Source organism: Saimiri boliviensis, chromosome 16, assembly GCF_048565385.1.
Source record: "Saimiri boliviensis isolate mSaiBol1 chromosome 16, mSaiBol1.pri, whole genome shotgun sequence".
Taxonomy (NCBI): Eukaryota; Metazoa; Chordata; class Mammalia; order Primates; family Cebidae; genus Saimiri; species Saimiri boliviensis.
This window is the reverse complement of record NC_133464.1, coordinates 18,109,819-18,686,534: the sequence shown is the minus strand read 5'-3', so window position 1 is coordinate 18,686,534 and position 576,716 is coordinate 18,109,819. Positions and strand designations below refer to the sequence as shown.

Genomic DNA, 576,716 nt, shown 5'->3' with positions numbered 1-576,716 from the left:
CATACTCTATGTTGATTTTATGGCAAGACTATTTCATAGGCAGCGGTGTGTACTTTCTTTGGGAGGCTTGTAATGCCTGGTCTCTCTCTTTTTGTGATATTATCAACCACTGATGACTATTGCCTAGATGCACCAATTCATTAGGCATTCAAAAATTTTAATATTCAAATTCAATCCTTTATCTTCATATATTAGTTGAAATTCTTCTATAAACAGAAATTCTCATATCAGTTATTTGGTTATCATGAGGCACATGAAGTACACATACAAAGGCAGGAAAAAAATGACCCTTTCCCTTTATTTTTTCACATTTCAAAGAAAGACATAAACTTTGAATAAGTAGCCTTAAAAGCAAATCGTACTTTTATTTTTAATTATTATTATTTTTTTGAGACAGAGTCTCTCTGTCACCCAGGCTGGAATCCAGTGGCACAATCTCAGCTCACTGCAACCTCCACCTCCTGATTGTCCTGCCTCAGCCTTCCAAGCAGCTGGGACTACAGGCACGCACCACCGTGCCTGGCTAATTTTTGTAGTTTTAGTAGAGACAAAGTTTCACCATGTTGGTCAGGCTGGTCTCACACTCCTGACCTCAGGCGATCTGCCAGTCTTGGCCTCCCAAAGTACTGAGATTACAGGCATGAGCCACTGCACCTGACCTGTAAATCATCTTTTTACTCAAAAGATATTTCACATTGATTAAAACTGTTCATGTAAATCTCTTCTTTTGAATTCATAGTTCATAAAAATCATGTGTGTCACTTTAAGCATCGGTTTTTATTCTCTCCTAATAAGAGAGGATGTATTACACTGGTCACCTATTTACTTACATAATTCTGTATGAGTTTTGATATTTCCCCCAAATCAAACACATTGTCCAAAAATGACATTTTTCATATAATCAATGAAACCTTTCAACATGATGTGCAGAAAATTCTAGTTTCTCCATTTTCTCAAACTCCTCTTCGATCTACCCATTTATTTGTCTATCTATCCACCTATGGATCTATCATCTATCTGTCTAATCTATCTCTCTTCTACCCACTTTATGCTCATATGCTGATATGATCAGTACATATCACTTCATCTGGCATGACTTGAACAAAATAGGCCCGCTGATTTCTGGTGTGGTAAGTTTGTCAAGGTCACAGGGGAACCCAGTTGAAAACAGGTGCTCTCCACACATGTTGAGATGACTCACTCCTTGCAGCAATGGCTCCTCAGGAAACCTTTTCCCACCAGGGATGCTTACCTGTACTTACACTTTGCCACATAAGGCCTCAGCAAAAGGCAAAATCTATCTTTAATCTAGCTTGGAATCTAAAACTCCTTAATTCACACCCACTCTTTCAGCTGCTGCCGCCAAAATATGCACAATGTGCTGGGGGTACGGCCTCCAGACTCAATCCTCTGCTTTGTTAGAACAAATCTTCCCCACAAAGCCATCAAGGTCCTGGCAAATATGTCCAGACCTTTTTTGCCACCTTTATGAAAAGGCACATTGAAAGAGGTATGCTTTGTCCACATCCAAAAAAAAAAAAAAAAAGTCCTATAGTATCTTTCTTTCCAGGGCATCAGTGTCTACTTGGCTTGTATTTACATAACTAAGAAGGGTCATTAAAGTGATTCTTCCTGGAATAAATAATATCTCCCATGTGCTTTTAAATCCAAGTCTAGATTTAAAAGCAGGTGGCAACTTTTAAATTGAGTCTTTCGGTAGGTAGTAGTTTTTTTTCTTTGAAGCTATATGTTGAGGCCTTTCGACTAAAACATTAAGTTCTTTAGAGTTGTACATTCTTTGCACATAGTAAGTGCTCAACAAATAGTTACATGAGTGGAGAAAGATTATTCAAGATTAAGAAGGGTGGGTAAATGGATAGATCTACCTTATCAAAATCTCTTCTCTGTCATAGGAGGCAGTGGGTAGCCCAGATCAGATGAAATGGACACAGGGATGAAGAGCACCACTACTCAGTGTGGTCCCTAAACCAGCACTGTAAGCACAGTCAGGGAAATTGTGACAAATGGAAATTCACCAGCCCCACCTCAGGCCTACTGAATCAGAATCTGTTTTCACAAATTCTCTGGGTGATTCTTATAGACAATAAGGTTTGAGACCCATTGGTTTACAGTATTCCAGTGTGAACTAGTATTAACATGAGATGACATGGGAACCACTTCCACCCAATAGTTGCCCCACCATGCTAGTTTTAGGCCAGAGCAGCAAGACGGAAGGTGGTAATCATTATTCTGCCCTGAGAAATCCTGAAAGGGACAAATATTTTTATAGAAATAGAAACACTGGTAGATGGGATTGCCTACCAGTGACTAGAGTTACTGATTATGTCTTTCCATCATTGATTAGAAATATATTTATAGGACTCCAGGCTTAATCTAGTTTTTCTTCATAAGTAAAAGCAAAAAAGAATTAGGAAAACATGGCTGGGCACAGTGGCTCATGCCTGTAATCCCAGCACTTTGGGAGGCTGAGGAGGGTGGATCACGAGGTCAGGAGTTCGAGGCCAGCCTGGCCAAGATGGTGAAACCCTGTCTCTACTAAAAATACAGGTGGCGGGCACCTATAATCCCAGCTACTCAGGAGGCTGATGCAGGAGAATTGCTTGAACCAGGGAGTTGGAGGTTGTAGTGAGCCAAGATCGCACCACTGTGCTCTAGCCTGGCAGACAGAGCAAGACCCTGTCTCAAAAAAAAAAAAAAAAAAAAAAAAAAAGAATTAGGAAACACAACAGATAGCCAAAGACAGTCCGCAAAAGGCATTCTTTATATATAGAGCCTAGAGATTGCTCCAGAAAACAGCAGACATATCTGAAACTCAGACCTCTGATGTGCTAGACTAGGGGACAAACATTTTCTGTACAGAACCAAAAAGTAAATATTTTTGGCTTTGCAGGTTATACATGACTGCTCATCTCACTGTAGTGTGACAGCAGTCGTAGACAATACAGATATAAATGAGTGTGGCTATGTTCCAATAGACTGTATTTATGGACTCTGAAATTTTAAATTTATGTAATTTTCATGTCATGAAATATAATTTTTCCAATAATTCAAAAATTCTCAGCTTGGAGCTGTACAAAAATAGATGATGGCCAGATTTGGCCCCAAGTCCATCGTTTTCCAACTCCTGCTCTAGACTAGAGGCTGCTAAAGGTATTCCCTTGCCAGACCACAAGAAATATTTCGCATGTGCCCAGTATGTAGAGACGAGTAAGGTAGGAACCAGAGAATTAATATAAAGTCTGGAAAGAAAACCGTCTTCACCACCTATACCCCAAAAAGGAAACCTAAGAGTTCACAATCATTAATGACTGCCAGTCCCTCTGCATTCCACAGTAAGCAGCATCAAACTTCGGGTGCCCCCTCTGATGTACAAAGTACTAACATCGCTAAGGTTATTAAGTCTGAAGTTTCTTCTTCTGATGGTGATGATGGCAGCAACGAATTAGAAAGGAAAAATTGAAGAATCTATCAATGAGAATCCAAAGCATGAATGTACAGCCCTATTTCCTCCTCCTTTCCTTTTACTTTTAGAGACAGAGTCTCACTCTGTTGCCCAGTCTGAAGTACAGTGGCACAATCGCACTGCACCCTTGAACTCCTGGGCTCAAGCCGTCTTCCCACCTCAGCGCCCCAAATAGCAGGGATCCTTCTACCTTTTTATCCTCCAGTTCTGCCCATTTTTGTCTCTCTATTGCTTAAAAATATATAAATATGCATATGAAATGCTAGCCCTTTCTTCTTTGATAAATAGCACATTTTTCTCCACCTTGCCTTTTCTTCTCAAGAATAATTTCTAGAGATCCCTCCATAGCAGTATATGGAAATGTTCTTTATGCATTTTAAAGCTGCATGATGCTCAATCATTTTGGTGTGGATTGTCCATAGCTTAATTAACCAGTCCATCACCAGTGAACATTGCAATTTTTTTTTTTTTTTTGCTATTATAAATATAGCCCACAAATAACAGTCATGGACAACATTGATTCTATACTTGTATGTGCCAGTGCTGTGCATTTTACACATAGCGATCTTATCTACCCTTTACAGGTGAGGAAGGTGAGATCTAGGGAGGTTAAATAAAGTGTCAAGTATTAAGCAGCTGTAAGTAGCAGAGTAAGAGTTCCAGCATCATGACTGTTCCTAGTCACTCAACCTATTTCATCCTCCTGATTCAGGTTCATGTAGAGGAGCAGAGGAGACCAAGTTCCTCCTCCCTGACCCCCAGAAGCCTTGCTGGCACCAGCTCACATTCTTTTGCAAACTCAACAAAGCCCCTTCCAACCGGCTTACAGCCCTCAGCTGGGAGCAGATTTGTTAAACAGATGCCCAAGGTTTGGAAAACTGCCCAGGGTGTCCCCATACTGACAAAACAAGAGTCCTGTGGGACCAAAAAGAGATACTGCCTCATCTGCATTCTCTCTGGCTCTCCAAGGATTGCCTTCAATGCCTCAGGCTAATGTGTGTGTCCAGAAGCATTTGTTTGGTAGGGAAAGGAGAAGAATAAGAGGGAGAGTGCTGGGCAAACCTTTCCCTTTTACAGTCTGGGCACACAGGGGTTTCTAAGGCACTGCCACCTCTCCCTCATCCCTATCCTAAAATGACCTTATTCCCTTACCAGGCAACCTGGAACAGGAGGGTGAGTTTGAGGGGCATGGGAAGCAGGTTGTAGGGGTGATTGGAAGCTCTTTCCTTTGCTCTCTAGCCTGGCCTGAATCGTACCCAGCACCTCACCCCTCACCCCCAGCTCCCCCCCACCCAGAGTTCTGACAGTTGCAGGGAGTTAAAGGTGGCAGCTTCTGGGTACAAGTTACAGACATCAAGGCAGAAACCATCCAGGACATAGGAATAAGGGAGGTAGGGGGTGCACTGAGGTTGTGTCGCCTTCCTTAAACCAGTGCTATAGGCTGCAGTGCCAGGGAAGAAAGCCATAGATCTGTATTAGATGATGATGCCTAGTGGTAAACTGCAGGCAGGAGACAAGGGGAAGCTAAACATTTCAGAAGTACACGATTGTCCTTAAACATTGGGTTAAACTAACATTCTATTTTGGAAGCCAAAAAAAAAAAAAAAGTAATACTATATTTATTAAGTATTTAGGCTAAATGAGTTTACCTATATCATTTCAGTTCATCTTTGTGGTAATCCTCAAAGATATAATCCCCATTTTCAGATATGAAAATTGAGGCTCAAAGAGCTTAAGAGATTTGTCCAGATTTGAAAACCCAGTATGCAGTGGAGTCCTAATTGAAACCCAGATCTGCTGACTGCACAGTCTAGGTACCTAATCATTTTATGATGCTGCAGGCTCTTTCTTCATTCATTCATTCAAGAAATATTTATTTAACATCTATGATGAACTAAAGACATGATACTACGGGGATACAATAATGAATAAGAGAGATGTGGTTCTGACCCTCATGGAGCTCATCTTCAATGATAAATAGGTAAATAAGGAAAGAACATGATTACAGACTTTGATAAATGCTATGCTCTCATCTAATATTTGAGATTAGTTTAAAATGAAGTCTTTTAAAAAAATATCTAGTAGTTAATGAAAGGGAAGTCATCCTATATAAACTCTCCTTCCACTGAATTTGTCTATATCATGTATAATGTTTTAAGATGTTCCTTTATATTTATCCATTTTATTTAATCGGAGACCCTCCCAAGTTGAGGCAAAACCAGAGTCTCATTATTAGTATTATTTTTAATATTCTGAACTTAATGTCTCCAAAAGTCAAAGATAGATATTAAAAAGTCTATTTCAAAGGACCTGAGGTTATATGAGCCATCCCTGCAAAATGTTTAGGGAAGTTGAAGTTATGCCCTAGTAGGCATGGCTGAAGAAACTACCTGAGGTTTCTCAGCAGAAGAGCTTGGCTTTACTGCCACCTTTACTTCCACATGTGGGAGCTGTGTGAAAATCTCCCATGGAAGAAGACAGGATATGAATTCAACCCATAATTTGAAAAACAAGTATATCAGATGACAAGTGATCTAAGCAGTATTATTATATTCTACTATTATCATTGTTCTTCCATGTAGTTAGAAGATTTCAATCTGAGCTATCTTTTTCCTTTATGTTCACAAATACCTAGGGGGAAGGGAGGTGGAAGATATTACTATTCCCATCACTTCCTAAACAGCTTCTGAATTGAAAATACCTGCCTCCTACCTGTCTGACTGGGCTCTGGAGTTTAATTAGTTAGCCTCTCTAAAGAACTCAGGTTTCCCTGAGATAGGCATTATGTAAACATAAGGTATTATTATCATTATCATAGTATCATTATGTTATTGTAATTGTGTGGATTCTCCCATAAAGCTGCACAGAATGGGATCCTAGCCCAGATTATTATTATTATTTGTCTAGTGCTTTGAGCTTAGATGAAAGGCACGCATATGTCTTATGTTGTTACATGATTACAGTCATTATTGTTGCATTTTTGATTATTGAAGAATGAACCAATTTTCAAATTCATCTCAACGTCTCTCCAATTTTTAAAAGATGTTTCCTGTGTGAAGAGCAATGGTGTGCCCTTCCACACTGGTTTAAAGGCCTGGGGCAAGATAGCACCTTGAGCTTTTCTCTCTCTCTCTTTTTTTTTTTTTTTTTTTTTTTTTGTAGAGACGGGGTTTCACCATGTTGGCCAGGATGGTCTCGATCTCCTGACCTCGTGATTCACTTGCCTCGGCCTCCCAAAGTGCTGGGATTACAGGCATGAGCTGCACCCGGCCAAGCACCTTGAGCTTCTGATATCACCTGGGGCAAAAGGCAGACAGGCAGGGTCTTTTAGGATGGCGTTTTTTTGTTTGTTTGTTTTTTTAACCTCTGTTCTACCAGAGCCTGGTAGAGGTGACAGAGCCCCAGATCTGTTGACAGCCACACTCGGGTAAATTATTCTGCTTAAAGCCAACTTTGAGTGACTCTTCTGTCTCATTTGCTACATTTAGGAACCATAAACAGCTATTCTCAAAAAGATTAAGATGGGATTCATCTCAAAAAGAGGAAAGAAGACGAGATACAGGGCCAAACAGCACACCAGAGAATAATTTTATGAGATTAAAGTAGTTGATTCATCACCAGTTGATTCGTCACTAAATATACCAGCTGGTAAAGTTGTACAGTTTATTTTAGGATGGTATTCATAAATCCAAAGATTCATGTTTTCAGTGATGAAAATGTTATTTTGGAGTTTGTGAGTTTGGAACCTGCTTTATTTGATCTTCCTGTATTCTGACAATGTTATCTTCAAAGGTCATTTTTATTCCATTGTATTTTATTTTCTCCAGTGAATTTTACTATTACTAATCTTCTCTTGGCTGTGTTTACAGATATGACTATAATTATTTACATTAAAGCTTCACACTTAAGGTTTGCATTTCCTCTACTAAAAGTCCAATGTTTTATACTACTGGAGAATCTGAAAACTGCATAATTTAGAAATGTAAGATGATGGGTCCTTTTAGATTCTTTCCATTGCGTAGATGTATTTCTTTACAGGGCTGAATATCATCACATTTAAACGAAGGAAAAGCCTCTCAATTGATGAGCCAGCTGTTCACTGAAATTTTTTTATATCTATTCAGGCTTCAGACTAACATGTCTTTGCATGATTTATTAAACGTGCTTGTAATAAGAGAGTTATCATCACTCTCTTCACTCTCTTACTGTCCGATGATTGGTTATTGGGCTGGTATTGCACGTGGTGCTGAAACTGTCACGGCAGAGAAAGTGTTTTGTTCTTCTGATAAGTAATTTCCACCTGGTTCCGTCTGTGGAAAGGCAAGGCTATGAGGGTGCCGAAGAGGCTTGGGGGGTGGTTAACCGCCCTGCAGACATTGACTTTGGATGCAAATTATCCAACAAAAAAGTGACTGCGACTTGAACTGCTGTTTCTCATCGAATTTGTGGGAGCATTTCTTGTGCAGCTACAGGTTGCAGCTGGTCTGGCCACGGTTTTGTGTGGCTGAGTGCTTAGGCCGGCACTTTATTATCAGAACAGAACAAATCTAAGCTAATGTGCGTGGTAGAAAGAATCCCAGGGTGCCTCAGTGCCTCATTCTCCAGCCATTCTTTCCAGTTTTTCTGCTGTTGCACTCTGGATAATTGCAGTTTAATTGGGTGACATGAAATGAAAACTGTGTCCACATTATCCAGGATTATCTCTTTTTCCTGAAGCCTGCCACCCGTTGAAAGGAGCCCATTTATCAGACCAAAGAGCTGCACTCGGTTGCTTTTACAAGCGGGGAAGAGTATGAGAACAGGCTGGGAAAAGGAGAAAGGGAGCTGACAGCTAAGAAAAATTATTTCAGTTGTTTATCATGAGGAAAGTTTATCTGATTCTTTACAAAATGATATGGGGGCTGGCATGTCGAGCCATGAGTAATGAACATTGACCAACTTTGCTTCCTCCACTGGCTGGACCCAGTGCGGCCTCTTTTGTGTGGGCACAGATCAACTTTAAAAGCTTCTTTCAGGCAGCATGAATGCACTTCATTTTACCAAAAAGAACTTTGTATTGATAGCTAGGAAAAAGGAAGGTTGTTTAAAAAGGAAGGGTAGACAATCGGGACAAAATGCGGAGCTTTCAGTTTCTATTATGAGCATGTCTCTCCTTTCTTCTCATCTGTTTATACATTCCCTGCACAATAATGTCTCTTTGCAGTAATATGTTTCTCCTTTTACACTATTCATATTGAAAAAGCCCTCACATCATGACCATGGTAATAAATACCATAGAAATGTGGATATAATGTCAATTTGCATTCTGTGAGGAGATCAAGGTAAACCTAAGGGCCAAAAGAATATTCTGCTAATGCTCATTCATCATTCTGCAGATCCAGGTGAAAGAAGGACCTTGTCACTACATCGCAAACCCCTTCTGTAGCTGCTGCATTTGTGTGAACATTTTAGCCTAATGCACCAATTGTTAAGTAGAAAGAGCAGTCTTTGAAATTGTCTATTGCACTCAAATCCCTAGCTGCACAAGGTCTGGGCAGGAGGCGTTTCTATTCAGAAGGAAATAGAAGGCTTTAGTTCAGTAAGCACAGTGTGGTTGAAGGTTACGGAGGATATTGTGTGTTTTTTAAATAAAAGTTTTCGAATGGGGGAAAAGCTCATTATCTATAATGGCAACAGTGAATATGGAGTCAACATCTGGTGAAACTGTATGTTATGTTGCTGCAGTCCTCACATTTGGAGATATCCATCAATGGCTGGTTGACATCAGCATGTCCTAAATGTGCAAGGTCGAAAGTTTTTTGTATTATGGAAGTAAACAGTCACGTGTTAGTTTTAGATATATGTTGTTATCACACACATGAATTTAGTATTCTCTGTAAAGTCAGTTATTCAATTTAACACAGATCTTCAAAAATAAGAAGGGAAAGGCTGTAAGTTCATAGGAAAAAATCAAAATCAGTTATTCTATACATATTATGAATAGATTACTAGTTCTACTCATTGAACACAATCACTGAGGTTGGATAACTCAGCTACCTCTAGAACACTACCCTTTCCTGTCTCTTTTTTTGAAGCAGATATTCAAATGTCAGAAATGTTTTTAAAGCAATGACTTTCTGTACTTTCTGTTTTCATTGTATTTTCCACACTTACTAGAGGATACAGAAATTTAGAGAAGCAGGCACTTGAGAATTGCTGAAGTTCCCTTAAATTTACCTTTTGATCCATTAGCAAACAACGGTTTGCAAAAATCTTGAATAAAGAGTTTGATTTTTAAAAATTGTATTACAATGCCCATAATCCTAGCACTTTGGGAGGGCAAGGCTGGAGGGTCGCTTGAGCTCTGGAGTTTGAGAGCAGCCTGCGCAACATGGCAAAAACCTGCCTATACAAAAAATACAAAAAATTATCTGGTCATGGTGGTGTATGACTGTAGTCTCAGATACTTGAGAGGCTGAGGTGGGAGGACTGCTTGAGCCCAGGAGCCAGAGGATGCAGTGAGCTGTGAGCAGGCCACTGCACTCCAGCCTGGGCAACAAAGCAAGACTAAAAAAAAAAAAAAAAAAATTGTGTTACAATTTGTTAGCCTCACTCCATCCCACCCTTATTAAAGAGATTTTAACTTCTTTGAAGAAATTTAAAATCAAATCTTTTTTTCTTGTGATTTGTTTCTGTTTAACCTGCATCTATGCTGAATGTAACTAAATGTATTCTCAGAGGCTCTCTACTTTCACTGCCTTTTCTTTCCATTTGAATGATTTTCCTTTACATTTATTTTAAATCATGTGTGATTTATTCAGAAAGAAAAAGAGTCAAAAAGGAAATTAATTAATTAATTTATTTATTTTGCCATAAGATGGGCACAAAACTAACTTGAAATCTCTGAATCTTACCATGTGTACAAAACTCAAGTAAAATGTGAATTTGGCAGAGCCTCTTCATGTCTTAAATTGGCCCTAGGACATACTGTCATCTCAATTTTAAAATTTTGTTTATAACCTTGCTCTTAAGAAAGAGCTACTAGCTGTATGCACATTTGCAGCCAAAACTCAGATTGAGAAAGTTTGTCAGTAGATTCTTTTATAAAGGGTCCATTCACTTATTTCCAAATGTAGAAAAAATTATGTCTGCTAGACTCATCTTTGCTCCTCTAGCATCAATGACAAACTCACACATAGACAGGCAGACCCCCATGCCAGATTGATTTGTAAAAGCCTACAGATGAGTGTTTCAGGATTGAAACCTATTTGTCAAATAGCTACACCGATTTATGCTGTCTTCTTTCCAGGCAGCAAGGAAGATATTGTGGATTAGGCTTATAACAAATACTGGAATGTTTTGCTTTATGTTAGGTATCAGGACTCTGGATGTGTGTTCAAATATATTTGTCCTCTGAAAAAGAGGTGGGTAAAAATTCACAATGAGTGAGGAGGTCACTCACAGATCGACAGGGTATGTATTTAGTGTTCATCAAAGGCAGTCAAAAGAATCACACAGATTCAGAGCACAGACCTGGATTACAGACTTCCTGTATGCAAGGACATGGAATGGATTTCAAAAAAGGAAAAAGAAAGAAAAGAAATCACAATGAAACAAAGCAAAGCACACAAACTCAGAAGTTCCAGAAAACTCAAAAGCCTGAGTGAATGCATGGTCTGGAGGCCTATCTACTTACTATGTATGGACTTTAGCCAAAGACTAAATTGTTTTTGATTTACTATTGTCACTCAGCTATCTATTCAAAGCTCTACTGGGAATAGAGCGCAAATATCATTTGATGAGTCTGGATTAGGAGTCAGCTAAACAACTATTATAGTATGTGTGTTTTCCTGCAACTACAAGTTTGTCACTATAGAAAGTCACTATAGAAGGTTCCCCAGGGAAATGGACAACATCCACAACTGCAATCAAACAATACCAAGTGGGATTCTTTGAAAGAAGTACTGAAAACAAAACCAAAGCACGTTCATTCGAATAGCTAACGTACTGAATGTTCACTGTGCCAAACATTGTACTTGCCTTTTTATCTCACAACAACTCTAAGTTGTAGATATTAGAAATTAAGGTATAGGGAGGTCAAATAATTTGTCCAAGCCAAGAAAAGATTATGGGTTGAATTGTGTTTACACTCATCCCATAATTCATATGTTGAAGTTCTAACCCCCAGGACTTTAGAATGTCACTTCTTCTGGAAATCAGGTTGTTGAGATGTAGTTAGTTACTGTGAGGTCAGACTGGCCCCTTTATGTAAATGGAGAATTTGGACCTAGACATAGACACACACACACACACACACACACACACACACACGCAGAAAGATGACCATGAGAAGATGAAGATGGAGATCAGATACTTCTACAAGCCAAAAGACAACAAAAACTGCCAGCTAACCCACCAAAAGCAAGGGGAGAGGCATGGAACAGATTCTCCCTTGCAGCCCTTAGAAGAAACCAACCCTGCCAACACTTGGACATAAGATTTCTGGTCTCCAGAATGGTGAGACAAGACATTTCTGTTGCTTTAGGCACTCAGCTATGTGGCCACTCAGTTGTTTAGATACCTCGACTTCCTGGAGGGGGTTGCTCACCCAGCACCTTCCCTCACATCCACAGAAGGAAAATAGTGACCCTGAGATGGACATTCACTTATGCATAGGCTTAGATTCTAGACATGGCCCTGCTCAAAACCCAGATAGAAGCACTTTATATAATGAGGCTCTTTCTGTCTGGCTACTTGTGGGCTCTCTTGATATTTAAGAGTTGCTTTTTGATTCAATTATCCCAGAGAGTCAGGGAAAATTGGTAATACACAGATTGCCAATATGCAAGAGGAACAATAAGTGATGTCTGGAAAGAATCTTCTTTCAAGCCTCAGATCCCACATGTGACCTAAAGTGACACCGTCTTCTCTCAGAATCTATTTCATTTACTGATTTACATGGGACAAAGTGGGCTCCTTTGGGGACGGGGACACTTGAGTTCCAGAATCAGTGGTCTGACATACTGACACGATTGGATTGAAGGAGGGAGAGGTGACAGAAACAAGCTCCTATACAAAGGGAAGGAGAGGGCAGAGTCAGCCAGACCAAGCAGTCCATCTTGGACAGGGGCTATAGTTTCCTGGGTACTGTTGCTGCCTCAAACAAACTGGAGTTCATGTGAAGTGGAAGAACTGCTTCATGAAATCCTTTAGTGTGTTGGGCCCAAGCTTTCCACAATAAAATTATCACCCTGCCATCCCATTCTTCCTCTTCAGTCAGCAGAGATGAGCTGAATGAGCAGGGTATGCCTCTCCTTTCCTAGAGCCTGCCCAGTAGCACCAGCCTCACCAGGGTCAGAGCATCATCAGTCACTCAGTGAATCTCAGAGGGAATTTGCACCAAGACAGCCACTCGCACCCAAGTAGCAGTGCCATGGTTAGCTCACGTTAAAGAACAGAGCTGTTCCTGATTTAATTCCTTTGTATGCTGGGGCTAAAGCAACCTTGCTGTGAGACCTTTCCTAACGGAGAATAACAGAGAAAGAAGGAATGTTAGCTTTCCAACTCCACAAGGTCCACCTGGCTGGCAGGCAAGGAGGCAGGAAAATGCTGGCTATGACTAGCACCAGGAAGGCAGTGGCTAAGTCAGGAGGTGCCAAATTCCAACTCTAATAAGCCCAGGGATATTATTACTTGGTCAGAGCCTCAGTGACAGGAGAAAGGAAGATACTGATTCAAGAAAACATGTAAAGTACCTCTTGCGAGTTAGCAGAAATGTTTGGTGGGAGGTGGTCCTCAAGAAAGTGGGCTTCCTGAATGTTCGGATTAGGGATCAGAGCCATGGGAACTTGGGTACTCCTGTTGAGGTGACTGTGTTGTGTGTACAGGCCAGCGGGGTGTGGGGCATTTGGGTGGTTGCTTACTGTTACTTTCTAATGGGGGTGATTAGAGAACAACTTGTTCCTTAAAAACTCATTCCCAAGACCTCAGTGAGAAGAGTGAAATTCTGATTCCTTCTCCCTATAAAGTCTCTGTATCTCAAAAAGTGAGTTCTGCCTAATAATTCAAGATGGCGGGCTAAACACAGATGTTGGCTCTCCTGTCCACCAAAACACCATTTGGAAGACAATAAAGAAGAACCAAAGGGAGTAAGTGAGCTTGAGAGGTGGGGGAAAGGCAACATCAGTGGAGCAGAGAGGCCGATGGGTTTCCAGCAGATGGGAAGGAGAAGGAATGATATTGAGGGATTCCTAGAGTGGGATGTGCTGGCTCCTGGAGGAGTGGGGATGGGGACATTCCTTTGCAGGGTGAGCCAGAGAGAGGCTCCAAGCACAGGGGTGGCACATAGAGCAGGAGTGAGCCACACATAGGCAGAAATGGAAATGGTTCATTGAAAGGTAGTTTCTGGAACACTTACCCAAATGGGCTCTTTTCCCCCATCCCTATCCCCTACAAGTATGAGCAGGATCTTTACTCTTAGATTAAACTCAGGTGGTTGCTCTGTAAAGAAACAAATGGTTAGAGAGATTTAGGGAATAGAGTGTGACTGTGGGTACTCAGAGCTAAGACTTCTTTATTTTGGCATAAAAAAGAGATGTTCTACCAGCTCCCTGCCAACAGACACTAAAGTTGACATGCTCTATAGGCACACATATTTCTGACAGTCAGTGCCTTTTAGGAGAAGGCCTGGAAAGAAAACAGGACTACCCACATCTAGGATTAGATAATATACTGTGGTTTCAGCTACATGGGAGGCTAAGGCAGGAGGATCATTTGCACTAAGTATGTCTAGGCTGCAGTGAGCTGTGTTTGCACCACCGCACTCCAGTGAGAACCTGTCTCAAAAGAAAAAAAAAAAGGTGCTGTAACAAGATACCTAACAATTATTCAGTAGCTTAAGAAATATGAAAGTCCATTTTCCTATCCAGCAGCCATCCAATCAGCAGATGGATCTTCTCATGCAATTATTCTGGAATGCAGCTCAGCCATCGTCAACCATGGTGTCCAGGGTCATTTCAGTCTGCAGAAAGAGGGGATGAGATCGTGAAGAGGTCATGCTCATGCTCTTAACATCCACCTGGAAGAGGTTCATTACCTTGGCTAGAACACTTAACTGCAAGTATGTCTAGAAAATGTAGTCTATCCATGACTCATGAACAAGAGGAGCAGATTTTGATGGACACATTGCAGCCTCTGCACAGACACAACAAAAGACAGCCAGGAATTCAGTGACAAACTGTGGCACCAGAGAGAAGGAACCAGACTGAAAAAAAGAACAACCAACCTCAGAGCTTATGCAGTGAACAAAAGAGAGGTTTCAAAAATTCTATTTGGCATTTGGAGAAGATATTGCATTCATTAAAAAAAAAAAAAAAAAAAAAGTTGGACAAACTGACATTCTAAGGCCACACCTCAAGGAATTAGAGAAACAAGAACAAACCAAACCCAAACCCAGCAGAAGAAGGAAATAACCAAGATCAGAGCAGAACTAAATGAAATGGAAAGAACAACAACAAAAATACAAAAGATAAATGAAACAAAAAGCTGGTTCTTTGAAAAGATAAAGTAAATTGATAGACCATTAGTAAGATTAACCAAGAAAAGAAGAGAGAAAATCCAAATAACCTCACTAAGACAAGAAACAGGAGATACTACAACTGACACCACTGAAATACAAAAGATCAGTCTACGCTACTATGAACACCTTTACACACATAAACTAGAAAACCTAGAAGAGATGAACAAACTCCTGGAAAAATACACTCTCCTAGCTTAAATCAGGAAGAATTAGATATCCTGAACACATCAATAACAAGTAGCGAGACTGAAATGGTAATCTAAAAATTACCAACAGAAAAAAGTTCAGGACCAGATGGATTCACAGCAGAATTCTACCAGACATTCAAAGAAGAATTGGTACCAATCCTTTTGACACTATTTCACAAGATAGTGAAGGAAGGAACCATCCCTAATTCGTTCTGTGAAGACAGTATCACCTAATACCAACACCAGGAAAGGACATAACCAAAAAAGGAAACTGCAGACTGATATCCTTAACGAACATAGATGCTAAAATCCTTAACAAAATGCTAGTTAACCAAATCTAACAACATATCAAAAAGACAATCCACCATGATCAAGTGGGTTTTATATCAGGGATTCAGGTATGCTTTAACATATACAAGTCAAACAGAATTTAAAAAAAAATCTCATGATTATCTCAATAGATGCAGAAAAAGCATTTGACAACATCCAGCATTCCCTTTAGGATAAAAACTCTCAGCAAAATTGCCATACAAGGGACATATGTTAATGTAATTAAAGCCACCTATGACAGACTGACAGCCAACATAATGCGGAATGGTGAAAAGTCGAAAGTATTCCCTCTGAGAACTGGAACAAGTTAAGGATGCCCACTCTCACCACTCCTCTTCAACACGGTCCTGGAAGTCCTGGACAGAGCAATCAGACAAGAGAAAGAAATCAAGGGCTTCCAAATTGATAAAGAGCAAGTCAAACTGTCACTGTTTGCTGATGATATGAGTGTCTACCTTGAAAACCCTAAAGACACCTCCAGGAAGCTCCTAGAACTGATTTTTAAAAATCCAGCCAAGTTTCCAGATATACGATTAACGTACACAAATCAGTAGCTCTTCTATATATCAACAGCAACCAAGCAGAGAATCAAATCAAGAACTCAACCCCTTTGACAATAGCCGCAAAAACAAACAAACAAACAAACAAGCAAACAAAAAACTTAGGAATATGCCTAACAAAGGAGTTGAGATACCTGTACAAGGAAACTACAAAAGACTACTGAAAGAAGCTGTAGATGATACAAACAAATGGGAACACATCCCATGCTCATGGATGGGTAGAATCAATTTTGTGAAAATGACCATACTGCTAAAAGCAATCTACAAATTTGATGCAGTCCCCATCAAAATACCACCATCATTCTTCACAGAATTAGAAAAAGCAATTCTAAAATTCATATGGAACCAAAAAAGAGCCCACATAGACAAAGCAAGACTAAGTGAAAAGAACGAATCTGGAGGCATCACGCTATCTGATTTCAAACTATACTATAAGGTCATCGTCACCAAAACAATGTGGTACTTACATAAAAACAGGCACATAGACCAGTGGAACAAATAGAGAACCCAGAAATAAACCCAAATACTTAGAGCCAACTGATCTTTGACAAAGCAAACAAAATCACAAAGCGGGGAAAGGACATCCTTTTCAACAAGTGGTGCTGGGATAATTGGCTAGCCACACATAGGGGAACGAAACTGGGTCTCATTTCTCACTTTATACAAAAATCAACTTAAGATGGATTAAGGACTTAAACCTAAGACCCGAAACTATAAAAATTCCAGAAGATAACATTGGAAAAAAGCTCTTCAGACATTGGCTCAGGCAAGGATTTCATGACCAAGAACCCAAAAGAAAATTCAATAAAAACGAAGATAAATAGTTGAGACTTAATTAAACAAAAGAGCTTTTGCACAGCCAAAGGAATTGTCAGCAGAGCAAACAGACAACCCACAGAGTGGGAGAAAATCTTCACAATCCATACATCTGAGAAAGGACTAACATACAGAATCTACAATGAACTCAAATAAATCAGTAAGAAAAAAAATCAAACAATCCCATCAAAAAGTGGGATAAGAACATGAATAGACAATTCTCAAAACAAGATATACAAATGGCCAACAAACCTATGAAAAAATGCTCAACATCACTAATGATCAGGGAAATGCAAATCAAAACCACAATGCGATACCACCTCACTCCTGCAAGAATGGCCATAATAAAAAAAAAAAAAATTAAAAAACAGTAGATGTTGGTGTGGATGCAGTGATAGGGAACACTTCTACACTGCTGGTGGGAATGTAAACTAGACAGCTAGTATGGAAAACAGTGTGAAGATTCCTTAAAGAACTAAAAGTAGAACTACCATTTGATCCAGCAATCCCACTACCCAGAGTGAAAAAAGTCATTATATGCAAAAGATACTTGCACATACATGTTTATAGCAGCACAATTCACAATTGCAAAATCATGGAACCAGCCCAAATTGCCCATCAATCAACAAGTGGACAAAGAAACTTGTGAGATATATATATATATAGATAGATATCGGTTTATAGAGATACATGATATATCTCTGATATATATATCATAGATATTATATATATCTCTGATATATATATCATGAGATATATGTGTGTGTGTGTGTGTGTGTGTGTATATATATATATATATATATATATATATATATATATATACATATACATATATATGATGGAATACTATTCAGTCATAAAAAGGAATGAATTAACAGCATTTGCAGTGACCTGGATGAGACTGGAGACTATTATTCCAAGTAAAGTAACTCTGGAAAACCAAATATATGTTCTCACTGATATGTGGGAGATAAGCTATGAGGATGCAAAGGCTTAAGAATGATGCAATGGACAGTGGGTATTTGGGGGGAAAGTGGGGGGTGGCGAGGGATAAAAGACTTTGAATATGATGCAGTGTGTATACTGCTCAGGTGATGGGTGCACCAGAATCTCACAAATCACCACTAAAGAACTTAGTCATGTAACCAAATACTACCTGTACCCCAATAACTTATGGGAAAAATAGATTTAATTTAAAAAATTGGCTACTCTGAAAAGGAAAACCCAAAAAACAGGGAAGAGTCATAAAATATGACAACTGAAATTTTAAAATTCAGTGAAATGGAAGGTAATAAAGTTGGCCACTTGTTTTCTTTCTTTTCTTTTTTTGAGACAGGGTCTCACTCTGTTGTGTAGGCTGAAGTTCAGTGGCATGATAATGGCTCACTGCAGCCTGTCCTCCTGGGCTCAAGCAATCATCCCAGCTAAGCCTCCCAAAGTGCTGAGATTAAATGTGTGAGCCACTGTGCCCAGCCCTGGTTTTCAATTTTTAAAATAAATTTACAAAAATCACAGATTTAATTATGAATAAAGAACAGTATAAAAGTCATGGAAGTTGTAGGTAGGAAGGCAGAAAAGGATAGGGATAGGTAGAGAGCTCCAATTTCCTCAAATTACATGCTAGGAGATCAAGGCACACGGTCTAAAGCTAGTGGCTCAAAAAATGGAGGATTTATAGTATTCTTGTAATTGATAAAATCAACCACTAGAACTGAAAATAAATATGTGAGGCTGGGAGGAGGTGGAGAGAGAAGTAATTCAGGTAAGCTCTCAGTTCTCGGTCCATTGATACAGCTTAAAGTTGACATGTCAAGAAAGAAAGGTTGAGGCAAAATGCTAGATGTATGGAAGTAACCCCTAGAAGAAATAAAAGAGAAGTGGTTACCTTTGGCAAGTGGGAATGAAATACCAAGGGGGTGAAATGTTTTTTGTTTAATTTCCCTGGATATTGTAATTTTCATTGTTATCTATTTCTTGCATTGAATGAGATCTGAAAGGACAGAAACTGTTAATAATGGCTATTCTGCTGAATTAAAATGTAATGTGGGGCCAGGGGGCACAGGGAAGGGAAGGAAATTTTAGCATTTTTTTCATTCTGTACCTGCCTCAATTGTATTTTTGTGATAATAATTATCAACTTTGTGTTAAAAAAGCTATTACAGTTTTAAATATCACCCTCCCCATATTTTAAGCAGTTTACAGGGGAATAGACCCTTCTGGGCTGTAAAGGTCATCAGTGTACAAATACAAGGCTGCAGGTATTCTGTCTAAAATTCTGTCCTGGGGACTCTGAACTTCAACTTGACCAGGAACTGCATCCATTTTCATAAAGAATAGGTTCTCAAAGAATACTGGATCTAACTTCCTGTAGGCACATTTTACAACTTTAATGTATTATTTTTGCCAGTATAGCTTATTACATTATTATGTCTTATAAAGGCTCTCTAGGTGTATGCTGTTCCTTTCAGGGACTGTCACCTAAGGACATTCAGTGTTAAGATTTTTAAAGAATTATATTTAAAGCACAACATGACTAATATTTTCAACGTTGTTAACTTTTAACAATTTATTTCAAGCTGTGATGTATATGAACAAAACTGAATGCCAGAGGGCTAGCTTTTATGGTTCTTGTGTTAATAATCATATGGTAATGTTTTTATTAATACCATCTTTGTAACTGAAACTGTGGCTTTGACTGATTTGCTTTAATGACTGTACAACTTCCACAGATACCAGGATCTACCTTAGGCCAGAAAAAGATTGCAGAATTCAGAACTGAAAAATTCAGAAGCTGCGGGAAGCACCAACACATTTTGTTTGCCTAAAAATGTTCCTTGCTTGTTGGCAAATAAATATTATTTCAATTTTGTAGGTGTCAGAAGTTGATGAGGTCATGAGATTCTCTACTCTGCTATACTGGAAGTCTTCTGAGGGTAAGGGGTGGGGGATGTTTGCTCATCTCCCTGGTGCTGGCACCCTGAATAGTCAATAAGTATTTGATATTTGTTGATTGAATGCATGTGTATATGAATGAATGGATAAATGAATGGGCCATTAGACAGATGTCAGATTCCCTGTGCAGAAGCTCAAACCACCCCTCCTAGCGCAGCTGCAAGATTACCAAAGTGGAATCTTAAAAGTTTAAGGCCTCCAAAGGCAAAAACTGAGCCCAGAAGACTTATTTTCCAGTTTTGATCAAATGAAACCACAGGGATGGCCTCCCTCCTTCATGAGTGGCATTTATGCCAAACAGATTTCATAAGCTAGACAGCCCATTCTTAAGTGTGTGAATTTATTTCAAAGTTCAGGCTGTAAATAGGCACCATGGAATCCATAAAAATGAAGATACTGTGATTTACAGGAGGCTGTATATTTAAATCAGAATATCTCCTTAGGTGAAAACATATCACCCATCAAACAGATTTTATCAAGGGGCAGATTCCTTAGTAATGATGAGGTGACTGGTGGGAGAGATAAACCTGAGAAATGTCTGGCAGATCTATTGAAGTTGGACATTCATGAGGATTTCCTTCCAGCAATTCCTTCTAGGACATGCCCCAAAGGGAAAACTGCTCTACTAGTGTGCTGTCTGTGAACCTCTGCAGCTTTGCACTGAAGTTTTTAAAAGAGCAGCACTAAATACGCTCAGCTCCTCTTCATTCCCCATATCCTCAGAGGCAGCAGCATAGACCTCTCCTGTCGCAAATGGAAAATTTCTCCCAGGGACTCTGAAAGCCATGACAAAACTGGAGACCTCTTGTTCCACTGCTTGGAGGTGAGGGAGGATGTCCTGGGGCTTTATTTAGGAATCTCAGACTTTCCACTGGACCCCTTCTTTAGGTCTCCAGTGAGAATATGGTGACATGGCCTTGTCTTGCCAGGGACTCCCTGGTTTGCCTTTCATAATTCATGAGCCTGTTGATGGTAGGTGTTGGAGAGAACCCTGGATCTGTGATCTGCGTTTTGAGTTGTATTCCAAGGTTACATCCCTTCCTCGCCCTCTCATCTCCCATGACTGTAATTTGTTAGGGGTAACCTGACAAGTTGGCTTCTACACAGAGGCTTCTTGGCATGGCTCCAAAAGATGCTCAGAGAGGGCACACCCTTAAATGTAACTGGTCGAAGTGCTATTACGTTAATTACAACATTTATTTTAGAGCTATTTACAAGGTAAAGTCCTGCAACATAAAACATGAAAGAAACATAATTACACAGAAATGGAAGGGAGACAGTAAGTTATCAAATACAAGGCACTAGATTAACGAGTTGGCTCTGAGAATAGGTTAGTGAGGCTTATCCATATGACACAGAGATGAAGCCTGCTTCCTTGGGAGATGGCAAGTGTCTTGGAATCCGAGTGATCAGTGCCACCATTTTAGTTCTTCATTTTCTATTTCAGCCGTAAATACAAATACATACTTTTCCTCTAATGGGATGGAGCCTTCACATGGAATCATCGCAATTGTCAATCATTTGTATCTCTCCAAACCAAGGGATATTTCTTGTGTTAGCAATTCTGATGATATCTTAGTACACAGAATAGATACCAATCTTGTTATCCTTCAATTGAAAGGAATTATACTGGCTGCACTGTATACAATGTCCCACAAACTGCAGAGTTTGTTTAGAACGTGAGGACTTTTGTTGTACCATTTACTCTATCTTATTCATGTCTTCAAAACACTCAAGACATTTTGATTTTATTCATTTAGTTCACTCACAAAGGAACTATTGTCCCCTTTAGTCTTTAAGTCGTTTCGTGTATGTCTCCAGTTTGATATTTGCTTCCTATTTTGATCCCATTCAGTCATTCAAAGAACAGCAACTCCATTCTTCCAGTAGCTCAAGCCAAAAAAAAAAGAGGTCATTCTTAACTTATTTATTTATTTTTTTTTAATATCTCACATCAAATTCATCAAGCGGTCCTCTTGAGTCTACCTTCAAAATATATTCTGAAATGTATGGGTAAGTTACTTAATTTCTGGGAGCTTCAGTTTTCCTATCTGTACTATTGGGATAATAGTTACACCTGCCCTCAAAGATCTGTTCAGAAGATTAAACAATATTGAAATACTGCAAGGTGGCCGAAGGCAGTGGTTCACGCCTGTAATCCCAGCATTTTGGGAGGCCAAGGTGGGCAGATCACTGAAGTTTGAGATCAGCCTGGGCAACATGGTGAAACCCTGTCTTTACTAAAAAATACAAAAAATTAGCCAGATGTGGTGGTGCGTGCCTGTAATCCCAGCTACTTGAGGCTGAGGTGGGAGAATCCCTTGAACCTGGGAGAGGTTGCAATGAGCCAAGATCACAACACTGCACTCCAGCCTGGGCAACAGAGTGGAACCCTTTAAGAAAGAGAAAGAGAGAGAGAGAGAGAGAGAGAGAGAGAGAGAGAGAGAGAGGAGAGAGAGAGAGAGAGAGATACAGAGAAAGAGAGAGAGAGACAGGGGGAGGGAGGCAGAAGGAGAGAAAGAAAGGGGAAGAGAGAGAAAGAGACAGGAAGGAATGAAGGAAGGAAGAAAGAAAGAGGTAAGAAGGAAAGAAAGAGAAAGAGAAAGAAAGGAAGGAATGAAGGAAGAAAGAAAAGAAAGAAAAAGAAAGAAAGAAAGAAAGAAAAAAGAGGGAGGGAGGAAGGAGACTGCAAGGTATCAGGTAAATGCTCCTTAAGTGTTAATACCTATCCTATCACCATAATTTGGTGATATAACATGGCAGCTAAAACTATATTATGTGTGTCCTACTTTTATAGAATGCTGAAAAATTCAGAGATGTGACAAGAAAAGCTGTTAATATGTTAATAAAACATCAACTGATGAAAGAAAGGTTAGTTGGTAAAGAACATGAAGACAAACGCAATGCTATTCTAAAGCTTGGAAAACATGAGAAATTACTCAAGAGAAGTACATAAATAGTCTTAAAAATAAAAATGAACAACTTGTTTAAAAATAATGTCAACCGGGTATTTACAGGCCCTAGCCAGGGGCATTCACAGAAAAGTCAAACAATTTATGAATATTAGTAGACTATTATTCTTTAAAAGAATATGCCTAAACTCTGAGTACCTCTCATCACCTGAGTTTATGAATTATTCTTGGAAAATTCTACTTCTCCACATTTTCTGAATTTGCTATAGAGAATGCATGTAACCTCTACAATAAAAAAGTATTATTAAAAAGATTTGCTTTAATGAAAAGGTAATGGAAACTCTATATTCTTAGCTAACACATATTCTAATAAAATAAAGCTTCATTTTCAATCTAATTTGCATTTATTAAGGTATGGCATTTTCAAGGGTTAAAAGTTGAGCCAGTTGCTACCCAAGAAAATAAGAATCAAATTTAAATTTATTTGTAATTTGAAGGTAAGTAGAAAATATCAGCCTTTAGAAATTAGTAAGTTTTACTTATTTTTTTAAATGAAATTTATCCATACACAGACACAATATTGTATAGGTTTCTGTTGGGGGGGCTACTTTTATGCAGTGTTTAGTTGTTTGGTTTCGGCTTGTAAGTTATATTATTAAAATGTTTATAAAAGTTTGTGGTCTATAAAACTAATAAAAATTATCCTCAGTGTGGCTTTTCCCATAGATTTGCCTTTGAAGTACAGTGCTGTGGTTTAGGTAGTTTCAAAGCTATATTTATTCTATCATTTTAAAGTATAAAAGTTAATAACTTAATGGTAGCAACTTGAGCTATAATTTTCATTGTGAAACTGTTCTTTCTCTTGACATCACAATCCAGTGTAGTCAAGGTTTGAAAATCAGGCCACAGAAAAATGGCAGGCACACTCAGATTCTTTTTTTTTTTTTTTTTTTCTCCAAGATACTATTTATCGCAAATGATTTTCGTTCTCTTTAAAGCTCCCATTAGGCATATTGGTAGCCCAAACTTGTTGGGAAATACCCCAATGAAGTGACACCAATCCGATGTATATACTACCTTGGATGCTGGCAGCTGTGTAAGGATGAGAGGAGAAATATTAATTCTCCAAGTTGTTCTTTTAAATACATTTATTGAGCACCTACTCTGTGCCAGGGGCTGTGCTGGTTGTTTCTACCCACATCACATCATTTATTACCTACGGTCCCATTGGGAGTGAGGAGTGAAGGCCGCCATATTCCACAGAAGGGCAGTAAGGAGCAATGCAGGACTTGAACCCCAGTCATCAAATTCTCAGCCTGCTGCACACCATTCAAAAGTCTGAAGAAAAATAAATTTGAGAAACAGGAGAGAGCGAGACCAAAGTAGAAACCACACTCCAAAAAAACACGCAGCAGAACGATGTATGCTGATGGTGTGGAAGACAGCAAAGCAAAATAAACTGAGGTCTTACAGGCTTTGCTGTAGGGACACTGGTGTGTTAGGCCATTAAACTGCTCAGCTCTCAGCTCTCTTGGTTATGGACAGGGCAATAAGAAGAAAGAACCAGAGAACAGAACACTCTTCTGTGGACAGCGGGCCATGCCATCACAGGACCCCTGCTGAGAAGGGAAGGGTTAGGGTGGGAGGGATGGGGGAGCCCCTGGCCTCAGCGGCCCAGCTGGCTGGGTAGGATCATGTGCAGGATCAGGCTGTAGGGAGCAGATACTTGAAGCCCAAACTTTGAATGTTAGGACAAATTTGGTTTTTGGTGATGTTATTCTTTTCTAACAAGAATCTTGGTGCAGCCAGTAGGCATTTTCTTGGCTAAATTGTGAACAGCAGAAAATGGCTTTTAATTCAGTTATTTATTTATTTATTTATGAGTCTGTCACCCAGACTGCAGAGTAGTGGCACCATCATAGCTCACTCACTGCAGCCTCCATCTCCCAGGCTCAAGTGACCCTCCTGCCTCAGCCTCCTGAGTAGCTGGGACTACAGGCACATGTCATCACGCTTGGCTATATTTTTATTTTTTTATAGACACGGTGTCTCACTTTGTTGCCCAGGCCTATCTCCAACTCCTGGCTCAAGGGATCCTCCTCCCTTGGCCTCTCAAAATATTGGGATTACAAGTGTAAGTCACTGCGCCCAGTTAATTCAGTCACTGATTAAAAGATCCTAATGAGGCTCATTGCTGTGTCTACTATGAGACTACTGCTGGGGATAGTGTCCATCATCCTGCACAGAAAACAATTTCCCTATGTAGAATTTCTCCCCATGGTCTTAATATCAGAAAGAGTTGATTGGTTTTTACCATGGATGCTGTGAATCATGTATTAATAACTGGGCAAGCTTCCCATTTCATATTGGAACTGAAAGATTCGAGGAATCTTTAGCTCCTACGTTAAGAAGGATACAGAACTTTAAAATAAGTGTTTTTATATTAGCCTCATTCCTAACTTTTTTTTTCCTATTAATCATCAAAATACCTTTTCTTTTATTTTGTTGTATTTTTAGAATCTTCTTAAGTTGCCTAGGCTCCCTTTGGAAACAGAACCGGATATAAGGCACACATGTAGGTGTCCATGCAAACCTGCCGATGGTCAGAGGAGGTGCATGGGGGTGAGTGAGGTTGATCCCAGGGTCCAATCTCTCCTTGCTAGTGTTTCTCCTGAACTGCCTTCTACAGGAGGCCGGGGCACTTTCAATTCCCTTCCAGCCCCTCAGAGGAAGTCATCAAGCTGATGATCAAGTGAGACAGTCACATTTCATAGCATCACAGCATTGGATTTGAAGGCCACTGGCGGGGGCAGGGGGTGGGGAGGGACGTACTGAAATCACAGAGTGAGTACAAGGGGCATCCTTCTTTGCTGTCACTGATCTGGTTTGAATCTTGGCTCTGCCACCTCCCATGAGTGTGTCCTTGGAGAAGTTCTCCAACCTTTACTAGTTGCAGCATCCTCATCTCTAAAAGAGACAAAAGGCCAGGCACAGTGACCCAAGCCTGTAATCCCAGCACTGTAGGAAGCAGAGGCAGGAGCACAGCTTGCACCCAGGAGTTCCAGACCAGCCTGGGCAACATGGCAAAACCTCATCTCTACCAAAGAACACAAAAAATTAGCCAGACATGGTAATGCACACCTGTAGTCCCAGCTATTTGGGAAGCTGAGGCAGGAGGATCGTCTGAGCCCGAGAGGTGATCTCAGTTCACTGAGATTGCAGCACTGCACTCCTGCCTAGGTGACCCCATCTCAAAAGAAAAGAAATAAATAAAAACAGTACCCTACATCATAGGGTTGAGATAAATGAGATCACATTTATAAAATAGCCACCCAGTGTCTGGTTCATAGAAAGCAATATGCATATGTTAACATTATAATCATCACACCATTCCAGATAAGAAAAATTGGCTTGTAATTTAAGCAACTTCATTTTATTTTATTTTATTATTTTTTTTGAGTCAGAGTCTCGCTTTGTCACCCAGGCTGGAGTGCAGTGGTGTGATCTTGGCTCACTGCAACCCCTAACTCTTGGGTCTCAGCAATTCTTCTGCCTCAGCCTCCCAAGTAGCTGAGACTTCAGGTGTATACCACCATGCCCGGCTAATTTTTCTTTTTTTTTTTTGGTAGAAACAGGGTTTTTCCATGTAGGCCAGGCTGGTCTCGAACTCCTGATCTCAAGTGATCCACCCATCCCGGCCTCCCAAACTGCTGGGATTATAGGCATGAGCCACCGCACCCAGCAGGCAGCAACTTCACCTTATATGTGTATGTGTATACACACGTGCACGCACACATCGAACATCTGCTAAGCTGTCTATTACAACAGGAAGACCCACCCCTGTTCTCCAGGGTCTCCCAGTGATGAATTATCTGTGGAACAGGAACATTGTTATGGGGGAACTATGAACAAGTGTGCTGGCAAAATAGTGAAGGCAGCCAGTCTAGGGTACCAGGGCCAGCACAAGCAGCTGAGTTAGAAACAGAGAGAAAACAGGCTAAGTGGACTCTCCTACTTCCTGCTTCTACGCAAGGCCTGGCCCAAGTGAGACAGGAGCCATCTTCCTCCAGCAGGCTCTGCCAGTGTCCTTCACACCGAACCCTACGGATGGACATGATGTTGCAGCCACATGGAGACCTCAAGGCAGCTGTCCTGGTTGTCCTCCTCAGTCTTCCCAGGGGGAGCCTCCAACAGAGGCCTGGTTCTCTGAGGGCTCTATCATGCACCGCTGTAGTTCTCCAAGGAGGGAAAGCAACTGAAATGCATTTTCAGTTAGCAAAGTGAGAAAGTATCTCTTGGGATCAGGGGCACATCTTCCAGAACTTTCTTCCTATGCATCCTGCCATGCAACCCTCCTCTCCCCTCATGTGTCCCCAATTCCTCCCATCTCTCACACACGATATGATTACTGTGCAGTGTTTCATCCTTGTAGGACCTCACTCCCTCCATTCCATTAAAATGAGTTAACCACTTTCTTTCTCTTTTTTGAGACGGAGGCTGGAGTGCAGTGGCATGATCTCAGCTCACTGCAATCTCCGCCTCCTGGGTTGAAGCTATTCTCCTGTCTCAGCCTCCCAAGTAGCACCACCAAAAATTTTTGGTATTTTTAGTAGAGATGGGGTTTCACCATGTTGGCCAGGCTGGTCTCAAACTCCTGACCTCAGGTGATCCACCTACCTCAGCCTCCCAGAGTGCTGGGATTACAAGCATGAGCCACCACGCCTGGTCGAGTTAACCAATTTTGGACAAGCTCAAGAAATTCCTTCTGTTGCTAATAGTCTAAATCCTAAATACGTATTTTTCTATTTTATGATGATCAGAAATAAAGAACAGTTTGTCATTTTCTTTCAACGAAGAGCTCTTTGAATATGGCCACACTTATTTTAACAGGATTTGTTGGTCCTTGGAGTTCTTTGAAGGAAAAGTTACTACTTAACACAAGATATTGTAAACGTACTTATGTATGTATTTGTAAGTGTACTTACAAATACAGACTGGTTTGAAATATCTGATGAGTCTCTGTTTTAGACAACATTTTTACCTCCCTCCTTAGCCTAGAAGAAATAGTCACACACTCTTGTCATATGTAGAGGAAAACCAATGATGTAAAAGTCATTGGAAGAGAGGTAATTAGGAGTGTTATTATGCATACATGGTAATAAAACAATATTTGCTTTGGTGACTCATAATAACACTGGTCATTTGACCTGAAACCAATGAAATATTATGTAATGGAGAAACAATTTATCTTAGTTTTTATGTGCACAATCTCACTGCCTGGAGTTTCTTCTTGTTAAGGTTCTTTATACCTTTTAAATAGTTTGTGTTTCATCTTTAGAAATTAATAGTTAAAATAATTATTTCCATCACAAACTTAACCTGGCTGTACTGAACAGTTCCATGCAGCATTAGCCATAATAATTAACACAAAATAGAATAACATAAGAAGAATTATGTAGGCATAAGCATATTTTCTGGGATTTTTGAACTATGTTAAACTTGCAAAATTAATTTGCATTAGAATAATTTTCTTCTCTTTTCCCAGGGTGTTGTTTGAACAACTCTCAACTCTGTTAGATTTTATTCTATTGAGCTCAAATTAGTTTTCACCATTTATTAGAAGTAATTGAATATTGTGGTTCTAGGCCTTCATAATAATGATGTGAGAACTGAGGCTAGGTTTGCTTAAAGACTAGAAACCACATCTTCCTCTAGCAACTGATTGCATAGAATAAAAACTCTTGACTGTGGCTTATTAAATGTTTTTAAAAATCTGTATTATGAATTTGCTGTAGAATGCTAGTTAATAGTAGGAAAGATCAAAGTAATATACTTAGCAACAATTTGAGAAAAGACACACTGCTTCTGCATTCTAATGTGTGTATGTGAGAATACTATTGCAATACAGTTTTGGGTGATTTACTATAATTGGTAGCTAATAATTGATCAGAACTAACTTTTATAGACCAATACTTATTTTTTATATTTACAAAATATGATTTACTTAAATGCTGATTATGACCTTGGGTTTCGGCCCTAAGTCTGGTTGTCCAAAAAACTGATGTCTGATACGGAATACTTTCACTCGGTCAGCCACAACTTACTGAGAGGGTAGAAAAAACAAATTGTTCTAGAAACTGGCTAAGTGTGATGGACCACATTTCTGTAGTCAAAGGAAAAGGAAAAGTTAGGTAATTTTTCCAAGCAATTTAAGCAAAAGTGATTTGGATCAGGCAGAAAGAGGGCACAAGAGAGAAAAGTAGAGTGCTGAGAGAAGAAGGTAAAGTAATCCAAGTGATTTATTCCACTCTTCGTGGTGCTTTAGCTTTGGAAGCCTGGCTCTAATATGGCAAACGGGCAGCGTGTTAAATATCCTTTCGGACTCTAGGTCCGATATGGTTTCCATCAAATTCCACAGCCTTCGGGGAAGGCCCATTCATTCAGGGGATTCAACCAATCTATTTAGTGGGCACCATTATCAAAGCACATTCATTCCAGATTCATAAGCAGGAGATATTCAGTCAATATTTGCTCAGGGTTCTTTCAGTTATACTGTGAGAACTAGACACTGTAAAATCTTTAGGCCAGACACAGTTTATCTTAGGCCATTTTCATAGCAGTTCTTACTATCTGCCACTTTATTAACATAGGCCCCATGAAGGCAAATACATTCTGACCTGATGAGTGTATTGATGGTGGATGAATACCAATTAACTCTCAGTCAGTCCCATGGAAGGAGCTGGACACATGTTTGTTAAAGGAAAGAATGAATGTCACACACATGCCTCTCTTTTCTTCCTCCTCCCCTTCAGTCCTTGCAAGGCAGCAGCAAGGGGAACATCTTGTGCAGTGTGACTTATACATGTCTTTAGACTGGACACCCAGTGATATGGTTTGCTATGTCCCCACCCAAATGTCATCTTGAATTGTAGCTCCCATAATTCCTACATGTCATGGGAGGGACCTGGTGGGAGGTAATTGAATTATGGGGGCAGGTCTTTCCCATTCTGTTCTCATGATAGTGACTCTCACAAAAAGGGAAGTTCCCCTGCATGTGCTCTCTTGCCTGCTGCCATGTAAGACATAACTTTGCTCCTCCTTTAAGTTCCACTATGATTGTGGAGCCTCCCCACCTATGTGGAACTGTGAGTCCATTAAACCTCTTTCCTTTATAAATTACCAGGTCTTTGGTATGTCTTTATTAGCAGCATGAGAACAGACTAATACCCCCATCTTGAACTCCTGCCTCAGGGCCATGAGTCTATGATTTTAGCTCTTTGCTCAATCACCTGGACCCATGTTTACTTATTAATGGGTTGTAATGTGTTACTATATTTCCCCCATCAGTCATACCATGCTAATGACAGTGACTTAATTCAAGGTGACATTGAGAAGCCACTTGGAGCTGGTTCCTCTCTCGACTGAGTACACTGAATCATCATTATTCTTTTGCACAACCGCCTTTGCCATCTAAATTGAGAGCCCCAGAAGAGAACACTACTTTTTTATATTTTAGTCATCTGTGGAAACCTCTAACACAGCTCTTGGCCCATCAGGAAATAATCTTAAGAAACCACTTACTGAAAAATTGCGATTGTCCCTGGCACTCACATTCACTCTCAATTGAGGCTGCAGTACTCCAGGGACACAATAGAACTCTTGTTTCCAGATAAGGCAACTGAGACTCAGAGAGTTTAAGTAACTTGCCCAGGGTCAAGCAGATGCAGGAGCTGGAGTTAAAACCCAGATCTGTTCAACTGCAAAGCTCCTTGTTTTTCCACTGCATGCTGCAGCCACCCCTATGTAACAAATGCCTCCCCATCAAGTGTTTTTAAGACATGGTACATTCTAGACACTTAGGGAACAAAATAAAGTTACAGTGTGGTATCCTCAGAGAGCTTGTATCTTGGCCATCCTGGACATGCAATGGGATTGGATGCTTAATATATGAGTCAGTACTTACTACAGTATAAGAACTTAATAAATATTAATCTGCAGAATGAAATCCTTGTTCCAGTTGTGTCAGGAACCTGAGCATTATCAGGACTACCTGGATAGGAATAATATTTTGATAAGTCAGCTGCAGGCCATGGTTGAAGTAGACCTCAAACCCAGGACCATTGCAGGAAGAGCCTAAGCTTATTGGCTTTGTGCTACTATTATCAAACCCCATGGGATCTCTTAATTACCACTGCTGAATGGGTATCATGATGGTGATTATGCAACATAGTGAGAATGTTGTCCTGAGTTTACGATTCTGTGAGTCCAGTGGCTTAAGGCTGACCATAAATTAGCTTCAAAGAGTCTGTGTAGAGAAATAAAATACTGAATATTTACCTTCTGCTTTGTGAATAAGCCTTCTTCAAGGAAGAAAGCAAACCTTAAAAATAGATGCATATCCAACTTTAAGGTTTCAATGAATACAAAAATTCAATAAATACAAAAATCAAGGACAAACTTGTACCTGGATGCTGACTTGATTTTTTGCATTTCTTTTAGAGAAGCAGAATTTCTTTAATGAACTTTTAATTTTAGGCTAGTTCTAGATTTACAGAAAAGTTGCAGAGATAGTACAGAGAATTCCCATCTACTCCTCATCCAGCTTCCCCTAGTATTACATTTCTATGATTCATTTATCATAACTATGGAAAAACTACCCACTTGGTAGCAAATATCTTTCAAAAGAGATATTGTATCCAGGAGCAGTGATTAATATCCTCAGGCAGAGAGTCTTGTAGGGAGTGTAAATGCAAAGCAGAGAGAAAATAGTTGAAAATCAACATAGGAGTGTGACTGAGAAGCAAAGAAAACTGGCAGTAAAAGCCACAAAGCAAACAAGTCAAGAATAAGCATAATGCAAGTCAACTGAATATCAGTATGGAAAAATGGAAGCTTCACCCCTACCTCACACCTTACACACACAATTCAATTCCAGTTGATTTTGGATAAAAATGGGAAAATTAAAGCAATAATAGTGTTAGAAGATAACAAAGAAAAATATCTTACTTATGGAGAGAGATGTTTCTTAAATGGAAGTAAAGAAAAAGAAAAACCTGGACTTTATTAAAATTAAGAACTATTGTTCATCTGAAGGCACCATTCTAAGAATGGAGAAAAAATATTTGCGATCAATATAATTGACAGAAGACTTATATTCAGAATACATTTAGAGCTCTTGCAAAGCTATAAGAAAAAAAGACAACACTTTTTTTTTTTATAATGGGCAAAAGACTTGAATAAGCACTTCACAAAATTAAGAAAACCAAATTACAAGTAAATATGTAAGGTGCTCAACCTCATCATTCATCAGGGAAATACAAATTCAAACCACAATGTGAAACTTAGCAATGACAAATTGTTTTCAATTTGTGACAGATTGTTTTCAAACAGAGAATTTTGAATGTGGAGCAACTGAAGCTCTCAAACACTTCTCAGGGAAAAGTAACCTGGTTTACCACTTTAGAAAATGGTTAGAACATATCTACCAAAGTTGGTCATATATATAATCTATAATTCAGCGATTCTATTATGAGGATATACCCAACAGAAATATTTATCCATGTACACAAAAATAATGCCTAGAATGTCCATAACAACACTATGCAAAAAGTTGAAAATAACCTAAAGTTGGAAATAACCCAAATGTGCATCAATAGTAACATGGATAAATTGTAGTTTATTAATGTAATAAACAAATGAAAATAAATCACGGCTATGTATCACAATATAAATGTATCTCACAAATGTAGTGCTAAGATAAATAAGCCTAGCAACAAAAAAAGAGTATATATTGTATGATTCCATTTACATTAGTTCAAAAACATGCAAAACCAATTTAGGCTAGCAGCTGTCAGAATGTCAGGGTAATGACTAAGGGGGGCATGAGGGAGACTCTGAGATTGTAGTAACGTTCAATTTTTTTAATCTAGTGGTTACATGGGTGTTTCCATTTTGTAAAACTTCACCAAGCTGGACACATATGATTTGTGTACTTTTCTGTAGAACCTGAATGCTAGAGTCAGAATATGACACTCATTGTGGTAAAACTTCAAACTGAAAGCTTTTAAAATTCAACCTAGGTTTTTCTAGATTGATCCAGAAAGTATAATTTATCAGTTATACCCTTTAATAACAGAATAAAGAAGATAAACAATAGTTCGCAGATCTCTTTATTGGGAAACACATAGGCTCTAAAAACCTGGCACAGTCAGCTCTAATGAACGACTCTGCAGTTCTGTCAAGCAGACTTGAGAGAAGCAAAGCAGATGACCTCTTGGGTGAGATAGCTCTCATTCACCTGAGCCCAGCGGATCTCAGTGACTCCCATTTCTGGCGCTATATCACTTGCTTAGGGAATAAAATCTGGCTCTTGGGTTACAAAACAGAAAAGGTGAGGGGAATTCATGAAGCAGAGGGAATACCAAAGACTCAGAAAAGATAGTCACCCTAGACTCAGGGACAAAGAGAAGTGAGTCACAAGGACAGTAGTTTCCTATTGTTACCCTTAGCTAGAGCTAATCTTTGTCTCCTGAGCTATCTGTTCCTGGTGCTTCTTTTGTTGTTGTTGTTTGTTTGTTTGTTTTTATAGGCATTGCCTATCACCATAGTGACCTTGGAACATTATTTCCTGAAATCTTAGAGAGCCTCACTAAAACAGAAAGTGATTGTAGTTAGAATAAGGAAGAGCCTTCTGAATCACATTCTATGAAGAATGAGTCTAGAAGCCTGTCATTTAAATCATCATCCTGGTTACCACAGCTCTAATCAACTTTCTCTCCTAAATAATCTGAAGAAGTTTTATTGCTCTGAAAGCCATAGGATTCTAAAAGGGACTTAGATTATCCGTTTCTTCATTGTTTAAAAATAATGCTCCAATAAACAGTATTGAACATTACCTTTAATCAACCTTGATTATTTTCTTAGGACAGATTCTTAAATGAGATACCAGTGCAAAAGGGATGACCATTTGCTTTATTAACGGTTTAAAAATAAGTATTATTTCTATATTTTTCTACTTTAAAAAGTTGAACTAATTCATAGACACACAAGTATTTAATAAGTGTTCCCACTTCACAGTATCTTCACCAACAATGAGTGATAACATTTTAAATCGTTGCTTATTTGATACCTCAAATAATGGCCTATCATTTAAATTTGAATTTGATTGTGAGTTAGGTCAAACACTTTAAGAAACATTTTTGATGTTATTTAAGAACATGATTGCAGCATCATTATATGATATTCTCATAAGAAATATGTTAGAATTGATAACCTAACAAGGATAAAATGGAAGGAGAGACTCATTTCTGCAACATTTGTAATTCCAGAGAGAAGACAAGATGACTTTATTCATCTTGCCTGGACAATGACCTCCAGCATCTCTTAGATGGCATTGCAATGAATCTTTTAAATATTTCACTGGAAATCTTTTTAAGTGGTTTGCTTAAGTTCTAGTGGATATTTTAAAATTAGCCTTACAGGGAAAAGTAGATTCATGCTATTTTCTACTTCCCCATAATTTCAGGGCTTTGCAATTTATCTAAGAACTCAGAGGACTAGCAGAAATACAAGAAAATGTTGCCTCAAATTGCCAAGTGCAATTTACTTGTCCACAGAATGCTCCCTTCACAAATCCGATTGCTTTTGCATTTCTGACAGAGAATACAGAAAGCTGTTTCTTCTCAGAAATTTAATAAAACAAGCCTAAAGAGAAACTTGCAGTTTCCTAAGTAACTTACCCATATAATGTACTTCTAACAGAAATGCTTGCAAGCCCACTTTTAGAGTAATTTCCCCAAGACTGGCTGACCAAAGTACTAAGTTGTAGGAAAAGGGCACAGGCATTTGAGATCATGACAGTCTATTTGATAGTAAGAAGTGGGCTCTGGTGCTGTAGGTGGACAGAGAGGAAGGGTGGCTGCTTTTCTAACCACAAACTCCACGACTCTGCAGGTCAGTGTGTTGTCTGGCCTGATCCCATGCTCAAAGCCCCCAGAGCACCCTGACTCTGGTGGTAAAATGGAGAAACAGGTTGGGGAAAGAAGCAAGTCCCAGCAAACAGGGTTTGGTGCTTCTTCTGCCCTGTTTATCTGGAGGAAATAGCCACTTATGCCTGAAGTTCTTCTCTTCCAACCACCTTGCCCACAGCAGGACCACAGTGTAGACGGTGATTGCAACATTGCATATGTATATGGTGGAAGATCCAGAAGGTTCTTTTCCTAGCTCCAAGAGGAGTGGAAATCCCATCAAAGCCTTGGAGATGATGATCACTCCACAAGCAGGGTTTTTTAAATTGTGTTTTTTGTTCAAGGGTACATGTGCAGGTTTGTTATAAAAGTAAACCTGTGTCACAGGGGTTTGTTGTACAGATTATTTCCTTACCTGGGTATTAAGCCTACTACTCAATAGTTATTTTTTCTGATCCTCTCCTTCCTCTCACCCTTCACCCTCAAGTAGGCCCCAGAGTCAATTGTTCCCCTCTTTGTGTCCATGAATTCTCATCATTTAGCTCCCACTTATAAGTAAGAAAGTACAGTATTTGGTTTTCTGGTCCTGCATTAGTTTGCTAAGGATATGGTTTCCAGCTCCATCCATGTTCCTGCAAAAGACATGAGTTCCTTCTTTTTTATGAACAAGTAGGATTTGTTAAATCAAAACTTTATCAGTTATATCCTTCCAACACACACATACACACACACACACACACACACACACACACAATCAAACATCACCAAAGTGACAAATTTGCTGCATACAGGGTTGTCCTTGTGCACTGAAGAATTTGCAGCTTTCTTTACGGTGTGATTTGAAGCTGCAGAAGGTTATCCAGGCACTGTCCTGGAAATCACCCCCACTGGAATAGTTTCTTCTAGTGAGAACATTGGCTCCAGAGAATCTTCTCAAGGTATACGTGTGTTGGCCAGAAGAAGGAGGTAGCACATTTCCTTGTCAGCATCCTGCTATTACTACCTTACACATTAACACAATCAGTGTCTCAGCCAAGTCTGCCACCAGGCAGGAGGAAGTACAGGAAGCTAGAATTGGAGAAGACCCTGTTGGGGGACTGGGCACCTGGGATGCCAGTAGAAAAGCTCTGTAGGACAAAATTCTTCTTAATGTTTTTTTCTGGGCCAATTCTACATATTCATTTTAAGTCCATTGAGAAAATAAGGGGTAATCTTGAAAAGAGTCTTAGGAAAAGTAGAAATGAACTTTCTGGAAGCCTTTGAAATCTTCTCATGCAATGAACACAGCAGGGCTCTGTCCCTAGCTGGTTTATAGGATTTGGGGATGGTTCTGCTTTTCCTGTTTTATTTTCCCACCTCCATCTGATAGAGACCACACATCTCCTTCTACAATATACTATGTGCAAAGCCTGTGTACACCATTATATTATCATACAAACACACAAATAGAGCCCAATCCCTGTTCCCCATTTCCAACCGCAGCCAATCAAACTGGTCCCCTGCCAAACCAGTTCTCGCTCTTGGTGGAGAAGGGAGACAAGCTGCACAATGGAAGACCAGGGGACTTTGCCCACTGATTTGGCTACCTCATTTGCTCTGTACACAGCTATTATTTGAAAGGAACTACTGAACTAAGTTCAGAACCTTTAGCAAATGCAGCTAAGATTGTGCAATTCCCCAGTCCACCCACATTCATTCTTCTTCTTCTTAATCCCGCATTGCCTTTACCCAGTTGTCAGGAAGCCTCTCTGTTACCATTGCCTGCTGTCCTAGCCATTCTCATTAGAGAGAAATGCCATACTCACTGAAAAATAGTGTGATTCTAAAAAAAACCCAATCTATCACAATAGTAAACACTTGAAAGCCAGTTACAATCTTCTTTGGTTGTGTCATTTTGCTTGATGACCCATCAACATCAATTTCTAAAAAGAACTAAGAACAGGTTCTACTTAAGCCAGTGGATTTACAAGTTTTCCACTTCAAGCCTTATTTTATTTAGATTTTTCCAGTGGATCAGCCAATACCAAAATATGGTAGTTTGCCTATATTGTAGGCAGGTAAAAAAGTAATCTGTAGCCATTCATTCAAAAATTATTTATATCCTTTCTACTGTAGTGCACATGGAGAACAGAGGCCAAGCTTGCCTGGTGACCCTGCCTGCCTTGGCATATAGCACCATGTCTAGCCTTTAGGGTAGGCTCAATAAATTGTTTTTGAATAAACAATAGAGTGTAATTGGTCTTCTGCTAGTGTTAGGGACTACGAGGTAGGAGATGGGTTTCTCTAGAGATTCTGCATCTAGTGGAAAAGAAATATGCTTTGAGTTAATGGTCTAAGCTTTCATCCGGAAACCCAGCCTGCAATAAACACATCACAGGGGTCAGGAGATGTGGATGCCAGATGTGTTTCTTCCACAAACCAGTATTGTGACTTCTAACCCAGACAGTTAACAGGGCCCTGTTTTCCCTTTCTAAAAGTAAGAGTGCTTGCTTAGATAAACCCAAAGAACCCTTCTCAACTTTTTTGATGGCATGAAAATGAGTTAAGTTGGACCAATGCTCTGCAGTTGCTTTTCCATGTTCTACAGGCTTTGGATGGGTTTGTGGGATGTGAGCCAGTGGATGAAACGCTGGCCTGTGAGCAGAGGCACGTGTGTTCTCTTGGCTGGGCGATCCAGGGAAGAGAGGGCTGCTGCTGTGTCCTGAGGAAGCCACTGGCAGGAAGGGGTTATGTAAGCACTTTGCGGAAATGTTGGTGAGGCTGGATGTTTTCAGGCCTTCTGCAGCTCCGCGTTGCTGGGCAGCAGTTGGCTGGCTTTCACGGCCATTATCACACAGGACAAGCACGAGACTGTCCACCCCCAACTGCAGCTGCAGAGCTCTGGGGGGACCGGCCATAGCACCTCTCTCAGCCATTGGAGGAAGCCCAGGACTGTTCCAATGGGAGATGCATTTCCACACCTGCTTCTTGTCCTTAGCAACTTCTCTTTGTTGCTCCTCCCACAGAGAGGAGACCCTGTTACACACACAAAATGCTACTAGAGAAGGGTGGCAGAGCAGGCTGTCCTGAGCACAGCCTGCAGCAGGATGAGGCCAGTACTCTCACTCATCAGCATCACATCACACCAATCTAATTTAAAATAAAAGGCTTACAGTTTGCCATTATTATACTTCTGCCTGAACAAATGTCCTCATAAAGCTGTATACAAGGCACAGTCCAAAATAGATGGCACCGTGCTCATTATGAATTCAGCCCCTAAATTTTAAGTCCAATGCTGTGTGAGCCACCTCATCTGGTGCCTGTCACCTCACTTCAAATATTGAATTTTGTCCCAGCTCGCCAAACGGGCCCATTAGTCACAATATCAGGAAGTCCTGAAATTTCCTGGTTACTAAAGAAGGTCCATTAAACAAACAGAACAAATCAGGATGATGTTTGGCTTTGGTTCCTGGCATGGCTTTTGACACCTCAGTTTCCCCATTGGTAAGATAATGACCAGAGGGTTTGGAAAACCTGCATAGAAACCTACCACAGATGCAGTTCATACTGTTAATATGCCATTCCAGGAGGCGTCAAAGCCACAGAGGGACACCGAATTTTCACTCAGACAAGAGTGGGGTTTAGCAATGTCATCATTCAGGGACATTACTTTGTAATGGATTCACAAAGTTTCTACAGCAGCATTAAAATGAGATGGCTGCAAAAATATCAAAAAGAGCTACCAACTTCCAGCTAAACACACAAACGCATTCGTAACATACATACGCACAACTCGATGTGTTAAAGTGAGGGCAGAGCATTCCAGAAACAGGAAAGATGGCAAAGAAAAAGCCACATGGAAAACCTCAAGTTCAAGCTCAGCATCGCATATCGGGGTTAAATGTGAAGGCAAGGATTGGTAAAGTCATTTCCAAAAAGCCTTCCATTTTTAAGGAGCTGAGCGTAATTTCAGTGGTTCTGCATCACTGACATTTAACAACATGTTATACAAAGTTCCATAGCACAGAGCCTCTTTTGTTTTTAAGACAAGAGAAAACACCTGCGATACCCGGCTTGAACAGCCACTGTCACAAGTACTATGCAGTGGAAGTCAGAAAATGTGAGTTTGAATTTCTGGACCAGTTAAGTGTTTGTGTTCTGGGGTCCCTCCATGCTGTCCCTATAACGTGGATGGAAAAGCTTTGTAAAAACGGCTACTGGAACCCTGTATACTTCCTAAGTCTCTGACACTAAGCACTTTTGTCTGAACCTCCCTAGTCCTCCTGTTTCTTTTCCTTTTTGTTCCTTTCATCTGCTGTTTCACAAAATAGGTGGGCCTGTTTTGTTTTTTGTAAAGCAGACATAAGGCATCCAGGTAGGGAGGGGGAACACAGGAAGGAGGAAGGAAGAGGAAGAGACAGAGACCAAAAGATAAAGAATGAGAGAGACAGAGACAGAGACAGAGAGACAGAGTGGGGGTGGGGCAGGAAACATGTCCCTCCGTTTTGTTTTGTTTTGTTTGCAGCACGCCTGCCTACATTTATTCATTGATGAATCAGCATCAGGAACTCTCAAGGTACTAGGAATAAAAACTAAACTTCCTGTATAATTGAAAACTACTTCAAAAACAATTTATGTTTGTCTGGCATCAACGGCAGAGAAGCCAGGTTTATCTGCAAAGTAACCTAATGTATTGAGAGGTGCTGAGCTGGGTAAATTCTGCATCCTTTTTGGAGCTCGCAAGGAATCTTGTGAAAGTTTGTGTTCAGTGAATGCTGTTGCACCATCAAGTTCAAGGGCAGGCAGAGAGGAGCTGCAATGTGAAAAGTGATAGCTGTCACTTCAGTAGCATTCCGATGATTATATTAGAATACCACTGAAGGGGAAAGACCGTGGGCACTGATTATGATTTTATAATTTGTGTAACATGGCTCGCAGCTTTGTGTGTTTTCAAAATAATTCATCTTTTAATTCAGTAATTATTTTTAAAAGTTTAATGAGGGGTAGCTATCTTCCAATGGCAACATGTAAATCACTGCAATGGTTGAGACCTCTGATCTGTTTTCTTTGCAGGATGGCATGAAAAGTCAGAAAACTAGGCACTATGAATATGTATGTCCTCCCCCAAATCAGTGATTTTTAAGATATTTGAATGCAAGCATTTATACGTTGGAAATAATACATATGCTTCTTATTTTATACATGGCACCACAAAATTAGCCAGTCAGCACACTGTAAAAATGCGTAACATAAAAACGGGAGACCTTGGGGACCCGGGGCAGAAGTGGAAACAGACTCTGCCCTTTATAGTCAATGTGAAAATATTTCATTTGTGCCAACAAAGCATTATTCATAAGACAGCTTCAGAGCTGTCACATCTGAGATAAATTTCACGTCTTGCCTCAACCTTGCATTTTTCCCTGAAGGTGGGATAATTTAAGAATAAATGTACAGGAAACATTCTGTATTTTGGGAGCGCCTCCGAAACGAGTTGTTAGCAATCACGTCCCCTGCATTATCCCTGATGCACGTTCGTTTCCTTCACCTGCTCTTCCAAATTAGCGTCCTCTTTATTCTGACATTTTCACCTTAGCAAAAGTTACGGGTACTAAGAGTGTCACAGAAAGAAAACCTGGCCATGCCAAGAAGGCTGCTGGTGAGATGAGAACAGGGAGGAGAGAGACGCTGTCTGTCTAGCAGTCTGAGTGTGAGCGCTCCTTCCCTCTCCTCTGTTCTCGTGCCTCTGTGCTGGTTCCCTGTACAGCTGCTGAGTTCCCTGCCAAGCTACGTGGGAACGGATGCCTGCTCATTTCAGCAGGATGGCTGCTCTGCAAGCTCCATCCCTCCAAGGCTCATGACAGGACCAAATGAGAGGCAAGCATCAGATACCGTCTGCTGATACTGGCTCATAAGGGCGGGCTCATCTTCTATTTCTCCCTGAGAGATTAGACGCCTAGAGCCTCCCAACTCTGCTGCTCTGCTGTGCTTCTTGACATAAGACGAGCTTGACGTAGTCACTTGGGATTACAATCCTAGTTTATAATAATGACTGGTAGGGGAGGCAACCAGCGTCTTTTTTCACCTGAGGGGGCCGAGGTTTGTACGTGCAGATGTAATTGCAGCAAGGGTTGTGGTCCTAGCTGCTCAGGTGTGTCCTGTTCTCTTTCCTGTGTGTTCTGTGTGTCAGAACCCAAAGCAAATGGGCACAGATGATGGCTTGATGTTAGGGCTGTTTGTTGACTTATTTTCATTGTTGTTTCTAAAATCTATAGGCAGAATCTATTTCCTTAGTGGAGTCTTAGTATGTTCTTTCAGTTTATTTTAATTTCACTGTTTTTCCCCCCCCTCAGTGTTTCTAAAAGTGTTGCTTTTGTAACAACAAAAGAAAGAAACAAGGATTTTATAATGGCTTTTAGTAGACCTAATATCTATCTAATGAATTTTTGCTATAAGAGGAAATGGTTAAAAAGCAAAAAAAAACAAACAAACAAAAGCAAGGCGATGTTTTTTGTTATCCGTTTTCTGACTTGCAACTGTTAATATAAACCCGGCCATCATGTATGCACACGAACTCACACATCATTTGGGAAGAGGCAAATTCAGTTCTACTGTATTGTACGTTTTGTCTCCAAAATGTTTTCCGACCCCTAGAAAGAAAAGAATGCACACCTCAGCTTCTGAAGCTTTGAGTTCAAGTGTCTTGGATCATTTCCCACACATTTTGTGTACTGTAAATTCCAATGAAAAATCAGCAATGTGGCTAAAAATTACATTGGTTTTGTTACCCGGAAGCTTCCTGACCTTGAGAAATATAAAGTTTTTTCTGGCATAGAGAAAATACAAAAAGTTGTTCCCTCTTCCAATCTGCACAAACTTCAGATGTCACTGCTATACCATTTACACGTAATAAAAAAAAATGCTATACAAAGAATTTATCTCAACATGGCTCCTTTGGTTTCATGCCATCTGCATCTTTTTAAATCACTTAGAAATACTCTAAGTGAAATATTCTAGCAGAATTAACCTCTGCTCTCATGACATTTCTCAATTATCTAGCTGAAGCCTGGGAACATATTTACAGAGTATGTATGGTTTTTAAAGGGTTAAGACAGAAAACATCCAAAGAAAATCAGCTTAAGTATGTTTTACAGCAAAACATGTTATTGTGAGTATTGGAGTTAGGTTAAGATAATGAATTTCAGACTCAAATGTTTTCTTTGATTGCCACAAAAATACGTAAGGAGCCATGGGTTTGCTCCACCTTCAGCACGGAGTTAGTTGTGTTTCATTACCAGAGGCTAATTGTATGAGAACTGCTTTCATATCCAGAAATCTTGATATGGTAAAGGGAACTGGGGGGTGGGGGAACTCAAAACACCCCATGTGGATAATTATTTAAAAGAGGAAGGATTAACAGTGACTGTGGATATTTAAATACTTTTTGAAAGGTGGCTCAGTGATTGATACTGGTACCCATACACCAACCCATCTGAGGTTAAAGCCACTTGTTTCTAAGTACCTCCACAGACCTTTCCAAGTGGATAGGGAAATTTCTTTGGCAGTGCATAAGAGTTCTCCATTAGATCATTAAGCGAGTTCAATAATGTTGAACAATCAGACCGGAAGAAAATTTGCTATTAATCCGCTTCTTCCAGAGTGCTTATTTATTGTAATCATTCGTCGCTACAAGCCTGAGAGGCTACTTATAGTTTGTTGTTGTTGTTTTAAATTAGGTTGAGATGCTATGTGTTGGTTAAATATCATGCAGAACGGGAAAGAGACAAACCTAGGAGAAAGATGGGCATATTGCCTGATAAAGGATTACAGTGGAAGTGAAAGGCTGACCTACAGTCAGGAAATGTTAATCATTTTTACACCAAAGTGAGTGTAACGTTTCTATAGGGAAATTACTTCAATCTGGTCAGTGCAAGGAGCAGTTTGTATAATCGGATTGCAAATAAGGTTTGATCACATTCCAGCTTAATCTACTCTCTGAGCACCATTTACGGCACTAAATCAAACCCGGGGAAGCTGCCGGCACGGTTTTACAGTCATTACACCCAAGGGGCAGGGACTTGGTAATAAACAGCAAATAAATTGAAGCACTGACTTGCCTGCTACAGGGCATTTCTAATTATCCTCTAGTTTAGCTGGAAATTGTCATGCTCTCATCACAGCCTATTTTAACTGCTGCTGAATAAGAGTGATACTTTTAGGCTGAATTAATTGGGAATATGGGGAAATGTAGATTATACCTCCATCTCTCCTCTTCCCTTTCCTGCCCTTTCCCTCTCTTCTCTCCTCCCTCCAACCCACTTCATCAACTTATTGTAGGCATTTATAAAGACCTGAGCAAATTATTTATTCTGTGTTCATCTGTCTCCCTCCTCTTGTGAGGGAATCAGAAATGTAACAACAGCATGCCTCGTTTATTTCAATTATGGCCCAAAGAAGCACCAGAATGGACTGCTCTAATAAAGACACTTGCGAATCCTCCCAAATGGCCTGGTAAAGTAATGATGGCTTGTTCCATCCCCAAGTTTATGGGATAGGAGAGTTACCAATCTGTAGCATCAAACGATAGAAACTGATTAAGTCAGATACAGTAACTTGGCTAGTGGGGCTCAGCAGTGGCCTTCAGATCCACCTTTGCCACTGACTCACCAGAATGTCATAGAAGCACCATCCAAAATGCTGTGGTCCTGGGGATCTTACCAAAATGAACCAGCTCACGATCAGATTTTGAGCAACTTGAGAAATACCTGCTTGGGTGCATTTGATCTAGAGGTAAGGATTAGGAAGGGCTCCTATTCTGTAATTCATCTGAAATGAAAGTAAGGTATTGAGACCATCCTTTATGCAAAATGAGCACAAGGACAGAAATATTAAGGTATAGGATAATCATTTCTCTTTAAAGTTCAAGGATAGTGTCTCTGAGGTAAATAACTGTTCATTGAAACGGATGTTCTTGGTATCCAGGCATCAGGGAGAGTGGGTAGTTTGGAGGTTGTCTTTTAAGTGGGAGGAGACTTATTATTTGATCTCACTTAGCTTTTAAAGTGAAGCAGATAAGAGGAACTGACCTCTCCAGAAAAGCAGAAGAATCTAAGCTGCCCTGGTCTGCTTCCAGCTTCTATTCTCTCACCAACTTCTGCCCACCTTTCCACCCTAAAAAATGGATCTTTAAAAATGATTGTTTTTCTACCCTGGAAATCTCAGGATAAAGAATCACTAACGCTCTATATTTGTGAAGCGCTCTGACTTCACTTCATATCATACAACACAGTATTCTAGCGGAGCCCACTCCTAATCCATCAGAGCAACTGTACAACCAATTAGTAAGGGGCAATTTCTCTCTCCACTCAAACACCAGCATCACTTCGGATTTGGAAAGACTTCTCTTCTGCCACCCACACAAGCCAAGGCAGGATTTTCCACAGCAGTCATCTTGCCTTATTAAATCTTCTTTTGCTAATGGATTTTGAAATAACTTTCATTATGTTTGTATGTTTTTCAGAATGTGAAAATACAAAGTAGATGGGTATTTTATTATCTATACTTGCAACTGCAAAGAATTTACCCATGGAGGCATTCATCCCTCCATGCAAGTAGTAGGAAAGCAAAGCACCTCACAGATGCCATCCTCGGGAATTCAAAGGAGCATCCTGACTGCAACCATCCTTCCCTCCAAGCTCTCCCTTGCCTGCCCTTGCGGTGGGAGGTAAGAGGATTGTCATGGGAAGGAAAGTCCAGCACTGAAGTGTCAGTCACTAAGGGGTACCGGTTATCACCTCGCCTCCTCCAGGGCTGGAAGAGTCAACTATGAGTCTCTGGACAAAGACGAGTCCACATCAGAGGGAAGCTTGCAGGCTTGTCTCTGGGAGCCCAGTCATGAAAGGGAGGTGAGTCCTGATTTCTAAGAACCTTACAGGCTGTCGTGGTGGTCCTCAGTAATAATTTTTGGTCAGCCAGGCATGATGGCTGATGCTTGTAATCCTAACACCTTGGGAGGCCAAGGTAGGAGGATTGCTTGAGCCCAGGGGTTCAAGGCCAGCCTTGGCAACAAAGTGAGATACCCCCCCCCCACCATCTCTATGAAACATTTAAAAATTAGCTGGGGCCGGGCGCGGTGGCTCAAGCCTGTAATCCCAGCACTTTGGGAGGCCGAGGTGGGTGGATCACAAGGTCGAGAGATCGAGACCATCCTGGTCAACATGGTGAAACCCCGTCTCTACTAAAAATACAAAAAGTTAGCTGGGCGTGGTGGTGCATGCCTGTAATCCCAGCTACTCAGGAGGCTGAGGCAGGAGAATTGCCTGAACCCAGGAGGCGGAGGTTGCGGTGAGCCGAGATCGTGCCATTGCACTCCAGGCTGGGTAACAAGAGCGAAACTCCGTCTCAAAAAAAAAAAAAAAATTAGCTGGGCATGGTGGTGAGCACCTGCTGTCCCATCTACTTGGGAGGCTCAGGTGGGAGTATCTCTTGAGGCTGCAATGAGTCATGTTCACACCACTGCACTCCAGCCCAAGCAACAGAGCAAGACCCTGTCTTAATAATAATAGTAATTGGTCAAATGCGGGAAAAAATACAATAATTCTGGATGCTCGTGGAAACCAGGGTGCTACCATATTTTGAGAAAGGCTACAAAAATGTAAGGCCCATGGCTGATGCTAAGCAAGCTAAACTTAATGTAAGCAGATTAGGACCATCTGGACTTAGAAAGAAGATGAAAGGGTCTTGTCTACTTAACAGAAGGATTTTGTACTTTAGAAAGGTTGTCCACAGGATTTCTTTAAACAGACACCTGGTACATATCTACAGATGACACAGCTTCTCATCCTGGCACTGCCACTGCACTGTCTATGCCACCTTGGACAGGTTCCTTGACTCCATTTTTTTTTCTCTCTAAAGTCAGGAGCTAATAATTCCCTCCTCACAGGGTTATTGTGAGCAAGAATACCAACTAGATGATACAAATGAAAACCACGAGGAGATACCATTTTACACCTATTAGGATGGCTACACATATAAAAAATAAAGCAAGCAAGCAAGCAGGCTGGGGACAGTGGCTCATGCCTGTAACCCCTTCTTGGAGAGGCTGAGGCTGGAGAATTGCTTGAGCCCAGGAGTTTGAGGTCAGCCTTGTGGGGAAAGATCTCACTTTGTTCCCAAGGCTGGTCTTGAACCTCTGGGTTCAAGTAACCCTCCCACCTTGGCCTCTGAAAGTTTGAGGATTACAAGTGTCAGCCATTGTGCTGGGCTGATCAAAAATTATTACTGAGGACCATCATGGCAGCCCATAGGGATTTTAGAAACAGGGACTCACCTCACTTTCACGGCTGGGCTCCAGGAGATAAGCCTGCAAGCTTCCCTTTGATGTGGACTTGTCTTTTCCCAGAGATTCATGAAAAAAACTCATCTCTACAAAAAAATACACTACAGGTGACATGCAGACTTTCTTCTGTTAATAAAGAAAGTACTCCATAGCATACATGCACCTGTAGTCTCAACTACTCTGGAGGCTGAGGTGGGATGATTATTTGAGCTCAAGGAGGTCGAAGCTGCAGTGAACCATGACCACACCACTGTACTCCAGCCTGGATGGCAAAATGAGGCACTATCTCAAAAGAAAGAAAATTAATAAAGGAAAAGGGAAAGAACAAGTGCCGACAAGGATTTGTAGAAATTGAAACCCTCGTGCATTGCTGGTGGGAATGTAACATGGTGCACTCACTGTAAAAAAGACAGTTTAACAATTCCTCAAAAAATTAAACATAGAACTACCAAATGATCCAACAATTTCACTCCTGAGTATGTACCCAAAAGAAAGCAGGTACTCAAACAGATAGTTGTACACTCATGTTCATAGCAGCACAGACAAAAGGTGGAAACAACCCAAATGTGTATCAACAAATGGACAGATAAGCAAAATGTGGTATTTATATACAAGGAATATCGTCCTGCCCTAAAAAGGAATGGAATTCTGACACATGCTACAACACAGACGAACCTGGAAAGCATTTTGCTAAGTACACTATGCCAGACATAAAAGAATGTCACATAAGTGAGTGTCACCGTTTGAATGTTTGTGCCCCCTCAAATTCACATGTTGAAATACTAACCCCCAGTGTAAGTGTTTTTGGAAGTGGGACTTTTGGGAGGTAATTAGGTCACAAGAATGGAGTGCTTATGTATGGGATATGTGTTCTTACATGAAAGACCCCAGAGAGCTCTCTCTGCCTCTTTCTACCATGAGAGGATACCACAGGAAGCGGACTGTCTACAGCCCAGAAGAGGGCCCTCACCAGAACTTGACCATACTAGCACCCTGATCTCAGACATCCAGCCTCCAGAACTACAAGAAATAAAGGTCTGCTGTTTAAGACACCCAATCTATGGTAATTTGTTATAGCAGCCTGAACTAACTAAGACAGTAAGGTACCTGGAGTAGTCAGATTTATCAAGACTGAATGGTGGTTACCAGGGCTAGGAGGAAGGAGAAATGGGGAGTTACTATTTAATGAGCATAGAGCTTCTGTTTGTGATGATGAAAAAGTTCTGGGAATAAATGGTGGCAGGTAGTTGCATAAAATTGGGAATGTATTTAATGCTATTGAATTGTACACTTAAAAATTGTTAAAATGGTAAACGCAATGTATATTTTACCATAATAAAAATTACTTTAAAAGTACCAAATAGATAAAAAAAATAATCTCTGGGACAGTTCTTCCATTTATGTTATTGAATCCGAGTAATTTGATTCTTACAAAATAGTGGTTTGCCCAAATTTTCAAGGGGCAGGCACTGCAAATTAGCAACACATCAGAATCCCCTGGGCACTTTAAAAATATACCAATGCCTAGGCCAAGCCCTGGCCCTGGAGCCTCAGCATCTGCGTTTCTTATTTGTTTTTTTGGACAAGCTCCCAAATGACAAGCCGTGGGATTGATAAACACAACCAAGTGGTCCTGAGACACTGATCTAGCTCTTGGTCCAACCAGGTGGGACTTGGGGTAGCCTGTAAGGATGCTGTCTGTTGGCTCCAGGGTACTGCACAAGTCTTATCCTTTCCTATATGTGCCATGATGTAAAAATGTTTGCCAGGTAGCACTGTTCTGACAGTCTATCTCTGTAAGGAGCAAGAAAGGGTTAGCAGCTACAAGACAGCTGGTGAACTGGACCTCAGCCCTGATGAATATCAAGGGTCAAACTTGGGAACTAGTATTTCCGGGGCAATTGCAGTCTGCTTGGCACGTCACCCATTCCATCTCCCAGTGTCCCTAAGACCCCAGGGAAGACTGTGCTATGAATCCCATTTTAAGGATGAAGAAATTGAGGCTCAGAGTTTATTGAGTAGCCTGCCCAGGTTACCTGATACATAGCAAATATGTGGCCCAGTCTGAATTCAAGTCTGGGTCTGACTCCAAATCAGGCGTCCCAAAACTACGGCCCGGCCCGCGGGCCGCATGCGGCCCCCTGAGGCCATTTATCTGCCCCCCGCCGCACTTCAGGAAGGGGCATCTCTTTCACTGGTGGTCAGTGAGAGGAGCACAGTATGTGGCGGCCCTCCAACGGTCTGAGGGACAGTGAACTAGCCCCCTGTGTAAAAAGTTTGGGGACCCCTGCTCCAAATGCTTTATTTTTTTCATTGAAGTCTGTTTCAGCTTTTTTCTCTCTCAGCTCTAGCACTTTGATGGCACAACCTGAACTTCAAAGTGGACTAGAGCCAAATTTCAAATGATGGCATGAGCAGTAACCTGGAAAATGGAGCTCCTGCACCTCTGGGAGAAGCCAGTACCCACCCCCCAAATCCCACACTTCCTCTTTCTGGGCCCAAATATGCTGTTTCTTGTGTCTGAATCACAGGACCAAGACTCCATCCCAAACGCAATGCCGTGCTCACCCTGGTGCCCTTTTATTTTATAAAATAATGATAACTGGGTCACCCTGAAAAGTGAACCTTCGAATACCCCAAGACCCTTTGACCTCTAAACTGCTAGTTTATCTGATAAATCCCACTTGGCTCCTCTTACTGCCCATCTAGCCAATGAGTAAATTTACTTGGCTCCAATATTAATTATCATTTCTTTCTAGCTAACAACATATATAATGGCCAAGAATTTAGCTAAGAGTTAGAAATATGCACTCCTGGGGCAGACTATACAAAGATGTGCCCTTTATTTAGGTCACAGGTAGAGGGAAGTTTCTCCAATGTATTGCTTATGCAGGATGACAGACATAACTATACAACAGAACTAACCCCATGTCTGCCTCCGTTTAGTGGTGTTCTTTTCTAGGAGTATATTTTCAACATGTTTTGTAGAAACCTAGAGTGAGGTTTGAAACAGGGTATTTTGTGCCCATGGGTCAAAACTAGAGGTGATGAGGGCATCAGCATCAAACTCCTCTACCCATGCGGTATCCCACTCTGTTACCCAGGCTGAGTGCAGTGGCACGATCATAGCTCACTGCAGCCTCCAACTCCCGGGCTTAAGAAATCCTCCTGCCTCAGCCTCCTGGGTAGCTGGGACTACAGGTGTGTGCCACCACTCCAGACAAATTTTTAAAATTTTTTCATAGAGATGGGGTCTCACTATGTTGCCCAGACTGGTCTTGAGTTCCTGGGTTCAAATGATTCTCCTGCCTCAGCTTCCCAAGTAGCAAGGCACTACACTCAGCTCATAATGATCACTTTCACGTGCTGAAGACAACTTTAAACAAAGTCAGCGTTCAGAGTTAATGTTTCTGGTGTGCTCATAAAGTATTTGATTAAAGTTCCACAAACACTTGAGTCTGACTAGGTCATTGTCCTCTTAGACTGCTGTGTTCATTTTCACATCTCCAGTTATATTATAAAGTCACATTATTGACTATAAGATGCTATGACAGTGACTCATGCCTATAATCCCAGCACTTTGGGAGACCAAGGTGCGTGGATCATGAGGTCAGGAGTTCAAGACCAGCCTGGCCAACATGGTGAAACCTCATCTCTACTGAAAATACAGATTAGCTGGGCGTGGTGGCACATGCCTGTGATCCCAGCTACTCAGGAGGCTGAGGCAGGAGAATCATTTGAACCTGGGAGGCGGAGGTTGCAGTGAGCTGAGACCAAGCCACTGCACTCCAGCCTGTGCAACAAGAGCAAAACTCTGTCTCAAAAAAAAAAAAATGCTCTCAGAGAACTCCAGAGTGCTCTCTCTTCGACTGCACAGGCAGCAATGACTACTGTTGCCACCTGGACAGAATGGGATCATTCAGAATTGGCACGAGTACCAACTTTATTCTTTACATGGAAATGCATAATTTCCCCTTACTGATTGCCTTGTAGGGGGACCAAAAACATATATTGAAGTCCCAACCTTTGGTACCAGTGAATGTGACTTCATTAGGAAATAGAGTCCTTGTAGATAGAATGAAGTTAGGATAAGATCATTAAGATGGGCCCTACTCCAATATGACTGGTATTCTTATAAGAGGGGGAAAACACCAGGTAAAGACGGAGACCCATACGGACACACCAGGTGAAGATGGAGGCAGAGACTGAAGGGATGCAGCTACAAGCCAAGGAAAGCCGGGGATGGATGGCCACCACCAGAAGCTAGAAAGAGTCAAGGAAGGATTTTACCTTGCAGAGGAAGCATGGCCCTGCTGACACCTTGATTTCTAGCCTCCAGAACTGCCAGAAAATACATTTTTGTTGTTTTAAGCCACCCAGTTTGGAGGACTTTGTTATGGCAGCCCTAGGAAACGACTCCACTGCCCTTTTTTTAGGAGTCCATTTGGTGCAGTGTCTGCATTTAAAGTGTCTACATGTTGTAGATGAGCTCTGCTGCTCTACATTGTGTTCTTTCTTTTGGTTTTGAGGCAAATTAATTAACATGATACAGAAATGAGAGAATACAAATGCTGAAGCCCTCACTTTAAGCCCTCATACTCTTTTGTTCTCCATTATTGCACCAAATTATTTAATTGGGTCTCTCTGATTGTGCTCAGACACAGAAAAGAACACAGTCTATTGTGAGACTCCCTGCAACCATAATGCAATATCAAATTCAATTCCCATCAAAAGTGCTCGCTGCTAAAAGCCTGTTCTGTGACTGCAGATTAATGAAGATCTGCATTGAGCAAAGTGGTGGCTGTAGAGACATTATTTTCCTCCAATAGAAGGCCTATTCTTGAAGAACAATAAAAGCACACAGAAGCGTTAGTCTGCTTACGGATAGAAATAAATCAAAATGAGTAAGAGGGTTGATGGAAACAGTCTGAAAGCAGCAGAGTGAATTTTGAAAATACTGTTTTTGTTTTGTGAGGACATTTTCTTTCCTTTTTTTTTTTTCCTGTCATCTCCCCACACCCCCATGCTAGTCCTTCATAAAATGCTACTGGGTGTAGGATCAAAAGCTATGGAGTGAAGGACAAATCTGAAAAGTGAAAACTCGGTTATAGACAATCAACATTCTATCAATGCACTCAGCTCGGCCCAGCTTATATTCACAGTGGGGAGGAAAGTGAGAGGACTCTGGATCATGGTATAATCTGGGGAAGCCACACGCAAAGAGATAACAGCCGTAAAGATGGAGGGGAATAATTACACTGCTTTCAGCTAATTAGACACTTAGATGGTCTCTTGACTTTCTCTGCTCTCTTTATTCTGGGATGGTTGAACTGTCTATTTTTTCTACTTTCTCCACTCCCAGTATCTCCAAAGCCTTTTTTCTTGGGAATGGCCTATTCTCACCTCTTTTCCACCCATTTTATTTTGAAACTCCATCATAAATTCCATGAAGAATTTCTCAGCCTAAGAAATTCAGCCTTCTTTCAATGCTTCCTCTTCCTAATTCCCCCAGACACATATTATCTGAACTGGGTTCAGACACAGGTGTATATTAAATGATATACCTGAGCTCTCCAACATGGTAGCCATCAGCCAGATGCAACTACTGAGCACTTGCAATGTGGCTAGACCAAATTGAGAGGCACTGTAAATGTAAAACATATACTGCACTTCAAAGACTTAGTTAAAAAAAAGAAAAAGAAGAAATATTTCAATAACTTTCAGAATCTGATTACATGTTGAAATAGCCATTCCAAGGAAGAAGGGCTTTGGGGACATTTGGGTGTATTGGGTTAAATAATGTATATTATTTAAATTACTTTCCTCCATTTTATTTTACTTTTCAAAATGTACGCACCAGAAAATTTAAAACAGCATCTGTGGCTCACAAATGTAACTTGCATTATATTTCTGTTGGAGGGTGCTGCTGCATACAATTCAAGATGTAGACCATCTATGGCCATCTAAAATGGCAGCAGTTTCAAGCTAGTATTGTACATATAAGAGGTCTGACTCCAGTATTCAAACATGATATCAAGCTCTTTAAATGAAAGTGAAATCCCAAGGATCTTTGCGCAGTTCTATGAAGCCTGCTGTTTTAAGCCCTGCCAGGTCTGCTCTTCCAGGCCAGGAGGATGACACCTTCAGCCTTTCCCTTTGCTCCTCGGAGGCATTAGTACCCTACATCCTTTGATGCTCAGTGTTCTCCTGCCCTATCTCCATTGTGTCCTATCAAAGATCCATTCACACATCAGCGGGAATGATTGATTATGCTTAATGTATGGCCTCTCCAGGGCATTGTCCTTTTAGCAAAGGCAGAAAACCTCTGAGTTAACTTAAACCAAGTGAAGCTTAACTGAGTGACCCCATACATCAAGAAGCCACATGAAGCAGGCATTCTTAAACATCTAATCTCGGTGAAGCCTGTGAAGCCACACTGCCTTATGAATGCCTACTCTTCATTTCCTAATTGCCTTATGAACAGAATAGAGTTATTCACAAAGGATGCCTGTAGGAGGGTCATGGCAGGACTCTGCCATCTGACCAGAGGGTGTTCAACCATGGGCTTTTAAAACTATCACTGCTCATCTATGTCTTCTCTGTGGCTACTCTCCACAATAACCTGACCTTTTATTCAATGTTCCATCTCTTTGATGATCTCCATCAGCCCCAGCCCATCCTCATCTTGTCCTGTGCTCTACTCATCATTGGTGACATCCTCCTTCTCACTGAGAACTCTTCTTTCTAACACACTGGCACCAAGGCTGTTTCATACAGAGATCTTCATCTCCAGTGATTTTCTGATTCTTAGGGCATTACCAACAGAGAACCTCAATCCATTCCGTTTTGTTTGCTCTCCAAGACTTTGGAACTCAGATCTTCCCCTTCATAACGGCCACCTGGTTCCTTTGTCTTGTCCACAGGAGCTTCCTAGTCCTTTAGTTCCTCTCTGTTCTGCCAGAACATCTGCCTTCCTTAGTGTATCCGTCTGTTTTGCATTGTTATATAGGAATACCTGAGACTGGGCAATTTATAAAGAAAAGAGATTTATGTGGTTCATGGTTCTATAGGCTGTACAAGCATGTCACTAGCATCTGCTCAGCTTCTGGTGAGGTTCAGGAAGGTTTACTCATGGCAGAAAGTGGAGGCATGTTACACGGTGAGAGAAAGAGCAAGAGAGAGAGGAGGAGGCACCAGACTCCTTTAAACTAGCTCTCAGCCAAACCAACCGAGGGAAAAGTCCCACATTACCATCGGGAGTGAGGGCACTAAGCCATTCATAAAGGATCCTCCCCCATGACTTAAAGGCCTCCCACCCACCGGTCCCCACCTCCAATTGGGGATCACATTTCAACATGAGATTTGGAGGAGACAGATATCGAAATGGCTTCACCGCTAATCCATACCCTGCTTAACTTAGGATGTCTCTGCAATGGACACTCCTTTTTTTCACTTTCTGAAACCTCCTTTTCCTTTGATCTTTTACTGGGCCACTTTGCCTATTTCTAGCCCGATATTGCCAGTTCTCCTACTCTCATGCAAATGATTCCTTCCACCAAAGTTTTTAGATGAAACAATGCAATCTGCAGAACATCATCTACCACTAATAATTCTACTCTTAAAATTAATTACTGATTTAGAGTTAACAAAACGCTAACTCGATTTTATCCTTGCTTGGTAGCTGATAACCCCTTTGAGATGTCTCTTAGTAAGCCTCTAACTGCATTCCTACCCAAGCCTTTTTCTTTCTGAAATTACAATTTGATACTCACCTTATGACTCTTTCCACATGAATTCACCGTGTATAGAGGAAATCAAGAACACTCAGTTACAATTTCTTTAATTTCCCATCTCTACCTCAACTTTTCTGTCTAGACCATCACAAATGTTTCCTTCACTCTTCTTTTTCTGGGGAAGAAGTGTCTTTTCTCCTGTAGAACATGACATACCTCCTACTTCCTTTGGAAATTTGCTTTACCAATTTTGTTTTCGCTTTTCAGTGTCTTCGATCTCTCCCTTTTCCCTGCCCTTTCCTCTCTGCCTGCTTATTAATAATTCTGAAAATCTCTCTTCTGACAATTCCATTCTATTTCAACTCTACCATAGCTGCTAAATGTCTTTAAAAGATATCCTACATGCATATCTATTTTTCCTTGCTACTCTTTAGATATGCCGTTGGGCTCTAGAAACTTTTATGATATTGCCTTCTTTTCAAATCCAGTGACTTCTAAGAATTCACGTTACTCCACCCTCAGTGCAGCCTTAACTGAAGGCATAACTGACTTCTTACATAACTCTTTCCTGAAACTAAATTGTTTCTAGGTTTTACCTAAGGTACACTTTATTGGGTATCCTCTTACCTTCCCAAAGTTTCTCCTCTCTGTTTTTATGACTCCACTTTCTTCTCCTACCCACCAAACATAAGTTCCCAAGATTCTGTCTTAAGCTCTCTGTTCACACAGAATTTACTCCTGTTATTTACCTGTCCATTTAGTATGGATGACTCCTAAGCACACACCTCCCACCACACACACACACACACACACACACATGCATTAGCTGGATCTCACTCACAAGCTCTAGACATAATAGTTTTATGGTCCCTGCATGTCTCCCAGACTTTTAATGTCCAAAAATAAATAAATCTGTCATCACCACCTGCAAATCATCTCCCCCTTCTGACTTCCCATATCTCTTCTCTAGTCACTGGTGCTTGAAATCTCAGACTTACCTTAACTCTTGCAATCAGATCTATTCCTACTCTGCTGGCTTTGCCCTAGCACTGTTTTCTCTTGCTATCCCCTTTATTTTCATAATGTCACCTCCATTAAGGCACCATTAATGCCTTCCTAAGATTTACTGTGAAGGTCTTCTGTGTGCCACTCTACCACCAGTCTCACCCCTCCAATTTATTATGCAGTCATTTAACAGATCAGATTTGTCTTGCCAAGGCACATGTCTAGAAAAATCTGGTTCAAAACCCTTCGGAGACTATACATTTCTATTGAACAAAGTCTAAGCCTATAGTCTAATATTCTAGGTTAAGTTCCACATAATTTTTGCAGCTCTGTTTCCTATTACTTCTCTTACATTTTCCTATATTTCAACCAAACCATACTATTTGTCAATTCTGTCTTTTTTCCACACCTTTGCACTTACCATGAAGGTCTTTACCTTAGTCCTCTCTGTGTTGGACTCCTTTATGACATGAAGCCATTTTTCAAGGCTCATACCAATATGATCTCTTCCTTGAGCCCAACTTTCCCTCTTCCAATTTTCTAGGTGCAATGATTCTTTTGCTCTTAATCTCAAAAGTTTCTGATTGGATTACTGGCTCACACCTGTAATCCCAGCACTTTGAGAGTCTGAGGCAGGTGGATCACCTGAGGTCAGGAGTTCAAGACCAGCCTGGCCAATGTGGTGAAATCCCATCTCTACTAAAAATACAAAAATTAACCAGGTATGGTGGCAGATGCCTGTAATCCCAGCTACTTGGGAGGCTGAAGCAGGAGAATCACTTGAACCTGGGAGGCAGAAGTTGCAGTGAGCTGAGATTGTACCATTGCACTCCAGCCTGGGTGATAAGAGTGAGATTCTGTCTCAAAAACAAAAAAAGTTTCTGATTGTGTCTTCTTTCAGCAGATAATGATCATGTCTTTTTTGTACTTGGTACCAATTTGCCAAGTATTTTTACATATTACAGTAATTCATTATATGTCCTTTCATCACTGTGAAGTGACCAGGGCTCAGTATTTCCATTTCTGGAAACTGAAATCTGGAAGTGTTCACTGACTGACCAAAGATCACACAGCAGCAATTTTTTTTTTAATTGCATTTTAGGTTTTGGGGTACATGTGATGAACATGCAAGATTGTTGCATAGGTACACACATGGCAGTGTGCTTTGCTGCATTCCGTCCCCTCACCTGTATCTGTCATTTCTCCCCATGCTATCTCTTCCCACCTCCCCATCCCCCCGCCCCTCCCCCATTTCCCCCCAACGGACCTCAGTGTGTAGTGCTCCCCACCCTGTGTCCATGTGTTCTCATTGTTCAACACCCGCCTATGAGCGAGAATATATGGTGTTTGATTTTCTGCTCTTGTGTCAGTTTGCTGAGAATGATGGTTTCCAGGTTCATCCATGTCCCTACAAAGGACGTGAACTCATCATTTTTGATGGCTGCATAATATTCCATGGTGTATATGTACCACATTTTCCCTATCCAGTCTATCATCGTTGGGCATTTGAGTTGGTTCCAGGTCTTTGCTATTGTAAACAGTGCTGCAATGAACATTCGTGTGCACGTGTCCTTGTAGTAGAATGATTTATAATCCTTTGGATATATACCCAGTAATAGGATTGCTGGGTCAAATGGGATTTCTATTTTTAGGTCCTTGAGGAATCGCCACACTGTCTTCCACAATGGTTGAATTAATTTACATTCCCACCAACAGTGTAAAAGTGTTCCTATTTCTCCACATCCTCTCCAGCATCTGTTGTTTCCCGATTTTTAATGATCGCCATTCTAACTGGTATGAGATGGTATCTCAATGTGGTTTTGATTTGCATTTCTCTGATGACCAGTGATGATGAGCATTTTTTCATATGTTTGTTGGCCTCCTGTATGTCTTCTTTTGTAAAGTATCTGTTCATATCCTTCGCCCATTTTTGAATGGGCTTGTTTGTTTTTTTCTTGTAGATCTGCTTTAGTTCTTTGTAAATTCTGGATATCAGCCCCTTGTCAGATGGGTAGGCTGCAAAAATTTTTTCCCATTCTGTTGGTTGCCGATTCACTCTACTGACTGTTTCTTTTGCCATGCAGAAGCTGTGGAGTTTGATTAGGTCCCATTTGTCTATTTTGGCTTTTGTTGCCATTGCTTTTGGCGTTTTGGTCATGAAGTCCTTGCCTACACCTATGTCCTGAATGGTTTTGCCTAGATTTTCTTGTAAGGTTTTTATGGTATTAGGTCTGATGTTTAAGTCTTTAATCCATCTGGAGTTAATTTTGGTGTAAGGTGTCAGGAAGGGGTCCTGTTTCTGCTTTCTGCACATGGCTAGCCAGTTTTCCCAACACCATTTATTAAACAGGGACTCCTTTCCCCATTGCTTGTTTTTGTCAGGTTTGTCGAAGATCAGATGGCTGTGGGTATGTTGTATTTCCTCTGAGGCCTCTGTTCTGTTCCATTGGTCTATATCTCTGTTTTGGTACCAGTACCATGCTGTTTTGATTACTGTAGCCTTGTAGTATAGTTTGAAGTCCGGTAGTGTGATGCCTCCTGCTTTGTTCTTTTTGCTTAGAATTGACTTGGCTATGCAGGCTCTCTTTTGGTTCCATATGAAGTTTAAGGTGTTTTTTTCCCAGTTCTGTGAAGAAGGTCATTGGTAGCTTGATGGGAATAGCGTTGAATCTGTAAATTACTTTGGGCAGTATGGCCATTTTCACGATGTTGATTCTTCCTAACCATGAACATGGAATGTTTCTCCATCTGTTTGTATCCTCTCTTATTTTGTTGAGCAATAGCTTGTAGTTCTCCTTGAAGAGGTCCTTTACGTTCCTTGTTAGTTGTATTCCTAGGTACTTTATTCCCTTTGTAGCAATTGTGAATGGCAGTTCGTTCTTGATTTGGCTCTCTTGAAGTCTATTACTGGTGTATAGGAATGCTTGTGATTTTTGCACGTTGATTTTGTATCCTGAGACTTTGCTGAAGTTGTTTATCAGTTTCAGGAGATTTTGGGCTGAGATGATGGGGTCTTCCAGATATACAATCATGTCATCTGCAAATAGAGACAATTTGATTTCCTCCTTTCCAATTTGGATACTCTTTATTTCTTTTTCTTGCCTGATTGCTCTGGCTAGAACTTCCAGTACTATATTGAATAGGAGTGGTGAGAGAGGGCATCCTTGTCTAGTGCCAGATTTCAAAGGGAATGCTTCCAGTTTTTGCCCATTCAGTATGATATTGGCTGTTGGTCTGTCGTAAATAGCTTTTATTGTTTTGAGATACGTTCCGTCAATACCTAGTTTATTGAGGGTTTTTAGCATAAAGGGCTGTTGAATTTTGTCAAAAGCCTTCTCTGCATCAATCGAGATAATCATGTGGTTTTTGTCTTTGGTTCTGTTTATGTGGTGAATTACGTTTATGGACTTGCGTATGTTGAACCAGCCTTGCATCCCCCCGGATGAATCCCACTTGATCATGGTGGATGAGCTTTTTGATATGCTGTTGCAATCGGTTTGCCAGTATTTTATTGAAGATTTTTGCATCTATGTTCATCATGGATATTGGCCTGAAATTTTCTTTTCTTGTTGAGTCTCTGCCGGGTTTTGGTATCAGGATGATGTTTGTCTCGTAAAATGATTTGGGAAGGATTCCCTCTTTTTGGATTGTCTGGAATAGTTTCAGAAGGAATGGTATCAGCTCCTCCTTGTATGTCTGGTAGAATTCAGCTGTGAACCCATCTGGACCTGGGCTTTTTTTGGGTGGTAGGCTCTTTATTGCTGCCTCGACTTCAGACCATGTTATTGGTCTATTCAGGGTTTCGGCTTCTTCCAGGTTTAGGCTTGGGAGGATGCAGGTGTCCAGGAAATTATCCATTTCTTCCAGGTTTACTAGTTTATGTGCATAGAGTTGTTTGTAATAATCTCTGATGATGGTTTGGATTTCTGTGGAATCTGTGGTGATATCCCCTTTATCGTTTTTTATTGCATCAATTTGGTTATTCTCTCTTTTCTTTTTTATTAATCTGGCTAGTGGTCTGTCTATTTTGTTGATCTTTTCAAAAAACCAGCTCCTGGATTTATTGATTTTTTGAAGAGTTTTTTGTGTCTCTATTTCCTTCAGTTCTGCTCTGATCTTAGTTATTTCCTGTCTTCTGCTAGGTTTTGAGTTTTTTTGATCTTGCTCCTCTAACTCTTTCAATTTTGATGATAGGGTGTCAATTTTAGATCTTTCCTTTCTTCTCATGTGGGCACTCATTGCTATATATTTTCCTCTAGAGACTGCTTTAAATGTGTCCCAGAGATTCTGGTATGTTGTGTCTTCGTTCTCATTGGTTTCGAAGAACATCTTTATTTCTGCCTTCATTTCATTGTTTATCCAGTCAACATTCAAGAGCAAGTTGTTCAGTTTCCATGAAGCTGTGCGGTTCTGAGTTAGTTTCTGCATTCTGAGTTCTAACTCGATTGCACTGTGGTCTGAGAGACTGTTTGTTATGATTTCTGTTCTTTTGCATTTGCTGAGGAGTGATTTATTGCCAATTATGTGGTCAATTTTAGAGTAGGTGTGATGTGGTGCTGAGAAGAATGTATATTCTGTGGATTTGGGGTGGAGAGTTCTGTAAATGTCTATTAGGTTTGCTTGTTCCAGGTCTGTATTCAGGTCCTGGATATCCTTGTTGATTTTCTGTCTGGTTGATCTGTCTAATATTGACAATGGGGTGTTAAAGTCTCCCACTATTATTGTGTGGGAGTCTAAGTCTCTTTGTAAGTCATTAAGAACTTGCCTTATGTATCTGGGTGCTCCTGTGCGTATATATTTAGGATCGTTAGCTCTTCTTGTTGCATTGATCCTTTTACCATTATGTAATGTCCTTCTTTGTCTCTTTTGATCTTTGTTGCTTTAAAGTCTATTTTATGAGAGATGAGAATTGCAACTCTTGCCTTTTTTTGCTCTCCATTTGCTTGGTAGATCTTCCTCCATCCCTTTATTTTGAGCCTTTGTGTATCCTTGCATGTAAGATGGGTTTCCTGGATACAGCACACTGATGGGTTTTGGCTTTTTATCCAATTTGCCAGTCTGTGTCTTTTGATTGGGGCATTTAGTCCATTGACATTTAGGGATAGTATTGTTATGTGTGAATTTGATGCTGTCATTTTGATGCTACCTGGCTGTTTTGCTGGTTAGTTGATGCAGATTCTTGATTGTGTTGATGCTCTTTTACCATTTCGTGTGTTTTTGGAGTGGCTGGTACTGGTTGTTCCTTTATATGTGTAGAGCCTCTTTCAGGAGTTCTTGTAGAGCAGGTTTGGTGGTGATGAAATCTCTGAGTGCTTGCTTGTTCACAAAGGATTTTATTTTTCCTTCACTTATGAAGCTTAGTTTGGCTGGATAGGAGATTCTGGGTTGAAAGTTCTTTTCTTTAAGGATGTTGAATATTGGCCCCCAATCTCTTCTGGCTTGTAGGGTTTCTGCTGAGAGATCTGCTGTGAGTCTAATGGGCTTCCCTTTGTGGGTAACCCGACCTTTCTCTCTGGCTGCCCTTAGCATTTTCTCTTTCATTTCAACCCTGATGAATCTGACGATTATGTGCCTTGGGGTTGCTCTTCTTGAGGAATATCTTTGTGGTGTTCTCTGTATTTCCTGGATTTGAATATTGGTCTGCCTTGCTAGGTTGGGGAAGTTTTCCTGGATAATATCCTGAAGAGTATTTTCCAGCTTGGATTCATTCTCTTCATCACATTCAGGTACACCTATCAGACGTAGATTAGGTCTTTTCACATAGTCCCACATTTCTTGAAGATTTTGTTCATTCCTTTTTGCGCTTTTTTCTCTGTTCTTGCCTTCTCTTTTTATTTCATTGAGTTGATCTTCGACCTCTGATATCCTTTCTTCTGCTTGGTCAATTCGGCTGCTGAAGCTTGTGCATGCTTCACGAAGTTCTCGTGTTGCGTTTTTCAGCTCCATCAATTCATTTATACTCCTCTCTATGCTGTCCATTCTTGTCAGCAGTTCGTCCAATCTTTTTTCAAGGTTCCTATTTTCTTTGCGATGGGTTAGAGCATGTTCTTTTAGTTCATTGTAGTTTCTTACTACCCACCTTCTGAAGTCTGATTCTGTCATTTCATCACCCTCCTTCTCCATCCGGTCTGGTTCCCTTGCTGGTGAGGAGTTGTGATCCCTTTTAGGAGGAGAGGTGTTCTGGTTTCGGGAGTTTTCATCCTTTTTGCACTGGGTTCTTCCCATTTTTGTGGGTTTATCCACCTGTTGTCTGTCTCTGTCCCAGGGAGTTGGAGCTTTATGAGTTTCCCTTGCACTACTGCCTTTTTTGATTTTTCTTTCAGGTCTGACCCGCCCAGCTAGCAGCACGCCTAGCCACTGCCTGCCCGCAGGGGCTTTGCTGAGCTGCTGTGGGCTCCGCCCAGCTGCCCTGAGCTCTTCCCTGTAGTCCTTTTTATATGGGCGTAGTTAGAACTGTCTCCGCAATGGTGGCCCCGCCTCTGTTATGGCGGACTCTCTCTGTTGTGGCAGGTTGCCTCGGCAACGGCGGGTTGCCTCGGCAACGGCAGCCTGCCTCCGTAGGGGTGGAGAGTCTCAGTAATGGCGGAAGCCCCTCCCCCAGGGAGCCGGACCGTCCCGGTTCAGCTGTGCTTGGTTTGGAGGGCTCAACCCAGAGGGTTTCCAATTACTGATTTTGTTTTCGTTGTTGTTGGGGGTGGAGGGGTGGGACCAACCGAGCCTGATCACCTGTCTCCCTGACTCAGAGTCTTTTCTTTTAAGTTGAAGGACCCCGCGTTCCGGTTGCTTGTTGAAAAGGCGCCGGGATCTCCCGTGCTGCGACTCACGGAGTCGGCTCGAACTGCGGCGCCGGCTCCTGGCGGATTTTTTGCCTAGGAATCTCCTGGCCTGACTCGCTATTTCAGCTGAATCGGCAGCTCTGCCATCTCAGGGCTCTGCTCGCCAGCTAAGAGGGCTCCCAGACCAGTGGCTTTTGTACGGAGAACCGCAGCAACAGGGCGTGGTCACAGCAGCCGCGCGGGCGGAATCAGCCCCACGGGGGCCAAAACAGCCGCACGGGCTGGGACTGCGACGCTGGCGACCCCTCTGCCTGGGTATCTCCTGGTCTGTGGGCAATAAGAGTTCATCTGGAAATGCGGCGTCCACTCACCCTCTGCACCTTCACTGGGAGCTGAAGTCCTGAGCTGTTCTTCGGCGGCCATCTTCCCAGCATTGACACAGCAGCAATTTAAACTGAGATCTCTGGACTTCCGTTTCAGCATTCATTAAAGATGCTTTACTTTGTATGGCAGCTACTTGTATACCTGCCTTATTCCCTTTACTACACTATAGGCTCCTTGAAGGCAGTATTTTAAAAATAAAAGTTTCTCTCTTTGTGGAAAAGCATTGATTGTTCTTTGGCTAAAGAAGCAAATAAACATAAGAACTGGGTTTGTACATGTCCTAATTGGTTGCTGACAATTTTGCATCAGTAAAGTTTCTCTGAAAGTCAGCCAAGGGCCGGGTGGAGTGGTTCATGCCTGCAATCTCAGCACTCTGGGGGGCCGAGGTGGGCAGATCATGAGATCAAGAGTTCGAGATCAGCCTGGCCAATATGGTGAAACCCTGTCTCTACTAAAAATACAAAAAGTAGTGGGGCGTGGTGGCACACACCTGTAGTCCCAGCTACTCAGGAGGCTGAGGAAGAAGAATCACTTGAACCCAGGAGGCAGAAGTCGTAGTGAGCTGAGATCACGCCACTGCACTCCAGCCCGGGAGACAGAGTGAGATTTCATCTCTAAGTAACTAAATCAATTAATTTAATTAATTTAATTAAATAAACACAAAGTCGGTCCATCAGTAACCGCTTCACCCTAATGAGCTCATTTCATATCAACCAATCAGTAAGTCTTGCTGGAGTATCCATACTTCTACAGATAAAGGTCAAGCACTTTCTGAGCATTCCCACTTTGGGAAAAATCCACCAAAACCTTAGCATCTGCATTCTTCCCCAAAAGTCTATGTCAGACAAAGTCTGGGTCTTATATTTAGTTCATTAACAGATTTTCTCAGAAAAATCACAAAGTGATTATGATTTGTCATTTTTACCCAGCGTATTTACAGTTTTTGCTTCAAAATGGTTCAAGATCATTCCATGTTTTGGTGTATTGTACTTATAACATATGAAACATTCCTCTTTGTTCCACTCTGTTTTTGCATTTAATTCAATTTTGTCTGATATACTGCTAGGCCACTTTACTTTTCTTCCCGTTTGCTGTGTATATATCTATTTTCACCTTCTCTGTGTGGTGTTTTAAAAGATATATTTCTTACAAATAACAGAATTTTTTTAACTCCAAAATTTAGTTTTGATTAAAACAAAAATTTAATTCATTCATATTTATTGCAATTTCTGATATATTTGGGTTTACCTGTGCCATCTTATTTTATACTTTCTTTTAGGTATATTACTTGCTTCCTCCTCTCGCATTTTTTGCTGTTCATTTTTTCATTGTATTAAGTCTCGTTTTGCTTTTGTTCTTTTTTCCTTTCAGTCCCAGTAGTGGTTTGGGAGTTCTTCAGAGAGCAGGGAAAGAAGACTGGCTGGAGGTTTTTATAGCAGTTAGAAGTTGAGACCAGGGTCAAGATTCCATTTGGTTTAAACTTTTCACCAGCACCCAAATAAAGTTCACCCCTACTTTCTTATCAGCTTTCCCAGGTATGAGACAGAGAGAAACAAGAAGGATTGAGAAGTCCCTTTTTGTAGCTGTTGTTTGAGATAGGGTCTCATGTTGTCACCCAGGCTGAAGTGCAGTGTATGATCACAGCTCACTGCAGCCTCCACTTCCTGGGCTCAAGCAATCCTCTCATCTCAGCCCCTTTGAGTAGCTAGGACTACAGGCATGTGTTACCACACCTAATTTTTTTTTTTTTTTTTTTTTTTTTTTTTTTGTAGAGATGGGGTCTCATTATGTTGGCCAGGCTGGTCTCAAACTCCTGGGCTTAAGCAATTCTTCTACCTTGGCCTCCCAAAATGCTGGAATTACAGGCATGAGCCAGTATGCCTGGCATGGATTGGGAAATCTATCAGGCAGCCAAGCAAAAGATGGAGTCAGTTCCATTATATTGATATTGCTCATTCCTGGATATGCTCCTTGGAATCAATGCATTTAATGTTATCAGCAAACTCTAGAAGGGTTTAACATTTACGTTATTCTTTTCATCTACTAACTGCACTGTCTAACCAGAGATTTTAAAGCTTCCTTGGTTTTCCTGCAAACTCAGTCTAAAAACTGTTCACTGAAAGCAAGTTCCAAGAGTCCACATCTTTTTTGCTCTCCAATTTTTCTTCGCTACAGGGCTACTGCTCAAATGACTTAGCTCTAATCCTAGGATTTGTAGTCAGTCTGCAGTACAGATGGCTGCAATACTGCAAAGGGATCCTCAGCAATTCCAGATGACCCCCCCACCCCATCACCATGAATTAGGATGAATGAATCCACAAAATTAGGAATGCAACATATTTAATTTTATTTTCTTTAGCAACTCGATTTCTATTTTAAGCCCATGAAAAAGAGAGAAAAGTTTAATGGACCTGAATTAGGCCTCTACCAATCCCATAGAATGGACACTTAAAATAGAAAGCTTTGGGAGGCATATATTGTGCTCAGGCATTAGATCCATCATGCATACTTCAGTATACTCAGCAAAGTCACCATTGAAACATTACTTAGTAATAGCTGACATTTATTTGTACTTCCATGTCATATACATTCTCTCACTTAATCTTGATGTATGTGTCTAAGAGGAATATAGTGTCTTTCCTGAAATATTTTATCACACATAACGAAAACAACTGATCCTAAAGTGTTTGCTCTTTTCTTTGCATTTTCAAATCTCAGAAGCTAATTTACTGTTCAATTAGAGAAACAATTTTATTCCACTATAATCTAATCTCCACATGAGCAGGGTCATATCACCTTTTCATCCTTGATGCCAAGCACATTGCCTGGCACATAGGGGATCCATAATTATAAAACAGAAGAACACCTTTCCTGAGTGGGCTACAACTGTCTTACCACTTATGCTCTTTCTGATACACACTGGCATATGTTTTATTATGTGTCACTCAGATCCTTTATTTTGGAATTAGGAGGGAAATAAAATAACAGAGGGAAGGAAATAGAAAATGGAAGTATAATGTGAAAATAGTCTCTATGCTACTCCAATAGTCAACAATTTAACGTTTCTCTTTTCTTTCCACTTTAAAAAAAACTATCATTTTGCATATGCTTTTCTGCTAATCTTTTTTTAAAATGAACCAACACATTTAATATATGCAAAATAAACCAAAAACAGATCTAGGCAGGACAGATGCATCTATTCATCTAAATTCATACGGCTGCTATCTGGTGACAGGCCTTGTGCTAGACACTAGAAGATACAAAGCTGGAGATGAAGCACCTGTTTCTACTTCCAGGTGGGGGTAAACATATAAACAATGCAATGACAGATGTACTTGTAGGGTACAAGTGAGAACACAAGGGGATTATGACATTGAGAAGATTATGTGAGTTGAGTCCCAAAATATGACTGGAGCTTGCCAGGTGGTAAGGTTGGAGAGCTGCTAGGAAGATAATTCTGGGGACAAGTCTGTCTCTTTCCACATTCTTTCAAAGCAAAGAGCTTTTGGAAGTTTTAAACTCACAGACATGACTGATTGCCTTAAAATAATAATTACTTAAATATAATTTAGTTCTGTGTTACTTAAAAGTATATTTATATTTTTATGAGACCAATCTTTTGGTCAACAGATTTGCCCTGGAAACATTATGTCTACAAGGCCCAAATATCTAGAGAAATGGTTTCCTTTCGAAAATTCTCCAAATTGCACTCTGAGTGCTTTGAATTCAACTAACCATGAAAAATCTCCTTTTTAAAATAAAGCAATTAAAAATTGGATATTGTTGCAATTGAAAAATATTCTTTATGAAGAGTTGATTTCTTTGATATAATATTCATTTCCCTTGGGGAAACACCCTCAATAAATGAAAATATTTTTACAGCAAATAATCTATTGCTTTAAGTTCACTTAAATTGATTTGATAATCTGTTTCAACTCCTGTGGCAAATTTCTATGTGGAAAGGATTTTAATTAAAAGTAATATATGTATGTGACTTTTAAAATCAAATAGTACAAAGAACTTATAATGGAAAGAACAGTTCCTTGCCCAACCCTTCCCATCCACAGCCACCTCCCTAGAGATAACTATTTTAAACAATATCTTAGCACTTCTGGTGGCTATGTCAATAACCCTAAATAAAACACGTCACCTCCATTTCATTATTTCTCAAGGAGATTTGGCTTCATTTATACCCCTCATCTTCATATGTTTATACCACTAGACTTTACTTCTATTAGTATACCTTTGTAAGTTACTGAATATGCTTAAACATCTATTGCTCATTCTGTCAGCTGGATACAGTACATCTTAACCCCCAACTTTGTAAAGTAAGGATACTGGATCCTTTATTCTTCTCTCCAATACCGTGTTGTTATGTTTAAGTTAGCATGTTAACATTATTTACTGCAGGTTTAAGTGTCATGATAGAACATGTTTCACATTATATTTTCTTCTCTCTAGATCTAAGGTAATGTCCCCAATTCCACTTAACGAGTGTTGTTACAATGGAATTGTCTTGATAACATTCCAACAGTGATAGAAAATTCTGCCACATTTCTGTTTGCTTTGGAGTCACAGCATGCTTTCTTTCTACAGCTTTTTGATTTTCCATGAGATTCTCATTGACTCTCTTATCTGGCTAACGAAGAATCAGGTGCCTTCTTATAATAGCCTCTAAACCTTTCAGCATTTTTCTCATTCTGCTTGTTACTTGGAATCCCTTTCATTCTTTTTCAGGAAGTCTACAGCTAATTAGAACCATTTACTTCATATTTAGATCATCACTTGTTTGTATGTTTTTTATTCTCCTGTAAAGTTTTTATTCCCCATTTTATCTCAAGCACTTCATATCTTTAGTAAAACATCATTTTTTCCTAGCATCTTACTTTTTCTGCTCATTTATAGGCATCCCTTAACTCCTGGAGACTATCCACTTGCTTAAGTTTGAACTGATTATTTTCTAGGTCTTTTGCAGAATTGTCTTCCTAGAACTTCCCTTCTTGGCTTTTCTGGATTGAATCTACAGTTTCCTGAATTCCATGTCTTGCCTCTTTAAGTTTACTTCTTCATTTAACCAAAACATAACATCAAATAATTACCCAAAGAAGAGTATATGAAAAGTAAACCTTACAATCTTTCATACATCTTTAAGTACATTTATTTTGCTATCATGACTGATGAATACTCCAACTGCATAGAAATCCGTCAAAATGCATTCCTCTTCAGAGTTTTGCAGGTGCGGCCCATTGCCTGTTAGCATACAGAATTGCTGATGAGAAGTCTGATGATAGTTTAATTCTTTTGTAAGTGATCTATTTTTTCTCACTAAATATTTTGAATATAGGCCATTCTTTCTGTCATTCTACAATTTTGTAATGATTGTGTAGGTGTGGGCATTTGTTTTTTTTTTTTTTTGAGACAGAGTCTTGCTCTGTCGCCAGATGCCTGGCTGGAATGCAATGGCCCAATCTCGGCTCACTGCAACCTCCGCCTCCCGGGTTCAAGCAATTCTCCTGCCTCAGCCTCCTGAGTAGCTGGGACTACATGCATACGCCACCATGCTCAGCTAATTTTTGTGTTTTTTTAGTAGATATGGGGTTTCACCATGTTGGCCAGGATGGTCTTGACCTCTCAATCTTGTGATCTGCCCGCCTCAGCCTCCCAAAGTGCTGGGATTACAGGTGTGAGCCACCGTGCCCAGCCACGTGTGGACATTTTTTATGCAACTTATTTGGTACTCAGTGATCTCCTTCAATTTGAAGATTTGTCTCCCTTCAGCTCTGGGAAACTTCCTTATGTTTTTGTTGTTACTGTTGTTGTTTTGCTAATTTTCTTATTTCCAATTTATCCATACTTTCATCTTTGGAACTTTTATTAACTGTTTATTGGCTCACTTGAACTGATTCTCTATGTTCTTATTATTTCTTTTGTATGTATTTATTTCTTTTGTTGTTGTTTGAGATAGGGTTTCACTCTGTTACTCAGGCTGAGTGCAGTGGTATGATCACAGCTCACTGCAGTCTCAGCCTCCTCAGCTCAAACATTCTCCCATGTCAGCCTCTGGAATAGTTGGGACTACAGGTGTGCACCACCATGCCTAGCTAATTTTTTACTTTTTGTAGAGACAGGGTCTCACTATATTTCCCAGGCTGGTCTTGACTTCCTAGACTCAAGTGATCCTCCTACATTGGCCTTCCAAAGTGCTGCGATTACAGGCACGAGCCACCACACCTGGCCTCATATTTCTTGCCTCAGGATTTGTGTTCTTCTGGCTTTTCTTCAATTTTTTATTTTTGAAATATTCAAGTATCCTATTAATATTTCTACTTAAATAATCAAGTGTTTAATTTTCAGGAGTTCTCTAATTATTCACTTTCATGATATATTACTTCAACTTTCTGGATATAGTACCTTCTTCAGTCTTTCCAAGAATTCCCCCAGAGGATTTGTTTCTCAGGATTTTTTTTTTTCCTTCTATTCCTAGGATTATCTCTGCTTTTTTCCAAATCAGTTTTTCTGTTTGCTTATCTTTGTTAGGCTTTCTTCAAATACTTGGTGATTCTTGATTCATAGTTCAGAATGAGGACACGGGAAGGCTGGCTAGGAGCTTGTATAGACAGGCAGTGCTTGTCAGCCAGGTGTGATCTACACAGCTTGCTTTGTGCGTCCACCTTTGCTTTGTGCCTTGGTCAATAATCTTCCACTCTCTGCCTTTCATCCAGAAATGTTTCTCAATTCCCTCACCTGCTTATGAACCTCTTCAATTTCTCTTCATTGCATATGATCAAACCTTTTTAACAAAAATTCTTTACATTGATTTTATGGATCCTGGGGTGGCAGTAGAAAAACATGCCAAGTTCAAAATCTTTTACAAAAATCATCAAAATTTTCCTCCTTGAACATACAGAGTGTGGAGTAATTAAGAAAGGAATTTTGGGGTTTATTTGCTTGGGACTATAGCACTTAGGAATGTCTTTGACTGCAAGTAACAAAAACCCAACTAACATTGGCTTAAACAAGTAAAGGGCTGTTTTTATCGATGAAAAGAAGGTGGAGGTAGGTAACTGAGAGTGTTCCTTCATCTCCTCAATGATGGTATCAGAAAACCAGGCTCTTTCTGCCTTTCAGCTCCACCTCGCTAGCCTGTGAGCTTTTGTCCTGCTGCCCATCACCTCAGGCAAATGGCTCCTGTAGCTCCAACCACCAAGTTAACATCTAAGGCAGGATCAGTCACATCTGTCTTATTTTTTTCAGGAAAGCAAAAGATTTCCTGCCCCTCCCCATCAGGCACAGACTTGCTTCTAATTGGGCAACCCTGTGTGCCATGGCTACCCTTATCTTCATTGACCTGGGAAAGTTGAATACTACTCGACTTAACAGAATCTACTGTCCTGAACAAAACTGGAGCTCACAAGGAAGGAAATGGAATGAGTGTTGGGTAAGCAGTCAACAATGTCTGTAGCTAGAAGCAAAACCTGATCTTTGTAAACAATAACATTCTGAAAAAAGCTATACAATCACATGTAAAATGTAAGACATGTAACTGATCAGCAGTAAAATCCCAATAGTATAAAATAAATCATATATGATAAAATAGAAAACATGCTTACATTTTTAAATCAAGTTTGTCTGGTGTATTTATTGGAACTGGTAAAAAGTTTAGCCTCAAGCTGCCTCCTTACATATTTTAAGCTCAGCCTAAGTGTTTCTTCATACATAGTGATCTGCAGTGTAACTGGATGTGTAAACAGACTGTAACCTTCTCTTGTGCCAATCACTGAGTTTCAGCCAATCAAAGTGACCAACCGTTTAAACCATCTTCAAAGAAGGAAAACACTGAGCTGTAACCAGTCAGCTGTTTCTGTACCTGGCTTCCATTTTCTGTACTCACTTTTCTGTTTCCATCCATAAACCTTCTACCACATGACTGCACTGAAGTCTCTCTGAACCTATCCTGGTTTAGAGGGCTGCCCAATTTGTGAATCATTTGTCACTCAATTAAACTCTGTTAAATTTAATTTCATAAGGATTTTTTCTTTAACAGAATCATCTGGTACATCACACAACAAAAATTTGTGATTAAAATGTATCTGGGTGATAATCAAATTGCATAAGGTCATTTACAAACCATAGACTTCTACCTCTTTACACATTTAAGAATGATATTTTCTGGGGTGGAAGTTGTCTCAATTTTTCTAGAAGGCTGCTATCCCTTTCTGCTTGGCACTCATTTTACCCAGAGTTAGGATCACTCCCAGGTGGTTTGCAAGGCCCATGGCCATCATTTTTTTTTTTTTAAAGGAAGAAAGGTTAAAATGAAACCCAAGGCTTTTTCTTGACGTATAAATATCTGACATGTTAAATATTTGCTATATGTCATATATTAGTGTCTGTCTCAGCCATCGCCTTATCTTCTTGAGATGTCTGCCATAGCAGGTATGCCTGGGACTCCAGCGCTCTCTTCAGCAAGCCTTTTTTTTTTCCACTTACAAAAAATTTAGGGGGCATTTAATTTCAAAAGGGATATGTCCTTTAGGATTGAAGTTTGCTGCAAGTAAGGAAAACCTAAAATAACAGTAGCTTAAACCAAATAGAAATGTATTTCTCCAATATGAAAGAACTCCCAAGATGGAACTCCAGGCTAGTAAGACAGTTTGGTCCCAGGCTCTGCCTACGCTCTGCTTTGTTCAGCATGTAGCTAAGGGTCCAAAATAGCTGCTTGAGCTCCAGCCATTGCAGCCACATTCTATACAACAGGAAGAAGTAAGGAACACTGTAAGAATACTTCCTGGAAGCTGCACACAACACTTTCTGTTGTTCTCACACATGGCCACACCTAGCTGCAAAGGAGGCTGGGAAAGTAGTTCTGATTCCATGTGGCCATGAGGCTGGCTGAAAATCAGGTATTCTATTACTAAGAATGAAGAGTTATTGGGGTCAAAGAGCCATCTTTGTCATGTGTTATGAGTGTAGGAAACTAAAGACACTTAACAAGGCTTTTTACCCTATCCTGAGTGCTCTGCAGGTATTAACTTAGTTCACTCTCAGAACAATCCTGTGAAGTAATGCCATCTCCATTTGTCAGCTGAGAATATGTGAACAGAAATTATTCTATTTGCTTAATACCCAGTACACAGCCTAAGACAGCACCTCTTGCCCTCCAAGTATTTAATTAATGCTTAGTGGTGACCTTGACTGACTGAAAATGCACACAGGTCTGTGGGAGGTTGATTTAAGCATTCTGCTTTGGGTAATTATGTTTGCAAAGGGTTTTAAATTATTGATGTTTGTTTTCTAATATTCTGTACTGGGAAGCATGCTTTTCAAGGCTGTGTGCTCTAATGAAGAGCCCTCATGATTCGACTTGTTGGCTAAATATCCCAAGGGGGACTGGAATCACCAGTGGATGATTTCAAATTGCTGCTTCTTAGGGCACAGCCAGGCCCAACTTTGTGTGATGTGGAACTGCGATAGGTCTCAAAGATCTTAGGAAATGAATCTACAACAGGAACAATCAGAATTCGGCTGTGGGCTGGAGGACCTGCTAAGGACAATACACACCCAACTATGGTGGTGGAAGGCTTGTTACTTTTCTAGGTTAGTATTTTCCTGGCACTTCCTGGGCATCCTTTTAAAGTTCTGGAAATGTAAGGCAAATGGCCTTTTATCACTAGGACAGTTTGGCCAAGAAAAATGTAAGCAAAATTACATTTTCAAAAAGCAATATCATGTATGTTTATTCATTTTTTTTTCCTCTTCCTGCTGCCACATTAATGTCAGAGTGCTCCGTGACAGTGACAGGTCATGAGACCTCTTAGGTTATTTTGCTGTGAATTTAAAAAATATTTTACATAAACCATAGACTGACCATAATGTTTATTGTAGTTTTCTCATCCCCTGGTCCTTTGCTAAATAAAATACCAGGAAGGAAAGTCTGAGAGATTTTTATATGTGGATTTTTTTTATCATTCCTCAAAATATATTTCCCCTCTTATCAACAAAGAAACTTTAACTCTAGAAAGCCTTGTACTATGTTATAACTTTCATATTACCCTTTCCACAGCCATTTCTCTTTGGGTGCGTGGTGTATGTCATTCATTGCAAGTTTACTTCATTCCCCTGGATTCATAGCTGATGCTCTGTGGACCATAAAATTTCAGCTGCAAAACCAGAACATCTCATTATTTCTGAAATATCAAGCTTGTATCTTCTTGATAAATAATTCCTACTAGTATAATGTATCAGACTAAAACATATTTTCTGAGGCCAGTGAGGTTAAAGCGGCAATCTCACCTTTTTTAATTTTTTTGCCCTGAAGACAGTGATTTCCATATATAGAGTGACCCCGGTTTGTGTTGAACATGGGGAATGAGGATGAAGCATGAAACGGCACATATTGCTGTCAGAGATTTGAAATGAGGCCTGCTAACCTGTAGGCAGCCTTCCAGACTAATCAGTCCCTCTCATTACCAATATATTCAGATAGCTGCACACCTTAGCTTACAGTGGGCTGGGAAGTTTTTCCTTTCTTCCTGCTTCTTCTTTTCCTTTTTAATATATTTTTAAAACTTAAAGTCATTGACAAATATTACATTTTTAATGCAATTGTTCCTTCCCTCTCCTACTCCACTGCAGAAAAAAAAAAAAAAAAGGAGAGAGAGAGAAAGAGAAAGAAAAAGTTTCCATTGATACCACATATCTGAGATGCTGTTTGGATTTGCTTTTGAATTACATCAGTCAGCAGTGCTTAAACAGGTGATAACATTTTTACTCTTTCAGTTGACAACAGTCAATGCTCTGGAATTAAGCCAGTCGCTAAAATTGGCTGCCCAATTTTCTAGCACCTGGAGTTTTTTTTTTTTTTTTTTTTTTTTCTTTTTTAAGAAAGTCGTGTCACCACTCTGAGTTTTGTTTGTTGTACATTGCAAGGTAGCAACGTTGGGAAGAGGAAGAGGTTTTAAAAAATGAATAATTTGTTTTCTGCTTCCTGAAGTCCTCTCTTTTAGGGTCTATTTCATAAACAAGAAAATCTGCCAAAGTCATGCCAAAAATTTCTCTGTGTCAGGCCTGCAAATGAATGGTAGAATCTGTGTGTGTGTGTGTGTGTGTGTGTGTGTGTGTGTATTAATTGAACATATGTATATATCTGATATACATGTATCTAATATATGTATACATATATATCAGCCTATATAGCATATACATCTGACATATATATGTACATACACACACATACACACATACATGTAAGCACAATTCAGGTGACTTAATGTAAGTCATTTCCATATCATTTATCCCACTATCTGATGGTGCTGCCCTTCTTGTAGCTGTTACTGATGTCAAGAAGCACCATGGTGATTGTCTGCCTTGAAGGGAATTTGTTTTCTATGCTGACATTATAAACAGCTACACTGTAAGTGTTACAGTGACATTGTAAACAGCTACAACAGCAATTTCAACTTGTGGGTCTTGGACTCTTGGTGGGCCATGAGTTATTTCAAGTGACCTTTCCATCCATATGTAGAGCAAGCCTTCTCAGGAGACAGAATGAGCAATATTCATTGAATTCATGGTATTTTTGTTATCCTACATTTTCTCCACTGAAAGTACAGTGATCTTTTGATGGGGGGGTCTAATATTTTTACCTCAAAGAAAAGACCTCATGTACAGATCGGAAACCACTGAGCTGAGGAAGACAGGAAATTAGGATAGACCATAGTGATGAAGATGCTGCCTGTGGAAAGCAGGGAGATGGAGCCACAGAGCACCCAGAAAGAGCTGCCAAATGTTACATTGGCTTTTTACTCCTGGGTTCTCCCAGGAGTGAAGACCCTACAACATGGATCCCTTAATAGATCACAGCATCATGTGACCAAATCATCCAGTAAGTAGTCCCTTCTAGAATTTAGATAGTTAGGTTTTCTTTCTTTTTTAACCACTTTACCGATTGTTACACAAAGAGCTGTACATATTGAATGCATACATCTTGAGTGTGGAGATGAGTACATACCCATGAAACCAACATTTCAATATATGCCATAAATTTATTCATTACCTCCAAAAGGTGCCCCTGGCCCTCTCTGTTTGTGATGATTACTTTGTGTGTGTGGTAAGAACATGTAACATAAGAATTACCCTCCTAGCAAACTTGAAGTATGTAATACAGTATTGTTCACTCTAGTCACTAAGTCATTCAGTAGATCTCTAGCACTTAATTGATCTTGCATAACAGAAACTTTGTACACTGGGACCAATACCTCTCACTCTCCCTCCCCCCAGCCACAGCAACCAACCATTCTACTCTCTGCTACTATGAGTTCCAATGCTATGGATTCCTCATATGTGTATTAGCATGTAGTATTTGTCCTTCTGTGTCTGGCTTATTTCACTCAACATAAGGTCCTCTAAATATATCCATGTTGCCACAAATGGCAAGATATTCCTCTTTTCTTTCTCTCTGTCTCTTTCTTTCTTTCTTTCCTTTCTCTCTTTCTTTCTTGAGACGGAATCTCACTCCGTCACCCAGGTTGGAGTGCAGTGGCACAGTCTTGGCTCACTACAACCTCAGCCTCCCCAGTTCAAGTGATTCTCCTGCTTCAGCCTCTCAAGTAGCTGGGACTACAGGCACCCACCATCATGCCTGGCTAATTTTTATATTTTTGTAGAAACGGGGTTTCACCATGCTGGCTAGGGTGGTCTTTAACTTCTGACCTCAGGTGATCCACCTGCCTCAGCCTCCCAAAGTGCTGGGATTACAGGCATGAGCCACCGTGCCCAGCCAACATTCTTCTTTTCAAAGGCTGAATAATATTCCATTATATGTATGTACCACATTTTCTTTAACCATTCATCTATTGAAGGACATTTCAATTGTTTCTGTATCTTGGCTACTGTGAGTGAGGCTGCAGTGAATATGCAGGTGCAGACATTTCTTCAAGATCTTAACTTCAATTCTTTTGGACATATACACAAAAGTGGGATTGCTGGATCATATGGTAGTTCTTTTCCATTTTTTTGAGAAACCTCCATAGCAGGCATACTTTTTGACTAACTATCATTGTACACTTCAACAGAAAATACATCAGCTTGTTGAAGAAAATTTAGATTAGTACTTTCAAGCTTAGATATGTAGAGGCTTCTTTTAAAAGGAAAACAGTATTATGAAAGGTTGATATATAATCTTGTTTATTGTTACTTAACATATGCAAACATAAAACCAAGTATATTTCTTAATTCCTATGGTCTTCTTATAAATCAAGTATAATACAAAATAATGAAATTTCAATTAATAACATTAAAGTATGATGTAATTTTGCTGAAATACCATTGCAAACTTGTAATATGAAAATATGCTGATTGCCAGCCAGGCACGCTGGCTCACACTTGTAATCCAGCACTTTGAGAGCCCGAGGCTGAGTTTGAGACCAGCTTGGCCAACATGGCAAAATCTAGTCTCTATTAAAAATACAAAAATTAGCCAGGCATGGTGGCAGGTGTCTGTAGTCCCAGCTACTCGGGAGGCTGAGGCAGGAGAATCACTTGAACCCAGGAGGCAGAGGCTGCAGTGAGCCAAGATCCCACCATTGCACTCCACCCTGGGCGACAGAGCAAGACTCTGTCTCAAAAAAAAAAAAAATCATAGAAAGAAAAGAAAATATGCTGATTGCCACAACAGATTTTTTTGTTTCATGTTTGGCCTACAATGCCTACCATGCGCTATGTGATAATACAATTCTTCCACCATTTTTCTCTTTTTAATACTGTTTTAATTTTACAGTACATTCGATTATCATCAGAATAAAAACTGAAAACAATATTGTTATAGAGTTCTCCTAGACCTGAAAGAATACGTCTTCAAGCATCCAAGGACCTCAGATGGAGAAATACTGCTTTAGATAAAGAACATCCAATGACAATGAAGGAAACTTTAGAAGCAACATCCTGAGTAAATGTCTTATGTGGAACGGAGTCCAAATACCAACATTCTTGTTAATTCACTGTTAGTAATACAGTGGTAGGGACAGAGTTCAGCAAACATGCAGAAATAAGTAAGTAAAAGCAAACCACTTTTTAAAGAAGCCAAGGAGACCTCTATTCCAGGATAGGAGACAGGAATTGAGATAATGTGATGAAACTGTCCTAACTTCTCCTATCCCAGAAAACTTGCTCAGTCTATTTTGCATTTTTTAATTTACAAATTAGAAAACGCAAATTTCATGAGAGAGGGTCTTATACTTGCTTCTTTTCCTACCTATGAACTATTTCCTTACTCTATTGTGAAAAGCTTGTGGCAAAGCATCTGTCCTTGTTCAACCCATCTAACATCATGTTCTGTAACACGCATGATTCGCTGCCAGTGTGTTATGCAGTCACCAGCTCGCCTGCTGGCAGCTTCACCATTTTATGTACAAAGCTCAGGATGACTGGGCTTGAATGAGACCTACAAACTGCCAAGGATTTCTGTGCTCACTCTTCTACATTCCCAGAGAATTTCCAGCGAAATCCTGCTAACTGTATTGCTCCATATTAAATTAATCGATTTTTACTTATTGACAGCCTTTCATTTTATTTGCTTTTCACCTGGAAAATTTTTATTGGATGGTTTCAGTAACAATCTCTAATTCAAGGACACCAGTCCTCAAGGAATTTGTGTGTTTTCTGCTTTAAAAGTTTAAATTTTTTCCTCCCTTGAAATTTTCTATGGTGTTTTTCTTTTTTTTTGGGTGGGGGGGTTTGTAAGATCATTCTGTCTTTATTTATTTATTTATTTATTTATTTATTTATTTTCCCTATGGTATTTTTCTAATATTAATTCCACAAGGAAGAAGATCTCTCAGGGATCCACAACTGCATCCATAAAAGATGTATAATTTTTTTTTCTCATTTGGAGTTGCAATTTAAGAGCATGCTCATATTTGTATTTTATTCCAACAAGTTAAGTCATTCTATTATCTAGAAGGCATTATGAACATGAGAGTGAACTAACACTGAACGTGTATTTAAGATATCTGGGTGAACTTTGTGAAATTTGTGCTCTTACAATTGTTCCTACAATATGTTTAGCTTTTTCATATATGTTATTTCTAATTCCTTTCTTTGAGACAGTCTCACTCTGTTGCCCAGGCTGGAGTACGGTGATACGATCTGAGCTAACTGCAACCTCTGCCTCCTGGGTTCAGGCAATTCTCGTGCCTCAGCCTCCCAAGTAGCTGGGATTACAGGCATGCACCACCACACCTGGCTAATTTTTATATCTTTAGTAGAGATGGGGTGTCACCATGTTGGCTAGGCTGGTCTCGAACTTCTGGCCTCAAGTGATCCACCCACCTCCGCCTCCCAAAGTTCTGGGATTACCAGTGTGAGCCACGACACCCGTCTTGTGATTGTAATTCTAACCTCCCAGAAATATTTTTGTAAACATTTTTAAGAAGAGAAAGTAGGCTTGGAGAAATACATTTCTTCAACTTATGTATGATATTTCATAAGTTGCTGAGCCAGAATTGAAACTAAAGCCAAATTTTAAGTGTTCCCACTATACCTCATTGTTTCAGTCTGTTCAGACTGCTATAACAAAATATCTTTGACTGGATAGTTTATAAATAACAGAATTACTGGTCACAGATCTGGAGGCCGAGAAGTCCAAGATCAAGGCACCAGCAGATGCAACATAGTCTCTGTAAGTGCATAGTCTCTGCTTAGCAGATGGCATCTTGTTTCATTTTCACATGTTGGAAGTGAGAAGGTAACTTCCTTCAACCTCTTTTATCAAGACACCATTTTCTTTTATTTAAAAATTAGAGTGGGCCGGGCGCGGTGGCTCAAGCCTGTAATCCCAGCACTTTGGGAGGCCGAGGTGGGTGGATCACGAGGTCAAGACATCAAGACCATCCTGGTCAACATGGTGAAACCCCATCTCTACTAAAAATACAAAAAATTAGCTGGGCATGGTGGCGCGTGCCTGTAATCCCAGCTACTCAGGAGGCTGAGGCAGGAGAATTGCCTGAACCCAGGAGGTGGAGGTTGCAGTGAGCCGAGATCACGCCATTGCACTCCAGCTTGGTCACAAGAGCGAAACTCCGTATCAAAAAAAAAAAAAAAAAAAAAATAGAAACACAAATTTCATGAGAGAGAATCTTCACATGGTGGGATCTTCCCATTCACAAGAGTGGAGTCCTCGTGACTTAAATACTTCCCAAAGAGCCCCACCTTTTAATATTATCATATTGGGTATTGGGTTTCAACATGTGAATCTGTGGGACATATCAGCATTCAGACCATAGCACTAATGGATTATGAGCAGTTATCCCAGTGGATTCTGGTGTTCTGAGCAAACGCACAGAGAAAAGGCCCAAATAGAAGAGCATCTTCCTCCAAGGCTCTAAGAGACACATATGTCACGAAATGCTTCTCAGAATGTATTACTCTCCCATTATTGAAATGGACTGCTGTACATGTGGATTAGTATAACATGCAAAGGGAACATGAATCCATCTCTCTGATGCCTTAGGAGCCCTTCTTACAAGGAATGCACATTAACTTTAGCATCAGGACCAATTTTCTTACTAGCTATATCACTTCTTAAGGGAAAGGAGAGGGCAGAAGTCATAAAGGTTCCCTCACTTTGCTCTCCCCTCCACTAGCCCGCCACATACCCTACTTACAGCTATCAAAGGTTTTCGAAAGCAGCAGATCAAGTGAATTCTATGATGCCAGGATATCAGGCAGGCTTTGGTGGTGGGGTAAATGCATGGAAGGCATGTTTTGTAGTAACTATAAGGATTATGGTGTGTGCTTATCTTTAAATCTTCTTTGGTGCAAGTCCTTTTCTTCCCATTATAATCATATTTTTCTGATACCAGAATCAAGGTGCACAGCATGGGAAAGGAGGCTTTGTGATTGTGAACTTATATGATTAGCTTGTGTAAAAACGGATAAGCATCAAGAATGGCCTCACATTCTAGCAATGAAGGTTGATGCGCTGCTTGCCTTATGACAGTAAAGAAACCCAAATAACATCAGCATTTTTGATTAGTAGGTATTATCATTGCTCCAGAGCATAATGAGGAGACTGAATAAACTAGTTTTCACTATGCTCTCCTAAGGTGGTTTTGGACTTTCAATAAGCTTTCCCCTGAGAATGTGAGAGATTGCTTGCAACATTAACATTTTTCTTCCATAACTTCAAAATGAGGCTGAGACAGGTAGCTAACTAGTGAAGTAGCCCTCTGTAAAATTCATCTTTTCCATCTTTTTGTGGCTTTAGAGGGGGCATAAATACAATTAGCAACGTTTCTTTAGATGCAATAAGAAGACTGCACAACATCAGGATGTACCTGGTTAAACCTGACTTCCTATTTGAATATTCCATTATTTTAAAGTCTTTTGTGCAATTTTAAAAATTGAATACTGTCTGAAACTTGCTGCAAATGAGAAACAACTCTTCTACAATATTCCAGATACTCTTCTCTAGTGGTTAACACCACATTCAATTTGGTGACACTCATTCTGGCCCCAAGCGTTCTCTGCCCAACACTGAAGAAATGAAACCCAGTGCTACTTGTCAAACTGAGTGGCAAGCTCCAGCTATTGGCCAGCACTATCACTCTGCATTTCTCCAAGGGAGTACTTTAGCCCTAGGCAATCCCTGGCCCAACTTCAACTCTGGTCCTCATAAGAGGAGGTGGTGGCAGAGAGAGACATGGCATATGCCCATTGTATAACACAAGACTCAAACAGCATGGTCCTTTAGTCTCACTTGCACCTGTCTTAACCTTGTTAACCTACACTATCTATTTCCTCTTGCTTCTTGCCATATGTTTTAAGAAGTGTAATTTGAATGTCCTAATTTGGTTTTCAAGCTTTTTCAGTGAATGGCCTCTGGGATCATTCACCCACCAGAGTACTGGAAGGCTATCATTGCATTAGAGTAATTTTCAACACAGTAATAATGCTCTACCTTACAGTGAATTACATCAGCCATATTTGTTTTTATTTCAAAATGCTAAGGAATGTTTATACAGTTGATCTCACTTATTCATTAAATGTCAAATTCACTTAAAAATTAAGTACTAGAAATATAAACACCAAAAAAAAAGCCAAAAAATAGTTAAAGACAACAAATACCAAATACCACCTAAAATGAAGAAGTGTTAATGTTTTGTCATCTTTGCTGCAGATTTTAAAATTTTATTACTTGTCTTATTAAAAAACAACATCCTGGGAAAAGATGTTTCAGAGATCATGATTTTGAGTGTTTGGATTATTTCCACAGCTAGTTACTGAGCTACTATAATATAAAGAATATCCAGATCTAAATGATGCAATTAGTCATTTATGCTGAGCAAATTCATCCCAGTAAATTTCAAATAGTTGAAATCACACATAGTATGTTCTCTGACAACAGCTAAATAAAGCTAAAACTCACAAGAAGTTAAATACACGATCCTGAGATATTTGGAAATTAAGAAGTAGACTTCAACTGGATATTCAGGCTTTTCAGTAAATTGCTTGATTATATCGTTGGCCTAGTTTTAAAAATTGAGTTTATTATCAATGTGCATGGGTTCTTTATGTATGCAGAACACTAATTATTTGCTTTATACATATTTTGAAAATAATTTATCTCTATTTTTGGCTTTTAACTTTTTTTTCTTTTGTGATTCAGAAGGTTCTAACTTTTATATAGTCAATTTTGCCAATTTTTCACATGATTCCTGGGGTTTTAAAAATATCTTACTTAACAAATTTTTTGTTTACTTGAGGTCACAAATGTATCCCTCTATAATTTAATATTTAATATTTTTTCACATTTAGATTATGACATATCCGGGTTCATAATGTAAGGTATGAATTAGGAACAGGCTTTTATAATTTTTATATGGAAATCCAATTGTCCTAGCACCTTTAAATTGCAAATTCCTATATTTATTTATCTCCCTTTGTGAATTCTCCATGATTTTGACTGATTCATTTCTCTGTCTCTACACTAATACTATACCTTCTTAATTTCTACGGTTTTATAATAAGACCTAACAACTAGTGTCATGAGTCTAGCTCTGCATCAGAATTACCTTGTACTCTTGGGCATCCATTTACTTATTTCACAAATATTTACTGAGCAACTAGAATATGTCATGTACTTCTTTTCATGAGCTTGGAGTTAAATCAGTGAATAAAACAGTTATTAACCCCTGTGCTCTTAACGTTGGATTTATTTATTCAGCTACTTTTTGTGCCCTTCAATTAGATTTTGTGATTTTCTACATAAAATTTCTTACACCTTATTAAATTATCTCTGGGTACTCAGTAGTTTAGTTATTATTGAGAATGGCCTCTTTTTTATTACATTTTATAATTGGTTACCGCTGCTCTATGGAAACATTTAATTTCTGTATGATGATTGTATCTACCAATCTCTTTAAACTCTAATTCTAATCATTTTTTTCTGAAGATTTCCTTAAATTTTTTCATGTGGATAGTCATACAATATGCAAATAAAGACAATTTTTGTCTCTTCCTTTCCAATCTTTATACCTTTTATTTATCTTTCTGTTCTTTTCTTTTGGCATTGACTGAGATCTCTAAAACAATGATAGAAGTCATGTGCACAGCAGAACAATACTGCCAAATTCCTGACTTTTATGGGACCACTCAATTTTATCATTAAGATGTTTGGTCTATGTTTTTGGAAAATATCATTTCATATAAGGGAGATTTCTTTCTATTCCTACTTTGCCAATAATTTCATATTTCATAAATATAATTACATCATATGTTCTTTATGTATGAATAGAGATCATTATGATTCTAATACATTTATGTATAAATCACATTGTGAGATTTTCTTAGGTTGAACCAATTTTATATTTTCAAGATAAATTTTACTTGATCATAATGAATGGCCATTTGTTGCATTTGGCTTATTTATACTTTATACAAATTTTTATATTGGTTATAACTTATTTAGAAATATTGTATGTTTATTTATAAGCAAAACAGGTATATCATTTTTAAAACTATACAATTCTTCATCTGGTTTGCGTGTGTAGCTTATAACCATCTCACAAAATGATGCTCTTTTTCTGTACTCTCAGGTTTTAAGGTAACAAATATTTTTATCTAAAATATTGGTTCTTTTCTTTGAAAAAGTTTTCTGGCCTGGGTCCCTTTTACAGGAGAGTATTCTTTTCAACCACAGATTAATTTTTAAATTGCTCTTGGTTTGTACAGTTTTTCTATGCTTTTATTCAATGTTTTTTAGAATATTTTCCATTTCAGCTAAGTGTTCAATTTTAGTGCCATGAAGCAACTTACAAATAGTCTCTTATAATTTTTAAAATCTCTACTCACTGTAGTTGTGGACCATTTCTTTGTTCCTAGAATTATTTGTTTCTTTATGCCTGTCTTTTCTCTGTCTCTCTCTCTCTTTTTTTTTTTTTAATCTTGACTAAGTTGGCTAATAGTTTCTTTTAATTTAGCAGATCTTCCAAACAAAACATATTTTCTCTTGATGGCATCTATGCTTTATTTTCTATGTAATCAATTTCTCCTCATATCCTTATTGTTTGTTTTCTTTTTTGAGGGAGTTACTATTTTCTGTATTCTTGAGCTGAATTCTTACTTTTTTTAGATAACGACAATAACCACTAACATTTATGGAGTACCCACAATGTATAATGTGCCAGAAATTTTTACTTGCTTTTTCCCCCCAACTTTTATTTTAGAATTAGGAGGTATATATGTAGGTTTGTTACAATGGTATACTGCATGGTGCTGAGGTTGGGAGTATGAATTAATGTGCCACCCAGATGGTGAACATACCTACTTATTTTTAATGTCATGGTTTTTAGTGAAGATTACAGATTTTCTACAACATACCAGAATCTCTGGAACACATTTAAAGCAATATCTAGAGGGAAATAAATGCCCACATGAGAAACAAACAAACAAAAAAATCAAAAATTGACACCCTATCATCAAAATTAACTCAAAAGCTAGCAGAAGATAAAAAAATAACTAAGATCAGAGAAGAACTGAAGGATATAGAGACCCAAAAAAACCCTTCAAAAAAAATCAGTAAATCCAGGAGCTGGGTTTTTGAAGAGATCAACAAAATAGACAGACTGCTTGCCAGATTAATAAAAAAGAAAAGAGAGAAGAATCAAATAGATGCAGTAAAAAACGATAAAGGGGATATCACCACCGACTCCACAGAAATATAAACTACCATCAGAGATTCCTACAAACAACTCTATGCATATAAACCAGTAAACCTGGAAGAAATGGATAAATTCCTGGACACTTGCATCCTCCCAAGCCTAAACCAGAAAGAAGTTAAAACCCTGAATAGACCAATAACAAGGGCTGAAGCTGAGGCAGCAATCAATAACCTACCAACCAAAAAAAGCCCAGGTCCAGATGGGTTCACAGCTGAATTCTACCAGATGTACAAAAAGGAGCTGGTACCACTCCTTCTCAAACTACTCCAAACAATCCAAAAAGAGGGAATCCTTTCCAAAGCATTTTATGAGACCAACATCATCCTGATATCAAAACCCAGCAGAGACTCAAAAAAAAAAAAAAAAAAAAAAAGAAAAGAAAAAAAAAAGAAAACTTCAGGCCAATATCCATGATGAACATAGATGCAAAAATCTTCAACAAAATACTGGCAAACCGATTACAACAGCACATCAAAAAGCTTATGCATCACGATCAAGTAGGCTTCATCCTGGGGATGCAAGGCTGGTTCAACATTGACAGGCCTATAAACATAACATAAACAGAACCAAAGACAAAAACCAGATGATTATCTCAATAGATGCAGAGAAGGCCTTTAACAAAATTCAACAGCACTTTATGCTAAAAACTCTCAATAAACCAGGTATAAATGAAATGTATCTCAAAATAGTAAAAGCTATTTACGACAAACCCACAGCCAATATCATATTGAATAGGCAAAAACTGGAAGTATTCCCTTTGAAATCTGGCACTAGACAAGGATGCCCTCTCTCACCACTCCTATTCAGTATAGTATTGGAAGTTCTAGTCACAGCAATTAGGCAAGAAAAAGAAATAAAGGGTATTCAGTTAGGTAAGGAGGAAGTCAAATTGTCTCTATTTGCAGACGACATGATTGTATATTTAGAAGACCCCATCATCTCAGCCCCAAATTTTCTGAAACTGATAAGCAACTTCAGCAAAGTCTCAGGATACAAAATCAATGTGCAGAAATCATAAGCATTCCTATACACCAATAACAGACAAGCAGAGAGCCAAATCAAGAGCAAATTCCCACTCATAGTTGCTACAAAGAGAATAAAATACTTAGGAATACAACTAGCAAAGTATGTAAAGGACTTCTTCAAGGAGAACTATAAACAACTGCTCAAGGAAATCGGATGGATTAAGACCTAACACCATAAAAACCATAGAAGAAAGCCTAAGCAAAACCATTCAGGACATAGACACAGGCAAGGACTTCATGACTAAAACACCAAAAGCATTGGCAACAAAAGCCAAAATAGACAAATGGGAGCTGATTATACCCCAGAGCTTCTGTACAGCAAAAGAAACAGTCATTAGAGTGAACTGGCAACCAACAGAATGGGAAAAAAGTTTTGCAATCTGCCCATCTGACAAAGGGCCAATATACAGAATCTACAAAGAACTAAAACAGATTTACAAGAAAAAAGCAAACAAGCCCATTTAAAAGTGGGTGAAGGATATGAACAGACACTTTTCAAAAGAAGACATATATGAGGCCAACAAACTCATGAAAAAATCGTCATCATCCCTGGTCATTAGAGAAATGCAAATCAAAACCACATTGAGATACAATCTCATATCAGTTAGAATGGTGATCATTAAAAAATCTGGAGACAACAGATGCTGGAGAGGATGTGGAGAAACAGGAACACTTTTACACTGTTGGTGGGAGGGTAAATTAGTTCAACCATTGTGGAAGACAGTGTGGCAATTCCTCAAGGACCTAGAAATAGAAATTCCATTTGACCCAGCAATCCCATTACTGGGTATATAGCCAAAGGATTATAAATTGTTCTATTATAAAGACACATGCACACATATATTCATAGTGGCACTGTTTGCAATAGCAAAGACATGGAACCAACCCAAACGCCCACTGACAGTAGACTGGACAAGGAAAATGTGGCACATATACACCATGGAATACTATGCAGCCATAAAAAATGATCAGTTTGTGCCCTTTGTAGGGACATGGATAAATCTGGAAACTATCGTTCTCAGCAAACTGACACAAGAACAGAAAATCAAACACCACATGTTCTCACTCATAGGGGGGTGTTGAACAAGGAGAACACATGGACACAGGGAGGGGAGCATCACACACGGGGGTCTGTTGGGGGGCCTTGGGGAGGGGCAGTGGGAGGTAGGGAGGTTGGGAGGGAATAACATGGAGAAATGCCAGATACAGGTGATGGAGGGGTGGAGGCAGCAAACCACACGGCCTTGTATGTACCTATGCAACAATCCTGCATGTTCTTTACATGTACCCCAAAACCTAAAATGCAATTTAAAAAAATAATAAAACAAAATAAAGACAAATAAATTTGATTGTATGCCCAGGCAAGACAATATTTATAAAATGATTATTTTATCTTATTTAAAAAAAAGACATTCATATAGGAAAATAAGCCAAACTACTTCTCTTTTCTGACAATATGATTCTATGCTTAGAAAACCCTAAAGTCTCTGCCAAAAGGCTCCTAAAACTGATAAATGACTTCAGTAAAGTTTCAGGATACAAAATAGAAGTACAAAAATCAGCAGCATTTCTATATACCAATAATGTTCAAGCTGAGAGTTAAATCAAGAACACAATTCCGTTTACAATAATCACACACACACAAATGAAATATTATAGGAATACCGCTAAGGAAGTGAAAAACCTCTACAGAGAGAACTAAAAAACACTGCTGAAAGAAATCCCAGATCACACAGACAACTGAAAAGCATCCCATGCTCATGGACTGAAAGAATCAATACTGTTAAAATGGCCATGCTGTCTAAAGCAATGTACAGATTCAATGCTATTCCTATGAAACTACCAATGTCAGTTTTCACAGAATTAGAAAAACTATTTTAAAATTCATATGGAACCAAAACAGAGCCCAAGTAGCCAAAGCAATATTCAGTAAAAAGAACAAAGCTGGAGGCATCATACTATCTGACTTCAAACTATACTATAAGACTATATAGTAGCCAAAAAAGCATAGTACTGATTTAAGAAAAAAATAGACACACATACCAGTGGAACAGAACAGAGAACCCCAAAATAAAGCTGCACCCTACACCCATCTGGTCTTTGACAAAGCTGACAAAAACAAGCAATGGGGAAAGGATTCCCTATTCAATAAATCGTTTGGGGATAGCTGGCTAGTCATATGCAGAAGAATGAAACTAGAGCCCTATCTTTCACCACATACAAAAAGTAACTCAAGATGGATTAAAGATTTAAATGATAGATCTCAAACTATTAAAATCATAGAAGAAAACCTTGGAAATACCCCCCTCAATATTGGCATTGGAAAATAATTTGATTCTTTCAAAAATGTTTGGCTTTCTTTCAAAAGCAACTGCAAAAACAAAAGCATAAATTGACAAATGGGACCTAATTAAACTTAAGAGCTTTTGCACACAAAAGAAACTATCAACAGAATAAACAGACAACCTATAGAATTGGAGAAAATATTTGCAAACTATGTTATGAAAGGTCTAATGTCCAGAATCTATAAGGAACTTAAATTATAAGCAAAATACAAATAACTTAATTTAAAAATGGGTAAAGGACACGAACAGACACTTTCCAAAAGATGATGTATAAGTGGTCAGCAGCATTAGAAAAAAAAAAAATCTTCAACGTGAGATACCCTCTCACACCGGTCAGAATGGTTAGCAATGAAACATCAAAAAATAACAGATGCTGATGATGCTGCAGAGAAAAGGAAATGTTTATACACTATTGATGGGAATGTAAATTATTTCAGCCACTGTGGAAAGCAGTTTGGAGATCTCTCAAAGAATATAAAACAGAGCTACCATTTGACTCAGCAATTCCATTACTGGGTATATACCCAAAGGAAAATATATCATTCTACCAAAAAGACACATGCACTCATATGCTCATTACAGCACTATCCAAAATAACAAAGACATAAAATCAATCTAGGTGCCCATCAATGGTGGACTGGATAAAGAAGATGTGGTACATATAAACCATGGAATACTATGTAGCCATAAAAAAAGAACAAAATTATGTCCTTTGCAGCAACATGAATGCAACTGGAGGCCATAGGCCATATCCTAAGCAAATTAATGCAGGAACAGAAAAGAAAATACCACATGTTCTCACTTAAATGTGAGCTAAACATTGAGTATGTATAGACATAAAGATGGGAACAATAGATACTGTGGACTACTAGAGTGGGGAGAGAGTGGGATATGAGTTGAAAAACTACCTATTGGGTACTATGCTCACTATCTGAATGATGGGATCCATACCCTAAACCTCAGCATTATGCAACATACTCATGTAATAAACCTGCATATGTACCCCCAAATGTAAAATAAAAGTTCGAAATTATAAAAACAAAACAATAAATAAATAAATAATGCTCCAGTGTAGTGTAATAAGAGTTCCAGGAGAAAAAAGTTTTCAAATTGGAGAAAGTAATGAGTCTTTTCATTGGAAGAACTCCCTATGGATTCAGAAGCAATCCCGATAACATGAAGTTTGAAACAGTGAAAAGAAATAAACTCTCTGAAAGATATGCAGAGATAAAAGAATAACAAGACAATGAAGGCCTGAGAAATAGGAAACATCAATGATTGGTGCAGAGAGTAAGAAGACAATCCAGCCAAGAAGAGCTGAAGAGTCAAAGGTACTAAGAAATAAAATATCATAGAAGCCTAATGAGCACAAAGTTTTACAATGAAGTGAACTAAGTGTCAAGTGCCACAGATAACATGAGAAGACACTTGGAACTGAGTAAAGACCGTGGCATTTGCCAAGAAGTAGATCACTGGTGATTTTAGAGACAGTTGTTTACATAAAATGATGATAACAGAGGGCATAATGTGTAATGTGAAAGAAATGAGTAGAAAGAAATCTGAGAATTCTAACCACAGGCTAGAGAGATCCTAAGAGCACAATTATAACTCAACTTCTACTCTGTTCATGTGAAATAAAGTTGTTTTAATCTATGAATTTACTTATGCTTATGAATACACATATGCAGTCTTTTCTGTAAAGAACTACTGAATTCACTTGAGGCAGAAATAGGCTAATACAATGGAAAGGACACTGGCCTGAGCATTGTATCTGAATTCCAGTTCTGATTTACCAGATAGTAAGACCTAAGGCAAGACTATGTCTATTAAAGGAATGTTTATACTAATATGGTGGTTCTCAGCTATTGGTAGGGGCACCCTAGTGTGCTGCCAAACTTCAAGTAATGTTAAATTTCAACTTTGGTGACAATTTACATTTCATATTTTCAAAGTGAATCTTTTACATGTCATGTAGTGCCGAATGGGTCACGTGAAAAAATAGACAGTGATGCACAACTTGTGGCCAATGGCAAGTAAACGCATTCTATCACATCAGGCCATCATTTAAAAAAGTCATGTTTCTAGGATCGTGATGATATTGTCTCATGAGTATATAAGACATCTCAGGACAGTGAACAGCTCTTGTCAATCAAAAACACAAGAACCAAGGGTGACCTTCTGTGTGGATTTCTGTATATACCCTCTAAGATGCTGATATTCTGTAGCTGGGATGACTTATTTAGTGGTATTTAACTACCTTAAATATAATAACCACAATCCTATATTTGAAAGTGTGTTGTGAACAAAAAATATGCACAACTACTGAATTTAATCATTAGTGAGATCCCCTCCAGTCATAATATTCTATCATTTTAAGACAACGAGTTCTAGTGTTGATGTCCATTAAAAATCAGCCCTTTATTTCTAAGGCCTGATCTTCTAAAAAAACTTATCCTTACTCAATTTAGAGCATTAAAAAATCCAGTTCCCTCAATATATTCTGGCTCAATGTCTATATAACATTTTTCATTTGATTTAGAAAACATTATTTTTTTCACTTTTTACTCTTGGCTTGTTTCTGTTCTTCGGAGACATATTAACACATGGCAATAGCTGTATTAGACTACTAATATTATTACCCATTTTTTTAAAAAAACAATCGAGTATTTGAAGAGACACTTCACTAAAGAAGATGTATGCATATTAAAAATCAAATGAAATACCACTACACACATATTAGAATAACTAAAATATTTTTTTAAGTAATCATACTAGTGTCATCAATAATGTGGAGGAACTAAAACTCCCAAATGCTGCCAGTAAGAGTGTAATATGCTGCAACCACTTTGGAAAACATATAGGAATTTTCTTAAAAAGTTATACATGTTCCGTCACATGATCCAGCCATGCTATTCTAGAGCATGTACCTAAGAGAAATAAAAACATATGTCTATAGAAAAGCTTTCACACAAGTGGTCATAGCAGCTTTATTTGCAATAATTAAAAACCAGGAAAAAACTCAAAAATTCATGAACCAATAGATGAACAAACAAATTGTGGGACATCCATACAATGGACTAATCCTCAGCAATCAATAAGAATGAACTATTGATTCACAGTATCCCAAAATAATTACGCTGAGCACAAAAAGCCAGATTAAAAGTATAAGAAGTGTGATTCCATTTGTAGAAAACTGTAGAAAATGCAAATTAATGTAGAATGACAGAAAGCAGGCCATTTGTTGGATGTCTGCACAGGGGCAGAAAGGAACAGGAATGAGGACAGAAGGCTCAAGGCAGCTTTTGGAGGTGATGAATACGTTCACTATCTTGATAGTCATGATGGTTTCACAGATGTATAGCTACACCCAAACTTATCAAATTATACATTTTATTGTATGTAGTTTATTATGTGCCAATTATACCTCAATAATGCAGAAAAGAAAGAAGAGGGAGGGAGGGAGGGAAAAAGAAAGAGAATCATCACCTCGAAGGGCTGTTAAGATTAAATGAATTAATACTAGTAAAATATCTTAAACATTGCCTGACGTATAGTAAAGCCCTCAGTAAATATTAACTATCACTAATATTATTACTATCAGCCATGTGGAGACCATGATAGATCCTACCCCATTGGACCAGGGGCAGAACTGAATGAGCCCATACATGGTAAATGCATTTGCCCCCATGCTATGTACTTCACGAGGGCTCAAAAGGTGTAAGAATGTGCAGTCAGCAGGAATGGTGGGTTTGTTGCTATTGTCGTTTGCTTATTTATAAGATTTAAATAGTCCATGTGCTTGGATGAATATTAGTTCTTTTTAGTTTTACACTAGCCCAGTGGAGTAGATACAGACAGGTAAAGATGTTGCAGCTAGTCTACAGTAGGTGCACCACTGGCAATTTTTGATCCCAAGCTCTGGCTTCTTTTTATAATGAAAGAGGCAATGTATGCTCCTGTTGAAGTATTTATTGAAGACTTACTCTGTTTCTGGGTGCTGTAGGGCACCGAAGTACAGATTCCAATCCTGGCCTTAACACAATTTAGCCTCATTGAGGTGATATGGCACATACTTCACTAGCAATATTTATTAATAGTACTAAGAGTTTATCCCATGCCAGTCATGGCATTAAATAATTTATAAGCATTACTTATTTAATCCTCTGAACAACCCTATGGGTAGATATAAAAATCGTCATCATAATTACAATAATTTTAAAAGTATTATTACAAGTGAAAAACTTGTTGATCTCCAAACTATAATCTAAAGACCTACTAGCAGGTTGGCCCACTGGTTTCCAGATTTCTTCCCTGTAACAAGCAATTCATTTTGAGTTCCCAACCAAGCACAGCTTTGGAAGAGAGTGATTTGAGCTGCATGTTTTAGTGAAAGGCTTTGGTGGTGAGATTATTGCTTTGTGGAGCAGACTGTCAGGGAGATGGCAGAGCTCCATCATGAAGAATGGTCAGAGCAGACAGGAGGAAGCAGGCTGGGGCTCTGTAAAGAGAGGTTCTGCTCCAGCCCCTAGGGAAGAGCTGTCCAAGGTGCCTGCGTCGGTGGGTGTTAGATCTGGAAAGACTGGGACATTCAAATGAGCTGAGAAATATTGCAGGGCCCTCTTGTGAGTACCTGAGACTAGTTATATGATAAGGCTTCTGAAAGAAAAGGTAAAGAACACTTCAGCAAACTCTTTCAGATCATTTTTGTCCATGAAAGTGCCACTCTTGAAGGTGTCTGATTTTCCCCGCTATGATTTCATTTCTAATCTCTCAGTGTCTTTACCCACATCCTTATGTGGTTCTAATAATTACTAAACATTCATTTTGGTTTATAATTTCCTACTTATTATAAAATAATAAATTTTATTATAAATGAGAAATGTTTAGCATCTAATATAACGTAAGAGAAAAATAATATGGTTTACCTCTCAAAGACAATTATGACAAGCATATATCCCCCAACCCTTGACCAAAAGCTCTTGTATAACAAAGTGAAATAGAAAGTTTGGTTTTGAAACACTTAGCTGGTCAGGTTAAAATTGTTTAAAAGGCCAGAATTCTACTCAAGCTAGTTAAGGCTTCTCTTCAGACAGGAAATTGCTCACCTTTGAGAGTAGCAAAAGTATCTTTTTACCTGCACATACGAAGGCATCATTGTCTCTACTACATGGCTCTCACCTATAAAATAGGGTGAATTCTATCCACCTTACCTACTTCACAGGAATATTGTGAATACAATGAGATCATACTCATGAGAGTGCTTTGAAAAAGAGAAAATAAGACAGAAAAATTAGATGGCATTACTGTTGATGTGGAGAATGGTAGAAAAGATTATTCAGTTTTTTTTTTTAAGGCAAACTATTTGACTCACTTCCTACCTCCTGGCTAAAGACAGTCCATTATTTGAGTGTGAATCCTTTTCATTAATGCGTTTAGCTCTAATTTAAACATAATCTTGAGCAGATGGTCATACTTAACCTATTCGTAGTCATTTATGTCTCTATAAGAGATGATGTTTATGTCTGTGTAAGTATGAGATGTGGAGAGGACTCAGTCGTTCCACTTTCTCTTTCCTCTGGGTAATGGCACATAATGGGGAGAGGATGGCATGAACAGAGTTTCTCAGAACTTGGTCTTTTTTTAGATTCTGACACATCAAGTGAGATCTTCAGAAAAATCCCTTGTTCTTGTTGGGGCTCAGTTTCTTCAAATCTTGGTTTTAAGGAGAGACCAGGTGAGACTTTCTGCATCTCTAAAAATTTGAGCCTCCATGACAAGGTATGCCAGGTAATAGTTGCAACAACTGTCAGAGAAGGTTTTCCCACCTTCATTTACAAACAGTGAAACAGGTATGTGGAGCCAAGAAACTTGCTGAAAGTTGATCTAGAACTATCTGCTACCAAAGTCAAGGCTCCATCTTCTAGTTCCTCTGGAAGATGGAATTAGTCCACCATGGTAGACTAGATGTCCTCACCTACTGCATCCATAGCTTCCTCGAAGCCACGGTTCTCACTGCATTTGCACATTGGAATCACCTAATTCCAATTAGGAGATTTTTAAAAACATCGATGCCTTAAAACAATGAGACACTACCTCACACCTGTTAGGATGGCTCCTATTTGAAAAAAATGTAGAAAATAATGAGTGTTGGCAAGAACGTGGAGAAATTGGGACCCTTGTGTACCATTAGGGAAATGTAAAATGGCACCACTGAATTGAAAAACAGTATGGTAGTTCCTCAAAAACTCAAAAATAGAATTATCATATGATCCAACAATCTCACTTCTAGATACATACACAAAATAAATGAAAATGCATACTCAAAAAGATACTTGTATACTCATGTTCATAGTTGCATTTATGGAATATATAGATACAATGGAATACCACTGAGTCTTAAAAAGAAAGAAAATTCTGACTCATGCTGCAATACGGGTGAAACTTGAAGACATCATGCTGAGTGAAATAAGTCAGTGACAAAAAGACAACACCATATGATTCCAGTTATGTGAGGTATTTAGAATACTCAACCTCATAGTCAGAAAGTAGAAAGGTGATTGCCAGGGGGAGAGGGTCTGGGAAGGGGGAGTTATTTTTTGATGGGTACAGTTTTAATTTCATAAGATAAAAAGAGTTCTGGAGTTGGATGCTGGTGATTGCACAACAATGTAAATGTAATTAATGCCACTGACCTGTATACCTAAAAATGACTAGGATGGTAAACTTTATGTTATGTGTACTTTATCACAATTCAATTTTTTTTTCTTAACACTGATGCCAGGGCCAGACAAATTGAGTGAGACTATAAGGGTTAGGGCTGGAGCTTTGGCATTTTGTAAAAGTTCCTTGGCATTTTTTGTTGCACAGAAAGTGTCAAAGTTTGCTCCAGAACAACACATCCCCACTCTAGCCCTACTCCCTGGAAACACTCATCTTCAATACCAAAATGTCATTTGCTAGTTGAGTCAAAATAAGAATGAAAATCACTGGTATCACCTCCTGCGAATATTCTCTTGAGTATATTCTTCTTGGAGAAAAGAAAAGAAGATTCTGTCCTGGGTTTGCCAACAAGAAAGAGTCTTCTGTGTGCTTATTCTATTCTGAAACAAACCTCACTCTGAACTCTCTGACCCAGGAAACAACACTCTGGTATCTGGAGAAAGCAAACCAATCCCAGGCTCCAATCAACAGAAGAATGCCTGGGGAATCAGAAGAACATTACGGTGTTGTATAAATTTCTGGTGAGGTTTCAGCCTGCAGCATTGTCCTGAATTCTATGCAAAACACCAGGGATGCTGGTGAATTGGAAGGTGAGTTTGATAATCATGGGCCTGGGGCCTTACTGTGATAAAGTTAGGAAAAAAAAAAAAAGATAGGTTTACAGTCAGAGGAAGAGAGGAAATGAAGGAAGAAGAGGTTTATGGAGTGCACTAGAGGATGGAAGAGAGAATTTGTTGCAAAGCATCCGAGAGGATGATGAAACACTCTAAAACAATTAAGTGTGCATTCTCTTCCGCAAAGAAAGGTCAAGGAATGTGGTTTAGGCCTGAGAAAGGGAAGGACTGATGGGAAGATTAGGATTCTTTAAGTCTTTTATCTTTGCTGCCAATCTCAGGGGAGAAAGGAGGTATAATTTTCATTCTGGATATTTCTATTGCTGCATTGGTCAGTTTAGTGCACTGTTTAAGGCAACACTGTCCAAACTTTCTTTGATGATAAAAATGTTCCAGGAGTGTGTTGGAACTATTTTTACTAGCTCAATTGAGCTGACTGCTACATTTTTAGGAATTCTGTGAGTTGGTTTTAAGCCCCATTATTATTGAACAATTAAATTGTTTAAACTTACTATTAAATACGGTACTAAAAAAACAAATGTAGCAAATACTCAAAACTCATCACTTCTTAATTATTCTACTACATTTTACTTTTACATATGCACTGTGGTTTGCACTCTACAATATGGTAGCCGGTAACCACATGTGACCATTGAGTGCTTGCAGTTAGCTAGTGTGACTGCAGAACTGAATTTTAAATTCAATTAGATTAATTTACATGTAAATAGCCACATGTGGCTAGTGGCCAGTAGCTACTGTAACAGACAGTGCAGGTTTGGGATTTCTGTTAAAAAAACTGTTATCAGCACTGATCACTAATAACTGTTATCAAATCTGACTGCTATCAGAAGAACATTTATATATTTCAGTTGCTAAATGAATCTTTCTCTTTCACATCAGTGATTTAGGTTTTTATTATCAAATCATTTGGATCTGATTTCAAGTTACTTGGGAGGACAGTGATGGAGGAAGTAGAGAGGGCTGGAGAGAGAGAATTCATTCTAAATTGAATTCTTAGTGCTTTGTGAGGTTGCATGCTAATGCCAACAGAGAAGCTCTGAGCTTCATGTTGTGTGATCCCATGAGCTGAAACCAAAATTCAAACATGCTTGCCTGATCCAGAGCTGCCTTTGGATCCTGACGCATCATTGGCAGGCATTTGTGGGGTTCATTCAGAGTTCAGGAACATCACTAGACTCCTCAGACGAAGGGAGCCCAGGCGGAATCTCTTGGTTCAGAAGCCACCACAATTTGACTCTATTTGTAAGGGAGTGACCTCAGCTTTCCCAAACTATGGAAGGTCAGCCTGGTCAGCCAGCTGGGAGGTATTGGACAATTAGCACTTAAAGCTATTGCCTCATATATGCCCAACCTCATTTTTCTTCCCCATTCCCCCCGTAGCTCCTTGCTTTAATTTCCCTGCAGGTTTCAGAAAGGATGCATTAAATTGTAATCACTAGCTGTTTTGTGAGCAGCCTTTTGTGACCAATAATGACTGTAATGAGAGAAAAGAAAACAGGAAAATGGGATGATGGAAGCTCACTGGGATGCTTTTGCTGAGCCATTTGTAAAGCAACACAGACAGACAAATGGGGCTCTGCTTTGCCCATTAATTTGTGTCTGTGTTTTCATTTGGCACTGAAAGGTGAGCCTGTTTCTTAGGCATCTGCTAAATAGACACCACTTTACTTAACCTAAGGTGGGATCTTAGAGACACCAGGAATCACATGACTATCTCCTGCATCCTTCACAATCTTGTTTATAGTCAGCTTTGCAAGTCCTGCTACGTGATCCAACTAAAACTACAGCTGGGGATCTGCCCATTAAAGCTTTGACGTCCTAATAAACCTGCCCCTCCTTCTGAGTCCCAAAGTTCAGGCTTTTCCTGCTCATCTGGACCCTTGAAACAGCTCCCCCATATCCTCCTGAAAAGGTAAAGATCTAATAATAACACTCCCAAGGGCTAGACTCTTCAGCAGCTCCCTACTATCTGTAAGCAGCTGTAATGAACTTCAAGGACCTCTGCAGTGCTGACTTTATGTAATGATATAATTAGATGGTAAGTTCCCTGAGGGTAGGACTCTGTGTCTTGTTCAGCTTTTTATCAGACATGGCAAAGTGGCTTGTGCTTCAGAGGTCCAGAAGAGTCATCTGAACTGCATTAAATCCAAAGTAAAAAGAAAAAGAAATTCTAATGTTTTCATCAAGTGCTGTTACTTGGAGAGGTAGACATAAAAGAAATAAAAAAAGAAACACACAGAAATTTTGTACTGTTCTCTAGAGAAATTACTTTAAAATCTTTCTTAACACAGCAGAAACCTTATAAAAATGTTTCTGCTTGCTATCAAAAGTTAGATGTCAGAAATCCTATATCTTGAACCAACTCTGTCCCAGGTTCCTGGGTGTCTCAGAGACTACACAATGCCAGCCAAAGGAACTCCAGTTTGGAAATCATAATGTGGAGTAACAAAGAGAGTGGGGATGAAAGACAGGAGATCAAGGTTCTACTCATTGCTCTGCCATTAACTAGCTGTGTGATCTTGGACACACTCTATGTTCTGTAAAATGAAAATGGGGCTAAATGGTCACAAGTGTCTCTCAGCTTTAAAACTCTATGATTTTAAAAGGTAGAATAAAGTTTTCTAAAGAAATGGAGACCCCAAATCCATTTTCTTCCATTTTTCTTCTTGTGAATCTTGAAGATCAAAGATTTTAGCACAACTCCCATTGGGGTTCATTCAACAGACATCTGCCCATGACAGATCAGTAGACTTGAAAGGCTGACCCTATGTTCTTAATGATAATTCTGCAAACCTCTCTTCATCCTAGGTTTTAAAGTCCACTTTTAGAACAATACTAAGGAAGTTGCTTAGACAAGCCTTTTGTCAATTCTTTCTCTTCCCCGGATATAATCCAACGAAAACTGTACATTAGAGCTAATTCTGGAGAATACCATTCCTCCTATAGCAGATGCTGTGGTGTGTCACCAAGTCAACCTCTTCAGGACTGACACACGCAACCCCCAGCTGCTGATGGCGTACAGCTGCATTCTTCACTAGGCTTTCCCAACGTCACAGGGAATCACCTCACCCAAATTGATGCCATGTGGGAGTATTAAAGATGGCAGCAAATTCTTTGTTACTCCTCTCATTGAGAGATGGGGTTGAATCCCACCCACAAACTTTGAATTCCAGGCAGCCTCTGTGACTGCCTTGATCAATAAAATTCAGCAGAATTGATACTGTGACAGTTTTGGGGCCCAAGACATAAGAGGCTAGCAAATTCCAGGCTCTGTCTTTTGGCTGATTCTCTCTGAGCTATGCAAGAATCCCGACTACACTGCAACCACCATCCTGGAGAAGCCACATGTAGATGATACCGTTGAGAGTCTCCGATGAGCCTAACCTTCTAGTCACTCCTGCCAAAGGGCCAGACATGTAAGTGAAACTGCCTTTAACCCTCTAGACCAGACCAGTCCGTCCACCGGCTCAGTACCACCAAGCCACCTCTGCCAGCGATATATGCATAAGAAGCATCAACAGCTGAGTCCCATCCAAATTCCTCACCTGCAAATTTGCAAGATATGATAGACTGCCACTAAGTTTTGCAGTTGTTTGTTATGTGGCAAAACAACATGCCTCTTTCCTGGGGGTCCAGAGGGGGCAGTTCATAGCCAGTGAGTGGTTAATGCCGGGATATAAAGGCCAGAACCCTTGCCTCAGTGTTGGGTACTGAAAGGGACTTCCAGCTCCAGAGTTCCCTGAAGGAGTGGCTGAGGTCTCATTTGCAAATGCCTTGTGGGTCAGCTTCTTCTCGGTCAAATCCTACCTTCCTCACTCCTTTACCGGTGTATCTCCCCAGTAAAACTTGGCACACTACACTCTGTCTCTAAGTGTCTTCCCAGAGAACCCAATCTCAGATGGCTCCTCATCTTGCTTTCTTCAAGTGAATTTTCTAAGTTCCTCTTTCTCTTCCTTTGGGTATGGGTTGTGTTGACAGAATAACTCAGGAAGATTCTAACTGCTATAATATTTGGTGTCTTTAGGTTATTACTGGTGGGCCAATAATATTTGTTGAATGAATTTTTGTTGAATAGAAGAATTGAGGGCATTTGTAAGAGCAGTAAATTATTTAATTTTTAATGATCTGCATGTATGTGACAGGCTGAGGGAATTCTAAACCCCCACGATCTAAGCCATGTCCATGAATCTTATATCTTCTCTAGTAGTTGTACAAAGTTAGTTGGGAACTGTAGGAACCAGTGCCTCATTGATTGAAATAAACACAGAAAGATATGTGGGGTTTCAGTGTGGAGAGGTCCAATTAGGGTTACCAGATTTTTTTTGTCTGAGTAGAAATAAAGCATTCATTTAGCAGAGTAATTAGTAAATTTACAGACAAGCAGGTGGGCTAGCGTAGTTTGTACCTCTCTGTGCTCTGAGCTTCAGCACGTACTACCCAGAAGATACAAAATTCAGGTAACATATAAGATGCTTGCTTTTAAAAGCTTCCATCTAAATGCACAAAGCAACAAGAGAAATGATTATAAAGTAGCACATTACCCAAAGAAAGAAAATATAAAAACTCAACAGAAACTTGAAAAGCAACAGAAGGGTGTGGTTAGCATTGTATGGGTTTCTCATTAAATCTGAATGAAGAAAGTATACCTAACTGCTTTACTTTAGCCACAGTTTCAATGTCCTGAGATACTTTCCTGAATGTATTTTTTAATTATTCTCTCCTAGCCTCCCATTCACCACTGCTTAGGAAGCTCTTAGAATATGATGGGCACCATATAAATTCCTAGTGGGAGATACGGTGGAGTGAATTGCCTCAAATCAGCTCTACTGCCTTTAGGCAACAGATTCCCACCTTTTCTTCCTCTGCCACTTTACACATCCCCATAACGCCAACAACTCAAGACTAGAAAACTTTCCTAGGAATAAAAATAAAATTTAAAAGCTGATGCTCTTTCCACTTGGATATTTTCCCCCAAGGATTCTAAAAAGCATATTCAGTTCTTACACGATGGAAAATATATGTACAAAATAAATTTTCTCTTTTAAATTGAGAAAATAAATAACTGAAGAATGACCAGAAGTCAGCCCACTGGGGCCTCCCCAGCACCTGGGATAATATGGAATTACTAGCTTGGGGAGTAAAGTAGGTCTCAGCATAACCATGAAGTGCATTTGTCCTTGGAGCTAAGTCCCTGGGTAACGGCTTCCATGGCATGTTTAGGATGTGACCATCACCATTCCAGCTGCCACCACCCTTCACGTCTGTCTTATGAGACTTTTTTTTTGAGACAGAGTCTCACTCTGTCCCCCAGGCTGGAGTGCAGTGGCGTGATCTTGGCTCATTGCAACCTTTGCCACCCGGCTTCAAGCGATTCTCCTGCTTCAGCCTCCCTAGTAGCTGTGATTACAGGCGTGCGCCACTATGCCCAGCTAGTTTTTTGTATTTTTAGTAGAGTCAGGGTTTCACCGTGTTAACCAGGATGGTCTTGGTCACCTGACGTGGTTATCCGCCCACCTCGGCCTTCCAAAATGATTACAGGTCTGAGCCACCGCGCCCAGCCTGACAGTTTTTTTTAATATCAATCCTGGGTTGGAGTTTCTTCTCTCATCTTCCTTGGTTTCGGTTAGCTTTTTGTTCAGAGATGACTGGAACTAATGTCAGCCATACTCACATTTTCTTGGTGATGATGGATGAAGAGCGATCATCTGGCAGAATTCGATATGGTGCTCACATCTCTAAGGCCTCTGGATCCCTCTCTCGGGCACCCTGTTGGTCAAGGATGTCCAGTTTCCATGGCAAATGTCATGAGTTGTGACTCCCAAAGATCCTAAGCCAATGTGATACTCCCAAGGCATCCTGAGAAACCCAAAAGTACTTCTCCCAAAAACCTTCGAATTCACTGAATGCTAGTTCAGCAAAGCTCTAAGGTCAAGTTTTCCACCTCTCCTTCTGTGACCCCTCTGGGTGTGCCTCAATTTACACAAAAAGGTGCTATGTTATGTGTCAAAGCTAAGGTGATTTGTATTCTCTTGAATTTGTATAAATATGTAAATGCAATAAAGCGATTAGGGAAATGTGCGGCTTGATAAACAAAGAACAAATTTCAAAGGGGCCTGGAATTAATGCCATAGGCTTCCTCTCCTCTGTACTGACTTCCTTCATTCCTTAGCCCCATTTTCCTAAAAAATGAAGGAAGAGGCTGGAAATAAGTCTTAGAAGAGGAGAACACAAATAATGCCTGGGAGGGGACCACGTGGTTTTTCGGGAATAAGGAGTCTAGATCAACCAGAGGCAGTGAGTGACATAGCAGGCGCCTTACAATTAGATGCAGCAACACTGAGACGTGCCAGTTTACACCTATTCTCCGGAGTTATCTCTCAAGTTTCCTAGAGAACAAAGAGCTATCTGTCTAGCCTATGAACACTCCATACAGCCATGCTACTCAATCGGCAGTGTGGTACCAGGAGCAAGGGTATCACGAGGGAGCATGTTAAAAATGCACAATCTCAGTTGCCACTCCCAGTTGGCTGAATCAGAAACAAGTGCCCTGGGTGAACCTCAAGCAGACCGAAGTTTGAAAAGCACTGGCATATACGACGTCCCTCCTCACAGATCACTCCTGCAGTACTTGGAAGCCTGCAGGACCCCTCACAGTTGCCTGCATCATGGAGCACCTCCTGACCTTGCTCCCACCCTGTCTTCTCTATACAGCAATCTACACAACTCATCACAGCCTGATATCTTCATTCCATCTTCATCATTCTGGCACCTGAGACCACAGACTCTTGAGATCTGAGCCTACCTCTAGCACCAGCCTCAACTGCCATCACTCCCAGCTTGACTACAGCAGTGTAGTCCTGCACATTTCAGGGTGATCCTGGCTTTGCTCTGATTATTTCAGCCAAGAATGCTCTTCCTACTCATCCTGCTCATCCTTTAAGAAGCAGTTGAGGTCTCACTTTGGAAGTTGATTACGGCCTGTCTCCACCCAATCAGCAGGGTATACACACACACACAAACACAATCAGCAGGGTATATATACACACACACCAAGCTGGGTTAAGTACCCCTCCTCAGGGTCCACATATGGATGATGGCGTCATAATGCTCTTACACCACTTTACATTATTTTGCAGTGATCTTTCTTTGACACAGAGTCTGAAAGAATAATATGGTCTAGGGTCAGCCTGGTATAGTGGTAAGTGTAGACTCTGGAGCCAGCAGTCTGGGTTCATGTCCCAGCTCTGCTGCTACCTACTTGTGTAACCTTGGGCAAGTTACTTAACCACTCTGTGCCTGTTTCATCATCTGTTAAAAAAAGGAGGAGGGGGATAATTTGAGGTACCTACTTCATGACACTGTTGTGAAAATGAAATGAGTTGATACCTGCTATATGTATGATATACATTTTTTTATCATTTTTTAATTATTCAAGTTTGTGTTCCCAGTGACTAGCAGAGTGCTTGGCAGTCAGTAAATGTGCAATAAATAAAATATTAAATGACTGACTATATTATTGTGCTAGTTTAGATTTTATCTGTGAAGCCATAAGGTTTGGCTTATTGGCCTCATGTAATAAACAAGGAATGGAGTGAGAGAGGAATTAGGCCTTGGAGGAAGGGAATGCCGAGAGAGGTTGCCTTGCCAAAGACCTCACAACTAATTCAAGAAGGGAGCAGTGCCTGAGCTGGAACCCTTTTCAGCTTGTAGTTTGTGCAGGGTCAATACCCCTGATGTCCACTCTGCCAAATGGGAGCATAATGGATCATAAGGGTGAACATCTAGTCATGAAAACATTCCTCCTAAATTTCTTATTGCCAAAGACCAGTGATCATGCCCACTCATCCAAAGAGCAGCAGTTTATTACACCCTATCACCCTGAGGACTCTTCCACTTATTTCCATTACAATTTTCTAGTATCTGGCAGTCACAAGCATGCATTTGTCAACTCAACAATTATTTATTAAAATACTGGGATTTCAAAAAAAAAAAATCACAGACTGATGAAAACTGCTTTTTCAATGCATTTTCAATATTGCAAAAAAAAAAAAATTCTTTTCACAAGCCCAATGACCAGAATAACCCAGATCTTATTAGTTTACTCTCCTTAAATTTGTTTTTGTTCTGTGTATGAAAATGAGCACTCATATACTATGACAATGGCAGTAAACACTTTGTTTTTACTGAAAGGGAAAAAAATTGACTTTAATTTGAATACTAAACCATCCAGAATATCTAGCTGAAAACATGTTTTTATTATTTGCATTCTTGGGTTTGGCTTGTTATGCTTTGGGCATATCTGCTGATATCGCTTGCAATATTTTTTCATTTCATATATTAATATTTAATATTCTTTAAACATTGTTCAACCTTAATGGTTGTCTAATTTCTGTTTTTCATCCACGGAGAAGCTATTAATTTATGAGCGTATAGGGCAGTAAGTAATAATTTGCATGAATGCCTTGAACAGATATGCTTCCATAGGCCGCCCATAGCATAGACTCAGAAAGGGATGATACCATCTATTGGCCAAGCTCCAATGAACATTGCTTTACAAGAAGCAGGAAAAAAAAGTTTTTTAATTCATAAAGAAGTCTACTAAATGAAAAATCAACAGAGATGACAGGAACCGGTTTGTTTCTGCTCCTTTTTTCTTTTGTGTGTGCTCTGCAGTTCCCTGTTGGGAGAGATTTGTGAAACAGCAAAGCAAGAAGCTAAAGTACTTTGAAGAACTGGAGAAGAGCCCATCCTTATCTGGGTCCATAACTTCACTCTTTTCCCTCCACTAACTCTCAACAGAGATTCGTGCTCAAACGTTGCCAGCGAAGCTAGCCCAAAATAAGGCCAGATGGGATAGACAATAATCAATGCATCAGTCAAACCAGTGGCTTAGCAGTATCTAGGCGGCTGAAATCTGCTCAGTGCTCCATCCCCTTGGCATTGATATTTCACATTGTATAAATTTGACAAATGGCTTCCGGCAGCACAATACCTCCTGTGTTCCATCTTAATCTTGGAGTTGGAAGTATAACTGCACATTCAGAGGTGAGAGGATACTTTATATGTGAAAAGACATTAGGTTAATTGCCCTCAAAACAATCTCAATACTTCCCTCCTCCATAAAGTTGTGGCATTAGTTCCCCTTGGGCCAGGAAGTCAACAATGAAGGCAATCGCCATTCCCATAAATTCTGTCCCCAGTTTCTCACCCTCCCCAGTGCTTCTGTCAGCCTCCTAATATTACCTTCTCCAAAATCTAGGATTTACATTCACCTCGGGACAGATGTCACTCTGGCACACCAGACAGATAATTGAGATAGTCACCCAGACAATTTAGAAAGGACAAAATATTTTTTCCTTAATTATCTGTATGTTACAGTTAGTTCTTTCTTTTCAAGTAGCTATGTGATTGCTCTAATTCCCTTTTTAAAATTGATTTCCTATCTTGAACAATACTTAATGGGTATAGAAGTTTAATGAGATTTAGATAGAATTAGTGCCCACATTAATAAAATCTAATCTCATAATCCAGTATTTTGACATTCAGAAAATATATACAACAGAAGGAATGATTTTCCTAATTTTCCGGGAAGTTAGACTAATTTTTTTGATGCAGCGAACCCTAAGACCCTAAGTATTAAATGAGGCTCTTAAAATGAGTATCTTCCCTACTCTTTCTCATTCTTATGCTAAGTTTCTATCATGGCAGCAGACTTTCTACATGTGTTTCTTATTAAAATACCAAAATGAAATTAGTAATGTTCAAATTATGAGTATACATTTTTAAAGCTTATTTTAGATAGAGGGGTGTATTATTTTGTTTTCACACTGCTGATAAAGACATACACAAAACTGGGAACAAAAAAAAAGGTTTAATTGGACTTAGAGTTCCACATGGGAGGCTTCAGAATCATGGTGGGAGGTGAAGACTCTTCTTACATGGGAGCAGCCAGAGAAAGTGAGAAAATGAGGAAAAAGCAAAGCAGAAACCCTTGATAAACCCAACAGATCTCATGAGACTTATTAACTATCACAAGAATAGCACGGGAAAGACCAGCCCCCATGTTTCAATTACCTCCCCATGGGTCCCTCCCACAACACATGGGAATTCTGGGAGATAAAATCCAAGTTGAGATTTGGATGGGGACACAACCAAACCATATCAAGGGGGGTTTTGGTTTGTTATTTTGGGCTAAATTTTTTATGAACCAAGAAAGCATATTTGGATATACATTTATCCATGAGTGAATTGTAAGGAGCTAAATATACAATCAACTGGGGCATTACTTTTTTTTCATGGAATTTTACAGTATCTTCCAAGTTTTATTTGGAAAAATACAATTCTTCCTCTAAACAGATCTCCCTTATCAATGATCAAGCTCAAATCCCATGTATATAGAAATATCTTAGGGATGTAACATGAATAAAGCACAGTCTGGTTGAAATAAAAGTCTTGTTTTAACTTATTTTAGTTTCAGGTATATATGTGCAGGTTGGTTCTGTAGATGAATTGCATGTCACGAGGGCTTGGTGTACGTATTATTTCATCACCCACATAGTAAGCATAGTAGCCAATGGGTGTTTTTTCATCTTCATTCTCCTCCCACCCTTCACCCTCAAGTAGGCCCTGGGGTTGGTTGTTCTCGTTGTGTCCACGTGTGCTCAATGTTTAGTTCCCACGTATAAGTGAGAACATGCAGTGTTTTTCTGTTTCTGCATTAGTTCACTTAGGATAATAGTCTCCAGCTCCATCCATCTTGCTGCAAAGAAAATGATCTCATTCTTTGTTTTGGCTGCCCAGTATTCCATGGTGTATATGTACCACATTTTCTTCATCCAGTCTTTGTTGATGAGCATTTAGGTTGATTCTGTATCTTTGCTATTGTGAATAGTGCTGTAATAAACATATGCACGAATGTGTCTTTTTGGTAGAATGATTTATATGCTTTGGGTATACACCTAATAATGTGATTACTGAGTTGAATGGTTGTCCTGTTTTAAGTTTTAAAGCTACGCTACGTTCCACAGTGGCTGAACTAATTTACAATCCCACTAGCAGTGTATAAACCCTCCCTCTTCTCTGCAGCCCAACCTGCATCTGTTATTTTTTGACTGTTTAGAAATAGCCACTCAGAATGGTGTGAAACAGTATATTATTGTGGTTTTGATTTGCATTTCTCTAATGATTAGAAATGTGGACCCCATTTCTTCTGGGTTTTTTTTTTTTCCTTTTTTTGAGTCAGTGTTTTACTCCATCCCCCAGGCTGGAGTGCAGTGGCACAATCATGACTCACCACAGCCTGGACTTCCCAGGTTCAGGTGATTCTCCCACTTGAGCCTCCCGAGTAGCTGAGAACACAGGCACCCACCACCATACCTGGCTAAGTCTTCATAGAGATGGTTTTTACCATGTTGCCCAGGCTGGTCTCCAGCAATCCACCCACCTCGGCCTCTCAAAGTGCTGGGATTATAACTGTGAGTGACCGTGCTCAATCGAGCTTGTTTTCATATACTTGTTGGCAACATGCATGTCTTTGGAAAAGTGTTTGTTCATCTCCTTTGCCCACTTTTTACTGGGGTTGCTTGCTTTTTGCTTGTTAATCTGTTAAAGTTCTTTATAGATTCTGGATGAGACCTTTGTCAGATGCACAGTTTGCAAATACTTTCTCTCATTCTGTGGGTTGTCTGTTGATTCTGTTGATACATTTTTTTCCTGTGCAGAAGCTCTTTAGTTTAATTAGGTCCCACTTGTCAATTTTTGTTTTTGTTGCAGTTGCTTCTGGCATCTTAATCATAAAGTCTTTGCCAAGGCCTCTGTCTAGAATGGTATTTCCTAGGTTTTCTTTAAGGGTTTTTATAGTTTTTGGGGTTTTCCTATTTTTTTGTTTTTTGTTTTTGAGGTGGAGTTTTGCTCTTGTTGCCCAGGCTGGAGTGCAGTGATGTCATCTCAGCTCACCACAACCTCTGCCTTCCGAGTTCAAGTGATTCTCCTGCCTCAGCCTCCCAAGTAGCTGGAATTACAGGCATGTGCCACCACACTCAGCTAATTTTGTATTTTTAGTAGAAATGGGTTTCTCCATGTTGGTTAGGCTGGTCTTGAACTCCCGACCTCAGATGATCCACCCTCTTTGGCCTCCCAAAGTGCTGGGATTACAGGCCTGTGGTTTTACATTTAAGTCTTTAATCCATCTTTCTAATCAGGACCTTCTGCAACTCCAGAATCCTCAATGGCAGGAGGTTAAAAACTCACCAGTTGGACAGGGAACAAAATAGGAAAAAAGTGACTTCATACAATGTTTTCAAACCTTACAAAATCTATTTTTGTAACAAGCCCATTTTCAAATGGGAGAAAATAATCTGTGAAGATCATTCTAATAACATCCTTATCAGATGGTAGTTTAAGGCAGGATAGTGTTTCTGGAAATTTTAAGATTTCCAAATAGAATTTAAATTTTTTAAAAGTTTTTAAACCTCTTCTAAAATGAACAAATAATTTTCATGATTACATTTTTTTTCTAAATGTAATGAAACTTCACTAAATTGTACTTGCTGAAAATAAAACCCATCTAATTCATTTATTTTAAAAATGAAACCATTTTTGGAATAAAGTTAACTGTTTTCAGGTATAAACTGTGTTTTAATATGTAGAACTCACTAAATATTGCCTCAAAGGCACCAAATGTTAGGGATAGATATGTATGCCTGTTTTGGAAGCCAGAGTGAATAAAACCATTTGTTCTTTTAAATATTTTAAATACTTACTATCAAATAACAGTTATGCTATTATTTTGCATAATCTCCATTAAATGGATTTGTTCAGCAGAGAGAAATTTAAAGCTAAATTATACCAAATTCTAATTTAGTAATTTTTAAATACGTTTTTTTAGCAATCAGTCCTTCAGCCACCATCAAAAGGAAATGACACATTTCAGGAAATGTCTACTTATAGCCAGGCTTCTTTGAATTTTATAAACCAGAATTGAGATACAGTGAATAGAAAATAAAGCAGGACAGTCAATGTTCAATTTTGCCCTGCTAACATGTATCAATTCCTTCTCTCTTACTGCCAAGCCCTCCATTAGATCCTGGAGCTAAGAAGATATCAGGAACATAGTTTCCATTCTTATTCAGATGCTCCCAACTACAGTTCACACACTCTTTATATTTGTTATTTGCAGAAGGGATTTTTCCACCTCTGATTACTCTGTCCTACCTAGTTATGCCAATCACTTCCACCCACTATCACTCCACATACCTTTCCTGGTCTCCTAAGTATATAGAAAGTGCATTCTGTGACACAATAGCATATAAATCGTTGTCTATTGCCACGATATGGCTACATGACAAACAATCACAAAACCACAATAGAAAATACAGTCCACATTCAGCTTGTGAGTCAATGAGATTAAATTGATCTGGCTACAACAGCTAAGGCTAGGCTGCAAGTTGGTAGATAGATTTGCTTGTTTGAGCTGGGCTTGTTCACAAGACTGGGGGACCCAGTTGGCTATTATTGGCTGATCTAGGACAGCCCAGCTCATTAACCAGGCATGTCCTTCTCAGGAAGGTGATAGACAGCAAAAATGAGCCAGCCCAATAATGCAAGTGCTTTTCAAGCTTCTACTCATATCATGTCAGCTCAATATCCCGTTGACCAAAGTAGGTTGCATGGCTAAGCCCAGTGTTAGAATGGAAGGGTATAACAATGATATGGCCACCAGTATGAATGTAATGACAGGTAAAGGACTGGGGCCATTTTTACGAACTGTAACATATGTAGGTAGAAATATACAATGTATGAGAATCATATTATACAACACTTTCCAAACATTGTCCTGTATTGTGGAAGACTTTACCAACATGATAAACTCCATCTGCTGAACTTAGCCCTGCTCAGTCCTTTTGTGATACCTCTTGAGTTCAGGAGGTACTCAAGGAAGGTCAGGGGCATCCTGAAAGCCAATAGGGGTCCCTGGATAACAATTACTACAGGACTTGACTTAGAGAAGAGCAGAAAAGTCACTTCTCTTCAGTTGTTAGAAATAGATCAAAGGTAAATATAAATGCCTCCAATCACCAATTAAGTTAAAAAAAAAAACAACAAAAGAGGTCAACTCTATATTCACCTGCAGAAAAATACTACACTTCCATTCTCAGCAACTGAAGCATGCCCATTAAGTGTAACCAATGCCCCACCCCTAGCCCTTTATGGAAATAACTGCATTGAACTCCCAAACTCTGAGGCTGGACGTGGTGGCTCAAACCAGTAATCCCAGTACTTTGAGAGGCCAAGGTGGGAGCATTGCTTGAGCTCATGATTTCAAGATCAGCCTCAGTCACACAGCAAAACACTGTCTCTACAAAAAAATACAAAACCTAGCTGGGCATGGTGGTACCTGCCTGTAGTCCCAGCTACTTGGGAAGCCGAGGTGGGAAGATGGCTTGAGCCCCAGAAGCAGAGGTTACAGTGAGCTGAGATTGCTGCACTGCACTCCAACCTGGCGCAACTGAGCCAGACCTTGTCTCAAAACAACCAAACAAACAAACAAACTCCCATCCTCTAGATAAAGTAAATCTAGAGCAACTAAAACTATATGCTAAAGTAATCTACTTTTTTTTTTTTGAGATGAGGTCTGGCTCTATGGCCCAGGCGGGAGTGCAGTGGAGTAATCTCAGCTCACTGCAACTTCCACCTTTTGGGGCTCAAGCAGTCCTCCAACCTCAGCCTCCCCAGTAGCTAGGACTATAGGTGCATGCTATGATGCCCAGCTAATTTTTAAATTTTTTTATAGATGGGGTTTTGCTGTGTTGTCCAGGCTAGTGCCAAACTTGTGAACTCAAGCGATCCTCCTGCCTTGGCCTCCCAAAGCGCTGGGATTACAGGCATGAGCAACTGCACCCAGGCTAAAGTAATCTAGACTAAATATCTGCATATATGAATGTTGGTGGTGTTGAGGGAATACAGGAATCAAGTGCCTATGCAGCCCTTAAAGACAAGAATTGACTATGCTTGCTTGCTTGCTTTTTTATTGTGGTAAAGAATACACAGCATGAGCTCTAGGCTCTTGCTACAATTTTCAGTGTAGAGTTCATTACAATATTGTTAACTATGAGCACAAAGTTGTACAGCAGCTCTCTAGAACTTTCCCATCTCACATAACTAAAACTATACCTGATGAGCAGAATTCTTCCATTTTTCCCTCCCTTCAGTCCCTGGCAACCACCATTCTACTTTCTGCCTCTATGAGTTTAACTATTTCAGACACCTCATGTAAGTGGAATCATACAGCATTTGCTTCTCTGTGTCTGGCTTATTTCACTTAGCATAATGTTCTTGAGTTCCATCCATGTTGTAGCATATGACAGGATTTCCTTCTTTTAAGGCTGAATAGCATTCCATTGTGTATAGGTATCAGATTTTCTTTATGCATTCATCCTCTGATGGACATTTAAGTCGTTTCTACCTCTTGTCTATTTTGAATAATGCTGCAATGAACATAGGAGTGCAGATAACTTTTTGAGCTTCTGATTTCAATTCTTTTGGATAAAAAAAGCATGAGATGGTCGGCTGAGGCAGGAGAATTGCTCGAACCCAGGTGGCAGAGGTTGCAGTGAGCCGAGACTGTCACTGCACACCAGACTGAGTGACAAGAGTGATACTCCATCTCAAGGGAAAAAAAAAGGGATTGTTGACTCTTATGGTAGTTCTATTTTTAATCTTTTGAGGAAATTCCATATCATTTTCCATAATGGTTGTAATAATTTACATTCCCACCAACAGTATACAAGTGTTCCAATTTCTCCACGTTCTCACCCACACTTGTTATTTTCTGTTTGTTTTTTGTTTTCTATCTTTTTATAATGGCCATCCTAACAGGTGTGAAGAGATTCCTCACTGTGGTTTTGATTTGCATTTCTCTGATGGTTAATGATGTTGAGCATCTTTTCATAGACTATGTTTTCTTACCCATATAATGGGTAGGTACTACATTAATTTTACATGACTAAAAAAAGAATAGGTTCTCATTATGTGTTCCCAGGAGAGCCAAATACAAAAATAATTTCACTTTTTAATACTGATTAAACAGCAACCCAACAAAGCTGCATACACTGCTTAACAGAAAACTTCAAAAACTTCTATTCATTCTCCTAGAATAAAGAGCCTGTGTTTAAGGAATTTTCTATTTACTATCAGCAAAATTAATCTTCAGCATTTAATCTTTCATCACTCCTCAAAGACATGAACAGGGCTATCATGAGCATTTTCCCATTATTCTAAGAAGGAAAGGAAGGGAAACCAAAGAAATTCACACTATGGGAGACATGGTCACTCCCCACTTAGACTTTGACTTGTGCAAATGGGTTGTGCTTGTTGAATCTGCTGGATGCTTTGGCATGTGAATATATGCTTCACGCTAGCCCTCCACTCTAGACAGCCTACAGAATTTGCTGGGCCCAAGGCAACATGAAAATGCAAGGCCTCTTATTCCAAAATCATTAAGAATGTGTAGACAGCAACACAGAGCATTAAAACAAGTGCTGAGCCTTCAAAGTAAAAGGACCCTGTGTGACTGCATAGCTCATATGCCCATGAAGTCAACCGAGCCTCCATTTTTCCCCGCATGGTAAAATGAAAACATCTTTTCCTATGCTGGGCACCTATCAAATGTCAGAAAAAAATACCCACAGCCAACTCTGTGTTCACAAAGAACTGGCAGGGGTGAAAGCCAAAGCCCTTAAAATCGAATGGGGAAAGAGTCCACAAGCTGCACCTGTTGAAATCAAGGGTTTTTTTTTTTCTAGAAAATTCCAAAGGTTCACTTAGTTTTAACACCCGGACATTCACTTAGAGGCTGGAGTTTTGCAGTCAGCCACAGCCAGGCACACGGCAGAGTTAATTCTAGCTTGTCATAATTAATTTATTGGCAATCATTACCAGGAAAGAAACGTCACTGAGAATTACACAAGCACACAGTATCCCCAGTCTCTATGAAGACACAGTTCAGGAGAGACCTTGAGGAGACTCAAATCAAGCCTGGCTTTACCATGCTCTGTATAACTTATTAACCTTAAGCAATGAAATGTTTATGACAGTCAGAAAGGAATCTCAATGAAAATGAAACATCATCTTTTCTAAATGCTTCCAAGTAGCAGTAATCCTTAGAATTTCACAATATGAAAATGGATATTTTGAGAAACCTCCCTTTTCTGTGCTCATTACTTAAGTAATCAAGTTTCCTTTACCTTGTGGTGATTTATAAAGTGAGCCGCTGGCCTTTTGATCTATTATTGTTTTCACCAGATTTGTTTCCTCTAAAGATGCCTTTATTTATTTTTTAAAAAACATAGCTAGCAGTTCAGTCAGATCCTGAGTAATTTATTCTTGATTCTGCAAATTACACTAATGACATAATAACTTCAATATAAAAACTATGGCTGTCAGATGGGCACATCATCTAATCAATGGGAACAAATCATTTTCTCTTATGTTTAATGATTCCTTCAAGAAGTGAATCCAAGAAAACAGAAAAGTCAATTAATGAGGAGGCTGCATATATTGTCTCTTTTATGAGCAGAATTGAAAATGAAGGTTTTCTTTATTGTGTAAATTTCAACCATTGGAAATCAATTTTTGTACTCGGAATGAGGGAGCTATGTGGGGTAGACTTCAATGCCTGATTTTTATGTTGTGAAATCCCCATAGAACCTGAATCCACCACAGCTTTTTGTGATTGTCCAAATACTCTGAAAATAAAGATTAACTCACTTTAAGGAAAAAATCTGATTTTTTTTAAACCATGTAATACATAACAGGGAACTCAAGGAGTCTGAGATACCACCAAAGTCCCGTCCTAATGTGTAATGTGTCAGTTGGGTCCTTAGAAAGACAGGAGGTTCCCAGCCAGATGCATGGCTGGTGGTGGGGGTAAAGATGTGAGGTTTGTAGACTCAGAGTTGCTGGGTAATTTTAGAGCTCTGTCTCTGGTTTGAACTGGGCTGCCAAAGCTCTGGAGGGTTTCTTGGAATTTGAGCTGCCCAAGAAGAACATGAAACCACTAGTTAACTTGGCTTGCTCCTTTTAGACAAAGCCAGGGTATAAATGCCTTCATGCTCCCTGCACACTTACCACCAGCTTAGGGGGAGTCAAAAGAGCCAGGTGGCAACAAGACAGCAGCAATGTTAACTCATGAAAGACACGGCCTTCCTTCATAACTTTCTCTTGTCTTTAAGCCCAATTCCATCTTATACAATTATTTGATTTGGTGTGGGAATCGCTCCCTAACTTCTATCTTGATATTTTCCATTTGCAATGTCATTTGATTTTATCATTCTCTCAACATCTATATTACCCGGAGATAAGGATTTCATTGGCTCTGTGCTTGTCTCTCTGTCCCCACCCTTCTTATACCACAAAGCACATATCACATCCAGATTAATCATCCTAAAACACAGCCACCACCTGCCCTTCCCTCGCAAACACCCACAATCAGCTATTTCTCTGCATCTCCACCACCTTTTTCCTTGCGGGACATAGGTTTGAAGTTCAGGACCTTAGTTTTGCATTTTCAGAAATTCGGTTGTATTAGCTCACTCAGGTGGTATTGACACTAACCAAAGTCATGAAAGGTTGAGTTGCAAGCCAGAATAAGCTTTACTTATTTTTTTTTAACAGCTTTAGAGTTTTTTAATTCATAAACGTACCTATGAAACCATCATGCAGATCCAGATTATTGTAATATTTCAGGGCAACATTTTTCTCAAAATTTGTTTTACAATTAAATGGATCTAACATTTAGTACAAGCCTTATTTTTATTTCATTATGGAACATATACTTAAGATATCCTCTTAGATATGTGTGTACCTATCTTTTTTTTCACTGTGTACATTTTATTGTATTGTGTAATAAACTTTGATTGTAAACAATTGAGAAGTATTGAAGATGACTCAGAGAGATCATGATTCATTCCCTCTGCTCCAAATGTATAATAATGACAGATAAAACACAGAAATAAAACCCCAGAAACGTAGCCTAGCTTCAAATGCAAGGTAAGTGCTTCACTGTATCAGAAACAGGACAGAAAATAAAATTGCAAATAGGGCTGAAAATATAGGTCTATTGAGCTCTGAGTCCAGAGGTAGGAAGCAGTAAACAGAAATATGTCCTTTTCAGAGTGAAAGAAATTCACCATGCTTGTGTGCAAGGGGGACCGTAACCAGGCTCATAGGTTGAATCCAGGACTGGGGTTAGGCTTTCCATCTCCTCCAGAGAAGGAGGCTGAAGAATGCTGTGGCAGGATCACAGGTTGCTGCCATGGCATTACAGAAAGCTGCAGGCCGGTGGGGCACAGTGGCTCACACCTGTAGTCCCAGCACTTTGGGGGGCCAAGGCCAGCAGATCACGAGGTCAGGAGATTGAGACCATCCTGGCTAACATGGTGAAACCTCATCTCTACTAAAAATACAAAAAATTAGCCAGGAGTGGTGGTGTGTGCCTGTAATCCCAGCTACTTGGGAGGCTGGGGCAGGAGACTCTCTTGAACATGAGAGGCAGAGGTTGCAGTGAGCCAAGGTCATGTCACTACACTCCATCCTGGGAGACAGAGCAAGACACCATCTCAAATAAATAAATAAATAAAAATTAAAAAAAGAAGAAGGCTGCAGGCCACTTTCACGGCAGTCTTATGCAGTCGTATAAGTTTGGTAGAACAGATCTCCCTCTGTTTTGCTAGAGAGAAGCTGCTAGAGCCATTAACTCATAGGCATACTTAAATAGCAAGTTCAATAAGTTACTGAAGGCTGGGTGTTCAGAATAAGTTTTCAATGAGAAACGTTACCACCAGGTAGCTAGAATCCATCTCTAGCTGCTCAGTGTTTTCTTTAGAAAGAAACCAAAGAACATTTGTTAGCAGGATAATTAAAGCATAGCAAATGGAATGATCTTACTGACCAGTATACTCATGTGATGATACCCAGTATCAGTCAGAAGATATTGACTGCATGTCTACCAATGGTTAAGCTGCTCCAGGCCCTTGGGTTTCATCAGTAAACAAAAATGACGAAGTCTTTTTTGGGCTCAGTGTGGCTCATGCCCATAATCCCAGCACCTTGGGAGGCTGTGGCAGGCAGATTACTTGAGCTCAAGAATTTGAGACCAGCCTGGACAACATAGTGAGATCCCATCTCTACAAATAAAAAAAGTTTTTGGCTGGGTGCAGTGGCTTATGCCAGTAATCCCAGTACTTTGGGAGGCTAAGGCGGGTGGATCACCTGAGGTCAGAGTTTGAGACCACCCTGGCCAATGCAGTGAAACACCATCTCTACTAAAAATACAAAAATTAGCTGGGTGTGGTGGCATGCAGCTGTAATCTTGGCTACTCAGGAGGCTGAGGCAGGAGGTGGAGATCGCAGTGAGCTGAGATTGCACCATTGCACTCCACCCTGGGCAACAAGAGAAACACTCCGTCTCAAACAAAACAAAACAAAACAGTTTTGTAGTTGGCCAGACATGGGATCACATGACTGTGGTCCCAGCTTCTTGGGAGACTGAGGCATGGGGATGACTTGAGCCCAGGAGGTCCAGGCTGCAGTGAGCCATGATCACACCACGGCAATCCAGCCTGCGTGACAGGGTGAGACCCTGTTTCAAAAAAATAAAGAAATGTCTTATGAAGTTTATATTGTATGAAGAGAGAAAGACAATAACAGCGGTAAGTCTGATAAAATATTAAATTATATAATATGTGGTGTGAGTTGAACTGTGTCCTCCAGAAAGGTATATTGAAGTCCTAACCCCTGATACCTTAGAATATGAGCTTATTTGGAAATGGGTTCTTTGCAGATATAAAAGTTAGAATGTGGTCACACAGCAGTATGACCAATATGAGGGTTATAGCAGCAGGAGAAGGCCATGGGATGACAGGCAGAGAGCAGAGCAAGGCAGCTACAAGCCAAGGCATGGCCAAGATTGGTGGCCACACCAAAGCAAGGAAAAGGCAAAGAAAGATTCTACCCAGAGTCCAGAGTGAGCATAGCCCTACTGGCACCTTGACTTTGAGCTTTCAGCCTCCAAAACTGTGAATTAATTTCCATTGTTTAAAGCCGCCTTTTTGTGATACTTTGTCCTGTCAACCCCAGTAAACTAATAGATACATTAGAGCATGGTGTGCACTGGGGGTAGGTGTGGAATAAAGGAGAGCTTGTGGTGGAACTCTGCAGGGAGAGGTGGGTTTCAATGGTGAGAAGAGTGGTCAGTGTAAGCTTCATGGAGAAGATGAGATTTGAGCAAAACTTGAAGGTGATGGAGTTGGCCTTGTGCGTATCTGGGGAAGAGTGTTCCAGGCTGAATAATGGCAAATGCAAAAGTCCTAGGTGGGAGCTAGCCAGACATGTTAGGACACAAACCAGGAGGCTTTCAGGGCTGGAGCAGAGTGAAGAGAGAGCCTTAGGGGCCGATGTCACATGCACAGTGAGGGAGCTTGGTCCTTCTGGGCTGGTATGAACTCTGTCCTTCCAGGATGCTATAAAGATGGGGCTTTTGCTCTGAATAAGATGGAAAAACTCTGGAAGATTTTGAGCACAGGAGTGACATGATCATACATTTGAAGGATCCCTCTCTAGCTACTCTGTTGAGAATACATTTTGAGGACAAAGGCACAATTGCAGGAATCCAAGTAAGCAAGAATGGAGGCTTACTTTCCTACTGGTCATTGCAGTGATGAGAAGTGGGTGGATTCTGAATATGGTTTGAAAGTACAGCCAATGGGACTTACAGGTGGATTCGATGCAGGGTGTTTCTTACTTCCCAGTTGCCAGAATACCCTATTACTTCTTGTAGAATATTGGAGATACCCAGAGAGTCTTTCTTATTGATTTTCCCTTTCCAGCATGTTATATTGAGATGCTTACCTCTCTTTCATGAAAAAAATACCTTAGATTGCAAGATATTTTTTTAGTATGAAAGTACTCTATGTACATAATTTTTAGAATATTCAAACAGTACAGAAGGATATAATACAAAAATGAGGCCAGGTATGGTAGCTCATTCCTGTACTCACACACTTTGGAAGACAGAGATAGGTGGATGGCTTGAGCTCAGGGAGTTCAAGACCAGCCTGGGAAACACAGCAAAACTCCATCACTACAGAAAATACAAAAATTAGGAGGGTGTGGTAGTGCATGCCTATAGTCCCAGCTACTTGGAAGGCTGAAGTGAGAGGACCACCTGAGCCTGAAAGGTTGAGGCTGCAGTGAGCCATAATTGCACCACTGCAGTCCAGCCTGGGCAACAGAGTGAGGCCCTGTCTCAAAAAAAAAAAAAAAAAAAAAGGCAAATTAAAAGCCTTTCTGTCCCTCCCCAGTTTTCACAGTTCAACTACAAACTGTGAAACTACTAAAAGTCTAGTCTTACAAAAAACATAATGCACACAACCTTTTACACAAATAAGACCATATACATACTGTTCTGCTTTTTTCTCTTAAGTGTATGTATAACTTAGATATTGTTTCAAATCAACATTTACAAATCTACCTAATTCTTCGTAATTATCATATATCACATTGTATGTATATACCATGATTTAATACATTTATCTTTTATTGATGGACTTTTAAAAGGTTGAAATAGACACCTTTCTAAATAACAGTAGTAAAAAAGTAAACATACATATAGCACTTACTGTGTGCCCAGCACTGTTCTAAAGAACTCTTCTATTTCTCACAACATCCCACTATGCAGAGACCACTACTATCCCAAGTTTACAGATGAGGACACTGAGTCATAAAGGGGGCTAAGTAACTTGCCAAAGGACACATTGCTGACATGCAATAGATCCAGTCTATCCTGTGGAACTTCTCTATTTCTTTGTACCTTGTAGGACTACTACATATTTGTGGGACAAAATCCTGAAGCAAAATCGCTAGATTATAGAGTACATGTATTTTAAACTTTGACAGATAACCTCAAGTTGACTTCTCCACAGAGCTGGTGCCAATTTACAACAAATCACATGAGAAGGCTTGTTTGCATGTGCCCTTAACAACACCACATTGAATCAAATATTAAATATTCACCAAGCTGACAGAGGAAGAATGGTATCTCATCTGTATTTTAATTTCCAGCTACTTAATCGTGAGTGAGTTTGAACATTTCTTTGTTGTTAATTGGCCATTCTCGTGGGTGTGCAAACTGCCTATTCATGTCCTTTGCCCATTTTCCTTTGGGCACCTTTAAAAAAAAAAACTCATATGAGCACTCTTGATATATTAATGAAATTAGTCCTTTCTGTCTATGTTCCTGTTAGTTCTCCAGTTTTTTGGTTGCCATTTGCCTTTGAGATTCTTTTCTATACGAACATTTGACAAATTGATTTCATTTTATAGTTTCTGTTCGTCCTCATTCTCTTAGTGAAAATTTTAAAGAGCTTCTTTTCCATGTAAGAAAGTGCATTGAACTAAAATGGTAACTTCCATTTGCATTTCCAAAAGAATTTCATTCCAAATGAGTTGTGTATTTTGACTGCCAAATTATATTATTTTGAAAATATCATTCATGATATATCAATAGACAAACAGGATTCAAAATTGTTTAAAATATTTTATTATGTTAATGTTAATTAGCATCAATGCAACATAGGAGAAGATGGTCATTAGTAGCATACCACTAGTCTCTGTATTTAGTTCCACCTGCTTGATATTTTGCTTAAATATTTGGATTAAAATAAAATAGGCATGCTTACTAGATTTAGTAATGGCACAAAGATGGAAGGATTGTTGATATGCTAGATGTTGGATGCAGACTCAAATTGATTTTAACAGTTTGGAATAATCAGCAAAACTAATAAGATGGAATTTAATCAGGATAAATGTGAAGTTTTACAATGAAGTTAAAAACTGCCTGAACACTAGAGGGTGAGACACACCTAAACCATTGGTAATTCAAATAATATCGTTTCAGGGGGTTAACCTAATGAAAATTGCAATAATGGCCAATAGATAGAATTGCCAGAAGAACTAATAAGATCTTGAATTACATTAATAGAAATATTTCATCCAGAATAAAAACAGCACTAGTCCCAGATATGTACTTTGCTGGTATGCCTACACTGGAAGTACTGTTTTAGTTCTGGGTGTCATATTTTAAGGGCTATATTGACAAAATAAAGTTCTCTCAAGAATGGAAACTATATCTTGTGAGATTTAGACTAAAAAAGGAATTGTTATGAGGATAATCATTGTTAGATATTTAAAGGACTGTGAGGTAGAAGTATGCTTATATTTATCTATGTAGCCACAGAGGATGGAATTAAGACAAGTGAATTGAAGTCAGAGAAGGGAGACTTCTACTCCATTTAAAAAGAATTGTCTAATATGGAAGCTTCCCAAGAATTGAATGATTGCCTTATGAGAGAGTGAAATTTCCATCATCAGCTTCATTCAAGCTGAAGTTCAAGGGTGCTTTAAGAGGAGTCAAGCACTGGCTGAGATAAGACAGAAGATCAGTCACGGGGAATTTGCTACCTGTGATTTAATGGGGGGCCAATGTCGGCAGCTTTGGTGTTAGTCCTATACTAATGGCACTTTCAATTGCTGGCTTTAAGCATCATTTTAGTTAGAAAGAAGGGAACATGGTTTCAGCCCATCTTATTTGCTGCAACCAAATATGTGTGTGCAACACTGGTAGTGTGTCTTACAGAAAAAGATCATCTATCATGTCTGTTCATGCAGGGAAAAAAAAGTAGGGGACAAAAAGCGACTAGTCCAATGATCTTAAAAATCCCTTCAGTTCCTGAGACTTAAGATTCTGCATGTGGGGAAGCTGGCACAGCTTCAGTCAGGAGAAGTCGGTTGTAGGCAACGGTAGACGTTTAAGAATGAAGTAGATGGCATGACAGGTGAGGAGTGGTTTGGCCACACGCAAACTCTCAAGCAAGGAAGGTGGGGCCTGGGTTAGTAATCAAACCAAGGTAGAGATAAAAGTGAAGCTTGGCCACATGGAAGAAAAGCAGGAGACTAACTTTCGGAGGTGGGGTTCATTAAAACCAAAACCCCTCCTGGTCTTCTCCCGCCTACCTTCCAAGCATCATCCCCCACTCTCACCCCATCAGTACACAACTGTTCACAGTTTCCTGAACACTTGGAACACTCCCTTCACACACGCTGCCCTTCTGCCTGGAATGCCATTGCCCCCCTTGTCTATCAGGGTTGACCAGATTTTCTCAAGACAACTTACACACCAGCTCCTCTGTGGTCTCCCCAGGCCTGTCCAAGCAGAGGTAGGCATTTCGTTCTCTGTGTTCTGACAGCACTCTCTGCATAAGGATTGCATTCAGATACTCATTCCTGCTATGTCTGACCCTGCCACTTAGCTGTGAGCCCCTCAAAGCTAGAAACCATGTTCCCTTGGTTTTTCCATCACCAGAGTTTAATTGTTTCAGATACATTTTTTGGCTCAATAGATACTTGGTGAATGAACAAATGAATAGGTGAAGTGAATGAGGCAAGGAACAGCAGCACAGCAGAGCCCATCCTCTGGAAGCAGATGTTTTTTTTTTGTTTTTTTTTGTTTTTTTTTGTTTTTTTTTTTTTTTTTTTTGAGATGGAGCCTGGCTCTGTTGCCCAGGCTTGAGTGCAGTGGCACAATCTCGGCTCACTGCAGTCTCTGCTTCCGGGATTCAAGCGATTTTCTTGCCTCAGCCTCCAGAGTAGCTGGGACTACAGGCATGCACCATCACACCTGGCTGATTTTTTATATTTTTAGGAGAGACGGGGTTTCACCATGCTAGCCAGGGTGGTCTTGATCTCCTGACCTTGTGATCAACCCACCTCAGCCTCCCGAAGTGCTGGGATTACAGGTGTGAGCCACCGTACCTGGCCCCAGATATTCTTTTTTTTAGTAAACCATGAAGAGGAGTGAGCACTCGTGTAGGCCAAGTAACCCAAACCATCAAGATTAAAATATTTGGGGGATAAAGAGCCTGGCATGCTATCATAAGAATTCTCCAATTTCCCTGATATCCACAGGAGCCTCGGGCACTGTGTTTTGCCAGATAAATATGATTCACACTAAATGCATCTCAAATGAGTGAACCCATTTATGAACAAATGAATGAAAAACCATTTCATTAAGCATATTGTCTTTCTGGAGTCAAAATACCTATAATTGCCCTCCCCTGCTGGTAAGCCCTACCTCACCTGCTTCCTAAGACATCAGCCTCCTCTGGTTGGTCTGCTCAGAGGCAGGTGATTCAGTCTGGTCAGACAGGTTGAAATGCCCATCTCTCTCTGTCCCCCGTCTCACTGATCACGAGGTTCAACTCACTCATCTGACTGTTTTCATAGCTCCCCTTTCTCTTTCACTTCTTACCACTCACATTGCTCTTGGCTTTCTCATCTGGAAGGGAAGTGCTACTAAGGAAAGTAGTCTTTAGGACTCCCCTGCTCTAGGCTCAGGTTCTATCCCCTAAAGTTTATTCTTCTCCCCTGGCAATACTCACTTGTAATGACCCCATCCTTCTCTTCTCTATTTAATTTGTTGTTGTTCTTCCAGCAAGAGACCTATTGAAAGGCAGCTGCCACTCACCCAGGCCCTATAATATGGCATCTCCTGTGCTCAGGTCTGAAGACACCGGGACAAATGTGACACAGGCCTGCTCTCCAGTGGTCTGAGCTTACCCTGGGTGCCCTGTCCCGGATTTAGGCTTGTCATCACCCTGCCTTGATGGTACTTAATTATCCCCAATCTCTTTTTTTCTGAGATGGAATCTCACTCTGTAACCCAGGCTCGAGTTCAGTGGCATGATCTTGGCTCACTGCAACCTCTGCCTCACTGTTTCAAGCGATTCTTCTGCCTCAACCTCCCTGAGTAGCTGGGACCACAGGTACATATCACAACACCCGGCTAATTGTGTGTGTGTGTGTGTGTGTGTGTGTGTGTGTGTGCGTGCATGTGTGTTTAGCACAAACAGCATTTGACCATGTTGGTCAGGCTGGTCTCGAACTCCTGACCTCAAGTGATCCACCTGCTGCAGCCTCTCAAAGCACTGGGATTGCAGGTTTGAGCCACTGCACCCAGCCCTGATCTCTTTATAGTGTCACTTTTCCTCAAGATATTGCAAATTCTATTTCTTCAAAACTTACTACAGCAGCCAGCTCAATACTAGAATCACACCAGGCACAATACATATTTGTCACCTGAGTTGGAGGGGCAGCTTTTCTTGTGTTGACATGACTCATCTTGGAAAAATAACTCCCTGATCCTTTGCAAAGCAACCCTTGTGCTTTTCTTGGATTGAGGTGGAATGGGGGATTTGCCTCTTTCTCCTTGAAACTTCTCATTAAAGAACAGAACTAAATTTTCAGAATTTTAAACAGAAAGTAAAATCATCCCATTTTGTCAGTGTATGTCGATGTAACAATATTGCTTATACTCTCTCTTCTAGAAAACACTGACGCTATAACATCCTTTAGCCGTGGTTCCTGGTTTCTTTTTTCTTGTTTGTACCTGGGTTCAGTTTTACATTTGGGTTGGTTTTGATGTCAGAAAGTAGAAAGACATGAGGAAAATAAGCCTGAACCATAATTCAGAAACATGCTTTCAGTACCGAAGGAGGTGTATCATCAGCTAACAGTAAAGTTTTTTCCTTCTCTGCACCAGACTTTGTGTGGAAAGCACTTCTGTTCTCAAAGGAAAAAATAAAATAAAATAAAATGTAAGCCACCATTAGGGATATAAAAAAGATTGTAGATAGCTGAAAAACGGATTATGCAACGCAACAGGATGAAATAACCCACAGCACCAAAACCCAGGACTGCCAGGGATCAATTACCACTGAGCCCGTAACGATCTTCTTACATCAAAAGCCCTTTCAAGACATAGCAACATACCTGCCCTGCAAAGACTCTTGAACCAGAGGATAATGTAATCATCAATACAATATCCTTTCTCTTTTGTGAGCACTTTAGAAAAACCCAGCAGACTGGTGACTCGGTATTAAGTGTCATTTTAAACAATACCTCGAAACCATAATGCGATCTTACTCCTGAAATGTGAAGTATTTGCTGCCACCGTGGGTACACCTGGCACGTCTCGTTGCTAATAGAATAAATCTGTGATTTTCTTTTCACTTGCGTTCTCACTTCTTGCCTGAGTAAGTTGCAAATCAGCTGAACTTACCCTTCTTTTCTGTTTTGTTTCAGGGTCTGGTATTTGTTTGTGCTTTATCTTCTCCTACCTCTTAATAAAAAGAGTAAACCAGTCTGCCTGTGAGAGTATTGACTGTGTTAAGAATGCAGGATTGTGTTGCAAAGAAGCTCAGGCCTGTAATGTTATCACTCAGCAGGACTGGGTCCCATCAGAAGGCACATGGTGTGCCATGACGTAGCTGGTCTTCGACCACAAAAGCAGACTTTTCTCTGTGAATTAGACAAACCACACAAAAGGCAACAATAGCTAGCATAAACACCATTTAATACTATTCACAGGCTATTGAAGAGATGGGCGTTGACTAAGAATTGCTGCAAAGCCAGGACATTGTAGTCAGATGAAAAGAGGCCTAATGAACAGGAAGCATCATTTGAGCAGGCTGACAGTAACCATATAACGGCGGGATTGTGGGGCTGGCATTTACCCCAAGGGTCTTTACAGTGAGAAAAATAAAGAGAAATTAAAGCATAAGGAATCCTCTTTGTGGGCACTTAAAGCCCATGAAGCAACACAAGGAGCTATACAATTGTCTTTTCAAAACTCGTCTGTGCTTTAGATAATTATGAAAAAGAAACATTTGGGGTGTGCTTGCTGATAGGATTCTATATGACCCATTGGGAAGACTCTTCGGTAAAAACAGATGAAATGTTCACGGCAAAATGAATAGTTGTATGAGCTTTCACCTCGTTTTAATATAGGAAGAACTAACTTCAGCTGGACTAGTCAAGCTATTTCACCATTTCTGGCAGCCTGTTCCGGGTACACGAGGTATCTGTGGCAAGACATTCTCATTTTTCAACAGGTTCATAAAGAAAAGTTAAATAAATCTTTGGAAACATAATGCTTATCTTTAAAGTATTTATACCTGTCTAATAGAAGCTCATGTACATGAATATGAAGTCGAGATTTCATGAAAATAATTTTGAAGCAAATCTTTAATGATAGTCATTCTTTGATGTATACTGAGAATTTGGTTAAAAAAAAAAAGCATAGTGAGTGTAACAAAATACATTAAGGAAGGTTAGTGAGGATAGCACAAGGAGATTTTTTACAAGCTAGAAGGAACCCTAGAGTATTCTAGAATGACATTTTACTGAGGGGAAAATAAGAACCAAGATGTTAAATGACCAGCTATAGTCATGTAACTAGCAATAGCAACTCAGGTGAGACCCAGGTCTCCTGACTCCCTGTCCACTGTGCTTTGTACTATTTTGAATAAATATTTTAATTTTTTTTTGAGACAGGCATCATTATTTCATATATAAAATAAGCTTTTTGGTTGTTTATTTAGCTGTTTAAAGTCTCCTGGTTGTCTAACTTCCCTGTGCCTCAGTTTTACTCTCTGTACAATGGGATTAATCTTCCCTAAAGAAGTGTTGAAGATTAAATGAGTCAGTGTATATAAATGTTTGCTACTATTATTGTTTATAAAACAGCAGAGAGAGTTTTGAAGTTGATGGTCCCAATGAATTCTGGGGCTATCAGGGAACATCTGGATCACTCAGAAAGACTAACAGCTCTTACAGCAGGTGAGAGGTCTGAAGACCAAAGAAGTTTTGATTGACCCGAGGCACAGACACTGACTGAGCATTCTCAGGTCTTCTCACTGCAAACCAGGGCTCTTTTTCTTACACTATGATGATGATGTCTCTCAAGACCTTCAAATGGACTCTGTAAGAACAGCTAAACTGCCTGTCACCAACCATGTTGAATAAAGCTCTCAGGAGAAACTGACTGTACACACTAAATGCTCTTTTCTTTAGAGCAGTAGTTCTCAAATGTTAACGTGCATTAAAAAATAAAAGAAGTAGTTTAGCGAGGTCTTTCCCCAACACTCTCCAAGTCCATGGGTCTCACGGAGGACCCAGGAAACTGCTTTTTTTTTTTTTTTTTTTTTTTTTTTTTTGAGACGGAGTTTCGCTCGTTACCCAGGCTGGAGTGCAATGGCGCGATCTCGGCTCACCGCAACCTCCGCCTCCTGGGTTCAGGCAATTCTCCTGCCTCAGCCTCCTGAGTAGCTCGGATTACAGGCACGCGCCACCATGCCCAGCTAATTTTTTTGTATTTTTAGTAGAGACAGGGTTTCACCATGTTGACCAGGATGGTCTTGATCTCTTGACATCGTGATCCACCTACCTCGGTCTCCCAAAGTGCTGGGATTACAGGCTTGAGCCACCGCGCCCGGCCAGGAAACTGTTTTTAAAAAGCACCTCTCTTCGTGTGATTCTGATAGGTTGTCAAAAGGCTACACTTTGAGGAAAATTCCTTTAAAGTATAGATTCCTTCGTACCTCCCCACCTTCACCTCCTGGTGGGTTTGCCTTTAATTTTCTTGTTTGTACTCTGCGTCAACAGTTGCCATCTAACTTGGTTTGCTGGCAATGATGATAATCAACAAAAGGATTCTTTTATGCTAGTAAAAAATTATCTAGAAAAGAAAAAGCTAGTTCTGCTAAGGCTGAACCCATCTTGCTGTCTCAGAGCCCCAAATTATCACTAACTCCAGTCAATCATCTTGCCCATGTAAAAATAACAGATTTGTGATAGAGAACATAATAGGTCATCACTGATAGCTTATCACAATAGGAAAAGCTCTGAGAAGCACTGCTTTACTGAATGGTAGACTTATCAGTGTCAGACATTCATTTATTCATCTACCAATCATCTTTGTTGAGAACTAAGGTTCTGGAAAAGAGAGATTTAAATGAAATGAGACATCGTACCTTCAGCCCTCAGGCAGGTTGTAATCTAGTAGGAAAAGTAAAACATATACACACTTACCTTTGAACAAAAGGCATAGGATACCACCTAGGTTGTTCTGCATCTAGTTCAGCTGCTGATTTGTTTTTCTTTCTCCTCAAATTGCTTAAAGTAATATAAGGATCAGATAATGAAAGGGATGCTAAAGCAAAGCCGATAAAGCAGGAAGAGGCCATCTACTGGCAGCTTTCTTCCTGTCCACTTCGCCTGCCCTGTTTGTGTTTGCTTGACTCCTCTGCACAACCTGAAAGCTTTGTACACAAATACCTTCACTATATCACTTTGGCCCCACCCCAAAAAAGTGTACCGAGCAACTGTTCTGTGCCATGCATTGGAAACAGCCCAATAATGGGAAAGGAACAGAATGAGGTCTGGGCAGTCAAACAGGCAGAGAATACTTCTTTTTTTCCTAGACTCTACTCTTGTCACCCAGGCTGGAATACAATAACACAATCTTGGCTCACTACGACCTCTACCTCCCAGGTTCAAGTGATTCTCCTGCCTCAGCCTCCCAAGTAGCTGGGATTACAGGCATCTACCACCAAACCCGGGTAACTTTTTTGTATTTTTAGTACAGACGGGGTTTCACCATGTTGGCCTGGCTGGTCTTGAACCCCTGACTTCAAGTGGTCCGCCCGCCTCAGCGTCCCAAACTGCTGGGATAATAGGTGTGAGCCACCACACCAGCTGAGAATGCTCTTTACAGCATCGTTCATTAATATTTTCTCTCTGCCCCAAAGTGTGCATTAGAGCTTTAAAAATGACGGTGTCATTTAATCTGCACCATAACCCTGATAGCATTATTACCCCATTTTATGATGAAAACACTGAGGCTTGGGGAAATCAAATAATTTTCCAGCATCACACAGCTGGTGTTAGAAAAAAATCCTGTCTAATTCTAAAGATCACGTTCTTAACTTCTCTGCATATTTGAATTTCTATTTTCTGTGCACTCACTATATGCCAGGCCCAGTGCTAGACAGAGGTTATGTTCACACCATGTAAGGAGTTCCATAATAACACACTGACTGTAAGGCAGTGCTTCTCCAGCAGAGGCAATCGTGAGACTCCACTCACCGGGGTATTTATCAATGACTGGAGATATCTTCGGTTGCCAAACTGTAGGAGAAGGGGATGTACTGGCATCCTCCGTATCAAGGCCAGGGATGCTGTGATGTATCCAGCAGCACACAGGGGAGCTCCCACAGCAAAGAATCAACCTGCCCAAAGTGTCAGTGGGGTTGAGGCTGAGAAACCCTATGATAAAGGAACTGAGTGGAAGCCGCATTAACTCTCTGGGGAGTGTGTGGCAGAGGGTCAGAATCAAGTTGAGCTTTGAAGGGTAAGTGAAAATTTTCCATCTTGAGAGAGAAGAGTGGATCAGGAAGAGAATACAAGAAGATGTTCAGGGAACAGCAGGTGTTTTGCAGGATGTGAGGAGAGGGAGTGCATGGGAAGGGAGGGAGACAATGAGCCTGACAGGCAAACCGGGGTGCCTTTTTCTCAGCAGGGAAGAGGCACAGGCTGGGGTCAGAGTGTGGAGGGGAGTAATAGTAAAGAGACCAGTCTAATGAGGTTTGCACTCTTTAGCCTCATTCCCCTAAAGTTAGGGAATCCAGAAGGCAGGATTTGTCAGTACAAATGGGGAGAAGATGCAGATGATATCGAGGAAGTCGAATCAACTCTCATTGCCTGCTTTACTGGGATGAAGAGGGAGAAATCAAATCTCAGGTTTAGAGCCTGCAGAACTGGGAAGCGTTGAAGTGAGAGAGAAGAAACATTGTCAGAACAGGAAAGCTGATTACTCAGGATGGGTCTCACATTGGCCTCTGTATTCTTTTGTACAACCAACTATGGATTTGGTGGGTATGATACTCAGCCCTATCTTCATACATCTAGAAATCAGATCTACAAATTTATCTGCAAATAAAGTCAAGTTCCCCACTTTCTTGTGACTATAGGGGTTCATGGGAAAGGGGACTTCTGCCTTTGCTCAAGCTTGCTGTCCCCTCTACTATGCTCTCTTCTTCCTTTCTCTGCAGTTTCACCAAAGCATCATCTATAATTCTTGTTTCCAATTCCCGTAGCTCCTCGCAATGTTTTTTTTCCTCATCGCATTACTGAGACTGAATTTTCCAAAGATATTGTTGATCTTAGCACCTAAATCTAAGGGCCTTCTTCAAGCTTTATCTTCTGCAACTAATTTTCAGTGTTTCACACTGTTAACCTTATCCTTTTCCCTGAAATGCTGATTTTCTTGGGTTTCCATCCTACTGACTCTCATGATTCACTCATGACCCCTTTTTGAACTCTGCAAGTGTCCCCAAAACGGGATACCCCAAGAGGTCACTCCTGACCCTTCTTATCTATTTCTTCACTCTTTTCTCTCGGAAACCCCATACCTCCATTTACTGTCTCTCTTATACATATCCAAATACAATGTATAATTCTTGCACTGCCTTTTATCTTAATGTCTTTCCAGTTCCTTATCTCCACAGGTAGATTGCAGCAGTGCCCCCAGCTGTGAAATGCCATGGAATAGACTGAGCACTGACTCCACCATCTGTGTCTCTCTGGCCCTGGCCATGCTGCTTACCACCCCACACATCGGGTCACATATTAATTAAGTTAATGTATAGTAAATGATTGTTAGAATGGCCATAACCAAAAAAGACGGCACTGCTGAAAAACAAACACAGATGATACAAAAAGTGGACAAACATCCCCTGCTCATGGATTAGAAGACTTCATATCATTAGAATGACCATACTGCTCAAAGCAATCTGCAGATTCAACACTATTGCTATCAAACTACCAACATCATTTTTCACAGAATTAGAAAAAAAACTATTCTAAAATTCATGCGGAACCAAAAAAGAGCCTGAATAGCCAAAGCAGTCCTCATCAAAAGGAACAAAGCTGGAGAAATCACATTACCCAATTTCAAACTATACTACAAGGCCACAGTAACCAAAACAGCATGGTACTGGCAAAAAAGCAGACACATAAACCAATGGAACAGAATAGACAGCCCAGAAATAAAGCTTCACACTTGCAGCCATCCGATCTTTGACAAAGTTGACAAAAATAAGCAGTGGGGAAAGTACTCCCTATTTAATAAGTGCCGCTGGGATAACTGCCTAGCCATACGCAGAAGAATAAAATTGGATCCCTGCCTTTTACCATAAACATAAATTAACCCAAGATGGAATTAAAGACTTAAATGTAAGACCTCAAACTCTGCAAATCCTAGGAAAAAAAAAAAAACAACCTAAGAAACATCATCCTGAACATCAACCTTAGGAAAGAACTTATGACTCAGTCTTAAAAACAAATGCAACACAAATAAAAATTGACAAGTGGAACCAAATTATACTAAAGAGCTTCTACACAGCAAAATAAACTATCAACAAAGTAAACTATCAACAAAGTAAACAGACAACCTGCTGAATGGGAAAAAAGATTTTCAAACTATGCATTCAACAATAGTCTAATATCTAGAATTCATAAGGAATGCAAATCAACAAGCAAAAAACAACCCCTTTAAAAAGTGGACAAAAGACATGAACAGATACTTTTCAAAAGAAGATATACAAGCATCCAACGAACATGAAAAAAGGCTCATCATCACTAATCGTCAGATAAATGCAAATCAAAAAAACCACAGTGAGATACCATCTCACACCAGTCAGAATGGGTATTATTAAAAAGTCAAAAACAAACCAATGGATGCTGGAAAGACTGCAGAGAAATGGGACGTTTATACACCGTTGGTAAGAAGGTAAATTATTTCAGTTACCGTGGAAAGCAGTTTAGACACTTCTCAAAAAATTAAAAATATAACTACCATTTGACCCAGCAATCCCATTACTAAGTATATACCCAGAGAAAAATAAATTGCTTTACCAAAGAGACACATGCATTTGTATGTTCATCACAGCACTATTCACAGTAGCAAAGACATGGAATCCACCTAGGTGCCCATCAACAGTGAATTGGCTAAAGAAAATGTGGTGCTTGTACATCATGGAATACTACACAGCCATAAAAAGAATGAATCTATGTCTTTTGCAGCAACATGGATGCAGCTGGAGGTCATTATCCTAAGCAAATTAACACAGGAAGAGAAAGTGAAATATCACGTTTCCACTTATAAGTGGGAGCTAAACATTGGGTACTCACAGACATAAAGGTGGAAACAATAGAGATTGAAGACTACTAGAGGGAGGAGAAGGGTTAGGGGCAATGTTGAAAATGACCTATTGGATACTATGCTCACTACCTGAATGATAGGAACATTTGTACCCTAAACCTTGGCATCATGTGATATATCCACATAACCAACCTGTATATGTACTCCCATATCTAAATTAAAAGCTGAAATTATTTTAAATAATTAATAAATAAATGCATGATAGATTTCAGCAGTGGGGAAAAAAATAACAAGTTTTGGCAAAGAGAAAGAGAAACTGGGACTCTCATACATTGTTTGTGGGAATGTAAAATAATACAACCATTTGGAAAACAGTTTGATAGTTTCATTTTAAAAGTTACACATAAATCTATCATATGAGACAGCAATTACACTCCCAGTTATCTACCCAAGAGAAATGAAAGCCTACGTCCACAGCAAGGCTTGTACATGAATGTTCTTAGCCGCTTTTTCGTAATAATCAAAATGGAAACAAACTGATGATGAATGGATAAACAAGATGTGACATTCCATACAATGGAGTATTATTCAACAATTAAAAGGAAAGAAGTACTGATACATGCTACAATATCAATGAACCTCAAAAACATCGTGCTAAATGGAAAAAGCATAATGCAAAAGACTACGTGCACATTGTAGGTCTACTTTATGTCCCATAAAGAAAAATCTATAGAGACAAAAAGCAGGTTGTCAGTTGCATGGAGTTTGGGGATTGGGAGAAGTCATCGACTGCAAACAGGCTCAAGGGACCTTTTTGGAGCGATATAAATGTTCTACAAATGGATTATGGTGATATTTGCACAACTCCGTAAATTTACCAAAGTCACTCTGTACACTTAGAATGGGTTAATTGCATGGTATGTAAGTGATACCTGTTTTTAAAAATGACCATTGCAATAATAGTTTCATCTTTTCTGTTTTGCTCACAATTTGCTTCACTGTTCATGGAATCAGTCACTATCTAAAATAAGGTATCCCCAGAAATTGGACAGAAACTTATGCTTTGAGGGTGAAGACATAAGAATCTGCTTACAACGGGCTTGTCCAAGGAGGTTAAGAAACAGACAAATGGAAGAACACGACTCAGAGGCATGAATGTATCTCTATATCTGAAGCTACAGCCTTATCTCTTGGAGTTTCTGCATCAGTCTTTCATAAATCCTACTTCACTTGTCCAGCTTGGGGCCTCCTAGCAAGATTCAATGGTTTGCCAAAAATAGTTTTATAGGCTGCACAAAGGTGAACTTTGGCTCAGTTTTTGCTTACATCATTATAATTTCTCAATTATTGGTATAAAACTAATAAATCTCAATTCAACCTTAAACACATCATTATACCCAGAATTTTTAAAATTGTCAGTTACAGCTAATGACAAACAATAGTTTTTACTGTTACTTTCTATATTTTGTTCTTACTGAGAGCCCACTAAAACTCTAAATAAAGAAATAATTTGAACCTCATAAACTTTGAAATCAACTCAATGAACTTATGTAATGATATTCACATGACATAAGGGATTTATTTTAAATATAATTGAAGAACAAACATTTGTACAGATTTAGACAATATTCATGACATAGCAAATCATAAGATCTTCCAGGCAACATTTTCAGGAATCCATGTTTTAAATCGTTACTTGACTCGTTCTAGACATATAAATAATTATGGAGTGCAAAGTCTTGATTGAGTTTCTCCTCATCACTAGCATGCTTTAGACATACAAGTTTTCATTTTGTGAGCCAAATTACTCCAACTTTGGTTATAAACCATCAGAGCATCAAGGAGCAAACACTAACTGTCCAGTTGGTAAAACTGACGCTTTCATCTTTGAGTCTATGTACCAGCCAGAGGCAAAACTCTCTGGACATGGCCTGAAAAAGAGGATGTTTGCTTTGTTCCTGCCTCTGCCAAGGAAGGACTCTGTAACCTGCATAGCAGAGGCAGAAGAGCAGGGTGCCTGCTCCTATGGGGAGCTGATCATGACAGCGGCCTCCAGATGGGCAGAGCTGGCAGCTTTCTTGTGGCCTGTGTGAACTGTGTGATCTCATGTCTCTTTGAGCCCAGGGACAGCACTGAGGGGCTTTATTTGCACTGCACCTGCCCCGTAAGCAACAGCATTGATTTCTGCTGCTAGAAACCCTCAATAAGTAGAACTATTCACTGGCGATGCTGCCTGTTTATATCACCCGGGAAGAAGGGTCTGGGTGTTCTCTGTCTCTCATGCCTATAAGTGATGGAAGTTTCATCTTATCTTTATTTTCTGATGCATTTATTTTTATAAGATACTGCACAGACAAGAAAACCACACACAGCCTCTAGCTCTGGATCTGTGAGGAATCACACAACATATTTCTTTCTTTCTTTTTTTTAATTACAAGATAATGCATGACTAGCCTGTCCCTGCCCACTGACTCAGTAAACTTCTCATAAACAAAAGAAATAAGTCAAAGAAGCATCAAAATGACACTTTATCCTCTATCCTTTATTGGAAATTTTCCTTTTTTTCTTGGGTGGTTGGAATGGGGGCAGGGAAGTAGCTTCAGCTAATTAACCAAGTGTGAATCCCCTTACCCCTGACTTTTAAGTTCAGACTTCTCAGATGGATAATTTTTTATTCCCTCTGCAAAGATTGCTTATGGGAGAACCTTCCAAAATTCACTTAATACAATGTGTCACGACTGAAGCTCCCAACTGCCTCCTCTGCCCAACTGAAGTTGGATTTCTTGTGGTTCTGGACTAGCAGAACTGACTTTCAACCTCCACCTCCTACATGGCCTTTGCACATTTCAACACGGTCAATACACCTCTTTGTGGCAAAGGGATTCCAAGTTGCTGGTCTTCTGAAGAATTATTCTTTGATTATTATAAAATCACAGAACTTAAGGATGAAAAGGAACCTGAGATTATCCACTCCAACTTCTGCCCTGTGCAAGAATCTACCTACAATTCCCTCGCAGCTCCGAACCCTACTTAGATAAAGGATTGACTATGTTGGGGGATAAGATGGGCTGCACTAGGGTGGTCTATATTTTAAACAAATCTATAAACTAAAATGTTCTTCCTTGAGTAAAGTTTGCCTTACCAGTACCTTCCACTGGGTCCCAAATAGTCTTTCTAGAAAGATACAGAACAAGCGGAAGCTTTTTTCTTTTCTTTTCTTTTTGAGAAAGAGTTTCACTCTTGTTGCCCAGGCTGGAATGCAATGGTGCAGTCTTGGCTCACTGTAACCACTGCCTGCAGGGTTCAAGTGATTCTCTTGCCTCGGCCTCTGGAGTAGCTGGGATTACAGGTATCCGCCACCACACCTGGCTAATTTTTTGTATTTTTAGTAGAGATGGGGTTTCACCATGTTGGCCAGGCTGGTCTTGAACTTCTGAACTCGGGTGATCCACCTGCCTCAGTCTCCCAAAGTTCTGGGATTACAGGTGTGAGCCACCATGCCTGGCCTGGAGCCTCTTTCTTACAGAAAACCTTCAGATACTTGACAATTCTATGTCTTCCTCTCTTTACTTCCCTAACACCTTTCTCATATAACTAGATATTCTGATTTACATATGCTTAACACACTTGGCTTTTAGATCAGAAGACTGTATTACATTTCAGTCTTTCAATGTTATGGTGTTTATTTTCACACTAACATTACAATAAAGCTACACGAATATGAAAAATAACAGTTGTACATAAATGATAAAGAATAAATCTTCAAATAAAGTTAAAAAGAGAGGAAACTTCACTTGGAAAGTAGAAACTTCACAACAGTTTATATCAGTTGTCTAAAATGGGATATGTCCAAAATCAACCTTTGAGGTGGAATAAGAAAAATATAACTTCTACTGATATTTTTAAATCTATTTTTAAAATGTGAGAAAGAAACTAAGCTTTACTAGTATTTATGATATGAAATAGTACATGTGTATACTTTGTGAAGTAAACATGCTTAGGTTAGGGTGCGTGTTTAGATCTCCTTACTTACAAGTATGCACTATCGAAAATGTCTGCAACCCTCTGGTTTAAACTATTTGGATTAACTATTAATTCACTCATCTAAGTTGCAAATTTCTATAAGTAAAATAAAACATTAGCATCCTCAAACAGAGAAATATTTCATAAGGTAGTTTAAGATTATGTCAGCAAAAAAATATCAAGAATGTATTTTAAGGTGTTTTAAACTGTATTAACTGTTTTAATGACTCATACAAATAGATGCAGTTTGTCAAACTTTCCAAAAATAAGACAAAGGAAAGGGAAATTTACTTAATCTGCTTATGAAACAGAAATAATAAAAAGTGTATTCTAAAAACAGTTTAATCTAATTAGAAATCACTGATTTAATTTTTCTATTTTAGTGTTGTCAATGCTATTATAACAGTTGTCTGAGTCAAGATAATATTTTTTCCCCAGCGATTGTTGTCAATGATTATTCAGGGATCACTTTTATCCTTTCTGGAGCAAGGGTGCATAAAGCATATATAGACAGTTTTAATCTAGGTACACAGCTCAGTAAATCGGGATATTATAAACCTATGCTATGAGGTTTTTCTTTGTGATCTTGAATAAAGTGCTAATGTTTTATATCTTTCTCCATCTTTAAAATGGGGACAGTGGCATAAAAGTACAAAGAAGCATCTGGTTTAAAAGAAGAAAGCAACGAAAAACAGCAATTTAAGAAATAAGAGAATGAACCTAAGAAGTCTGACATAGAGATCCTATGGAGAAATTAGTCAGGCACAGTTATTTGAAAAACATGTATACTCTCAATTCACCAAAGATATTTATATATCACAGTGGCAGTAATATTGTAGCAAATGATCCTCAAAATGGGGCAGTTAACTTTAATAGGAAGGAAAAAGAAACACATCAGAATCACAACACTTAACTATTCAGTGAATTTGCAGCACCTCTTAAAGAATAGCGCACAAGCACACACACACACACTCACTCTCTCTCTCTCTCACACACACACACACACACACACACACACACACACACACACAATGACACAAAAACCAAAGAACTGAATCTAGGTTTTCCTGATTTTTAAAAGACAGGTTGGTACTCCTGGAATTGAAGAGTACGAGGTAACAATTGCCCCTCCTTGTTACGTATTTTAATGATGACCAGCAACTTTGTGTGTGTGTGTTTGAATCCATGAGTGGTATTATTTCTCTTTCCATTTTCCTTTGATGCCTTTCACAGTTGTGATGTATACAGAGTGGCAGGAACAGCAAGCAATGCAGTGTCCGGAAGATTCTAAGTTGCTCAAGAGTTTGGTGAGCTTTGCCACCCTCCTTTCCCCCCATTACCCTGCAGGTCTGAGTAACAAACATTACCCAGCGCCAACGTGACTGCTGCCTGGAAATTCTCTGATGAGGCTGCCTGATTTGAATCCTAACTAGCAAACCAGAGGACTCTAGCTCAGACTCCAAGGGAAGATGAATAACATAAATGGCCTTCTCGCCTGGAAAAAAAAAAAATCTAATTATATGTTTATAGATTTTTTTAAAGGTTGGCATTGAATACTCGGAAATACATTAAAATCATATTTACCCTCAATAGGAACATTGAAGAGTAAATGGTATTCTGAGACAAAAGGCCAACTCTAAACCTTGGGAGCTGGTGACGGTTACAAAATGCAGCAGGCCTGTGAAGAAAGTGTATCCATAAAATGCCACACCATCTTCTCTCTCATCAGATGGGTAGAGAGAGTCCAGAAGCTCAAAACCACCGTCATCCTCTCACTGTTCCCTTTCGAGTGTCTTCTCAGTATAAGCGGAAGCTCCTTTTCTCACCTTGAGCTTAACATAAAATCTTTTTGAAGGTGATGATTTTTTTGTTGTTGTTAGTGGTAGTTATGGATTTGCTGTAAGAATGCAGCAATTGCTCATATATCACCATTAATACAATTAATGTAAATAATAATATAGGATGACAATATAGCATATAACAGTGTGAACCTTGGATTCAGAAAAGCTTGGCTTTGAATCCTGCATCCATTATTACTAGCTGCGTGCAAATTACTGAAACCCTCTCAGCCTCAATTTTGTATCCATAAAATGGGATCATAATAACTATTATTCAAATTCAAATTCAAGAGAAGTCTTAATCATATGTGAAAATATATCTGTAACTCACATAAGAACTCAGTCAACAGTCACTATTAACATTGTCATACATTTGTAGCTGTTGTTTCATCGTCACCGTACGATGATAAGGAAAATCTCTATATTCAAACTAGAATTGATTTCTAGTTCTACATTCTGAACAAATGTGTTATATACATTCTATCAGTTGTATGTTTTACATTTGTTTGGAAATATTTGTCACATTATTTTTAGAGAATTTAAAAGGAAACATAGTGTCTTGACTAATAGCAAGGGTCCCACTTACCAGCATGTTTTCCTTTCAGCACCTCCTCTTGTCCCATATGGATCCAACCAATGTCCTGGTTTTCAAAATGTGGTAGGAAACTAGCGAACTAGTGTCAATGAATATCTCGCAGTTCATCCTGTTCTCATTCAACTTGGAAGTTCACTGGATACATGCATGATTTTTTTTAATCGGCCAGAAAGGCAGTTATTGAACTGGGTCACATCTCCATAAACGTTTATAGATATCTGTCCCAATAAAGCAGTCCTAAGGCTTAAATATCAGAGGCATAAAGGGAAGAAGGCATTTTGCCACAAGCTGTAAAAACAATTATCTTGATCATACATGCAGACTCCATATCTTAGGATGCTGTTAATTTGCACTCCACATCTTAGAACCCTTACACTCTGCCACGTACCATGGCAGGCAGAAAAGATTCATAACAATTAAAAGGTTCCTAAAGATGAGCAATTGGTATTTGCCTAATACTGAAAAAAACTCTTGATTGATGACTGTATTTTGATATCTGTGCTTGCTATATAACACATAATACCAAAATTTAGCAGCTTAAGACAACAAATATTTCTGTTTCTGTGGGTAGAAATCTAGGAGCAGCTTGGGTAGGGGATTCTGACCCAAGGTCTCTCTTGAGGTGAAGTCAGACCTGGGCTGCAGTTTCATCAGAAAGCTTGACTGGGAGAAGATCTGCTTCCAAGCTCATTCACTAGACTGGGTTATCCTGGACTGTGGCTACGGGTTCACATTCTCTGTCTTCACTTGCTGCAGGGGAAGCCAGTTGCCAGGTTGCAAACTGCCTCATGGAGAGACCCATATGGCAACTGCTGGTTGGCCTCAGGTGCTCATTGGCTGTTAGCGGGGATTTCTGTTTTCTGCTCTGTGGGCCTCTCCTAGGTTGCCTGAATGCCTTCATGACACGGCAGCTGGCTTCTCCAGTTCCTTGTGAAGCATTGTACTGAGGACTTCTGTTCTTTGCCATGTGGATCTCTCCATAAGGCAGTTTGCAACCTGGCAACTGGCTTCCCCTACGGCAAATAAAGACAGAGAATATGAGCCTGTAGCCACAGTCTAGGCTAACCTAATCTAGGAAGTTCCACTTCCGTCACCACTTCTCTGTATTCTATTGATCACAAAGAAAATCTGGTACAGTGTGGGAAGGGACAGCAAGGTTGTAAAGACAAGGAGGTGCGAGTTGTTTTGGGCCGTCATGGGGGCTGGCTACTGCAACCCCCATGGTGGTTAACAGCAGAATGGGCCTCTGCTCTAAGACTGATAGGGTGATGTGGGAGATTTTCTGGCTGAAAGAATTAGACAGGTCTTGGCTGCATGAGGTGGCTTATGCCTGTAATCCCGGCAGAGGCCGAGGCGGGAGGATTGCTTGAGCCCAGGAGTCGGAGACCAGCCTGGGCCATAAAATGAGACCTCGTCTCTACCTGGTGCAGTATAGCAAGTGTCTGTGGTCCCTACTATTCAGGAAGCCGAGATGGCAGGATCACTTGAGCCCAGGAGATGGAGGCTGTAGTGAGCTGTCATCGTGCCACTGCACTTTAAACTAGGTGACACAGTGAGAGCTTGTCTCAAAAGAAAAAGAAAATAATCAGACAGCCTCATGGTTGTGGGAAGGGTCTTAGAACAAAAATTAAATAGAAAGACTTAGGTGCAGGTATTTAAATATGAAGCCATTTTAAGTTACTATAAAGAAAACATTTATCTTATGGCTTTTCCACAAGGAACGAAAGAAGAGATTATTTGGGAAACTCTACTTTTCCCTTAGTTACTGCAGTCTCCAAAATGTTTAGTTTGTGAACAAATCCAGTCAGGTGCCACACTTTCAAGAATGTCTTCAATATATAAAATTTTGGAGCTAGAAGCCACCTAGAACCATGCCTTCATGTTACAGATGAGGTAAGAAGACTCTGAGGACACGGAGAGACAGGGAGACGGGAATGGAACTCCCAAAGGGACATCACTTAGTTGCTTTTTTAACCAGGGACAGCTTAGGATACGATTTTGCCATACAAGGCTCGTATTTTAATTCATTCAACACATTGTGATGTAACTTCTGTGCCCAGAAAAGAGAAATAAGACTTGGTTCCTGTCTCCAAGGAGCTCATCTTCTCAAACAGAGGAGAGAAAAAAAATATATATATATGAAGCAAAATGTCAAGACAACGTGGTGAGTAGAACCGAAGTGTCAGATGGGTAGCAGTGGAAACTAACAGTGCTGGAAGGTGATCATTTGTGCTTTATTGAATATCTAATCAAATGGAGAGCAAATCACTCCTCTGTGGCTCTGTCTTTTAAGTTGTTTAGGAGAATAATGGAACTTTTAGATAGAGTATAGGTAGGAAATACCAAAAGCCCTGAAAATATTGGCTTTTTACCATAACTAAAATATTCAAGGTCTGGATTTACTCCTGACATATAAAATCAAAATGATCTGATAGTTCTCAAACTTTTGCCGTATCTGTATATTCATTCATTAACCAAATAGTAATTATCTACTGTGTGCTAGGCATTGTGCTTGGCAGGAGTTACAGAGCAATCAGTAACTCAGATGTGTCTCCACGAAGGCTTTAGGAAGCTCATTTTGTATTCATTATCTCCACTCTGCAGAAATGGTCACTTCTTCCTTTGCATCATGGGTAGCTTTATTTTTTTAGTTCTTATTGCCACGATTGTCCCCAAGGCTACCGGGAAGCAAAGACTTCAAAACTCAACAACAACAACAAAAAATCTGGTCTCTAGAGGCGAAAAAATGGACAAAAGTATTTGCACTATCGTAACTGGGTCCAACAGAGCCACCATTTCTTGAGGAAACCCTTTTGGGATTTGTTTCTTTAGTGCAAAGTGTACTTGAGACATGTCTCAACCCAGCGGTGCCCCAGAATAAACTTTCATTTTCATAGTCTCAGATAAGTACATATTTCTTCTTCGGGCCATGAGAGACTGGCTTGGAAAGAAAGCTTGGGTCACCTCTAGGAAGTAACCACCACTCATTTGTGTGTGTGGTTCATTGGAACATTCAGGCTTTCCCAGGGACTGGCTTGTTAATGGTTGAACAAGCTAAATGCCAATCAGGAGCAAACCATTTGTTTTCCAAGAATACTTCCACTTCTTGTGACCTAGAGCCTTTCCCCAAATCTCATCTATTTAGGAAGAATTTGAGGACAATAGATTAATGGCATTAATATTTCCCTCTCCACCTCCTGGAGGGCTCACATTTTTCGGGGGAAGATGACATCAGTGTGAAACTTGCCCTTCTTAAGCTTTCAGAAACATGTCTCCTTATTTGAAGATTAGATTATCCTTCTCCCATTGTTTTCCATTAGATGTGTTTCCTTTCTCCTTTTTGGGGAAGTCCAGTTCACTATTTTTAAAAGGTGATGGACCATGTCAGGATTTAGAAAGTGAAAGGAAAGAGATTGGTTTGGATTTTCTCACTCTTTGTCTGCTCTAAAGCTCAATAAACTTCGAATGGTGACTGCAGGTATAAGGGTAGAGGGAGGCTTTTGTATCCTTAGAAAACCTAGGTTTCAGTTGGATTACAGAGGTAGTCAGGAGATAGAGGAAAAAGTTCCAATAGCACTTTGACTACTTTCCATGTCAAAGGATATATATCAGCCGTATTCCATTGCTATGAGAATTAGCATGCTTAAGTATTGATAAAAAAATTTTAGGGAACACAATACAAGTTATCAAAAAATTGGGTGAGTTTGTTAGAATAAAGACAGGACTGTATATAGTTTATATTCAAGTTTATGGATTCTGAATACCGAATACACTGTCAAAATGGTACTGAAACTCCATGTGAAAGACTCAGCCTAAATTCTGTTAATCTGGCTGATACATCTTTTTGTGATTTTTAAAAAAGACTCTAAGCAAAAATTTTAAGCTCATTCGAGCACCATGATAAAGATTCCTTGGACTTGATTATATTCATTTATTGCATGGATCCCATGCCCCCTGTCTTTACATTTTATAATGCACAATTTACAAAATAACACAGCATACATGGCACATCTAAAGCAGGTGGTAAACTGGAGATGTACCACTGTTGTGGTTTATATAACACATGGGAATCTCCTTAGTCTATGCTTAAAATAGGAAACTGAGCAAAAGTCATGGGTCAATATTTTTATGAGCATAGATTTCCTCTCTGGTTTCTGTATCAGTAAATACATGTGACAAGATCAGAGTAGCCTGTGGCCACTCAATGGTTAACATATTAATTTATTAAAACTTTCCCATTTCAACCAGTTGGAGAAGTTAGAGGGTTTAAGAAAGTTGGAGATTTTTTTTTTTTTTTTTTTGAGGGATGCTGCCAATTAGGAAATTGATAAACTTGAATTCATACCAAATGGTGGCGCTCATTCACATTTTTCACAAAGTGATTTTTCACTCTTTATTTCCAAGTACTTAGTCAAGGACTCCCTTTCCCTTACCTATCAGAAATAATTGAGGTTTTCACATATCAGAAATAATTGAGGAAAAAACTAAAGTTATTATATGCACTAGGAACTAAACACAATACCTCTGGCCAAGGTTAAGGAGCTACTGAGTGAGGTATGGTACCATTACTTGTGTGTTATGACTACTCTCCAATTTGGAAAAATAATCTATTATCAGATAGCCAGTGCTGCCCATCACCCATTCTTCAGACCTTTTCATTTGGATACACAGATGTATCAAGGGAGGATAAATTAATTAACTATGCATAATTACCAAATTCTATAAACACGCGGAGACTTTACACAGTGTCTTTGCTGGACAGTGCAAGTCGTTGGTATAGATGGTAGATAGCTATCATCTATTGTAAATCTATTCGTACAGCAGGGTTAAGTGCATTCAAATTCAAATGATGCATCCATAATATGTTCTCTAACATGAAGCATTGTAAATTTCCTCACTGCAAAATGCAATAATGCCTTTGATATAAGGTATTCATCCCAACTATACTAATCATCACGGTGCATTGAGATATCCAAAGATACTGTACTTTGAGCATATAGGATTTATATAACTTTAAAATTTTGTGATTCAGTATTTTTACTTGGCTAGAGGTATTAATTTGATTAAATGTACATGAAGACTTTTTCCCAATACCCAAAGAAAACTATTTGCATTTTAAAAAATTATCACAGCTTGTTATATAATTGCAGCCTCCGGGGCTAGATTTCTTTAACAATGCCCTAGTCTCCTCTCTACTGCTTCTCTAATGACAATACACTTTCCCTTCAAAGTTTCCCAACATATTGCTTTCTATAACTCACTCCTTCCTATAAAAAGCAAGTTTGTTAGCTCATTAATACAGAACGTACAGAGAGGGTTCACTACATATTGATCTAATTAAAATGTGTTTGAGTCAGGACAACAATAATAATGGGATTAATTATTGTAATTTGTGCAGCCAAAGTATATACATAAACAGGTCATCTTTATTTTTCAATATTACTGGTGGAAAATGAATTTCAGACATTAGGACCTCGGAGAGTCGGGAGCTACAGCTGCTGAGCGAGTGCCCCTCCCATGGTTCTGGCCAGCAGCCCTGACATCCCTGCACAAAGTAATCACAGATCACAGCATTTAATCACTGAAAACAAGCACTCCAGAGGACAGCGGTGTCAATATCCCACTCTCTCATTATCTGTTTGGATTGCACATCCACACTGTCAGATAAACAGAGTGGAAAATTAAGATTAAAAATATGGTAATTTCATTTCAGGCAGCAGGCACCACTCACTGCCCCTATTATGCTATTGATTACCTCTGAATTCAATTTTTCTTTCAATGCAAACTTTAATCTGTTTGCTACCCAGCAATTCAACTCCCCAAGGGCTATTTGAGAGTAAGTAACCATTTAATCTGATGCTAACTGAAAAATCACCGTCCTTAATGAATTGTGTAAATCATTCAGCTCTAAAGCACCTTTGACTTCTATTTCATTTTTTATTTTCCACTCAATATAGGAAAGGATCGGCGTGTGAATAATTACAAAGTAGCAAGTATTTTTACATAGAGCAAATATGATAAAAACCCTATTATAGTGGGGCATGTGTAATGAACAGTACTTTTTAATTTCAAAATAGCTATTCATTAAAAAAGAATGGAAGATTAAAAAGAGAGGCTCAAAGCTCAAGGTAAAAGTTGATAGACATTGTAATTACATGGTTAATTTCAAAGATTTATATGCTGTTATGATTTAAAAGGAATTTTTATGACCTGACATTTTCATTTGAGAAGATTTTTTATTTAAAATTAATCTTCGAGCTCCTAGTCTTAATTATTTCTTGGCAAGCGATAAATGGTAATACAAAAAAGTCCTATATCAAATTTTAAGCAGAATAAATGCATGCGAATTTTCGAAAAGCAATAAAGTGGTTTTTACTTTTGAATTGCTTTACATTGAAATCCCCGGTTGGAAGAATTTGTGGGCAAGAGCTGCAAATTATTGGCCCATTTAAGGCAGCAGTAATCTTACTTCAGTGCAGTGCTTATGACACTTGAAAACAGATAGGAGAGAGGGTTTTGCACTGGCGACTTGATTGTCTTTCAAGCTGGTGTTAAAAGTCTTCAACAGGTCTCCCCGGCAGGCCGGGACCCTCGGGCTCCCTCGAAGCAGGGCGGGTGGGACCGCTCGGCCTCCTCCTCTCGCCCGCACCGGCGCCGCTGCAGACCCGGAGCAGGCACCGGACAGCCGTCGCCTGGGCCGCAGCTCGGCCTCCTCCGCGGGCACCCGGCGGGGCTGCGGGGCTGAGACTCGGGGCGCACCTCCCTGGAGACTGATGACATGGCGCTTCCCAAGGTCGAGCCCCACAAAGTGTAGGGCTGCGGGGCGCACCTGGAGAGGTTAATTACCCGGCCTGCGGCGCACCCAGCAGCCGCGGAGGATGGCGCCTGGGCGCGGGGGGCCGAGGGTCCCCTTCGCCGCAGTCCCGCCCATCCCCAGCCTCCAGGGGGTCGCGGCCAGGGCGCTCTCCACACACTCAGCTACCTGCAAGGGGTCGCCGCTGCCGCCGGGCCAGAAGTTCCAGGCAGAGACCATTTCCACCTGGGCTTTTGGCGCCTCCACGCTGCACAGGGGCAGGGGCGACCCTGCAGGCCCGTTTCCCCCACATCCTCCCCGCCACCCCAGGCATCCTGCCGGTCGTGGGCGTCATCCCTAGCTCCCCCTTCTGTCCTCGCCCTAACACCGCAGGGCCTCTCCTGGGGTGCCGGATCCTGGGTGCTTTCGGGGGCTACACATAGGCGCAGGGGGTGGGGCGGGGGCCGCCGTCGGAGAGCAGAGCTAGGAGCGAGCAGCGAATTGAATCCTGGAGTCCCGGGAGGAATTAGGTTGCTGCCGTTCCCGGGGAAAAGGGTGACGCGAGCGGGAATATCCAGTGCCAGGCCCTGCAACTCCTGGGCCCTCGGGAATGGGCTGGGAGGCGCGGGATGCGCGCAGCTCCCTGTGTTGTGAAGGCGCCCGGCGGAGACTTGGGTTATTTGCTTCACGTATCCGCCCCTGCTCTCTGCCCCGAGCTCCCGGCTGCCGCTGCGGCCGCCGTGTGCCCGAGGGGCGGCTCTGTCACCTGGCTCCGGGCATTTCTTAGTCTTCCCGTCTCTGCCCTCCAAGATCCCAGGAGCGCCATCTCCACTGCCCGCAGACAGGCGTCGTTCAAACCTCGGCTCTGCTCTGCTCTGTATTCTCGGACCCCAGATCTTCACCCTAGGATTTCCATCTCAGCCTTTCACGTTCCCGGGGAAACAGTGAGAGGGAGAATGAGATAACCGTGAGCGCCTAAGCAAGGGAATCCTTGAAGCTCCATTACGGGAGATGCCCTTTCGCTCGAACTCCCTGTAACTTAAGAAGAGACTGCAAAAAGCTCTGGTCTCGGGGAGGAGTCTTGAGGTGGAAAGTACAAAAGTCAGTTGTACCGGCCAAAAACCGAGACTGAAATTGTATCCTGCACCCAGCCCTTGTTTTGAATTTCGGAACTTGAGCTAGTGAATGTTATTTCAGGTTAAGAACAGTTCTGGGAGGGCGTGGGGTGGGGAGAGGGTGGGTGCAAACTTCTTGCTTGATCCATTTCCACTCTTCAACCTTAAGGACTACCCATTTTAGCTTACAGGATGATCAAGCCCCCAAATCAAAACCCTCTCATTTACTCTCTGGATTTCCACTCGCTCAGAGGTGTAATAGCTCTGTACATGTGGTTTTATCGTTTAAGAAGAAGAAAGAAAGAAAAAGAAAAAAAGGAAGAAATCAACATTAGCAAAGACTTATTTCATTCATTAAATATTCATTGAGGACCAGACACCGTGCTAGGCAGAAGCTGGTCACGGTTCAGGCAGTTTTTTAAAACGTTTTATTTTGTTGGAAGCAATGAATGGCTGCATAACAATACTTAATGTATTTTAAATACATGCATTACTTCTCCAACTGGCTATAATAGCTTCCCTAGAACCCATCTAAACTGTCCTGTCAACGATAGTTTAAAAACTCTGAATCCTACAGATTCTCAACTACTAGGTACTGTCCAGAAAATGATCATCAGCTCAGAACTTGGGGCTCTGACTTTTTAAAATATATTCAAACCTGTAACCCTTAATGAGTCATAATGCTGGAAATTCTGATGCTTCTTATGAAATGTATATTTTGATTACTTTCATTTCTATACTGCCTGCCTACATTTTTTTAAGGTTTTTTTTTATTTGCTTGTTCCAAAATTTCCAAAGGCCACATTTTCAGTGTGTTCCACAAGGCAGCATATTTTTCAATCTTAAAATATTGAATTTATGTGCCAGCCTCAAAAGAAACAGTAAACATTTGTTCTAATCTTTGCTTTGAAAATGCCTGGGCCAATTAATTTTTTAGCTGTTGATTTTTAAAGTAACCCTTTCACCAAGAAGGAGGTGGAATGTCAAGAAGCTGAGCCCATTAGGTTTGCATTTTCTCAGTCTGAAAATGCATGCAAAACAGCGCATTTGTAAATGCAGACCTGTGACAGTATATGTAAATGGAATATTTAATAAATGCAAAGGCCCCTCTAAAATAGTAACCAATAGTCTGACCTGTCAAATGTGACAAAAATACAGGTTTATGTTTATCCTTCTGTCTTCCCTTATGTCCAGTGAATTGTCCTGAAGTCTTATAATCTTGAAGATACACTATTAGCACTGAAAAACTGAGGTAGACTTCCTACCATTACCCACTACATTCTCTTGATTTTTTTTTAATTATGTTTTTGTTGTTAAAATAATCATTTCTTCTGGTTGGAAATCGGGTGGCAGGAATCAGGGAGCAGGTTATGACAAATACTAAAACCTTCCATGGAGAGGTTGCTACTCTGGCTTAATTCCTTTAAGAGTGGGTGTTTTCTTCCCTCTGTTCCTCAATTACATGTTAAAAACAATCATGGGCAAGAGTATATATAACACATAAATATCACTTTCCTTTCATGTTTGAAATCTGACATTGGGAAATAGAGAATGGCATTAAAGAAGCTGTCCCTTCCAGTGTAACTGTTAGAATTCACTTAGAAAATGGGCCCAAATGGTTCTCCTGGTGAAACACTTCTGAATCAAAAGGCAGCTTGACTGTCAACCACTTGGACTAGGAATCACTTAGAGTCTCCATCGGGAAAGGACTCTATTGGTAGCATTGAGGGGAGAAGGAGTGACAGAAGTAGGGGGTGCATATAAGGAATCCATATGGAGAAGCTGAGGAGCTCTGCAGAGGAAATCCCGTGTGTCAAAGCTCCCAAGAGCTGAGGAGAGCAGTGACTATGTACTGAAAATTAAATGAAGAGTCTGTTCAGTGTTAGTTTAGGTGAGGGAGTTCTCTTGACCTTTTACAAGGAGATAGGAAAATCCAGGAGAAATACATGAAAAAAATATTTTAAGATATGGGTGTAAATTATATGAATGCTGGACAAAAAAGTTAGGGAAGAGAAAAGAGATCAGGTGCTGAGAGTCATTTATTCCTGCATTTGTTCTGCAAATGTTTATTGAGCACCTACTAGCTCCAGCCACTCATCAGACCTTGGGAATGCAGACCCTTCCCGAACGGAGTTACATTGCATTTATTAAAATTAATACCTGTCATCAGTTGCTATTGCTAAAGAAGAGAAAAAATAATTCATAATGTATTACTAGGTACTGAGTCAGTGCTTTCCTTAAGGACTGCAGTGTCCCTCTGGCCAATGGAATCAGAGATTCCAAATGGCATTTTGCTCATTGAGTTATTCAAATTCAGTTCCCAAAGGTGGTTCAAACTCATCAATCTTCATATAGTTGAGAGGAAAATTAACATGTTCAAGGACCACCCCCAGGCTGGGGGTATTTGAAATGTTAGTCCACTTAATCCACAAAATGATACCCACAGGCTGTTACGGTTACCTTATTACAGATGAGAAAACTGAAGCTCAGAGATATTAAATTTCTTATTCAATACAAACAAGTACTTAGTGGGAGTAGATTTTGAATCCAAGTTAGTTTTCCCAAGTCTGTCCTCTTCCAGCATGAGACCCCATCTAGCTAATGTGTAAAGTTACTTTACAAACTGCAAGGTATTATGTAAATGTAAGTTATCTCTGTTAACCTTTAACTCAACTTATTTTAAAATATGAATTCTTATAGTGGGGAAGTGACATTTCATTATTGGCAATGAAATTATTTCTAAGCATCTTCCTCATTTTTTTTCAGGTGAATTAATGTGATAGAGATTGTTCAAAATAATAATTTATCTAGTTATAGATGTCTTTCATGATGTAGGTGACCATCTCCAGGTGGTTTGTGGGAAGAATTTGTGTTTTCAACCTAATATCTCCCATCTAGTCTTTGTGCAACACGTGTTCTTTTACTATGTTAAAGATTAGGGCCGGGGAGAGGCTCATGCCTGTAATCTCAGTACTTTGGGAGGTGGAGGTGGGAAGATCGCTTGACCCCAGGAATTGGAGACCAGTCTGCACAACATAGTGAGACCTTTTGTCTACAAAAATAAAAAAACTGAGTATGGTTGTGATTGCCTGTAGTCCCAGCTACCTGAAAGGCTGAGGTAGGAGAACTGTTTGATTCCAGAGAGTTTGAGGTTACCGTTAGCTGTGGTCACGCCAGTGTACTCCATCCTAGACAACAGAGTGAGACCTCCTCTCAAAAAAAAAAAAAAAAAAAAAAAGGATTTCTTCTAATTAAATATTCTTTTTAAAAGAACTCTGTTTGAATGAAAACATCATCTGAATCACTTCCAGCTGCTTATGGATTGCACCTTCTATACAACCCTATCCAGCCCCACAGTTACAAACTAAATTTTCTTTATAATTGCTTTCAGCAACTCTCAGAATAGTAGTTAAGCCTTACCCGAATATCAAAGAGCAACCTTGGGAAAGAAGGGATTTTAACAATTTAACTGCCAAACTCTAGAAAAATACAAGCAAATCTTTGGAACCCAGGCAAATGTTACTGATGCATGATTCCTCTGCTGGGCGTTGATTGGAGGAGCATGCAGTGAGGTCACTGCCTTGAGCAAATTAATGATGAGCTCCTTGAGTAAACAAATGCTGAGCTTCTTAAAACTTATTCCATTGATACCCTTTTCTGAGGAGACTGGAATCAACCCAATTGAAAGAATCAACTATGGAGATTGCCAGTTGTGTAGAATGAAGAGTTTGTCAAGCAAGAAGAATCAAATATCTCATAGCCAGTTTGAAAGGAAGGCAGATGCCATCTTGAATGATTTGCATAAATGTGTAAGGTGTTAATGGCATGAAAATCAATTTGAAAATCTTTTTTTTCTTTTCTGAAGTTTCCTTGCTGACATTCCTCCACATGTACTTGCTATATGAAGTCGTGTCCATAGTAAAGGATACTTTGCAGGTTGGTTCTTAATCAGTATAGTTGAGCCTTAGTCTAGCAAGTCAGTCTGCTTCCAGAACCACATTAATCCTTTTCAACAACCTTCTGAAGCTAGGGGTTTTCTGTCAACTCAACAAAACAGTATGTCCTCATAAAAGCCTTTAGTTCATACAGTGTGTTGCAATTTATGAAGCACTTCCACAAACGTTCTCTTGTTTTGGCCCTTACCATGCTACTACAAAGTTTGAAGGGCTGCTGATGTGTTCTTCCATTTGCAAGTGGAGACAGAAAGCACCTAAAATTCAGAGAGATGCCATGGCTATTTCAAAGTAAGACAGCTAGGGAGTGCTGGAGCCAGTATATCTCCTTCCGATTCCAGTCATCGTTCCACTAACCATCCCACCTCTGCAAGGAAATCAGTAGCAGTCAACATTTCCACTTAAAAGTTTCAAGATCTGTGCAAACATATAAATGGTGGCATTATCAAGCTTTACTAACAGAAAGAGAAAAGTTCAACTCCCCATTTCCCCTGAGATCTTTTAAAGCAACCCTTTAGCTCTTCAAGTCATCTTTTATTTCTAGCCAGAAAGCGTAATATACAATCTGTGCCTGAAGGAGCCATGTTTATTTTCAGTCAGCTTAATCTCCTGCTTTTACTCTCTGGGATATTTCAGGGTCATGTTCAAAAGCTGCTTAGCTGTCCAGCTATTGGTCAGTGGGGGTGAGTGAATTATGCTAAAATAGTGCCAGCTTAGCAGAATTTTAAGGAGTTATTCACAGGAACAAAAATGTTTAAAGCCTGGATTCCACTGGGCATATGTATTGATGCTGGGTGCTGATTTTTTTTTTTTTTTACAGTTACTTAAAGAGATCCTCTTTTTTCCTTTTCTTAAATATGCAACTTTAGCTGGTCTGTCTCCATCAATTTAACACTTTTGAGGGATATCCTACATCCCACCATAAGATGATGGGCACTGCTGATCCTGTATCCATCTGCATCTGTAGCATCTCAGCCTCCACCTGGGGTGTTAACCAGATTATTTTTCTATCACTCTTGCCCACACTGAATATGCTGAATGCTGTATCTCTCAACTGGCTAGCCCACTCTCACAGCCTGAGTCTCTATTATCGGCAGCCACAGCATGCATATGTTTATTTAGTTTCCAGTCCTTAGGGAATCCTCTGCTCTTCCTTAAGTAACAAAATCTTTAGATTTTCCCTTTTCTGTTACATCTCCTGAAATACTCATCTTTGAATGTATATTCAGAATGGTAACAGAAAGCTTTCCCACAACACGAACATGCCCCTGCCTGCTTTGAATTCTGGCACACGACAATGCGATTATTTTATGCATGCTTGCCTTGTGTCTTCTGGCTGATTTTCGTCTCAGTGCATCTCTTGCTGCAGTTTCCATAAGCACAGCAGCTCACAAGCTGTTCTAAAATGCGCATCCTTCTTCATTCCAAATCTTGCCCTGTTAGCTTCAAACGTGCATCTTTAGAGCAATCCTTTGGTGAAGGCCATAGTTAATGATTCCTCAGCTGCCAATAATCGGGACAGTTCTGTAAACCATCCTCTATGAAGTGGCAGATTTATAATTGAATGTTGAATCCTTTAATATAGACAATAACAGAAGAGCTAAAATGCCACTGATAATTATGGTTTGGATGTTGCAGGTGGGTAGTAAACAGACTGGCTTTCCCATAAGCAGTGCATCTCATCACAGGGGCAGACTCGGGATTAAGAAAGACAGGCAGGAACTGGGGGTACCTCCTCTTAGCCCAAAATATCCCTAGAATGGTGCAATACACCTTTTCTTTCCAATGGATCTGTCAGGTTACAAATTTATTTCGTTGTTGTTTAAAAATAACTATTCTGTTATTTGTGGTGCAGTGGCTCACGCCTGTAATCTCAGCACTTTGGGAGGCTGAGGCAGGTGGATCATCTGAGGTTGGGAGTTAGAGACCAGCCTGACCAACACGGAGAAACCCCATCTCTACTAAAAATACAAAATTAGTTGGGCATGGTGGCATAGGCCTGTAATCTCAGCTACTCAGGAGGCTGAGGCAGGAGAATCCCTTGAACCTGGGAGGCGGAGGTTGTGGTGAGCCAAGATCGTGCCATTGCACTTCAGCTTGGACAACAAGAGCAAAACTCTGTCTCAAAAAAATAAAATAAATAAAATAACTATTCTCTATTCTTATTTGTTTTTTTTCAGATCCCTGTAAAATTGTAGGCCCATGCAGACTTGACTCTACTCACCCTGATGATTAGGCTCCTTTGAAAGAAAGCAGGGAATGAGGTAGAGAGCTGAGATATTATTTTGCTGACTTTCTAGCTAAAGTTTCTTTGGAGCAAGTGAGCCTTGTGCCTGCTGTGATTTACCAAAGAGAAAGCAGGACAAAAAATATCTGAAGCACAGGAAGCTTCTTCTGACTAAACACTCCAAAGAGGGAATAGGGTTGCCTTTTCCCAGCAGCAGATTTCTGCAAGGAGCTCAGTTTATTCTTTCTCTTAATTAGAGATAATTTGTATGTAGACTTGGGAAGAGACCTGTCAAAGCCTTTAACAGGTCATTATCAGGATTCCCATTTCAAAGGCAGAGCAAAGAAGGCACCAAAAGGTCAAGCAATTTGCCTAAGGTCATGGGTGAAGTGTATCTTTTCATCTGTGTTTTCACAGCACCTAGAACTGCAGGAACAATGATGTGTTTCCACAGAGCCAAGAGCAGAAGGAAAGGGTGAAAGGAAGAGATTGGTGGACTCGTTGCTAAGACCAGAGACAATTTAGCCAGCACAGCTTGATACCAGAAAAAAGAGGTTCACATAGAACCTGCCTTTAAGTAGGCAATGACTGACCAGTAACCAACCATGTTTACTCACAGAAAGGAAATAACAGAATATTCATTGAATTATTCAATATATTTTTTACCAAAGGACTGCTATGTAAATGGCATTGTCCTAGGCATCTTGTGGAGAAGTGCAAAAAAAAATATTAAATTGGTCTTCTAGGAGCTTTCCATATTAAGTGGGAAAACAAGGCATATAAGCATAACTAAGTAAGCACATAGCACCCAACCATGAAGCCCCAGTGCCTAGTGTAATTACTGGGGCATAGTAGATGCTCAATAAATGTTCCCTGAATTAATAGTTATTCACTCACTACCAAGCTTGAAATTAAACTCTGTCGAGGTGTTTGTGTGTGTGATTTGATTGCCTAAAGTTTATATAGGCAGGTTTTCAGGAGAGGTTAAGACTTGAACTGACTTTAAAAGTTTTGAGCACATTTTTTACCTTCAATTTTCAAATAATTTCTGACTTTCAAAAAAGCTGCAAATACAGTGAGAGTTCCTGTATATCTGTCGTCTTCAGCGGTTAACATGTTACATAACCACAGAACTATTATCAAAGGCAGGAAACAAACACTGTTATAATACTATTAACCTATCCACAGATCTTTTTCAAATTCCATCAGTTGTCCCACGAATAGGATACAATCCAGGTTCACATATGGCAATTAGTTGCCATGATTTCTTAGCCATTTGCAGTCTGGATTAGGCTTTCCTTGTCTTTCTTGACTTTGATACTTTGAGGACTGGCCTGCTATTTTGTAGAATGCCCCTCAGTTTGGATTTGTCTAATGTATACTCTTAAATAAATGCATTTTGTTGGCAAGAAGCCACAGAAGCAATGCTGTGCCCTTCTCAGTACATCATACCATGAGGCAAAATCTGACATCACTATGTCTCATGACAGCTTACAGTGGTATCTTCCAGGTTTCTCCACTAAAAAGTTACCATTTTTCCCTTGTAATTAATAAGTTTCCTATGGGGATATTCGTTGAGATTATTCAAATATCCTGTTGCCTATTTTACTTTTGCCCACTAATTTATTATCCACCTATATGATTCTTGTATGCAACAATTATTATTATGGTGTTTGTCTACGGTAATTATCTATTTCCTCCTACATTCATTAATCAGAATTCACTGTTAAGAAAAAAGAGCTTTTTCTTATTCCATTCATTTATTTATTGAATGGTTTTTAAAATAAACAGTGGGATTTATGAAGGCACAGTGCATGGTGGGGAGAGAGTGAGCACCATGAGAGTAATGGTGACAAGGTTGTCTGGCCGCAACAAAGAGAAGCTGGGCCGAGCACGGTGGCTCTCGCCTGTAATCTCAGCACTTTGGGAGGCTGAGGCAGGTGGATCACGAGTTAAGGAGTTCGAGACCAGCCTGGCCAACATGGGTGAAACCCCATCTCTACTAAAAGTACAAAAATTAGCCAGGTGTGGTAGTGCATGCCTGTAAGCCAAACTACTGGGGAGGCTGAGGCAGGAGAATCACTTGAACTCAGGAGGCAGAGGTTGCAGTGAGCTGAAATTGTGCCACTGCACTCCAGCATAGATGACAGAGCAAGACTCCATCTCAAAATTTAAAAAATTAAAAAAGAGAAGCTGGGCCTGGGATCACAAGTGCTATTTCTGAGAGTAGAAAATGAAAATCTTTTAACAGTTCCTGAGCATGCAGGAACACAATCAAAGCGATGGTCAAATATGGGCATCTTAGGTAACATGGGTGAGAAAAGCCTGGCAACTAGTACAAGGTACTTGAGGACAGGCGGACAGGAGAAGAATGAGTCAGTTCATAAAAGGAGGAAAGGATTATTCTTGTGGCCCAATGACAATCTGTCTAAGAAGAATGGTGCCTGGTGGTCACTAGACAGGTGAAAAAGGCTAAGGATTTTGTAGGAAAACACAAAGAACACCCCTTGAGTTAGGATTTGCTCAACCTGGAAAGCACCCATAAGATGATGTCCTGGAATCTGAGAAATGAAAGAGAGTCAGCAGAGTGTTGGCAGGCAGGGCCTCCCTAAAATCAATCTTGGGGAACACTGACTCTTTGTTTCGTAATGCTCCCTGAGCCAGAGTGAACCATGATGTCATGACCAGGTAACGTTAGGTAGGCCAAAACTGCTCCTGAGAGCATTTAGTGATTTACCTAACCTTCTGCACTGCTTTTACAGAAGAAAGAATACGTCTAGGTCTTCTGCAATATGCCGCTTCACTGACCCCACTGTCCTAATGAACCTAGCACTTGGGGCATCTGCTGTGTGTGCAACCCTCCCTTCAGTGAGCAGGGAACTTGGTGAATTGGAGGCTGATTCTCAGTCCACCTTCTTCTCTGGCCTCTCCTCAGAAATCTGGTTTGATCAGCTCTGTATCTGTCTCCCAATATCTTGGCAGGCCCAGTCCTAGTTCCCCATGAAAATGTTTTTGAAATAATGGTTTGCAGGACAAAGCAAAACAACTTTCTGTTCTTTCTTTGGTTGATGAGGGTAGTTATCACTTCATTAAATCTCTGTCTTGAGCCTCAGAATGTCACCAGAGCATTAGCCCATTTTTACCTTGAGCTAATGGGCAGTGAGTGGTGGCCAGGCGTGGCATCTCTCTCTCTCTCTAATCCTTAATCAAAGGGCTGTCCTTCATGAAGGAACCACAGGAGAACAGGCCTCTCAAACTGGCATGCTAGCAGCAGTGAGATCACCAAGAAAAACCTCCCAGAATCTTCTTTGAGTCATCCACTGTGAGGGTACCAGGGTACCGGCCTGAGACTTGAAGCAGAAGAGAGAAACAGCTGCCCAACCACCCTACAAAGATTGAATTTTCACTTTCTTACTGAGAAAAGGTACAATGTTATTGGTCAGCATCAAGGTTTCAGATTCAGCCCTGTGTTCAAATCACAGCTCCACCACGGTGAGCTCAGACAAGTTAGGTATTCTACACCCTTTTTCTATTTTCCAGCAACAAAACAGCACTTGAGTAGCACTTGATGAATGGTGGGAATGACCAATATTATTGGTGAAACCAGACATTTCGTGGCAGTATTTCGATACTCCTTGGGATATATAGTCCAGTAATCTATTTTCTTTTCTCATGATTACTCATCTAACTTCTTTTACTACTGAAACTGACTTTAATTCTGTTGTTCTCAGGAAATTGGATAATGTCTCTTAGCAAGAATATTATGCATATGGACACAGATTATTAACATGACAACTATTTAAAATGTCACGATAATGTATTTAGGTATAAGCAAATAAAAACCAAACTTCAACAAGCCAAAACCACTCTAACGGGCAAGTGAAATGGTGCTTGACTGTTGGTTTCTCATTGTATTCATTTGACCCTGGCCTAATTCACCAGTGTCCTGGGAAATCATTCTGGAGGGCCACACTACAATATGTACTTTGTTCCTTTATCCTTACAAATGTAGTTTAGTTTCAGTTGTTTGTGATAGTTCTTAATAGCATGTATTATCTAAATAATGATGAGCTGGTATGATGAGACCTTACTGAAGATATTGTTGTCTTGCTGAGAAGTAGGACATGACTGTCAAACTTTTTATAAGACTTACAGAGTTACAGGGCTAAAAGCAAGGTGTGCCAAGACTCGGTGGTTCAAGACAAATACATAAGACTGTTAGAGACAGTGGATACTGGAGGAAGATCTGAGGAAAGAAGTCAGTGGACCAAAAGTGTTGTTGAGAGAACGAGTGCTGAGAATCTCACAGAATTTTGGTGAAAAGCAGCATTGCATTAATCATGTACTGTGATTCCCTTAAACTAAGGGTAAAACGTTTTGTCTAACGCAAATATATGCCTCAATTAAATGAGTGTGTGTGTTTATGGTTATCCTAATTACAGATGGACGATCAGAGCAAACATAGAAGGTACAAAGACTGCCCCTGAGAACCTTCACCAATGAGCAAAACTTTAAAAAGCCTAACCACATACAGAGTTTGGAACCTTGCCCTGAATATTTTTCAGGATTCAATTGAAATATCCTCCTTGACAGTGGGTTTCTCTTACAGCCTAGGGAAGGAATTTATTGGCTTGGTTAATAGGGCAGTTAATATCCAGAATGGCTGTAGGTGAAGAATGAGATTGGCTCATCTCTTGAGTTTCTCCCTAAAAAATAATTTGGGGTGAGGTACTCTTGCTCAGCTTCTGAACATGTGCCCACTGAGCCGCTGGAGAGTAAAAACTTATGCCAGGCAGGTTGAAAACAATATCACTTTTACTATTTTATTACATGTAAATGTCCTGGTGGGTGGCAGAGTGATTAAAACTTTCTGTGGTCTAAATTATTTTCATAGCGATTTGCACGGCTGCTCTGCCACTTCTACATTCCTTATAATTTCGTCGTTCATTACATACTTTACAAGGCACTTGAGTAATATGAGATCAAACTTAAAAGTGGTATTGTATATACAGAAACTCTATTAATAAAAATTACTAAGTAGTGCTATTTGTTTATAGTAAAAGGAAACTAGCTTATAAGCAAGACGGAAGATTCCTCTGTGCATAATGACTTAATCAGCAATTTAGAGGTTAGTTTTTCTTGTTTAGGTATCTGAGTGACTGATTTCTACCAAATTCACTGGGCAAACTCTGCCAATTAGTAATCTGCCCTCCACTGCACCAACTCAGGTATTTTTGATTTGGACATAAGTCTCTATATAAGTTTTGTAAAACCTATATTAAGACAGGTTTTCAAATTGCTGCCCTACAGAATGTTGATCTGGTCCATGCAAATATTGTGTTGACAGTGATGCCTGTATTGCAACCATATCTCTCACTCCATTGGAAAAATAAGTGGATTAGCCAGGTGCGGTGGTTCACACCTGTAGTCCCAGCACTTTGGGAGGCCAAGGCGGGCAGATCACGGGGTCAGGAGATCAAGATCATCTGGGCCAACATGGTGAAACCCTGTCTCTACTAAAATACAAAAATTAGCCAATCATGGTGGCATGTGCCTGTAGTCCCAGCTACTTCGGGAGGCTGAGGCAGGGGGATCACTTGAACCCAGGCGGTGGAGGTTGCAGTGAGCCAAGATCGTGCCACTGCACTCCAGCCTAGTGACAGAGTGAGACTCCATCTCAAAAAAAAAAAAAAAAAAAAAAGAAAGAAACAAAGCAAACAAACAAACAAAAACCAAGTGTATTAAGCTGAGCCCCAGCTGTCTCTCTGACTGTGCACGTCTCTTAAAGCTTCATGTTCCATCAAAGTACTTTTACCATTCCTCTCAAATCCTAAACCTGAAATAACTGGAACCTAGAGTGATCTCTTCATTTGACATGACTTCACAGGCAATCAGCATTGCCATCCTTCCAATCTCATCACCTTTGCAATAACTAAATGCACAAGTAATGTTGAGTAGACACTCCCACAGCCAGTGAGGTGACTAAGAACAGATACAACCTAGGTTTGAAGTCCAGAGCCATTTATTTAATGCACCTTTCTTAAGTCCTCCTTGCAAAAGATGTAAAACAAACTGGTTCTCAAAGTGTGGTCCTCAGACCAGCAGCATCAGAACCATGTGTTAGAAATGCAAAATGCAGGCCTCATCCTGGACCTATAGAATCAGAATCCCTGGGACTGGGGCTCCACAGCCTGTATGTGATTCTCATTCACCCTGTAGTCAAACTACTAATTTAGAGTAATAATTCCCCGTAAGGTGCTGGAAGTAAATCTGTTCCTCATTCGGACCTTTTCTAATGGCTTCTCTTTTTAGGGAGTATTTTGTCATCAAGATTTATTTTTAATAGCAAACTAACCCTGAGTCCAAAAGCCAAGACCCTAGGATTTTAAAAAAATGTGAGATTTTGGTCACTTCTACATGTTTTCTTGATGCTGGGCTTATTGCACCTAATTCAAATCCATAGTGAATTCACCTCAGCCAATTTCCATTTCTACAGAAATGCTGACCTAACCCATTGTTTTTTCTTCACAGATAATTAAACATTCACCCATTAATCCTGTGACTAAGCCAATTCATTTTCTATCCTCAAAGGAAATTTAAAAAACAAAATTAAAGAAAAAATGGCAGAAAAATGTCACAGACCACATACATACTACATGCTAACAGTCTAAGAATCAGATATAATTATCTAGGATCTTTCATGGAATTTCTCATTAACCTATCAATAGTTTTACATGTTTATGTGTAATGTACAAAAACAAATAGTTATTATACAGTTCAGTCTCGATGAGAGGGTTATTTGAAGAAGCACAGAATCTTGTCAATGAGATCAGCAATCACATTTCTCAGATGAGAAAAACTGAGGCACTCTAAGGTTCTTTGGACGTAAACATTAGCCAGAATTCTTGGTTAACTCCAAATGAAAATCCCTTTAAGTCATATTTCCAACTCATGTATATGTATACATCAGATAAATTATAAGAGACTCTATCTCTAATGTTTATGAAAAACTTCAGATTATTCATGTGCATGGTTTGAGATTTGAATGTAATCATTATTATTTATCAGTATTAAGCAGCTAGACAGGTCAAAACACCTTTCATTTATGGGACTGACAAAAGAAGCAAGAATTTTGATCTGTGGTCTGAAGAATCTAGAGGGAAGGAGGGCAAATGAAATCTATATACAAAATATACATGAGAACTATATACACACATGTGATACTGCAAATAAGAATAGATGCGTAGACTTGAGTGGCAGAGAGAGATAGTGCTCACCAAATATTCTATAACTGTGATGGTTAATATTGAGTGTCAACTTGATTGAATCAAGCAAAGTATTGTTCTTGGATGTGTCTGTGAGAATGTTGCCAAAGGAGATTAACATTCGAGTCAGTGGACTGGGAGAGGCAGACCCACCTCCAATCTGGGAGGGTACCATCTAATCAGCTGCCAGCTCCACTGAAATAAAGCAGGCAGGAGAAAATGGAAGAGCAGACTTGCTGAGTCTTCTGGCCTTCATCTTTCTCCCATACTGGATGCTTCCTGCCCTTGAATATCAGACTCCAAGTTCTTCAGCTTTTGGACTCTGGGACTTACACCAGTGGTGCCAGGGGCTCTCAGGCCTTCAGCCACAGACTGAAGACTGCACTGTTAACTTTCCTACTTCCGAGATTTTGGGACTTGGACTGGCTTCCTTCTCTTCAGCTTGCTGATGGCCTATTGTGGGACTTCACCTTGTGATCACGTGAGTCAATATTCCTTAATAAACTCCCCTTTATATCTATCTATGTATCTATCTATGTATCTATGTATCTATCTATCTATCTATCTATCTATCTATCTATCTATCTATCTATCGATCTATCTATCCATCCATCCTATTAGTGCTGTCCCTCTAGCGAACCCTAATACAAGGTCCTTCCCACATTCTCCAGAATTCCTTGCAGTTACACTGGACATGTGATTCATTCTGAGTAGCTGTGGAAACGAACCAAGACAGCTAAGATCCAGGGTGGCTTCTCCATCTCCCTCTCCCCATGCTTTGGTAGCTTTGAAGGTCACATATTACACACGGTATAGCTGCAAAACAGAGGGGAGCTGCCCAACCCACCTAGGACTTGATTTGAGAGAGAAATGAAATATTATTGTGTTAAATCTGTGAGATGTGGGGATCTATTGCAGCACCTGGTGATAATTACCTTGGCTAATTCAACTGGAAGTGAGATGCATTGCTGCACATTTGTGCTTCCCTTCCAATTCACACATCCCTTATCAGGAATGCCCTCCACCTCCTCTCTTGCTCATGTAACTGAATCCTAATCTTTTAGTCAAATGCCAAGTCATTCATTCATTCAGCAAATATTTTTGCACATCTATTATGTGTCAGGTATGCATTCATTCTTGAGGATTCAACTAAGACACACAGACTTATGCCAATTTCATAGAGCTTACACTGCAGCAGGGAAGAAAGAAAATCTAACAAGTAATTCCAATTCAGCCCCAAGAAGAAGTAATTTCTTTCTTCCCTGAGCTTTGGCAGGCCATCTTACACACCCAACACGTTCTATCCCTGTTACTATTATTGTTTGTCACCAGCAGCAGCATTGTCTCTCTTTCCCACCAGATGGGAACTCTTTAATGGTAGGGGTTTTATCTTAGTTTTCTAAGACTCATCCACTGCTTTTTGAACACAACTACTGATGATATATGTGGAAGGGTATGTTACATGTATGAAAACAATTGCTAGAATTATTTCTGAGAATTAAAATTAGTTGGGGGTATATCAAAGGCGCGTTATGGTGACTTTTATGGGTGTGCTCTAACAATTCTTAATTACTTTTCTCTTGTGTACCTGGCACATAGGAAGCACTCTATAAATATGTTGAATGGATAAACTGAGTGAATGGGCTTCCTTGCTTTCTTATTGATTGATAGCTTTCCTGAGTGAATGAATTTCTACCCTAAGGTACCTTCAGTAATTGAATGATGAGACATGCCATGCATTTTTGTGGCAAATAGAGACATTTCCAAGACCACAGAACAGCAGGAATATTTGACTTTTTTCTTTTGAAATTTTGAAAAATCAACAGAGTTACATTATTTACGGTCATTTAAACCAACTCAAATGTAATTATTTTGATAAATTTGAACTCACTTGGCAAAGTTAAAAGGGATGTGGTTTAAAGTTAGTGAACTTCTATACAGTATAAATTGAAGTCTTACGATTCTGCTAACTTAAAAATCTTTTCCTAGGTTGAAAGAATGTGTGTTGACTTTCATAGTAATTTAATGAGTTCAATTTTTCAAAGCTTCTAACTTTCATAAAGAGTAAACTAAGAACTAAAAGAGAATGAGATGATTGTATTTTTATACTAAATTTAATTCCATTTCACTTTGTTAAAATGCTTTACTAAAATGATAAAAACAATTGGGAAAAATGTATTTTTACTTTGTTTCCCACCACATCTTATTTTCTGTTGAGGACAACCAAGGACATGCCATTATTCTGTATATTTCCTTATTCTGTTTTGTCATTATTGATTTAACCATGTGATATTCTATATAAAGTTTCTAACCCTTAGGTAATATCACATGGGGTATTGGTTAAATAGCCATTTACATATATTGCTTTATATTTCTAACCACTAATGTTTTTGCTTCTGAAGCATTATTTACCCTGCACCTTAAATTTCTATAAATAGTGATTATGCTATTAAGGTTGGATTTATTTTTATATAGAAATAGAGATTACCTTTATTCCCTAATAACACTATTCAATAAACATCAAATAGAAACTACTGTTTAAAAAATAAATAAAAAGCTCAGATGAGGCAGAAAGTATAACCTGGCAAGATGAAGCAAATGTAAGTTAAAGAGATAATTAAAGAGAAATAAAAGAGAATACAGACAGTATCTCACTCATCCTTCCATTAATATTTGTTTCCACGTCTTGGCTATTATGAAAAATGCTGCAATAAGCATAGAAATGCAGATATGTTTATGAAGTGGTGACTTCCTCTTCATTGGGTATGTGTCCAGAAGACGGATCATGAGTAGTATGACAATTCTATTTTTCATTTCCTTAGGAACATCCGTACTGTTTCCCATAATGGCTGCATCAACCTATGTTCCCCACAACAGTGTATTAGGGTTCCTTTTCTCCATACCCTCATCATTTATCTCTTGTCTTTTTGAGACTAGCCATCCTTATAGATGTGAAGATTTTTTAAATGTGGCATATATGCACAATGGAATATTATTCAGCCTTTAAAAAGGAGAGTCTGCCATTTGTCACCACATGGATGAATCTGAAGGACACTATGTTAAGTGAAATAAACCAGACACATAAAGGAAAATATTGCATGATCTTACTTATATGTGGAAAATGTATATATACACACACATATACACGTGTGTGTGTGTGTGTGTGTGTGTGTGTGTGTGTATACCATGAGAAAGGTGTCAGGTGGAGGCAGGAAGGAAATGAGATACATAGTTTAAAGGATGCAAAATAGCAGATACGTAAGATGAACAAGTTTAGAGGCCTAATGTACCACATCAGCACTAAAGTTAATAAAATTATATTGTATTAGGGATTTTTGTTAACTAAGTATATTTTAACATCACATTCTAAACCTCAAACATACACAATATTTGTTAAAAATAAATAAAAAGGGCTGGGCGTTGTGGCTCACACCTATAATCCTAGCACTTTGGAACATCAAGGTGGGTGGATCACCTGAGGTCAGAAGTTCAAGACCAGCCTGGCCAAAATGGTGAAACCCCCATCCCTACTAAAACTACAAAAATTAGCTGGGCATGGTGGCAGGTGCCTGTAATCACAGCTACTTGGGAGGCTGAGGCAGGAGAATGGCTAGAGCCCGGGAGGTGGAGGTTGCAGTGAGCCAAGATGGGGCCACTGCACTTCAACCTGAGTGACAGAGTGAGACTCTGTCTCAAAAAAATAACAGAATAGAATAGGAATTAATAGTAGTAATGTATGTTAATGACCTATACCTTTTAATTGATGGAGTTGTTTATCAGGCTTCTGATGGCCAGGCAGGAGTCTCTCCTATTGTTTTTGGAGGTACACTATCTTACAAATTTAGTATTAAGTGTACAACAAACCCAGTGATCTCCATGTAATTCATAGGAGCCCTTCTAAGCCTGAAGAGTCATTTTAATTGAAGATGTTAATAAGATGTATATTTTGCCAGCGTCTGTGTCTGACACCCAGACAGGAGGGCTGGAGTGCAGTGGTACAATCACAGCTCACTGCAGCCTCAATCTCCTGGGCTCAAGCAATCCTCTCATCTTAGACTCCCAAAACAAACAGCTAGGACTACAGGTGTATGCAACTACATCTAGCTTTTTTTTTTTTTTTTTTTTTTTTTTTTGAGACAGGGTGTTGCAATATTGTGCAGGCTGGTCACAACTCCTGGCCTCACGCAATCTGCCCGCTCAGCTTCCCTAAGTGCTGAGATTATAAGCATGAGGCACCCGGCCAACCTGGTCTTTGATATTGCTTGATTGCTGTGTCACTGTTAAAATTAGAACTTGTCTTGACTTTGGCCATTTTCAATGGTATGACATGGAATGAATTAGAACTATCCTGGGTGAATGTGCAGGAAAAAAGTCAGATCCTTCAAAAAGCTCACTTCTATAAATACTATAAATATAGGAATTAAATAGTTTTCCTCCAGAAAAGGTCTACTGAAAGAGGCTCAATTTAATTGATTATCTCAATTCAAATCAATATGAAATAACTTATTAGGTACCTACTATTTTTCAAGCGTTTGTGGAATGAGTGGCCTGCATGGCCAAATCAGGCACTTTAGTTTAGTAGATCATAGAATCCCAGAATTTTAAAGCTGCAAAGAACTGTAAGCAGCTAACTGGATCTATAATTTAGAGGTGAGTAAGCAGAGACCATAGTTAAGCAATAACACATGTTAAAAGTCAACAGCTAGTAAGTCAGCTTGAACCAAAATCTCAGGCCCACACCAAGTCCAGGGATCTTCCCATAGGTCAGTCCTTTTTTTATATCTTGAGTACAATCTGTCGTGTGTGAAGTCACCATCTAACTGTGTTTTAAACTCTATGCTAACAGGGCCATGATTAACACTGACGTCTCCACTCAATGGAGTATTATGCAGCCGTTAAATATGATATTTATGAAGCTTACAAAATAACATAGAAAAGTGACCAGTGAGTAATGACATGGAAAGAAGTAGGAAATAAAGCTGCATGTATAGCACAGTGATAATGCTTCTAAAAACCTTTACATAGGAACAAAAAGTGGAAAAAATTTGGAAAATTATTTGCACTTACATCTGAATGGTGAGGCTAGCAAAAAGTGTTTCCCCTATTCCTACTCTCCAATATTTTAAAACCTTTAGAGACATATATATTTTTAAGGTGGAAAAGTGAAAACAACTCTTCTGCCATGTTCAAAGATAATTAAGGCAAAGCCCTTTTGCTGTGGATCTGAAAATGTTTCTAGAGCAGAACAAACACTCAAAAACAAAAATGAGCAAACCATCCACTGGAGAAGTTAGAGTGAGGACGTGAGTGGTGCTCCCCTGAGCTTTCTTTTGCAGGGAGACCAGGAGGGGATGAGGTATTTTGGCTAATGGAGACAGGAGGGCTTTCTTCACCCATGTTCAGCCTGAGCCGTGGAAAAGTGATTAAAAGGCACAATAGAAAAGCTCTCTCTACCACCAACCAACCAACAAGGATCCTCTCCCAGCACCAGGGAGCAGACTTGAGCAACAAGCTCTATTGAGCATGCACAACACAAGAAGGCCCCTGACTCTAAGAAATGAAAGAGACTAATTAAAATGGGGAAACCCTATGCTTCATTGCACCGCTCAGCTACTCATTTAAATCATTATTACGAAACATGTATGAACTCTCGCTATTTCTCTGCAAACGCTGATCCAGAACACCTTTCCTGGATCACTACTTTCAGTCAATTCAGCAGATTCCCACTGGAATCTACCTTAACAACTATGTTGAGGCATGGTTAAATGAAATAAACTGCACATATTTAAAATATGTATTTTGAACCATGCATTTTGAAGTGTTGATGTATTTGTACACCCATGAAACCACAGCCACTATTAAGATACCAACATTTCATCACTCCTTTCCCTCCAACTCCGTCTAAACCCTTTCACCATCCCCCAGGCAACCATACATCTGCTTTCTGTCACTATAGATTCTTTTGCATTTTCTAAATATGTATACAAATGGAATTACACAGTATGTATTCTATGTCTGGTTCCTTTAACTCAGAATAATGGCTTTGATATTCATTCAAGTTGTTAAGGGTGTCAGTTGGTGGTTTCTTCTGATTAATCATTAGCGTTCTGTTGATCAGTATTCCATCAACCCATTAATCAATGGTCTCTAATATTTTGAGGGTATTACAAATTAAGCTGCTGTAAAAACTTAGTATAAGTCTTTGTGTGGACAAATGTTTTTATTTCTCTTGGGTAAACAGCTAGGAATGGAATAGCTGAGTTCCATACATGTTAGGTGTACGTTTAACTTTTTAACTAAATACCAAACTGGTTGTCCATTTTACATATTCACAGCAGTGCCTGAGAGTTCTGGTTGCTCCAGATCCCTGCCATCACTGGGTATATTCAGTCTTCAGCCACTCTGGGAGGTACCTATGGATATTTTGTTATATAGCACACCTCTACCTCCCATCCCAGTCTCCCTATAGCAGAAAGCCCAGAGGAACCCTTCTGGCACCCTCACTACAACTTCTTGAGTGGATGGTTTGCTCTTCTCTGTGTTTGAGCGTTCATTCCACCCCAGAAACATCTTTAGACCCACCACAAAAGGGCTCTGCTTCTGCCTGAAAATGATCTCTAAGCTTCCTTTCTGGATTTCCTCTTCTGTCTTGCTGATGAAGCAAGCTAGTGGTCATGGAATACTTACTGTATGAGTTTCCTAAGGCTACTGTAACAATTGATCATGAATCTGCTGGCTTGAAACAATGGAAATTAATTCTCTCACATTTCTTGATTTCAAAAGTCTGAGATCAGGGGGTCAGCAGGGTTGGCTTCTTCTGGAGGAGAATCTGCATGCCTTGTCTAGATTCTGGTGTTCCATGACTTGTGCATACATCACTCCAGTCTTGACTCTGTCTTCTCAGCGACTTCTTCTCTGTGTCTGTGTCAAATTTCCCTCTGCCTCTCTTACAAGGACAATCGTCATTGGATTTAGGGCCTACCATATAATCCAGGATTGTCTCATTTTCTCATGATCTTTAACCACGTGTGCAAAGATTCTTTTTCCAGAGTAAGGTAACATTCAGATTCCAGGAATTTGACATGGATATCTTTTGGAATGTCATTTTCAACCTACTGTGCTTGCTAAGAACTAGGTACAATGCTAGACATAGCGGCTATGTGCTTTCCTCATAAAAACTCTGGTTATTATTACTTATTCCTATTTTTTAGGTAATGCAGGCTTAAAGAAATATCTTCTCAAAGTCTAGTGCCAGTTGGGGGTGAACCCAGTAATCAAACCCAGTTTTTCCAGCTTCCTAGAGTGCTCTTTGCTTCTCTGTCTCAGAGACTTTAAAACTTCCAGAATGCAGAAAATCCCACCTGAAATGTTTATTGAGTGGATTCATAGCATAGGAGCTATCAATTTTGCCTCATTATTGGAAGCTCTGAAGTGGTCTTTGGGTCGGTGATTGTCAGTTAACACTGGCTTTGTATCAGACTCACTTGGAGAGCTTTTTTTAAAAATGCTCAGTTCACTCGTGTGCCAGTATTTTGCGGATCTCAGATTTTTATAAAACTCAAGTAAAACTTGTGTGTAGCCAGGATTGAGGAACTCAGGGATTTTCTACCCAACCTGTGGCTTCCATGTTGTTGATCATTTCCCTCAGACTTCCTTGGAAGTCCTCTGAGGTAGGTTAATTCCATTCAATGATCAGAAATGACCCTCAATATCTGGTAGTGTCAATGCCCCAGCCTTGTTCCAAACCTACCCATTAAGTCTCTGGAAACTGCAAGATGTCTTAGATTTTCTATCAGCCCATTTGTTCATCAAGTTAAATTGTATAGGTCTGAATAAATGAATGAGCTTATTTTACAGTGCTGCCCAGTCTCTGGTTCTTTTTGTCAATCACCATCCAGGTGCTTCTTGAAGAGAGATCTTCCAGACCCTAATCTGTGGAAAGTAATGTATCAAAAATACACCAGAAAAACTTCACACACAGAGACATAATGAAGGACATTGTTTCCATCAACGGGATATGGAGTCAACTGTAATTTTTCTTTTTTGTATTTAGCAGGGCACATTATGTCCTTCCTTTGCGTAATTAGAAGTGGCTAGATAGATTTCATCTGATTTTCTTTCTCTAAAAGTTGTCTAAGGATTAAAAGCAATCATGGAAAGATCTATCCCCAAATTAAATATTTGGGAGACAGTTATGGTACCTTAATCTTTGTTCCATTGAATGCAATAATTAAGGAATTTAGATACTTAACGTTAATACACTTCAATGTTCATTTAAAATATCTTAGTGTTTTGTGTCTTTCAGTGCATTTCTAACAAGCCATGTGCTATTGAATATGTCTATGGTGTTTCCTTTTCAATTTTTGTGGGTACATAGTAGGTGAATATATTTATGGGGTACACTAGATGTTTTGATACAGGCATGAAATGAGTAAATAATCACATCATGATAAATGGGGTACAGATTCCCTCAAGTATTCATCCTTTGTGTTACATACAATCCAATTATAATCATTTCATATTTTTAAATGTACAATTAAATTATTGTTGACTGTTATCACCCTGTTGTACTATCAAATTTATTGTGTTTCTTTGTACTTGATATTTAATTATTATTTCTCTTACCTGACACAATTTGGTTGAGAAATTCCCAGTTTTCAGGTTTGTCTGTGAGAAGTGTATTATGTGCAATGTTTATTGTTTTGCTTTTTTGTATTATATTAGAGTCTGTTTGCACATTTTCCATAGAGAACTAGGGGCTACTCAAAGCTGTTCTTGGAATTCACTTTTTATCTGTGTGATCTACACTCTTTAAGAAAACATAGGAAGAGATATTTGGCCCGCCTGCCAAGTAATCTCTCCCCAAAGTCTCTCAACAGACTCTCCCCAAAGTCTCTTTCACAGAATACTCAACTGAAAGTAGTAAACTGTAATCAAATCAAATGCCTGAGTTTTGGGTCCTGCCAAATGGAAGAAAGGGTTTCTGGGAGGGTCCTACTGTAGAATAATAAAAAGCCCCTGAGTTTAAGCGCCTGTCCTGAACTGATTCTATTCTTGACCTCATAGCAAAATGGGCTGAGTGGTGTTATGTGACATCATACAATCTTATTCCTTCACACAGCTCCAAAAAATGTGAGGTTTCTGGAAACAATAGCTCCCTGGGGGAACTATCATCCAAAAGCATTGTGCAACTTCTATGTTCCATAAAGGACTCAGCAGAGAAATTTTTAAGATTTCTCCTCTGGATGTGCTGAAAGAGGGCAGTCCTCACTTGTCTGAATGATTGAGTCCCAGAAACTCTGAATGGAGGCTTGCCAAGAGATTCTGCATTGTAACTCTGTCCTCAAATGCCCACCAGGTAGAGGGTGTGGCCTGGAAAAAAGTTTGCACATAATAATTTTCCATTCAGTCATCGTAAGTACAGTTCCCACAGTCTGGGGTTGTTTGGGCCATTGCAGAACTGACTGAAATGTCATGTTTCATTCACTTGACCTGATCTAGTTGTTATGAAGTCCAAAAGCAAGGGAAAGCCACTGACATTTTAGAAACCAGTTATTTGGGCCATATTTATGACCGATTCAGACGTTTGTGAAGGATTCCAAGTGACCATTAGGGCATCAGACTTTATAATGCCCAGAAGTTGCCAATCAACTGAGAATATTAATATAGTTACAGGCTTAATTAATCAAAAACTATGGATATTTTTTCCACTTTCTTTGACTTTTGAGAGTGTCAGCCAACAGCTTTTGAGCACTCATTTTGGTGAAACACATTGCTTCCAGGGAGCAAAGATTATTTGAAAAATGTGGTCTTTCCTAACGCTGTAAAAACCCTAGAAGAAAATCTAGGCAAAACCATTCAGGACATAGACACAGGCAAGGACTTCATGACTAAAACACCAAAAGCATTGGCAACAAAAGCCAAAATAGACAAATGGGCCCTAATAAAACTCCACAGCTTCTTCACAGCAAAAGAAACAGTCATTAGAGTGAATTGGCAACCAACAGAATGGGAAAACATTTTTGCAATCTACCCATCTGACAAGGGGCTGATATCCAGAATCTACAAAGAACTAAAACAGATTTACAAGAAAAAAACAAACAAGGCCATTCAAAAGTGGGCAAAGGATATGAACACTTTACAAAAGAAGACATACATGAGGCCAACAAACATATGAAAAAACGTTCATCATCACTGGTCATTAGAGAAATGCAAATCAAAACTACATTGAGATACCATCTCATGCCAGTTAGAATGGCAATCATGAAAAAATCTGGAGACAACAGATGCTGGAGAGGATGTGGAGAAATAGGAACACTTTTACACTGTTGGTGGGAGGGTAAATTAGTTCAACCATTGTGGAAGACAGTGTGGCGATTCCTCAAGGACCTAGAAATAGAAATTCCATTTGACCCAGCAATCCCATTACTGGGTATATATCCAAAGGATTATAAATCATTCTACTATAAGGACACATGCACATGAATGTTCACTGCAGCACTGTTTACAATAGCAAAGACCTGGAACCAACCCAAATACCCATTGATGATAGACTGGACAGGGGAAATGTGGCACATATACATCATAGAATACTATGCAGCCATCAAAAACAATGAGTTCGTGTCCTTTGTAGGGACATGGATGAACCTGGAAACCATCACTCTCAACAAACTGACACAAGAACAGAAAATCAAACACCGCATGTTCTGATAGGGGGGTGTTGAACAATGAGAACACATGGACACAGGGAGGGGAGCATCACACACTGGGGTCCGTTGGGGGGAAATGGGGGAGGGACAGTGGGACATGGGGAGTTGGGGAGAGATAGCATGGGGAGAAGTGCCAGATATAGGTGATGGGGAGGAAGGCAGCATATCACACTGCCATGTGTGTACCTATGCAACAATCTTGCATGTTCTTCACATGTACCCCAAAACCTAAAATGCAATTAAAAAATAATAAGAATAATAAAAAGAAAAATGAGGTCTTTGCACTAGAAGATTTCACAGCTTCCATGAGGGAAACACTATTAGCTCCCGGTGGTGCTCAAATAAAGAAGAAAATGTAAGGTAGGAAGATCTTCCTTTGAGGGTCCCAAAAGGAAGAAATTGGAGAGCAAGCCTCAGGGTTCCCAGCCTCCAGAAAGCCACGAATTGGATGTCATGGATGTATAGAGGGATCAGAGATAGAGTTAGAAAGCAGGAGGCAGGATTATGGCATATGGAAAGTACTGTCTACATGTTTTCCAGATAATCGTAATATCAAGCCATGTAGTATGACTCTTTCAGTGTCAAAACCCCCACTTAAACATATTTAAACAAAAAAAGAGGGGGAGGTAGCAAATTCATTAATATTCCTAAAAAGCTGAGAGTTGCATGCATGCTTTGCTGGATACAGGTATTCATGTGATTGACTCAGGCTGCTGTCTTTCATCCTTTAAAGTTGAATGACTTTGAGGAGCACATGTTGAATGTTCTGTGATGCAGACTCTTTAAGAGTTGAAAGAGACTGTAAAGATTACTTGGCACCCACTCCAAATTCCTCTTCACCTGTTTATCCTAAAAAGCATAAGCTAAACATAACTAACTAACAAAGGATTATAAATCATTCCACTATAAGGACACATGCACATGAATGTTCACTGCAGCACTGTTTACAATAGCAAAGACCTGGAACCAACCCAAATGCCCATTGATGATAGACTGGACAGGGGAAATGTGGCACATATACACCATGGAATACTATGCAGCCATCAAAAACGATGAGTTCGTGTCCTTTGTAGATCAACTAACTATGGGTCATGTCCCCATTTGTTTGTCAATAATGGTGAGCAGGAGAGGTAAGATATTTTGACTGGTCAGGACTGATGACATGTTATCCCCCACCCCCATACCCAGGGTGGTTATGCATAAAAAATATCATCTGTGGCCAGAAGATGAGGCAATGGATCCAAGGCCAGAATAAAAAAACAAATCTTCACCACAAATACCATGCACTATGTATTTACTATGTGTAAGGAAGTGTGCAAAAAACGTTATAAATGGTAAACCATTTTATCTGTCCAAACATACAATGAAGATGGAATGATATTTAAAATATTAACATAGGCACCTACATATCAGAATACATGTGGGAGAATCCCTGTGCACAGTGGCAGGATCCTGGAGGCCCAGAATGCGCCAGGCATTAACCCTTTATTTGCTGGATAACGGGCATTTCAAGGAAAGAGAGCTCTTATGGGAGAGGCCAGGGAAGTTGAATGGTGAAAAAGCACACAGGTGGGGAACTCAAGGCAGGGGAGCTCTGTGAACTCTTTCAGAAGTATTTCAGCATTTTCTAATAGCTGGGCGGGCCGTGCTCCTGCATATCAGCTATTAGACAGCCATAGAATTAAGGACTATCTCCAGTTTACAAGTGAGGAAACTGTATCTCATAGAGTAGTAACTTGCTCAAGGTCACATTAGTAAACCGCAGTCAGGTGTCCCCAAACTACGGCTCCGTGGGCCTCACGCGGCCCCCTGAGGCCATTTATCCGGCCCCCTGCCGCACTTCAGGAAGGGGCACCTCTTTCATTGGTAGTCAGTGAGAGGAGCACAGTATGTGGCGGCCCTCCAACGGTTTGAGGGAGAGTGAATTGGCCCCCTGTGTAAAAAGTTTGGGGATGCCTGGTAGAGATAAATTCAATGCTAGTTCTGTCTTATTCTAAAGTCTATGCCATTAAAAAAAAAATGATTCAGAGATCCTTCATTTATTTTCATGTGTTTTTGTATACCCATGCCTTGCCTTTGAATGAGAAAGAAGAAGCTTTCCTGAAGACTAGTGGGGCCGCAGTGCTTCCAGAGTGACTTTTATCAGTAAGACAGAACTTACAAAGATGCCTAGGATTCCAAATCTTCACCTTCCCATCGCTCACTCCATTACCGTAATTACTACTTCTTCAAATGCTAATGGAGTATCTAACATGTTCAATATTTGCTCCTGAGAACAACAGTAAGACATAAAAGTAATGATATAAACATGGACCTTTTCTTGCATCATTTAGATTACAACCTAAACTTTGCTGTAAAAACTCAAAGGAAAGAATTTTTTTTACTAGAAAGGTAAAATGTTCTTTGGACATATTTTAGGATTAAGAATCATTTGTGAATTCCTCAATAGCAAGTATAAGCACTGGGGAATACGGCACTAGTCTTTCTGCTGCTTTTGACATTGAGAATGATTTCATTCCTTCCCTAATAACATGGTAGTAGTCACTAGAGAAGCATAGATGAGTCGAACAATGTCCTTAGCTTATAATTGCATGGTGGAAAGAGGTACCAAAAAATCCAAGAACTGTAATAAATTGTTACTAATTGCTAAATGTAAAGAAGTTTGGCATGATGGTCTTTGAGGTCACATTGCTTGGGTTAGAATCCCAGCTCCAACTCAGGAGGCAGATCACTTGAGACAGGAGGTAGAGGCTGCCACTGCACTCAGCATGGATGACAAAATGAGACCCTGTCAAAAAAAAAAAAAAAAAAAAAAGCCCAACTCCCGCTCCACCACTAAAATACACTGAGGCTTAGTTTCCTAGTCTGTGATAAGGGGACATAAAAATATCTCCTTCATATGGCTGTTGTGAGGATTATTAAAACAACCAGGCTGGGTATGGTGGCTCACACCTATTATCCCAGCACTTTGGAAGGCCAAGGCAGGTGGATCACAAGATCAGGAGTTCGAGATCAGCCTGGCCAATATGGTGAAACCCTGTCTCTACTAAAAATACAAAGATTAACCTGGCATGGTGGCATGTGCCTGTGTCTCAGCTACTCGGGAGGCTGAGGCAGGAGAATTGCTTGAACCCAGGAGGTGGAGGTAGCAGTGAGCTGAGATAGTACCACTGCATTCCAGCCTGGGTGGCAGAGAGGCTCTGTCTCAAAAAAAGAAAGACAAAAATAAGCCAGGTTAAGTGCTTAGCATAATATCTGGTATATTCTATACCAAATGCTCTGAGAAGAATCATAGAACAGGGACATGCCAATCAGACCACTGAACTAGAGGTAGCTTCCTGGAGGAAATATTACTTTAATAAATTCTGGAGGATAAATAAAAACTGAATAGATGAAAGAAGTGGAAAAGCTATTGAGATTAGGAATGTTAGATAATAAAGCAAGGTAAGGAATGTTAAGAAGGCAGTGGACGTCATGATGTTATCAGGATGCTAGAATGAAGGGAGTGTGGAGCTAGAGAAATAGATTATGCCATGATGTATGGGCCTATGTTTGACATGTTTTGTGTACCACAGGGTCTGTAGCACAGTGTTGTGTATATGATTGAACCTGTGAGTGAATGTTTAAATGAAAACACATCTTAGGTTCCTAGAGTTCTGGAGGTGGGGAGTGGAGAAAACCTTTGCTACTGAGCCACCTAGATTTTTATCATAAAAAAGGCAGATACAACAGAGATGCTGGAGTGAAACCAGCATCTTTAATCTCATATGGGTGAAATCTAGAAACTAGCAACAGAAAGTTGTAACAACCATTGGGCTGAAGTGACAAAGAGGAGAAATGGTGTTTGTTGCCTAGTGAAAGCTCGAGTGAGAAGGCAGAGGTGTAGCAACAGGGGTGTGGAGGGGGACACAGCTGCTGCCACAGATGCTTCCCTGAAGCAGGGAAGGAAAAGAAAGCCATGCCTCCACCTCCCACTTTTCTACTCCACCAAATCTCCTGCTGATGTCTTCTATTGTGGAAGCCAGCCCTCAAAGCAGTTCAAGCTGGTTTCTTTCCTAGGAGGACAGTGAACGGAGAATGGATCAGGATGGGTCAAATGGGGAATAACCAACACAGATGTCAAGGTCATTAACACATCTTAAGATGCGCTTAGTCTGTCTTTAAGACTGCTCACTGGGACTTAACTGCATGTGACTTCTTATTGTCTGTGGCAATCCAGAGGTGTTGGGCTTTGGTTCAAAAGCGGGCAGAGATAGTCCCACGTGAGACAATGAATGGAGCCAAGCTAACTGCTTGAAACTGGGAATAAGTCAGAGCTCTTTTCGAAAAGGAAGGAAAAAAGCTAAAATGAATTGTAATCTCTGCCCAGAGTCATGACTTATAAAAAGTTGTTATCAGTGACAGGTAAAAGTTGATACATTTTCACAACCAGAATCTGGACGAACCTCACCCACAACCTGCCTTAAGTGCATGTATATACTTTCCATAGCTCCCATGTCAATGCTTACCCCAACACTGCAAAATAAGTATCCCAAGCCACGAATATATCACCTATTTATGGGTTAAGGATCTTGGGAGTAAGAGATGAAAATAACCATCATACCACTAAACAGTCATATTTAGTTCAAAAAGAGAAGAAATTTCATTGAAAATGATCCTCTCTACCACCATCCCAACATATATGAGACAAGCTCTAGTGCTCAGAAAGTCAGTCAAGGACTTCAGCAATTGGGAGAAGTCACTCCAGACAAAAAGAAAAGCATGGACCTATATAAAAATAATTTTTAAATGAGTATACTTAAGTTACCAAGGAGACAAATGTAGGAATATTATTTATTTTAAAAAATGAAATTGGCCAGGCATGGTGGCTAACACCTGTAACCTCAATACTTTGAGAGGCTGAAGTAGAATTGTTTGAGCCCAGGAGTTTGAGACCAGCCTGAGCCATACAGTGAGACCTCGCCTTTAAAAAATAAAAAGAAAAGAAACAAAAAGCAAAGACAGGAAGGAATATATTTTAAAAACCAGGAATATTGGAAATAAAAGACTAAATGTAATTCAAAAATATAGTAAACTCTAGACGGATTAAATCAACTAACTGAAAGAATTCAGGCAGAATTTAGCACAGATATAAAGAGATGAATACTATGGAAGATGCACTGGGGAGACACACATGCAAGATAGATTCAGATACTTCAATATACACTGAACAAGGGTGAAAGAAGCAGAGCACGTGTTCTAGAAAGGCAGAGCAACAATATTCAAAAGAATAATGGTTGAAAAGTTTCTAGCACTGATGAAAAATATGACTTTCTGGACTTAGGAAATATAACACTAAGCAAGGTCAAATAAAATGAATCCACATATTAAAATATTATAAGATAACATAATGGTATATAATCAAATATAAGAATCGTGAAAGCTATCATGAAGAAAAGATGAATTGCCTACAAAATAGAAACAATTAAGCTGTACTTTTCCTCAAGAATTGATGCCAGGAGACCATGAAGTAATATCTTCCAAATGATGAGGGGAAAAAAACTGCCAAACTCAAATTCTATACCCAGCTAAACTATCATTAATAGTGCTGTGGTGGTAGCAGTGGTGGTGATGGTGGTGATGAAGGTCTTTCCCCAGGTATATGACAGCTAAGGAAGTTTATTACCTGTCTTAGTCTACTCGAACTGCTATAACAAAATACTGCAGACTGGATGGCTTAAACAACAGATAATTATTTCTCACAGTTCTGGAAGCTGAGAAATCTAAGATCAAGGTGCCAGCTGATTTAGTTCCTGATGTAGGTCCTCTTCTTGGCTTGTAAACAGATATCTTCTGGATGTGTCCTCTCTTGGTGGGGCGGGGGAGGGGGGGAGGGGGAGAGAGAGAGAGAGAGAGAGCGCGCGCATGCAAGAGAGCGAGCACGAGCACATATTCTGGTCTCTTTATAAGGGCACTAATCCCACTATGATGACAACCCCATCCTGATGACCTCATCTAACCCTCCCAAAGGCCCCACCTCCTCATACCATCACACTGGGGGCTAAGTCTTCAACATATGAACTTTGGGGGACACAAACATTCAGTCCGTAACACTACCCCATGTCTGCAACAAAGTAACATAAGTACTTTACAGGAAGAAAACCAAATCCGGGATGAAGAAATGAGGCAAGAAACAGTGATGAAGTCCAGAAATTGGGTAATGCATATTGTTAAAAGTTGGTAAATATTTAGTGATAAATTTAATTTCTATAAAATAAAAAGAAACAATTGCATTGTGTTTTTCTAAAAGGTAGAATGTTTAATAATGAGACAATAATAAAGTCTTTATTTTATATCTAATTAATGCTACAATTTAATTGGCCATTGCCTGATTTTTTTTTTTCATGGTAGCTATAATTTCTTATAGCCTCAAGCTTTATAGAATATTCATTAGGTCTTGTAAATAATCTAGAGATGATTTAAAGTATATGAGAGGACTGTATAGGTTATATGCAAATACCATATTATTTTATATCAGAGACTTAAGCATCCACATGTTTTGCTATCTTCAAGGGATCCCAAAACCAGTCCCTCCACTGGATACTGAAGGGTGACTGTATCTTCTTCTAAAGCATGTTTTAAAATTACATATGTATTGCAGATCAATATTAAATATATGAATACATAGGTTATTATTAAATATATAATTAGGTCCCTTTTAAAAACGGTAGAGTACACTTGGGGAAGCCAGGAAGGAATACAGAAGGTCACCTGATGTATAACTGCATGACACCCGTGGATATGCCAGCAGCATTTGTTAGCTAATGGTGGTTCGCTGTCTATTAAATAACTACCAGCCTCTCATTTCAGCACATATTTGTAGTAGTATTCAGTATTCATTTTATATTGAAACAGGTATTCTACTCAACTTTCCACATGAAGGTATCTGAAAGATGGCAGTTTAAAATCAAAAGCCAGCTTTGTGGGTCTGAACAAGCACACAGTTGAACAGTTCAGAATGAAGATGAATAATTTCAGCCCCAGATCCTGAAAAACTGGAAGGTGAGCTATGCAAGATGAAATAATTAATGATTTTTGGAGCAGCCCATTGCAAGGGGACCCAAATATTGCAAAACACGCGATTTGTGTTATCCTTCCCTTCGCTACAACACTCTCTGTGCTCCAACGAAAACAAAATGAATGAATAGATTTGATGTTGCAGCCGATATGAAGTTCTGACTCAATCCCATTGTTCCAGACATTAATATGCAATAGCGATGTAAGATAGAGTTCACTAAATACCTATTGAATGTTTGTTTCCTAATAAAAAGCATAAACCCAAAGATTGCTTTATCTTTGATATAATTCATTCTCAATAAAATCAATCTGTTAATAATTTTCCATTATAATGTACATCAAAAGTATATAAATTATCAGTAATAAAAATTAAGCAAAAGATTTGAATAGGCCTTTCACTAAAAAAAAAAATCTACATGGCCAGGCATAGAATGACAAGTATTACATGTTCCCACTCATGTGGGAGCTAAAAAAACTGATCATACTGAGGTAAAGACTGAAGTGATAGACACCAGGGACTGAGAAAAGTGTGAGTGTGAGAGAGAGAGAGATGAAGAGAAGCCAGCTGTTGGGTACAAATATACAGTTAGATACAATAAATAACTTCTCTTTTTTTTGAGACAGTTTCCCTCTTGTTGCCCAGGCTGGAGTGCAGTGGCTCAGAGTTGGCTCACTGTAACCTCCACCTCCCAGCTTCAAGCAATTCTCCTTCCTCAGCCTCCTGAGCAGTAGCTGAGATTACAAGCATGTACCACCACACCCAGCTTTTTGTATTTTTAGTAGAGACGGGGTTTCACCATGTTGGTCAGGCTGATCTCAAACTCCTGACCTAAGGTAATCCGCCCGTCTCGGCCTCCCAAAGTGCTAGGACTGCAGGTGTGAGCCACCATGCCCAGCCAGAATAAATAAGTTCTAGTCATAGAAGAGTACTATAGTTAACAACAATGTATTTTACTTTTTAAAAAGCTAGAAAAGAGGACTTGAAATACACCCAACATGTAGAAATGACAAATATTTGAGTGACAAATACCCTAAATACAAATTCCTCACTTGGTTATTACATAGTCTATGCATGTGATGAAATTTTACATGTAGTCCATAAATATGTACAAATATAATGTATCAAAAACAAATCCTTAGCCAGTTGCAGTGGCTCATGCCTGTAATCTCAGCACTTTGGGAGGCCGAGGTGGGTGGATTACCTGAAATCAGAGTTTGAGACCAGCCTAGCCAACACAGCAAAAACTTGTCTCTACCAAAAACGCAAAAGGTAGCCAGGTATGGTGGCATATCCCTACAGTCCCAGCTACTCAAGAGGGTGAGGCCCGAGAATCACTTGAACCCGGGAGAAAGAGGTTGCAGTGAGCCGAGATCATGCCATTGCATTTCAGTCTGGGCAGCAGAGCAAGACTCTGTCTCAAAAAATAAAAAATAAATCCACCTGACAAACACATGCAGGATGTTCACCAACACTAACCATTAGGGAAATGCAAATTAAAATCAAATGAGATACCACTACACACCCATTACAATCCCTGAAACTAAAGACTGACAATAACAAGAGCTGGTGAGAATGTGAAGAAACTACAGTTGTCATGACTTGCTTTAAACAACACTTATATTCTACAGTTCTCAAGGCAGAAGTCCAAAATAGAAGTACAGACAGGGCCCTGCTTCTTGCAGAGGGTTTAGGTTGTGAACAACTCCTTGCCTCCTCCAACTTGGCTGTTGGCTTTCCTTGGCTTGTGGCTGCATCTCTCTTTCCCCCATCTTCCTGTCACCTCCTTTCTGCGTGTCTGTCTCTAATCTCTGTCTGCCTCTCTGTTATAAAGATACATGTGATGGCATATAGGGTCCACCCAGATAATCCAGGATTAAGTTCCTCCTCTTAAGATCTTTGACAGTCACACCTTTTCCTATGCCAGGAAATACTCAGTTTCTGGAGATTAGGATGTGAACCTATCTTCAGCCCAACCCAAACAGCCACCAACCGGTAAACAGATAAACAATTTGTGATAAGATCACACAGTGGAATCCCACTCGGTTGTAAACAGGAACCAACTACTGGTAAGTGCAATAATGTGGGTGCATTTCAAAAGCACTTTGCTAAAGGAGAGAAGCCAGACTCAAAAGGTTATGAACCGTATTATTCCATTTATCTGATATCCCGAGAAAGGCAACATTAGAGGGATAGAAACCTGATCAATTGCCAAAGGCTAGACGTAGAAGTGGATTGACTGCAAAGAGGCACAAGGTAGCTTCCGGTAGTATAGAAATATTGAACATCTTGATTACGAGGGTGGTACATAATTGCATACATTTCAAAGCTTATCAACCTAAACATTAAAAGGTGGTGAATTTCATTTTTTGTAACACATAATAAACCCACTTTTAAATAAGTACATTGATACAATTTTGATAATTCCATGCATTTAATCTGATAACATTTTTATTCTCTACTTAATCCACATGCATATGATTAAGAGCTCCTGAAAATGTTCTGTCAATATGTTATCATTTTCAGTATTCTATAGTTAAAAATATTTGGAGAATGCATGAAAAACTTAGCACCTAAAAAATATAACTTATTTCTTCCTTTTTTTTTTTTTTTTTTTTGGTCTCTCCTTAGAATTTGTTACAAGCCACTATAATAGGCTAAAATAATAAAATAATTCTACAGTAAGACCATATTTGTCTAACTGACATGGCAGTCCTGGTTTTGGAATGTCTGTAACTCCCCAGTCCTACAGCATGTTGTCCTCATGCCCATTGCCTCCATCTCTTAACAGGTGTCTGGCCCCCATCTCTCCCCATTTAGATCTATACATGGCAACATTATCCTTCTGAAAACCAAGTGAGATCATGTCAATTTTAGGTTTAAAAATTAAACCTTTTGCTTGATTCCCCTGTTAAAGATAAAGTTGTGTGTTGTGCCAGTTAGAATTCTTAACAAAAATTCTTAATCCTGTCTTCTAGCCTCATTGTCTGCCGCCTTCCATCACGGACCCTCTGTCTCTGGCTTCTGGAGCACTTACTGTTTTTTTTTTGTTTTGTTTTTTTTGTTTTTTGTTTTTGTTTTTGTTTTTGAGACGGAGTTTCGCTCTTGTTACCCAGGCTGGAGTGCAATGGCGCGATCTCGGCTCACCGCAACCTCCGCCTCCTGGGTTCAGGCAATTCTCCTGCCTCAGCCTCCTGAGTAGCTGGGATTACAGGCACGACACTTACTGTTTTTTAACAGTGTGCTGCCTATGTCTGGGTTTTCGATGTGTTCTTCCTCCTTTCCAGTACACCCCTCCCTGAATTCCCTTCCCATGTGCTGACTGGCTTGGGCCTCTACTGCTCCTCTTTGAGCAAGGGGAAGAGATTCCTCTGATGGTGTGGACCGGTAGTTCCCAATTCTGTGATCAGAGTCACCCCTTATTCCAGAGATATCAAGTCAATAGGTGTAGGAGTGCCTGGACATGAGGGAATCGAAGCTTCCAGCTGATTCTAATGTGCAGCCAGGTTTATGAACCACTGGCCTCAGCCAATTCAAGACAAGTGGCAGTCACTGATTGGGAGAGCAAGGGATGGATGGATGTTGGAAAGGCAGACACAGTTCCCCCTACTAGCACCAGGACGCCTGTAACCACTGTGCTTTATTAACAAGGCAAATGCCCCTGAAGGAGAGCCACCCTGAATTCATTAATACTTTAAGATGAAATTGTATTCTATGAATCCCATCTCCTACACGAATTCGAAAAACAACACTACACGTTTTCTAGACATTCCATTTGGTTTAGTCACCAGGTGATGCCTAGTGCATATCTATCGAGGGGATGCTTCGATCCCCACAGTTTTGTGGCTTTTGTCCACTGGATGGGAACCAGCCGCCTGTCTCCCTTGACCTCCTATAGAGATAAGGAGTGGACCATCAGGGCAGGTAAACGAGTGATCAGTCCGCCTTCCTTGCAGCGCCCAGAGTCCCAAAAGGTTACCTGTGATTGTGTGTGCTTACACACATGTGTACAAGCACACAGACGTGTACACACACGACTGCCCTGGGTTCCTGGCGGCTTATACGAGAGAAGGCGCTCAGGATCTCACGAACTGCGCGAGAGGGGAGTGGCGGACGGGAGGGAACCAGGCAGCATCATGCCCACTTTTGTTGGAGGACCAGATCCCTTTAAACTCTATCCAGGCCTGCCTTGCCTATTCCCTGTGCGCTTCATTTTCTTTCCTGCAGATCGGTGAACTAACAGGCTGTAGATGCCTTTAAAAAAAAAAAAGAAATTCTAGAAAATCCCACCTATGGTGCGTCCCTGGTGAGGAGGTCCAGGTGGCTGCCACGTGGCCATGGCTGGCTGTGTCCGCACCGCTCCACCGAAGCGCCTTGGCCCGGGCAAAACGCTCCTCTTCACGCCCCCTTCCCACCCACCGGTGGCGCACACCCCCTGCAGGAGAGGTGGAAGAAGTCCGACCTCCCCGTGGGAACGAGCCAGCAAGTGAGAGCTTTCCCCACCAGCGGGGCTCGTGCCCCTCCCTGCCCGCAGGGCCAGAGCCCTGGCCTGTGATCACGTTCCAGGGAGCAGGCGGGCTCCCGGGCCGGCCGCTGCGGAGTGCCGGGCGCCTGTGATCCGCGGCCAGGGAGCGCGCGCGCTGAGCGTCCGGGGGCGCCCGCCTGTGATCGCGCGCCAGGCACTCCTCTGCGGCAGGAGCCCGCGCGCTCGGCTTCCCGCCCGGCCCAGGGCCAGACGCTCCAGCGGAAAGGGGCCCGGGACAGAAGGTTGGGGAACCCGGTGCAGGCCAGTGGCTGTGGCCTAGCGAAGTCCCCTCGGAAGCCTTGCACGTCCACCTGCACCCAGCTCCTGGCCTTCCCAGCGGGGAGCTTTAATGACCACTCACTTCCCATGGAACCAGGGGGCACTGGGCCACATGCCACAGAACAGTCCCCTTGGGGCTGCCTGTCATGGGCCCCAGAAAAGAAAGACGGGTGCTGCGGTCTTTTCCTTGCTGAGCATGTGCCCCTTAGAGAGGAAGACCTCTGGCATGGGATTTTAGTTCAGCAAAGGGTGGCTTTCAAGACAGGTGTGAATAGTTTAACAGGACAGACACATTTGTCCCTTACATGGCTCCCTGTGCAATCTGAAAGCAGACAAAAGCCTCCCATTAGCATAGATTGTGCAAAGCCACCTGTTCAAATAACTCAGGCCAATAGTGAAAAGCAGCCTTGGAAAGAAGAAAAGAACTCAAAAGTAGTGCAAATAGTTGAACACAAGTTGAAGGATTAAGCTTCATCACAGAAACAGGCGGGGGATGGGGTGGGGGGGGTTGGCGGGGACCGGGGAGGTGTTTCCCCGCTGGTAATAAAAACTTGCAGGGTTTATTTTTAGCAGCTGATTTGATTCCTTTAGATAATGAAATAGCAGCTTTCATAATAGCCTTGTCAAAATAAAAATACGGGAGAAAAAAACCCAGTCTGCTCGAAACCAGCAAATATTTGTGTTTGGAAATCCTGATTTCGGGTCATGGGTGAGCAGATACAGTTCTGTTCACAAACAGTGGCAAGGCCTGGAGAGGCTGTGTCTGCGAGTGTTGTTACTGCTTGCTGACAGTCCCATAAAACACAAACAGGGTTTCATCAGCCTTCATTTTTAATATTTTTGAAATGCTACTTTACATTTGTTTTCTGGCATAAGAGAAAAGCGGGGGAAGGAGGGGGAAGAAGGCAGAGAAAGGAGCCAAGAGAAACCTGACTTGGAGAGTGGGTGGGAGGTCAAAGCCTGGCGCTGGCGCAGTGGCGGGGAGGACCCGGGTGCCGCAGTGTGGGAACACAGCGCGTTGATGCAATGAGGATGTGGGCAAAGAAGGCGCAAGAGGCCTCTGCCTGGGACCCACAGTGTAGAGAATGCCCTTCTAGCTCTCCTGGACCTTGTGGTTTCCATGAGTCTGAGCGCCAGGAGAACAGATCCAGCTGGAGCCCATCCCTCCTGGGCACTAGCTGCCAAAAGTAAGGTCCTCAAACCAGCAGCATCAGTATCACCTGGGAGCTTGTTGGAAATGCCCTGCCCCAGATTTACAGCATTTTGGTAAGATTTCCAGGTGGGTTATATGCACATTAAAGATCTAGACACAATGATCTAGACTATTCCATGTGCCCAGGATCCCAGAATGGCCTGCACAAAGGCCTCAGCCCACTTCAGGAACCTGGATGGGCCTGTGGCCCAAGTCCACCCTCAAAAGAGCGACAGCACCAGGCAACACGGTCAGTTTGAATCGCGCTGGGCCTTAGAGGGCTCGTTATTGAGGCTAGGGAGGGGTGGCAGGCTTGCTTGTACCTTCTGGATGTCTTTACTTGCATACATGAGGCTCTTCCAGGTGGGGGCTGTGGGCATAGACAGTTCTCCCCATGCCTCCACAGTTCAGCACAAAACTCTGAGAGTCCAAAAAATCTAAATCCAATTTAAGCCTGCCAGGCAATTAGGGAGGACTGTTAAGGTGGGAGACTAACACATTTTATTCAACTCTTTGTTAGCTTGGTTTATAGTTTTACCTATAGTTTATTCAGACATGTGATGTGTGGGCCTCCACTCCTGCTCTTGCCTTGGGCCAGAAAATAGTAGGTGTGGGCCCTACCTATAGTAGATACTTTCTACATTAAAGCAGAGAACAGGCAGAGAAAAAAATCAGCACACTTAGCACATAAGTGCGTAGTCTCTAATCAGTTGTCTAAAAGTTTAAACTACACCTGAATGTTTTGATGTCGAGATGTCAGTGACAGTTGTTTGCCTGAAACAAGGATTAACACCAAGAACAAACAGAATTCAACTTGTTCAGCTAACACTCAGTATGAAAGCCATTCATTTTTTTCAACCAACACTGATTATTCTTCCATTATGGTCCAGACACCATGTTTAGCCAGGCTCTGATGAATGAGACCTGGCTGCCCTCAAAAACTCCCTTAGCCACTTAAGCAGGTTACACTTCTCTTTACCGAGCAGGTCTCCTGCTTCAACTTCCTTCTCCCAAAAACGATGAACTCCAAGTCACATCTTCCAGGATCCCTCAACCAATTCTTACTTAAGGAGGACTTGAGGGATGATTTGGCTTAAAAAGCAAAACTAGTGATCAAATAGTATTAAATTTGTGTATCTGACTGCACCAAGTTGAATGGTTTAAAGGCACATTCAATGTGCTATTGTTCACCTTTTTTTTTCCTTAGGATTTGGGAGATTTACTTATTATGATTTGATATTATTATGCAACCTGATTGTCAAAATATCTTTACTGTTGAAGATTCTGTCATGTTTATTAAGGATGAATTCTTCCATTCCAAACATCAAAAACACCCACTCCCTCAAACCACGCATGGTATCATATTGCTTCTTCTGTTAGGGAGAAAGCAATTGATAAACTGACTCTCAATGAAGTGTTGGTGACTTCATGTTTTGCACCTTTATAAAAATGCACTATCTGCTGTAAACATAGAGCATAGCCAGGAAAAAAAAAAAATGCACTATCTTAAAGAGGACCTCAAGAAAAGAGCACAAGATATCTGTATGAATAAATTACAAATGCTGGCCCCTCAAACATGAATAGGGAACATATTTTGCATCAAGGATTTTCCCAGAGCTCTTTAAAGCACATTACCTGGGCAGCTGCCTACTCAAAAGCCTAGCCTTAAAGAAGAGGCTCCTGGCACTGATGAAATCAATAGTGATATTAATCATGTATTCATGACCACAATACAGAACTTGTTCTCAAAAATGTTATCTTCATTCCAAAAACCAGTAGTCAGGAAATCTATTAAGCTGGAGTCATGTTCTAGGGGTAGGAGAGAGAACAAAAGTGAGGAAGCAAGGAGGAGAACAAAAAGCTACCTACAGACAGCTCACCTGTCCTCCTCCCTGGGCTTGCAGCTTGCAGGCTGGGCTGGCTTGTTGATACAGTCTACCTACCAGTCCTCACCCTGCAGCCCAGCTGCTTGAGAAAGACTTGGAAGTCAAAATTCCACCAAAATGAGTTATTGTTTCAAACCTGAAACAATAATTGTCATCTGCATTTCTGCCCCCACACATGTAAATCAGAAGCTCAAACATCATTACAATCTGGGAAACACCAAGTGTCTCAGGAAAGTTTGCCTAACCATTTCTCATTGCCTGATAACTGATTTCAGGTGCCTCCCAAAAAAACATGTGGCAGCAAATCTAGACCCATGGTGCAATTTAGGAGCCGTAATTTTAGTAAAAGCTAGATCTGATATAGAGTAGACCTTTATTGCGGCACTTTAGAAGCTGCATTGACACAAAGTGGGTTGTATTCAACACTGCTAACTCTGTGGCAGTGACATTTATGTATTTATTTTTAAAAATTTCAAAGGTTTAGAAATGAATAATTATTTACTTGTCCTAAGAGTGTCATTCAAAAATGGTTTTTGTATGTAGAGTGCCTAACTAAATCCAGTTCGCGCATGGCCTGTCTTTTTAATGGGAATACATTGGGATTTGCCAGTTATTGCTAAAGAAGAGGAACAATGAAAAGATCATTCAAACCATGATACCAAACTTTTCTGAACAACCATTCAACTCATATACTAAAGGAGTGTCTGCAGTAAAGATACTGAAGCTTGGAGCTTCTTTGTGGACAGATAAGGCATATATTCATAAATAAAATATAAATTTACAAGTTCATTCTTAACTGAAAGAGGCACTAACTTCTCTGTAATTTCAGGACCTTATAATTAACCCAGGCTCATTACACACAATTTGGAAATTTTTTAAAACTTAAAAATCAGTGAAAATCACACTACTCAGAAATAACTATTAACATTTTGATTATTAATTTCAAAACTTTAAAGATACAAATGTGCTTACAAAATACTACGAATTTTTGGCAAGTTTTCTCACTTAATATTAAAAAATGAGTATTTACTTACCTTATGCATTAATTTGTTTTCACACTGCTATAAAGTAATACCTGAGACTAAGTAATTTATAAAGAAAAGAGGTATAATTGACTCACAGTTTCACACGGCTGCCGGCCTCAGGAATTCTACAATCATGGCGGGAGGCGAGAGACGGCGAGCGAGAGCAGGGAAAACCGCCCAGTAAAACCCTCAGCTCTCGTGAGAACTCACTCACTATCGTGAGAACTCACTCACTCTCACGAGAACAGCAAGGAGGAAACCGCCCCCGAGATCCAATCATCACCTCCCACCTGCTTCCTCCCTTGACACATGGAGATTATAGGGATTACAATTTGAGATGAGATTTAGGTGGGAAACCGCCCCGCCCCGATGAGCCAATCATCACTTCCACCTGGTTCCTCCCTCGACACGTGGGGATTATGGGGATTACAATTGGAGCTGAGCTTTGGGTGGGAACACAGACCTAAGCCATGCCACCCCACATCATTACATTATCTTTGGAAATACTGTTTCGTTGGCTATTTAATACTTTATTGAATGAATATAGCAAAATTTGACTCTGTGGAATTTAGCTTATTTCCCTTTTTTTTGAGTCTCACTCTGTCACCCAGGCTGGAGTGCAATGGCACGATCCTGGCTCACTGCAACCAGCCTCCACCTCCAGGGTTCAAGTGATTCTGATGCCTCAGCCTCCCTAGTAGCTAGGACTACAGGCAAGTGCCACCACACCTGAATAATTTTTGTATCTTTCGTAGAGATGGGGTTTCACTATGTTGGCCAGGCTGCTCTCAGATTCCTGACCTTGTGATCTATCTGCCTTGGCCAACCAAAGTGCTGGGATTACAGGCGTGAACCACCATGTCCAGCCTCCATTTTTGATATTATAATTCATATTGCAAAAATATATTTCAATATATATTTTTGTTGGAACTTATAGTTCTATCCATAGGGTAGATTCCTAGAAGATAAGTTTTTGAGCCAAAATATGGGAACATTTTAAGAACCTTGACATATGTACCAAACTTCAGAAAGTTTGTATCATTCACACTTTTACCAGCATGTTTGCCAGTGATTGTTTTGCTATATTCTTGCTAGTAGTGAGTAGTGCCCATTGGCAAGAACCCTTGAAAAGTGGAGAATACAATGTTCCCTCATTTTTACCATATTCACTATAAAATAACAAAGAAAAACAAGACACTTAGCAAATAAAATTTGCAGATTTCAGTAGAACTTTAAAGAGACTTTAACTTCTGTTTTGTCAAATCAGACCTCCCCATTTCTCAACTTGATTTCAAATTGTCAAGGTGATTTTTTTTTTTTTTTTGAAACTGTTTCCTATTTGAGGTGAAAAAGTGTAGAATCAATATCCTTCACTTGGTTGCTTGTATGTTTGGTTACTACATTTACAAACAGGAACAAGGTCAGATGCAGTAGCTCACGCCTGTAATCCCAGCACTTTGGGAGGCCGAGGCGGAAGGATGGCTAGAGCCCAAGAGTTTGACGCCAGACTGGAAAACATTGTGGAACCCTGTTTCTAAAAAAAAAAGTTGGAGGAGGGGGGATGGTAGGGGCATGCACCTGTGTGTAATCCCAGCTACTTGGGAGGCTGAGGCGGGAGAATTGCCTGAGCTTGGGAGGTCAAGGCTGCAGTGGGCCATGATTGCACCATTGCAGTCCAGTCTGGGAAAGAGTGAGACCCTATCTTATTAAAAAAAAAAAAAAAAGGTAGCAACTGTGATGTTGCTTTCTTAAAAAGTTCACTATTGGCACTCAGTTGAGTTAAGCCAGGTCTTTAAGAAAACTGATGAGGAGTTAGCCGATTTTCATGTCAGGAAAGTGCACACCAGAATAAACTTGATTGGCACACCACCAGGTGGAAACATCTGCTTATCATGAAAGAAAAAAAAAGAGCCTTCTATATAAAATGAATTTCTACCAAAACACAGACTTTGGGACCTTCTACATGGCTTCTGTTAAGCAGCAAGAGGCAGCACTTTGTGCTTCAAGTGTCGGAGGAGACACAGGCATCCACTCCTAACTGCTCTGTTATCACTCGAACAGCATCATCCAGGTCCCTTCTGTTAATAAAATTATTTTTGTTCATCTAGGTAAGATACAGCATTATGTGATTTTTCAAAGCATAGTAATGCCAAATGCAGAATCACTGATGAGCCAGATTTCCGGGACAGTATCATTCACTCCATTGTTGTTGAAGGGAGTGGCCACAAGGATCTACCTGCATTCTGGGTCCAGGTTCTGCACAGCACTTGACTCCACATGCATTCTCCACAGAGGTATGCATATTTCTGCCTAAAGCTAGATTTGAGCCCTTGGAGGGAGCTGTGCAAACCATACTCACAAAGTTAAAACTTGTCTGATGATTTTTATAACACCACATATAGTCAACGCTTGCTTATCTAGATGTGGATTCTTTTCTCTGTGGGCTGAGCTGTGGCAAGTTTTAATGTTTGTCTTTAACTTTTTATTTTGAGAAAACTTAAATCTATACAAAAGTTACAGCAATAATACAATAAACTATGGAGTTTGCATTTAGATTCACTAGACATTTTTTTCCTACATTTGCTTTCTCTCGGATAAATAGTTGGTAGTTTTCTGATCCAGGATCATATATAGGTTATATGTGTATACCTGTGTTTATAATGTGTATATCGTTACATATAATGTATGTGTATATGATGTGTGTGCATGTATACTTATATATATATACATATATAAAAAATCATTTTCACTAAACCATTTGAAAGTGAGTTGTAGACATCATAGCCCTTCTACCCTAAATACATCAATGTGTATTTCCTAAGAAAAAGGACCTTCGCTTATATAATAGAATGAGTAAATTCAGGAAATTTAACATTGATACAACTTATGATCAACTACACAGTTCTTATTCAAATTTCACCAATTGTCTCAGCACTGTCCTTATTATATCCTTTTGAATCCAGGATCACACAGTGCATTTAATTGTTATGTCTTTTAAGTTTCCATTTAATATGAAACGCTTTCTAAACTTTTAATGGTCATTGTCATGTTCAAAGAGTTCAGGCCAGTTGTTTTATAGAACGCTCTCAATTTGGACTTTTCTGTTGATTTGATCCAGGTTTGGCTTTTTTTTTTTTTTTTTTTCTTTTTTGGGTGGGGCCAGGGAGAAATAACACCGAAGTGATGTCATGGTCTTTGCCTTTTACATCAAGAGACAATGGTGTCTACTGGTCCCATTATTGATGTTAACTCCAGTCACCTGGTTAGAGTGATGTCTGCCAGATTCTTCTACTGTAAAGATACAATTTCTCTCTTTTTAATTAATACAAGAAGATACTTTCTGCCCATGCAAATATATTGTTCCCACCCATACATTCACCCATATATTCATTTAGAAGCCAATGTTGAATTTTGTCTGAATTATTTGTGACAACGATGGCTTCCACATGGTGCTTTTTCTGTCACTCTTTCTACATTTATTAGTTGGCATTCTAAAAGACCTTTCCCTTCCATTTATCCATCTATCCATCCATCTACTTAGCTACATATCTACCTGTCTACCAAATGTATCTTATCTATCTATCTATCTTATCTATCTATCTCATTAGAATCAATATGAACTCATGGGTTATTTTTAATTATGTTATAAAATGGAATTTTAAAATCCTCAATCTGGGCCAGGTGTGGTTGCATGCCTGTAATCTTACCACTTTGGGAGGCTGAAGGAGGAGGATTGCTTGATCCCAGGAGTTTGAGACCAGCTGGGCAACATACTGAGACCCTGTCTCCACAAAAAATTTAAAAATAAAATTAGCCAGTCATGGTAGCATGTGCCTGTAGTCCTATCAACTCAGGAAGCAGAGATGGGAGGATCACTTGAGCCCAGGAGGTTGAGGCTGCAGTAAGCCATGATTGTGCCCCTGCATTCCAGCCTGGACAAGAGAGTGAGACCTTGTTTTGAAAAACAAAACAAAACATAATCCTCTGCTGACTCTTCTTTTTACTGAAAATAATGTGATATAAACTGTCTCATACTCATTTTATTTATTTTATTTTTTTGAGATAGAGTCTCTCTCTGTCTCCCAGGCTAGAGTATAGTTGTGTGGTCTTGGCTTACTGCAACCTCTGCCTCCCAGGCTCAAGTGATTCTCCCACCTGAATTCAGAGTAGTAGCTGGGATTACAGGTGTGTGCTACCACACCTGGCTAAGTTTTGTATTCTTAGTAGAAACAGGGATTCACCACATTGGCCAGGCTGGTCTCAAACTCCTGATCTCAGGTGATTTGCTTGCCTCGGCCTCCCAAAGTGCTGAGATTACAGGCGTGAGCCACCGCACCCAGCTGTGACTCATTTCAATCTTTGTCTAAGTAGTCTGCAAAATTTTATTTTCAAAAGGTTTCTCGTTAATGCCCTCCAGAATCAAATGTGAGTAACTTTTGGATCAAATGTTGTTTTGCAATACCAAAGGCTTCCATCTTTGCCATGGGTAACTGTGAGTTGGCTACTTTTATAAGCATGATTGCTGAGCAAAATACTGAATTTAGCCAGAACTTTCCAATGTAAGCTTTCTGTAAAGTATTTGTAGTTTATCTAAGTTTTTACCTTGGTTCTTCTTGAAAAACCAAATAATCCCAATGTTGACCCCAGTGATAAGTTAGATAAACCTGGAGTATAAGCAAAGGTCTTTTAGGGTCAGGCTATGCTATTTTTTAAATTATTTTTTAGTTCTAAATTCAAATAAACATGTTTCACTAAGCTTTCAACCCACACTGCTGCTTTAGTATTGAAAAGATGAGGTTATTTTCCTTAGAACATTAAATTTAAAAAGCAAAACCTCAGTTAACCCACATTCTTTGTTTTTAAAGGGAAGTCAACAGCCTGTACATGAGCCCCTGTTCCCCACTTTTACAAGTGGCCTGATGTGTCCCCAGCTACCGCCTTCAACATCAAGATCACCCTGTTAATTCAAGAATAGAGTTGGTATAAACATATACATAGCATTTTGTTTTTAAAATGCCTTTAGACTTTACACATCCCTAAGTAACATTTTCTGTCTCCACAAAAAAATTTAAAAATAAAATTAGCCAGACATTTTATTTTACATTTAACATTGAACAGGATTTTAGCTTTTAATGATATTTTAAAATATTGCTAATGTATAGTAGAGATTTTTGAAAGCCTACGTAGCCTAATTTTAAACATATAAGTCATGGTATGATTTTTCCCTGATTAATAAAGAGGATTATGTTTATTGAGAACGAATTGCACACCAGGCATTGTTCTAACATGGTGCTTCTCAATTATCTGGGGTTAAGAATAGGTTTTATTTAATTATCTTAAATTTTCAACCCATTGCAAACTAGTAAGTGGTTCTACTGTGTGTGGCCAGTGTATCACACCACACATGCCTCATTATCCAAGTTCAACAAACCCCTGCCTGCTCCACAAGGAGTCCCCCAGTCATGAGTTTGGATGTCCTGGAAAAGTCAATAGCCTATAAATGTTTCTAACTGCTTTCCTGAAACTCCTGTACTTATTGTGGACTGAGGTGATGAACAGTTCTTGGCCTGGTACTAGCCCACAGACCATGCTTTGAGTGTCACTGTGGTAGAGTACACTCTTCATATTTCATCTTCCCAACAGCCCTCTGAGGAAAGTAACCCAATCTCAATTTTACAGAAAAAGAAATGGAAGCATCGTGTGCTTCCCAGCCCAAGGGCCAACAATTAACAGGTAATAGAACTTGGATTCAGACCCAGCCAGCCACTGCGCAGAGGAGCCAGCATCTGGACCCAGCAAGGCTGACTAAAGAGCTTGGGCTCCTTCTCGTGTGTGCTTGTTTCATTTTAACTCTGTGTAAAGTAAGAACAGTTCAGTTTAGGCCATGCTGAAGAGGACCTCCTGACATACACCTTCTACAGTTTACAAACCTACCTTCATCCACATTTATCTTACCCTCCTTTTGTGGTGGAAGAGGGGAACCTTCTTACTACCCAGACTCAATGCATTGTCCTCTGTTCTGCTGGATGCTCTTGGTCCACCAATCATCCCAACCAAAGCAACCGGGCAAGTTCAGGAACTACACCCATTTCACAGATGAAGCAATTGAGGTTCATAGAGACAGAAACTTATCCAAGCATGTAACCAAGGCTATATGGCTGTAGGGTGGCCGTATCCCAACTTGTCAAGAACAGTCCCAATTTATTGCCCTGGCACCTTGGCTGGTTAGTGCTTTCTTTTCACTCTCAAAAGTGTCCTACATCAGACAGCATATTCGTTGGTCACCCAACATTGCTAGGGAGTAGCAGAGACAGAATTGGTAGCCAGATGTATGTGACTGACCCCAAAACTAGGGATCTTTCTACTACCCCAGGGTACCCCTTAAACTCTCAGAATTATAGTTTAAAGGAAGGCTTCCTCCTAGTCATTATCCATTCACTCAACAAACATTTATGAGTACCCACGATGTGACAGAAATTGTGCTAGAAGATGCAGATTTTAAAATGAACAGGGCATGGTCCAAGTCCTCAGAAGCTCATGGTTTAGAGAAGAAACAGAACCACAAATACTCAGGGCAGCATGTGTAATTTACAGGCCCCAGTGCAAAATGAAAAAGCAGGGCCCTTTGTTTAAAAATTTTGAATGTCTAGATGGCTAAAACAGGGCATTAAACCAAGGGCTGGGCCCTGTATGCTGCAGACCCCATCTATGATTCACTGTAATGAGGGGTGCTCAGGGTATTACAGACATACTTAGGCATTAACCAATCTGAAGACTGCTCTTAAGATCACTTCCTAGAATAAATGAACACTGCTGATTTTAGAGAATAAGGACAACCAGGATATTTCCCCTCCATGGACCTTCTCTTTTCTTTTTCAGATCACAAGTTCTTGAAGACAATCACTTAATCAGCCATCTCTTGTCAGCTGGCATTTAATTTGGACTTAAATGCCAATCACCAGGAGTTTTCTGCCACTGAACACCCTAATAATCTCCCTCTGGAGCTGTAACATCAACTGCGGTGCCACCCATAACCCCCTTCAAGGACTTGTTCCAGGTACTGGAAACATAGTTGGTGGGCAACTTTCTGCTGTCAGCCCTTCTGGGGACAGCCCACATGCAATGACTAATCAAGGTGGAGGGGGAAAGCCCTGGCCATTGGCACACAGGACAAACCTCACGGACCATTTTAGCTCCAGGGTTCCCAGTGGGGTCTGCGGGTCTCTTTGGCTAGCTCCAGTTCGATTTCTCCCTCTGCCCAGTCCTGCTTCTTCCGTCTTGATTCCACAAGGAATAATCCCAAGGATAACTCTGTGATAAACACCCAGAACACCAGACTCCATCCAGATAATCAAACTGCAGCACAGATCAAAGAAGCTTCTGGGGCTTGAGGAAGATTTTTACTTGAAAATTGTTAGTTACACTCCTAAGACGTATTTCTTCCCAATCCCCACCCAGCTTCTGCAGAATCATAACACTTATTTTGAAATCCGGAAATAGAATATAAAATAGTGGAAACAAAGACTCTATATGTGAATGCAGTTACCCTCTGGGTTGAAAACTTCCATTTGATAAGGATTAACATGTCCATTAAAACACCTATATTTTGTGGAAACTAAACCATGAGTTTATGATAGTTTTTGAGAAAAACTATTTGTTTTTCAATCTGTATTTGGGGAATAATGTAGTCCATAAGTATATTATTTATCAAGTAGGATATAAGAATTTCATTGACACACATTTACTCTATTTTCAAAGAATGAAAATCTGATAAGTAGATCATTTGGTGAATAAGTTGGGTTGACTATAGACATGGATTTTAGAATGGGATTTAATTGTTGAACATTCTTAGTTTTCTTCATTCCAGGTGAAAGATTTCTGTCTTTGCTTTTAGTAAAATAAGTCTGTTAGTAATGTAAATCACATTTGTGGAATTATAAAGACGTTATTTTGAGTTGTAGTGGCCAGAATGTCATACAGTTTTCTAGGTAAAGGCACACCTTGAAACCACTCTAAAATAGAATTGGTTGTGGGAAGTGACTTACACATTCATTCAGGTGTAAAATCTAACACACTTCAAGGAATGAGATTCTGAACATCATTAATCTTTTGAGAACAGGATTTGAAACAAATACCGAGATTTGAGAAGACAGGCTTCTGAAATCTCCACAAATCCTCTGAAAGAAAAACACGGATTTTCATTGCAGTACATAAGGACAAGTTAATCAGCTGATAAATTAGCATTAACTCAACTCACTAAATTGTAACAATACTAAATAATAAATCTAATTCACTGACTCATTGATCAAAGTTGTTTCTTCAGAAGACACCAACCACTTATATAGTGTTACTAAAAGTATTTAGCATTATTTCTTCTGTGTGTGTGTGTGTGTATATATATATATATTTTTTTTTTTTTTTGAGGGGGAGTCTTGCTCTGTTGCCCAGGCTGGAGTGCAACAGCGTGATCTCAGTTCACTGCAACCTACGCCTCCCAGGTTCAAGCAATTCTCCTGCCTCAGCCCCAGAGTAGCTGGGATTACAGGAGCACACTACTACACCCGGCTAATTTTTTTGTATTTTTAGTAGAGATGGGGTTTCACCATGTTGACCAGGCTAGTCTTCAACTCCTGCCCTCATAATCCACCCACCTCCACCTCCCAAAGTGCTGGGATTACAGGTGTTAGCTACCACGCCCAGCCCATGGTATATATTTTTAAAATTACATATTTATGGGATACATGTATTTGCTACATGCATAGACTGTGTAATGATCAAGCCAGGGTATTTGAAGGTATCTATCACCTTCAGTATTTATCATTTCTATGTGCTGGTAACATTTCAAGTCCTCTCTTCTGGCTACTTTGAAATGTAGAATATATTGTTGCCAACTATAGCCACCCTAGGCTGCTATTAAACATTAGAACTTCTTTCTTCTACCTCTGTTCATACCCATTAACCAGCCTCCCTCTCTCACCCACACACCCTTCCCAGCCTCTGGTATCTATCACTCTATTCTCTATTTCCATGAGATCAAACATTTTAGCTCCAGTATGAGAGAACATGTGGCATTCGTCTTTCTGTTCCTGCTTTATTTCACTTAACAGAATGACCTCCAGTTCCATCCATGTTGCTGCAAATGACATGGTTCCATTCTTTTTTTTTTTAATGGCTGAATAGCATTGCATGGTGCATGCATATATATATATATATATATATATATATATATATATATATATATATATAGTAAAAAATTGTCTTTCCTTTCTTTTTTTCCCCTCCTTCCTTCCCTCCCTTTCCTTTTTTACTTTCTCTTTCCTTTCCTTCCTTTCTTCCCTCCCTCCCTCCCTTCCTTTCCTTTCCTTTCTCTTTCTCTCCTTTCCTCCCTTTCTTCCTTTACTCTCTCTCTCTCTTTTCCTTTTGACAGAATTTCACTCTTATTGCCCAGGCTGGAGTGCCATGATGTCATATTGGTTCACTGCAACCTCCACCTTCCGGATTCAAGCGATTCCCCTGCCTCACCTTCCCTAGTAGCTGAGATTACGGTATGACCTGGCTAATTTTGTATTTTTAGTATAGACAGGTTTCTCTTTGTTGGTCAGGCTGGTCTCAAATTCCCAATCTCAGGTTATCTGCCTGCCTTGGCCTCACAAAGTGCTGGGATTACACGTGTGAGCTGCTGCTCCCAGCAAAAAATTCTTTCATCTGTTGATGGACACTTAGGTTGATGCCATATTTCTGCCATTGTGAATAGTGCTATCATAAACACAAGAGGGCAGGCATCCCTTTGATATACTGATTTCCTTTGGATAAATACAATTAGTGGGGTTGCTGGTTTGTATGATACATCAATTTTTTTTTTTTTTTTAACTTTTGATATGGAGTCTCACTGTTACCCATGCTGGAGTGCAGTGGCATGATCTCAGCTCACTGCAATCTCTGTCTCCTGTGTTCAAGTGGTTTTCCTGCCTCAGCCTCCCAAGTAGTTGGGATTACAGGCACGCACCACCATGTCTGGTTAATTTTTTGTATTTTTAGTAGGGATGGGGTTTCACCATATTGGCCAGGCTGGTCTTGAACTCCTGACCTCAGCTGATCCTCCTGCCTTGGCCTCCCAAAGTGCTCAGATTACAGGCGTGAGCCACCATATCCAGCTGTATGGTACATCTATTTTTAGGTATTTTTTGTTTTGTTTTGTTTTTGTTTTTTTAGAAATCTCTATATAAGGCCAGGCATGGTGGCTCACACCTGTAATCCCAGCACTTTGGGAGACCAAGGCAGGCAAAGCACCTGAGGTCAGGAGTTCGAGATCAGCTCGGTCAACTTGGTGAAACACTGTCTCTATTAAAAATACAAAAATTAGCTGGACACCTATAATCCCAGCTACTCGGGAGCTGAGGCAGGAGAATCACTTGAACCTGGGAGATGGAGGTTGTAGTGAGTCAAGATCATGCCACTGTACTACAGCCTGGGAGACAGAAACTCCGTCTCAGAAAAAAAAATCTCCATACTGTTTTCCATAAGATTCTATTAAGTTACATGCCCACTAACAGTATATCAAAGTTCCCTCTTTTCTGCATTGTCACTAGGATCTGTTATTATCTCATTCTAATAATGGCCATTCTAACTGGGGAAAGGTGATATTTCATTGTGGCTTTGATTTGCATTTCCTGGGTGATTAGTGATGTTGAGCATTTTTCATTTATTTGTTGGACATTTGTATGTCTTCTTTTGAGAAATGTCTTCATGCCATTTCCCCACCTTTTAATGGAATTATGTGGGTTTTTACTACTGAGTTGTTGCAGTTCCTTATATATTCTAGATATTAGTCCCTTGCTGGATGAACACTTTGCAAATACTTTCTCCCATTCAACAGGCTGTCTCTTCACTCTGTTGATTGCTTCCTTTGCTGTGCAGAAGCTTTTAATAGAGTCCCATTTGTCTATTTATGTTTAAGTTGCCTGTCCTTGAAGTCTTAGCCATACGTCTTTGCCAAGACCAATTCCCTGAAGTTATTTTATTTATGTACCTCATCCCCTCTGATGGAGATTAAAAAATAGAAAACGAGCAGGTGGAAACTTTAAGGTGATGGATATGTTTATGACATAGAATGTGGTGATCGTTTCATAGGTGATACTTATCTCCAAACACAAGGCATATACATGAAATATGCATAATTTTCTGTATGTCAGTCATACTTCAATAAAGTGGTTAAAAATAGAATCCAGAAAAACCTCAGAGTTCCTTATTTTTGTACTTATCCTAAAATTGAAGAGGAAGTTGAGGTTTATTAATTGGTTACAGAAAATAGAGACTTTGGCTTCTCAGGTACCAAAACCATCAAATGCATCAGCTGCGATGGGCCACAAAAGACAACGCTCACAGAGGCTCTTATTTTAAGAACTGGGCAGAAGTAATTTCTCACATGTAAATTATTCCCTTTTAGAAGGCTGAGGCACTGAATCTGAGATTCTAAAGGAAACACAAGGCCAAGAATAACTTTTTAAATAGTTAACTCATTTGTGATGTATGACACATCAAAGTGTTCAATGAATAACAATCTAATCACCACCCAGCCAAACAAACAAGAACATTTTAAGTATCCTAGAAAATTCATGTGTATTTCTTGTATTTCCCCCAGTTACCAAAACCTTCCATCTCCCCAAAGTTATGAACTGTTCTGATGTTGCACTCCTTTGTTCAGTTGTAACATTTTTGCATTTTATATAAATGGGATCATAAATATTCTTTTGGGCTGGGCTTCTTTGGAATATATATTACGTCTGTGAAATTCATGAGTTCTTCATGTAGTTGAATTGCTCTCATTGCTGTAGAGTATTTTAACACCTCATGATTTGTTTTCCTTCTGCTGTTGATGAGTATTTGCATTACCTCCAGTTTGGGCTATTAGGAATTACAACATCCTTGACAACATGTCTTGGTGCACATATGTACACATTTGGAGTGGCAAAAATGGATCACAGGGTACACAGTTTGAGTAAATGCTGTCAAACTGTTTTCCAAAGATGGTTTTTCAATATACTTACACAGCAGTACTTGAGGATTCCTGTTGCTTCACTGGCACTTCGTTCTCAGTCTTTTACATTTTAGACATCCCAGTGGGTGTCTAGTGTGGTAGATCCCAGTGGGTATCTCAGAGTGGTTTTAATTTGCATTTCCCTGGTAACTAATAAAGAGTGACTACTTTTCCAGTTATTGGCCATTTGGATGTTCTCTTTTGTGAAATACCCATTCAAAAATCTTGTCCATTTCTCTAATTGGGCTTTCTGTTTTTCTTAATGAGTTTTAAGAGTTCTTTATAGTTTATGGTGCTCATTCTCAGACTTCAGCCTGCATCACCCTTACGGTGCTCACTTCGGCAGCACATAAAGTAAAATTGGAATGATACAGAGAAGATTACCATGACCCTTAAAAAAAAAAATCACCCTTAGGGCTTGTTAAAACACACATTAGTGGTCCCCACCACCAGAGTCTCTGATTCAGTAGATCTGGGGTGAGGCACAAAAGCGTGCATTTCTAATGAGTTCCCAGGTGATGCACTATGCTGCTGGTCCAGGGACAACACTTTGAGAATCATTATTTAATAGTGATTTAAGTGTAACAGCAATAGATGTTTCTTGTTAGTTTTGGACAAAATCACCTTAAAAAACAAAACAACAAAAACCGTAACCATTTAATACTGCTCAAGTCTGAGACATAAGCTAACACTCTTTCTTCCTGGAAGGGTGCAAATGGACTTGGTTAAAATAGCAACTGCTTCAACCTCTCTGAAACCCACTGAAATCTCCCCCTTAGAATATTTGGTACACCTAATTCACCAAGAGAACCGGTTCATTATAGAAGGTATCCTTTGATCTCGTATTTTTCAATCTCAGGAGAACTTACTGGCTTTCATCAGCAAGAACATGAGTCAGGAATCCCTCAAAGCACAGAAATACAGATCTCTGAATGGAGATGAAAACTATCATTTATTTCAATTGAATTTGGTTTCATTAAAAAATTCTATGATAACATTAAAACAAAAAAAGGTCATTTATATGACTGTCTTTAACCTCAAAAGACCAAATAAACATATAGACATTTCAAATATAGCTAACGTTTTAACAAACCTCAGTATGATCACTGCTGTCATTTTGGTCACCTAAAATATGAATCATGACTATTAATAAACATTTAATGTGTGTGGTTTATTGGACAGACCATTAACCACACATTTCAAAGTACTAGAAGTTGAACAGTCACTACAGTCAATGTATTTTGGTAGCTAGCTGCGTGTGTGCTTTTTAAGGCTTCACTCAATAAAACCTGTTTCTCTCTGCTGATGAATCAAAAAATTTGCTATATGAAGGGCACATATATGTATACACATAAATGCGCATGTGTGCATGTCTATACATATATATGCAATTTCAGGGAGGTAACGCCTTATACTGAGAGGTCATGAGAATTCACTTCAAACCATAATGGTAAAACCTTTAGTAAACTGAACTCAGCACATCACAGTCACCACCATCCAGAAAAATTAAAGGCTCATACTTCAAATAAAGTACAACAGGTCCCAGGAAGTGTTGTGGTTTGCTGATTCATTCAACAGAAAGGGCAAATAACAATGCTATTAGTGATCGGAAGTAAACTAACCTGAACAGGCTCATGAAAGTGAACCCCTGGATACATCCTGAGAATGCACTACAGAATTAAGAGTCAATGCTTGCAACAGTTCTCAGTTTGTCTCATCACATTAGCAAAGCCTGTTCATGCAATTTAGGAAGGATTTCGATAAAGCCTAACCCAAAAAGCTTATAGTCAACAGAGGGTTAGCCTTCTATACATAAGAAATCCAAAAAAGAATAATGCCGTGTATTTCAGGAATGTCAGCTAGAGGTCTGGCCTTCTTGGGAGATGTCACGTTGCTGAGTCTAAAACTGCAAGTTCCCATGTCCAAGTCATGCAACTCTAATGGTCACACTTGCGTCCTTCAGTATCAAAGCACCTTTAAGGACTCCATTTTGAGAAGGCAGTATTTTCTCTTCCTTCTCTTTCAGAGCATATGATAAAATATTGTTCTTCTATCCTTTAACCATATATCCATTTTTTTCTTTTGAGGGGAGTAGGGGGTACATTCTCCCTACTACAATGTTGCAAACTTGTTTTTGGTTGTTCCTATTGGTTTTAACTGGACTATTATCTAACAAGAAGCCTTCAGGAGAAATAATGGATCCTAATTATGTCAAAGAAAACAATGAGACAAAATGGCAACTTCACAGTCTTCAAGTAAATAGAATCCCTGATATAACTGGAAATTAACACGTAATTTTGGGGGCAGTAAAAACAACAACAACAAAAACCTATGACAACTATGTCCCATTCCTTTAAAAATGAGCTTTGACTCTGTAGTCTCTTAAGGCACAAAACCTGATAGACAGCATTTAACTGGTGGCCTACGCCTCTGATTTGGATTTTAAAAAACAACGGTTGACATTTAAATAAAAATAAAACATTTTGTTAGAGCTGGAGATCACTGGATAAGTCAGGAGAAAAATTCAAATGAACATCTTGTATGTATAAATATTTGTTGCTAAAGTAAAAAAAAGTACAACGTAGTTTACATAGTCCAAAAACTAGCGGAAAATGCTTTTGGAACACACTTGACATCTTGGTTGGATTCATAGTACAGTCTCAAAAATAGCTAAGGTCGAGGGCTGTTCATTGGAAGCGTTTGTGACCACATGGTCAGTGTGACCGATAGGTGGATAATTTCTTTTGAAGTATACCTGAAAAAAAAGAAAGTAAGCATATAAAGAACGTTTCAAAATTTTAAAGTCCTCTTCCCTAAAACAATGCACTTCTGTGTCCGCTTCTTCATGAGAAGCAAATCATATCCCTCACTGAGGCACAATTTAAGACCAGGCATGAATATACTGTACAGAGGAATCAGCCTCACTAAAACCCTCAGCAGGGCTGGGCTGAATGCGAAACAACCTGTAGATGTATTTGAGTTCTGATCACTCTGATTCATAGATATGCTTTATCTCTGTAATAAACAGACAGGCAGAATCATTTTACTGACTCAAAACCTAGAGATAAATTTAAAACAGGGTGACAAAGAGGCTGGGAAATCTAGCGTCTGCATGAGGGTTTCTCATTTTCACACATAAAATCAGCACAATAGATTTGGATGTTAATATCAAGTTGTAATCCCTGTATTTTATAAACTCTGATTGACAAGCATTGAAATGCTGGCGTATATATATGAAACATCCCGGCGTTTAATTTGTGCGGCAAAGCAGTTATAGAGCCTATAGAAATGGGGTCCGTGGAGAGTGGTCCACAATAATGAAAAGAGAAGCAAAAGCTTTAACAATGACTCAACCAAGCAACTTCTCTAAAATGTAAGGTGATACCAAATAATAGGACAGTTCTTTGCCAAGCCTTTGAGTTCCTGAATTCTACCAATTTCTAGCTGAACTAGAAGAGATACAGGTTTTCTGATAAATGTATAATCAGAACATAAAGGAAATGAAATGCTGTCAAGTTTCTCTGTTCCACAATCATCAGTTTTTAGTAGCTGTATCGTATCTTGGTTCCTTGACAGATGCGCATAACAAAATGAAATAATGTCAAGACTTGTGAGCTCTTATCTCAAAATGTGTTTGGGTAAAAAAGGACTTCAAATGTAATTTTTTTCCCCCAAAGAAGAATGTGAAAAGTTTTGTTTGAGTCTTTAAAACAGAAAATGTAGCAACTATCTGAGGCTGACACGTGTCAGCTGGGTCTTTTAGTCATACGATTCTGGATCTATTTTATAAAACCTTGTTCCGAATATATTTGTGGGTGCTATCAACAAAGTTATCACTGAAGATAATGGGTTTCACATACAAAAAAGAAAGTGTTGAGACACCTGCCTACATATTAAGTGTACTTTCTCTCTCTTTAACGGCTTGCATACTCGTTACTCCAGAAACATCATTACATATAAAACACTGTATTATTAAAATGTCACTTAAAGAGAATATAAATTGTCCAATAATGCTGGGATGCCACCAGATGAAATCTGAGGCTATTTCCATTATAATGTTAGTGTTCAAAAATAAGACTTTTCATGGGATAATTTCATATCTCCCTCTTCCACTTTTTAAAGTTAGCCAATTTTGTGTGGTTATAGATTAAGGTACTCCAAAAAAGCTATTCCTTAGTGAAATGAAAACCAGCCGAAAGAACACACAGACATTCACATCACCTTCTACTGCTTGACAGCCTTCCCCAAATAGGCTGGTTCCTTCTGCCTAACCCTCTTGATTTAATTTTTTATAAAGAAAATGTTATTCGCCATTTTAAACCCAAATGGTCTTAGCTTTATGGTTTGAACAACTTAGTTAAAAACATACTTCTTGTGCATATAATCTTTGATTTGACCTTTTGTTTTCTTTTCTGCTACCAGGTTTTATAACACACTATGGATAACCACACAGGTGAGATAAAATATCTTTTTTTTTTTTTACAATGCAGGTGATGAGGGGAGTTGAGATTCCTGAACAACTTTTAGCAAAGCCCTGTTGTTGTAAGCTATGCCTAGGATGGACCGGTTCAGTCCCAGCTCTCTCGTGGGATTCATTGCTGATCATAGAAAAATTACCTAACCACTCTCTCTACCAGCTGCCTCATCTGTAACATGAGATAATAGCTGACATCACAGGAACTGATAAATGGCTACAAACTACAGGTTGAAAACCTGCTGCATCAGTGTTGGGTATCATGATGAATGCTGCTCCAGAGAAGTATCCCCTAAGTACGCAGAACGTGGCAGTATTGCCAAGCTTGAAGGATGAAGGCAAAGCATCAAGGAGTCCCTCTGGTGTACCGTTTATCTTGACAGAACCCCAAAACTGTGGCTGAGACAACTTCAGCTGAGTGAATATGCTATCCTGGGAGGCAGAAAGGTAGAAATGAAAGATCACAGAAGTCAGAGTATGAACACTTATGAACTGGTGGCTTTGAAAAATTACTCAGGCTGGGCGCGGTGGCTCACGCCTGTAGTCCTAGCACTTTGGGAGGCCATGGCGGATGGATCACTTGAGGTCAGGAGTTCGAGACCAGCCTGGCCAACACAGTGAAACCCCATCTCTACTAAAAATACAAAAATTAGCCAGGCATGGTGGTGCACATCTATAGTCCCAGCTACTCGGGAGCCCGAGGCAGGAGAATCACTTGAACCTGGGAGGCGGAAACTGCAGTGAGCCAAGATCGCGCCACTGCACTCCAGCCTGGGTGACAGAATGAGACTCCATCTCAAAAACAAAAACAAAAACAGTTACTCAGCTTCTTTTATTTCAGTGTTTTCATTGTCAAAAAGGGATAACAGCAGATCAGAAGGACTGGGAAGCCTAAGGGAGACAATGTCATAAGCGTTCACGTTTGGGGCAAGAAGAGCATCAGGCCAGTGAGTATGGGACACCTGGTCCCCCTTTTCCTTCTTTTCTTGAGTTTGCTCCGTTACAGTTCCTCTAATGTAGGTTGAAACTAAGTTCAGTATTTTAAACTCTAGCTCATCAACGAGGCCACCATAATAGAACTAGATTTTACTGAAATGGACAGAGCAATACAAGCTTCCCAGTGAGGACAAACGAGAGCAACTGGGCTTTGACTGGCACTGCATTCCTGAGACACCATCGGATGTGCTGAATGCCGGCTCGAGACCCTGGCAGTTCATTCTTACTCATGTCTCTGGCCCTAATTCAATCACAGTAACTCTCAAGGCCTCAAGTTTTTCATTTGTATAGCCGGTGTAATTTGGTGTCCATGAATGGCAGGTATATTGTCAAAGTTAAAAAGTTATGGAGACTTAGAAAGGACTTCTGCTTTTAAGATAATGGAGTAATGAATTTTCTCTCTCCTTTTCCTTTCAGAAATCACTCTGAACAACAAAGATATTGATTAATAAAAAATAAGCTAAATCTTTGTGAAATCAGGAGAGCCTGAATGGTAAAATATCAAGGGCTGCCATATGCAACTGGATCCAGAGCAGGCCTAGCCAGTCGTAGGGGAATTAATTGTAGGAACTCTAAGGTATGTCAATAAATAATCATATAGAAACATCTTTGACTGACCTATGTACATGGGTGAGGTCCTGGGAAAAGAGAGATTGCAATTGCCCAATTCTGTAGGCTAAGGAGAAAAAAAAGCAAAACATGCATTCTCAACTTCACACACACACACACACACACACACACCCTCTCTGGGTCATAAGGTACTTCTACATTAAGCACAGAAAATTCCCTTTAGCCAGAAACAAGGCCCTAGCCACAACTATCCTGCAACTATCTGGTCTAGGAAGAGTTTGTTTTATTCACAGGTGAAGAGTAGGAATAATAATAATAGTAATAATTTTACAAGTAGTACGGGGTCTGAAAATATACAAATAAGAAAAGGAATAAGATAAATACATGACAGATGTTGATCACATAAAATTTATGAATATAATACATTCAAAGAAAGTGAAGCAGAATGATCAGGCTGTGCATAACAGAGATACGGAAAAACAGGGCAGAGCGACATAAGATGCTGAAACATGAGTTGACAGCAGTCAAAAGTGAAGCGGAAGAGAAAAGTGAAAATATCAAAGAAATGGACTGGGTGTAGTGGCTCACACCTGTAATCCCAGCACTTTGGGAGGCTGAGAAGGGAAAAATCACTTGAAGCCAGAAGTTTGAGATCAGCCTGGCCAACATAACAAAGCCTTGTCTCTACTAAAAATACAAGAATTAGCTGGGTGTGGTGGTGCACACTTGTAATCCCAGGTACTGCTTGATCCTGGGAGGTGGAGGGTGCAGTGAGCTGAGTGCACACCACTGCACTCCAGCTTGGGCAATATAGGGAGACTCTGTCTCAAAAAAAAAAGGGGGGGAGGGGGGAAATAAAACACACGAATGTCAGTTCTACAGAAGGCAGCACAAAGATGAGCCAACAGTGAAAAAACAGTATGAAGCACAGAACACGACTAAGCAAGCAAACAAAATAACCAAGCATTAGTAACTAAAAAGGATTAAGGAGAAAATAACTTTATAAAACAGATAAAGGACATAAAACATATACATGATAGATATTTGTAAAGGAGAGAATTTTAAAAATCAAATAAAAGCCTGGGCAACAAGAGCGAGACTCCATCTCAAAAAAAGAAAAGAAAATTTACTGAGAACTGCTGTGAAAGGTCAGACTTAGTGACTCAGGGAGTGACATTAAGTATTACCGTAAGGGAGTGAATGTATCTGGTGATATCACCCTTAAAAGATTAGGTGTGCAACTGTGAGGTAATAAGAGTTTAGCCAAATGGTTTTTATGTTCTGTTAGTACTGCCATGCCACACTTCACCATTTGCTGTGAGGACTACAATCTTTTCTTATTTTATTGTTGCCTATTTAAATGACTACACTTCACAATTTGAAGATTGAGTACATCTCCTATTTTAATGATTTTATTATCTTGGTCATCTGTGATGTTGGAAGAATCACACATTTTTTAACTTTCTGTCTTAGCTGTCGTTTATTCTGTTACCATGGACAACATAGTTTAACTCTGAGCCTTGATTTCCTTATCTTTGTAGTGGAGACTTAAAATTGCCGTCTTGAAGGGATGTGGTGGAAATAAAACATTGAACAAAGAAAGATAAAGCACCTCCCAACATAGTACCTGAAACAGAGTAGTCAATAATAAATAGAAGTTATTGTTTGAGGACTTACAAAAAAAAAAAAAAAAAAAAAAAAAAAAATCAAATAAAAAAATTCAAGGATATAATTCAATTAAACTTTCAGAAACAAAAGAAAATTTGAATCAAAAGTCTGAAAGACTACACAATGATGTACTAAGAAAACTAATGACCCTTTTAGCATACAAGAAAAAAGACTTGGCTGGGCATAGTGGCACTCATCTGTAATCCCAGCACTTTGGGAGGTCGGGGTGGGAGGATGGCTTGAGCCCAGGAGTTCAAGACCAGCATGGGAGACCACGCGCGGTGGTTCACACCTGTAATCCCAACACTTTGGGAGGCTGGGAGGGGCTGGGAGTTCGAGACCAGCCTGACCAATACAGAGAACCTTGTCTCTACTAAAAATACAAAATTAGCCGGGTGTGATGGTGCATGTCTGTAATCCCAGTACTGGGGAGGCTGAGGCAGGAGAATCGCTTGAACCCAGGTAGGCAGAGGTTACGGTGAGCCAAGATTGTGCCACTGCACTCCAGCTTGGGCAACAAGAATGAAATTCCGTCTTAAAAAAAAAAAAAAGAACCAGCGTGGGTGACATAGTGAGACCTCGTCTCTATGGGAGGAAAAAAAAAATTAGCTGCACATGGTGATGTGTGCCTGTAGTTCCAGCTTTAAGGGAGGCTGAGAAGGGAGCAGGTCCTGGAAGGTTGAGACTCCAGTGAGCTCTGATTGTGCCACTGCACTCCAGCCTGGGCAACAGAGCAAGACCCTGCCTCAAAAAAGAAAAAGAAAAAAGGCCGAGTTATGTCAAACATGGCCATAGATGTCTCCAGATTAACAGACAACACTAGAAGACCTTAGAGCAAAGGCTGCAACATACTAAGTGAAAGAAGGTATGATCCAACAATTTTATAACCACCACTTTTAAAAAAAATTTTTATTTTTATGTTAAGTTCCAGGATACATGTGCAGGTTTGTCACATAGGTAAATGTGTGCATGGTATAACCACCAAATTTAAATCAGAGAGGTAACACAGATTTCAGACATGCAGTAAGTCAGGGATCCTAAGCTCCAAGGAACCCTTCCCTTTAAGAGTATAGAGCATTGTTTTGCAACCTTTTTTTTTTAAACTGCCACCCACAATAATGGGTGGCATATTTCACTGTACACTGGGACTTGGCACACATCCACTATCTATATCTGTATCTATACTGAAAAGCATTTAAAAAATATTACCATTACTATACATTGTTACTTTACTTCCATTCCATTCTTTTCTATTTGATATCTTAAAAGACAGGCTAGTCATGATGTACTAAATGGATTTCACAGCACCACTAATGGGTTATAGACTGAGGTTAAAAAGTACTGAAGGATAAACTTTAGCTAATAAGAGATGAAGAAGGTATTATTTAAAGTCAAATAACAGAGGCTTAAGTATGTTTGAGGTTTGAAGGCAAACAGAAGAAAAACTAAGCTAAAATTTGATGGTAGGATGGAAAGAGAAATGTATTTACATTCTCATTGTTTATAATGGGGAGTCAATAAAGAAATAGCATTAGAGGAAACAAAAGGAACACATTCAAAACAATAAGCAAAGAAACAAAAATTACCTACTACAAATCAAATGGTAAAAAGAAAATACTAAAACTGAAAGCATAACATGACAGAACTAAGATAAAACATACTTACAATCTCAATAAATGTAAATGCACTAAAATCAGCTATTAAAAGCAAAGGCTAAGATTAAATCTCAGAGTAAAACCTAACCACGTCATACACAGCAGACACACCTTTGGATATTCAAAGACAATTCCATATTTATCAGACAAAGAAAACAAAGTAAAAGCAGGGGACCCAATCTAGTTTTGAACCAGCATGGATTTAGAACTAAAATCATTACATGAATCAAAGAAAGGCATGTTAAAATGGCAGGAAATATAACTCATAATGGAAACCCAAGTTATGAACAGCTGTGGACTGAAAACCATGGCATCAAAGTTACCAAAATAAAAATGACAGGTACTACAAAGAGAAATATGTCTAGTATTAAACTAATTCACCTCCAGATCCAAGTCACAGAAAACAGACCAATATAAATAAGGATTAATAAGAATGTAATGAACAAGGTAGAACTAGTTAAACCTTATTAAACTCTAGACCTTAAACAGGTAACATCTTCTTTTCAATGCCAAAGAACATCCAGAAAAACTACCTATAGTAAGACACAAGAAATTAAATTTTGAATGGATAGAAAGGACATGGATGACAAGCAATGAAAATGAAACTGATGAGTAAAACAGAAATGAACAGAAAAACAAACTCCTACCACCAAAACGTTTAAAAAACTTCCCTATTCAATAATTTCTGGGCCAGGGAAAATCAAAACCAAAATTGCAGAATATATAAATAAAAAATAAACTATGAATAAAAGCACTACATATCAAAACCTAAAGCACAGGAGAATTCACAGCCTTAAAATTCTAAGGAAGAAAAAAAGAATACAAATGCATTCAAGAAGAAACAACAAGAAAAACCAGAAAAGGAAGGTAATAAAGATAAAAGCAAAAACTGATCAACTGGAAAACAGAATATAAGAACTAGTAAAAAAAAAAAAAAAACAAACCAAAAAACCGGATAGGTCATTCACCAGTAAAAAAACAAAAATAGCTAACTTAATTGGAAGTTAATTGGGAAAAATAAAAAGTAAACAGTCGAAAAAGTATAAATACTAGGTTGCCATTAAAAAATGAAGTAACTGGCCAGTTGCAGTGGCTCATGCCTATAATCCCAGCACTTTGGGAGGCCAAGGTGGGTGAATCACCTGAGGTCAGGAGTTTGAGACTAGCCTGGCCAACGTGGTGAAACCCTGTCTCTACTAAAAATACAAAAAAATTAGCCTGGCGTGGTGGTAGGTGCCGGTAATCCAAGCTACTGGGGAGGCTGAGGCAGGAGAATTGCTTGAACCAGGAGATGGAGATTGCAGTGAGCTGAGATTGCATCACTGCACTCCAGTCTGGGCAACAGGAGTGAAACACACACTTTCTCTCTCTCTCTCTCTCTTTCTCTCCATATATATATATATATATATATATATATGTGTGTGTGTGTGTGTGTGTGTGTGTGTGTATTTCATAACTATATATATATATATATATATATATATTTTTTTTTTTTTTTTGAGACAGAGCTGGCTCTATCACCCAGGCTATAGTGCAGTGGCATGATCTAGGCTCACTGCAACCTCCAACTCCTGGTTCAAGCGATTTTCCAGCCTCAGCCGTCTGATTAGCTGGGATTACAAGCATGTGCCACCACGTCCAGCTAATTTTTGTATTTTTAATAGAGACAGTGTTTCAACATGTTGGCCAGGCTGGTCTCGAACTCCTGACTTGAAGTGATCCTCCAGCCTTGGCTTCCCAAAGTGCTGGGAGTACAGGTGTGAGCCACCATGCCCAGCCAGGATTTCATAACTTGTGAGCTGTATCTGGTGATTTCATGGGTGCAGAAAATGGCACCTCTGATATACACTGGGAACCTCAATTAGGTCTACTTCATCAGGGAAGACAATGATTGACATTTACCCTGTGTTATGGGCTGATTTGCATTCCCCTAAATTCCTATGTTGAAGTCCTAACCCCTAGGACATCAGAATGTGACTGTATTTGGGGAAAGTCTTTAAAAATGTAATTAAGTTAAAATGAGGTCTTTAGGGTAGACTCTGATTTAATATGACTGGTGCTCATAAGAGAAAGAGGTGATTAGGACACAGACATACATAGAGAAAAGACGCTGTGAACACACAGACATCTGCAAGCCAAGGAGTGAGATCTCAGAGGAAAGCTACCCTGCTAACACCCAGATCTCAGATGCTAGCACAGAAGTGTGAGAACATAAACTGCTGTGGGTTAAGCCACCTGGTCTGTCCTACTTCGCTATGGCAGCCTGAGCAAACTAGTGCACCCTTCAGCTTTATGTACCTGAAAAGTACCTTCTGAACATTCTGAGTCATCTGCCAAGGTCAGCCAAAAGAAAGACTCAGCTTTGCCTGCACCAGCATTTTCAGGAAAGCAACTACGTGGTCAAGAATACGTGACTTGGAAGTACCTTTTCCCAGATGTTGAGTTTTCTTTTCCAACAAATGAATTCTAATCTGTGAGAGTGAAAAGCTTGTTGATTTAGACTAATCCTCACAGCGTTACAGTTCTGAATGATGCGTTGATATTTGATGCTTGCACATTTAAAAGGTTGACACTCTGACAGCTTGTTCTCCTGAGAGGACCAAGTATATGCTGAAATGTCAAGAAGATATTCAACTTGGATGAGAATCAAGCTGTGTATTTCCTTGTGTCTTTCTGAAGAGGTGACCTGAGCCAGCGGTTAAGCAGGACTAAAATCCAGGAAGGAAGTGCTGCCACTGTGAGAATTTGGGCGACTAGCTGCATCTTGGATACCAAAGGAGACAAGGTGCAGCGTTTTCAGGCTTGACACAGAACATCACCTAGAGGGACACAACTCTCCCAGCAATCTACCTTCTGTTCTCCACGGACTAGCTCTGTGTCTACATGAGGACTCACGACCCAACCTCCTCGTCAATACAGCCAGACTTACAGACTGCTACGAGGATTAAATAGAATCATACATGTAAGAACTATGTAAACAATGTAAAATAAATTATAAAGAACTACGCAAATGTAAGTTATCATTAATATTGTTGAATTAGATGGAAGATTACTGAACCAGTAATCAAGATTTTAAATTCTAGGACCAATGGCCCTTTCTACATGTATGTTATACTTACATTAAACATTGATTAATAAAAAAGATTCCTAATTCTGTCTCTGCTATAAATTAGTCTGAACCCACTTATTTCTTGGGGCCTTAGTTTCCTCATCTGTAAAACAAAGGTGAACTATATTAGCTTATGTTAGCTGGAGTGTGCTAAAATTCTTCACCTATTTCTTATTACTCCATGCCTAATACATATTTTTTAAATAAGTACTTTGATATGTCGATAGGGACACATCTCTTTGAGGTGAAACGCCTGAGGTATTGAAGAACAAAAAGGGTTTTTGAGGTTCCTGGTTCTTTTGTGAGTAGATTATTCAGGGAATCCCAAATGACTGATCGAGTTTTATGAGGGAAGCTTTGACTGCAAGATACTCTAGAAGATAAAAGTATTCTGTAAATTTCAGGTATAAAAGAAATACAGTGCGCCAAGTACAGCTTCCCTCTTTATTCATACACAATGTGATTCTTATGAAAATTCAGAACACAGATTTTGTCGACCCTAAAGACAGGCTTGAATCCGGACTCTGCCTATAATTCTGCTAGCTATGAGACTGTGGGCCATTACCTGTCCTCTCTATGCCTCAGCCTCTTACACAGGAATAATGAGAAGTACATAGTGCACATCTGTCACATCACATCATCATCATGGCCATCAGGGCCCAGCACATCAATCAAATCTCTGCTCTGCTCTATTCTTGGGTTTATATTGTCAATGACGAGGGGCATGTTTAATGTATTTGTTAGTGTCCAGCATAACACTGTGCACACAAAGGCATTTACAGAACCATTTTGAGGATGAATGCAGGATTCAAAGAAATATCCTACAGACAGTGGGAAGGACAATTCCTCACTTCTATGGAGAATGCGATGAAACAGGGACTGAAGGGAACCTAGATTTTATTTAGATAAATCTTTAATACAGAAATACTGTTAGATACGGGAACTTATACTGTTTTTCTTTTTTTTTTTTTGAGCTGGTGTCTCGCTCTGTCGCCCAGGCTAGAGTACAGTGGAGCCATCTTGGTCACTGCAACTTCCGCCTCCCAAGTTTAAGTGATTCTCCTGCCTCAGCCTCCTGAGTAGCTGGGATTATAGGCATATGCCACCATGCCCAGGTAATTTTTGTATTTTTAGAGATGTGATTTCACCACATTGGCCTATATATTCTTATTTTGTTGTCTACAACAGATATTTAAAATATTATATACAAACAAGCAATTTTATTGTACCTACAGTGTTAAAAACCTGAAAAACATTGAAAACAATGAAGAAGGAAAATCATACCCATATTTTAATGCCTCGAGATGAACAATTTGTTGGGAGCCTCGCCATGTACTGCTGGAAGTCTCATTCCACCCTAAGCCAAGAGCAGCAGACGTTTCTTCCCTCCCTCCATCAGTACAACTCTCACTTTACAGAATTATAAGAAGGAATTACAGGTGACCGCATGACATTTGGCTAAGTCCTTAAACCAAACTGCACCTGTAGAATGAGCTACTTCCACATCACCATTGTTGGAACGAGATCATGTAGCCCGTGTGTCTTTAGTGCCGTATAAGCCTTCAAGGACTCTTCAGGCTTATAGCTTTCACGTGTTATAAATTCCCGATTTGTCCTGATGGCAACTGCATCTTATAGAAGGTAGAGGAAGCATAAAGGGCTACGTGGGCCTGATTCTAAACAACAAAAATGAGGGGGAAACCTAGCGTGACAGTGACAGTATTACGTAGGAGTTTCCTTTACAAATAATAAGACAAAAACCAAAAGCAATCCACACATTTTTCTAGGCAGATCTTTCTAGAACAATAAACAACATTCCACACTTTTTGCTCAAACTCTTAAATCTCCTGTATGTACCTCGACAGCATTTGCCTGCTGAGAATGAAATGCAGCGGGTCTATAGAATATGGGCACGATGTGCTCTATGCCTTTTTCTAAGAGAATCTGAACCCACAGAGTCTAAATGTGTAGAAAGTCCGGTCTAACATCTCTCTGCTTCTTGGGCACACCTGCATGCACATGTGTGTGCACAACTCGACCCCCAGCGTGCTTCTGCCAACTCTCTGCAGACCTGACTTCAGCCCAGGACGTGCCGTTAAGACCCAGCCATGAAGCTTTGTCTCTGCAGGCTTATAATTGAAAAGGGTACACAGTGCTTGTTACCATACCCATGGTGCCAAATTGTGTGGAGGGAGCCACTGAGACAAACTTTAATTACAACTCCTCGGAGCGCGCTCACCTGTTTTGCTGTTTCAGTGAGGGCAGCGGCTTCTGCCTTGCCCAGCTGTTGCACCATCTTGTAAAATAGGCTCTCTTTATTTTGCAGCAAAACATATGGCTCATCATATTCTTTCAGTCTTCCTGAATCTAAAACCTGTTAATCAGCAGAAAGAAACCCATTGAAACACAATGTTTTGCAGTAACATATTATAACAGAGACAATATTTCAGAAAGGGCCAGGAGAGGGAGAGAATCTGTTTGGGTGGTAGGTCTGGATGGTGTTTAAATGGTGTGATTACCCTGTTTTACGAAGCAAACAAAGGCCTAACCTGACCTTTTATTACTATAATGTTATAGGAAAGGAAGAAAATGAAAGTTCTAGACTATGATTATGGGCTCTCAGCAGTCCTGTGGCATTTTGTATTCTGCCAAAGGCATTTTGGGTTCTTATCATTACTTAGTGCTTTTAATTCTCAGACTCTCAGCATTGAGGGGTATTTAAATATATGATCAGAGTCGAGAAACTTCTTGACTTAAAAAAGTCAAACTCAATTTATCTAAAACGTAGGGTAATGGCATAAAAACCAGATGGCAGAGACCTGACAGTAAATTAATCGCAGAGCCAGTTTCAAAAAGAAGGAAATGCTCTGGAATTTCTTTAAGGTCCTAGAACACGTCAGCTGCTAAGATGGGCTAAACCCTGGATGGTGAGGTGAAGGTGCATTCTGAAATCGGCTCTGCATATACTTTATTATTCCGAGAGAGAAAGGCTGGCCAAAAAGCTGTTACCTATGCAGCTTTAGCATAATTGCTCTCTGCACAGAAGAAATCTCTAGAAATCCAATTTTCTCTCTGGATAAGACTAAAGAAGCAATTAAGAAATTGAGTTCCAAATTCCTGTGATCACAGCCCGCATGGCACTTGGGGCAGCCCAATCTGCACTGCTGAGGGCTGAATATCTGTTCTCCCAATCACCTTTCTTTGCTTCTTTCTCTTTCTTTAGCTGCTTGCCTTTTAGCTGCTTTATTGCTCATTAATATGTCCACTGGAAATTGAAAGAGAGAGGAAGGGGCTCTTAACTCTGCATTTCTACTTATTAGTGGCTTCGGTTAATGGTTTCAGAGGGAAGAAAGAGTCTGAACAATTGGCCCAAATGACACACCTAGAAAAACAGTTCTGATGTTAAGTGGCACTTAGTTCTTCATTTAGAGTAAATTTATCTTAAGAGAATATACTGAACCTCCAAGCAGGACACAGGTTGTTTTTCCACATGTAGACATTGCAGTTAATTCTGCCCCATGGTATTTAATCGGACACATTTATTAAGCCTCACAAAGGGCATTTTCTTGTTAATCTTTTGTTTACTACTGTGAATCACTGCTAAGGGCAGCTTTCTCAAAAGAGTTCAAGAATAATTGAATCTGTCACATCCACATAATAATTAAAATGTCCTATAATTTGGCATGCCAATTTAGATACCCCAAATGTGTAATTTTACTTAAGCATAACATTACAGAGCGTAACCACTCCTCCTGACGATGAAGGAAAAAAATCTGCAGTTTAAAAATACAGGTCTCTCTAATGCTAAAGGCTAAGTAAATACGTGAATCAAATATACTTTCTAAAATGATGAAGTTTTAGTCTGCAAAGCAACAAGTAAACTTTTAAACGTTATTCTCACAGAGTTGATAGTTCTCTGTAAAGACTTTATATAACGTTTAATGGAAAGGAAGTCCTACTAATATTTGGTCCTTGTCCAAATGCCTACTCAATGTATTCACATTAGAGTGAATAGTAAATCTTTTCGATTCTCTCTTATTGTCTGAAAACACAATGCCACTGAGACTAGTAGTCCTCAAAATTGATTGGAATCTAAAAAGGCAGAGCCAGAAAAAATAAATAATGTTCTCAAAAAGCATTATTATTATTAAATAAAAATGACAGAAAAATCATTTTGGTCAAAATACTTTAAGCCTTGTAAATATCAACAACTTAGCAACTGCATTTTATTTGTTAAGAGAGTTTTTGAGTTTAGGGGTGATAGAACCAATACTTTAACAATTTATTATAACTTAAATTTTTAATTTCTACAAGATCTCACAGTTAAAAAATACAAAATAAAACTGACTTCTTTAACAGTGTTTTGATATACAATAAAACAAAATTTAGGCCAGGCATGGTAACTCATGCCTACAATTCTAGTACTTGGGAGGCCAAGGCAGGCAGATCACTTGAGGCCACGAGTTTGAAACCAGCCTGGCCAACATGGCAAAACCTCATCTCTACTAAAAATACAAAAGTTAGCTGGGCATGGTGGTGTGCAACTGTAGTCCCAGCTACCAGACAGGCTGAGGCACAAGAATCACTTGAACCGGAGGCAGAAGTTGCAGTGAGCCGAGATCGAGCCACTGCATTCCAGCCTAGGCGACAGTGCAAGACTCTGTCTCAAAAACAAGAACAAAAACAAACAAAAAAATAAACCAAAAATGTAGTGTCTTAAAATGAACTGGATTATCATAGCTGCAGATGAACTCACAAGGTTTGAGACATGGCATGCCTTGGCATATAAATATAACCTAACAGAGAGTATAGCTACCATAAAATCAGTGAAAGCACCCATAACTAAAGTCTCAGTTTTTGAACTTGAAAAGGAACATAAAATGGGTTGAACATTCTCTGCTTTTACAATCACCACTGAAAACTCCCAAAATAGAATGGATCAAGTAGATAATTTCCTTCCTTCCATCCATTCATCCAATATCGAATGAATATCTATTTCCAAAGTACTGTCTTAGGAATGGCAGTTTCAAAGATGAGCAAGAAACAGTCTGTCAAGATGCTGAGAGCCAGAGATAAAGATGAAAGTACAAATAAGTTAAACAACTTGACCTAGGCTGCGTAAATCAGAAGATGGTAGAGCTGGGATCTGAACCCAGGTATAACCCTGTCTTCTTTCCTCTTCCTGTGAGTTCCCAGAGATACACTATTATTTACTTTCAGTTTATTTGTTTTCAGAAGTAAAATATTGGCAATGAGAACTGTAAACAGCTAATTTTCTAAGACATCTTTTTATTTGGATAATAACTTTGCATATTTAAGAAAAATTTGCCTATAAGTGTAAAAAATTCACCTATTCACTTCCCACTGCAATTTGAGTCCTGTTATACTCAGGACTCAAAATTCTTTACTATGTGCCTGCTATATACTCACAGAAAAAGAAGACAATTTTTTTTCTTTTTTGAGACAGAGTCTCACTCTGTCACCCAGGCTGGAGTGCAGTGGCGTGATCTTGGCTCACTGCAACCTCCACCTCCTGGGCTCAAGCAATTCTCCAGCCTCAGCCTCCTGAATAGCTGGGGCTACAGGTGCACACCACCAACGCCTGGCTAATTGTAGAACGGGGTTTCACCATGTTGCCCCGGCTGGTCTTGAACTCCTGAGCTCAAAGCGATCCTCCCACCTTGGCTTCCCAAAGTGCTGGGATTATAGGCATAAGCCACTGCACCCACCCCAAGAAAATGAATTTCATTAAAGTTTCAGGATTAATAATGAGCAAGTGACACTTGGCCAGACGCACTGGCGGAAAATAGAAGTGAACTTTCATGAATTCCTAAATTTATTCCACACACATTTATTGCACACTTATGGCATTCATGTCATTATGCCAGAGGCTGTGGAAGAGGCAAAGATGGGTAAGTCCCAGCCCCTGCTTTTGGAAGCCTACACTCAACAAACAGACAGAAGAAAACACTCAAGTCACTATAATTCCAGAAAAAAGGCAAAACAAGCAGGAGTTTAGCAGCAGCAGAAGTCAATTCTGACCAAAATTTCTGAGGAGGAGCTTCAGGGAGGATAGAATAGCAAACTGGGCTTGAGGAATGGACAGACTTGGACACACAGAAACGGAAGTGGAGGTGAAGGATGGGAGGACAGTGGTCATTCCAGATGTAAGGAATGACACAAACCCAGAGGTCTGAAGGCCCACCTATCACTTCCTCAAGGGCAGGGTTATGCGATTTCTCTTGTTCACTGTTGCATCTCCAAGGCCTGGCATTGCGCGTGACATGTGAGCAGGCACCCCATGCACACTGGCTAAAAGTTATATACAAAAGAAGTGAAATTCAGGGCACGACTGAGTGACTGACCAATGGTGCAGTCTGGTAAGACCACAGAGTGAGGTCAAGAAGAGAAAGAGTCTAGCTGGTCCTGGGACACAGATCAGGAAGGGGGCATAGGGATGCCGGGATTCAGGCTATAGCCTTGGAGGACCACATGCCTCAAGTTGACGGCGATAGACGAGAGAGAGAAAAGTGAAAGGGCAACAGAGCAGGAATGAGGGCAGAGACTTGACTCATAAAATAAATACTGGAAAAGAGAAAAGAAGGGACAATCAGGTACTCCACAGGCCAAGTTAGGATGCACATGGAAAGAAATGCTAAGAATAGAACTTGACCTGCTTAGCCTTTATACATGTTGAGTATACTTGGGAAATACTTGGGACCAGAAGTGTTTCAGATTTCAGATACTTTTGAATTTCACAATGTTTGAATTATACACACTTACAGATTCAGCATCCCTAATCCGAAAATCCAAAATCTGAAATGCCCGATGAGCATCTCGCATGAGCTTCAAATCAAAGCTCAAAAAGTTTCAGATTTCAGATTAAGGAATTAAATCTGTATTTACTGATTTGACCAAAGATCTAGATCAGGCATCCCCAAACTTTTTACACAGGGGGCCAGTTCACTGTCCCTCAGACCGTTGGAGGGCCGCCACATACTGTGCTCCTCTCACTGACCACCAATGAACGAGGTGCCCCTTCCTGAAGTGCAGCGGGGGGCCGGATAAATGGCCTCAGGGGGCCGCATGCGGCCCGCGGGCCGTAGTTTGGGGACGCCTGATCTAGATCTTTTACAACAAAATAAAGCAACCCTAAATTTTCTTTTTGTACAGAAAAAGGGTGTATAATCTTGAATTTGAATTTTTGTGTCTTTCATATCTATATGAAAACAGTCCTGAAACCTCCTGCTCAGTCCTCACCTTTCCTCTACCCAAGTAAAACTATAAACTAAGCCACTCACTGATGTTGGTCCTACGGCCCCAGGATCTCTCCAGCAATGCAAACCTCAAATCACTTGCTGTTCTCCATAAGGTCAAGGAAAAACATATTATATTGGAATACATTAGTCAGTTACTCCATTACATAAGCTCAAGGAAGATGTGTTTATCGGGCCTGCATATCTGCAGATACTCCAGGGAGCTGAGCTGTCCTAGATATAAAAATCAAATGAACCAACTGCAAAACAATTTAATCCATTTAATTGTCAGGATGGCATTGCTAATAGTGGGGTGGTGGCCTCAAGAACAGGAGAGGGGCAGGACAGGGCGAAGGATAAAGCCTGACCATAGGAAAAGAAAAGCTTTGAACAGCTTTCACTATGGTAGCAAGCAACAAAGAGAAACACACTTAGCAACAGGCAGAATGAGGATGGGAGGATTCCCATTTCGGAGGTCGGCTCTGGGCTGCCATGACGAAGGGGTGTACGGAGAGTCATCTGATGTCGGAGATTGGTCCCCTCACTGATAAAATGGGTGCCTGTGACTCTTCTCTAGGATAAGATACTATGGCACGTGGCAAAGATTGCTCAAAATCCTGCCCCAGGTCTTGAAACAGAAAATGATTCTTTCCATTGCGGAAGATAAAAGGTAGGTCCCGGTGACCCACTCAGCCACTTCCCCAAAGCTCTGCCATTGTGTGTATTTCTTCTCCCAGTTTGTGCTTTTTTTTTTTTTTTTTCGGATGGATCTCACTCTGTCACCCAGGCTGGAGTGCAGTGGTACGATCTTGGCTCACTGCAAACTTCGCCTCCTGGGTTCAAGCAATTCTCCTGCCTCAGCCTCGCAGGTAGCTGGGATTATAGGTACACGCTACCAGGCCCCGATAATTTTTCTGTATTTTTAGTAGAGATGGGGTTTCACCATGCTGGCCAGGCTGTTCTCGAACTCCTGACCTCAGGTGATCTGCCTGCCTTGGCCTCCCAAAGTGCTGGGATTACAGGTGTGAGCCACCACACCCAGCACTGGTTTGTGCTTTCTACCTTCACATTAGTTCTTTGTCCCCATGAACACGTTAATTAAATCTCTCAGCATATTTTTAAAGAAGTAATTTTTCCTCTTCTAAAATGTTCTCATTGTGGCTGTTTTCGGCTTCTTAAAGAAAAGTTCCACGAAGGTGAAACATAGAATTTAAATAAAACTCAAGTTAGCTTTGAGTTATGTTTCTCCAGCTGGGTCTGTTAGAACAATTTTTAGTTTGTTTTCTCTGAGAAAACTCTTCTAAAAAGAGATTTGCATTTAGAAAGAAAGATACACATTATAAACTCATGAGATTGCCTACAAAGAAAAGAGCTACAATCTGAATTTCTCAGTCTTGGTTTTGGTTCTCTGCAATTCACTCCCAGCAGATTCACTTACTCCTCGTTCACCCATGCTACCAGGGAGAATCCAGAGCGTTGTAAGGATGGTGTGGAGAGACTGGAGGAAAAGGCTGTGCTATCCGTTGAAAGGAAAACAGGTCACAAGAAACCAGCTAATCCAAAAACTACGAGGAGGAAGCTGTCTTTAATGTGGAGATAGTGGCACGTGTTAGAAAAAAGAGGATTTCTAATTTGTCTGTCTTGCTCTACTGTTTTGTGGCAACTGAGCAAATGAAGATTAAATTAGCTGTCATTAAGACTACACCATGTTTAATAAAGTTAACATTGAGAGAACATCTTCATAAAATAAAATTCTACGCCTAACACATTAATGGCGCTTAATGAACCAAAACTGGGTAAATCCCTTTGGAGAGTCAACACATAAACAAAGCTATTAATTAGGTCACAGTTGTTTCCCAACAAGCCTTTTGTTTGATTTATGTACAGTAAACAAAACCACATCCATCTGTCTTTGTGGAGAAGTATTCACCAATGCAACAAAGTGTAATTATTACACCTTAAGCACTTGCAATCACACGATTGCATGATGACAGTAGTGTTGGTTGTGTCCTCCATTAATATCTGTCCCTTCCCCAGCCACTCCCTGAGCCTGCCCTCCGGAGCACTGGGCTTTGCAGCTGATTCACTTGTCTCTATATCCTCACAGCTTTCAGAATAACAGAACAGAACACGTAGTTTTCTAGAAAGGTATCTCTAAAGCAAGCTAGGGGGAAAAATCACCTCCAAAATCAAAGATCTGAGAAAGAATGGTATTTATGGTGTTGCCCTGAATTGAAAGCTGGCTGATGATCAGAAGTTCTAGAATACAGAAGAACGTTTCGGCCAGGGGTTGAGGGAACATAGAGGTTCCCAATCTCTAAAGCTAAAGAATGCATGTCTCTTGGGTTCCCTGAAGCTGAATCCTGCCAATACCTATCAAGAAAAATTGGAAAATAGTTGTCACATAGAACTCAGAGCTTGTAATAAGACTCCTTGCTTAAATGTCTACCTTCTAGTAGGACTTCCTGTGGTGTCACTGATGACCCCATGGCCAGGGAGCCCTAAATGGAAGATCTCTCAATATCACTGCAGAGATCTCCATAGATGGATGCATTAATAGAGTTGGGAGTGAGAAGGAAAGGCCCATGCTGAAATGCAAGATCATCTCAACAGTCGCATCCTCCAAGAGAACACTCACGTTTCCCTTCTCCAAATTTACTTCCTCTGGGTCTTCCCCATTCATCCAGATATTCAGGTCCCAAACTGAGAAACCAGCACTGACTCCCTCTGTCTTCCCTCAAATCCCACATTCAATCCATCACATTCCAGTTGCTTTACTACACTATTTACTCCGAATGCATCCATTGCACCATCTTCACTGCTCACACCATAATAAGCCACCATTGTGCATGGTGTAGAATACTGCATTTGATGAACTGAAGTACAGTAACTAAAAGACCATGGCTTTTACTACAAAGGAAAGAGAGAGGACGGAGTGGGGAAAGGCTAGAAAGGTAGGGAGGGGCTGATTGTAAGTTGCTTTGTAGAATCATGTTGAGAGTTTAGATAAAGATACTAATCCAGAAAGAAAAAAATTAAGGTTCTCAAAATCTACCTAGAGGGATTGGTATATAAAGCAATAAACTGATGGGCACATTTCAATAATGGTAACAGTGCTGATGGGTCAAGGAAATGCTTGTGAACTTGACATTTATGTGGTCAGATGCTGACTGATCAGATTTAGGAGTGGCCAATAGACCTGTCTGTCAAGTTCTGTCCTTGCTTGCTATCTTCCTAACTAATAAGACCTTCTAGGTTAACAGCACTTGCAAGCCTTAGATAATAAAAGGAGTAGCTATCATCAATGCTGTAACACCAAATCCCAACAAGACATCCATATGATACATTTAGGAGCAAAGATTTTATTTTGAACAGGCCCCCAACTGAGCTGGCAACGAAGTCATTTTTCTGCTAATGCATCCAAAGACTGGCCAAGTATTTCAACAAGCAGGGAAACACTAGAGCACCATTTGTTTGCTGTGAAAGCAGGATGCTTTCTGGGACAGTCTGTAAAATACAATGCCTAGAGACAAGAACAACAGTGACGGGTAAAAAGCAGCGATGAATGCGCAGGACAGGTCTCATGTGGCCTTGGATTGACCCAAGTTCTTGCCTGTAGTTCTCAACACTAGATTGTGCTAGGAATGCAATTTCCTGATAGGAAGGAACTGCCTAAAACAGCCTGGGTCTTCTTTCTGTTCTTTCTGGGGAATATAACATCTACAGCCAAGGAAGAAGTGCCCCAGACAGCTCGTACTTTTGCTCTTCTCTCCCCTGGGAAGAGGATGACCCTCAAAGCTTTTCCCAGTAGGTCATGTTGCCTCTGAGATATGTAACCTGGAGCAGGCTGCCTTCTGGGATCCCTCAGCTGTGGTGCAAGTGGGACATGTGCAGTCAAGACTCCATCTGCCTTGGGCGGCTTCCTTGAACCTGGGGGGACCAGCTCCCAAAGCTCTATGCTTCTTTTGTCTCTTGGTGTCTATCTGTAAGAATAACCCTGCTTTATATAACTGCTGTATGCGAGTGTGCTCTGTCCCACTCCACTCAGGCACTGGTAACCGTGCAGCCTGGGGTGCAGTGGGTGGAAGTGTTTAGACTCCAATTCCTGGGGGTTGGCATGAGGATGACCCCTGCCATCCTCCATGCAGAGGGAGTCTCCCTCCGTGACTAGTTCTCAAAGGACCTGCTTCACAAAAAGGTGATTTCTCCATTTACCATTTAAGAACACAACTCCAGGAAGACAAACAAAGGCCTAAGGATGCTAAATGCTAAACAGTGTTTCTGGATCTAAGGAGTCACTGTTCTGCTATCTTGGGACTGTCACGTGGTCACTTACAAAAGTCAGCTCAAGCCAGGTACGGTAGATCATGCCTGTAATCCCAGCACTTTGTTGGGGCCAAGGTGGGTGGATCACCTGAGGTTGGGAGATTGAGACCAGCCTGACCAACATGGAAGAACCCCGTCTCTACTAAAAGTACAAAATTAACCTGGCATGGTGGCGTATGCCTGTAATCCCAGCTACTCAGGAGGCTGAGGCAGGAGAATCACTGGAACCCAGGAGACAGAGGCTGTGGTTAGCTGAGATCACGCCACTGTACCCCAGCCTGAGCAATGAGAGCGAAATTCCATCTCAAAAAAAAAAAAAAAAACTCAGTTCGAGTGGCCTGTTACTGCAATGCTGTAGCCCAGACCAGCCTCAGTGCTTGAAGTGTAAAACAGCCTTTAGTTTGGAACGTAGCACACCAGAGCTCATCCCTGCACACATCCAGCTCTGCGGTGTGACAAGGCTACAGGCATTGCTTCAGTGTTGACAGGGTGGTATTTTCTCAAATGTCCCAATGGTGACTAATCTGATGATGCATGTGAGGTAGGGTGAAAGAGAATATTCTAGAAACTGCCCAAGAAGTCAGAAGAGACAGCACCAGCATCACTGGGCCTAAGAAGTGTGGATATCACAGATTATTTACAAATCTGTTAGGCTTGGACCATCAATATCATGGTGTCAAGTCTGTCCGTTGCTTCTCACGCACTATGCAGGCCTTTGTTAATCTACCTCTTTCTTCATCATCAATCTGAGCATCACTGGATACAGACAGTGACAATGGTTAGGATCCACACGACAGAAGAAAATCAGTCCAATGCCACAGGCTGGAGGTTAGCCTGAAATTCATGTGAATTCCTTTGGGCTTATTTGCAGCCAAAGGTTTTTCCTTTGAAAAATGTTTCCCTTATCATTGTATAAAGCCACATGCTAAGACTGAAAATGAGCAAGACACAAAGAAAAAGGACAGAGAGAGATGGGGGTAGACAGCTAGAGAGAGAAGAAGAAAGCGAAGTAGAAAGAGAGAAAAAGATGGACGTGAGAGCAATCTGGCTGCGACATCCGTCACCGCACCGATCGCCAGGGTTGATTTGGCCGACATGGCTGGCTAGTGGGCGTCCCCTTCCTCCTTCACCACTCCTTGCGGGGCCCTCCGGAAGCTACGCGATCTGCCTAAGAGGATGATCATCCCCAACAGGGGAGGGCTGGTCTTTGGCCAATGGTATCCAAGTAGCTGTGCCCTCCTGCCAGAACCTCCAAACAAGTTATCAAGGAAGTAGGAAGAGAAAAAAAAGGGAGAGAAGGAAGGAAGGAATAAAATAAGGAAGGAAATATTGACTAAGGAAGAAACAGCCAATCAAACCTGGAAGGAATATACTAGCCAAATACCCAGAGGCCAGGCTGGGCACAGTGGCTTACGCCTGAAATCCCAGCACTTTGGGAGTCTGAAGCGGGTGGACACTTGAGGTCAGGAGTTATAAACAGACAAGCCTGACCAACATGGTGAAACTCCATCTCTACTAAAAATACAAAAATCGCTCCTAAAAATAGAAAAACTTGGGTGGCGCATGCCTGTAATCCCAGCTACTTGGGAGGCTGAGGCAGGAGAGTTGCTTGAACCCAGGAGGTGAAGGGTGCAGTGAGCTGAGATGGCATCGGTGCACTCCAGCCTGGGTGACAAGAGTGAAACTCTGTCTCAAAAAAACAAGAAAAAAAATTCAGAGACCAAAGGTTGGAGCCTGCCATGTGTACGGCCATGGGTCTGCTGTGTAAGGGACATGCTGGTTAATTATCTCGTCTCTCTGCCCCAGATCTACCCTCCTACACTCTGATCTGTGATGCTGGGGCAGTCAGTTTAGAGGCTCTGGTCAGTAGTGGACACTAGATGCAGACTGACTGTGGGATGCAAGCAAAGAGTCTTCCTTCCTGGTTTCTTCTACTCCTGCCAGCACCATCCCAGCCTCCAGGCTCCACCTCCTCTTAGCACACCTGGAACCTGCCTCATGGAGCTCTCTCACTGACATGACTAGCAGCTGCCAGGGCCCCCTCTTTGGAGGTCTGAGCATGAACTCTTTGGGGCCTCTCTTCTGGGAGACCCTGTACCAGCTGCTTCTTAAATAATTTTTTTTTTTTTTTTTTTTTTTTTGAGATAGAGTCTTGCTCTGTTGCCCAGGCTGGAGTGCAGTAGTGTGATCTCGGCTCACTGCACCCCCTGCCTCCCAGGTTGAAGCAATTCTCCTGTCTGAGCCTCTCGAGTAGTTGGGATTACAGGTGCCTGCCACCACATCCAGGTAATTTTTGTATTACTAGTAAAGATGGGGTTTCACCACGTTGGCCTGGCTGGTCTCGAACTCCTGACCTTAAGTGATCTGCCTGCCTTGGCCCTCCAAAATGCTGGGATTACAGGTGTGAGACACTGATCCTGGCCTTGCTTCCTAAAATTATCACTGTTTCCCTTCATTTTTTAAGCCCTCCAATTCCTATGTAACAAATTTCCTATGTCAAATCCCTTCTGTTGGAGTCATTTGTTTTTCTGTCTAGGCCCTCTCTGAAAATAATTTGTGATGAATCTTCTCATCTCTTCTCCCATGACACACATCTTGTGAACGTCCCAACAGCTGAGTTCTGCAACCTTATCCAACAAGCCCTTCACAGTATATGAAAACGTAAATCTCTCATTAAGGGAATCGAGCATGCTGAAACAACTACGGCAGTGTTCTATTTGATACTACTCAGTAATATAAAAGTTAGCATCACAAGCTGAATCTTAGATTTGGCATATTTTCATGGTAAACTTTCAACATAATCATATGCAAAGAGATGCAATGGATATACTGCTAGTAGCACTGAGGGTGTAGTTAAGCATAAGAATTACTATTGGGAACGAGAGCCAAAATTAACAGAAAATTAACTGACTAGGGGTTTCTATCAAGTTTTATAAGGAGGGGATAAATTGAAAAAGTGAACATAATTGGGAGCAACTGGAATTCCGCAGGCGAAGGACTCACCATTATCTTGTCGCTGTCAATAATGGTGTTCAATCTGTGTGCGATGGTTAGCACGGTGCAGTGGGCAAACTTCTCCCGGATTTTTTTTTGTATTAACTCATCAGTTCTGCAATTAAAGAAGTTAAGTTTAATTCAGTAAAGACGCAAAAAGTAGACTTAAGACTTAAAAAGGTCTACTACGCAATAGAGTTTTTTTTTTTTTTTTTTTTAAAGATCATATATATTCAAGGTTTTAAAAATAATGTTAACATGTTTTAGGGCAATCTTATTCTTTAAAAACAAGTATACAAAGTCTACACAGGCCAGGTGCAGTAGCTCACGATTATAATCCCAGCACTTTGGGAGGCCGAGGCGGGTGGATCACAAAGTCAGGAGATCAAGACCATCCTGGCCAACATGGTGAAACCCTGTCTCTACTGAAAATACAAAAATTAGCTGGGCATGGTGGCACATGCCTGTAGTCTCAGCTACTCAGGAAGCTGAGGTTGGAGGAGCTACCAAGGGAGCTATCCAGGAGGCAGAGTTTGCAGTGAGCCGAGGTCGTGCCACTGTACTCCAGCCTGGGCAACAGAGAGAGACTCCGTCTCAAAAAAAAAAAAAAAGTCTATGTAGTAATTTACTAATTTTCATAAAACAATGAAAAATATCTTCCCTCCAACTTGCTGAAAACTGACTATCAGGAGTGGAATTGAGGAATCTCAGCTCTCCTGGGATGCTGAGTAATATCACTGACACTGGAAAGCATGTTGGGGTTTCTTCCTCTGTTTTTTCAGAATGAACCATTCATGTTAAAATGTTAGCTCTGGAGCAAATGGAGCACTTCGAAATATTTCTCAGAATCATCCCATGTTTCCCATTTACACAGTAAAAATGTGGACTCAAGATGACGTGGGCCTCGGCTTTGTACCTTGGATCCACATTTGCCGTCGCTTCATCAATAATCAATATCCTATTTTTCCTGAGAATTGCCCTGGCAAGGCACACCAGTTGTCTTTGTCCAACACTAAAATTGGATCCTGATTCTGCTAATTCAGTATCCATTTTGCCAGGAAGATCTTCAATGGTTTCTTTAAGCTGTACCTGTAGATGTACAAAGAATGAGTTATCATTCAAGCTGCTATGGAAGTAGTCGAGCCTCATAGACATTAGAACTTTCAGGTTCCTTCTCTTAAAAGATATAACTTACGTGGACACCCACATGAGGCTGAGAATTACTTCTAGTTAATGTTCAATGAGAAAGATGGTAGAGTCAACACAAAACAGAAATACTCTGACTTAAGGGAACAAACAATGGGACCCAAGGCTCCTTTGACACCATCAGTGAGCAGAGTCTGTTCATGTTGGGTCATGTGTTAACACTGCCTGGGCCAACTTCATTAAGAAAAACAGAGTATGATAAGTAAAATTATTCTGTAGGTAAAATACAGAAAGATTTTTTAAAAATCCTTTTGTAATTTTTAGTTGAAAGATTACAGAAATGTATAGAGACAAAAAGAATGATGGTTGCCAAAGGGCTGGAGGATTAACTGTGAATGGATGGACACATGGAAATTTCTCGGGGTAACAGATGTTTAAAAACTGGATTCCTGCAGTGACTGCACAACTCTACAAATTTACCAAAATCACTTCTAAGGGGAGCATTTCTTGGTATGTAAATTAGGCCTCCATAAAGCTGGCAGAAAAAAATCCTATCAGTGTCCCCCAGCACCTGAACTCCCTTACCAGCAGCCAACATGATAGCCACCAAGAACCCCTCTTCCAGGGAAGGAAGGAAGTTTCTCAAAACACGAAGCTCTTGCTCCCAATGCACAGCCTGAAGGAAAGGTGAAAGGATCTTTCTAGTTGAGTCGTTTCCCAAAGTACATTCTGGAGAGGAGTGAGTATAACTCAAGGGAAAATTTAAAAAGAAAATTACTGCAGGAAGGATGGTCCTCCAAAAATATAATCTTATAGGCACTTTACCATTTTGGAAGATTTTTAATCAACTGGAAAAAAAATACAAATGCAAACAATGGGAGACCATGCCTCATTTGTTAGGAAATCAGGAGGTTATTCTTGGGCTGGTCCTTTCCCAAGTATAAGCCCCTATTGCTAAAGCTGGTCAATGCATTTTCTACAGTCTAACAAATGTTTTGCAGTGAATGAAAACTCTGGAAAAACAGGATACAATATAACATCTTGCCCCAGACGACGGGGATAGATGATGTTGATATTAATGTATCTTTATAAAGTTGTAGCTATAAGATGATCTGATACTATATTAGGTGGTGGTTCGCTTCACTGATGTCTGTTTTGGAGAAATTTTATAGAACAAGAGCCAGACTCAGGTGACATTGAAGAACAAAGTGTCAATACACCTCCAATTAAGACATCAGCAAGCAGATTGATGAGTGATGGCCAATAAGCAGGTGTACAGAATTACAGTGCCAAACACAAAAAGCCAAGGGTAAATATGGAAGGACACTTCTATGAATGTGATCTTCACGATGGAAGTCCAACTCCAAGAAACAGGCATTCTGAGTTAAGATTAAATATGGTATTGATATTTGGCATTAGCATGCAAGGTAGAAAATTAAACAAAATCCAAAGTGTAATATTTGGCTCATGGTGTAAAATGGTGCCCTGAAACTTATAGGATGGACTGTCAGCTTGGTCAAGCCCTTTCCATTACAAGGAAGACTTTGAAGAAATAATCTCATACTTGCCCTTGACTAAGGTGCCATCCCATCACTCTTCTGGCTTTTGACCCTCTTTCAAGTTATCCACATTGACTTGAAGAAGAATAGGGTTCTGAGGTGAAGAACAATGAACACAATTCCCAGAAAATAGTGTCTTCTGAAAACAGTGTCATCATGATTGAATCAGGGATGGTTATGAGAATGATATGAATATGTGGCTGAGCATGGTGGCTCACACCTGTAATCCCAGCACTTTGGGAGGCTGAGGCAGGCGGATCATCTGAGGTCAGGAGTTTGAGACCAGCCTGGCCAACATGGTGAAATCTGTCTCTACTAATAACACAAAAACATTTAGCTGGGTATGGTGGCAGGCACTTGTAATCCCATTAGGAGGCTGAGGCAGGAGAATCACTTGAACCTGGGAGGCAGAGGCTGCAGTGAGCTGAGATCATGCCACTGCACTCCAGCCTGAGTGACAGAGAGAGATGCTGTCTCAATTAAAAGAAACAAGCAAAAAGAATGATATGAATGTGAATGCCCTCGGTAGTGTTAACAGACATTCAAGTTCTGGTAAGTACTAGCACTGAGAAAAAGACAATGGAAGCAGTGGAACACAATGACTAAGAGTGACAACTGGGAACACTGGTAATATATTAGACAATGCTATTACATTGCTCTCCCATTTCTTCAGTGAGGTCAATAACTGTATTATGTTATATAGTTGAATGTCCTTGTTCTTAGGAGGTACATATACCTATTTAAGGCTGAACTGCAATTTCATGGACATGTCTGCAACTTACTGACAAGGGCTACAAGAGAGGAAGCAAATGTGGCAAAATACTGTATTAACAAATGGTGAATCCTGGAGAAGGATATGTGTATGTTCGTCATACTATTCATTTGACTGTTCTGTGATTTGGAAATTTAAAAAAAAAAAAAAAAAATGAAGTCTTGAAGACACAGAGCCTGGGTGTGAGTCCTGCCTGGCTCTGCCAACTGGGCAAGTTCCTGAACTTTATCTTAGTGTCCTAACTAACTTGTAAATAAGACCATGCTAAGATTATTATGAGGATGCTTATTTCCTAACATTGTTGGAGTATAAAATGAGTCAGTATGTGTAGCATTTACAACAGTGCTTGATACAAAATAAGAGATGTATACATACTGTCTATTCCTTCTCCTTTGTTTATTTTGCTACTTTCTGAACAATGAAATACTGCCCATACTTAACAATGCGGTCAGCTATTCCTTTTCATGCACTGCTGTGTTTTTCTTCGCTGCATTTACCAGTAACTAATATTCTATTATATACACATTTTCTTATTTATTTATTTTTTTTTTTGAGACATAGTTTCGCTCTTGTTACCCAGGCTGGAGTGCGATGGCACGATTTTGGCTCACCGCAACCTCCACCTCCTGGGTTCAGGCAATTCTCCTGCCTCAGCCTCCTGAGTAGCTGGGATTACAGGCACGCGCCACCATGCCCAGCTAATTTTTTTGTATTTTTAGTAAAGACGGGGTTTCACCATGTTGACCACAATGGTCTCGATCTCTTGGCCTCGTGATCCACCTGCCTCGGCCTCCCAAAGTGCTGGGATTACAGGCGTCAGCCACCGCACCCAGCCCATTTTGTTATTTTCTATCTTCCATACAAGAATTTGTGCTCTAAGAGGGTAGGGACTTTATCTCTCTTGATGACTGCTATAGCTCCAGAGTCTACAGTGCTTGTGTAAAAACCTCCTTACACCTCTCTGTTGAATGTATAAAAGTCACAAGGATACCTCATTTTGTGACATGTCTATTCTTACATATTAGAAGATAAATCCACACAGAAATAGAGTTTACACACAATACAATTTTCTTACTAAATGTCATTGTAAACAAAATATAGTCCTTATAAAATTAATTGGCTCAGAGATTAAAAAAAAAAGAAAAAGAAAAAAGATTAATTGGCTCCAAGATAACATTATATTTTAAAATATAAAAAACTTAATGTTTTCTAGATTTTAAAAAGGTTGTAATTTCAGGAAAACAAAATCAAATCATACTACTTGAAATTACACATCTCAAACAGAGTACATCAGATTATCTTTAAGCTTGGAAAACATAGGAAACTACAGGAAAAGTGAAAATAATGAACTGAACTTTCTAAGACAGACCATTTCTATCATCATAAATGTTTTCAAAGCCTCAAGAGTCACATGGATGTCAGCTTCTGTTTCCATGTTTTTTTTGAACTTTCTGACTTTAAATATAGGACGTCTCTGATGCCAGAGACTGAAATGTGATAAATAGCAACTCAAGAGATGGGAACAAGCTTTAACAAGAGCAGAGCCAAAGGTGAACGAAGTGAGCAGAAATCCCTTCTGGAGAATTCCTGGACCAGGAAAAATGGAGCTGCAAGGTGTGGAGAAGACAAGGCCCAAAGAAGAAGGACATTGCTGGTGTGCGGATTTCTGCCTCGTGGTGTTCCAAATACAAGACATTCTTATATTCTCACAGCAATTCTATCAGTGTTGAACATGGTTAGATGATTCCTCCACTGTTCCAACATGATATAACCTAGTCTTAATTGCAGATCGTGGTATTAAAGTCCTTTTTTGATGAACAGAAATAACATGCTGCTGCTTCATTTTCTTAGTTGCGCCTACTGTGATCTTCTGGCTTTTTTTCTCATAAACGACTTCAACTTTTCATCATTACTTATGTTATATTTATAGAGTTGCTGTTAGTTAGGTGTCCAAACTGGCACTAATTCTAGTAACCTTTCTTTCATTCACAGCTGACTATTTTTCAGTATTTATGATAACTTTCAGCATTAGAAAAAAAAAAAAAAAACCAACAAAAAAAAAAACTGGCTGGGTGTGGTGGCTCATGCCTGTAATCTCAGCACTTCGGGAGTCCCAGACAGGAAGATCACTAGATCACTTGAGGTCAGGAGTTTGGGACCAGCCTGGCCAATGTGGTGAAACCCTGTCTCTACTAAAAATACAAAAATTAGCCAGGCAAAGTGGAGCACGCCTGTAATCTCGGCAACTCGGGGGGCTGAGAAAGAAGAATTGCTTGAACCTGGGAGGAGGAGTTTGCAGTGAGCTGAGATTGCGCCACTGCACTCCAGTCTGGGCGACAGAGCAAGACTCTGTCTAAAAAACATAAATAAATACAAATAAAAATAACCAAGATGACATGACCACATCCATAGGACTGTCTCCCTCCAAATGCCAGATCTTCCTCTGCATCTCTGGTATTACCCTTTCCAAGGGAGAATGGGGAGAAAGAAATAAAAAAAACTTCAAAGAAATAAAAGGCATCTTTACTTTTTATATGAAATCGTTAAAGAGGAAGAAACTAATAGCGCTGTCCTAATTAATCTCAAGCCAATCCTATGAGTTTGGGTTCCCATTTCCAATTTGGCCTCATTTATAAACCCAGTGACTATATTTTTTGTCTACTTTAAAGGGAGTTTCCAAATAACACCAGGTTTCCTACTGAAGAACAGGATGAATTATCCGGTTCTGAACTGGGTATCAATGAAAGATGAAAGGCATGGAGACAGCTGAGAGACAGAATGTGACAGGGAAGTCCAGAGGAACTTGAATGGCACCAGAGTCACGGTGTGAATCCCCTGCGTGACATCTCTCAAGATAAACACACATATAACTTCATGTTTACAATCACCAGGAAGTGAGGTTCGGAATTCTCTATGAGAAGACCCTCAGACTCCATGGACCCCAGGGGAAGAATCCCTGACCTATCAGAATGACCCCAGCCTCTATCAACTTGCAATTATGAAACTTGCTGTGAAAAACCCACAATGCTTCATCCGTTAGGAGTGCTCAGCCTTTCCCCCAACCATCCAGAAGGTAAAAGAATAAAAGTACCCAGAAGGACATTTGGAAAGTTCAGAAAAACCAAAGAGAAAAGGAAAACCCTCCTCCAGTCTCTGTCTCATTACCCCCAAACAAGCAATGCGAATGCTCTGGTGACTTTCTTAGGTCAGGTTTCAGAATACCAGAATTATTAAAAATAGCTGGAATCACAATGAAAATACAATGTTGTACCCTAATTTTTAGAAACTCTTCCAAATCACAGAAAAACCTACAATGTCATAAAGAACTAATTCCCAGAGAAAGACAATGATGGGACAATTTCTCACTTCTGTGGGGGACCCGCCACTTCTTCCACCTCATCATTTCTAGAATTCTTGAGAGGCTACTAAGTTTTATTTTGATTTTGGCCATCACAAATGAAATAAGTATGAGTTGTAGCAAAGTTCCTTGATGGTTTTTGATAGGATTGTCTCCCAAATAACACTTCTTCACTGTTCACAGAGAAATATGTTTCTAAAAAGTAATTTTACTGAGAAAATCTGTGACAAGACATCTCAAGGTCTGAAGCAAATAGAAAAATACTTTATAAGTAATTCTTGTTATTTTAGGATGTGTCGCAATTTCACTAATAAATTCGTCCTGAGAGGTTAGGAGTAGGGGATTGCCTTATCTTTCTTTACGTTTGACAGTTAACTGTACCCACCTCTTTTCTCCTAGAATTTCACTGTATAGAGATTCACAAATTTAAATGAAACCAGAGGTCAACTGCTTATCAAGTATCTGGAGGTGAAGTAATGGACCTAATTTAGAAAAAGAAAATCCCCACAGTTGCTGGAAAGTTGGGTGGATGTGTAAGGACTCGGCAATGGCATGCCTTCAGAAACAAGAATTACTGGCAGGAAACTGTCAGGCCTCCAAGTCTACTTGCTCACAGTCAAAACCCATCTATAAATTAAAGATTTCAGAGCTATCCCTGGAAGGGCAACAATGACAAATGCACCAACTCAAATCAACAACAATAACAATGAAGAGAAATTAATCTCTGTCACCCAGGCTGGAGTGCAGTTGTGCAATCACGGCGCACTGCAGCCTCAACCTCCAGGGCTCACAAGATCCTCCCACCTCAACTCCCTGAGTAACTGGGACTATAGGTGCATGCCACCACATATGGTTAATTTTTTTTTTTTTTTTTTGAGACGGAGTTTCGCTCTTGCTACCCAGGCTGGAGTGCAATGGCGCGATCTCGGCTCACCACAACCTCCGCCACCTGGGTTCAGGCAATTCTCCTACCTCAGCCTCCTGAGTAGCTGGGATTACAGGCACGAGCCACCATGCCCAGCTAATTTTTTGTATTTTTAGTAGAGACGGGGTTTCACCATGTTGACCAGGATGGTCTCGATCTCTTGACCTCGTGATCCACCCGCCTCGGCCTCCCAAAGTGCTGGGATTACAGGCTTGAATTTTTTAAATTTTTATTGCTGGTAGAGACAAAGTCCACTATTGTTGTACAGGCTGGGATTTGTACTTAAAAAAAAAAAAAAAGCCACACTTCTTTGAAATGAAGAGATCAGACATGTTAATACATACTTGTTAAATGCTTACTTTTTAAAGTTTTAATTTGCATTTATTTATTTATTTTTGAGACGGAGTCTTGCTCTGTCACCCAGGCTGGAGTACAGTCGTGTGATCTCAGCTCACTGCAACCTCCCCCTCCCAGGTTCAAGCAATTCTCCTGTCTCAGCCTCCTGAGTAGCTGGGACTACAGGTGCACGCCATCACACCCAGCTAATTTCTGTATTTTTAGTAGAAATGTGGTTCCACCATATTAGTTAGCCTGGTCTCAAACTCCTGACTTCAGGTGATCCACCCACCTTGGACTCCCAAAGTTCTGGGATTATAGGTGTGAGCCACCATGTCCGGCCTTAAATGCTTACTTTTTAAAAGCAAAAGACTGAATTAGGTCCTATGAGGGAGTACCAGTTTTATGATATGGTTTCTGCCATTAAGTAGACTGGCACTAATTTGTAGAACTAGGCTAAACACACATAAAATCAGTGTTAAAATATACAAACCAACATCACCTTAATAGTCAAAGTCCTTTTCATGCAAAGGTGAGAAAATTTCAAGAAGTGGCCCAATGGGAACCACATAAATAATAGAAAATCCTTTAGAAATCAACATATTAGTATAAAAACAAAGCAAAGGCTACAGGGTTCTGTTACCTGCATTAAAACTACATGTTAGCCAATATAATTATTATCCCATTCCAACTGCATAATTTACCTTTATAAACACTTTCTTGTAATACTTCAAAGCATTTCATAAGTATGATCTCATTTATCTTTTAGTTAATGAAAAACTACTATGGTCTTCCCTTACTAGAAGTCCCTAAGAACAAAGCAGTAACATAAATGGTGCAGAGTAACTGAGACACTAATAGAATCTCAACTCATAAGTACAACTTCTAGTTTAATGCATTGTTAAAGACAAATAAAATAACACAAAACTGTTTTAGACTATAGGAAGAAAATTAAAATAAGAACAAGGGACATTTCATTTTTGGTTTTCATCATTATCAGTTAAATGTATAAAATGTGTATACATTTTAGCATATCCACATCCTCAATGATCTCCTGGGTGGTAAAGTTAGTTAAACCACTAAGCTCCCCTTGATTTCCTTCAGTGCTATAAAGGTACATATACACATACTGAGGCTAACAGATTAAAGATAATCACATTTCATCAATTACCTCTTGTAAGGCATTCCATAGTTCCTCATCCGTGTGCTCATTAAAGGGATCCAGGTTTTTCCTCATTGTTCCAGTGAACAAAACAGGTTCCTAAGTGCCCAAAACAGTCAAGGTCATTACCACAGCCTCTTTTCATTTTATTCCAATGCTAACATCAACAATAGAATAAAGATACAAAAAATAAAATTCATGATAATCATTAATTATAGCATTACAAATGCCTGTTTACAAAACCACAAATCTATTAATTTTCTACTGTACAAAGCAGGCTCCAAAATACCTTCCAGACCACTGAACACTAACAGAACTGTTGCAATGTGCTATCTTGAGAAGAAAACGAAAAAGACAGGCCTGATGTTTAAAACTGCTTTCCTGGTAATATTAGCTTAACATGAAATACAAGGGTATAATTATTTGAGGAAGTCTACATCAAGAGAGCCATAGAAATTAACTATCAATCATGTAATACTGGAAAATACTAATGGCATGATTAAAGTTTGTGCTTCAAAGCAAAATTATCAAGTATTTTCCAATTTGCACTAAAAAATAAATTAGGATTATTTTCTCCATTGGCAAAACAGTTTTCTAGGATTAAAATCTCTCGCCATGTGCGGTGTCTCATGCCTATAATTCCAGCATTTTGGGAGGCCAAGGCAGGTGATCACCTGAGGTCAGGAGTTCAAGACTAGCCTGACCAACATGGAGAAACCCTGTCTCTACTAAAAGTACAAAAATTAGCTGGGCATGGTTGTGCATGCCTGTAATCTCAGCTACTTGGGGGGCTGAGGCAGGTGAATTGCTTGAACTTGGGAGGCAGAGGTTGCAGTGAGCTGAGATTGCACCACTGAACTCCAGACTGGGCAACAAGAGCGAAACTCTGTCTTAAAAAGAAAAAAAGAATCTCATCAATGTCAGAATGAGACATTCCTTTTTTTTTTGTCCAAAGGAAATCTAAACTATTGGGGCCAGAGGCGCCTCTACTTATGAAGGGACTGCCTCTGATTTTGCATCAGTGAATCCCTACATTATCTCATGTGTGCATCAAGTTTACCTGGCTCACACAAGCTCATTATTAACTACAAGAACAGGGGAACCTGAAACCCATTATGAAGGAGGTCATAATAAAATTACATCAGTTTAAATAGCTGTTCCTATTCATCTGCTTCAGGAGGAGTCCACAATTAAATCACTCTTGGAATATCAATCAGCCTCTTCCTGAGCTTCAAGAGAGAATCTTGCACCTAAGCTTATGTAGGCTGTGTGAAAGTTTTCTTCTGGTAGCTGGGTGTGGTGGCGGGTGCCTGTAGTCGCAGCTATTTGGGAGGCTGAGGCAGGAGAATCCCTGGAATCCAGACAATGGAGGTTGCAGTGAGCCAAGGTCGTGCCATTGCACTTCAGCCTGAGCAACAGAGCAAGACTCCATCTTTAAAAAAAAAAAGTTTTCCTCTGGAAGGCTCTAATAAGCCAGGCCATAAGGATATAGGAGTGCAATGAACTGCTTTCAAGGATGCGGCAGAACAAGGGGATGCACGGATGTGGGAACACGAGAAGGTGGGACTCTTTCACGGGAACCACTGGGCTCAAATCTCCCCTGGCCTTGGGGCTGGACTGTTCCTCCTCACTTCTCAAAAGCCAGAGAAGTGAGATGAAGGAGGCAGACTTCTTTTTTCTCCAGCCATGAAGAAGAATGATAGGGAGGTTCTCATCCCTTTCCCTATTGTCTCTGTTTTAGGCTGGTGAGAAAGAAATGGATGTAGAAGGCAGACAGGGTACCACCAAAAACATAAGTCCTCAGCAAAATGCAAAAATGGAAAAGATGGTAAAATGGTCACTTGGTTTGTACAAAGCTGAAAAAGTGGCCAATATCCCCCCAAAAGCGCCAAAAAGCCACTGGTCACAGGATGTTTCCAAATTACAGAATGGAACCGAAAAATTTCAAGAGTCATATGTAAGGCCTTTCTTAAAAGTTCCCAACTGAAGACCATAACCTGAACAACCATCTACACAATGGTGAGACTTTCTTGTGAAGGGAATAACCATCATTCTGGTTATTTCAGATTAAAATAAAAACGTGACTTACTCTTTATAACTATCAACTCTAAGATTCTAACTAAGTTATTTCTCCTCCTTTAAATGAAGTTGACAGAAACCATGTGACCAGGACAGGGATGGCTGCAACTCATCCTTTCTTTCTCTCTTTGATGCTCTTCCTCCTCCTCACAAGGCCCTAAACGGAGGGTATGATTCTGTTCAGTGGCCAAAACCCAGAGACTCTTTGAGGATATGTGTTCGAGGAGATAAAGAGGCTAAGAGGGGAATGGGTTTGAGAAATGGGCTTGGAGCCCATTTAGAGCTGTGAGACGCAGTTCTGTGTTTACATTAACAAGTCTATTACCTTGTCTAGAACAGCATATGCTACCGGAACATTTTTTCCCTCAGGTTCCTCCCCCAGAGAAAAATCACACCTGTCACCAGGTCTAGGGTTTGACTGAGTGTCTGCCTAGGTTTTCATGGTATGCGCTAGAGAGATGATACCTAAGCTAATCTACGAACAATTTTTTTTTTTTGCATTTTAAAGACTGATCATTCCACCTCTGTTGAGGGATGAAAGGGCTCATAGTATTAGCACGTTTCGGAATAGTAGTTTTGGAGGCTCAAAAGAACAGGCATAGGAGTGTACAATTCAAGTCCGGTCATCCTGTCTTCCATTATCCAGAGCCCCTTGCCTGTCCCCTTCCTTACTGTCTTTCTCCTTTAGAAGGGAAACCTTGAAATGGATGAATTCCTCCAAAGACCCGGGGGAAGGACTGAAGTGTGATTCTTCACAGGACCTTAAGTTTCTCGATTTGAGTCAACGATGTCTGTAGCTGCTTTAGGCTGAGCTCTAAACTCTGACCTCAGATAATCTGCAGGACCTATGGAGGCTCTGCTAATTATCACCAACCATCCATTTTGGCTTTTCTTGGTGAAAAAAGCCTAAATTTGAGTTTAAGCAATTCCCACTGCCATAAGCATTTCTGTTTAAATCCACAGTCATTTTAAAGAAAAATATTAAGCAATTATTTGTGTTTCTGTGGCAGCATTACATAGAAGAAAAAAGATTTAGTAAATAAGAATATTTCTCTTTGTTATGACATGCCAAATATATATTTCATAATGAGTAAAATTTCAGTCAAAACTTGCTGAATGAGAATGATTTAATGAAACATTAACTGATTGAACCTATATTTTTCCTTAAAACCAGCAGGTAATTTGTTAACAGTGTGTTTTAATCTGCCAATGTGTTCTACACGTGCTGTTTATTTTGGTTTCTACTCATTCTACTTTCATCTACTTGCCCAATAAGAAACCATTATATTATCTTCAAAAGGTAATAAAAGTGCTCATAGTAGTCACATATTGCAAGAGCAGATAAGAGTCAAATTAATTATCATTTCTGATAGATATTGTTATTTAAAGTACCCTCCTCCATGGAATGAAGTAAATAAATTAATCTTATAAACAAGTGTTGTAAAAACATTTGCAGGTAGAACATTTCAGAGTAGGGATTTATGGTAGGACATACAATCTTCATGTAAAATATACAAGATTTATTAGCCTAAGTACATATTTTTGATGGTACATATTTTAAAATGTCACTTAATACGAGTTTTATTTTAACCTCCATAGTTAGCGAAACCAATGCTCTGTTCGAGATATTATTTTAAATAAAGCACTAAATCAAACCTGTTTCTCATTAGGGTTTAAAGTTCATACTTTTAAAAAAATCCTTGGGCCGTAGTGAGTAGTAAAATTTTGTCCTCATTACTAACATAAGACAAGTTGATAGTAAACATGTGACCAAGCTGGGCATGGTGGCTCACGCCTATAATCCCAGCACTTTGGGAGGCCGAGGCAGGTGGATCACCTGAGGTAGGAGTGCAAGACCAGCCTGATCAACATGGCGAAACCCCGTCTTTACTAAAAATAAAAAATTAGCCAGGCAGGGTGGGGTGTTCCTGTAATCCCAGCTACTCAGGAGGCTGAGACAGGAGAATCGTTTGAACCTAGGAGGCGGAGGTTACAGCGAGCCGAGATCACGCCACTGCACTCACCTGGGCGACAGAGCAAGACTCTGTCTCAAAACAGCAACGATGATGACGATGACAACAAAAAAACCACGTGGCCTAAAAATGGGCACTCTGAATCAAAGTATTTAGTGCAGTAAACTGATAATCCCTCAGCAGTACTGCAAGACTGAAAATTGCAGTCTTCCTAGACCTTTCGTACAAACTTCTGGAAGACAAGCCTCTCATTATTTCAAAAAGAAACTCTATCCACTAACCTTCAGACACTTAAAACGACCTGGGACCAAGACAAAAACTGCATGAGGAGTTACAAACCAGCAGGGCAAAGCACAATACTTTATCCTCATCTTGTCCCAAACCAGGAAACTTTCCTCTCTTAAAATATACGCTGCCCAGTAGCTGGCCACATTGCTGTTGCCTGGTGTGCTCAGAGCTACAAGTGAATTTCAAATCCTGAAGACATTGATTAAGGTCCCCCTGTGCCAAGAAAGAGGGAATCACCTGAACTCACTTTAAATCTTGGTTTCCTATTATTTTTTTAAAATCCTGCAGCCTCTGAATGAACTGATCATCATCCATTTACAGAAGAAAAGAACATTGTTCAACAACAAAGGAAAAAGAATTTAAGTCGTGTAAAGTCTTCTTTAGATACAAAAAGGTCACCAGCTCCAGGGAGCAGTTCCATGGTTTTAATGAAGACTTCAGTGTAAAGAAACAAAGGACTGACTGCATTAGGCCAGAATCCAATTGTATTTCTTTACTAGTAACTGCATACCTACCTCTCTTTTTCCCTTTGAGTTTTGTTCTCAAAAAGAAAAAAAAAAAAAAAAAAAGGAAAGAAAACCAGGTAATGAAAAAGAAGTCTTAAAGAGACACACTCTGGTTAACCTTTTCAACCTACTGAAGGAAATTCAGGAGTAGAAATATCAAGATAGCAGAAGTCTGAGCAGTGTGCTGCTTAAAAAGTATCTAGCTTTTGCTCTGATTTAAAAATAAAAAAAGTCCACCAAATACAAAAAATGAATCTGTTTAATCTTAGCAAAGATTATAGCTATTGATGTACGCCAACCCTTAGGGTGCTATCATAAATGTTGAATTTGCATGGAGTGACTCTTTAGTTGAAAACATTTCTTTGTGCCAATAAAACTGGAAGGCTCTAGGAGTAAAGAATCCATCCAAAAACCATTTTGAAATCCATTTTTCCAGATCCTTCAGTTAAGCAAACTCTTCTCTGAGTTACAGTACCACTGTGGTGTTCTCTTTGGGAAATGCACTTAACTACCTTGTGTTGTAAACACAAAGGAAGCATACATTTCAGCTAACTATTCTGTTTAAGAAAATTATTTAGGAAGTACTTTCACTGTTTGCTTCTTCCTGAAATTTTGAATACAAATTGAAGGGTACTTTCTTAAGGATTCAGTATTTGTTTGTTTGTTTATTTATTTATTTATTTATTTTGAGATGGAGTCTTGCTCTGTCACCCAGGCTGGAGTGCAGTGGCACCATCTCAGCTCACTGCAACCTCCACTTCCTGGGTTCAAGCAATTCTCCTGCCTCAGCCTCCAGAGTAGCTGGGATTAAAGGCACCCACCACCATGCCAGGCTAATTTTTGTATTTTTAGTAGAAACGACGTTTCATGATATTGGCCACGGTGGTCTAGAACTCCTGACCTTCTGATCTGCCCTCCCAATGTGCTGGATCACAGGCATGAGCCAGGGCACCTGGCCAGTATTTGTTTCTTAAAGTGACTCCAGGACTGGCCCCTGACTGTGTCTGTTACCATCTCCATGCCCCAGTTCCTTGCTGCTTACTCCCAACCACCAATCTGGGTTGCTCATGGTGTGGTCAAGAGTGACAGAGGATCCTGAACCATAAATGAAAGGGATGAGCCAGGAAGAGAGAGAACATGGTAACTCGTGCTCCACACAACCCCGGGAAGCCATGCAGGCCAGACTCGCCCAAACGTGGCTGTTCAGAGAAACAGCACTTGGTTCCACCTTTGCTGTGCGTGCTCCAAACTTCCTAGATTCCCTACATCAGGGTTTGGTGGCACAAGCAATTTGGCTTTCCACTCATTTCTGAGGAAGAGGGGTATATGCTTTCTGCACTGCCGACCAGTAACCTTCATGTAACCTCAAGTCTCTGGCCTTCACCCTCTGCGGCCACTGAGGCCTTGTAAGACGAAGGGCTCTGAGCTCCCACAAGGCAAGGTCTGGAGGATCTTCTGACACTCACTAGCTCATGACACATAAGTGAATATACTCTGTTTCCAAAATGATTTTCTTTTAGTGCTTAGTGTCACTTAAGGTTTTGGAAAAAATAAAAATAGAAAGAAACCACAATTCAGTCTTTCAAAATGACCTAACCATCCAAATGACAGACAAAGCTCAAAGAAAAGATACCTTTTGACTTTGCTCTATGTTTGCACTCTTTGGTTACTGGGAACCTTCTGTAAGTTGGGGAGACAGGAAAAAATGAGTGCTTTGGGAAGGTGAGGTGGGCAGATCATGAGGTCAGGAGATCAAGACCATCCTGGCCAACATGGTGAAACCCCATCTCTACTTAAAATACAAAAATTAGCTGGGCGTGATGGTGTATGCCTGTAATCCCAGTTACTCAGGAGGCTGAGGCAGGAGAATAGCTTGAATCCAGGAGGTGGAGATTACAGTGAGCCAGGATCGCGCCATTGCACTCCAGCCTGGCAAGAGAACGAGACTCCATCTCCAAAAAAAAGAAAGAAAGAAAGAAAGAAAAACACTGAGTAAAATATATGATGAGACATCATGCTATCCAACAAACATTTACTGAAAAAATAAACTGAGTTGGATAGTTATTAGTTCTGATTCTACTTATTAGCTGTACATCTCCAGGTAAGTCATTAATTTCCCTGAGCCTTAGTTTATTTCTGAAGAATGGGGCCAACTTGACACATGCCACCCGGCTGCAGTGACAATCACTCTGTTATGGGGCTCCTTGCACGGTGCTGCCAGGCAGCAGGAGCCCAGCTAAGCAGGGCAGGACAGTGAGGTACAGTGCTCTTCAAAAGGCAGGCGCAATCAATGGATCATGAAATCAGTTTTGTGGCTCGAGACCATCATTATGTCTTTTATATGAACCAGAACAGAATGTATGTGATAGAAAATATCAGGGCGCAGAAGCATGGAGTAATACCATGTTGAGAGGTTTTTGTTTCTGTTTCTGTGTGTGTGTGTGTGTGTGTGTGTGTGTGTGTGTGTGTGTGCATGTGCACCAGCACGAGCCCACACGAAATCATGTTGCAAAGCAGAGTTCCGATCGGGGATAGTGCTGGCCAACGTGGGTTTAAAGTCCCTAGGGGAGGGTTTAGAAACTCAGGATCTGGTGTTGGGATTCGCCCTACATTCCATTTGAATCCTGGCTCTGCTGTTTATTTGTTAAGTGGGTTAAGCAATCTGTGCCTCAGTTTGAAAACGTGTCAGATAAGGATGACACAGAATTGCTGTGAGGACAAAGTGGGAGATGGCAAGGAAAGAAGCGAACCATGCTGAGGGTTCTGCAAACGTTAGGAATTGTCACTACTTATGTAACTTGTCTGGGATGCAACGATCACGAACGCACTAGATCTAAGACAGACAGCCCCTGCTCTCATGCAGGGCTAAGAACCAGTGTCAGCTGTCTGCTCCGGAAATGCAAAGCATTAGAGGGGTACTGAGAGCAGTCAGGAATGCCGCTAAGACCAGGGTGGGGGGAACCCAGAAAACAAAGTGATAGCCTCACCTTTTGGCCCTTGTGGGAAAAACATTAGATTTCTCTCTTAGGCTTTTGCTGTGCACATGATTTTTCTGTGTTTGTTGCTGCTTCACTATTTAAATTTACATAAACAATTTGGTTCAAGAAATTCACCATGGATCACAGAAATAGGAGTTAATGAGCCAAGTCCTTCTAGAATAGTGAATAGTAATAATACCTTCAAGGCCTGCGCCCCAATCCTTAATTAGAAATAGGTACTATTTATTGAGCATTCCTCAGAACCCGGACAAGGGCCACAAACATGTTCTTATCCAGTAAAATCTTCACAACTAATCTGTAAGTTAGTAATTACTAGGCCTGGCTTAAGGATGAAGAAACTGAAGCTTAGAGGCTAAGTGACTTCATTGAGGTCACACTGGTATCAGGCAGAGCTGGAATAAAATGTGAGTTGTGCTGACGCTTAGAAGATGCTCTGAAAGATTCTGTCCCAAGCAGTCTGCTGAATGATTTCCTGGGTCACATTAAGCATTGCATAGTCACTCTAGACTACGTTTCCTTTTTTCAACCCACATTGAGCCTTGGAGACAAAGGCATAAAAAAGAAAGGTTCTATGTTTACAATGCTTGGAGATCAGGATCTACATGGATACAAAGCTTAGTGGTGTTTTGTAAGCATGCTCCCTGGACTATATACATAGCACATTTGCTCAAAAGTAGGGTGGAAACTTATGGAACTGGACCAAAACCTGGTGATGTCAAGGTATATTTAGTCTTTGCTCAGATGTGCTTCCAAAACGTTACTGGCAGAGCCAAGAATCATCTAATGTTACTTCTTTATTTAGAGTTCTTTTATGTACACAAGCACACAACTATTTCTTATTAAGAAGCACTCAAAGTAAATGCAGGGCAAGTTCCTAGATCCTTTCATCCAAGGATATAAAAGTACTTCACAGACATGCCCATTCTCTGCTAAGTAAACTGCATTTGGCCCATTTTTGAGATGGGCAGAACCAAAATACAAAATTTGAGAATGTATACCCTCATTTTCTACTATAAGCACCAAGTGATGCTTGCAATAGCCAGAGGGAATCTAATGTGCTAAACATTTCTTCCCATTTTATCCTGAAAAGGACACTTTTTTTCTTTTAAATTAAAAAAAAAATTGTGGTAAAATACACATAGCATAAAATTTACCACTTTCACTGTTTCAAAGTAAACATTTCAGTGATCTGAAGGACATTCACACTGTGCTGTAGCCATCACCACCATCCACTCATTCACAAGATGCTTTTCATCTTACGAATCTGAAGTCCTATGTGAGATACTGTAACTTCCTATCCCCCACCTTCCCTCAGCCCCCAGTGACCATCCTTCTACTCTGTGTCTCTGTGAAACTGACTAGTCTAGGCACCTCATACTAGGGGAACCATCCAGTGTTTGCCCTTCGTGACTGGCTTATTTTCACTTAGCATAATGTCTTTAGGGCATATCTGCATTATAGACTATGTCGGAATTTCCTTCCATTTTAAAGCTGAAAAATTTCCCATTGTATGGACAGACCACATTCTGTTCATCCACTCATCTGGTGATGGACAATAGGGCCATTTCTACCTTTTGGGTACTGTGATTATCATGGATGTACAAAAACCTGAGATCCTGCTTCCAATTCTTTCAGGAAGCGGAACTGCTGGGTCATATGTTAGCTCTCTTTGGAAAACTCTATACTATTTTCCAAAGTGGCTGCACCATTTCACATTCCCACCAACAGTGCACAAGGGTTCTGGTTTCTTCACATCTTCAAAATTCCTTAAGAATGATTCCAGTTGTTTTAGAGGTCAGTGCTAGGGTAGCCATAACTGTACTGGTGTAAGATAAAAATCACATTCTCCTTCCCTTCTGGTGTCATGTTCTCTATGCTTCCTAATAAATGGGCCTTTAACAGTTGTTTACATCCACATGCCCAGAAAGCACATTTCTGCCTGGGTTTTGCTCGTCTCCTCTCCGTGTTTCTCTTCTCAAGAATGTGTGAGTGTGAGTGTGTGTGGGGCTGGGGGTGTGTTCCTCAGCTCCCCTCAATGACCGTAGAGTATTTTAAAAATCCCACATTAAAAACAAACAAACAGGGCCGGGCGCGGTGGCTCAAGCCTGTAATCCCAGCACTTTGGGAGGCCGAGGCGGGTGGATCACGAGGTCAAGAGATCAAGACCGTCCTGGTCAACATGGTGAAACCCCGTCTCTACTAAAAATACGGAAAAAAAAAAAAGTAGCTGGGCATGGTGGTGCGTGCCTGTAATCTGAGCTACTCAGGAGGCTGAGGCAGGAGAATTGCCTGAACCCAGGAGGCGGAGGTTGCGGTGAGCCGAGATCGCGCCATTGCACTCCAGCCTGGGTAATAAGAGCAAAACTCCATCTCAAAATAAGCAAAAACAAAACAAACAAACAAACAAACAAAAACCCAGCCATGTCTGGAGTTGAATGTGCAGGAGTGTTAAAGTGAAGGACGGGATGGAACTGTAAGCCTGATGGAAGCCATGAGGCCCCGGCTGCAGACCCCATTCCGGTGGGACAAGGTCTATCCTGCTTATGTCTATACACCTGGAGAACAATAATTACTCAACGGATACTTCCTGAATTTATGTTAAATATGAACCAAAGCAATGACAGGAGCTCTCACTGCGCAAATAATCCAGCCTCTAGAACACTCCTTGAGAATCATAATTCTGTTAAGGAGAAGAAAAGATGATAGAATCAGAGCCCAGGAAGGCATGGCCAATTTAATCCTCTACCAAAATAGCAAACACATACTGGGTCTGTGTGAGGCATGCCACACACCCTCACGACGGCGATCCTAAGAAAGACAAAGCTGAAGTGCAGAGAGACGGAATTCCTCCTCTCGTGTTCCTCCTTGCTATTCTCTAACAACTCCCTGGTTAAAATCATTCACCAAGAGCTAGATTCTAAAACTCACGGCAAAGCAACTATAAGCTTTGTAATTCTCACAGCCCACACTTTCACAGAAAGCTCTTCATGGAGGTAATCACCTTTGAGAAGATAGCTTTAGTTCCTACAGCACAATTCCAGCATTAAAACACTTAAAATCCACGTCTCCCCTTAGAAACCTTTCCAGTGCTAAACAAACCATGCATCATTTTGTTCTTGGAATTCTGTGGTCGTCAGTGGATAAAGCTGTGGCATCGGAGTACAGAAATCTATCTGGGTAAGTTACTATTAAATATCAAACACACACACACAGAAACAAACAAAGCTGGATATCTGATGAAAATATCTGGAGAAAATATTTGCTTTTCAAAACATGCTCTATTAGGTGAAAAAAACAACAACAATTCTTTCATCCAATTAAAAAAAAGCAATAAAAATAAAAGCAATTAAACATAGTTGCTCTTCTAAAAGGAGCAGGTAAGGACGCTATGACTTGCATACCTGAGGTATGATTGACATTTTCTTCCTTAAATCGTGAAGTCCAATTTCAGTTGTCAAGATCTTATCAATCCAAATTTTACCTTCGGGTTCTGACAATCTAAAAAGGGCCGAGATGAGGGAACTTTTTCCAGCTCCAGTTCTTCCCACAATGCCAACCTACAGAGAGATCCAGGAGGCAGGATTTAAAAAAAAAAAAAAATTAATTAACAAGATAAAGCAAAAGTAGGAGAAAACTTTTGGTTTTTGAAGAAGAATTAAGGACATTCTACATGGAGTATAGTCTAAGAGTTTCCCAACCTCAGCACTGACGACCTTCTGAGCTGGATACTTCTTTTGGGGGGCTGCCCTGGGCATTATGGGGGATTTACTAGCATCCCCGGACCCTACTGCATAGATGCCAGGAGCACACTCCTAAGATACCACCAAAAATGTCACTGACAAATGTCCCCTGGGGCAAAACTGCCCCTGCTTGGGATCCACTGTTCTAAAAACAGAGTTAAAAATAACAGAATCTGTTTACTGGCACTGAAAAGTCAACAGTCTCCCAAGTGGCCCATGAAAAGGCAACTTTTAAATTAGTTTTACTTGTAGGATCTGAGTAACTTGACTTTCTGAAATAATTTCGCAGGGATATTAATTCAAGACAGAGGTGTCAGAAGTGACATAAACGAGTATTCATTTTTCAGAGTTCTGTCATTTAAGATGACATATTCTTTGGTAGAAAAACTTCCAAATATTAACTATCTGGCTATATTTTGTCTCAAACGGAAATGCTTTAAAATTCTGAAGTGAAGATTGCAGAGTCTTAAAAGACAGTAATAACTAGTAGCCAAAAAACACATAATGAGATCAACAACAACACAAATAACATTTGCTGTTTATGTAAGGCCTTTCATCTCAGCAGTTCAAAAGGCATTTTACAAACTAATTAATACTTACAATTGCCCCTTGAGAAACATTTGTGTCAAGTATCACTCCTCTATTAAAGCCAAGAGCCAGAGAAATGAAGTGCACTGCCAATACCATCAAAGAATCAACGAAATACAGGTAAAAACGTGGGGGCTATATTATACTGTAAAAACTGGCTTTCTCACGTGTGCATATAAATCTGTATGCAGAAACTGGCCTCTGTGCCAATGACCTTGCCCAACTGCAAATTTCCTGGAGGGAACTTCCCAAGAAATGACATCCTCCTTATTTAGGAATCTGGAGTCAACAAAGGCCACAAGAGATGCCTTCAATCATTTGTCAATTAATAAATTTCAAAACTCACTGCTTTAAACAGAGAGGAAGCAAACTTTACTGAGCACTGAGTATGTGTTGGGAATGTGACATTTACCTCATTTAAACACCTCCATATCTGTAAAGTCAATAATGGCATTTCCACAAGGAATTTTATCTTTAAAGAGATAAGTGTACAAAATATAAAAATGTAAATGTTTTAAAAGTGGCTTTAGCTAATTTTACTACCTTTGTAGTCATTTTCTTTCTACCTTATGGTAAATCCTAGCTTATATTTTATAGGTGGACCATTTTCTGCATATAGGTACATCCTGGTGCATGCATGAGTATGTGTGTGTGTGTGTGTGTGTGTGTGTGTGTGTGTACATGTGTGTGGCTTATGCGTGTTTCTGAGTATCTCTGGGTGTCCTTATGTGTAAATCAGCACGTATCCAGACGTAGACAAATGCTGTGTTTGTGAGAATGTGTGGACACTTATGTTATCAGCTCTGTGGGAAACTGAGCCATCTGTGCAAACCTGGACGTTTGTAGGCTATTATTGGTAGATGGCCAGTATGCGCCCCTCAAAGGTAGGGGACACGGAGGGCTGCCTACGACCATAAGACTAGGCACTCAAAACTCAGGTGAGGATATAATCAGGAAAAGGCAACCAAAGAAAACCTAGCTCTGGTTACTTCTCTTTTCAAAGTCATCAAAATTATAGTCTCCAAGTCTTTCACAAGTCACCAATGGGTTTTACCAAATCCTATGGAGAATATCACTAATATCAGTAAGTTTCATTCATAACACCAAAGAGATACTTAGTCTTATTTTAATTGTGTTACAATATCCCCTTTTTATTTTCCCAACTGGGCCAAGAGTGGTCTCCATGGCCAAACATTAGATTTGGATCTCTCTTCAGATATAAAACTCAACATGATCAATACCCAGTACCCCACTCAGAACAGCTGCTGCTTCTGACTCCTCCATTTTAATCTAATAAATTCTTCCCCATGTTCACAGGCTCAAAACACCCACCTCCCAGCTTTCCCCAACAACATACCCTAAAGATATTACTTGTTCTGTTTCTTGACTCAATACCCTCATTTTAATTTCTGCAGCCATTACCTGAGTGCAAGGCTGCATTAACATTTGAAAAACAAAACAAACCCTTTTGCTAGTTATAACCAGTGCAAGTGAATTTGAAAAATAAATAAACAACCCCAGCAATCTAACAGAATCCTTGTTATACGTTAATGCTTTTTCTTTCTGAACCTGAATGTGTTATCTGTATTCCTAAAGATAAAATCTCACATATTTAAACGAAATGAGAATATGAACAGATTATTATAATCTATTTTCATTTATTATTTAATGAAAGTATTTACTTTAGTGGCCACATAATATTACAGTATATATGATTATTTATTCAACAAATCCCCTATTTGTGGATGTTAAGGCTCCATATTTTGCTATTGTAAATAATACCATGTTAAATACCCTTGAAGCTATACCTTTGCAAACAACCTTAATTAGTTCCTTAAAATAAATTCTTAGATGTGGAATTGCTGAGGAACAGGTATGAACATTTTCAAAGGAGGCTGTTAAGTCATGCCAAACTACCCTCCAGAAATACAATACCAATTTCTACTCCCACCTGTATCCCTGCAAATTCACTAACCAGGGTGTTACAACTTTGTTTAATTAACATTAGTTTGATTCTACAAAGTGGAATCACTTGCCGCATCACAGCTTGCTCGCAGTACATGAGATCTATTGGCTTCAGGCCTCCAGCGTCTTCCCTGTGCACTCACTTCTCAGATTCGACTTCCGAAGTACAGCTCTCTGCCTGGCCCTCCACACTGAGAAACCTCCTCTACAAAATGGTCCCAACTAACCTTTCCATCCTTAGCTCCATGGCTGGCTTGAGTTTGCGGGGTGGCTGTGAAGACTAAGCGTGCACGTGTGTCATTCACCTAGTAGTTCCTGCCCCTGTACACTCAGAGGTGCCGAATGCTTCATTCACATCGAATCACGGCATCCTGCCTTGGCATATGCCATCGTGCCTTTCACAGGCATTTCGACCTGCTGAAATCCTAACCATTTTACAAAGTCTGTTTCAAATGCATCATCGCATTAAAATCCTCCACCTGTCCCCTCGTGGATTTCCCCACACTTAATGGCTGTCATACACCTTTTCTAAACAGCCATAAAATCTGTGAACTCCTGTCTTACAGAGCAGACATTTATACACTACAGGCAGTGCTCAACTTATGACCACGGTCAGGACCGCGGAACGGTCGTAACACGATTTGGTCGTTGAGTAGGCTATATGTACAGTTGAAATGGTGCACGCAGAGATGGTAGTGCTGCCAGAAGCTGGTCCGCACTGTCGTACGCCCAGCTGGGCAACGTTTGCGCTGCCAGATGTGGAGCAGACGTGGCTAGCGATTGTGGTCGTAAAATCGAATGGTCGTAAGTTGCACAGGTCGTAAGTCGATCAATACCTGTACTTTGTTTCCTCTACTAGGTGATAAGTGCTGTAGGCAGGACCTATATTAGAATTAGCTTTGTATTCTTTGTATCACCTGTGATGTCCTGCAAAAACCAGAACTCCCCCAGAGAGTTGAGCATTTAACTCAGGCTTGAAAGGCTTATGGGAACACTATTGCCATATTGCTCAGGTACACAAAAGGTGTTTTCTGCCTCTTATCTCATTTAAGTTATACAACTAAAACGGTTAGGCCCTATCAGTTGCATTTTTCAAGAGAGAAAAATCAAGCCTTAGTAAGATTGATTAAATTGTCTGAAATAACTGAGCCCCTAAGTCGCATAATGGAACTGAAACCCAGGTCTGCCAGCCTCTTGCCCATTCTGCTGATGGCCTCCCTATCACTTGGACAGCCTGGCTCTGTATTCCCTTGGTCCAGCTAGAAGGGAGACAGCAGGAGAAGTGTGGTTGTTGTAGGCACTGGCCTGCTATACTGATCCTATTGTCACACATTTAATGCATGGTATGGACATTGGTGAGTATCAGAAGGTAGCTGGAACAAGAAACTGACAACTTTGAGCCAAGAGGGTACCTGTATTAGGGTGGATTACAGCTGTTGACAGGAAGAAGTGGCACCCACAGCAGAGGCTGGGAGAGAGAACAGCAGCTACGCTGGGCATGGGGCACCTAGGAAACAGTCAGACAGACCTAGTGCACTGTTTGGGGCAGTGAGACTAATTTTGGTCCCATCCAGTAGTGAAAGGAATTCAATTACATAGCTGTGCTGAGCGGGTATGAGGACAGAGACTGCTTACAGGAAAGGGTGTATTGTGGGGTGAAAAGTGTGACAGAAGACAGAGATGACTGGAAAGGTGCAAAGGAATGCAGAAATGCAGAATCACACAGAATTAACTGTAATGTAAACTCACGATTTGTAGAAAAGTAAAAACAAAAAAATCTGTACGGTTGTATGTGGCCAGGGACTATCCAGAGTCTCATGTTTCCTTGTAAGAGAGGCTGGGGTAATCCTGAGCTCAACTTCAAGTCGTCAAAAGAAGTTTCTTGGAAATCTCAAATTATCAGTCATCAGAAGTTGCTTACTGGAGAGCGATGGCTTTACTGCAGGGTCAGGAGTCGGGCTGGTTCTTGTGCCAACGCAATTTTAATCAAAAGGGTGGGGTGGGCCTGACAGTCTGCATTTCTAGCATGTTCCCAGCAGAGGCAGGCGATGCGGATCCCAGCCCCCAAGATGAGCAAGCAGGCGGGGGAAGTGGGACAATCTGGCTGTGAGGGGAGGGGTTTCTCGGCAAACATTAATGTAAAACAGGAGAAAATACAAGAAACTAATATTTTTGCACATTATAGCAAGGTCTAATACACATCTGTAAAAATGTATCATCCAAGTAATAGCTCTGAGCAAGAAAAAAAAAATAACAAACCAAAATCAATCTACCTCTAGACCTGAAAAATGCTTTAAAATGGCCCAGTACTCTCTTAAATGATTAAATCAACCACAAAATCATCTAAATGAAAAATGCAGCCAGTGTTTGGAATCTAACCAGGAATCCTAGGGTGGTATATACCTCATTTTGGTTCATTCTTTTTTACTTGCTATTTCTTCTATTAATTAGAAACCTGCTTAGTGCCTATTACTTTTTCCTATTTATTATAACATCCAGGAATCTGAGCAGATGAAGCAATTGAAAGAGAATGAAGCCCTGTTTCTGCTGTGTGGACACATCCCTGCCGGAAAAAATGCCTCTCTCCATCAGATCCAACAGCGAAAGGGACTACTGAGATCCTGGGGCTGCCGGCAGGTGTGGAGAAGATGAACCCTGAATATACACAGGCAAAGTGGAACAATTCACCCTGATGATGCCTGGATGCCATCTCGGAATACACAAATAGAGCTAAAGGTGACACTGGGGGTGAACCAGGACACAAATCAAAGCCAAGTGGGGCTGGGTGCAGTGGCTCATGCCTGTAATCTCAGCACTTTGGGAGGTCAAAGCAGGTGGATCGCTTGAGGCCAGGAGTTCGAGACCAGCCTAGCCAACACGGTGAAACCCCAAGCTACTTGGGAGGCTGAGGCAGGAGAAATCACTTGAACCAGGGAAGCTGAGTGAGCCGAGATTGTGCCACTGCACTCCAGCGTGGATGACACAACAAGACTCGGTCTTAAAAAAAAACAAAAGCCAAGTGCTTGTAGCTCTAATTCAGTCTTCAAATTCAATTTACCCACCTGTTGAGAAATGCTGAATGTATGATTGCTGAGAAATGCTGAGTGTCTGCTAAGAATAGTGGCAAGGAAAACCTAGATGTATCCACCAAGTAGAAAACTATTTGGGGCATTCTAAAGTGGCAGGACAATATATAAATATCATACACTGGTTAAAAACAGTTCTTTAAGTCTGGGACATCTGACCCTGCCCCCGTAGTTCCCTTGTGAGGAATACTTTTTAGTTTGTGTGTGATCAGTGGTAAGTGGGCACCAGATGCCTACTTGGTATATTTTTGTGTTTGAGAAAATACCAAACATCTGTTTGCTAATAATCATCACCTGTTCAGAGAGAATCGATGTGTGGGTCAGAGTCTGCTCAGGGCCTTCAGCCTGGAATGCTGTCAGCTCCCTGAGACTCTCAGCTTGGAAGGCTGCTGGCCCCTCAGATAGTCCCACTTTGCTGTTCTATCTGAGTGTCTGGTTCTCAATTCGCTCAGTGCCGCCTGGGTGGGGGTCTCTATGGCCGAGCTAGTCTTGGTATCCTTCCACATTGTAGATCTCAGGTAATCCTATGATGTAGCGGGGTGGGGTTTAAGATGAAACAATATCAGTGTGGAGATATAGGTTGTTTTCTAACTTGTACAACAGAGATTTGTAGATAATTCATATTTCACAGCTTCAAGGGAAATTTACAACGTGACGAAACTGACTGAATGATGATGACCACAGAGGACCAATAAACACAGTGTCTGAGAGGAAGCAAACATTTCCCTGGCACCATCAGGAACAGAGTCTGAAAAACCTTGCTTTCAGCAAGAGCTACAGCTGATGTTGTCTGCAGAGTGGTCTTCATCTTCTTTACACTCACAAGGACACGGGGTAGATAATGAGGAATCAGCTTTTGCTGGTTGCCTGGGTATCATCTGGCCATGAAGCTGCATATTTATTTTTCATGGCACAATGAAAAAATTATGACTATAGTCCATTAAATGGGTCTGTGGTGGGAAGAGCTGAAAAGAGCAGTTCTGAAAGTATCTAACACTGATGCCCAGGGAATGGGCTGTTTGCAGGGGCTGTCATGTGTGTTTTGTTACTGATTTCTTCGTATGTTCGTATCTCTCACTCTCACAGGCACCCACCATATGCCCTGCAGCATGCCATTTTCCAGGGGTGCAGAGGTGAATATAAAATGCTCCCTGACTTTAAGACTCAGGGTACTGTGAGATGCTGAACCAGAATTATACATCATGCTATTGTGCTACCTTCTTTAGCAAAAAAATTGTGATAAGATACACAAAAGGCATTTAGTGTACTTTTAAAATTGTGGTAAAATAACATACAATTGATTATTGTAACCACTTTAAAATGTACAGTTCTGTTGCATTAAATACATTCATGTTGTTGGGCAACCATCACCATCATCCACCTCTAAAACTCTGTTCTTCTTGTGAAACTGAAACTCTGTACAAATTAAACACTAATGCCCACTCCCCTATCCCTGCCACCCACCATCCGACTTTGTCTCCATGGCTAACTCCTCCAGGTACCCACATGTAAGTGGAATCTTACAGCACTGTCCTTATGTGTCTGGCCTAGCTCACTCAGCATAATGTCCTCAGGGCTCATCCATGTCACAGCATTTGTCAGAATTTCCTTCTGTAATCCCAGGTGTGATATGGGAGGCTAAGGTGTGCAGATTATTTGAGCTGAGGAGTTCAAGACCAGCCATGGCCAACATGGCAAAACCCAGTCTCTACTAAAAACACAAAACTGAGTTGGGTGCAGTGGCGCACACCTGTAATCCCAGCTACTCGGGAGGTTGAGGCAGGAGAATGGCTTGAACATGGGAGGTGGAGGTAACAGTGAGCCAAGAACATGACCTTGCATGTTAGCCTGGGTGACAGAGCAAGACTCTTGTCTCAGAACAAGAATCTGTAAGATGATGTGGAGAATACAGTTTCATGGAGGCAGAGATGTCGGAACTAACTGAAAAAGTGTGCACACTAGGAGCAAGGCAGACAGGTGCTTGGGGAGAAGGACAGCACCCTGAGTGCAGGGGCTGGGTGCCCATGTTGGGAGTTCTAACGAGAGGGGTGGGAAGGGGAAGAGATTCCTACTGTCTTGTTTGTCTGTTTTAATTCTATCAAGAGGCTGTCTTAGTCCTGGCCATGGGCCCTAGGCCACATGCGAAAGGGACGTTACTGGTGGACTTAGATGCCTACAGAACCAGCTCACAAACCTCCACATAGCCTCCCAATCCCCTCCTTGCTTTCCTTTCAGTGACTTATGAGTGAGTCTCTGGTGCCTTTACTGCCTCCAGCTTGGGGCTCTGATTTCTGAGCACTGATGGGGTCATGGGATCTAGGTCTTCCCTGGAGGCTGACAGCCACGCAGCTCCTGTCAGGATGGGCCTGGAGCTCATTAGGGTTGCAGCAGCAGTTCCCCCAGGCCAGGAGCTAGCCATGTAAGGATCAGATCTGTGATCAAACTGTTTCAGAAAGAAAGAGTTTGCAGTGAGAGAGAAGGGGAGGGAAAGCAAAGCATGGGTTAAAGGAAGGCAAGAAAGACTAAGGAAAGGGCTTGATATGGTTAGCTGCGTCCCCACCCAAATTTCATTTTAAATTCCCACATGTTGCAGGAGGGACATGGTGGGAGGTAACTGAATCATGGGGGCAGGTCTTTCCTGTGCTGTACTCGAGATAGTGAATAAGTATCACAAGATCCAATGCTTTTACAAGGGGAAGTGTCCCTGTACAAGCTCCCTCTTTGCCTGTTGCCCTCCATGTAAGATGTGACTTGCTCCTCCTTGCCTGCCGCCATGATTGTGAGGCCTCCCGTTCCATGTGGAACTTTAAGTCCATTAAACCTCTCTTTCTTCTGTAAATTGCCCAGTCTCAGGTAAACCTTTATCAGCAGCATGGAAACAGACTAATACAGGGTCAAAGGATGAAGGAGGAGAAAGGCTGGAACAGAAGCTGCTGCAATTGAGAGGAAGAGAAGGACTTGAGAAACCCAACAAAGTAAAAATCGACAGAATCAGACATGGGAGTGTTGGTGACAAAAAGCCAGAGCTGACTTACTAGAAAAATGCATGAGTAATTAGATGTCAAACAGAGTATCCTGGGTCACCTGAAGCTCCAGCCCTGAGACCCAACAACCACAATGAAACCATTCACAGCATGAAGAAAGAATGTTGGTATCCACATTTCATGGTCAGTTTCCAAGACAGGTTAACCTATTTATCACTGATCCCCTTCACACATCCACAAGCAAGCCAACAAGCAGATGTAGCACTAAATCTTCTGAAATTTAGAAGAGATAAGATGCTTGAAACCAACCTTTTCTCGTGATTTAATGAGTGCTGTCAGGTGCTTCAGTACCACAGGCCCATCTAGACTGTACATAAAGTTAACATTGTCAAAGATGATCACTCCTTCATGGGGCCAGGCTGGTGGTGGGCGTTTCTGGTATTCCCAAGGTGCTTCTTTTTCAAGGTCTGTGTATTCAATCACCCTCTCTACTGAGATCATCTGAAAGAAATATGACATCCCCATGGGTTAGGAATGGAGGGTGTCATTTATGATGTTAAGAGATTGTCAATGAAATGTTCTTCTACACATGGTTGGTTAAGGAGAGAAGCAGGAGACCAATGAGGATGGTGAGGACACCTTCACTTACAGCCACTTCCTTCAACATGAGGTTAAAATAATGAGAGAAATTAATGCTTATATTTTATTTATCCACTTTTCACATCTGTATTAAAGGCAAGAAACTTTTGTAAAGGAAAAGAATACTTACATCTACTCAAGAATCTTTTGCCTATCAGGCATGGTGGTTCATGCCTGTAATCCCAACACTCTGTGAGGCCAAGGTGGGGGGCTCACCAAAGGTCAGGAGTTTGAGACCAGCCTGGCCAACATGGTGAAACTCCATTTCTACTAAAAATACAAAAATTAGCCAGGTGTGGTGGTGGGTGGCTGTAATCCCAGCTAGTTGGGAGGTTGAGACAGGAGAATTACTTAAACCCGAGAGGCAGAGGTTGCAGTGAGCCAAGATCACACCATTGCACTCCAGTCTGGGTGACAAGAGTGAAACTCTGTCCTCTGCAGCAAGAAAAAAAAAAAAAAAAAAAAATCTTTTGCTATAGAAGGGTTACCTGATATAGATTCGTTAAATTGGATGATCACGAAAACTCACTGTAATAATTCCTCAAATTTTACTCTAAGAATAATGGATAGATTTTATGTTCATTGCTTTAGGAGAAGATGCAATTATTTAAAACACTGATTAAAGCCTCCTATACCACCATAAGCTAATACCCTTTGACTAGCACATTCCAAGAGGGTGCTTGCTCTACCAAGAAGGCACACCAGCAAACCCAAGGCCTTCTTCCTGCTGTTTATCACATAAGAGAATAAAAGTAAAACTGGGAGAGGAGGACCTATTAACTAAACATAAACAACCTCAAAATATTGCAATCTTCTTTTACCAGGAATGAAGAATTACCCATTAAAAAACAAAAATAAACAGGCTTCTAAGAAATTAGCTTATATCCTCTCCAGAATTTCAGAACCTCCCTCCTACAGAGACATTTATTACATCTGAAAAAGCTTGTGATGAATATAAAACCTGCTGACATAGCAACCATAAGATTCAGAAAAAGATGTATATATTTTATTTTACATTAACATTAAACAGATGGAGGAAGGATCTGAAAAACCTCTGTTAGCAAAGATGTAAAAATAACAGTTTTAATATTTCACATAAGAATGGCTTTTATGCCATTTAATGGCAAGGAGACTTGAAAAGGCAGAGAACGTGAAGATAAACATTACCATATTCTCAACTTCGGCACTTTGTCGAACACACCACTGAAACATCCCCATGAGCGTGAGGGCATAAGACAGCGCCAAGCCAACCTGCCCGGCATCCAGAGCTATGTCAGGAGGAAGAAGAGAATAAAGTCAATCTCACTTGAAACTTAAGCCTGGCTCCTTCTGCCACTTACCAGTAATGTTAAAACAATTTGCACATAATGACATTAACAGCTACAATTTTACCATTTGTTGCTTGAGATCAAGATACAACGCGGAAAACAACACTGTATATTCAGAAAGTTTATTAGATGATTTTATGAATTTCAGCAGGATCGACATACATTTGCATATTCTATATGCAAGAAATAATGTCATTATTCAGACATTCTTTATTATGGTTTCAGAGCCCATTATGTTATTCCACTTTCTACGTGCAATTCAACCACAGCTGGAAACCACTAAAAACAAAGCAATAGGTTGTAAGTGTCAATGCTTTCGAGACTAAAATACTACTCTCCTTGTTCCAGTAAGTACTGTCATGCACGTTGTTACTGGGACGGTGAACTCATGCTATGCTTGTCTGGTACCCACGTGGCAGTGAGGATGATACTCCTTCCTGCTGAGAATTTTTCTCCACCTCATGCACCAGGCAACTACAACCAACAGTGACAAGTAGTCTGAAAGCTAACACCCTAAGTGAGACAAAATGCTTCAGAATAGACTGGTTTTCTCTTCGCAACTACCAGACACTAACAGAAAAGTTTAGAATGTCAATTGTACATACCTCAACCCATTCAAAGAAAGGTAAAAGAAACCCGTCAAGACCCAAATGACTCCCTTAAATGAGTCACACTGCTGAATCCTATCCAACCTGACACTCCATAAACGATTTAATTCACTTCATTAGGACCAAACAGTATGTAGGATTAGACAAGGTGGCAAGAGTTTAATTTAATAACTGTAAACACAGCTATAAATTGTAATCATACCATTCATAGTTATTCACATCTGTACTTACTTTTTGCCAGAATCAGGGACCCAAAGGCAACGACGGTGACAAACATGGCACAGATGGCATCCAGACGGACGGCAAGCCAGCGGGACGTTGTCAAAAACAAGAACCAAGCCTCTGGATTTGAGAACGGTAATAAGCATGATGAATACGGAGAAGAACCGAATTAACTGCATTGAACGTGAGTGTGTGTTCTGCTTAGTTGAGCTACAGAGTTTTACGTGGAGTAGGACAGCAAAGCTGCACGCCCAAGGAACCTATAGATTCCAGAAAGCTAAGTGATACAGGTAATATATGATACACATACAAAATAGTACAGTGGCTTTGAGTGAAGACGCATGTGAATACGAAACCCAGAAATACGAACCTAATAAAGAACTGAGAAAAACAGTCTCCTAAGGGCATCTCTTGCAGTGCTGAGAGGTACTTAAGTGAAGGGCATCTCATGGGAAGTCCACCCACGCACATGGTTGATTGTTACAGTTCTCAATAGCGGAGTGTAGCTCCCAATTTACTTCACCTTCCATACTTATCAGAAAGGCCATATACACTATTGCTTAGGGGCTATACGAAAATGACCTCACTACCAGGATTCGCATGTGGTTTTTAAAGTACCATTTCATCAGCAAGATGAAATAAAGCTTGGAATAATGGACCCGAATTTTGTAGATTTGATGGAAATTCTGAAATTTCCAAATCGAAAAAACTTTCACTGATTTTTCAGCAAACTATAGCATGTGAATCAGTACCTATTTTTGTAAATAAAGTTTTATTGAAACACCATCACAGCCATTTGCCAACGTATTAATGTCTGCTTTTGTGCTACAACACAAAGGTGATTAATCGCAACAGAGACGATAGTGGCACACAATGCCTAAAAGATTTACTAGGCAGCCTTTTTGCAGAAAACGTTTGCCGACAGAGTCACAGGCCATGCATGGTAAGTGAAGGACCCGCAAGACAGTCAGGGGGTACAAAGAAGGTACGTGCAGAGGGGATTCCGAGAGGAGTCCAAGCCCAGAAGAAGGGGATGGAGAAGGAGAGGAAGATGTGCAAAAAGCAGGATGTGGGGCTGGGCTCTGAGGTGCCGGCCAACAAGCTCATCCACGCAGGGAGGTTAAGCCAGAGAAATCAGATCCTGACCTTTGAAACCATTTCCTGAAATGGACAGACCTGAATGTAAATCCTGGTGTGCATCAAACAGTTCCTGACACCTTTCTTCTGCTTTGTATGCCCGAATGGTCCAGAGTCCCTGGAGAGAAGATGATAAGTGGGAAAACACCGGACTCCGAGCTGGGGAAACAGAGACAGCGAAAACACTCAGTGAGGCTGGATGCAGGGAAACCAGCGGCCTCCCAAGCTGCATCATCACGCATTCACCCAACAGCACATGCGGGCTTCCTAGGAGGCTTCGTGATTCAAGGAGAAATAAATGCTCCCAACAGCATGAGGGGACCCTGTCACTGCAATCTCAACCTCCTGCTCAAACCACACCTCGCAAAAGGGGCCTGGAAATGAGGGTCCTATCTTTGACCACATTCAAATCTAGTTACAGTTCTTTCCTGCCTAATTCAGCCTTCCAGGTCCTCCTCCTCTCCATCTTCTTCCCTGACATCTCTTTGGGCAGAAATTATATTTCTCTGATTTTTGAGCCAGTAGCATTTTTAAAAACAATTCTGTTGAGAGATCTCACCACACTGAATTACAATTAGTCATCTGTGCATCTGTTCCCACCTTAAATTGTTAATTTCTCAAGGGCCGGCAATAGCCATTGCATCCTGGTAACTGGACGGTATCTGGCACAGGAGAGGTACTCAAGAAGTAAGTTGAAGAGACTGTCACTTCCCTGCATCCTGGGGAATCTTCTGTGCCCACTCATGCTAGAAGAGTCCTTTATGATCTCCACGAACTGGGGGCTTCAGTGCCCTTGTGCCATGCCCAAGGAACCTGCCCAGCCAAGATGTCTCTGAATGGTCTTAACACTGGCTCCAGGAAGCTGATGGATGTTTCTATGACTGCCCCGTTGAAAACTCATCCTGATCTCTGGAGGTCTCTATGGTATGTGCCATTGCCCTTTTCAGAATCTGCTGTGGTCTCAGTGGGTTCATCATCTCTACAAAATTTTAAGAGGTGAATACTCTTTTGTGTGACTTCTTTTTTCTTTGGGAACTAGATATCCCATGAGGGTCACTGATCAGCACTCCTCCTCGGGCCACTGTGTTTTTGTGTGGTGGTGTTGGTTTTGTTTTGTTTTGCTTTGTTTTTCAAACACAAAGTTTGGCTCTTTGGCCCAGGCTGGAGTAAAGTGGTACGATCTCAGCTCACTGCAATCTCCTCCCCCAACCCTGGGTTCAAACAATTCTCCTGCCTCAGTCTCCCGCGTAGCTAGGATTATAGGAACCCACCACCATGCTTGGATGATTTTGGTATTTTTAGTAGAGATGGGGTTTCACCATCTTGGTCAGGCTGGTCTTGAACTCCTGACCTCAGTTGATCTGCCCGCCTCAGCCTCCCAAAGTGCTAGGATTACAGGTGTGAGCCACTGCAACTGTCTTTTTGGTTTCTTTTGAGATAGGATTTCTTGCTGCAGGGTACTGATGCTGTGTGGGACCTTCTGAAGGTTATGTTTTTAATTATCAAGGCTCTAGTGCCGTTGGTAGTCCCTGTATGTTCAAGGTTCCAGTGTCCCTTCCAAGCAGTCTCAAGCAAGTCTCATAAGAACCCAACAGGGAAAGTATTATATCCTTGATAGAGGGAAAAACAAAATTGATGCATTAAGAACACTGCCCAAGGTTGGGTGTGGTGGCTCACACCTGTAATCCCAGCACTTTGGGAGGCCAAGGCAGGCGGATCATCTGAGGTCAGGAGTTCGAGACCAGCCTGACCAATATGGTGAAACGTTGTCTCTGCTAAAAATACAAAAATTTGCCAGGTATAGTGGCATGTGCCTATAGTTCCAGCTACTCAAGAGACTGAGACAAGAGAATTGGTTGAACCCAGGAGGCTGAGATTGCAGTGAGCCAAGATCATGCCACTGCACTCCAGCCTAGTTGACAGAGTGAGACTCCGCCTCAAAAAACAAACAAACAAACAAACAAACAAACAAACAAAAACACTGCCCAAGACTAAGTAAACTAAGCCATGTAAGCATGCAAATGGTAGACTTGGGCATCGGACTCATATCTGTTTTATTTCCAAGGCTGTGCTTTTAATAGGAGGCACAGGTCTCAAAGAATAATCAGAGTTAAACATTTTCATGCATCCTGAAGGCATTTTTCTTCAGACTTTGTAGCCCACAATTGAAAAATCCCCAAATAGCCTTTCCTATTCCTGTGGCTCTTATTAATCACCTTGCATTGAACAAAGCCCCTGGGAATCTAGGGTGAGCAATCTCAAGGATCTTACGATCTAAAATCATGGAGCACCTGGGTTCACATTCATGGCAGACATTGCTAGTGGATCACAGTATCTTTACAGACAGAAATTGGATATGGCTTCACATTCCTGGCATTGCCAAATGAGTGGAGGTGGCTAGAGAAAGGCAACCAAATGCCATCCTGGTTTTTATGCACTTCTCTATGACTGACTTGCTATGGTCACTTTTGCAAAAATAAAAAAATCATGATGATCAACTGCAGATTTGTTATTAAGATTCCTTAAATGCCAACTATGGTTCCAGAGGTGGTGAGGCAGTCCAAGTCAGGCTCTGGAAATCCTTGAGGGCACAAGGATGAAGCTGGGTTATGCCTCCCTGCCATGGCAATCAGTCATCCTGCTTTTAGCCAGTGACTCCAGCAGTGGTCTCAAAAAACACGATCTACTGCTGCTTAGAAGAAACAGTGGAATTGTGATTTATGGCAGAGACCCACCACCCCAGATGGATAACAATAAACAGTTCCAACCAACTGGTCACCATAGTTGGTGATCTGAGGGCATGGAGAAAGGAACATGCATATTTAACTCACTTGTCACAGCCAACTGGGGTGCAGGGACACCAATATATGCCTCAGGGGCCATGATGAAGTTGTCTGAATTTGCCCATGAAAATGTTTTCAAGCTTTAGTGTACGTGCTGAAATTCAAGAGAGAAAATCCTACACTGCTTCCAAAAAAGCCTTCCTAAGTCCTGTTTTCTCCACACCCACGTGGATCGGATGCGGCCCTTGACACAGACAGACATCTATGTCAAGATGTTCCTTCCGGAACAGATGCTTCCTTCAACATCCCACAGACTCCCTGAAGATAAGACTGTCATATAACTTCATTTCATGAGCAGGCTCAAACCATAAAATGTCTGCACAGCCTTGCTGTCCACACGTAACACTAGCTAGGGCCAGTGATCTTCACAAGGAAGGTCTCCCAGCAACACTAGCATTTATACTCTGCCTTCCCTAGCAAGTCCTATGGGCCAAGTGTTACTCACATGTGGACTCCACTGCTCAGCCCACCCCACTGAACACCTCATAAGATGAGATCTCATGGTAGTTTAGCTGGTTTTCTTGATGACTGAAAAGCTTTTCTACAACTTTTATGGACTGTCACCCACTCTACTTTATGCAGACACTTAGGATAAACGCCTCTTAAGAATTCACTGTTAAGTCAGGTGCAGTGGCACATGCCTGTAATTCTAGCACCTTGGGAGGCTGAGGCGGGTGGGTCAGTTGAGGTCAGTTCAAGACCAGCCTGGCCAACATGGTGAAACCCCGTCTCTACTAATAATACAAAAATAGCTGGGTACGGTGGTGTTATCTGTAATCTCAGCCGCTTAGGAGGCTGAGGCATGAGAATCGCTTGAACCTCCAGCCTGGGTGACAGTGAGACTCCATTTCAAAAAAAAACAAAAAATGCAAGAGTTAAAAGAGAAACATATATATGTCACAACAAAAAACTGCTTTGTCCTGATAAACTTCTATTTCCCACTCAGTAGATACTGAAATGGTGGGACTCAATGTTTCTCTTCTAGGTGTGGCTTCCAGAGAGTGGAGTTGGCATTTATTTGCAGTTAATATCCACAGATATTTTTTGATACAAATATCTTCCTTTTTTACTTTTTGGCTATCATCCTTATACCTTTTATTAAAAAGTAGAGCAATTCTACTCTCCTTATGAGTTTTTGTTTTAACAATGATGAAATATGTTAATTTGTGCATGCATAATGAGATGAATTTCATCTCTGCGATTACTTGAGGAATAGAGTGATTAATCATAAAATGTCTTGCCCATGATTCCAAAAGTAGGAAATTGAATAGAGCAACAGACTATATGTTTTCTAAACTGATACCTCTTGTGATCTAAGGGGATTATTTTCAGTGTCCATATATATATATGAACAGCCTGGCGGGGTGGGGAACAGTCTGAACACTGTGACATTAGTTTGAGTACTGCTGGTAACAAAGGGAAAATTGAAAATAACAATGCTTATCTTTTCAAAACGATTACATCTGCAACTTACTAGCCATTTTGTGAGTTTGCAAAAGTATAAATTTCCCAAATATATTGCTTCTGACACCTCTTTTCCATTCTCCAAACTTCTCATTTCCTTGTCATTTTTAGCATCTTCAGGGAAAGAAAAATACCCTAATTATTTTCCTTCTATATTAGTTCCACCATGATCAAATTTTTATTTCTAAGAAAAATGTTTAATTAAGTGTTGGCTTTGTGTAAGGAAGTATCTCATAAACAAGAACAAATAGTCCCTGCCTTCATGGTGCTGACATTCCTGTAGAATATTATTCCCGATACGTCCTTCACTCCTTCCTTGTTCCAGATTGCGAAGTTGCATGTTGCATGCTATCAGTTCCACAAGCTCTAAGGGACACAATGATTCATGATGGCCAATACATTCGTTACGTAATGTTACAGAAATTCTGGAAGACAGAGTCTGCTGAATTTCAGGGGGTCTCCATAATCATAGCATAAATAGAAGCTAGCTAGCTTGTCTATACCAACCCGAGTTTCCACACTCACTTGTAGATTCCAGGCGCTTCACGTCTCTTGACGTTTCCAAAAAATATCGCCGAAGAAAAATGAAAATGATTCCAAGGGGAACCAAGGGTATCGCGATCCAAGGAATCACTGCCACAGCCACAGAGACCACACCAACCACTTGTAGCAATGTCTGAAACAGCAGAAGTAGATGCAGGTTTTCCTTATCAAGTATTCTTTTCAAAAATACTTTCATGAGTTATTGTTAGGATTACACTCCTTTCCTCGAAAGACTTTTGCAGTACCAGGGACTTCTTTTCCATCCAAAGGAATAGCAAAAGTATAGGTGGTCCTGATGTTATCTATTACGTGCCTGCCATGGGCCAAACACTATGATATGTACTTGCCCATTAGTTCCTTTTTTCCTTTCCTTTTTTTTTTTTTTTTTTTTTTTTGAGACAGAGTCTTGCTCTGTTGCCCGGGCTGGAGTGTAGTGGTGCCATCTCCTCTCACTGCAGCCTACTGCTCCTGTGTTCAAGTGATTCTCCTACCTCAGTTTCCTGAGGAGCCAGGATGACTGGTGCGTGCCACCATGCCCGACTAACTTTTTCTATTTTTAGTAGAGATGGAGTTTCACCATATTGGCCAGGCTGGTCTCAAACTCCTGATCTCAAGTGATCTGCCCACCCTGGGAATACAGGTGTGAGCCACCACACCAGGCCCCCATTAGTTCTTTTGATATACTCAGCAGCCCCATGAATCAGGCATTATTACTTTCCCTATTTAATGGATGAGAAAACTGAGATTCAGAGTAGGACTTGAATCCCAAACTACCATGAGTCCGTTGATGTTATCAGGGCAATGAGCAAGAAGACATCACAGACAAGGAACCCAGAAGCCTCAGCTATGCATGGGTTAAGGAAGTGACTAATAACTGCAAGTTCAGTGCTTAGAAAAAAAGGAAATAATTTAAATCTTCACCTTTAGAAGTGGAAAGTCATCTCTCTGGGTATCTAGCCTTTGTGTATCTGACCGTAGAGTAAATACACATGTATCAACTCACTTAAATCTTACAATATATCTATAAGGTAGTATTACCGCACCATTTTACAGATGGAGACACTAAGGCACAGGGAGAAACAAGCTTGATCAAGAACACGCAGCACCAGTCACAGAGCCAGGGAACATGCATCGTCAGCCCCTACATTTAAGCTTGTCCCCAGCAAATGGTCACTGTTTTATTGGTCAGGACAAAATACTTAAATTTGTCTTTAATTTTTCCTCTAAACATACTTACGTAAGAAATTAGAGTTCATTAACATGCCCAGTAAAGAACAGATAAAAGAAATGTAACACAATTTTTACATGTTTTAAGAAACCTGAGATTTCTTTCTTATTACAATATATGGAATTTTTTATTGTCAGAAACGTTTGGCTTCTATTTCTCTTATGTTTAGTAGCATTGAGGAAGAGTTTTGCTAACAAGAAAACAACTTACAATGTCTAACAGGGTTTTGTGTGTTTTTTAGCTTTAATACTTGGATGTACTTTACATTTTCCACCATTAGGAGAAATACTTCAAATGTCTATTTCAGAGGCACATGATAACAACAGCAAATGACATTTATGAGCTGTTTCTGGATGCAAGGTTCTGTGCTAATGGATCTGTGAATGTTCACTTACTCATCACTTTACCCAGCAAGGTGACTTTATCTTTGGAAATTACCTTGGTCTAAAAGGTAAAAAACAAAAAGGAAAGCAAGAAGCATAGAAACCCAAGGCATTGGATGATGCTCATTTAAGTATTCATCTTTATTAGGAAATGGGTAATATCATGGTCTGTGGCTTCAGGAAATATGAGTACAAGTCAAGTGAGTGCCTACCTACTCTGAAAGCACAATGCCTGCTTCTTGGGAACGATAGAACAGTGGGGGTGTGCAGATTCACACTACACATGGTCTGAGGCCTCCAAAGTTCATAGTCTTACATAAAAGTACATGACTTCAGCAGAAAGTACAGAGTGCTATAGAAACATAAGGAGGGACCAGGTGCAGTGGCTCAAGCCTACAATCTCAGCACTCTGGGAGGCCGAGCCAGATGGATCACCTGAGGTCAGGAGTTTGAGACCAGCCTGGTCAACATGGTGAAACCCCATCTCTACTGAAAACATAGAAAAAAAATTAGCTGGTTGTGGTGGTGCACACTTGTAATCCCAGCTATGTGGGAGGCTGAGACAGGAGAACTGCTTGAACCTGGGAGTTGGAGGCTGCAGTGAGCTAAGATGGTGCCACTGCACTCCAGCCTGGGCAAGAGAGTGAGACTCTGTCTCAAACAAACAAACAAACAAAAAAGATAGAAAGAAAGAAAGAAATATAAGGAGGAATGCATGTATACTTTGTAGAGATTTTTAAGATTTACGACTGATTTTCACAGGCGTGTTTAACAGACAACCAGAAAGTACAGCATGAATAGTCACCTGCAGGTCGCAATCACCGTTTAATTGCTGCGGGAACACAGGCGGTTCTGTGTGTGTCTTCTCAGCACCACCACGTGCATCTCGACCTGCCAGCCCACCATCTGGCTCACTAGGCCACTCACAAATTTCTGTATCAAGCTGACAACCAAAACAAGGTACAATTGCCCTGCCTCCCCAAAACCAACAAGAGGCAACATTTCACAAGGCTTCCTTATATCCACATTTCTATACTTAGGTATTTCACATCCGTTACTTAACTTCACTCTCACATCGAATCTAAATAGGAGAGATTATCGTCTCCATTTATACAGGAGGAAACTGAGTCTCAGAGAGATTCAGTAACTTCCTCAAGGTCAGAAAATTCAGTCAAACTGACCTCATGCCTGTTCTCTTAATCACTGCATGACACCATATCCTACATATATGATTCATATGTTTTTAAAAATGTAATAGCTAAATATACCTATATTTTTTATATTTTTGTTTTCTATATTTTCTAGTTGTATAGGTTTTTTTTTTGTGTGTGGTTGTATCTGGTCTCTCAATGAGGTAACCAATTCCAGGCTCCCAGCTAATTAGGAAATAATAGACTTCTCAGCTCACAAAGAAAAGCTGATCTTTAAAAGGTCTTCAAATACTTGCTAATACAACATGACAACACATATTGATGTTAAGAATTACTGTTTACATTTAAAAGTCTCATAAAAAGATGAATTCTAGACCTAGAAAACAAAATGACTTAAGAAAAAAAGAACCACATTTTGATAAATATATAAAACCTCAGGACACAAAATGAGTGTTGAATACATTTCATATTCAGTATCTATATTTGAGTGGTAGTGAAAAACACAAAATTTCCCCAGGCAGACTCTTCTAGAATTAATTTATATCCGAATATTACAGAATGGAACATATTCTTTTAACAAGCATAATTTGAACTACAATGCCTGTTTGGCATTTAACCACAAACTGCTTTGAGTCCTAGAGAAATTTTTAGGTATCTATCCACTATTTACTTTAAACTTCATTCTGTGGGATTCAGTTCCTGCTAGTCTTTGTGAAGCTTGTGCCAACGAACATGTTTTCTATAAACAGCAGTAAAAATGTATTCCTACTTTATGCTAATAAATATGCCATCCATCCTTCTGGCTCATTCTATTCCTTATTTGAACGCTCCCTCTCTCATCCTTCTATTAGGTACAAGATGAAATACGGATTCAATCATGAGGCCACTTAATCAGTAGACGGTACTTTCATGATTTGTTTATGGTATCAAAACATAAAGTCAGGATCACTAAGATTGCCAACACCTTATAGAAACAGGAAGGCTTTTAATTCTGCTGTTAGTCACTTAAGAATTGTGTTCCAAGTTGTGATAAGTACAAATTGTCCAGATTGCTGTAAACGATTGCTGACTTTGCAGAAGACAAAACTTAGGTGCAATTAACAAAGCAGGGTTCACTTCTTGGTGAGAAAGTATGGCAAGGTTTTCTTCTGATTTAGAGAGAAAAAAAAAATGCCAGCTAGTTTTTAATCAGTAAGATGTTTACTGACATGGTGGTGGAAGAAATTCTTCTACTTATTTTATTTTGGGAACTGCTCAATGAAATGACTAACCTAACAGGTTATGCTCCTGGCTAACATAGGATTTCTTGTGGAGCCACTAAAATTACAAACAGGGTATCAAACCTACAAGAATATAAAGAAATTAAAATGCAATTCTGTCAAATCATTATCATTATCTTCAATTACAGGATGAATAGAAGCAAAAGGGACAATATGAAAGACACTTAAATGTAAGCTCCTAAGCCCAAATACTGACAGCATCAGCACTAAGTCAGCAGATGTAAATCATGTGCTGCTGTGGTACCTTGCCTGCCTCAGGGAGTTCAGAGGTCAACTCTGGTTCCCACGTCTCACCTTGGGAGATCTCTACTTTATCACCTGTTTCTTTTGACCTCATCTAATCCAGTGAATGCCTTTAAATCAAAACTTTATAGAGTGTTGGTATGTCTTCTGTGTATGACAAGATCTAAACAAACATTCTCTAAGCTTTTCTAAACTTGTCCTTCCCTTGGGATACACTAATCACTCCTTTCATCCCTCATATGGCTGATCTGATCTTTTCACATCCAGTGCTGGTAACTATGTCAGACTTTGGTTAGTACTTAATCCTGAGTCACAGCTAACTCCAATGAAGAGTGAACGGTGTAAGGCATTAGAGCAATGTGGTGCACCTCTTCCTTCCTTTGTTGTCAGCATATTTCATTGATCAACGGATTCCTTTGTACACTATGTAATGGTAAAAGGCCTTGTCCAAAAAGAAAATATCACAATCCTAAACATATATGCACCTGACACTAGAGCTCTCAAATTTAGAAAACAATTACTAATAGAATTAAGAAATGAGATAGACAGCAACAAATAATAGTGGGGGATGTCAATGGCTCACTGACAGCACTAGACAGATCATCAGGACAGAAAGTCAACAAAGAAACAATGGATTTAAACTACAGCTTCGAACAAAGGGACTTAACAGACATAAACAGAACATTTCATCCAACAACTGCAGAATACACATTCTATTTGACAGCACATGGAACTCTCTCCAGGATAGACCAAATGATTTAACTCTAAAAGGAATCTTTAAAACCATGCAAATACACAAAACTTAAATAACCTCCTGAATGACAATTGGGCCAAAAATGAAATCAAGATGGAAATTTAAAAAGTCTTTGAACTCAATGACAATAATGGTACAACCTATCAAAATCTCTGGAATACAGCAAAGGCAGTGATAAGAGGAAAGTTCATAGCCCTAAACACCTACATCAAAAAGTCTGAAAGAGCACAAACTGCCACTCTGAGGTCACACCTAGAGGAACTAGAGAAATAAGGACAAACCAAACCCAAACCCAGCAGAAGAAAGGACATAACCAAGATCTGAGCCGAACTAAATGAAATGAACCAACAAAAACAAAAAACACAAGATAAATAAAACAAAAATCTGACTTTTTGAAAAGGTAAACAAAATTGATAGACTATTAGTAAGATTAACCAAGAGAAGAAGAGAGAAAATTCACTAAGAAATGCAACAGGAGATATTACAACTGACAACACTGAAATATAAAAGATCTATGAACATCTTTATGCACATAAACTAGAAAACCTAGAAGAGATGGATAAATTCCCAGAAAAATGCAACCCTCCTAGCTTAGGTCAGGAAGAATTAGATACCCTGAAAAGACCAATAAAAAGCAGTGAGACTGAAACAATAATTTTAAAATTACCAACAAAATAATGTTCGGGACCAGATGTATTCACAGCAGAATTCTACCAGACATTCAAAGAAGAGTTGGTACCAATCCTTTCGACACTATTCCACAAGGCAGAGAAAGAAAGAACACTCCTTAATTCATTCTATGAAGCAAGCATCGCCATAATACCAAAATGAGGAAAGGCCATAACCAGAAAAGAACGTTAAAGATCTGTCCCTTGTATGCTGATTTTGCTGAAAGTTTTAATAATAAAGTGATGCTGAATTTTGTCAAATGCTTTTTCTGCATCTATTGAGATAATCATGTGATTTTTGTTTTTAATTTTAGGCCAATGGAACGGAATAGAATACCCAGAAATAAACCCAAATGCTTAGAATCAACTGATTCTTCGACAAAGCAAACAAAATCATAAAGTGGGGAAAGGACACCCTTTTCAACAAATGGTGCTGGGATAACTGATGAGCCACATGTAGGAGAATGAAACTGAATCTGCAGCTCTCACCTTACACAAAAATCAACTCGAGATGGAGCAGGAACTTAAATCTAAGACCTGGACACTATAAAAATTCTACAAGATAACATAGGAAAAACTCTTCTAGACATTGGCTTAGGCAATGATTTCATGACTAAGAACCCAAAAGCAAATGTAATAAAAACAAAGATAAATAGTTCTGACTTAATTAAACTAAAGAGCTTTTGCACCACAAAAGGAACATTCCACAGAGTAAAGAGACAACATACAGAGTGAAAGAAAATCTTCACAATCTATATACATTTGACAAAGGAGTAATATCCAGAATCTACAACGAACTTCAACAAATCAGAAACAAACAAATAATCCCATCAAAAAGGGGGCTAAGGACATGAATAGAAACTTCTCAAAAAAAGATATACAAATGGCCAACAAACATATGAAAAAATGCTCAACATCACTAATGATCAGGGCAATGCAAATCAAAACCACAATGCGATATCATCTCACTCCTGTAAGAATGGCCATAATCAAAAAATCAAAAAACAGTAGATGCTGGCGTGAATGCATTCATCAGGGAACACTTCCACACTGCTGGTGGGAATGTAAACTAGTACAGCTGCTATGGAAAACACTGTGGAGATTCCTTAAAGAACTAAAAGTAGAACTACCATTTGATTCAGCAATCCCACTACTGGGTATCTACCCAGAGGAAAAGCAGTCATTATTTGAAAAAGATACTTGCACACACATGTTTATAGCAGCACAATTCACAAGTGCAAAATCATGGAACTAACTCAAATGCCCATCTATGAGTGGATAAAGAAACTGTGGGGTGTGTGTGTGTGTGTGTGTGTGTGTGTGATGGAATACTACTCAGCCATAAGAAGAAATGAATTAACAGCAATCGCAGCGACCTGGATGACACTGGAGACTATTATTTTAAGTGAAGTAACTCAGGAATGGAAAAACAAACATCATATGTTCTTACTGATATGTGGGAGCTGTGAAGACGCAGAGGCATAAGAATGATACAATGGACTTTGCGGACTTAGTGGGAAGAGTGGGAGGAGGGTAAGGGATAAAATACTACAAATATGGTGCAATGTATACTGCTTGGGTGATGGACACATCAAAATCTCACAAATCACCACTAAGGAACTTAGTCATTTAACCAAATACCTACCACCTGTACCTGAACACCTTATAGAAAAATAATAAATAAGACACTGGAATAGATACAAATTTTTTAAACAGAACACAAAAATCACTAATCATAAAGGAAAAGATTGATGTGTGTTTATGAAAACAAAGTATGATGGGATTGAAAAGATAAGCATTAGTACAGAATAAGTAACCTGTAATTCAGAATATATGAAGACGGCCGGGCACGGTGGCTCAAGCCTGTAATCCCAGCACTTTGGGAGGCCGAGGCGGGTGGATCATGAGGTCAAGAGATCGAGACCATCCTGGTCAATATGGTGAAACCCCGTCTCTACTAAAAATACAAAAAATTAGCTGGGCATGGTGGCTTGTGCCTGTAATCTCAGCTACTCAGGAGGCTGAGGCAGGAGAATTGCCTGAACCCAGGAGGCGGAGGTTGCGGTGAGCCGAGATCGCGCCATTGCACTCCAGCCTGGGTAACAAGAGCGAAACTCCGTCTCAAAAAAAAAAAAAAAAAAAAGAATATATGAAGGATTCTACAAATCAGTAAGTAACAAAAACAAACAAAAACCCAGAGTACTCAATAGAAAAACTGTTAAGACATTTAAATAGGTGCTTACCCAAATGATATTCAATTGGTCAATAAACATAACAAAGATGAAAACTGTAAGAACAAACCAAATGAAAATTCTATAAACAAAAAAATTGGATATATATGTAAAAAAAACCAACAATAAACAAAAAACCCACACATTTGGTGAGGCACAGTGGCTCACACCTGTAATCCCAGCACGGAGTTTTGCTTAAGGAGAGAAGAGGATTGCTTGAGCCTAGGGGTTTGAGACCAGCCTGGACAACATAGTGAGATCCCATCTCTTTAAAGAAAAAAAAATTAACTCATTCAATGGGCTGGCAGCAGACTGGGAGAAGAGAAAGAATCAATGACCCTAAAGACAGATCAATACAAATTATCCAAATGAAAGACAAAAATAATAAGACTGAAAGACTGGAATGCAACACCCTAGATCTGTGGAGCTACAACAAACAGTCTAACATAGTATAATTTTCAATCCCAGAAGTTAAGTAAAGAAAAGAGGAAGAAAAGAGAAATGTATCAAAAGATAGAGGCTCATAATTTTCCAAAATTAAATAAAAATATCAAACCATATATTGAAAAAGCTTATTAACCCCAAGAAGGATACTAACACATGTAGTCAAACAGCAAAAATTCAAAGACAAAGAGGAAATTGTCCTAAAAAGTAGCCATGAAAAGAGACATAATATACAGTGCAACAAGCATAATAATGATGCCTGGTTTCTCATCACAAACAATGAAGAGAGAAGATAATGATATGATATAAACACAGTGCCAAAAGAAGAAAAAGAAAAAAAAGAAAACTATCAACTTAGAATCTTCTATCTGTTGAAAAGATCATTAAAAGTGAAGGTGAAATAAAGACACATTCAGATGGGCAAAAGCCAGGAGAAGGTTTCCAGCAGACCAGCCTGAAAAGAAGTCCTTCAGGCTGAAGGAAAATGATGCCAGATGGAAGCCCAGACTTCAGAGAGAAATAAAGAGCACTGGAAAGGACAAATATGTGGATAAATATAAAACACAATTTTCTATAATATGTATGCACATAAATGCACACATATGTATACATTTCTTTAAAAGATCGTTGGTTATTTAAAGCAAAATGGACACAATATATCATGTAGTTTATAGCATATGTAGAAGTAAACAATATGACAACATCAACCCAAAGAATAAGAGAAATAAATTACATAAGAGTAAGATTATTGTTCACAAATTTGGTAGAAAATTGTTTGAAAATAGACTGTAATAAACTTAAACGCATATGTAAACTCTAGAGGAGGCGTCCCCAAACTATGACCCACGGGCCGCATGTGGTCCCCTGAGGCCATTTATCCGCCCCCCGCCCCCACCGCACTTCAGGAAGGTGGTCAGTGAGAGGAGCACAGTATGTGGCGGCCCTCCAACGGTCTGAGGGACAGTGAACTGGCCCCCTGTGTAAAAAGTTTGGGGACTCCTGCTCTAGAGCAACCATTAACATAAAGAAGTATAGCTAAAAATGTGATAGAAAAGATAAAATAAGAATATATTCTATTCACTCAAAAGCTGGAAAAGAACATATGAGACTAATAGAAGACAACTACCAAGATGATAGATTTAAAACCAGCCATATCTATATTACATTAAATGTACATGGATAAAACTTCACAGAAAATGACAGAGAATGTCAGGTGAGCATTTAAAAAGCCAGACCCAATTAGATGCTGCTTACAATAAAGACTGTAAATATATAGAGAGAGATATCATGCAAAAACAACCTCTCTTAGAAAATGATAGAACCAATGAACAAAAATTCAGTAAAGACACTGAAGATCTGGATATTATAAGCCAACTTGACCTGACATTTCAGAACTCTATACTTGACAGCTACAGAATATACATTCTTTTTTTTTAAGTGCACAGGGGACCTTTACTAAAGTAAACAAAATGCTAGGTCATAAAAGAAGTCTCAATACATTTTAAAGGATAGAAATATTACAGAATATGTTATTGAATTACAACCAGGTTAATTAGAAATCAGCAAGTTTTTTTTTTAATCCCTAAATCTTTAGAAATGAAGTTATATACTCCTTAATAACTCATTACCAAAATATTAAATCAGAAAGTCAACTCATGAGCCAGGTACAGTGGCTCATGCCTGTAATCCCAGCACTTTTAGATGCTGAGGCGGGAGGCTCACTTGAGGCCAGGAGTTCAAGACAGCAGTCTGAGCAACAAGGTGAAACCCTGTCTCTACTAAAAATATAAAAATTAGCCATGGGTAGTGACATGTGCTTGTAATCCCAGCTACTTGGGGGAGTGAAGTATGGGAATTGCTGAGGAGCTGGAGGTTGCAGTGAGCTGAGATTATACCACTGCACTCCAGCCTGGGCACCAGAGTGAGATTCTGTCTTTAAAAAAAAAAAAGCCAACTCATAAATACTCTGAACTAAAGATAATGAAAATACAACATATGAAAATCAATAGATGTAGCTAAGCAATAAATACTTAAAGAGAAGGTATAATGTTAAATGTGTATATTATGAAACAAATGAAAACCAACAGATTAATGTTCAATCTTAAAAAGCTAGAGAAAAAGATGAATTAAATCAATGTAACCAAAAAAAAAACAAAAAAAAAAACCAAGAAATTAATGAAATAGAAAATCCACCAACTAAAGAGAAAATTGAAAAATCAAACATAAATTCACTGAAAAACACATCAAAATTGATAAACTCCAAGATAAACTGATTGATAGAAATAAATTATCAACATCAGGAATAAAAGAAGAAATTTCACTACAGATTATAAAGACATTAAATGGACAAATGCAAAAGTATGAACAGTTTCATGCAGAAAGTTCTCCAATAAAGACAAAATAAGCAAATTTATTGAAAAACCACAATTTACAAAACAGGAAATATTGATAAAAGCCTATTATTAAACATGTATAAATACATTACATATATTAAAAACTCCTAAAAAACCAACAAGATTTTAAAAAAATATGTTTTAAGAAGTTGGCAGGAGATCTGAACCAATATTTCTGAAAGGAAGATGCATGAACGGCCAATTAGCCTGTGTGAAAATCACTTAATATTAATTATCAAGGCAATGCAAATGGATTGTCTATACCCCACAAAAGAATAAAAACAAAAAGAATGATAATACTAAATGCTGGCAAGCACCACTAAATGTGGAGCACCTAGAACGCTCATATACTGCTGCTGGGTATGTAAAATAGTAAAACCATTATAAAAACCTTGTCATAGTCTGATTTTTGGTTTTTAAAGTAAACTTTGTAAACCCAGCAGTTCCACTCCTATGAATTTTATCCAAAATGAATGAAAACATACATAGTATACCCATAAACACTTCTATAAGAACATTCATTGCTAAAAACTGGCAACAACTCAAATATCCATCAATCAGAGAGTAGATAGATAAATGTTGATGTCATCATACAATGAAATGGCACTCAGAAAAAGAAGAAAACAAAGAAATGAACCACGAAAACATGCATAGAACTCAAAAACTTGGGAACAAAAGAATCCAGCCACAGAAAAATTGCTGGTTCCATTTATATGCAGTTCAGGAAGAGGAAAACTAATTGATGTTGACAGAAATCTGGAAGAGGTATGGAGCGTAAAAACTGTCTACAGAGGGGCAAAGGAGACTTCCTGAGAAGACAGAAATGCTCTGCATCTTGTTTTAGGGGGTGGATGTCAGAATGTACACAATTACTAAAATCTAACCTAAAATATGTTGATTTTATTGTATATAAACCATACCTCAATAAAAATACTGATAGGGTTAAAAAAAAAAAATATGTGACATTAGAATTCCATTTCCATTCCTTTGGCCACATTCAGGCAGATGTTGGGCAGTACGTCAATACACAACCATAACGCTAAAAGATTATTTCCTCAGGCGCCTTGATGGTGGGGAAGAGGGCACAGTTGAGAACTAATGGTACCCAGCCTGTGTGCCCTAGAACAAAAACGGCTCCTGATCCATGTTTGATATGTGTCTCATAGAAGGCTGGCCCTTTGCTGAGATAATCAAGCAGCACTACTGGCTTCATGACTCAATGCAAATGACAGAGAACAGTAAGTCAATGAGCCCAGGGAAAGGGCTGAAAGAAACAAGTGAGTCATGAAACTCACAAGTAGGAGAGATTACACTTACCCATGCCCCATATCGGATGAAGTGTATATTTATATATAAAACAGTGAGTGCAAGATTTTAATAAAACTGAGGCAAGTTCTCCAGCCCAAACCTTTGTTCGTTCATCTTATCAAGAAAACTCAGTAGGTATTATAGACAAAAATGAATGTAATCAATCAAGAACAGCATAGAGAGAATTTAAAGGTCCTCAGTTAAGTAAACATTTTGCCAGTTTCCTCTCCCAGGTTATAATTGTCCATTTTATTACTAAGGATGCAAGATGACAAAAAGAGAAAGCACCATGAATGGCCACTATTGTTTTGCAATGAACATCATCCAATATGCCAGAATGGAAAGTCCTGTGCTCTGTTGAATACCACTAGACTTGATAAAAATTAGATTCTTAATTTTTTTCTTTGGGTCTTAATTAGCTTCTTGTTAAACTACAAACATTATCATTGGAGCACACATGTTGGGAAAAATTGGAACACTGGTTGCCAGCCTGGGAAGCCTGGGAGGGTCCCTGGAGATTAACTGTCACCACACTGATGGTGACAGTTCTGCTTTCTACATGTGCTATTACACTGGAAAAAAATGCCCAACTATCACATCTTTCATTTAAAAAGAAAAGGTAAAGGAATTGTCAGAGTGGGCCTGTGTGGATCCTATCATCCTGATCTCAGAAATCCAGGGGTCAAGAGTTGGCAAATAGTTCCAGTAACTCATGTCATCAACTCCCCTGTCTATTAACAAGGAAATCCACTTTAATGTGGCAGTTGGCATGAATCATTATCTCCAGGGCTGGCATTTTCACAGACTAGTCCATCCTTGTAAATGCACTGACTAAAACTCTTTTGTTGACTTTGAAAGCATGAAAACGCTGTGATTCAGTTAAAATGGATGAGTTTACTTTTAAAAGAGTCAGTAAAACAGAGATCTTTCAAATGAGGGCAAGGCGACCTAACGAACGATCTCTTTTGTCCAATGGGGATTTGAGGATAGGAGTGGGGGTAAGGGGTGAGCAAACCTCAGAAATCTCAAAATGACAAACTCATTGTTCAGTGTGCTTTCTACACACTTTCCCTGACATCTCTACACAATGCAATGCAAGGGTCAGTGGTACTGAGACAAGTCAAGGCAGTTCCACTCTTTTGCTTCCATAAAAGCGAGTGACCCAACCTATTATACTCAAGACTTAGGATGGCTTTGTTCTCAACATCCAGATGCAGCAGCTTTTTCTCCCTTCCCTCATCCTGCCCTCCCACCACCCCCAGGGAAGAAATGACTGAGGACACCTCCTTCACATTTTCTTTTTCTTGGTCATTTCACTTCATAAAGCTGCAGTCAATGTGTTTTGTTTGTGGGAGGAGGACTGGCACATTCAGTGGTGGTCTCCACTGCTGCCTGCATTGGTGGCTCAAGTAGCCCCAGGATTAATCCTTTGTGTTCCGTGAAAGGATAATGAAAAGTCAGTTATTTAAGCTCAGTCAAGCTGCTGATTTTTTTTTCTTTTTTTTTTTTTTAGATGAGGGGCATGTAGGGAAGAAAGGTTTTGCAATTCAGTGTGCCTCAATAAATTACAGTATTTTGCTGAGGGCAGCTGTGTGTGCAACTTTGCATACTCAGAGCACTCCCACATTTAAACAGTAAAAATTAAAATGCCTAAATCCAACCTCGGCATCTTACTTTCATTTTTCATTTGTTTTGATAGTAGGAAGACTTCTTAGAGGCAAAGATTTTAACTAGCAGAATTCTAGACAACTTAAGACTCCATACTCATTGTTATCAAAGACCAAGGAAGTTTTAGCAATATCATGAAAATTACATTATTATGACATTTAGTGCTCACAAGTTTATTCTGAAAACAACTGATTTTGATGCTGTGATTCCAAAAGAGAAAACAAACATTAAAACCTTCAGGGATAATAAACCTAATATTTGGAATACAAACTCATGACCTGATACTTACGGGTCTGGTAACTGTCTGACAACTACCTTAATGCAGCATAATGTCATTGTCAGACTATTTCTCCTACTTAAAAATATATGTAGTATTTTAAAAAATAACTACTTTTCATTTCGTGTGCTTAGATGTTATGCTAAGAATTTTATTGAAATGACTTCATTTTATCCTTACAATAACCCTCATGAAACAGGTATAATTTTCTCCATTTTACAGATACGTCAAGCGTGGCTTTGTGAGGAAAGAGAAAGTAAGTGGTGGAGCTAGGAGTCAAACTTAAGAATGATGATTCCAAGGCTCTCCGATTCCATTCTACACTATAACATTTTTTATTATATGATTATTTTCTTTTTTTTAAAATTGTACTTTAGGTTCTGGGGTACATGTGCAGATCATGCAGGATTGTTGCATAGGTACACATATGGCAATGTGGTTTGCTGCCTTCATTCCCCGTCACCTGTATCTGTCATTTCTCCCCATGTTATCCCTCCCCAGCCTCCCTACCCTCTGCTGTCCCTCCCCAATGCTACCCCCAATAGATCCCAGTGTGTGATGCTCCCTCCCTGTGTCCATGTATTCTCATTGTTCAACACTCGCCTATGAGTGAGAACATGCGGTGTTTGATTTTCTGTTCTTGTGTCAGTTTGCTGAGAATGATGGTTTCCAGGTTCATCCATGAACCTACAAAGGACATGGCTTCATAGTATTCCATGGTGTACACGTGCCACGCTTTCCTTGACCAGTCTATCATTGATGGGCATTTGGGTTGGTTCCAGGTCTTTGCTATTGTAAACAGTGCTGCAATGAACATTCGTGTGCATGTGTCCTTATAGTAGAATGATTTATAATCCTTTGGATATACAGCCAGTAATGGGATTGCTGGGTCAAACGGAATTTCTATTTCTAGGTCCTTGAGGAATCGCCACACTGTCTTCCACAATGGTTGAACTAATTTACACTCCCACCAGCAGTGTAATAGTGTTCCTATTTCTCCATATACTCTCCAGCATCTGTTGTCTCCAGATTTTTAATGAGTGCCATTCTAAATGGCATGAGATGGTATCTCAATGTGGTTTTGATTTGCATTTCTCTAATGACCAGTGATGAGCATTATTAATTATTTTCTGGGTTTTTTTTTTGAGTCTGGATCTTGCTCTGTTGCTCAGGCTGGAGTGCAGTGGTGCAACTATGGCTCACTGCAATCTCAAACTTCTGGGCTCAAGCGATCTTCCTAACTCAGTCTCTAGAGTAGCTGGGACTACAGGCACACACCACTACACCTAGCTAATTGTTTTATTTTTTTGTAGAGACAGGGTCTCACCATAATGCCCAGGCTGGTCTCAAACTCCTGGGTTCAACAGTTCTTTGCATCTCGGCCTCCCAAATTGCTAGGGCTACAGGCGTGAGCCACCATGCCTAGCCAAGTCTTTTGTTATTTTTATAGAGAAAGGGTCTCATTATGTTGCCAAGGCTGGTCTTGGACTCCTGACCTCGAGCAGTCCTCTCACTTAGGCCTCCCAAAGTGCTGGGATTACAGGCATGGGTCACCACACCTGGCCCCTACATTATACTTTGAAGTTATTTACTTATAAGTGATACCCAGTCACACCTTTTTTATTTTTTAATTTTAATTTTTTTTTTCTTGAGATGGAGTCTTGCTCTGTCACCCAGACTGGAGTGCAATGGCACGATCTCAGCTCACTGCAACCTCTGCCTCCCGGGTTCAAGCAATTCTCCCTGCTTCAGCTTCCCAAATAGCTGGGATTACAGGGGCCCGCCACCATGCCAGGCTAATTTTTATATATTTAGTAGAGACGGGATTTCACCATGTTGCCCAGGCTGTTCTCAAACTCCTGAACTCAAGTGATTTGCCCACCTTGGCCTCCCAATGTGCTGGGATTACAGGCGTGAGCCACCACACCCGACCCAGTCACATCTAATCTTATTCACAGTAGCACACTCAACATTCACACCTTTGAAACATGAAGCTTTTCCTAGCGAACCAAGAGCACTGCCAAAAGAAATTTTCACGGCTCTGATATTCTCAGGTAGAATCACCCTAAACAGACCGGGTAAATAATGCTGGCTTCCTTTTAATTTTGGAACTGAGAACAGCTCCAATTTTGCAAGCAACGATAATTTGACAGGACTGGCAACATATCTGGCAGCTTTAACAGTTGATCTTGTAAAGCATCCATGGCGGTGTGAAACCTAACTGGCCCTCTACTGGGACATGGCCTTGTGAATAACATATGCCTGAGGGGATCGACTATCCTGCAGGGTGGGTCCCCTATTCAGAAGCAAGGGCTTTCATTAGCCACACAATGCATTCCTACCTGGATGTCCTAAACAGAAACTTACCCAAACCAGTAACCCTTCTTGTTTTCCTGATGCCCCTACAACCCTATCTTTCTGACAGTCTCCCATTCCTCTCTGTATCCTTCTACCCCAAACTCTATAAATTCTTTTTTTTTTTTTTTGAGACAGAGTCTCGCTCTGTTGCCAGGTGCCAGGCTGGAGTGCAGTGGCGCAATCTCAGCTCACTGCAATCTCCGCCTCCTGGGTTCAAGCAATTCTCCTGCCTCAGCCTCCCAGGTAGCTGGGACTACAGACGTGCACCATCACGCCTGGCTAATTTTTGTATTTTTTAGTAGAGGCGGGGTTTCATCACATTGGCCACTATGGTCTTGATCTCTTGACCTCGTGATCTGCCTGGCTCGGCCTCCCAAAGTGCTGGGATTACAGGCATGAGCCACCGCACCTGGCCGCAAACTAAATTCTTGTGCTTAAGAAATAAGTCTGGCTGGGCGTGGTGGCTCACGCCTGTAATCCCAGCACTTTGGAAGGTAGAGGTGGGCGGATCACCTGAGGTTAGTTCGAGACCAGCCTGACCAACATGGAGAAACCCTGTCTTTACTGAAAATACAAAATTAGCCAGGTGTGGTGGTACATGCCTGTAGTCCCAGCTACTCGGCAGGCTGAGGCAGAAGAATCGCTTTAACCTGGAGGCAGATGTTGCAGTGACCCGAGATTGTGCCATTGCACTCCAGCCTGGGCAACAAGAGTGAAACTCAGTCTCAAAAAACAAAAGGAAACAAGTCTTCCTGTGATCTGGCCCTCTGCATCTCTCCATCTTATTTCCTCTAATGCCTTGCCTCCAATTTCCAGATGCAGCTATTCTAAACTGCAGTGTCCCTGCAAATATCCTAAGCTTCTGCACTTCCTGCCATATGTACCTCCTCCTCCCCTACATATGGCTCAGGAATAACCAGAAAGCCTTACCAGCTTCCCCAAGCAGGGCAACAGGGGAAGCCCTTTGCTGCTGTGATCTGAACTTGTATTTGGCCAGCGTGGAAATAAGGGATACACAACACAAAACCTTAAAGTTGGTTTTGAGTTGTGTTTTTTTTTCTTGAGATGGAGTCTCTCTCTGTTGCCCAGGCTGGAGTGCAGCGGTATGATCTTGGCTCACTGCCACCTCCACCTCCCATATTCAAGCAATTCTGCTACCTCAGCCTCCCAAGTAACCGGGATTACAGATGTGCACCACCACGCCCAGCTAATTTTTGTATTTTTAGTAGAGACAGGGTTTGGCCATGTTGGCCAGGCTAGTCTTGAACTCTTGACCTCAAGTGATCTGCCCTCCTCAGGCTCCCAAAGTGCTGAGATTACAGGCATGAAAAAACATGTCCAGGTCTGAGGTTGGATATTTTCATGGTCTTTCTTATATATATCACACACATAATGCATCATTTACGAATTTCAAGACGTGTGAAACCATGAGCACAGAATCCTATTTTCCTCCCATTCTCATCTCCACCCCATTTACTATTTTCATCCACACATAATTTGTTAACCATTTTTTTAAGTGAAGCCTTAATTCTTTCCCAAGGCTTCAATGTCAAATAAATCTTTCTTGTGGCACTCCTGTTTCATCAGTTTATCTAAGTATCGTCTTTACAAAATCACAGTAACAAGGATAAGTAGCATGAATACCTTGAGGAAGAATCACAACTGATGAAGCATAATGAGGCCAAGGACTGGAGCAGAGAGCAAGGTCCGCCAGAGCCAGCCCTGTGGTAGGCACATGGTACAGGCAGAGTGGAGGGTGCTGTGAATCCAGGAGGTGGTGAAAACAAATGAGTGGATTAGAACACAGTCCCCAACCTTTTTGGCATCAGAGACTGGTTTCATTGAAGACAATTTTTCCATGGATGGGCATGGACGTGGTTTCAGGATGATTCAAGTCCATTACATTTATTGTACACCATTTTTTTTTTTTTTGCTCTTGTTGCCCAGGCTAGAGTGCAATAGCGTGATCTTAGCTCACTGCAACCTCTGCCTTCCAGGTATAAGCGATTCTCCTGTTTCAGCTTCCCAAGTTAGCTGGGATTACAGATATGTGCCACCACGACTGACTAATGTGTATTTTTAGTAGAGATGGGGTTTCTCCATGTTGATCAGGCGGATCTTGAACTCCCCACCTCAGGTGTTCTGCCTACCTCAGCCTCCCAAAGTTCTGGGATTACAGGTGTGAACCACCACACCTGGCCTATTGGGTACTTTATTTCTATTATTACATGACAATATGTGATGAAATAATTATACAACTCACCATAATGTGGAATCAATGGGAGCCCTGAGCTTGTTTTCCTGTAACTAGGCATTTGTATCTGGGGGTGACGAGAGACAATAACCGAAATTCAGGCCTTAGATTCTCATAAGGGACGTGCAGCCTAGATCCCTAACACGCACAGTTCACAATGTTCACAGGGTTCGTGTTCCTATGAGAATCTAATGCTGCTTCTGATCTGACAGGAGGCAGAGGTCAGGCGGTCATTCGAGTGATGAGGAGCGAGCTTTGTTTGCTTGTTTACTGCCCTAACAGGCCACATGGGCTAGCACTGGTCTGTGGCCCAGGGGTCGGGGACCCTGGATTACATAACAAGAGCAGTTGTTCACTTCTTCATGCTCCCTAGAACGCTTATTAACAAGAAAATTAAAAATAAGTTTAACATTAGGCACTGGAGGTTCAAGGACAAGTTAGAAGTTAGTATCTCACCTTTCAGTTTCACTCAAATGCGCATAAAGCTCTATTTGTGCTGCTGTTCGTTTTACTAACTCCATCCACAATTCTCCTGAAAACGGAAAGCCTCATACAACAAAGCCAAACCTGAAACATCATCAGGTTTCTACCAGGCAGGTGTACGGTGACTGAGCCTTGGGGCCCCGGCACTGCTGGGCACGGAAGTGCAATGGGGTCAGTGAAGAGTCCAAAAGCCAAGGGAAGCCTCCCAACAGCATAGCATGGAACGGGGTGATCTGCTGTCCAACCCCAGGATGCACATGCAGATGCTGGTGAGAACAGCAAGGAAGAGGAGGCATCCACTGCCACGAAGACCTTTTTCAGGTGATGGCAAAGAGCAGGGAGAACTCGGAAAATGACCCTTTTCAGAAAGCAACCGGGCACAATGCAGAGGACAACATGTGTGCGCAGGGCAAGCCGGTTACCAGCCTCACTGATTTTCAGTAAAGTCTACCAACTGGGAATGATAACATCTCCAAAGGAGAGAGAGGCATATGCATGTATCACACATCCTTGTTTAACCTTCAGATTACAAGGTGAGCTGCCACTTCGCTGCTTAAAGACCTTGGATGGGTTCAACTGTCTATAGGTTCAACTATGAATTCCACAGACAAGTTTACAAGGCTGGCTAAAATGCAGACTCCAATTGCCCTAGAGCCCTATATAAATCATCTGTTATAGCCAAAAATGTTATTTTCCTCAATTCACAGTTTAAGACGTACATCAATATGCCTTAACAGAAGGATTACATTACCAATGGTTTAATTGCTTGAGGGGCATGTGTATTTGTGTGTATTTACATATATATATATATATATATATATATATATATATATATATATGTATACACACACACACACACACACAGAGGCACGTTTTAACCAAAAATTAACTAAAGCAGGTCTCAAACGATTAGAGATTTATTTAGCCAAGGTTGAGAATGCACCAGGGGCATCTGTGATCTCTGCTTTTTCCAGAGGGAGTTCTATAAACTCCAGTATTTTAAAGAAGAAAGAGCAAGCCGGAGTGGTAAAAAGAAAAAAAAGAAAAAAAAAAAAAAAAAAAAAGAAAAGGAAAAAGAGAGGGAAGGTAGGCAGTGAGGCAGATGGTCACGTTCTTGTGAGGCCCTAATTAGCCTCAGTAAATCTATGTTTTACATGTGAAAAGAGGGAGAAGAAGAAAATGTGGATTGTGCACTGTCTCACACTCAATTTGTGCTTTACACTAAGATAAAAAAGGGAGCACAGGAAATGAGGCGGTAACAGAGGGTTGCAGTGTTGTGAAATCACAGCTATCTGTTTGGGATTATTAGTACAATGTAGAATCACCAGTTGTTATAATGTTTTAATGTAAAGTTGTTTTTTAACACTAACGAGAAATGTGCATATTTGCTTTAGCCACAGTTAATACTTCTTCCTTGTTTACACACTGTTACCACAGAGCTATATATGTCACAACCTGAAAAAAACGTGTATTAAAATACTGTAGATGAAGATATAGGCTGGGTGTGGTGGCTCACACCTGTAATCCCAGCACTTTGGGATGCTGAGGTGGGCAGATCACCTGAGGTCAGGAGTTCAAGACCTGCCTGGCTAAAACCCCAGAAAATAAAATCAGCCAGGTGTGGTGGCACACACCTGTAGTCCCAGTTATAGAGGGAGGAGGCTGAGATGGGATAATTGCTTGAACCTGGAAGGCGAAGGTTGCAGCAAGCAGAGATCACGCCACTGCACTCCAGCCTGGGTGATAGAATGAGACTCTGTCTCAAAAGAAAAAAAAAAAGAAAGAAAAGAAAATCTAGTGTCCTCTCTCTCCTGAGCTTCCTGGTGCTCGTATCTAAAACACAGTCACAATTTCTAAGGTATCTGGGTTTGAGATCAGGTTTATCATAAAACCAAGAGCAAAGTTCTTTAAACGAGTAGTCTCCACAGCTGGGAATCTTACAGACTACCCAAAATGTCTAAAAGAATCTTGGGGAACAGAAACTAAGTTTGTCTATCTTTAATTCTAAAGACATCTGGGGCAAGAAAAAAAGGCTAATACCACGATTTCCAAAAGTTTTATATCTAAAATATCATAGGCTCATATTAAATAAGCATCATATGACTTTCTAGACGGAGATGGGTAGGCACTAGATGACAAATGATCTGTTATTAGAGACTCTGTGATAGATATGGGTTAGCTGTGTTCCCACCCAAATCTCATCTTGAACTGTAGCTCCCATAATCCCTATCTGTTGTGGGAGGAGCCTGGTAGTAGGTAACTGAATCATCGCAGTGAGTTTTCCCCATAGTATTCTTGTGATAGTGAATAAATCATGACACCTGATGGTTTTATAAAGGGCATTTCCCGTGAACATGCTCTCTTGCCTGCTGCCACATAAGACATGTCTTTGTTCCTCCTTTGCCTTCTACCATGTGAAGCCTCCCCAGTCATGTGGAAATGTGAGTCTGTTAAACCTCTTTTTCTTTCTTTTTTTTTGAGACTGTTGCCGAGGCTGGAGTGCACTGGTGCGATCTCAGCTCACTGCAACCCAGGTTCAAGCAATTCTCTTGCTTCAGCCTCCCAAGTAGCTGGGACCACAGGTACCCTGCTCATGCTTGGCATCTCTCTTCCTGGGGACATGCCACTTTGTTCCCTTCTGGAGACCTGGCACCTGTTTTTCCTCTGTAGACTGTGCCCCCTCCCTCAATCTGCCCCCATATCTTCTTTGCGTGGCTGTTTGCTTCTTATTTTTCAAACATCCTCCTTGGCCACACTGGTCCTGTCATTAGCAAACACTTTCCTTTGCTGAACACACTAGAAGTATACTAACTCAGATTATTTATGTTTATTGGTCTGTCTGTTTACCATCCACTGCCTGCACTAGAATGCCAATTCCTGGAAGCTGATATCCAGTTACTGTTCCCTGTGCTAGATCCTGGAAAAGTACCTGGCATACATGAAGTGTCCAACAAATACTGATTGACTCAATGCCTATGAGTGAGGTTTAAATGAGATGAGGCAAGTGAAATATGCTCAGAGCAGTGCTCGGCCTGGTGTTGTATGATCCCTTCTATTTTTATAGGACCTACAGATTGTTTTATTACAGAATGGAGTGGTAAAGAAAAGTATCACTAATGGGAAAGAGTGACTTTCACTGGTCCTTAAAGGATGAAGAATTAGGAGGGTACATTTGAGGATGAGCCAAGGGTGTGCAAACACACACACACACACACACACAGACACACACACACACACAGGCACCAACAGTCTAGCATGCATATGGTTTCTTTTCAAAAGTTAAAGAGAGATTAGATTTAAGGACCAGAAGATTTGAATTTTGCTCTCTGTATATCCTTTGTAGCCGCAAACCAAAGGCAGGCAAGCCAAAACAAGTCTATTTAGATATTTATGCTAACACAGGGCTGCACTGTGAGAAGAGGGCTCAAGTCCCCACTCTAGCATTAGGTGTTCCATGGCCAGTCTTGGAGGAAGCCATAATCTGATTGTCCCTTGGAGAGTCTCACCCTTCTACCACATCTTAAAGTATCTGGCTCAGGGGCAAAAATATAATTATGTACTGAAATCAGCAATCGTACTTGCATTATCAAGCAAAGAATAAAGGTCCTCTGGATTTCAGACCATCATGGGCAGCTTAACCAACACCCCACAGTACCTATAGGCACAGGCAAAAGAAACAAGAAGCAACAACAGGCAGGTCTTCCTTGTAACTACAAAATGCTAAATAATTTATCTGAGATTTCATTTAAAACATAAGAATTAGCTGAGAAAACGTACACTGAATCAACACCTCAGAAGGAATGAAAATTAAAATAATCTCCAGGCGAGGTGACTCACACCCATAATCCCATCACTTTGGGAGGCTGAGGGAGGTGGATCACTTGAGACCAGGAGTTCGAGACCAGCCTGGCCAACACAGCGAAGCCCCGTCTCTACTAAAAATACAAAAATTAGCTGGGTGTGGTAGCATGTGCCTGTAGTCCTGGTTACTTGGGAGGCTGAGGCAGGAGAATCACTTGAACCAGGGGGCAGAGGTTGCAGTGAGCTGAAATCACACCACTGTATGCCAGTGTGGGCGATAGAGCACGACTGTCTCTGCTCTGTCTTCTTCTAAAAAAATTTTAAACAAATAATAAAAATAATAAGTACCTTTCAAGGTTTATCAAATATGCAAAGGATGATCAGAATTAAAAAAACAAAAAAGAGAGTGAGAACTCTCTTGGTACTAGGGGCTTCCAATTACCTACAGGAACCTCCACCCAGGGATCCTATAACTTCCTCAAGATAATTGAACTTAAAGTGAAAGAGCTGGGATTAGAAAATTGTCTTGTGCTGAGACCTTACTATTCTCTCCTACAGTATCCTTTCTATTGTAAATCTTATCACACAGCATGGTAACTGCTTTCTATCTGTCCTTCCCAATAGAGTGAACTCATAGAAGAAGATAATTCAGTTTCACTTAGCCCCATATCTCCAAGCCCAGCATGGGGCCTAGTACACCTGAGATACTCAATAAATGCTTCTCAGGTGGATGAAGATAAAAGCTCTATCTTTTCTACCTCGGCATACTTAGCATATAGTAGGCGCTCAATAAAAAGCTAGTGGAAATAAATAAAAAGAAAGACATGTAATAAGAATGAGATATATTGGCTGAGCGTGGTGGCTCATGCCTATAATCCCAGCACTTTGGGAGGCCAAGATAACTTTGGGAGGGCAAGTAACCTGAAGTCAAGAGTTCAAGACCAGCTTGGATAACATGGTGAAACCCTGTCTCTATTAAAAATACAAAAATTAGGCAGTCATGGTGGCAGGAGACTGTAGTCTCAGTTACTAGGGAGGCTGAGGCAGGAGAATAGCTTGGACCCAGGAGGCGGAGGTTGTGGTGAGCCGAGATCATACCACTGCACTCCAGCCTGGGCAACAGAGCAAGACACTGTCTCAAAAAAAAGAATGATGAGAGATATTGAAAAGAATCACAAATTCTTTTCACAAGTCACAGATTTGTAATAGAAATGTTTTTCTGTTGGGAGAAACTTCGAGACATTCCCAGATACATCTAGTTGCGAATATAGTCACAAAACACCACATCTGCCCATCAAACACTACAAATAAATTTGTAGTATTAAAATTATGTAGAAAACTGCTGATTGAAAATCACTAATATTACACACTTCTAATCACTAATATTACAATTAAAATACTAATGAGATATTATTAATATAAATATTACAGAAAAGGTACCTATTAATCTAATTATTAAGAAGATGGAAGAAGAGATTCATGATGCTGGCATTAGTGCTGATATCAGGAAGTAATCAAGCACTTCTGGCTGGGCACAGTGGCTCACGCCTGTAATCCCAGCACTTTGGGAGGGCGAGGCAGGAGGATCACTTGCGGTGAGAAGTTCGAGACCAGCCTGGGCAAAACAGGAAAACCCCATCTCCACAAAAAAATACGAAACTTAGCTGAGTATGGTGGTGCACACCTGTAGTCCCAGCTACTTGAGAGGCTGAGGCATGAGAATTGCTTCAACCCTGGAGGTGGAGGCTGCAGTGAGCTGAGATAGCACCACTGCACTCCAGCCTGGGTGACAGAGTGAGACCCTGTCTCAAAAGAAAAAATAGGAAAAAAGAAAAAAAAAGAAAGAAAGTAATCAAGCACTTTAAAATGTGAATGTTAACTATCACCTCTATGTTTTTGTTTGTTGGTTTACGCAAATATACTATGTTTTAAATGCCAAATTCCTATTCAAAGAACATGAGTTCTAGATGAAGATCTTTATGCTAGTTGCATTTCAATTCTTTATGAAAACAAGGTATTCAGCGTTAACCTGTGAAGAGCTATTCTATGTTCATAAATGACTTGGCTTTAGAAATATTGTAGATGTTCAAAGCTGTTACCATTTTTGAGAAAGCAAACAAGAAAAACATGTTTGAACAACCCTTTATAAGCCAGACGTGCACTGCCAGCCTTGGCTAAATTATCTGATTAGCCCATGGCAACCCTGAGGTAACTTGCAGACTGTTCATTTCTATTCTTTAAGTTGTTTATTTCTAGTGATATATTTATATCTTATGATATATTCAAAAACTTCCCTTAATTCTGACTTTCCTTCCTTAAGGCCTAATCAAAAACCTTACCTTGCTTTATTCACTACTGTTGCACACCTGAGCCACGTTGGGTTCCAAAGTCCCAGAGACACATTACCCTAACTGTCCCTCTGGGTTTCTTCCCTTAATAAAGGACAGTAAATGAAACCCGCTTTTAAATGATTGGTGTCACTGTTCCCCATTTGCAATGAATGCCAATAGCTAACTATATAAAAAAACAAACAAATGAAAACTCAAATACAAATCTTTTGTTGAAGTCCCAAAATCAAAGTTGGGTTAATTGCCTCTAGCTAGCTGGTAAATCTGATCACATGCAAACCAGAATTTCCTTATCAAAGCAATTTCATCAGGGGAGTAATAAAATCTGTGCGTGGCTTCAAACTTGCTTCTACAGAGCCTGCATTCTAGACATCGAGCCACATGCAGAGGGCTCTACTCTCAGATTTACCCCCCCAGTCTTCAGCAAACTCAATTGGAAACAGTTCAGTTCTGACCCAATGGTCCACAGTTCCAGCCTCCTACTTACAAAACCAATAAAACGATCACCATCATACAGAAACATAATCAAACATGAATGCCCTGGATTAAAAAGGTCACATGAGGCTGGGCGTGGTTGTTTACAACTGTAATCCCACCACTTTGGGAGGCTGAGGTGGGTGGATCACCTGAGGTTTGGAGTTCGAGACCAGCCTGAGCAACATAGCAAAACATTGTCTCTACTAAAAATACAAAAAGTAGCCAGGAGTGGTGGTGGTCATCTGTAATCCCAGTTACTTTGGAGCCTGAGGCAGGAGAATTGTTTGAACTTGGGAGGTGAAGGTTGCAGTGAGCTGAGATGGCACCATTGCTCTCCAGCCTGGGTAACAGAGCCAGACCATCTCAAAAAAAAAAAAAAAAAAAGTCACATGGATAAAGGCGACTACATTATTTATTTCTATAGCTATTTAATTTTAAAGCTCAGCTTTAGTAAGAATACCAACTCGGCAGCAAATCACACTGCCATGTGTGTACCTATGCAACTATCTTGCATGTTCTTCACATGTACCCCAAAACCTAAAATGCAATTTAAAAAAAAAAGGAAAAAAAAAAGAATACCAACTCAGCAGTGTTAGTCTGAACCTTGTGATAAGTGCTAAGTTTCAACTCCCTCTTCATGAAGATACCTAACTTTTCTGTGGATTTTGATCTTCATTCTATTTGTTATTATACATCCTGCCAAAGCTCTTTCTGGCTCAAGAATACCATCTGTAGTTGGTACTGATGATACTTAGTTGCCTTGTAAATCAGTCAGCTAGATAACACCAAGGGTAACATCTTGGCAAAGAAATTCCCAGTCTTTTTAAACTCAATTGTTTCAGTCAATCTCAGCTGCTGGGTTGAGAAGGTCCCACTTTCTGTGAGTTTCTCTGGGCTTAGAAGGACCTGCTAGTCACTGTGATTATTACCCAGAGAATCTGGTGAGAACCATAAAAACCCAGGGGCCCGATGTCAGCAGCATGTTTTGCTAATGATGTTAAACACAAAGTAAAGCAGGAAATTTCCTACAATCTGAATTTTGAAAGGGCCTAAATAAACCCTGTAGAAGTGATGCGCTAGACAAGAGGCCTAAAAGTCAATTCCATTTCAGATGCCTGTGCCATGGAGAGAGCTACTATCAGCATAGATAACATCATGCTTCCTGTATAGTGCACCTGACTGATACTAGAAATAAATTTTAAAAATGTATCATAGAACTGAATCAAAGTAGACAAAATTTCCTTTGAAAAACAAAACACCTCCCTCCTTCCCCCGGAAAAGATCAACGACTGTAAGCAAAGCCTTGAGGTGAACAAAGCTAACTGTCATTTTGACCTTGCTTTGCTTTAATTCAGGAGACTACTTAGGAATGTACCAAGCAACCCCCTTCATTCGGCTCAGCTAGCAGAGCTAATAGGCTTCTAATTAATTTCCAGAAGATTGCTGTTATAACTAACAGGTTTTAAACATTTGGTTGATTGGGGAAAATGAATTGAATATAATGTATTTGATTTGGAAAATTAGTTTTCATTCTATGTGCTTACCATAATAGTGTTTGTTTTAAGTTTACATGATTCCATTAAGAGTCCCAGAACACCACTGGCTTGTTTTTATCCTTACAGAGGCCTAGGCAACTTTAAAAAAAAAAAAAATCAATTTACATTTAGATTTTTGTTGGCCTTTATTTGAGGGCACGTCAAATGCTTTTTTTTTTTTTGGGGGGGGGGGGATGGGTGTGTGGCTTTAATAAAAATTTTCACTTCCTAATATAGCAACAGGCCCAAATACTTCAAAATGATCCTGGCGATACCTCAGTCAAAAGCCCACTCATCGAATGCAAATCCCCGAGAGAAAGGCTCCACACACAAAGTAAGATGAACCAGTTACTGCATTGTTTACCACGTTTCACTTGATTCCTCCTGACAACCATTTAAACAATGAATGTTGGGAAATGTCCCTCAAAGAATCAGCAACAATGGCAGGGATCAGAGCTTTTATATTTAGTTAATACTATTTTTAAAAGGAGAAAATATTTCTTCCTGAAGGGATTATGGGAAGCCTTATTAAAGACACCTGCAAACAAAACAAGTGACAACAGATCTTTATCATAAATGATAACTGAGTTATCCTTTAGATAAAACTCCTTTCTTGGAGACAATAACATTAGGATTTAACCTTTGCTGTAGATTCAAGAAATCAACTAATTGGGGCCAGTTGTATTCCACAATGTTAAGTTTACCAAGATGATGTGAGTGGATAATAAAAGACGCCCTTGTCTCTCTGGTTAAACAGAAGTACGACGAGACTAGAATTTTCCCTCCTCACACTGCTAAGAAATGTTTTATATTGACATCAAGTAGCATCCATCTCTCTTCCTCCATGTGTGAGGCAAAGCACATGAGGGATTCTAATTATGACGGCTCACTCTGCTAAGCACATAGTGGGCCAGCCAGCTTCGGAAACTTGATCTTTGCCTAGCTTGCAGTTGCAAAGAAGTAGAACCTTTCACAAAATATTCTCGAAGTAATTAACAATCACTGTCAAAACGTGTACAGACAGTCATCTGAATTCTATGAAAACCGTGCAACTGTTTTAATGACTGCTTCTGGGGGAGAAATAATACAGCTAGACACAGCAGGGCACATTTTAAAAATAAGTTTGCAAAAGAAACAAAATCAGAGGTCCTTGTTTGATACTTCACCGGCGAGTCTCAGCTTACTTCCCCTTGGTAAACAGTGGATGCATTCGCCCATGGGCTATGCTGTTTGTTCATTTGCTGCCTTGCTGTGTAAGGAACAGGAAATTCCTGCAAGCATTTCAAGCCTATGACTGATTTTTCTGACATAGCTAATTTTCCAAATTAAGTAATTTTGGTTCCTTTTATAACAGTGGCTTCAGAGGAGATCTGAAGCATCTGAGCATTGAGAAAAAAAGGGGGTTTAGAGGGACCACAGGATCAAACCAAAATTGCAGACCCTAACTGTAGTATTTCTACTTACTGGCCTTAAATTCAGCAAATGACTAGAACTACTGTTACGCTGGCACTTATAAAAAGCCAAAGAGGTTCCAGTTTCATAAAGTGTTAGCAACAGCAGCTGAGATTTTGGAATATGTATAGCTTTTAGTAGATGCATTTCCAAAATAAATACTTGGGGAAAAAAGGTACCCCAGCTTGAACCACCGACCAGTAGACAGAATTAAACAACAGGAAAAAAACAAAATAAAACCAAACCACATGAGCAACAGTACTGAATAAGGAGATGAGAGATGAGATGACCCAACATTATTCTTTAGAGCCTCAAGTTCACAAACAAAAGAAATGCTTTACAGAAGGTATTTCTGTGGGATTGTTGTTTTTTTTTTTTTCAAAGACAGCTTAAGACTTAGAGCAATCAACGTGTGAAAACAAAAAAGACATTTTCTGAGTTGACTTTGATCCTGTACTCAAATTGGCTTAGATATCCTTGCCTTTAAAGGCTTTCTATCTGCAATAACTGCTCCCTATTGTCCTTGTTAATAAAGTATTATTTTCACATTATTACTAATCTTTTCTTTGTAAGTAACCACACCTGGTTTTATCCAAAAAAAAAAAAAAAAAGTGCTCTAAGTATTTGCCCTTTGTGGTAATACAATGCATAATTTAGTTAATCTAGTCTATCTTTCCGTGAGAGGTGATTGTTTCTATATTATGAAATGTGTTCACAGTAAAGCGAAATCCACGCCAGATACCTAGAGGCAGATAGAGAGCCACTTACCAAGCATGAAGCTACTTCAAACTAACCCTGACACGACTGTATAGCCACTCCCACACACGAGGTATTACTCACGCCAACTTAGCCTCTGAATTATAACCGCGCCTTTCTTTTACAAACATGGCCTTTTATTAAGTTAACATTACACACAGCCAGGCCGAGCGCCCCACCCCCACCCCCCATGAAAGGAGCTTGAAAAAATAGGAACTTCAGGTTTCCATTTGAGAACCTGATATTACTCTCAACGTTACCTGGATAAAATCTAAAAATGTCAGTGGCAGCAAATCATCCAAGTGTCCAATGTCTTTGGAGAAACGATTTAAAATTCTTCCTGCAAGAACAGGATATGAAAAATTACTCATTTCCCCAGATAGACCCTTTAAGAGAAACAATTCCCAAACAAATCAAAACAATATTTTAAATGCATATGTATTTAATATATTACGCATTCATATGAAATAAGCCAATGTCAGCGGTTAAGGAAAAGAAAATAGGATGATACCTAAAGAGAAACAAAAATATCATCAAATGGCAGTGGGCAGGGAGTTGAAATGTGACCCTGATTTTAAAAGAATTAAGGGGAAAAAAATCTTGTGACTGTATCAGAAAGGGTTGGCGGGTTCTAGAATGTTCCCTCTTTTTAAGACCCAATCGAGGACTTCAATCCAAATGCAAAGTAGGTAGATAAATGTACATAAATTGATCCTAATCATTTCACTAACTCTGCTTTATTTATCAGAATTTCTTTTGCTAAGTGGTGTATTTTTATATAAATATAATTGTAACTTCTGTATTTTTTCCCCCAGCCTGGTTGATTGCACCTCATATTTCTGGGGAAACTTGGGATCCTGTCATTTTCCAAGTTGTGAGTTTACTACTGGCAAACAAGGTGTCATTTTCAGATGTGCAAAAAGTGTGACAAAAACAGGCTTATTCTTATCTAAGAACACAAGAGGAAATTATGCAAGAAAACAGAAATATTATTTAATGATTGAAGATTGATGCTCAGCATCGACTTTATTTCCCCTGTCAGGTGGAATCCAAGAAAACAGTATGTCATAAAAGTGTCAGAAACAGATCAAAACTGGTTTCTAATAAATACCTATTCTTTTAAATGATTTCCTTCAAAAACATGGAAGTTGACTGGGCACGGTGGCTCACGCCTGTCAACCCAACACTTTGGGAGGCCAAGGCAGGCGGATCACGAGGTCAGGAGTTCAAGACCAGCCTGGCCAATGTGGTGGAACCCAGTAACAACTAAAAATACAAAAATTAGCTGGGCGTGGTGTCGCGTACCTGTAATCCCAGCTAGGGAGGCTGAGGCAGGAGAATCACGTGAACCCAGGAGGTGGAGGTTTTGGTGAGCAGAGATTGTGCCACTGCACTCCAGCCTGGGCAACAGAGCAAGACTCTGTCTCAGAAATGAAAACAAAAAAAATGGAAGTTATACACACACAGCCTACGTGGATGTAGGCGACCCCTGAGAATTATGGGTCTAGGCCTCTGAACTTCTTTTCTCATCAGTGCTTCTGGAAGCCCTGCTTACAGATGAGATGTGCAGCCTCCTATGGTTTAGGGTTTGTCACAATTGACCTTGTCCTGGGGCCTTCACACCAGGCCGTAAGTGCACACGAGTGGTCAGAAGCTGGGGACAAAGCTGCCAGAGCTGATGCAGCCTCTGCAGTGCTCCCAAGGGGTCCAGCTGGCCAAGAAGCACAGGGTGTGAAAGCTAGAGCTGCACCTCAATTTTCCCATCTCAGGCTTAGGACAAGCAGACTCCAGAAAGCATCACTTAGTGACACCTTTGGCAGGCCCAGTGACAACTTTTCTGAGCCTCTAATAACACCTCCTTTAGAGGATTGTCCTGGGGATTAATGGGCTCATGCCTGTTAAAAAAAAAAAAAAAAAAAAAAAAAGGCCAGGCACAGCGCCAGGTACTTTTTCATGGCTGCTAAAAAACCAAAAACAAAAAGGTGCGATGATGACTATGACCCACAGGTGCTGCAGCACACCACCAGGAGGAAGCTCGAGTGTTCTAATGCAGATCCTGATGCAGTGGCCCTGGGGAGGAGCCGGAGCCTCATTCCCAACCAGCTCCCAGAGCAGGGGGCTCCTGCTGCTGTTTGCCAGACCACGCTAGGCAGGGCGAGAGATCAGCTATTATTTTATCAGCTGTACTTAGGAAACATTAAAATTAGATGAGTATTTTTCCTACAGGTTCTTATGGATTTTGTAGTCTTTCTTGTTATTTTTTCTCACTGCAATGAATCAATACCGGATCAAGGAAAATATAAGTTAAAAAATTAAAGACAAAATTAAAACACGAATTGTTTCTTAAATGGAAACGTTAACATTTTAACATAGGCAATATTCAGAAACATTCCAAGTAGTACGGTTCAGTTTTTAAAAAGTTGAAAGCAATATTCAAATTATTTTTAAAGGATAGGCCAGGTATGGGGCTTACACCTATAATCCCAGCACATCTGGAGGCAGAGTTGGGAAGATAGCTTGAGCCCAGGAGTTCAAGACCAGCCTGAGCAACATAGTAAGACCTCATCTCTACTAAAACACAAAAAATTAGCTGGACCTGGTGGCTAATTTTGTAGCCACCTGCAATCCCAGCTACTCAGGAGGCTGAGGCAGAGAATTTCTTCAATCCAGGAGGCAGAGGTTGCAGTGAGCCAAGATCACACCATTGCTCTCCAGCCTAGGCAACAGAGTGAGACTCCATATCAAAAAAAAAATTTAAAAAAAAGAGAAATTCTGCCTTCTGTGTCAATAACCTGTAAAATAACCTTGTCATATTCACATATACAACTATTGCCCTTTTCATGTCCTTTCTATACTTCCAGAAGTTAAAGAACAGCTGGCTCCTTTCTATTCACACGCACTAAGTGGGAGCACCGGCAATCTTTACACCGGGGATTGCTGTCTGCTTGGTCCTGCGCACCTTCCCCAGTGCCTTGACCAATGCTTAGTGTATATATTGGTTTTATTTTATTTTTTTAAGGGAGAGGGTCCTGTTTGCTCTTGCCCAGGATGGAGTGCAATGGAGTGCAAGCCCTTCCGCTACAAATATTAAGTGGCCTGTTTTCAAATTTCAAGGCCCCAGTTGCAATGCTTGATTCTTGTATTCAGTCTTTCTGGCACGTCACCCTTGCCACTGTCTTTGCCCTGTTGTTGAGCCAATTTATTTGTTTGCGTTCCTTCAAAGGGCATTTGAAATACGCAGTTACAGACTGAGTTTGGGTACAGCAACAGAAGCCAACATGACAGCATGAAAGCATCACAGAAAGCAAAGTAGCCCAATATTTCAGAAAAGGAAGAGGGTAGGAGAGGGGATGGCGGGCCCCAGGTGCTGGGTTGGGGTTCGGGGTGAGGAGGGAACCTGACAGAGAAGGGACAAGGGATGGAAGGACATGGAGGAGACACAGACCACAGGACGGGTGGAGAGCAGGCAAGGAGAACAGGTAAGAAGCACAGCAGAACAGCCAGAACAGGAAACAGATCGCAGACAGAGATAACCAGGATCTCACAGGTAATCAGAAGTGGAGGAAAAGTTCTGGCCCAGCCATGGCCTCGCCTTATTTAATTCCTCTGAAGCTAGGAACTCCTCCCAGACCATAAAGGTAAAGTCATGTAAGAAGATATTTTATTTACATGGTAGATTTAAAACGGTGCATCTGGCCGAGTTCAGTGGCTCGTGCCTGTAATCCCAGTGCTTTGGGGAGCCAAGGCGAGAGGCTTGCTTGAGTTCAGGAGTTTGAGGCTGCAATGAGCTGTGATAGCACCAGCCTGGCTAAGAGCAAGCAAGATCCTCTCCCTTAAAACAAATAAAATAAAATAAAAGGTGCACACTAACCCAGACCATTTTCTCCTTCCTGCCTTCCTTGCTTTTCTCTTTCTTCCCTCTCTCCCTCCCTCCCTTTCTTACATTTCTTCGTTTCTTTCTTTTTCACTCTTGTTGCCCCATTTCACCGCAGTCGCCACCTCCTGGGTTCAAGCAATTCTCCTGCCTCAGCCTCCCGAGTAGCTAGGATTACAGGCATGTGCCAACACACCCAGCTAATTTTGTATTTTTAGTACACACGGTGTTTCTCCATGTTGGTCAGGCTGGTCTCGAATTTCCGAGCTCAGGTGATCCGCCTGCCTCGACCTCCCAAAGTGCTGGGGTTACAGACGTGAGCCACTGTGCCCGGCCGGCCACTTTCTTAAGGCACCAAATTTGTCACACAAGTCTAGAAGAGTGAACTCAGCAACGTGCTGTGGAAGAAAACTGTAGACAAACCCTCCCATAGAAAGACTCTCAAGATCACTTGTTGCTTGTCACAGCAAATGTGGGATGAAGAACCTGTAGTTGCTCATCTTTACTCTTCCTGCCTCACCTGAATGCTTACAGGCCAAAGAAAGACAGAACTGTGGTTCCAGGTAGCAGGTCCTGGAAATGACTTGTGCTCGCTCCAGTAGCAGCTGTGGGATAAAGGCAGGTAAAAGCCGTTTGATGGGGAAAGCCACAGGCAGGCTCCCCGATGCAGTGGGAGAGTGGTCCCGGGAGCAGGGCGGACACCTGACATTCTGAGAATTTTGTATCTCCTAGGAACTAAGCTAGAATCAGGACCACAGTAAATCAACTAAGGATTATAGTTACCCTATAGTGATGTGAAGGAATGCCTCTCTAGAATAATTATGTTGTATTTTCAAAGTGTAGTTGATTCTTGCCTTTTCATAGAATTACAACATATCTTTTAAAATGTAGTTTCCAGGTTTTATTACATGACAAGACAAATTGGAGAAAATGAGTTTCAGATGTATGTATGTGTTCTTTCCTTTTCTAATCAGATCCTTCCCGTTTGATTGACCCCCAGCTAGAAGGTGTTAGGTGAGACTGTCTTCACTAAATGACTCAGAAAAACCCAAATGGCCTCAAGGCAAAAGGCAACCTCATCATCTGTTATCTATATCCAGCTTCGAGATTTCCTTTCTCCAGGTATCGATAATCTCTTACTTTGCACTCATTCCTTCCCTCCTGCTCACCCATCAGGTAAAACACCTATAATCACTCATCAGAACCTGCTCACTGGAATTAAAATTTTACTTGTCTCATGACTTTAAATTGATGTTTGTTTGATGTCTCTCTCGAGGTTTTTTTGTTTTGTTTTGTTTTTGAGACAAATTCTCACTCTTTCACCCAAGCTGAAGCACACTAGCGAGATCTCAGCTCACGGCAACCTCCACCTCCCAGGTTCCAGCTATACTCCTGCCTCAGCCTCTGAGGAGGTAGCTGGAACTACAGACACACACCGCCACGCCCAGCTAATTTTTGTATTTTTAGTAGACACAGTTTTCACCATGTTGGCTGGGCTGGTCTCAAACTCCTGACCTCAGGTGATCCACCCACCTTGGCCTCCCAAAGTGCTGGGATTACAGGTGTGAGCCACCGCACCTGGCCCTCTCTGAGTGTCTTATGATCACACTGGTAGCAGATTAATCGATACATGTAAGTGAGCACAGCATGTAGAGCGACACAACACCGACTCGAGCACACACACAGGTGGGAGAAATAAGAAAGCATGGACCACACCCAAGGCGGCGGCAATCAGGAAGGCATGACGGCAGGGGGGCATCACCAGCTGGTGGGAGTTCCCCGGGTGAGGCAGGGTCAGCCCTAGTGGGAACAGGACCTGAGAATGTGGAAAGAGGGCTAAGAATGTGTTGATGAAGAAGGCAGACTTCGATCAGGTGGAAGGAATGACATCCGTCAGGACCAAGAGGTGGGAAAGAACAAAAGGATGACAAATATTTGCCTAGTTGATGGGAAGAGCATGAGCTAAGGTGTGCTAAGATAGGAGATGAGTTGGGTGTGGAATGGGAGTGGAAAGGATCAGGTGTTGAAGGCCTCTGCTGCAAATTCCCTGTACTCATGGCTCTTCCAAGCCATGTTTGTAAGCAGGAAGCATTTAGAAAGGGCACAAATGCAGTTAGGAGAGATGGATGTTTTACCCATTCGACTTTGGCTGGAGAAAGAGGTCTGCAGAAGATGGCCAAAGAGAGCCACTCAGCTTCTCTGCCTCTGTGTGCACAGACGGACCCCACACGAACACATCCCAGTGCCTTCCTCACTGAGAGCAGGGAGCTGGACAAGATTTTTTTCCATTAGGGTCATCTTGGTTCATTCACTTATGATTGGAGATGTCATCCACTGATGCCAAGCATGGTGGCTCAAGCCTATAATCCCAGCACTTGGGAAACCAAGGGGAGAGGACTGTTTGAGACCAGGAGTTTGAGGATGCAGTAAGCTATGATCGCACCACTGCAGCCCAGCCTGGGCAAAAGAGCAAAGAGACCCCCTTTCTTTAAAAAAAAAAAAAAAAAAAAAAAAAAAAAAGGGCCAGGAGCTGTGGCTCATGCCTCAGTAATCCCAGCCAGCACTTTGGGAGGCCAAGGTGGGCGGATCATGAAGTCAGGAGATGGATACCATCCTGGCCAACATGGTAAAAACCCATCTTTACTAAAAATACAAAAATTAGCTGGGTGTGGTGGCACATGCCTATAATCTCAACTACTTGGGAGGCTGAGGCAGGGGAGTTGCTGGAACCAAGGAGTCAGAGGTTGCAGTGAGCCAAGACTGTGCCACAGCACTCCAGCCTGGTGACAGAGTGAGACTCTGTCTTAAAGAAAAGGGGCTGGGCACAGTGGCTCATGCCTGTAATCCCAGCACTTTGGGAGGTAGAGGCAGGAGGATCATCTGAGGTCAGGAATTTGAGACCAGCCTGGCCAACATGGCAAAACCCCATCTCTATTAAAAATCCGGAAAAAAAAAAAGAGAGAGAGAGAGAGCGAGAGAGAGAAGAAGGCCAGGCGTGGTGGTGTGTGCCTGTAGTCCCAGCTACTCAGGAGGCTGAGAAAGAACTGCCTGAACCTGAGACGGAAGCTGCAGTGAGCCGAGATCGCGCCACCGCACTCCAGCGTGGGTGACAGAGTGAGACTTGATCTTAAAATAATAATAATATAAAGTTACATCCTAATCCAGACCATTTTCTTAAGGAAACAAATTAGGCACACAAACCTGGAAGAGTGGACTCAACGCTGTGTTTGAAGCACACCCCACAGAGCAGTAAATTGGTGTCGGAAACCGTGTTTGGCACAGGGTATACATCGTCTCAAAACTATGACACAGACACTGCTGCCATTTTACAGAAGACACAATGGAGGCTTAGAGGCAGTAATTCATTCATTCCAGGATGCCCGGCTGTCAGGCATCCAGGCTGTGACTCACACCCAGCTCCCAGAGGTTCAGAAATGGGTGCTCATGTCAACACCTCCATGACATCAAGCTACTTTACTGGACACAATTGCAAGTTCTACTAAGTGACTACTAATAAAAGTGAACCAATAAATTTCCAGGCAGGGCTGACACAAATGGTGATGGCCAAAGCAGCCGCTGACAGCCCAGGCCCCTTCTGATTGGCTACTGCCTGCCGTACTGGATGGTCAACACCTTGACTATCACTCCCGCTTAGAAGTGTTTCAGGAATTCTCTCTTGGCTAATCATAATTAAAGTAAAACATTTAAAACAACTCCACCTCAAGATTAAATTACGCAAGTTACAGAAGGCCGTAACTTGTAACAAGTAAGTAAATGAATGAATGAATGAGGACACGCCACCTAATAAAAGGCAGAATTGATTAGGAAAGTCCAGGGGCTCCAGTTCCACCTCATTCCAGGCCATAACACATTGTATGACCCAGGGCAAAGCCAAAATCACTCATTGCTAGGAAGTATTGTAGGGGACTATCCTTGAAGCCGTTGAAAACACCTGATAAACTGCCTCGGGAAACCATTTTGCTACAGCAGCTATGCATGCTTTGCTACAGAAAGTGATCATTATTTCACATTTGCCAAGTGTTAAAAAGACAAAGTCAAGAAGACAGACCAGGCCAATTCCTTTGTTACTTTTTACCCATGAATCTCAAGGATACACCAGGGAGGAGTGAACCTGGCCCAACCTAATATAGCATCAGGGAGGTACAGACCCTTGGACAGCAACAATAGAAGGATTTCGAGGACGGCTGCTCTCCGACACTGCATGGCCAACAAATGCCACAGGGTGTTTTTGCTTGGAAATGCACACGTGTGCAGTTTGCATACGATTTCAGGGGATTCCTAAACCAGGAACCACAAGACGGCAGAGCTTTCGTTAAGAACCTCTGATTCTGCCGGGTGCGGTGGCTCACGCCTGTAATCCCAGCACTTTCGGAGGCTGAGGCGGGCGGATCACGAGGTCAAGAGATCGAGACCGTCCTGGTCAACATGGTGAAACCCCGTCTCTACTAAAAATACAAAAAATTAACTGGGCATGGTGGCACGTGTCTGTAATCCTAACTACTCAGGAGGCTGAGGCGGAAGAATTGCCTGAACCCAGGAGGCGGAGGTTGCAGTGAACCGAGATCGCTCCATTGCACTCCAGCCTGGGTAACAAGAGCGAAACTCTGTATCAAAAAAAAAAAAAAAAAGAACCTCTGATTCTAAGAGAGTAAGAAAACCAGCGATCTCTTAACCTCTTCTGCTACAGGAATGCATCACTTTAATCCCTAAGACAGACTTTTTACGGGTCCAGTATCCCGTCACTATTGTTCACGGCTAAATGCTCATGGAATATCGCCAAAAGAATGAGTCATGGAAGGGTAAAAACAAGGGCCTAGAAATACCCAGCAGTCTCCAAGAATGTGTTCCCACAGAGAGGGTGGCAACAATGCCTATTTATAAAGCACTCACCTAGACAAGGAGTTTCCACTTCCACAAAGGCAAGTATCAGATTCAATAACTCAGATCACCTTGAATGGAAATTATCATTCAGTGGGCAAAATCGGCTCTATCTCTGTTCTACATACAAGTAAATGTCACACTCAAAAATAGGACAGCAAAACATTTGGTGTGAGAACGTGACTGAACTTGAAGACAATGGGCCCTCCCACTACCCACCCTATGTAAAGCATCCAAAGGTGTGCTGGAAACAGACCAACCAACACCCAAATCTGATCGCTAGTTCTATCCTCGGCTCATCATTTTAATATCTGGGAACCGCCAACAGATGATACACCAAACTAGCTACGCTGTGTTCAATAAAAATGCATGAATTTCTGTTGGAATATATATATTTAAGTACACCATTAAGAAGCAAGGAGAAAAAAAAAATTATCCACTGTATTTCTGTAAAAATTCAGATAAAATTTGAAGAACTAGAAATACTACTATAATTCTTCTAATTCTACATATGCTATCAGTTATAAAAAGCTGAAAACACACATTACCTCTTAGTCAAACCATCATCTTCATCTTAGGGGGAATCTTCACCTATCCAAATGCCCCAAAAGCCTCTGCAGTCCCATTCCTGCTCCTCTTCAGACCATGGTGTTCACCAGTCATTTAGTTTCTAAACCCAGGAGCCAGCTTTTCCCTCATTCTCATTGCTCTTGACTTTCCCTGCAGCACCTAACACTGTTAATTATCATCTTTTTGAAAATATTCATGGATGCTGGCTTTGGGGATATAAATTTATTTTATTTTATTTGAGACAGTCTCTGTTGCCCAGGCTGGAGTGCAGTAGCATGATCTTGGCTCACTGAAACATCTGGCTCACAGGTTTAAGCAGCCTCAGCCTCCCAAGCAGCTGGGATTACAGGTGTGCACCACCACGTCCAGCTAATTTTTGTGTTTTTAGAGAAGAGGTTTCCCCATGTTGGCCAGGCTGATCTTGAACTCTTCAAGGCTTCAAGTGATCCACCTGCCTCAGCCTCCCAAAGTGCTGGGATTACAGGTGTGAGCCACCGCACCTGGCCTGATTTTCTTTCTTTTAATATCTGTCTCTTTCCACCCCTGCTACCCTGCCCATCTGCTAACTATAAGTGGTGCCCCCTTATATCTGGAAACTCCACCTCTCAAACTCTATCTCCCCCGTGGTGATCTCACACCCTCATGGTGCTGTTCTCCAAGGACAGCAACGCCCAAACTAGATCGTGCAATCGCTGACTTTCTTCTACCTTACTCTTACTGTGCCATGCGTCCTGCTAGCTGACCTCTCCCCTAGATGTGGGAATGTCTAACATGTTTCGATTGTGAACTGAGAAAAACCTCAATCACTGTCACTGAACATGTTTAACATAGTCCAATCAATAACTTCAGAGGATTTCAACATGCAAAAAAAAAAAGTGTTACAAACTTATGCTATAAATTTGACTTGCCAAAACATTTTTTATAGTCTAAGTAAAGGGTAAAATCCAGATTCTGTCTCAATTTTTGATCCTCAGGGATCTTCTGTGAGCTCTGGGCAGCCACAGAAGTTGGCCTTGGTAGTAGCAGGGAGTCCTGAAGGCTGAGCTGACCTCCTCATCCCCATGCGTGTTCCTACATCAAATAACTTAATCAGAACACAAACTGTTCTTAGATTTCTGTGGAGGTAATTAAATAATTCGATGCCAATTAATCACAGTCAAATAAGAGTCTGTCAGAGAAGAACTCTATACACATTGGAGTCTATTTAATGGTCAAATACTTGGCAGGATCCTAGTTAAACAATGATTCATTAAACCTCCTGTGCCTCACAATGGCTAGGCTAAACTCAACGTGAAAGAATCGAAACTCTTTTGTTCTTCCATAAAAAGACATCAAATCTTTGTGCGTGATATTCTTTTCACCATCACTTAGCAGCCTGCTCAGTTGCATGACTGAGAATGTGTTCAGCTGCTCCTGGGCACAGGGCATCTGCAAGTCCTTGTCGGCTCTGAACACCATAGCTGTGCCTCTCTTTTCTTCCCAGCTGAAAAAGTAAAGAGCTGGACAGCTGACCACACCTACTTAAAATATTTATTCACTTTGAGCAGGGAAAAATCACAGACTCAGAACCTTCCTTCTACCCTAAAGGAGAGGCAAGCTGTGGCCATTTCCCTAGAAGCAGACAATTAACCACTTTAAAACCCCTTGATCTGCACAAGTTGTCAACCCAGCAAAAATCTGTCCAACATTTTCAGTTCCCTGAACCTACCTTATCAACTTGGTTCCTTTAAATTAAAATGTCCCTTTTTAACACAACTCCCCATGAAAACCTAGAGATCCATTTTAAGTTTGGCTGATAATTCCCAAAGACTTTTAATCATGGTTCTCAGAAGGACTCCATTACCTCCCTGGAATTTCATTTCTTCCTATGGCAAAAGAATCAAGGAAAACGACCTAGCTCTGTATTGCTGGGTGTTTTGCCTACACTAGCAATATAAGCTAGCACCTCCATAGTTTCATGAATGCTGTCATTTTTTTTAAAAGCATGCTTTTTGCACTTCATTGTAGATTCGAATCTGAATTAGAGATCACGAAGTTGGCCGAACGTGGGTTCTTTGGGTTTAGATTGCAGATGCTGTTAACAATTGCATTTACGTCTCTATTTAAAGAAGGACTCCTAGCCAGTTTGTTAAATGCATTCAAAAGTAAATTTCAAAAAACAAATGTTGTATAATTATTAAAGTATTATTTTACATATTCATTAGAATTGAATAACCCAGACTGGTGTTTAGTTTTACCTGGCACAAGTTTATTGAATAATTGCCAATCATATTGAAGCATACATGTAGCTAAAGCAATAAACATAGTGATATTTCTGATACATTCATTTTTAAAGGAAATTATCCATTTGTCTGCCTTTATGTATTATTTTTTCAGATAGATTGCAAATACAATGGATATGTTGTGGATATTCCAAATGCTCCTATGGTGTGGTACTGATTCAGGACTAAGGTTGTAGGCTTTTTGATGATATTCAATTTGCCAATATTATATCCTGCTATATGAAAAATAAGTAAAACAAAAATTTATAATGTAAATAAATAAAATTGATAGCATTTCTCTTATTTAGGGAAAAATATGTATTAGAAAACATTTGTAGAAGGAGAAAAATGTTTCATGAAAGAAATTTTTTAAAGATGATTTATATATCAGCTTCCTTCCCAAACTAAATTAATTATAATAGAGCAAAGCTAAATATTATATGACACTGCTTTCATGAAAAAGTTAAGAATCTTAACAGAAAACAGGCCAGGCACAGTGGCTCACACCTGTAATCCCAGGACTTTATGATGTCAAGGCGGGCGGATCACCTGAGGTCAGGAGTTGAGACCAGCCTGACCAACATGGTGAAACCCTGTCTCTACTAAAAATACAAAAATCAACTCATGTGGTGGCAATAATCCCAGCTACTCAAGAGGCTGAGGCAGGAGAATCACTTGAACCTGGGAAGTGGAGGGTTGCATTAAGCCAAGATCACACCATTGCATTCTAGCCTAGGTGACAAGAGTGAAACTCCATCACAAAAAAAAAAAAAAAAAAAAAAAAAAAAAAACAGAAAAAAAGAAAAGAAAGAAACTTAGCAGAAAACATATCAGCAAAATGTATTTTAACTTTGCTCATACCTTGAACAGTACGAAATAAAGACTGAATTTTATTGGGTCTTGTTGGATAATCAATATTAAATTCATATGCAGAAGACAGTAACAGTGAATGTAGGGTATACTGTATATTTACTTTTTTTTTTTTTTTGAGACGGAGTTTCACTCTTGTTACCCAGGCTGGAGTGCAATGGCGCGATCGCGGCTCACCGCAACCTCCGCCTCCTGGGTTCAGGCAATTCTCCTGACTCAGCCTCCTGAGTAGCTGGGATTACAGGCACACGCCACCATGCCCAGCTGATTTTTTGTATTTTTAGTAGAGACAGGGTTTCACCATGTTGACCAGGACAGTCTCGATCTCTTGACCTTGTGATCCATCCACCTTGGCCTCCCAAAGTGCTGGGATTACAGGCTTGAGCCACCGCGCCTGGCCACTGTTTTTAAGAGATATACACGCTATGAACCAAAAATTGCTAAGTCTTAAAACAGAAGCAAAAAATAAAGCATTAAATCAGTGACTTTAATTATGAATATTAAATCTCTTTTTTGATCCCTGTCATAAAACCCACATTTTGTTTTCTACTGCTCTGAAAATATACAATGATTACCGCAATGTGTGTATTTATTTCTCAGCTACACTGTGATACAAAACGATTTTTAGGGGGAAAAAGTCACACTGAGTCTGTATATAAACATACTGTGGCAAAACAAATTTTCCTGCAAATATAAGCAGTTTTACAGTCTATCAAAGTGGTGCCAAAAAGTAGATTTATTCGCATTAAGTGCTGACAGGAACGAAACGTTTCTGCGGTAAATAAAGTACATTGTAACCCAATGGTCAAATCAATATAAGTCATTAAAAACAGACTGTATTCTTCAAGGAAATAGTGCGTTTAAGGGGGAAAAAGAAAAATCTTTGGTTGTGATGGAGAATGTATCTCCAAACACAGCTGACAATTACCCGTCTGAACTGACTCTTCTCCCATGTCTACAAAGACGCATCTTTGGGTCCCTTATCTTTTTTCATGTGTATTTAGCCAAGTAAACTGCTATACAGCATTTCTGGCTTCCCCACAGGCATCCTATAAATACAAATAAGAAAATATGCCCTGGTTTTTTTCTTTTTCTAGGCCCCAAACTGGTAGAATATTATCACTTTTGTAGGCTTTTGCAAATCTGTGCAGCGGTGTTGGGCAGAAATGTGCTAGATTATAATATCCATTTAAACTACCAGCATGTAACAAAATTCAGGTGGGGTGCATGCCACCCAAATTAATTTGCTACTTGAAAAAAGACTGCTTAAGCCAAGCCTGTCAAAAGGCAAACAGGAAGGGAGTTAAGAAACTGTAAATAAACCTAAACACAGTTTGCGTTTGATCTAATTTTCAAGTGTAGGATTAAAAAAAGAGGAAGCATGCCAAGGAAAGGTAACAAGAGGAGACGCGAAACAAAGAGACCCGCACAGGCTCCATGGCACGGGCAGCTTGTTTCCAGGGAAGAGTTGCCTGGCTGGGCGCGGTGGCTCACGCCTGTAATCCCAGCACTTTTGGAGGCGGAGGCAGAGTTGGGCGGATCACCTGAGGTCAGGAGTTTGAGACCAGCCTGGCCAACATGGTGAAACCTTGTCTCTACTAAATATACAAAAAATTATACAGGCATGGTAGTGCATGCCTGTTAACACCAGCTATTCTGGAGACTGAGGCAGGAGAATCACCTGAACCCTGGAGGCAGAGGCTGCAGTGAGCCGAGATTGCACCACTGCACTCCAGCCTGGGCAACAGAGCGACACTCTGTCTCCAAAAAAAAAAAAACAAGTTGTCCAAAGATGTCAGGCAACCTGGCATTCCTCACAACTAGCAACCCAAAGCTACCTTGCAGGGTTTACTGACTTAAGAAAATAGAGAAAGTCACTAACTTATACCCAGGAGCATGGCTACTATCACAAAATCAGAAAATAGCAAGCATGGGCAGGAATGTGAAGGAATTAGAATTCTTGTATATAGTTGGGGGATCATAAAGATGGTGTAGGTGCAATGAAAAAAAAACCAATATGACATGTCCCCACATTATGAAACATAGAATTACTGCATGATCCAGCAAGTCTACCTCTAGATATATACCCAACGGAAGAGACAGCAGGGGTCTAGAAGAGATATCTGCACACCCATGTTCACAGCACTACGCACAACAGTCAAAGGGCAGAAGCAACCCAAGAGATCAATAACAAATGAATGGATAAACGAAAGGTGGTACAGTTGGCTGTCCCTCTGTAACTATGTGGGATTGACAATTCCACCAGTACCAATATCCGCAAATGCTCAAGTCCATTATATACAATGGTATAGTATTTGCATGTAACATACAGACATCGTTCAATAGAATTTTATTTGTTTTTTATTTTGTTTACTTTTTGAGACAGAGTCCCACTGTGTTGCCCAGACTGGAGTGCAGTGGCGTGATCTCGGCTCACTGCAACCTCCACCTCCTAGGTTCAAGTGATTCTCCTGCCTCAGCCTCCCAAGTAGCTGGAATTACAGGCATGCATGACCATGGCCAACTAATTTTTGTATTTTTAGTAGAGACAGGCTTTCACCATGCTAGCCAAGCTGGTCTCGAACTCCTGGCTTCAAGTGATCTGCCCATCTGGGTTTCCCAAAGTGCTGGGATTACAGGTGTGAGCCATCATGCCCGGCCCTCTCATTTAATTTTAAATCATTTCTAGATTACTTACAATGCCTAAATACAACATAAATCCTATGTATTTGTTATACATTATTTTTTGTTGTTGCATTATTGTTTTTACGGGATTTTTTTTCCAAATATTTTCCATTCGCAGTTGTTTGAATCTGAGCGTGCGGAACCCACAGTTACAGAGGCTGGTTGACTGTATAAACATACAATGGAGTATTATTCAGCTTTAAAATGGGAGGAGATTCTGGGCCATACAACAACATAGATGAACCATAAGGACATTGCACTAAATGAAATAAACCTGTCAGAAAAGGAAAAAGGCTGTTTAATTCCACTTATGTCTAGTATGTAGAAGAGTCAAACTCAGAGACAGAAGTAGAATGGTGAATGCCAGGGGCTGGAGGGAAGGTGTGGTTGGGGGCTTGTGTTTAATGGACCCTGGGATTCAGTTTGGGTAGATGGATAAGTTCAGGAGATGGAGGATGGTGACGGCCACACAACAATGCAAATGTACTTAATGTCACCAAACTGTATCGAGTGCTTACAATGATTAAGATGGCAAATTGTATGTTATGTGTACTTTATTAGAATTTTAAAACCTTTTTATTTTTGAGACAGAGTCTCACTCTGTCGCCCAGGCTGGAGTACAGTGGCATGATCTTGGCTCATGGCAACCTCTGCCTCCCAGGTTCTAGTGATTCTCCTGCCTCAGCCTCTGGAGTGGCTGAGATTACAGGTGCCTGCCCCCACGTCCGGCTAATTTTTATATTTTCAGTATAGACAGGGTTTCACCATGTCGGCCAGGCTGGTCTCAAACTCCTGGCCTCCCAAAATGGTGGGATTACAGGTGTGAGCCACTGCACCCAGCCCCTAAAATCATTTTTTAAAAACAACTTTACAGCCAGCCTTCTCTCAGAATCCATTCTATCCATCACATGCATCCATTCCTGAGGACACCATCAGAGTGTTCAGTTCTACATGGACACTCAGCACCCAATTTTCCCAGGTCACAGAGGAAGTACCTGCTGTCACAGCCCCTCTGTCACCAACTGGTGAGAGAGATGAGAAAGTAACAGGAGACCAGAGTCCCCACCCACGCCAACAAAGGAGAACTCTCCTTATAGATAAAGAGAGCAAAGTGAAGAACAGTAACAGTGACGTTGGAGGGGAGGAACAGAGAAGGAAGAGCCCACCTGCGCTGGCAGAGAGGGGCGCTGAAGGGATACAAGAGCCACCTTATGCTGAGAAGAAGCAAAGGAGGCTGAAGAGGACGTGGTTAAGCACTTTACTCTGCAAAGCATGGGGTGACCGTTAGAAAACACCATAGCAACTGACCTTTCTGAAAAAGATTTTACACATTCAATATTCTTGACCCCCTTCTTCCCGCCCATGCCCTAACATCTTTAAACCACATTCAGATGATGTAAATGATGAATATGAATGAAATGCCACCCTACTGGGTGATATGGCTAAGTCAACACAATGATATTCATTCACTAAAGCCTTCTATGCTCTACAATTTCAAGAGGAGCCCATCTGAAGCTGATTGTTCCTAGGTCAGTCACCAATGCACAGATACATGAATAATGGTCTTTTAGAGGCAGTAACCATCCTAGCCCTCTGTGAGCTTATACACACTAAAAACAGAAGACTAGTCAGGTGCAGTGGCTCATACCCATAATTCCAGCACTTTGGGAGGCCAAGGCGGGTGGATCATGAGGTCCAGAGTTCAAGACCAGTCTGACCAACATGGTGAAACTCTGTCTCTACTAAAAATACTAAAAGTTAGTCGGGCGTGGTGGTGTGTGCCTGTAGTCCCAGCTACTCAGGACGCTGCAGCAGAAGAATCACTTGAACCCAGGAGGCGGAGATTGCAGTGAGCTGAGATCACACCACTGCACTCCAGCCAGGTGACAGAGCAAGACTCTATCTTAAAAAAAAAAAAAAAAAAAAAAAAAAAAAAACAGAAAGGAAAAAAAAAAGAACAGAAGGCTAAAAGGAGGAGAAAATGCCAAAAAATATATGTTATTTTTTAAAAAGAGAGGATAGCAGTGACATACATTCTCTATACTTCCAGGGGATATGTTTCTAGCAATGAAAAGTAAAGATAAATATATAATGGAATCAAGGGAAGTGGAGAAGGGTGAGTCTTGAGTTTAAAGAAGGAAAATGCTGCAAACTATTCTAGAAAAGTGCTCTAAGACTATGTAGTGAAGGAAATGTGATCCCAGGAGTCATTTAAATGAAAACATGAGAGGCCAAGGTGAGCAGATCACCGAAGGTCAGGAGTTCAAGAACAGCTTGGACAACATGGCAAAACCCTGTCTCTACAAAAATACAAAAGTTAGCTGAACAAGGTGGTGCACACCTGTAATCCCAGCTACTCTGGGGGCTGAAGCAGGAGAATCGCTTGAACCCAGGAGACATAAGTTACAGTAAGCCAAGATCACGCCACTGCACTCCAGCCTGGGCGACAGAGCGAGACTCCATCTCAAATAAAAAGTTAGGAGATCCAGTCTCAAATCGAAGCTAAAAGGTTCCTCTACAAATAGCATGCTAACTCAGACAAGACAGGAAATTCCACAGCCACACATCAACTCTCCTAGTTTGAGTGGCCCTCCTTTTAACTCTCTCACCTAAGGGTGGTCAACATGCTGGGGAGGATGGGGTGAGAATCAAACATCTGATGATGCAACAAGTCCCTGGGGCGTGCCTGGGAACGTGCCTGCCGAACGCCCAGCCTGCCCAGGTGCACACAGCTCACCACCAACAGCAAGTGCTGGCATCTCAAAAAGGTTCCTATATTCACGCAAAAAGCACCACATACTTCTTAACACCCAGAGTTGGGCCAGGGATAGAACAGCAGGTTCATGCAACATTTTACTTTACATGGTTTGCTCTGCAGAGAACCCTGACAAATCACAGATGGTAGGCACAAAGGTAGACAGAGCCAGGTTCTTTTCAAGGTTGTCACTTCACACACCTACCTGCTCTGTCCCCTACCCGATCCACCACAGCTCCCAGCCAGAAGAGAAGATGTGCAACAAGCAGTAGAAGTAGGAAAATGTCTATGGACCACTTTCATAACACTTTCCAATGACGGACTAAGCCAGATCGCCAGTCTTTACAACACTCAGGTCAGAGCTCTCGCCAAGAAGGCCATGGGCATTGAGATGTTCTTACTCAGAGCACAGCATCTCTGCTTTGTCCTGCTCCAGCTCACAGGCCTTAGCCGCTACAGGCACTTCCCTTTCAGAGACATTAGTCACAGCAGCATTAATTTGTCACTACAGAAAAGTCTTGCTGTTTCCCATTTAGATGGTAGGTACTGCACATTTTTAAAATAATACAGAAAATGAAACCCATACTTTTAATGGACAGTCTAAAATTTTATGTGGTAGAATTAACATTCAACATGGGGGTGTAAATCATTAACTCCCATATTGTAAAGGAAGAAATAATAAAAACAAAAATAAAATGTGGAAATACAGAAGACGGAAGAGGTGCCTGCAGGTCAAATGCAGCCCCACTGGAAGGTTTTCCGCTGGCATCCCTTGTTTGGAAGAGGGGGGCTCCAATTTGCAGGGGTTCTTTAGGCCCATCCAGAACACTCCTTAAAGCATGATGTGGACAGGAAGAGTCCTTATTTGCTTCTTTTAAAATAAATCGTTTTAGGGACTGGCCCAAATGTTGCAAAGAGTTCACAAGACACGGATCTTTGATCTCTGTGGCTTTGCCATGTATGTTTTTAACATTTCTGGAATGCACCCAGGGAGGCAAACTGCTTGACAGAGAACACTATAAATATCTGAATAAATAAATACATACAGACATCTGGAACCCTGCTTAAGCACCAAAGTTGTATTTTCTTTGGGGAAAGTGGGTGGGGCGAGGGGGGTGCACCAATACTGAGAACAGCATTTTTATTTTTACAGAAAAAGGATCAATTCTTTCCTTATGATAAAGCCCTTTAACACTGATGAAACTTTAGAAAGCTCAAGTCTCTAAGTCTGTAGCTGCCTTTCCACACACATGCAAGTTACACTTTACCAATTAAAACTTTACTACAATTCACTTTTCTTTGAGACAGAGTTTTGTTCTTATTGCCCAAGCAGGAGTGCAATGGCGTGATTTTGACTCACCACAACCTCCGCCTCCTGGGTTCAAGCGATTCTCCTGCCTCAGCCTCCTGAGTAGCTAGGATCATAGGCATGCGCCACTATGCCTGGTTAATTTTTTTGTATTTTTAGTAGAAATGGGGTTTCGCCATGTTGCCCAGGCTAGTCTGGAACTCCCAACCTCAGGTAATCTACCCACCTTGGCCTCCCAAAGTGCTGGGATTACAGGCATGGCCTTCAATTCACTTTTTAAATGATCAGTGGTAAATGAATATTTATGAAATATCAGTCATTATTTATAAGAAAATAAATCCAGGAAATATATTCATTAGCCCTGGAGTTTCAAACTAAATGAGTCCTTATGCAATAATTTTCTGGGTTAGAGATAACAAAATATGTTGATTTACTCCTCTTTGGGAGGTGCTTGGAACAGCAATAAACAGTAAGAAGACAGACTTTGCCGCTATTATACTCGATGCGATTAAATGAAAATCAATGGAGAGGGTGTGGAGAAATAGGAATACTTTTACACTGTTGGTGGGAGTGTAAATTAGTTCAACCATTGTGGAAGACAGTGTGGCGATTCCTCAATGACCTAAAAATAGAAATCCCATTTGACCCAGCAATCGCATTACTGGGTATATATCCAAAGGATTATAAATCATTCTACTATAAGGACACATGCACACGAATGTTCATTGCAGCACTGTTTACAATAGCAAAGACCTGGAACCAACCCAAATGCTCATTGATGATAGACTGGACAGGGAAAATGTGGCACATATACACCATGGAATATTACGCAGCCATCAAAAACGATGAGTCCGTGTCCTTTGTAGGGACATGGATGAACCTGGAAACCATCATTCTCAGCAAACTGACACAAGAGCAGAAAATCAAACACCACGTGTTCTCACTCACAGGCGAGTTTTGAACAATGAGAACACATGGACACGGGGAGGGGAGCACTACACACTGGGGTCTGTTGGGGGAAAATGGAGGAGGGACGGGGGGTGGGGAGGTGGGGAGAGATAGCATGGGGAGAAATGACAGATATAGCTGAGGGGAAGGAAGGCAGCAAACCACACTGCCATGTGTGTACCTATGCAACAATCTTGCATGTTCTTCACATGTACCCCAAAACCTAAAATGCAATAAAAAAAGAAAGAAAATCAACGAATCAAAATGGCCACAAATTTTGTAACTATCTGACACTCAGTTCAAATTACACCATATGGTTTGTGGCATCCCTTGGCACAAAGCTGGCAGCCAGGCAGATGGAAGGCTTCTCGCTGATTCCATGCTGACCTCCTGATCTATAGCCTTGTTCCGATCTGATCTAGGACCCACTGCCAAGCTCAGATTCTGCGTGTTGCCTTGCTGGTCTCCATTAGCCTCATCTCTCCCTACTCTTGGGCAGATCCACTTTCTCAGCCTTGCCTTCAGCTCTGCTTCTTCCGAAAGTCTCCTCACCCATGATGTCAACCACTGAACACACGACGCATCAATGCTAGCCCAGGGCACTCCCAGCACCCACCATAATGGGTACCATTATGGGGCCCTTTGTTTCCTCAACTCTGGGGACTATCCCCAGTCTCTGCATTCCTTAGAGAGAAGGGCACCTCATGGACCTGGCACAGCATCTAAAGGAAAGACAACAAGATAGCCAAACATTTACGGATTGCCCAAGGAGTTTGCAAGTGCATTAAAACCTAACATGGCACTAAAAGTTTTCTCCAGACACAAAATGGACAGCAAACCATCTTATTAACTCACGCCATCGAAGACTGCACCAGGGTAGTGGCCCTAAGAATCACTATGGATATATTTACAGAGAGTTAAAAAGATATCAACAGAGTCATTGCCTTTTATGTGTTCTCTCAGCACAAAAATCTGGGAACTAAGGAGAGAATAGAAATTTCTGCACATGAAGAAAAGGGTTTCAAATCTATAAGGAAATCGTTTAGTTGAACTTTAAAGAAAAAAAAAAAAAAAGAAAACACCAGAAATTCTTTACGTGCAGGATCTGCAATAGCATCTGTCAGTCATTCTTGGTAAAACCCAGGTGACACGTTGGCAGTTACATTCTTGGCCTACTATTTATGGATTTCCATGGCTAATTTTTTCATACTACTTCTTCCCCTTTTTCCTTCAAATCCATATTCTGCCCGACATTTCCCATCACTCACAGGTTATGTCTGCTATTGTAACCTACAGGAACAAATATTCATCTCCTAAGAGCTATACCACACAAGCTTTTCATGCCTATTATGGGAAAATCAGGCTTCTGCAGGACATCAAAGTCCTTTCAGACCATGACCTTAACTGTGTTCTCAGCAGCATTCAAAACTTGGTTGCATGAAATAATACTGATGGAGGCTCATAATGAAATAAAACGACTACAGGATCCCAATCTCTTAGGCAGTCGTGGACTCTGTGTCCCTCAAATGAAAAGTCGTGTTGCTCATCACTGAAAGGTTTCCTTACAGCTGAACAGGTCTACTAGTTACAAATCCAAAATTGCAAATACTTTCATCAGAAAGGAGCAAAAGAGTTTTAATCCACTGACATTACAAGTCAAAGGCAAAGGCAACAGCCAGTACAGGCTGAAGGGGTCAAGATATCAAATGCCATGAGATGTAATCCAAACGTTAAATATTCTTAGACTGTTTAAGTCGATTTACTTTGCACTGAGTGTCATTTTGCTTCGCTTTTTGTCCGGATGCATTGTTTATCATCCAATTGTTTTTGGCCAAAATTTGTCCTCAAATTCAGCCAAGAAAACGAAAAGGTCCAAAAGTCAAAGAAGTTAAGAATCCTCTGAGGTACAGTATAAAGGCAGAGAACAAAGAACATACCATAAACATAAAGCTTCACATGTAATCTCTCTGACTAAATTGCAGCTTATACAAGGGGGTGTAGAGGGTGGGGGTAGGAGTGGTATCAATGAAGTTTTTAATAAACTTTAACATACCTTGGCCCATATTTGAAAAGAACCTTAGAAGTAAGACTGAGTGGAAATGGTAAAAATACAATAGTTATTCTACTTTGGGCCAAGAAAACAGAAGCTAATCTAATCATTCAAGGAGCCAGTTGCTCCCTCAACAGGAAATGGGTGTGTTATTCAGTAAACTTATTTCTGTGTATTGATTCTTTTGTAAGAGAGGGGGTCTTGCTGTGCTGACCAGGCTGGCCTCAAACTCCTGGGCTCAAGGGATCCTCCTGACCCAGTCTCCTAAGTGGCTGGGACTACAGGTATGTACCACAGTGCCCACTTCTATCTTTTTCAGAGGACCATCAATACATAAAGGAAACTGGAAATTGATTTTCCCAGAAGCAAAAGAAACAGTGATATCTCTGCGGGTGGGAATGTAAACTAGGACAACCACTATGGAAGACAGTGTGGAGATTCCTTAAAGAACTAAAAGTAGAACTACCATCTGATCCAGCATCCCACTACTGGGTATCCACTCAGAGGAAAAGAAGTCATTACACAAAAAAAGATACTTGCACATGCATGTTTATAGCAGTACAAATTGCAGTTGCAAAAACGTAGAACCAACCCAAATTCCCATCAATCAACAAGTGGATAAAGAAACTGTGGTATAGAGACATTACAGATTACTACTCAGCCATAAAAAAGAATGAATGGATGGCATTTGTAGTGATCTGGATGAGACTGGAGACTATTATTATGAAGTAACTCAGGAATGGAAAACCAAACATCGTATGTTCTAACTCATAAGTAGGAGCTAGGCTATGAGGATGCAAAGGCATAAGAATGACACAATGGACTTTAGGGACTGGGTGGGAGAGGTGGGAAAGGGAGTGAGGGATAAAAGACTACAAATATGGTACAGTGCACACTGCTGGGGTGATGGCTGCACCGAAATGTCACAAATCTCCACTGAAGAACTTACTCATGTAACCAAACACCACCTGTTCCCCAATAGCCTAGGGAAACAAAATTTTTAAAAAAATTAATAAAAGATAGTAAGTAAACCAGAAAAAAAGAAATAGTGGTATCTAAGGTATACGCCTAAGTTTTATAACAAAGAACAAATAGATGATCAAAATTAAATTGTATCCTCATACTACTTATGAAAAGAATATGAGTAAAAGTCAGTGTCTCACTATAAAATATCAAGCCTTGTGAACACTAAACTATAAGATTTATGAGACACTATTTCCTGCAAATTTCCAAATGCTGTTTGACTTCTACAGCGAACAGACAAGAAAGCAAGCAAATCTCTAAAATTACTGCCAAAAACAAACAAACAAACAAAAAAGAAAAAGAAACAAGTAATAAAATGAATGATAGAAGAATCTCTGTCTTTCCCATCACCCTAATTTGTGGGTGGAGGAGGGCCAGTAGCTAAAAAGTGGACCATGTGCTAAAAAGCCTAAATATATAAATAAAACAAGGAAAAGAAATTTTTCAACTGGAGTCTCACCTGGATTGGTACATCTGTGACTCGGGGCTTACAAGCTCTGAGCCCTGCCACGTTTGGTACTGAACCATCAACATGACTAACACGGTTTCTCCTGAGTAGACTACCAAGAGAATTCACCCACCCCTGATTTCCCACATTTCTTCAGACCTAGAGAAGAGCTGGATGGGATTCCCACAAGCCTGAAAGGCACTCGGCTGTGCTTCTTCTAACAGGAACCTCCCGAGATTCTCCTTCTGACCATGTTATTCTGTCATTCAACGTCTAACAATGACGAGTCCTATTCAAAGTTCAACTGCATTTCCAAAATGGCCTACATGAAATGTTCTAGATACGTTTATAATTAAAATTAAAATTTAGGAGAATGATCAAAGACACCTTGAAATAGTTAACAGTACTTCTAATTTGGTAGGATTTGAGAGCTTCTTTTTCTGTCTCCTTTCCCTCTCTCTCCTTTTTACTAAAATAGAAATAAAAAGTTCTCCATTGTCTCTTCGGAGAGCTAAAAAAAAAAAAAAAAAAAGGAAAAAATGTTCATACCAAAGACAGAATTATTTCCACTCCCAGATGGCACTCAAATGCCAAGGAATAGCTCTGATAGTGCCACTCCACAGTATCTCTTATGACACCAAACACCAGACATTTCAAAGCTGGCACTCACCTAACATATGACCAGTCAAATAATTACAAAGCCTTGATTTAGAAAGTCATGCCAATGTACTGCTGGAAGTCTAGAAAATGTAGGCCCATGATAACAGACAAAAATGATCATCTAGTTTTCAGAAGCAATAACCTTGACTACACGGTAAAAAACCTCTACCATTGTGGGACCAACTCAATTTCAAATGCTAAATCCTTCTGAAAATGGATAAAAGTAAGTTTATGTAAAAGCTGAGTAAACATTTCAGAAGGTGAAGAAAATAGAGGTTAAAATATTTCTTAGTTTCACACATGTAACTCAAATTAGAATTCTTGTGTCAACATCACACACACACACACACACACACACACACACACACACATTCAGACAGATACATGCATCCATTTGATACATATTGTGACACCTGTCATATGTGATGAATTTTCCAGGTCACAAAACTTTGTAAAACTTTAAAAAATATGATTAATAGGCTGAGCACGGTGGCTCACGCCTGTAATCCCAGCACTTGGAGATGTCAAGGCGGATCACTTGAGGTCAGAAGTTCAAGACCAGCCTGACCAACATGGAGAAACTCCATTTCCACTAAAAATACAAAAATTAGCCCGACGTGGTGGCACATGCCTGTAATCCCAGCTACCTGGGAGGCTGGGGCAGCAGAATCGCTTGACCCCGGGTGCGGTGAACCAAGATCGCACCATTGCACTCCAGCCTGGGCAACAAAAGTGAAACTCCATCTCAAAAAATGTTCATATACATGATTAATAAGATATTTACATTAATTAGAAAGGAAGTACTATACTAAACATAATTAAACCCTTATCTGAGGGGGTGAAGTGTGATTACAATATAAAATATTATAATGTATAGGAATGAGTGACATAACATTAGAAAACGCACAGGGACAAAGGCTGGAAGCATTCTCCTTGATAACTGGTAAGACAAGGAGGCCCACTCTCATGAGTCCTATTCAACATCAAACTGGAATTCCTAGCCAGAACCATCAAGCAAGAGAAAGAAAGAAAAGGCATCCAAATAGGAAAAATGAAGCCAAACTACCACTCTTCATAGACAACATGATTCTATACCTGGAAAACCCCATAGTCTCTGCCTAACAGCTCCCAGATCTGATAAATAACTTCAGCAAAGTTACGGGATACAAAAATCAATGCATAAAATCAGTAGCATTTCTATATACCACTAACATCCAAGCTAAGAACCAAATCAAGAATACAAACCCATTTACAACAGCCACTAAATAAATAAATAATTAATTAATTTAGAAACACAGCTAACCAAGGATGTAAAAGATCACTACATCAAGAATTATAAAACATGGCTGAAAAAAATCAGACATGTAAACCTGACACTTTGGGGCGCTGAGGTGGGTGGATCACTTGTGGGCTACACAAACAAATCGAAATATATTCCATGCTCATGCATAGGAAGAATCATTATTGGCAAAATGGCCAGACTGCCCAAAGCAATTTATAGATTCAATGCTATTCCTATCAAACTACCAAAGCCATTTTTCACAGAATTAGAAAAAACTATACTGAAATTCATATGGAATCAAAAAATAGAGGCCAAAGAGCCAAAACAATCCTAAGCAAAAGAACAAAGCTGGAAGTATCACACTATCTGACTTCAAACTACACTACAAGGCTATGGTAACCAAAACAGCATGGTACTGGTATAAAAATAGACATATAGACAAATGGAACAGACTAGAGAACACAGAAATAAAGCTGCATACCTACAACCATCTGATTTTTGACAAAGCTGACAATAACAAGCAATGGGGAAATGATTCCCTATTCGATAAATGATGCTGGAATAACTGGCTAGCCATATGTAGAAGATTGAAACTGGATCCCCTTCCTTATGCCATATATAAAAATCAACTCAAGATGGATTAAAGACTTAAAAGTGAAGCCTAAAACTACAAAAGCCCCAGAAGAAAACCTGGGAAATGTAATTCTGGAGATAGGCCCTGGTAAAAATTTCATGAGGAAGACTCCAAAAGCAATTGCAACAAAAACAAAAATGGGTAACTGGGACCTAATTAAACTGAAGAGTTTCTGTACAGCCAAAGAAACTACCAACAGAGTAAACAGTCAATCTACAGAATGAGAGAAAATATTTGCAAACTGTGCATCTGGCAAAGGTCTAATGTCCAGGATCTATAAGGGATTTAAGTTTACAACCAAAAAACAACTCCATTAAAAAAATATGGGCAAAGGACAAAAACAAATGCTTCTCAAAAGAAGACATGCACGCAGTCAACAAGCATATGAAAAAACACTCAACATCATTAAACATCAGAGAAATGCAAATCAAAACCATAATGAGATATCATCTCACACCAGTCAGAATAGCCATTATTAAAAAGTCAAAAATACATGCCAGTGAGGTTGCAGAGAAAAGGGAATACATATACACTGTTGGTGGAAATGTAAATTAGTTCAGTCACTGTGGAAAGCAGTTTGAAGATTTCTCAAAGAACTTAAAACAAAACCACCATCTGATTCAGCAATCTACTACTGGATACATAACCAAAGGAAAATAAATCATTCTACTACAAAGACACATGTGGCTGGACACAGTGGTTCATGCCTGTAAACCCGACACTTTGGGAGGCTGAGGTGGGCAGGTCACTTGACCCCAGGAGTTCAAAACCAGCCTGTCTGGCTGGTAAAACCCTGCCTGTGTAGCCAGTGTAACATGATAAAACCCCATCTCTACCTAAAAAACAAAACACACACAAAAACATCAGGTGGCACATGCCTGTAGTCCCAGACATTTGGAAAGCTAAAATGGGAGAATCACTTGAGCCAAGGAGGCAGATGTTACAGTGAGCCGAGATCTTGCCACTGCATTCAGCCTGGGCAACAGAGTGAGACCCCATCTCAAAAAAAAAAAAAAAAAAAAAGACACATGCATTTGTATGTTTATCATAGCACCATTCACAACAGCAAACACAAGAAGTCAACTTAGGTGCCCATCAATGGTGGCCTGGATAAAGAAAATGTAGGATATATACACCATGGAATACCACACAGTCATAGAAAAGAATGAGATCATGCCCTATGCAGCAACATGGATGGAGCTAGAAGCCATGGTCACAAGCAAATTAACACAGGAACAGAAAACCAAACATCAGATCTTCTCACTTATAAACAGAAGCTAAACATTGAGTGCATGTGGACTTTGAGAAGGAAACAAGCTGGACATAGTGGCTCATACCTGTAATTACAGCACTTTGGGAGGCCAAGGCAGGAGGATCACTTGAGGTCACGAGTTTGAGACCAGCCTAGCCAACACGGTGAAACCCCGTATTTACTCAAAATACAAAATCAGCCGGGCATCATGACACATGCTTGTAATCCCACCTACTCAGGAGGCTGAGGCAGGAGAATTGCTTAAACCCTGGAGGCGGAGGTTGCAGCGAGCTGAGATTGCACCACTGCACTCCAGCCTGGGCAACAGAGGGACTCCGTATCAAAAAAAAAAAAAAAAAGAAAAAGAAAAAGAAACAACAGATACTGGGACTTACTTTATAATGGGAAGAGGGCAAGGATCAAAAATTACCTATCAGGTACTATGCTCATTACCTGGGTGACAAAATAATCTGCACCCTAAACCCCACCGCATGTAATCTACCCACGTAACAAACCTGCACAAGTACCCTCTGAACCAAAAATAGAAGTTGGAAGAAAGAATAAAAGGAAAATACCCAGACAGAATTCAGAAGACAGTAACTGGCTACCTTATGCAAAATTCCCAGCACACTCCTGGCCTACCGAGATGCTTCATAAATGGTGTTATAATCTGCAGTCTGATTAATGATTTATGGCAATCATTTAATTTTCAATTACAGGCATCACATCTCTGTGGTTGCCACATAAAAACCAATAGGGACAATAACAAGAGTATTGGGCAAGAAGGCAAAGAAGAGTGTGGATCGACTGTATGGATGCTCAGAGGCAGAGAGACTGCAACAGATTTCTTGTTGCTTTGTTGCTACTGCAGATGAAACGAAACAACGGAAGCGACAGAATTTTTATATACTTAAGTTGTCAAATAAATTTATAATGTTGCTATAAAATTAGAAGACACAGGGAAAGATTCCAAATGTATCATACCTCTGGCTGATCCTCAGTTTGGTAGAGAATTAGAATGTCATTGCCAAAAGCCCAAACCTCTGTCCTGCAACAGATCTCTAAAACATTCAAGGGTGTAGTAAAACCATGATCATAAAAATCCTCTGATATCTTACAAACAGCTTATTTTTGACTTTCTTAAGCTCTTATCAAATTATTCCTAAAAGAGTTGCGCAGAATGAGAGGATCATCGCAGTTCAGAGCTGAGGGCCTTTCTGACATGACTGAGGTTGGATCCTAAGACTCTGGACTAGTTGGGTGTCTCTGCCTCAAGACACAACTACTTGGAGGTGGGTGGAAAATTAGTAGGTGTCCTGTCTTCATTTAGGTCTCTCTACCTCAGATTCTATTTTTTATATATCACAATGCTAGTATTGTATCCAGTCAGTACTTTATGGCACTTTAATTGTTAGTTTATTCATGATAATAGTGCAGTAACAGGAGTTATCTGGTATGTTTGGTGTATTATTCCTTTAAATGTCTTAAAAACATAATTTATAGTTTACAAGAACTAACCAGAAATCTCATTTTCTTTTCAGGTTGCTTTAACCACATTTTGTGGAAGAGGAAGTTTTAAAGTATCAGAATGTCCATCTGATAGAAATATAGAAAGACTGCCCAGAATTAACTAGAGTAAACACACCACATACTGTCTCTAAAAATATCCCGTGAATAGAACTTGAAGGCTCAACAATCTAAAACTGCCTTAGGTCAACTTTAACTTTTATGTGTGAAATTTGTCATTTTTCACAGTTTTTGAAAAAGGTGAATATATAGAATTTACATATTTTGACCAGCTATAGTGTTTTTAAAAAATAATGTAAATTTCTCCTAGTCCTAAGAAGTATATTCCCTTCTCTGGAATAATTCCAATATTCCATTTAAATAGAACTTATTTTATAAAATTTCAAACTGTCTTTCCTTAATTACACAATAGACTTCTGTACTAAACTTCAGCTGTATCGTTTTCAAACAAAAAGTAAACCAGATGGTTCATACTTACATGCAAAATTGAGCTCTCATTGTAAAACCAAATTAAATTTAAAATGAACTCTGGAATGAAGCTAAGCTCCATTGAAAACACAACCAAAAAGAAAACATGCAAACAAACAAAAAAAATTCTATTGATTTTGTGTTGTGGCTTGTTAGTCTTGGTCATTTATCTATTTTTCTTTGCATCCAGGAAAACAGAGATGCCCTTCCTAAACTCCCATTATTTTATCAAAACCAGCAGATTTATTTGAAATTTGTACATTTTTTTAAAAACTACTAAAATTTAATCACATCAATTAAAGTCAAAAAAATCAACTTTTAGCTATCTGCTAGGTACCATATTAAATGCTTTTCATATATTGATTCTCTTAATTCTCACTCAAAAAAAAAAAAAAAGGATTGCACTGTTAATATCATCGCCATACTACAAATAAGTTGAAGCAGAAAGAGGTTAAGTAATTTGGCAAGGTAGAGCTGAGATTCACATTCGGGCAGGCCGATTCCAAAGCCAAGCTTTTTACCAAAAGGGTACTATGGATCCCAAATCATATAGTGGTTTAAAGCCCTATTAGGAAATAAAGAAAATCATTCCATTTATTTGTGGGTGAAGTCAAAAGATATCTTATTTGTTGATTAATTTTCAAATTTTCAATTTCACATATCATTAAGAAAATCCAAAAATATAATTCTTATTGTGGTGGGCCAATCTAACTAAAAAGTCTCTCTCTCTCTCTCTCTCTCTCTCTCTCTCTCTCTCTCTCTCACACACACACACACACACACCCCACATCAATGCTTCTCAAGATAACTGTTTTGATCAAAAGGCTCTTAAATGACAACCCAAGTTCTCTCTCATTTGACATCAAATCAAAGTTGTGTATGAGAATTAAAGGGGGAGAAAAAATAAGCTGTATGAGAAAACAATACCCAATGTTTATTGAAAAATGATGAGGTACTTATTTTGCCATATAAAATTTCAAACCCTAATCTCATCTAGAACATTTAGCTACTTTGATAGAGCAATAACTAATAGAAGAAGACATACCTGAAGGCTAGGTCAATTAAGCTTTAAACTCCTACAGCTTCTGGTGTGAATGGAGATGAGAGTGGTTAGAACATCTGGCATCAAGGGAAATTAAAGCTTCTTCTGTTCAGTTTTTAAAATTCTCTAATGTATGAGCTAAATCTATTCATCTGGTCTAAAGACTTGACAATTCCTTAACAAACAGCAGCTTATCTGATTGTACGATAAAATTGCTGATGGCTGGATTACACAGGTGTTCCCTTTTATTACTCTGGCTATTTATGTCAACAACTATTTATTTAATATTAAAGTGAAGGAAGAATGCTTTTCTAGTAACGCTGATTACTCATCATCCTGAAACACATGTTGATTTTCCCTTCATTTACAGGACTAAGTCAAGACTAACTTTTCCAACTTGGCACCTCTGAGAAATACTTCTGTCTACAACACAGCTCACTGATAGAACTTATTAAACCATAATTGACTCCCTTTTCATTTTCATGCTAAGTAATAGGGAGTATATAGAGAAGATTTATATTCACATGGGATATAATTGTAAGATGTTACTACCATTTTATTCTCCAAAAACGGAAGAAAAATAAATTTATAGTTCCCCCAAAGGAAATAAATTTTATGTGCCCAGGCCGTTCTGACACCAACAGGGGGAAAAAAAATTAAAAATAAAAAGCAACCATTTCCTTCCTACTCTACTTTAAATATTTAAAGGTAATGAAAAAATTAATCCATGGTTCTAACTATGCCTCAAAGCACCACTACTGATCAAGGTATATGGAATTATATGTGGAAGAAAATAGATTTAAGGGTTACTCTACTTCGACTATATTCCCTGTTCTAATATCACTGTGTGGAACACAAAAAGACCTGGGTACACTATTTTTTCCTACAACCCTCATAATCTCTGAACTCTATTATGTGTTTCAATCAAACAGAGTGAGGAATGAGACCAGTCACTGGAGCAAATGAACACTTCTGTAAACTTCCACTTGGGGTTCAGAGAGAAGTCTGATTAGTGACTATCAGGCTGAAGATCAACCAGGGGAGATACAGTGTTTTATAGACATTGCTGCAGTTTTAGAGACAGGGTCTCATTCTGACTCCCAGACAGGAGGTGGAGGGGGGACAATACAGAAATCATAGCTCAATGCGGCTTCAAACATTTGGGCTCAAGCAATCCTCCCATCTCAGTCTCATGAGGAGCTGGTACTATAGGCACATGCCACTGAGCCCAGCTAATTTTTTTTTCAGAGCTGGGTCTTGCTGTTGTCCAAGCTGCTTTCAAACTTTCAAACTCCTGGCCTCAAGCAATCCTCCTGCCTGAGCCTCCCAAATAGCTGGGATTATATGACATGAGTCACCATCCTGGCAAGCAAATTGTATTCACGGGATGTTTATTTGGAACACTGTCTGCCTAAAGATTTCTAAACACCAGAACAAGTCTAAGACAGGCTTTCCAGGTGTTCAAGAGGTTGGAACATTTGCCCATGTGATATAATCTATTAAAATGCAAATGCAAATAAGAAATAAAAGGAAAACGTTTCCAGAACAGAGAACTTGTTTTTAATAAACTTCCTCTCAAAAATGTACTTATTTCTTCCTCCCCCCTCCCTCCCTTTCCCCACTGCCGTGGCCTCAAAATGTACTTTGAAGGGTGTCGAATCTTTATTTGAGATATAAAAGAGCTTCCATTTAAATGAGGAGGAAATTTCTCAAACATTAATCCTGGTGACCAAAATTCAGTGGATCATAGCTGATTTCATGATAACATTACTTACAGGGAAAATATCATTACTTAAGTTCTTTCTCCCATCCATACTTCTAAAAGCCCAAAGCGTGTGCAGGCACTTGTAAAGGGCAACACTGGAAGTCCCTGCCCTTTGTCTGACACACTTTCCTGAGCTGAGCTGTAGCACTTAGGCATTCCCCAGCAGTTCGGAAAAGCATCTGGACCCAGTCAAGAGTCTCGCTAGAAACTGTCACGAGTCCACTGTAAGCTTAGAGATTACGATCTGAAATAAAGAATCATTTATTTTGTTCCCTAAACACCTCTCCTACTCCCACTGGTATGATTTCATTCAAACACAATTGGTTTTGAAGTGCCAAAAGAACAGTTTTCAGAAATTTTATCAAATCAAGGCCAATAAATTATGAAGACATATACCACGGAGCTATGTTTGTGTGTGTTGTATATACCTAGGAGAGTATCTAGGCTTCCATTTGGGAGTGGTATTAATGTCAATATGCATCTTTTTGATAGGAGATCATAGATTCTGACACAGGATTGTTTTTAGAAATAATCCATTGTCCATCTGGTGTGGTGACTCACACCTGTAATCCCAGCACTTCGGGAGGCTGAAGGCAGATCACTTGAAGTCAGGAGTTCGAAACCAGCCTGGCCAACATGGTGAAACCCTGTCTCTACTGAAAATACAAAATTAGCCGAGTGTGGTGGCACATGCCTGTAGTCCCAGCTACTCAGGAGGCTCAGGCAGGAAAATTACTTGAGGCCAGAGGGCAAAGGTTGCAGTGAGCTAAGATCACACCACTGCACTCCAGCCTAGGCAACAGAGCAAGACTGTGTCACAAGAAAAAAAAAAAGGAAGAAAAGAAGGAGGAGGTGGAAAGGAAGAAAGGAAGGAAGAGAGGAAGGAGGAGGAGGAAGAGCAGGAGGAAGAAGGAAGAAAGAAAAGAAAGAAGAAAGAAGAAGGAGGAAGAGAAGAAATAATCCATTGTCTGCAACTATTTAAGTTTGCAAGTCCCTTGAAAACTGGGACTTTTTGTTCCAGTGCTTGGGACTACAGCTGACAATGAGTAGAAGACCAATAAATGCCTGATGAGGAAAAACGCATCTTTTTACCGGTTAGAAATATGCAGCTAAGAGAAGTTCCCACAAACTGTGCTCCTAGCAGAATTGGGGGATCTTAACACCTCAACTCCCTATGCAAGAACAGATTTTAAATGTCTACTGATGCTTTTAAAATGGATTAATTCATCTCCTTACTTCTTGAGGGCATGTAGTTTATGAGACAAAACTATATGGTACCAGACATTTAACCCACAGAGTGTTAAAAGTCACCTTCAATACACAACTAAACCCCAAGGAAATTTATTAGGTGTCTGAACAGTTTCATTTCTTTGACTGGTAAACAACAAGGGAACTCGGTCTAGTTCCATGAGTCACAGCTTCCAAAAAAACAATGTATGGTTTTCTTGTCAGGCCATCACATATCAGAAACCAAGTCCACCACAGGTAATCTATTACAGACTGTACTTTTGAAAAAGAAAATTAGAGGCCAGAGTTAAACTTAATATAAGTACCAGCTATAAGACAAAAAAAAACACTCTAATTTTATTTCCACACTGTAACATCCCATTGTTCTTTATGGGTGTTGCTTAGAGAGATGCAAATGCACTCTTGGAACTACTGCTTGTTCTGTCCAGCCAACAGACATTTACTAACCAGATATAGTGTGTCCAATCCTGGGGTGAGGGGATTTAGCAAGGAAACAACAGATAAGCTCCAGGAAGACAGGAAGGCAAGGCTAACACAAGATACAGGCGGTAAATAGATAATTACCTCAATTAGAATGTGACTAGCATTTTCTTTTTATTTATTTATTTTTTGTTTATTTATTTATTTTATTTTTTGAGACACAGTCTCACTCTGTCACCAGGCTGGTGTGCAGTGGCATGACCTCAGCTTGCTGCAATCTCCGCCTCCTGGGTTCAAACAATTCTCCTGCCTCAGCCTCCCGAGTAGCTGGGACAACAGGCGCATGTCACCGTGCCCGGCTAATTTTTTTTTGTATTTTTAGTAGAGACAGGGTTTCACCATGTTGGCCAGGACGGTCTCAATCTCTTGACCTGGTGATCTGCCCGCCTCGGCCTCCCAAAGTGCTGGGATTACAGGCGAGAGCCACTGCGCCCGGCCTTAACTAGCATTTTCATAAATACCGTCGAAAATTTCATAAAAGCAAAAAGGTTTTAAACTTTACGGAAAACAAAATATCACAGCCTCAATGTTTAAGTATTCTAATTTTTTTTACAGTTTCTTCATGGCAATATAAATAATCATGTTTATAATAAAGGGGGTCAGGAATAAAATAACAGAATATGAAAATTCTTTTTTTTTTTTTTTTTTTGAGACGGAGTGTCGCTCTTGTTACCCAGGCTGGAGTGCAATGGTGCGATCTCGGCTCACCGCAACCTCCGCCTCCTGGGTTCAGGCAATTCTCCTGCCTCAGCCTCCTGAGTAGCTGGGATTACAGGCACACACCACCATGCCCAGCTAATTTTTTGTATTTTTAGTAGAGACGGGGTTTCACCATGTTGACCAGGATGGTCTCGATCTCTTGACCTCGTGATCCACCCGCCTTGGCCTCCCAAAGTGCTGGGATTACAGGCGTGAGCCACCGCGCCCGGCCCCACAGAATATGAAAATTCTAATTATAAATGAAAATTCTATAAATAATAGCATATGAAAACTCCAATTATAAATAAATGCCTAATTACCTAAATTAGAATGTAACTATCATTTTGACAATTATTGTCAAAAATTTGATAAAAGCAAAAAAGTTTTAAACCTTACAGAAAACAAAATGTCACAGCCTCAATGTTGTAAATATTCTAATTTTTTTCCAGTTTCTTCATGGCAATATAAATAATCATGTTTATAATAAAGGGGGGCAGGAATAAAATAATATAATATGAAAACTCCGATTATAAGTGAAAATCAGAATTCTCATATAAAACTCAAATTTAACTCCAGTTATAAATGGAAAACTCTCAAATTAAAACTAGTTATAAATGAAAAATCAGAGTTCTCATATGAGAATTTCAAAGTCAAATCTTTGAGGGGAAGCAGTTGGCCTTACAGTGAAACAGAACAGCATTTCAAGCTAGCAAATCCCAACAACTTCCACTTGGTGTCCAAAACCTATGCTTTATACATATTAGGCTCTCTGTAATATACTTATCATTTTTGGGAGGACCGGGAAATGGAGTCTCACTCTGTCATCAGGTTGTAGTGCAGTGGCAGGATCTCCGCTCACTGCAACCTCTATCTCCAGGGTTCAAGTGATTCTCCTGCCTCAGCCTCCCGAGTAGCTGGGACTACAGGCTTGTGCCACCATGTCCAGCTAATTTCTGTATTTTTAGCAGAGATGGAGTTTCACCATGTTGGCCAGGATGGCCTCAATCTCTTGACCTTGTGATCCGCCCCCTCTGCCCCCCAAAATGCTGGCATTACAGGTGTGAGCCACCACGCACACCACTTATCAATATTTATTCATGTTGATATCGGCCACTGCAAGTAGCTAATGGTATAGTCTATATTCCATTCAGTTATTCCAGAAACAGTGTTCTATTTTCTCTTGAAATGGTTATATAACAGCTAAGAACTAGGTCACAAAAGTACTTTGATTCTTTTCTGACAATAAAGTCACAGAGAGCTATGATGTTGATCTAACAGTGGGGGACAGTTTTAAATGACAACATTTGACAATCACACATCCCAAAGGCTAATGCCAAGTTATTAAGCACACATTAACAGCAAATACTGGGATATGCTCTGAAGTCCTGAGTTCTAAGTTAGCTGATTCCAAGTTAGCTGAAGGTAAAGGTAAAGACAACATGTATCAAATCAGTTAATGGGGGCATTAAAACCATAGCCACAGACATTAGACTGAAGCGGAGAATTTACATGTATCAAGAGAAAGAAAGAGAGAGAGAGAGAGAGAAAGAGAGATACATGCATGTACAAATACATGCAGGTATCACATGATATACACTATAGGAAAACAATTTAACACAATTAAGTAAAATATCATCTTATAATTTCCTGAAATATTACATGATTATCACTTTGAACAAAGCAGATGCTTCCCTCATCTTTTATCTTTTAAACATTTTATTGGATAACCACAAACACAGTGCTTTCTCTGTTACCAACTTGTCAGTATTTCCATGTATGATTTATTATGGAGAAAAAACACGAATCAGAACATTCTAGATTAAAAATGTACGCCAAAATGATGCAATATTTACCAGCTGTAGACAAGTGCTACAGTAATCGCTTATATACAGATTACTGACAAAATAACAATAGCAATCAAATATATGTAACTATGTAACTATTTAAACTCCTAACAAAGGCTTTTATGATACTATTAGCAGTAAAGGAGCAACTCCCATAAAATATGACTTCATATCACCCCTGATAAGAGTCTAAGTACATATAACCATTGTTATGTGAAAAAACATTATTTTTAATTGGTGACAAGCCGACAGGATTTAATTACCACACCCACTTCAAACTATTAGCTGTTTCATTCAAACCTGAAAAAATAATATTTGTGTGGCTATTGAGAATCATTATGATTGATGCAATCTTTTGTGTTATTCCCTTTATAGTCACTTGCATTTGTTATTATTAACAAGAAAAAAATGAAAGGGGAAATGTGTGTTTTTGTTTTGCAACAAAGCTTTTCTGATGATGACTAACTTCTTCCTTTGAACACAAAAAGCCTCTTAAACTAACTAATGTACATATAAATATGTTCTTTACAATACGCATCAAGCAAGGGGGTGGGAGGGAAAGCCCGCAGGACTTAAGCCAGAATTAAAAGCAATATAGGCAAGATGAGTACATGAAAGCTGTCAGGATGTTTGTTATTCTCCATTTCTTACAGCTCATCTGCTCTCAAGGAAGAAAAATCATAGTTTCTTATAACCATATCCACAACAGATCTCACTTGAAAGGAAACATAGCAAGTGATTTGGCATCAATGGGCATATTACCAATTTTCAAGCCTCACTACTGAATATTTATACCAGTGATGAATGACGATACTGAGGAAATACTTTAGCACGAAGACTTGCCTTGTAAATTGTCTGAATGGTGCTGTGTCAAAACAACACCTACCATAAATCAGAGGTTTTAGGACCAGTATTTCTTGTTTCAACATGCTACCTGCTCAGCAGAATCACCTGTGTGAACAGGCATAGATTAATGTGTGCTGGGCAGAGCCATCTTACCCCCTAGCTTATAGAGCTATAATTTAACAGGCCTATTATTGTAGAGGTGATTTTGACAGTGCCGAAACATTATACTTGTGAAAAATGCACATTTAGCGCCAACTCCAGTGGTCATTTGAACTTCACAAACAGGTAAATAGGTATCCCTACAATTAAGTTTCTTTTCCACTGATGACTCTTTTTTTCTGGCAAGGCGGCTGGACATGGACATTTGATTTTATAGAGTATTGCCAGACAGTCTTTCTGATCACATAGAAAGCTCACCATGGAGGCTGCTTTCAGTTCACTTTTCAGTTCTTCACAAATTATTTAGCAACTTGCACTGGATTCCAGAGTCCCTTTCCCGGTTTGAGAAACAATACTTCAAACCACTATCACCTTCTTCCCCCGAATCCCTGTCAGATGCATATCCTAAATCAGGATAGTTTGTATTTATAAAATCATCTACAGAGCCTAACTGCCTAATTTCCCATTCAATCAAGGTGGGAATCTTTTTTTTTTTTTTTTTTTTTTTTGAGACAGGTTGGAGTACAGTGTTGCAATCACAGCTTACTGCAGTCTTGACCTCCCAGGCTCAAATGATCCTCCTGACTCAGCCTCTCAAGCTTCTAGGATTATAAGCACGCATTACCACACCCCACTAAAAGCTGGGAATCTGAATCACTGGGGGAACCCTAGATTTTTGATTAGGGAAGATAGGAGAATATGCCTGTCTTAAAATCTAGAACTAGCATTCACATTCTGCACCTCAGTGACCACAAGCACCTTCTACTGGATGAAAAAAGAAACATGGAAAGAAGTTAATGTTTCTTTTTTTCTAGTGTTTTAGCACTCATTTACCTTAATCTATAAAGAAAAAAGAATCGTATCAATCTGCTTTTTTTGTTACACTGTTGAAGGCACAAATGAACATAAATATACATACACATACATACTCGCCCTGCACATACTGGAAAAAAACCAGTTGTGTGAAACATACTGGCTATAACCCAATATTAACTTAATACTTCCCTGAGAGAGTAAAGAAACACATCTACCGACACCAGTGACTTGGTTTCTTAAAACCAAATTAACTAATTGAAAGCAAGTAAACAAACATTTATCTGGCACCCATTAGGATCAGTATACTTAGCTAAATGTTATGTCACCACAATTAGGCATGAGAAAACAGGACAACAAACCTCTCATCGTTTCTCTAAAACAAAGGGTGAAATTGTAGAGACCTAGTAAGAATAAAAAGTCTCTGCTAACTCTGTTGGCACAGAAGAAAACTAAAGGAACTAACTGTGTAGTTATCTTTCTCTGCAAACTCATGCTTACAAACAGAAACATCATACAAGCAAATCATAATGTATGCTTCAGGAATTAAAATATATCCAACCAGTCAAGATGTCAGCGTCTGCCTATTCCAGTTACTAGTCAAGAAGGTGTAATTAGGAATTCCAAAAAACCCTGTGTGAAATGCTAGGTATTCCAGGACAACATCGGGTACATGTCTTCCACAAACACTTTCACGTTTCAAACATAATACACCACAAAATCACTTTTCAAATTTCATATTAACACATATCAAAATACAAAGACCCAAGCTATAAAACTAGAATTTCCAAGAAAGCTTTAATTTAAAAATCAGGTTTTGCAATGAGGTATTCTTACATTATATCACGGAAATACTGCAGATCATGCTGCCCTCTTGTGCTGGATATCAAAAGCAAAATGAATTCTGCCCATGCCGGGAAAACAGGATCTACATTTAAAATAAAAATCCTCTCTTAATTTCTGAAGACTTACTCTTGATCTAGAATTTGTGTTACCCATTTACTATGATTGGAATGGAATGAAAACAGGGCTAAGACACACAAGAAAACTTTGACTAGGAAGAGGTAGATGCAGTGAACAGCGTCAGAAAATATCTGAAACGCTCTATTCATCTCAGGTCAGAATCAAAATATGCAGGAGGTATCTGGGGGCAGCTGAAAACGTGAGGCTTCTTGCCAGACTCACATGATCCCATTACCAACCTGCATCAAAGGAGGGAAGAATAAAAACTAGCAATGGGTGAGAGGAGGATAAAAAGACAAGAAAGGAAAACTGGCTCTTGGCCGGACACAGTGGCTCATGTCTGTAATCCCAGCACTTTGGGAGGCTAAGATGGGTGGATCACCTGAGGTCAGGAGTTCGAGACCAGCCTGGCCAGCATGGTGAAACCCTGTCTCTACTAAAAATACTAAAAATTAGCCAGGTGTGGTGGCAGATGCTATAATCCCAGCTACTTGGGAGGCTGAGACAATATAATCACTTGAACCTGGGAGCCGGAGGTTGCAGTGAACTGAGACTGCACCACTGCACTCCAACCTGGATGACAGAGTGAGACTCTACCACACACACACACACACACACACACACACACACACAATCATTTGTCCACTGGTGGGCACCCTGGGTGAATGTGTGTCCATTCTGGCGATGGGCCCAGCCCCCTCCCAACAGCAGACAGAGCATGGTTGCCCCTCAGACCCTACTCTGCATTGCTCGTCAGTACTAGGCTTTCAGGGAATGTTGCTATCTCAGTACCAGTAGAAGATAAAACTTCATCTCTACTAAAAATACAAAATATTAGCTGGTTATGGTAGGGGACACCTGTAATATCAGATACTCAGGAGACTGAGGCATGAGAATTGCTTGTTCCAGGGAAGTGGACATTGCGGTGAGCTGAGATCATGCCACTGCACTCCAGACTGGGCAAGAGAGCCAGACTCTGTGTCAAAAAGAAAAAAAAAGGAAGAAAGAAAAAGAAAAAGGAAGAAAACTGGCTCTTGTCATTCTAAGGCAGCACACTGGTTTGGCTCCCATTTTATCCTGCTAGCTTAAGATTGATCAGGTTAATGAAAGGCCAGTAGATAAAAAGGTATTGTATTATATAAACAAACTAAGATAAATTTCAAGCAACCATAGGTGGGTGCGAAATGGAGAGGAGCTTAGCGTCTTGGACTTTGGGGAAGTGTGACCGCCTTAGAAACAGAACCTTCACTACCGAGAAGAAACATGCACCTTCCAGGGTTACCTTCCTCTTTTCCCTAAATCCAAATAAGTGAACTTGGGCAGCCAAGGGAACCCTTCCAGATGGTTTGGTTCTCCGAGTCAGCAGAAAGGTCGCCCATTCATTCTGCCCGGTCGCACGGATGAGGATCTGGGCGGAAGCATGATGAGGGGACGGCATAGCTGGGGTGGGAGCAGCCATGAAATAATGGAGAAGACACTTAGATGCTGCAGATCAAAGTCACTGAGAATATTCCAGCACAAGGGCACCGGAGACAGGGATCTGGGGGATGTCCAGCCAGACCCCTGGTGTGAGTCGCCTAGAGTTTCTGTGCCAGTGGCCATCCCAAGGTGAGCTTACTGGAAGCTACATGAGGCAGAGGTCCTCCCTGTTCCCTAAGTTACCTAAAATCTGGGAGACTGTCAGGATGCTGAGCTCATGGGAAACTCCACTGGGGCTCTTCTAAGAGCTTGTTTTCAATAACTAACTATTTAGACATGCTTACCAGTCTCTCTACCCTACTCAAAGAACACTCTGCAATTTATGGGGCACAACAGTATGCCAGATACGTATACGCATTTAACATATAGATTTAAGAGTGCTAAAAAATTGAGCATGCCTACCTCACTAGCCTAGAGGGAAAGCTTTATTTATATTATAAAGCTGCTGGGTCCAGTCACTCACGCCTGTAATCTGCCAGCACTTGGGGAGGCTGAGAGGCAGGAAGGTCCCTTGAGCACAGGAGCTCATGACCAGCCTGGGCAACATAGTGAGACCCCATTTCTTCAAAATATAATAAAATAAATTTTAAAAATTAGCTGGGCATGGTGGCACAGGCCTGTGGTTCCCAACTACTTGGGAGACTGAGGTAGGAGGGTCACTTGAGCCCAGGAAGTCAAGGCTACAGTGAGCCGTGATCATGCCACTGCACTTCAGTCTAGCCAAAGGAGTGAAACTCTATCTCTGAATAAATAATTTAAATATATATATGTAAAACCATTAACGTACAATCAGTAATATGAATTCTGAGGCATAATTCACAGCTTTTGTGTATCCTTCACCATTGTAAAAGGTGCAAAAATTTTATCCAAATGAAAATTTTAATTCTACCATTAAAAAGCTTTTAATTTTTCAGTACAATTTTTTCAAAATCTACCACTAAAAAAAAGTAAATAATTCATGATCTCTAAACGTTTTAGACAAACTAGGCCTCTCTTTGGGGTACTTATTTGGGCTTCTATTTTGTTGAAGAAATAAAGTCGTGCTAATAGATACAGGAAGAAGAAGCCAGATAAACACTCGTGTCCCACTGGAAGATTAGTGACCTCCAAGATTTAGACTGGGTCCCAAATCCCTGAATAACAAATATATCAGCATGAGGAGAAGTCCACAGGTCTCGAACATGGAGAGACTGGTTAACGGTAGTCATGAGCATTCCGAGGCCCGTGATAACAGAAATGCAGTCCTACTTAATGCTCCAAAAGTTATGACTGTAGTTTCAAATTAACTGGCAAAGTGGCGTGACGTTACAGCTGTAATGCTGCAGAGGTCCTCCGGTGATTTTCTAATAACAGCTGTAATCAGGCTGCTATTTGTGTGGCCCCTGCTGTTTACAAATCCTTGCACATTGCATGGTGCTTGGACTGAAAAGTATTTGTTAAATAAATCTACACAAGATGCTTTCTAGAACAGTCTTCTTTAATCTTCACAAAACTCATGTAAAACAGAAAGGGTAGGAGTAATTTCCATCCCACAGTTAAGGTGATTCCGTTCCGAGATACCATGGCTTCACCATCACTGACATTCGTTAGGCAATGACCATGTAGCTAGACACTGTTTCGTGTACTAGGAATGTATTAACATGCTTAATTCTCATAAGATTTCAATTTGGTGGATATGCATAGTATCCCTATTTTACAGATAAGAAAACTGTGACAGAAAAATTCGGTAACTAGGACATGAATGTGAATGTAACTATAACCAGCTATAACAATTAGTAACTAGCACCAAGACTGAACCCAGGCAGTTAGCTTGAGTCCACACTTTGAACTACATTTGCTTGGAGATTTGCCTGTGTAATAGCATCTATCTGCTTTGGCCTACTCTAAATCACAGAGGTAGTCAATGGCCAGGCCAAAGCTATGCCTGTTTTCTCTCCAGGACACCTCCTTGCTTCTACGAGGACACCTCCCATTGCAGAAACAATGTCACTCAGGCCTCCCCACAAGTTCACTCAACTGACCAGGGTGTACAGGCACAACTAAGTCTCCATAGGAACCCGTCCGGGAGGCTGGCCTCAGAAGCAACACAGGTCAAAAGCCCGTAGTGCAGAGGCATCAACTACTTGGAAACTACTGAGCATACTTGGGTATACCCAGGAAACGAGCTACAGAAGATCTACATGGCAGGTTCAACCAAGTCTCTATGATAGAACCAAAAGTGTACTTTAAAACTACAGAGTCAGAAACTTTTCTTGAAGGCGAGTTTACATTTTACCAATCTTGGCTTTTAATTAACCACGTATTACCTTACAGGGAAACCTCACAGTCAGGGTATGTACAAAAACCCTGTGGTTCCAGAAATGAACGGGTTTCCCAATGAAAGAGAGAAATGCACAGCCTGTCTCAGAGCACAGCCTGTCACAGCATCTCTGCTTACAAAGATCCTTCCGAATAAATGGCATTACCTAACACTACGTAAACAAGGCCAATGTTTTAGCAACTATTCAGCTACATTTAAACATATTTACAGGGAATGCAGGATGCTTTGCTTGCCTCACAGCAAATGGATTCCTAAAGCATTCTGCAAAGTGAACATTTATTTTTCCACACACATATAAATTGGAATAAAAGATTGTATGCCCCCCCATTTTCAGATTTTCTCTGGTAGTAGAATAGTATCAGTGAAGCTTCTTGTAGAAAATTAATCAACATGCATAGTGATTTTCTTCCAAGCATGCCTTCCATTTTCAAAGACGGAAATGTAATCAGATCCTAAATGTGTTGTTAACAAGACATATTTACTGAGAACTTGGTGTCAGACTTACCTATTGGATTTCTATCAAAGAATAATACCGGAGCTTTCAGAATTGACTCAAACATTTTGTTGTGCAAAGTTTGTGAAGAATTAACAAGGACGTAGAATACCAATAGAGATCTTGCTATGCCAAAAAGAACGGTAGCTACAGTTAAACCTGAAATAAAGAAATACCACTTAGAGAACACAGCATATCTCTGCATTTTCTTCAACAGTGCTAAAGCAAGTCGGGTAGTTTATAAAAATATTACTTATTTTATTCCTAAAGCATCTGGATTCTATAAAAGTATAACATATTTACAAAATGCATTGACAAAGACGAATTAAAATAGTTTATTTTTCTCTCACTGAATAGAAACTGCCCAGAAAAGAAAAATCAGGTGTATAATACAATTTCATTCTAGGCTTTCCTAATTCAATTGCAAGTTCTATTAACAACTCAGAAGTAAGACAAATAATCATGAAATGTAGCTGATCTTCTCCATATTCCAAATCTTATTATTTACATTATGTCCCGTAATCTAAAAAAGGTGGTATGTTTTGATACCAACAGGTGATATTAACAAGGAATAGGAGAAATGATTTACCTTTTCCTTGTAGAAAATGCCCAAGTAGCTTTAAAGAATTTAAAAATACCATATTAAGTTGCATGTGGAAAACCTCCTGAATAATTGAATTGCAAGAAAACACAAATCATATTTTAACATAAGATAATTAATCTAAACAAGCAACCAATCCCCCACTACATGTTTTACATAGACAGAAGACATTTTTAAATGAATCAAATAAATTATACATTTTTATTGAGACATGAATGAGTATCCATTATTCACACAGAAATTAAAAGAGCTTTCCTAACATCTCTTAACTCACAATGCTCAGTACAGTGGGGGTTACTTCTATGACAAATATTTCCCTTTCAGATGACATGTCACTGTTATTTAACCTCTGAAAGCAGCTCAAATTCCTAACTCCATCAGCAGGCATTATCTGTAGCCTCCCATCCTACACGAACATATAATAGAACCGATTTCCTTCTTCCTTTAGTTTTCACAGAGTCTGCCAATTTGGAAGGTAAACACCTAATGGATTTAGATTTATTAGCAAGTAATCGATGAAATCAATACCAAATTTCACTGAGTAGGTTCTTACAAAGACAACTCATTCTATCTCTGAGGAAAGCTTATATGAGCATTTCCTGTGGAAATATTTAAAATTTTAGATGCGGATTTCCTTGAAACACTATGTAATGCCACATACTTTCTAAGCACTCTTGTGAAAACAGAGTACGGCGTTAATATTAGTCTGGCAAGCCAAATGTTAAATTAATCACACAGTTGGGGACGCGATAACATTGTGATCTCAAGGTAAGAAATAGAAGGCGTCCTAATTCCCAGACACTGGATTTTTCCCTGCTCAGCTTCCCTCTTAAGTAATTAGTGAAGCCCAAGAGATGAGCAGTGCTGAAGGGAGCTTTGCATACCTGGGAGGGAATAATGCTTTTATTTTGGGGGCCTTGCTGCCAGAGGATTTCATCCAAGTTCAATAAAAGCCAGGGTTTATTTAGACAGAATTGGAACAATCCGAACCACAGGGTGGGGATCCGTTTCTAATCCCCCTGCCCATCCGTATAATGATATAAGATTTAGCTAAAGCAACCTATTAGAATAGACAATAGCCACATATTTCCAGTGGCTGATTTTCTGAATGCTCAATCCTGGTTTAACTTTCAAAATCCAGTACAGAGCAAATTAAGAGTCTTCATTCAACCTCTTTCTTCTAGGTGATTTTTAAAATAATTATTCTAATTAATTCACAGAGTAAATACGACTGAGACTCCTAATCTGTTAAGACATTACTGAATTACTCCTGGAAGCCCTAGTTACTCACACAGGCTCATTGTAAGCACCTCAGCCTCTCATATAATAGACCAAATGATTAAACTTTACCTGAATAAATTCCTAAGTACCAGTTAAGATCTAGCTTCTCAGTTACATTTCCTCCTCCATTTAGAGTGTCATTTAGCATACTTTGTTTGTTTGCCCTATGGAACACGGGGAGAAAAAAAATATTAAGGTATCGATGGAATCTAAACACATTTTTTAAAAAATGAACCTCAATTTGGGAGAAATGCTTCATGCTGGAAAATGATTCTCAGCTCACATAATCCTGTGTGTACCTACCTTATAAAAATTCAATTTAAATCAAGACTTAAAGTTCCCGAAACTGTCTGTGAACATGATGCTGAGAATCAGACATGGGTGGAGACCACCACAGGTTACATTCCACCAGCAAGCACTCTAATTTTTCTTTGGGTAAACTAAGTGAGGATTAGAAGAGAAGGATCAACGAAAGCCACCCTCTCCCCCTACTCTATGGAAAACTGAGTCTTCTTAGTGATTTTTTTTTAGTATTTCATACATCAGACCAGAAATAACTTACCAGTACGAAAGCCACCAATCTTGAAGAACATAGGCAACCTAGGAGGAGAGAAACAATGATGACAAAAATCAAACTTTGGCATGATTTACCAGCTCAAAACTCTTCATCGCTAACATGGACAACGGAAAGAAAGGCTCAAAGCCGGGTGCAGTGGCCCAGGCCTGTAATCCCAGCACTTTGGGAGGCTGAGGTGGGCAGATCGACTTAAGGCCAGGAGTTCGAGGCCAGCCTGGCCAACATAGCGAAACCCCATCTCTACTAAAAATACAAAAATTAGCCTAACCTGGCACGGTGGCACATGCCTGTAATCCTGGCTACTCAAAAGGCTAAGGCAGGAGAATTGCTTGAACCTGGGAGATGGAGGTTGCAGTGAGCCAAGATCACACCACTGCACTCCAGCCTGGGCAACAGAGCAAAACTATCTCAAAAAAAAAAAGAAAAAAGAAAAAAGAAAGAAAGAAAGAAAGTCCTGAGGAAAACTTGCATAGTTCTTCCAGCTCAGGCCTGTGCCGAGCCCAAACTCCCAGATATCAAGAGCTCAAGAAAATGCATATTCCATTTTAAAATCATTGAAAGGTACCCTGTTTTCCCCAGAAGGTCTTTGTAGCGGACATGCAACACCAATAGGCAGCCCTCACTTTGTTCCCCAAAGACAGCACATTTCAATGCAGACCCCAAGGGAACTGCAAGATGCAGTCATAACAGCATAAATATACATACTGTAAATATCATTTTGAGGGCACAAAACAAATGTCATTATTTACCTGAGCTGCAGTGTTTAAGAGAACAAGGAAAATGATGACAATCCAGTGAGCACCAGCTCTGAAGTAATTCTTATAGGCCTTAAAACCAACTTTTCCTTCAGAACGGTTCTCCTCTGAGAGTGTAGCTGGGACATTCTCCGTCTGCAAAGGAAAAAAGGTGGTAAGAGACAAAACAGTACACAAAACCGTATCCAAAGATGACAATGCACTCTGTGGACAAAGCTGTGGGGAAACAGGCGGAAGTCCAAAATGATCCATCTCCCGTGGAGAAGAGCGTGGAAATATCTAGCCAAACTGTACATGCATTTATTGACAGATTGATTGAGATGAAGTTTTGTGCGTGTCGCCCAGGCTGGAGTGGAGTGGTGTAATCTTGGCTCACTGCAACCTCCGCCTCCTGAGTTCAAGTGATTCTCCTGCCTTAGCCTTCTGAGTAGCTGGTATTACAGGTGCCTGTCACCACCCTGGCTAATTTTTGTATTTTTCTAGTAGAGACGGGGTTTCACCATGTTAGCCAGGCTGGGCTGGAACTCCGGACCTCAGGTGATTTGCCCACCTTGGCTTCCCAAACTGCTGGGATTATAGGAGTGAGCCACCACGCCTAGCTACATGAATTTATCCTTGGACCCAGCCATCCCATTTTCAGGATTCTACTAGAGATAAGGAAATATCATTTGTACATTGTGGCGTGGCTACTGGGAAGGATGACATTAGGATGTCCAGCACTTACCTAGCACACCCGAATTCAAGGGTAAATGGAGAAACTTGTTCCAAAATCATATACAAAAAGACATAGAACTCTCAACTGCATCACTCAAGATGGAAACATAAAAGAGCAGAGGGTCAAAACTCAAGCTCAATACAGTAACTGGGGTCAAGCAGTGAGTCTGAGTAACCACACAGGTAGTACTCGACTTACGACCACGGTCGGGACCGCGGAACGGTCGTAACACGATTTGGTCGTAAGTTGAGTAGGCTATATGTACAGTTGAAATGGTGCACGCGGAGACGGTAGTGCTGCCAGAAGCTGGTCCACACTGTCATACGCCCAGCTGGGCAACGTTTGCGCTGCCAGACGCGGAGCAGTCGTGGCTAGCGATTGTGGTTGTGAAGTTGAATGGTCGTAAGTTGCATAGGTCGTAAGTCGATCAATACCTGTATTTGGAAAGCAAGGGATAGTATATGATCCTAATCTATTCGGTTCCTGAGTTTCGGAAATTGACTCCTGAGAATTTGGCATGTGAGGGCCTAATCTGAATATCTGCAAGGATCCTTCAGCCTCCTGGATTTGGATAGTGAGGGACTGTACGGCAAGGAATATATTTTTAAGTGAGCTCTGGAACATTTCTGCCTGGAGGGAATGAGTACATTGAGAAGGATATTCCAGGAAAGAAACCGAACACTGATAGGGAGGTAGGAACAGGCATATCTGCCTAAGTAGGAAGCACCCCACAAGCCTCCACTGGCCATGGACTTAGAATGCATGAGATTCACATATTCTGAGGACGTACTGAGCAGTTCTATGCTGACCACTGGGAATGCCAAGTCGAATATGAGACAGCTCCTACTCTTGAAAGGTAAAGAAGGAAGATGCAGGGACATGGATGAAGCTAGAAACCATCACTCTCAGCAAACCGGCACAAGAACAGAAAACAAAACACTGCATGTTCTCACTCATAAATGGGTGTTGAACAATGAGAACACAGGGAAATAGGGAGGGGAACATCACACACTGGGGCCCGTCGGGAAGTGGGAGGTATAGGGGAGGGATAACAGGGGGTCGGGGGATTGGGGAGGGATAACATTAGGAGAAATACCTAATGTTAATGATGGAGGGATGGATGCCACAAACCACCATGGCACGTGTATACCTGTGTAACAAACCTGAACGTTCTGCACATGTACCCCAGAACTTAAAGTATAATAATTTTTTTAAAAAAGTTTTAAAAAAGAAGGAAGATGGGCTGCTGTGTGTCAGGCACTGTTGGGTCACTGCATGTGCTACTTCTGCATAACATAAACCATCTGACAAAAGGGCAAAATACCTCCATCATCCACCTGCAACGTCAAAACATTTCAACATATAGGAAAAGCGGCTAATCTAGTGTGGCCAACAGCTTGACTTTTTCTAAGAGGGTCTTCAAATTATGCCTCTGGATGCAAAGAGAAGTAGGGGCCACCAGACAGAGCAGGATTTCGCTAAAGTAAATTAAAGAGTTGCAGTATCAGTGTGAGTCACATACAGCTTGGGACTTGCACCAGCATACACACCCAGCACTCATCTCCACGACATTCCCCAGCCTACACGCAAAGGGTAACTCCAACCAGGGTTATTTGCCTTGGTTCTGTTTTAATCTGCCAATATCACGAACAAGGCCTTAGAACCACAGAATCTACTTTGGGACAAAGGATGATGCTTTGAAAGGAGTAGACCAAAGATCCATGAGGCCATTAAGAGTCAACAAAACCAGGCCATGTCCTAACAGGAGTTGAACTCACATCTTGGTTCTCCAGAGCACCATCTTTCAAGGAGGGTCTAGAAGACTGTTGAGACCAAACCGAAGACTCTGAGAAGGTACGATGCCTCAGTGTGGGAGTTTCTGGAACTGGAAGCTGTTCAACTTCCTCGTTGTCCTTCTTTAAAAGGGAGCCAAAATCTAGCCCAGATTTCAGAAACTCCGTGTAAGTACCCTTCTGTACCATTTTACCCTAAAATAAAAATAAAGAATTTCAGAGAGATACATTTGCAGGTGATAATGTTAACATAATCTAATTCTAATGTAGAAAAGGTAACTGACCTTAAGTTATGATTATGCTTGGGTCTGGAATCCTAGTTGACAAATCTAATACAATTCAACTTGATACACAACTGAGTGCTCTGTGCTCAGCCAAAGCCCGTGTTAGGTGCTGGGGAATATTTTTTAAATGGGTAATAGTGCGTTGCAAATGGTGATCATTGTCACATAGATGTTGGTGACCGTATTGGGAGTCTTGTTACAGAACATGAAAACTGAGACAAGCTTTATGCAATAAGAATTGAAGGAATGAGTACATTGAGAAGGATATTCCAGGAAAGAAACCGAACACTGATAGGGAGGTAGGAACAGGCATATCTGCCTAAGTAGGAAGCACCCCACAAGCCTCCACTGGCCATGGGCCATGTGCCCTGCTCGAACAAGGTGTGCGGGAACCAGCCTTGGACACAGACCCCATAAGCTGCACCCTCAGGGTCTTTACTCTAAAATTGCCCCACAGGCCAGGTATGGTGGCTCACAACTGTAATACCAGCAGTTTGGAAGGCCAAGGTGGGTGGATCACCTGAGGTCAGGAGTTCAAGACCAGTCTGGCCAACATGATGAAACCCCACCTCTACTAAAAATACAAAAAAAATTAGCTGGGCACCTGTAATCCCAGCTACTCAGGAGACTGAGGCAGGAGAATCTCTTGAACCCAGTAGGCAGAGGTTGCAGTGAGCAGAGAGTGAGCAGCCTGGGCGACAAGAGAAAAACTCCATCTCAAAAATAAATTTAAAGCTTAAAAAAAAAAAAAAAAAAAAAAAAAAAACTGCCCCACAGATTCAGGGAGTTCCTAACTGAAAATTCGATATTCCATGGGACGCCTCCCTGTACAGTTTTCTCTCCTTACAAAGCCATAGAAATCATGTACAAATACCTTCACTGTTTGTGTACCCCATGAAACGAGACCCAACTGATTTCCTCAAACAGCAGCCAACAAAATGTTCGGCAAACTCCCAGCATACAAATTTAAAGGAGAGCAGCTCCTGGCTAAGGCAAGTCAGGTGGGGAAGGTGGCCAGGACCTTCCCTGCTACTCCACTCCTCCCACCCCCCAACAGGTGGGTCCACTGAGGAAAATCCAATGACACCTTGGACTCTGTGGATCCGTTTGATAACTGGAGAATTCAAAATGCTGCATGATACATTGTGTCTTCTGCATAGGAGGTGAATGACATACCTAGCTTGATGAAATGGCCACTTTTCACACAGCATCTAGAAGACACACAAGGAAACTCCCACTGGTACTGAGATAGCAATTTTCTTCAGACGCCAAGTACTGATGAGCAATGCAGAGTGGGTTCTGAGGGGCAACCATGCTCTGTCTGCTGTTAGGGTGGCGACTGGGTGGACAGCAAGAATGGATGCACATTTATCCTGACTGCCCACCAGTGGAAAAACTGTGTGTGTATGTGTGTGTGTAGGGGGCAGGGTCTCACTCTGTTGCTCAGGCTGGAGTGCAACGACATGATCTTGGCTCACTGCAACCTTCATCTCCTGGGTTCAAATGATTCTTCTGCCTCAGGTTCCTGAGCAGCTGGGATCACAGGCACGCACCACCACGTCCAGTTAATTTTTTTGTATTTTTGGTACAGACAGGTTTTTACCATCATGGCCAGGCTGGTCTTGAACCCCTGACCTCAAGTGATTCCCCACCCCTGGCCACCTCCACCTCCAGAATTGCTGGGATTACAGGCATGAGCCACCGCACCTGGACAATGGTTGTTTGGAGAAAGGTTATTCTACTACCCACAGATTTTATTCTAATGTACCAGCATTCAAGTTTTGCCACACTAGTCTCAGCCCTCTGCATAAGAAATGAGTTGTTTTTTAAGTTTGAGGAACGTGGGCTCCCTATCCCTGGTGGAGTGGGAAAGAGCCGGCACACGGAACTGCTTCTGAAGAGACAGCAGTGCTGCCTTCGATAATCCTCTTACGGGTGAGAATTCACTTGCTAGGACTTCAGCAGACAGATTCCTCACTGTTCTTGAAGCAGCAACGAGGGGCTTACACACACAGGAAGACTTGTAAGGGCTCTGCTATCATCATATGCCCCATTTGTGAAATTTATCTCCCTCGAAGAATGGTGCACACAGATCTTATGAAATATAATTAACACTCATTTTTATTATTTCCATCATTTAATGAAGAAATTGTGGGAAGAGAAACATTAAAACATTGGAAGACACTAAGGGGATTTCAGACCTACAATGAGGGATTCGACCACAGCCTGGAACAGACAAGGGTTAAGGACCGGGGTGCTGAGGCCGGCCATGCTAGCTCTCATGGGTTGAATGGTGACCCCCTAAAAAGACATGTTCAAGTCCTAAATCTTGTTTCCTGTAAATGTGGCCTTTTTTGAAACAGAATCTTTGCAGATGCAATCAAGACAAGCTGGAGTAGGGTGGGCCCCAGGTCCAATGACTGATGTCCTTATAGGAAGAAAGCCAGATAGACAAAGCGACAATGCCATGTGACAACAGAGGCAGAGACTGAAGGGCTGCCTGCCAGCCAAGGATCAACAGTGAGTGTCAGCAAAACCCCAGAAGGTGGAAGAGGCGAGGAAGGATTCTCCCCTGGAGCCTTCAGAGAGAGCATGGCCCTGCGGACACCTTGATTTTGGCCTTGCAACCTCAGAACAGTGAGACAACAAATTTCTGTTGTCTTAAGCTGCCACATGTGTGGTACTTTGGTCTGGCAGTCCTAGGAAACTGATACACGAGACTAAGCCCTTATGTCTGTCTTGTGAACTACTAAGACTTCAAGTTACTTCTGCTGTAGCTCCTCCGGCAAACAACAAAGGGGATTTTTTTTTTTTTTTTTTTTTTTTGAGATGGAGTTTCACTCTTGGTGCCCAGAATGGAGTTCAACAGCGTGATCTCGGCTCACCACAACCTCCACTTCCCAGGTTCAAGTGATTCTCCTGCTTCAGCCTCCCAAGTAGCTGGGATCACAGGCAGGCGCCACCACGCCCAGCTAATTTTGTATTTTTAGTAGAGATAGGGTTTCTCCATGTTGGCTAGGCTGGTCTGGAACTCCTGACCTCAGATCATCCACCCGCCTCGGCCTCCCAAAGTGCTGGGACTACAGGCGTGAGCCACCATGCCCAGTTAGGATATCTTAAAATCACAGATCAAACCATGTCCAGTAGCCTCTGTCCTAATTCTAGGGCTGATGACCACTGCTCTGAGCCCACTTTCCTCTAGGCTCTCCTTGGCTTGCTCCGCTCCAGCCATGCTGCTCCCCTTGATGTTCCTATAAACACACCAGGTAACTTCCAGCTTTAGGACCCCACTGCCAGTCCCCAGCCTCAAATGGCCCGCCCCAGGTGACTGCATGGTCAGCACCTTCACATCACTCAAGTCCCAGCAAGGCAACCTCACCCCTCCATCTTCTTCCTTGCATCTATCTCCAGGAAGAATGGCAGCCTGACAATGGTAAGCACGTTGTCTTACTTACATTTATACTGGCTCTCACACAATCAGGCACTCAAAAATTCCCGTGCAGTGACACTAGCCACTCGCTATTCCAGGAACGTGGGTGCTGTAATTAGGGGCTGCTCTGTTATCTAGCTGTGTTTCTGCTATTATTATTTTATTTTATTTATTTATTTTGAGACAGAGTCTCACTCTGTCGCCCAGGTTGGAGTGCAATGGAGTGATCTTGGCTCACTACAACCTCCACCTCCCAGGTTCAAGTGATTCTCTTCCTCAGTCTTCCCAGCAGATGGGACTACAGGCATGAGCCACCATGCCCCCAACTAATTTTTGTATTTTTAGTAGAGATGGGGTTTCACCATGTTGGACAGGCTGGTCTCGAACTCCTGACCTCAGGTGATCCACCTGCCTCAGCCTCCCCAAGTGCTGGAATTACAAGCGTGAGCCACCACGCTCAGCCATTTCTGCTATTCACAGAAGAGGATCTTTAGGCAAACTATGCATGAAAATCAGGCAAACAGGTCTTAGTATCTGTAATTTCCAAATAATATACTTTGAATTAAATCATGGAAGAAGTAAACAAAAAATTCTAAGTTAAAATAACATCACTATCTTTAAAAATGTAGTAACCGTGAGGTAGCAATTTTATATACTTTACAGTAATAAGGTTTGGCATGTAATAGTGACATTTCTACAAGTCTTTTGAGTTAATACTCAAAAACATGAATCCCAGCTCTGAGAAGAAAGGTACATGAAAAGGTACAAGAAAGGTACATGAAAGGAAAAGGTACAAGAAGAATGGGATTCAACACACCTGAGTGCAAGTTCGGGAGACCTCTAGAAACTACTTACATCTTTCAATATCAGAATCTGACTTGCAGCTTTGAGGTACTGCAACTGATGCGTCACTAAAATTGTGATCTTCTCATGCAAAGTTTGACAAATACACCTATAAATGTAAAAGGCACAGGGTGAAAAAAACACATGAATGGGGTGTTCCACATTGAAAAACATTCATTTAGAAACCATAGTCAGACAAAGACAGCATAGAAGTCAAAGATCTGGAGGTTAAACGCAAACTAAACACAAATATAAACCAATACAACCTGCTGGGTCCTCAGAACCTTGCTGTGAAGAAATCCTGAAAAGTAGTCTGGGAAGGAGGCAATGAGTGTAATTTTTTTTTTCCTAAAACTTAGTGTAACAGTTACATACTCCATGATGAAAAACGATTGAACATGGAGATTCAAAAACCTGACTTAACTAAAACACTAATTATTTTACTGCTGTGTAGAATTGCAGGGGAGAAAGAAAGATCGAGGTCATGTAACAATGTGGCATTTTTCTTTCCTTTTTTGGGGGGGTGGGGGATGGAGTCTGGCTCTGTCACCCAGGCTGGAGTGCAGTGGCACGATCTCAGCTCACTGCAACCTCTGCCTCCCGGGTTCAAGCAATTTTCCTGCCTCAACCTCCCAAGTAGCTGGGACTACAGGCGCATACCACCGTGCCCAGCTAATTTTCTGTCCTTTAGTAGAGACGGGGTTTTACCGTGTTGCCCAGGCTGGTCGCAAACTCCTGACCTCAGGCAATCCGCGCACCTCGGCCTCCCAAAGTGCTGGGATTACAGGCGTGAACCACCGCGCCCAGCCAATGATGTGGCATTTTTCTTAGATAGTTTCTTAAGTGATAATTTATAATATACATATTAACACCCCCAACCCAAAGGCTTAGATTCTTGGTAACCTTTGCCACAGTGCATTTTCCAGACTCTTCTTCCCAAATAATACTAGATAGGAAAACAAATGCTAGTGACGTGTGACTCTCCTCGGTATTCCTGGCTTCATCCAGGACGCAAAACTTCTCTCATTAGTCCTAAACAGTCCAAATAAGAAAGTGAAAGAACAGAATCCAAACAGTCCAAACCATGTGGCTCAAAAGATAAGACCCACCTCATATTCAACTGCGAAGTTTTCTGGGGTTGGTTTGTTTTCTGCAGTACCCCCTCAAAGTTCTCCTACATTGTAAACGTAGACCCCTCGGAGCTCTGTCCAGCCTCCATCCCACAAGGGTCTGCAGTGTCTCCGAGTAGCGGAGTAGCCCCGTATGGAGCCTGAGGACCACAGGCAGGGCTCCTACCATCCCTGCTTTGTTCCCAAGTCCTTGCATAGAGCAATCATCTGCAACACGGCAATGACACAACCTGCTAAGGTGGGTCAGAGCCAGAGTTCTGGAGAAACAGAGTCTGGAGTTCAAATTCCTGCTCTACCTCTTACTGGCCTGACAATGTTGGTGAGTTACCTAACCTCATTGAACTCATAAACACATTCTAAGAAATAAAAGCACGGGCTAGGCACAGTGGCTTACGCCTGCAAACCCTGAACTTCAGGAGGCCAAGGAAGGTAGATAGCTTTAGTTTAGGAGATCAAGACCAGACTGAGCAATATGGTGAAATCCCATTGCTACAAAAAAAATACAAAAAAAAAAAAAAAAAAAAAAAAATTAGCCGGGTGTGGTGGCGCACACCTGTAGTCCCAGTTACAAGGGAGGCTAAGGTGGGAAGATCACTTGAGCCCAGTAGGTTGAGGCTGCAGTGAGCTGTGATCAGGCCACTGTACTCTAGCCTGGTTGACAGAGTGACACCCTGTCTCAAAAAGGAAAAAAAAAATGAATGAATAAGTAAATAAATAAAAGCATTAAACTGTAACAATGGCCCAGAACATAACTCATGCTTAATAAGTATTAGCCCGGTTCTCCAATCTTCCCTTTAACCCACATGCAGCCATTTACTTCTAGAAATTCAGGACTGAGAAGTCAGAAGCGAGTATTTTAGAAACAGAGGCTGTGATCAGAACCACAACTCCAGACTGCAGATACGGAAACTAACACTTCATCCTTGACATCCAAAGGGATTAATTTTTCCCCTTTCACATATCTTAGTTCGGCTAATTTTTCCCCTTTCACATGTCTTAGGTTTGGCTTATTTGAAACCTATGTTTCTCAACCTGGTATGTCCCTCTTCAAGGTTTAGTACCTAAAGCTTTTAATGAAACTGTTTCCCTTTATTTCAAATTGCCTGCCATTAATCCCTTTACATACATATGTAAACGGAGATATTAACAATCAAATCTGATGGGGTGCTATATCCATCCAGTTACAGCCACCTCAAAGGTTTCAAAATGTTTTCGTCCTAACATCTTCCATTGTAGATGAGATAATATAAATGATTACACTAGCATTGTAATTGATGGCTTGAAATTTTTTCTAAATTATTCTTCTTATGCAAACCTCAAAAAATACTTTCCAAATTTTTAAAAGTAAAAATCTTCCAGTCATGTCATAAAACAAACAAATAATAAGCGATTGATTTAGCAACAAGCTATTTAACTCTTATCCCATATAAAGACTGAGGCCAGGACACGGGCTGATGCCTATAATTCCAGCACTTTGGGAGGCTGAGGCAGATGGATCGCTTGAGGCCAGGAGTTCAAGACCAGCCTGGTCAACATGGTGAAACACTGTCTCTACTAAAAATACAAAAATTAGCTGAATGTGGTGGTGCATGCCTGTAATCCCAGCTACTCGAGTGGCTAAGGCACAAGAATCACTTGAACCCAGGAGTTCTCACTTGAACACAGTGAGAAGACAGCCTGCAGTGATCTGAGATCATGCCACTGCACTCCAGCCTGGGTGACAGAGTGAGACTCTGTCTCAAAAAAAAAAAAAAAAGGGGGGCTGACATATACAATGTTGGAGGTGACACAGATGAGAAAGATACAGTCGGCTGGGTGCAGTGGCTCACACCTCTAATCCCAGTACTTTGGGAGGCCAAGGCAGGAGGACCTTTTGGGCCCAGGAGTCCAAGGCCAGTCTGAGCAACATAGAGAGACCCCATCTCTACAAAAAACATGAAACTTAGCTGGATGTGGTGGTGTGCAGTTGTAGTCCCAGCTACCTGGAAGGATCACTTGAGCCCAGGAGGTAGAAGTTGCAGTGGGCTGTGATCGTGCCATTGCATTCCAGCCTGGGTAACAGAGCAAAACTCTGTTAAGAAGGAAGGGAGGGAGGAAGAAAGAAAGAAAGAAAGGAAGAGAGGGAAGGAGGGAGGGAGGGAGAAAGAAAGGGAAGGAGGAAGGCACAGATACAGTCACTACCTTCATTCATTTGGTCAAGACACATTTGCTGAGCACTTATGACGTACCAAGGACTACTCTAAGTGCAGAGAATACATCTACTGGTCCAGCAAACGGACAACACCCTGCATCATATAGGAGACACTCAATACACAAACATAGAAAATATACTATCGGTTAGTAATATAAGCCATGAAGAGACAGCCAGGCGAAGGTTGTACTTTAGAGGGAGTGGCCAGGAAAGCCCTCTCTGCAAGGTGATGTGTGAGTCACGAGAACATCTGGGGGAGGCATTCCTGGCAGATACAGCAGGTGCAATGGTCCTGGGGCACCAACGCACTGTGCAAAGGCGCCTTTGTGCATTCACAGTCTAGTGCAAGGGCTGGGGAAGGACACAAAGGTGGATCAAGAGCAGCACTGAGGGTTGTGGGCAGACCGAGAAAGCGTCATGGCCAATGCAGAGCAGAAGAGAAAAGCAGGAGGTAAGATCTCTGTCTTTCATTTTTCTCTTTTGCCCAGGTATACTATCCCAGCAGGAACAATGCCCTTACAGACAGGCAGACCTGAGAAAGTCACGCCTCCTTCCAGGAGTCCCTCCAGTCTGCATGGCTGGAGGACCGGGCTTGCCTGGGCAAGGGCTGGAAAGGTGAATGGGGTGGACGGCAAAGGGCCATTTGCCATTCGAGGACTTAGAATGTAGCTTAAAAGTAGGGGAGTCCCAGGAGGAACTGAAACAGGGGGGTGAACTAGTGCTGTGCCTGCATGTTACTGGCCCTCCCTGAATTCCTACTGAACCCTAATCACCAATGTAATGGTATTAGGGGGTGAGGCCTATTTCATGAGAGTCTGCCAAAATGAATGGTATTAGTAAAAGGGGCCAGCCCAGGGAAGCTGCCAGACCCCTTCCACCACCTGAGGACACAGTGAGAAGACAGCCATCTATGAACTAGAGCGGGAACCCTCTCCAGACACCAAAACTGCTAGTGCCTTGATCTGGGATCTTGGCCTCCAGAAGCGCAGAAACAATTTTCTGTTGTTTATGTGGAGTATCTAGTTTATGTTATTTTGAATCAGCGGCCTGAATGGACTAAGACGACTAGGCAGGCCACGGTTTGGGAGATCTGATTAGGAGACTCAAAGAGGCAGGAGTCTGAGACTTTGAGGCTTTCTAGAATACAACCACACCTACAGCAGGCAGCAGATCAGATTAGCATCCCTTCATCTAAGTGCCCCTCACTTTTTGTATGTGATAAAATCCACTTCATGTTTGCAACATATCATGTAAAACACAACTCTTCACAACCCTCGATAGATATTCATGATTAAAGTAAAACTGTTAATGGCAAAGGGAAGTGTAATTCATTCACTTTTAATACAAAACACTTCACATTTCTAAGCTTCAACACAACCGCCATCTTTCATAGCATATTGTTCAATCCAATTTTCTAACTCGTTGAGAACATTCTCCAGTTGCTGCTGAATGATTTCCTAAATTGCATTCGTGCTCCCTGCCCTAAGTTTCCCCAAAGAATGTGATTCTGATTAGCAAACAACAATTTTAACAAGCTTGCTTCTAACAAGTGTATATCCAAAGTCATTAAACCTTAAAGGTGCAAGAGGACTTTATAAATACCTCCTGTGTTCAAAGGAAAATTTGGGGGAGCTTGTGCGATATGCACACTGATACTCGGCAATGAAAATATCTTCCTCCTTCCCCGCCGGTGACTCTAAAACAGTCCCACTGGGAATTGTTGTTTGAGTGATAAAGAACTGGTGGGGACTCACGCAGGACTCAAGCGAGTCACAGAGGCCCTTCTTGACCAAATGGAAAATTCATCAAGGCACAATGAGGTGAGAGCAGGACGCAAGGCTTCGATCAGAGTGTGGGGCCAGTGCCGAGCGCCAGCTGATCCCGTGCTCTGCATTCAGAAAGAGTCAATGCTTCCATCCACATGGTTTTGGTGGTGGAAAAACAGACATGATATAACATTTACCATTTATACTTTTTTTTTTTTTTGTAAGATAAAGTTTCGCTCTTGTTGCCCAGGTTGGAGTGCAACGGTGTAATCTCGGCTCACTGCAACCTCCACCTCCCAGATTCAAGCAATTCTCCTGCCTCAGCCTCCCAAGTAGCTGGGATTACAGGCATGAGCCATCAGCCCCAGCTAATTTTGTATTTTAGTAGAGACAGGGTTTCTCCATGTTAGTCAGGCTGGTCTCGAACCCCCAACCTAAGGTGATCCATCTGCCTCAGCCTCCCAAAGTGCTGGGATTACAGGCGTGGGCCACCGTGCCCAGCCCACTTATACCATTTTTAAGTGGATGGCTTGGTCATACTAAGTACATTCATACTGCTGTGCAACCATCATCACCATCCACATCCACTTCTTCATCATCACATACAAGACACATTTTGCATAAGTACTCTGGTGGGGAAATATGCAGGAACCCACACAGAGCCCCATGCTCAGTGGATGACTTCATGTCGAAACCCCTGGAATCCAGAGCCCGAGATGAGTTATTCTCACACAGCCAACTCCGCCCAAATCTCTCTCTACGTTGCTATCCAAGACCTGTTATGGACTGAACCATGTTCCCCTCAAAGTTCATATGTTCCAGCCATCACCACAGCACCTTAGAATTTAGACAAAGGACCTTTATTTTATTTTATTTTATTTTTTACTTTTGAGATGGAATCTCGCTTTTGTCACCCAGGCTGGAGTGCAATGGCACAATCTCGTCTCACTGCAATTCTCCCTCTCCTGGGTTCAACCGATTCTCCTGCCTCAGCCTCCTGAGTAGGGGGGGATTACAGGTGTCCCCCTCCATGCCCGGCTGACGTTTGTATTTTCAGTAGAGATGGGGTTTCACCACACTGGCCAGGCTGGTCTCAAACTCCTAACCTCAGGTGAGCTGCCTGCCTCGGTCTCCCAAAGTGCTGGCATTACAGACATGAGCCACAGTGCCAGGCCGACACAGGACCTTTAGAGAGACAATGACACTAAAATGAGGCCATGAGGGTGGGCCCTGCTCCACTCTGACTGGTGTCTTTTCAGGAAGAGGTTTGGATGCAGACACATAAGGAGGAAAGGGCGAGAGGGCGGCCATCAGCATGCCAGCAAAGCCTTCGGGAGAAGCTGCACCTGCAGACACCTTACAGCTTCCAGAACTGTGTGAAATACCCTGCTGCTGTGTAGGCTTCCCCCGCCTGTGGTGTGTTGTGAGAGCACCCCTGGCTGGCCAACACAGGACTCCCAGCGGGCAGGTCCAAACAGCTTTCTCTCACCGTACCTTCTCTATCCCCCGCCAGAGGAACGGGGGGCTGACTGCTGTCCTTCCCACAGGCTCACTCCTCCCTGTCTCCACACCTCTGCATCTACTATTTCTTTATCCTACTCTCAGCCACTACAAACCCTTACCTGCCTGCAGGACACAGGCTACTTCCAGTCAAGTGAGGCCCTCCATGACCTTTCCAACCTCAGCTGCCCACTGCTTCCATTTAAAATAATTGATTGTCCTAAGCCAGGCGCACTCACACCAGTAACCCCAGCACTCCAGGAAGCCAAGGGGGATGGATCCCTTGAGCCCAGGAGTTCAAGACCAGCCTGGACAACATGGTGAAGCCCCCTCTCTTCAAAAAACACAAAATGAGCTGGGCATGGTGATGCGAGCCTATAGTCACAGCTACCCAGCAGGTGGAGGCAGGAGAATCCCTTGAGCCCAGGAGGTCAAGGCTGCAGTGAGCTGAGATTGCACCACTGCACTCCAGCCTGGGTAATAGAGCGAGACCCTATTTCGAAAAAAAAAAAAAAATACAATAGATTGTCCTATATTGAAATCCCCTAAGCCTCGGGGTCTGCTGAACTTTTCCCATGCACTTAGTCTTGAATCCGTGCAGAGACAATTTCTTTATGGGTAAGTATGAGATCTGAACTTGTCTCTCTCTCTCACTCAGCCCAGCATGGGTGCTTATCTTCTCCAAGGCTGACTGCCCTCCTTTGCAAGCAAAGACGTTTTATGCAGTAACACCTGCAGCAGCATCTACCTCAGTGTGCCCAGAAGGGCTACAATGAGTGGGAAAAGCTCAGTGGCCTTAACAAGGCACAGAACAGGAAGCTGGCTATGGGGCGGATGTGGGTGCTGCTTTGGCAAAACCAGTTCACATTGCTTTCGAAAAGGCCAGTCCAGACTACACAGGAAGTGTCCATCGGCACACATGAGGTTACAGAAGGTACAGGAAAGATTCCAGAGTAATTCTACCTCCATGGCTCAGTGTCTACACAAAAGCCAAAGAAAGCAAATCCTAGAAACACCACATAAGAGTTGGGAGGCAAGCCAAATTCTAGGCAACTAGTTTCAAAGGCAGGCCAGGGCTACACATCTGCGGGTCTTAAGTTTTCACTCTGGTAAGAATCCATGAAGCAACAATAGATTCTTGAAACCACAGTATATGATGGAACAAATAATTCTTAAATTCCAGATTTTCCTAGTAGGTTATCTTTAAACTGATAGAGTTAACATGCAAAGAGCAACAAAGCCTTCCCAAGAAAGCCTTATGTTGGTCCCATGGACCTCACTTCTGTTTTTGTTTGTTTGTTTGAGATGGAGTCACGCTCTGTCGCCAGGCTGGAGTGCATTGGCACAATCTCGGCTCACTGCAACCTCCGCCTCCCGGGTTCAAGCAATCCCCCTGCCTCCGCCTCCCGAGTAGCTGGGACTATAGGTGCATGCCATCACATCTGGCTAGTTTTTTTGTATTTTAGTAGAGACAGCATTTCACCATGTTGGCCAGAATGGTCTCGATCTACTGACCTCGTAATTTGTCCGACTTGGCCTCCCAAAGTGCTGGGATTACAGGCGTGAGCCACCACACCCAGCCCCAAGGACCTCACTTCTAACTTGTCATAGATCAGTGATGGAGGGCAAGAGCTGAAAGACAAGGCCAGGTTGCCAAGTGCCACCCTTCCACTGAAAAATGGCACACCATCTTTCCTATATACGGGGCCTGGTCAAGCAGCAGTTTGTTGGTTATCAGATGTAACTACTAGTCGGGGAAAACTTGCAAATTTCTGTTTCTCAACTCCCTAAAACATTTTATATTTATGTATATATATAGAGAGAGTGTGTGTGTGTGTGTATATATATATATATATATATATATATATACATACACACTCTACTCACTGCAACCCACTGATAGCACCTTGTATATTTTCCTACCTTGATCTTGTATTTATGCAAAATTTCTCTAAAATGGATTTTCAGGGAAGCAGGGGACAGTGGGGGGACAACAGAGCAGGACACACAGAAAGCCATAAAGGCTTTCCTGAGCCAACTCGAAATGGCTCTGGGAAAGCAGAAATGACTTAAGACACAAACTCACAACTCGAACAAGTGCCTGCTAACTTCCGCATCTACTGCGCTGAGAGGGTCGTCCAGGAGATAGATGTCAGCGTCTTGATACACTGCTCTAGAAAATACAAAGAGATATCAGACTCTCCCGTAGGATCATGAAAACTTTCAACAACTGGATATTAATTCAAGTGCTAATGGAATAATCCAAGAAGGTGCTTCACACAGGACCCAATACACAGTAAGTGGGCCCTATGTGTTCACCACCACCAGAATTTGCACAAAAGACACCTGCATAGTGGCTGCTGAAACGCAACTTACCTTGCAAGGTTTACCCGAGCTTTCTGCCCTCCGCTCAGTGTGGTTCCCCGGTCTCCTATCACGGTCAGATCGCCATCCTCCAACAGCTGTAAATCCTATAAGGACAAAGGAAAGGAGGAGGGGCAAAGACTTAAACATGATCTCCCTCTGTTACCTTAAACTTTGCACATTAGTGCTTCAGAAATATACATGTATTTTGATCAACAGCAATGGATATATTTCATAGTAACTAAATCGTAACTTTGAACCTATCCAATTACACTGTCCGGGCAAGTTATCCATTATAATGCTGTAGTTTTTCATAGCATTTAGCACTGAGCCATTTTAACAGAAGTTTTTTGAGTACCAACTCCATGTGAATTCAGCAGTGAAAGAGTTTCCACAGTGAGTGACCTGACAATAAAAGATTGACACAAATGCAAGAGGTGATAAGTGCTAAAAAGGAAAAGGAAGCTGGCTTAGGGAGACAGAGGGAAAGTCCACTTTATATAGGGAGGTCAGCAAGGGCTCTGATCGAGGGGGTCTGAGCAGAGACGAGTCAGTGGATGGAGTGGCTGGCACAGACTGCAGGGAGAGTGCTCCACATAGAGGAATGAGCAAGTGCAAAAGCCACGAGGCAATGCATGCCTGAGGTGTTCACAGAAGAGCAGCACAGAGGCCAGCAGAACTGTGAGCACAAGATGGTGGCACGGGAGGGCAGAGACAGAGGAAAGAGGGGCCAAGGGCTCACACCCAGGGAAATAGGAGGAAGGACAAGATCAAGGCAGTAATCAAGACAAGAAACAACAGTAGCTGGGACCAAAGCGGGGAGTGGAGAAGTGAATGTAAGTGGTCACAGGCTGAGCAAATTTTGAAGGTAGCACCTGTAGGACCTGATGAGATGGGTGTGGGTTGTGATAGAAAAAGAGGCGGGCTGCATTGGTTTTGTTATAAGACAAGGGAAGAACAGGGTTAGCATTTACTGCACTGGAGGAAATGAGGGATGCAGATTTAAGAGGCAAAATCAAGAGCTTGATTATGGCCAAACTGAAATGCTGACCGGCAATCGTGACTTGCTGCTGGATAAGCGAGTCTGGAAGTCTGTGCTAGAGACCCAACTGTGAGGGCTGGCAGCATAAAGCCATGGGACTTTTAAAGGAACAACTGTGTCTTCATGGGCCATTTTGCTGACTTTTGCCTCAGCTTTCCATTCTCAGAGAAAAATGTCTTCACAGTGATGCTTAAGGTACCACAATAGGCTGACAGACAAAACTATGCAAAAAATAAGAGCAGAAAGAGCAGCCTGGCCAGGAAAAGCCAAAGGGAAAGGAGCAGGGTGCCCATGAAACACTGCACAGATTGGCTGCAATGAGTAGACTCTTGTTCCATGCAAGACGCCCCCTCCACCGCCGCCAAAAAAAAAAAAAAAAGCTAGGAAGGCTAACAAATTTTACTTGAGAATCTAGCCAAAGTTATATTTAAAAATTATTTAAGAAGTAAGTTGCCAAAGCATAGTATTTTTTTTTTTTTAATGACAAGAACATCCCTGAAAATAACAGGATAATGATCAGGTTTAAGTGACATGACATTATATTAGAAATCTTCACTTGGATGCCCTATAATTATCACTAGACAGATCCTGGCATAGACAAACAAAGTGTGGAGAAGTTTGCTGGTTGTTGATTGAACTTAATAAGCATCAGCCTAGGATGTTACAGAGATGGCCTTCTTACAGATCAAGGTATCCTTTCTTTGTCACTACTCTGACAAAGCCAGGGAGACAAAGTAAATGGCACATTGCAATCTCTATGACAAGCAAGTCCATTGACCTCCCTAACTTATCATTTTCCTTCTTTTACAAAATGTCCTGGAGAAACAAGAATTAATAAACTCATAGAATGCCAGAAGTGTATAAAGTAAGTGTATAAACTCTGTAAGTGAAAAAAGGATCTGAGTTCATTCTCATTTGCTATTGATGACCGTGACATATTTTCTGACCAAACCAACAGCAGAACCCCATTTGTAGTATGAATCCCACTAAATAAAGTACAACTCAAAATGGAGAAAAGATAGTATTGCCATTGGAACTCACGACCTGGCAGCCCACAAAGACTGGAGTATTAGGAGTCCCCTAATACTCCAATCTGAACCAGATGGAGTCAAATGACAGGTGGTAAGTGCCCCGTTATGAAAATTCGTTATTTCACATTGTCTCTTTTTTGAGCTCAGAAGTTAATACTACCTCTTCCTTTCAGTTTTCAGAAAAAGACAGTGCAGCAAGTGCACTGTAATCCCAGCACTTTGGGAGGCCGAAGCAGGTAGATTACCTGAGGTCAAGAGTACAAGACCAGCCTGGCCAACATGGTGAACCCCCATCTCCCATCTCTAGTAAAAACACAAAATTCGCCAGATGTGGTGGCGCATGCCTGTAATCCTAGCTACTTGAGAAGCTGAGGCAGAAGAACCGCTTGAACCCAAGAGACGAAGGTTGCAGCGAGCCAAGATGGTGCCATTGCACTCCAGCCTCAGCAACAAGAGCAAAACTCCAACTCAAAAAAAGAAAAAAAAAAAAGACAATGCACCAGTTAACACCATCTCTTACTTTCGATTTTCATAAAAAGACAATGCACCATTTTAAGATTGGGTCCCAGCCTTCCATACAAACACAAACACACACTGTTTACTTGGCCTCATTTCATTGCTGATGGTCCTTAGAGAATGCGTTAAGTTTCTGTGCCTTGATTTAACATTGCTTTGTTCTCGTTCTCAAAACAGCATCAAGTTGTAGCACCACAATCTTAGCCATTTTCTAGAAAAGGCACTTAAAATACCTGTCTCGCCGGGTGCGGTGGCTCAAGCCTGTAATCCCAGCACTTTGGGAGGCCAAGGCGGGTGGATCACGAGGTCGAGAGATCGAGACCATCCTGGTCAACATGGTGAAACCCCGTCTCTACTAAAAATACAAAAAATTAGCTGGGCATGGTGGCGCACGCCTGTAATCCCAGCTACTCAGGAGGCTGAGGCAGGAGAATTGCCTGAAGCCAGGAGGCGGAGGTTGCGGTGAGCCTAGATCGCGCCATTGCACTCCAGCCTGGGTAACAAGAGCGAAACTCCGTCTCAAAAAAAAAAAAAAAAAAAAAATACCTGTCTCATTAAGTGCAGATAGGGAAGAGGAAATGAGAGAGGAAATGAGCTCTCTCTGTGTCTGTAGTAGCAGTTTGAGTACCACAACGACCTTGAGTGTTGCTGACTGAGCAAACTATTTATGGACGAACCTTAGATAGGGAAAACATTTCAAAGGATCTGAAGTGCAAACTGAGTCAGGCTGATTTCCTAACCATGATTTTCTGGTTTGGTTAAAGGGAAAGAGTTGAGCGGAAAGCAGAAGGGCTCCCAGTGGGAGGAAGGTATCTTATGCACATTAGGTACCTCAGTAAAATTAACCAATTATTTAATCTACCACCACCTGCACTGACACAGACACAGAAACTAGAGAAAAACCATGACATGGCTATGCTGGTTTGACACCATCTAATCAAAATCCTAGCATGTGCACATCAACCATGGTGACACTGAAGGTAGAAGGACCACTGAGGACACTGTGGGGATGGTCACAGGGGTCAGGCCTGAGGCCCCAGCACAGGAAGCAGGTTCCAGAGTCAGAGAGCAGAGCTCTCCAGCTTCGGGCCACATTTTTGCTTCCATTTGGAATGGTCCTTCCTATCCCGGCTTATTCATATCCTATTCTTTCTAGGCCCAGCTCATACTCTTCTATGAAACCAACCTGCATTCCCCCAGTCAGAAAACATCGCTCTCTCTACTAGGTTCCTAAGGCTTTGTTTATATTCCTTAGGAAGGACCTGTCGTATTCCCGTTCATAATGTGTATGTGTGTACTCAGCTTCTTGCTCCATGAGTCGACTCCTAGACATAAGAGCTAGGCACCAGCCACTGTTCCTGATGCCTCGTGTTATCCCCAATCTTCATAACAACTGCCAACAAGTACTGACCACACTTCACAGATGAGGGTACTGAGATGAAGGGAGAGCACCTGACTAGTCTGAGGACTCTCAGCAAATAAAGGAAGGTTGGAGTCTGAACCAGGCTCATCTCAGTTCACAGCCTGTTGCCCTTTCATATCAGGCTTCCCCGAGCGCTTGCAAAAAGATACTTAATGGCAATACTGAAATAACTCAGAACTTGAAGCCTCTCTATCCATATGCAGCACTATCAGTACATTTAGTCACCCTAGCTAGATTCATCTCATTGTACCTTTTGTACTCAGCTTAAAAAAAAAAAAAAGGCCAGGCATGGTGGCTCACACCTGTAATCCCAGCACTTTGGGAGGCCAAGGTGGGCAGATCACCCAAGGCTAGGAGTTTTGAGTTTGAGACCAGCTTGGCCAACATGGCGAAACCCCATCTCTACTAAAAATACAAAAATTAGCTGGGTGTGGTGGCATGCACCTGTAGTCCCAACTACTCTGGAGGCTGTGGCAGAAGAATCACTTGAACCTGAGAGGTGAGGTTGCAGTGAGCCGAGATCATGCCACTGCACTCCAGCCTGGGAGAGAGAGTGAGACAACATCTCAAAAAAAAAAAAAAAAAAAAAATGGGGGACAGGGTCTAGCTATGTTGCCTAGGCTGGTCTCATACTCCTGGCCTCAAGAAATCCTCCCACCTCAGCCACCTAAATTACTGGGATTACAGGCATGAGCTACCACACCTGGCCCTCAGCATTTATTTCCTATTATGTCACAAAGGAGTGAAATGACTCTCCCAAATGAGAGATTAAAAAAACAAACAGTATGACAACAGTTATTCTATGATTGTCAAGGCAATCTGAAAAGAAAATATCCAAGTTGGCAGGAATGTGGTAAATATGAGAAGAAACTCTAAGACTAAGACAGTGGGTGCCCCAAAGGGGTCTGTATATTCAAGCGAGCTATACAGAAAAACACGAAACTCAAATTTATCAATTCCATGCCTTTGGATACACATTGCTTAAAAATGCCGAAGGATTAAAAGAAAGTATGCAAAAGGTGACATAATATTAATACATTGCATCTGTTAGGGTAACAATATTTTTATTGTTGACTGACTTACTGTATTTTGTATAGAACCCCTACATAAATATCAATTCAAACAATGGAAGTTGTATACACAGATACATTCATTCAAACTATGTCACATTTCATGTGATTTTACCCAAAATTGGTGGTTCTTATAATTAAGAAGAAGGCCTGTTGTGTTCCTAGTAATCAGACGCTTTAAGTTCATGATCAAATTTTGTCCTCACAATAGTCTTATGAGGTGAACAGTATTATTATCTCTATTTTACAGATGAAGAAATTGAGGCTTAGAAGGTTCAGACAATTAGGTAAAATCAAACACCTACTAAAGAGGAACCAAGTCTGAATCCCAGAGCCATCTGACCCCAGGGCCTCAGATTTTAACCACTAACCCACTGAAGTATCTAACATTATTACGTTGTTTCCTGAGGTATGGCCTGCAACTTGCTATGATACCACTTTGAATAAGTAATTAGCCTAAAGCAACACTGCTAAATGTGAATTATGACTTCACATCTTATTATTTTATCTCAAAGATGTTTTTAGCTCAACGAACTTATAAATTTATTCCAGCTGTATCTAGTACAGTACATCTAGTTGCTATCAATATAGCTGAGAAATCTTGGCAGTTCCTATTTTTTCCTCTAGAATTTTTTTTTTTTTTTTTTGCAGGAGAGGGTGGCAGGGAGGGGAATGAGGAACTGTATAAAGCAAAATCTTTTCTTTGTCTTATTAACTGATTTAGAGAAAAGGGCAATAGCTACCATTCACCAAAAACCTGGCATGTCTGCATTTTACAGACATTGCCTGCAGCCTTTACAATCCTGCTGTATCTCCCCCATTTAATAAGAAATGAAACAGAGGCAAACACCTAGACACACCCAGGACTGCTTCTGTCCAGCAGTTTTTGATTACACATGCAATCTCTGTACCTACGCGCCAAAACAATTCCAAGAAGCTGCTATTCTCTATGGCCATCTCATGCCCACTATTGATACAGGGATTTGAAAGAGAGTCAGCAGAGGATCTCGTAACTCATTAAGAGGATCCCTGGTTTCTTGCTGGTCCCCTGCTAAACAATCATAAATGGAAACCATCTCAGCCCATGTCCTTATTTTGCAGCAGAGACATAAAGGGCCCAAGGCAGGTAATGTGACATGTCCAAAGTGATACCGAGCTGGTCAGGAGCGGTGGCTCACACCTATAATGCCAGCACTTTGGGAAGTCAAAGCAGGTAGATCGCTTGAGATCAGGGCTTCAAGAGCAACTGGCCAACATAACAAAACCTATCTCTACTAAAAACAAAAAAGTTAGCCAGGCGTGGTGGCGCACACCTGTGATCCCAGTTACTCAGGAGGCTGAGGCAGGAGAATCACTGGAGCCTAGGAGGCGGAGGTTGCAATGAGCTTAGATCACACCGCTAGACTCTGGCCTGGGTGACAGAGCGAGACTCCATCTCGAAAACAAAACAAACACACAAAAAAGTGATAGTGAGCAAATGACGAAGCTGGGTCAGCCTCCTGCTCCATTTGACCTCTCCACAGGAGGCCCACTGTCCTGCTAAAGATGGAACCATGCACAGAGGGACAGCAGTGCATGCTCACACACATCCAGGAAGGAACCAAGGAGTCACCATGCAGCCCAGCCCTGAGGGGACCCCATCGCCACTGGAGTCTGCCTGCCACACAGAAGCCCGCAGGTGGCCGAAGCCTGGGACACTACCCAAGTTACTGGGCCAGTCTTCAAAGGTGGCTATGGAAGAGGCTGAATGGCTGCCACTGTCTCTAACCCCCGCTTCCTCCTAGAGCTTTTCTGACGTTGGGAGGAGCAAGGCAGGGTTGGGTGACCTGGGACCTGAAGTCTCACGTGGGTATCAGAAGCTGACCAGGTAAAATGAAAAGGCGTGAAAACCATTTTGTCCCACATTCTACCTTTTTATCAATCACCCAATTTTTAAAATAGTTCTACCTTATAAACACCCTCAACTGAGAGATAGCCTGGCAGAGGGGAAAATGGAATCTGGAACTGGGCGGATGCAGGTTTGAACCTGAACTGCAAAGGCTTAGGTGATTCATTTCATCTCTCCAACCCTCCACTTTACCAACCCTAAGCCACATTCAACTCCTAAAACCATAGACTGCTATGGAACAAATCATTCTTAAATTCTAGAGTTTACTAGTAGGTTATTTTTAAACTGACAGATTAATATGCAAAGAGCAACAAAGCCTTCCCAAGAAAGCCATATATTAGTCCCAAGGACCTCACTTCTAACTTGTCATAGACCAGTGATGGAGGGCAGAAGCTGAAAGACAAGGCCCAGGTTGCCAAGTGCCACCCTTCCACTGACAAATGGCACACCATCTTTCCTATCTCCAGAACCTGGTCCAGCAGCAGTTTCTTGGTTATCAGCTGTAACTACTAGTCGGGGAAAACCTGCAAAATTTGCCATCTGTTTCTCAACTCCCTAAAACATTTTATATATATACACACACACACATACACACACTTACTGCAACACACTGAAATCACCTTGTATATTCTCCTACCTTGACCTTGTATTTCTGCAAAATTTCTCTAAAATGGACCTCTGGGGAAGCAGGGGACAGTTGGGGACACCAGAGCAGGACAAGCTGAAGTATAGTCATTATTTTAGGGAAATGTTAGCAATTTTGTACCAACTTTGAATAAAATGAAACTTTTGCTTTAAAAAACGAGGATAGCAATATCAAAAAATTAAACGAGGATAGCAAGAGCAAAGGCACTGGGAAATCACGGCAGCAGATTAAAACTTTGTATGCCTTTGTGTGCGCATATGTGTGAGTGTGTGTGAGAGAGAGAGAAAATCCACACCTGGTGGAATCCGAGTAACTAGGAGCTTGCCTTAGCCCATCTTTTCCTATACAGTATATACTACTCAATAATATCTAGCTCACTAGTGCTAACTTAATGTCACTTCTGAAAATGCACCATCTCTCATTAATAGCCCAGAAGGAAGAAACAGCCCATTAAACAAGCAATGATGTTTCTGTCCAAATCACTAGCAACTACTGTTCACCTGATAGAATCTATGATACTCAAGCCATTGTTCAAGCCAAATTACTCATTCCTTGCAAACCTGGCTGGAAGCCTTCTGCATGACAACTGTGACAGTCTGTGGCGGCCTTTTTCCAGACAGTATAAAAGAACAGTAGGATGTCCAGGCCACACTGCACAGAGCCTGGGGAGAGCCCTTTAGTGCCATTATTCACTGATTTTTATGGCCCAAAGACGGTAACATTGTATGTATCAGTATTTGCCATTTTTTCTATTTTCTAACTTATAGTCTTCTATTAAGTATGTTAAGTTTTCATCAACTACCCACCAATTTTACGAAAACCTCAGTGGACAATCAAACATTTCATCTTTCGTGAAAATCATCACTCTCTAGGTGAAATGATACACAGTGAAAAAAAATTTTTAGTTTTGCTTCCTTTAAATAATAAATTGCACTGAAAAATTTATCCATGTAGCCAAAAAACACCCATACCCCAGAAACTACTGCAACAAAGTTTCCTTTTTAAAGGTGGTATAAAAGGAAACCTATGGTCTGAGAGGGACCCAGGCAGGAAACACCAGCCCAGCGCATGGTGCAGACATCTTCTGGAGTCCGATGCAAACCAATAGGCAATGAGATGCTAAAGAACCGTAATCTCTGCCTAGCCAGCTGATGATAGCAGGGAATTTTGGTCACTTATTTCTTGGGTAAGAAGTAATTTTTTTCAAAAGTGTTCTTACCTTCTAGGGATAAGTAATAAGGTGTCACAAATGAAGTACAATTGAGGTCAAGGGTGTGTGTCACAAGAATCTGGGGTGGGAGTGGGACTAGCAGAGGGCAGGGGTGGAGACTGAGTAGAACTGGCTACAGGTTGATCGCACTTGAACTTGAGCAATGGGTACATGCAGGTTCAAGCCACCTTTCTCTCTACTTTTGCAAATTTTTGTAATTGTCTATTTTGAAAAAAAAAAAAATGTTAAAAGTAAATGAAACTTCACAAAACCAACCAAAACCCCCCAAACTCACCCTGTAAGTATGATTTTCACATCAGACTTAAAACGACAGTGTGTGTGTTTATTTACTGGGAGAACTGCCTTAAAATATTAAATAACATTCAAGGACTGGGCACAGTGGCTCACACCTGTATTCCCAGCACTGCAGGAGGCCAAGGCAGGAGGGTCACCTGAGGTCGGGAGTTCGAGACCAGCCTGACCAACACGGAGAAACTCCATCTCTACTAAAAATACAAAATTAGCTGGGCGTGGTAGCAGATGCCTGTAATTCCAGCTACTTGGGAGGCTGAGGCAGGAGAATCACTTGAACCTGGGAGGCAGACGTTGCAGTAAGCCAAGATCACGCCATTGCACTCCAGTTCTAGGCAACAGGAGCAAAACACCATCTCAAAAAAAAAAAAAAAAAATCAAAGGTCTTTCAAAATTAAAAAAAAAAAAGTTAATAAAGCTCGTTGTTGAAATGAACACTAATATAACTGGACATTTGAGTACATGAAATCCAAAAGTCCTCACTCACCTTTTTCAGAGCACAAGCCTTTATGACCTTTTCGTATCGTTCCTTTTCGTATTTCTTCCCAAATAAAATATTACTCCTCACAGTTCCCGAGAACACCCAGGGCTGCTGAGAAACATAGGCAATTCTTCCACGCACGTTCACCAGCCCGTGACTTGGAGCTAATTCCCCGAGCACAGCACTTAACAGTGATGACTGAAACAGATCGCAAAAACACACAGTCAACAAGAGACAAGGATAAACCACTGCAGTGCAGCCTTGCCCAGCACTGGGAGCTTGAAAAGCATCATTTAGTTCATTTAAAATAGGATCTAGTACAGCACAGGAAGTTGTGATTAAAAATTGCAAATAACATATTGGTCAATGTAAACGAGTAGTTTGTAAGGAATACTAACAAAGTGGAGTGTAACAATCTACCCTGCCCTAATGACTTTCCCTAAATGAGTTTCATTCCCCTAAATGAAATGCTGCATGGAACCAAGATCAACTAAGAATGTTGACAGTAACAGAGCAGCTGAGCATGATATATCATTCCTATTGCCAATACTGAAGGCATTGTTCCTGCATGCAGGTATCCTTTCGGACAAAAACCTTGTTCTAGAAAAGCTATATGTAAATAACATATCGTGGCCAGGTGCAGTGGCTCACGCCTATAATTCCAGCACTTTGGGAGGCCAAGGTGGGTGAATCACTTGAGGCCAGGAGTTTGAGACCAGCCTGGCCAACATGGTGAAACCCCATCTCTACTAAAAATACAAAAATCAGCCGGGCGTGGTGGCACGCCTATAATTCCAGCAACTTGGGAGGCTGAGGCATGAGAATTACTTGAACCTGGGAAACTGGAGGTTGCAGCGAGCCTAGATCACACCACTGCACTCCAGCCTGGGTGACAGAGCGAGACCCTGTCTCAAAACTAAATATATATCCATCCATACATATACATGAATAAATGAATGAATGAATAAAAATAAATAATATATCCTGTGCACTAGGAAGGATTTTTTTAAAAAAATACCCAGCAGTCACGTCTCTGGAGAGCAAACTTCAATTGTGAAACCACTCCTTGGTTATACACCCTACATCTAGATTTACTGTGTTGCTTTAGAATGCATGAGACTAAGTGAGTATGTACGCTTCCTTCACATCTTTTGCAACACATAGATGTGATGTGTCTGTGCCCCCCAGTATCAAGGAGCTTACAATACTGAACCGAAATCATCTGTTTGTGTATCTGTCTCACCCAAGATACCAGAAGCTTCTGGAGGGCAGTGGCGTCTGGGTCTTGCTGACAGGTGTTATCTTTTGCTCCTGACACAGGGCTACACACTGGCTGCAGGTTTGTTAAATGTGTATTCACGTGACTTGGAGAAGTCATAGTAAAACATGTCGAAAGCTTTGCGGACAAGCCTTCACACCCTCCAGATGTCTTGTCTAGGGTCCACTCTGACAAAAGCAGCTCCCACTTTCTGAGTCTCAATCCATCCTGCATAGTGGTCATATAAACAATTTCCTTCATGGAGATGTCCAACTTCTGGGAGTTCTCAATTATGCAACTTGAAGAACCAAGGGAAACATGCTACAAATTGCCCACATTTACTTGGTCATGTGACCTTCTTCCAAAACTAACGTTCCGTGCACTGAGAAATGCCATGCCGAGCATACCCAATTCAAACTTGTGTTGCACATAGCTTTGAGCTCAAACCCAAGAAGTTAATATGAGAAGCGGGGTTGCAACAAGCGGCCAAAAGCCATTATAACTCACCTTCCCTGCTCCCACGGGGCCGACCACAGCTAACAATTCACCAGGTCTGACAGTAAAGGAAAGGCTTTGTAGAGTTGGGGTCTCTGATGCCTACAAATTAAAGTTTATAAAATATGCCCATTTCAATAAAGTTATACAAATCACTTCAAAAAGCGAAGAAAACAATACAATAGTCATCAATACATGAACATAACCCAAATCTTTCTCCTTCCTATTTTACGATATTGTATCCTAGGGTCCTTTTCATACAATCACATTTTTTTGTAGGGTTTGAAACAGTTGGGAATCTTCAGTACTTAAGGCCCATTCCCTTTTACCAGATTTTCATGTGAACGCAGCTCCAGACATCCGCAAAATTCAGACACTAAAAATGGCAAGGCCACCTTCTTGAAATGACAACTCATGCTAACTTACCACAACAATATTCTTTTTTTTTTTTTTTCCCACTTTAAGTTCCAGGATACATGTGCAGAACATGCAGGTTTGTTACATAAGTATACCCGTGCCATGGTGGTTTTCTGTACCTGTCAACCCATCATCTAGATTTTAAGCCCTACATGCATTAGGTATTGGTCCTAATGCTCTCCCTCCCCTTGACCCCCACCTGCCAACAGGCCCCGGTGTGTGATGTTCCTCTCCTTGTGTCCATGTATTCTCATTTAAAACAATACTCTTAATATAATATTCAGTATGGGGGCTTTTCAAGCATACGTAAGTTTTCATTATGTCCCTTGATTTTAATATTCTATTTCATTAACGTCCACAAGGTGGCAGCATGAGCACATGGCATGCCCAATCCTTGGCTAATGGATGACTTGAAATCTCCACTCATCTTCCCGTTTTCACTTGATAAAGCATGAACTTCAGTTACACCCAGCCAGCAAGAAGGCACTTTATACTATAAAGTCATTCTTGGCAAATGAACGTCTACAAATGGTGGTCAACCCTGTAACCAGAGATCTCATTTAACAACAACCAAAAAATGAATAATAATGAAATTAAGTCTGTGTTCATGGGTCAAAGTGAAAGTCTCAGCGTTATACCTGCAGCTTGCGTTACCTATCCCAGGTCAATAGGGAACAGCACAGTATTCTACTATAAACACTGAGGTAGCCACCACAGCGCACAATCCAACACAAGGGGAGGAAGGAATGAAGTACTCATTACCATATCAGAAATAATGTTCCTGAACAATCTATAAATTCTATGATAGAAAGATTCAGGAGCATAAGGATGTTTTTACATATACTAAATGTTAAGAAAATTATCAATCACTGTTAATGTTAAAAAAAAACAAACAAACATTGTTTTAGGCATGGCACGGATTGGCTCATGCCTGTAATTCCAACATTTTGGGAGGCAGAGGTGGGAGGATCACTTGAGCCTAGAAGTGCAAGATCAGCCAGGGCAATATAGTGAGAACCCATCTCTTCAGGGAAAAAAAAAAAAAAAAAAAATCAGCCAGGCATGGCGGGTGTGTGCTGTAGTCCCAGCTACTCAGGAGGATGAGGTGGGAGGATTCCTTGAACACAGGAGGTTGGGGTTGCAGCGAGCCAAGATTGCACCACTCCACTCTAGTCTGCATGACACAGTGGGACCTTGTCTCAAAAAAAAAAAAAAAAAGTTATTTTACAGTTCATTCTTTAGGAGACCAAACCAAATTCATTACTTTTATACAGAGCTTCTAATTCTTTTCAATTGAGAGGATTACATGTGTATCAGGGAGAGGGGATCATTTACCAGTGCATGATAAACCAAAATGAAGAGGTGCCTCTTCTCGTACAAGGCCAATCAGTACTTTGAATTATCTATCTTTTAAAAAGCAAGTCCGTTGGTACAAATAAAGAGAGGAATGGCTTTAAATTCAGAGTATAGAGCCTCAATTGTAAAAACTGCCAACGAGGAGAACTTTTGTCCAAACCCAGACATCAACACTATCAGACAAAACTTGATACTGCTAAGTGAAGTCCAAACAGCTACAATTTGGGAGGAAACCCAAAGTGATTTAACTCTCATATTGAGCATCTTCATCTGAATCTCCCACAGATAGACTGGAGAGACCTGACCATGCCTGTCTGGCAGGCATTTAGCAAATTTATCTGAGTCCCAAGTCCTTTCAGAAGGGGTTATTCTTCCACATAACATGCTTTGGTAAATGCTCGTCCACATCATAGGAAAATGATCAAGAGTGAATCAAAGGCAGTGCAGCCTCCTCAACTTAGAAAAGCATTCTTTGAAAATGAATCCAGTATCCCTGAAGGGCAGAACACCCTGGGATGATGGAAGAGGGAAGCACACACGAAGCCAACCAACCCAAAACCTAAGGAACTGAGCTGGCCCAGCCCACAAACAGGTACTCATCCACCCCCCCGCTCCATGTCTCATGCGGGCATGTGTGATTAGTAAAACGCCCAAAAGACAGAAAGCACAGCAGGGGAATAACAGATCAAGATAACCTTCAAAATGAAACACTCATCTGTAAACGACTTAACAGTCACATACCCAAATAATCCCAAACATTTCTATAAATGGTCAAAGGCCAAAATATGTGTGTATGTAAACTGACCTCTTATAAATGTGTCCCACATCACATATAGTCACAGACCAAAACAATCACGATCACTTTTTAAGCACAAAGAAACTAGTGCCAGATTTCATAGGAATTATTTAAAAGCCATCCACAAGAGGCAGGTTTTTCATATGTGAGAACCTTTCTGTTTTTGTCTCTCTACTCCTTCCTACAGGCCTACAACAATTTCTTTTTTTAAAATAGTAATACATTATTATCTAAGCACTTGGAAAAATAACGTTAAAGTGTGACATATTTACATGATTTCGTAAGTACAAACTTGTCACAGATTCTCAAAGTGTTGCTTGACTTGGTGCTCTTCCTCTAAAATGTGAACGGTCTACCCTGTATTCCTGATTAAGCAACATCTGTCTTTCAAGACAACTGAAACCTTCTTGTTTATTTCTGAGATTACAAAGGACACAGAAAACACAGCTGGTCAACCTGTCCCTTCCCCCTCCTTTGCAGTATGTCTCCTTCCTAAGAAATATTTCTGACTTGACTTCTTTTTACTCAGTTTTGACTGCAAAAGAGTGAGCCACATGCGAACCCAGCTTCCCACCATGGCCCTGGTTCTCTGCAGAGCAGGTTTCTGCCCCACCGGGATGCCAGGGACCCAGCACTGGTGCGCTGCAGCCAGAAGGGGGCAGCACTAAACAGCTCGGGAGTCTCGGCCCCTTCTGGACACTGAGGCAGAAGGACTGAACCCCGATTCTGGACCGGACCGTACGCTGAACCCTGGGACAGAGCCATGAAGAAAGCAGAAGCAAATCCCTGCCCCACGGAGAGTCACAGCCTCCCACAGGGACACAGACTTTACAGGTTAGACAGAGACTCAGCTCCAGCCCATTTGTTCTATAAATGAGACCTAGGCTGGTGAGAAGACCCTCCCTCCAACATCCGCTGGTCTGTCCAGCAGGGCTGCTGCTGGGGTCTCTGTCTTTCTCCTAAATCCCAGCCCTGCACACCCTCTTTCCTCCGCAGCGTCTCCCCAAAAGCCCCAGTGTCTGTGCCCCTCCTCCCACCCAAGCGCCCTCACCCACATGACCCCCCTAATAATCCCTGGTGGCATGCGGCGTAATCACGCCAAGACAAGGCCCAGAAAACAGGATGGAGTGTGCTGTTTACAATGTAGTTGTCAATGTTGGCTAAGAAACGAAAAACAACCAAACGGCCCATTTTGTAATGTTGCAGAGTTTGGTACAAAAGAAATTTGCCAATGGGATCCACACGCAGTGTGCGGTGGCTACCTCACTGCCTGCCTCTAATTCAACAGCATTCACCCCCAGTGCTTTTTCCTAATGGGATGTTCATAGAGCTTTCTGTCAATGCTTAAAGCGTATTAGAGCTGGGCGCGGTGGCGCATGCCTGTAATCCCAGAGGCTTTGGGAGGTCAAGGCGGGCAGATCACTTGAGGCCAGAAATTCAAAACTAGCCTGGCCAACATGGCAGAAACCCCGTCTGTACTAAAAATACAAAAATTAGCCAGGCGTGGTGGAGCATGCCTGTAATCCCAGGTACTTGGGTTTGGTTGAGGCAAAAGAATTGCTTGAACCTGAGAGGTGGAGGTTGCAGTGAGCGCAGATCACACTACTGCACTCCAGTCTGAGCGACAGAGCGAGACACTGTCTCCAAAATGAAGGAATGAATGAAGTGTATTAGGGTGGAAATGGCAGCAGGTTAAGGAGAAACTGTCAGGTCAGGTGATGGACATTGTGTGAGTGTTTCCATGTGCACAAGGTGCAATGGTGTTCTATATATTTGGGAACACATTGTTTTGTTGCTAGAGATGGCAGAAATTACATCAGAATTAGGCACACATGAAACAGGGAGGGCGATACTTAAGATACCAAGGGCATGTGGAGAAAGTAAGTCTGGAGCCTAGAGAGTGCTGACATTGGTACCACAGAAGGGAGCGGTGACAGGGCCGGGCAGGAGTGCTGCTCAACCACCTGTTGGCTCTTGGCTCCAGCAAACTACACTAACTCAGTCACAAAGGTCAGCCACAAAGAGCACCAGAGAGGAGAGGATCTGCTCACCACCAGCACCACCCACCTGCCTTAAGCAGCCTGAGCAGTCCCTGCGCCCTTGGAAGAGCCCCTGGCCCTCTGGTCCCAAATCTCGCTCGCAGCTAGGTCCCTGGGCTTCGCTCCTGGCAGGCATCATCTCTGGCCCCAGCGTGTAGCCTCCTGCCATGGCTGATCTCGGGGTGGCCTCCTCCACTGCTGCTTTCCCTCTGTGTTGGTTCTTTCATCACCTATGTAATGAATTCCCTGCATAATATTCCCTCCCCCTGCTGTTCTGTTTTCCAGTCCAACACAGACTGAGACAACAGGACCATGGACTCGGGTGAGCGTAACCACAGAACCAGCCCAGTAACATAGCAAACCTTCTCAGTTGCCATGGATCCCAGGTTGCAAGGCACATCATCTGAGCATTCCCAGATGAACCGAATACGCAACCATGGGCAGAACCCGAGTGCTAGGACCAAAGGAGGAGGAGCAAGTTCACAGGTGGATCCTCATGGCAGGATCCAGGAGCTGATCAGATGCAGTGCTGGCATCACTTCCCTGCAAGATCCAATCGGACCACGCCTCATTACCCTCTGCCTGTAAAACCTGCCCCATCCCCCAGCTAGGGAAGACAAATTTGAGCATTGCCTCCTATCTCCTTGCCAGGTGACTTACAATACAGCCTTTCTTTTCCTGAAAAGCCGGAGCCACAGCAGTGGCTTCTATGAGCACTGGGCAGGGAGCCCACTGCTTCCTTAGAAGCATGAGGAAGTCACTGGACTTGTGGATAGCAGGAGATGCACCAGCCTTAGTACTTCTTGTGGGTGGTCTCTGCTGCTGTTTCTATTTGCCTAAATGTCACAAGTAAACCAAGTGTTGAACAATCCCTGTGGCCTTGCCTGAACTACCTGTCTGCTTGCCACATGGTGAAACTCTTCAGTCAGGAATCCATGGAGCTTGCTTGGGCGGCCTGCAGCTTGCCCTCTGCCTTAGGCTGCCACCAAAGCAGCTGGTACCACCCAGATGCTTAGTATAGGGAGCCAAACCCCAACCCTGTGGCAAAATCCAAGTCATGGGCTTTTTCAATATGTAATAAGATGACCTGAAAACAGTAAGGTGAAAATGTGCACTGATACCCCAAAGTCTCTGTAATAATTTACAGCATACTCAGCAGTTAACCCATTCCATGCTGCACCCCAGTCTGTCTAATCCTATAAAATCCAATACTGCCAATGTCTAAACTTAGCGACTTTTAGGTTAGAATGAGGTAATGCTTTCAATGGGTTTTTTTTTTTTTTTTTTTTTTTGAAAATCAGATAAAATGCAGCTGGGCATGGTGGCTCAGGCCTGTAATCCCAGCACTTTGGGAGGCTGAGGTGGGCGGATTGCCTGAGGTCAGGAGTTCCAGACCAGCCTGGCCAACATGGTGAAACTCCATCCCTACTAAAAATACAAAAATTACCCGGGTGTGGTGGCAGGCGCCTATAATCCCAGTTACTTGGGAGACTGAGGCAGGAGAATCTCTTGAACCTGGGAGGTGGAGGTTGCAGTGAGCCAAGATCACACCACTGCACTCCAGCCTGGGCGGCAGAGCAAGACTCCATCTCAACAAAAAGAAAGAAAATGAGATAAAATACAAATTGTCAAATCCCTAAGTCTGATTTCATACCTACTTTCTATTTATTACAAAATTTACTCCTAATTTTGAGAATCTTTGTAACATACTTTCAGTAAATGAGCAAGCCACATTTTTATACCAAGTGTAACATCTCAAAATTCTCTATTAAACCAACGTCACTCATTATGTATTAGCAGTCATGACCTTGCAGTTAAGGATATCTTACCTTATCCCAAAAAGCAGTAAAATCCTGCACATGCACCATGTTTTTACCATCTGATGGCAGCTGACAGTTGCGCTGTGATATCTCATCAAGTAGCAAAAAGTTCTAAAGAAAGTAAGAAAAACACAGACTGTTTAAATTACAGAAACAAAAGCAGAAACAAAAGTCATTGCTTTCATGGAATTTGCAACACAAAACTTTATACAGCCTACAAATCATCTTACCAAGTGTATTTAAAGTATCAGTTCACATCAGCATATGCTATTTATTTAATAAACATATAAAGAGTTTGTGGCCATGAACTATCTTTGTAATTTTAGGAACCGTCTGTGTCTTTTTTTTTATCAACAAGTAAACTGGTTCCTAAAAAAACAGAAAATACTGCTTTGAGGTTGAGCACATTTAGAGATTGCACATTTCCACTGCTGGACTTTTGTGTTACTAATGGTGAACATGGGAGTTGCTTGGAAGTGATCTGATGAATATTTCATGAATCCTCATCATGTGCCAAACCCCGTGCTAGATGCTGGCAACATGAAAGTCGAGGCCATTCCCAGCTTTCGGGAAGTGAGTTAACCCAGAAGGGTAGGCAGGAAACGCAGGGCAGAGCCTGTGAAAGCAGCCCTCACTCGGGCTGGTCACTCCGATTCAAGTGGCCTTTCTCCTTCCTCGTGCATGCCAAATTGACATATAACGTATTCACTGTCACTTAAGTCACTGTTCTAAAAACTAAGAATTAAAATTAAAAAAGCCCTCATTACATTTCTATCTCTTAAAACATATTATATAAGCTTCTTTTCACAATCACTTTTTTTTTTTTGAGATGGAGTCTCGCTCTGTCTTCCAGCCTGGAGTGCAGTAGCACAATCTCAGCTCACTGTAATCGCTGCCTTCCGGGTTCAAGTGATTCTCCTGCCTCAACCTCCCCAGTAACTGGGACTACAAGCACCTGCCACCATGCCTGGCTAATTTTTTGTATTTTTAGTAGAGATGGAGTTTCACATGTTGGTCAGGCTGGTCTCAAACTCCTGGCCTCAAACAATCTGCCCACCTGGGCCTCCCAAAGTGCTGAGGTGTGAGGCACCGTGCCCGGCCTACACTTACCTTTTTTCCTTGGTCAATATCCCCTCCTTGACAGCAGGAATGTCCCAACCTTTCACTTCCTGCTGTTTTTCACACTAGTTAGCAACTATACAAGGCAACTTAACTGAATTAAACAAAGTCCTGCTAACCATAACAAACCTAACATAACGATACATGGGAAAACTCCCTTTTGCCCCTCAAATGGTAGGTATAATTCAATGAGAGAAGCTACAGTGGTTTAGAAACAGAATGAACCACCTACATCACCCCCACCCCATCCAAAATTTTGTAGATGCGGCAAACGTGGTCAGCTCTCCTCAAAATCTACTCTCAGTTTTCTGTAGTTAACAAAACTCCCCATTTTTAGCCAATACATAGCAGCCTGGAATAAGGAGCACTATTCCCAGACTTAAGTTCAGCCCAGTGGAAAGTGACAACATCCAGGAAACTTCCTATACCCCAACGTCCAGGCCTTGGAAGCTTCCTGGACAGCTTCCCCTCCAAAATCCACATGTTGAAGTTTAGTGGCCACTGTAGTGGTAGTAAGAGGTATTTAGGCCATGAGGGTTCCTCCCAAATGAATGGCATTAAGGACCCTGTAAATGAGGCTGCAGGCAGTAGGCAGCCCTCCAGCCTTTCCGCCTTCTGCCCTATAAGGACAGAGCATTCCTCCCGTCTGGAATATGCACCATCAAGGCACCATCTTACAAGCGGAAAGCAGGACACCAGAAAACCAAACCTGCCAGTGCCTTGATCTTGGACTTCTCAGCCTCCAGAGCTGTGGGAATTTCCGTTTTTCATAAATTACCCAATGTGTAATTTATGTGTATCCATCACAGACTAAGACATCCCCCAAAAAGATAAAGTCATAATCTCAGTACATCAAAGGTGACTTTATTTGGAAATGGAACTGTGACAGATGTGATTAATTAAAATGTAGTTATATTGGAATGGGCGGGGGGCCCCTAAACCTAACATGATCAGTATCTCTCTAAGAAAAAGAAGAGAGAGACTCAATTTCCATTGTCACTTTTGTGGTACTTTGTTCCAGCAGCCCTGGCAAACTCACATGGAAACTTACGAAGATTTTGCATGAGAAAATAAACCACCATGTGTAAATGGCTGTTACATGGATGTTTTGCAAACCCCTGGTAACTCTGAAGCAACTGAAATGAGCATGGAACATGTTTTAGACAGAGAAAAAAACACTTAAATAAGTCATCCACTACTTAGAAAATTGTCAACATCCTTTGAGTCCTTAAAATTTTTATCTGTCACTTCACAGGGCTAGAAATTTGACTGCAATGTTACACTTCAAAAGAACAAAAACTGAAAATGAAAACTTTCTTCTGTGCAGGAAAAGAAAAATACATTCCTTTCTTCTATATAGGAAAAGAAAAAAAGTCAGTGTTTCCCTCAAAGACCCTGCAAGCAGAAGATGCTGTCTGTTCATCCGCTCCCTCGCTATCCACCCACCAGCCGTACTGAGAGCCTCCTGAGGATCGGACACTGCTGGTTCTCCCTGCAGAAACCCATGTCTGGCACAGCAGAGAGGGCACAGACAAATGCCAGCCTGAAGATTCTGCTGCAGGCTTTACCACAGCATCTCTGCTTCCTCCCTCCACACCACCTATCCCATGGTTAACCAGATAACGATCTGGGCCTAATATGCCACAAGTCACCATACCTCAAGAAATGATCCAACTAGGCCAGGCGTGGTGGCTCACACCTATAATCCCAGCACTTTGGGAGGCCGAGGTGGGCAGATCACTTGAGGTCAGGAGTTCAAGATCAGCCTGGTCAACATGGCAAACCCCCATCTTTACTAAAAATCCAAAACTTCACTGGGCTTCATGGCACACGCCTGTAGTCCTAGCTACATGGGAGGCTAAGGTATGAGAATCGCTTGAACCTAGGCGGCGGCAGTTGCAGTGAGCTAAGATCACATCACTGCACTCCATCCTGGGCAACAGAACAAGACCCTACAGCAAAACAAAATAAAACAAAAAGAAATGACCAATTTCACAAGTTTACTGACTGATAATCATGTGTGATACTAATACAACTTTTTCACTGGTCCCTTCTCCAGCATCCTCCACACAACCAAACCAATCCCAAACACCACTCTCTAAAGATCTTCTTGAAACACCTCTGATAATTGACACCATGCTTCAAACTCTTCCACGATCCAGCAGTATGACATTCACAATCCCAAAGTAGCCTCTGCCTTGATTCCCTGAGTATTCATCCCACCCTGTCCTTCAGGGCCCATCTCAAAGACTAATCCTGCTGGGAACCAGCTCAAGGTGGCAGCAGCTGGAACTGAAACTGAGTTATGCAGAGGGCAGAGATGTGTCCCCCATGCTGCATGTACAGACACAGTCATCTGCATGAACACTATCCTGCATCCAGGGTCAGCTCTTCACAGATACATGCTACAGTCGTAACAGACTGTAGGATTGGTTTAAATGATTCAAACCATCAGCCATGTCAGCACAGCAACAAGCAAGAGGTTATACATCTTATTAATCTTGTCTAGACAGAATAAAATTCTGATTTTAGCTGAAGTGTGTGACCAAGACATCAAATTTATTATTCTGTATGTGCATGTTAGCACAGAAGTTCCCCACCTTCAAAACCAAAAACTATGCACACAGTACCTCTATGGAGCACTGGTGAATAAATGGATCTGCGTAGAGAAAGACATGATACTCGTTCAGTGGTTAAATGAGACTCCATTTAACACATGAACGGCTTGCAAAGGTGCTGGAAGGGCTGGCTGGACCTTCTCTTGTCACTCAGAAGGATGAAAAAGCTGAAATGACATTGCCAAAACAGCAATGAAGTGCATCCCCAGAACAGGTCACTAGAGGAAGTATCTGAGGGCAGAACTCAGTCAAAGAGATCAAATTCAGGGTGGACGGTTGGCAAAAACTGAAGCAGCTTTGTGAACAATATAACCTCAGAGACACATTTTACTGGACTTGGAAGTCATTGAAAACTTCCAGTGCCTTGCCGTTAAGATAAGATCTCTTAAAATCCTATTGGACTTGCTCTATGCCAAGATCATCAGTCCTTTCCTTAATAAAACAAAAACAGACGGAGTTTCTTGGACCTAAAAGCTTCACAATAAATGTTTCATTTTCTGTACATGGAAAAAGGAAACTGAAAAGTAAAAGTAAGAAAGACAATGAATTAAAGACTTAAATGTAAAACCTAAAACCATAAAAACCCTAGGAGAAAACCTAGACAGTACCATTCAGGACACAGACATGGGCAAAGACTTCATGACTAAAACACCAAAAGCAATGGCAACAAAAGCCAACATTGACCAATGGGATCTAATTAAACTAAAGAGATTCTGCACAGCAAAAGAAAAAAACTATCATCAGAGTGAACAGGCAACCTACAGAATGTGAGAAAATTTTTGCAATCTATCCATCTGACCAAGGACTAATATCCAGAATCTACAAGGAACTTAAACGAATTTACAAAAAAAAAAAAAAAAAAAAAAAAAAAAACCATCAAAAACTGGGCAAAGAATATGAATAGACACTTCTCAAAAGAAGACACTTATGCAGCCAACAAACATGAAAAAAAGCTCATCATCACTCTTGATTAGAGAAAGGCAAATTAAAGCCACAATGAGCTACCATCTCATGCCAGTTAGAATGGCAATCATTAAAAAGTCAGGAAATAACAGATGCTGGAGAGGATGTGGAGAAAAAGGAACACTTTTACACTATTGGTAGAAGTGCAAATTAGTTCAACCATTGTGGAAGACAGTGTGGCGATTCCTCAAGGATCTAAAACCAAAAATACTATTTGATCCAGCAATCCTATTACTGGGTATATACCCAAAGGATTATAAATCATTCTACTATAAAGACACATGCAAACGTATGTTTATTGCAGCACTGTTCACAATAGCAAAGTCTTGGAACCAACCAAAATGCCCATCAATCATACACTGGATAAAGAAAATGTGGCACATATACACCATGGAATACTATGAAGCCATAAAAAAGGAGTTCATGTCCTTTGCAGGGACATGAATGAAGCTGGGAACCATCATTCTCAGCAAACTAACACAGGAACAGAAAACCAAACACCGCATGTTCTTGCTCATAAGTGGGAGTTGAATGATAAGAACACATGGACGCAGGGAGGGAAACATCACACATGGGGGCCTGTCAGAGGGTGAGGGGCAAAGGGAGGGAGAGCTTTAGGACAAATATGCAAAGCATGTGGGGCTTAAAAACCTAGATGATGGGTTAATAGGTACAGTAAACCACCATGGCACATGTATATCTATGTAACAGATCTGTATGTTCTCCATATGTATCCTAAAACTTAAAGTAAAATAAAAATAAAAATAAAAATATATATTTTAAAAAAGAAATTTAACAACACAATGTTTCTAAACTCTGTGTCTGCCAAGCTCTGGTGTATCTACGGTCAAGGCTCTCTTAGTTCTGATCACCTTGTCAGTATACCAGGCAGACCTATTCTTCCTCTCCTGATGCCATTTTCACATTCCATTGTTCATTAACATATCCACATGAGAAGCAAGGAAGAAAGTGAACGTTGGATCTATTCATTACACTCATCATTTACAACCTCCATTTTTAGAGAAATAGGAAAGGAGGCAGAACCAGGCAGACCCCATCAGTGGGTCTTGTAGCAAACATCTGTACAGTTCTAAAGCATTCCAGACTTCAAAGCCAAATTCATCCCCAAATCTAGTCTTCTTCTAGTATTCCATATTTTAGTAAACCCAGATGATTTTCCAGAACAAAAGTAGCCCCTGATCCTTATCCCTCCCCTTGCCCCACACCCAAGTCAGGACATGTTCCCAATGCCTTTCAAATCTATCCAAGACTCTACTTGGCCTGAGTCTGAATCAAATCATCATCTTCCTGGACTGTTTGCTCCACCAGCCTCCTGACATATCTCCCTGCCTCTACTCTGGGACCCCAATGCATTCCCCAGTCTGCAGCCAGAGCGAACTGAAAATATGTGGATTTTCTTGAACATTAAGAGCTTTTCTCACATTTTCCGTAGGTGATCCCCCATGGAAATGCAGGGCATCAGCCTCCTGGCGGCCCCAAGCCCGCTCCCTTCCAGAGCCCTCCCCCACCTCTCTCCACTACCACATACGCAATGCTGCAGGCTATTTCTTGAGCCTTCACAGGAAGCACAGCACCTGCACAATGGCGCCGGCAGCTCTACCAAACCACCTCATGGGGTACCTCGGACATTGCCTTCCAAAGACAATGACACATGAGCATGGATTTTAATTATGTGGTTACTTATTAACCCCACTTGATTCCCAGGAGGAAATTCCGAGCAGGAAGGACTCCTGTGCATTGGCTTATCATTGTATCTAAGCATCCATCACAGTGCCAGCTTAAGCTAGGTGTTCAATTACATTGTGGAGTCAATGAGTAAGTGAATGAATCAATTCCAGATTTAACCTCCAAAAGCCTAGCATAGACCAAGACAGGTATCTGGGTGCTTCCTCTCAACTGATTTTAGTCGTAAGTGATCCTGATGTCTTTCATATTTGCTACACGTATTTTGGCCTAGTGTGCTTTTTCATCACACCACTCAGGCAATGGGTCCCAATGGGTCCCATATTTTCAGAAAGATACTGGGCTCCAGCCAATGCCTGGTGAAGCAGAATCTCGAAGGTGTAATAATTTAGTTTTAATCAGAATATCGGGTAATTCTGATGAACTAGGGAACAAAATGGCTCACAGGAACCATTCAGGTTGAAAAAACACAGTCAAAGACCTAAAGGAAGAAAAAACAAAAACTAAACTAAACCTCCAACAGTGACTTCAACACCACCACGAAGGAGTTCACCGCACTAACACCAATGCTTTCTTACCAGTTACACCTGGTCATTTGTTTCTCCTTTACTGAAAATCACTACTGCTGACCTCTAGGCCCACCTTCCCACCAGAAACCATGCACATGCGGGGAAATTAAGGTTTCCTGCCCAAGTCAAAGAGGCATCCTTTATCTGGACACAAGCACCTTGCCAAAGTTAGCCAGTGGAAAATGTCAAATTCCCAGCTGGTCGTTTTATTTTACTGCATGCACACATCTGTCTACACAAACAGGAATTTCAAGCCTTAGACAAAAGTGAGCTGCACTTTAATGGAAAGTAAATTTTAAAAATCTTAAGGATTTCTGCCCTTCTGCATATTGGACCACAATTCTTTGAAAACTGTCTGCAGGATCCCTTCCATGCCACACTCTGATGTGTGACATAATGTGTGACATAATGAGAATGACAGTCATCACTTCCCACTAAAACAATGCTCAGTTGTTAGGCATTTGCCAAGTCTCATAGACATAACGAAGCTAGAAGTTGACTTCACTTAGACATTTTCTGAGTACCTGCAATCCATGCATACTATAAAGATGAATGAGGCATTGTGTCTGCCTTTATAAGTTGAGAGTTTAGGAAGGGAAAGAAATCTATATACATACAGCTTCAATTATAAAGGGAAAATGAAGACAAAGTCACATATGGAGAGCCCAAAAGAAGAAATGAGGATTAAAGGGTGTGTGACAGGCCGGATGCAGTGGCTTATACCTGTAATCCTAGCACTTTGGGATGCCAAAGCCAGTGGATCACTTGAGTTCAGAAGTTCAAGACCCAGCCTGGCCAACTTGGTGAAACCTCATCTCTACTAAAAATACAAAATTAGCCAGACTTCGTGGCTCATGACTGTAATCCCAACTACTGGGGAGGCTGAGGCAGGAAAATTGCTTGAACCCAGGAATTAGAGGCTGTAGTGAGCCGAGACTGTGCCACTGCACTCAAGCCTGGGTGACAGAGCAAGACTCCATCTCAAAAGGAAAAAAAAAAAAAAAAAGAGGTGATTAGGCCACTAAGGCAGAGCCCTCGTGAAGGGAATTAGCATGATGGTTAATTTTATGTGTCAGCTTAGCTAGGCCACAGTCCCCAGATATTTGGTCAAACATATCTGGATATCAATGGGAAAGTATTTTTCAGTTGAGATTAGCATTTAAATCTGCAGACTTTAAAGTCCTACATAATGTCAGTGGGCATCACCCAATGAGTTGAAGGCATTTAAGAGAAAAAAGACCTACAAAGAAAAGGGAATTCTGCCTCGAGACTGTCCTCCTCAGATTCAAGCTGCGTATCAGCTCTTCCCAGGGTCTCTGGCCTGCCAGCTGCCCTGCAGACTGTGGACTGACCTCACCTCCACAATTGCGTGAGACAATTTTATAAATCAGTCCACCAATCTCTCTCCACATGTATGTGCATGTGGGCCCTATCAGATCTGCTTCTCTGGAGAGCTCTGACTAACACAGATGGTTTTCTAAATAAGTGAGGCAAAACAGGAAATGACCTCCAGACATCAAGTCCAATCCCCTTATTTAGAGATAAGAAAACTGAGGCCCGGGGAGTTAGTGAGGACTCAAGGTACATGTCCCACCCCACCATACCACTGGTTGGGGCTGCTTTTTGTCCAGTTATTTCCTATGGCTGCCACACAGAAGTACAATCTGCATTCAGGTTATGCTGTGCATGTGGGGGTAAGAATGTGCACTTTTTTTTTTTTTTTTTTTTTTGAGATGGGGTCTCACTCTTGCTGCCCAGGCTAGACAGCAGTGACACAACCTCAGCTCACAGCAACCTCCACCTCCTGGGTTCAAGTGATTCTCATGCCTTAGCCTGCAGAGTAGCTGGGATTACAGATATGTGCCACCATCCCCAGTTACTTTTGTATTTTTAGTAGAGACGGGGTTTCATCATGCTGGTCAGGCTAGTCTCGAACTCCTGACCTCAAGTGATCCACGCACCTTGTACTCCCAAAGTGCTGCGATTACAGGGTGAGCCACCACACCCAGCTATACTTCTTTTTTTTTTCTTTTCTTTTTTTTTTTTTTTTTTGAGACGGAGTTTCGCCCTTGTTACCCAGGCTGGAGTGCAATGGCGCGATCTCGGCTCACCGCAACCTCCGCCCCCTGGGTTCAGGCAATTCTCCTGCCTCAGCCTCCTGAGTAGCTGGGATTACAGGCACGCGCCACCATGCCCAGCTAATTTTTTGTATTTTTAGTAGAGACGGGGTTTCACCATGTTGACCAGGATGGTCTCGATCTCTCGACCTCGTGATCCACCCGCCTCGGCCTCCCAAAGTGCTGAGATTACAGGCTTGAGCCACGGCGCCCGGCCCACCAGCTATACTTCTGAGACAGACAGACAGTCTGGGTAAAGTCCCAGATCAGCCTTTTATTAACTGAAAAGGTAGAGGTGCTATCTACCCTCCCCAGATTTCAGTTTCTTTATCTGTAATGTAGGAATGATTGATAGAGGAGTTACAGGAGTAAAAGGAACGAATATTCATAAGGCACTTGGCCCCCTGCTTGCTGCCTAGTAAGTACTCATCAGTTATTCCTATAAAGCTCCATGGTCTTAATCTTCACTTATCTTTAGTGGCCAGGAAGACAGACTAACTAATTAAACAAGTAAGACTGTTTCTATTTCTCTGCATGGCCCAAGGAAAGCTCACTTGTTTCACAGCCTGGAAGCTAGTCATGAGGGTTTTTTTTTTTTTTAGACAGAGTCTCACTCTGATGCCCAGGCTGCTAGAGTGCAGTGGCGCAATCTCAACTCACTGCAACCTCCGCTTTTTGGGTTCAAGCAAGCCTGAGCCTCCTGAAGAGCTGAGATTGCAGTCATACACCACCACACCCGAATATTTTTATATTTTTAGTAGAGACAGGATTTCGCCATGTTGGCCATGCTGGTCTTGAACTCGTGACCTCAAGTGATCTGCCCACCACGGCTTCCCAAAGTGCTGAGATTACAGGTATGAGCCACCGCATCCAGCCAGGAGGGTCTATGTTTAAAGTCAGACATGGCCCCTTCTTAGAGGAGCAGGTCTACCAAATCCAATCAGGTTTGAGATGCATATGGGACACAAATAATGAGGCAGAGACTCCGATCCAGTCCACTCTGAGAGAAATCCAGTTCCCCAAAGCTGAGGACCCTCACACCCACCTTGAACAAGGCCCGGTGTTCTGGGAATCCCCAACTTGAGTGCTTCCTCACTTGGCCTCCCTCTGGCTTCTAGCACAGGCTGGGCCCCCTTGGGTCTGTATTGGGCCCCAGCCTTTTCCTATGGTTGCTGCTTCTGTCCATCCAGCATTTGGTGCCCACTATGTGTCCATCAACACTGAGCTGCATGGTACTTGGCCTTGCTTAGCAGGAACAAAAGTACTGCCAAGCTCCTGGGACCTGGCTGGAGGGCTTAGTAGCATCTCTTTAAGTCAAAGACAGAAGGGTGGACACCTCAGCTACACAGAGCAAAAAGCCCCAAAGCAGGAACAGACGAGTCATGTGCTGGGAAACACACAACGTGGCCAGGTGAGCCCAACACCTAGAGTTCAAAAATATGACTCCACAGGAGACAGAGAACCTTTCAAGGTTTTTGGAATAAGACCAGATGAGTAAAAGAACACTGAAGGAAACACCCCACACCAGAGGATACGAAGGCAGCAACATAGGTGACGCAGTTTGGCTGTGTGTCCTCACCCAAATCTCGGCCTCCCAAAGTGCTGGGATTACAGGTTGTAACACCATAATTATGAACTATAATCCCCATAATCCTCACACGTCAAGGGTGGAACCCAGGGGAGGTAATTGGATCATGGGGGCGGTTCCCCCATGCTGTTCTAGTGATAGTGAGTTCTCCCAAAATCTGATGTCTTTATAAGCGTCTGGCATTTCCCCTGCTTGCACCACTTCTTCCTGCCGCCCCGTGAAGAAAGTGCCTGCTTCCCCTTCTGCCATGACTGTAAGTTTCCTGAGGTCTCCCAACTATGCTGAACTGTGAGTCAATTAAACCTCTTTCCTTTATAAATTGCCCAGTCTCAGGAAGATTTTTATAGCAGTAGGAAAACAGACCAGTATCATAGGCAACACAATGGTTAAGAAATCACGGTTCTGAAAGGAAAGTTATGTAAAGATAGGCAAACTCCTTAACCTATTACAGAAGCCAGTTTCATTCCCTGTAGAGTGGGGACACTAATTTTTGTCTCCTTCAGTTGTGAGGATAACATGAAATAACATGCAACAGCTTCCAGGAGCCCTGGTCCACCGTACACACACCAAGCACCTGCAATCAAAGTGAAGGGCCGTGACAGCAGTCACAGAATTACAGCAGCACAACACACATGTGGCGTTTCCATCTGAAAAATGTGTGGTGCACACTCAGAAAGATACTCTAGTCAAAGTATATTCCTAAGTTCTTTCTTTCAAGACACAAAGGCTACATTTAAAAAGTGTCACTGAGGCGGGGCATGGCGGCTCATGCCTGTATTCCCAGCACTTTGGGAGGCTGAAGTGGGTGGATCACGAGGTCAGGAGTTCAAGACCAGCCTGGCCAAGATGGTGAAACTCATTCTCTCCAAAAAACATAAAAAATCAGCCAAGTGTAGTGGCACACATCTGTAATTCCAGATACTCAGGAGGCTGAGGTGGAGAACTGCTTAAACACAGGAGGTGGAGGTTGCAGTGAGCCGAGACTGCACCACTGCACACCAGCCTGGGAGACAGAGCACTCTGTCTTAAAAAAAAAAAAAAAATGTTACTGAACTGCACGAACCGTCCCTTCACAGTGTTACCTGAAGGTGCTGTCAGAAAGAATGGGGATAAGAATTGGTCTGTTTAATAGGCAGTAGTTTTTATGGAATACACATTTGCTGATTAGTAGTGAGAGTCTGCCTAGGAATAGCCACTATGCTCCAGCCTGGGTAACACAGCAAGATGTCTTCTTTAAAAACAAACTTCATCATAAAAAATAATCTTAGCTTTTATGACAACACCCACCCTACTCTCTCCCAACCAGAAAAAAAAAAAAAAAAAAAAAATCACAGCCAATGTCAGCTAAGTTCACTAGTCTGTCCATGGGCATCCATCTCTGTTAAGAACCAGGAATAAAACAAAGCAGATTTTTTTATCAGCTCAACAGTCAAGTTCTTGCCAACCCCTCTCACAAAGTCAATTTATTTTAACTTTCAACCTATTTATAAACACACAAATACCTCAGCATACATTATGTGCCTGGACCTTACCTTGGTGATATAAATTATTTGCCCCTAGCAATTTAGTGACAGCTACTTAGGAAAAGGTGACGATGTATAAAGTGGATGCTATGGCTTGAATGAGCAAGGCTTTTCTAAATTCATAGGTTGGAACCTCACCCCAGTGTCAGTGTTAAGAGGTGGAGCCTTTAAGAGGTGATTAGGCCAGGGGAGGTGGCTCAGCCTATCACAGCACTTGGGAGGCAAGGCGGGCAGATCATCTGAGGTCGGGAGTTCGAGACCTGCCTGACCAACATGGAGAAACCCATCTCTACTAAAAATACAAAATTAGCCAGGCGTGGTGGCACATGCCTGTAATCCCAGCTCCTCGGGAGGCTAAGGCAGGACAATTGCTTGAACCCAGGAGGCAGAGGTTATGGTGAGCTGAGGTTGTGCCACTGCACTCCAGCCTGGGCGACAAGAGCAAAACTCTGTCTCAAAAAAAAAGAGGTGATCAGGCCACTAAGGCAGAGCCCTCGTGAAGGGAATTAGTGTCCTTACAGAAGCCTGGAGGGAACTAACCAGGCCCTTTTTGCCTTTCAGTTTCTCCCACGATGTGAGGACATAGAGGCCCATCCGGGAAGCAGAGAGCGATCCTCACCAGACACCAATGCCAGAGACTTGATCTTGGACACCCCAGCCTCTAGAACTGTGAGAAATAAATGTCTAATGTTTATAAATTAGCCAGTCTCAGGTATTTTGTTACAGTAGTACAAATGGAGCAAGGCAGTAGAAATCAACCAGTTGAAAGAAGCTTGTTAGAGATAGGTTCTTCAACAGTATGAAAAAAGTGAAAAGAGGACAGGAAAGAAATGGCAGAGATCCTAAAGGCATGCATAGAAATTAACAAGGAAAACATCCTTAGAAGAAAGAACTCATTTTTCAACAGGGATGGCTAAGTGAAGTTGAGGCTACTCTTCCTGATCAAGAAGTAGGGACTTCCAGCATGCTCTTTCCTTCCAGTCCACAGAAGAATCATACTCAACCCATACTCACTACTTATTCATTTGTGTTAACCTAAGAGATGAAATCTATTGGCTTTTCCTATTTAGACAGCTTAGACATTGTAATCACGCCTGCAGTTACCACCGGTACATCAAAAGCCCTGGGGCACTGCAGTTTACATTGCTGCCCATAAATGATCACAATTCTTGCACTGTTTTTAGTGCACTCTATCTAAGATAGATAAGGAAGTACATACAACATTTTGGAATGACAGCACATTTTGGTTATTAGAGAGTTGAAGGTCACTGAACTGCAAAACAGTGACACTAAACAAAAGAAGACATCGTTTTACTTCAAAGGCACCTACAGCTTTAAAATGGCACCTGCCACCAACCTGGATTCTTCGGATGCTGACGATTGCCTCTGACACCCTCTCAATGGCTGAGGGGAAGAAAAGGGTGACCGTCAGCCGCACAGCCCCATACAGCGTCACTGCCACAAAGACGTGACTGGCGGTGATCACGTTGCCAAGGAGCACATAGGTGGTGAAGGTCACAAACACAATGATTTTGCTTGCACTGAAAAACGAGGCCAAATTCATCCCTCTGAGGTAGGAACTTCTCAGAATCTTGGAAATCTCCTTCCTGGAAGAGAGTACAGGTTTTTTAAAAAGCAGTGACGTCAGCCAGGCAAAGCGGCTCATGCCTCCAATCCCAGCACTTTGGGAGCTGAGATAGATGGATCGTTTGAACCCAGGAGTCTGCAACCAGCCCGGGCAACAAGGTGAAACACCATCTCTGCAAAAAATACAAAAATTAGCTGGGTGTGGTAATGCATGCCTGTAGTCCCAGTTACTTGGGAGTCTGAGGTGGGAGGATCGCTTGAGCCTGGAGGTGGAGGTTGCAGTGAGCCAAGATCACCCCACTGCACTCCAGCCTGGGTAACCAGAGTGAGACCCTGTCTCAAAACAAAAACAAAACAACACAAAAAAAATCAAAGTCATGACTTCACGTGCCTCTGGCATGTGGCCCTTTCGAGGCAGTGGACATAGATGAAGGTAAACTGTCTCTTACATTAGGGAAACATGACAGCACATTCCCTGGGGACAGCTTCAAATCAAGGCCCACACAGACCAGTGAATAACCACTTCATTCAATGTGCAAAGCCATAGTCTGACATTCTGCATCAATCAGGCAGGGCTAGAAGAAGCATACAAACCAACTCATTCAGCAAGTTTTGTAAACACAAGTCCTATACCAGCCACCTTGCTGATGAGTGAGACACAGTTTGTCTCACAGTCTGGACACACTCCAGGAGCTCATGAACTCATGTGAGAAGAAAATAAGCAACTCCAAAATTGTGAGACCCCAAGATGCTAGACAGACGCGGCTAGTCCAGGGTGCCATGAGAGAAGAAGTAATCCAGGGTGCCATGAGAGAAGAAGTAACTCAAAGTGGTGGAGCCAGTGAGGGTCACATGCTGGCAGCAGTCAGGGAAGAGTGAAAGAAAGCACATCTGAAACACAGAAAGATCCATCTACAAAAGTGGAAGGGTTGGCCAGGCATGGTGGCTCACACCTGTAATCCCAGCACTTTGAGAGGCTGAGGTGGGTGGATCACCTGAGGTCAGGAGTTCAAAACCAGCCTGGCCAACATGGTGAACCCACATCCCTACTAAAAATACAGAAATTAGCTGGGCATGGTGGTACACACCTATAATCCCAGCACTTTGAGAGACTGAGGCAGGTGGATCACCTGAGGTCAGGAATTCAAGACCAGCCTGGCCAACATGGCAAAACCTCATCTCTACTAAAAATATAGAAATCAGCTGGGTATGGTGGCACACACCTGTAACTCCAGCTACTCGTGAGGCTGAGTCAGGAGAATCGCTTGAACCTGGGAGGTGGAGGTTGTAGGGAGCAGAGTTTGCACCACTGGACTCCAGCCTGGGCGACAGAGACTCTGACTCAAGGAAAAATGCAAAGGTGAGAGGTGGCCAGGAATTACCCAGGAAATCATAAGAAGTACCATGTGCTGAAATGCAACAACTAATCAAGTATTTATACCAAAGCCAAAAAACAAAACAAACTTTTTTTTAAAGATAGAGTTTTGCTCTTGTTGCCCAGGCTGGAGTACAATGGTGCAATCTCAGCTCACTGAAACCTCCACTTCCTACATTCAAGCGATTCTCCTGCTCAGCCTCTTGAGTAGCTGCGATTACAGGCATGCACCACCAAGCCCAGCAAATTTTTATATTTTTAGTAGAGATGGGGTTTCACCATGATGGCCAGGCTGCTCTCGAACTTCTGACCTCAGGCAATCCACCTGCCTTGGCCTCCCAAAGTGTTGGGATTACAGGCGTGACCACCGTGCCTGGCCCCCCAAAATTTCTAACAACACAAAGCAAACTAACAGTATTTCCATGCCTATTTGAAATGAAAAATACTGATTCATATAGTTTGGTCCAATATAGATATGTGCCATCTCTATAATCTGTCCATTTGGCTACATTAATATAAATTATAGTTTTATTTTAAACATCATTATTCTCAAATACTAATATCTTAGAATCATCGTTGTAGGGAATTGGGATATTCAGAAACATTTGGATTTTCACTTTTGTGTTAGTAAGAAGCATACATGCTTTTTGTTTTAAGAACATAGTGAATGGAAGATCAAGTGAAAATAATGTCCTCTGTGTTTCTACTTAACCCAGCTCCCACACATGGGGAGTGGGATCTATTGTACTAAACAACCCATAATGTGAAAACATAGTAAAAATTCTAAAACCATTGAACAAGAATAGCAAAGTACAAAAATTCGGTATAATGTATACAAAAACTTACCTTCTCAAATTGGTAATAAGATCTGAAAATGACTTTTCCCAGGCATACATTTTTATTATCCTTATGCCAGTTATAACTTCATTCATGGTCCTGATCCTGACGTCCGTGAAAGTTGCAGTTTTACTCCTAAAGGGGACAAGACATGGGAGATGAGCCCGAGCAATCACAGCCTGCCCTTATCAGCAGCAGGCACAGGCAGGGACCCATGTCACGTGGTTCCCTACAGCGCTTTTGCTTCCAACAACACAGACAGGTCCTACTCAAAATACAAATAGAAAAAGACTTCGATTAGGAAGTCAACAATCTATTCCAACTCAGTAAGTATTTTGGAGCATTTGCAATATCTGCTGAAGAAGACATGAAAATGAGTCAGATGTAATCTGTCCCCTTGAGGAGCTCACAGGTGCACAGGGAAGGCAGAAAAGCACCCGAACATGACGATAACACGGTGGGCGGAGCGTAATAACAAGGGAATGAAGTGCTGGGGAGCAGAAAAGAAAGCGCTGTTTGTCAACTCCACTGGGAAAGAGGAGAGCAAAAAAAAGCTTCAGAGGACCGGGAGCATTTGAAAGGGCCTCAAAGGACATGGAAATATTTCTCCAGATGGCAAAGAGGGGAAGTTCCAAGTGAAAAATACACCATAAGCAAGAGCATAAAACAAAGAAATGAATGCACACCTAACAGCGGCACATCTCCATCCAGCTGTCAACCTTCACAATGACTCATTTCCAATTCACTGGGACTTGCTTCATGCCTAAATTATTTTATCATCATTAACCTCTTGACCAACAGCTTTATTTCTCCCTCCCTTCCTTCCTTCCATACAGAATCTCCATAATCTTGGCTCACTGCATCCTCTGCCTCCTGGGTTCAAATGATTCTTGAGCCTGAGCCGCCCGAATAGCTGGAATTACAGGCATGTACCACCACACCCAGCTAATTTTTTAAATTTAGTAGAGACAGGGTTTCACCATGTTGGCCAGGCAGGTCTCAAACTCCTGGCCTCAGGATTACAGGCGTCAGCCACCACGACCAGCCAACAAACATATCCTAACACATATGCTACTAGGACTGTATAGGACTGTGTAATTTTATAAATATATCATTCAAATTTTTCTTGCCTTTGGGGAGCTTACAATTTAATGGATGTATTGAATTAAAAATAATACAGATGTATACACATGTAAAAGTAGCTCTACTACAAGCACGGTAAAGATGTATGCAGCTAGAGTGGAGCCTATGAAATATTTCAATGTATTATTCTTCATTATATGTTGAACTAACTTCTACATATGTGATTTCCACATAAGGACACTCTACTTATTGTGGCCACGGAGCCTGAATGCTGGCTGGGAGGAGCCAGTGAATACCTTCGCCTTTGCCCACTGAAGATTAGCCTTCAGCGTAAGGATGGAGGCCCCCTTGGCTAAGCCTGGAGAGCTGCACATATGCAAAGAAGAGATAATAAAAGGCATTTAGTTTGTTTCTGAACAAAAGCATTGGGAAGACTGTGGATGTTACCACATACATAGGGCATTTCTCACACCAGTATTTCTCTTACCTCAGTGATGAGAACAACTTCCCGAAACAGCTTTGCAAGGGCAGAAGGACAATTAGAACTGCCATCCCAGCAAGGCACGATATTCCTATCTCCATCCAGAGCAGGGCCGTCACTGCGATCGCCTGCAGTGGTCCTGCCCACAGGAAGTGTAAGAACACTGTCACCTTCAAAGAAAAAGACAGCGTTCTTAGGACTCTAGAAAAGCAGAATCAGTAAGAACGCAGTAGAGAAACGGTCCGCTGGGAAAGAACGGCAAGATCCTGAACAGAAATGACCACAGTGGGTTGACACCTGCTAAAGCGGAAAGCCAGGCACCCACCACAGATGAAGCCATGCTGGGGAAGCAAAGAGCAGGTCTGGGGGACTCGAAAGAGAATCTGACCAGTGGCATTAGAAGAAGATCTTGATCATGACTACGTCCCGGATGAGCTGAGCACTTTCCAGAACTCTCTGTCACAGAACTCAGCTCCCATATGCCCTGGGGCTCCCCAGTATCCCAAGAAAGCCTGTACTAGTGTGCCCACCACATACTCCAGTAATTTACTTGTGTATTTGTCTCCCTGACAGGCTGTGAGCTTCTTCAGAACCGAAACCAACTCTTATTCATCGTCCCTGACACTGAGCGAAGGCTTTTAGTTCACGTCTGATGAGTGAATAAATGGGGGGGCGGGGGGGGAGTGGCCGGGCATGGTGGCTCACACTTGCAATCTCAGCACATTGGGAGGCCAAGGAGGGAGGATCACCTGAGGTCAAGAGTTTGAGACCACCCTGGCCAACATGGTGAAACCTCATCTCTACTAAAAATACAAAAAAGAGGGAAAAAAAAAATTAGCCAGGCATGGAGGCACATGTCTATAATCCCAGCTACTCAGGAGGCTGAGGCAGGAGAATCACTTGAACCCAGGAGGCAGAGGTTACAGTGACCTGAGATAGTGTCACTGCACTCTAGCTTGGGCGACGGAGGGAGACTCCGTCTCAAAAAAAAAAAAAAAAAAAAAGGTGGTCTTAATGCAAAACAGATATGGCCAACAGCTAGAATGCCCTGGATAACATGATACCTCCACAAGGTAAATGTTAAAGAATGGACACTGGGCAGGTACGGTGGTTCATGCCTGTAACCCCAGCACTTTGGGAGGCCAAGGTGGGAGAATTGCTTGAGGCCAGAATTTTTAGACCAGCCTGTGCAACAAGGCAGGATTCCTTCTCTACAAAAAAAAAAAAAAGAAATTAGCCAGCAATCCTTTTGTAGTTCATGAGCCTGAAAATCGGGTGTTTACGCACATGTGTGAGACGTGCCACCCTTGAATTTTGTTATGACATCACCACGTTAGCCCATCTGACATGGAAATTCAAAAAAAGAGAAAGAAATTAGCTGGGTGTGGTGGTGTGCACCTGCAGTCCCTGCTAATCAGGAGGCTGAGGCAGGAGGATCACACATCACTCGAGCCCAGGAGTTCAAGGCTGCAGTGAACTATGATCCTGCCACTGCAATCCAGTGTGGGCAACAGAGTGAGCCCCTGTCTCCAGAAAGAATAAACAGAGCGGGAAGGGCGTTTAATGCAATGAAAAAGGATCCCTGACCTGCAGCTTACCTGATCAAACTTGTTCACATCATTGGACAGCAGATTGACTATCTGGCCTGTGGTTGTCTTCCCCATGGCCACATTACTAAGACGAAGTGCCTGAAATAAAAGAGGTAAGTCGAGAATTGTATTCATACAGGGATACTAAGTCAGGCTTAGGACACTGCAGACCTGAGGAAGTCTTGTGTGAGGTCAAGACCAGATAACTCAAGACAGCTGCTCTAAGGACCAGCATTTCTACCCGCCCCTCCGCTCCTCCCCCACCCCACTACAACCCCAGTGTCTTTAATGGTGGCAGTTGTGTCCTGCCAGGACCGCAAGGTGAAGAGTGGGAAGGAGAAGAAAAATCTCCCACCCCATTTAATGAATTCAGACATGTTCCCAAGTACAAAAGGACATAAGTTTCTACTTGAGAGCCAACCAAAGTAATTTTGAGCCAAATTAGAGAGGAGCAGGGAGGCTGTCAGAGGAACCAAATGAGAGGACATGGCCTACAAATCCGTACCAATCACTAATCCTCTGAACAACATTATTAAAACACACTGGGCCTTAGTCTCTTCACCTTGCCTGGATCACAGGGTTTCAATGTGATCAATGTGAAATGACAAATATTTATGGAGTTTCAACTATGTGGAAGACACCAGGAGCCCCAACAGATAAGTTGACACAGTCATGTTTTCTTGTCTTGGGAGACAGGGCTAGGTAGGTCCAGACACCTGTGATTCAACTGTGACTTGCACAGAGAACTGGGGACAGTTCCAACTGAGGGACACTGGGTGGGAGAGACCTTGAACGATGAAGAAGGGACTTTACGGAGGGAAGGGAAGGGTGCTGTGGGGGAGGCCTAGCTAGGACGTAAGTACAGAGAAGGGGGATGTGGCGGCTGCTGAACAAAGAACTGCCCAAACCTGGCTGAAGTAGGTGAACCTTAAAAAAGGCAATATGGAAGAGTATGTGTGGTTTTTCAAGTTAGAGGGAGAAACTGAAGGAAGATTAAACAGTACAAGTGATTGGCCAGGAGACTACTGGAAGAAGGAGAATGAGTTGCTGCTAGAATAATAGTCCAGGCAAGAGGCAACAAGACTGTCCACCAGGACTATGTAAATGGGGAAAGAAAGGACCAGAGTGAAAACATTTTTGAAAAGTTAAAAAATGGCCAGGCACAGTGGCTCACACCTGTAATCCCAGCACTTAGTGGGGGGAGGGGAGCAAAGGCAGATCACTTGAGGTCAGGAGTTCAAGACCAGCCTGGCCAACATGGTGAAACCCTGTCTCTACTAAATATACAAAAATTAGCCAGGCATGGTGGTATGCACCTATTATCCCAGCTACTCGGGAGGCTAAGGCAGAAAAATCACTTGAATCCAGGAGGCAGGGGTTGCAGTGAACCGAGATTGCACCACTGCACTCCAGCCTGGGCAACAGAGTGAGACTCTGTCTCAAAAAAAAAAAGAAAAAGAAAAATTTAAAAATTGCTATTATGCAAATATAAGTGAATCAACAATATAAAGAGAAGAAAAGGTGGGGGTAAGGGAGAAGAAGAGAGGGAAGGAGACCAGCCTGCCCCTGCAGGAAAAAAACAGAACCTAACGTGACTTAGTGACTACAAACTACCTGTAAATACTTACACAGCCAGTCTTACGTACAAAAATGTTAATTCCACATGCAGAGAGTACACCACGTTTTTTAAAGCATGTAAATTTAATTCCTAATTTTAAGATAATAAAAGCAAAATGTCAACAGCAAACTAAGCCTAAACTGACCATTCTCAAGAAATCTGAAATCAACTGTCCCCAACTTGAACTATCATCCACAGACTGTGTCTGCTGCCAACAATGAGGATTAAAGATGGCACAGATGTCAATCTGTGAAAAAGACAAAGTTCCTATGGCTGCACCAGGCAGCCTACCTGTAATTCATGTATTACTGCGACCAGGTGTAGAGGTAGAGTAAGGCTGGGCAGATACTTGGGTTGTAACAGAAGTTAACCTAAATGAACGATAACTCTACAGTCAATGCAGAAATTAGGAGTCTGCTGAAACAAAATCGGGCATACTCCAGATAGGATTAAAAAAAAAATCATGAAGTGCCATGAATATTACCTTTATTTATTTATTTATTTTTGAGATGGGAGTCTTGCTCTGTCGCTGAGGCTGGAGTGCAGTGGCGTGATGTCGGCTCACTGCAACCTCCGCCTCCCAAGTTCAAGCAATTGTCCTGCCTCAGCCTCCTGAGCAGCTAGGACTGTGTGCACCACAGGTGTGCACCACCACACCCAGCAAATTTTTGTATTTTTAGTAGAGACAGGGTTTTACCATATTGGCCAGGCTGGTCTTGAACTCCTGACCTCATGATCCACCCACCTTGGCCTCCCAAAGTGCTGGGATTACGGGCGTGAGCCACCGTGCCTGGCCACCATGAATATTATTAATGAGGAAGACACAGCTAACAAGCAAACTGCCAGGCTTCTGCTTCCAACCATGAGGGAGGACTTATCCTCCCTTGGCAACTGCAACATGGGGTGAAACATATGACACAGCTGTTCTCAGGCACTGGACTGCAGGTAACACAGGGCTGTGAGCCTCAAGAAACGGGAAATATAAGTGGTGGTCTGGGACTGACCTGGCTTTCTGCCTGGGGACATTTTCTGCTCAAGAAGAACTGCAGTTTCACTGGGCTGTGGAGGAAGAAATGGTTGTTCTAAGTTGTAGAAGCGTCTGGAATCTGTGAGCCTGAGTAACAGAGAGTTTGCCCCAGAAGTTTCAATAGGGATTTACCCAGGGTAAATCCACAGCTTCCCTGTCCATAAGCAGGGCCAGACTCCATGAGGCCTAAGAAAGCAGCAGCTATGGGGCTGAATGCCGACTGAAGATTCTGGAGGTCATGCAGTAGGAGATGCCGCCCAATGAGAGGAAGGAAATCTCTGCTGGGGCCTCAGGCATTCAACTGAGACACCAGGAAGGCTATGTCTTAGTAATAAAGATCTCACCCTAGACTAACTGCTGTGCACTCGGAATTAGTTCAAAATGGAGCTACCTGACCTATGATTAGCTGATTGACAGACAGACAGATGGATTCAATGCTAAAGGGCCCAATCTGCCAGGAATTTAACTACCTACATGAACAAAACTCAATGCTCTTTAATCCAGACTCCCTATAGTGTATTGATCATCATGTTCAACATAGTAAAACAATTATTAGATATGCAAGGAAACAATAAAATGTGACGTGTAATCAAAGGAGGGAAATGGCAATAGAAATAGACCCTGAAACTATCTAGATTTTGGAATTGGTAAACAACAATTATGAAACATCCCCTATAAAATGTCAAACAGTCAAAGAAAAATGCAGTTATAACAAGTAGATGTAATTTTAGGAGCGAGATAGATAATGCCGAAAAGAACCAAATGGAAATTCTCAAACTGAAAAAGTAACATCTGAAATGAAAAGGTAATTAGCTATCATTAATAGCAGATACTTTCCATTGATTTAGTCCCAGAGGCACTAACCGTTTCTTCTTTAGTTTACAATCTGAACTCTGAAGAACAAACAGGAAAAAAAAAGAATTAAGAAAAAGAACAAAGACTGACGGTCTGTAAGGAAGAATATTAAGCAATGAAATATTCATGTAATTGAAGTCCTAGAAGAAGAAGAAATAGGGAAGAAAAAAGTATTTGAGCAAATAAAGACTAGAATTTTACCAAAGTTGGTAGTAAATATTAATTTATATAATTAAGAATCTTAGCAAGTTCAATGAAGGACAAAAACAGAGAGATCTATACCTAGACATACATTACACACAGAGAAACAACAAACAACCAGCAACTGACACACCAGCAACAATGAAAACAAGAAGACAACAGAACAATATTTACAATGCTGAAAGAAAGACCAAAAAAAAAAAAAAAAAAAAAAAAAAAAAGCTGGCCAGGTGCAGTAGCTCATGCCTATATTCCCAGCACTTTGGGAGGTTGAGGTGGGTTGATCACTTAAGCCCAGGACTTCGAGACCAGCCTGGCCAACATGGTGAGACCTCGCCTCTAATAAAAATACAAAAATCAGCCAGGCATGGTGGTGGGCACCTGTAATTCCAGCCACTTGCGGCGGGAGGAGGGAGTCAGGCAGGAGAATCACTGGAACCTGGGAGGTCGAGGTTGCAGTGGCCAAGATCACACCACTGCACTCCAGCCTGGGTGACACAGTGAGACTCTGACTCAAAAAAAAAAAAAAAAAAAAAAAATCTGTCAACCCAAATTCTATAACCAATAAAAAATGTCCTTTAAAATATGTAAAATTACAACATTTTCAGATAAAGGCTGAGAAACTTTATCAGCAATAAACCTGAAGTATAAAAAAAAAAAAATGTAAAGAATATTTTTCAAGTTAAAAGGAGACAATATCAGATGGAAACTCAGATCTACAGAAAGAATAAAGAGAAACCAAAATGACAAATGTGAGTAAATATAAAAGACAGGCCAGGCATGGTGGGTCATACCTGTTGTCCCAACAGTTTGGGAGGCTGAGGCAAGCAGATTGCTTGAGCTCAGGAGTTCGAGACCAACCTAGGCATCATGGCAAAACCCCATCTCCACAAAAAAAACAAAAATTCTCTGGGCGTGGTGCCACACCCTTGTAGATCCAGATACTCGGGGAGGGGGGGGGGGTGGGCACTGAGGTGGGAGAATCACGGGAACCCGGGAAGTGGAAGCTGCAGTGAGCCAAGGTCATACCACTGCACTCCAGCCTGGGTAGAAGGGCAAGACCTTGTCTTAAAAAAAAAAAAAAAAAAAAGACAAATGACTAAATGACTTTGAAAAACAACTACCTGCTTAAAGCAAAAATGGTAATCGTGCATTTTGGACACAGAAGGAAAATACGCGACAATGGTACAAAAGATGAACAGAATTTTACTATTGCATACTTCTAACCTTTAAGGTAAAATAGGCCTTATGCTGGGCCATCAATAAATTTCAATCAACAACTGAACACAAAAATGTTAAACAGAATGTATTCTGGTGACACAGAATTAAATTGCAGATCAACGATAAGATATCTAACAACTCAAAATATCTGGATATTAACAACATATTTCTAAATAAGCATGAGTCAAAGTGACATCTTAAACGAAATCTGAACTATTTTAAAGTAAATGATAATGATAATTTGTGAGATATAGCTAAAGCAAGTCTTAGAGGAAACTTTTGGCTTTGCTTATTTCACATTTAAAAAGAAGGTATGAAATTGATCACCTAAGTTCTATCTAAAATCAAGACCAAAGAAACAAACAAAACACTGTTCAAATCCTCAGAAGTACAATTAGTGTAGTCATGTATCTGTGTTACCCTCAGTAGCTACCAGAATAGAGTATATAGACCAAGTCATATTCATTTATGTCATTATGATCATAAATCAAGGTACCATTTAGTAAGCACCTACTGTAAGCCAGACAACTGAACGAGAAAACAACACTTAGCAAGTAAGAATTATTCCTATTTTGTAGATGAGAGGATAAAAACAAACTCAAACTATTTACATGTGACAGAGAACAAGCAATTATTTTGTTTAATGAAGCAAAGTTACCAGTATTTCTCATTAATGTAGAAAACTAAAATTTGGTTCCAATAAAGTGCCCATGTTATAGTTGAAAACAGTTCACATCCAATGTACAGGAAAAATATCTGCAAATTAATGCATCATCATTCTGCAAATATTTTGGTTCTATGCTTCATTAACCTGACATGTTATCAAAGGACACCACTAGACTACATTTGCTTTCCCTGGGAAAACAAAACACTTCTACCATGACAACAAATAAAAGGCAACCAAAACAAACTGAAATCAAAACTTGTAGTATATATGCCAGACTCAAGATACCTTTAATAAATCAATGGCCCCTACGTATCAATATGAATTATAAATGTCTACCAATTTGTTTAAAAGGGGCAAAGAATGGGCAGGAAATTCACCAAAAAAAACCCACAAATGGCCAAGGAAATGCAAACACTCAAATCCACTATTACACAAAGCCATGTAAATTAAAATAACGACACATTATTTTTCACCTCTGAAATTGGTGAGATTGACAGTGATTATTAAAATATCACATCAAATCTGGACTTGTAGAGCTCTCTTATTTCACTGGGGAAAATGTAAGTAATTAACAGTTCTTGGGGAGGAAATCTAGCGTAGCAAAAGCCTTGAAATTTGTATACCAGCCTGGCCATCATGGTGAAACCCCATCTTAAAAAAAAAAAGAAATTTGTATACCCTAGGAAACGAAAGATGTATCCAAATGTTTAACTTTAATCATGTTCATTAAATGCTATTTGTAATACACAAAAACTAGATGATATCTAAATATCTAATTACTAAAAACTGGAAAACATCTGAGTATCTAATTATTGTTACTCTAGAATCTGCATGGCCATTAAGAACAATACTGTGAATGTTGGAAGTAAACTCCATCAGAGCAGGGCACCACTGGAGGCTGGCTTTCTACTGAAGGCAGGCAAGCAGTTCGTCACCTTCATGATGCAAATTCCCCACAACAATGTGGCTCTTACCCAGTGTCAACGACCCTCGGTGGACAGGGATGCTCTTCCCACAGAGTGCCCAAATGGCCACACTTTTCAGATTCTGGTGCTTTATGATCCATCTTGCCCCTGGCTGTCAGGCTATCAGGTGTCTTTAAATTCTCAGCAGAATGTCACACCATCACCTACTACTGTTTTAGACTGGGATGTGGCTTATGAGTGTTGTAAGTAAAATCAGAGTAAATACGTTTGAATAAGCACATAAAGCAAGTACTATCTATCTTATCCATTGTCTGGCTTACTGAGAGTCGAGATTGTGAGGTAATGCGACTTCCAGTTCAACTGGGTATTTCTGCAACAGGCAACTAGGATGAGTGTGTTTAGTCACCTGAAGCAGAAAATTGCCTGTATTTTTCCAACTGGCCAGAGTTGCTTAGTAACAACACATCTACTTTAATGACTGTATAATCTAAAAACAATAATCTCTGTTTTCGAGGGGAGGACCCAGGGACTGGCTAATATCCTCTTCCTCATAAACATGATGGGTGACTACAAAGTCACATTCTTTCTCCAATTCTATAAAAGAAAAGAAACTTAAGGAGATAAAAATGTCCATCCGAAATCAACAACCTGTAGGTTCTTTATAATCTGACAGCTCCATCGCCCTCCTGGGGCTTTTGTTTTTGTTTTGCCTGATTTTTCATGGCTGGAATACTAGCCTGAAAATCTATACAGAAAGTTCTCTGTGAGCCAGGTGTGATGGCTCACGCCTGTAATCCCAACACTTTGGAAGGTCAAAGTGGCAAGATCACATGAGTACAGGAGTTTAAGACTGGATTAGGCAACATAGTGAGATCCTGTCTCTACAAAAAAATGTAAAAATTAACGAAGCATGGCGGCGCATGCCTGCAGTCCCAGCTACTCAGGAGGTTGAGGTGGAAAGATCGCTTGAGCCCAGGAGCTCAAGGCTGCAGTGGGCAGTGATCACACCATTGAAATCCAGTCTGGGCAACAGAGCAAAATTGCATCAAGAAAGGAAAGAAAGAGAAGAAAGGGAAAGAAGGAAGGACAGAAGGGCAGAAGGAAGGAAGAAGGGAAGAAGGGAGGAAGGGGGGGAGAGAGAGAGAAAGAAAAAAAAGAAGGAAAGAAGGAAGGAAGGAAGGAAAAGAGAAAGAAAGGAAGGAAGGAAGGAGGGAGGGAGGAAGGAAGAGAGAGAGAGAAAGAGAAAGAAAAGAAAGAAAAAGAATGGAAAGAAAGAAAGAGAAGGAAGGAAGGAAGGAGGCAAGAGAGAGAGACAGAGGAATGGAAGGAGGGAGAGAGAGAGGGAAAGAAAGGGAAAAAAATTAATGTTTCAATGAGTGATGGGGCAGTTAATGTACACTGAAGGAAATTAGTACAATCTAATTAATCAACTTTAATTAATTAAATACTATTGGAATACCAATATCCCTGGAAAGAACATGTAACACAGCTTGACAGTAATCTGTTCAAAGGGGGTCACATCTCCCACCATGGCTGAGAGACCCCTTAACCCCAGACCCTGCCACCACCAGTTTCTCTGCCTGAAAAACAAGCCCCAACTGAACTGGTTTATTGACTCAGAGGGGAACAGAGAGATGAGCAAGACGTAACTGGCCAGACAACAGGAAGAAAAGAGAAAATATGGAGAGGGTGACAAGCCCAGGAGTGGTAAAGAAGGGACAGTGAGAACACCCATGGGGACAAATATACAGTCTAGGGTTAGGTCAGAGAAGATCGTTTTAAGGAGAATATACATGCAGTATTGAAGAGGAAGGAAAAAACCAAACTTCTATCATCTTGTGTGTGTGTGTGTGTGTGTGTGTGTGTGTGTGTGTGAGAGAGAGAGAGAGAGAGAGACAGGGTCTTGCTCTTTTGCTGGAGTTAAGTGGCAAGACTGCAGCTCACTGTAGCCTCCATCTCTGGGGCCCAAGCAATCCTCCTGTCTCAGCCTCCCAAGTAACAGGCCACAGGCATTCACCACCACACTTGGCTTTTGCGGGAGGTAGGGCAGCGAGGGCCAAGGCAGAGACAGAATCTCCCTATGTTGCCCAGGCTGGTCTTGAACTCCTCGGCTCAAGCAATGCTCCTGCTTGGCCTCTCAAAGTTCTATGATTAGAGGTGTGAGCCATTGTGTTTGGTCATTTTTAAAAAATCTTTTTATCATGTTTTTCTACTTTCCACTTTTTTTTTTTTTTTGAGACAGAGTTTCACTCTTACTGCCCAGACTGGAGTGCAGTGGTGCTATCTTGGCTCACTGTAACCTCTGTCTCCTGGGTTCAAGAGATTCTCCTACCTTAGCCTCCCAAGTAGCTGGGACTACAGACATGTGCCACCATGCCTAATTTTTTGTATTTTTAGTAGAGGCAGGGTTTCACCATGTTGGTCAGGCTGGTCTGGAATTTCTGACCTCAAGTGATCCACCCGCCTCAGCCTCCCAAAGTGCCGGGATTACAGGCGTGAGCCACTGCACCCACCCCGCTTTCCTTTTCCAAAAGAAAATTATAAAATTATAAGAAACAGTGTTTTAATGTATCTTCTCAAAAATGATGTGTTTCATGTGCCCTCTTTCAGACCAAGAATACTTAGAGGAAGCAACCTGCCCTCTACAGACTCACCGTAATTTTCCTAAGAATCAGTGAGAATGAAAGTATTTTACATATGTGGTTTTCCTTTCGTCCTAATGTTGTATCTTTATCCAAGTATGGACCTTGAGTAGGCCAGATACTCAGCAATCCTAAAGTCACAGTGCACAATACTGTAATACTGCAGAATCCGTTCCATCATTCACTTTTAAAGATTGTCTTGGAAGCTTTATGAAAATGAAGAGATTTATGCAGCAGGAAAACAAATGGCAGATATCAGAAGACATCTTAACAATGATTTATTCGCCGCATACATTTTTACAACCAAACGTACCAAATGCGGTAATGCCTTCATCTCTCTCACTGATCAGAATAAAGGAATTAGGAGGAACATGTACAGAGAGAGGAGGGACAGACACTCCTTACCAAAGTACTTTCTTCCCACTTTCTCGAACCTATGATAAGCATATCAAATAGCAGCCCTGTGCCCACAGCTGTTACCTCCAGGAGAGACCCAGAAGAAAAAAATGACCCTGTTCTTTCAGCTAATGGGTCCCAGAGGGAGTAGAAGCGGGAGGTGAGGACTTCAAAACACACCAAGACACAGGCAAGAAGATACAGAGCAAGAAGCCAGAAACGGGTAAAATCTCTGAAATTCCTTTCTTTTCCACCACAGCTAAATAAAGGTTCAGCACCACAGCTGAGGATCAGGGTGATGCAGAAGTTTTTCACTAAATGCTGAGAAAATGTATGACATAAACCCGAAACTTAAATTTACCTGAGGGCATGATGCCAAGGGAGATAAGCCACTCACAAAAGGACAAACATGGTAGGATTCCACCCGGATGAGGTCCCTTCAGTAGTCAGATTCTTGCAGACAGAAAGTAAAATGGAGGACGCCAGAGGATGATGGGCAAGAGCCTCCATGTCTTGCAAAAATTACAGATTTTATGTGATAAAGAAATAATTTTTTTGAGACAGGGTCTCACTCCAATGCCCAGGATGGAGTACCCCGTGACACAATCATGGCTCACTGCAGCCTTGACTTCCTGGGCTCAGGGAATCCTCCCACCTCAGCCTCCCGAGTAGCTGCGACTACTGGTACACACCAGCACGCCTGGCTGATTTTTGTTATTTTTTTATAGAAACAGGGTTTCATTATGTTGCCCAGGCTGGTCTTGAACTCCTGGGCTCAATTGATCTGGTCATCTTAGCCTCCCAAAGTGCTGGGATTACAGGTGTGAGCCACCATGCCTAGCCATTATGCACATTTTACCACAATTTTCTTTAAATTTTTAACAGAAAAGTTTAAAAATGAATCGATTATGTTTGAAGACCTGAAAGAAAATAACTACAAAATGCAACATAGAGAAATAAACCTATAGAAATCTTTAAAATGTAAACGAGAAATAAAAACATGTTCAGGGCAATGAAAAGATTTAAAAATATGCTATAACAGGATGTCTTAGAGGATTTAAAAAAAAAAAAAGAAACAGAAAAAAGCTAAAATTTAAAAATTGAATTAACATTTAAAATAAATAAATCATCAGCCAAGATTTCAAGGTAAGTCCTGGGGAAAGGAATGCAGAGCCTCATGCAGCCCTTTCCCTTCCAAGGAAGCCACGTCCGGCCTCCCCGTCCACGCCTGTTGTTTCCTTCACCATCCTCCAGTGCAGAGACTTCCCTGAGGCACAAATTAAACCCACAGATTTCCAGGCCCTTTCCCTAGAAATTCTGAAACAGCAGGTCAGGTCTGGGATGGGCCCAGGCTTGGGGTTTTTGTGAAGCACACAGGTGGCGCGTGGCAGATGCTGAGTCCCTCGGTCTAGCATATGCCCTCACCCTGCATCTGTTCGGCAGGAAATTAAAGAGGCATGACCTACAGCTCAGACGGCTACCCCCTGTTCTGCACACGTGGAGCTCCTCGCTCCCAAGCTCATAAACATCCGGGCTATTCTACTAGCAGAGAGACTGGGCTCTGGCCACAGCTAAGTGGCTCAAACCTTACCAGCCCTCTCCTCCGCCTCAGAACTGTACAACACTTGGAGCGAGATGTTTCCAGGCACCAACCCTTGCCTTGGCTTTGAGCCAGAACACCACTTTCCGACTGTGGCAGTGAGCAACAGAGCACAGCAGCCCTGCTGAGCAAAGGGGCAGAGGTCAGAGTTTGGGTTAGCTAACGCCACTGGCATCTGCACGGCCTTGGACAGTAAGGAGGTATCAGAAGGGAAGGGCCCCAGAAGGGCATGAAGCAGGGGCACTGCAAGTCCTTGGCTGAGGGACAGGCACAAATCAAAGCCACCCAAGCCTTCACAGAGAACTGCTGCTAAGGAGGAGTGAGCTGAACAGAGATACTGAAGGTCAAGCTGAGGTGAGGTACTGAAATTCTCACCACACCAGGGTGCAGGAATCTCATTCAAGAGCACTATCCAGAGAAATAATTCTCAAACAGGGCAATGTTGTCCCCCAGGAGAGATTTCAGCAATGACTGAAGACACTACTGATTGTTACAACTAGAGGGATCCTTCCGGCAGTAGTGGGTAGAGGCCACAGAAGCTGTTCAACATCTTACAGTGCACAGAGCAAGCCTCTTCCTCCCCAAAAAGAATTACTTAGCCCTAAATGTCAAGTGCTACCCAGGTTGAGAAACCCTACACTAAAAAAGAGTGACTCTAAACTTATCCAAGAAAAAATTTAGAACAAGCACTACTACCTAACAAGACCCGCAAATAGCACATGGTTTGAACCCTGAGTCCCATCAAGTTAGAGAAGCTTGGAAAACACCTGAAAATTTCCAAAGTTCTGCCCTAATAAAGCATAAAAAACAGACCTGAGTTCAGCCAGTTAATACGCTATTAGAGTAAAATTCAGTACTTTTTAGAATTATCAGAAGGCAGACATATATCATTCAAAACGTCCAGAATGAAACATCTTAGACATGTAAGAAAGCAAATGTAACTCAGGGCAGTAAAGAAAGCATTTTTACCAACCCCCTCAAATATATAATAAAAGCAAATCCAAGTAGGCACAAACATTGGAATTTAAAAATTACAGAAACAAGCAGAAATACTCAAAGGGTTAACATATTCAAAGAAACTGAGGAAAAATATGAGTAAACACTGTCTCCAACTTAATTCAATGGGGAAAGAGTAGTCTTCAACAAGTTCTTATCAGGAAACTGGCTCTAAGAAGTGAATGCACTTCTGTAAGATTTTACAGCTTAGAAAATGACAACACTTGCCGGGCACAGTGGCTCACACCTGTAATCCCAGCACTTGGGAGGCCGAGGCAGGCAGATCACGAGGTCAGGAGATCGAGACCAGCCTGGCCAACATGGAGAAACCCCATCTCTACTAAAAAACTACAAAAATTAGCCAGGTGTGGTGATGCATGCCTGTAATCTCAGCCACTTGGGAGGCTGAGGCAGAAGAATTGCTTGAACCTGGGAGGCAGAGATTGCAGTGAGCCGAGACAGCATCATTGCACTCCAGCCTAGGCAACAAGAGGGAAACTCCGTCTCCAAAAAAACAAAAAAAGACAACATTGAGATATGAACCCAGGTCTGACTGCTCTGAGATCAAGACTAGTCTCAGAGTGCACACCTGCCAATCTCTACACTTACCAATCAGCAACTACAAGACTTCATGGAGTCTAGTGCCTGGACACCTAACTCAACACCTGGGCTCTCCTGCGTATGAGATTCCCAGACAAGATGGTAGGACACTCGGGGCTGATAAGCAGCTACCATGCTTAAGGTTTAGACCGACAAGTCCAAAGGAGTCATTCACCAATGAGGGGGATTAAACCTGCAACCCATGCCGGGTACGGTGGCTCATGCCTCTAATCCTAGTACTTTGGAAGGCCAAGGCAGGCAGATTGCCTGAGCTCAGGAGTTCGAGACCAGCCTGGACAATAAGATAAGTCCTGCCTCTACTAAAATGTAAAAAATTAGCCAGGATTGGCAGCGTGCATCTGTAGTCCCAGCTACTCGGGAGGCTGAGGCAGGAGAATTGCTTGAACCTGGGAGGCAGAGGTTGCAGTGAGCCGAGATTGCGCCACTGTACTCCAGCCTGGGTGACAGAGTGAGACTCATTCTCAAAAAAGACAAACCTGCAACCCATACGCTATCTCTGTGAACTGGAAGGTCTTAGTTATAAAGCATAAAATTAAGCTGAACATGTATTTGAGGCCTGCTAGTATCACACAGGAGCTTTTAAAATTTCCCCATAGCAATTAAATCAGAATGTTTAGGGGAAGAGTCCAGGCACCAGTGTTATTTTAAAAATTTCCCCTTGTGAATACAACAAAAAGCAGTTTGAGGAACACTGAACTAAAGCACTTTCTTCCAGTTTGCACCCACACCCCAGCAAAGGGAATAAAATTATCAGATGGTGGAACGCATCTGACACTCACAATTCTCCAGCAGCAGGAAATTTCCTGTTGGAAAAATCCAAACGAAACAAGTCCTCCCTCCTGAACTTGCTTTCTTAACTCAAACTCCAAGCTATGGAAAGTTAACACGGCTCCTCTTAGCTATTCCCTAGCAAACCAGAAGACGGACAAATTGTCCCTTGATGAGATTAATGTCTCACAAAATGCCCAGGTAAGATTCAAGTTGACATCAGAAGTAAACCAAAAAATGGGAGAGAAAAGTTTTTGAAATAAAACTTTTAATGTATTATAGATAGTGTAAGAAGCACTACTGGTTCATTCTTATTTTGTCAGAAGCTTAGAAAATGCCTAGAAGAGGAAGTCCAACCAAAGAATAACAAGTGTCCAGGGCGAAACTCTACTTCCATACACACCACAGTTTCACTTTGACTATACTCTCAAGAGGCTCCCTACACATCTTCAGAAAGGAAACGTTATCTACAGACTCATAGGCAAAAGATCAGTTTGAGCCATATGAAATTGCTGGTTTTGTAAAAAGACTCAAAGGAGTTGAATATATGTAATTTTTTTAAAGACAGTCTTGCTCTGGAGTATAGTAGCATGGATCTCAGCTCACTGCAGCCTCTGCCTCCTGGGTTCAAGCAATTCTCAAGCCTCAGCCACTCAAGTAGATGCAATCACAGTAGAGATGGGGTTTCACCATGTTGGTCAGGCTGGTCTTGAACTCCTGGCCTCAAGTGATCCGCCCACATCGGCCTCCCAAAGTGTTGGGATTACAGGTGTGAACCGCCGTGCCGGGCCCTGAATATCTATAATTTCATACTATTCAGTCTACATATAAAGCAATATAGAGTCCACAGTGAAATAAAATAAGCTTTAAATAAAAACAAAGTTCTGTTTTAAAACTCTGAACATAACACTGTATGGCTCAGATGCTGACAAAATTTCCTATCAATTGTCTTTCCACATCCACTGAGAAAACCCAAAGGGAGAGGCAAGAAGACTGGGATGCAGGTGGAGAGCTGCAGAGGGCTGCAATCTTCTCACCATCAGCACATGATGGCGCATTTATTTTTTTAATTTAGGTTCTACTTCTGGCACAGGGCGGCGGACACGACCCAGGAAAAGGTGCACAAGCCCAGTCTCTCTGTGCATTATGGGATGGCGCCTTCTACTTCCTACTCAGTTTATAGTAGAGGAGGCTGTCTGCTGCTCTGACCACTGACCTGAAAATAAACCTGACCTGCTGCAATGCCAGGAAAAGAGAAGGAAAAGATCAAGGCTGGGCACAGTGGCACACACCTGTAATCCCAGAATTTTGAGAGGTCAAAGCAGGCAGATCACTTGAGGTCAGAAGTTCGAGACTAGCCTGGCCAACATGGTGAAACTTCGCCCCTGCTAAAAATACAAAAATTAGCTGCACATGGTGGCACATGCCTGTAATCCCCGCTACTTGGGAAGCTGAGGAATAAGAATTGCTTGAACCTGGGAGGCGGACGTTGCAGTGAGCTAAGATCGTGCCACTGCACTACAGCCTGGGTGACAGAGCAAGATTCCATCTGGAAAAAAAAAAAAAAAAAAAAAAAAAGCCAGCCAGTCACGGTGGCTCACACCTGTAATCCCAGTGCTTTGGGAGGCCAAGGCAGGTGAATCATGAGGTCAGGAGATCAAAACCATCTTGGCGAACACAGTGAAACCCCATCACCACTAAAAATATTAAAAAATTAGCTGGGTGTAGTGACACGCACTTATTACGCAGCTACTCAGGAGGCTGAGGCAGGAAAATAGCTTGAACTCGGGAGGTGGAGGTTGCAATGAGCTGAGACAGCGCCACTGCACTCCAGCCTGAGTGAAAGAGTGAGACCCCATCTCAAAAAAAAAAGCTAGGAATGGTGGCTCACACCCAAAATCTTAACACTCTGGGATGCCAAGGCAGGAGGATCCCTTGAGCCCAGGAGTTCAAGACCAGCCTGGGCAACACAGGAAGACCCTGTCTAGAAGAAAAGAAGAAGAAAGAAGAAAGAAGAAGGAGGAGGAAGAGAAGGAGAAAGGGGAAGGGAGAGGGGGAGGAGGGGGAGGAGGAGGAGGAGGAGGAGGAGGAGGAGGAGGAGGAGGAGGAGGAGGAGGAGGAGGAGGAGGAGGAGGGGGAGGAGGAGGAGGGGGAGGAAATTGTCAAGAGGAGAGGGTTCTCAAATGAAAGGATTAAAAGAAACAGGAATCCTTCCCCCAGAAAGACGAAGAGTACCTGATAATATGAACTCTAGATGGCGTATCCAGGGAATACATATATGTATTTCTGGCATATCCAGGGAATACATTCCCTTGATAAAGGACTATGCATTTTCCCCTAAGTTACAGCGTTCTAAAAAAGGAACCACACAGTATCGCTTAAATGGTTAAACAATACACTTAGGATAACTACAAATATTTCTCAAAACAGAAAACTATAGAAAGCACCGCTTTGAGATACACTACACACATATATTCCACATTTTCTTCTAGGACAGATCTGTAATAAATGATAAAGGGAAACTAGAAAGTCTGCAGGGACTCAACACACCTTAAAAGGTGGGACATGAAGGACAGACACTTTACCTCAAACTATCCTTCGGAGTAACTCTAAAGAGAGTGAAGACAGGCAGTTTTATGCAGAATAAAAAGTTTCACCAAACTTACTCAATTCTGCAAGAAGTCTGCAAACAGCAGACAGCAGCGCCAGGAGGCTCAGGGACAGCTGTGGCTTTACCAGGCATTCAGGACAAGCCAGTCCAACATCAAAATCCACAACTCAAAACCCAGCCCATGGCAGGAACCACCATGGTTCTTCAAACTAGACACAAAGTCAGGAAATCTTGAGCTAATTAGGCCACAGAGCTTAAGAAAAAATCTCTATGCCTAATGTATTTTATAATATGAAAGCTGAAATGACAAGCACATCCTGACGAATGAAACTGTCCTCCATTCTTTCGTAGGTCTATTGACGTTTAGCATTCAGGCTCAGATCCATCCAGGCCTTAAGCCAAGATAGGCATGGGCAAATGGGAGATCCAGTCTCACCGGTGGCTGGGGCTAGAGATCTTCAGCTATCCTTAATCCTGACTCAGTTTGACTAAAAGGACCGTCTTCCTCCAACATGGCCCCAATTCACATGTTCTAAGCTACAGAAGTAACCCCTTGAGACCTAAAGATGGACACATTCTCTGCTTCTGGGTCCCAGATGGCTAAAAAGTAAAAACAGGAGATAAGGCACTGTTGCAACTGCAGAGTTATACAGACCCATGCTGGGAACATGACTTATGACTGACGACATTCTAACATGAGCAAGTACAATGTGCAGTATACTATTGCCATGAGGAGCCCATATTCTTAATGCCAATCTGTTGACCTCACTTAAAATACAGGCTGTGTTGCACAGCCTCTTTATTTGGTAAAAGTTATAAGAAATAACACAGAGTTCTGAGGAACCTGAACAAACCACCACGAGCCATTTCAACAGCCCACCCTTAGAGCCAGCAATCCAAGTTAAAACCAGTTGTGATTCATAAAAATGTCTCATTTAGTTCTCAAGTTAAACAGACAAATTATTAAAGAATAAGTGGGAACGTAAATGGCATGGCCACTGTGAAAAACAGTATGGTGGTTCCTCAAAAAATCAAACATAGAATTACCATGTAATCCAGCAACTCCACCTCTAAATATATACTCAGAAGTATTAAAAGGACTCAGCTGAGCGTGGTGGCTCACGCCTGTAATCCCAGAACTTTGGGAGCCTGAGGCGAGCGGATCACAAGGTCAGTAGTTTGAGATTAGCCTGGCCAATATAGTAAAACCTCATCTCTATTAAAAATACAAAAATTACCTAGGCATGGTGGCGGGCACCTGTAATCCCAGCTACTCGGGAGGCTGAGGCAGGGGAATCACTTGAACACAGGAAGCAGAGGTTGCAGTGAGCCAAGATCATGCCACTGCACTCCAGTCTGGGCAACAGAGCAAGACTTGGTCTCAAAAATAAAAATTAAAAGAATTAAAAATAAAAGCTAGGACTCAAGGAGATAGCTGTACATTCATGTTCACAGCAGCATTGTTCACAATAGCTAAAAGGCAGAAATAACCCCCCCACCAAATGTCCAGTGACAGTTGAATGGATATACAAAATGTGGTATATTCAAGCAGTGGAATATTATTCAGCCATTCAAAGGAATTCAATTCTGGCATATAATACAGCAGAGATAATCCCTGAAGACATTATGCTACGTGAAGTGAGCCAGACACACAGTAACAAATGCTGTATGATTCTACTTCTCTGAAATATCCAGTCATCAAATTTACAGAGCTGGAGAACAGAAGGGTGATGGGTGTGGAGAGAGGATAGTGCAGAATCAGTGTCTGATGGGCACAGAGTTTCCATCTGGGAAGATGAACAAATTCTGTCCATGGATCGTGGGGTTGGGAGGCACAATGATGTGAATGTACTTAATGCCAATGAGCTACTGAACACTTAAAAAGAGTTAAAATAGGTTGGGCATGGTGGCTCATGCCTGTAATCCCAGCACTTTGGGAGGCCAAGGCGGGGGGATCACCTGAGGTCGGAAGCTTGAGACCAGCCTGACCAACATGGAGAAACCCCATCTCTAATAAAAATACAAAAAAATCAGCCGAGCATGGTGGCACATGCCTGTAAACCCAGCTACTTGGGAGACTGAGGCAGGAGAATTGCTTGAACCTGGAATGCAGAGGTTGCAGTGAGCCAAGATCACGCCACTGCACTCCAGCCTGGGCAACAGAGCAAGATGCCTTCTCAAAAAAAAAAAAAAAAGGTAAATTTTATGTTATGCATATTTACTACAATAAGAAGAAAAATTCCAGATTTTTAGACAACAGATGCTAGAGAGGATATGGAGAAATAGGAACACTTTTACACTGCTGGTGGGAGTGTAAATTAGTTCAGCCATTGTGGAAGACAGTGTGGCGATTCCTCAAGGACCTAGAAATAGAAATTCCATTTGACCCAGCAACCCTCTTACTGGGTATATAGCCAAAGGATTATAAATTGCTCTATTATAAGTACATATGCACACATACGTTCATTGTGCACTGTTTACAATAGCAAAGACCTGGAACCAACCCAAATGCCCATCTATGATAGATGGGACAAGGAAAATGTGGCACATATACACCATGGAATACTATGCAGCCATAAAAAATGGTGAGTTCCTGTCCTTTGTAGGGACATGGATGAATCTGGAAACCATCAATCTCGGCAAACTGACACAAGAACAGAAAATCAAACACCACATGTTCTCACTCATAGGCGGGTGTTGAACAATGAGAACACATGGACACAGGGAGGGGAGCATCACACACTGGAGTCTGTTGCAGGAGGGACAGCGGGGGATGGGTGGGGAGGTTGGGGAGAGATAACATGGGAGAAATGCCAGATATAGGTGACGAGGGGATGGAGGCAGCAAACCACATTGCCATGTGTGTACCTATGCAACAATCCTGCATGATCTGCACATGTACCCCAGAGCCTAAAGTACAATTTAAAAAAAGAAGAAAAATTAATGATTAAAAGCCTAAAGTAATTTTACCAAAGCTGTGAAAAAGTAAATAAACGACAAGTCATTTTCATACATCCCACGAGATCATTCAGTACCAAATGATGACAATGGGCTCAGCAGTCATTCCATTTGCAACACCCAACCTGATTTCTGCCAGACTAGAAATTAGGATGTGGGGCCTCGGTGGAAACTCCCAGCATCACAGAGAGACCTTTCAGAGCCATGCTGCAGAGCCAGCCTCTGCCCCAGGGAAGCAGCCCATGTGTGAGGAAGAAGTGTCTTATTTCTTCACCTGGGCATGTTTGCAGATGCAACCAGGACATGAGGAGATCCGTCTTTCCCATGTTTCTGAGATTTCAGGTTAAGTCTTACAGTTTAACCCAAGTCATTTTTGACTTCGTAAAAAGACACTGCTTCTAAGATAATCACGCTGGCAAATTAATACCTTTGGGAGATGTTCGCATACAGGTAAGCAAATTTGCCAAGTTAGATCAGATTTCCCAAAGGCTACTTTCCAAAGCGTTAGTGGAAAAGAGGAAGAAAAACCGGTGAACAGTATCTCACCTGTACAAAGAGCTGTATTTTACTAAACGACTACTTCAAACCAGACTTTGGTGTAGAGTGCTTTTAAAGTTTGCAAGTGGAGTGTTAGTGAAATTTTTATGAATTTATTAGAAGTATGATCTTGAAAGACAAAAATCTAGCTAATTTATAGAAAAACCTGAGTATTTTTCTTTTAAGTGGTAGAAGAGAGTACAAGAGAGTAACGCAGATAATGACGATGACAGTGGTGGTGGGGATGGCGGTGGTGATGCTGGTAATGATGGTGATGACCCCTTCACTGGTGTGTACCAGGCTTGTTGTCATTCTCACGTCAAACACAAGGAATCCGGGCATACCTGTTATACTCTACCATAGACACTAAGACATGAGGCCTCCAGGATTCACAGAATTCCAAGACTGATTCCTCCATGTCAAAGGAAGACTTGGAGAGGACACCTGACGGAAGGTCTGGGTAAGTGACAACAAGGTAAAAGAAGAATACTTCAAATTTAAATGGCTTAGTTTTATCTTTAAATAAGTATTTAAAATTTAAAATAAAAGGCCCAGGACAAGGAGATATCCAGGACAGATTTAACGACAAGTTCTTTAGCTCCCGATGCTAGCATCTCTATGGCAACTTCTTTGTAAAGCAACCAGAAATCCTACTCCTTCTGTAACAGTCAAGACCAGGGCAAACTACAGTATGATTTATGGCATATCTCAATATAAAACGTACAAATAAGAACATATCAAATCAGGTCTTATTATTACTGCCCTGATGAGAAAGAAAATACAGTCAGCCCTCCATATGTAGGGGTTCTGCATCCTGGATTCAACCAACCTGGGATTGAAAATATTTGAGGAAAACAAAATAGGTGATTGTGTCTGTACTGAATATGCACAGAATTTTTTTCTTGTCACTATTCCCTAAACATTTATTTATAATACCTAATACAATGTATATTTACATCATACAATGTACAATTATATAATGTACAATTTATAATATATAATGTATATTTACATTGTATTAGATATTATAAGTAAACCAGAGATGATTTAAAGTACATGGGAGTGCATTCGTTAAAAAAACAACAAAATCATGTCGTTTGCAGCCACATGGATGCAGCTGGAGACCATTATCCTAAGGAAATTAACGCCAGAACCAAAAACCAAATACCAGATGTTCTCACTTACAAGTGGGAGGTAATCACGGGTACAGACGGGCATAAAGATGAGAACAACAGACACAGAAGATGACTAGAGTGGGGAGAGAGGGAATGGGGCAAGGGCTGAAAAACTACCTATGGGGTACTACACTCACAGCCTGGGGGACGCGATCATTCACACCCCAAACCTCGGCATCACACCATACACCCACGGAACAAACTTGCACATATACCCCTGAATCTAAAATAAAAGTTGAAATTATTTAAAATAAATAAAAAAATAAATAAAATGCCATATATGGAAGGATGTGAATAGGTTATATGCAAATACCATGTCACTTTATATGAGGGACTTAAGCATCCTCCGATTTCTGGTATCCTCAAGAGGTCCTGTAACCGATCCCCCAAGAATACCAAGGGACAACTGTTTAATGTAAAAACTTACTTTGAGGCTGGGCACAATCACTCACACCTGTAATCCCAACACTTTGGGAGGCCTAAGTGGGCAGATCACTTGAGGTCAGGAGTTCGAGACCACCCTGGCCAACAAGGTGAAAACCCGTCTCTACTAAAAATACAAAAATTAGCATGGTATGGTGGTGTATGCCTCTAGTCTCAGCTACGTGGAAGGCTAAGGCACGAGAATTTCTTGAACTCGAGAGGTGGAGGCCGCAGCCAACCAAGATCACACCACTGTACTCCAGCCTGGGTGACAGAGTGAGACTCTGTCTCAAAAAAAGAAAGAAAGAAAGAAAAACTTACTTTGAATGAAAACCAACATAAAATAGAAACACTATAAGTCCTCTCCAAAATTGTGAAAAACAATCAAAAATTCAAGGTGTTATCCCAAACACCCAACTATTTTCTTACAAACCATTGAAAACAACAACTAGATTCAGAATATAAAGAAAGCCTGTATTTGATGTGGATTCCATTTACATTTTTCTTCCATTAAGAAAATTATATTGAATATGACCAAATGGTTCCTTTTAAAAATACAAGAATTCACTTTCTCAAGTATATTCTTTTCTCCTAGATTTAATTTCATAGATCCAATTTCACTGAAGTTGACTTCTGAGTACAACTGTGATGTAAGTGAAGGTTTTAATGAACAGCAACAAAAATTTCCATAAATACAACTGTGAGATTGAGGTAAAGAAACACTGATAACCAATTTGATATTTTTAATTCAACTTCATTATAAATTTAGTGTCTACAACAGCCTTTTATCAAAGGCAGCCGTGCCCTGACAGCAGTAGAAAACTTTCATTGTACACCGGAAACATTTTGCGTAAAGAAAAAGAACACTGGCCTGATGTAAATAGCAAACTTCTCTAGTAAGGTGTAAATGATTCTATTTACAGAAGTTTTCTCCTTTTTTCTTTTTTTAGAGACAGGGTCTTGCTCTGTCACCCAAGCTGGAGTGCAGTGGCTATTTGTGTAATATTTAATTCATATAATACTTTCCCAGAATGTATCTGATGCTTCAGGTGAGGTACACGTTTAATGCTAAATGTCACTTACCTTCCGATAAATCATATGGCACATGGCTACTCGTAACCTCATCCCAGCACACTGAACGTGATAAAAATATAAGTGGTGCAGTATAGCCAAAATAAGCGTGCAAAAAGTCAGCACTGTAGCATAGGCGTATGCTTTGTGCAAAGCCACAGAGTCCGTGGGATCATACTTTTCAAAATAATTAATAATTTTTCCCAAAAATATGGGCTGGATTACTTTGGTACTTTCCTAAAAGAAGAAAAAGAAAAGCCTTTAATTAGACATATAGACCACACCATTTTTTCTTTTTCCTTTTTCTTTTCTCAGATGGGGTTTTCTTTTTTCGCTCTGTCACCCATGCTGGAGTGCAGTGGCACAATCCCAGCTCACAGCAGCCTCGAACTCCCTGACTCAAGCAATCCTCAGCCTTCCACATAGCTGAGACTACAAGTGTACACTACCATGTCCAGCTAATTCTTTTTTTTTTAAGAGACAGTATCTGACTATGTTGCCCACGCTGGTCTTGAACTCCTAGGCTCAAGTGATCCTCCTACCTTAGCCTCTCAAAGTTCTGGGATTACAGATCTGAGTCACCATACCCAAGTCCATTTTTTCTTAACACAAGCTTTACTTTCATATTTTCAAAATTCAACATTCATCATTAATCTAAAAGAAAAGCAGAACTGTTTTCTTCTTTAAGACAAGCTGATAGAAGTTTTAACCTGAAGCCAAAATTCTAATTTCAAAGTCAATAATGTTTTAGTGCATTGTTCTTGGTATACTGTGGGCGCTCGTATTACAAACAGTGCTTTAAAGCATACTTGGCAAACTATCAAATTAAGTCTTGGCCTAAGGTGAATAAGGAAAAAAGCGGCCCAAGAGAAAAAAGGAATTTGCTTACATAAGGACACCCCAGCTCTCACCCACTTCCTCTGTACTCTTGACATCACGGCACACGGGAAAGTTGAGAAGGCTCGTGTACAGGAGGCCACCACTCCTGCCACCTTCTTCACCATTAAGAGCCTTTAAGAACTGAGATATTGGCACAAACCCAGATCAGAAAATCAAACTCTCCAATTCTTCCCAGTCTGAACTCTACATGTCAGTAGATCTAAAACAACCAAGTCCAGCTTCAGTTGGAGTAGAGAAAAGAAGCAGGCTTGGGAGGATTCCAGGCTCTTGGTCCCACGGGACATTGCTTCAATGTTTCTGCCCCCTACAAGCTCAGACATGCCCAGAAGAACTGCCATCTTGGCTCAGGTAGTGCAGAGTCCAAAATGAAACACTGCAGAAATTAAGCTCAAAGGTAATATCATCAGTAGGTCTCTATATCAGCCATACTTTGAAGATCCTGGTTTTGAAGCAATATTAATAATCAGCTATTCCCTGAGGTGAAATTAAAATCCACACAAATAAACTGGGAGGCATGGGGGCTTACCTTCTGAACAAGACACAAGGAATGAAATTTTAATCCCCAAGACTAAAGGTAAAGAAACAGCAGAATGCAGCTTGAGCCACGGTTTGAGGTAAGCAAAGAGCTTTCCTTTCCTCCCCCTGCCACATGACCACTTCACCCCATAACCTACTTCCTCCCTCTAGAACTCCTTGTAAGGGACCCTTCTTCATCAAAGAAAACCAAACACTCATTGCAAATCCAAGTCAGCAAAAGTAAACACGTAGGCCCTTGACATCATTTCCTCTTGAATTCTCCAAAGACAAAATGCACAAAGTTTGAAAATCTTTCAAGACTTTGAAACAAAACTTTTCCTTTTAAGCAATCTCTCCTTCTTAACAAAGACATGATAAACACCTGACAAGTTTGCTATTGATAGCTGTTTTTTATCTGAAGTGAGGTAAGAAGAATCAATAAAAAACAAAAACAGGCAGAGCATGGTGGCTCACGCCTGTGATCCCAGCAGTTTGGGAGGCCGAGATGGACACATCACCTGAGGTCAGAAGTTCGAGACTAGCCTGACCAAAATGGAGAAACCCCATCTCTACTAAAAATACAAATTTAGCCGGGCATAGTGGCACATGCCTGCAATACCAGCTACTCAGGAAGCTAAAGCAAGAGAATTGCTTGAACCCGGGAGATGGAGGTTGCGTTGAGCCAAGATCCTACCATTGCACTCCAGCCTGGGCAACAAGAGCGAAACTCCATCTCAAAAAAAAAAAAAAATTAACACACACTTTCAGCCCAAACAACTAGCACTGGATCAGGATATTGACAAAAGACATTTACACACACACACACACACACACACACACACACACAGACTTCACCAACTGCATTGCCTTCCATGAGGTCATGGAAAATTTCCCCTATGATACAGAAATCAGAAAATACCATTTAGTTGAAGAATTAAGAATAAGATGATCAGATATCAAGAACACAGAGGTTCACAGTGTGCCCAATCAGAGGCACTGGGAGTTTATGGAAGAGCCCCCGGTACAATGGGTCATAACATGGACTGTTTAGAGTCTACTCAGATGAACATCTGGAAGTTTACCCTGAGAAGTAAGAAGGCCAAACTGCTCACATGGGCAGCCCCGGCTCTGGAATGCCAAGGGCAACCAGGGCGGCAGCAAACACACCTGGGCTATCAGCCAGAAGCTCAGTGCTAACGCTTGCCTTTCGAAATGTTCCTGAAACTTCTCACGGTCCCTGGGAGCCACTGTTGCTGGTTATACACTTTTCCATTTCAGCCTGAGGTGAGTGTGATTCAAATGGCAAGAGGGATGCCCTCCCACCAGAGGAAATAACAGATGCAATAAACCCAGCAAAAGAGAATGCAAAAGGCAGGCAAGTCACAACCACCTAACTGTCCAGGTTTCCTTGCTGAGAGACAGCATTTAATAATCCAGGCAAGCAAACGGGCTCACTGGTGAGTAATGCTGGTTTTTGGTCTCTGCCTTCCCTTAGACCTCTCCATCCCATATCTAAGCCCTCAACTAATAAGAAACAAATCAACACGGAGAATACTCATTATCAAAATTATAACTAACCAAGTTTAAACTTTTTGGATATCAGTAACAAGGTCAAAAGTAACTCACATAGATTCTCTATCTTGGAGACCAACCAATCCATGACCTGGTGAAGAGTCTTTCCACAAACAATCTAACAATATAGTCCTTACTCCTTCACAAGAATTCTCAACTGTGAAACCACAGAAATTTTTAAGAGTCCAATGGGATACTTCAATGCTCCATACTTCAGGTTCTACCGGAGTCCCAGAGTACTTGAAGGCAGATAATTCTCAATGGAGTATTTGGCACTCAGCCTCCTGACACCTGAGCCCCATCCCATGCTTTCTTGGAGTAACACATTACATGTCTAGGCCCAGTGGGGATGGAGCCTCCATGCTCCTGCTCCCCCATGCACTTCAGATACTTCTTGCCCAACTGCACCATACCTGATGCATGAGAAGGAAAGAAAACACAGGAAATAGAAATGAGCTACCAAAGTAGAACATGTTTGAGTGAAAAATACCAGCAGGCCAGACGCAGAAGCTCACGCCTGTCATCCCAGCACTTTGGGAGGCCAAGGCAGGTGGATCACAAGGTCAGGAGATCGAGACCATCCTGGCTAACACAGTAAAACCCTGTCTCTACTAAAAATACAAAAAAATTATCTGGGTATGGTGGCATGTACCTGTAGTCCCAGCTACTCAGGAGGCTGAGGCAGGAGAATCACCTGAACCAGGGAGGCAGAGGTTGCAGTAAGTTGAGATTGCACCACTGCACTCCAGCCTAGAGACAAAGCAAGACTCTATCTCCAAAAAAAGAAAAAAAGAAAAGAAAAATACAAGCATAAAAGAGTGAGCTGTGGAAAAATGAGTAACCGTTTGTTTTAGAAATGGGAAAACACAGTGGGTCACAGTGGCTCCTGCCTATAATCCCCACACTTTGGGAGGCCAAGGCAAGTGGATCACTTGAGGTCAGGAGTTCAAGATCAGCCTGGCCAATATGGTGAAACCCCATCTCTACTAAAAATACAAAAATTAGCTGGATGTGGTAGCTCGCACCTGTAATCCCAGCTACTGGGGAGGCTGAGGCACAAGAATTGCTTGAAGCCGGAAGGTGGAGGTTGCAGTGAGCTGAGATTGTGCCACTGCACTCTAGCCTGGGGGACAGAGCAAGACTCTGTCTCAGGAAAAAATAAAAAAAGAAATGAGGGAGCAGTGGACAAAAGTAGGGTTGAGAAAGATCCAGAGATAAGGAAGAAAAAGAGTGAATGGGGAAATAATAACCGTTAAGACACTGGATATACCTGAAGTCCTCCCTGAATCGGTACAGTCCTGACTGCAAATTAAAATCACCTGGGAGGCTTACACACTCACTGATGCTCAGGACCCATCCCCCAGATTTAGGTTCCATGATCAGGGTGGGGCCTGAGTTCCCCATCCCTGGAAGATTCTGGAGTGTAGAAACCAACGCCTATGCACATCACTATCCTCCTCTCCCGCACTATCTTTGTGTCTGAGTCTGGAGGGGCTGGAGACCCGCTGTGAAGAACTTTTAAGACCACAAAGGGCTTTTCATCAGAGCTGCTGCTATTTGTCAGGCTTCTAAGAAAATCCCTTCAGAAAAACAGACGCTGAGATTTCAGTGATAGAGCTAAAACCTTCCATTCTGCACAGCAGGGAAAATTCAATGTTCAGTAAAGACTGTATCTACCAAACAAAAGGTTGAATCATAATTTGTTTTTTAACTTTAAACAAAATAGTTTATTTAACTAGTTTGTTTGACTTTAAACGAAATAGTTTGAAAAGATAGTCTCTGCACGTTATTGTCTACCCTAAGGACAATGTAAACTGCAAAGAAAAAACTTTAAATTATTTTCAGAAATCATACTACGGGTAATAATGTTGATACTGTAAGATAAAATAAATGAATACGTGTGTTGATATCAAGAGCTGGATTAGGCTAGGGAGATAAAAGAACAGATGAAGGGAGAAAAGAGATACAGATGTAAGAGTAAAGAGGTAAGTAAAAACACTAACGTCTTGAATCTGATTTGGAAATACTCACATAAATTCATGATACGTTTATCTTTAAATATAAACATACACATATAAAAGGAGTTAAAGCTGCTAAGAAAAATGGTTGATTCCACAGCTGTGGCAAAAACTGTTCAAGGAGCCTGAAATACCTTGTCACACCAGAAAATGAAGAAGCTAGCATGATATATACATGCAAGACTCAGGACCTGACTTCAGTAGACCCCCACTAGCCAAAGACAGCCAAAGCATGGCACAGGGATAATAACTGTAACGATCAGCACATCAGAACCGTTTAGATCCATGAGCTCACAATCATACTCATCAAACCAAACAGAACAAGCAATAACAAAGCATCCATTAACTCCAGAGGAACATGTTGGAGAATCACTCATTATTTTGAAAATCAGTTTTAAAAAAAGTAACAAAATTAACCATTTCTCCTGCCTTTCCTGTAGGTGTACTGTAACTCGGGGTATCAAAGAGTTGATAATGGCAAAACTTTTCTTGATGCAATTATTTCCACTAATAAATGAGGAATTGGAATATCACCACTTTGCAAACTCCTAACAAATTAATGGACCTTAAGCAATAATCATGAATGGCTCCAAATATCACACACACACAACCAAACCTAAGTGAGGTATCTCGAAGTGGTAGGTGGTACACACCCCTGCCTACAAAGTACTCTGGCCAAAAGGGGTGGGGGAAATAAAACCTGAATCACATCAAGCTTCTAGATATAACTACTGACTGCCAGTACCAGACAGACATGTTAAATGACACAGCATGCAGGGATGCAGAGGGCCGTGAGAGAGGGAATGGGGATATGCAGTCAGCCCAATCTAGACCATGGAAATCCATGCAGGACAAGCAACATGGTTTCCTCAATTAAAAAATACACACACGGCCGGGTGCGGTGGCTCTTACCACTAATCCCAGCACTTTGGGAGGCCGAGGCAGGTGGATCAAATGAGGTCAGGAGTCCAAGACCAGCCTGGCCAACATGGCAGAAACCCCATCTCTACTGAAAATACAAAAATTAGTCAGGCATGGTGGCAGACACCTGTAATCCCAGCTACTCAGGAGGCTGAGCCAGGAGAATTGCTTGAACCCAGGAGGCAGAGGTTACAGTGAACCAAGATCATACCACTGTACTCTAGCCTGGGCAAAACAGAGCAAGACTCTATCTCAAAACAAACAAACAAACAAAAATACACACACACACACACACACACACACACACACACACACTCGTATCTAAAGAGGGCACTGAGCAGAGCTTTATAAAAATCAAGAGTGGCCATGAGTTCATAGTTACTGAAGCTGGCTTGGGGTAGAGGGGAGCTCAGTATCCTATCATATTTTTATATTTTTGGAAAGATCCCAGCTCTTTGGGAGGCTGAAGCAGGCAGGTCACAAGGTCAGGAGATTGAAACCATCCTGGCTAACACGGTAAAACCTCATCTCTACTAAAAATACAAAAATTAGCTGCATGTGGTTGCATATGCTTGTAATCTCAGCTACTTTGGGAGGCTGAGGCAGGAGAATGGCTTGAACCCAAGAGGCAGAGTTTTCAGCGAACCAAGATCATGCCACTGCACTCCAGCCTGGGTAACAGAGCAAGACTCTGGCTCAAAAAAAAAAAAAAAAAAAAAAAAAAAAATCAAAGGAAGAAAACACCATATGAGGTTTGGGCGTGGCCCTCATATCAGACAGTTGGCCAAAAAATGTACAATTGGAATTATTAAAAACACATCTCATTTCTCAGAAAAACATTTAGATAGTCTTCAACTATCCAAAATAGAAAGACCAGCAAAGAGCATAGATTTGAGTGGAGAGGCACCCTGCGTCATGGTTTGGCTCACACAGAGGATTCCCAAGCTGTAAGTGGGTGGAGGCTTGCTCAGTCCCCATCACTGTCACCATGGAGGTGCACACAGGGACTTGTGTGCTGGAAAGTCACAGGCTGTTCTGTTCTAATTAGCATCTGCCTGTAAGAGCACCGTGTTCACCATTAGACTAGTACTTGTTTCTCTGAGCATTACAATCATTCCTCAACTCTCACAGGACAGGGGTTTGCATTACTTTGAAATTATAACCTCAAAGACTCTTCCTGCTAGTGCCACCAGTAGTTCCCAGGGAAGACCCTGCTTGCATTCTGTTTGGTTAAGAATATATGGCTAGGGAGTTATGGATCCCCTGTACAGTTGTTCTGTAACCAAAGGAAGTAACCATTTATGCCTAGTGTTCCATTATTGGAATGCTAAGCTTGTGGGAGTTATTTATATCCTACTGCTCAAGGTCATTGCCAAGATCTGATTTTAAAAAAAAATTGGCAACCTCCAACATAAATGGGTTTAAAAAAGGCCTGAAGGTCATCACAGAAGCTTTTAACAAAATGCTAGGTTGAGTTTAGAGCTTCCACTATCTAAAATTCAAACTCCAACAAGCAGCATAGATACAAGACCAAAAAATAAAAAGCATCTTCACAAAATCAGTTGTATGTATAACTAATCATCCCCTGGGGTCCCAAAATGCTGGGATTACAGATATAAGCCACCATGCCTGGTCAATAACTAGCCTTAATGATTGAAAACCCAAAACAGCACCTGAAATGCTTTTGAGATGTAACACTCACTACCTTCATCATCAGAAATTATTTCTCTCCAACTTCTCCAAAACAGCAAAGTGTCAATCAGCAAGTCTGGGACAACAAGAGTATTTGTATTAGAATTCAGGCTGCTTTTCACTGCCAGAAGGAAGAGGGAAAAAAAAATCCAAGGATAACCTTGAGTTGATCTGGGAAGACCTTTAGGTCCCTGAACCTCACTGCATTGGAACTAAAAGTTCTACCACTTACTATGTTAAGGACACAAAGTTAAAATGAGCATCATCCGCTGGGCATGGTGGTTCATGCCTGTAATCCTAGCACTTTGGGAGGCCAAGGTGGGTGGATCACCGGAGGTCAGAAGTTTGAGACCAGCCTGGCCAACATGGTGAAACCCCATCTCTACTAAAAATACAAAAATTAGCCAGAGGGTGGCAGACATCTGTAATCGCAGCTTCTTGGGAGACTGAGGCAGGAAAATTGCTTGAACCTGGGAGGCGGAGGTTGCAGTAAGCTGAGATTGCACCATTGCACTCCAGCCTGGGCAAAAAGAGCAAGACTTTGTCTCAAAAAAAGAAATAAAAAAAAAAAGAGCATCATCCACTAGTCACCATGCTCATCTAAAGAATAATCAACTACTGTCTAATTTTATACCATAAGCCACCAAGATACTGATATAAACACAGGACCAACAAGTGCTCTCTTGTGAAATGCCAGGCTCCACTTTCATCAGAGGTGTCTGCCACCAGCACTGTATGGGTCCATCTTACTACCTTAGCCTGCTGCCCTAATACCTGGGGCCCACCTTGCTAGTGGGAGGGTCCAGATACCAGGACAGAAGAGCTGTCCCCATACTATTGACTGATCTGGGGTCCTCATTCTTCCAAGCTAACTGTACAACCACTTCATGATTCAAGCCAAAGGCTTCTAAAACTGCAGAGATACCACTGCTCTGCAGGAAACCAGGGGCCTTTCAGGGAACTTGATGTCTCCCCAGACTCAGTCAGTGTCATGACCATGCAAGATCCCAAGCTTCCCCCTCACCTGTCCGAGGAGGAGACAACTGGGAATGGTGTCTTCACAGCATGGACGTGGAGCCTGGGTCAGCAGGGCTGCCACGCCTCGTACATTTGGAGGATGGTACTCAGTGGGAGACAGTTTTCTAAAGGATTCTTGGTCAGCCAGACACAGTGTCTCACACCTGTAATCCCAACACTTTGGTAAAGCAAGGTGTGCCGATGGCTCGAGCTCAGGAGTTCTAGCATGGGCAATGTGGTAAAACGTCGTCTCTACTAAAAATACAAAAAATAAGCCAGGCATGGTGCATGCCTATAGTCACAGCTACTCAGGAAGCTGAGGCGGGAGGATTGCTGAAGCCCGGGGAGACGGAGGTTGCAGTGAGCTGAGATCACACCACTGGACTCCAGCCTGAGTGAGACCCCCTCCTCAAACAAAAAAAAAATTTTTTTAAAAAGGGTTCCTGGTCAACCTGAAGGTACCTTGGTGCTCTGACCTGGCCAGCACCCCAGCCACTCTCTAGAACGTCACCTGACTTTCCAGACCGAAGAGACACAGGAACCTAGGGTAACTTATAATCCTCAATCTGATTTCCCACAGCCATGCTCCACTGCTCCGGGGAGCTCTTAGCATCTGATTCATCCCTAGGCCAAGTTCAAGAAGCATGTGCTAGAGACCCTGAATACAGAGTTCTCAAGACACCTTTATGAGAGTCTGGAGATGGTCAGGGCCCTAAGTCGGCACGCCTGAGACTGGATCTGGGCTTTGTCACTTACACTTCGTGTAGCCCTGAACACATTACATAACTACATGGCACCCAGTGTCCTCTTCCCCAAAGTAAGGGTAAAAAGAATGCCTTCTGACTGAGCATGGTGATTCATGCCTATAATCCCAGCACTTTGAGAGGCCAAGGCGGGAGGACTATTTGAGCCCAGGAGTTCAAGACCAACCTGGGCAACGTAGCAAACCAAAAAATACAAAAATTAACCAGGCATGGTGGCGCACACCTGTGGACCCAGCTACTCAGGAGGATTGCTTCAGCCCAGGAGGCCAAGGCTGCAGTGAGCTGAGATAGCACCACTGCACTCCAGCCTGGGCAACAGAGTGAGACCCTATTTCAAAAAAAAAAAAGAAGACGACGACGACTACCTTCCACCTTACTAAATCAACCAAAAGAATAAAAGTAACATATATATAAAGTACTCATAGCAGTTCCTGGTACATAGTGTTTTTCAAGCACTCACTGTCATTATTACTATAACTACTGCTACCAGCCCTGCTGCTGCTACTACTACAGAGTACCAACCACTACTGGTCCTGCTGCTGCTTCTACAGCACTGCTGCTAAGACTGAGCATGAGCCCCCATATCTGCCAGGTCCTCCACTCCCTATTCTTCTGCTGTGACTCCCCAATAACCATCCCCCTAAAAGAAAGACCAGCACTCCGCCAATGGTACCTATACTAAGCTCCCCTCGATCTGGGCATCTCCCAACATGCCCACCAGCAGTAAGGATTCCCATGCTCCCAGCACCAGAGCAGGGCCTGTCCTCATCTCAGGAGAAACTCGAGTTGCCGCAGCCTCTACTCCTGTGCCTGCTTCTCCCAAAAGCTTATCAAATCTCATTCTAGTCTATCGCCATCTGTGGGTTAGAGAACCCACCCCAAGTGGCTGGCAGCCCATGACAGCACAGACAGTGCTGAGCACCACAAGCTCAGTTCCTTGTAAATCTCCTTGTTTTCAATTTCATAAGCAGCTGGTAACACAGAGAAATGAGAGAAATGGAAGTAACTGCAGGACGTCTGCCTCGAAACCTATGTGAGGCCACTCATTCCTACCACACCTAACCAGACACCTGGCCTGAGCCTTAGGCACTTACAGAGGCTCCATGGCTATGGGACAACTTTTGTGAAGTTGTACAGCCAAACTGGGCCAGGAGATCCTGTACACACTGGCCACACTGACACCAACTTGTCATTCTATTTCTCTCCAACTGAGATGTGTGGGGGCCATGTGGAAACATCATTGCTGGGACACCCCACACAGGTTAAAAACGGACTGGGAGAACCTGAGAGACTCTGACACCCTCTTCCCCCATCACGTCAGTTTCACTGGTTATTCTACAGGTTCTCCCAAAGCCACAGCAGCATGGGGTGGGGGGGTCGGGTGGGTACCCTCTCAAAGGTGGCATTCACCATCTGGCATCCTGGTCAACACACCTTTGTCACCAATGAGACGATCCATCTCCCAGGACCATCCAGTTCCCTGTTGTCTGACAGATTCCCCACGTATAGGGCAGAGTTCAGCTACCTGCCTCCCACTGCTCACTGTGCCCTCCATAATAAAAAGCACATTGAGGCTGGCGCGATGGCTCACACCTATAATCCCAGCACTTTGGGAGGCTGAGGCAGGCAGATTGCCTGAGCTTAGGAATTTGAGACCAGCCTGGGAACACGGTGAAATCCATCTCTACTAAAATACAAAAAATTAGCCAGGTGTGGCAGTGTGCATCTGTAGTCCCAACTACTTGAGAGGCTGAGGCAGGAGAATTGCTTGAACACGGGAGGCAGAGGTTGCAGTGAGCTGAGATTGCACTACTGCATTCGAGCCTGAGTGACAGAGCAAGGCTCCGTCACAAAAAAAAAAAAAAGGCATTTTCAACAGGAGCTACAGCCCCCCACATACAAACCAACCTCACTCCCAAAAAATGCACCAGGACAATTCCCCACCCTGCATTTAAAGCTACCCATTTGTAGCAATGGCAATGCCCACCCCTGCTAGTCTCATGGCACAGAGGGCACAAGTCACCCAGTGGGACCCTCTGCATCCCCTCTAGCAGGCTGCAGACAAGAACAGGCAGGCTACCTGGCACTGTGCCCAGGTAGAACACTGGCTTGCTGCAGGATCTCGACAGAGGCCCTTGGCGGCAACGGAGGTCATGGCCCTCCTGGATCTCTGCCTGTGATTTTTCATGGAATGTCCATTTATACACCCTCTGCAAGGCCAGGCACCAAGACTCTACCTTCCAACCAACAATTCACTCCAACCACAAGGAAGACATCCCGAATGGGTGCTGCATGAGTTTTCTAGGGTGCACGGTAGTTGGACCTTCTTCCCAGAGGGGGCTTTGGCTCCCAGCACCTGGGACCCCTGGGAGTGGGTAGCTCTTGGGGGCTTCAGCCAGCTCCAGCCTCTGGGGCACCACCAACAGCAAGGCCCTCAGTTCTATTTCCCTGAGAAGAGAGAGGTGACAATACCTCCCCAGGAGAGCATTTATCAGATTTGGCTTGGTGAACAATGATTTGTTGAACATCTGTAAAAGGTCTTACATTACTCTGGGCTCTGATCCAAAATCACTTCCTCCAAACCACAAGGCACATACTCCTTGAGGCTGTAGGATCCTCTATCTGACCAGGGGTGACTCTTAGTATTTAAAACATTTACTTGGCCAGGCATGGTGGCTCATGCCTGTAATCACAGCACTTTGGGAGGCCGAGGCAGGTGGACCACGAAGTCAGGAGTTCAAGACCAGACTGGCCAAGCATGGTGAAACCCTGTCTCTACTAAAAATACAAAAAAATTAGCCTGGTGTGGTGGCACATGCCTGCAGTCCCAGCTACTCAGGAGGCTGAGGCAGGAGAATTGCTTCAACCCGGGAGGCAGAGATCACACCACTGCACTCTAGCCTGGGCAACTGAGTGAGACTCTTGTCTAAAAAAAAAAACCAAAAATACAAAAATTAGCCAGGCATGGTGGCATGTGCCTATAATCCCAGCTACTCAGAAGGCTGAGGTAGGAGAATCGCTTGAACCCGGGAGGCAGAGGTTGCAGTGAGCCAGGATTATGCCACTGTGCTCCAGTGCCTGGAAAACAGAAAGAGGCTCCATCTGAGAAAAAAAAAAGAACATTTACTGAGCACCAATATTGTCCTACCATAGAATAAAATGCTCTTCTTTCATGACACTGTATTTTAATTGGTTACACGTAAAGCAATAATGACCTTGAGCTTCAGTCACTTAAGTATTCACCCGGATAAATATACTCACTGAACTAACTACCTAATGCTTCCTAGACATGTTTAATCCTTAGACCTTAAAATACCTTCAAACCCCATCTGGCCACGTCTCCCTTCTGTTCCCCCAACCATTATGGCACCCATTAATGGCGAGCACATTTACTCTGTGCATCCTGAAGAACAATTCACAACATGTAAAAGCTTTTACCTCAATTAATGTAAAAATGCCCAAAACTAAATAAGATTTCCAGTAACACTTTATGATTGCTCGTGTTAAAGAAGGCTTCTGTGCTTCTTTCTCAGCTCTTAAAACTTCTTTATCCCAGAACCTACAATGAGGAAAAAGCTTCATCAATAAGAGTGCACCCTGCCACAGCGTAAAACAGGGGAGGTGGCGGAGTGACAGGTGGGCATTTAAGACAGGGCATTTTGCGACCATCTCATAAAGGCTGCTCATTGCTCCCAGGCTCCTGAAGGAGATGTGTGGTATAGAATATGTAGCATCAGAGACACAGGCCTTGAGGGGATGTCTGGGGAAACGAGTTACTGCCAAGCTTTGCTGGAATGAAGCCCCATTAGGAGCACAGAGAAGCCGGACAGGCTCCTCCAGCCATTCCACTTCCGCTTCCAGGGACAGACCTCAGCCATCTCCGGCCTTTGGTACTGGCGCCCCACACCTCTACAGAGGCACAGGAAATAGGAGTGTCCCCCAGGCCACCACAGTAGGCTGAGCCCATGGACAGCCTCAGGAAGGTGACATTGTTCACCTTAAGGGTAAACGGAGGCTCCAGACAGGACCCAGGAAGGCAAAACCCACTCCCCACACACAGACACTCTCACACTTCCTTGGCGCCCACTTTGCTCCCACTCACCCTTGCAACTCCTCTCCAAGGTGCTGGGAGCGGACTTCCGGCAGCACTGAATACATATCATCTTCCTCTAATCTCCGTTTATGGCCAATTTTAAACAAGGGATTGAGCCACCTGTTAACAAGAGAAAAGAAGAGACATATACCCAGAATTATTACACATCTGTGTTTAAGCAGACCCCTACCTCCATGGGTTTTCCTTAAACTTACCTTTAAAACATACACAGCTATAGATAGACATAGAGGTATGAATAGACAGAGCTAGAGAAAGAGAGAAAAAACATGTGCATGCAAGCACACACACACACACACACACACACACACACACACACACACACAGTCCCTAGCTCTACCCACAGAGAGGCCCCAGAAGCAATGGCACAGCAGGAGCTGAGAGCAGCTGAGAGCATGCTGGTGCCCAGATCCTAGTTTCCAATACCATTCTCCCCTAAAAGGAACCAGGGCTTCTTGAAGAAATTGCTGATTCCAAGACTGGGGCAGACAAAGTACAAGATGGGCCATGAGATATCATGGAAACATTCAAGGAATCAAGAGCATGGGCCCAAAGAACAGAGAAGCCAGCCTGACCGAGTCCCACTAGACAAGTCTCTGATAATGGAAGCATCTAAATACATCAGGACAGCCACGAATTCTAACCCACTGAATTACAAAAGAATCTGCGAATCCTTACTGAGACATAAATGGAGGAAGAAGGAAAAAGCTCTCAGATAAAGAAAAATGGGGTTAGAAAACATTTTCAGTGGAAGCTAAAACCAGGAAGCCATCAGCTTCAGCGATACAGGAGACATTCTCCACCCAGGATCACAACGCCCAGCACCATTTCCAGCAAGCAGGAGTCTTAGACAAGGGTTAGCAGAGAGTTTTGTTATTTACTGTTGGTGGTGGTTGTATTTAGTTTTTGTTGTTTTTTCCCCCAAAGATTTGAAAAGTTCTGAATACTGGTTTCTTCCTTTCTTTCTTTTCTTTCTTTTTTTTTTTTTGTGAGATGGAGTCTTGCTCTGTTGCCCAGGCTGGATGGAGCACAGTGGAACAATCAGAGTTTACTGCAGCCTCAAACTTCTGAACTCAAGCAATCTTCCCACCTCTACTTCCCAAGTAGCTAGGAATATAGGGATAAGCCACTGTGCCCGGCTAATTTTTTTTTTTTTTTTGGTAGGGACTGGGTCTCTCGGCCAGACGCAGTGGCTCACACCTGTAATCCCAGCACTTTGGGAGGCTGAGGCAGGTGGATCACCTGAGGTCAAGAGTTCAAGACCAGCCTGGCCCCGTCTCTACTAAAAATACAAAATTAGTCAGGCATGGTGGTACATGCCTGTAATCCCAGCTACTCAGGAGGCTGAGGCAGGAGAATCGCTTGAACCTGGGAGGCAGAGGTTGCAGTGAGCCGAGATTGCATCATTGCACTCCAGCCTGGGCAACAAGAGCAACCATCTCAAAAAAAAAAAAAAAAAAAAAAAAAAAAGAGAGAGAGAGAGAGAGAGAGAGAGACTGGGTCTCTCTATGTTGCCCAGGATGATATCGAACTCCTGGGCTCAAGTGATCCTCCCACTTCGGCCTCCCAAAGTTCTGGGATTACAGGCATGAGCAACTAAGCTCAGCCAATAGTGGTTTCTTAATGTGTCATAAGGGGGAAAACCCTGGTCGCAGCTCCCCATCTCTGTGACACTGACCAAAGTACTCAGTTTCTATGAGCTTCATGTTCCCCATATCTACAAGCAGAGGAGGAAATAAAATCTAACTATCTTTGGTAAATCCCCTCATTTTCCCTTTCCCTCTCTCCCTTTTTTCCCTTTCAGCTCTCTCTCTGTCTCCTTAATTCCTTGAGGCCCGTTCTGTTTCTCTTCTCCTCCTTTTTATTGACCTTTTTGTAACCACTGGCCAAGATGGAACTAAAATATTATTTCATTACTTGATACTCATTGAATCAAGATTGTTCTCTCTTTAATGGACAAATTCAATATTTTATATTCTTCAGAAGCCAAACCCAATAAAACCTTTTTCAACAGCTCATACATTTGTGTAACCCTAAAATTATAGTCTATCAAAGAAGAAAAGTTTCTCCACCTTTATTAAAAATAAACAATACTAAAGGAAGAGACATGGGAGGGAAGGTCATGTCTGCCCTATACCTCCTGAACTTAGCCCTGGAAACACGGGATGCACGAGGCAAGTGAGAAAGCAGGTGTGTGCTCAGACCCACGAAGGTGAAGGTCAAAGCTGCGAGCTTAGTTGAGAGCTTAGAGAACAAGGAAGGCTAAGGACACGCTGAGTGAAATCCCCTGCGGCAGCCCACTGAAGGAGTTTGCTCATGTCTTGTGATGCTATACAGTCATCCCCCCATATCCATGGTTTCGCTTTCCACAGGTTGAGCTACCCATGGCTGACTGAAAAGATTAAATGGGAAATCCCAGAAATAATTCCTAAGGCTTCAATCACAGCCTGTCCTGAGTAGCATGATAAAATCTCCCACAGACCCACGCGGGATGGGAATCCTCCCTCTGTCCAGCATCTCCACACTGCAGATGCCACTCACCCTTAGTCACTTAGTAGCCACCCAGGTGATCAGATCTATTGTTGTGGCATCACAATACTGGTGTTCAAGTCACCCTTATTTTACTTAATATGGCCCCCAAAGAGCAAGCATAATGATGCTAGCCATTTGGATATGCCAAGGAGAAGCCACAAAGGCCTTCCTTTATACGAAAAGGTGAAAGTTCTCAAGCCAATAAGAAAAGAAAAAAGAGTCGTATGCTGAGGTTGTTGAGATCTGGTTTAAGAGCGAAACTTCTGGCCACGCGTGGTGGCTCACACCTGTAATCCCAGCACTTTGGGAGGCCGAGGTGGGCAGATCATGAGGTAAAGAGATTGAGACCATCCTAGCCAACATGGCGAAACCCTGTCTCTACTAAAAAATACAAAAATTAGCTGGATGTGGTAGCGCATGCCTGTAGTCCCAGCTACTCAGCAGGCTGAGGCAGGAGAATTGCTTGAACCCAGGAGGCGGAGGTTGCAGTAAGCTGAGATTATGCCACTGTGCTCCAGCCTTGCACCTGGCAACAGGGAAGATTCTGTCTCACAAAAAAGAAAAAGAGTGAACCTTCTGTCTATGAAATAGTAAAGAGTATATTGTTGTAACTATTCTATTATTATCATGGTTATTCTCTTACTGTGCTCAATTTTTAAATTAAACTTTACCATAGATATGTGTAAGTAGGGCTGGGCACGGAGGCTCATGCCTATAATCTCAGCACTTTGGGAGGCCAAGGCAGGTGGATCACCTGAGGTCAGCAGTTCAAGACCAGCCTGGCCAACATGGTGAAACCCCATCTCTACTAAAAATACAAAAATTACCCGTGTGTGCTGGCAGGCACCCGTGATCCCAGCTCCTTAGGAGGCTGAAACAGGAGAATTGCTTGAACCTGCAAAGCAGAAATTGCAGTGAGCTGAGATCACGCCATTGCACTCTAGCCTGGGTGACAGAGTGAGACTAAGTCTCAAAAACAAAACAAACAAAAAAAGATATGTGTAAGTATGGAAGAAAACCACTACGGTTCAGAACTATCCATGGCTTCAGCCACTGAGGGCCTTGGATGATGGTAGTCCCCCCCCCCACCGCATCCTCGGATGGGGGAGACTACCGTACATCTACAAAGAGAGAGAAATGGGTACAAAGGACTTTAAGTAGATAGGCTTAATGCTTCCTTCATGAACTTTCACTATTTGGGAGTCGCCAAATAGTAAAGGACTAGAGTTCCGGTGCCAGGAATTCAACACTAATTTTAAATCGTACCTGCTGTCTGGTGAGCACCCTAGACTCTGAACTTCTAATCCTGGTATCTTTAAATCCAAATACCCTTTGTTCCTCATTCAGTTTCCACCATTCCTCCTCACCTTCCTGTGTTTCTACAGAAAACAGCTGAGAATGCCTCTCCCCTCCCCACGCCTCCACTATAGAAAGGTTAGCACATAGCCAACCATGCCTGCCCCAGGCTTTTTTCCAAAACAGCTCCGTTGAAGAAATGTTGGTGAGTTTCCATTTTGCACACTGACTCTCCCATGGGGCTCACCCTCTGCCTTTACCCACACTGAAATTTTCTCTGTAGCATCTGTCACCATTTGAAAGGCTATTACATTTCATTTTTTCTAGAATCATGTTCCCCCCCCCGGCCCCCCAAGCATCTAAGGCTCCACAGGATGGGGTTTTCCTGTATTGTTTGCTGCCAAGCCATCCATACCTGCAAAATGCTGGGTACATATAAGGCACCTAGATTTGTCACATGAATGAACACATCCTCCAAAAATCCCCAAATGTGGCCTGGCGTGGTGGCTGACACCTATAATCCCAGCAATTTGGGAGGCTGAGGCGGGTGGATCACTTGAGGTCAGGAGTTCAAGACCAGCCTGGCCAACATGGTGAAACCCCACCTCTACTAAAAGTACAAAAATGTGGCTGGGCACGGTGGCTTACTCTTGTAATCCCAACACTTTGGGAGGCCGAGGTGGGCAGATCATGAGGTCAGGAATTTGAGACCATCCTGGCCAACATGGTAAAACCCTACCTCTACTAAAAATACAAAAATTAGCTGGGCATGGTGGTGTGTGCCTGTAATCCCAGCTACTCAGGAGGCTGAGACAGGAGAATTGCTTGAAGCAGGGAGTCGGAGGTTGCAGTGAGCTGAGACTGCGCCAATGCACTCCAGCCTGGTGAGAGAGCGAGACTCTGTCTCAAAAAAAAAAAAAAAAAAGTACAAAAATTAGCCAGGCAAAGTGTTGGAGGCGCCTATAATCCCAGCTATTCAGGAGGCTAAGGCAGGGAGAAACGCTTGAACCCAGGAGGCATAAGTTGCAGTGAGCTGAGACTGTGCCACTGCACTCCAGCCTGGGTGACAGAGGGAGACCCTGTCTCAAAAAAAGAAAAAAAAATACCCAAATTAATATAGTTAAACTCCAAAACCCATCCTCAGAGACAAGTCTCCATATAAATGTAGTAAATGGAAGGTTAAGTGTTCCTTCCAACTGTGGGCAATGCCCTCATGGAAATTTTTGTATAAAGTGGAATTTTCTTTTTTTGAGAGAGAGAGAGGGTCTCACTCTGTCACCCAGGCTGTACTGTAGTGGCACAATCACACCTCACTGCAGCCTCAACCTCCCAAGCTCAAGTGATCCTCTCACTTCAACCTCCCAAGTAGCTGGGATAACAAGGCACATGCCACCATGCCCGGCTATTTTTTTAAAGTATATTTTTGTAAAGACGAAGTCTCTATGTTGCGCAGGCTGGTCTTGAACTGCTGGCCTCAAGTAATCCTCCTATATCAGCCCCCTAAAAGTGTTGGGATTACAGGCATGAGTCACTGCACCTGGCCTAAAGGGGTTTTATAGACAGAACTGGATAACATTTTCCTTTCTACCTGACACTGCACACAGAATTTCTCAGAGTATTATATGCTTTTTTCTAAATCTAGTCTTGATAAGCTTTCAACGTCTTTATATATATGAAATAGTTTTCCGAAATGATGGTCACAATTTTGCTAAAAAAACATGGCTAGTACCTATGGGCACATACAATACCCCTGACTCATAACCAACTGCTGATTCAACACCTCTTCCTCTTGGGTGTCTGATAAGCATATCAAACTGAACAATGTCCATAACAGAACACCTTATCATCCCATAAGAAATCCCGTTCCTCCCAGCTTCTCCCTCTCAGCTATCAGCCATCACATCTTTCCCCTTGAGATTTTCCAAAAAAAAGAAAACCTTCAGGTGACCCTGCAGGCCATCTCTCCTTTGTCACTCTTAGATAGGACACATCTAAGCATCAGCAAGTCCTGTTATTTCAATCTGCAAGTATATCCAGAAAAAGCCACACTGACCCTAGGAGGCTCACCCTCTGCCCTTGCCCATGCTTAAATTTTCTGCTCAGTACCTTTCAACATTAGAAAGGCTATTATGTTTCACTTTTTTCTAAACCATATTTTCCCCAAACACACCTGGGCTCCACAAGGATGGGGTTTTTCTGTGTTGTTTGCTGCTGAACTGCCCATGCCTACAACAAGCTGAGCACATCAGAGGCACCCAGATTAGTCACATGAATGAACACAATCTCTAAAAATTACCCATTTTAACATCTTTAAACTCCAAAATCCATTCTGGGTCTACGGTATCAGATTCTCAGTTACAGATATAAATACTAAATAATTTACAGATAAAAATAAGTCTGCCATAGCAAAGGTTTCCTAAAGGCCTGGATTCTGCAAATGGGTTTCAGAAAGAGGGTGCAAAGACAGACACAGATACAAATGCGCATTTTCTAGAAGGTACATGCCTGAGGGCTGGGCAGGGGGGCTGGGGAGGGGGAGAAATGGTATAGCCCACCGCCAGCACATCTTCTCATATAACTCTCCAGCAATTCTGCTCAGACCCCAAAACCTGCATGCCCAAAAGAAACAAAATCCTTCCAAGTTCACCAGGGCCTCTGTCCTTACAAAGTTTCCCATGGCCTGGCTCCAAGGAGAGCCAGACACACCTGATTCCTTCAATCTCCTCCCCTTCTCTGCAGTCCAAAATAGCCACTCTCCATACCCTAAAGTTCAACGCCCACCAGGCACAGACATCGCTGGAATGGATCTCTCATGAGAGTGGAGTACCCACACCACAGGCTTTCTCAACATGGTCCCAACCCAGCTGATCTTGGCCCACGGCCAAGTAAGTTAAACTCAGGCAGCACCTGTCAAGCTGCGACCTTCTGTGATCACTCCTCTATGTTCCTCCATTCCTAAAACATGCTCAAAGCTCATTTTCTCATCCCGTCCCCCTTCACCCTACTACCTGTTCTTTCTATGTCAACCTAAGCGACAGGCAGTGTGAACCCTGGCCACCTCTCTCTCAGGTCCCCGCAGCCCCTCCACGCCTGTCAGCGTGGGTCCTTCCATGCTGTAGGCACTACAGAGATTTCCCGCCACACAGTTTCAAAGCCCTCTCTGCTTCATCCCCAGCCTTCCTGTCTCCCTCTTCTCCCACCAGCTAATCCATGTCTTTCACTTCTTCACAGGGCCCCTCATCTTACAATCCCGTCTACCCAGCATTTTCTCACACAATGACCAGCACCGAGAATCTATAGCCATTGTGCATGACTAACCGTCTTAGTCTTCTTCCTTAAAAAAAGATGCACTTGGCACATTTATAGGCAACTTACTAACAGAATAAAATGAAGAAATGAAAGAGACAGGGTCAGGCCAGGTGCAGTGGCTCACGCCTGTAATCCCAGCACTTTGGGAAGCTAAGGCAGGCAGATCACGAAGTCAGGAGTTCAAGACCAACCTGACCAACAGGGTGAAACCCCATATCTACTAAAAAATACAAAAATTAGCCAGGTGTGGTGCCAGGCACCTGTAATCCCAGCTACTCAGGAGCCTGAGGCAGGAGAATCGCTTTAACCCGGGAGGCAGAGGTTATAGTGAGCTGAGATCGCGCCCTTGCACTCCAGCCTGGCAACAGAGCGAGACTCCCTCTCAAAAAAAAAAAAAAAAAAAGGGACAGGGTCTCACTTTGTCACCCAGGCTGGGGTGCAGTGACATAATCATAGCTCACTGTAACCTCAAACTCCTGGGCTCAAGTGACCGTCTCACATAGCTGAGACTAGAGGTACGTGCCATTACGCCCGACTGAGTAGGATATTAATTATTTCTGCTGCCGAAGTCATGTGGACAACTCATAAGGAGATTAAAGCACTGTTCATTGCAACTAGCAAGTGAAGAATCTTAGCACTAGCCAGAGATGCCATACTATGTGGTCAGCAAGGCCCATGTAGCCACGTACTAGATGCAGAGCTCACTGTCCTTCTGAACCCATCAGTATATGATGTTGATTCTCCTCTGAAAATCAGGCCATTGGCTGGGGGCTGTGGCTCACACCTGTAATCCCAACACTTTGGGAGGCTGAGGCAGGAAGATCACTTGAACCCAGGAATTTGAGACCAGCCTGGGTGACATGGCAAAACCCTGTCTCGACAAAAACACAAAAAAACAACTAGCCAGGTGTGGTGGCGTATACCTGTAGTCACAGCTACTCAGGAGGCTGAGGTGGGAAAATTACCTGAGCTGGAAAGTCAAGGCTACTGTGAGCCATGATCCTGTCACTGCACTCTAGCCTGGGTGACAGAGTGAGACCCCGTCTCAAAAAAAAAAAAAAAAAAAAAAAAAACAAAAAACAAAAAGAAAAGGAAAAAAAGATCTGGACATTAATTAGTGCCTGTACAAATCAAGTACTTTCTTCTAAACAATTAAACCTCATCTCCCACAAGAGATGACATAGCTTTCTCTTGCTTCCAAGCTCAAAGAACCACTTGCAAGACTAAGGAATAAGACAGCTTAACAAAGGGAGCATCTGAAGCTACTTATTTGGATTTGTCCACCAAGAAGGACAGAGAATATACAATGGACCCTCAAACAATGCAGGGGTTGGGGCGCTACCCTCCCCCATGCAACCAAAAACCCACATATAACTTTTGACTCCTCAAAACCTTAATTACTAATAGCCTACTGGTGGCTAGAAGCCTTACCAGTAACATAAAGTTGATGAACACATCTTTTGTATGCTCTATGCTCTGTGTATTACATACTACCTTCTTACAATAAAGTAAGCTAAAGAAAGGAAACTGTCATTAAGACAATCATTGTGGAAAATCACTGAGGAGAAGATACACATGGAAGTGGATCATAAAGGTCTTCATCCTTATCATCTTCACGTTGAGTAGGCTAAAGAGGAGGAGGAAGATGAGGGATTGGTCTTGCTGTCTCAGGGATGGAAGAGGTTGAAGAAAATCTGCACATATGGTCAGGCACGACGGCTCACTCCTGTAATCCCAGCACTTTGGGAGGCCGAGGTGGGTGGATCACCTGAGGTCAGGAGTTTGAGACCATACTGGCCAACATGGTGAAACGCCATCTCTACTAATAATATAAAAATTAGCTGGGCATGGTGGCTTGTGCCTGTAATCCCAATTACTCCAGAGGCTGAGCCAGGAGAATTGCTTGAACCCGGAAGGCGGAGGTTGTAGCGAGCCAGATGGCACCACTGCACTCCAGCCTGGGTGACAGAGTGAGACTCCATCTCCAAAAAAAAGAAAAGAAAAGAAGAGAAAAGAAAAATCTGCATGTAACTGGACTCTTGCAGTTCAAACCCTTGTTGTTCAAGGGTCAACTACACTTCACTGTGGTCAAAGAATTGCTCTAGAAGCTGAATTACATGCATGTAAACAACTGATAAAACTTAGTCATCTTGATGCTTTCCCAGACTGCACAAAGTTTACCTGTCCCTGGGAAACAAACGTGTGTTGTGTGCCTTTACTTTAACTGAAGACATGTGTCATGTTACTCAGCACGCAGCTGTGCCTCACACCTAAGTCTCGCCCATATGAACCCACACATGCCTGCAGTAGCCCCAACCTGCCTTTCCGGGAGCATTTGCCCCAACAAGAACCAGATCCCATTTGTCGCAACAGGAACCCTTTCTCTCTACACCTTTCGCTCCATCACCGTGGCCCAAGGTGCCATGAATGTTCGAGGTCCCAACAGCCTGGTAGCTGACCTACCCACATGGACCCTTGGTTTCCCTGTGATCTTTCAACAGAAAAGCCATAGTGGATGCTTAAAAATATCACACCATGCTGCTCTCCTACGGTGGAAAACAATGAAACTCATGGTGGGTGCTGTGCTTGACTGGGTCACCCTTGGTCAGTGTTTCAGCCACCCTGGCCTGATGTGGTTCTGACAGCCTCCCACACTCCTATTTACCTGCTGCCCATGAGCAAATGCTTTTCCCCCATCTTCTCCCATGATTAGATCTTCTCTCCTGCAGGTCTCAATCCCCAGAGAGTCCTACCTTTGTATATAAAAAACCAAACATACTCTCATTGCCACTAATTTATATCCTCATTCTCCCTTTCTGTAACCATTTACTATAATCTATCTGTGTACATAAAAATAATGCACTTAATGACTTTGTCACTTTCCTCCTAGAATATAAGCTCACTGAGGGCAGGATCTTTTTCATGGTGTTCACTGAGCCAGAGACCAGGGGAGCCACTCAAAACTGTGTGGAGTGAATGAGTCTCCACCCAGGCTGAGGAACAGTGGCAGAGAACACCCAAAACTGGGTCCCAGCAGCCTCTTTAAGCACCTGCAGGGAAAGGGGAATGTGCAATGTGCAGTTCACCTGAGGTCAGTAAATGATTCAACAGGTGCTCTAGCCTCACTCAGTAAGTCATTTATTGTTAAAAGAATAATGCATTTGAAAGTGCTTTCAGTTGTGGCAAATTATTAATCATTGGTTAGTTTTCCTTGAAGAGTCTGCCAGTCCTGGCTGAGGGAGGCTCCTGGGCCCGGCTGGGGGCTGCATCGAGGCAGGGTGGAGAGGAGGTAGGCTGCTCAGCCAGGGACTCTGGTGGCAGGGGCTGGGTGCAGGGAGACACATTGATAGATCTCAGAGGAAGACCCACTTACCTCATTAGTCATTTTCATTAGAAATGCCTTCCCCTAAGGCAGGGTTTCTCAGCCTCAGCACTACTGGCATTTGGAGCAGAGTACCTCTTTGTTGGGGCTGCCATCCTGTGCACTGTAGGATGGTTACTGGTATCCCTGGACTCTACCCTCCAGAAGCCAACAGCATCCCCATCCCAGTCCTGACAACTAAAATGATCCGCAGGCATTGTCTGGGTGACAAAATCGCATTGATCAGAAGCACTGCACTAAGGTCTTTGATAGCCTTTCTGACAGGCTGCAGAATCTTACATCAAATGTTGGCCCCAGACAGAAGTCGCAAGACAATGACGGCAGTCTTTTAGCCACATTAGAAAAGGATATAAACCCATGACTATATTCACTGGTTCAGTTCCACTCTCAGAGCCCTGGCCAAGGTGATGAAACCCCATCTCGACTAAAAATACAAAAACTAGCCGTGCGTAGTGGCAAGCGCCTGTAATCCCAGTTACTCAGGAGGCTGAGGCAGGAGAATCACTTAAACCTGGGAGGTGGAGGTTGCAGTGAGCTAAGATCACACCACTGCACTCCAGAGCAAGACGCCATCTCAAAAAAAAAAAAAAAAAAAAAAAAAATTACAGCAAGATGGGATATGCTACATCTGTGGGAAATTAAAAAAAAAAAAAAAAAAAAAAGATGGAACATGTACAGTCACAGGCTATGCAGAGACGCTACCTCTGGGCTTTCGGTCTCTACAAAGCTAAGGAATGAACATCCCAGTTCACCAAAGACTCATCTTCTGCACAGCAGAGGTTCTCAAAGTGAGATCTCTGGACCAGCAGCACCAGCATCCCCCGAAGAGTTAGAAATGCAAATTCCCAGGACTCACTCCAGGTCTATGAATCAGGAACTCTGGGAGTAGGGCCCTGCGATCTGTATCTTCTAATGTTCTCCAGGTGATGTGGACTTAGGGTCAGGTTTGAGAACCTGCCATACAGCTTGCTTTTTGACACACCAAATGCGAAGCACTTGTCCAGCATATACGCCAATACTCCCAACCCAACCCTGACTCATTAGCAAAATCCCAACCTCAGCCTAAGAAGTTTTACTGGGGAGTTCCTTGTTTTGTTTTCTGGTAAATTTCAATACATTACCCAATTATGCCTGGGGAGTTTTAAAACAAAAACCCACAGACATCTGGAGCCCCCTCCCAAATGACTAAATCAGAACAAGTCAAGATGAAACCCAAGTGGTGGTCCTTAGAAAGCTCCTCTCACCCAGCACATCTGGGTCATCAGCCAGTTCTGGGAACCATTTGTACGGTACAGAGAAGAAAGAGGGTGTAGGTACCTGGGAAGTGGAGAGGGTTTGGAGAAAGGGACAAAGTTTGAGCAAACTTTAGGGAAAGAATTTGGAGATCACCAAGAAGACAAAGGAGGAAGAAGGGACAAGTTTCCTAGAAAAACAGAGCCACACAGCCGAGACTTATTGCTTAGAAACAGCAGAAAAAATGCTGCATGGGGTTTGGGGTGATCATGGGGTAATCAAAGGTCTTGTATTCCCAACTCAGAAGTGTGGACCTTATCCTAACGATAACAGGAAAATCGCTAATGTTTTAAACTACTTGGAACATGATGAACTGTGCAAGGCAAGGAAACCAGTTAGGAATTGGATTGGAAAGAAACCTGACCAATACAGCAAGTCACATCCTTTCATTCAAGCAGACTAGATCACTTCAGCCTCCCGACATCCCCGGGCTGCACAGATCTCACCTCCCCTGCTTGGTCGTAACTCTACAACTCTACCACAGAAACAAGCGGGTACACAGGAAGTCAGTTTAAAATCCCGTGTCCTATTTCTAATTTCCATCAGGATCTCAAAACAAGAAAAACATTGCAACCCAAGTTATCCTTTCGAAAACAATTTTGTAAATGTCCTATTTCGTAGAAAAGGAAGAAACAAGTCTAAATCAATTCTTTTACTCTGAAATTACCTAGAATTAGCATAGCAGTAACATAAAAAGCTGTATCTGGCCAGGCGCGGTGGCTCAAGCCTGTAATCCCAGCACTTTGGGAGGCTGAGGCGGGTGGATCACGAGGTCAAGAGATCAAGACCATCCTGGTCAACATGGTGAAACCCCGTCTCTACCAAAAATACAAAAAATTAGCTGGGCATGGTGGCACATGCCTGTAATCCCAGCTACTCAGGAGGCTGAGGCAGGAGAATTGCCTGAACCCAGGAGGCGGAGGTTGCGGTGAGCCGAGATCGCGCCATTGCACTCCAGCCTGGGTAACAAGAGTGAAACTCCGTCTCAAAAAAAAAAAAAAAAAAAAAAAAAAAGCTGTATCTATGAGCAACTCTTCGTATCAGCAAAACATACATTAAATTTGTTGTCACTAAAATAAGATACTAGAAAGGAACGGCTCATCGACTTACTAGCATTATGGCGACATGGCTATTGAAGAAAAAAAAAAAACACAGACAAAAGTAATAAACCTTATATACACAGAGTTTTATACAAATAGAAGTCCAACGCTACATTGGCTGAAGACAGTACGCTAGCACATTAGCATTGCAAGATATACAACACCAAAAAACAGTCAAAAATCTACTGCATCACTATATTCTAACGATACTGAAAACGTTAATAAGAAATTAACTTTAAGCCAAGCATGGTGGCTCATGCCTATAATACCAATGCTTTGGGAGGCTGAGGCAGGGGGAATCTCTTGAGCCCAAATGTTCCAGACAAGCTTGGGCAACATAGTAAGGTTTCATCTCTACAAAAAAAAAAAAATTTTTTTGCCAGGCACAGCAGCTCACATCTGTACTCCCAGCACTTTGGGAGGCTGAGGCAGACAGATCATGAGGTCAGGAGTTCAAGACCAGCCTGACCAACAGGGTAAAACCTCAACTCTACTAAAAATACAAAATTAGCGGGGCTTGGTGCAACGTGCCTGTAATCTCAGCTACTTGGGAGGCTGAGGCAGGAGAATCGCTTGAACCCAGGATGGAGAGGCTGCAGTGAGCCAAGATCACACCATTGATTGCACTCCAGCCTGGGCAACAAGAGCAAAAAAACTCCGTCTCAAAAAAAAAAAAAAAGTTAGTTGGCTGGGCACAGTGGCACATACCTATAGTCCTAGCTACTCTGGAGGCTGAGGTAGGAGGAATGCTTGAGCCCAGTGGCTCAAGGTTACAGTGAACACTGATCAAAACAAGTATCCACCAGGTTGGGAGGCCAGCCTGGGGCAACATGCCTTGAGGGCAGCTCTCAGCAAGTTCACAAGCAGCAGCCTGGGAGCACAGCCCTGGGGCCCCACCCACCAGGTCCCAGGAACACACTTGGCAAGGAGATGGCCTACGTGGCTGGAGCCCTGGTGACAAACAAGAGGACTGAGAAAAGAAGTCAAGATGTTGAGGACAGCAGAAGCCAAGTTTCTCACTACTGAAGAATGAAGATACAAATACGTTAAGAGGGAAAACCAGAACAAAGCATGTGATTTTGAGCTGTGATCTGAAGCACTGGTGTCAAGTCCACTTAATTCGTTTCCTAATACAGATCTATATAGATAAATGATTTCTAAATAAAGATAGAGAAATCAATATACACTTGATCCTCTTTAGTGGCAAATTCTGTACCTGCAAATTTGCCTGCTTGCTAAGTTGTATCTCTGTGCATTCACGAACATGCACAGAGCAGCAAAATAAAATATTTGAGTCACCTGACAAGCATGCTTCCAGCTGAAGTCAAATGAAATGACACTCTGGCTTTTTTTATTGTTGCTGTCATTGAGACAGTCTTACTTTTATCACCCAGGCTGGAGTGCAGTGGCGCGATCTCGGCTCACGGCAACTTCCACTTCCTGGGTTCAAGCAATTCTCCCACCTCAGCCTCCCGAGTAGCTAGGATTACAGGCGTGTGCCACCAAGCCTGGCTAATTTATTGTATTTTTAGTAGAGACAGGGTTTCTCCATGCTGGTCAGGCTGGTCTCGAACTTCTGACCTCTGGTGATCTACCAGCCTCAGCCTCCCAAAGTGCTGGGATTATAAGCGTGAGCCACCATGCCTGGCAGACACTCTGACTTCTTATTCCCACTCTTAGAGTAAAATCAAATCTCTTTCTTGTGGTCTGTTCAGTACCATGTTCTTCACATTTTTTGGATTTTTGTTGGTGACTTCGCTATCTAAAGTGGCCCCAAGCATCATGCTGAAGTGCTGTCCAGTACACCAAAGGACAAGGGGTCTGCCACGTGCCCTACAGAAAAACGTGTGTTAGGGAAGCTTCCTTCAGGCATGAGCTATAGTGCTGTTGGCCATTAATTCAAGGTTAGTGAATTAGCAATATATATTAAACAAGGTGTCTCTAAACAGAAACATACATAAAACAAGGTTATATATTAATTGGTTAACAAAAATGTGACCAAAGGTGCACAAGAACCTAACCCTATATTTTGCCTGGAAGCAGTGGTTCAATGTTCACTAATCCTGTGTTTGTGGACACTTTATTGAGCTCCACCAGTAACAAGAACCAACTATATATATGTGTGTATATGTATATACACACACACAAAGATCTCGACATGTCCAAATGTGCACATATATATATATATTTATATATATATTTATATATATACTTATATTTATATATATATTTATATTTATATACATATACACACACAAAGGTATAAATAATAGGTGTTGCTCTGTGTATGCAAATACATTCTAGCTTTGTCTGCTTAGAGTGCCTAAAAGCAATGAGCTCCCATAGCAATAAATATGCCTAGGCCAGGCAAGGTAGCTCATGCCTGTAATCCCAACACTTTAGGAGGCCAAGGTGGGCAAATCACCTGAGGTCAGAAATTCGAGACTGACCAACATGGAGAAATCCCATCTCTACTAAAAATACAAAAATTAGCCAGGCGTGGTGACGGGTGCCTGTAATCCCAGCTACTTGGGAGGCTAAGGTAGGAAAATCTCTTGAACCCAGGAAGCGGAGGTTGTGGTGAGCCAAGATCACGCCACTGCACTCCAGCCTGGGTGACAGAGCAAGACTCCACCTCAAAAAAAAAAAAAAAATACATATGCCTAGCACCCAGCCTTGTTTCTAAATATAGTATCCACTTATTAAAAGTAATCCACTTATTAAAAGTTATGTGGATAATTATCCAATTATCCATGTACCTATTTTTTTAAAGCAGAGGCTTGAGAAGTGGCTGAATCCAAGATAGTGACAGAAGTACATGACATGTCTAGACTATCTTTTTGTGACACAAAAGGAAATGTTCAAAGAATTCTGACATGTCCAAAGGACACAGGAGCTCCCACTGGCCAAACCTGGGACAATCTGAGCAAGAAAATAAATCATGAGTGGAATGGATTCAAACCCAATAAATAAAATAATTCATAAGTCGATATTGCTATAAATAAATGAGTGAATAAACAGGAGAAATAGAATATTTTTTCTTACTATCAAATGTCAATTGATTAAGAAAAGAATTAATGATAGAATTGGAAAAAAAAGTCACCATTTGGCACTTCCGGAATCATAAGTGATTCAGTTATTCAAAAGCCATCCATGGTTGCTAAAAATCAGTGGGTAAAAGTTTCATGGGAAGCAAGATATTTTCATAGCTTTCAATTATCTCCCCACAAAACACTTATTTTAAAGCATAAGGTATTTCATAATCAACTTTAAACAGGGAAACCGGGCAGACACCACCTCAGCCAAGATAACAGTTACCATCACCACTGTGTGCCTCTAGACCCGATGCACTGAGGATACTGCATTTATTTTTATGGTATTTCTGCTATGAGGTCACATCATATTTTTGTGTGTCTTTGAAGAATATTCTGGAATGTAATGACCTGAATATTTTTCAAACATCAAGGACATGAGAGACAAGAAAAAAACTACAGAAGTGTTCCAGACTGACGGGCACTAAAGAAATATGACAGCTAAATTCATCATAGGATCTTGGGCCCAAAAAATTAATATAAGGCAACTGGATATGGAGTTTATAGATTAATTTCTGAATTTTGGTGGCTGTTCTATAACTATGATGGAAAGTGCCCTTTTATTTAAGAAGCATGCACCCCTTCGATGTAAGGGGCCTCATGTCTACAATCTACTTGCTTTTTTGTTGAGACGGAGTTTCACTCTTGCTCAGACTGGAGTGAGGTAGCACGATCTCGGCTCACTGCAACCTCCGCCTCCTGGATTCAAGTGATTCTCCTGCCTCACCCTCCCAGGTAGCTGGGATTATAAGCACACACCACCATGCCCAGCTAATTTTGTATTTTTAGTAGCAGCAGGGTTTTGCCATGTTGGCCAGGCTGGTCTCGAACTCCTGACTACAGATAATCCACCCGCCTCGGCCTCCCAAAGTGCTAGGATTAACAGGCAGGAGCCACCAGGCCTGGACTACAATCCACTTTCAAATAGTTCAGATAACGAGGGAATAATAGGTATAAACAGAGAAAGAGACAATGGTACTATGGTAGAAGCTAACATGAGAGAATCTGGATGAAAGGTATACGGGAGTGACATGTAGGCACCACCCTTAAAACTTTTTTGTCAGGTTGAATTATTTTAAAATAAAAAGTTAAGATACTACCAGATATTAAAATACTTCTAAGACAATGATTAAAACTCTAGAGTACTGGTTTAAAAGCATGACTCAAGAAGAAAACAGAAAACAGAAACAGATTCAAAGTATAAAAATAAAAGGTTAACAACGTAAAACACGAAATTAGTTGGGTGCAGTGGCTCATGCCTGTAATCCCAATACTTTGGGAGGCTGAGGCGTGAGGATGGCTTGAGGTCAGGAATTTGAGCAAGTAGGAAATTACTGAACAGCTGCTATCACAGACAAATGCTAACATTATGAAGGGCTGCAAAGGGGAAGGAGATCCAAGCTAAGAGAGAGCATGCACCCAGACACATAACTCAGAGGACACAGGAAAACACACACACACACACACACACACACACACACACACACACACACACACACAGTTCAAAACACGAATACAAGAGGCTTAGGCGCCTGTGGGCATGTGTGTGCTCACAGCCAGCAAAATGAAACAAATCCCAGCTCTGAAGGAGAGGCAAGTGCATGGCTACCGTAAAGACTGAAAAAATGTCTTCCCATGAAAATTAAATATGCTTACCCAAAGCAGAATTAGATAACTTTGAAGGGGAAAAGACTAAAATGGGCGGAAATAAGGGGCCAAGATTATACAAAAGACCGGGCTGTATCTCTCCCCACCAATCACCAGAACTAACAGCACTTAGTGTGTGCCAGGCACCAGTTCAAGCACTTTAATGTAATCCTCACAACCCTGTGAAGTAGGCTCCTGAAGGGGGTTTAATGTGGTGGGCCCCAAAAGATATGCCAAGTCCTACTTGCCCAAATTCCTGGCCTCAAGCCATCCTCCTGCCTCAGCCTCCCAAAGTATTGGGATTACAGGCATGAGCCACTGTAATCAGATATATGCCAAGTCCTGACCACCGGTACCTGCATTACATTTCATGGTAAAGGATTGAATGTTATTTTGAAAAAGGGTATTTGTACGTGGAATTAAACTGAGGATACTGGAGTGACAACGTCATCATGGATTATCCAAGTGTGTCCTAAGTCCAATGACAAATGTCCTTCTAAGAAGGAGGTGGAGGAGACCTGGGACAGACAGAAGAGAAAGAGATGTAAACACAGGTAGAGACTCAAGTGATGCAGCCACAAGCCAAGGACACCCAGGACTGCCGGGAGCCACCAGAAGCCAGAAGAGGCAGGGAATATTCTCCCCACCATATTGAGGACACGGCCCTGCCTACACCTGGATTCTTGACCTCTGGCCTCCTGAACTGTAAAGGGAATAAATTTCTATTGTCTTAAACCACCAAGTGTGTAGGAATTTGTTACAGCAGCCTCAGGAAACTGATACAGTCCCATTATCACCATGGATAGGAAAACTCAGGTATGCGGTAGACATGTAGCTGTCCTCGGGCATGCAGTTCGCATGTGACAGAGCTGAGACCAGTCCAGACAGCAGAGCTCAGAGCCCCTGCACGAACAAGCAACAGGCTCTTGGTAGCCTGCTGGGCCATCTTCCTCCATTAGTAGTGGTGCATTATCCCTTTGGATAATGCACCCAGAGGGTGTCTGGGTAACATTGGCCCGTGGACTCTGTTTCTGTGCACTGCATTACCAGCTGATATGGTTTGAATATGTCTCCACTCAAATCTCTTTCTTTTTTTTTGAGACAGAGTTTCACTTGGTCTCCCAGGATGGAGTGTAGTGGTGCCATCTCAGCTCACTGCAACCTCTGCCTCCCAGGTTCAAGTGATTCTCCTGCCTCAGCCTCCAGAGCTGGGATTACAGGTGCCTACCACCACACCCAGCTAATTTGTTTTGTATTTTAGTAGAGACAAGATTTCACCATGTTGGCTGGGTTGGTCTCAAACTCCTAACCTCAAATGAACCACCCACTTCGGCTTCCCAAAGTGCTGGGACTACTGCATCAAGCCATCAGATCTCATCTTGATTTGTAGCTCCCATGATTCCCATGTGTTGTGGAAGGTACCCAGTGGGAGGTAACTGAATCATGGTGGCAGGTCTTTCCCATGCTATTCTCATGATAGTGAATAGGTCTCACGAAATCTGATGGTTTTATAAAGGGGAGTTTCCCTGCATAAGTTCTTTTCTCTTGTCTGCCGCCATGTGAGATGTGCCTTTCACCTTCTGCCACGATTGTGAGACCTCCCCAGCCACGTGGACCTGTGAGTCCATTAAACCTCTTTCTTCTGTAAACTGCCCAGTCTTTATCAGCAGTGTATGTCTTTATCAGCAGTGTGAAAACGGACTAATACTCCAGCTCCTCTGACTTGTCTTCTGCAAAGCTCTACAGGCAAGGTAACAAGGGGCTAGGTGGTCAAAGTAAACAGAGCCAGAGAAATGAAGAGTAAGAAGTGGAAGGGAAGGAACTCATAATAAAGAATTTGGCTGGGTTTTGTCCCTGGTTCCTCTAAATCCCTGGAATTCCCCAAGTACTAGAAGTGTGGTCCCTGGTGGTTTACACTAACATAAGTTAACAGGGACATAATGTAACATAGTGGGTCCCTAGCAGCTGATGCTAGCAGATGACTCAGGATGGGGGCTGTGCATACCACAAGGATCAATCCTGTGATGAAAGGACTGGGATCTGAGCCAACTGCTATTGCCCAACCTCCAGGGTAGGGGGTACGGGAGACTGAGATCAATCCCATGGCCAATGAGCCCATCAGTCGTGCCAATGTAATGAAACTCCAGATACCAAAACCTGGATGAGCTTTCCTGGTTGGCAATACTCTGAGCACTGTCACGCACTAATAGGCTAGGAAGTGAAAGGTCTCGACTCCAGGGCGATGGAACAAGAAAACGTTGTATTTGGGACTCTCCCTTTGGTTCCAACTAGCATCTATTTGCTGCAGTAAAACTGTATTTGTAAGTGTAGCACTTTCCTGAGTTCTGTGAGTCATTCTAAAAGCTAATTGAACCCAAGGAGGTCATGGGAAGCATAGAATTCCTAGCCGGTTGACTACCCTGATTTGCCATACCCAAATCTTCCAAATACAGAGCCTACACCCTGTTGGCAGCACAAGCAGCTGACCTGCGACTCTGGTGGCAGAGGCAGGAGAATCGCTTGAACACAGGAGGCAGAGGCTGCAGTGAGCCACGGCTGAGCCACTGTACTCCAGCCTGGGTGACACAGCGAGATCCCATCTCAAGAAAGAAAGAAAAAAAACACAACACTGATCAAGTCTTAATATAGACCACAAAGAGTTTGAAGTTGGCTTTTAGTTCTTTTTGAGAGAACGGAGGAGCCTGGAATCGAGACAGGACATAGAACAGGGACCAGCAAAATCTTATTTCTTGATCTGGCTGCTACTTACCAGGATGTTAACCATATAGTTAATTTTCCAAGTTACACATTTGTTTGTATAATATTCTGTATCTGCTTTATAACATAAAGGTTAAAAACTTTAAAGTGAGAAAGTACACAATAAGATTTCAATGGATAATTTAAGTGTATATGTAATCATATACTGACCATTTCCTACAGACATATGTGAAAATTACATCAGAAATGCATGGTGACAAAGTGGGGTTTTTGCAAGGAAAGAAAAAAAAGAAAAGAAAAGAAAACAAAGCAATGAAATACCATTCATTCTTCACTTCACTCATCAGACATGCCAAAAAAGTTACACTTCTTGGGCAGGAAAAGAGAAGGAAGAGTAAGATTGGCTGGGAATTGATCGTCGTTAACAGATACGTATTCAGGGTTTGATTACTGTTCCCTCTACTTTTGAACATGTTTGTAATTTTCTGTCATAAGAGAGGATAAAGAAAGGGAGGGAGAAAAACTACCAGAAAATCCACATTTGTATAGGTCTTCAGTGTTGGGCATTTGATAGGCATTGGTTTTTCTCTATGAGAAGGCCAGTCACCCAACTACTAACATTGGTGTTACCCGTGGTTGGAAATGAAATTCATGTATTTCGTTACTATATTTTTCTCTAATCAATGACTGGGGGAAAAGGAAGAGAAAAAAATGACTGTATTTTTTTCATCTTTTAATACAGTGATTTAAGAAAAGTAATTATTCCACATTACCAGGCTGCGGGAGGGCGGGGGGGGGTGGGGAGGAAAGAAAAACAAAGAGGAAAGAATAAGAAAATGTGGGTGTGACAGTGATTGCTGAACTAATCCAGGTCTGGCCCTTCCTTCTCCCGTCATTCCTGGTACAGGGTTTGACTCTATTACCCAGCTCCTTTGCAGTGTGGTGAGGCCCCGCGGCATAGAAGAGAAAGGGAGGACCAGCAGTAGCCCAGCTTCAACCTAGCACATAGCAGGGGGCTGGCCAGGGGGCCCATGCCTGAGATCTAGTACAGATTCTGATTCACTAAGTCTGGGATGAAGCCTGAGGCCCTGTGCTTCTCCCCAGCCCCGGATGATGGCACTGCTACTGTCTGCAAACCACACTGAGTAGGGAAGCTACAGACAGAACCACCACCCGTGAGTTTCTCTTCTTTCATGCCTCAAAGATGGTGGTCGAATGATGAGCAGTGGAAAATACACTCAAAAAGACTCAGCCAGAAATAGCCAGATGGTTTTTCTCTCTTGACCCATAACAAAGTTTAGTTCAGATCTATGATTAACTCCAGTTCGTGCAGCTAAGTAATGAATCCAGAGACAGCTGCAGACAGATGACGTTCCTGTGCAACGTGATAAGGGCTGGCTGGGCTCTACCCAAAACACACAACCTGCCCCCTGAGTCACAGACAGGGCTGTAAACAATGAGCTCTCCAAAGGCTTCAATGTTGGCCTAGGAAGCAGAGGATAAGAAGGTCACACGCCGGCCTTGGGTTCGGTTCGCAGAGGCCCCGACAGCTGTGCCATTCTTACGCAAAAGACTACACAGAGGTTGTTTATTCCCTAAGGCCACAGCTATGATTAACAGATTATTACTCTATAAAACCTCAGCAAATATTTGCATTACCTCAGCCCTCAACATCCTAGCGGTCAGGTATTTATGCATATCACAATGTTTGTCCAAAATTTTCAGGAAGTGGAAAACTTGTACCAAACCTCAAGGATACTTTGAGACACTCTGATTTGCAATGGAACCTTCTTGGTTCCTTACCTTTATGTTCCTTTTCTATTTATATAACACAGACATTGGTCATAACAGAAACAGAGTACGCAGCATGACATAGCTCTGCACAAAACTGGAAGGAGGCAAGCAGGGTTCCCCGAGCCTTCAATCATCATTAGCCAACAGCGTGGAAAACAGACTGGACTCAATCCAAAAAAGCTCCTACCCACCCAAGAAGTCTGATCACATGCCTCTGCCCACCAACTTTAAGAGAAAGCCAGTTTGGCTGAGCCCAGTGGCTCACGTCTGTAATCCCAGCACTTTGGGAGGCCTAGGCAGGTGGATCACCTGAGGTGAGGAGTTCGAGATCAGCCTGGCCGATGTGGTGAAACCCCATTTCTACTAAAAATACAAAAAATTAGCTGGGCATGGTGGCGCATGCCTGTAATCCCAGCTACTCAAGAAGCTGAGGCAGGAGAATCGCTTGAACCTGGGAGGTGGAGGTTATGGTGAGCAGAAACCACGCCATTGGACTACAGCCTGGGCAAGAAGAGTAAAACTCGGTCTCAAAAAATAAAAAGCCAATATGAACTCACGAAAAATCTAAATTATTGAATATACACAAAGAGGTACAAACTGATTAATCTCCAGTACCTGAGATAAATTCCTTAGGGGAAATGCTCCAGCATGTTCTTTGAGCACACATCTCTTTTTTTTTTTTTTTTTTTGTCTTGAAACAAAGTTTCACTCCTATTGCCCAGGATGAAGTGCAATGGCACGATCTTGGCTCACTGCAACCTCCACCTCCTGGCTTCAAGTAATTCTCCTGCCTCAGCCTCCTGAGTAGCTGGGATTACAGGTGTCCGCCACCATGCCCAGCTAACTTTTCATATTTTTAGTAGATACAGGTTTTCACCATGTTGGCCAGGTTGGTCTCAAACTCCTGACCTGAGGTGATCCACCCGTCTTGGCCTCCCAAAGTGCTGGGATTATAGGTGTGAGCTAATGTGCCAGGCCTCTTTGGGCACATAAAGCGTCTGTGGTAAAATGTGTTTACAACATTCTCTAGGCAATCTAATTTACACTGTTCATTTGCCTTAAAAAAAAAAAACCTTTCACAGGCAAGGAAAAAAGTACTTTCCAGCCCAGTTTCTGTTTAAATAACCACAAATGATTTCATATTCAAACATGAAATCTAAATTAATCCTCTGAAATAATCTATATTAATTCAGTGGGTTATAAGGTCCATGAGGCCACAGATTGATTTTAACATCTAGTACTAAACACATGGGGCCAGGCATGGTGGCTCACACCTGTAATCCCAGTACTTTGGGAGGCCAAGGCCGATGGATCACCTGAGGTCAGGAGTTTGAGATCAACCTGGCCAACATGGTGAAACCCCGTCTCTACTAAAAATACAAAAATTAGCTGGGTGTGGTGGGGCATGCCTGTAACCCCAGCTACTTGGGAGGCTGAGGCAGGACAATCACTTGAACCCAGGAGGCAGAGGTTTCGGTGAGCCAAGATCTCGCCATTGCACTCCAGCCTGGGTAACAGAGCAAGACTCTGTCTCAAAAAAAATTTTTTTAGTAAAAATTAAAATAAAATAAACATGTTTAGGACAAATCTAAACACCTGCTATTGCTACCTAACACAAAATCATACACACATACACACACCCTATGGGACACAGAGACTTTACATGACGAGAGACAAGAAAGAAAGCAAACAGATTATTTAGGCATGATTAACCTGGAAAACAGGTTAGGCTCACAAGAATCCCGGAAACTTTATATACGGCAATTGAATTTTTTTTCTCCTAATTCAAAAAGCAATTTATGAAGAATATGGTCCCTGCTTATCTGGAATCTTCCCTAAAACTACCAAACCTTTTACCAAAGTCTCCAAACCAATAGCACATGTGTTAAAATTATTTTGGGCATTTTCTTTTCCTGATATTTCTTTCAGCTTTGACGAGGTAGGGCCTTCTACAATGTCAGATGAGGTTTGGGGTGTGAGCGTGTTTTGCTCAGCCTTAATGCAGTTCTGTTGGCTTGGATGGGTGTAGGGTCCCAAGTGACACCCTCCGCCATGGCTTCCTTTCGTTCCTGGCCCCTTCCCTCGAATTGTGAGTCTTCAGCCCATCTAGCAGACTCAGTGTGTGCCTCCAGTTCCCTGGAGAAGCAGGTCATTGAAAATACAACAAAGGTAAAATTAAATGCAACAAAGCCAGGTGCATTGCCTTCTGTTCCATGGGGACTATTTGTCTAAGACTTTGAATGAGCACCATGGACCCTCCTGCTCTGTCAAATGCCTCTTTCTGCTGGCTCCAGGTTTACACTACTGATATGGCTTGGCTCTGTGTCCCCACCCAAATCTCACCTTGTAGCTCCCACAATTCCCAAGTGTTGTGGGAGGGATCCAGTGGGAGATAACCGAATCATGGGGGCAGGTCTTTCCTGTGCTGTTCTCATGACAGTGAGTAAGTCTCATGAGATCTGATGGTTTTAAAAACAAGTTTCTCTGCATAAGCTCTCCCTTTGCCTGGTGCCATCCATGTATGACATGACTTGCTCCTCGTTGCTTTCCACCATGATTGTGAGGTCTCCCCAGCAAGTGGAACTGTAAGTCCATTAAACCTCTTTCTTTTGTAAACTGTCCAGTCTCAGGTATGTCTTTATGAGCAGCATGAAAACAGACTAATACAACTACCAAGCCTGCTTTAGTTTTTCACTGTTTTGTCCAAGCAACTTTCTCCTTTTGCCAGACCATCAGATTTCCCACACAGCAGGCGTTTATATGAGAAATAGCATACCCTGTTCAGGGCAGGACCAAGATCTGTTCAGGGCTTTGCACTCGTGTGTGTGTGTGTGTGTGTGTGTGTGTGTGTGTGTGTGTGTATTCATTTGCTTTTTTTTGAGACAGAGTTTCACTCTTGTTGCCCAGGCTGGAGTGCAACAGTGCGATCTCGGCTCACCACAACCTCTGCCTCCCAGTTTCAAGTGATTTTCCTGCCTCAGCTTCCGAGGTAGCTGGGATTACATGCATGCACCACCATACCCAGCTAATTTTGTATTTTTAGTAGAGATGAGGTTTCTCCATGTTGGTCAGGCTGCTCTCGAAATCCTGAGCTCAGGTGATCTGCCCACCTCAGCTTCCCAAAGTGCTGGGATTACAAGTGTGAGCCACTGTGCCAGCACATTTTTTACTTTGTGTATATTATGATGTTTTGACATTTTAAAACCTTTCTGGCTGGTGAGAGACTGGGTCCCTCCCAGAGCTGGCCAATTCTTAAAACCAGCAGACCCCAGCCAGGAGCACAGCTCTGATGAGCAAACCAACCAACCCAGAACTCTGCCTTCTTTATCCAGCCTGTCCACTCCAGGAAGTACTGTTTCTTCACCTGTATCATGCCAGAGACTGGTTAACAGGCAACTAGAAACCACTCCTGTAGCTTAGAGCCTGCCAAAATTATTCAAACCAGCCAACTCTAAACTGTTCACATGAACCCCACTGCCCTATCCATGAAATCCCAAGAAAGACCACAGCCCAGGCTCTCCTCTCACTCCTGCCCATTCAGGCTCCTGACTAAGACTGATGCTTCCCCATGTGGCCCTGCAGCACATGACATGCTTCCTGCCTCTAGGACCTGTGAGTATAATAACCTTGGCCTTTCTGGGTACCTCCTCTGCCTCCTCCTGTGGCCACATCTGACAGACCATCACAAAAAAACAACATAGAATAAGCAGGCAAGGTGGCTCACTCCTGTAATCCCAGCACTTTGGGAGGTCGAGGCGGGCGGATGGCTTGAGGTCAGGAGTTCAAGACCAGCCTGGCCAACATGGTGAAACCCTGTCTCTACTAAAAACACAAAAATTAGCCAAGCATGGCAGCAGTCGCCTGTAATCCCAGCTACTCAGGAGGCTGAGGCAGGAGAATCGCTTGAACCTGGGAGGGGAGGCTACAGTGAACAGAGATTGTGCCATTGTACTGTAGCCTGGCAACAGAGCAAGAGTCCTTCTCAAAAAATAAAATAAAGCAGGTTGTCATTTTAATTTTTAACGTTTAAGGCTCCACAGGAACATTCTGACACAGACTTCAGCCCCTGGCCCACGTCACTCAATGATCCAAATTATTTTTTAGAAAATGGTATGAAGCGCCGGGCGCGGTGGCTCAAGCCTGTAATCCCAGCACTTTGGGAGGCCGAGGCGGGTGGATCACGAGGTCGAGAGATCGAGACCATCCTGGTCAACATGGTGAAACCCCGTCTCTACTAAAAATACAAAAATTAGCTGGGCATGGTGGTGCACGCCTGTAGTCCCAGCTACTCGGGAGGCTGAGGCAGGAGAATTGCTTGAACCCAGGAGATGGAGGTTGCGGTGAGCCGAGATCGCACCATTGCACTCCAGCCTGGATAACAAGAGTGAAACTCCGTCTCAAAAAAAAAAAAAAAAAAAAAAAAAAAATGAAAATGGTATGAAGCTTGGGGAGAAAGGCCAATGTGGTCATCATGCTGTGATTTTACTGTAAGTAAAGTAGAATCGCTATGAAAGTGGTGGAGCCTTGCTTTTTCTTTCATTTTTATAATGCCATTACCCTACATTCTTAAGAAAAAAGGCAAGGGGTTAAACAAATAAGCACGGATTTAAGTTCACATTTCTGGTAATTATCCACAAGCTAATAACTGAGATTGCTTAATCTCCATAAACAAAATACACAAACCCCCATGTGGCTCTGCGCCAGAATCAAAGATCTGTCTCTCTCAGCAGTGTGATGTCAAAGCTTTAGACAAAGCCTCAGGTATGTCTCTATCAGCGGCATGAAAACAGACTAATACAGCTACCAAGCCTGCTTTAGCTTTTCACTGTTTTGCTCAAGCAACTTTCTTCTTTTGCCAGACCATCAGACGCCTCATACAGCAGGTGACCCTGTTCAGGGCCTTTGTACTGTTTATATTATATCTTTTACTTTGTACAGATATGTCCCAAGACTTTGATAGAGCACCAAACCAAAACTCCCCCATCTCCAGGTAGGATTTGAACATGAAACCAATTTTCTTTTTTTTTTGAGACGGAGTTTCGCTCTTGTTACCCAAGCTGGAGTGCAATGGCACGATCTCGGCTCACCACAATCTCCGCCTCCTGGGTTCAGGCAATTCTCCTGCCTCAGCCTCCTGAGGAGCTGGGATTACAGGCACACGCCACCATGCTCAGCTAATTTTTTTTTTGTATTTTCAGTAGAGACGGGGTTTCACCACGATGACTAGGATGGTCTCGATCTCTTGACCTCGTGATCCACCCGCCTCGGCCTCCCAAAGTGCTGGGATTACAGGTGTGAGCCACCATGCCCGGCCCATGAAACCAATTTTCTAGACCAAATCAGTCCTGCTTCTTTGTAATGATCCTTACCATCTCTCTTCTAGGCAAATGTTTGGAACTCCTGGCAGTGACTCTCGAGCTAGGACTTCAACTCTCTCAGCAACACTCTAATGAGCAAAAACAAATGTCCCTCAAAATACAGGATGCAGTGGGCTGAGATCTCTGCGTTGCACTCCAGCCTGGGTGACAAAGTAAGACTCTTTCTCAAAAAAAAGGTAGGGAGTTGGAGAGCAAGTAACAAAGAACAGCTTTCTAAAACTGTTAACACTGATTTAAAATGTAACAGCCTTTATGCCTGTTACTCAGAGTTAAAGTGGGTAAGCTAATTATAAATCACATACTTTTCTAACTGTACACCGTGTCAATGGTGTGTAAGCTAATTATAAATCATACAGTTTTCTAACTGTGCAATACTATAGATTTTAGAAAAATTCCAGCTGAACCAGTTCATTCATTGAAGTATTAGGTCAATTATGAATATACCAATCCTCAGCCCAAATAGCTGCATATTTAGAAAGACCAAAAACATTCTTCAGAAAGTGGCCATATATGGTCTATTAAAGGGCTTATTTGCTGGGAAATAAATCAAGAAGGAATACTCCACAATCAATTGCAGGGCACTTTTTTTTTTTTTTTGGAGATGGAATCTCACTCTGTCACCCAGACTGGAGTACAGTGACATGATCTTGGCTCACTGCAACCTCCGCCTCTCAGGTTCAAGCAGTTCTGCCTCAGCCTCCCAAATAACTGAGACTACAAGCATGTGCCACCACATCCGGCTAATTTTTGTATTTTTATTAGAGATGGGGTTTTACCATATTGGCCAGGATGGTCTCGATCTCCTGACCACATGATCTGCCCACTTTAGCTTCCCAAAGTGCTGGGATTACAGGTGTGAGCTACTGAGCCTGGCCAACTCACTTTTTTTAAAACCAGGAATCTCAATACCAGGACTATGGGGAAACACAATTATTAACCTCATTAATTCAAATTAACTCTTAAGCTCCCACCACCAACAAGCACTCTTCTAGGTTCTAGACCTAGGATTTTCTTGTCAAGGAGGGGAAGGGGGAGAGGGGTTTAGAGTAACAATAACATCCACACAGAAGGCCAGGCATGGTGGCTCACACCTATAATCCCAGCACTTCAGGAGGCCAAGGCGGATCACCTGAGGTCAGGAGTTCGAGACTAGCCTGGCCAACGTGGTGAAACCCCATCTCTAATAAAAATAACAAAAATTGCCCGGGAGTGGGTGCTGCCTCCCTCGGCCAGTGAGTGGCAGTCGGAGGGCACATGCGGCATGTGTGGCCAAGCTTTAAAAAAGTAAATTAATTAATTAACAAAAATTAGCCAGGCATGGTGGTGGGCACCTGTAATCCCAGCTATTTGGGAGCCCAATGCAGGAGGATGACCCGAACCCAGGAGGTGGAGGTTGCAGTGAGCTGAGACCATGTCATTGCACTCCAGCCTGGGCAACGCAAGCGAGACGCCGTCAGCACTTTGGGAGGCTGAGGCAGGTGAATCACCTGAGGTCAGGAGTTTGAGACAAACCTAGGCCAACATGATGAAACCTCGTCTCTACTAAAAATACAAAAATTAGCAGGGTGTGGTGGCAAGCGCTTGGAATCCCAGCTACTTGGGAGGATGAGGCAGGAGAATCGCTTGAACCTGGAAGGTGGAGGTTGCAGTAAGCTGAGATCGTACTACAGCCTGGAAAATAAGAGGGAAACTCCGTCTCAATGAATAAAAAAGATCCACACAGAAAGTAGGGAACCATGGTAGTGAATGGGGCCGTTACTCTAGATGGGTGATCAAGGCAGAATTTCCCAGGAGGAAGGACTAAGCCCCCAGTAACAAGAGCAGGGTCAGCAAGTTCCAAGCAAAGAGAGCCCCAAGTGCTGAAGCCCTAAGGCCTAATGTACTTACAGAAAAACGCTTGATGACTAAGTATGTTGCCTCTTCTTTGTGCAGAGATCACAAAATGTGTCCTGCAGAACGGAGAGAAAAAGGGACCCTAGGAAAGGCTGGTGGGGCTTCAGGTCCTGGAGAAAGCATGACTAACACATTCTTCTGTGCACGCTGCAGGGTTAATACTGCATCTTCAATTGACTTATGAAGAAACTAGCTCAGATTAGAACAAGAGCCAGGACAGTCACCACCAAGGGGGCTCACCCCACTGGAGGAGACTTTCACCCCACACCCCACAGTCAATCCAGGGACAGAGGAGAGAAGGCCACATCCCACTGTTCTGAGGTATAAAGCATAGGTTACAGGTTATTTCTGAAGATGTCTGCTCAAGTGGGGATACTAATAGACTTTTACCAATCATTATTTGGGATAAAAGTTTAGCAAATATTTATATCACTCTGTCTATAGTTCGTGCTTATGCTCCATGGCTTTAGGGGGCTGGTGTATCTTACGGAACATGAACTTCAGCTCTGTTCATGGTTATATCATCTAACCTGGGATACTCTTAGGAGTGAAAGGGGGAGCTTAATAATTGTAACATGATAAGAGATATAAACCAGGATTGTCCTGGGCTAACTGGTACGGGGCAAAAGGATGACTTAAAAGACAGAGGCCCAGGCCTGGTGCAGTGGCTCACGCTGTAATCCCAGCACTCTAGGAGGCCAAGCCAGGCAGATCATGAGGTCAGGAGTTCGAGACCAACCTGGCTAATATGGTGAAACCCCATCTTTACTAAAAATACAAAAAAGTAGCCAGGCCTGGTGGCAGGCTACTGTAATCCCAGCTACTCAGGAGGCTGAGGCAGGAGAATCGCTTGAATCCAGGAGGTGGAGGTTACAGCGAGCCAAGGCCATGCCACTGCACTCTAGCCTGGGCAACAGGGCAAGACTCCATCTCAAAAAAAAAGACAGAGGTCCTCTGCTACTCTAGACAGGTGATCAAGGCAGAGTTTCCCAGGAAGACCAAGTCCAGACAGAGAGACAAAGGGCAGTGGCTCACGCCTATAATCCCAACACATCGGGAGGCAGTGGCAGGCAGATTGCATGACCTGGGGAGCTTGAAACCAGCCTGAGCAACATGGTAAAACCTTGCCTCTACAAAACAAAAAGAAAAATTAGCCAGGCATGGTGGTGCATGCCTATAGTCCTAGCTATTCAGGAAGTTGAGGTAGGAGGATCACCTGAGCCCAAGCCCAGAAATGTTGAAGCTGCAATGAGCTATGATTATGCCACTTATACTCCAGCCTGGGAGACAGGGCAAGACCCTGTCTGAAAAAAAAAAGACTGACAACAGCTCAATGAACTCAGGTAATTATAAATTCTATTAGTCTAATTTCATATCAAACCAAGGTATTTTTTTTTTCTCCTTCTTTAGAGACCAGAATTGGAGAGAAACTGTTACACCCAATCACTTCCTTCTGGAAGAAAAAAAAAAAGACACAAGTACAACATATAGAAACGTGGACAAATAAAAAATCCAGTTATTTGCCAGGAGTGGTGGCTCACTCCTATAATCTCAGCACTTTGGGAGGCTGAGGTGGTTAGATCACAAGGTCAGGTGTTCGAGACCAGCCTGGCCAATATGGTGAAACCCTGTCTACAGTAAAAATACAAAAATTAGCCAGGCATGGTAGCAGGTGCCTGTAGTCCCAGCTTCTGGGGAGGCTGAGGCAGGAGAATCACTTAAACCCGGAAGGCGAGATCGTGCCACTGCACTCCAGCCTGGGTGACAGAGCAAGACTCCATTAAAATAAAGAAATAATAAAAATAAATAAAAACAAAACCAAAAAAATGCAGATATAAAGAACACAAACCTTTTTCTATACAGTTTAACCAAATACTAAAATGCATCAGGAAACAAGGGATACTACAGAGATAAACATGTGGCAGCAGATTCTTAACCCAAGGGAAAGAAATCCATTGCTGTAGCGTAGTACGCTTTTGGAGGCACACTGTACACATCATAATTCAAGGACAGAAAGACACAAACTGGAATTTGACTCCCCCTTCTCTACCTGCCAAAGCACTTCGCATGTGACTTTCAACCTCTAAGCTGGGAATCGACCAGGCAGCCCAGCCTCCTACATTTACTAATTACGTTGCTTTGGGCACAAAATTTAACCTCTGTGTGCCTCAGTTTCTTCAGCTGGAGACAAAGAAAGCGGCTGCACTGTGGCACAGTGTTTGCAAATGTTAATCGGGGTTAGGGTAGCATTCTACCTTGTCTTATAGGTGGTTGCCTAAAAAGGTAGGAAACTGCTCATGAAAAAGTCTCAGCCTGTCCTAGAGTGATCAGAATGACAGGGCTGAGATGAAGGAGGGCGGTACCTCTTACTCCAGGGCAGGGGGTGGGGGGCGGGTGGGTATAAGCAGAGGAAGATGGAAGGGAAAGGAGCAAGGCAAGGCCCTCCTGAAATACCTCAACCCAAATCTTCGAAAAGTCCCCACGTCCTCACAGTGCATGGACTTGTGTGGAAACCAGTGAACAGGGTTGATTTGCTGACCGCAGTGGGCAAAAAATAGTGTCAAAAGAACAGAAGGGAAGGCAGAAAGGGGATGCGGAAGTGGGGTTGGCCATGTTTGTGAGCTCCTGGAGCCACAGGGTCCCCAGGAACCACAGGGCTGAGACTGGGTGGCTTTGTTTCCGGCACAATTCCCCAAGGCCACCACCCTGGAAGGACACTCGAGCCCGACTTAAGAAGCCACCGCACCATCTCAGCATGGTCAGTCCTTAAATGCCAAGGTTCGTGCTCACCTCTTCCGTCCTTAACATTCTCGCCAGGAACTCAATCTAAATACGTGACAGGGAGGAACCCACACAACAGCTTTGTCCCTGCAACTCTGGGCGAGTTACTGACACCTGCCTGGGCTCCCGTCTTACCCGTCACCAACTTCTCACAGTATTACCCTCCAAGAGAAGTAAACTTGACAACCAGGAATCAAAAGGGCTAAGGCTTGGGAGGCCAAGGCAGGTGAATCACTTGAGGTCAGGAATTCAAGACCATCCTGACCAACATGATGAAACCCTATCTCTACTAAAAATACAAAGAATTAGCTGGGTGTGGTGGCAGGTGCCTGTAACCCCCGATACTCAGGAGGCTAAGGTGGGAGGATCACTTGAACCCAGGGGGCAGAGGTTATGGCAAGCCAAGATTGTGCCACTGCACTCCAGCTTGGGTGACAGAATGAGACTCCACCTCAGAAAAAAAAAAAAAAAGGGCTAAGGCCTCCTTAGAGTCATCTATGATTTGCCAAGCAGAGTTCAATCCAATCAACACAACTCTCAATGCCCACTTTTCCACAGTCTGATAGTCACTAGTAGCTGACATTTGCTCACTTTGTTTTGCCTTCTATTAAAAAAAACACATACATCCCAATTCCCAGAAGTCAAATGCAATTCCTTCCCTAGATGGCTCTCTGTAGGATTCCTTCCTGCTGCACCTCATCCTTCCTGGAAGGGACTCTCAGAAAATGTGCCTCCTCCTTACAGGAAAGGAATCCCTCCCGAGGAACTGTGGACATGAGGCAGCTTTATGGAATTTCCCTTCCACAGACTTCAGCTTATTTTCTGGGCAGCTCCTTGCAGAAATGACCAAAATCCACTCAAGAGAGACAGAGATGAGGAGAAAGGAAGAGATTCTATTTTGGCTTATTCAAATGGACTAATTTTCTCTTTAAAATGTTTATTTTAAGGAAAAACAAGGACTACATTATATTTTAGAGGGGGAGAATAAAGAGATTTTGAGTTACTAAGAGAACAAACCCATCTCTTTTTTTAAATACTAGATGCTCAGGACTTGCAGGGGTTTTCACAAAAGCAAGACAGTTCAGGTAATTTGCATGTAGATATAAAAGAGAAAGTTCAGGCCAGGCACCATGGCAACATGGTGAAACTCTGTCTCTACTAAAAATACAAAACTTAGCTGGGTGTGGTGGTGCATGCCTATGATCCCAGTTACTTGGGAGGCTGAGGCAGGAGAATCACTTGAACCCAGGAGCCGGAGGTTGCAGTGAGCCAAGATCACACCACTGTAGTCCAGCCTGGGAAAAAGAGGGAGACTCTGTCTCAAAAAAAAAAAAAAAAGAGAGAGAGAGAACGTTCAGAGCATGAGTCTGAGCGACTCTGTAAGCCTGAAAGAACAGAACAGCTTATACCAGACAGGCTTATGCCAAAGACACACCCACCTGGCACTGAGGAACTAACACCAACAATAATGCGTGACAGAATGTTAAAAACAGTAATTGCACATACTACACACACTTAGACCTCCCAGACTGCTTGCCTATAGTAATTCACAAAGAAATGAAGTACTCTGAAGAGCTTATGGAGATTAGTTCCAGATCTGAAGAGTTTCAGGGATCTTACCTGAACTCAACCTAAAAAATATGAGGAAAAGAGGGGGCAGGTCTATAATGAGCAGGTGGAGTCCAGGGTCAAACTCCTTGGCGAATTCAGTCTAACAGAGGTAAAATTATTGCCATACAAAGCAGCTCTGGAAAATGACAACCAATGGCATTAATTCCAGCCAATACTTCTGTGAGGCTTGTGGGCTGTAATACAGTCTGCTCAGGCTGCCATGAAAAAATATCACAATCTGGCCAGGCATGGTGACTCACACTTGTAATCCTGGCACTTTGGGAGGCTGAGGCAGGTGGATCACCTGAGATTGGGAGTTCGAGACCAGCCTGACCAACATGGCGAAACCCTGTCTCTACTAAAAATACAAAAATTAGTCAGGCATGGTGGCACATGCCTGTAGTCCCAGCTACTCAGCAGGCTGAGACAGGAGAATAGCTTGAACCTGGCAGGGGTGGAGGTTGCAGTGAGCTGAGATTGCACTGCTGCACGCCTGGGCAACAGAGAAAGACTCCATCTCAAAAAAAAAAAAAAAAAAAAAAAAAAAAAAAAAAAAAAAACCTATCTTCAAATACAATCACTTTCTGAAGTACTAGAGGTTAGGACAGCAACATTTGAATTTCGGGGGGAACAATTCAGCCCACGACATGGGTGATAAAAGAGCAGGTCCAGACTTAGAGAAACAAGTACTCCCTGGGTCAAGCTCTGGAACTTACAAGCTTCTTCAAAGACAGGAAAGACCCACTGAAGGAGGCTTTGGAAGTGCACCCTTGCAGCACAGCAGCCTTCCTGACTGCTCAAGAGCAGAGTTTCTGACAGGTCCCAAAGTAGTAAGTCATGACTGTGACTTGTTCAATGAAACAGAATAGAAAATATCAGTGTGTCATATGTTTCTTAAAACAGGGCATTGTTTCTCGAAACTTTTATTAAAGTATTTTAAATATGTACGTGTGAGAAAGAGTATATATCTTTTGAGTCATTACATATGTAAAGCTTGTAGAATGTGATCAAAATGTTTAAAAACTGGCCAGGCACGGTGGCTCACACCTGTAATCCCAGCACTTTGCATGGCCGAGGAGGGCAGATCATGAGGCCAGGAGAGCGAAACCATCCTGGCTAATATAGTGAAGCCCCGTCTCTACTAAAAATACAAAAAATTAGCCAGGCATGTGGCACACACCTGTAGTCCTAGCTACTCAGGAGGCTGAAACAGGAGAATCGCTTGAACCCAGGAGGAGGAGGTTGTAGTGAGCCGAGATCCAAGATCACGCCACTGTACTCCAGCCTGGGCAACAGAGTGAGATTCTGTCTCCAAAAAAAAAAAAAGGTCCTATGGCAGTAGGTCTTAGCATATATCAGAATCACTTGGAGGACTGATTAAAACACAGGCTCCTACTGATGCTGCTAGTTCCAGAACCACCTTGAACTTTTTTGTGGTTTTTTGTTTTTGTTTTTTTGAGACAGGGTTTTGCTATCTCATAGGCTGGAGTGCAGTGGTGCAGTAGCCTTGAACTCCTGGGCTCAAGCAATGCCTGCATCTCAGCCTCCCAGGCAACTAGGCCTGTAGATAGCTCCTAACTCATTCCCTCCACTCCTGCCTTTCTCTAACTTTATATTGTAGCCAGAAGGATCTTTTTTTCTGATGAGTATCTATACTGAGTGGCAGCAGAAAGCAGAGATTAAGAGTGGCAACTCAGAATCCAGACTGCCTGAATTCCAATCCTGGCTTTGCTACTTGTTAGTTGTACGACCTTGGGTGAATATCTTAAGCTCTATGTAACTCAATTTCATGTATAAACTATGGATGATAAATTATCAACCTCAGCAGGGTTGTTGGGAGGATCAAATATGCATAAAGCACACAGGAAGGGCTGTATAGGTATTTACTGTCGATGATGACATCATCATCCCTGAGATTCTATCCCAGGTCCCTTTCACCTGGGGCTAGACACCCATTGTCAGGAGCCACCCACTACTGGCTCCTGTTCCTCACCCCCAAGCCCAGGCCTCTGCTAACCTGAAAGGGAAGGCCAACTGGCATGTCTGGTTTTGACCAAGTTTTAAAAAAAGATTTGCACTGTTTAGGTGTTTAGGGATCTAATCCTCTAAACCAGAGCACTGCTATGCAACAGAATTTTCTGTCTTTCTTTTTTTTTTGAAACAGAGTCTCGCTCTGTCGCCCAGGCTGGAATGCAGTGGCACACTCTAGGCCCACTGCAGCCTCCGCCTCCTGGGTTCAAATGATTCCCATGCCTCAGCCTCCTGTGTAGCTGGGATTACAGGTGCACTCCACCATGCCCAGCTAATCTTTGTAGTTTTAGTAGAGCAGGGGTTTCATCATGTTGGCCAGGCTGGTCTTGCACTCCTGACCTCAAGTGATCCTCCTACCTCAGCCTCTGAAAGTGCTGGGATTACAGGCATGAGCCACAGCACCCAGCTGCAACAGAATTTTCTTCTGTGATGGAAATGTTCTAGACCTACAGGGAAAGAAAGAGGTAAATTAAGTATTTCTTTCATCATTGTAATTATCGTCCCCTTCACCAAAGAGAAAGTAGAAGGTGTCATCACAATTAATTGGAATGATACCGAAGTTGATCCTATGTGTTCATTCAGAAATAGTAACTGAGCAATTTGGGGTTTTTATTTTTTGGTTTTGTTTTGGTTTGGATTTTTGGTTGCTATTTCTGCTTTATTTTTCGAAGCAGGGTCTCACTGTGTTGCCCAGGCTGGAGTGCAGTGGTGCGATCATGGGTCACTGCAGCCGCAACTTCCTGGGCTCAGGTGATCCTCACACCTCAGCCTTCCTGAGTAGCTGGGACTACAGCTGTGCACCACCATGGCTGGTTAATTTTTGTATTTTTTGTAGAGGCAGGGTTTCACCATGTTGCACAGGCTGTTCTCAAACTCCTAGGCTCAAGCTATCCACTTGCCTCAGCCTCCCAAAATGCTGGGATTACAGGCATGGGCCACCTCACCTAGCCAACTGAGCCACTTTGTGCCAGGGCTGGGTCGAGATCATATCACTGCACTACAGCCTGGGCGACAGAGCGGGACTCCTTCTCAAATAAATAAATAAAGAGCAGTTCCACATCCTCTGAATAATGGACTAGAGGTTGGTTGATGGATGGGTTTTCAGGGAGAATTTTAGCAGCAGACCTAAGAGGCAGGTACTCTAGTCAGGGGATATGGCATGAGCTAAGGGAACAGGACAGCAAATATGAGGTGTGATCGGGGAAAGGTATCATATATTGCCTGCCCAGGAACAACAGACATCTGAGAATGTAGGAAAATGAAGTTAGGACCTGGAAAAGGAGAGCATCAAATGCCAAAGAAGATGCCACTAAAGGCTCTGGAGCAGAAAGCAGCAGAGCTGTGCCTTGTAAAGATGAAGCCTGCAGTGTCCTGACTAGGATGGAATCTGGAATCGCGTGCCTCCAGTCAAGATGTGGCAACTGACGAACTACCTTTTATCACTGACCAGACACTTCCCTGCCTGCAGATAACTGAAGATACAAGCCTCAGCTACCGGGTGTGGTGGTGCTATTAACGAAAGAGGGAAGTCAGCCAGCAAAGGCTGACTGGGGCAATTTCACCCTTGTTGCTCTGCTGTGAAATTGCTTTCCAGAAAAGTTTTTTTTTTTTTTTTTTTTTTTTTTGAGACAAAGTCTCACTCTGTCACCCAGGCTGGAGTGCAGTGGCGTGATCTTGACTCAATGCAACCTCCACCTCCCAGGTTCAAGTGATTCTCCTGCCTCAGCCTCCCCAGAAGCTGAGATTACAGGTGCCCACTGCCAGGTATTTTTTGTATTTTTAGTAGAGACAGGGTTTCACTATGCTGGCCAGGCTGCTCTTGAACTCCTGACCTTAGGTAATCCACCCACCTTGGGAACCCAAAATGCTGAGATTACAGGCATGAGCCACCACACCCAGCCCAGGAAAACTTCTTAGAGATGTAATAATAACACACCTTATAATTTTCCAAGTACTTCCATAGATAGTGGCCCACTTCTGAGAATGAATTAAATTTCCCTTTGTTGCCCTTCTTTTGTTTTTTTACTAGATCTTCATTTCTGAGGGCACTAATAGGTGACTTCTCCATTCATCAGAGATGGGACATTATATACTGACTCACTTCCATATTAACTTGCCCTGCTTGATTGAAGGTGAGGGAGAAAAATAAGTGTGTAAGGCTGGGTACAGTGGCTCACGCCTGTAATCCCACCCCTTTGGGAGGCCAAGGCAGGTGGATCACCTGAGGTCAGGAGTTCAAGAGCAGCCTGGCCAACATGGTGAAACCCCATCTCTACTAAAAATGCAAAACTTAGTCATGTATAGTGGCACATGCCTGTAATCCCAGCTATTCGGGAGGCTGAGGCAGGAGAATCACTTGAACCCAGGAGGCGGAGGTTCCAGTGAGCTGAGACCGCGCCGTTGCACTCCAGCCTGGGCAACAAGAGTGAAACTCTGTCTCAAAAAAAAAAGGCCGGGCTCAGTGGCTCATGCCTGTAATCCCAGCACTTTGGGAGGCTGAGGTAAGTGGATCACAAGATCAAGAGATCGAGACTATACTAGCCAACATGGTGAATCCCTGTCTCTACTAAAAATACAAAAATTACTGGGCGTGGTGTCGTGCACCTGTAGTCCCAGCTATTCGGGAGGCTGAGGAAGGAGAATCACTTGAACCCAGGAGGCAGAGGCTACAGTGAGCTGGGATTGTGCCACTGTACTCCAGCCTGGTGACAGGGCAAGACTCCGTCTCAAGAAAAAGAAAAAAGAAAGAAAAAGAAGTATATAGAACTTTACTGTTTTATTGGCTGGGCACAGTGGCTCATTCCTGTAATCCTAGCACTTTGGGAGGCCAAGGTGGGTGGATTGCCCGAGCTCAGGATTTCAAAACCAGGCTGGCCAACACAGCGAAACCCTGCCTCTACTAAAACACAAAAAATTAGCCAGGCATGGTGGCACACACCTGTAGTCCCAGTTACTCGGGAGGCTGAGGCAAGAGAATCATTTGAACCCAGAAGGTTACAGTAAGCTAAGACTGTGCCACTGCACTTCAGCCTGGGCAACAGAGCAAAACTCCGTCTCCAAAAAAGGAGAACTTTATCTTTAAAATACTCTTGGAGCCAATCGCAAATACTTAGGAGGCTCTGGCGGGAGGACCTCTTGAGGCCACAAATTCAAGGTTGCAGTGTGCCTGTGAATAGCCACTATACTTTAGCCTGGGCAACACAGCAGGACCTCATAAATAAATAAATAAATATTTTATAATGTATTTTTAAAATACAGCTCTTAAAATATGACATGAGTAGGTTTAATTTTTCTAAATTGTAGGATAGAAGACCAAGGCCCAGAGTGGTCATGTGCCTTGCCTAAAGTCACACACAGCTAATACGTACAACATCATGGGTCTTCTGGCTCCAGGCTGAGGCTTTCGCTTGTTCCTACCTAAGACACAAGTGTCAGCAACTCTCAGTTCAAGAAATTGAGATTAAGACTAAAGGAATAGCTTATAATCATTAATTAAGCATATTAAGTGCAAGATGTTCAGCCAGACACTAGGAGTTTAAGACACTGAAGATACTGGTTTCTGACTTAAAAGAGCTAACAATTTAGTATTTAAAAAAAAGTCACAAATGAGTCAAGACTTAAATAAGACTTAAGACAATAAGAAAGGCATGATAAAAGGGTAAATGTAGGCTGGATACAGTGGCTCATTCCTGTAATCCCAGCACTTTGGGAGGCCAAGGCGGGCAGATCACCTGAAGCCAGAAGTCCGAGACCAGCCTGGCCAACAGGGTGAAACCTGGTCTCTACTAAAAAATACAAAAATTAGCCAGGTGTCGTGGCAGTGAGCACCTGTAATCTCTGCCACTGGGGAGGCTGAGGCAGGAGAATCACTTGAACGTGGGAGGTGGAGGTTACAGTGAGTCAAGATCGTACCACTGCACTCCAGCCTGGGCAACAGAGCAAAACTCTGTCTAAAAAAAAGGGGGTGGGGGGTAAATTTAGCAAGAACCCTCATCATTGTGTTTATCGATGGGCTAATATATACTAGGAATTTGTAAGACTTGACTCAATTTCCAGCTTCATCATGTCCTGCGTGGGTGACCCTCATTATGCTACCTGGCCTCTCCTGTATGTAACACAAGAGCAGAACCACCCTCAACAAGGGGTTACTATAAAAATCAAAAGACCTGGAATCTCTAACATCCCTGGCACAGAGCAAGCCTGCTTCTCCCTCAGCCACTGGCTGAACACCAACAGAGGGGAGTAAGTCCTATGGTGGTAATGGTTCTCACACTTCGAGATCATCCAAGTCCTTTGAGTGAAACCTGAAAAGCAGGTGGTGAACCTTCCACCAGAAAGATGGAAATATGCACAGAAATATCTTTGGCCAGTAGCTCATCAGTAGTTCTTGGGCTTCAGGGCCCATCACAAACTTAGAGAACCATTTAAAAATATCGATGCATGGATTCCACCTCCAGAAATTATTATTCAAATTGGTCTAGAAGGGGACCAGACAACCATATTTTTATGGCTGTCCAGGTGACCCAATCGTGGGGAGGGCTAAGAAACTGCTATGTAATCTAAAAAGAATTTACAAAAACAGAGCTCGTAAGGTTAACAGAAATAATGCATATCAACAATCATTTGAAGGGAGCAATTCAAGAGTATATTCATTAAAAGCAGCACCAAGAGCCAGCCTGTATTCATTAAGAGGAAATCGTGGCCAAGCACAGTGGCTCACGTCTGTAATCCCACTTTGGGAGGCCGAGGCTGGCAGATCACCTGAGGTCAGGAGTTCAAGACTAGCCTGGCCAACATGGTGAAACCCATCTCTTAGCTGGCCCTGGTAACACGTGCCTGTGATTGCAGTGGGCCGAGATCATGCCATTGCACTCCAGCCTGGGCAACAAGAACAAAACTCCATCTCATAAAAGAGAAAATCATGAGACCAGTCACAGTGGCTCACATCTGTAATCCCAGCACTTTGAGAGACTGAGGTGGGTGGATCATTTGAGGCCAGGAATTCAAGAACAGCCCAGCCAACATGGTGAAAACCCATCTCCACCAAAAATACAAAAATTATAGCCAGGTGTGGTGGTGCATGCCTGTAAGCCCAGCTACTTGGGAGGCTGAGGCAGAAGAATCACTCCAATCCAAGAGGTGGAGGTTGCAGTGAGCAGAGATCACACCATTGCACTCCAGTCTGGGCAAAAAGAGCGAAACTCTGTCTCGAAAAACTAAATAAAAATACAAAAATTAGCTAGGTGTGGTGGTACACACATATAATCCCAGCTACTCATGAGGCTGAGGCAGGAGAATTGCTTGAACCCCGGGAGGCAGAGATTGCAGTGAGCTGAGGTTATGCCACTGCACTCCAGCCTGGGCAACAGAGCAAAACTGTCTCAAAAAAAAAAAAAGAGGAAATCATGCCAAATGACTTTAATCCTTAGTGGGGTTTCTGAATGACTGCCCAGACTGGGCATGATGGTTCACCCCTGTCATCCCAGCACTTTGAGAGACCAAGGCAGGTGGATCGCTTGAGCTCAAGAGCTTTGAGACTAGCCTGGGCAACATGGCAAAAACCCACTTCTACAAAAAAATTAGAAAAATTAGCCAGCTGTGGTGGCCCACACCTGTAGTCCCAGCTACTTGGGGGGGCTAAGGTGGTAGGATCACTTGAGCCAGGGAGGTCAAGGCTGCAATGAGCTATGATTACACCACTGCATTCCAGGCTAGGTGACAAGGCAAGATCCTGTCTCAAAAAAAAAATAAAAAGAATGAGTGCATGGGTGATCCAATACCTCTGGACTTCCATAAGGCGGACCTTCCGTATGATGCGATCTCTCTTGACACTTGTGACTAAGTTAATCTAGCGACCACAGTGTTGACTAGTGGATCCACCAAAACCTAGAGGACAGTACTAGGACCTGTCCTTTCTAACATTCAGACTACGCAAGTCTTCCAAGAACTTTCAACAGCAACAATGAGCTGGTAAACTTTGGCACCCACAAAATGAATTTAAATAGGAATAGAAGAGCAGTTATATGGGGATAAGCCCCGCAAACTGTGAGGTCGGTTGGCCACGTGTCCAATACAGCTCAACTGCATGTATCACTGATGATGCCCAAATTAAGATAAACTTCCTGACCAGCCTGGCCAACATGATGAAATGCTGGTTCTACTAAAAATATAAAAATTATCTGGCCGTGGTGGTGCGTCCCTGTATTCCAGGCTACTTGGGAGGCTGAGGCACAAGAATCACTTGAACCTGGGAGGTGGAGGTTGCGGTAAGCTGAGATCATGCCACTGCACACCAGCCTGGGCAACACAGCAAAACTCCATCTGAAAAAATAATAAGATAAACTTCTCCATGAGCCCCAAACTCACAACCAATTGCGTGCCTATTTGACATCTCTACTTGAATGTATAGCAGGCATCTCAAACTTAACATAGTCAAAAGTAAGCTCCTGGCCAGGCACCATGGTGCATACCTGTAATCCCAGCACTTTGGGAGGCTAGGGTGGGAGGATTGCTTCAGCCCAGGAGTTCAATACCAGCCAGGGCAACATAGTGAAACTTCATCTCTACAAAAAAACATAAAAAATTACCTGGGCGTGGTGGCACATGCCTGTGGTCTCAGCTACTTAGGAGGCTGAGGTAGAAGGATCATTTGATCCAAAGAGGTAAAGGCTGCAGTGAACTGAGATCGCACAACTACAATCCAGCCTGGGTGACAGAGCAACACTCTGTCTCAAACAAACAAACAAAGATTTAATGTGGCCATGATAACTGTCTTTGAAAACTATGAGGCAAGCGTATTGAAGAAGGCAGCCAGCTTGCTCGGTGTGTTGACAAAAAAAAGAAGGAGAGGAGCTCTGAACCTATTTTGGTTCTAGGAGCTGCTTGATTCACACATCGTTCTTGGCTTCATTAAATTCTATAATTTTTTTCTTAAAAGTAGGTAAATAGGTCAGGCGTTGTGGCTCATGCCTGTAATCCCAACACTTTGGGAGGCTGAGGTGGGCAGATCACAAGGTCAAGAGATCGAGATCATCCTGGCCAACATGGTGAAAGCCCATCTCTACTAAAAATACAAAAATTACTTGGGCGTGGTGACACACGCCTATAGTCCCAGCTACTTGGGAGGCCGAGGCAGGAGAATTGCTTAAACCCATGAGGCAGAGGTTGCAGTCAGCAGTAGGTAGGTAGGTAAATAACACCAGGCATGGTGGCCCACATCTGTAATCCCAGCACTTCGGGAGGCCAAGATGGGTGGATCACTTGAGGTCAGGAGTTCAAGACCAACGTGGAGAAACCCTATCTCTACTAAAAATAAAAAATAAAAAAATTAGCCAGCCATGGTGGCACATGCCTGTAATCCCAGCTATTTGGGAGGCCGAGGTAGGAGAATTGCTTAAACCCAGGAGATGGAGGTTGCAGTGAGCCGAGACTGCACCATTACACTCCAGCTGGGGCAACAAGAGTGAAACTCCATTTCAAAAATAAATAAATAGGCCAGACACAGTGGCTTACACCTGTAATCCCAGCACTTTGGGAGGCTGAGGCAGGCAATTCACGAGGTCAGGAGATCAAGACCATCCTGGTTGGCCGGGCGCGGTGGCTCAAGCCTGTAATCCCAGCACTTTGGGAGGCCGAGGCGGGTGGATCACGAGGTCAAGAGATCGAGACCAACCATGGTCAACATGGTGAAACCCTGTCTCTACTAAAAATACAAAAAATTAGCTGGGCATGGTGGTGCGTGCCTATAATCCCAGCTACTCAGGAGGCTGAGGCAGGAGAATTGCCTGAACCCAGGAGGCGGAGGTTGCGGTGAGCCGAGATCGCGCCATTGCACTCCAGCCTGGGTAACAAGAGCGAAACTCCGTCTCAAAAAAAAAAAAAAAAAAAAAGACCATCCTGGCTAACATGGTGAAACCCCATCTCTACTAAAAATACAAAAATCAGCTGGGCATGGTGGTTCATGCCTGTAATCCCAGCTACTTGGGAGGCTGAGGCAGAAGAATCGCTTGAACCAGAGTGTCAAAGGTTACAGTGAGCCAAGATTGGGTCACTGCACTCCAACCTGACGATCGAGGAAGACTCCGTCTCAAAAACTAAATATAAATAAATAAATAAATAAATAAAAGTAGGTAAACACAGGTAGAAACTGCATGGAAAAAAAAACTGTGGCTTAATACAACATAATTCTGGCATTCTAATCCGAAGTCATGAGAGTCACATAATGCATTTCCCCATTGCCCAGTATCTGGAAGATATTCCTGTACTGCGTGTGGGCTAGAAGATCTCTTCCTTTCAACCCTCTAATTCTATGACACTAAGGAAACGGGGAAGACAGGAGCGAGCCCAGAGAAAAGAGCAGATGGGGACTAAGCCCGAAACAGACTAGCACAGAAGTGGTCATGGAACCCAGAAATGGAACAGGAGCTAAGCTTCAGGCCACAGAGAAGCTGTAAGTACTCAGGAGTAGGGGGCCTGGAATTGGGAGAAGCAAAGTCTGAATGTCCACTGGGATGAAAGAGGGGAGGGCGGCCTTGGGTGTACCCAATACCACCAGCTAGCAGGGAAGGCACAGCGACTGAGGGGTGGTCATTCACCACATGTCTCAGGCAACACTATCTCCATCTGCAGTTCTGTGGCCTGGACATCTCATCCCCTGCCAGAGATGCCTCCCTACATTCTCCATCCAAGCTCCAGAGGAGGGTCAACCCCTCCCAGAAGATCTCCACCTTGGCCAACACGGCAAAACCCCATCTCTACCAAAATAAAAAAAAAATTACCCAGGCCTGGTGGAGCACACCTGTAGTCCCAGCTACTGTGGAGGCTGAGGCAGGAGAATCGCCTGAACCCAGGAGGTAGAGGTTGCAGTGGGCCATTCATGCCACTGCACTCCAGCCTGCGGGATAGGGTGAGACTCCATCTCAAAAAGAACAACAACAAAAAAATGTCCACCCTGACACAGCTTTTCTCTACTTCTACTCCAGCATCCCCAACACCAGGTCGGGATTAACTCCTGTAGCAGGGACTGCTGGACACACGGACTATGTTTCCTTTTTTTTTTTTTTTTTTTTTTTTTTTAGACAGAGTCTCACTCTGTCACCCAGGCTAGAGTGCAATGATGTAATCTCGGCTCACTGCAACCTCTGCCTTCCGGGTTTAAGCGATTCTTCTGCCTCAGCCTCTTGAGTAGCTGGGACTACAGGTGCCTGCAACCACACCCAGCTAATTTTTGTACTTTTAGTAGACACAGGGTTTCACTATGTTGGCCAAGCTGATCTTTTTTTATTAAGACAGAGTCTCACTCTGTTGCCCAGGCTGGAGTGCAGTGGTGTGATCTCGGCTCACTGCAGCCTCCACCTCCCAGGTTAAAGTGATTCTCCTGCTTCAGTCTCCCGAGTAGCTGGGATTACAGGCATGCAAGACCACGGCTGGCTAATTTTTGTATTTTTAGTAGAAATGGGGTTTCAACATGTTTGGGAGAATGGTCTTGAACTGTTGACCTCAGGTGATCCACCCATCTAGGCATACCAAAGTGCTGGGATTACAGGCGTGAGCCACCACGCCCAGTCTGGACTGCATTTTCTACCCCTCCTTGTGGTCTGAAGTGGCCATGAAACTGAGACCTGGCCAACAGGAAGTGATTGCAAAAGGTGTCTGGCTTCCATGCCTGGAACACAAAACCAGCCCCATACAGGCCTACTCCGGCTGAATAAGGAGGCCTCCTGCAGAAGAGGAGAACTGAAAAGAGGCTGAGCCACCAGATGGAGAAAGTCCAGCTAGGAGTAACTGTATGGTGTCGTTCCCCACCCTAGATGGCCCGAAGGGGACTACAGCATGAGAATGGACATGGTCTTGGTTATTTCAGTTTTCTTTTTTTTTTTTCTGAGATGGAGTCTTTCTCTGTGGCGCACACTAGAGTGCAGTGATGGTCCACTCACTGCAACCTCCACCTCCTGGGTTCAAGCAATTCTCCGCTGCCTTAGCCTCCTCCCAAGTATCTGGGATTACAGGCACGTGCCACCAAGCTCGGATAATTTTTTTCTTTTTTTTTTTTTTTTTGTATTTTCAGTAGAGAAGGAGTTTCGCCATGTTGGTCTCTAACTCCTGACCTCATGTGATCCACCTCCCTCAGATGGCTATTTTTAATGAAACCACTGCGAATAGGGGCTTATTTTCTTTATCAGCTAGCATCATTTGCATAATACAATGGCTGCCTCCATCATCGTGTGAGCTCTTTGAGAACAGGAATGGTACTTTATTGTAATGGATTTGAACCTGGCAAGAAAGAGGGCACTCTGTCAGGCACGGTGGCTAACGCCTGTAATCCCAGCATTTTGGGAGGCAGGGCAGATCGATCACCTGGGGTTAGGAGTCCAAGCTGCTAGGGAGGCTGAGGCAGGTGAATCACTTGAACCCTGGAGGCAGAGATCGCAGTGAGTCAAGATCATGCCATTGCACTCCAGCCTGGGCAATAAGAGCAAAACTCTGTCTCAAAAACAATAAAATAAAGCCAAGCATGGTGGCGCATGCCTGTAATCCCAGCACTTTGGGAGGCCAAGGTGAGCAGATGACCTGAGGTCAGAAGTTTGAGACCAGCCTGGCTAATATGGTGAAACCCCATTTCTACTAAAAACACAAGAAATTAGCCTGGCGTGGTGGCAGGAACCTGTAATCCCAGCTACTCAGGAGGCTGAGGCAGGAGAATTGCTTGAACCCAGGAGGCAGAGGCTGCAGTAAGCAAAGATTGCACCACTGCACTCCACCCTGGGCGACAGAGCAAGACTCCATCTCAAAAAAAAAAAGAAATAAAGAAAAGAAATTTTAAAAATTAAAAATAAAGAAAAGCATAATAGTACAATAACACACCAATGAGAGAAATAGCTGGAAGCAGTAAGATCCTCAAGTCAGGGTCACCGGGAGCACTTGAAACCTCACCACCCCCACCCACACACCCAGTGTTTCCAATTTTACTCAGTCAGTCCGGAGTGGATGCTGGAGTAGCTGCATCTCTTACAATCTCCCAAGCGATGCTGATGCTGCCACTCTGAGTACCATGCTTTGAGAACAGCTGCCCTAAAGCATGGTAATAGTTGTTACACGTGCATCATCTCCAACTGCAGGTACTTTAACAGCTTCTCTGGAGAAACTCTAACCTGCCAGAACAGGGGGTGCCTTCTCCACGAATTTCCAACAAGCACCTAAACTGGAAGCAGTTCAGTATAGCAGCTCCGAAGAGGCTGAGGAGCCAGTCTGCCCCACTTCGGAGCCTGCTCTGACACTGGATTGCTGCGTGGGTCCAAGCAACTTACTCAACCACTCTCTCAGCTTGAGTGTCCTCAGAGTAAAATGGACGTACTAGCCCTTCCCCTCCAGCAGGGAAACCGGAATGAACAACCTACTCAAGTCATGAACGGGAAGGCATCACTTTCCCATTTCCCTGCCATCTACATTTTGAAAATGTAGGGGGGCAGGGCTCACACCTGCAATCCCAGCACTTTGGGTGGCAGAAGCAGGAGGATCCCTTGAGCCTAGGAGTTCAAGATCAGCCTGAGCAACAACATAGAGACCCCCATCTCTACAAAAAAAAAAAAAAAAAAAAAGGAAAAAGCTTTTTAAATTATCCAAGTGTTGTGGCACACATCTGGAGTCCCAGCTACTCGGGAGGCTAAGGCAGGAAAATTGCTTTAGCCTAGGAATTGGAGGCTGCTGTAAGCTATGAATGTCATTGCACTCCAGTCTAGGTCACAGAGCAAGATCGTGTCTCAAAAAAAAAGTTTCTTGCCCTGCCTGAAGTTGAGGAGACCATTTGTCTACTTCAAGTTATTATTTACAGCAACCACACCCATATTCCTTCCTCCTCCACGCGCCCCTCCCCTAAAGAGAAAGGCCGCCAAACAACCAAGAGAGGCTCTTACACAGAATGAGCGCACAACTGAACGAGAGTAAGCGACTCATCCTCTCGCAATCCCTTAGGTCAAACCTGTCCAACCTGAGGCCCACAGGCCACATGTGGCCCAACACAAATTTCTAAGCTTTCTTAAAACAGCATGAGGTTTGTGTGGTTTTTCTTTTCTTTTCTTTTCTTTTCAGCTCATCAGCTATCATTAGTGTTAGTGTATTTTATGTATGGCCCAAGACAATTATTCTACAGTGTGGCCCAGGGAACTCAAAAGATCAGAGACCTCTGGCCTAGGCTGTCCTATAATAAAAGGCCATGTGGGAAAGATGAGGCGGCAGAGGTCAAGAAACAGAGATCTAATAATCAACCAAGTGAGATTGAAGCTCTTCAAAGATTCAGGCTCATGTAGTTAGCAGTCCAGGATACAAGATGGATTTTTTTTTTCTCTGAGACAAAGTCTCACTCTGTTGCCCAGGCTGGAGTGCAGTGGCACCATCGGCTCACACAACCTCCGCCTCCCAGGTTCAAGCAATTCTCCTGCCTCAGCCTCCCAAGTAGCTGGGATTACAGGCGTCCGACACCACACCCGGCTAATTTTCATGTTTTTTTTTGTTTTTTTTTTTTTGAGACGGAGTTTCGCTCTTGTTACCCAGGCTAGAGTGCAATGGAGCTATCTCGGCTAACCGCAACCTCCGCTTCCTGGGTTCAGGCAATTATCCTGCCTCAGTCTCCTGAGTAGCTGGGATTACAGGCACGCGCCACCATGCCCAGCTAATTTTTTGTAATTTTAGTAGAGACGGGGTTTCACCATGTTGACCAGGATGGTCTCGATCTCTTGACCTCGTGATCCACCCGCCTCGGCCTCCCAAAGTGCTGGGATTACAGGCTTGAGCCACTGCGCCCGGCCAATTTTCGTATTTTTAGTAGAGACAGGATTTCACCATGTTGGCCAGGCTGGTCTCGAACTCCTGACCTCGTAATCCGCCGACCTCAGCCTCCCAAAGTGCTGGGATGACAGGGTGAGCCACACAGCTCCCGGCTAAGATGGAAATTTTAGGTATGACTGTCACCTGAGTCTTTCTCCGCCTGTTTCTTTGCACAAGATGGGCAGGGCTGTGGGCCCTCCCAGCTCGGGCCCCTCCCAGCTCAGGGGCCCTCAGGTGGTTTTAGGATGATAGAACGCCTGGTAGGAACCACCTGCATCAAGACCACAGGTGACCTCTCTGAAGCTTAGCGATTCCAGGGACCCCGCCCAGGGAGCAGTCCTCCTAGGTAGAGGTGAAAATATTGGAAACAGGGAGAGAAGCTGGTCAAAGACAGACTCCAGTCGTGGCTGTGCATGTCCCAGTTAAAAGCAAAACCCGGAAGGTCCCGTTCAAGCACCGTGTCCCCATTCATAAATAAAAAATAATGCTAGTGTTATTTTACCCACATGAAAACTTGCCCCAACGAGGTACCATGACCTACATGGACACACACAGTGAGATTCACACAGAAAGGCAGGACAGTCCTGGTCACTGAGACAAAAGATGCAGAGACACCTGGACACAGAGAGACACAGCGGGACGTGGAGTTGGATGGGGCTGTCTGGTAAGGAATATCAAAAGGGGTGGGGAGACTAGCGGGAGATGGCATAGGTCCAGGACACTAATTAGGCTTTGGCTGAGATTAAATAAAGGAAGATGTTCGTAAGCTGCTTACTTAAAAAGAAAGGAAAGGGTGCGTTTGAGTTCAGGAGACAGCGAGTCCCGGAGCAGGAGGTGGGGAGCCAGCGAAGGGTGGGCGTGTAGGCGGTGCAGCCGCTTCTCCTGCTGAGCCAGAGACTCCCCCTTTCGGCAGCCTGGGTTCCCCGCCTCACCACCTCCAGCTCCTCCTTCCCCGAGCCCTGAGGGCCCTCAGGGCCTCCAGCAACAAAGCCGCCGACCCTGCGCCACCGGTGCCGGGGCCCCGCGTCCCCCGCGTCCCCCACGTCCCCATGCCCCGCGCGCAGGGGCGCACGCGGGGCCCACACGGCCGGCGTGGTGCCTGCCACCCGCAGCAGAAAGCCCCAGCGTGGAGCGCGTGGCACAGGAAAGCGCTCCCGTCGCCACGGCCGCAGAAGGCGCGGGCAGCATCCGGCGCGGTCCTGGGAGAGCCCGTCCGCCAGGAGGGCGGCTGCAGGGTGACCCGGTTCGGGCGGAGACACTCACCAGAAGAACACGCGCGAGCAGAGGTTCGCGTCCTGCAGCGGGTTGGGCTTCACCTCCTGGTACACTGGCAGCATCTCGCCGGGCGGGGCGGGCGTGGGCCGAGGTCCCGCTGATCAGGCGGCGGTGGCCGCGGGCTGCGCTCCTGGACCGCGAGCAGGGATGCTGGAGCTCCGGCTGCCGCGCGGGTCCGCTCGGCAGGAGCCTGTGAGGCAGCCGCTTCCGGAAGCCGGGCGCCGGCGGCACGCCCCGTCCCCGCCTCTCAGGCCCGCCGCTAGCAGGGCCGCCTCGGGGGCGCCCTTTAACGCGCTGCCGCCTGGAGCCCGGGAGCCGCGCACCGCGTGCGAGCGCGGCGGGGGACGACGGCTGACGCGGCGGGAGGAGGCCGAGCTGGCGACGCCAAAGGAAGCCCGGAGCTACGCCCAGGGGTGAGGCGAGGGCGGCGCGCGCCGCTGGAGGGAGTGGGTAGCCGAGAGCGCGGCGCGGAGGCCGGGTCCGGAGGTGCCCACGTGCTCGCACCCTACGGAAACTTTCCGAAATTCACTCTCAGAGTCTAGGCGCCGACCCAGAAGGTGGAGCAGGGAGGCGCCGGCTGTGCCCGCCCCTTCGACGCAGAAACGCCCTCTCGGCCACGGATTTGGGGACACTGGGAGACAGCTGCCTGGCTCTCCGGCAGCCCGCCCCCTGGGCGACTTGCCCACCTCAGGACCAAACGAGGGTGCCATGGGAAGCTCTCCAACCTGTGAGCCAAACATTTGACCTCGGACGACAGCAAGGTTTAGCACAGATTATCCTTACAGAGCTGCAAGACCTCAAGAAAGCCAGGTAACTCCAGGGTAGGACCCAGATGATTTGGAGAGCTGACTGAGTGAATGCTGTCGTCGATTGGGGCGGGCTTTCGGCATCTCACATGTTGCACGCTACGGTGGACCTCTGAGCTTTTTGCTGCCCTCTTAGATTGGGAAAGGAAGATAAGAGGAAAGAGAGACTGACTGCCTTATAATTTCTGTCTTCAAGCCCCAAAGCCTAACAGGTAACTGTGGCAAACGGCACATGTATTTTGTGTGTGTGTGTGTGTGTGTGTGTGATAGAGAGAGCGAGGGAGGACAGAGAAAGGGGAAAGGGAGACTCACTCTGCCGCCCAGGCTGGAGTGCAGTGGGACGATAATGGCTCACTGAACCCTCCACCTCCCAAAACTCAAGCAATCTTTCCAACTCAGCCTAAGTGGCTAGGACTACAGGCACCAGCTGCTATGACTGGCTAATTTTTTGCAATTTTTGTGGAGACACAAAAAAATCAAAGGTTCCAAGTTCGTGATGCTGTAATAAGATCATTGTATTGCTCCTTGATAATTTCTCACTTTGTTGCCAGGCTAGTCTCAAACTCCTAGGCTCAAGTGATCCTCCCACCTTGGCCTCCCAAAGTACTAGGATTACTGGCATATACCACTACACCCGACCAATCATCTTACTATTAATTCTATCAGTGCCCCATTCAAGGCTTTCCTTATTTTATAGATGAGGAAAGTGAGGCTGAAAGGCAGAACTTGTCCAAGGTCTTCGAGCCAAGAAAGGATAAAAACGTGATTTGCACTAAGCCTGGGTCTGAGCATGTCCTTGCTCCCTGGTGGATGGCCAGGATGCATAAGCGCCCAGAATCTGCTGGTTGAATGGCTGTAGGAATGAATGAATAAAATCTTCCAAGCTTTTGGACTCCCACCCCTAAAGTCTTCAGTTATTCCTGTGGCTACCTTAACAAGCTCAGCAGCTGCTCTTCATTTCCACCCTGAATGAAGAAAAATGAAAGGCTCCAAATTCATGGTGCTTGGAACAAGATCATTTTATTGTTCCTTGTTTATTTCCCATGTGTATTTGCTAAGATAGCATCATTAATATCTTTTAAAGAAAGCCATACACAAACATGTTTTTAAAAGTCAGGCACAGGCTGGCCAACATAGTGAGGTCCTGTCTCCACCAAAAATTTTAAAAATTAGCCCAGGTGTGGTGGCGTGCACTTGGAGTCCCAGCTTCTCAGGAGGCTGAGAAAGGAGGATGGCTTTAGCCCAGGAGTTCCAGGCTACAGGGAGTTAAGAAGGTGCCCATAGGGCCAGGCGCAATGGCTCACACCTGTAATCCCAGCTCTTTGGAAGGCTGAGGCAGGTGGATCACCTGAGGTCAAAAGTTCAAGACCAGCCTAGCCAACATGGTGAAACCCCATCTCTACTAAAATTACAAAAAATTAGCTGGGTGTGATGATGGACACCTGTAATACTAGCTTCTCGGGAGCCTGAGTCAGGAGAATCACTTGAACCTGGGAGGCGGAGGTTGCAGTGAGCAATCCCAGCACTTTGAGAGGTGGAGACAGGAGGATTGCTTTAGCCCAGGAGTTCTAGACCAGCCTGGGCAATATAGGGAGACCTCATCTCTACTAAAAGTGTAAAAATTAGATGGTGTGAGTCTGTAGTCCCAGCTACCCTGGAGGCTCAGGTGGGAGGATTGCTTGAGCCCAGGAGTTCTAGACCAGCCTGGGCAACATAGAGAGACCTCATCTCTATTGAAAAATTTAAAAATATGATGGGTGTGGTGACATGAGTCTGTAGTCCCAGCTGGAGGCTCAAGTGAGAGGACTGCTTGAGCCCAGGAGTTGGAGGTTGCAGTAGGCTATGATCACACTAGTGCACTCCAGCCCGGCAAAGAATCTGTCTCAAAGAAAAAGAAAAGGCAGGCCGGGCGCGGTGGCTCAAGCCTGTAATCCCAGCACTTTGGGAGGCCGAGGCGGGTGGATCACAAGGTCGAGAGATCGAGACCAACCTGGTCAACATGGTGAAACTCCGTCTCTACTAAAAAAAATACAAAAAATTAACTGGGCATGGTGGTGCGTGCCTATAATCCCAGCTACTCAGGAGGCTGAGGCAGGAGAATTGCCTGAACCCAGGAGGCGGAGGTTGCGGTGAGCCGAGATGGCGCCATTGCACTCCAGGCTGGGTAACAAGAGCGAAACTCTGTCTCAAAAAAAAAAAAAAAGAAAGGGCAAGCACATAAGAATGGCAAAATATTGATAATTTTTGAAGGCAGATGATGTGACATGGGGGTTTCTTTTCTTCTTATTTCATGCATGTTTGAGAATTTGGTTTTCTCTTTGGAGATGGGGTCTCACTATGTTGCCCAGGCTGGACGCAAACTCCTGGACCCAAGGGATCCTCCTGCCTCAGCCCCTCCAAGTACCTGCGATTATAGGCACTCGCCAGCATACCAGCTCATGTTTCAGAATTTCTGTCACAAAAAGGAACACAATATTTTAATTTGACTATTATAGGAAAGATATGCTCATTCAATGATCTACCTTTCTGATAGCTCTTTCTCAGAGAAACGCAAGCTATAAACCAAAGTTTTTGTTTACATGCAAGCTTTAAACCAAAATAGTCAGCCCTCACCTGATTTGCTGTGCCCTTTGAAACTCCCTAAGCTTTCTAGCCCAGTAAATGCTGAGCTACCAGTTCTACTTCCAAGCTAGAGAGTCTGTTTGCTAAAGTTAGAAGTCTAGAGACTTCCCTTGTCGGACTGTCCCAGAATGCTCTCTGTACCCCCAACAACTGTGTAAGAACCATAATTAGCCATCTCCAAACTGCCAAAGTGCTCAGTCCCTTCGGCTCCTGCAGAGGCTTATTTTTTTCTTAATTAAGATCTTCTGGAACTTCTTAACATTCTTTTCTGAACATTAACAATGTGGTATTTGGAAGAGCTTCTGTAGTGCAGTGTCTGACTGCAGAGAGGACTGGACAAGGAGCCGGGGAACCAGGGCTCCAGGCTTTTCACTTGTTACCTAACCTTTCTGACCCTTATTTTTCTCAGCTCTAAAATGGGGTTGGGGCCAGGTGCAGTGGCTCACACCTATAATCTCAGCACTTTGGGAGGCCGAGGCGGGTGGATTACCTGGGGTCAGGAGTTCTAGACCAGCCTAACCAATATGGCAAAACCCTGCTTCAACTAAAAATACAAAAATTAGCTGGGTGTGTTGGCACGTGCCTATAATCCCAGCTACTCAGCAAGCTGAGGCAGGAGAATTGCTTGAACCAGGGAGTTGGAGGTTGCAGTGAGCCGAGATCACGACACTGCACTCCAGCCTGGCAACAGAGTGAGACTCCCTCTCAAAGAAAAAAAAAAAAAAATTAGCCAGGCATGGTGGCATGTGCCTGTAGTCCCAGCTACTTGGGAGGCTGAGACAGGAGAATTGCTTTATCCCAGGAGGCAGAGGTTGCAGTGAGCTGTGAGCCATGAGCCAAGAGCATTCTGCTGCACTGTTTTGCCATTTAATTAAACATTTGTTCATTTTTAAAAAGAAGTATTATAATTACAATGTACTGATTAACAGGTTTTGTGAATTCCAGAAGTCTAACTTAAAAAAAAAAAAAACTTGTTCCTAAATAAAACCATCACTGATGTTAACTTTCTCAGCAATACACAGCAAATGAAATATGAACATTTATATGAAAAACATAATAGGCTGGCCACGGTGGCTCACACCTGTAATCCCATCACTTTGTGAGGTGGAACTAGAGCCCAGGAGTTCGAGACCAGCTTGGCAATATAGCAAAACCCTGTTTCTACAAAAAAAAAAACAAAATATAGATAGATAGATAGATAGATAGATAGATAGATAAAATATATATATACACATATCTATATACATATCTATATCTATATCTATATATAGATATATATAGATATAGATATATAGATATATATCAGCCAAGCATGGTGGTACACACTGGTAGTACCAGCTACTCAGGAGGCTGAGATGGGAGGCTCACTTGAGCCCAGATGGTCGAGGCTGCAGTGAGTCATGACTGCACCATTGCATTCCAGCCTAGGTGACAGAATGAGACGTTGTCTCAGAGAAAAGAAAAACATAATTTAAAAATCCAGGATCCCAAGAAATTGGTATCAGTTTAGAATTATGCTTCAGACCAAATACCATATCACAGAAAGCACATGTATGGCAAAATAGAATTTTTTCATCCATTAGCTATACTTCACTGAATGGGCAACTGCACCGTTTTACTATTTCACTAAATCCTTGCAATGCTACTCTGAGGAATGTACTGTTGTCCTTTTACAGATAATAAAGCTTAGAGAAAGTTGCAGTACATTCTCCAAAATGGAAAAAAATAAGATTTGCCAATGCCCACAAGCACTGGACCACTTTGATCTGCCTCTCTCTCCATCTTCAGATGTCATGTTAGAGTCACCAGCAGGTCAAGAAACAGTCACTGAGTCAACATTTCTGATGTGGTCGATGTAATCTAGCACCACGAGGCTGGGCATGTATGAAGGTAGATTGCAGGAGCAAACAGGTGCCTTAGGGCAAGTTGAAATGGGGTCCACACAGCTATGTTGGGTAGAATGACAGGCAGGAAGGCCTTAGCCCTTCAAAACCTGCAGTATAGACATTATACTCAGAACAGTAGAAAAATAAACTTGTCTAAGAGAGACATCCATTTTTTAAAACTGCTGAAGCTATGAAATTGTAATTTTAAAGTACGTCTGACCTTGGACAGGCGCAGTGGCTCACAACTGCAATCCCAGCACTTTGGGAGGCCGAGGCAGGTGGATCACCTGAAGTCAGCAGTTTGAGACCAGCCTGGCCAACATGGTGAACCCCATCTCTACTAAAAATACAAAAAATAAGCCAGGTGTGATGAGCAACGCCTGTAATCCTAGCTACTTGGAAGCCTGAGGCAAGAAAATCACTTGAATCCGGGAGGCGGAGGTTGCAGTGAGCTGAGATCACACCACTGCACTCCAGCCTGGTGTGGTGGAACATGCCTATAGCTACTTGGAAAGCTGAGCCGGAGAATTGCTTGAACCCAGGAGGCAGAGATTGCAGTGCGCTGAGATGGTGCCATTGCACTCCAGCTTGGGCAACAAGAGCTAAGCTCCACCTCCATAAAATAAAAATAAAGTATATTTGACCTTAAAGGATTAAAAATAGCACAGACTACATATATACCTATTGTAGAGAAAAATTAGTTTAAAATTATTTGATGACACGTTACACGAAAACAACAGCTCTTATGTACCCATCAGCAGTCTGCTGAATGCGTACAGGAAGCCATCACCCACAATTTTATTTACACATAAAATGTAGGCCAGGCTCAGTGGCTCTCACTTGTAATCCCAGCACTTTGGGAGGCCAAGGTAGGCAGATCGCAAGATCAGGAGTTGGAGACCAGCCTGACCAATGTGGTGAAAGCCCGTCTCTATTAAAAATACAAAAATTAGCTTCGCATGGTGGTGCCTGCCTATAATCCCAGTTACTCAGGAGGCTGAGGCAGGAGAATTGCTTAAACCCAGGGGCAGAGTTTGCAGTGAGCCAAGGTCATGCCACTGCACTCCAGCCTGGGAAACAGAGCAAGACTCTGTCTCAAAAATAAATAAATAAATAAATAAGGCCAGGTGCAGTGACTCACCCCTGTAATCCCAGCACTTTGGGAGACTGAGGCAGGTGGATCACCTGAGCTTAGGAGTTCAAGACCAGCCTGGCCAACATGGTGAAACCCCGTCTCTACTAAAAATACAAATATTAGCCAGGCGTGGTGGCAGGTGCCTATAATCCCAGGTGCTCCAAAGGCTGAGGCAGGAAAATCACTTGAACCCGGGAGGCAGAGGTTGCAGTGAGCCAAGACCGCCATATACATAGGTATACACATGCCATGGTGGTTTGCTGCATCCATCCCCCCATCATCTACATTAGGTATTTCTCCTAATGTTATCCCTCCCCAATCCCCCCACATTTTTTTTTTTGAGACGGAGTCTCGCTTTGTTGCCCAGGCTGGAGTGCAGTGGCACAATCTCTACACACTGCAACCACCGCCTCCCAAGTTCAAATGTTTCTCCCGTGTCGGCCACTTCAGTAGCTGAGACTACAGGCATGCACCACCATGCCTGCTAATGCTAATTTTTTGTATTTTTAGTAGAGACAGGGTTTCACCATGTTGGCCAGGTTGGTCTCCAACTCCCGACCTCAGATGATTCACCCACCTTGGCCTCCCAGAGTGCTGGGATTATAGGTGTGAGCCACTGTGCCTGGTCTGATGAACATATATATATATATATTAGCGTTGTTTTTTGTTTTTTTGTTTGTTTTGGGTTTTTTTTGAGATGGAGTCTCACTCTGTCACCCAGGCTGGAGTGCAGTGGTACGCTCTAGGCTCACTGCAGCCTTGCCTCCTGGGTTCAAGTGATTCTCCTGCCTCAGCTTCCTGAGTAGCTGGGATTACAGGCACATGCCACCATGCCTGACTAATTTTTGTATTTTTAGTAGAGATGGGTTTCACCGTGTTGGTCAGGCTGGTCTTGAACTCCTGACTTCCATGATCCACCCTCCTCAGCCTCCCAAAGTGCTGGGATTGCAGGTGTGGGCCATTGCACTGGGTGAGATCTTTCTAATGCCCAGCCTTCCCTTCATACTGCCCGAGGAGCACTTGGACTTTGTCCAGAGGGGGTACGCACTCACCAAGCCCTACATGGAGCTTTCTTTTCTGATCCAACAAATGGCAATGTCCCCACCTGGCCCTGGTGACTCCTCAGGGTGTGGGAGGAAAGGGGCGAGTCAGGACTGAGTGACTGCGGACCTGAACACTCAGACCTTATCCTGCCATTGAGGCTCTCAAGGACATCAGCAGGATGTGGCCCCAAGGTTTTTCCTCCCCTGGTTTCCCCAAGCAGAAAACCCTGGCCTTTATCTAGACAGTGCTTTGATGGATTGTGGATAGGACCATTTTAAAACTTTATCTAATCTAGATGAAAATGTCCTGCAGCCACTTCAGATTTAATTTGTGGAGGTAATGTTTGTTCACTCTTGGTTTGTAGCCTAGAAGCCATTTGGCATCCAGTACCTTTTGAAGTGCTCAGCCTGGATTTAATTTTGAAGTACACTTTATTTTTCGTAAATTCTTGGCACTGTTTCTAATGCCTTGTGATGTAGGTCTGTATCTTTGCTTAGGGAAGTTTTTTCTTTCTAGAAAGTACAATAATTCCCTAATTTTTAAAATTGAGCTACCTTGTAAAAAAAAAAACAAACACAAAATCTCACACATTTTCCAAGTGAATTAAACATAGGACCTAAAACAAATCTTTGTGTGGCAAAGGCCTCAGTGAGCCGTGATCACACTACTGCATTGCAGTCTGGGTGACAGAATGAGACCCTGTTTCAAAAAAACAAAACTTATATTATCCCCATAAAATTTGATTGTTAATTTGTTTGCTACCAAGAGGCAGAACAGATTATTAATTTGTTAGTACAGTTCAAACCCAGTCATGTGTCAATCAGTTTTTCCTGTCTATATATATATATATATATATATATATATATATATTTTTTTTTTTTTTTTTTTTTTTTTTTTTTTTGAGACAGAGTCTTGCACCGTCACCAGGCTGGAGTACAGTGGCATGATCTTGGCTCACTGCAGCCTCTGCCTCCCTGGTTCAAGCAATTCTTCTGCCTCAGCCTCCCGAGTAGTTGGAACTACAGGCGCATGCCACCAAACCCGACTAATTGTTTGTATTTTTAGTAGAGATGGGGTTTCACCGTGTTGGCCAGGATGAACTTGATCTCCTGACCTCATGATCCACCCGCCTTGGCCTCCCAAAGTTCTGGGATTACAAAGCGTGAGCCACCGCGCCCACCCTCCTGTCTATGTTAAACAGGTATTGTCCACCTCATACGGTGATAAATCAGTGGAGCTATGAAGCTGCTCTCAAAGAGCTGCACACTGGAAACGCAATCAGAGAACAGTGTATTACCAAATGCCAGGCAGTATGATGCAGGTGTTGCCTGCTATTGGGTTTTACCAAAGGAAATAGTGATGATCAGGGGCTCAGATGCTCAGAGGAGACTTCATAAAGAACACATGCATATACCACTATTAAGGAAGGAGTTTTCTTTGTATTAAAACAATTCTGTGTGATTTTAGCAAGTCATTCAACACATCTTAGTCGTCTGTCTGCAAGATGGAAAGGATGAGTTTTCTTATATTGGATTAATGCTTTTGGCTATCAATTACGATAACTCAATTAATGGACTTAAGTAGAATATATTATTTCCAGAGGCACAATTATTATGGAGGTTATTCAGTAAGCTCTTTGAATAAATCCAGATCCCCTCTGCTTTTCCTGTGTCATCTTCAGAATTTCAGTTACCTTGTCTCCTGGTCACAGGACAGCTGCAAAAGCACCAAGTGCAACATCCACTCACACTGATATATGGAGGTGGAAATAAAAGGGAAGGGGAGGGGAGGGGGAAAGGAGGGAAGAAGAGATGAGGGGAGAAGAAAGGAGGAAAGAGGAGGAAAGGAAAAGGAGGGGAAGTAAAGGAACCACTGCTTCTTACTGTGTCTTTTTTAAAAACAAAAACTTTTCTCAGAAGTGCCCCCATAACAAACTTATTCTCAAATCTTTTTTGTGGATGTGGCCTATTCTCACATCTTATTGGTTGAGACTGGATCACCTGTCCCTTCCTAAGACAATTGCTGGTAAGGGAATAGGATTTTTGGAAAGCCTAGATTTCTCTCTTGAAGTAGTTAGAGCCACCTCTTCTGAAGCATAGCACTTCATGGAGTGTAGCCACCAGAATAAAATTGGAAGACCAGGCATAGTGGCTTATGCCTGTAATCCTAGGACTTTAGGAGGCTGAGGTGGGAGGATTTCTTGAGGCCAGGAGGTTGAGATCAGCCTGGGCAACATAGCCAGATCCCATCTCTACAATTTAAAAATTAGCCAGGTGTGGTGGTCCATACCTTTAGTCCCAGATATTTTGGAGGTTGAGGTGTGAGGATAACTTGAGCCCAGCAGGTTGAGGCTGCAGTGAGCCAAGATCATGCCACTGCACTCCAACCTGAGGGATAGAGTGAGACTCTGTCTCTTAAAAAAAAAAAAAAATAGGCCGGGCGCGGTGGCTCAAGCCTGTAATCCCAGCACTTTGGGAGGCCGAGGCGGGTGGATCACGAGGTCAAGAGATCGAGACCATCCTGGTCAACATGGTGAAACCCCGTCTCTACTAAACATGCAAAAAAAAAATTAGCTGGGCATGGTGGCGCGTGCCTGTAATCCCAGCTACTCAGGAGGCTGAGGCAGGAGAATTGCCTGAACCCAGGAGGCGGAGGTTGCGGTGAGCCGAGATCGCGCCATTGCACTCCAGCCTGGGTAACAAGAGCGAAACTCCGTCTCAAAAAAAAAAAAAAAAAAAAAAAATAGGCCAGGTACAGTGACTCACCTCTGTAATCCCAACACTTTGAGAGGCTGAGGCAGGTGGATCACAAGGTCAGGAGTTTGAGACCAGCCTGGCCAATATGGTCTCAATACAAAAACTAGCTGGGCATGGTGGTACGCACCTGTAGTCCCAGCTGCTCAGGAGGCTGAGGCACGAGAATTGCTTAAACCTGGGAAGCAGACGTTGCACTGAGCTAAGATCGCACCACTGCACTCCAGCCTGGGGAACAGAGCCAGACTCCATCTCAAAAATCAATCAATCAGTCCATCAATCAAATAATTTGGGGGCTGAGCCAGCAGTGTCTTCTTACCTACCTTACAAAATTGCTTGAAAGTGACATGAGATATTTTTATGAAAAGCATGAGCCAATAACCATGCACACACAAGAAAATCTGTAACAAATAAATCAGTTTCTCTCTCAACACCCAGAATTATCCTTCCAGCATATCCTATCTTGAATTTCCCGTAGTGAACATGAGAATGACCATACTTGGGCTGGGCACAGTGATTGATGCCTGTAATCCCAGCACTTTGAGAGGCCCAGGTGGGTGGATCACCTGAGGTCAGGAGTTGGAGGTCAGCTTGGCCAACAGGGTGAAACCCTATCTCTACTGAAAATACAAAAATTACCCTGGTGTGGTGGTGGGTGCCTATAATCCCAGCTACTCAGGAGGTTGAGGCAGGAGAATTGCTTGAATCCAGCAGGGGTGGGGAAGGGCGCAGAGGTTGCAGTGAGCTGAGATCCTGCCACTTCACTCCAGCCTGGGTGAAAGAGCAAAACTTTGTCCCCCTCCCAAAAAAAAATTAAGTGTCAACTTGATTGGGCTAAAGCATGCTCCAATAGGTGTAAAATTTTATTTCTGGGTGTGTCTGTTAGGGTGTTTCCAGAAAATATTATCCTTAGTAGACTAAGGAATGTCACCCTCACCAACGTGGGTGGGCATCTTCCAATTCACGGAGGGTCCAAATAGAACAAAAAAGTGGAGGAAGGGCAACTCTGCTATCCCTGCGTGAGCTGGGACATCCATCTTCTCCTCCCTCAGATAGCAATGCTCCTGATTCTCAGGGCCTTTGAACTTGGACTGGAACTTTTACCATTGCTCCTGCCTTCTCCCTATTCTCTGGCCTTCACACTCACACTGGCACTGCACCACTGGCATTCCTGGTTTGCCACCTTTCAAGCTCTTAATTGCATGAGCCAATTCCTACAAGAAATCTCTCTCTCTCTCTCTCTCTCTCTCTCTCTCTCTCTCTCTCTCTCTCTTTCTCTCTCTCTCCCTCCCTCTCTCTCCCTTGCCCCCATTATTGGATCTGTTTCTCCGGAGTACCCTAATATATTTGTCATACAGCAATAGATAACCAACTTTTTTTTTGTGGTGGGGGGATGGAATCTCACTCTGTCATCTAGGCTGGAGTGCAATGGTGCGATCTCAGCTCACTGCAACCTCCGCCTCCCAGGTTCAAGTGATTCTTCAGCCTCAGCCTCCTGAGTAGATGGGATTATAGGCATCCACCATCATGCCTGGCTAATTTTTTTTTTTTTTTTTTTTGTATTTTTGTAGAGATGAGGTTTCACTGTGTTTGCCAGGCTGGTCTTGAACTCCCGACCTCAGGTGATCCACCCGCCTTGGCCTCCCAAAGTGCTGAGATTACAGGTGCAAGCCACCGACTTATCCTTTAAGAGAAGGAAAATCATAAAACTCTGGTGCTAGTTTATTTATTTATTTATTTATTTAGCAACCGAATCTTGCTCCAGCCCCTAGCCTGGAGTGCAGTGCTGCAATCTCAGCTCGTGGTAGCCTCCACCTCCCAGATTCAAGTGATTCTCCGGCCTCAAGCGCCTGAGTTTCTGGGATTACAGGTATGCACCACCACACCTGGCTAATATTTGTAGTTTTAATAGAGACAGGGTTTTGCCATGTTGGCCAGGCTGGTCTCGAACTTCTGAGCTAAGCAATCTGCCTGCCTTGGCCCCCCAAAGTGGTGGGATTACAGGCATGAGCCATTGCACCCAGCCTGGTGCTAGTTTATAGAAGAAGAAATAATAATACTAATAACAGGTTACCTTACTGCGCACTGATTATGTGATCGGCATTGTAGTAAGTGCCCTATACATATCAACTTGTTACAGCAACTCTGAGAAATGGGTGTTGGCCAGGCATGGTGACTCACGCCTGTAATCCCAGCACTTTGGGAGGTGGAGGCAGGTGGATCATGAGGTCAGGAGATTGAGACCATCCTGGCTAACATGGGGAAACCCCATCTCTACTAAAAATACAAAAAATTAGCCAGGCGTGGTGGCGTGCACCTGTAGTCTAAGCTACTTGGGAGGCTGATGCAGGAGAATTGCTTGAACCTGGGAGGCGGAGGTTGCAGTGAGCTGAGAATGTGCCATTGCACTCCAGCCTAAGCGACAGAGGAGACTTGATCTCAAAAAAAAAAAGAAAGAAAGAAAAATGGGTGTTATAATTACATTTTAAATAAGGAAATGGAATCACCAAGAGGTTAAACCACTTGCCCAAAGTTGCACAGTTAAGTAACACAGGATTTGAATTCAGTCCGTCTCCCTAATGATTGCTGTTATTCATGGATGCCTGTCAAATGTGAACAGAGTGGAAGGAAATCTAGAAAGTTCTACTCTAGTGTAGTGACCATGGTACCAAGGGACACTCTGGGCCAACCTGTGGCCTGTGGGCAGGCCCGTGGGAGAGGAGGGATATGGAATAGCTGCTGTACCCCATGGGCCCCATGTGTAAAGCTGGACTTGGGGCAAGTAGGGTGGTTCCATTTAGTGTGCTTTGAAAAAAAAAAAAAAAAGCCGTTCATGGTGACTCATGCCTGTAATCCTAGCACTTTGAGAGGCCAAGGCAGGCGAATCATCTGAGGTCAGGAGTTCGAGACCAGCCTGGCCAGCATGGTGAAACCCCATCTCTACTAAAAACATGTTGGAAATAGATGCTTGGTGCCGCAAAGAAAAATCAGCTTTGAGACAAAGGATCTTTCAGCAATGCAATTTTCACTTCCTGAACTGCAGGAAGGGTATCCTTGCTAGCCATCTTGTCATGAGAGTACAAAGAACAAAGGAAAACACACAAATTTATCCCTTATGCATTTGGGGTCATCCTTACCACTGTGTCTGATCTCCATTGGTTAGAGCCAGACCTCACGATCTAAACTAAAACTCAATTGACTAACAACTTAAAACTTTTCTAAACAGGTAAAAGCAATGAGGAGATGGGACATGCCTGTAAGCACCGTCCAGCACAGATATCTTGGTTAAAGTTCAAGGACACAGAATGTACTACATGCCTGTAAGCATGGCATGTTTAACAGCTATATAGGATAGGGCTTAACAAGTTATTAACACATTTATTCTTTTTTTTATAATTTTTTTTTTTAAGTTGGGGTTTCTCCATGTTGGTCAGACTGGTCTTGAACTCCCAACCTCAGGTGATCCGCCCACCTCAGCCTCCAAAAGTGCTGGGATTACAGGCATGAGCCACCGCACCCAGCCAACACACTTATTCTTTAATAAGAAAGGAAACTTTAAAAAGGAACTTTTCTACTTCCCACAAAATACAAAATTGCCGGGCGTGGTGGTGAGCACCTGGAATCCCAACTACCCAGGAGGCTGAGGCAGGAGAACTGCTTGAATCCGGGAGGTGGAGGTTGCAGTGAGCCAAGATAGTGCCACTGCACTCCAGCCTGAGCAACAAGAGTGAGAATCCATCTAAAAAATAAAATAAAATAAAATATACATAACATAGATTCACCATTTTATGAACGGGTTTGACGGCTCACACCTGTAATCCCAGCAGTTTGGGAGGCCAAGGCGGGTGGATAATCTGAGGTCAGAAGTTTGAGACCAGCCTGGCCAACATGATGAATCCCTGTCTCAACCAAAAACACAAAAATTAGCCTAACGTGGTGGCATGTGCCTGTAACCCTAGCTATTTGGGAGGCTGAGGCGGGAGAATTGCTTGAACCAGAGGCAAAGGTTGCAGTGAGTCGAAATTGCGTTTCTGCACTCCAGCCTGGGTGACAGACTCCATCTCAAAAAAAAAAAAAAGAATTCATTCACACTGTAGCCATTTTACGTGTACAATTCTGTACCATTAAGTACATTCACAGTGTTGTGCAACCATCGCCACTATCCATTTCCAGAACTTCTCATAGATAAGTATGCTTTTCAGTACTAGAAAGCTTCTGGTATTAATACCCAAATGCTGGCTGGGTACGGTGGCTCATGCCTGTAATCTCGACACTTTGGGAAGCTGAGGCAGGAGGATCACTTGAGCACAGGAGTTCAAGACCAGCCTGGGCAACATAGGATCTGCGGGCCAGCAGTATTGCAAGGGACCATGTCTGTGTCTAATGGCAGCAGTAAGGGAATCTTCCTTAGCCATTTGGTGGCTCAGTCTGGGCTGTTAGGTGTGGACACAGCCTCCGATCCTGGTTATACCTTCTTCTGGATATGTTGTGAGCTATGCAAAAGCTTTTTTTTTTTTTAATTTTTATTTTTTAGACAGAGTCTCACTCTGTCGCCCAGGCTGGAGTGCAGTGGTGTGATCCAGCTTACTGCAACCTCTACCTCCTGGGTTCAAGTGATTCTCCTGCCTCAGCCTCCTGAGTAGCTGGGATTACAGGTGATCACCACCATACCTGGCTAATTTTTGTATTTTCAGTAGAGACGGCATTTTGCCATGTCAGCCAGGCTGGTCTGGAACTCCTGACCTCAGGTGATCTGCCCACCTCAGCCTCCTAAAGTACTGGGATTACAGGCCGTGAGCCACCGCATCTGCACACAAAAGCCTTTAATGTTTCTCCTGCTTAAGGTAGTCAGGATTGGATTCTGTTTCTTGTAACTCTGAATTATCAGTCTCCTTTTACTCTTAGAGGTGAGAGGCAGAGCCAGATTGCCACCTGTGAAAAGACCTGCAGAACTTAGATGAGCAAGGGAAACTTCCTATCACTGATGCTGTTTTACAGCTTGCTTGTCCAGGACCTCCTCAGTTTGACCTTTAACATTCTTGCTTGGATAGCACGAAGCTGATCTTGGAAGCTTCCATTCTGCTTTTGTGGGAGTTTTGATTTAAATCCTGCAAAGAAAAGAGTGACCTTGTGCTCTGAGTTAAACAACTTCTTCTTCCTGCTCTGTAACTCTTCTCCTCCCTATCCTTGGGAGTGTCCTTAGGGGAACCTCTCCTGGGAAGCAAGATGGGGAAGTTCCATAATGGAAAAAAAAAGTTCCACTGTAGCTAGAGAAAAGCTTTTCCTGTTTCATAATAAAGACACAGTCCCGGCCGGGCGTGGTGGCTCACGCCTGTAACCCCAACACTTTGGGAGTCCGAGGCACATGGATCACCTGAGGTCAGAACTTCGAGACCAGCCTGGCCAACATGGTGAAACCCCAACTCTACTAAAAATATAAAAATTGGCCAGTCTTGGTGGCTCATGCCTGTAATCCCAACACTTTGGGAGGCCGAGGTGGGCGAATCACCTGAGGTTGGGAGTTTGAGACCAGCCTGACCAACATGGAGAAACCCCATCTCTACTAAAAATACAAAACATTAGCTGGGGCATGGTGGCACATGCCTGTAATCCCAGCTACTTGGGAGGCTGAGATAGGAGAATTGCTGGAACCCAGGAGGCAGAGGTTGTGGTGAGCTGAGATCTTGCCATTTACACTCCAGCCTAGGTGAAACTCTGCCTCAAACACACACACACACACACACACACACACACACACACACACACACACACACACATATATTTAATTAGCTGGGCCTGGTGGCAGGCGCCTGTAATCCCAGCTACATGGCAGGCTGAGGCAGGAGAATCGGCTGAACACGGTGGAGGTTGCAGTAAGCCAAGATAGTGCCACTGCACTCCAACCTGGACAACAGAGTGAGACTCCATTGCAAAAGAAAAAAAAAAAAAAAAGCCAGGTTCCCATTATTACTTGACCCACTCAGCAAAGATGTGGTTGCGTTTTCCTCACATATGGGTTGTTTGGGCATCTCAGGGTATGATGAATCTGTGTATTTGTTGGTGTTTAGATGCTTTTGAGAAATATGCTGTAGTATGGGCAGACTTATGGAAACATTGTACCAATAATAGAACAAGACAGAAGCCTCTACTGACCACTGGCATTCATCCGTGAGTATTATGGGCTGTAGTCTTGATTTGGCATCCTCAGATGATCATGGTGGAATGTCGTAAGAGTAGGAGGCAAACCCTACACCCATGAAGAGCTACCCATATGGAATGGTCACAGGGACCTCTAGAAGGCTATAGTGAGGCTGGGCGAGGTGGCTCACACCACTAATCCCAAACACCTTGGGAGGCCAGGGTGGGAGGATTGCTTGAGTCCAGGTGATCGAGACCAACCTGGGCAACATAGTGAAACTCCGTCTCTACAAGAAGTAAAAACATTAGTCAGGCATAGTGGCACATGCCTGTAGTTCCAGCTACTCAAAAGGCTGAGGTGAGAGGATCGCTGAACCAGGAGTTCAAGGCTGCAATGAGCTTTCACCCTGCCACTGCATTCCAGCCTGGGTGACAAAGCAAGACCCCATCTTAAAAAAAAGAAGAGACCAGGCATGGCGACTCATCTCAGTAATTTCAGCACTTTGGAAGACCAAGGTAGATTGCCTGAGCTCAGGAGTTTGAGACCAGCCTGGGCAACATGGCATAATTCCGTCGTGGTTTTTTGTTTTTTGGGTTTTTTTTTTTTTTTTTTTTTTTTTTTTTGCTTTTAAAGAAACAAATTGCCGGGCAGATCACAAAGTTAAGAGATCAAGGCCAGCCAATGTGGTGAAACCTTGTCTCTACTAAAATACAAATAAATAACCCAGGTATGGTGGCACATGCCTGTAATCCCAGCTACTTGGGAGGCTGAGGCAGGAGAATCGCTTGAACCTGGGAGGTGGAGGTTGCAGTGAGCCGAGATTGTGCCACTGCACTCCAGCCTGGTGACAGAGTGAGACTTATTCTTTTTTTTTTTTTTTTTTTTTTTTGAGATGGAGTTTCGCTCTTGTTACCCAGGCTGGAGTGCAATGGCGCGATCTCGGCTCACCACAACCTCCGCCTCCTGGGTTCAAGCAATTCTCCTGCCTCAGCCTCCTGAGTAGCTGGGATTACAGGCACGTGCCACCATGCCCAGCTAATTTTTTGTATCTTTTAGTAGAGACGGGGTTTCACCATGTTGACCAGGATGGTCTTGATCTCTCGACCTTGTGATCCACCGGCCTCGGCCTCCCAAAGTGCTGGGATTACAGGCTTGAGCCACCGTGCCGGGCCCAAAGAGTGAGACTTATTCTAAAGAAAAAAAAAAAAAAGAAGAAGAAGAGGGAGGAGGAGGCAGAGGAGGAGGAGGAGGAGGAGGAGGAGGAAGAGGAGGAGGAGGAGGAAAGAAAGAAAGAAGAAGAAGGGGAAGAAGAGGAAGAAGAAGAAGAAAACAGAAATCACAAAAAAGAAGAGTTTTTTGTTTTTGTTTTTTTTTTTGAGATGGAATTCCATTCTTTTTGCCCAGGTTGGAGTGCAATGGCACTATCTTGATTCACTGCCACCTCTGCCTCCTGGGTTCAAGTGATTCTCCAGCCTCAGCCTCCCGAGTAGCTGGGATTACAGGCGTCCACCACCATGCCCAGCTAATTTTTATATTTTTGGTAGAGATGGGGTTTCACCACGTTGGCCAGGCTGCTCTCGAACTCCTGACCTCAGGTGATTCACCCACCTTGGCCTCCCAATGTGCTGGGATTACAGGTGTGAGCCACTGTACCTGGCTGAGAAATTTAAAAAAAAAAAAAAAAAAAAGAAGAAGAAGAAAGAAAGAAAGAAAATGAAGGCTATAGAATACCTGAAAGGCATCTGGATTTATTATGAGATGGACTTTGGGTAAAGGGCAAGGATGCCTGCATATGCTTTAGAGATAAGGTCATGAGTCTTTCATGCTGCAGGGACATAGAGTTTTACTTTGAAGGAACTCTCAGCCCTCAAATCCCCTAAACCCATCCTCTTTCCCTATCTTGGCCCGATATCTGGTGATGATAACAGTGTCTCTTTGCTGTTTCAATTCTCTGCTCTGTTCCAGAGGAACCACCTAGAAAAACAGTTCTCAAAACTATAAAAGTCACAAGACTCATTCTTTGAATAAACTGTTTAGATTGGCCATCAGGCATGGACACCTGGCTAATACTCATTTGGAGCTCTGAGTTCTACAGTTGTTCTCATTCTTCATGTAACCCATCTAGAAGCCTCGACCAAAGAAGAATTATATCAATAACACTAGGAAATTAAAGTCAAGCAAACCATATTAACAGCTCTAATATATCTGTGCACACGCTAAGTTCCCCAGCATCGTTATAAATTTGTCCTCTTTGCAGATGAAATGATACAAAAGTTTAGAGCTCCTCTTTTATCTTCAACGCCATTTTCTTTCTTGTCCCATCAGAACCGGGTGATTTAACCTGAGCCCTCTGGTTCTTCTTTTTTAAAATATCAGCCTATATTGTCCCCCAGCAATGCAGCAATGTGAATGTGCTTCCTGCTCACTATTATCTATTACTGACTAATGATGCTTTAAAATTCCCGCTCCTAGCCGGGCGCGGTGGCTCAAGCCTGTAATCCCAGCACTTTGGGAGGCTGAGGCGGGTGGATCACGAGGTCAAGAGATCGAGACCATCCTGGTCAACATGGTGAAACCCCGTCTCTACTAAAAAAAAAAAATACAAAAAAATAAATAAATAAATAAATAAATAAATAAAATTCCCGCTCCTGTGGATTGATTCAGACCCAACTAACTTTTACTAAATTCATAGAATTCAGGGGCCGTGCTTGGCTTTCTTAGGTTTGAAATTTCTGTTAATCCCCCACATAATTCTGTGAGGTGGGAGATATCATCCAAATTTATAGGAAAATAATCTGTGGCTCAGAGAGGGACCCTGATCTGCTGAGGCTACACATGTTTTCAGTGACAGTGACGGAGCTGGACATACACCTGCATCCTTTGATTCAAAGCCAGTCATCGTGGCTTTTCACCAACCAGTAGGCTGTTCACTGTCCAGATGTGGCTGCATTACCTTGGCAATGGTCAGTTTCATATGACACCAAGCTAACATTAACATCAGAGGCTACTATTACTTTTCGTATTAGGTTAAAAAAGAAATCAGAGGGTAAATTTGTTGAAGAGTATTTTGACTTTTTTTGTTTTGTTTTGTTTTGTTTTGTTTTTGAGACAGTCTTGCTCTGTTGCCCAGGCTGGAATGCAGTGGCACAGTCCTGGCCAATTGCCCGCTCAGCCTCCCAGGCTCAAGAGATTCTCTGTCTCACCTTTCTGAGTAGTTGGGATTACAGTCGAGCACCACCAAGCTCAGCTAATTTTTTGTGTTTTTCATAGAAATGGAGTTTCACTATGTTGGCCAGGCTGGTCTTGAACTTCTGGCCTCAAGTGATTCTCCCACCTTGGCCTCCCAAAGTGCTAGGATTACAGGCATGAGCCACTGCACCTGGCCGATTGAGGAGATTTGTCATCAAAGCTTCAAACAAGATGCAGAGAAAATGGAGACAGGGGTCAGAGGAGTGCAGGATACCTGTCTTGGGTTCCTGGGTCAGGGAGGGTTGGAAGAAATAGGATTGCAAATGAAGAAAGAAACAAATAACCACTAGACATCATTCTGCTTTGAGCCTCCCCAGAATATTGTCCAGATAGGCCCTTGCTGCTCATATATGATTGGGACCTCCCTTCTACCCACAGAGTCCTGACAAGTGTCACATGTGCTGGCCTGGGCCTAACACACATAAGCCCATCTCTCCCAGTTCCCCTGTGTTACTCCACCCTTGCATTCCAGAAGCCAAACTCCAAGTTGAAGACGAATAGTTTGTGCCCTGTAACCCAGACTGTCTAGATTCATATTCATATCTTCTCTCCTTTACAGCTGTTCTGAGTCCAGCTGGACCACCCTGGGAAATACACTTATATTTGCTGAAATTGATTTCTCTGTAATATGATTATAAAAAGTGGTACCTAATTCATAGGGTTATTGTTTATGTGACAACAATTCCTGGCACATAAAAGATGTTTAATGGGAAGAAGCTATTATGGCAAAATAATTTATCAAAATATTAAATTCACTTGTTCCTAAATCTTCATCCTACCTCTTCTCCAACTGCAAATAAAAGAAATAGATAGCTAGATTGCAATTTTGTGTGTGTGTGTGTGTGTGTGTGTGTGTGTGACACAGAGTCTCACTCTGTAACCCAGGCTGTAGTGCAGTGGTGTGATCTCAGCTCACTGCAACCTCCCTCTCCCGGGCTGAAGGGATTCTCATGCCTCTGCCTCCCAAGTAGCCACATGCCTAGCTAATTTTTTTGTATTTTTAGTAGAGACAGGTTTTACCATGTTAGCAGAGCTGATCTCAAACTCCTGGCCTTATGTGATCCACCCGACTGGGCCTTCCAAAGTGTTGGGATTACAGGTGTGAGCCACCACACCTGACCTAGCTATATTCCTTGAAACATGTTTATTCCCAATATATAATAAACACCTTATTTTTTCCCTCTTTCAGAATTTCTGTTCATGACTAACTCTGATTTATCTAAGTTTTAAACTGTTAGAGAAACTCTTATCTAATTTTTGCTCTTTTAACTTTTGTTTATTTTATTTTTTTTTTATTTTTTTATTTATTTATTTTTTTTTTTTTGAGACGGAGTTTCGCTCTTGTTACCCAGGCTGGAGTGCAATGGCGCGATCTCGGCTCACCGCAACCTCCGCCTCCTGGGTTCAGGCAATTCTCCTGCCTCAGCCTCCTGAGTAGCTGGGATTACAGGCACGCGCCACCATGCCCAGCTGATTTTTTTGTATTTTTAGTAGAGACGGGGTTTCACCATGTCGACCAGGATGGTCTCGAACTCTCGACCTCGTGATCCACCCGCCTCGGCCTCCCAAAGTGCTGGGATTACAGGCTTGAGCCACCGCGCCCGGCTCTATTTTATTTTTTTTGAGGCAGAATCTTGCTCTGCTGCCCACGCTGGAGTGCAGGGGCGCCATCTCAGCTCACTGCAATCTCTGCCTCCTGGGTTCAAGTGCTTCTCCTGCCTCAACCTCCTGAGTAGTTGGACTACAAGCATGTGCCACCATGCCTGGCTAATTTTTTTTTTTAAGGGAAGGGATTTCACCTGTTGGCCAGGCTAGTCTCAAAGTCCTGGCCTCAAGTGATCCACCCACCTCTGCCTCCCAAAGTGCTGAAATTACAGGCATGAGCCACTGTGCCTGGCCTAAATGTTTGCTGGATATTCACCTTTCCATACCACCATCAGTTAATTGAATCTTTAACAGAAATGTCATGTCTGTATCCTCACCCATCATTTTCTTGTATTGTCTCTAGTAATACAGCAGGTTGAAATCCTTAGTGCAAAGGCAGATTTGGCACTCAAGTTAAGTTTTCATGGTCCTCTGCCAAACTTCTGGGTGAGCATTGATCTGCTAGAGAATCAAGGGGCCTGAGATTAAATGCTGACATGTTTTGGCAATAACATATTTTTGGCAAGCACCTCTGTGCTTCAATCTCATGCCTGTAAAACAGGGGTCCTACCTGTTTCCTACCCTGCTTACTGAAAGGAAGATTCATGTGCTGAGCCTTGAGGGATGGGACACCTTCTAAATGTAATGGTAGAGAAATGGCATCCTGGGGGAGAGAACAGCATGTGTGAAGGGGAGAGCCTTTACAGGGACACTAATTGGTACACCTTTTACTGAAATATAGAGTATTGATGAAAGAGGAATGACAGGCCTGGTGTGGTGGCTCATGCCTGTAATCCCAACACTTTGGGAGGCCGAGGTGGGCTGATCACCTGACGTCAAGGGTTCAAGACCAGCCTGGCCAACATAGTGAAATCCTGTTTCTACTAAAAATAGAAAAATTAGCCAGGTGTGATGGCAGGCACCAATAATCCCAGCCACTTGGGAGGCTGAGGCAGAAGAATCACTTGAACCCGGAAGGAGGAGGTTGCAGAGAGCTGAAATTGTGTCACTGCACTCCAGCCTGGGTGACAGAACTAGACTGTGTATCAAAAAAAAAGGCCAGGTACAGTGGCTCATGCCTGTAGTCCCAGCACTTTGGGAGGCCAAGGCAGGCAGATCAAGAGGTCAGGAGACGGAGACCAGCCTGACCAACTAGTGAAACCCCTTCTCTACTAAAAATACAAAAAATTAGCTGGGCTTGGTGGTGGGTGCCTGTAATCCTAGCTACTCAGGAGGCTGAGGCAGGAGAATCGCTTGAGCCCGGGAGGTGGAGGTTGCAGCAAGCCAAGATCACACCACTGCACTGCAGCCTGGACAACAGTGTGAGACTCTTTTTTTTTTTTAATTGCATTTTAGGTTTTGGGGTACATGTGAAGAACATGCAAAATTGTTGCATAGGTACACACGTGGCAGTGTGCTTTGCTGCCTTCCTCCCCCTCACCTATATCTGACATTTCTCCCCATGCCATTCCCCCCCAACTCCACACCCCCCACTGTCCCTCCCCTATTTCCCCCCAACAGGCCCCAGTGTGTAGTGCTCCCCTCCCTGTGTCTATGTGTTCTCGTTGTTCAACACCCACCTATGAGTGAGAACATGTGGTGTTCGATTTTCTGCTCCTGTGTCAGTTTCCTGAGAATGATGGTTTCCAGATTCATCCATGTCCCTACAAAGGACACGGACTCATCATTTTTGATGGCTGCATAATATTCCATGGTGTATATGTGCCACATTTTCCCTGTCCAGTCTATCATCAATGAGCATTTGGGTTGGTTACAGGTCTTTGCTATTATAAACTGTGCTGCAATGAACATTCATAAGCATGTGTCCTTATAGTAGAACAATTTATAATCCTTTGGATATATACCCAGTAATGGGATTGCTGGGTCAAATGGAATTTCTATTTCTAGGTCCTTAAGGAATCGCCACACTGTCTTCCACAATGGTTGAACTAATTTACCCTCCCACCAACAGTGTAAAAGTGTTCCTATTTCTCCACATCCTCTCCAGCATCTGTTGTCTCCAGATTTTTTAATGATCATCATTCTAACTGGTGTGAGATGGTATCTCAACGTTGCTTGGATTTGCATTTCTCTAATGACCAGTGATGATGAGCATTTTTTCATATGTTTGTTGGCCTCATGTATGTCTTCTTTTATAAAGTGTCTGTTCATATCCTTTGCCCACTTTTGAATGGGCTTGTTTTTTTCTTGTATATCTGTTTTAGTTCTTTGTAAATTCTGGATATCAGCCCTTTGTCAGATGGGTAAACTGCAAAAAATTTTTCCCATTCTGTTAGTTGCCGATTCACTCTAATGACTGTTTCTTTTGCTGCGCAGAAGCTCTGGAGTTTGATTAGGTCCCATTTGTCTATTTTGGCTTTTGTTGCCAATGCTTTTGGTGTTTTGGTCATGAAGTCCTTGCCTACGCCTATGTCCTGGATGGTTTTGCCTAGATTTTCTTCTAGGGTTTTTATGGTGTTAGGTCTTATGTTTAAGTCTTTAATCCATCTGGAGTTAATTTTAGTGTAAGGTGTCAGGAAGGGGTCCAGTTTCTGCTTTCAGCACATGGCTAGCCAGTTTTCCCAACACCATTTATTAAACAGGGAATCCTTTCCCTGTTGCTTGTTTTTGTCAGGTTTGTCAAAGATTGGGTGGTTGTAGATGTGCTGTGTTGCCTCCGAGGCCTCTGTTCTGTTCCATTGGTCTATATCTCTGTTTTGGTACCAGAACCATGCTGTTATTACTGTAGCCTTGTAGTATAGTTTGAAGTCTGGTAGTGTGATGCCTCCTGCTGTGTTCTTTCTGCTTAGAATTGAGTTGGCTATGCGGGCTCTCTTTTGGTTCCATATGAAGTTTAAGGTGTTTTTTTCCAGTTCTGTGAAGAAGGTCATTGGTAGCTTGATGGGGATGGCATTGAATCTGTAAATTACTTTGGGCAGTATGGCCATTTTCACGATATCGATTCTTCCTAACCATGAACGTGGAATGTTTCTCCATCGGTTTCTGTCCTCTCTGATTTCGTTGAGCAGTGGCTTGTAGTTCTCCTTGAAGAGGTCCTTTACGTTCCTTGTTAGTTGTATTCCTAGGTATTTTATTCTCTTTGTAGCAATTGTGAATGGCAGTTCATTCTTGATTTGGCTCTCTTTAAGTCTGTTATTGGTGTATAGGAATGCTTGTGATTTTTGCACATTGATTTTTTTTATCCTGAGACGTTGCTGAAGTTGCTTATCAGTTTCAGGAGACTTTGGGCCGAGAGGATGGGGTCTTCTAGATATACAATCATGTCATCTGCAAATAGAGACAATTTGACTTCCTCCTTTCCTAATTGAATACCCTTTATTTCTTTTTCTTGCCTGATTGCTCTGGCTAGAACTTCCAGTACTATATTGAATAGGAGTGGTGAGAGAGGGCATCCTTGTCTAGTGCCAGATTTCAAAGGGAATGCTTCCAGTTTTTGCCCATTCAGTATGATATTGGCTGTTGGTTTGTCATAAATAGCTTTTATTATTTTGAGATACGTTCCGTCAATACCTAGTTTATTGAGGGTTTTTAGCATAAAGGGCTGTTGAATGTTGTCAAAGGCCTTCTCTGCATCGGTTGAGATAATGTGATTTTTGTCTTTGGTTCTGTTTATGTGGTGAATTATGTTTATGGACTTGCCTATGTTGAACCAGCCTTGCATCCCCGGGATGAAGCCTACTTGACAGTGATGGATAAGCTTTTTGATGTGCTGTTGCAATCGGCTTGCCAGTATTTTATCGAAGATTTTTGCATCTATATTCATCATGGATATTGGCCTGAAGTTTTCTTTTCTTGTTGAGTCTCTGCCGGGTTTTGGTATCAGGATGATGTTGGTCTCATAAAATGATTTGGGAAGGATTCCCTCTTTTTGGATTGTTTGGAATAGTTTCAGAAGGGATAGTACCAGCTCCTCTTTGTATGTCTGGTAGAATTCGGCTGTGACCCCATCTGGACCTGGGCGTTTTTGGGGTGGTAGGCTCTTAATTGCTGCCTCAACTTTAGACCTTGTAATTGGTCTATTCAGGGTTTCGACTTCTTCCTGGTTTAGGCTTGGGAGGATGCAGGTGTCCAGGAATGTATCCATTTCTTCCAGGTTTACTAGTTTATGTGCATAGAGTTGTTTGTAATAATCTCTGATGATGGTTTGAATTTCTGTGGAATCTGTGGTGATATCCCCTTTATCATTTTTTATTGCATCAATGTGGTTATTCTCTCTTTTCTTTTTTATTAGTCTGGCTAGTGGTCTATTTTGCTGATCTTTTTGAAAAAGCAGCTCCTGGATTTATTGATTTTTTGAGGTGTTTTTTTTTTGTGACTCCTAAAAAAAAGAATGAGGAATGACAACAAAGACAGGGAAAGTGGGCTGAAACTAGATTTTTAAGGCAGTTGAATGACAAGCTAAGAACATTTCTGCTGGAGAGGCCAACTCCCTTTCTTTAAAAAAAAATTTACAGAGACAGGGTCTCACAATGTTACCCAGGCCAGTCTTGAACTCCTGAGCTCAAGTAATGCTCCTGCCTCAGCCTCCCAAAACGCTAGGATTTACAGGTGTGATCCTCCACGACCAGCCCAACTCCCTTCCTAGAAGCGTCAAAGTACCAACAATGCCAACAGCCCCTTTTGAGTGGGTCTTTACACAGGGATGTCTATCCCAGGTGGACCACCACCTAGCCAGACAATGAGAGGACCTGACTTCTCATCCTTTATGAGGTGGCCAGTAGCCTATGGGTATAGTGGCCTGAAGGCTCTTCCTCATAGAGCCCTTATGTTAAGTGATTACTGGTGGGACCACTTGTTCTCTTTCAGTGGACGTACATTGAGTCCATTAGTAGAATCAGTCAAAATAGAGGACGTGAGGAACTAAGAAGTGGTCGTTATCTGTTAATGGGATGCAATAGCTCAATGGGTGGCTCAGCTGTGCTACAACCTAAATAATCTTCAGCTTCTCGATTAACCATAAGGGCTACCTCTGTGGGGTGTGGGTTTTTTTGTGTTTTTTCTTTTTCTTTCTTTTTTTTTTTTTCCTGAGACAGAGTCTCAGGCTGGAGTGCAATGGCGGGATCTTAGCTCACTACAACCTCGGTCTCCCGGGTTCAAGTGATTCTCCTGCCTCAGCCTCCTGAGTAGCTGGCACTACAGGTGCACACCACCAGGCCCAGCTACTTTTTTTTTTTTTTTTTTTTTTGTATTTTTTAGTAGATTCTAGGTTTCATCATGTTGGTCAGGCTGGTCTCAAACTCTGATCTCGGGTGATCCACCCACCTTGGCTTCTCAAAGTGCTGAGATTATAGGTGAGAGCCACCACACTGTCTACTTTTTAAATTTGTGGTAACAGCTGTGTTATGAAACACCCCCTTCTGTGAGCAATGACATATAAAGTGAGAGGTGCAGTCCGGGCACAGTGGCTCCCACCTGTAATTCCAGCACTCTGGGAGGCCAAGGCAGGTGGTTCACGAGGTCAGGAGTTCAAGACCAGCCTGGCCAAGATGGTGAAACTCCATCTCTACTAAAAATGCAAAAATTAGTAGGTGTAGTGGTACATGCCTGTAGTCCCAGCTACTCCGGAGGCTGAGTCAGGAGAATGCCTTGAAACCAACAGTCAGAGGTTGCAGTGAACTGAGATCATACTACTGCACTCCAGCCTGGGCGACGGAACTAGACTCCATCTCAAAAACAAAACAAAAACAAAAACACAGAAATTAGCTGGGTGTGGTGGTTCACACCTGTGATCCCAGCTACTTGGGAGGCTGAGGTAGGAGAATTGCTTGAACCGTGGAGGTGGAGATTGCAGTGAGCTGAGACTGAACCATTGCACTCAAAAACAAAACAAAAACAAAAACACAGAAATTAGCTGGGTGTGGTGGTTCACACCTGTGATCCCAGCTACTTGGGAGGCTGAGGTAGGAGAATTGCTTGAACCGTGGAGGTAGAGATTGCAGTGAGCTGAGACTGAACCATTGCACTCTACCCTGGGCAACAGAGCAAGACGTCATCTCAAAAAAAAAAAAAAAAAAAAAAAAAAAAAAATGTGGATTCCAATTCAGTATGCCTGGGGTGGGCCTGAGAATCTGCATTTCTTACACCACCCAGATGTTGATGGTGCTGCTGGCTTACAGACCAAATGGGGTACAGAGCACTTTATCTGCCTGTAATTATTAATCAAGTGATTTTTTAAAAAAATCTCTCTGAAAATTCAAATGACGGCTATTGATGTTTTCCTCTTACTGCTAGGATCTTATGTTGCTTGCAATATATTACATATTCTGTCTGTATGTAGTCATTAGTCTTCTTGTCTAGATTAGTAGTACTTATTAGCACAGGAATCTGGGAGAGTTAAACTATCTAATAAAGACAGCCTTTGTTCACTTGATCTCCAGAAATCAGGCCAGGGTCCTCTTCTCTTAAGCTGATTTAGGCCTCCATGGCAATTTGGTAGCTTTGCCATCCTTGCTGCTAGGTAGGCTAGCAAAACTCCAGAATAAATACACTTCTCAGGCAACTTGTTTTTTGGATCAGTTCCTCCACTTCCAACCTGGCAGGACCCAATGGCTGATGTCCACATTGTGCTCACATACACGCAGTGCCGGTCGGGCACCGAAGACCCAGGTGGGCTAAATCCTGCTCAGCAGTTTCCTGTGATGTGCGTGTGGTTGTGTTAGAGGATTTTTCTTCTCCCCTTTCTGATGGCTCTTCTGCCTCCTCGCACAGTTTCTGAAGTTTCCAGGCCCGTTGTTTGGCCCCGTGTGCTTCACACTCATCCACATCATGCCTGTTGTCTTCTTGGGTGGCAGTGGGAATGCCCTGGTGCAGAACCTGCGTTCATGACATAACAGCACGGTATCATTTTTCACCCCTGCAATCCCATTGTTCCACTGTTGCTCTTCCTTTTTTTATTTTTTGACACAGTCTCCCTCTGTTGTCCAGGCTGGATGGAGTACTGTGGCACAGTCTTGGCTCACTGCAACCTCAGCCTCTTGGGTTCAAGCAGTTCTCCTGCCGCAGCCTCCTGAGTAGCTGGGATCACAAATCATGCCACCATGCCTGGCTAATTTTTTTTTTTTTTTTTTGTATTTTTAGGGTTTTACCATGTTGGTCAGGCTGATCTCAAACTCCTGACCTCGTGATCCACCCACCTTGGCCTTCCAAAGTGCTGGGATTACAGGTGTGAGCCATTGTGCCCGGCCCTTTTTTTGGTGGTGGGGGCGGGGGGAGGGAGCCTTGCTTTGTCATCCAGGCTGGAGTGCAATGGCGTGATCTTGGCTCACTGCAACCTCTGCCTCTCAGGTTTAAGCCCCAGCTGTGTCTGGCCCTTTTTTTAAAAAATCACTTGGTGTGGAACACATAGGAGGCCACACAAAGTGCTGAAAAGAATGAAAGAATGGCTAGGTGCAGTGGCTCATGCCTATAATCCCAGCACTTTGGGAGGCCAAAGCAGGTGGATCACCTGAGGTCAGAAGTTTGAGACCAGCCTGGCCAACATGGTGAAACCCTGTCTCTACTAAAAATTAGCCAGGCATGGTGGTGGGTACCTGTAATCCCAGCTACTCAGTAGGCTGAGGCAGGAGAATCACTTGAACCCGGGAGGCAGAGGTTGCAGTGAGCTGAGATAGCACCATTGCACTCCAGGCTGGGTGACAGAGTGAGACTCTGGCTCAAAGGAAAAAAAAAATGAATGAAAGAATGGAATTTTAGTCTGGAGAGCACTGGTGCTTGCATAAACTTTGGAATTAAGAATACCCAGCTGACTGAGTTTCCCTCCATGGAAGAGAAGACGAAAACCTTCCCAAACTGGACAACAGCAAAGGTTTGGGGAATACAGGCAGAGAGTGAAATATGGTTGGGATCTCCATCATCTGAATTGTCACTAACTCCAAACTTCCTGGCTGAAGGCCCTTCAAGGAGGGCTCTTGCCTTGCCTCCTAACAGAAGCCAGGTGAATTTCGTAGACCTACTTATTCTTTAGGTCTGAGTCTTAAGGATCGGATTCATGAACTGCTCAAAGGCAAGATTCTTGGAGGAAGTTCATCATCCTGGAGACCCACACTCACAATAAACCAAGAAGCTGATAGCATGAGGGCATATACCCTGTCAGACCCTCTACCCTACTGATCTATGCCCCAAGGAGTGCCCCGCCATCATGATCTAGGCTTGCTTGGGGAAAGGAGATGGATTTTGTGGTGAGACCTTTCATGATAATGAGCCTTCCCCAGAAGGATGGTTACCCAAGAAAGAGAGGTGGAGATTCCACAGGAAAAGAGCTGAAGGGGACCCTGAATTAGAAAACCAGGGCAAAGGGAGAGATATAGGGAAGAGGAAGTTCCCATGGAGGAAACCTTTTGCGAAAGGCCCAACTCTTCAAGTGATTTCTCTCTTGGAACTTGGAAAAAGACAAGTTGTCAAAAACTTTAGGCATTCCCCTCCTGCATTGCCCTTTTGAATATGTCCCAACTCTTTTTTTTTTTTTTTTTTTTTGAGACAGAGTTCCACTTTTGTTGCCCAGGCTGGAGTGCAGTGGTGTGATCTCAGCTCACCACAACCTCCACCTTTCTGGTTCAAGCAATTCTGCCTCGGCCTCCTAAGTAGCTGGGATTACAAGCATGTGCCATAGCGCCTGGCTAACTTTTTTGTATTTTTAGTTGAGACGGGGTTTCATCATGTTGGCCAGGCTGGTTTCAAACTCCTGACCTCAGATGATCTGCCCACCTTGGCCTCCCAAAGTGCTGCAATTAAGTGCTGAGCCACTGCTCCTAGCCTATCCCAACTCTTAATTTTTTTTTTTTTTCAGACAGAGTCTCACTCTGTCACCCAGGTTGGAGTGCAATGGCATGGTCTCTGCACACTGCAACCTCCGCCTCCCAGGTTCAAGAGATTCTCCCACCTCAGCCTCCCGAGTAGCTGGGACTATAGGTGCATGCCACCATACCTGGCTAATTTTTGTATTTTTAGTAGAGACAGGGTTTCACTATGTTGGGCAGGCTGGTCTTGAACTCCTAACATCGTGATCCATCCACCTTGGCATCCCAAAGTGCTGGGATTACAGGCATGAGCTACTGCACCCAGTCATTTTTAAATTTAAGGCCAGGCATGGTAGCTGATGGCTGTAATCCCAGCGCTTTGGGAGGCTGAGGCTGGCAGATCACCTGAGGTCAGGAGTTCGAGACTAGCTTGACCAACATGGAGAAACCTTGTCTCTACTAAAAATACAAAAATTAGCTGGGCGTAATGGCACATGCCTGTAATCCCAGCTACTCAGGAGGCTGAGGCAGGAGAATCGCTTGAACCCAGGAGGCAGAGGTTGTGATGAGCTGAGATCACACCATTGCACTCCAGCCTGGACAACAGAGCAAAAATTCGTCAAAAAAAAAAAAAAAAAAGAATTATCGAGATAGGGTCCCCTTATGTGGCCTAGGCTGGTCATGAATATCCCAACTCTCAGGTTAACTAAGTTAGAATATCCCAGCCTGTGTCCAATCTGCTGCTGCTGTTGCTATTTAAGTGAAGCTAATAGGATAGGATGATAAAGTGGGAGGACAGACAGCCTCCTCCCACCCCCGCAGCATCCCCTCCACTGGCCTTGTAGGAAGGAAGCATCATCTTCTCAAGTGCACTATGACTCAGCAACATGGGTCTCCACCAAAAGTCCTGTGAGGGATGACAGAGCCGGGAGATGAAGGGAAAATTCCATACAATATCCAGGAGCTTCCTTAGAGCTCAACTCAAGGATTCCAGTAAGAATGAATCAGGTGTCTATTACTGCATAGCAGTCCACCCTAAGACACAGGTGATTAAGAACAGTCATCACTTACTTATTTATTTAGCACAATTATGAAGGTTGATCTCGGCGCACCGCAACCTCTGCCTCCCAGGTTCAAGCAATTCTCCTGCCTCAGCTTTCCAAGTAGCTGGGATTACAGGCACCTGTCAGCACGCCTAGCTAATTTCTTGTATTTTTAGTAGAGATGGGGTTTCTCCATGTTGGTCAGGCCGGTTTCTAACTCCCGACCTCAGGTGATCCGCCCACCTCAGCCTCCCAAAGTGCTGGGATTATAGGCATGAGCCACCGCACTCGGCCACATACAAATTTATTAAAGTGCTCATGGACACAAGAGACTCAAAGAAGGGCCAGATCGTTGAGACTTAAATAGCACCCTTTTTCATGGGGGAAAGAGAGACGGAGGATGGAGATGATAATGAGGGAATAAGGAATGAGCCCAAACAATAGAAAATGACCCAGGTCAAAGGTTTCCTGAGCTCTGAGGGAGGCTGTGGAAAGGTGAAGTGCGGAACTTCTCTGAGAACAAAGGTTGTCTTGTTATGTAGATAAAGTCTCCCAGGTAATCTCTTAGAGCTGCCCTCAGGAGAATAGATGAAAAATCTGCCAGATATGGTGGTGGTGATGACTTTTAGTCTTTTCTCTGGTGGTCAATCATTGCAGGCTATTTGAAGAGTTTCCTAAGGAGAGGTTTATTTATTTATTTACTTAGAGATGGAGTTTCGCTCTTGTTGCCCAGGCTGGAGTGCAGTGGCTTGATCTTGGCTCACTGCAACCTCTACCTCCCAGGCCTCCCAGGTTCAAGCAGTTCTCATGCCTCAACCTCCTGAGTAGCTGGGATTACAGGCAGGCACCACCACCACGCCCAGCTAATGTTTATATTTTTAGTGGAGACAGTTTCACCATGTTGGCCACGCTGGTCTGAAACTCCTGACCTCAGGTGATCCGCCTGCCTTGTCCTTCCAAAAATCTGGGATTACAGCTGTGAGCCACTGATAACTGTATTTCTTTTGAAAGAAGCCTTCCTCAGTGAGATAAGATAACCTCCTGGGAGAGCTCCTTTCTGTGCCTGGGGGAGAGAAACCAGAGGTTAGAGAGGCCTTGATTCTTAACAGCTTCTAAGGCCCTCGGATTTCGCAGCATGCCCAGGTATCATACTTAGGGTTATCCTTCTCTGTGCCCTAACATAAGCAATGGAGTCACAGGATCTGACTTGCCCTTTCAGGAAACATCATGGTTCTGTACATGAGGCATTGCAGGGAAACCAGAAGCAGAGCTTCTCGACCTCAGCCCTACTGACACTCGGGGTCAGGCAATGCTTTACTGCGTGAGGTTGTCCTGCGTTTTGCAGCATGTTTCACAGCATCCCTGGCCTCTACTCAGTAGTTGGCATTTGCGCCTCTCCTCGCTTAGCTGGTGACAACCAAGAATGTGTCCAGGCTGGGCATGGTGGTTCACATTAGTGATCCCAACATTTTGGGAGGCCGAGGGAGGAAGATAGCTTGACCCCAAAAGTTTAAGACGAGCCTGGACAACACAGCCAGGTCCCATCTCTCTTTTTTTTAATGGGGTCTCACTCTGTCACCCAGGCTGGAGTGCAGTGGCACGATGTCGGCTCACTTCAACCTCTGCCTCCCAGGTTCAAGTGATCCTCCTGCCTCAGCCTCCCAAGTAGCTGGGACTACAGGCATGTGCCACCATGCCTGGCTAATTTTTGTATTTTTTAGTAGAAATCGGGTTTCATCATATTGGACAGGCTGGTCTCAAACTCCTAACTTCATAATCCGCCCACCTCGGCCTCCCAAAGTGCTGGGATTACAAGTGTAAGCCACTGCACCTGGCTGTGAGATCCTATCTCTACAAAAAGTAAAAACAAAAACAAACAAACAAAAAAAAATTAGCCCGGCATGGTGGTGCATGCCTGTAGTCCTACCTGCTCAGGAGGTTGAGGTGAGAGGATTGCTTAAGCCTACTAGGTCGAGGCTGCAATGAGCCATGATCAATGCCACTGCACTCATGCCTGGGTAACAAAGTGAGACCCTGTCTCTGAAAAAAAAGAAAAATGAAAAAAAAAAAAAAAAAGTGTCCAGACATTGGATATGTCCCCAGGGAGATCAAATTGCCCCCGACTGGCAACCATTGTGCTAGAGTGAATACAGGGTTTCTTTCTCACTATCACAGTCATCCAGGAGAGAAATAACGATTGCTTGGAATTGAGTGGCTGAGGCGGAGCTGGGGATAAGCAGATGGGATCTGAGAGACAAGGAGATGAACTCAGCAGATTCTGGGTAGACAGAGCCATCACCGCAGCCCTGTCCTCTCCTCTCCTCTCGTTTTTTGTTTTTTTTTTTTTTCTTGGAGACAGAGTTTCGCTCTTGTTACCCAGGCTGGAGTGCAATGGCGCGATCTCGGCTCACCGCAACCTCCGCCTCCTGGGTTCAGGCAATTCTCCTGCCTCAGCCTCCTGAGTAGCTGGGATTACAGACACACGCCACCATGCCCAGCTAATTTTTTGTATTTTTAGTAGAGACGGGGTTTCACCATGTTGGCCAGGATGGTCTCGAACTCTTGACCTTGTGATCCACCCGCCTCGGCCTCCCAAAGTGCTGGGATTACAGGCTTGAGCCACCGCGCCCGGCTGTTTTTTTTTTTAAATGGAGTTTCACTCTTGTTGCCCAGCCTGGGGTGCCATGGTGCGATCTCAGCTCACCACAACCTCCGCCTCTTGGGTTCAAGCGATTCTCCTGCCCCAGCCTCCCCAGTAGCTGGGATTACAGGTGCCTGCCACCATGCTTGGCTAATTTTGTATTTTTAGTAGAGATGGGGTTTCTCTATGTTGGCCAGGCTGGTCTCATTCTCCTGACCTCGTGATCTACCCGCCTCAGCCTCCCAAAGTGCGGGATTACAGGCATGAGCCACCGCGCACGGCCGACTTTCTTCCTTCTACATTCTACCTGCTTTGAAAAAAGAATCCAGTCTAGTTTGCCTTGAGAAATCCTCATAGTCGGATGGCAAAAAAGGATAACGAGAGGAAGAGAGAGCTCATTTCCACCCTTCTGCAGTTGGCTAATGCCACGTGCACGAAGGGTTAAAGTCTGACCAAGGAATTTATTGAAGATCAGCTAGGCCGTGCATTTCCAGGCTTATGTTTGAAAAAGGGAAAGTCTAGATATACGAATAGCAAACCCTAAGAGGTAGCAATAGTGGAGGGAGGGTTCTGGAATGAAGTTATACGAGCGACTGCCAACAAATCTGGACCCGTGAGGGATGCAATTGTCCAGCAGCCTCTCAACCATCAGCCTGCCTGTCTGCAGAGGCCAGCTTGCTCTCTTTTATTTCAGCAGTACCCACGTCTCCTCAGTTTTTACACAAAGAATAATAATTCCCTATCCCTTGCCTGCCTAAACACTTGGAATTCATTCAACAAAACATCCTGCCTTTATTTCATTACCTATAGAGTGCCGTTTTCTGTAAGAAAGGAAAGGTTGCGTTTTTCGCTTGTATGAAGGAAAAATAGAAGCCGTAGCCCCTTTCGAATCAAAGTTTTGTTCTTGAGTCAAAGGCACTCCTGAGCCTCCTGCCAAGCCCAATGAAAAGGCTTTGTTTGATTCTCTAAAACTATCAGTTCAGAAAGGTCAACATTTCATTCATGCTGAGTTTGAGGACAGTGTTCTTTCTCTGCTTCTGACAAGCAGCTGGAATTGAATGCTAAATTTTCATTTCACTTCTACCTGACTCTCTCTCCTCTTTTTCTGACTTAATGTATATCTAATCACCCAGAAGGTAGTTGGTCATGTTATAATCTATTTTACTTTAAAAGTGTTATCACTATGTAAGTTCATAGCAATGTAAACACATTAAAACTCATAGAAAATGACAAAAAACTGAAATCCAATTCCTTTCTTCAGGGTCAGAAGGCTACTACCTTTCCACGGGCCTCCTAATTTCTCCCCTGGACAGAGGCAGGCATGAATCATCATCACAAACCAGACAGCTGACAGCTGGAACACACCATCCCTACTGTCACTTAAAAGTGAGCAGAAGGCTCCTTTATACAGGAAATTCCAGTTCATAAATGTAGAGGTGGAGCTGGGGATATGCAAATGGGATTAAAAGACAAGGAGATGAACTCAAAAGTATCTGGAAAGAAAAGATGACAGAAACTTAAAACCACCTTGTGGCAAATACCACCATAATAATAGTTGCAGGCTGCTGGGTATGGTGGCTCATGCTTGTAATCCCAGCATTTTGGGAGGATGAGGCAGGAGGGTCAGTTGAGCTCAGAAGCTCTAGACAAGCCTAGACAACATGGCAAAATTCCAACTCTACAAAAATCAGCCAGGTGTGGTGGCACATGTCTATAGTCTCAAATACTTATGGGGCTGAGATTAGCCATGACTGTACCATTGCACTCCAGCCTGGGCAACAGAGCAAGACCCTGTCTCAAAATCAATATAATAATAATAGTTGCTGGCAAGAGTAAATGGTAAAATTATTAGTAAGTAAAACCATGATGGCAAACAGGATATTTGAATAGACTCAAAGTATAACCCCATAAGACTCTTCCTAAATTCAAAGGGAAAATAGTAAATTTACAGTGGAGGAATCTGTGATGGAGTCAACATCACCATTATTAAAACGTATCTATGTCATTTATCTTAATATAATATACTGACAGGGACACAACATCATGTCTGTGGTATTCTTGGCAAAAACCCATAACTTTGAATTTTTTTTTTTTTTTTTTTGAGACAGAGTTTCATTTCTTGTTGCACAGACGGGAGTGCCATGGTGCGATCTCGGCTCACTGCAACTTCTGCCTCCCACGTTCAAGTAATTTTCCTGCCTCAGCCTCCCAAGTAGCTGGGATTATAGGCACTCACCACCACAACCTGGCAAATTTTTGTATTTTTATTTATTTATTTATTTGAGATGGAGTTTTGCTCTTGTTCTGCAGGCTGGAGCACAATGGTGCGATCTCAGCTCACCACAACATTTACCTCCCAGGTTCAAGCAATTCTCCTGCTTCAGCCTCCTGAGTAGCTGGGGTTATAGGCATGTGCCACCATGCCCAGCTAATTTTGTATTTTCAGTAGAGATGGGGTTTCTCCATGTTGGTCAGGCTGGCCTCGAACTCCCAACCTCAGGTGATCCTCCCGCCTCGGCATTCCAAAGTGCTGGGATTATAGGTGTGAGCAGCTGCACCAGGCCATAACCTTGAATTTAATCATGAAAAAACATTAGAACTTTAGGCCAGGTCCAGTGGTGTATGCCTATGGTCCCAGCTTCTCGAGAGGTTGAGTTGGGAGGTTCACTTGAGCCCAGGAGTTTGAGAACAGCCTGGGCAATATAGCTAAACTCTGTCTCAAAAAATAAATTTTAAAAAATTAGACAAATTAAACTTAACAGGCCAGGTATGGTGGCTCATGCCTGTAATTCCAGCACCTTGAGAGGCCAAGGCAGGGGGACTACTTGAGTCTAGGAGTTTGAGACCAGCCTAGGCAACACAGTGAGACCCCATCTCTACAAAAAATTTTAAAAAATTGGACAGGTGTGGTACCTCCCAACTATAATCCCAGCACTTCGGGAGGCCAAGGCGAGTGCATCATCTGAGGTCAGGAGTTCGAGACCAGCCTGGCCAACATGGTGAAACTCCATCTCTACTAAAAATACAAAAAAACTACGTGGGCATCGTGGTAGGCACCTGAACTCCCAGCTGCTAGGGAGGCTGAGGCAGCAGAATCACTTGAACCGGGAGGCAGGGGTTGCAATGGGCTGAGATCACACCATTGCACTTCAGCCTGGGCAACAAGAGCAAAACTCTGTCTCAAAAAAAAAAATAAATAAATAAAAATTAGCCAAGTTTGGTGGTGCAGGCCTGTAGTCCCAGCTACTCAGGAGGCTGAGGCAGGAAGATCACTTGAGCTGGGGAGGTCAAGGCTGGAATGAGCCATGGTTATGCCACTGCGCTACTACTGGGTGCCAGTGAAGCCCTGACTCAAAGGTAAAATAAATTATAAGAATACATTTAACAGAGTTTAATTAAGCAAAGAACAATTCTCAAATGAAGCACCTCACCCAACCTACAGCGGGGCAGGAACCCGGGCTGCCATAGGGATGGATTGATTACCTTTCGGCTTTTACCTTATTTAAACATGGTTTGAACAGCTGGCCACCTGTGACTGGCCAAAAACTCTGTTATTGGCACAAGAGTTGGTTTTAGCCTGTGTATATATCCAGTTAGGTTACAGTTCACTATGTACAGAGAAACCTTTAGGTCCAGCTTAAAATACGGGAGGAGGCAGCTTTAGGCTAAACTTATCACCTTCGTGTTGCAGAATTTAATAGTTATTTCTCAGTCTGGGTTTCACTCAGTCTGTCAGCATGATGTAATATCATTGAGCAACCATTCTTAAATCGCTTTCTTCTTTTTGTTCTCTAGGGCATAACTGTCTTTCAGTTCTCCTACCTTATAAGACGTTTCTTCTCAGTCAAATTTTCTGATTTCTTTTTATTTTTCAACCACAGAAGTTTTCTTTTCATCATCTGTACTGATCCCTAAGGTGATCTTATCCACTCTCATGGATCTGCAGCCACAGGAATGCCAATATTCCTGTGGCTCATTCCAGCCAACAAGAACCAAAACAGGAGGACAAGCCCCTCTGCCCTCTTACACACCATTCCTTTTTTTGAGACAGTGCCTTACACTGTTACCCAGGCTGGAGTGCTGTGGTGCTCTCTCGGCTCACTGCAACCTCCGCCTCCTGAATTCCAGAGGGTCTTGTGCCTCATCCTCCTAAGTAGTTGGGACTACAGGTGTGCACACCATGCCTGGCTAATTTTTGCAATTTTTAAAGTATAGACGGGGTTTCACCATGTTGGCCAGGCTGGTCTTGCACTACTGATCTCAAGTGATCCTCCCATCTTGGCCTGCGAAAGTGCTGGTATTATAGGCGATGAGCAACCATGCCCAGCCTACACACTCTTAAGTGTAAGCACACAATTCTTTCACTTACAACTCATCAGCCAGAATTAGTAGTAAGTGGCCACTCTTAGCAGTAAGTGAAGCTGGCCATATGTCAAGTTGCAAACCAGGGTTCTATCATTATGGAATAAGAGAAGGACACACACTGGGAAATAACAAATAGACTCTTCTACAAGTAATCATTTTGTTTTGTTTTGTTTATTTGAGATAGAGTCTTGCTCTGTTGCCCAGGCTGAAGTGCAATGGCATGATCATGGCTCACTACCTCCACCTCCCAGGCTTAAGCAATAGCCCACCTTAGCTTCCCAAGTGGCTGGGACAACAGGTGCATGACATCATGCTCAGCTAATTTTTTGTAGACATGAGTTCTCGCTATGTTGTCCACACTGATCTCAAACTTCTGGGCTCAAGCAATCCTCCCAGCTTGGCCTCCCAAAGTGCTAGGATTACAGGTGCGAGCAACAGTGCTAGCCAAGTGGTCATTCTTACTACATCCTCAGGGTAGCCAGTGCAGAAGTCAGATGGATCTAGAATAAAAATAGTGAATTATTATAAATTTGATAGGATGCTAATTCTTTATTTTTATTTTTTGAGATGGAGTCTTGCTCTTGTCGCTCAGGCTGGAGGGCAATGGCACGATCTCGGTTCACTGCAAACTCCGCCTCTCAATTTCAAGTGATTATCCTGCCTCAGCCTCCCAAGTAGTTGGGATTATACGTGCCCACCACCATGCCCAGCTAATTTTTGTATTTTTAATAGAGACGGGGTTTTAACATGTTGGCCAGGCTAGTCTTGAACTCCTGACCTTGCGATCCACCTACCTAAGCCTCCCCAAGTGCTGGGATTACAGGCCTGAGCCATTGAGCCTAGTCTGATCAGATGCTAAGTGTAGTAACAGCTGCTGTTCTACATATAATTTATTCCTGGAGAAAATCAGCACAGCATCCTGTACTTGATTTGTACCTACTAAGCTGGCAATACCTTTCCTGTAACCCAATAAACAGAGAACATAAAGGCAGATGAAGGGGCACAGTGGTTGACACTTGTAATTCCCAGCATTTTAGAAGTTCAAGGCAGGAGGACCACTTAATCTCGGGAGTTCCGGACCACTTTGGGCAACATAACAAGACCTCCATCCCCACCAAAAGAAAAAAAAGAAATCTGGGTGTGGTAGTGCGCACCTATAGTCTCAGCTACTCAGGAGGCTGAGGCAGGAGGATCACTTGATTCCAGAAGGCTGAGGCTGCAGTGAGCCATGATCATACACTGAACTCCAGCCTGGGTAACAGAACGAGACTGTCACTCTCTCTCTCCCTCTTATTATTTTTAAAGGCAGTTGGCTCTTATCCGAAGGACATAGCCTCCCTTCATAACTTCAATACAGGATGACACATACTCTGGCACTACGCCACAGAGACCTTTATCGTCTCATTGTTGCACAAGGTATCAGTCTGGCCCATTATGTAGATAACATCATGCCGATAGGAGCAGTGGAGCAGGAAGAAACAGGCTTTGCATGGCGTGCTTACAGCAGGGAGCAGTGAACTGCTTTAGTATTATCAGACACCATTAGGGAAGAACAGAATGAGCTGATGGGAAATCCTCGCTGTGAGCAAAAATGTGACTGATAGAAACATACCTTATCCACTTTCCCCAGAAAGCATGGCCTGAGCTAAGGGTCTGTGCCATTTCCTTCCCTCACTCCCTCTTTTCTTTCTTTTTCTGTTTATATATCCTTCCTTCCTTTCTTTTTTTCCTTTCTGTCATGTCTAAAATTAGAGCCAAATGGTAGAAATTAATAATTGGAAGATTTATAACAAATTACAGGGAAGAGATATATGGAAGAATGGATGAATCTCTTGCCATCGGCCCACAGTGAGACTTAGTTTGTCCCACGTGATTGCTCGCTGGAAGTTCTTCACTGCTTAGAATGTTTTCACACCAGGCGTTCCCACTCCACGACAGCTCATCCATCAGCCACTCCAAGGCTTGCTCAGTGAGTTTCGGAGCAAAGTGACAAAGGTGCTGGACGTGGAAGCCAGGCATAAACTCAGAATCACAAACTCCCTTTCACCAAACTCACCTGGCTGCTGTCTCTGCTGAGTGTCCAGCTTGCCCCCTGCAGCCGCCAACCCTGACACCTCAATAGGGCACCATATTTTGGGGGAGTCAGCCAGCAACCCTGTGACACGTGGATAACTTGGACCGTTCCATCATAGCTAGGGCAGCAATTTGTCCTTTGTGGAAATAGATACATTCTGGTTTTGGATCTGATCTATGTGCCCTATTTCTGCCAACCCTACCCATCTGTGGGACTTACTGAATGCCTTATTTTTTGTTTCTTTTTTTGTTTTTTGTTGTTGTTTTTCTTGAAAAATTTTTTTTCTAGTTTTTTTTTGTTGTTGTTGTTTATTTGTTTCATTTGAATGCCTTATTTATTTATTTGAGACAAGGTCTTGCTCTGTTGCCCAGGCTGGAGTGCAGTGGCTCAATCTTGGCTCACCGAAACCTCTGCTTCCAGGTTCAAGCAATTAGCCTGCCTCAGCATCCTGAGTAGCTGGGACTACAGGCACGTACTACCACGGCCTGCTAATTTTTGTATTTTTAGTAGAGAAAGGGTTTCACCACGTTGGCCAAACTGGTTTTGAACTCCTGACCTCAGGTGATCTGCCTGCCTCGGCCTCCCAGAGTACTGAAATTACAGGCATGAGCCACCAAGCCCAGCCCATAACACACTTATTACGTTGCATTTCAGATTGAATGGAGAAAACTAAGGCTCTGACTTTAAGCTGCAGTCCTTCAGAACATGCTGAGGAGAGGGGTTGGCTGCAAGGCACAGTGACCCATGGCAGCACACTGGACTCTGAATGTTTATGTTCTAGTCTGGGCCAAGCCCTTACTCTCTGAACTGCAAGACGCTATAGCTTGCTTGCCCCAGAGCTCACCCCAACAGTCTTACTCTGTTGCCTAGGCTGGAGTGCAGTGGCGTGATCTCGGCTCACTGCAACCTTCACCTCCTGGGTTTAAGTGATTCCCTACCTCAGTCTCCCAAGTAGCTAGAACTATAACCACCATGCCCAGCTGATTTTTGTATTTTTAGCAGAGACAGAGTTTCACCATGTTGGCCAGGCTGGTTTCAAACTCTTGACCTCAGGTGATCTTCCTGCCTCGACCTCCCAAAGTGCTGGGATTACAGGTGTGGGGCACTGCCCCCAGCGAATTCAACTGTTTTTGTTTTTATTTTTGAGACAGGGCCTTTTTCACAAGATGGTGCCGAAAGCGAAGAAGGAAGCTCCTGCCCCTCCTAAAGAGGAAGCCAAAGCGAAGGCTTCCAAGGCCAAGAAGGCGGTGTTGAGAGGTGTCCACAGCCACGAAGAAAGAAGATCCGCACGCCACCCACCTTCCGGCGACTCCGGAAGCAGCGCGCGTGTCCTGGGAGGAGCGCCCCCAGGAGGAACAAGCGTGACCACGATGCTGCCCTCAGGGTTCCGCGGACCACCGAGTCCGCCATGAAGACGACGGAAGACAGCAGCACACTTGTGTTCACGGTGGGTGTTAAAGGCGGCAAGCCCCAGCTCAGACAGGCTGTGGAGACGCTCCGTGACACTGTGGCCAAGGTCGACGCCCCGATTCGGCCGGATGGAGAGAAGAAGGCGTGTGTGCCGCTGGCTCCTGATGACCACGCTTTGGAAGTTGCCGACACAATTGGATCATCTAAACGGAGTCCAGCTGGCGAATTCTAAATACACGAATATCTTTTACCATTAAAAAAAAAAAACTGCCGGCCGGGCACGGTGGCTCAAGCCTGTAATCCCAGCACTTGGGAGGCCGAGGCGGGTGGATCACGAGGTCAAGAGATCGAGACCATCCTGGTCAACATGGTGAAACCCCGTCTCTACTAAAAATACTAAAAAAAAGTTAGCTGGGCATGGTGTCGCATGCCTGTAATCCCAGCTACTCAGGAGGCTGAGGCAGGAGAATTGCCTGAACCCAGGAGGCGGAGGTTGCGGTGAGCCGAGATCGCGCCATTGCACTCCAGCCTGGGTAACAAGAGCGAAACTCCATCTCAAAAAAAAAAAAGAAACTGCCTTTGCAAAAATTATAATTGAGACTATTATGACGGTGAAAGAGATCTGACCTGACCGACTCCATGTTGCTTCTAACCTCCAAACTGTCCTTGCTCATTCCTGGGCACAAGCCAAACTAACTTTAGAAGGAACTTACTTTATAGTTTAACTTTGAAACAAGATACCTTAACAGCCGTTTCCTAAAACAAACCCGCTTCTTGCCTAGGGACCAGTTGGCCTTTGTAGGACTAAGAAATTTGCTTCAAGACTATAAATTATGGCTTAGGGGTCATATATCTGGAGGTGGCAAGCTTCTGAACCTCCCCAAACTGCTTCTGAAACTAACATCGCTGTGTAACACCTGAGATCAGTACTTGAGATACTTTGCAGACCCTGCATTCTGGTTCTGATACACCAGCTGACACCACCCAGATTGGTAATCTGGCTCATCTGGTCTTATGGCCCCCACTCATGAACTGATTCAGTGCCAGAGCATAGCTTTGACTCTCTGTGACTTCACCTTCGATCTGACCAATCAGCACTCTCCACTTCCCAACCCTCTGCCCACCAAATTATTCTTAAAAACCCCAATCCCTTGGCCGGGCTCCGTGGCTCACATCTGTAATCCTAGCAAGTTGGGAGGCCCGGGTGGGCAGATCACCTGAGATCGGGAGTTCGAGACCAGACTGACCAACCTGGAGAAACCCCATCTCTACTAAAAAAATATAAAATTAGCCAGACGTGGTGCGTGCCTGCAATCCCTCAGGAGGCTGAGGCAGGAGAATTGCTTGAACCTGGAAGGTGGAGGTTGCAGTGAGTCGAGATCGTGCCATTGCACTCCAGCCTGGGCAACAAGAGTAAAACTCTGTCTCAAAACAGCAACAACAAATCCCTGAATTTTTGGGAAGACTGATGTGAGTAGTAATAAAACTCTAATTTACCATACAGCCAGCTCTGTGTGAAATACACTCTTCCTCTATTGCAATTCCCCTGTCTTGATAAGTCGACTCCGTCTAGGCACTGGACAAGGAGAACCTGTTGGGCAGTTACAGTTCTGTTGCCCAGACTGGAGTGCAGTGGTGCGATCACACATCACTACAACCTTCATCTCCCAGGCTCAAGTGGTCCTCTCACCTCAGCCTCCTGAAGAGCTGGGACCACAGGCATGTCACCACACCTGGTGAATTTTTAAGTTTTTTGTAGGCACAGGTTCTCACCTTGCTGCCAAGGCTGGTCTTGAACTCCCGGTGTTAGAGTAGATAGTTAAGCAGACATGAGCAGGGCAGGAGAGGCCCCCCGGCCATCAGGAATGTTGGGCAACCATCAGGTGATGGTCAGGTGGTTGTCACACGGTCTCTCTAAAATAATATTTGGTTACAAGCACTGCCAGAGAAAGGCAGTCTTCCAGCAGATAGGAAACACCTGAAGCTGGCGATCTGCAGTTCCTGACAAGATCTCAGAAGTTGGGCGAGTGGGTTCAAGCATGTGCATTAAGAGGAAAACGGAGTTTAACTGGCGTATGACCTTCCTCCAGAAATACTCCACTGGAAAGGGGAACACGCCTCAAGTGAGCATATGTACAACGCCAGTAAACACACTGCGCATGCGGCCCCTCCCACGTGCTGGCAGGCCGCTGTGCTTGCAGACCGCCCACCCCCAGAGAAAAGTCAAGGGAGCAGAGATGCAACCCCTAGAAGCATGCCAACGTATAAAACCCCTAAAGTGAGGCAGGAGAGTTCCCTTGACCTCGACCCGGCAGTGGGCCCAGGTCTCCTTCCACTGGGCCCACTGCTGGCCACTCCTCGTGGGAGGGAGCGGGCAAGGGAGTGAAGGAACCGGAGCGAAGGAACGCTGGAAGTGGCTGGTCGCTCGTCCCTGGCAGGAGCAGGCCCCGCAGCAGCATCCAAGCCCCTGCCCTCTCAGCACCCAGGTTCTTGTCGGGTGTCCAGGAAGATTCAGGTCACACAAGTGGATTGAAAGGTAGTGTATGCGGAGTACTTTATTTGGTGGTAGAAGTTACTCTCCGTGGGATAGGAGGTGGAAGGCGATGGTGCAGGAAGGTGGTCTTTCCCTGACGCTGCCCCATCTCAGGTTAGCTGTCTGTCCATAGTCTCCACGGCTCAGTTGCTTCTCTGCTTGACACTCAGACGCTTGTGTTGCTCTGCCAGTTGAAGTCTTTTTATGGGCACAGGATAGGGACATGGCAGGCCTAAAAGTAAACATTTGGATAGAAAAACAAGGGGTCAACTCTTTTCACTTACGGCTGCAGTTCCAGGTTTAAGGGTGGGGTTTAGCCAGGAGCCCAGCTATTCTGTATCAAAAGGTCAAACCAGGTACTTGAATCTCTCAAGTCGCCCACTTGGCCCTCTTCCAAGGGTACTTTACTTCCTTTTGTTCCTGCTCTAAAACTTTTTAACAGGCCTTCACTCCTGCTCTGAAACTTGCCTCAGTCTCTCACTCCGCCTTATGCCTCTCAGATGAATTCTTTCCTCAGAGGGGCAAGAATCGAGTTACTGCAGAGCTGTTTGCTGCAGACCTGCTGCTAACCCTGGACTTAAGTTATCCTACTGCGTCCCAGGTGTTTCAGCTGACCAGTGGGTTCATCTGGCCTGATGCCTAGACAGTCAATTTATCAGGTTAGGGGAATTGCAATACAGAAAGAGTAATCACATAGAACTGGCTGGATGGGAGACCAGAGTTTATAATTACTCAAATCAGTCTCTCTGAGTATTTGGGGATTGGAGTTTTTAAAGATAATTTGCTGGGTAGGGACCACTGAGTTGAGATTGCTGATTGGTTGGGTTGGAGATAAAAATCACAGGGAGTTGACTAGGCAAGGTGGCTCACACCTGTAATCCCAACACTTTGGGAGGCCAAGGTGGACAGATCATGAGGTCAGGAGTTTGAGACCAACCTGGCCAACACGGTGAAACCCCATCTCTACTAAAAATACCAAGATTTTTAGCAGGGCGTGATGGTGCACACCTGTAATCCCAGCTACTCGAGAGGCTGAGGCAGGAGAATTGCTTGAAGCCAGGAGGCAGAGGTTGCAGTGACCCAAGATCATGCCACTGCACTCCAGCTTGGGTGACAGAGCAAGATTTAAAAAAAGAGAAAAAACCGTCATAGGGAGTCAAAACTGTCCTCCTGTGCTGAGTCAGTTTCTGGGTGGGGGCCACAGGACCAGATGAGCCAGTTTCTTGCTCTGGGTGATGCTAGCTGATCCATCAAGTTCGGGGTCTGCAGAATATCTCAGGCACTGATCTTAGGTTTTACAATAGTGATGCTATCCCCAGGAGCAATTTAGGGAGGGTCAGAATCTTGCAGCCTTTGGCTACATAACTCTAAACCATTATTTCTTTTTGTTTGTTTGTTTGTTGTTGTTTTTGAGACAGAGTTTTGCTCTTGTTGCCAAGCTGGAGTGCCATGGCGTGATCTTAGCTCACCACAGGCTCCACCTCCCAGGTTCAAGTGGTTCTCCTGCCTCAGCCTCCCGAGTAGCTGCAACTACAGGCATGTGCCACCATGTGCCTGTATTTTTGTATTTTTAGTAGAGATGGGATTTCACCATGTTGGCCAGGATGGTCTTGATCTCCTGACCTCATGATCTGCCTGCCTCGGCCTCCCAAAGTGCTGGGATTACAGGTGTGAGTCACCGCACCCAGCCTAAAATCTGTATTCTTTAAAATGACTAAATCATTACTCTGTACTTTTTATTTAATCAATTAATTAACATTTATTTTTGAGATGGGGTCTCTCTCTGTTGCCCAGGATGGAGTTCACTGGCGTTATCTTGGCTCACTGCAACCTCCACCTCCTGGGTCTAAATGATTCTCTTGCCTCAGCCTCGCAAGTAGCTGGGATTACAGGTATATGCCACACATTCGGCTTATTTTTGTATTTTGAGTAGAGATGGGGTTTCTTTTTTTTTTTTTTCTCCCAAATAAAATCAGTTTATTGTTTAATTGCACCCCAAAGCAAACTCTCAGTACAAAGTAACTACACACACACAAAATGCTTGTTAATGTAATAATTTCCCTGGCTCATCCAAGGTGCAACGCATACGATTTCAAAGACTACGATTTGGGGCAAGCGTACACAATGTAAGAAAACAACTCTCCAAGTTTCAAAACTTGCTCTTATACGACACTCAGGTCATCAGGTCGTATTTACTTCTTGGTAAGACGCTGCACTGTTATTTATCAATCTACCTCCCAACGTACATTAACGGATGCCGATTTGAGGGACTAGAGATGGGGTTTCACCAGGCTGGTCTCAAAACTCCTGACCTCAGGTAATCCACCTGCCTCGACTTCCTAAAGTGCTGGGATTACAGGCGTGAGCCACTGCACCTGGTCATGTACTTTTTAAATGAATTGACACTGATGCCCTACCGTGTCAACTCACAGGCTAATATTTAACGTTTTTTGCTGCCCCTGCCAGCATAAGGAGTGAAGTTACAGAAATTGCCTCTGTATTGGCTTAGCAAAGAGAAGCCTCGCACTTGAGAACCAATTGTGCGATATTAATTGGTAAGTTAATGAGTAGATACAGGCCGGGCGCGGTGGCTCAAGCCTGTAATCCCAGCACTTTGGGAGGCCGAGGCGGGTGGATCACGAGGTCAAGAGATCGAGATCATCCTGGTCAACATGGTGAAACCCCGTCTCTACTAAAAATACAAAAAATTAGCTGGGCATGGTGGTGCGTGCCTGTAATCCCAGCTACTCAGGAGGCTGAGGTAGGAGAATTGCCTGAACCCAGGAGGCGGAGGTTGCGGTGAGCCGAGATCGCGCCATTGCACTCCAGCCTGGGTAACAAGAGCGAAACTCTGTCTCAAAAAAGAAAAAAAAAAAAAATGAGTAGATACAAAAAACAGGCAAGCATTGAACCTTTTCTTTAGCTGAAAAACCCTGACATTTTGACTTTATTACTATGTTTTAAATTTGTTTTTTTGTTTTTGCAGAGGCATGGTCTCACTACATTGCCCAGGCTCTAAAGCGACCTCTTGCTTCAGCCTCCTGAGTAGCTGAGACTACAGACATGTACCCCTGCGCACAGTAATAATATTTTACTTTTATTTTTAAATTTTGAGGCAGGATCTCACCTTGTTACTGAGGATAGAGTGCAGTGGCACCATCTTGGCTCACTGCAGCTTCGACCTCCCAGGTTCATACAATCTTCCTGATTCATCCCCCTCAAATAGCTGGGAATACAGGCACACACCACCACACCCAGCTAATCTTGTATTTTTAGTAGAGACAGGGTTTGCCATGTTGCCCAGGTTGGTCTCAAAATCCTAAGCTCAAGGGGATCTGCCCACCTCAGTCGCCGATATTTTGACTTTAATAATCCGTTTTAGACTTGCCATTTGTAAGTAGTAGTATTTACTACTTGGTGAGTTTTGTTGCTTAATTTGTTTTAAATCTATAATTTTATCCTCCGAGATCAAAGGGATGACCAACAGGGCAGGTGAATTCACCTCTTTGTGATCCCCTCGGGCACCATTGTGGTATTTATTTATTTATTTTTGAGTTGGAGTTTTGCTCTTGTTGCCCAGGCTGGAGTGCAATGGCGGGATCTCAGCTCACTGCAACCTCCACCTCCCAGGTTCAAGTGATTCTCTTCCTCAGCCTCCCAAGTAGCTGAGATGACAGGCATGTGACACCACACCCGGCTAATTTCTTGTATTTTTAGTAGAGACGGGTTTCACCGTGTTGTCCAGGCTGACTCCTGACCTCAAGTGATCCACCCACCTCGGCCTCCCAAAGTGCTGAGATTACAGGCATGGGCCACTTTGCCAAGCCCATTGTGCTATTTTTAAAAATTTCTTTTTCTTCCTTTCTTTTTCTTTTTTTTTTGGTTTTAGAGACGGGGCCTCACGCTGTCGCCCAGGCTGGAATGCAGTGATGTCATCATAGTTCACTGCAGCCTTGACCTCCTGGCCTCCTTTAAGCAGGAGCCTCCCTTCTCCGCCTCTCAAAGTGTTGGAATTACAGGTGCAAATCTCTGTACCCAGCTGTCATTATCCTTTAAGGTCACAGGTCTAGGGAGAGAAATGATTCATGACTCGTCTTTAGAGCTTGAAATCCTATGGAGATGATAATGTAAGTTCATAAGAAAGATAAGTAAACATATGTCAAGCACCAACGCCTGGCATAGCAAGAAACAGCAGGAGCAATTGACATGAAGGAGCCAACTGTGGGCTCCACTGTAGGAGACAGATCATTTAAGGCCATCAGTGTGATCCAGTTCATCAAGTCCGAGTACAAAGGCAGTCATATTTTCATTTTTTCCACAAGCCACTTGTGCACCCACATATTCCGTTAACTAGAAGTCTGCTGTGCCCAGCTCCTTGGAGCATCTTTACAAACACCCCCAATCCTACTGCCTTGTTTAAGAGATCTGAGGTCTTACTCAGTCTTTCTCAGTGCAAAAAGATGATTCATCCTGTTTGCAAAAGCAAAGTAGGAATAACTGAGTCTGATCAGACTCCGGCTACTGTGACTTCTCACTGCCAGATGGTGTCACCATGGGACCACTGAAGGCTGGACCTGCAGTGTGACTGACAGAGCTTGTCCTCCATGGCTGGGATGCTCTGCTGCCCAGGTCTCTGCCCAGTCTCTGCAGATGGTGCTGTCTTAAGTGTGTACCCATCCATGCTCTGCCATGGTCACTCAAAGCACAGCCCATGCCAGAATGGCTGGCTGAGAGGAACAGGATGCTATGCCCAAAACATCCTCAGGTCCTTGCGTCAGAGGCATTCGAATCAGAGCAACTCCATCTTGAATGGGCTGAGAAAAATGAAAATGAGACCTGCTGGGCTGCCTTCCCGGGAGATTAGGCATTTTTAGTCACAGAATGAGATCGGAAATCAGCAGGACTGGTATCACAAGATAAAGACTCTGCTGATAAAACAGGATCTGGTAAAGAAGCTGGCTAAAACCACTACATCCAAGATGGCAACAAAAATCACCTCTGGTCATCCTTTTTTCTTTTAGAGACCAGGTCTTAGTATGTTTCCCAGGTTGGTCTCAAACTCCTGAGCTCAAGCAATCCTCCCACCTCAGCCTCCCAAAGTGCTACAATTACAGGCGTGAGCCATTGCACCCATCCATATATTTGCTTTCACTCACTTTACTCCGTAGACTTGCCTCAAATTCTTCCTTTCTTTTTCTTTGTTTCTTTTTTTTCTTTTTTGAGACAGGGTCTTGCTCTGTTGCCCAGGCTGGAATACAATGGTGTAACTACTAATCACTGCAGCCTCAACCAGTTGTGCTCAAGGGATCCTCTAACCTCAGCCTCCAGGTGTGTGTCACCATGCCCAGCTAATATTTTGTATTTTTTGTAGAGATGGGGTCTTACCATGTTATCTAGGCTGGTCTCAAACTCCTGGGCTCAAGTGATCTACCCGCCTTGGGCTCTCAAATGCTGGGATTAGAGGCCTGAGCCAAGTCTAGCCGTGAATTCTTTCTTGCATGAGATCCAAGACCACTCTGAGGGGTCTGGATCCAGACCCCTCTTCTGTAGCACTTATGTGGAACCAGGTCATCACAGCAGATTCCTCCTTTCTGGAAGATCACTTCATTTTTGCACCCATGTGCTTATTTAGTGTGTCATGGTCTAGGTCACTTGGTGTACCCTCACAAATATTTTCCTCATGTGGGTGCCTGGGTGCCTTCCTGAAAGTGATCACCTTCTTCTTTCCAAGGGCTTTGGGGACTGGCAGCACTGAAGGCATCATAAAAGGTATTGTCACCCTCTCCCTCCTGTCCTTCCTCACCTAATCCAGCAGGGACTCTCCAATGACTCCTCACTGACTAGCCAGGTCTCGGGCAGCCATGGGGGCGCACTACACAGCGCTCCTTCCAGGGAGAAGCTACGGCAAGGAGTCCAGGGAGCCGAGAGCCTACAGCTGCAGCAGCTTCGGGATCGGCGGCGGGACTGGAACTGAGGCTGTGCTTTTCTAGGTAGCTCTAGCCATGACTGAGCATGGTGGGCTTCTAGGGTCTGGTGATTTCTGCCGACAGAGGACTCCCCAGACGGCGATCTTTGCACGGGAGCTTTCCTTTGGGCTAGCTCTGTCTTTCATCGCTGCACAGCCATCCAAAACTTTTCCTATCCAGTTCCTTTCCTTTTCCCCTCTCCTTCCACAGTTCTCAAACCTGCATCATGGCCTGAAGGTTTCCCTTGCTCCAATTCTCTTTGTCTTTGGCCGGCTTGCTCCTAATAAATCTCTCGCACTTATAACTCTACCTCATGTCTGCTTCCCAGAGAACTTGGATCAACACAGTCGCTTCTGAGGTGACTTTCAGTCTCCATCTCTAGAGAGGAGAAGTTGAGAATCTAGTGTAGTTTCTTTTTTTTTTTTTTCTTTTTTGAGATGGAATCTTGCTCTGTCACCAGGCTGGAGTACAGTGGTGCGATCTTGGCTCACTGCAACCTCCACCTCCTGGGTTCAAGTGATTCTCCTGCCTCAGCCTCCCGAGTAGCTAGGATCACAGATACCTGCCACCATGCCAGCTAATTTTTTGTGTTTTTAGTAGAGATGGGGTTTCACCATGTTGGCTAGGCTGATCTCAAACTCCTGACCTCATGATCAGCCCACCTCAGCCTCCCAAAGTGCTGGGATTACAGGCATGAGCCACTGTAACCAGCCTTTTTTTTTTTAAAAAAAACAGCCTTATGCAGATATAATTCATATACCACACAATTTACCTTTTAAAAGTGTACAATTAAATAATTTTTAGTGTATTCACAGATATGTACAGCCATCACTACAATCCTTTTATTTATTTATCTTGAGACAGGGTCTCACTCTTGTCCAGGCTGAAGTGCAGTGGTGTGATCATAGCTCACTGCAGCCTCGACCTCCTGGCACAGGCGACTCTCTTGCCTCAGTCTCCCAAGTTGCTGGAACCACAGGTACATGCCACCATGCTTGGCTAATTGAATTTTATTTTATTTTATTTTATTCGTAGAGACAAGGTATCCCTATGTTGCCCAGGCTGGTCTTGAACTCCTGGACTCAAGGGATCCTGTCCCCTCAGCCTCCTAAAGTGCTGAGATTACAGGTGCAAGCCACTGTGCCTGGCTCCACAGTCCATTTTAAAACATTTTTTATCTCCTCCAAAAGAAAGACTGCACACCTTCCACAGTCATTTCCCTACTGGGCATCCCTCCACCCCAGCTCTAAGAGACCACTACTCTATTATTTGTCTCCACAGATTTTCCCAATCTGAACACTTTCTATCATACGCTATGGGGTGTTTAGCATGTGCCTTCTTTCGCTTAGCCTAATGTTTTCAAGCTTCATCCATGTTGTAGTATGTGTCAGTACTTCATTTCTCTTTATGGTGAGATCATAATCTGCTGTATGGACAGAGAAGTCGTGTCTCACCGGAGCCTGCTGCCTCCCTCCACGACTTACCACTGGCCTCGGCCACTTGGGGCCTTCTTTCCATTCTTTCCATTTCCACTCTTGGCAAGCTTGATGCTGGCATCTGGCCTGTGGAATCACTGTCTCTTCCACCTACACGCCTGCAAGCCCTTCACCCAGATCCTTACCTCCTCCTCGTTCAGGTCGCAGGTACGAAGTCACCTCCTCAGAGAAGCCTTCCTTGACCACGCCTTACCACATCCATAATCTCACACCTTACCACATCCATAACCTCACCACCCAGTGTTACTTTCTTCAATCTCTAGTTATTATCTGAAACTACCAGTGCATCTTGTTTACTGTCTGTCTCTCTCCACTAGAACATGACAGGAGGTGTGACTGCCCTGTTTTCTTTGCCATCTACAGCAGAGCCTGGTACATAAAAGGAGATTACTAAATATTTGCTGACCGAATGAAAACAATAATCCCAGCACTTTGGGAGACTGAGGTGGGCAGATCACAAGGTCCGGAGGTCGAGACCATCCTGGCCAACATGGTGAAACTATGAAAGACCTCAGGTGATCTGCCCGCAAAATTCGCCTTCCCCAAGTGCTGGAATTACAGGTGTGAGCCACCATGCCCAGCCTATTTTACGTTTTTTTAAAAACCATATTCCGATTGTTGTAAAGAATGAATTTTAGACTGGGTGCGGTGGCTCATATTTGTTATCTCAGCACTTTGGGACACCAAGGCAGGTGGATCACCTGAGGTCAGGAGTTTGAGACCAGCCTGGTCAACATGGTGAGACCCCTGTCTCTACTAAAAACACAAAAAATTAGCCGGGCGTGGTGGTGAGTGCCTGTAGTCCCAGCTACTCAGGAGGCTGAGGCAGGGGAATCGCTTGGATCCAGGAGGCAGAGGTTGCAGTGAGCAAAGATTGTGCCATTGCACTCCAGCCTGAGTGACAAGAGCAAGACTCCATCTCAAAAAAAAAAAAAAGAATTTTAGGAGGACAAGAGTATACACAGACACCATGAAGAAGCTATTGCACATTCAGTGTGCCAGATTACAGTATGGTAAACTAGAGTGGTTATAGTTGTGATGTTGAGAGTTCCATGCGGTGGTAAGCACCTGTAGTCCCAGCTACTGGGGAGGCTGAGACAGGAGGACTGCTTAAGCTCAGAAGTTGGAGGCCAACTTGGGCAACATCATGAGACCTCATCTCTTGTTTTTTTTAATTTTACTTTATTTTTAATTTTAATTTATTTAACTTTAGGTGCATAATACATCTGGCATTTCTCCCCATGTTATCTCTCCCCAACCTCCCCTCCCTCCTCACCCCTCACTAGCTCTCCCCTACCCCCCCAACTGCCCCCAGTGTGAGATGCCCCTCTCCCTGAATCCATGTGTTCTCATTGTTCAACACCCACCTATGAGTGAGAACATACAGTGTTTAGCTTTCTGTTCTTGTGTCAGTTTGCTGAGAATTATGGTTTCCAGATTAATCCAAGTCCCTACAAAGGACACGAACTCATCTTTTTTATGGCTGCATAGTATTCCATGGTGTATATGTACCACATTTTCTTTGTCCAGTCTATTATCAATGGGCATTTGGGTTGGTTCCAGGTCTTTGCTATTGTACACAGGGCTGCAATGAACATTCGTGTGCATGTGTCTTTATAGTAGAATGATTTATAGTTCTTTGGGTATATGCCCAGTAATAGGATTGCTGGGTCAAATGGGATTTCTATTTCTAGATACTTGAGAAATCGCCACACTGTCTTCCACAGTGGTTGAACTAATTTACATTCCCACCAACTGTGTAAGAGTGTTCCTATTTCTCCACATCCTCTCCAGCATCTGTTGTCTCCAGATTTTTTAATGATTGCCATCTAACTGGCATGAGACGGTATCTCAATGTGGTTTTGATTTGCATTTCTCTAATGACCAGTGATGATGAGCATTTTTTCATGTTCGTTGGCCTCATATATGTCTTCTTTTGAATAGTGTTTGTTCATGCCCTTTGCCCACTTTTGAATGGGGTTGTTTGTTTTTTCTTGTAAATCTGTTTTAGTTCTTTGTAGATTCTGGTTATTAACCCTTTGTCAGATAGGTAGATTGCAAAATTTTTGCCCATTCTGTTGGTTGCTGATTCGCTCTAATGTTGGTTTCTTTTGCTGTACAGAAGCTCTGAATTTTAATTAGATCCCATTTGTCTATCTTGGCTTTTATTGCCATTGCTTTTGGTGTTTTAGTCATGAAGTCCTTGCTTATGCCTATGTCCTGGATGGTTTTGCCTAGGTTTTCTTCTAGTGTTTTTATGGTGTTAGGTTTTATGTTTAAATCTTTAATCCATCTGGAGTTAATTTTAGTGTAAGATGACAGGTAGGGGTCCAGTTTCTGCTTTCTGCACATGGCTAGCCAGTTTTCCCAACACCATTTATTAAACAGGGACTCCTTTCCCCATTGCTTGTTTTTGCTAGGTTTGTCAAAGATCAGATGGTTGTAGATGTGTGGTGTTTCTTCTGGGGCCTCTGCTCTGTTCCATTGGTCTATGTCTCTGTTTTGGTACCAGTACCATGCTGTTTTGATTACTATAGCCTTGTAGAATAGTTTGAAGTCCAGCAGAGTGATGCCTCCAGCTTTGTTCTTTTTGATTAGGATTGTCTTGGCTATGCGGGCTCGCTTCTGATTCCATATGAAGTTTAAAGTGGTTTTTTCCAGTTCTGTGAAGAAGGTCACTGGTAGTTTGATGGGGATAGCATTGAATCTATAGATTACTCTGGGCAGTATGGCCATTTTCACGATATTAATTCTTCCTAACCATGAGCATGGAATGTTTCTCCATCTGTTTGTATCCTCTCTTATTTCCTTGAACAGTGGCTTATAGTTCTCCTTGAAGAGGTCCTTTACCTCCTTTGTTAGTTTTATTCCTAGGTATTTTATTCTCTTTGCAGCAATTGTGAATGGTAGTTTGCTCTTGATTTTGCTCTCTGTTTATCTTATTGGTATATAGGAATGCTTGTGATTTCTGCACATTAATTTTGTATCTTGAGACTTTGCTGAAGTTGCTTATCAGTTTGAGAAGATTTGGGGCTGAGACAATGGGGTCTTGTAGATACACAATCATGTCATCTGCAAATAGACAGTTTGACTTCCTCCTTTCCTGTTTGAATGCCCTTTATTTTTTTTCTTGCCTGATTGCTCTGGCTAGAACTTCCAATACTATATTGAATAGGAGTGGTGAAAGAGGGCATCCTTATCTAGTGCCTGATTCCAAAGGGAATGCTTCCAGCTTTTGCCCGTTCAGTATGATATTGACTGTAGGTTTGTCATATATAGCTTTTATCATTTTATGATACGTTCCGTCAATACTTAGTTTTTTGAGAATTTTTAGCATGAAGGGCTGTTGAATTTTGTCGAAGGCCTTCTCTGCGTCAATTGAGATAATCATGTGGCTTTTGTCTTTGGTTCCTTTTTTTTTTTTTTTTTTTTTTTTTTTTTTTTTTGAGATAGAGTCTTACTCCATTGCCCAGGCTGGAGTGCAATGGTGTCATCTCAGCTCACTGCAATATCTGCCTTCCAGGTTCAAGAATTGCTGCCTCAGCCTCCTGAGTAACTGGGACTACAGGTGTGCATCACCATGCCTGGCTGATTTTTGTATTTTTAGTAGAGCCGGGTGTCACCATATTGGCCAGGCTGGTCTCGAACTCCTGACCTCATGATCCACCCTCCTCGGCCTCCCGAAGTGCTGAGATTACAGGCATGAACCACTGTGCCCAGCCAACTTGATCTCTTAAAAAAAAAAAAAAAAAGTATAGTAGTGTGAGAAACTGGGATAACTTCTGAGTTTTGGCTTGAGCAGTTGAATAGATAGTGGTGTCATGTGTACTGCAATAAGGAAAACTGATAGAAGGATAAGTCTGAGGAGGAAATATCAAAACTTCCTTTTTTGACATAAGTTTGAGTCATTTTAGATAATCATAGATGCAGTGGATAGCAGGGATGTTCAAGTCTGTGAGAGGTAAGAGCTAAAGACACACATGTGTAAAAGTTATCTGTGTATATTTGATGTGACTAGTTTATTTCATATATTGGATGTTTTATTTTATTAATTTCCCCCAAAACAACTGGGATTTGAACATTTCTGTGGTTTCTGTTAGATACTGCTAAATTACAATGCACACACATGATTTTGGGGGTTCATCACACTTACCACGTTATTATATCTGGTTATCAGAAATGACTTCATTTACTTTTGCATCTATTTTTATGACCTGCCCTTTATTCATAATAGCATTTTACATTATCATTCCAATTAGTAGAGATGAAAAATTATCTTCTGGAAACACATTCACAAATTTTCTTTTCAGGAGTTGGTTTAAAAAAAAAAAAATCTCAGCCAGGCACGGAGGCTCAGTGTAATCCCAGCACTTTGTGAGGCCAAGGTGGGTGGATCATGAGGTCCAGAGTTTGAGATCAGCCTGGCCAAGATGGTGAAACTCTGTGTCTACTAAAAATACAAAAATTAGCCAGGTGTAATGGGGGGCACCTCTAATCCCAGCTACTCAAGAGGCTGAGGCAGAGAATTGCTTGAACCCGGGAGTCTGATGTTGCAGCGAGCTGAGATCATGCCACTGCACACCAGCATGGGTGACTGAGCGAGACTCTGACTCAAAAAACAAAAACAAGCAAAACTCACCAAGAGTGGCTCCAAGTTAATTGTAAAATACAAATGAAAGAAAGGCACGGGCATTAGCCAGGGCCATAAATACAGTAGGTAAAGTTAGGTGATCACCATCTAAAAAATCCAGACTATTTGTTTAAGTATTAGGTTAGTGCAAAAGTAATTGCAGGCCAGGCGCAGTGGCTCACACCTGCAATCCCAGCACTTTGGGAGGGTCAGATGGGTGGATCACAAGGTCAGGAGATCGAGACCACCCTAGCTAACATGGTAAAACCTCATCTCTACTAAAAATACAAAATATTAGCTGGGTGTGGTGGCATGCACGTGTAGTCCCAGCCACTCGGGAGGCTGAGGCAGGAGAATGGTTCGAACCCAGGAGGTGGAGGTTGTCCTGAGCTGAGATCACGCCACTGCACTCCAGCCTGGGCGACAGAGCCAGACTCTATTTCAAAAAAAAAAAAACAAAAAAAAACCCACAAGGCATTGCCTAAAATATCTGGTTGCCACAAATTGCCAAGATGACACCTATTTAATGTCAGATTGGACCCCTCCCAGATGACAGTAAAGCATTTGATCATTGTTCTTCATTATTTTCCTCAAGGACCAGAGAGTGGCAAGGGCATAATCTTTTATAAAATTATGTTTGGGCCAGGTGTGGTGGCTCATGCCTGTAATCCCAGCACTTTGGGAGGCCAAGGCGGGTGGATCATGAGGTCGAGAGATCGAGACCATCCATCAAGAGATCGAGACCATCCTGGCCAACATGGTGAAACCCTGTCTCTACTAAAAATACAAAAAATTAGCTGGGCATGGTGGCACATGACTCTAATCCCAGGTACTTGGGTGGCTGAGGCAGGAGAATTGCTTGAACCCAGGAGGTGGAGGTTGCGGTGAGCTGAGAACATGCCATTGTACTCCAGCCTGGGCAACAAGAGAGAAACTCCGTCTCAAAAAAATAAAATAAAATAATGTTTGGGAATTTGGTTTAAGGATGACTTTCCTGCCAAATTAGATGACTCTTGCTCCATTTTGATCTCATCAATTTATTTTTATTTATTTATTTGTTCTTTTCTCTGAGACAGAGTCTCACCCTGTTGCCCAGGCTGGAGTGCAGTGGTGTAATAATGGCACACTGCAGCCTCGACTTCCCAGGCTTCAGCAGTCTTCCTGCCTCAGACCCCAAGTAACTGGGACAACAGGTGTGCACCACGACACCTGGCTAATTTTTGTATTTTTGTAGAGACAGAGTCTTAATATGTTTTCCAGGCTGGTCTCAAACTTCTAAACTCAAGCAATCTACCTGCCTTGGCCTCCCAAAGTGCTGGGGTTATAGGTGCGAGTCACTGTGCCCAGGCTTTTTATTCCTTTTTATACTGTCTTCTCTAATCACACAATTTTATTTTATTTTTTTTTTTTTTTTTTTTTATTTTTTTTTAGCTAAGGTCTCACTGCGTCATCCAGGCTGTAGTGCAGTGGTGTGATCTCAGCTCACGGTAACCTCTAACTCCTGGGCTCACGTCAAGCAGTCCTCTCCCATTCAGCTTCCTGAGTAGCTGGGACTGCAGGCACCAGCCACCATCCCCCTGCTCCCCTCTAGGTTTTTTAATTTTTGTAGAGACAGTCTCTTTGTGTTGGCCAGGCTGGTCTTGAACTCCTGGCCTCAAGTTATCTTCTCCCCTAGGCCTCCCAAAGTGCTCAGATTATAGCTGTGAGCCACTATGCCGGGTCTGACCTCATTAATTTAGTCCCTTCCATAATTGTGGACTTGCCTAGTTATTTCTCACCAAAGAAATTAAAAGCTAATTTATCAGCGAAGTGGCTAAACTGCCAGCTTTACAGACTGCCTTATCAATACTTCTAAAATGTATTATCCACACTTTGCAACATCCTAATCCATATTGTCATAAGAACTCGCCACAGTGATTTGTTTTCAACCAAAATACACTAATATACTGCCATTGTAAACCATTTGCACACTGCCCACCTTCTCTACACAAAATAAATGGGGACGTACCCTGAATTGCCTTGCATACTAGAAACTGCTGATATTCAACCTCATAACTGCCATGTTGTAATCTTTCCATTACCACCGATGCTGAAAGTATGCAAACTACATTTCTCAGACTCACCTGGCAGTTGAATTGTGATTGTGTTCCGCCCATGGGAGGCATCCTTCCAGAGTAGAAGGTGGGAGGAAGCTTGCGCAATTGTTTCTGGCAGAGGTATTGGCAGGAGTGTTGGGCCGTGGATTGCTGTTGGCTATCAGTAACAGGGAGCAATCCCAGACTCCAAGTGTCCTGCCCCGTCAAGGGCAGCTCTAGCCTGGCTGTGGGCTTGGGGCTCTGGATATCACAACTGTCCCTGTAAGCTCCTCCAGCCCAGGAGCAGTAGCAGCTGCCTGCAGGGTAACCCCACCCTTCTGTTTGTTCCCGTAGGTTTCCTAACCATTTTTATAACCACTTCCCCGTTTCAAGTGCTCCTATGCTTGAAAGGCATATGGGTCAGGCACAAAAGGCTGGATAAGACAAAAAGCAGGAGTCATTTATTTTTTATTTTATTTTTATTTTTGAGATGGAGTCTTGCTCTGCTGCCCAGGCTGGAGTACAGTGGTGCGACCTCAGCTCACTGCAACCTCCACCTCCTGGGTTCAAGCAATTCCCTGCTTCAGCCTCCCAAGTAGCTGGGATTATAGGTACCACCACCACGCCTGGCTAATTTTTGTGTTTTTAGTAGAGACAGAGTTTCAACATCTTGGCCAGGCTGGTCTTGAACTCCTGACCTCATGATCCACCCGCCTCGGTCTTCCAAAGTGCTGGGATTATAGGCGTGAACCACTGTGATCAGCCAGCAGGAGTAATTTATATGAAATAGCTCTCAGTGGGCCTCCCATATAGGAGGCAAGATATTGAAGGCATCAAGTCCAAGTACAAACACAGTCACCTCACTTTCATTTCTCCATCAAAACACTGACTACCCACCTACTCTTAACCGGAAGTCCAGTGTACCCTGCTTTGCTTGAAATAACTTCACCCACACTCTCCTACCCCTGCTGCAGTGTTTAAGAAACCTGGGATTTTAATATAATTCGGTGCAGAAGAATGGTTTTTGAAATATAGTCAGGTTTTTCTGGACTGGATACTGACTGATACAGTGTTTGGTACCAGAATGGTATAAAAAGAAATGACTGGCTAGGCATGGTGGTTCACACCTGTAATCCCAGGACTTTGGGAGGCCGAGGCAGATGAATCATCTGAGGTCAGGAGTTCAAGACCAGCCTGGCCAGCATGGCAAAACCCCACCTCTACTAAAAAATATAAAAATTAGCCAGGGTTGGTGGCATGCACCTGTAGTCCCAGCTACTCAGGAGGCTGAGGCATGAGAATCACTTGAATCTGGGAGGTGGAGGTTATAGTGAGTTAAGATTGTGCCACTGTACTCCAGCCTGGACAACAAAGCAAGAATCTGTCTCAAAAAAAAACAGAAATGACCCTCAAAGTTGGGAATCAGAGTTTAGTTTTTAACTTGATTGGGCTGGAATATAGTGGTGAATTCTTAGCCAATGAAAAATAGGATGCAGGTAGTCTATGGCATACAGTGCCAAACCAGATATTAATTACAGAATGTGGTGGCCTGGGATAAAACACTTATTGAAGACAATGCTTTAGAACGCCAAGTGTAGGCCGCACTTTAACATTTATGTTGGGAATGATGACACAAGGACCATTAAGTTGGACGGTTCCCTCTGACTAATTCAAAGAGCCTTAGGGAAAGAAGATGACAAACTCAGGACTTTAAATTCTCATCCCAAGGCAATCAGAGAACCAGAGGACTTCTGCAGTGGCCCTAAAAGAATCTCTGGTTTCAGCCAAGCATGGTGGCTCACAACTGTACTCCCAGCACTTTGAGAGGCCAAGGTGGGAGGATCACTTGAGCCCAGAAATCCATGACCAGCCTAGGCAACATGGTAAAACCCAGTCTCTACAAAAAAATAACAAAAATTAGCCAGGCATAGTGACACACATCTGCAGTCTCAGCTACTCGGGAGCCTGAGAGGTAGAGGCTGCAATGAGCTGAGATGGTGCCCCTGCACTGCAGCCTGGGCAACAGAGCAAAGACCTGGTCTCAAAAATAAAAATAAATAAAAATAAAAATATCTGGTTTCTCATAGCCCTAAGACTGATATATGCAGAATTAATTTTTTTAAATTTTTATTTATTTAATTATTTCAGCGTCTCACTCTGTCACCCAGGCTGGAGTGTAATGGCACAATCTCAGCTCACTGCAACCTCTGCCTTCCGGGTTCAAGTGATTCTCCTGCCTCAGCCTCCAGAGTAGCTGGTATTACAGGTGCATGCTACCACACCCAGCTAATTTTTGTATTTCTAGTAGAGATGGGGTTTCACCATGTTAGCTAGGCTGGTCTCAAACTCCTGACCTCAGGTGATCCACCCGCCTCAGTCTCCCAAAGTGCTGGGATTACAGCCACCTCGCTCAGCTGTGGTTGCAGAATGATAAAATAAGCTGATTTCGAAGCTGATGCAAGACAGGCAACCCCCAAAACTAGAGCTTAGCCTAGGAGTGTTCCTGGCTTACTCCAGGAAGGAATTCAAGGGCAAGCCGGTGGTGTCAGATGGCAATCTTTTATTGAACGGTCTTGTTCCTTGTGGAGCAGAGCTAACTCATGGGCAATGTCTCCAGCCTCTGCAGTGTATGGGCTGTTGGCAACTACATTTATGCCCACTTTCAACTATATGTAAATTAAGGAGTGGGTTAATGCAGATTGAGAAGAGTATTGTTTAGAACTTTCTAGGAAAGGGGCGGTAACTTTTGGGTCATTGCCCTGACATTTGTAAACTGTCACGGGCTGATGGGAGTGTCTTATGCAAATGAGCAGCCAGGGCGGCCAGCGGTTTCCTTTGGTGCCGCCTGCTGGTGCCTGCTAATTTCTTCATTCCGTCCTCCTCTCAGGACCGGGAAATAAGTCCTGCTGATCTCCCACCTCTAAGCTTCTCCCTAAATGGAGTCTCACTCTGTCGCCCAGACTGGAGTGCTGTGGTGCGATCTTGGCTCACTGCAACCTCCGCCTCCCGGGTTCAAGCGATTCTTCTCCCTCAGCCTCCCGAGTAGCTGAGATTGCAGGCGCGTGCCACCACACCTGGCTAATTTTGTATTTTTTAAATTAATTAATTAATTAATTTTAAAGATGGGGTTTCACCATATTGGTCAGTCTGGCCTCGAACTCCTGACCTCAGGTGATCCGCCCACCTCAGCCTCCCAAAGTGCTGGGATTACAGGCATGAGCCACCACACCTGGCTAATTTTGTATTTTTAATAAAGGGTGGGTTTCACCATGTTGGCCATGTTGGTCTCGAACTCCTGACCTCAGATGATCCACCTGCCTCGGTGCCCCAAAGTACTGAGATTACAGACATGAGCCACCACGCTGGGCCAATTGCCAATTTTTTTTTCTTTTTGTAGAGACAGAGTCTCCCTCTGTTACACAAGCTGGCCTCGAGAACTCCTGGGCTCAAGTGATCCTCCTGCCTCGGCCTCCCAAAGTGTTGAGATTACAGATGTAGCCACTGCACTTGGCTGAGACTTGGAGACATTTGTGTGGATTTGGATGCATATAACAATACTGAAACACCCAAGGCCCCTGAATACCCACTGCAAGTGGAATCACTCTATCCTCCATTTCTGAGGAGACTAGGCTCCTTTTCCAGGGTGAAAATATAACGTTAGTTGGAGTCTGTTCTATGTGATGGGGAATCTGCTTTGAACCAGCAATCAAAATAATATTTATCTCATAGTCAGAACACAGGTCCAGGAATCAAGTGGTACAAGCTGGAATATCTCCTCCCACTGTTTAGTAGTCCTAAGTTTTGCTTCCTGCTCTTGAATATTTTTTTGGTGGTTTTTTGTTTGTTTGTTTTTTGAGACTGAGTCTCACTTCTTTGCCCACACTGGAGTGCCATGGTGCAGTCTTGGCTCACTGCAGCATCCACCTCCTGGGCTCAAGAAATTCTCTGCTTCAGCCTCCCAAGTAGTTGGGATTACAGGTGCCCACCACCACGTCTGGCTAATTTTAGTATTTTAGTGAAGATTAGGTTTCAACATCTTGGCCAGGCTGGTCTTGAACTCCTGACCTTGTGATCCATCTGCCTCAGCCTCCCAAAGTTCTGGGATTACAGGCCTGAGCCACTGCATCCAGCCTTTGTGTGTGTGTGTGTATGTTTTTTAAATCTTTTCTTTTCTTTTCTTTTCTTTTTTTTCCTTTTTTAAGACAGGGTCTCACTTTGTCTCCCAGGCTGGAGTACAGTGGCACGATCTTGGCTCACTACAGCCTCAGCTTCCTGGGCTCAGGAGATCCTCCCATCTCAGCCTCCCAAGTGGCTGGGACTCTACAGGTACACCACCACACCCAGCTAATTTTTAAATTTTTTTGTAGAGACAAGGTCTTGCTATGCTGCCCACGCTAGTCTCAAACTCCTGGACTCAAGTAATTCTACTGCCTTGACCTCCCAACGTGTTAGGATTACAGGTGAGAGCCACTGTGCTTGGGCCTTACAGGTCATTCTTTGTTTCCAGGCAAAGAATGCTTCCACCAAGGGACACATTATCAGTTCCAAGTGAACCAAATATTAGGGGCTCTTTATGCCACTGAACCAGTATACAAAGAAGGAGGCAAATTACTGACAGGAGTAATTAATTCCAATTACAAGAAGATGTAGAGTTGTCACTACACAGAGGAGCAGGGAAGCCCAGGTCCAAAACAACTCTCTGAATGACTCTTAGTACCTCCAAGTCCAGGAGTAATAGTTAAAAGAATGAATGACTGCATCAGCTCAATGAAGACTGAGTGAGTAGGATTCTGATCCATCAAGAGTGAAGGTTTAGGTCACACTGTAAGGTACAGAATCCCAGCTAGCTGTGTTTCTGGCTGTGGCCAAAGGGAAGACAAAATGGGTAGTTGAAAAAAATTATAAATATCAACTAAAGCCTTATGCTCAGTTACAAAAATGAGGACTGTAGCAGCTAGAGATATTTTCTACTTTGCTTGCTTTACACTTATTATTTATATAAGGATTATTGATGGAGTTTAAATTTATGATCTATTCTTTAGGTAAAAAAATATTCCAGGCTGGGCATTGTGGCTCATGCCTGTAATCTCAGCACTTTGGGAGACCAAGGTAGGTAGATCACTTGAGTCTAACAGTTTGAGACCAACATGGTGAAACCCCATCTCTACTAAAAACACAAAAATTAGCTGGGCGTGGTATCACATGCCTGTAGTCGCAGCTACTCAGAGAGGATGAGGTGGGAGGATTGCCTGAGCCCAGGAGGCAGAGGCTGCAGTGAGCCAAGATTGTGCCTGGGTGACAGAGTAAGACTTTTTCAAAGAACAAAACCAAACAACAATAACAAAAAATACGAATATTCCCATGGGATTATGGCTGAACTATAAAAGAATTAACATAAACTAGAGACAGACTGAGTTATTGTTTAATGGGCACAGAGTTTCAGTTGGGGAAAATAAAAAAGTTCTGGAGGTGGCTGGCGGTGATGGTTGTATAACAATGTGAACGTACTTAATGCCATTAAAATGAACATTTAAGAATGGTTGAAATGAGCTGGGCATGGTGATGGGCACCTATAGTCCCAGCTACTCTGGAGGCTGAGGTGGGGAGGATGGAGACCAGCCTGGGCAACATAGCGAGACCTCATGTCTAAAAAGAAAAAAATAGTTAAAAGGGCAAATTTTATGTGCTGTATAATTTACTACATTTTTTTAAAAAGCACAAAACTGGCTGGGCGTGGTGGCTCACACCTGTAATCCAAGCACTTTGGAGGCCAAGGTGGGCAGATCACCTGAGGTCAGGAGTTCAAGACCAGCCTGACCAACATGGTGAAACCCCATCTTAATAAAAAAAAATAAAAATAAAAAATAAAGCACAAAACCATTATAGAATGCTAACTGGGATTCAAAAATGAGTAGAAGAGTGTGGCATAGTCAAAGGAGAAGGGGCAATTAGTAATCTAATGTCTCTTAGCCTGAAACCCATCCTTTCCCTCCCTGCTACCCTCTCTAGCATGCTGGGGCTGGAGTTCTGTAGACCAGGCGTCCCTGGGGCACAAACCAGTTACCGGTCCCTGGCCAGTTAGGAACTGGGCCACACAGCAGGAGGTGGGTGGTGGGCTAGTGAGCGAAGCTTCATCTGTATTTACGGCCGCTCCCCGTCACTGTCATTGCTGCCTGAGCTCCGCCTCCTGTCAGATCAGCAGGGGCATTAGATTCTCATAGGAGCACGAACCTTACTGTGAACTGTGCATGTGAGCGATCTGGGTTCCCTGCTCCTTGTGAGAATCTAAGGCCTAATAATCTGTCCCTGTCTCCCATCACCCCCAGACAGGACAGTCTAGTTGCAGGAAAACAAGCTCAGGCCTCCCACTGATTCTACACTCTAGTAAGTTGTATAATTATTTCACCAAATGTTACAATGTATTTTTATTTTTATTAGAGACAGAGTCTCATTCTGTCACCCAGGCTGGAGTGCAGTGGCGCCATCTCAGCTCACTGCAACCTCCACCTCCTGGGTTTAAGCAATTCTCTGCCTCAGCCTCCCAAGTAGCTGGCACTACAGGCATGCACCACCACACCCAGATAATTTCTTTCTTTCTTTCTTTCTTTTTTTTTTTTTTAAGAAGGAGTCTCACTCTGTCACCCAGGCTAGCGTGCAGTGGCTCCATCTTGGCTCACTGCAACCTCCGCCTCCTGGGCTCAAGTGATTCTCCTGCCTCAGCCTCCCGAGTAGCTGGGATTACAGGCGCACGCCACCACACGTGGCTAAATTTGTATTGTTTAGTAGAGACAGGGTTTCACCATGTTGGCCAGGCTGGTCTCGAACGCCTGACCTCAAGTGATCTGCCCTCCTCAGCCTCCCAAAGTGCTGGGATTACAGGCGTGAGCCACCGGGCCCCACTTCATTATATATTACAATGTAATAATAGAAATAAAGTGCACAATAAACGTAATGCGCTTGAATCATCCCCAAACCATCAGCCCACCCCCATCCATGGAAAAACTGTCTTCCATGAAACCAGTCCTACTGCCAAAAAGGGGGCCCACTGCTGTTTCCCATTAGATTGTCAGGAGAAGAGATGGGAGGGAGACTTGAGGCCTGGAGGAGGGAAAGGAGACTCTTTCTGTTTGGTTTCTGTCTGCCCCTTCTTGGGGCAGCTCCAGCTGTGCCCCTCCAGTGGTACCAGGAGCAGCCAGCAGTCGGAGCCCCAGCAGAGCTGAGCTTTCTGACCTGGGTCCACACCTGCGGTTCTTCCAGAACTTGTCTCTTTTCTTTCTTTCTTTTTTTTTTTTTTTTGAAACCGAGTCTTGCTCTGTTGCCCAGGCTGGAGTACAGTGGCACGATCTTGGCTCACTGCAACCTCCACCCCCCAGGTTCAAGTGATTCTCTTGCCTCAGCCTCATGAGTAGCTGGGAATACGCACTACCATGCCCAGCTAATTTTTATATTGTTTAGTAGAGACAAGGTTTCACCATGTTGGCCAGGCTGGTCTCGAACTCCTGGGCTCAAGTGATCTGCCCACCTCAGCCTCCCAAAATGCTGGGATTACGGGCATGAGCCACTGCACCCTGCCCAGAACTCCCCTCTTGGCCGTCTATACACCCGTGGACTAGGCCTCTCCTCCGGGGTCCACGCAGCTGCTGAGCCACACCCTGTCCTCCATGTTCAGGACCAGTTGTGCAGAAATTCCCCTCAGCAATCTCAGCCACCAGCCCTGTGGTACCTTTCGTTCAAGCTTTTAGTGCTGGTCACCTGTCTTCTGCTTGGTGTCCTCAGCCAAAAGCACTTAATCTGCTTTTTGCAGTTATAATTTTGGGGTTGCCTCAGCATCTCTGTTTTGCTTTTAGATTCCCAACACGTATGTAGCCAGGTCTCTGTGTTCTATTTAAAATACTAGTGTAGGCTGGGCATGGTGGCTCATGTCTATAATCCTAGCTACTTGGAAGGCTGAGGTGGGAGGACTGCTTGAGCCCAGGAGTTTTAGACCAGTCTGGACAATATAGCAAGACCTATCTTTAAAAATATACAAAAAATTAGCTGAGCATGGTGGCACGCACCTGTGGGCCCAACTACTCAGCAGGCTGAGACGGGAGGATCCCCTGATCCCCGAAGGCAGAGGCTGTACTGAGTTGAGACCAGGCCACGGCACTCCAGCCTGGGCAACAGAGCAACACCCTGTCTCAAAAAATAAAAATAAATAAAAGATAATACACTAGTGTGGTCCCTGTTTTTCTGACCTGATCCTGATTCATACAAACCTGAAACAGAGAGGGAGAGAGAGAGCTCTAAGTGGGACCACTGAACCCCATCCCCAGGGACTTGGCAGAAGCAAGTTTAAAACCCCTGGATATTAATCCTTTCAGCAAAAACACCATATGGGATGCTCAAAGAGAAGACAGTCTCCACTGGAGACCATTATCATTTCTAAAATTTCATTACCAGATGAAATGGCACTTTGGACATAACTGAATGAGTCAATTAGAAGAGAAATCTGAAACTAGCCAGATTACAGCATGGAGAAACAAAAATATACAAAATACGAAAGAGTGATTAAAAGAAATAGAGGGTAGAACGTATGAACCTGAAGAAGTAGGAAGGGATAATAGGTAAAATGGTCATTGTTTAAGAGAAATTGAGGATTTTCCAGAAGTGAAGAAAAGAAGTGGCTCCCATGTCAAATAAGATTGAAAATAACAATTATGGGCCGGGCGCGGTGGCTCAAGCCTGTAATCCCAGCACTTTGGGAGGCCAAGGAGGGTGGATCATGAGGTCAAGAGATCGAGACCATCCTGGTCAACATGGTGAAACCCCATCTCTACTAAAAATACAAAAAATTAGCTGGGCATGGTGGTGCGTGCCTGTAATCCCAGCTACTCAGGAGGCTGAGGCAGGAGAATTGCCTGAACCCAGGAGGCGGAGGTTGCGGTGAGCCGAGATCGCGCCATTGCACTCCAGCCTGGGTAACAAGAGCGAAACTCCGTCTAAAAAAAAAAAAAGAAAAAGAAAAAAGAAAATAACAATTATGACAAACATATTGATACAGGAGGTAGAAATTGTTTAGGCAGGTGGTGAGGGGAACAGCCTCCTCATTGGAATTTCCCTTCTAACCAAAAGCAGGCCCAGACAATTTTTATCAAAGAGCAGCTTGAAAAATTGAGCTGTAAATGTAGTTAAACAAGCTAGAAGCTTGCACAGGGCTGTGCTGGCGGCAGTGCCAATAGAAAACGGCTATCTGGGAGGCCAGGCATGTCCAACATGGAGGCTCTTTCTTCCTTTTTTTTTTTTTTTTTGAGACGGAGTTTCTTTTGCCCAGGCTGGAGTGCAGTGGTGAGATCTCAGCTCACTGCAACCTCTGTTTTCCAGGTTGAAGCGATTCTCCTACCTCAGCTTTGGGAGTAGCTGGAATTACAGGCACCCACTACTATACCCAGCTAAATTTTGTATTTTTAGTAGAGACTGGGTTTCACCACATCAGCCAGGCGGGTCTCAAACTCCTGACCCCAGGTTATCTGCCCACCGGGGCCTCCCAACATGCTGGGATTAAGGGCCTGAGCCACCGTGCTGGGACCATCTTCCCTTTTTGTGTTACCACATTTGCAGTAACAGAGAAATGGGCAACGTGGTGCAACTCAGGCAGAGAACCCACCTGTATAATAAAATATTAGGGTGGGGGCAGCCAGAAATTTGTGCCCTATGCAAATGGCACCCCTAGACCTAACCAGGTTTTCCCACACACAATACATATGACACACCTGGTCTAACCAGTCTTTCTTGTCCTATGTAGATCGGAGGCTGTCCCCCCATCAGCTCCTCTGTAAAATCCCCTGCATTTCGCCGCTGATCCGGCAACCCATTTTTCCAGGACCCACAAGCAGCCGAGAAGAGCTCTTCTTCCTCTTTCTTTTGCCTACTAAACTTCTCTCAACCTCACTCTTTTTATGTCTGAATCCTAGTTTTCCATGGCCATGAGACAACAAATCTCAGGTGTTACTCCAGACAACGGGTCCATGTCAATAACATTTATATGTATTATATTATTACATCCATCAATCATAAAAAATTTCAGATTGAACAAGAAAACTCCATTGAATATATGCTCTTTATAAGAAATTCACAGGGCAGGGCATGGTGGCTCACACCTATAATCCCAGCACTTTGGGAGGCTGAGGCGGGCAGATTATGAGGTCAAGAGATCGAGACCATCCTGGTCAACATGGTGAAAACCCGTCTCTACTAAAAATACAAAAATTAGCTGGGTGTGGTGGTGCATGCCTGTAATCCCAGCTACTTGGGAGGCTGAGGCAGAAGAATCACTTGAACCTGGGAGGTGGAGGTTACAGTGAGCTGAGATGGTGCCACTGCACTCCAGCCTGTTGACAGAGCAATACTCTGTCTTAAAAAAAAGAAAGTCACACAAAACAAACTTAAAAAAGTTCGAAGTGAAGGAAAATTATATACCAATAAAACATCTTTTTTTTTTTTTTTTTTTTTTTTTTGAGATGGAGTTTCTCTCTTGTTACCCAGGCTGGAGTGCAATGGCATGATCTCGGCTCACCGCAACCTCTGCCTCCTGGGTTCAAGCAATTCTCCTGCCTCAGCCTCCCTAGTAGCTGGGACTACAGGCGTGCGCCACCATGCCCAGCTGATTTTTGTATTTTTAGTAGAGACGGGGTTTCACCATGTTGACCAGGATGGTCTTGATCTCTTGACCTCGTGATCCACCCGCCTCGGCCTCCCAAAGTGCTGGGATTACAGGCGTGAGCCACCGCGCCTGGCCTGTCTTTTGTTTTTTTTTCCTTTTTGTGGAGAACGGGGTCTCGCTATATTGCCCAGGCAGGTCTCGAACTCCTGGGCTCAAGCTATCCTCCCGCCTCTGCCTCCCTAAGAGCTGGGATTACAGGCATGAGCCACAGCTCCCGGCCACCAATAAAATATCTTTCCAATTAAAGCTGGAGTAACAATATTAAGTGTATGGACTGAATAATTTTGACAACCCTCTAAGTTCACATGTTGAAGCCCCAATTCCCGGTGTGACTATTTGAAGACAGGCCCTTTATAGAAGTAATTAAGGTTAAATTAGATCATAAGAGTGTGCCCTGATTTGGATGATTATCCTTACAAGAAAAGGAAGAGATGCCAGATCTGCTCCTCTCTCCTCTCCACCCGGCCCTCCACCCCACACACAACGAGGAAAGGCAATGGGAAGACACGGGGAAAAGCCACTGTCTACAAGCCAGGAAGACAGTTCTCAGCAGAAACTGACTGTGCTGTTGAAAATCTACATGATTATGTCAAGAAATTATAAAATTACTTGATAACATTCAATATCAAGCCACAATTAAGTCTCCTCCAGCATCCAAGACTACAAACTACAATTAGAAGGGAAATCCTTAACCTAATAAAGGGAATTTGCAAGAAACCTATATATCAAACGTCATATTTACTGGTTGGAAATCAGAAAATGTCTCTTGAAAATCAGGAACTAGCTGAGCGTGGTGGCTCATGCCTGTAATCCCAGCACTTTGGGAGGCTGAGGCGGGCAGATCACCTGAGGTCAGGAGTTCCAGACCAGCCTGCCCAACATGGCGAAACCCTATCTCTACTAAAAAAAAAAAAAAATACAAAAATTAGTCGGGCATGATGTTGCATGCCTGTAATCCCAGCTATTCGGGAGGCTGAGGCAGGAGAATTGCTTGAACGGAGAGGCAGAGGTTGCAGTGAGCTAAGATTGTGCCATTGCACTCCAGCCTGGGTGACAAGAGTAAAACTCCGTCTCAAAAAAAAAAAAAAAAAAATCAGGAACTAGATCCACGTGTAGTAGTGCACACCTGTAGTCCCAGCTACTCAGGAGACTGAGGCAGGAGGATCACTGGAGCTCAGGCGTTCAAGACCAGGCTCAGCAAAATAGCAAGACCCCCTTTTCTAAAAAAAATAAAGTCAGGAACTAGACGAGGATGGTTATTATCACCACATCCATTGAATATCTGTATCTTCTTCCTGAATAGCACAAAGGCTTTAAAATCTTAACTGAGTTAAGGCTCACCAGTCCCTCAATATGCCTACAAATATACTTTGATTTAAAAAAAAAAAAAAATGGATCCAACAGGAAAAAATCGGATACAAGAAACAATAATTAATAAAATTGTTCAACATTTTAGAAATGTGGGTAGAAGCTGGGCGTGGTGGCTCAAGCCTGTAATCCCAGCACTTTGGGAGGCCGAGGCGGGTGGATCACGAGGTCGAGAGATCGAGACCATCCTGGTCAACATGGTGAAACCCCGTCTCTACTAAAAATACAAAAAATCAGCTGGGCATGGTGGCACGTGCCTGTAATCCCAGCTACTCAGGAGGCTGAGGCAGGAGAATTGCCTGAACCCAGGAGGCGGAGGTTGCGGTGAGCCGAGATCGCGCCATTGCACTCCAGCCTGGGTAACAAGAGCGAAACTCCGTCTCAAAAAAAAAAAAAAAAAAGAAATGTGGGTAGAGACAAAATTACACTGCAATTTTAAAGCCTAGAGAATTTATTTCATGTATTTTTTACATTCAACAAACATTCATTCGTATCCTATCACGGGAAATATGTCTTAATATAAAAATTTTAAAACATAATCAAAAGAAGAAAGAATCATACCATGAACTTCCATGGTGCACGCTTCAACAATTACTAACATTTTGCTCATTTTGTTTTAATAGACTCTCAACTTTTGCTGAGTTGACTCCAGTATTTAATGCAAATCCCAGATACATATAATTTTGTCCTTGGATACCTTAGTATGCATCTATAAAAACTGAAACTTAAGGCCGGGCGCGGTGGCTCAAGCCTGTAATCCCAGCACTTTGGGAGGCCGAGGCGGGTGGATCACGAGGTCGAGAGATCGAGACCATCCTGGTCAACAAGGTGAAACCCCGTCTCTACTAAAAATACAAAAAAAAGTTAGCTGGGCATGGTGGTGCGTGCCTGTAATCCCAGCTACTTAGGAGGCTGAGGCAGGAGAATTGCCTGAGCCCAGGAGGCAGAGGTTGCGGTGAGCCGAGATCGCGCCATTGCACTCCAGCCTGGGTAACGAGAGCGAAACTCCGTCTCAAAAAAAAAAAAAAAAAAACTGAAACTTAAAAAAAAATACAGTGCAATTATCACATCAAATAATCACCTTAACATCATCTAATAGTTATTCTGGGTACATATATAGAGGCTTATACTATAAGCATATATGGATATATATTCAATACTGTCATCTCAAGAATATCTTGAGAAACCTTTTGTCAGATTCTTGCTAAAATTTTTTTTTTTTTTTTTTTTTTTTTTTTTTTTTTTTTGAGAGAGAGAGAGAGTTTTGCTCTTGTTCCCCAGACTGGAGTGCAGTGGCACAATCTTGGCTCACTGCAACCTCTGCCTCCCGAGTAGCTGGGATTACAGGTACCCACCACCACGCCTGGCTAATTTTTTGTATTTTTAGTAGAGATGGGGTTTTGCCATGTTTGTTAGGGTGATCTCAAACTCCTGACCTCAGGTGGTTTGCCCACCTCGGCCTCCCAAGATACTGGGATTACAGGTGTGAGCTGCCGAGGCTGGCCCTGCTAAAATCTTAATGCAGAATCTCATGATCATTTTTTCTAATCCAAAAGCCTTTTTAAGGAAATGCATTTGATTTGTCATTGCATTTATTTATTGAGCCCAAGGGGCTGTCCCAATGATCACTGCATCCTCTTCTAAATCTTTATAAACCATCAATTTAATAATGCACTTTGAAATCTTACATTATGAGTCTCTGGAAAGTCTTTTCTTCTCTTTTAAACAGTGGATTAGCCAGGTGTGGTGGTGTGCACCTGTAATCCCAGCTCCTCGGGAGGCTGAGGCAGGAGAACCACTTGAAACCGGGAGGCAGAGGTTGCTGGTTGCAGTAAATTGAGATGGCACCATTGCTCTCCAACCTGGGCAACAAGAGTGAAACTCTGTCTCAAAAGACAAACAACAAACAAAGAAATACTGAAAACACAGCTTCAGCCTTTTTTTTTTTTGAGACCATGTCCAAAAAAAGTACAATAATCATAATAATAATAATAATAATTTTTTTTAAGATGGGTTTCACCATATTGGTCAGGCTGGCCTTGAACTCCTGACCTCAGGTGATCCACTCGTCTCAGCCTCCCAAAAGTCCTGGGATTACAGGCGTGAGCCACCGCGCCTGGCTTTATATATATAATTATTACACATATTATATATATAATTATATTTATTCTAGTCTAGGTTTACAATTTTTCTTTTAAAAATTATTTATCTATTTATTTTTATCTAATAGAGATGGGGTCTGCTATGTTTCCCAGGCTGGTCTCAAACTCCTGGGCTCAAGCGATCCTCCCTCAGTGTTTCAAAGTGTCGGGACTGCAGGTGTGAGCCACCACGCCTGGCCTAAGTCAAGATCTGAATTCATTTGATCTCCTTCCCTAGGGAGCTCAGCTGCATGGATTTTTTTGTGTAAGCTGATTTCTCCAAGAGATGTTCCTGAACACTGCCAAACTCTCCCATTGCCAACTTGGGCAAAGGCCAAAGGAGATCTTCAGTTAATTCCATTCTTTCTGTGTTCTGGATTCATTGTGTTGAAATCCAGATGTCGTTTCCATATTGAAATTGGAAGCTGTGTTATTATGAATGAAAACAGAAATAACTTGTTAACAACACCAGTTCTTAATTGCTTGTTCTTTATTTTATGGTTTGGCAAGCTTTCCTGCAAGAAAAAAAAAAAAGATGTCTGCACAAAAAATTTTTTTATAAAAAGGACCGGGGTTGGGGTTGGCAAGCTAGTGCTCATGGAATCTAGTGGGTCTTCTGGCTCTAAACTGAATGAGCTCAAGACAAGGAACTACCAGACATGGAAAGTGATGGGGATGGGCAGATTGTGGTGTCTACACCTTATTTCTTCCTGCTATTTCTTATTTTCTCTGCCATCTATAAATCATCTCATCTAGGCTTTCTAGAGAGCCTCCACGGTTTTGTTTTTCTTGAAAAATTATATGATGTATATATTACTATAATTTTTTTATTTTAACCATTTTAAGCTTATGTTTCAGTGGCATTAAGTGTATTCACAGTGTTATGCAATCACCAGCACATCCTTCTCCAGAACATTTTCGTCTTCCCAAACTGAAACTCTCTACCTGTTAACTCCCCATCCCCCCTTCCCTGCATAAATAACTCCCCATTATCCCTTCTTCCAATCCCTAGTAACCACGCTTCTACTTTCTGTCTCTATGAATTTGATTGCTCTTAGGTACCTCCTGTGAGTAGAATCATCCAGTGTTGTCCTTTTGTGACTGGCTTATTTCACTTACCATATGACATCAAGTTTCATCTATGTTGTAGTATGAGCCTTTGTTGTTTTTTTGGAATTTCAGTAAAGAACACAATAAAAATTTATCCTCTTAACAATTTTAAGTGTTCAATATTATTACCAATAGGCACACGGTTGTAAAACTGATCTCTAGAACTTCCTCAATTCGCATGACTGAAACTCTTGGTCCATTGAGCAACTTCCCTTGTTTCTCTCCCCCCGGCCCCTAGAAACCACCACTCTAATTTTGTTTCTGAGTTTGATTTTTTAATACATCTCATTTGAGTGGATGTCTGCAGATTTATGTTTTTGTGATTGGCTTGTTTCATTTAATGCCTTCAAGCTTCATCCATGTGGTAGCTTATGACAGGATTTCCTTCTTTTTTAAAGCTGAATATTATTCCATTGTATGGACATACCACATTTTCATTATCCATTCAACCATCAATGCACATTTGAGTTGCTTCTACCTCTTGGCTCTCATGAATGCTGTTGCAATGAACGTGGGTGTGTGCAGATATCTTTTTGAGATCCTGTTGTTGAAAAATATTCAGAAATCATCCCAGTACTTTGGGAGGCCAAGGTGGGCAGATCACAAGGTCAAGAGATTGGCATCCTGGCCAACATGGAGAAACCCTGCCTCTACCAAAAAATAATAATAATAATAATACAAAACTTAGCTGGGCATGGTGGCACATGCCTGTAGTCCCAGCTACTCAGGAGGCTGAGACAGGAGAATCACTTGAACCTGGGAGGCGGAGTTTGCAGTGAGCCAAGATTGCACCACTGCACTACAGCCTGGGCAACAGATCGAGACTCTGTCTTAAAAAAAAAAAAAAAGAAAAGAAAAGAAAAGAAAAGAAAAATATTCAAAAGCAGAATTGCTGGATCATGTGGTAATTCTATGTTTGATTTTTTTTAGGAACCTCCATATTGTTTTCCATAGTGCCGGCACCATTTTGCGTTCCCACCAACAGCACCCCAGGGCTTCAGTTTCTCCACATCTTCGCCAACACTTGGTATTTTCTATGCTTTTGAAAACGGCCATTCTAACATACATAAGGTCATGTCTCATTGTGACTTGAGCTTGCATTTCCCTGATGATTGTGATTTTGAGCATCTTATAGGTTTGTGGACACTTGTACATTCTCCACAGATTTTTCTATCACCCTACTCCTCACTTTTTCTGAGCTTTCTCCTTTTTCCCCAGTCATACATCCACACTAACAACAGATAAATCTATTACTCTATTTGTTCTTATCAAGAGGAGGAAGCAAGAGAACTGAAAATAAAAAGATATATTTAAGAGACAAGCTAGAAAAAGAAAGCAGGCAGGAAAATTAGAAAGTGCACAGCGGAGGGGCAGAAATGGGATGGAGGGAGCAGCAAAGCAGAATTGGGGGTGAGACAAAGGGACACTGACCACCATGTCCCCAAGAAAATTCGGAGTCAGAGATCTTCCTCATCACCTGCCTTACTGCCAAGCAACCTGAAGAGCAGAATCCCCGTCCCTTGCTGCCATCATGGCTCTAGAAAAATCTTTTAAGAAACTAGGCTAAAAATAAGTCAGGACTCACAGCCTGGTGTCTCTTAAGACAAGCAAGTGTCATCCTCAAACCGCCCCATTCATCCTCTGATGTGATCCAGTTCCCAACCGCATCACTCTCAAACCCATCCACTAAGTTCCTGGAATACCTGCTCTATGTCCAGAGAATTTTGATGCCCTCCCACCATTTGTCCCATAGAGCCCCCACTTCCTTTCCAGAACAACTACTTCCTTCATAATCATCTTAAGAGATTATCTTTCATTTTTACACACACACTCATCTCAGGTCCCAAGATAGGCTCAGCGCCCTCCCTCCCAGCATTCCAGACCTTCCTCTCTCTTAAAATTTTTATTTATTTATTAAGACAAGATCTTCCTCTGTCACTCAGGATGGAGTGCAGTGACGTGGTCACAGCTCACTCCAGCCTCACCCTCCCAGGCTCAAGTGATCCTCCCACCTCAGCCTCCCAAGTAGCTGGGACTACAGGCATGTGCCTCCTCTCTACCTTTATCTTCATATGGGCATTTTCTTCTTGTTTCATTGTATCACCTTCCTTCTGTGTGTGTTGGGTTCAAATGTCCCTCTTCTTATATGGATACCATATAACCTGTTAGTGTGGATGTATAAATGTGGAAAAAGAAAAAACCTCAGAAAATGTCAGGGAGATGGCATATGCCATCATGCCCAGCTCAATTTGTTTTTTTGTTTTTTTGTTTGTTTTGGTAGAGACAGGGTCTCATTATGTTGCCCACACTAGTCTCAAACTACTGGGCTCGAGCAATCTCTCCTTGGCCTCCCAAAGTGTGGGGATCACAGAGGTGAGCCCCCGCGCCTGGCCTCTTCCTTTCCTTATTGTAAAATGATCGCAGCTCCCCTAATGCTCAGACCATCAACTATATCCTCCTCTCGCCTTACACCTTCCGCATCAAGCGGCTTCCCAGCCACTGCCCCCGATCACTGAAAAGTATGCTGCTGACTGTCTTTCCGCCCCAATTTCTGCCACTGTTTACATGCCAGCCCCTCCTTTCCTTTGCCATCTCATCAATAGCAACCTTTTCTGTCACTCCATCTGTCTCAGCCGCCCACTGCCAAGGCCAAACCCTGGATCTTGTCATCACCAGAAAGTGTGCCACCTCCAGTATCTCAAAGTCAGACCTTTCCTTCTTTAATCCCATCTCCTATCCGTCCAGTTTATTTGCTCCAGGATACCCACAGGAACAATTCTGGGGCCTCACTGGGATGTCTCTTCATAGATCCATCATCTCATTCTCCAGTATCCAGCCAGGATTCTGCAGCCCAGAGTTATAATCACTCCCTGGCAAACACTCTCAACTTCCTCTTTCCCTCTGGAAGAAAAACCCAATTCCACATAACAGCAACTCCACTGTGTCCATGCCTGTAGATGAACTTTACCAAAAAATTCACCCATCTGGGCAGACTCATCTTATCTAGATTTATATGGACTTTAGCCAGAAATTGTACCATGCTTCACTAATAAGTTGACTCTCCCACTCCCTAAAGTCATTCTCTCAGGCCTTTCTTCTCTCCTCAAGCCTTCACACACACCCCATGCCCTTCCTCCCTTATGGTGATGTCTACAATTCACATTGTAAAACTCCCATATGATCGATGTGATATGCATGTGCCTGTCAGCTTAAACTTCATCCTAAGTGTGGTTAGTAACATGCCATCTTGCACAGTCAAGGTCCCGAGGCCTGGGTGTGGGGGGCAGGAGGAGCGCTGTGGGGGTGTGGTGGAGAGACGGAGGCATGCAGACACCAAGACGCACACCACGTGTTCTCCAGAAGCTGGTGTAGCTTTAGGACCTCCAAACCCTGCTGGAGTCTTCACACTCCTGTGCTGCTGATGTTTACATTTGAGTGGCTCCGTCCATTACCTGGAGGATTTTTATTCTTGGCCTTCCCGTCTTCACTCCCTTATCCCCACTCCCTCCACGTGTTGCTCTGTATGGCCTTCCTACTGATCACGGTTTAGATGAACCACGGAAGGCACAGACCCATGTCTCTGCAGATCCGTGAAGGTCATACCCTATTCCTGTGGCTGCTGTACAAAAATACCAAACACTTGGATGGCTTAAAGCAACAGAGACCAGCCTGGGCAACATGGAAAAACCCTGCCTCTACAAAAAATACAAATGAAAATTAGCTGGGTGTGGTGATATGCACCTGGAGTCCCATCTACTTGGCAGGCTGAGGTGGGAGGATTTCTTGAGCCTGGGAGGTGGAGGTTGCAATGAGCTGAGACCATGCCACTGCACTCTAAAACCTGAGTATCAGAGCAAGACCCTGTCTAAAACAAAACAAACAACAGAGAGTTATCTGCCATTTCTGGGGGCTAAAAGTCAGCAGGATGACACTTCCTCTAAAATCTAGAGGGAAGGTCCTTGCATCTCCTGGTTTCTAGTATCTCTCTGTGTTTCTCGGATTGTAGATGCCTCACTCCAGTCTCTGCTTTCATCTTCACGTGGGCATCTTCTTCCTGTTTCAATGTATCATCTTTCCTGTGTGCATCTAGGTCCAAATTTCCCTCTTATAGGGATATCAAGCATACTGAATTAGGCACCTCCTTACTCCCTTGCATTAGTCTGTTCTCACATTGCTATAAAGAAATACACGAGACTGAGTAATTTATTTATTTACTTAACTTTTTTTTTTTTTTTTTTTTTTTTTGAGACAGAATTTTGCTCTGTCACCCAGGCTGGAGTGCAGTGGCATGATCATAGCTCATTGCCAACCTCTGCCTCCCAGGTTCAAGCGATTCTCATGCTTCAGCCTCCTGAGTAGCTGGAATTACAGGCATGTACCACCATGCCTGGCTAATTTTGTATTTTTAGTAGAGATAGGGTTTTGCCATGTCGGCCGGCTGGTTTCAAACTCCCGACCTCAAGTGATCTGCCTGCCTCAGTCTCCCAAAGTGCTGTGATTACAGGCATGAGCTACTGTGCCTGGTCTGAGGCTGGATGATTTATAAAGAAAAGTTTAATCGGCTCACTGTTCTGCAGGCTATACAGGAAGCATGATGTTGGTATGTGTTTGTCTTCTTGGGAGGCCTCAGGAAACTTACAGTCCTGGTGGAAGGCAAAGTGGGAGCCAGCCAGTCACATGGCCAGAACAGGAGCAAGAGAGTGAGGTGGGAGCTACACACGTTTAAATGACCAGATCTCACAAGAACTCATTCACTATGGCAAAGACAGTACCAAGCAGGGTGGAGCTAAATCACTCATGAGGAATCTGCCCCCATGATCCAGTCACCTCCCATAGGCCCTACCTCCAACATTGGGAATTACATTTCAATGTGAGATTTGGGCAGGTACACAGATCCTAACAATATCGCCAGTATAACCTCATTTTACCTAATTACATCTGCGATAAGCCTATTTCCAAATAAGGTCACATTTGAAGTACTTGGGGCTAGGACCTTTATGTGTCTTTTGTAGAGATACAAATGCAACCCATTACAAACCTGAATACACCATTGAAGTACATTTTCTTATTCAGCTAAAGCTGTGGAGAGCCACAAAAGTGAATTTATTGTTTCCTGAACTAGGTGGAGCTCAGTGTGAACCAACAGAGCAGAATCTGGCAAAACTTTTCACTTAATACCTAGAGATCCTAACAATTTCTCTGGGGCTCTTCTGATATTTACCGTTGGGCTGAAAGGTTCCAGCACAGCTATTAAAATGAAAACCAGGGGGAGAGTTGATGACCCATTGGAAATCTAAATAAAATGAGTATTCATATTAGGGAAAAATTGGACTCCATGTCTGTGAGCAATTACTTGAAGAAATCCCATAATATAACTTATGGAGGCCATTGCAGTGGATGTTATTACATGTTGTCATTGGAGCTCCAGGAGAATGGTGTGAATATGAATGTGGGGGTGAAGGAAAAGTTTGCCCTTCACCCTTAGAAGCTTTGCTGAAAAATCAACTCACAAAAGGCAGGTCCATGGGGAAAAAGGCATAAACATTTATTTGATCACAGTTTTACATGACATGGAAGCCTCTAGAATGAAGATCCAACCCACCGAGTGAAGTCTATAAGTTTAGATCCCATTTTTAGGTTACAGAAAGAATAGGGGCTTGGGTCCTGATAAAATAGGTTATGGAAGGGGAAGAAGGGAAATTCTGTTGTGGGCAATGCATGATTCCTAGGGAGGATTCGGCAGGCTGCAAGAGTATACGGTGGTCTGGGCAAAGTCTGTTGGGCCCACAGAGTGGACAAGGGTTGGTGACAAGTCTGTCCAGGTTTGTTGACAGACTTTAATCTTCATTCCTGTTCTATGTGTTCAGTTAATGAAAATCGAGGGAAGGGCCCTGGTGTGGTGGCTCAACGCCTGTTATCCCAACACTTGAGACACAGATGGGAGCATTGTTTGAGCCCAGGAATTTGAGACCAGCCTGGGCAACATGGCAAGACCCTGTCTCTACAGAAAACTTAAAAACTTAGCTGGGCATGATGGCATGAACCTGTGGTCTCAGTTATTTGGGAGGCTGACATGGGGGACTGCTTGGGCTTGGAAGGTCGAGGCTGCGGTGAGCCATGTTTGCACCATGGCACTCCAGCCTGAATGACAGAGTGAGACTCTAATTCAAAAAAAAAAAAAAAAAGAAAAAGAAAACCAGAATGCTTCTGAGGGAAAAAACATTCAGGGAAAGGACTAGAGTTCATTGTTTCCTTCTCTGTTAGGTCCAGAGTTTAGGCAAATAAAGGAACTCTGGAGAACAACTCCACCCAGTGCTTTGCGAGAGATGGAGGAAGGTTGGGGGAGAGGACAGAGACCTTGAAGTTTTTTTTTTTTTTTTTTTTTTTTTTTTTTTTTTCCAGTTCAGCATGTACAAAGCACTCTATTTTGGGGAATTGGTTTTTGAGCCTTAACATGAGCTTCTCCTTTTTGAATGATGCCTGTCAAGTCTGTGTAGAAAATGGCAAGAGAATTCTGTGAGTTGTGTGGTTGGAACGGATCCATAAGGGCGCTGATCCTTATGGGATGCCACCTGCATCACCCCATGCCAAGACAAGTCCCAGCCTGACCCTCACAGAGGCACTGGTGCTGCTCCTGGAGGATGCTGAAGCCTCAAACTAATGGAAATACTCTCTTTTCAAGATGTAATCCTTCTTTAATGGCAACTCATTAGAAAAACGTTTATTTAGGGCAGTGGAAAGGAAGACCAGCATCAAATATTTCCATTTTTTAAATGATGGCATAAAGGTGTAAAGGCCCAGCTGGGATAGATATTTTAATAAAGAAATGGCATTTTAAAATGATTTGTGTCAGCCGGGCACAGTGGCTTATGTCTGTAATCCCAGCACTTTGGGAGGCTGAGGCAGGCAGATCGCCTGAGGTCAGGAGTTCCAGATCAGCCTGGCCAACATGGTGAAACCCCATAGGTACTACAAATCAAAAATTAGCGAGGTATGGTAGCAGGTACCTGTATTCCTAGCTACTTGGGAGGCTGAAGCAGGGAGAATTGCTTGAACCCAGAAGGTAAGTTTGCAGTGAGCCAAGATCATGCCCTTGCACTCCAGCTTGGACGAGACAAGTGAAACTCCGTCTCCAAATAATAATAATAATAAATACAATGATCTGTGTCAACATAGAATACATTTTCAGTGTTGCCAACTCTTACCCATGTTGTACAACAGATACCGTCTTTTTAATTTTTAATTTTTCATGTAGAGACAGGTCTTGCTATGTTGCTCAGGTTGATCTCAAACTTCTAGTCTCAAGGAATACTCAGCCTCCCAAAGGGCTGGGATTACAAGCATGAGCCACCACTCCCAACCAATACATACTTCGTATCTTTGTCGCTGATAAAGGGTTCCAGAGCTCCTAAGCAAAAAGGCCGAGAGCAGCAGTCCAGAATGCTATTGGAGAGGGCCATGCTCCAGGGTGACTACAATTGTTATATTGTCCCTATTTTAGTCCAGAGCTGGCCCTTCGCTAATGTATTTGATGTTAAGAAATGGGATTTTGTTGGCAAAGCTATTGGCTTGTGAGTGATAGATGTTAGAAAGGTCTACTTTTGAGGGGACGTTAAGGATATACAAGATGTGTGGACCAAGTAAAATAGCTAAAAAAGACCCCCGACATTCACACCTATGTGCCTTACATGGATATAGTAAAAGCATCCACTGAAGCCTTCAGTCTATACCTATTGTAGATGGGGCGCCTGTAAAGAGACCCATTGTAAGAGGAGACATTGCTGTGTTCGGCCAATGGTGTAGGAGGCTTTCTGATTTCATGATACCAGATAGAAGGCACAGAATATATTGCCTGCAGAAAGTTGTTCAAGTGAATCCTTCTTGGAGTTGGAATATGCAGGTTGGAATTCCTATGTATCAGTCAGCCTTAGCTAGCTTATGCTGTGGTAACAAACAGTCCTCCAATTCAAGGTGGCTTACAACAACCAAAGTTTATTGCATGCTGACCACAGGTCAGTTGAGGCCCTACTGTGTGACTTCTTCATTCCACAAGCAAGGCTGAGTGAGCAGTCCCTCTCTGGGATGTGCTGGTCTCAAGGTTGAGGGCAAGCATGATGGTGGAACCAAGAGAAGGACTTTAAAGCCCCCATTTGGAAGTTACACATATCACTGCCACTCACACTTCATTGGCCAAGGCAAACCACACCCAAACCTGGGGTTGATGGGCCAGTACTCACCCCCAGGTGAGTACTGTGTGCTTAGTACTATGCTCAGCAGAGTAATTCCACTTGGATTAGTCCGTTCCTGAATTGCAACTGGGCAATTTACAAAGAAAAGAGTCTTAATTGGCTCATGGTTCTGCAGGCTGTGCAGGAAGCATGACACTGGCATCTGCTTTTGGGGAGGCCCCAGAAAGCTTCCAATCATGTTGGAAGGTGAGGGGGCAGCAGGCGCCTCACAAAGCAAAAGCAGGAGCAAAAGGAGAGGGTGGAGATGCCACACGCTTTGAAACAACCAGGTCTCAGGAGAATGCACTATCTCATTTATCACCAAAGGGATGGCGCTAAAGCATTATGGAGAAACCCAGTCCCCCGCCCCGCCATCCATCCAATCACCTCCCACCAAGCCCCACCTCCAACACTGAGGGTTACAGTTCGACATGAGATTTGGGCGGGCTCGCACATCCAAATCGTATCACCACTTGCTTCCCACGCTTGGCCAGTCCCTCTGACTTTCTCAGTAAGAAAGTGGGAACTGAGATCGGAGAGCTGGCACTGGAAAGCAACATAGAGTGGATCCCAGAGTCCACATTCCTTTTTTGGGGGGTGGTGATTGGAGGAGTCGTCGGGGGTCTTACTATATTGCTCAGGCTGGTCTCGAATTCCTGGGCTCAAGCGATCCTCCCGACTGCGGGGTTTACAGGTGTGCACCTCGGTGTCAGGCTCCCCAGTCAACATTCTTAACTTCTGCCTTACACTCTCTCCATGCTCTTAGCTTTCTTCCACTTTCTTTTCTTTCTTTCTTTCTTTCTTTTTTTTTTTTTTTTTTTTTTTTTTTGAGACGGAGTTTCGCTCTTGTTACCCAGGCTGGAGTGCAATGGCGCGATCTCGGCTCACCGCAACCTCCGCCTCCTGGGTTCAAGCAATTCTCCTGCCTCAGCCTCCTGAGTAGCTGGGATTACAGGCACGCGCCACCATGCCCAGCTGATTTTTTTGTATCTTTAGTAGAGACGGGGTTTCATCATGTTGACCAGGATGGTCTCGATCTCTTGACCTCGTGATCCACCCGCCTCAGCCTCCCAAAGTGCTGGGATTACAGGCTTGAGCCACCGCGCCTGGCTTCTTCCACTTTCTCTGGCTCATCATTCTGTCCGTTTCCCTTCGCAGGGTCACCACCTTTGTCAGACCTTTCTGGAACAGACCCAAGCCGGCCGAGCAGCCTCTCGCCCCAGAGCCGAGGTGTCTTCCTGGTGCGTGGGCGCCACCGCGTGGCAAAACAGGACAACGGTAGGAATCCACGTTCCATCCATTTGGCGCGCATCCCTGCTTTTCTCTTAGGTGACAACAGAGTTCTCCAGCAGGGGTTTTCTTTCTTTTCTTTAAGTAGGGTAACATTCGTTCACATCTGCTCAAAATAATTTATGTCCCTATTCTAACCGATTTATATGGAAGGAGCAAAAAGTGCACATGCCAAAAGAAATAGAAAGGCAGAGGACTGTGGGATCAAGATGGGTTGCCAGGGGCATTATGAGTAAGGCAACCCTGGCGCCTCTTCTTCCAGCATTATAAAGACACAGTAGAATAATCATGCATGAGTTATTGTGGCAGTAGCCCTTTTCAAAAATATATAGCATTCTGAAAACAGACCCCTCTAAATATACATTCCTCATTTCAATAAATGTCTATGTAAGAGTAATTTTTTTTTTTTTTTTTTTTGAGAGCAGAGTCTGGCTCTGTCGCTCAGGCTGGAGTGCAGTGTCACGATCTTGGCTCACTGCAACCTCCACTCCCAGGTTCAAGCAATTCTCCTACCTCAGCCTCCCAAGTAGCTGGGATTACAGGCGCCTGCTACCTGGCCCAGCTAATTTTTGCATTTTTGGTAGAGACGGGATTTCACCACATTAGCCAGGCTGGTCTCGAACTCCTGACCTCAGGTGATCCGCCTGTATCAGCCTCCCAAAGTGCTGGGATTACAGGTGTGAGCCACCGCGTCCAGCTGTAAGAGTAATGTCTAAATCTGGTTATGTGTCTGCTAGCTCTTACTTGTGCATCCGATAGTGTTCCGTGATCCCCTTGTAGAAGCTGTGGCTGACTTTCCCGCCTGGGATGATTTCAGGACAATATTAAGGTACTTTGTTCTCTCTGTAAGAAAGCAAGTTATATAATGTACACAAAACCAAAAGGATATGTTCAGTATAGTTAATAAGTAAATCGGTGATCTGTGAGCCATATTAAGATAAATAGAATAAAAAGAATATATAATGGAACAAACAGCAATGCTCCTCAAAGATAGAAAATCACTATGCATCCTGTAATCTGACAGCTGTGCCATGTCGTGCCTAAGTCAACCATATGCTGGTGATACCCAGTGTGGCCCCATATGCACGCTGCCCAACATGGACAAAACCTGTCTCTACAAAAAGTACAAAATTTAGCCAGGTGTGGTGGTGCACGTCTGTAGTCTCAGCTACTCGGGAGGCTGAGGTGGGAGGATCACCTGATCCTGGGAGGTCAAGGCTGCAGGGCAACAAAGTGAGACCTTGTCTCAATAAAAAATTTTATGTTATGTATATTTTACCATACTTCTTCTTCTTCTTCTTCTTCTTTTTTTTTTTTTTTGAGTCTCACTCTGTCACCCAGTCTGGAGTGCAGGGACATGAGCTCGGCTCACTGCAATCACCTCTTGGGTTCAAGCAATTCCTTTGCTTCAGGCTCCTGAGTAGCTGGGATTACAGGCATGCACCACCACGCCGGGCTCACTTTTGTATTTTTAGTAGAGATGGGGGCTTTACCATGTTGGCCAGGCTGGTCTTGAACTCCTGACCTTAAGTGATCCTCCCACCTTGGCCTCCCAAAGTGCTGGGATTACAGGTGTGAGCCACTGCGCCCAGACCCCCCATCCCCTTTTTTTTTTTTTGAGATGGAGTCTCACTGTGTCACCCAGGCTGAAGTGCAGTGACAGGAACACAGCTCACTGCAGCCTTGACCTCCCGGGCTCAAGCAATCCTCTTACTTTAGTCTCCCATGTAGCTGGGACTACAGGTATGTACCACCACAGCCAGCTAATTTTTAAATTTTTTTGTAGAGACTGGATCTTACTTTGTTGCCCAGGCTAGTCTCAAACTCCTGGGCTCAACTGATCTTCCTGCCTTAGCCTCCCAAAGTGCTGGGATTACGGGTGTGAGCCACTGCACCTGGTCCACGATATATATTTTTTAAGTTTAAAATAAGTAACTTTGTCTTAGATAGCACCTGCAGAAGAGTTTCTGGCCAAGACAGCTTTGCCTGGCTCCAAAGCTCCTACCTGTTCTTTGTCACCACAATACCCCACTCCTTAAAGACGTCTGACTTAGGTCCCATTCATAGAAGCAGAGGGTTGACAAGACCTGTCATTTCTTCTTCTTCACTAGAGCATCCCCAGCCTCTTGCTCATAGTCCATTGCTGTAGGTATTTTGACAATGGGGCCAGCTCCAAATAGCAACTTGACGTCATATAAAATATAATTATGTTTTTTAAATTTTAGGTTAAGCTTTGAATCATTGCAAAATAATCAAGAAAAGGCAGCAGTGGCTCAAAATGATGATATAGTTATGAAATTGTCATCTGAAATCCTGTCTAGAATGTACTGAAATCCATATTAATTTGGAAAGATGTAGCGAGAGGATGAGGTTTTGACATGTAATCTTGGGATGAGGAATCACTTTGGAAGGAGCTGTTGAGGGGTACAAAATATTGACCTAGCATAAAAATTTGCTTTGAATGATCTTTCATCTTCCTAAAGACATCAAGAAGTTTCTCGAGGGGAGTTAGGGAGGTTTGCTACAGACTAGCAAGCCGACCTCAATTCATGCCATAATTCACGTGGCTTGTCTCTCTGCCCAGGCGGTGTAGATGCCACAGACGATTCTAGAGTAATCTCTCTAGGTTTAGATCCTATTGGGCTGAGTTGGGAGTCAGTCTGAAGTGAGATCCGATAATACACCGACCAATAACAAGAGAGGATTCTGGGAAAAAGGTCTGGAATGTGTTAAAAGAAAATTAGCCCCACGTCCATACAGAGAAACAAGAAGATAGATACCTGGGTGAGATAACTAACAATCTAACCTGGGCACAGTGGCTGATGCCTGTAATCCCAGCACTTTGGGAGACCAAGGCTGGCGGATCACTTGAGCCCAGAAGGTCGAGATCAACCTGAGCCACATGGCAAACCCTGTCTCTATGAAAAATACAAAAATGCCAGGAGCAGTGGTTCACACTTGTAATCCTAGCACTTTGGGAGGCGGAGGTGGGCGGATCGCCTGAACTCAGGAGTTCATGACCGGCCTGGGCAACATGGTGAAACCCCGTCTCTACTAAAATACAAAAAATAAAAATAAAATACCCAATTGTGGTAGCGTGTGCCTGTAGTCCCAGCTACTCGGGAGGCTGAGGCAGGAGAATTGCTTGAACTCAGGAGGCAGAGGCTGCAGTGAGCGGAGATTGTGCCACTGCACTCCAGCCTGGGCAACAGAGCGAGACTCTGTCTCTTAAAAAATATATATGTACAAAAATTAGCCAGGTGTGGTGGTGCATGCCTGTAGTTTCAGCCACTCATGAGGGAGGCGGGAGGATGGCTTGAGTCTGGGAGGTCAACGCTGCAGTGAGCCATGGTGACGCCACTGCACTCCAGCCTGGGTGACAGAGCAAGACCTTGTCAAAACAAAACAAAAGGACAACATCAAAAAATAACCTGGAGGTGATGGTCAAATGCTATGAAGTTTTAATTATGCAGGATAAATAAATGCTGGAGATCTCTGTACACATAGTGCCTATAGCTAACAGTTCTGTGTTGTATACTTAAAATTCTCTAAGAGGATGGGTCTCATGTTAAATGCTCTTACCATACATACATACAAATAATAATCATAACAGGAGTGGAAGGAAACTTTGGGAGATGACAAATATGTTTATGGCCTTGATGGTGATGATGGTTTCGTGGGTGTATGCTTATCCCCAAGCTGAATGGGTTGTATACATTAAATATGTGCGGCTTTTTACATGTCAGTCATATACCAATAAAGTGGTTTAAACATTTTATTTTTTAAAAAGAACAATTTGGAAATAGACTTGGAATTTGAAAACAAGTGCATGAATGTAAATTTGCAGGTCGTTAATGAGAATTGAGTGAAGTAGCTCTCTGAGTGGAGACAGCTGAAATTCTTCTAGTAAGCATGTTATCCACACCCAATAGTGTTAGACATTATGTTTTAGTTACACTCTTGTATGTGTGTTATAGTTCACAATCAAGAGAAGAAAAGGCTGGGCGTGGTGCTTAACGCCTGTAACCCCAGCATTTTGGGAGGCCGAGGTAGGTGGATCACCTGAGGTTGGGAGTTTGAGACCAGCCTGATCAACATGAAGAAACCTTGCCTCTACTCAAAATACAAAATTAACCAGGCATCATGGCACGCCCTGTAATCTTAGCTACTCAGGAGGCTGAGGCAGGAGAATTGCTTGAACCTGGGAGGCAGAGGTTGCAGTGAGCCGAGATGGTGCCATTGCACTCTAGCCTGGTCAACAAGAGCGAAACTCAGTCTCAAAAAAAAAAAAAAAAAAAAAAAAGCAAGAGAGCGAGAGGAAAAAATGCACTGTCTGAGCACCAGGTGTGGGAGGAAGCATGTCTATCATTGCTTCATGCAGTCATCCCTGCTGTGTTTGGTCTTCACCACATTGCAGTTTAATTAGGAGCTGAAGAGGAAGGCTGGTTGCTGTTTTAATGTACTGCCTTCTCTCAAGTTGCAGGGTGGTTATGTTAATGCTGTGGTTTGAAACTGCAAGCCTGCAATGTCAGCAAAATTCCTGGCTCCCACCTACCCTTCTGGTGATGCACAGGAGGAATATCCCACAAGGCTTTCCATCCTGCACATTCCAGGGCAGATATGGGCAACAGCAAACATCAAGAGACCAGCCGAGCTCACACGTGTCTGGACCCGATGAAAGCTCTTGCCCAACTTTATCGCAAACAAGAGTGCTTAGAATGATTGCTCCTAATTTTGTTTATTTATACGTAGAAAGGCATGAGTCTTTCCATCCTGGGTAAAAGCCAAATCAAGCAATTTGATTCATTACTCATGGTGCCACTGACCAACTTGAAATCAGGAAATAAGAACTGGGTGAAGGCCGGGTGCCGTGGCTCGTGCCTGTAATCCCTACACTTTAGGAGGTCAAGGTGGGCAGATTGTCTGAGCTTAGGAGTTTGAGACCAGCTTGGGCAACATGGTGAAACCCTGGCTCTACTAAAAAAGTTAGCCAGGTATGGTGGCATATGCCTGAAGCCCAACTACTCGGGAGGCTGAGGCAGGAGAACCATTTGAACCCAGGAGGCTGAGGTTGCAGTAAACCGGGATTGCAACACTCAACTCTAGCTTGAGCGGCAGAGGAAGACTCTGCCTCAAAAATAAATAAATAAAATAATTTTTTTTTAAAAAAAGAAGGAACTGTGTGAAGATGATAGTTTTCTGTAAATTCAGTTCAAACCTATAAATCTGAACTATCCAAACTTTCTGGTTCTCTAGTACCATGCATCAGATTTGTTGACTAAAATGATGAATAATTTCAGCAGCATGTCTTAAAACACCACACTCTTGGATGGGGTTGTTTGTTCATTGATCCCTGCACTGGTTGCTTTAGCAGACCTCTATTCAATTTACTGTCTATGATGAGTTCATTATATTTGTTCTGAAAGCCACTTTAAAATAAGTGTGCCAAAGTGAAAACACACTTGGTAAGGCAATACATTTTATAATTTCCTGCAGCAAAACTATAATCATGACTTGTGATTACATTAGTGTAATCTCAGAGAAATAGATGCAGGATAGCAATACTTCCTGATGTTAGATTTCAGTGACACAGGGCAAGAAATACAGTTACTGTTAAATGATGAGTTTCTTCAAGGGATGTGTAGGAACATGCATGGATAATACTGTAAAGCTCTGCTTCTCTGCCCACTGTCAGCAAGCTTGCTGTGTTTTAACTGGACTTGTTTACTCAAGAATATCTGATGCTGTGATTTTTTTTTCTTTTTGAGATAGGGTCTTGTTCTACAACCTAGGCTACAGGGCAGTGGCATGATCACAGCTCACTGAAGCCTCAAACTCCTGGGTTCAAGGCATTCTCCAGCCTCAGCCCCCCAAATAGCTAGACCTACAGGTGTGTGCCACCATGCCTGGCTAATTTTTAAAATGTTTATTTTTTCTAGAGATGAGGTCTCATCTCACTCCGTTGTCCAGGCTGGTCTGGAATTCCTGTGCTCAAGTGATCTTCCCATCTCAGCCTCCCAAAGTTCTGGGATTACAGGTGTGAGCCACCACCCCCGGCCTAAACTTAAATCTAAGCACAATTAAGAGCATTACATTTGGCTGGGTACAGTAGCTAATGCCTGTAATCTCAGTACTTTGGGAGGCCAAGGTGGGCAGATCATAAGGTCAGGAGTTTGAGACCAGCCTGGCCAACATGGTAAAACCCCATCTGTACTAAAAATACAAAAAGATTAGCTGGGCATGGTGGTGTGCACCTGTAATCCTGACTACTTGGAAGGCTGAGGCAGGATAATTGCTTAAACCTGGGAGGTGGAGGTTGCAGTGAGCTAAGATAGCAGCACTGCACTCTAGCCTGGGCAACAGAGTGAGATCTGTCTCAAAACATTAAAAAAAAAAAAAAAAAAAAAAAAAATCTTCACTCTATTTAAAAGTCTTAAGTATCTCTTGGGGGATGGTGGCTCACACCTCTAATCCCAGCATTTTTGGAGGCCAAGGCACATAGATCACCTGAGGTCAGGAGTTAGATCAGTTTGGCCAACATGACAAAACTCCATCTCTGCTAAAAATACAAAACTAAGTCAGGTGTGGTGGTGCGCACCTGTAGTCCCAGCTACTCAGGAGGCTGAGGCAAGAGGATCGCTTGAACCTGGGAGGCAGAGGTTACAGTGAGCTGAGATCATGCCACTGCACTCCATCCTGGGCAACAGAGCAAGACTCTGTCTCTGAAAAAAAAAAAAAAAAAAAAAAAATTGGGGGGGGTTCAGCTAGAAATGAGGTGAGGAAGAATTAAGCAGAAAAATGAGCTCTTTTTACTTTACCCTGAAAACTCCAGCTCTGCAAGTCAAAGAGAGCCAGAGGCTGTTAGGCTTCTCCAGGCTTGTGACAGAAGCTGCCTGCATGGCTCACGCAGCTCAGCGTGGCAGGAAAACACCGTCCCCAGTCAAGTGGTTCCAAATTTTTGTTTTTTCTTTTTCTCTGAAGCAGAGTCTTGCTCTGTCGCCCGGGCTGGAGTGCAATGGCGCAATCTCGGCTCTCTGCAACCTCTGCCTCCCTGGTTCAAGTGATGCTCCTGCCTCAACCTCCTGTGTAGCTCAGGTTACAGGCGCCTGCCACCATGCCCAGCTAATTTTGTATTTTTAGTAGAGACAGAGTTTCTCCATGTTGGCCAGGTGGTCTTGAACTCCCAACCTCGGGTGATCCACCCACCTTGGCCTCCCAAAGTGCTGGGATTACAGGCGTGAGCCAACACGGTTGGCCACAACATTTTATTTTTAAAAACTGCAGACCAGAGACGTTAAAAGTCATGTAAAGAACACCAGACACCTTCATCCACATTCATCGGTTATCAACAACATTTTGCCACCTTTGCTTTCTATGTACTTACTCTTCTGAACCCTTTGAAAGTAAGCTGCAGGCCATGCGTAATGGCTCATGCCTGTAATCCTAGCACTTTGGGAGGCCAAGGCAGGCAGATCACCTGAGGTCAGGAGTTTGAGATCAGCCTGGCCAACATGATAAAACCCCACCTCTACTAAAAATAAAAAAAAAAAAATAGCCAGGTGTGGTGGCACGTGCCTGTAGTGCCAGCCACTCAGGAGGCTGAGGCAGGAGAATTGCGTGAACCCGGAGGCAGAGGTTGTGGTGAGCCACCGCACTCCAGCCTGGCTGACAGCAAGATTCCTTCTCAAATGAATGAATAAATAAATAAATAGCAAAGACAAAGGACTTGTCTACCAGATAGTAGGACATATCAGGAAACCAAAGTAATAAAAACAGTGTGGCAGGAGAATGGAATAGAATGGAGAGACAGATTCACAGATAAATATGAGAACTTAGTATAGGATGAAAATTGCAATGAACCAACAAGAGAAGGAGGGATAGGCGGTGTGGAGAAAACTGGTTCATTATGTGGAAACAAATAAAACAATCCCTATCTTGCATTACATGAGGATGGACTCCGGATGGATTTAAGACCTAAATATGAAAGGTGCATTTCTATAGTCACGTGTGTGGAATGTGTGGAGCCAGCTGTATTTTGTAATTCAACAGTTTTCAAGTTTTCGGAAGGTAAGATGGCATATATATATATATATATATCGTATAACACCCTCATCTGGGTCTAGAATAGCATCCTATAATCAAAGATCTAGGTGTTTCTGTAGCAAATGGAGTAAAGAACTGAAATTGACTTGGCTTTGTTCCAGTTGAATTTTGCTACCAAATCAGTGTTAGGGGCTATGCTGGGTTTCTTTAGTTTGCCCTTCTAGACCCACTTTGTCCCCTTCCCCACCTTGGTCCTGACCTGGAAGGCAACTTCTTTGAATCTCATCAATAGGCTTGCCCTCAGGTGGAAGATCAGGGTTAGGGAGGAGAGCAGGACTAAGGCCGACCCTCCACTGAGGGATCCAGCTATGTAAGGCAGTCTTCCACAAAACCTCTGTCACCCAGTTCTGGGAGCCACTCCCCTCACTGTTCCTTCTAGTCTTGGGGTAATGACCTGCAGGCTGGTATTAGCTCAAGGCACAGCACCATCTCACTTGGGTTCTCTACCCTAGTGGTTTTTAACTGAAAGCAGTTTGGCAATATCTGGTGACGTTTGTGGTTGCCGTGCCTGTGGGGGTGGAAGGGTGCTACTAACATCTAGCAGATAGAGATCAGGGATGCTGATTCTACGATATTCATCCTACAATGCACAACTCCTCACAATAATCTGCCCCCAAATGTCAATAGTGCCAAGGTGGAGAAATCCTGTTCTCGGCCTGCTGTGGGGACTCACGCCTGTAATCCCAGCATTTTGGGTTGCTGAGGTAGATGGATTGCTTGAGCCCAGGAGATTGAGATCAGCCTGAGCAACATGGTGAAACCCTATCTCTTTAAAAAATGCAAAAACTAGCCGGGCATGGTGGTGCATGCCTGCAGGACTAGCTACTTTGGAGGCTGAGGTGGGAGAATCACTTGAGCCCAGGGAGATCGAGGCTGCAGTGAGCCATGATCGCTCGTGTTGCCCACGGCATCAAACCTGGGCAACAGAATGAGACTTTGTCTCAAACAAACAAACAAACAAAAAGCTGGCCAGGCACAGTGGCTCACACCTATAATCCCGGCCCTTTGAGAGGCTGAGGCAGGAGGATTGCTTGAGGCCAGGAGTTCGAGACCAGCCTGTGCAACATGGCAAAGCCTCACCTCTACAAAAAATACAAAAATTAGGTGGGCATGGTGGCATGTGCCTGTAGGCCCAGTTACTCAGGAGGCTGAAGTGGGATGATAACTTGAACCCAGGAGGTCAAGACTATAGGGAGCTGTGATGAAACCACTGCACTCCACAGCCTGGGTGACAGAACAAGACCCCATCTCTTTAAAAAAAAGAAAAAAGGAAGGGAGGAAAATGAAATGGGGAATGAATATAAAAGGGAACCAATTAGGCAGGGGCTTCGTAGAGTCCAAAGGAGATGCTGCATTGTGGACTGAAGTATGTGGTTAATTCAACCTTCTGCATCTAAAATCAGAAATAGGCCAGGTGAGGTGGCTCACACCTATAACCCCAGCACTTTGAGAAGTCAAGGCAGGAGGAATGCTTGAGGCCAGGAGTTCAAGACCAGCCAGGGCAACATGGTGAGACTCTATCTCTAAAATAATAATAATAATAACAACAACAGCAATACAGAAAAATTAGCCAGCCATGGTGGCACAGGCCTGTAATTCTAGCTACTTGGGAGGTTGAGGCAGGAGGATCACTTGAGCCCAGGAGATTGAGGCTGCAGTGAGCTGTGATTGTACAACTGCACTTCAGTCTGGGCGACCGAGCCAGATCCTGTCTCTAAATTTTTTTTTTTTTTTTTTTGAGACGGAGTTTCGCTCTTGTTACCCAGGCTGGCACGATCACGGCTCACCGCAACCTCCGCCTCCTGGGTTAAGGCAATTCTACTGTCTCAGCCTCCTGAGTAGCTGGGATTACAGGCACGCACCACCACGCCCAGCTAAATTTTTTTTGTATTTTTAGTAGAGACGGGGTTTCACCTTGTTGACCAAGATGGTCTCGATCTCTTGACCTTGTGATCCACCCGCCTCGGCCTCCCAAAGTGCTGGGATTACAGGCTTGAGCCACCGTGCCCGGCCTCTCTCTAAAAATTTTTTAATAAAAATAATAAATGAATAATAAAATTAGAAATGAAAACAAGAAAAGAAAAGAAAAAAAAAGGTGGAGAGAAGAAGGGAGGGAGTGAAAGGAAGCTTGCATCTTAGCTTGGAAGATAGTTTGCGCTAAAACTTAAAAGGAGGCATAGAACCTGCCTGAATCAGCGGAATGAAGTTCTGGAGTCTGGTAGCAGCGTGGTTGGAGCTTGCCTTCTGTGGTAACTGCTAAATGTTGCAGAGAACATGAAGGCGAGAGTTCATGTCAGTTTGCAGGCGGGTGGCGGTGTGAGGGGACGATACGGTAGAAACAGAAAACATGGTGGACCTGTGACAAGAGGGGGTTACTATTTGGTTGAGAAACATACAAACTTTGTTTCCTCTACCCGCTCCTACCTCTACAAAAGCTAAAAGCCACCGGCCACTTGCTTCCCCTGAGCCCAGGAGATTCCCAGGACACACGGTCGTCAGTACAGCCCTGCCAGCCTGGGCAGACTGAAAGAGTCGGTCACCTGCATAGCAGTAGCCTCATTTTGGGGGGAATATTAATAATAACAGTGATTGATGACTTCTATGTAGCACTTACTCTGTGCTCTACATGTATTATGTCATTAATCCTCACGCTGACTAAGGAGGGAGGTATTCGTGATGTAATAAAATTTATTAACCTAGAAGAGTTCACAGATTGCCCCTCCTTTCAAAGGTTACCATCCCTAGGTTTTGTGTTTTGGTTATTAATTATATATGTGTGTGTATATATACATATACATATAGGTACATATACACATATATATATTTAATTTTTTTTTTTTTTTTGAAACAGGGTTTCTCTCTGTTGCTCGAGCTGGAGTACAGTGGCCCAATCTTAGCTCACTGCAGCCTCGACCTCAGGGGCTCAAGTGATCCTCCCACCTCAGTCTCCTGAATAGCTGGGACTACGGGTGTATGCAACATGCCAGGCCAATTTTTGTATTTTTTTGTAGAGATGGGGTTTCACCATGTTACCCCGGTTGTGTAACATGCTGTGCTCTAAACTGCTTTTTTCCCCCTTAATATTTCTGTCTTTGCAGACTTATTTCTTCCCCTTTTATTTTTTCCTGATTAGTTACAGTTGAGTCCCCTCACTGCCCTGCCATTTCCCTTTTGAATTCCAGGAAGCTTCATAAAACATCAAAACATCTAAAATTTGATATCTCTTACCAAATTTGACAATGGGATGGTGAACAAAGTTGGGCTGAATTCTTCCAGGTAAATCATCTCTTCTCATCCCCCGACAGCGGGAGGTGAACTAGGAAGGCAGTCCTTGCCCAAAACACTTGCAGGCGCACCCAGGTGATACTTTGCTCGGCTTTCTTTCTCAGGTGCTGATCTGACTCTCACATAAGAAAGGAGACTCTAATACGTGGTTACAGCTGAAAAAAACATCAAAGTACTTGTTTGGCTAACAAAGTAAAAGACTATTAACTACTTATAGACAGAATTATTTATTTGATATTTGTTTTATTTTTTGGGTGTTTGTAAGTTTTTTGTTTTTTTGTTTTTTTGTTTTTTTTTTGAGACAGAGTCTCACTCTGTCACCCAGGCTGGAGTACAGTGGTGCTATCTCGGTTCAGTGCAACTTCCTGTTTTGTTTGTTTGTTTTTTGAGCTGGAGTCTTGCTCTGTTGCCCAGGCTGCAGTGCAGTGGCATGATCGTGGCTCACTGCAACCTCCACCTCCCAGGTTCAAGCAATTCTCCTGCCTCAGCCTCCTGAGTAGCTGGGATTACAGGCACCACCATGCTCAGCTAATTTTTGTATTTTTAGTAGAGACGGGGTTTCACCATGTTGGCCAGGCTAGTCTCAAACTCTCACCTCAAGTGATCTGCCCGCCTTGGCCTCCCAAAGAGCTGGATTTATAGGCATGAGCCACCGTGTCTGGCCTAGAAGAATTTTTTTACTGTGCTTTGACTTAGCCCTGGAATCAAGCTATTGGCAAATGATGTGGATGTTAGTTTTCTACATTTTAAGAAATCTATTAAAAAATCTCATTTGAACGATATAAGAAAATAGGTGGTTTTTCATTTTTAATTGCTAGGATTTCATCTTAAATGAACCAAGCATATCTTTTCTGGGAATTCAACTCACAATGTGATGAAGAAAATGTAATATACTAAAAAAGAGGTTTATCAATTTTTTTTCCCAAGAGAAAGCTCTTTCCACTGAAACCATATAACTACTTTTAAAATGCAATTATATGTGAATTATGATTATGTAATACAGCCATATTTGTAGAGATCTGAAATTCTGAGACTTCCCTTATTTGAGATCAATTTGGTTATTGTTATTTCCTAATACATTATTTGATTTTTAGAGATATTTCCTTTACTACATTTAGCCACTTCCCTTTCGGGCATAGGATGGGTTAGATATACCACCCAACCCTTCTGGGGTACCTTTTGTTGAGGTAGGAGAGGGTGAAGGGAACAGAGTTTGCATGTTTTGCAACCAAATAATAACTGCCTCTTGTCACAGGTCTACCACGTTTTCTGTGTCTACTCAAAATACCTAAAGTTGTGAGAAAAATAAATTTGAAAAATATTTTTAAAAGCTGAAAATTACCAGAGCAGATAAGAAGAAAATAAAGTCTTTAGAGGCCAAAATAATAAGGAGAAAATAAGGACAAAGCAGAAGATATGAAGATAAACCAATCTGAAGGTAAGCGAATCTGAAGCCAAAGGCTACTGGAGGGAATCCCTGGTCACTGAGAGCCAGAGGCCCTAGAGATCCCTGACTGCCTACAGCTAGTGCATGCAAGACTGTGGACTAGATCAGAGAACCCCTCATAAAGCTGTTCCCATCCCAAAGCCATGCTTGCAGTGGGAAAAACTGAAAAGTAATGTTTAGTTATCTCCATCATCATCACAACCCCCTGGATAATGGTAAAGACATGTTTTGTCTTGATCTTGGATCTGAGTAGAGGGATGTATTACTCTGTTTTCACACTGCTGGCAAAAATACACCTGAGACTGGGTAATTTATAAATAATAAGAAGTTTAATGGACTCACAGTTCCACGTGCCTGGGGAAGCCCCACATTCGTGGCAGAAGGCAAAAGGCACCTCTTACATGGCAGCAGGCAAGAAAAAATGAGAGCCAAGCAAAAAGGGAAATCTCTTATCATACCATCAGATCCCGTGAGATTTAGTCACTACTGTGAGAATAAAAGGAGGGAACCACCTCCTTGATTCAATTATCCCCCACTGGGTTCCCTCCCACAATTCATGGAATTTTGAGAGCTACAATTCAAGGTGAGATTTGTGTGGGGACACAACCAAACCATATCAAGGGGAAAAAGCATAAGAATTCCTAAGAATGAATGAATGAAGGAATGAATGAATTCCTCCCTCCCTCCCTTTCTTCCTTGCCTTCCCCTTTCCTTTCCCCTTCCCCTTTCTCTTTCCCTCCCTCCCTCCCTCCCTCCTTCTTTCTTTCCTTCCTTCCTTTCTTCCTTCTTTCCTTCCCTCCTTCCCTCCTTCCTTCCTTCCTTTTCTTTCAAGGCAGGGTCTTGCTCTATCGCCCAGGCTGGAGTACAGTGGCATGATCACTGCAACCACAACCTCTCCAGCTCAAGCAACCCTCCTGCCTTGGTCTTCTGAGTAGCTGGGACTATAGGTACGCACCACCATGACTGGCTGATTTTTTTTTTCTTTTTTAGTGCAGACAAGGTCTTACTAGGTTGCCCAGTCTGGTCTCAAACTCCCAGGCTCAAGTGATCCTCCTGTTTTGGCCTCCAAAAGTGCTGGGATTACAGGTGTGGACCACCATGCCTGGCCTAGAATTTCTGAGAATTTCTAACCACAAACTTTTAGTCACTCTGATTTAAAACCAGAATTCACAAGAGTTGAGTGGCTAGAAAAAGCTGAGAACTTAATTTAAAGTCATCTTGGGTAGAGTAAGAGAATCAGTAGAAAAAATATAATAAATCCAAACTGAAGAAACAACAGATATAAGAATAATTAGATATAGAATGTAAAATGAGTATGTTTGAACTTAAAAATAAAATAGGGCATTTTTGAACAGCATTAATTATGACTAAAGAATAAGAGGTTGAAAAAAATAGGTAGACTTGAAAAAGTGAAACTTCTAAAAATTAAAAAAAATGATAGTAATAGAAATTAGATATTCCGGCCGGGCGCGGTGGCTCAAGCCTGTAATCCCAGCACTTTGGGAGGCCGAGGCGGGTGGATCACGAGGTCGAGAGATCGAGACCAACCTGGTCAACATGGTGAAACCCCGTCTCTACTGAAAATACAAAAAATTAGCTGGGCATGGTGGCGCGTGCCTGTAATCCCAGCTACTCAGGAGGCTGAGGCAGGAGAATTGCCTGAACCCAGGAGGCGGAGGTTGCGGTGAGCCGAGATCGCGCCATTGCACTCCAGCCTGGGTAACAAGAGCGAAACTCCGTCTCAAAAAAAAAAAAAAAAAGAAATTAGATATTCCAGATGAGTTAAAAGCAGATTATACATAGGTGTCTATGTGTAGATTCATGTATACATGAGCTCACCTATACATAGGCAAATACATCTGAAAACATTTTTAGTATGCTGCATGGAGAACTGAAAAATATTAAAGAGAGACTGAGATATAAGACAGAGTAAAAAATAAAATTTTATCAGAGTTACAGAGATTCAGGATAGGGCAGAGGTAATATATAGAGACAAAAGGGACTAATTAGGTTCAGAATTAATTAAGATATGAATCATCAGATTCAAGAAGTTCAGTGAATCCCAAATAAGATAAAAAGAAATCCTTACTGCTGGGTATGGTAGCTCACACCTGTAATCGCAGTACTTCGGGAGGCTGAGGCAGGAGAATCATTTGAGACCAGAGTTCAAGGCCCCTGAGCAATATGGTGAGGCTTTGTTTCTAAAAAAAAGGAAAGAAAAAAAACATAAAAATTAGCCAAATATAGTGGCACACAGCTTCGGTTCCAGTTAGTCTGGAGGCTGAGGTGGAAGGATACCTTGAGTCTGGGAGGTGGAGGTTAAAGTGAGCTGAGATCACACCACTGCACTCCAGTCTGGGCAAGAGAGTGAGACTCTATCTCAAAACAAAACAAAACAAAACAAAACAAAACAAAACAAAACAAAACAAAACAAAACAAAACAGCAACAAAAATCCACTCTAAGAAAATCAAAGTGAAGCTGTCAAAACCAAAAGCAAAGAGAATATTATAACCAATTAAAGAGAAGAAAGCAAATAAACTTACAAAGAAATAACAAATCTTGTTGTTGACTTTTCAACAGCAACAGTTGCAGCCAGCAAATGGCATTATGTTTTCAAAGTGCTGAGCTAAAGTCATTGTCTACTTTTAACTTTATACTGTTAAAGGGAAAAATTATTCAATGACACTTGTTAAAGATGGTAAGGCAGACTTTGTCAAGGAAAAGGGGGACTATCGCAATAGGTATAGGCACCACTGTGATGGGATTTTGCAGTTGGGGAGAAAGAGATTGGGCCCAACTCTGAATACATGGGCGAGTGAGAATTTATAGCCAAGGAGAGGGTAGAGGCTAGCAGATGGAAATGACTTAAGAGAAAACATCAGGGGAAGGGGATGCTGGCTAAGCCGTTGTGACAAGCTTCTTGCTGAAGGCAGGCTGGGTTGATGAGACATCGCCTGTGGGATGGTGGAACATGAGGAACCCATCCAGATACCGAGGGTGATCAGGTATCAAGGATGGGAGATTCTAGCTAAACTGACTTAGCAGAATTCTTGCCAAAAATTAGACAATTCAGAGACAAACACGGAAGTCTAAAAGTCAAGGCCTACTTGAAAAAGACCTCAGGGAAGCCTGACTAAGGTTTTGTTAAAGAGAGAATCTTTGTTAATACCTAGCAAAATTACCTTACAAAAATAAGTTCTGAGTAAAGATCTATATCTATAGGTATAGATATATTTCTATACATACACATATATACATACATATAGATATCTATCTCTCTGTATAGACATCCATCCATCTATCTATATATATGTATATATAGATAGTTAAGATAAGGTCTCACTCTGTCACACAGGCTGGAGTGCAGTGGCATGATGCTGGCTCACTGCAGCCTCCACCTCCTGGGCTCAAGTGATCTTCCCAATTCAGCCTCCTGAGTAGCTGGTACTGCAGATACACGTTACTACACTTGGCTAATTTTTATATTTTTTGTAGAGATAGGGGTATCACTATATTTCCCAGGCTGGTTTCAGTCTCCTGAGCTCAAGCAATCTGCCTATGTCAGCCTCCCAAAGTGTTGGAATTACAGGCAGAAGCCGCAGTGCCTGGCCTGAGTAAATATTATCTGACGAGCAAGTTGCTCATTAAAGAAACTTCTCAAGAATGGACTTTAGGAAGATGAAAAACAAACTGACGAGGAAGATTTGAGATACCAAAGGGAATCGCAAGCAAAAAAAAAAAGAAGAAGAAGATAAACAATGACAGTATGTAATTATAATAATGTTTGCAGGGCTAACCTTTGTATGACTAAAAATCCAATTTGTGGGGCTAACCATCCAACAAGATAGAAGTAAAGTAATAACATAAGCCGGAAGAGGAGTGGTTCATGTTGAGACATCTTAAGGTTCTTAAGACCGTTCAGATGGAGAATAAAGACACTGATTACTTTTTTAAAAAAATTATACTTTAAGTTCTGGAGTACATGTGCAGAATGTGCAGGTATGTTACACAGGCATACACGTCCCATGGTGGTTTGCTGCACCCATCAACCCATCATCTACATTAGGTATTTCTGCTAATGCTATCCTTCCCCTACCCCTCACCCCTTGACAGGCTCCAGTGTGTGATGTTCCCCTCCCTGTGTCCATGTGTTCTCATTGTTCAACTCCCACTTATGAGTGAGAACATTGCAGTGTTTGGTTTTCTGTTCCCTTATCAGTTTGGTGAGAATGATGGTTTCCAGCTTCATCCATGTCCTGCAAAGGACATGAACTCATCCTTTTTCATGGTTGCATAGTATTTCATGGTGTGTATGTGCCACATTTTCTTTATCCAGTCTATTATTGATGGGCATTTGGGTTGGTTCCAAGTCTTTGCTATTGTGAATAGTGCTACAATAAACATACATGTGCATGTGTCTTTATTGTAGAATGGTTTAAAATCCTCTGGATATATACCCAGTAATGGGGTTGCCAGGCCAAATGATACTTCTGGTTCTAGATACTTAGGAATCGCCAAGCTGGCTTCTACAATGGTTGAACTAATTAACACTCCCACCAACAGTGTAAAAGTGTTCCTACGTCTCCACATCATGCCAGGCCCAAGATAGGGATTTCTTAATCAAGATCTCAAACCACAAAGCACTTAGTGAGACTTGATAAATTTAGCTATATTAAAACTGAGATTCTTTCTCAAATGGCCACAGAAAGGCAAACCACAACCCTGGGGGAAGATACCTGCAACATAAATAATTCACAAAAAATTACTATCTTGAGTCTATAGATAACTAAAAATAAATTATAAAAAGT

The 576,716-nt window shown here is 42.2% G+C and overlaps 1 protein-coding gene, 2 non-coding genes and 1 pseudogene across 5 annotated transcripts; 3 read left to right on the top strand and 1 right to left on the bottom strand.

The window, feature by feature from the left end:
• Positions 1-192,885: 192,885 nt before the first annotated feature.
• Positions 192,886-476,037, bottom strand: ABCC4 (ATP binding cassette subfamily C member 4 (PEL blood group)). Of its 3 annotated transcripts, none has more exons than XM_003928200.3 (31): positions 475,955-476,037; positions 426,004-426,114; positions 425,340-425,460; positions 412,514-412,738; positions 390,198-390,287; positions 388,606-388,769; positions 387,045-387,170; positions 384,594-384,843; positions 371,045-371,146; positions 364,620-364,709; positions 362,861-363,052; positions 353,248-353,342; positions 352,958-353,044; positions 344,297-344,393; positions 339,713-339,922; positions 337,214-337,354; positions 336,450-336,487; positions 335,957-336,051; positions 334,018-334,164; positions 290,600-290,679; positions 260,830-260,980; positions 256,037-256,156; positions 254,870-254,980; positions 253,870-253,970; positions 252,373-252,564; positions 243,102-243,257; positions 231,865-231,954; positions 223,514-223,686; positions 222,607-222,712; positions 210,261-210,395; positions 192,887-198,304 (listed from the first exon to the last, which is right to left on the bottom strand). In XM_003928200.3, the coding sequence occupies exons 1-31, from the start codon at positions 476,026-476,028 to the stop codon at positions 198,197-198,199; spliced, it is 3,978 nt and encodes a 1,325-aa protein (XP_003928249.2). In that variant the 5' UTR covers positions 476,029-476,037; the 3' UTR covers positions 192,887-198,196. The 3 variants fall into 3 exon arrangements, with proteins under 3 accessions (XP_074243640.1, XP_003928249.2, XP_074243639.1); XM_074387538.1 differs by lacking the exon at positions 475,955-476,037 and adding an exon at positions 468,340-468,416; XM_074387539.1 differs by lacking the exon at positions 412,514-412,738 and having other exon boundaries at positions 192,886-198,304.
• LOC120365814 (U6 spliceosomal RNA) lies at positions 195,880-195,987 on the top strand. Its single transcript, XR_005580659.1, has one exon. It is a non-coding gene; the product is annotated as a U6 spliceosomal RNA (small nuclear RNA).
• LOC120365852 (small nucleolar RNA U13) lies at positions 389,843-389,947 on the top strand. The gene has a single exon (XR_005580696.1). It is a non-coding gene; the product is annotated as a small nucleolar RNA U13 (small nucleolar RNA).
• A 225-nt stretch (positions 476,038-476,262) lies between the features above and the next one.
• Positions 476,263-530,929, top strand: LOC141581599 (large ribosomal subunit protein uL23 pseudogene; annotated as a pseudogene).
• The last annotated feature ends 45,787 nt before the right edge of the window (positions 530,930-576,716 follow it).

What these genes read in the sequence shown, in the direction of transcription:
- ABCC4 (XM_003928200.3), bottom strand. Translation starts at nt 476,028, where the DNA reads ATGCTGCCAGTGTACCAGGAGGTGAAGCCCAACCCGCTGCAGGACGCG. An exon ending in TCAGCATCCGAAGAATCCAG is followed by an intron (nt 371,147 to 384,593) that starts GTTGGTGGCAGG and finishes TACTTTCTTTAG; the next exon opens with AACTTTTTGCTACTTGATGA. An exon ending in TCTTAAACACTGCAGCTCAG is followed by an intron (nt 336,488 to 337,213) that starts GTAAATAATGAC and finishes CTCTCCTCCTAG; the next exon opens with GTTGCCTATGTTCTTCAAGA.